Source organism: Martes martes (genome assembly GCF_963455335.1).
Source record: "Martes martes genome assembly, chromosome: 7".
In the NCBI taxonomy this organism is placed as follows: domain Eukaryota; kingdom Metazoa; phylum Chordata; class Mammalia; order Carnivora; family Mustelidae; genus Martes; species Martes martes.
In genome coordinates, this window is record NC_137894.1 from 18,769,181 (window position 1) to 19,345,896 (window position 576,716).

Below are 576,716 nucleotides of genomic sequence, written 5' to 3' on the forward strand. Positions count from 1 at the left end.
AGATACACACACATAGCAGAAAGAAAGATGTACACACACACACAGAGGAAAAGAAGACACACACACACACACACACATGAATATTACACAGCCGTAAAGAGATCATGCCATTTGAGACAACATGGATGGACCTAGAGGGTATTATGCTAAATGAAATAAATCAACTGAGAAAAACAAATACCATATGATTTCACTCATAAGTGAACTCTAACCCCCCAAAATCCAAATAAGCAAACCAACAAAAAGGAGAATCAGGTCTATAAATATGGAGAACAAACTGATGGTTGTTGGGCAGGGGTGGGGGGCACAGACTAGGTAAAATGGGTGAAGGGGAGTGGGAGATACAGGCTTCCAGTTGTGGAATGAATAAGTCACTGGAATAAAAGGCACAGCATTAGGAATGTAGGTCGATGATACTGTAACAGTATTGTTTCAGGACAGATGTAGCTGCACTTGTGGTAATGGAAGCAGAATGTATAAACTTGTGGAATCATTGTGTTGCACACCTGAAACTAATGTAACATTGTATGTCAACTGTACTCAACTTTTTAAAAAAACTGAAAAAAAGATGAAGCTGGTGTTGATGGGTTTGAATATATTCAAGAGAATTTTATCATCAGTTTGGTGATAAATTAGTGATTACTATATAGAAAACAAATGGAAACTTCTTTAAAATTTAAAAGTAGATAAGACAAAAAGCTGAGCAAAATAACAATAACAAAGATGTAACGTTGTGTGAGTCAACTCTCAATAACAGTTGCACATTCACAATGTAAACATAAATACATACACACTTGAAAATGGATGTAACCATAGTGCCAGGAGGGGAAGCACATATATGTTAGTAGACGGGAAAGGGATTATCAGCAGACAATATCTAAAATTGAAAACTCAAGAAACAGAAGTATAGTCAAGTTATATAGAAATATGGATATAAAAGCCAGGAAAAAAAAACCCAACTAAAATAGTTTAAAAACATTTGCTTCAGAAGTCTTTTCCTGCCTCATCCATCAAACTTCTAATTTTTACTTGAAAACAGACAGCTCTTCCCATTGGGAAAATGCCATACTCTTTTCCTGTTAAAAATGCAGAGGATAGCTTGGAAGAATTAATAGTGATATACTTAGTAGTAAATTGGTTCTGGCTTTCTATGATCTGTCTGTCTGCCTGCCTGCCTATCTGTTTAGAGACCCCTCCAAGAAAGCCATACTGTGCTGATCACACCATTCTGAAAGAGGAAAAATGGAAGATAAATGTTTGTAAATATTTTGAGTTGCTTTGCATCAGATGATTGGTGTCAGAATTTCGAGCTTTTATTATTCAATGTATGAAACGAAAATCAGGAAAATAAAAGAAGAAATGGCCTACTAGTCAACCATTGCTTTCTCTCTGTCTCTCTTTTTTAATAACAGAACCTTGATTTTTTTGTTTGTTTGTTTGTTTTTTAAGTCTTCATGCTCCTCTGTGTGGCTTTAACCCTAAAGACTGGCTCCAATCCAGTCATGATAATTCTAGTCCCTGGCATTGGAAGAGGCATGTGACCCAATTCTAACTGGTGAGATAATAGAAAATTCTCCCAGGAAGGACTGTGTGGTGGATTTCTTAGTTCTCAAAATTACACCAAGGTAAGATGACTCTCTCTTCTACTCTGAACATCGCAAGACTGTGATGCATGGAGTCATGGTGGCCCTCCACAGCTAGCTGACCTGGGGAGGCTGGCTGACAGAGGAGGAGAGAATGTAGGGCCTTGGTGGCAAGGTTGAGCCAACTCTGGAACTACCCTTCTTTGAGAATTCTATGCACCAATTAGTCTCCTTACCTTTTAAATTGTCTTATATTGGAATTGAATTACTTCCAGCTAAAAGCATCCTGAATGATACAGATACCCATATCTAAACACACGGTGAATTTTCAGAATAGCCAGGATCAAGAGAAAGTCCTAAAAAGCTTCCAGAAGGGAAAAAGACAGCCCTCCCAGAAACGGGAATCAGACAAGAAGCAGACTGGCAGCAGGGCTGGATGCTAGACCCCTGTGGAACAGAGCCTGCATATCCTGGAAAGAAAATGGCATCATTCTAGAAAGTAGCCATCAAGCGTGAGGACACACTAAAGAAACTTCCAGACTCCTGCGAATTCGAAAAGTTCACTTCCCAAGCATTTCTCCTTAGGAAATAACCAAAAAGAGTACTCCAACAAAATAAGGGAATGAACCCAAAAATGGGAAAACTGAGACTCCAGGAAAACAATAGTTCCAAACCCAGAACAGCAGTCAGGAGAGGCCTCGGGTCTGCAACTGAAGGAGGAGGAGGTCAGAGGCTGGGGAGGGAGGACCCGTGAGAAAAACGAGCTCCGTGGAGTACCATGTGCTCCTGGTACAGGAAGTTATGACAAGGGCATTGCATATAAGAAGGAAGCAGAAAGGCATCCAGGTGTTCCATGAAAAGTAAAAAGATGTAGACTCACAATCTGCATCTGAAGCATAGGACTTGGGTGGGGTCCAAGAAGAAGAAGAAAATGGATTCTAAGCAATACAGAATGCTAGGAAGCTGGGAACTAGCAGGCATGTGTTGAATAAAATGGATGCTTCTTCTCTCCAAAAGAAAAACAAACTGAACGTAAAAGATACAATAGAAATATGAAACAAACCAAAATAGATCATGATTTTGAGTAACTGACAATGTGAAATGCAGTCCGAGGGAGACTTTTTTCAGTGACTGAAGGATACTGACAGCGGCTCCACAAAGAAGGAAACATAATTCTGGCACGTGACTTGGCGCAGCAGCGATACAACTTACACAGTCAAAATCACATTAGCTTGGTTTTTGCTTGTGTGTTGGTTTTCATCTTTGAGAATCAATCTATAAATAAAACTAGAGATACACCTTATCAGTCTTGACAGTGTAAGAGTAGAGATGTGTCGACAGATGTTGGTAAACTGAGTTGAATATCAGTAGAGGTATAATGTCCCCATGTCACAGAATAAGGAATCAAGAAACATGGACTATGGGTACGCTGGAATAAGAAATAATGTAGGACAAGATACTTACGTCTTTTAAATGTCCTATTCTGATGGGAATGCTTACAAAGTTTCACCAGCAAATATGTTGCTGTGGTGTGTTATTTGTATTTTATTTCATTTTTGAATTTTTCTGTTTTTGAGCAATGTTATGTTTACAGAAAAAAATTAACTGGAAAGGAGAATTCCCATAAATCACCCTCCCCCAATAATCCCTCTATTTTTAACACCTTGCATTGGTGTGGGACATTTATTACAATTGTTTGTTATAAGTGTTGAAATACTGATTCTGTGGCTTGTTTTGTTTTGTTTTGTTTTAGGTTGAGAAATTTTCCTTTTATTATTAGTTTATTGAGGGTTTTGCTCAAGCTCTATGTCAGGTTTCTAAATTAGGAAATTTACCAAGATGAATATGTAGCTTCCCTTTAACATGCTAGCAAATTACATTAATGGATTTCCAATATTGACTAATAAGAGTGAGAAAAATGGACTCATCAAGAAATACTGTTTGGATGTTTTGGATTAAAAAAAATAACGTTGATTCCTTTCTCACACATCACACCCAAAAGTAAGTTCCAGATCAATTAAAGACCTAGATGTAAACATTAAAACCCTGTAGGAATCGGAGGAAAATATAGAAGAATATTTTTATAGTCTTGGGATTGGGGAGGACTTTTTAACCAAGAAGCGGAACCCAGGATTCACAGAAGGAAAAGATGGGGAGACTTAATTACATAAAAACATACGCCTTTTTACTACAAAACAAAAGCAAAGCAAAACAAAAACTGGCCCCTAACAAAAAAGGAAAAGGACAGGCTGAGGAATAATATTCATTATATATAGCAAAGAAAAGATTCATCTCCATTACATATAAAGGGGCTGTGTGTATTGTCAAAAGAAGCAGCAACTTATTAGCAAATGAACAAAGGATATAAGCAGACAATTCACAGAAGGACTCCAAATGTTTATAAATATGGGAAAAGATGCTCAATGTCAAAATGTAAGTGAAATACAGGGACCCATTAGAATGGATAAAAATTAAATGGGCAGAGCGGCTAGAGGGAGGTGAGATTGGGTGGGATAGCAAGGGGAGACCTCCTGGGAAGAAGAGGGGAGCCAAAGGGCGTGCCGTGCTGCCCTGCCAGGTCAGCGCCAGGCTGTGGGGGCTGAGCCTTCCCAGGATGGAAGGCTGGTGGGAAGTGCAAGGTGCAAAGCCCAGGGCTAAGCCCACCATGGCAGGTGACAGTGGTCAAGTGGGGGGATGATGAGGGTCGGTTAGAAAACTGGGCGTCTCGTCTCCCTCCCTCTCATCCCTGCCCAGACTGCCCCTTTACCACCCACCTCCAGAAGCAGAGAAACCCTCCACTCCCGCCGTGTGTCCCAGCTCTCTTGAGTCCTGACCCAGTGCCCCACCACACACGCCTCTACCAGAGCAGCAGCAGGTGGAGAAAACAGAGGTGGGAGAGGAGCAACCTCGTTTCTTTCCCCCACATTTTGCCCTGCTAAAGACTTTTTTAAAAAATCAGCCACTATAAATTCATCAGGAAAAAAATTAATGACAAATGGAAAATGATGGACCAATTTAATGTTCTATAATTAATCATAGGAGCACAGCAAATGAAACCACTTCAATTTCACTTTATTTGAGGGCCTATTTACTCAAATTATGGATGGCTGGGCTTCTTCCCAGCCTGAGTTAACTTTCAATCTAGCAGTGAGGAGAGGAGGGTAACTACCGTCCCAGGGACAGATGATGCCTCTTCTCTTCATTCTCCTGTTATCATCTCTACTTTGGGGTGCCCCAGACTCACTTGTTCTCACTCCCAGTGCCTAGCTGGGTCCTTTCACAAATCCTTCCTCATTGGCCTGAACAAATCCTGTTCTGTGGTAAACAAGCTCGTTTCTCCTGTGTCCTTTCCACTCCTAGATCTAAACAAGCCTGAGGTTCCCGGGATCTCCATGCTGGGCTATCCTTTCGGGTGGGACTGCTGCTGTCTCCCCCAAACCCCACATATTTTTATAAGTTTATAGCTCTTTTTATCATTGTCATTTAGTTTAAAATATTTAAAATTTTCTCCTGAGATTTCTTCTTTGGCCCATGTGTTATGTAAGCACGTGTTTTTTGATCTACAAGTGTTTCAGGGTTTTCCAGTTACTTTCCGTTATTTCCAGATTAATTCCACTGTGGTCTAAGATCAGAGGTTGTGTGGTTTCTATTCTTCTTAAATTTGTTAAGGTGTGTATTACGTATGGCCCAGAAGGTTCAGAAAGGATCCACACATCCTGGAGCTGCATCCAAAACGTGCCACCATGGTCATCACTCTTAGAAATCCTGCACTATCCACCCTCTCCCCATCAGCATTACCTAGGACACCCCCAGACCCACGCCAACTCTTCCTCACACAAGGTTCAGTGTCCCTAGTCCTCTAAGATATTTCTTTCTCTTGAATCTAAATGATTTCTGCAACGTCCTTCACATGTTCCCATGATGGTCATGGCTCATGTACAATAACAGAAGCCACCTTGCAGGTTTTTGCAGAAAAGGAGGCATAGAAGGGATCAGGGATACACAAAATCACATGGGCTGGAAGTGTGGCTTTGGGACTGATTCCCCCATTGCAAAACTGGACCTTTGCTCAGGAAACCCACTCACCTTTCAGCTTTCAGCCACAAGCCACACCAGCCATGCAGATGTCCTCTGCCTCTTATTTCCACAGCTACAGAAAAACCAAATGTCTTCTCCACTGTACTTGCCAGCAGAGCAGAATAGAAGCAGCAAAATGTCCAGGTATCCTGCACTTAATTGTCTCACTGTCGCACCCTTGCTGACAGTCCAGGGGCAGGTGAGTCTGGGAAATGCAGGTTTGAACTTCCTGACCTCAAGAAAGCATCTCTAAGGAAGCTGGGATGAGAGAAGGTGGCCGAACCTTATCTGCCCGGCCACCACAGCCCTCACCCCTGCTTGAGACACCCCCTTCCTCCTGGCATTCCTCATCACTCTTTATTCCTTTGAATCTATAAATAATAGTGCTGTGCCTTACTGTCCCCCTCCCAGGAGAGAGAGAAAGAAAGGGAGAGAGGTGGGGGGGGGGAAGGGGAGAGAAAAAGAGAGAGAATGAGAGAAAGAGAGAAGGAGGGAAGGAGGGAAGGAGGGAAAAAAACCTTACTATAACCACCTTGGAGACAGGGACTGATATGCTTTCCCTGAGCAGGGCATGAGGTCTGCTGAGTGACACAGAAGCCACGGGAACCAGAAGACATTAAATGTGCATAGGAGCAGATCAAGCTGGAGGTACTTTTAAGGGAGATACAAGGACGTAAGCAGCGATGAGAACTAAAAGAGACTATATTTAGACCATCTCTTTCCACTTCAGGTCTGGTTTGGGCCATTAGAAAAGCTAGGAAAAACCTCCAGTCTCAAATCTCGCTGGACTTGGGAATTACAGGTCAAGAACTGTCAGACATGGTGCTCTCCTCCTTTCCCTGGTTTTTCATTTCGGTGTCACACATCTGTAAGGTAGGCAATTCCTTTTATAGCAGAGAAAACCAGAGCCAGGGGCAGGAAAGATTGCCCTTATGTGGTCCTGGCAGGTGCACAGTAATAAGGTGGAAAAGTGTCTGCAAGCCTTCTGACACTGTTGGAATGCCAGTGTTGGTGGAGGAAGAACTGGGGTGGAGGCCAATGCTGACGGCATGGGGAACACCTAATGGTTACCATAGATTTAGTATTCAAAAGATGCGTGTATTATTCAGGACTCTCAGTTGCAAGACACTACACCAACTCAAAATCGCTTCTAAATTTTGGGAGGAGGGCAGGTGGGGTACTCAGTGGTTTGTGAAATGGGGACTGCCATAAGAGCATCTGGCTTCAGGCATAGCTGGACCCAGGAGATGGGCAGCCTGTGCCCCGCAGCTCCAGTGAAGGCTATGATTGGCCCAACTTTTGGTTATTCCCGCCCATTCCGCTGGGATGGAATTCTCTGATTGGCTGGGTCTGGGTCACATGTCAACCCTGTAGCCTGAAGATGGGGCAACCCCAACTGAGAGAAGGAAAGAAGGGTTGTCGCCTTAAGAGAACTGGTCAGACCAAACCTATGTACCTTCATCCCTACACCACACCCTAATTTAGTCCCCAAATTGGCCTGACACCCACAAGGAGAGGGAGGGACTCTTTCTGAGACCGAAAATCCTCTCTTGGGGTGGAGGACTCTTCTCCAATACCCATTTCTCTCCTTCACCTGACCGTCAGGCTCAGCAAGTCTGCAGGGGCATATTAAAGTATAAAAGCCACAGAAACAAAATTGAAAATAAAATTTATGACCCTTTTTCAAACCAATATCCTAAAGCTGACCAAGACAGCCAACCAGATATAGTCCCCTAAATTGCAGAAGAAATTTAACGGGCACTTATATTAAACCGCACACATGCAGGGGGGAGTCTTGGTCATTTTCTAGCTCCCCAGGGAATGGATGAAGAATGTCTCAAAGATCTTACTTGAGATAGAGAGGTAAGGTGTACTTGCCAACAATCAGCTCATCTTGTCCTTATTTCTGCTAATCTCATTGATGCTCATCCATTATGGGGTCCTCAGGCCACCTAGGCAGGCCCGTTATTGCTGCAGAAAAGTTCCGAGGAAGCCAGAGGACCTCTGTTCCTCTAGCATAGAGATGCAGGCAGTGGGGCAAATATTGGGGCCAGATGTCTTGCCAAGGGTGGCCCCTCCTATTTTGATGTAACCATTCCCCTTTCACTGGGTGGATAAGGGGCCATGGTCAGGACTGGCCACAAAACCTAGCACTTACCCCACCTTACCCACCTCACTGCCCCTCACGGAGAGCCTCTCCAAGATTGCGGAGGGAAGACCGTGAGCATCATAGACCCTACACCCAGAAGGCTCAGAACATCTCCCGGGGCAGGGGTCAACTTTCCACTATGGTTCGCCTATTGCTTGCCCATCCAATAGCTCTTCTCCATTCTTTCTTGCTGATGAACTCCAGGTGTTTCTGGGTGGCAACTGGCCCAGCAACAAAGAATGAATTATGACTCCCTCCGCTGGTGATGGAGGGGGTAGACATAGGCATGTCACCAGTTTGGCCAACAAAATGTAAGGAGAAGTCTTCTAGGAAATTGTGGGGTCATTTTCCTCACCAGGTAGAGAAGGGGTAAGAGGAAAATGTTCCTTTTTTGCTGTCGCCTCTTCTGTGGCTTTGCACACATGGTCTCAGGCTGTACAGCTTTGAATTGCTGCAGCCATCTTCGCAAATCTCAGAAAGGTCAATTCGCAAGTACTGATCCACCTTGTAGTTGCCTATCCCTGTTTCCTGTCGGATTAGATAATAAATCTATATTGCATGAAATAGTATTATATCCTGTTTCTTGCTGCTCAAAGCAATCAAATCCTATACTCCCAGTTAGTCCGCTGGCTTGAACTAGAACCTGAATGAGACACCAAGCTAGTGCTCATCTTACCTACTTGGAATTGCACTTTTAAACCTTTTCCACTCCCATGTGAAGCATATATAGGATGATTGATACATACTTGTATGGGGGAGCATGTCTCCACTCACACCTGGAATCGTCAGGGAGAATTGCTACTGACAGCCTCTGTAACCTTGTATCTCCAGGCACTACTAGATCATTTGTATCTTTCTTGCTTTTTAAAAATTACACTTTTAATTTTTAGGTCATTGCAGGTTTACCTGCAGTTGTAAGAATACAGAGAGATACAATATACCCTTTACCCAGTTTCTTCCAATGTTATTTGCAAGATAACATCTTGCAAAACTATGGCATACTATCACAGCCAGGAAACTGACATAGATACCATCAAGACACAGAACTTTCCATCATGACAAGGATCCCTCTTGTGGTCCTTTATAGCCACACTCTCTTTTGTCCCACACCACTCCCACCTTAAACCCTGGCAACTGCCAATACATTACATGTTCTCCATTCATGTGATTTTTGTCATTTCAAGAACAGTACATAAATGCACTCCCAGAGTAAGAAACCTGTTGGGTCTGTTTGCTTTTCATTCAGCATAATTCCCAGGAGATTCATCCGCATTGTTTAATGTATCAGTAGTCATTCCTTTTTGTTGCTGAGTAGTATTCCATGGATAATGTACCACAGTTCAACTCTTTGCTCATAGAACATCTGGATGGTTGGTTTCCAGGTTTTGGCTACCATGAATAAAGCTGCTGTGAACATTCACATGAGGGTTATTGACATTAACCTGAGTCTTGCTTTCTCCAGGATGTATGCCCAGGAACACAATTGCTGAGTTGCCTGGTATTTGCATGTTTATGTCTTAAGAAACTGCCAAACTATTTTCCAGAGTGGCTGTTCCATCTACGTTTCCAACAGCAAATGTAAGTGAAGTGTTCCAGGTTCTCTGCATCCTTACTAACATTTGGTGTTGTCACCACTTTTTATTTTAGCCATTCTGATAGGTGTGCGGTAATATCTCATTGTGGTTTTTATTTTGCCTTTCCCTAATGGCTAGTGATAGTGACATCATTTCATGTGCTCCTCTGCACCTGTATATCCCCTTCAGTGAAATGTCTCTTGCCTAGTTTTCTAATTTATTTTCTTACTGTAGAGTTTCAAAAGTTGCTTATTTATTACAGATACTAGTCCTTTGTCCTTTATGTGATTTGCAATGTTTTCTTCCAATCTGTAACAGCTTGTCTTTTCACCTCCTAACGGGTCCTGTCATAGAGAAAAATGTGATAAAGTCAGATTTATCAGTTTTCTCTTTGTGGATTGTGTTTTGGTATTAAGTTTAAGATCGCTTGGACTAGCCCCAAATCCCAAAGTTTGCCTCCTATGACTTTTTTTTAAAATTACATAGTTCTACATTTTACATTTAAATCCATGATTTATTTTGATTTACTTTTTGTATAAAGTGTCAAGTGTAGGCTGGGGTTCATTTTTTTCCCCCTCCAGATACCTGGTTTTTCAAGCACAATTAATTGAAAAGTCTATCTATCCTCCCTGCATTGAATTCTTTTGCAGCTTTGTAAAAATTCAGTTTGGCATATTTGTGTGTGTCTATTTCTGGGTTTTCTTTTATGTCCCATTGATCTATGTGTCTGTCCCTTTACCAATACCACAGAGTCTTGATTACTGCTGCTAAATAATAAATCTTGAAATTGGGTAGACTTATTCTTCCCGATTTATTCTTCTTTCTCAAAATTGTTTCAACTCTTCCATTTCCTTTGCCTTTCCATATAAATTTTAGAATCTGTGTCTGTATCTGTGTATATATATCTACAAAAGAAAAAAAAAACACCTCCTGTGATTTTGGTAGGAATTTACATTTAACCAGCAGGTACATTTGGAGAGAATTGGTACCTTCATGATACTGTATTTTCCAATCCTTGGACACAATATGTCTCGCCATTTGTTTAGACTTTCTCTGAATTCTGTCATCCGTGTTTTGTATTTATTAAAAATTCTTTTAATTTTATTTTTATTACCATGTGTTTTGTAATTTGCAGCATACAAGTCCTATACATGTTTTGTTAGAATTACACATAAGTTTTTCTTTTTTTTTTTTTTTAGCAATTGTAAATGATACTTTATTTTAGGTTTCAGCATCCATATGTTTATTAATAGTGGAGAGAAATACAATTGATTTTTGTGTGTTGATATTCTTGTGTCCTTGAAGAATGTACTTCTTAGTTCTAGCATTTTGAGGGGTAAATTTCTTGGGGTTCTCTACATAAACAATCATATCATCTGCAAATAAGCCCACTTTTAGTTCTTCCTCTCTGATTTGTATAATTTTTATTGAACTAGCTAGAACTTTTCTATGTTGAGTGAGTGGTGAGAATGAGCATCTGTGCTTTATTCTCAAATTTAGAGGGAAAGTATTCAGTGTTTCAATTAAGTATTGAGTACAATGTTTTAAGTTTTTGTAGATGGCCATTGCCCAATAGAGAAATTCTCCTCTATTCCTAGTTTTCCAGGAAATCTTAAATCATGAATGTGTGTTAAGTTTTGTTAAATACTTTTCTGTGTCAAGTGATATGATCATATGATTTTTCTTGCTTAGCCTAAACAGTATTGGGATTGGATTATATTGATTGATTTTTGAATATTGAACCAGGCTTACACCCTTGGGAAAAAATCCCACTTCATCATAATTTATTATCTTTTTTTTTTCCCAAAATAAGTTACTGAATTGGGTTTTCTAACACCATGTTAAAAAATTTTGTATCTATATTAAAGGGGGGTATTTGTCTGTAGTTTTCCTTTTTTGTACTATCTTTGTCTGGATTTGTATTAGGGTAATATTGGCTTCATAAAATGAGTCAGAATGTGTTCCCTCCTCTTCTGTATTTGGAAAGATTGTGCAGAATGGGTTTTAAATATGCCTTAAATGCTTAGTGAAGCCGTCTGTTCCTGGTGATTTCTTTCTTGGGAATTTTTAAACAAACAAAAATCCCTGGAACTAATAACTGATCAGAGCAAGGTTGCAAAATACAAGGTAATATTTTTTTAAAAACCCAATTGCTTTCCTATATACTAGCAATGAACAATAAGAAAGTAGAAGATGCACCATGAGAGACTATGGACTCTAGGAAACAAACTGAGGAGTTTAGAAGGGAGGGGTTGGGATGGATGGGTGTGGTGGTGGGTATTAAGGAGGACATGGATTGCATGGAGCACTGGGTGTTATATGTAAACAACGAATCATGGAACACTACATCAAAACCTAACGATGCACTGTTTGGTGACTAACATAACACAACAAAAAAACAAAACCACTTACACTGGCACCATAAAATGAAATATTTAGGCATATCATAAAGCTTTGATGAATGAAATTAAAGAAAACCAAATAAAGGGAGAAATATTCCATGTTCATGTATTGGAAGACATCATGTTGTTAAAATGTTACTTCTTTCCAACTATTGTTGATGTATAGATTTAACACAATCCTAATAAAAATCTTAGTAAGGTATTTTTTTGGATACAGACAGACTCATTCTGAAGTTTACATGGCAGGTAAAAGACCTATAATAGTCAATACAATCTTGAAGAAAAAGAACAAAGTCAGAGGACTGACACTATCCAATTTCAAGATTCACGGTGAAGATACAGGAATCAAGGCAGTATGGTTTTTGTGAAGGGAGAGACAAATGGAACAAAACAGGTGACTCAGAAACTGATACATACAAATATAGTCAACTGCTCTTTGACAAAGGGCAGCAAAGGCAATTCAATGGAGAAAAGGAAGTCTTTTCAGCAAATGATGCTATAGAAACTGGACAAAAATATAAAAAAAAAAAACTAACCCAGACAAAGAATTTACATCTTTCATAAAAAATGAACTCAAAATGGATAATAGATCTAAGTATAAAACACAAAACCATAAAATTTATAGGCTATAACATAGGAGAAAAAATCTAGGTGACTTTGGATTTTGCAATGACTTTAGAAACACCAAAAGCACAATGGAAGTATTGAGATGATGTATTTCCCAGCTTGGTGGTGGGTATTGTGGAGGGCACGTATTGCATGGAGCACTGGGTGTGGTGCATAAACAATGAATTCTAGTACACTGAAAAGTAATTTAAAAAAATAAAAAAATTTAAAAAAATAAAAACAAAAAAAATAAAATAAACTTATGGGTGCCTGGTTGACTTTGTCAGTTGAGTGTCTGCCTTCAGCTCAGGTCATGATCTCGGAGCCTGGGATTGAATCCCCTATCGGGGCTGTCTGCTCAGCGAGGAGTCGGCTGCTCCCTCTCAGTCTCACTTTGTGTTTTCCCTCTCTCCCTCTCTCTCTCAAATAAATAAATAAAATCTAAAAAATAAAAACAAAGTAAACTTTTGTTCTGTGAATGACACTGTTAAGAGAATGAAAAGACAAGTCATAGACTAAGATAAAATATTTGCAAACACATAATTGATAAGGGAATTGTATCCAAACATGTAAAAAACCCACAACCCTCTTCAAAGTCAGTAATAAGAAAACAAACAACCCAATTAAAATGTTGGCAAACAATCTGAACAGGGACCTCACCTCACCAAAGAAGTTATACTTCTGGCAAATAAGAATATGTTAAGATGCTCATTATATGTCATTAATTTTAAATTTAAACAACAATGAGATACCACTATGTACATATTAGAATGACCAAAATCCAAAAGACTGACAATACCAAATGCTGGTGAGCATGCAAAGCAACACAAACTCTCATTTATTAGTGGTGGAGATACAAAATGGTACAGCCACTTTAAGAGATAGTTTGCCAGTTTCTTTTTTTTTTTTTTAAGATTTTATTTATTTATTTGACAGACAGAGATCACAAGTAGGCAGAGAGGCAGGCAGAGAGAGAGGAAGGGAAGCAGGCTCCCTGCTGAGCAGAGAGCCCGATGCGGGGCTCGATCCCAGGACGCTGGGATCATGACCTGAGCCGAAGGCAGCGGCTTTAACCCACTGAGCCACCCAGGCGCCCCGAGTTTGCCAGTTTCTTATGAAGCTGAATATAATCTTACTATTCAATCCAGCAATAGCGCTTCCTGGTATTTACTCAAATGAATTGGAAATTTATGTCCACATAAAAACCTGTACACAGATGTCCACAGCAGCTTCATTTATAATTGCCAAAACTTGGAAACAACGATATCCTTCAATATGTCAATGGATACACGAATTGTTCTATAGCCATGTAATGGGATACGACTCAGCACTAAAAAGAAATGAGCTACCAAGCCATGTAAAGACATGGAGAAATCTTAAATGCATATTATAAGTGAAAGAAGCTACTCTGAAAAGTCTCATACTGTATAATTCCAACTACATGACATTTTGGAAAGGAGAAAACTAGGGAGTCAGTAAAAAGATCAGTGGATGCCAGGGAAGATAGGGGATAAATAGGCAGAGCCCGGAAGATTTTTAGGGCAAAGAATCTATTCTGTATGATACTGTAATGGTGGAAACATGTCATTATGCATTCATCCAAACCCAGTATACAACACCAAGAGGGAACACTAGTGTAAACTATGGATTTTGGATGATAAGGATATGTCAGTGCAGGTTCATCAATTATAACGAACATACTACTCTGGCGTGGGATGTTGATAGTGGAGGAAATTGTGGGAGCAGGGAATACATGGAAACTTTCTGTTCTTTCTGCTTGATTTTTCTGTGAACCTAAAACTGCTCTAAAACTGAAAATTGGTTTTGTTTAAAAAAAAAAAAAGAAAACAGAACTGTACAACACAAAGAATGAACCCTAATGTAAATTATGAAATTTAGTCAATAATAATGTATCAATATTGGTTCACCAGTTATAACATATGTATCCCATTAATGCAAGATGTCAATAATAGGGAAACTGGAGGCAGACCGTGTATGGAAACTCTTTGTGCTTTCCGCTCAATTTTTCATAAACCTAAAACTGCTCTAAAAATGAAAGTCTATTAATTTTTTAAAATTCAATCTCCCTAATAGCTATAAGTCTATTCAAATTAATTAATATTAGGCAAGTCGTGGTAGTTGGGGTCCATTTCAAGAAATTGATCTTTTTCGTTTAATCTGTCAAAGTTATGTATTTGCAGTATTTTCTCGTTTTCTATTTGATGTCTTACAGATTCTGTAGTAATGTCCACTGTTTCATTCCTGATATTGGTAATGTGTGTCTTCTCTTTTTTCTTTGTCAGTGTTGCTGAAGTTTTGTCAAGTTTGTTTATCTTTTATTGAATTTTGGATCAAATTTATTGTTAGTTTTGTCAATTCTTTGAAAAAATGTATTTTGTTGACCTTTTAAAAAACAGCTTTTTGTTTATTTTTCTGTATTCTTTTTCTATTTTCAATTTGATTGATTTCTGCTATTGTCTCTATTATTTCTTTCCTTTTACATGTTTTGGCTTTATTTTGCTCTTTTTTTTTTTTAATTCTGAAGTGAGAACTTAGATGATAAATTTGAGAATTCCCTCTTTTCTGGGGGTCCTGGGTAGCTCAGTGGGTTAAGCCTCTGCCTTCAGCTCAGGTCATGATCCCAGGGTCCTGGGATTGAGCTCTACATCGGGCTCTCTGCTCAACAGGGAGCCTGCTCCCCCTCTCTCTCTGCCTGCCTCTCTGCCTACTTGTGATCTCTTTCTGTCAAATAAAGAAATAAACTCTTTAAAAAAAAAAGAATTCCCTCTTTTCTAATGTAAGTACTCAGTACAATACATTTACCATTTAGCGCTGACTTAGCTACATCTCACAAATTTTGATGTTGTATGTTCATTTTCATTCAATTCAAAGAATTTTTTAAATTTCCCAGGTAAATTCCTCTGGTAAAAACCTAATGATTATTTGGAAGTATGTTGTTCAGTTTCAATTGTCTAGAGATTTTCTTGTTTTCTTTCTGTTACTGATTTTTTGTTTAATTCCATTACAGATGGAGAAAATATTCTGCATGGTTTCAATTCTTTTTAATTTGTTGAGTTTGGGTTTTAATGGGCCAGCATATGATCTGTGGTGATGTATGTTCTGTGAGCAGTAGCTAGAGTGTGGACCATGCTACTGTTGGGCGGGTGTTCTCTACATTTTAGCTAGATTCTGTTGGTTGATGGTGTTGCTGAGTTCTTCTGTAATCTTTCTGACTTTCTCTCCAGATATCCTATCAATCATTGAGAGAGGGATGTTCAAGTCTCCAAATATAACTGTGAATTTTTCTATTTCTCCTTTCAGTTCTATTAGTTTTTCTTCACTTATTTTTATGGCTCTGTTGTTTGGTGCATGCACATTTAATTTGCTATGTCTTCTTGATGGATTGGCCTTTTCCTCACTGTATAATTTCTCTATCTGTGTTTAGTAATTTTCCTTTCTCTGAAGTCACTATATTTGATATTAATATGGTCTCTCATTTTCTACTTATTAACATTGCATGTAATATCCTTTTCCATCCTTTAACTTTTATCTTACCTCCATAATTATATTTGAAATGAATTTCTTTTTTTTTTTTTTTGGAAAGGAATTTCTGTTAGCATATAGTTGGGTCATGTTTTCTAACACACTTCAAATTTCTGTCTTTTAATCAAATGTTTATGGCATTTCTGTTGGTATGATTGTTGCTATGTTAGGGTTTAAATTAGTCATTTTTACCTTGTTTTCTGTCATTTCTTTTTTAGCTTCTCTGTTTTCTTTGTCTGACTTTCTTGTATGTTACTTGAACATTTTTTTAGAATTCTGTTTTGATTCATCCATAGTGTTTTTGAGTGAATCTTTTTGTATAGCATCTTTAGGGGTTGTAAATTATATATGCATAACTTAATAGTCTACTGATGTGAACGTTTTACCAGTTTGCCTGAGGCATAGAATTCTTACCTTTCCTTACATCCACTTTCCCTTTTCTGTTTATACTATAATTGTCTTAAATCCTTTTCTACATACATTTAGAATTTCATGAAAATATTATAATTTTTATTTCAATTCTCAAACCTAGAAAACGTAAGAGGTGAAGCAAAATATATTATATTTAACCTTATCTTTATTCATTCATCGTTCTTTCTCTATGTTTTGTGAGTCCTTCTTTTTGTATTTCCTTCCTGTTAATAAATCTTCCGTTAGCTGTTCTTTTAGAATAAGCTTGCTGACAACAAATTCCCTTAGTTTTCCTTCATCTCAGAATGGCTTGATTTTCCCCTTTATTCTTGAAGAATATTTCCTCTGAATACAGGATTCTGGCTTAAAAGTTACTTTCTTTCAGCACAGGGAAGATGTGGTGCCACTTTCTTCTGGACTCCATGGTTTCTAAAGAGGAAATTTGCTGTCATTTGAATTGATTTTCTTTCCCGTAGGTGAGGTGTTGCTTTTCTCTTGCTGCTTCCAAGATTTTTACTTTGTCTTGGATTCCAGACATTCGATTATGATGTGTCTTGGCATGGATTTCATTAGATTCATCCTATTTGAAAATAAATATCTTGAATCTGTACATTTGTGTCTTTTGCCAAATTTGGGGTGTTTGCAGCCATTATTTCTCCAAGTTCTGCCATTTTCCTTCTTCTGGGACTCCAGTGACCCAAATGTTAGATCTCATAGCTCCACAGATCCCTGAGACTGCTAAATTTTTTTTTCCCAATCTATTTTGCCTTTGTAGTATAGATTGGGTAACTGTTCTTCTTGCCTTCATGTTCACTGATTCTTTCTTTCTCCCTCCTATTCTGCTGCTGAGACCACCCACTGAGATTTTTCTATTGCTAGTGACATATTTTTCAGTACTCAAAGTCCCATTTTCTTCTTTATATCTCTTATTTTTTTACTGAGACTTTCCATTTTTCATTTGTTTCAAATGCATTTCTAATTTCCCACTGAAACATTTTTTGTTATCATAGCTGCTTTAAAATTTTTATCAGATAATTCTAATATCTTTGTCACCTTAGTGTTATCATGTATTGATTGTCTCTTTCATTCAAGTTGAGATTTTTTTTCCAAGTTCTTGGTATACTGAATGATTCTCAGTTGAAACCAGGACACTTGCGTATTATATTATGAGACTCTGGATATTATTTAAATCTTCTGTTTTAGATGGCTTCTTTGACACCACTCTGGCAGGTGAACAGAAGGTACTGTCTTGTTATTGCCAAGTGGAGATAGAAGTCCAAGTTCCCCACTTGGCTTGCATTGGTCCCAGGGAGGGGAAGGACTCCTTGTTACTGCTGACCAGGGGTGAGAATTCTGGCTCTCTTCTAGGACTTGCTGAGAGAGGCAGAAATGCTTCACTACTGTTTCCCACATGGCTTCTACCAACACCAAAGGTCAGGAGGTGTTGTGCTCATAACTGCTTGGCATGGATTAAAGACTCTCCCTACATAGCCTTCTCTGACACCATTTCATCAGAGAAATTGGGGCACTTTGCTTCACAGTCTGGCAAGGGTAGAAGTCTAGGCTCACCTACTTGGCAAGGGTAGGGGTGTTGCCATTTTTTTCCTGGAGTGTTTGGCTGGACTAGAGCAGTTACTGACTAAAAGTTTTCTGTCTTACTAGGCATTCCATTCCTGGTCCTTTGGCTAGAGATAGCAGGTTTTTGTTGGGACTTTTTTTGTTTGCACTTGTTGGTGTTTCTAAGTTACCTGTTTCTTTAGCTCCATGGCTAGATATATGAGGTGAAAAGAGAACCCAGAGAACTCATCACCATGCTGTTTCTTGGGTCCTGAAGTCCCCAGCTTGTCTGCCTTCTCTCAAACTTTCAGAGCCTCCTTATGTTGCTTCAATATATAATGTCTAGTGTTTTAATTATACTTAGTGAGAGAAATAGCAGAAGAGAAATTGCCCTTCCTGGGCAATTTGCATTTTTAAATGTCGATTTTCCTTCATTTACTCAAGATCAGGAAGTTAAGCTGGTTTATCACAACACAAAGAGGAATACCCTTTAAATGTTTTGCAAATCTCCAAAACCAAATTATATTGCTTTGCTTCTGAGGGGAATTTTCAGAACAGAAACTATCCTAATACTACCATAGTGTTAGGATGTAGTACAATGGTGTAAAACCCATGGAAACATTCAAACAATTTACCAAGGATTTCAGGATGCTAATTCAGTTTTTTGTGGTTTGGCTTTTATATAAATCTGAAACCAAATTTATTTATTTGTTTGCTTGTTTATTACTTTTACTATTGGAGACTGAGACAGAATTAGAATGATGCCAGTCACATTGCACATCTGGACACTCTCCTACTCCCAACTTGCATGGGTCCTTCTGAATTCCTAGGAGGGGGCCTGACAGTGCTCTAAATGGCTGTGCATTTTATAAAATTTACAAGAATAGGGGTGTATGAATTGTAATTGCTTATGATCACTTTGTTTCCACTCTGATTTCCCCTACATTACATGTCTCCTCTTTTGGGGTGATTTTGGAGTGGCTACAGATATTTTTAGGTGGCTGTAGATCTGTTAAGAGTAAGTGAACTGGGGAATACACTTAATATGAGTTCAGTGGGATATATTTATATGATGCATACTTTCTTTTGTGTATAGTTAAATTATTGGAAGTCATCAGACACAGCATGGCTTCCAAAAATCTGGCTATTGCCCACTGTGTTGACTCCTGGAAAGTTACAAGAGAAGACTGACAACTAACTGAGTAACAAATGTCATCAGTTGAAGGAATATTTCAGATTGGCCACTGCACAAGAAAAACTTGAGATGCCTTGTAATCTCATAGCTCACATATGATGGGAATTTGATAAGATTTTCCCCAAACTGGAAATAATACAAAACTTTATCTGAGGATGACATTACTGAATTCAGACATTTCTGTAATGACAAGTTGCAAAGTTGAAAATAACTTTTCTAACCTATCAGTATGGAGGTCAAATTGTAATCATCAATGCTAAAAGAAAACTCCATCTATCTTTCAATAGAAAATGCTATTACAAAATTATCATTGGAAAACATAGGAAAGTGATAACTAAGGGTAAGTTAGGGTAGAAAATTAATTTTTAAAAGTACATTATTTGGGGCGCCTGGGTGGCTCAGTCAGTTAAGCATCTGCCTTCAGCACAGGGCATGATATCAGGATATTGGGATTGATCCCTGTGTCAACCTCCCTGCTCAGTGGAGAAGCCTGTTTTTCCTTCTTCCTCTGCCTCTCCCCCCACTCATACTCTCTCATTCGCTCACTCTATCTCAAATAAGTTAAAGAATTAAAAAAAAAACAAATAAATAAAATTACATTTTTCAAAATGTTGTGATATTTGATGTCTAAAATTTATAATTTCTTGGGGTGCCTGGGTGGCTCAGTGGGTTAAAACCTCTGCCTTCAGCTCAGGTCATGATCCCAGGGTCCTGGGATCGAGCCCTGAATCGGGCTCTCTGCTCAGCATGGAACCTGCTTCCTCCCTCTCTCTGCCTGCCTCTCTGCCTACTTGTGATCTGTCAAATAAATAAATAAAATCTTTAAAAATAAAATAAAATAAAATAAAATTTGTAATTTCTTGTGACTTCTTTTTTCATTAAATAAATACTTTTTACATAATACTTAATTTTGTTTGCATTATTTTTATATTCTTTTTAAAAAAAGCCTCCCAATTATATGAGCTTTGAACCCCATGAATTTTTTTTTTAAGAATTTATTCATTTATTTGACAGAGATCACAAGTAGGCAGAGAGGCAGGCAGAGAGAGAGAGTGGAGGAAGCAGGCTTCCCACCAAGCAGAGAGACCGATGTGGGGCTCGATCCCAGGACCCCAGGATCATGACCTGAGCAGAAGGCAGAGGCTTTAACCCACTGAGCCATCCAGGCACCCCACGAACCCCACGAATCTTGATCTGCCCAGGTGGAGCCATTCTTGTGGTTTGTGAACACCCACAGAACCACTTAGTTTGGTTTAGTCAGGAGGGAATTTATTGATGGGTGTGAGAAGCCTCACAGCACCATCAGGAAGATCGAAGGACTCAGTTCTGGCTGAGTTTCCAAAGCCACAGAACCACAGACCTGGGCTTGTTAACCACAATGCCAACCCATCTCTACCACGCTGGGGCTGGTGCCTCCATTGACACTGACTCTGGAACAGCTACCTCAGCTGCCACTGGCATGCTCTCCATGGATGTCTGCCTGCCTGATGCTTCAAGGTCATACTCTAGGTATGTCTAGGTCATACTCACATGGTATCTCGTGGGCAAATACCAAACCAGGCTGGGAAGAGGAGGTCAGTTTGGAAGTCAGGACTCACAAGGCAGGGGGCTGTGAAACAGATTGGAGGGTGTGGAAGATATTACGAGCATCTCCAATGACGAATGTGCATTACACCTACTGCATGACAAAAACCCATGGGGATTCACGTGTAGATAAGTAAACGAGACAGGGTCTCAACTTCCAGGACTCCCAGGAGCATGAGGGAGAGAGACTCATGCCCAGACACCCCAAAGGAGAAAACAAAAGCTCTAGCCACAGGAGCCCTTTACAATTCTCAGACTGTTTTCTGACAAGGGAGGCTGCTGACTTAGACAAATCCTCTAACTGGTTTATCCAGAAGGAGCAGTGCTAAGGGATGACCTCCTGGGCCCCGTGACGGGCCATCTCCGCTTAGTACGTCTTACTGCTGTTGCCACTGCCTCAGGAATTCTCAGCTGCTGCTAAATGTTACATCCCACCACATATGCAAAAAAAGAAGAGGAGTATTAAAACCTAAAAATACAATGTATAGCAAACAGCTACTTCTTCCCTCACCCACATAGTCCCAGAATATAAATGAAGGTGCTCACTCAGTTTCTAAATGTGTATGTATCTACAGGACCAACAAATGAAAGAATAACTAATATTTTGAAATATAATCCTCTAGCAGATAAAGGTAGAACATTTGTTAAGAACATCCCTTCTGTAATCTAGGATGGGGAAAGAAGGTATCCTGGAGGTAGGCAACTCTAGTGGTCCTTTCCAAGATGAAGACCACAGGGAGAGACTCCCAGGGATAGAGACAGGTAGAAAGGTAGTGCTGACTCTCACTTAGCCAGACTCAGGGTTCAGGAAGTCAGGTAAGAAGCTCAGGGCTGTGCTGGGTGGGAACCAGAGGTGGGGGGTGAGGAGTGGTAAGTTGACACAGGAGTCAACCACAAATCATCAGTGGTTGCCTTCCCAATAAATACAGAAAACTCAAGGACTCACTTACTGACATACAGTCACACTTGGGGATGGTTGTCTCAGATCCATTTAACACTCTGTGAGCAGGAGAAGCTGGCCATCAGTGACCGACTCATTACGAAGTAGGTGGGGGTGCTAGAAACTTCATCCTGGGGGGCAAAGGGGCCTCCAGCTCCCTTCCTTCCCCTTCCTATTGGGAATGTGCAGTCAGTAGTGGTGGGTTGGTAAATACTTACCCACGGGCTCTCGAATATAGATGTTTATTTGTATATGTATGGATGTCAAATATACATATATTTAAGTGTATGTGTAGGTAGATATAAAGACAGATACACACACATGCATTTCTAAATTTTACTGACATAAAGAATGTGTAGCACATACTTTATAAACAATAATAAAACATAAAATATGCTCCATCATAAATTCCAGATACTCCATGGAGTCTCATAGAATTTCTCTGTTGAGTTTTCCCCAGCGCTTGTTTGGGTAGCCAACTTATAGCCCCATCTGATGACTAAGTGTGCCTCCAACATGACAGCGGGTTGCTATTTTCATTTCGGTTACGGAGTAACACAAAAAGGAGACAACGAAGACAAAACGTCAGAGCTTCACTTATCCACTAATGTCGTGAGTACCTTCTTTGCCAAACAGATCATAGTTGTCAAGTCCTGGAAGAACATTTCCTTATTTTTTCGTGCTGGTCATAATATATTGGCGTGTCAGTGGTGGGGGGCTAAGTGATGGCCCCTAACGATATCCAGGCCCTGATCCATGAAACCCATGAATGTCACCTTATATGGCAAAGAAGACTTTGCTGGTGTGATTAAGTTAAGGATCTTGAGATGAGGACATTCTCCAGGATTGTGTCCCTGTACGAGGGACATTTAGACGAGAAGACAAAGCAAGGTGAAGGCAGAGCAGAGGGAGACTTGAAAACACTAAGCTGCTGGCTTTGAAGGTGGAGGAAGGGGCCATGAGCCAAGGGGAGCCACCTTCTAGAAGCTGGGAGAGGCAAGGTAATAGCTTCTTCCCTCAAGCCTCCAGAGAGAGGGTGGGCCTTGACTGAGCTCCTGACCATGATTGTTCCTCATCCCGTGCCCTGAGTGTGAAGGCTGCAGCCCTAAACCTTCCAGTGCGGTCAGAACTACCATTCTCCGTGAATCGGAGAGTGGTCATCACTATGGCTGCTCCTACTTTATACTCAGTCATGGGTGTTGGGCACGTGGGTCCTAGAGCCAGGGGTCTTGTTCTGATTTCACCACCGGCTGGTCACAGGACTTGGGCCAGCTGCCCACAGTGCCAGGCCGGATGGCCCCTCAGCGAGGGTGGGCCTGAGCTTTCTTCCAGGACAAAGAGTTGCTTCGGGTCCACCATGATGACAGGACAATGTGTGGACCCCTGCAGTTTCCGGGAGCTGCAGCAGCATCTACGGGGGGCGTGGTCCTGCTGGGAAACTTTATCCCTGGGAACTGGCCGAGGGCCCCGCTCACAGGACCTGCTGTCAGATAGCTCAGACTTCATCCAGAGAAAACAAAACGCAGGCAAGACATACGATCTTCCTTTTCCACTTTCCCAGGGACCGAAGTCTCTGTAACAGAACCCAGGGGAGACAGACCCTCCTCAGAAATAAAACCCTCTCTCTGGCTGTCTTCTGGGATAATGGGGGGCTTTACAGGGAGCCCCAAGAGCTCTCCACCAAGGGGACGGGCTGGGCTGGGGCGGCGGTCAAGATCTGGACCAGCTGCCTAGAGCCCGTGTAGTAAGGAAACGCAACTCCCTTCGCTCTGGAGCACTTCGTCAGCGTGGGGAATGATGTGGGGAGGGGGTCAGCGTAAGGAATATCAGAGCAGACCAATGTCCCCCACAGTTAGTGGGAGAAAGGGAAATCCTAAACAGTAATTCCAGGACACACCTGTATTGGGGTGATGCCAGGTGCCTCAAGGGCCAGAGGGAGGACCCAGAAAGATCCCTGGCCCAGGGTCCAGGCTGTAGAGCTCCTAGCCAACAGCTGCGGTCCTCCTCTTCGTGCCCTTCCCATCTGCACACTTGCCTTCCTGCTTGGGGCCGCACCCCAGGTCCAGCTTGTGGCACTTTGGCAAAGCTCCGTGATGCATCCTCAGAGAGATTTCACTCTGGCAACTCAAAATGAGTCCCAGAAGGGCTTTCCTAGAAAGGACTCTTTTCTTTTACCTGATGGCTCCCCCACCCCCATTAGCTGCCTCCACCAGGCCCTCCCCTGCCCCTCTCCTATTTGCTCGTCTCTAACGACCTGCCCTCCTGCTCCCTCATCTTTGTTGCCACAACCAAAGACCTTCTTTCAGGTCCCCCTTTCACAGCTTCTAAAGCCTGACCTAGTCCAAGAAAGCTGCCCACTGATGGGCAGGAAGGGCCCAGGCTGCACGATCCTTTTCCAGGGAGCCTGGTCTGCAACCCTCCCTCCGCCTGCTGGATCCGTGGCTCTGTCTGCATAGACAGGTGTATCTGGCTGCCCAGCATCTACACGCTGCTTTTCCTGGGGTCCTGAGGGGGAGGTCAATGAAAGAAGGATCACGTTTGTTCTGGAGAGAGGCAGAGAGACAGAAAGAGAGAGAGAGAGAGAAAGGGAATTACAAATAAATATTTATACCAATACATATATACACTGGATATATTATAGTTATAACGTTATCTATGCATACATGTATGTTTACATGTGTGCGCCTATACACACGTACAGTACATGTACGTGCATGTGCGTATATGTCACAGCAACTCTAAACGCACAATGCTCAACCTGACCCGTCACCTGATCCAGGGCCAGCGGTGCCCTCCCTGGAAGAACATTCTACCCGCAGGACAGGGAGCCCAGGGAGGCAAGTGCACATCCCAGGGAGCAGGCAGGGGCCAAGCCAGAAGTGTGAATCTCCCGGTTTGCACACCCCTCGTGGCCGAGCAGGTGACAAGGTCTCCTCCCTTGTTACCTTCCTCTTCTCTCCCTGAGCCAGGCGGGCTACCCTCCTGTGGCTTTTGTCACCGCAAGACACCAAGGACCTTTGGCTTGTTCATCCAGCCCAGCTGCTCCTGGGCTCCAGACCCAGAGACCAAGCCAGCACTTGACACCCACCTTGGACGTACCCAGCCTCACACCGTTGTCCCCTCACTGCTGGCCTCTCCCAGCACGGCCATGCATCACCGGCTTTTCTCTGTCACCTCTCCCAGTGATTCCTTGGATCTCTGGCTTTCCGGCATTGGCATCAGCATCCTGGATGCTACCCCCCACCCCACCGCCACACTCTCCAATTAGAGTGGTGCTCAGCTCTCCCCCAGGCAGGGTCTCCCTCTCCCCTTCCTTGCTGTGGCCTCGGGCAGCTTTTTCGGCATCCTATTAAGTGGCTGATGTTGGAAGAGCTTTCGGATAACCAGTCGCCAATGCAGGTGACCGTGCAGCACTCCCCCATCGCAGCCCCCTCTCCAAAGCCAGGCTGGGGGTTGCCGGTCGCAGGGGCTGCTGGCAGAAGCACTGAGGCCTTGGCACAGCCCTGTGCCCTCTTCCAGGGATGTGCATCCATCGGACTGTGGGTGCCCCCAGGCTACTACTCCTGCCCGCAGGGCTGTGGGATCTCCCTCTTGGCTTCCCTTACCCTGCATGTCCCAGGCCTGGCGGGGCTTCCCCGTGGATGTCCCCATTCCAGCAGTTTCTGGCTCTTTCCAGCCTTCCTCAGCAGCCAGTAGGTCCCGAGACCACCCAAGCATGTCTGGAGCAGGGATCCAGCTTGAAAGAGTTGTTGGCCCCACCTCCTCTCACCTCGTGTCCAAAAGAGCTGGAAGCCTCAGGGCTGGGCAGCCCAGAGGGGCCTGGGCAGCCTGGTCACTCTCTTGGCACATCCCATCTGAGGAGTGGACATGCCTGCTCGAAGCCACCAGACACCAGGGCTCCCGGGGAAGGGGACCAAGGTACAGATGCCCAGCCCTGGAGCTCTGCCCTGCCCGACAGAAGGGGCACATTTGGCAGCTTCGCCTACCCAGTAGAGACACCTGTTCCTAATTCCGATGAAGGGGCCATATGTGCTAAATGAGGTCTCTGCCTATTTGCATAAAGACTAAGGCATCTGCTAGGGCAGAGACATCAGGCTTGGCCGGCCGGCTCTATCCAGACAGCCAGGTCACCAGAGGAGGGAAACCAAAGGGGCTTTTGCAACAGAGATTCTATGGAGAGGTGTGAGCAGGAGCAGTACGGCTGGGGACCCACTCAGCAGAGCACCTGAGTGCATCGCCATGCACCCCCCAGGGCCACAGAGGGCCACAGCAGGGCAGGGAGAGACACTGCTGCAGAGCAGGGGAGTGGGGGCGGGGGGACGGGGGCAGGGGAGCAGACTTACTCCTGGCAATTGTAGGAATGCCAGAGGACGCCCAGAAATGTCAGTGCCAGAGGGGCCCCAGTATCCGTGGAAGACGTAGGTGTCCCCACGAATGCTCTGCTCCCGGCAACCGGGGCCCTGGTCCCCACATGCCTTGGCCCCATGCACTCTGTCTCGGGGGAGCCATCCACCAGGAATCCAGCACCCAGGGTCAGGGTTTCCCTCTGGAGTTCCAGGGCGCTGACTTCCCTTCCACACTCTCCGAAATTATTTAGAACTGGGGAGTCCGAAGCCATTCCGGCACAAGCAAGGTGACAAGAGCAGGTAGAGCAGAAGCAGGGCTCCGTGAAGGCAGCACCCTCTGCTAATTACCCCTCCCCTGCCCCTGCCCGGAGCAGGACTCTGTCCGTGACTTGGACTCAGCCAGGTGGGCCCAGGCGACTGCATCAACCTTTACCGTCCTTTCGTTTCTCCCTGATAGCGTCCTCCCGACTCCTCAGACCGGCCTGGTCCACACTGATTACAACCAAATTAGTGACCACCCCTCTGTTTCACAGGACTCTACTGGAGCCTAGGGAGAGGGACAGAGGGCAGGAGAATCAGGCCCCCAAGGGTCACCAACTTACCAGCCCCGCCGGGCGACATGGATGTGGACTGTGGGCAGCTTGGAGGGGTGAGTACAACAAGAACCCACCCAGGACCGTCTCCCACAGGTCTCTTCACACCTGTGCACAAAGGACTGTCATCCCAGTGAGTTGTGACGGCAAGAGCACGTTCCATCAGGGGCCCGGGGGCTGCGTAAGGGAGGCAGGAACACAGTAGAGAAGGACCCAGCCAGGAAAACACAGAGCACATTGGAAAAGTGCCAGCGCATGGTGTCTGAGACATATTCCGTTTCAGAAACGAGACTCAGGAAGGCGCACGTGGCTCATCTAGCGGCACAAGGTGTGGTCCCTGCCCAGGCCACCACACCAAGAGCAAGAAGAGCTGAGCGCCCGACATCCTAAGGGTGCTAGGCCAGACACTTCAGCAAGTAGCCTGTGAATGTCGGACTTTAAAGGGGTTTCCTTTCCCAGGTAGACTTGCCAAGAGGTCCCCAAACCCCTCTGAGCCCTTCTAGAAATCTGTTTGATCAGGGAGGCAGGGGAGGGAGGGTTTCTGGTTAGAGAGCTCTGGGGACAGATTGGCAAGAGCTCTGTGATGCTGTCTCTGCTCCCGCTTCGGGGAACGGAGGAGGACCTTGATATTCTTGCCCCAACCTAAGCCCAGAGAAGAGGCTCTGAGGCTCCTGGCACCCAGGTTAAGGAGCAGAGCATAGCGAGGGACTCGGGAAACTTGCAGAGGGAACCTGGAATTGGGGCACCTGGACTGTACCTTGGTTCTTCTGCAAGAGGGAATGTGGCTGGGGGCGCCTGGGTGGCTCAGTGGGTTAAAGCCTCTGCCTTCAGCTCAGGTCATGATCCCAGGGTCCTGGGATCGAGTCCCGCATCGGGCTCTCTGCTCAGCAGGGAGCCTGCTTCCCTTCCTCTCTCTCTGCCTGCCTCTCTGCCTACTTGTGATCTCTGTCTGTCAAATAAATAAATGAAATCTTTAAAAAAAAAAGGGGGGGGGGAATGTGGCTGGCACAAGGGCTACAGTGCAGACAAGCTTCTTGTCCACCTTAGCAGGACAAAGGAGACAACGCAGAACGTGTCTGAGTTCAGGTCATCTTGCCCAGACTTCGCTCAAGAAATGACCTGCAGGGGCGGGGACACCAGCAGGGGGCCATATATGCCAAAGGATGCAGGAAAGTGGTCCCCAAAGGACCCCTAAAAGCCCACTGGGAAAGAAAGAGAGGGCTTTGAGCATCTGCCAGAATGGATAGAATGCCTGTGTCCTCCGCTGAGGGGCTAAGAACAGCCTAATGACTGCAGGAGAAGGAGAAGCCCAAAGAGGTGGAGGAGGAGGAAGAGGGGAAGGTGGAGGTGTGTGATGGAGGGATGCAGGAATGGAGGGATCCAGGAATGAAGGACTCAGGAGTGAGAGGTACAGGAATAAAAGGTTGCAGGAGGGAGGGGTTGAGGGATGGTGGGCATCATGGGGGAAGCAAGGATGAGGGATGACAGCGTAAACCATGCTGGGAGGCAGAATACAGGGCTGCAGAGACGTGAGGCAAAGGGATACAGGATGCAGGTTTGCGAGATAGAGGGAGGAGGGAAGCCACGTTGAGGAAAGCTGGTGCAGGGGTGTAACCGATGGGGACCCAGGGATTAGGGATGTAGAGGTATGGGAGATGGACAGAAAACTGAGTCATGTAGGGCTGAAGGGTGCAGCAATGAGAGAGAGGGGCAAGGGATAGTGGAGTGAGGGAGGTAGCACTGAAAATCCAGGTTTTATCTTAAACCTTTAAATGCGGGTGACAAATTCAAATTTGGGTAAAATACTCCGCCAGCTGAACAAAACATGTCTCAAGCTCAGGGGCACCACACATGCCTTTGGAGGCCAAGGTGAGAGCTGTTTTGGGGACCACCGCATCAGTCGGTGAGCCATTGCACGGGCTTTCGTTTCTGGGTACAGAGGCTGCTGCGGCCCTGGTTGAGCTGTGCCTGCACATTGTAGGCTGTGACTGGGAGGTTAAGTGCGGGGCAAGATCCGGCTGGCAGGCAAGGGCTGCCCCATGCCCCCTGGGGGTGCCCAGAGCTTGGGAGGCAGAGGCCCTGCAGGGAGGAGCTGCAGGTGAGGCTCCTCGAAACCCTGGCTGGGCTGGTGACTGGGCTCACCCTCTGACGTCCCAGGGGCACAAGCTGGAGGGTAGAGAGCGTGGTGCTGGCTCACAAGGCAGTGCGAGCATCCCGTTGGCCCAGGGAGCAGTGATGAAGGATCTGGCCCCATGGGGGACCTAAGCAAGCATGAGTCCTTGGAGGCACAGAGCCCAGGCAGGCAGGTTCGGAAGGGGTCCACCTGAGAGCTGCCCTCCCCGTCCCCACCATCCCCACCCCACGTAGCTGCAGCCATGTCCTTCTGCCAATAGCCTCCGTCCTCACTGGCCCGTCTGCCCTCCGTGGTGCCAAGCTCCATCCTGTCCTGCAGCCTGGCAAAGAGCATTTGTCAATGTGAGTGCATGACAGCATGAGGCACCTTGCTTATTTCTCTGCCCCAAGGTACATTTGAGAGAGGAGGACACCTGTGGAGGGGCATAACTTCGCCTAGCACCCCAGGCAGTAATGAGTACACCTGGAATTCACAGCCTTCTGTCATTAGGCTGAGGTCCTGGGGGACAGCTGGGGGAGTTGGGCCTGGCCACAAGGCAGCAGCCGGATCAGCATCAGTGTCTGGAACCAATTACTTGAGCCACCAGCCAGGGAAGTGCAGTGTAATGTAAGGTAATGTCACATTGATGTCTTGAGAGCCAGGGGCAGGTGCAGTGGCAGGTGTATGCGCTCGGTGCAGGGTGGGGTTCAGAGGAGGAGAGAAGGTTGGGGTGCTTGGAATCACCTCAGAGCCAACTGTCCCCCGATGAAGGAGACCCTCGACTCCCTGGGGTCCCAGGCATGCCCGGGGCCCTGCTTCTGCGACAGCCCCTCTGGGAGGGAATTTTCCACTCTCAAGGCTCACAGCTGGTTCTGACATGAGGAGTCTTGGAAGATCAGACAACATGGGCCCCCCTCGGGAGGTTTTCATTTGGCAGTGAATGAGCAAAGACTAAAGCAGGCCTGCCCCACCTGGCTCAGGCAAAGAAGCGTGGAGAACATCCACCAAGGGGCATCAGCCAGAGAACCAGGTGGAGGGGGTCCCTGCCCGTGTGGGCGCACAGTCAGGTGGGAGACAGCAGCCCTCGGGCCAGCACACCAGCAACACACGACCTCATGGAGGAAGGTCCTGGGGCTCAGGCAGGGGCCCCACTGCGACCACGTACAGTTAGAGCAGAGCTGACCAGGGAGCGGGGCCCAAGCAGAAAAGAGCGTGGGGGCCCCAGAGACTACTGACAGGATGGGAGGACCCGGGAGCAGAGCATGCTGGCTCCATGGGGAAGTCTGAACTTCCTCCAGAGAGTCAGGAGCGGTTTTAGGCCACAGGGCGACCCTCGAGTGTGAGAGACCCCTCAGGGAGAAGGCAAGTCCAGGGTGGTCACGGTGCGGCGGTGGTGGAGGACGCAGAGGAAATGGTTGCTGTCGAGGGAAGGACCCATAGGAGGTGATAGGTAGCCCTGTGGCCCCTGGGTCCTTTGCGCCCTTGGGTCGTGGCTCACCTGGCCTTAAAACCTTCAGCTTGGCCTTGGTCCCCCCAGTGTCACGAACACCTCCTGAGAGAGCCTAATTGTACCCAATGACCAGGGTGTAGACTTGGGTCATACGAGACCCAAAGTACCGTCTAACCAGAGTCTGGGAAGGGAAGGGCTCTCTGGTGTTTGGTTAGAGTGCTCACAGTAGACATGCGCCTTCTGTCACACCCTGAACGTGGCATTTCCTATTCTTGGGTCCTCCTAAGCTTCCTGAAAATCTTCCCTACCCACCCAGTGCCCCCCCGCCCCATGCCGAGACCCAGCCTGGGATAACTCAGCCTTCCCCAACCCCTGAGTCTGGATTCCCCCCAACCTAGCTGACACCCCCCACACACACACTCCACCAGGGCCCACATAATGTCAGTAGAATCCGTCAGCCATTTGGTCCCTGACGCCACCTGTGGGGCAGGACTCCAGCTAACAGAGCAGTCCTGAGGAGGTCACCAAGACGACAGGTCACCGGAGCAGCACAGTGAAGGGAGAGGACATGACTCCTGGGGGGTTTGGGAAGGGGCACGGTCATTGCCTTCTGGGGCAAGAACACAGAAGAAGGGCTGGGCCACGTGCTGGCCTGCAGAGCTGAATGGGCAGAATGCAGGGGGGAAACCACCCCCCTTGATGTGAAGAGGACTTGACAATGCCACCCACAGAGGCAGGAGGGCACAGGGTGAGGACTTGGGGGCTGTGCCAGTAGCAGAGCAAGTGACTTCCCTTCTTCCGGCCTCCGATCTCCACTGGGACCTCTTGACAGAGATTCACAAAGGAGACTCAGGGACAAAATCAGCATTACAGCTAGAGACCAATCATTACACAAATTAATGTATACAGAACAGACAGGTCACGAGAAGTGCCCCTTTCTCACCCACTTTGGCTTGTTCGCTGTGATTATGCTCCAACCTCAAGGCAGACAGCACAAGGTAGGCATCCCATCCGGAAGCCAGATGTTAAGCAGACATGTGCCAAAAGTCATCAGTTAGCATTCGAACATGCTGCCCCAGCCTGGCCAGGTGCCCCTGGTGGTATCAGAGTCCTGGATCGAACATCCCGTGTCTGAACACGTGGGACACAGGAACTACAACTAAGTCATGGTTAAGTCACTCAGGGAGGAGCAGTAGCCTCTCATTCCCACCAGAAATCTGGTCTCCACTCCCTACCCACACTCCCCACCTCCCTTCGCATTCCCTGCCCTTTATATACTCCCTGCTGCTTTATAAACACATGCCATTGTCATTGTCCAAACAATGGGAGGGGTGGGGCCAGGACTTGGAAAATACTTTCCTGTGCACAACAGGTGTATCTGGTCAGTCACTACCAGGTGAGCGAAATAAAATCTGACTTACAACCCAGGCGAGGCGTGGTGTGTAAGTGTGTGAGTGTGTGCGTGTGTGTATTTGACGATGACACAGGATGGTGCGAGGGCCCCTTATCTTGTATCAGAAGATGCATGATTTGTAGAAACACAGACAGATGTGTTAATTGTAGGATGAATGGCTCTGGGCGCTGTAGGTCCGTCAACCTTGGATTATACATCATAAAGGAGATCTTGATAAAAGAGTGAGTGCACAGTGGTGACATCTCATTAATTCAGCCCTGGCAGGAAACAATGAGATCTAATTTTTCCGGATAACTTGGGTTACCCCTGTAATCACTCAAACTTACAAATTAGCATTTTATCAGAAACATTGTTATCCTTAACTGAAGTATTCTGACCACAATTTAATCTTCCTCGGGTACCTCGGGGCTGCCTGTGGAAGATGGGTCATTCTGCAGGCTGTGATCGGGATGGCTTTAGCAGTAAGGGTGACCACTTAGCCCCAGAGGAAAGGGCTCCAGGTCACCGCATCTTTTGGCCTCGAATCTACAGTGTGGCTGAAGCAATTGACAAAGGCCCACAGGGATCAATTACAGAAAAATGGCCGAGGTTAACATCATCATAATCGATTGAAATGCTCGGGCTGGGCTGACGCTTAATGGATTGCGTTGTCATCTGTCCAGACTTTGCTGAGGGGGCAAGAAGGCTCGAGCTGGGATGCCGGGAGGCAGGCACTCGCACCCATCTCATAACCTCAGGGGGTTGGGCGTGACCCCGATCTTCAAGCTCTGGCAGTTTATATACCACAATGCTCGAGACCATCCAGTCTTGTCGTTACTGGCTAGCTTTTACCTCACCACGTTCTATGGGGGATTTTAGTGGCAGCCACTGTCACCCTGAGCTTGGACCCTCTGCCTACCATCTGCAGCCTGCCAGGGAAGGGGTCCCGGCAGCAGGTGGGCCATTCTCTGTGGAAACTCCAGCAGGTGCAATGTTCCCTGCTGCAAGTCTCCTGGAGTTGGCTGGCTGACAGTCCTGCCAGGCCCCCTAAGGGCGTTGAATAAACTGAGGGCGGGGAGCTCCAAAGCTGGGGACCAATCCCTGACTCACAGTGACTGTCACCCGAGAACGCCCGAGAAGTCACTGCTGTGAGAACAGTCACGAGCCACTGCGACTAATAACAGTAAATAACAGTAAAGTAAACCAAGGTTTGCAATCTTCTTGTTTGTGAATTAGAGTGGTTTATAAACATCAGATGCAGTGATCATGCATTATGCTGACGGTTTTATGTAAATTGTCTCATCTGGTGTCCACATAAACTCAGTGAGGTAACAGCTAAGAACACCCCCATTTTACAGATGAAGAAACAGAGCCCTCAAGCAGTCAAAGACCACACAGAGGTATTTGAGAGCTCTGCAGCCTAACCTTCTGCAACTTTGCTGCCCTCCTCCTCAAGACCCACTGCCCGACCATTTCTAGCACATCACTTGTACTCTGGTTCCGGAGAGAGAGGGGTGCAGGGACAGCTGGCTCACTGGCCCTTGCCTGCCTCCCTCCTGAGTGTCTCAGGCCAGCGAAGGTCTTATAAATCTCCAGTTTCATCATCTACTTTCAAAATGTTTTCATGATTGTTATATAAAAAATTAACTGAATTATTTACTTCTTCGAGCAATTTCCTTCCTTATGTAGCCCAGACCTCAGCTGTTCCTGTTCCATTAGATGCTGCATGAGGACCTACAGGGGCAGGTCACTTAGGAACAGCACTTGGCTGCTAGGAACGGACTGTGGTGTAAACAGAGAGCATTTTGTTTCTCCCTCTTGGAAATGAAGGCAGAGGTGGGGTGGAGGATCTGCTGCGCCCTCAGGGACCCTCCATCTTTCTGCTCTGCCTTCCTCAGTGTGTGGTTCTATCATGAAGGTCATCGCATCCCGTCCCAGCCAGAAGAAAGAGGGAAGAAAAGAGCAGGCAGAAAGGACACAGGTTCCTTCTTAAGAAGTTGTGTTTGGCAGAGTTCGGCCCCAAAACCAAAACATCCAGAAACTACACTAGGCGTATCAGTCAGAAGGAGGTTCACACAGGGAGCTGAAAGGTGGAAAGAAGATAAAGAGCAAATACGGACGCCCAGGTAGTGGTGATACTTGCTAGCTACCCTGTGCAGCATTGCAGCTAGGGCTGGGGAACAAAGGAGAGAAGTGGTGTGTCCACAACTAGCAGCTCAGACGAAGGTTGGGCTATACCTCCGAGGGAGCAGAAGGGCCGATGCAGGGAGAGCCCAAGGAAGCAAAGGCTGACTTGTCCTCCACTGTGCAGCCATGGAGCATGCAGAGCTGGAAATTCTGTGCAGTATGTGGAAAATTACAGCAACCCCGTAAAGTCAGAACCACTGAGGGTTGAGATGCCTCAGCAGTGAAGTTTCTCCCTTACTGCAGCCAGCTAAATAAGCTTACCTTTTTGAGCTATTGATGTGACCCTGGTGGTCTTAGGTTAGTGCGCTGCGACAGGTGGAGGGTCCAGCATGACTCATCCAAGACCCTCGGTCCTGCAGACCAGGTCCCTGACGTAGTAATTGCATGTACACCGCTTGGGTCAACCTTCTGTCTGAGGCCACATCCTGCCTGTGACAGCAAGGTGAGTGTTAGTCTGCGCTCCAAATATTTCATTAAGCCCTTCAGTGAGCTGAGTGTTGTTTGCCTGCAAGAGGTTGTCTCCAAGGAGAGGGCAGATGTGGATCGAATAAGTCCCTCCTCAAGCAGCTCCAAGGGCTGTGTCTGCCCTCGCTCTATAGATGTCTTCTTACAGGTGAACAACACTCAAGATATGGACAAGTACGCAGTTCACAGGAGGGTCCTTCGTTCCACAGTTGAGTACAGCTGGCTCTGGGCCAGGTTCTGGAGATTGCATACACATCATTCTACCAACTACCACCATTCTTGAGGGATCATCTCAGTCTGAGTCTGTGCCCTAACCAGGCCAAATACCTGTTTACTTCGTATCTCCGCAATACAAGTCTTACTCAAATAATGCCATTATTTCCCTCAGGGAGACAATTTGAAGTCACAGTGGCCACCTTGGGTAAATTTTGACATAGACAGGATTGCTATTTTGATGGGCATCTGAAAACAAGTAGAAAAAAAAAATCCTGCATATCCAATGCAGGACATTCATTATTTGACATGAGGAGACCTCTAAACTCAATTCAAATTCTAGAACTCTCTACCTAGAAGATTTCCCAAATCCCAGGTGAGAAAGTAAAAACTTCAGTGATGAATTCAGATTCATGCCGGGCACACACACCCCAGGTTTTTCTGACCTCCCCCAGCCAGTCCATGTGTGGCTAGGTCAGGAGATGGAATGCCTTGGATTAGAGAAGCTAGTTGCCATGACCCTAAAATGGACACAAGCTGGCAAATACTTAAAACACAAAGTAGGAACTCTGCTAGCAGAGACCCTTGTCAATATTGCAAACAAAAGAGCAGCTGGAAATTCATCTCTCATCCTACCCATAAAGAAAAAGGAACTCAAAAGTTCTTAAATATTCTGAAGGGGCTCCAAGGGACATGATAGCCAATTCCGTCTCCTCTTCTCTTCCACCCCCCTTCCCTCTTTCATTCCATCTCATGAAAGACTTTGGAAATTAATCATAATAGATTGTACTTCCTAAAAATGTCTACTACAAAATTCAAGTTTCCTACAGTTTTCGAGTCTACCTACTCCCTCAATAGGAGATGGAATTTATGTCCATTCCCCTTGAGCTTGAATGTGCCTTTGTAACTGACTTAATGGATAGATTGGGGTAGAAGTAATGTTGCAATGCTGGGCTAGAAGAGAGAATCCGGCTTCTGTATAGCCAACCACCATGCTATAAGGATGCCCAACCAGACCCATGCAGAGACCACATGGAGGGGTCCACATTGGAGGGGAAGCACCAGGCATGTGAAGAATAAGCCATCCCCATTCCTGGAGTCTCCCAGCTTCAGTCCCCAGTGATCATGGGACAGAACACAACATTCTGCTGTGCCTTTTCCAAATTTCCGATCCATAGTGTCTGTGAAAGTAAGTGATTGTTTTATACCTCTAAGCTCTGAGGTAATTGTTACACAGCCATGGAAATTCAAACATTAAATAATCACAAAAATGTTCTGTCATTATGTGCACACTCCCGAACTAACCACGCAGGCAAACAATCCTAACACACACAAAAAAATAAACTAGGTTGTAAGGTCTCTTAAAATCCACAGGAGATACTGCCCTAATGGGTTACAGACAGCTTATATAAATTCAAAAGAAGACAATTCAAGAACTTCTAAAGGAAAAAGGAAAAAATTCACCCACTGATTTTGTGGTTGACTCCAATTTTTTCAAAGGGAAAAAGTTTAACTATGATATTCATTAATGACCTTGGTTACAAAATAAGAATAAAAGCAGGTAATTCACAGCTTTTAGCTTTTAAATATGGCTGGGAAACTCTTTTAAAGACGTTTTATAAATATAGAAGGATATAATTGAAAAAAAGTTCATGAAGTGTTCTTGATAGATGACTATAGACAAATTAAAATGAATAGTAATTTTAATTTAAAACCTCTAATTTCTGCTTCCATATAGGTTATAGAAAGCTGCAAGGAAAAATGAGAAAATCTGGCTAGTCTATAATTTGGAGTACCCAATTTTTCTTGAGCCTATCAGAGATGTAAGGTTACAAGGGAACCAAATAAGCTAAATTCCAAAAAGGGAGCACACACTCCTCCAAGAGGAAATACAGTGCACAACCTGTTTCCCCTTCAGCCAAGCACAGGAGAAGGATGGCCACCAGGAGGTATGAAGACATTAGCTAGTATTTTAGCAAATCATTAAAAGCCAATTGTGGGCCTGGATGTAAATGAGAAAGGCTGAGGAATTCAGTCTTAGGTGAATCAGAATTCACTTGTTTTCAAGAGAATATTAGGAGCAGAGCAGGGGCCTGGGAAGGGATAGGCATGTGAGGAGCAGGAGGTAAGCTGCTGTTGGAGGATAGGCACTAGGCCCTGCCCCTTCCCTGGATCTGTTCCTCCTATGAAGCAAAAGCCAGACATTGAGGGAGGGGCAGAGGTAAAAATCCATTGCTTTTGAAGAAAGAGTAGAAGCAAATCCTATTTGCCTCTGGGAGAGAGGTAGGAAACCTCTTGCCCCAAGGACATAGGGACAAATCCATTGCTATGGTGGGAGGGAAAGGCAAGAAATCATTTTGGGCCCAGGATCTTACACCAATAAAAGCAAAGATCTGCTACCAGTAAGGGGAAAGGGTCAGGAAAGTTCCATCCAAAAGTAGAATTTAGAGACAAGGCAGAACTGAGTTTCCCTGGGAAAGTTGGGCAGGAATGCTGAGAAAACCCCACACTGAGGTTTACAATCTATCTAAGAGTGCGGCTAGACCAGGATAACAGAGTGGCCCCTCTCACCAAAGGCCCAGAGTTGAGAAACAAGTCTTAGCACAACCCCTGATGGAAAGGCAAGAGTATAGAAAAAGCCTCTCAGTGGCATAGGCATGTAGGAAAGGCTTAAAGGTGAAGGGACTATCAGGAACACTGAGAGAAACCATCTAGTGTCCCAGTCCCCAATATCAGTACAGGTAAAAGCATCCCACATTTAGAGAAATTGAAAGTGTCAGCTACTCTGAAGATAGCACTAGCATCAATAAAACCCAGACCTGGCTCAACTCCTAACTGGGAGCACTGAACCTTGAATACTAAAATCCAGGCAGAAGAGGCATGTTCATATGCAGGTGTAAATGCAATTTCCTTCAGTCTATACTGTTCTACACACAATGTCTGGCACACAATTTTTAAAAAAATCACAATTTTTTTTAAAAAGTGAAAGAAAACAATCTAGAGATAAAGCAATCAGCAGCAATCAATTTGATGACCCCGATGGTTGGAACTTTTAGACAGGGATTTAAAAATAACTATAAGTAATATGTTAATGCTTCAGTGGAAAGGGGAGAAACAAGTATGAACAGATGGGGAATTTCACCAGAGAGAGCCAACTATAATAAGGAGTGAGATAGAAATGCTAGAAATAAAGTATATGATATCATAGATGAAGAATTCTTGTGACCAGTGCATAAGTAAAATGAGTATAGTTTTGGAAAAAATCAACAAACTTGAAGATAGGTCAATATAAATGATGTGAACTGAAATACAAGGAGAAAAAAGTAGTGAAAGCAAATCAGAGCATTCAAGGGCTGTAGGTAGGACATCATCAGATGGTCTAACGCACATGTAGTCAAAATCACAGGGGTGCCTGGGTGGCTCAGTTGGCTAAGCAGCTGACTTTAGCTCAGGTCATGATCTGAGGGTCCTGGGATTGGGCCCCATGTCAGGCTCCCTGCTCATTGGAGAGCTTGCTTCTCCCTCTCCCTCTGCCTGCTGCTCTGCCAAATAAAATATTTAAAATAAAATAAAATCACAGATGGAGAAGAGAGAATTTTAAGAGAAGAAATATTGGAAGATACTAGGCAAGAATTTCCCAAAATTAATAAAAGACATTCAACCACAGATTCAAGAATTCAGAGAATTCCAAGCAAAATAAACAACAACAAGAGAGAGAAAGAGGGAAAAAAAAAAAAAAAGCCACCAACACCACCACCAACTCTCCTCACCCCCAACACTCACACACCTATACACATCATTGTCCAACTGCTCCAAGCTGAAGAGGAAAGGTTGAAGGCAGCCAGAGGAAAGTGGTAAGTTACACACAGAAGAGCAAAGAAAGAGTTACAGAACACTTCTGATCAGAAACCATGCAAACAAAAATACAATGGAATGGCATCTTTAAAAGTGCTGAAAGGGGGGAAAAAAGACTGTCAACTCAGAATTCTATACTCGGTGATAATATCTTTTGAAATTAAGGTAAAACACATTTGCAAACAAACAAAAGCTGAGAGAATTCATTGACTGCAGGCTTCTATCATAAGAACTGTTAAAGGAAATTCTTGAGGCAAAAGGAGTGCTTGATAGTCACCCCAAGCAGGGCAGGATGAGCCCTCCCCAACCCACACCCCATCCTGGAATAGTTGAGATGTTGATATCATGATGCCATACACACCAAAAAGACATGGAAAGATTTATTATTCATGGTATTTCTGAGGAAAGAAGGGCAGGCACAAGCCAGTCCAAATGGCAAGAGCAAAGTGGGGCCAGTGACTTTGGCTTGTACTGTGGCTGAGAATAGGGCTGAGGAAAGGGTTTGGGCACTCCGGCTGGGGTTTGTGTGGTTTGAACCTCCTTTTGGCACCACCAGAAGGAGTGTTCAGGTTTTCTTATCAGCTTCCTTATTGAACTTCACCCCAAATGTGGGCCAAAAGGGAAGAAGGAGGAGTGGGACTTATAAGCTGTAAATGGTCCAGCATCAGAAGTGGAGTCTTACTCTTTATTACATGTAGTATGATAGCAGTGGAAACTTGGATCTACACAGGAATGGAGAGCATTTAAATTCATGGCCTCTGCTTCCAGACAAAATGAGTAATCACACTTCACCTTATTCCTCCCACTTTTTGCAATCAAAACTCTGAACAAAATACATAAAGCAACCATCAGAAACTTTTAAGAGACAGAGATGGGAAGTTGAGCTGACCAGAGACCTTGAAGAAAACCAGGCAGTGATTTCTTTGGGTTTTTTAGTGTGTGTGTGTGTGTGTGTGTGTGTGTGTGTGTGTGTGTGTTTAGCACCCTACATATCCTTGCCTGAGCACTAGAAACACCCACAAACTAGAAATATCAAAAAAACCCCAAAAGCTCCAAAGGAAGCTTGTTTTCTCTGACAAAAGGGAGCCCTACAGGATGGAACCCACTACTCCAGATGGAATTCCTCACAAAAAGCTACCCCAGCCCCACCCAGCCTTCAGTGGCAGGGACTGGAGTCAGGGCTGACAACACAGTGTCAACACTGCCCTACACTAATGAGGAGACAGCCTCCCTCCTCCCATTAAGGGGATAGCAGTGAAGACCATAGGCAGAGACCTGTTGACCATGCCTGCACTTCACTAATGAGGAGATCCACCTCCTCCACCCTGGGGTTTGGGGCAGACTTTGGAGTGAAGCCCTACCAACCTTTATGATCCTACACTAACATGAGCAGAGGTGGCATCCCTCCTCCTCCATTCATAGCACTGCAGAGAGTATGGAGGGATCTCTGTCTATCAAATGTCCTGCATCAAGCAAACGTCAGCAAAAAGTGGTGCTCCTCCACCACGCCCTGGTGTAGCAGTTGCAGGGACTATAACTATCCCCTGTGCACTAAGCAAACACCAAGAGGCGAGCAGCACCCTTCCCCTTCAAGTCAGAAAGTGAGTGAGGTGGGTAGGGAGGTTACAGAGAAAAAAAAAAAAAAGAACTGGAGACAGGGACAATTTATATCTGTGTATTGATGACCTGAGCAGACCCCAAAGCAGTCCATACATGACCAACCAGAATCAAAACATCAAGAGATCGGAGAACTTAATTTAATGTCAAATACTGCTTTCATTTCAGACTGGCCTCTGAGCCACACTGAGCAGACCAGAATAGCACAGCAAACTAAATTGGCATTTGAACCACAGCCCACAAAAGTGTGCCAGAACATGCACTCTGAACCTAAACAGGCTGACTGCCTGCTGAAAAAGATTTAAATAGAAAACAGAATCTTGTAACAACACTCAAAATGTCCTGGTTACCCACAATTACTCATCATACTAAGACCAGGAAAATCTCAACTTGAATGGGAAAAGACAATCAACAGACATGAACACCAAGATGATACAGATGCTATAATTATGGGACAACAATTTTAAAGGAGCCACCACAAAAATGTTCCAAAAAGCAAGTACTAGCACTCTGGGGGGAAAAGGGGGGAAAAATAACAAACCTTAAGCAAAGAAAAAGAAGACTTAAGAAAAAACCCCCAAAATATCGAGAACTGAAAAATAAGCTAAGCAAAATTTTAAACCTCACTGAATGGGCTGAACAGCAGATAGAGATGACATTAGAAGGAATCAATGAAACTGAAGATAGAATAATAGAAATTATCTAATCTGAACAGATAGAGAATTGATTTTTAAAATGAACAGAATCTCAGAAACATGTGGGACATGTTATAATAATTAGAAAAAGACATTCATATCATCAGAAACTCAGTATGAGAATGTGGTGTTGAACAAATATTTAAATAATGACTGAAAACTCCCCAAATTTGACAAAAGAAGTTAAACAAACCCCAAATAGGATAAACTCAAAGAAATCCATGCCTAGATATATAATAATCAAATTTCTCAAAACTGAAGACAAAGAAAAAATCTTGAAAGCAGCCAGAAAAAAAAAAAGTTATCACTTGCAGCAGTAAAATATTCAAATGACAGCATATTTCTCATCAGAAATCAAGAAGACCAGGGGCACCTGGGTGGCTCAGTCAATTCAGCATCTGACTCTTGGTTTCAGCTCAGGTCATGATCTCAGGGTCATGAGACTGAGTCCCACATCCAGCTCCATACTGAGTATGGAGCCTGCTTAAGATTCTCTCTCTCCCTCTGCCCCTCCCCCCCAACTCACACACAGTCTCTCTCTCTCTAATAATAATAATAATAATAATAATAATGATAATAAAAATAATGTTGGCCAGAAGAAAGTGTCAGAAAATTTTCCAAGTGCTGACGGAAAAAACTGACACCCAGAATTCTGTATTCAGCAAAACTATCTTTCCAAGAGAAAGGTGAAATAAAAGTATCCTCATATGAAAAAAATTAAAGAGGGTGCCTGGGTAGCTCAGTTTGTTAAGTGACTGCCTTTGGCTCAGGTCATGATCCTGGAGTCCCGAGATTGAGTCCTGCATCAGTCTCCCTGCTCGGCTGGGAGTCTGCTTCTCACTGTCACCCTCCCCCTTCTCATGCTCTCTCTCAAATAAGCAAACAAAAAAATCTTTAAAAAAATTTAAAGAGGGGCACCTGGGTAGCTCAGTGGGTTAAAGCCTCTGCCTTCAGCTCAGGTCATGATCCCAGCATCCTGGGATCGAGCCCCGCATCGGGCTCCCTGCTCAGCGGGGAGCCTGCTTCCTCCCCTCTCTCTCTGCCTGCCTCTCTGCCTACTTGCAATCTCTGTCTGTCAAACAAATAAATAAAAAAAATTTTTTTAAAGAAAAATTTTCATCAAAAAAATTCCAGAAATTGGGAAATCCTAGAAATAGGAAAGCTTGGAGCAATACATGAGAATAGGGAGTCTGGGATGGCTTAGCTGGCTTCTCTGCTTCAGGATCTCACTGAGCTGCAATCCAAGTGTCAGTGGGTTCCTTTCTGGATCTTGGGGTCTTCTTCCGAGCTAATGTGGTTATTGGAATAATTCAATTCCTTGCAGTTGTGGGACTGAAGCCCTCAGCTCCTATAGCTGCCTATAGTTCCCTGCCATGTGGCCCTCCAAATATGTTCATACACAGCAGCTTGCTTCTTCAAGTACTCCTGTGGTTAACTTACCCCCCACCCCATCTGCCACAAGGTAATGTGAATCAGTGGTCCACTTCTGTCAGGGTCAAGTCAGTGAAGCCCAGCAGGGAGCTGAATGTGCATCCAAGCTCTACCTGCATTCTACACATAAACAGAAGGGGTTAAAAAAATAACAATACCCTACAATACCCCAAATGCCCAAGATACAATAAAAAATCACTTGTCATATAATAATGAAGGCAAACACAACTTCAGTGAGAAAAAGTAATCAAATTTGCCAACACTGAGATGACTCAGCTTTGAAATTATCTGTCAGGAATTTTATTTTTTTTAAACAGATTTTATTTATTTATTTGACAGAGAGATCACAAGTAGGCAGAGAGGCAGGCAGAGAGAGAGAGAGAGGGAGCAGGCTCCCTGCAGAGCAGAGAGCCTGATGCGGGACTTGATCCCAGGACCCTGAGATCATGACCTGAGCCAAAGGCAGAGGCTTAACCCCCTGAGCCACCCAGGCACCCTCTGACAGGAATTTTAAAGCAGCAATAATAAAAATGCTTCAATTATGAGCACTCTAAAAACAAATAAAAAATAGAAAATCTCAGCAAATATATTGAAGATATAAAAAAGAACCAAAGAGAACTATGTAACTAAAACTTCAATATTTTCAAAAACTCACTGGAGAGGCTCAATAGCAGATTGGAGATGAATGAGGAAAGAATTAGTGAATTCAAAAGCAGATCAGTAGGGGCGCCTGGGTGGCTCAGTCATTAAGCATCTGCCTTCAGCTCAGGTCATGATCCCAGGGTCCTGGGATTGAGCCCCACATTGAGCCCTGCATCAGGCTCCCTGCTTGCTGGGAAGCCTGCTTCTCCCTCTCCCACTCCCCCTGCTTGTGTTCCCCTCTCGCTGTGTCTCTCTCTTTCAAATAAATAAATAAAATCTTTCAAAAAAACCCACACATTATAGAAATTTCCATATGAACAACCTGAGAAGATACACTAAAATTTTTTTTAAAAAAGAACAGTGCCAGGCACCTGGGTGGCTCAGTTGGTTAGACATCTGCCTTTGTTCAGGTCATGATCCCAGGGTCCTGGGACCAAGTCCCAAATCAGGCTCCCTACTCAGTGGAGAGTCTGCTTCTCCCTCTGCTCATGCTCTCCCTCTTTTGAGTGCTCTCTCTCTCTCTTTCTTTCTCTCAAATACAAATATAAAAGAACAGAGCCTGAGGAAACTATGAGACAATAAAATAGTAAAATCTAACATTTGTATCATTAGAGTCTCGGAAGAAGTGGAGAAAGAGTACGGGGCTGAAAAAATTTTTGGAAGAAAATGGGTGAGGGGCGCCTGGGTGGCTCAGTGGTTTAAGACTCTGCCTTCAGCTCAGGTCATGATCTCAGGGTCCTGGGATCAAGCCCCGTATCGGACTCTGCTCAGTGGGGAGCCTGCTAAAAAAAAAAAAAAAACGGGTGAAAATAATTTCTAAAAATTCAACAAATCTAAAAGTAAGCAGGAAAAGAATGGATAGAACAAAGAGAAAACAACTAACACGATGACAGATTTAACATCCAACCATATCGTTAGTGATGTTAAATGTAAACGGTTTAAACCCCCCCCCCCCATTAAACAGAAGAGATTGTCAGATTACAGGGAAAAAACAAGACCAAGTATATACTGCCTAAAAGAAAACCCATTTAAATATGAAAACATAGGCAGGTTACAAAAGTAAAAGGATAAGAAAAGATATATCAGCAAACACTAACAAAATAAAAGGGGAGGTGTTTATACTAATATCAGACAAAGTAGATTTCAGAACAAGGCATGTTGCCAGGGCCATTTCATGATAACAAAAAGGTCAATCCGTCAAGAAGACGTCACAGGTTCCTCAAAAAATTAAACAGGATTACCATATGAGGCGCGCCTAGGTGGCTCAGTGGGTTAAGGCCTCTGCCTTTGGCTCAGGACATGATCCCAGGGTCCTGGGATTGAGCCCGGCATCGGGCTCTCTGCTCAGCAGGGAGCCTGCTTCCCCCTCTTTCTCTGCCTGCCTCTCTGCCTACTTGTGATCTCTGTCAAATAAATAAATAAAAATAATCTTAAAAAAAAAATTACCACATGATTCAGCAACCCACTCTGGGATTACCCAGAGTAACTGAAAGCAGGGACTCAAACAGATATTTGTACAACCATGTTCGCAAGAGCATTATGCACAATAGCCAAAAGGTAAGGACAATCCAAATTTCTACCAACTGATAAATGGATAAACAAAATGTGGTATACATAAATAATGGTATCTTATTCAGACTTACAAAGGAATACAAGTTTGACACATGCTATAATATGGGTGAGCCTCAAAGACATTAGGTTAAGTGACACGCGAAAAAACAAACATTGTCTAGTTCTACTTATATGATGTACCGAGAGTCATCAAATTTATAGTGACAGAAAGAAGAATGGTGGTTGCCAGGGGCTGGGGGAGGAGGAATAAGGATTAGTTTAAGGGGTAAAGAGTTTCAATTTGGGGAGATGAAAAACTTCTGGAGATGGATGGTACTAATGGTTGTACAACAATATGAATATATTAATCCCACCATATTATACACATAAGATAGTTAAAATGGTAAATTTTGTGTTACATACATTTTACAATGAAAAAAGAGAAGTCATCACAATCCTAAATGTGAATGCTTAACAATAGAGCAACAATTGATAAAACCAGAATGAGAAATATGGAAATCCACCATTGTAGCTGGAGATGGCAATACTCCTCTGTCAATGGATAGAATAAGTAGACAGAATATTGGCAAGCCTGTAGAAATCCTGAAAAATACTATCAACCAACCTGACCTAATTGACATTATAAAAACAATTCCCTGGAGCAGTAGAATACTCACTCTTTTCAAGTGCATACATGGCACGAGCCAACAGATGCTATTTTGAGCCATAAAGCAAACCAACAAATTTAGAAGAATTAAAACAAAATTTTTAGTCTCTGACCACAGTGCAATTCAACTAGAAATTATAAAACCGTATCTTGAAAATTCCTATGTATTTGGAAATCAAATAATACAATTTAAAGATAATCCTTGGATCAGGGTGCCTGAGTGGCACAGTCTGTTGAGGGTCTGACTCTTGATTTTAGCTCAGGTCATGATCTTGAGGTCGTGAGATCAGCCCTGCAGCCAGTTCTGCCCTGGGCAGGGAACATGCTCGAGGTTCTCTCTCTCTCTGCCCTTCGCCCACTCATGCGCTCACTGAAAAAATAAATTAATTAACTTTTAAAAATAACCCTTAGGTCAAAGAGGAAGCCAAATGAAAACTTATGAAGCACTTTTAATTGGACATAACAGAATTATGTGAGATGTACCCAAAGTTTATGGGGAAATTCACAACGTTAAACACTTGTATTAGGAAATGAGAAATGTCTTGAATCAATGCCCCAAACTTTCACCTTAAGAAACTAGAAAAAATTGAGGCAGTGTTGCTTGTATTCTGGTTTTTTGTTTGTTTGGTTGTTTGTTTGTTTTTAAATTCCTAGAGGTTAACATCACAGCCTGGCTACTAGCTGTAGTACTGGTTACTATATTTTCCCCTTTCTCAGGATCAACTCACGCTTGCTGCCACTTTTCTTTTGCTGTGAAATGAGTTCTTTGATCAGCAGCAATTTTGTGTGAAGGAGTGAAGGCTGCGGGAGGCAAATTCACCTCCGGAGTATGTGTTCATACATACCCTCCAGGCGGCTGCCATTTCTTTTTTAAAAAACAGCTTTCTTGAGATATAATTTGTATACCATAAAGTTCACCTGCTGAAATGTGACTGGCTTTTTTCACTCACACCGTAGTTTTGAGATTTATCTGCGTTATGGCGTGTATAAGCACTTCATTCTTTTTACGACTAATATTCTGCTGTATGGATATACATTTGTGTACGCGTTATTCTTCAGTTGATGGATACTTGGGTTGTTTCCACTTTTGGACTATTAAAAATAATGCTGCTATGAACAAGTTTTTGTAATGGGCCACATTTTCTTTCTTCTTCGGCGTCTCTATCCAGGAGAACTGCTGAGTCATGTGATAACGCTGTTTTAAAAATTTAAGATCTTTCAAACTGTTTTCCAAAGTGGCTGTGATCATTTTACGTTCCCATCAGCAACGTAAGAGGGTTCCAATTTCTCCACCTCTTCACTGATACCTATCATTGTCTTTAAAAAAATTTTATTTATTTGACACGGAGAGAGAGAATGAGAGAGAGAGAGAAAGAGAAAGAGGAGAGAGTGCACACAAGCAGGGGGCACAGCAGGCAGAGGGAGAAACAGCTTTCCCGCTGGGCAGGGAGCCCAGCATGGGCCTTGATCCCAGGACCCTGAGATTATGACCTGTGCGGAAGGCAGACCCTTAATTGAGCGAGCCACTCAGGTGCCCTGATCGACTTTGTGATTATAGCCATCCTAGTGGGTATAAGTGGTGGGTCATTTCTTGTGTTCTTGTGTAATGTGGGCAACTTCACGATACCATGTGAATAAATTCCCCTATTTTTCTCCTCTGAGCCGTTTGCAAGTCCTATTTTGTGTTGTAGTCAATGTTCTGTGGCCTGACAGCCAGAGGGAAGGCAACTGAACTACCTTTGCTAGAATACCTAGTCTCTGGTCTCTTGACCAAGATTTTCTACATGTTTCTCTTCTCATTAGGAAGTGCACTGCATGACCCAAGGAAGTCATCTTGGGCTTTGGAGCCTCTCTCTGGTTCAGTGTGGGACCCCCAGTCCTGGCTGCTCAGAAGCCCCCTCCCATCTGTTCCCAGCAGCCCTTTCCGCTCCCCTCTGCTATAACCGGGGAAGGACAAGGATAGTCCCCTTCCCCGAATCGGTCTGTTTCTCTTGTCAGTCAGTTGCTGGATTTTGAGGACTTACCAGGACGATTTGCAGGAGTAGCTTAGCATACTTGAGCCAAATTTTTCTCCTTCTCTGACCACTTTTTGACATTTGGTTGTCTTTTTCCTTGTTTGCTGATGGGTTATGTTTGTTTTTTGCAGAAAGGAAGTGCCAGTTTTTACTAGCTTGTGTTTGCGTCATCAGGCATTTTTTGAAAGGGAGCTGTTGTAAGCCAGCTGCACTCCACCACTTTTTTTTTTTTTAAGATTTTATTTATTTATTTAACAGACAGAGATCACAAGTAGGCAGAGAGGCAGGCAGAGAGAGAGGAGAAAGCAGGCCCCCCGCAGAGCAGAGAGCCCGATGTGGGGCTCGATCCCAGGACCCTGGGATCATGACCTGAGCCGAAGGCAGAGGCTTTAACCCACTGAGCCACCCAGGCGCCCCTGCACTCCACCACTTTATCCAGACATTCCTAGCAGTACTTTTAGGGATTTGGCTTACTCCCGGAGATCCTCCATTATTTACTCTTTGAACAGTCACTGTGCACCTACTTTGTGCCAGGTGGGGACCACAAAGGGGGCTCTAGCACAGAACCAGAGCCCTGCCCCATGGAGCCTCTTACTTAGTAAATTATGTCCAAGTGTCTCTATCGAAGCTTCCTTATTTTGCATAAAAATGTGTTTGTAGAAGACAATGTCAATACACCAAATCGAGATATTTATACCAAACTCATCCAGGTCACAAAATTAACCTAACACAAAATTAACCGCCTAACATTCTGTGATCCTTCCAGGAGATACAGCATGGACAGAAAGGAAGCTTCAGAGCAGAAGGGAAGGAACCTGCCTTCATTTTTAAGGTCCTGATGCTGTATTTGAGAAGCTGCATCAGATATAGCTCATTTTCCACTCTTTGCTTACGGGAGGAGTTAAAATCATTTGCAAAATCCTTAGCTGATGATATGCCAAAAATAAATGCAATTCTGGCAGAAAGTATTAAAGACTTGTGGCAAAGAGAAGACAGTTTAAGACCTTGAAATATTAAGATGTTTTTTTAAAAAATCCCTTTTTATAAGCCCCATAAACCAGAGCTGTTCCTCAGCAATTTGCAGAAACCAGATTAACATGGTGCTATAGCCAATATTTACTCAAAGCCCAACTGCTGCGCACTGCCTCCCGGCAGCCACCTCAGCTGCACTCCCTGGAAGTGCTCAAGCCCTGCGGTACCTCTGAGGCACCCACGGCATTAACTCAAGCCAGCAGATATATGTGAGCCTCGGTGCGCAAGACACCGTGCTCTGGACAATGGAAGACAGAAGTAAAGAACACGGCACCTGCCCAGGCGGAATTACGAAGGCAAGTGGTAGAGCTCTGCCAAAGCAAGTGAGAGATTCTTAGGATGAAGTAGTGACATAAGGCATGCCGCAGTGATAAATTCTGAATTTCCAGACAACCGTCAATAGAGGGCGATGACTGATACAGTCCTATCTGTTCGGGGATTTAACAGTCCCTAGTCGGAGCTCACAGCACACAAGCCCAGAGTCTGAAGGTCAGACCCAACAATGACCTTTTTGTTGCCAGCAGAGGTCCATGGAATTTTCTAGAGATCACACCCACCCTCTCTGGTGCCCTTGGAAAGTCTAGGTTTTTTTGTGGTTTTTTGTTTGTTTGTTTGTTTGGTTTTTAGGGGCCATGTATGAACTCATCATTCACAAATCTGTTTAAACTGCATTTGGAAATCTCTTCCTTTTCTTGCTAGTTCTGTCACGGAGGTCATCAGCTCCACCAAACCCTGGATAGGAAGCATCCCTGATTTGCTTATAGTTTCTAGGTGCCCAAGACCATCCCCTTCTAAAAGTTTATCAGCATTTGAGAGCAATTTCATTTCTCTGTCTCCTTTCATGGATTCTGAGCCTTTCAAACACTGGAACTTCACGACCGAGCTCAGGCCCCAAAGCCATAAAGATGCTCAACCGGCAAAGCAGCTGCTACCCGCCTCCCCGCAAGCACTGAGCGCAGCCGGTGATTCCCACCGCGTCCCTGGCTCCTCATGGGCTAGCTCAATAGGGCAACGGCGCCGAGCCTCTTCCGTGTAGAGCGAACTACGGAGGAGATTCAGGGGGAAATTCTTACATAGTTAGCAAGGGAGCTGCTTCCTTGGAACAGAAGCCTACTGAAGAAGGCGCAACTCAGCCCAAAGTCTCATGTACCCACGGCGGATGAGAAAGTGTGTCTGCCCTGGAAAAGAAAGGTCCGTGCAAACTAGGCTGCTCCCATCTGAAGCACTGCCCACGCTCTGTGCCCCTGCTCGCGTTCCTAGGAAAGAACCAGTTACCCTCAACATAGTGGAAATGTACCACCTAGTGGCCAGGGCTGGAACTGTCACTCAACTAGCCCGAGAAAACCCCTCCTCAGAAGAGATTCTGAGCTTCGAAAGAAGCCTTCTTAACTGGCAGGTTACCACATCAAAGCGGTTCAGTTCCCCTGTAGTTTATAGGTAAACTGTAATTAATAATCTTGTGAAGAAAAGATGCCCTTTTTCCCCCATGAGATTTACAAAAATATGCTAAAAAATATTTCATAGCTTCTGGATGTGATAGGCTGGTTAAGCCTTCTAGCTATTAACACAGATATTTAAAAGTAATACTCAGATACTCTAATTTGAAAGGAAAAATGCTAAGAATTTTTCAATGTTTCAAAGGAAACCTTAAATAAAATGCATTTGAAATAACTGTCTTTCTTTCCATGAAAGGGTCTACAACAGATTTGTAAAGACTCAAAATATTTCTCACACTGAAACACACTGTTCAACACTTCCACTGTGTGTCAATGAGCCAGTCAACTGTGTTGAATCTGTTGAAGTGGAGTAAGGCTCTGAAAAATAAACATTTTACCTCAGAGCTGTTACAATTACTTGATTCCGTCTTAATACAGAACACAGATCTATACATTTTTCTTAAAGGAACCTGTAGTTTTATTAACTTTCCAGTACTCTTGCAAATACGTTACTAACAAAATTCAAACCAGAGCAACTACACACAAAAGTTTTGCAGTTTTCTTCAAGCGTCATATATAAAGACCAGGCTACAGAGATGGTGCACCCCAAAACGTACAGAGGGAAGTCAGGTAGAGAACTTTATTTAGCTGGAGAATGAAAACACATTCCACTTTCTGCAATCATGACTGAAAATCTTTTCAAGGCTGGAGATCCAAGTGATATACCAACTTAATCTAACACTAAAGTCATAGGAATTAAGCAGATTTTCAATCACTGCAGCTTTGTTCTAGTTTAAGTAAGTTCATATTTTTTACACTTGATCTTAGCCAAAAGGCCGAGAAGCGATGAGTTAAGTTTCAATTTTTCACAGAAAAAAATAAATTTCAGGCAAATAAAAACAAATTCCAGACAAGCATGTTTTTTTTTGTTTTGTTTTATTTTACCTTCATCAAGGCAGGCAAAGTACAGATGCTGTACATTAAAAACATACAAATACATTAGCCACAGCACATCAACTCCTACCGGCAAAGAGACTTCAAAGCACTGCTCCTCTCTGAAGCACATAACCACGGCTAAATGTACAAAGAGCCATCTGCTGGTCCCACGTAGCCAACGCCAATCAGCAAGACATCTATCAGCGTCCATATGCCCAGGCCGCCGAAGCTGAAGAGCTTGCCGAGGCCTTCCCGCCACTGGCCCAGGTAGAAACGGTCGGCTCCAAACCCACCGAGGGTGATGCTGCAAGAGCAAAGGGGTTATGGGAGGCGAGTCCATCAGCCACCCACCGGCCACAGCCAGCTGTGGCTCGATACCAGCACGAAGTCATGCATGGGAAAGGGCCTCAAATGATCACAACCCTTCGTGAGGGCACAAACGTCTACTTCCCAAATTCACAACACCAAATAATCATGGGCAAGAAGACTGTCTAAATGTCAAAGGTAAACATAAAATTTTTCGCTGTACTGAAATCTAATGTTTCTCTTTTAAAGAAAAGTAATCCATCCCTCTCATTGCTTTCGAGTCTTGAAAATGGCACATGCAGGGGAACAAAGCAGGGAGCCAGTTCAACAGGCAGGACACGAACATGGAGTCTGGAGGTGGGGTCGCGAGGAAGCCCACCACCAGGAGCTGCCCCAGATCAAGTCATCTGAACTGTCAGTCATCTCCAAAAATGGAGTGTTAAAAACAAGTGACTCTTAAGGTTCCTTCAAATTCTAAGATCTAACAATATTCCGACAACTTCTCATTGTACTTCTTTCAAGCTTCTTACAGGGAACATTTCCAAACATATAAAAGTAAGAGGTGAAGAGAATAGTAGCCCCAATCCGGCTCCACCACTGATCAGCATGTGGCCAGCCCTGCTGTGTCTCTACGCTCCCCCGCCCCTGTGCCAGAGTACTTTGAAGCAAACCCTGGCCATTATCCCATTCAGTGAATGTTCTGAAAGAAACTGTGTTGAGCTCTGAAAAGAAAACAGTTCTTATTTTTTAAAAGTCAAGTTGTGAAATACCACGGTAACTTAAGATGTGAAGAGCCGAAGGGGAGATGGGTGACAGGTGTACAGGAATGATCTACCTTTTCTGTAAGTCTCAGGTTATTCCAAAATAAAAAGATTATTTAAAAAAAATTAAAGAGTCCGTTGTTCATTTTAATTTGAACCACTGCTGACAAAGACGATGGCTAGTTATCAAATCTCATTTTTGGTTTATCGAATTTTCTACCTTGGACTATTCTTTTACTCTCCAGTTGGGCCTTCCCGCCAGGCAGGCTCTGCCCCTCCCCAGCCCAAACCCTAAAGCAGTGCTGTTCAACAAGGGGCACCTTGGGAGTCTCTGAAGACATTTTCGATTATCACCCCGTGGAGTGCCAGAGGCACCTAGCAAGTCCAGTCCAGGGATGGACTGCCCTACTGGCCCCAAAGCAAAGAATTATTTGGACTGGATGTCAGCAGTGACGAAGGTGAGAAACCCTTCAAGTGTCACACTACAGCCCACAGGGTCTCGGGCTCTAGCACCAAACCTTCAACTGTAGATGCCCTGACTTTTTAATTAGTGAATAACCAGCATCACACCTGCCCTTCCCTCTGGGGGTAGAAATTGGTAGTTTTTCCCCCAAACTGTTGAAAAGTTTAACAAATTCAAGCACATTTTTATGTTAAAATTCTAAGTCCACAGTTATCTCTGGATGGTGAAATTAGAGGTGATTTTTCATGTTTTATTTTATTTCAATCTTTCCAGTTTTTAGGATGGAGTATATGTTAGTTTTTATAATAAAGGATGAAGTTACTAAAAATTAAAACTACAAATCATAAACCCACCTATTTTAAATAGTATATACCATTTTACTGACTCACAGTAGTCAGGATGGGAATTCCTGACCAGTTCTAATCTATAATAATGACTCCAATGGGCATCTCTAGAACGTGTGGACATCTTGGGAGAAAAGCAAACATCCTGCCATTAATGTCCATGAAGGTTCTGGTCTGATCATCTAAATAACTTCTTGCAGCCATGTTTCCTAGGGCCTCCCTCACACAATGAAAGAATCTAAGCTTTCTAAGTTTCTCGAAGGAGAGACTCGGCTAAGCTCAACATCTGGAGGATTCCACTGATCCCCCGAAACCCGAACAGCATCCTTAACTTACTCGTAGCCAAGCTCACCTCAGAGCCAGAGCAGTAGACCACTTATAACCTCCAGTCCAGTTGCAGTACAGCATCTTTGGAAAAGTACGGTTACCTTAAAAAAAGAGAAAACACTCGGTATAAGAATATTCTTACAAAGAGACTACTGGCCTTGTAATTTAAAATCTAAAAGCCAACTCTCTCTACAGTAAGTAAAGTTTGCTACAGTGAATGGTAAAAAGTCAGTCCTTACCATCAATAAGCATACACTTAATGTTTAAGTCAGTTAAGTAAGCATTACAGCTCTAAGTACATGAAGCTATCAGGACTTGGGTGAAGTTTAGGGCAAACAAAACGGTATGGTCTTATTTATCAAACAGATAAATCAAGCAATGGGGAAAGGAGACAGAGCTCAGCCCAGGCACACAGAAACACTTCTTGTGGGACACAGGGCACACATAGATTGGAGACAACTGGCTATCCCTGTGGGGAAAAAAGGAGACCTGAGTCTACTTCACAACATACACCGAAACCAATTACACGCAGATTACAGGCCTCTCTGTGAAAGAGCAAATGTTCAACTTTTAAAAGAAAATATAGGAAATAAAAAGGCTATGGTTTAAAAAAAAAAAAAGTCAAGCTCTATCCAAAAGATACCCCAATAAAGTGGGGGAGGGGGGTTATTTAAAATCTGGGAAAGAATTTTAGGCACACTAAAAGGTTATTATCCAAAATATAAAAGAATTCCCAGAAATCTTTAAGAAAAAGACAATATTTTTGAAATAGTAAGTACTGGAGAGCATGTGCATCAAGAACAGTTATGCACCAATGGTGGCAAGGTAAACTGTTCAAGCATTTTGGAGAATAATACATGCTAGAGAGTATACTGCTAGACATGCTCCTGCACACGTGCAAGCAGGAGGTATGTACAAAAACTCTAAGAGCACCACACCCTGGGAGAGCAAAAAACTGTAAATAACCCAAATACATAGAAGAAAGAAACTATGATAGAATCTTACAACGGATTATTATACAGAAGCAAAAAACAGTAAGTAAATAAGACACATGGATCATCTTAGAGCCACAATGTTGAGAGGAAAAGAGAAAGGACAGACCATAAACAGACTACTATTTTACAGAAGTCTAAAACACGCTCTACTGACTAATGTCTCACATGTTATTATTTACATGTGCTAGAACTACACAAAATGTAAAGATCAGAAAGTTCATCCACAGGTGGTCCCTTCTCGAGAGCAGCCAGGGCAAGCTGGGGCAGGAGAGCACTCAGCTGTGATTGATGTCCGCACGCCGCTCTCGTCGGCTGTTTGGGGAAAACATTACTACGACATGTTATGCTTTACACCTTACACACTCTTTCTTTTGTTAGCAAACACTACATTTTAAAAGATACGAGAATTGCATATTTTCTGGATTTTTTTTTTTAGTTCATTGAGTTTATTTTTTATCTTTCAGTGGACATACCATGTTATATTAGTGTCAGGTGTGACAACACAGGAAGCAATTCAACAACTCTGGTACGCCACGCCGGCCACAAGTGTAGCTACCATCTGTCACCAGTGAGTTTATTAACGAGGCCTGCTGTAACCAGAAAGTGCCAATAAATGTTTCTGATTTAAACAGTTTAAATTTGGGGCGCCTGGGTGGCTCAGTCACTTAAGCGTCTGACTCTTGGTTTCGGCTCAGGTCGTGATGTCACGGTGCTGGGAATGAGCCTCACATTGGGCTCTGCGCTCAGTGCAGAATCTGCTTCAGATTCTTTCTCTTTCCTCACTCACGATACCCCTCTCTCAAATAAATAAAAATCTTAAAAATAAATAAATAGGGGCACCTGCGTGGCTCAGTCAGTTAAGTGTCTGCCTTTAGCTCAGTCACAATCTCATAGTCCTAGGATCGAGGCCCACACTGGAAGCCTGCTTTTCCCTCTGCCCCTCACTCTGCTTGTGCTCAATATCTCTCTCTCAAATAAATAAATAAAATCTTAAAAAAAATAATTTAAATTTCATTCTCAAACTGCTAATTAAAGTTCCATACATAAGCTTAAAGAAAAGTATTTTGCTCATGAATTTCCTTGAACTCCAACTCACCCAGGCAATGAATGTGGTCCCGCACGGTGCAGTTGGCCATGTAACGCTGCCGGGGACAGGACACTGTCATGCAGCTGGTGGAATTGGAACACTCGTAATCGGTTTCTGGAAGCTGCCAGCAAAACCTGCAAGTCATGTTGATGATGAAGTTCTTTTGGGATTTGAAGTCTTGATCCTGTATGCCAAAGGACACAGAACGAATCAATCATAATAGTTCATTAATATGTCAATAATAATACAAGGCACAAAGATCCTAAAAGACTTGTGAATAATACCAGCAGAAGGTGGGAGGAAAATAGGTACCAAACCAGTATGTAGGCAAAACAAACATACAGGGTAGGATCCTATCATCATAAAAACATACGCCCCAAAATATATATGCCTAAGGGGAAAAATCTACATAAATTTACATCAAAATAACAAAGGTTATTCCAGGATGGTAAGCGTATTTTACCACTTTCACTTGGCTAAATTTTTTCATAATTGAGCATGGGTACAAAAAGAAATTAAGGGAAAATGTATTTTATCAAGCTCCAGAGTCACAGGGAGCTGGAAGGACAGATGAGTACATCCATTCAAGGTCACTGAGCTGCCAGTTATGTGCAGAAACCCAGACTGGTGCTCCCAAAAGTACAACACATGGGCTGGTGGCCGAGTCTCAAATCCTCCCTAATATCCTCACCAGGGCCCAGGACCTCCTGGCCGCTACTGCTACTCCACACCTCCACTCAGTATAATCAACAAACAGGTCACCCCAGAAAGTCACTCTCTACTTTGAAAGAGCCACATGTAGAGACTCAACAAATGTTCACTGTTGGCACTAAGCTTTTAAGGCTGTAGATTTTTTTCACTTCAATTTAAAAAATCATTATTTTGTTTTCTCTTGTAAGAGTAGCACATGCTGCGTGTTGCACCTTTGGAAATTACAGGAAAAAGCCTGTAACCTCTTTAAAGAGAACAACTTTTTTTTTTAAAGATTTTATTTATTTGACACAGAGAGAGAGATCACAAGTAGGCAGGGAGGCAGGCAGAGAGAGAGAGGGAAACAGGCTCCTGCGGAGCAGAGTGCCCGATGCAGGGCTCGATCCCAGGACCCTGGGATCATGACCTGAGCCAAAGGCAGAGGCTTTAACCCACTGAGCCACCCAGGCACCCCTAGAGAGAACAACTTTTAATCTTCCATTTTTAATTCCTATAATACAGATTTATGTAAATGCAATTTTGAAAGTATTTTGTATACTTTTCCCCACTTGACATTTATAACGTAAGTTTTCAAAAAATCATTTTTAAATGGTCATCTCTGAAGTATTAATTTACTGATTTTTCTGATTAGTGCAAAACTGCATTTATGAATAACACCCAAACTGGGAGAGGCACCATTTGACTTAGGCAATTATCATTTGAAACATCTGCGTATACCTAGCAATGCACTGATGATGCATGCTTCTTATCAATTGTTTTTTTTTTTTTTTTAAGATTTAATTTATTTATTTAACAGAGAGAGAGAGAGAGATTACAAGTAGGCAGAGCAGCAGGCAGAGAGGGGAGGAAGCAGGCTCCCTGCCGAGCAGAGAGCCCGATGCGGGGCTCGATCCCAGGATCCTGAGATCATGACCTGAGCCAAAGGCAGAGGCTTAACCCGCTGAGCCACCCAGGTGCCCCTTATCAATTGTTTTTTAAAATAACATAATCCATGAACGTGGTAGATTCCCAGACGGAACAGGAGCAAGGGGGAAGCTGGTCCTGTCTAGCCATCAGCAGCCACTGCCCTCCCCAGCAGCAAGCCCTGCTTAGCTTCTGGCCTTCCGGGGAATCTATTCTATGCCTGAGCACCTTTATGTCTGATATATTTCTTTTTTTTTTTTTTAATTTAACTTATCCCCTAATATTCACTTTTCACTGAATTCTGAAGCTATCAGTAGGTATCTCAAGAGCTGCTTAGTTCTTTTTCACAGTTGCTATTTATTTCACTTCATAGTGAATCATAAACAGTTCCTTCTTGGACATTAAGCTTGTTTTAAATCTTCTGTCCAGGTGAACAATGCAGCTAAGAATATCCCCAGGCATATTTATTTGAATCCATGTATAGTACTAAGATAAATTCCTAGATATGGAATTGCTGGGTCGAAAGATACACACATCTGTAAGTTTCACAGGTCTGACAACTGCCTACAAGAGGGTGACCAATCTGCCCACCCACTAATAAGACAGAGTAGTGTCCCTTATGTCCTCATGAACTCAGTGCGTTACCAAGCTTTTTTACTTCTTTGCCAATCTGAGAGGTTTAAAAACACATCATTTATACTTCTTTAATTATGAGAAAAATTAAACATTTTTCCATTTGTTGAAAGCCTATTTGAATTTCCCTTCCTATGAACCTTCTACCGATGCCCTCATACCATTTTTCTACAGCTGTCATCTTTTCCTCATTAGCTTTTAGGAAATCTTATTATATATTACAGATATTAGTGCATTATTTGCCACAAGTGTGAGAAACACTTTTTCCTAGTTTGCCATTGATCTTTTGCCTTTATGCTTTTTTACGTCATTTTTAGCAGTCGAATGTATCAATTCTTTCTTTTATGGCTTCTAAATTTTATTTCATACTTAGAAAAACATTTCCTACTTTGAGATTACAGTGTAACTATCAAGCTTTCTCTGCTACCTTGTGGCTTCATTTTATTACATTAAACCTCTAATCTCTCTGAATTTATTTTGGACAGGAGAAGTATTCCACTTTTTCCCCCATAGCGACCAGAGCATTCCAGCATGGACTGAATCCATCTTCACTCTGGAGAAGTACAGACCCCCTCAAAAGCTTACACATGGTAAAGAGATGTTAGCTTTCCCTCCCTGAAACAGCTGTCATTACTAAGAACCCCGAACCCATGGGAAGGCATTACACCCGCTTCAGATACACTAGCAGTCTGATAGCTTCTCTGAGTAATGCAAAACAACATTTCTGACGAGCACATTTCCAGCAGACATCAACTGGCTGGGCAGTTACCACCGTAACTGGAGCAGGGGCGATCGGACACGGCAGGGGATGCAGGGTTTTTACACTTCTTTCTATAAAAGAATCCAGGTCACTTCCCTTAGCCTGGGGGTCCTTATTCAGCATGTCCAGAGAAGGACTAGAAGAGTTCATTTTTTTTGCCACTTAAGTTCAAAAGAAGAGGGGGCAGGGAGGCACCTGAGTGCATGCACGTGCAGGTGAGTGAAAAGAAGCATCTGCATGCTTGCACCTGATGGTCGTGGATGATTCTTTCCGGAAATGGTAACTTATTTACCAAGAAGAGACCCTACAGATCTTTATAAAACAAATGAAGAAAACACACGTGACTTGCCCTGGCTCACCAGGCAACAGCGGTCCCAGGCACGCTCTAGGCAGCCAATTCACGTATTCTCCTGCTCTCCACTTTCAAGAACAGACCATGCTCTCTTTGGCACATTTCCAAGTCCTACCTCTGAGGACGGGGTACTTGGGCTTTGACAGGACTCAGGGTCACTGGCCAGGAGAGGAGGAAAGAAAAAGTCCCGCCCAGGACACATCTTAGCCAGGGGCTGAGGACGGCAGCAGGCACCATGACCAAGGAGTTCAGAAACTTCCCTTAAGCTCTGCAACTTCTCTCTACCTTTGTTATTTTTCCTATCTTCTGCTATCTCCTACTAAATGAAACAGTTTATGTTGGAAACATCTAAAGAAGGAAGAACCCAAGAATCCCATCTCACTCAGTAACCAGTGCTGGGAGTGAACATCAAAGCCCGCTGAGGCAAACCACAATTCTGGAAAAGTTCCCCCGGACCGTCAGAATTTTCCCATTCTTCACAAAGTACCTACTATCTGTCAGACCCATGAGATAACATTTTTAACTTTTTCATTGGAGTATAGCTGACACACAGTGCTACATTAGTTTCAGGTAGAAAGAACATTTTTAAAAACCTCCAAATTAGTAAGCTTCACTATCAGGTAACTAGGGAGAATACTATACACAAGATTCAGCCACAAAGACTAATTATTCAAGGGCAGTCAAGAACACCATCTGGCACTTAAGCTCAATTTTCCAGTGTGCTTATACAAAATATAAAACAATAATACTTAAGTTCCTGAAAACTAAATTCAGACACTGACAGCACAAAATCTTATTTCCCCTTGCCCCCCTCACAGATACTACACTTCACCAGGAAAATTACAGAAAGAGTGTAAGGGTGTAAGAAACTTTCCAATCAGGCCCTCCACAGAGCAAGTTCTGAAGACTGGAGGGGAAGGTACCCCGTTCAAGTGACAGACTCCATACCACATCCTCTCTTGCCAAGTCAAAAGAGATCTGCAAGAGAGGACGTGGTATGGAATCTGTTTCTTCTTCCACGATCACTTCCCAAAAAAGTAGGGTTTCACAGAAACACTTTAGGAAAAGCTGTTCTGGGCCCATCTGCTCATTTCCCTCATTTAACAAGAGACAGATTAATAAGCCACACTGCCAGTTTCGGCAAGGCCAAGAGTAAAACACTACTTCATTAATCATTTCTACACTTCCTCTCACCCAGCAGGTGAGTGCAATAGAGGGAGTGTGCAATAATTTACCCGGTCCAGTTTAAAAATGCAGGTACCTGGGGCGCCTGGGTGGCTCAGAGGGTTAAGCCTCTGCCTTCGGCTCAGGTCGTGGTCCCAGGGTCCTGGGATTGAGCCCCGCATCAGACTCTCTGCTCAGTGGGGAGCCTGCTTCTCCCTCTCTCTCTGCCTGCTGCTCTGCCTACTTGTGATCTCTGTCAAATAAATAAATAAAATCTTTAAAAAAATAAAAATGCAGGTACCTGAGTCTCCCTGCCCTATGCACAGTTAGCAGGCCTGGGGCTGGTTCCAGGAGTGATTCTAAAGGCAGCCAGAGTGATGCAGCTTGGAAGCAGGCATCCCTAGAGCACTCAATGGAACACCAACTATTAAAGCCTTCCTAGGCCCCTTCCTGTCTGGCAAAATATCAAGAGATAGGATATAGGTGTGATGACTGTAATAGGGTCATTTCTAATAGGCAACAGTGCACGTGAGCCTTTTCTATTTCTGACTTTCTGTAAGGAGTCTGATAATTGTTCCAATTTCTCATGTCGAGAAATTGCCATTTGAACCCTGGTAACCAAACCTCGCCTGGAAATGGAAGCTTCAGTATTCTGATCACGTTACTTTTGCTCCTAAAATATTATCTGTGGAATGCAGAGCGCTCTCTTTCAGGATTTCCCCCACAGTCAAGTCTAAACTGTACTTAGAGCTTGAGGTTTATGGTGAGTTTATTTCAAATTAGTAAGTAGCAGTACTTACAACACAGGTAACAGAAGGTTTGACCGTGCAGTCAAAGGTGACAGGCTTCCCATAGACACAGGAGAAATTTGTCTTGCATTCTACACAGTCTGCAGGAAGTTTGCTACACAAACCATTACTTGGACACTTCATCACATAAGGTGGGATATCAGTACTTTCTGTGAAAAGTAAGAGAGAAGCTTATTCTCATATAACATTGATCAGCACCGCAGGAAAAAACAATTTCCTAGGGTAAGGGACACGATTGCTAGCAATGAAATACTGCGCTGGAATGGAAAATGACAAGGTTGGAGTCAGAGACACCTGCAATTAAAGCAAGGTTCTGCCACCAAGTTGTGTGAGCCGAGGCAAGAGTTCAACAGCTAAGTACAAAGAATTTAATTACTGCCCCCCAAAGAGCATGAAAATCAAAGGTACTTATGTACATACAATGTATACACAAAGTTGGATGTAAGTTTGGGCCTCAAAAAAATCTACTCTATAACAAGATGAAAAATTAAGGCTTAGAGAGGGTAAGGTTTGTTCATGATCACGGAGTGAAAAAACTGGAACCATGACCCAAATCTCTGTTTCTAATCCAGTATTCTTTTCATCTGAATTCACGGATTTGGTAATCACAACACTGACCCTCCAAAGTAAATCACTCAGTACAACAGGGTACCAACCTTTAGAAAATGTTCGCCATCATTATTCTACACTGGTACTTCAAAAAGCCTTAATTTGCTAGTACCACTTACAGTTTTATACCACCCATGTCCAACACACTTCTTCATATTAATAACTTGTTCAGTGGGTTGTCATTTTTTCCCCAGACCACCTTACCAGGAGGACAATATATTTTTATCAATTAAGAGAATGATCATTTCCAGATATTCCTGGGGGAGGAAGAGATGCTTTCAAAAATGTCCAAAAGAATAAAAAATTCTTGTGCTTTCTCTATAATCTGTGCTTTAAAATTCAAGTATGGGGGTGCCTGGGTTGCTCAGTGGGTTAAGCCTCTGCCTTCAGCTCAGGTCATGATCTCAGGGTCCTGGGATCAAGCCCTACATCGGGCTCTCTGCTCAGCAGGGAGCCTGCTTCCCTCCCTCTCTCTGCCTGCCTCTCTGCCTACTTGTGATCTCTCTGTCAAATAAATAAATAAAATCTTTAAAAAAAAAATTTCAAGTATACTCCCATCTTGTAGTCTTAACATCCAAATAACAATCAGTAAAATACCTCTGTCAGTTTCAATTCATTCAAATAATGGAACTTTAATAGGACGAACTATAAAGACAAAGGTTCTTTTTAGCAAAACACACTAAGACTCATTTAAAACTGATCCAACTTAAAGTCATGGATTATGTAGTCAATTCTACAAAATAACATTTTTTCTTTTCTTTTATTCTGATTACGTGGCTGAAGTTGGATACTTAGAAATCATAAAAGCCAAAATGACTTTAGAGGGCCAGGCTAACTTCACCACCTTAATGATGAGGAAAGCAATGCTGAAGGGGTGAATTAATTTGCTCAAGCTCCCAGTAGCTCAAGCACACCTAGAGTCCAAGTCTTAATTCTGTCTGTGATCCTTCCATTTCATACAGCCTTGGGAGGAGCCTCTCATGTCCAGGAATGATGGGGCTTAAAAAGAAAAAGAAATTTTCTAAAGGGAAAGAAGCACTAAGGTCGAAGGTGATCTTGATGAACGAGGCGGAAAAATAATAAAGAGATAGAAATGAGGAATGTGGAACTGGAAAAAAAAAAGATGAGGCTGGAACGTCAAAAGGTATTGCAATATCAAGACAGTCTACAGAAAAACATCTGTGTGTCTGTCTTTAGTTCACGTAACCTGAAATACAATAAAAATTTCAAAAAAACTGGAAAGTTATTTTATCTAAAAAGAGAAGAAAGAAACCACTAGATATAAATATACACATTTACTAGAATAGAAAATGTCTAGTACCTGCTGCCCTGGGAACTACTGTGAAAGTACGTGTTGGGCCCGGATCCTTTATTGACTGAGCCAGCGGCTGCGACTGCTCTAAATTTAAGGATCCTACAATTAGAGAAACATGTTATCCTGGGACAGGAAAACCTTGGTTTGTGTGGTTGAGACGCAAGGTCCACACCAGGCCAATAACTGCTCATGAACACCTCACAGCTTGACTGCCCAGAAAACTAAACAAAGAAACGCCAATGGGGTCGACACCAATTTGGATCGATGGGCAACGAGGGAACAAAGCGTGGTATCGGGTTCCAGGTCCGCTTCCCCCGCCGACACCCGAGCTCTCGGTCCCCCACGCCAGGGCTCATTAGCCGAGTTCGGAGGCTCCGGGGTCCTTGAGGGGAGGCGCGGCCGCGGAGAGGGCGGCCAGGACCCCCAGAAGACGGAGCTGAAGCGACCTGCCGCCCCGCGCCCGGCACTCAGCCTCCGCCCTCCGCCCGCGGGCCTAGCGCGGACGCTTCCCGCAGCTCCCCGGGGCCTCGCTACCGCTCAGCCCGACCCCGCGTGGACCCCGGCCTTTAACTCACCCCCGCCCGACAAGATGTAGAACTGGGAGAGGAACAGCAACACCCGGCACAGGCGGCGCAGCGCCCACAAAGGGACCGCTGCAGCCGCCATCTCGCCGGCGCGCGCACTTCCGGGCCGGGAGGCGGGACTAGGCGGAGGGGCGGGGCGCCGGCGCGGGCCGTGGGGGCGTGAGCAGGCGCGTCCCCGGGGAGCCCAGGGCGCAGGCGCATATCCAGGTTCGCTCGGGGTCTGCGGAGTGGCGTCGGTTGTGGTCTCCGCAGCTGGGGTGCAGGTGAGGGGCCGCGACGCTGAGGTTGTTTGCTTCCCCAGAGTTCCCCACGGACGAGGCGCTGCCTTCTCCTTCCGTGGCTAGCGACTGGGGGAGGTCACCCGGGACCGAAATTCACGCCTGAAGTGGCTGCAGTCAGAGGCGCGCAGATTGGGAGGTTGGCCATCAAGTATACAGAGAGGTTGAAAACTGCTGGGTACTCTGCGAAGGTGGTGATGACGTATTTGACTGCATATCGAGACGGTACTTATTTGCATATGAAGGAATTGTGGCACAAACCCAGTAAGGGAAGTGACACCCCCACCCCCCACCCCGCGCTGCGACAGGCAGCCCCAAAGGACGCCACCCTTTTCTGCGTTGCGGACCTGCTCATGCCCAGCCAGCATCTCTCTGTGGTCAGCTGTGGGTGTCACCACTAGCCAACTCTTTAAAGACGCTTCCAGAAATTTCCTCCGAGCCTGGGAGAGGACAGTAAATTTACCTGGCAAGTATTCAGGTCCAGAGGTACTGGGACGAGAACCCTGGGATATGAAAGGAGGGTCCAAAGCACGGGCCCCTCCTTGGAGAAGGCCAGCCTTGGGGAGGGGAGCTGCACCCCCAGGCCTCTGGCTCCCTGTGTGCTCAGATGGCCGACTGCGCCTATTTTGGTCAGAGCCTACTTTGTCCTGTGATGCTGACTTGCGTTCCTCCTTCCCACCCCCCTGCCACAAGACTCTTTGGGGGGTCTTCTGACTCCCCACTCCTTCCCTAGCAGTTTTGATGAATGAAGAGAATATACTGAATGGTGTCTGGCACACAGTAAGCCCTCAATAAATATTACCTTAAAAATTATATCACACAGTTTGCACCTCTTAGTACCATACAGGTCTGATACATAATACAGTTTTGTTTACTGTTTAGGATGCTAAATAAGATGTTGAGAAGGGAGAGCATGTCTTAGATTCATATTGAATTCCACAGCATCTAGCCAGATAAAACGCCCAATAAATACTTCTTGATTGGTAGCTAAATTCTCTATTGGCCTAAAGCTATTTCAATTTGGTTTTGAGCAGTAAGGCATTCCTCTCAGTTAAAATCAGAAATCCATTTGAATTTTGTGGAACGGAGTGAAGGAAACTCCATTTAAGATGGAGCCAGGAGGCCAGAAGGGGGAGCTCCCGTGCCCTACCATTCCTAATGGACTACAGAATTGCACTACAAGACAGGCACCTTGCATCCCCAGCAGGAAGAGCCTGTACTCTATGACCCCAGCAAGAGGACCAAAGATTTTCTCTTTGCGGGGGGGGGGGGGGGGGGGGGGGGGAGAAGGGGGCGTCCAGCCAATGAAAAGATGAAAAGCCGCTACACTTCAACTCCCAGTTTACTCTGGTGGACTTTTTGTTTATAACAGCCCTTCCCAACTCCCCTGTGCCCCTTCACTCTATGAAAGAGCAGCCTTCCCTCCTTTGTTATCCAGACTTGTCTATGGTTTTGGGATAGCTTACATGTCTCAAAATAAAATTATCTGCTATTCCCAAATGAACCCATTTTTGCTGGTAAAATAAGGACAGTTTTATTTTTAAGGTTAACAGTGTAAATCAGTAGAATGTCATCTCATGAAAAAAGTAATTTACCTTTAGGGGAGCAGCTTACTGTGGTATAAGCTCATAGCTGAAATACTGGAAACACTGTGTGCTGCCTTTTATTTAAGAATTTATTTTTTCTACAGATGAACAATTGTCAATTAGAAGCATTAAAACCCAACTCAACCTACACTGCAAACAACAGTAGATTATACAACACTGAATTTGAGGTTCTGAGTCCTTTGTCAGTAATCCAATATTTAGTACTAGCTGCTGCTTTTGTGGCTGTTGGTTAATTAAAACAAATTAAGTGACGATTCCAGTTTTGGAGAGAAAGTTTCCGTGTGAACTTTAGTAAAAGAACTGTAAAAATACCTGAGATGTATTGTCCTAGAAAATAAGATTTTCCCTTATATTTAAGAAAGCTTTGCAGGTTTTAATTTGAAGACTATTTTTTGAAAACCACAATCTCAGTAATGACCTCTCCTAATCTTCATATCCTAGTATTACCCTCTTTCAATAAATAACATTTCCCACTTAAGGCTCTCAGGGCATTTGGGAAATTAAGAATTTCCCAAGCTTGTCCTCGTATTGTCCTCAGACACATTAATGAACTAAACTTTTATATCAGCTACTCATTCATTGTCTCCTTTCTCACTGTGCCCACCAGTGAGTCAAAAGTTCTTAGAAGGGACGCCTGGGTGGCTCAGTTGGTTAGGCAGCTGCCTTCGGCTTGGGTCATGATCCCAGGCTCCTGGGATCGAGTCCCACATCGGGCTCCTTGCTCAGCGGGGAGCCTGCTTCCCTCTCTGCCTCTGCCTGCAGCTCTGCCTGCTTGTGTTCTCCCTCTCTCTCTCTCTCTGACAAATAAGTAAAGAAAAAAATCTTAAAAAAAAAAAAAGTTCTTAGAAGTAGTACCACTGGTAAAGAAAAATGCATTTTTAAGGGTCAAAACAAGGTTATACAGAAGCAAGTACAGGAAAGAACTTCAAAAGTCTTCCTCAGCATTTAGTGTACGTGATTTCTTGAGATTCTTCAACTTATCAATGGCAGAAGCTACAGAAATCTCTCCATGAATTTTGTTGTCTCTTGTTCGAACATTTACAGCATTATTTGTCTTTTCCTTTTCTCCAACCACTGTGGAAAAGAAAGGGTAATAAACATATTTTAAATAAGTGGTTTATTAAATAGTAAGTCAGCAGTCATATGACACATGTCTTACTGAGTTCTTCTTCAGTATTAATCTCTAATTATCAATCTAACGACCATGAAGTCATCCTCTGATAGTATGTTTCTTGAGAGAAGGAATGACTTCTAACCCCCTCTCCTCTTGTCCACTTGCACGAACACATATTGTGGTCTTAGGGTACAAAATGGAGCAGGGAGGTCTAACAGATCCCCTGACTCTATGTGCCATATGGGTAGGCACCAGACCCAGGCCCAACAGGCAACCAAAATTTTCTGGAATATACATAGAAAGTTTCTCTCTGGTGCCCCTTCCTGTGGGATGATGCAGGCTTGTCTCTTGCCATGTGGAAGGAAGAAATTGGTGACCAGCTAAGGGGAATATAGTGGATAATCAAGAGAAGCATAAAGAACCAGAGCAAAGTAGGAGCTAGAAATGAGGAAAACAGTCCCGATAAAGGTTGAGTAACTTCCTCCAGTTACTCTCCTAATGGTCTGGCTATTTAATTCTGCCATCTGTGTCATGAGATATCTCATTACCCTTCCAGTAAATTCCATCTTTGTCTAAGTCAGTGTGAAAGTTCTGTCACCAGAAGGAGCCTGACTGAACCATCCCAGTATCTACTACACAGTCAAACACTTTTGATGCATATTTATTTTACCTTCTACAGAACCACTCAACTTACTGGAGATAATAATATCATGCCTGGAGGCAGCCAGGATCAGCTTCTCTTGATTTCTGAATCATTTTAAAGTCAAAATTTTAGATGCTGCACCCAAGTACTCATATGTCTTAAGGGCACTTTTTCACTTAAATTCTTTTCTTTCAATCACCTTAAATTTGGCATCTTTCCCACTGATTAATCCCAAAGATTTGTAATAAATCAGAAAAGTGAGGGAGGATATTTGAGGCCTGTCACATGACTGAAACATAAAGAGCGTAATTCTACAGATGAAATCATTTTCATGTTTTTTTCTTTGTTGAGTTGAGATGTTAACTACTGCTAGTGATATCATCCCACAGGACTCATGTGAGGTTTTACAACTCTTCTTCCAGAAAACCACAAAGAGTATTTAAGAACAGCTAACTAGGAACACCGTGGGCTGTTCTTTGTGGACAGGTAATAAATTGTCATAATCACATAGTTGTACCATGTTGATGTAGTTATTCCATTCCCATGGTTATACCATACTCACATAGTTTATACTATGTTCAGAGAGTTAAACCATTTTGTTTTTTTGGAATTAAAGTGGAAAAAACCCCAAGCATTTGAGAAAATATAAACTTGTTACCCAAAATAAAATTATACTGAGCCAGCTGCGCATTTCGTATTTTCTTATTTAGTGTACAGCTATGATCTAAGTCAACGTCGGCCATGAACCCTTCTTCAAAAAATGCACTGGATACCTACAAGAAAATAAAACACTTCCATTATGACGATATTTATGGTAGCCAGCCTCCGAGATGACCCACAGGGTAGTCACATCTTGTGTCATCTCTGCCACAGGGTACCAGGTGCCTCTATGCGACCACAGAGAATGGCAGGGGTGATGGAGCATCACGGCTGAGATGAAGCCGAAAGACTACAGCTTCCACGTCTTTAACATCACTCCCTCTGGGGAAACCAGCTGCCACATTGGGAGATACTCAGGGAACCTCTGGAGAAGCCCCCCAGGGTGCAGAACTGAGGCCTCCAACACTGACGATGCAAGTGAGCCCCCAAAGGAGGTAGCCCGGGCTGGCAGTGCAAACCGAGGCCCTGAAGGGGCCCTGAGCCAGCAGCGCCCAGCCTCGCTGCTCCCAGATTCTAACTCGCAGAAACTGGGTCATAATAAATGTTTGCTGTCTCGGGCTGCTGAGTTTTGGAGTTCTCTGTTACACAGCAACAGACAAGTACTCTTCCTTAAGAGAGCCGTGTGGAAAAGAATAATTTAAAAGGAGAGGTTTTAAAAGCCCAATTTCTCAAAAACATTAAGAAATAAAGTAGTTTTGACCCAGCTACAGAGATGTGACTCAGATGTTACTCTCAATTACTGAAAATGCGGGTTGCTAACGTAATGTATTAGTTATGCAATATTTTAAGGCACAAATAACATTCCAAGTCAATAACCTCCACAGACAACATGCTGAGATGATTATGTAATTTCCTATCTCTGATTTTACCTGCAGTGCGTATTTTTCACAAGTTGGCCCCACAGGGATGACCATTACCTGACGAGGCGACAGCCAGAAAGGCCTGAAAAATATATGATTGTATTTTCAAAATCTAACGATGATTGTTATGTGATTTTAAAAAATAACCAAAGATTTTTTAAAAGTAAGACTTCGCAAGAGAGCAGACTCAGCAGAGTGGTGTGGAAGCAAACCAAACCACATCGAGAGCTAAAAAGCAACAGGGGACACAAAAGGGGAAGCTGGGAATTATGGGAGGAATGGGAGGGAAGAACAAGTCAGCTGCGGGGAGGAAGGGCTAAACATCACTTATCACACCACCGGGCACTTGCACTCCTGGGCACTTACTCCAGAGAAATGAAAACATGTTCATACAGACACCTTCCCACTAATGTTCACAGAGGCTTTATTTATAATGGCCCCAAACTGGAAACACTCCAAACGTCCTTCAATGGACGAATGGTCAAACTGGTGCATCCACACCATGGACCACTATCGGCAATGAAAGGGGACCAACCACTGAGACGTGAAACGAGTTGGATGGAGCTCAAGGGAATGCCACCGAGTGATTAAAGCCAGTCACACACAGTTGCACGCTGTGTGATTCCATTTACGTCACCTTCTTGAAATGGCAAAATTGTGGAGCTGGAGAACAGATGAGTGGCTGTCGGGGGATGCTGCTGGGGGTGGGTTAGGGGGCGTGTGACAATAAAAGGGTAGCATGAGGAGTCCTCGTAAGCAACAGAACTGCCCTATGTCTTAGCTGATGGTGGGTACACAGTTATAGAACTCTGTAGAACTCAACACACACAAGTGCTTGTGCGCTCATCTGACCTCAATAAGGTTGGTGGATTGTATCAAAGTCAATTTCCTGGTCATGATATTGCATAGAGTTTCGTAAGATGCTGCCACTGAGAACAACTGATGGAAGGGTATGCTGGACCTTTCTCGATTTCTTACCACTACATGTGAATTTACAATGATCTCAAAATGAAATTAAACAAAAAAAAAAAAGATGGGAAGTTGGCTATAAGCAGTGTTTAATGCAGAAATATTTCTTCATCAAGACTTCATTTGAAGGTGAAAGGAAATGCAGTGGGAACTACTACAAGGTGGCACCTTATGAATATTTATATATTTATTCTTAAATTACAAAAGCAAAATAATGCAAATGATAAAAGTAGTAATAGGAATACAGTGGCGAAAACACAGGAATATAGCGGATAATGTGAAAAGTAAATATCTCCTTCTGAGATCTGTCCTCACCCCATCCCCAGAGGAGCCACAATTTAACAACTGCTATTTTGAGCCCTTGGGGAGGCGTCCACCACATCTCAAGCAGGTGTCCGAACTCTTGACTGATGGCTTGCACAGCCTGTGCCCCGCGTCTGCGCAATGAAGGACTGAGTGTACAGCACCACCTCCTTCTCCCCTCCATCTCCTGATCCCACTAGTTCTTTTTTAGCCTTTGAGCACATTCGCTGCCACGACTCTAGGGCAAGACCCCACCATCTCTTACCTACATTAAAGTATTTAAAACAAAATCAACCATAAAGAAATGTCAATGTGTTAACTCATACTTAGGTAGCATGTGTGTTCATATCTGTACTTTTGGCTTACCTGTAACTTTAACAGGTTGGACACCCCATGATACCTAAGCACGTTTCTTGAAGGTCACAAATAAAACTTCAGGGATGCACACAGACTCCAGCTACCCAGGACCTCTTAAAGACTCCTTGCTTGGGGAATTTCCCACCTTGCAGTACCTGCTTAGAAATTTGCCTTCCCAGGGACGCCTGGGTGGCTCAGTTGGTTAAGCGGCTGCCTTCAGCTCAGGTCATGATCCCAGCGTCCTGGGATCAAGTCCCACATCGGGCTCCTTGCTCGGCGGGGAGCCTGCTTCTCCCTCTGCCTCTGCCTACCACTCTGTCTGCCTGTGCTCGCTCGCTCTCTCTCTAACAAATAAATAAATTTAAAAAAAAAAAAAAAAAAGAAATTTGCCTTCCCAGCTGCCCTAGACAGGTTCGAGTCCAGGCACGTGATCTGGCATGTACGAAGCCGGTGCTTGGATTTGGGACAGAGTAGTCCCTGGGGGGAGGGACTACATGGAATCAGTTCTGGTGGGGGTGGTGCAGAGACATGGAGCTCTGGGAGGGAGCTGTGGCAGCGATGCGAGCAGGACATCCAGCGCCCAGCCAACGATGGGAGCTACAGGGACTGTGCCCAGCAACAGCAGCACAGAACTCAATCAGAACTGAACCGCACGAGCAGATCTCAGTCGATTTCTTCAAAATGAGATGAGAGATGAAGATACCACGTGGGGTTGCTGGGTTGCAGCATTTCTACCTGCCATTGGATGCCGCTACCACAAGATGGATCACCTGCCACCTGGTGCCTTGACTGCCAGCAAGGGGAGCTGCCTCGGGGGCATGGTAATACTAGCAAATCTCACAATGTCAGCTCGGCGCCTTACTTCTTTTGCTAAAAAAAATTGCTTCCAGGGTCAGAAGGTTATTGTGTTTCTGACAGTCAAGACTCAAGTAAGTATTTACATGGTGCTGTTGACGGAGGCATGGGAAGAAGGACAAGCAAGGACAAGTCACTGGCACTTGCATGATGAGAAGGAACCAGAAAGCTGATGGTTCCCCGGGGTTATGGTTCCATAGACGGGGTCAGGATTGATCGCTACTGATGGCAGATTGAGGCCTCAGAAGAGGCATAGCCAGGTGGAACTTGGGGAGGCCCATGTTGTTGATCTCGAATCCACAAGTGGCCACTTTGTTCATGAACCACGGAGCAGTCACTAGGGGAAGAATGAAGCTGATGGTAACCCTGGAATGGGTCCTGCTTTATTTGAATCTTTAAAAACAACCCACGGTACGGGTTTTGGGTGGGTGACACCACCTTCAAGGGCCATTCTGAGTGATGACCCGCATTCCTCCCCTGAAATCTACTTGTCATCTACTTTCCAATCTAATTACTTCTAGGTCAAAGCAGTCACCAGAGCCCAGGCATGGCTGTAACTCCATGGTCTGGCCATTTTGCCTTCCAAAGGAAGAGGACTGTGAGATGCACTCAAATTCCTGCCCTCGAGGGCATTTCCCTTCCACACTTCTTTCCTAAGTGGTACTGTCGCTGTCCTCATTGGGTTTGTGCCAAAGTATCATTCAGAGCCATTTCTGAACCAGGTTTAGGTGCTTTTCTCCCCATATTGACTGGGGACCCCCAGGAGGTGAACCACACAGGCTGATGGAGGGATGGCCATTCAGCAGGAGGTGGAATGGTACTCCCAGGGTCACCAGACACAACTAGATCTTTAAAGGGCTTGACATAGGTGAAAAGATAACTCTTCAATTCTACCGCATGCCCTGAAAGGTAAATGATACAGTTTTAGGCCACACTGCTTTTGTCTTCTTTGTTTTGGTTTCCTGACCTGGTAGATTCAACAAGAATTGCTGTTTGGATACTTGTTAATTACAACGTAGGAGCCACCAATTTTTTTTTTTTTTGCAGTAATCCTATCTTGTTAGATATGATATTTCAAAATGATACACAGTTTTTCTTTTCTGTATTACTTACCATTTCCCCGCATAGTTTTCTGACAGGATGGCTATCATTCTTTCCACTGACCCCAAAATGGCTCGATGAATGATCACAGGGTTCCTCTTATCATCTCCATCCTTACTAAAAAATGAAAATTAAACATTTATGTATTCTCTTAAGATTCAGTAATATCTTTATCTTCTTGCCTTCTATTTAAAAGTTATTCTTCCGAACTAGGAAAAACAATTGATTCCTCATAAATCATCTTTAAGCATATAATGTGCCATGTATTAGAGATAATAATACGAACCAAACAAAAATGAAGTATATTATGTAGGAAAAAGCAAGGTAATATTAGGGTACTATTTCTACTATAAGTCTACTGATTATCTTTTATTCTAAACTACTGGCTACTGTCAGTTTAGCAATACTGACAGGCAATCTTACAAATCATAATTTTTTCAAAATTAACTTTATTTTGAACAATGGCTTACTTCACCAGTAATATGTTGAACAATTGTCAAAGACACTGAATAAAGAATATTGATTTGTTTCTTCTCATTTTCTCGGGGCACCTGGGTGGTATAGTCAGTTGAAGGACTGACTCTTAGTTTCCGCTCAGTCGATGATCTCAGGGTCCTGGGATGGAGCCCCAGGTTGGGCTCTGCACTCAGCAGGGAGCCTGCTTGAGATTCTCCCTCTCCCTGTCCCTCTCCCCGACCCCAACCCCATGCTCTCTCTGTCTCTAAAACGAATCAATCTTTAAAAAAACAGATTTTGTTCTTATTTTCTCATAAACACTAAAGATGAATCATGGGATGAATTATTTTATGAGTTATAAAGACAGAAAATTAAATTTGAAAAAAAATTTGCACTGCTGTAATTAGTTAAGTTGAATGTCAATTTTCATGTTCAATGATTGTTTACATTTTTTTTAAAGATTTTATTTATTTATTTGACAGACATAGATCACAAGTAGGCAGAGAGACAGGCAGAGAGAGAGGAGGAAGCAGGCTCCCTGCTGAGCAGAGAGCCCCGATGCGGAGCTCAATCTCAGGATCCTGAGATCATGACCTGAGCCAAAGGCAGAGGCTTTAACCCACTGAGCCACCCAGGCGCCCCGATTGCTTATATTTCTTTTACTTCAGTTGCCTACTGTGTCCCTTGTCCATTGTCTAGTGGGAGTGGGGTGATAATTTTTAAACATATATGTGCAAAAGTGTCTATATATAGTATTTAATATATATAAATACTATGCAGTATATATACTGTATATATATATATATACACACAGTAAACAAATAATTTTTAAATATACATGTGCAAAAGTGTCTATATATAGTATTTATATATATAAATATATATATACTGTACACTGTATATATATATATATAGTAAACAAATATATAAAGATACATTAAGGAAATTAACTCCTTTTCTAATGTGGGAAATTGAAAATACTTCTTCCAAGCACATTTATTTACTTGTCCTTTGCCTGTTTTTGTACTATCTTTTCTATCATAAGTTTTTAATTTTGGGCAAGTCAAAGCTGTCTTTGTCTCTTTTTTATTTTTTAGGTATTTATTTATTTATTTATTTGAGAGAGAGAGAGACAGCGAGAGAATATGAGTGGAGGGGAGGGACGAAGGGAGTGGGAGAAGCAGATTTCCCACCAAACAGGGAGCCCTGAGATCATGACCTGAGCTGAAGGCAGATGCTTAATCACTGAGCCATGCAGATGCCCAAAGTTGTCTTTTTCTTTATGAATTTTAACAGTAACGTTATGTAAAGAAAGAAACTTCTCCAACATAACAGTAATATTCACTACATTTTCTTCTCCTACTTTGATGGATTTTTTAAAAAATTCCAGTGTAATTAACATACAGTGTTATATTAGTTTCAGGTGTACAATATAGTGATTCAGTAATTTCATAATTAATCAGTGCTCATCATGACAAATGACTCTTAATCCCCTTCATCCCCTTAATCCCCTATCCACCAACCCTCTGGTAGCCATCTGTTTGTTCTCCAATAATCAAGAGTCTGTTTTTTGGTTTGTCTCTTTTTCTTCCTTTGTTCATTTGTTTTGTTTCCATGTATGAATGATATCATATGGTATTTGTCTTTCTCTGACTGGCTTATTTTGCTTGGCATTATACTCTCTAGCTCTACCCATGTTGTTGCAAATGGCAAGATCTCATTCTTTTTCATGGCTGAGTAAAAATGGATGCATTCCTGGAAACCTATAAACTTCCAAAACTGAATCAGGAAGAAATTGGCAACCTGAATAGACCAACATCTAGTAACAAGATTGAAGCAGTGATCAAAAACCTCCCAAAAAACAAGAGCCAAGGACCTGACGGATTCCCTAGGGGATTCTACCAAACATTCAAAGAAATAATACCTATTCTCCTGAAGCTGTTTCAAAAAATAGAAACAGAAGGAAAGCTTCCAGACTCTTTTTATGAAGACAGTATTACCCTGATCCCCAAACCAGGCAAAGACCCCACCAGAATAGAAGGAGAGATAAAAAGTTTCACAAACAAGAATGGAAGGAGTTTATGACCACTAAACCAGCCCTACAAAAAATAGTAAAGGGGGCTCTTTGAGTAGAAAAGAGAGACCAAAAGTGATAGTATAAAGGTGGGAAACATGAAAGCAGTAAAAATGAGTATTTCTGTAAAAAAATAAGTCAAAGAATTCACAAAAAAAGGATATGCCTAAAACAGGTGCCTAAAACATGGGGAGGAGAGGAGAAAAGAATGGGTTCAAAATTAAACAACCATCAATTTAATATAGACTGTTATATGCAGAGGAGGTTATATGCAAACCTAATAGTAACCATATATCAAAACCAGTAAATAAACATGTAAAGAATAAAGACAAAGTCATCCAAATATATCACCAAACAAAATCAGCAAAACATGAAAGACAGAAAGGATCAGTGAAAATCTCCAGAAACAACCACAAAACAAGTAATAAAATGGCAGTAAATACATATCTATCAATAATTACTTTGAATGTAGATGGACTAAATGCTCCAATCAAAAGACACAGGGTGTCATAATGGATTAAAAAAAAAAATCAAACGCTGCCTACAATAGTTAGACCTAAAAACATCTGCAGATTGAAAGTGAGAGGATAAAGAAACATTTATTATGCAAATAGATGTTAAAAGAAAGCCAGTGTAACAATACTTACACTGGACAAACTAAACTTTAAAACAAGACTGTAACAAGAGGCAAAGAAGGACACTATATAATCATAAAGGGGACAATCCAACAAGAAGATATATCAATTGTAAATAGTTATGCACCCAATATAGGAGCATCCAAATATGTAAAATAATTAATAACAAAGATAAAGGAACTCATTGATAATAACACAATAATATTACGGAACTTTAACACCCCACTTACATCAATGGATGGATCATCTAAACAGAACAAGAAATAATGGCTTTGAATGACACACAGAAGCAAATGAACTTAACAGATATATTCAGAACATTACATCCTAAGACAGCAGAATACATATTATTTTCAAGTGCACATGGAACATTCTCCAGAATAGATCACATATTAGGTCACAAAATAGGTCTCGACAAATTTAAAAAGATCAAAATCATACCATGCACTTTTTCTGACCACAAAGCTGTGAAAATAGAACTCAGCCACAAGAAAAAGTCTGGAAAGACCACAAATACATGCAAGTTGAATAACATGGTACTAAAAAAATGAATGGGCCAACCAGAAAATAAAAGAAGAAATTGGAAAATACATGGAAACAAATGAAAATGAAAACATAAGTGTCCCAAATCTTTGGGATGCAGTGAAGTGGCCATAAGAGGGGAGTTTATAGCAATACAGGACTACATCAAGAAGCAAGAAAAATCTCAAATGAATAACCTAACCTTACACTTAATGGAGCTGGAAAAAAGAACAACAAATGAAACCTAACACCAGCAGAAGGAAATAATAAAGATTAGAGCAGAAATAAATGATATAGAAACTAAAACAATAGAACAGATCAATGAAACTAAGAGGTGATTTTTTTAAAAAATTAATAAAATTAATAAACCTCTGGTCATATTTACCAAAAAGAAAAGAGAAAGGACCCAAATAAATAAAATCACAAGTCAGAGAGGAGAAATATCAACCAACACCACAGAAATACAACAAATTATAAGAGAACATTATGAAAAACTATATGCCAACGAAGTGGACAACCTAGAAGTAATGCATACATTTCTAGAAACATATAAATCACCAAAACTAAAACAGGAAGAAATAGAAAACTTGAACAGACTGAAAACCAACAAAGAAATGGAATCAGTAATGAAAAACTCCAAACAAACAAAAGTCCAGTACTAGATGGCTTCGCAGGTAAATTCCACCAAAGATTTAAAGAGTTAATACCTATTCTTCTCAAACTATTCCCCAAAAAAATAAAAGGAAGGAAAAATTCCAAATTCATTCCATGAAGCCAGCATAACTCTGATAACAAAACCAGATAAAGATATTTGCAAACGACATATCAGATAAAGGGCTCGTATCCAAAACCTATAAAGAGCTTATCAAACTCAATACCCAAAGAACAAATAATCCAGTCAAGAAATGGGCAGAGGACATGAACAGACATTTCTGCAAGGAAGACATCCAGATGGCCAACAGACACATGAAAAAATGCTCCACATCACTCGGCATCAGGGAAATACAAATCAAAACCACAATGAGATACCACCTCACACCAGTCAGAATGGCTAAAATTAACAAGTCAAGAAATGACAGATGCTGGCGAGGATGCGGAGAGAGGGGAACCCTCCTACACTGTTGGTGGGAATGCAAGCTGGTGCAACCACTCTGGAAAACAGTGTGGAGGTTCCTCAAAAAACTGAAAATAGAGCTACCCTACGACCCAGCAATTGCACTCCTGGGTATATATCCTAAAGATACAAACGTGGTGCTCCGAAGGGGCATGTGCACCCGAATGTTTATAGCAGCAATGTCCACAATAGCCAAACTGTGGAAAGCGCCTAGATGTCCATCAACAGATGAATGGATAAAGAAGATGTGGTATATATACACAATGGAATACTATGCAGCCATCAAAAGACATGAAATCTTGCCATTTGCGACGACGTGGATGGAACTAGAGGGTATCATGCTTAGCGAAATAAGTCAATCGGAGAAATATAACTATCATATGATCTCTTTGATATGAGGAAGTGGAGATGCAAGGTGGGGGGGTTTGGGGGGAGGTAGGAGAAGAAAAAATGAAAAGATGGGATTGGGAGGGAGACAAACCATAAAAGACTCAATCTCAAGAAACAGACTGAGGGTTGCGGGGGGGAAGGGGGATGGGAGAGGGTGGTGGGGAAATGGACATTGGGGAGGGTATGTGCTATGATGAGTGCTGTGAAATGTGTAAACCAGACGATTCACAGACCTGTACCCCTGGGGATAAAAATACATTATATGTTTATTAAAATAAAAAAAAAATAATTAAAAAAAAAAAAAAAGATACCACAAAAAAAAAAAAAGAGAACTATAGGTTAATACCTCTGGTAAACATAGATTCAAAAATCCTCAACAAAATATTCACAAACTGAATCCAACAATGTGTTAAAAAAAAAAAAAAACTTCACCACAATCAAGTGAGATTTATTCCTGAGTTGCAATGGTGGTTCAATATTCACAAATCAATCAACATGATACATCACATTAATGAAAGGAGTATGAACCATGTGATTACTTCAATAGATGCAGAAAAAGCATTTTACAAAGTACAATACCCATTCATGATAAAAAAAAAAAACTGTCAATAAAGTAGGTTTAGAGGAAACATCATAAGGGCCATATTTGAAAAACCCATAGCTAATATCATTCTTAATGAGGAAAAACTGAGAGCTTTTCCTCTACAGTCAGGAACAAGACAGGAATGTCCACTCTCACCACTTTTATTCAATATAGTACTGGAAGTCCCAGCCACAGCAATCAGATGACAAAAAGAAATATAAGGCATTCAAATTAGCAAGGAAGAAGTAAAACTTTCACAATTTACAGATGACATGATACTCTATGTAGAAAACCCCAAAGAGTCCACCAAAAAACTGCTAGAACTGAAAACGTGAATTCAGCAAAGTCATGGGATATAAAATCAATGTACAGAAATCTGTTGCATTTCTATACACTAATAATAAAACAGCAGAAAAAGAAATTAAGGAATCAATCCCATTTACAACTGCACCAAAAACAATAAGATACCCAAGAATGACCCTGCCCAAAGAAATGAAAGACCTGTACTCTGAAAACTATAAAACACTGATGGAAGAAGTTGAAGATGACACAAAGAAATGGAAAGACATTCCATGCTCATGGATTGGAAGAACAAATATTGTTAAAATGTCCGTACTACCCACAGCAATCTGCACATGTAATGCAACCCCTATCAAAATACCAACAGCATTCTTCAGAGCTAGAACAAACAATACGAAATTTGTATGGAACCACAAAAGGCCCCAGATAGCCAAAGCAATCTTGAAAAAGAAAAACAAAGGTAGAGGCACCACAATTCTGGACTTCAAGTTATATTACAAAGCTGTAGTAATCAAAACAGTATGGTATATTGGAACAAAAACAGATCAATAGAAAAGAACTGAAAATCCTGAAATGAATCTACAATTACATGGTCAGTTAATCTTCAACAAAGCAGGAAATAACATCCAATGGGGAACAGATAGTCTCTTCAACAACCAGTGTCAGTAAAACTGGACAGCTATATGCAAAAAAACCCAAAACAAAACTGGACTACTTCCTTACACCAAATAAATTCAAAATGGATTAAATACCTAAATGTCAGACCTGAAACCATAAAAATCCTAGAAGAAGACACAGGCAATAACTTCTTTGACAATAACCCTGGCAACTTCTTTCTAGAAATGTCTTCTGAAGCAAGGGAAACAAAACCAAAAATAAACTATTGGGCTAAATCAAAATAAAGAGCTTCTGACAATGAAGGAAACAAAACTAAAATGTAGCCTACTGAATGGGAGAAGATATTTGCAAATGATGTATCTAATAAAGGGTTAGTCTCCAAAATATATAAAGAACTTTCATTCAAATCAACACACCAAAAAACAAGTAATCCAATTTAAAAAATGGGCAGAAGACATGAATCGACATTTTTCCAAAGAAGGCATCCAGATTACCAACAGACACGTGAAAAGATGCTCAGTATCACTCACCTTCAAGGAGATGCAAATCAAAACTACAATGAAATCAAATGCAAATCAAAACTACATCACACCTGTCAGAATGGCTTAATCAACAACACAAGAAACAATAGGTAATGGAGAGGATATGGAGAAAGGGGAACCTTCTTGTACTGTTGGTGGGAATACAAACAAGTACAGCTGCTGTGGAAAACAGTATGGAGGTTCCTCAAAAAGTTAAAAATAGAACTACCCTATGATCCAGCAATTGCACTACTAGGTATTTACCCAAAGAATACAAAAATACTAATTAAAAGGGCTACATGCACCCTAATGTTTACAGCAGCATTATCTATAATAGCCAAACTATGCAAACAGCTAAAGAGTCCATCGATCAATGAATGGATAAAGAGGAAGTAGGAAGGGGTGCCTGGGTGGCTCAGTTTGTTAAATGTCTGCCTTCAGCTCAGGGTCCTGGTCCCGGGGTCCTGGAATCAAGCCTGGTGTCAGGCTTCTTGCTCAGTGGGGAGTCTGCTTCTCCCTCTGCCTCTGCCCCTGCTTGTGCTCCCTCTGTCTCTCTCACAAAGAAGTGGTGTGTGTGTGTGTGTGTGTGTGTGTGTGTGTAGGAACATTATTCTTCCATAAAAAAGGAAACCTTGCCGTTTGCAACAACATGGATGGAAATAGAGAGTATTATGCTAGGCGAAATAAGTCAGAGAGAGATATTCATACATGGAATTTCAGAAACAAAACAAATAAGCAAAGGGGCGGGGGGAGAAAGAGAGACAAATCAAGAAACAGACAAATCAGGAAACAGTAGAGAACAAACTGATGGTTACCAGAAGGGATAGGGTAGGGGGATGGGTGAAGTAGGTGATGGGGATTAAGGAGTGCACTTGTGCTGAGCTGTGTTGTATGAAAGTGTTGAGTCACTAACTTGTACACCTGAAACTGGTATTACACTATACGTGAACTAACTGGAATTTAAAGAAAAACTTGAGAAAATAGTATGTATAAAAATATATGAGTATATCGCACATACAGTACTAGACATTTACTGGTCTATGTATTGATGTTTATTTTTGTATTGCTAATGCTCAAATGACATATGACAAATGATTGTCGTATTAGTACTACATTACTTGTCATATTCAATTACTCACCTAACATATGTAAGATTAAATCTAATAGGTAGTTGGAAGTCCAGCTGAATTGTGGCACATTGATGATATCTGCCAATAGCATCCTTGATTTTTATATCAATCTGTAAATTAAATGATGTTTGCTTAAAGACAGCTTTCATTTTTCCTTTAAATTTTACTCTTTTTGAGGCATACAATCTACTTACTTTAGGGCCATAAAATGCTCCGTCTCCTGGGTTCATCTTCCATGGTTTTCCAAATTCCACCAAGCTGTTCTGTAGTTGCTATTTTTTTTTTAAAGAAGAGAACATTTAAAACTTATACGTCATTGTACTCTCTATTTTTTGCCACATAACCCAAAAAAGTAAGTTATTACAAATCGTAATTATATTCTATTTTAGCTTAACATTTATTTGTTGGGTGTGTATTATATCCAATAAATTACTGAGCAGGGATTACATAATGATGAGTAAGATAGTACTTGCTCTCATACACACTGTAACTGGAAAAATTAAAAGACAATGTACTAAGCTGTTCCAGTAAATTCCAGACAAGTGTTGAGGGAAGCCAATGCAGGCTCCTTCTGCCTACACACTTCCCAGCTCTTTGTAGGCGAGGCCTCCACTCATTAAAAGGCATGAAGACTTTGATCCTTCTCCTTTAACCACTGTGTGTCCTCCCTTCCATTCTGTGTTTAGGTGGGCAAGAAAGCCAAGGGGAAGGGCCTTGCCACTGTTTCTTGCTTTTCTATACCTCTGTACATGTAGCTGGGGAGAGGCATCCTTTATGTTTTACAGCGGGTAGGAGCAGGAGGCCCACTTTGATCTTCAGCCTAAACCACATAAATTCTTTAATGACAGCCTGTAGTGAAAACCCTCAGAACTGATGGTGTTTGGGTATAAGTATTAATGTAAGTGTCTTTGAGTCTTTTGGCTATTTCCTATGGATATAGCTTCCCTGGGAAGCATCTGGGCATCCCTAAGTCCCTGGCCAGAATACTGCCAAACCAGTATCCAAAGTCTTGTCATCACCTCAATCTATCTGTGCCCATGAAGGGGTTGACATTTGGTAGTAGACTGCTGACAGGGAAGTTAAAGCAGTGGTGGTGCCTGGGGGCCAAAGCCAGAGTTATCAAGAAAGCTGACTTGTGGGGTCCTGGCAGGATTCTCCAGGATCTCAGTTAGAGTGTGTCAGGTGCTGGTCTTGGCTGAGGTCACAGGAGGCTCCCTCATGGGCCTGATACTACTAGAGTAGCTTGCATTCTACCCAGGACTGGAGAAGTCCACCATCAAAGATTCACTTCCCAGGCTGGGAGGCTAGCCTCTGCCTTACGCTGCTTCTGCAAGGAGAAGAGATACTGGGATATATCCCCAGAGAAAATGTAGCCGTGCTGCAGAAGGCAACTAAGTGATGGGGAGAATTTAGGAGTCTCCCAGGGAATTAAAAAGCCAAAGAAGGGCCAGTTTTAGGGGGAAAGCATAAAGTAAAGGGCACTGATCCTCACTGGGCCTCTCAGGACACAGTAACCAGATGGCCTGATAGGAACAGCCAAGGCTAAGAAAGCTTTTGGTTTATGCAAGATACGTGAGGACATGTATCTCTGAGGGAGACTGAACCACTGTAATTCACATCTGTGGACACTGCCTTCACTCTAGTAGAGGAGAAATCAAGATCTCCTTTTCTCCTCTTCTGGCTGGCTATCCTTTCCCAGGTAAACCAAGTCTTTGGCTCCCAATAGCACGTTGTGGTACATGCTGGGCTCTAAACATATCAATTTGCTTGAAAGTTTGTGGGTGTGGGCTTGGAATGTTCTTAGAGATCTTAATGACTCACTGCAATGCTGGAAAAGTAAGATGCAGGAGAGATTTGGAGAGGGGTTATTCCAACTCCAAGCAGCAGGTGGATTTACATAGATTCCAGGGGCAGAGGCCAGATCAGGTCTGCTGAAGCAGCAGCCCAAGATCCCCTTCACATTTATATGAGAGGGAACCCTATAGCCGAGTTTAGGTTAAATTAAAAAATTGGAGAGCTGGAACATTAAACTATTTCTTGTGGATTTTAATTTTCACAAGAAAATGTGGCTTTTCTTCAGGTCACAGATTTCTTGATGAAACTTACTAGAAAACAGGACTCACGTCATTCAAATCTAGGGAATTTTTTGCTCCTGACATTCTGGTTATTTGGACAAGCTATCATCTGATGGTTACACTGCACACCTCTCCAGTGAGTTCTGCTGGGTTCCATAACTACACACAATCTGAGATAAGAAATAAGATAACAGTGATTTGATGACCCAGGAACAATATGGCCTTGGAGCTGACTTAACTACTATCTCTTTCAAACCATTTCAGAGACATGTGAAGATTAAAAAAAAAAATTTTTTTTTTAAGAGAGTGTGTGTGTGTGTGTGTGTGTGTGTGTGTGTGTGTGTGTGTTTCATCTCACTGATTCCCAGATCAGAGGTAAATATCATGGGAGAAATTCCCCAGAGTGGAAGGATTCCCATCTCCTGAGGGAACAATCAGTGAGTTAAAAGAGAGCAAAAAGATGGTGAGACAGTCCAGCCCATTCTCCCCGTGCCAGGCCCACAACTGGTCCACCCACTTTTTGGCTCCCTGCATTCCATGTATGGGGTGATAATAATGATGATAATAATAATACTATTAATAATAACAACACACATGAGGAAGTGGAGATGCAACGTGGGGGTTTGGGAGGTGGGAAAAGAAAAAATGAAAGAAGATGGGATTGGGAGGGAGACAAACCATAAGAGACTCAATCTCATAAAACAGGCTGAGGGTTGCTGGGGGGAGGGGGGTCGGGAGAGGGTGGTGGGGTTATGGACATTGGGGAGGGTATGTGCTATGGTGAGTGCTGTGAAATGTATAAACCTGGCGATTCACAGACCTGTACCCCTGGGGATAAAAATACATTATATGTTTATTAAAAACTTTAAAAATTAATAAAAAACAAATAATAATAATAACAATACACAACAGTTCCTTTACACTTACATGAGCTGGCACTATGACAAATTCCTCACATAAATTATTCCACTTAAGCCCGCAATAACCTTATGCAGTAGGTGTTATCACCACCATCATCATCACCTTTTCAGACCTAAATGCTGCTTCTATAATTAACTTATGGAGCTAAGCTTTGAAACCAGGCACAAGATGTTCCAGAGTCAAGCTCTGTGCCCTCTTTTGCTCTTCCTACTTCCATATGGCGAGGCAGGGGAAGACTGTCTAGGCTGACTTTCTTCCTCCATGCAACAGATCTGGAAGAAGGTGCCTTTAGGATAGGCATGGGACAGAGGGGAGGAGAAGGCCCTAATTAGATCTCAAGCTGAAACTGCTTCTACCCAGTCTCTGCCTGCCTCGGTACCTAACAGAAAACTAACTGCCACACTCTCAATACAGTGTTCCTCTGATTCTTAAGTCCTTAAATGATCTGTGTGATCAGCATCCACCAGTATTCCATGAAGAAGTGGACTAACAGGCAGGTCAGGGTTTAGGCACTCCTGTGTGTCTGGCCATAATACCATCCTCATTTCAAATAAAGACTGATGCAGGAAATGTACTGTATTCTTTTCACATTTAGTAAGAAGAAAAGAGAGAGAGAGAGAGAGATAGGGAGAGAGAAAGAGAAGCATGGTGAGCTCCTTAATCTTGGTTTTCCAAAGCTGAGATGTGACAGGTGAGTCTCTGGGTGTGTCTAGAGACAAGACGGCACTAGAGGCTGTGACTGTGGAGGGGATTCAAGCATCGGTGTGTGTGTCTGTATCTATGAGTCACACTAAGACGGCTCAATAGGCAACAGGTTAAAACAAGCTGCACACATACCAAGAGTGCCTGCAAATTAGAGGATTCCTTTAAAACCTAGGAAAGTGTTAGTGACTGACACTGAAAGAGTATAAACAATAACCTGATATAAACCTTAAACTCTTTGAAACAAATGTGTTGTTATTATCACTATTAGGAAGAAAACTGGACAGCCACGTTCTACAATCTGCATATTTACCCCATAACTTCCAATTTAAACATTTCTATTTCAAAGCATGACATCCTCCTCACGCAAGGTAACTGCGGTCACTTGGGTGGTTTCCACGCTCCCAGAAAGGAAGGTGTGCACTTTGTCTCCCCCTACCTTTTCAGCTTCGTCCCATATCTCAACCTCGCCTAGGAAGTTTTCAGGCCTCGTTGACAAATTTAACTGAAAGGAGAAGCCAAATGTTGAATAAACAGATTGCAAAAACTGCAGACAGCCATTTATTTCTTCTTCAATCTGAAATGAGAGCAAACAAAATATTCTAGAGTTAACACCAAATTAAATTAAATTTAAAAATAAGGCATGTTCTTACGGTATAGTCGGTGACACTGTTTTAGTTGTTCCTCTACTCCTTAACCAAATATTCAGGGAATGCCCACCCTATGTCAGGTGTGAGCAGGCTCCCAGTCCAGTGTTGGGGCTGGGGGTGGGGGGACAAAAAAACAGGCAAGGCTGCCTTACCATGAGCAGTGCCACACAATAGGGGGAAGGGCCACTGTCCAGAGGAAGTGATAGCCAAACTGCAGCCAGAGGGTAAGTTAAGAGTTCTCAATGGAAAGCTAGGGCACAGTTTTTGGAGCACAGGAAATACTAAGAGTAAGGACCCAGAGGACAGAGGAGCAGGCTAGGACCAGGAAGCCCCAGGACGCTGCTGGGGGACTGAGCTGTGTATGACAGGGAAGAGGGCACAGAAGGGTGGTAGGTGATCAGGCTAGAGGCAGGCAGGGGTCAGAGAAAATTAAGGATCTTCAAAGCCAGCGTAATGTCTGCACTTTTTAGCCTGAGAGCAATGGGAAACCAATGGAGGTTTCTTCAGCAAGAGACTAGCACAATCCAATCTGTTCCTTTAAAGTATGGGGCAAGGACTGGTAAGACTAAAAGGCAGGCCCGTTGGGAAGCTGGGAGGGTCGTATGGGAGTGAGGTATTGGTGGTTTGAACGGGAGAGAAGTAGCTGGAATGCAAGGCATTTGTGCTGGATGCTGGAAATTTAGGAATGAATAAAATTATTCAGGAATGGATAATACACTTAGGGAGAGCTATCAATAGGGCGACTAACTGGACATGAGGAGTGAAGAGTACCAGACACCTGGACTCTTGGCCAGTGGGGGAGGCAGTGGGGAGGATGTCGGTGCATCCGCTGAGAAAGTGAACAGGGAAGGCAGAGGCAGTGGCGTGCGAGGCAGAAACAGGGGCTAACTTCAGATGTGGCAGATGTGAGGATGCTTGTGATGGTCAGGTAGACAAGTCTACCAGGCCCTGTGAGGTGGAGATCTGGAGCTTAGGCAGAAGAGCTGAGATGCAGGTGAGACTGGAAGATGAGCCTGGAACATAAAGGAGGTCCCAGAGAGGGCAGCGGGATCAGAGCTGGGGCCCGTGGGGGTGGGGAGAAAGGAGGGCATGTTTAAAGGCTAACAGAATAGGGCAAACAAAACCAGAGCCCTCTAGGAAGGGGCAGGGGGCACAGGCAAGGGTCTGCATTCTGTCACTACGGACCAGTTTGACTTTTTCAGAGTTTTCATCTGTGAAATCACGCAGCACATGCTCTAGTTGTAGCTGGCTTTCTTCACTCAGCATAATTATTTTGAGATAAACCCATGTTATGTGTGTCAATAGATCATTCCTCCCTATGGTTGAGTAGTTTTCCATGGGTACATGTACCACAGTTACTTTTTACATCCATCTATTATTGGGCATTAGGGTTGTTTCTATAATTCAGCTATTTCGAATAAAGCTGCAATGAATGTTTGTGTTCAAGTCTTTGCATGGACGTAGGCTTTCTTTTTCTCTTGGGGATAAAAAAGGAGTAAGATGGCTGGATCATATGGTAGGTGTGTGTTTAAGTTTTTAAGAAAATGCCCAAATGTTATTGAATTTATATTCCCACCAATGGGCCTATCATATGGTGGATTACATTGACAGATTTTCTGACACTGAATCAGCCTCACATCCCTGAAGCTAAACCTCAAGTGCTAATGATGTGTAATTATTTTAATATATTGTGGAATTCTATTTGTTAATAGTATATTAAGGACTTCTGCATCTGTATTCATGTGGGATACTGGTCTGTGGTTCTGTCTGGTTTTAGTATGTTAATACTAGCTTCATAAAATGAACTAGGAAGTATTCTTTCCTATTTCAGAACAGAGTGTATAGAATTGGTACTAATTCTTCTTTAAATGTTCAATAGAATTCTCCAGTGAAAAAAACCTGAGCCTGGAGATTCCATTTTGGGGGAATTTTTAAATTACAAATTCTATTTCCTTAATAGTGATAGGGTTTTTCAAATGATTTATTTCCTATCAGGTGATTTGTGGTAGTTTGTGCTTTTCAAGGAATTAGTACATTTCAACTAAGTTATCGAACTAATTTATGTATAGTTATTTATTTTTTTAAGATTTTATTTATTTGACAGAGAGACAGAGAGAGGGAACACAAGCAGGGGAAATGGGAGAGGGAGAAGCAGGCTTCCCACTGAGCAGGGAGCCTGAGGCAGGGCTTGATCTAGGACCCTGGGATCATGACCTGAGCTGAAAGCAGACGCTTAACAACTGAGCCAGCCAGGTGACCTGTACCGTTGTTTATTATAGTAATTTATTATGTTTTTGATGTCTTTAAGGTCTTTAGTGATATCCCCTATTGATTCCTGATATTGGTAATTTGTGTCTTCCCAACTTTTTTCTCTGTTAGTCTTGAAGGAAGTTTGCCAATTTCTAAATCTTTTTAAGGAAAGAGTTTTTTGTCTCATTATTTTTTTCCATTGTTTTTCTGTCTTCAATTTCATTGATTTCTGCTCTGGTCTTTAACCCATCCTTCCTTGTTACTTTGCGTTTATTTTGCCCTTCTTTTTTTCTAGCTCTTGAGATGAGAGCCTAGATATTGATTTGAGACCTTTCTGCTTTTATAATATATGCATTTAGTGCTATCTGTTTACTTTTTAGCACTGCTTTTGCTGTGCTCCATACATTTTAATATATTTCCATTTTAATTGGTTATTTTAACCATCTACATTAAAAAATGTTAGGATTTAAGTTTGTCTTTTGTGTTGTTTTTATTGTTTCCTTCTTGTATGGTCTTATTATTAATTTCCCTTTTCTTTTTCCTGCTTTTCCTTGGCTTAATGTTATATTTTTTAGAATTCCATTTTATCTATTTTTAAGCATATATCTATGTATCTTTTTTTAGTGGTTTTTCTAGATATTACATAACAGCCTACTGATGTCATCATTTTGCCAATTCGAGTATAGAAACCTTACCTCCTTTACTCCATGTATAGTGTAATTTTCTTATAAATTTCCTCTTACATATGCTCAGAACCATATCGGTGTTATAATTTTTGCTTCAACCATCAAGCATTATTCAGAAAACTCAAAAGGAAAATGAAATTATGTGTTACTTTTACGATTTTTCTTTCTTCCTTCTTGATGTTCCAAGACTCCTTCTATAATCACTTCCTTTCTGTTTAGAGAACTTCCAATAGCCATGATTTTAAGGTAGGCTTGATGTCTTGATTTCCCTTTCATTCCTGAAGGATATTTTTTCTGTATATAGAATTCTGGATTGATAGCTCTTTCAGCATTTGAAAAGTGTTGTTCACTTCCTTCTAACATCCGTGGCTTTTGCTGAGAAGTCTGCTCTTGTGCAAAAACAAAACAAAACAAAACAAAAAGTTTTCTTAAAGATAACATCGATTTCTTCTCACTGCTTTCAGAAATTTTCTTTGTCTTTAGTTTTCAGGAGTTTGGTTATGCTTTATCTTGATATGGATTTCTTTGGGCTTATCCGTTTTAGAGTTTTCTCAGCTTCTTGAATCTGTAGGCTTATGTCTTTTGCCAAATTTGGCAAGTTTTCAGCCATATGTCTTCGAGTACTTTTCACTTTTACCCTTATTCCCCTCTTCTTCCAGAACTTTGTTGACATAAATATTAGACATTTTTAGTCCCCCGGACCTCCGAAGTTGTGTTCACTTTTCTTCCAGTCTCTTTTCTCTTTGTTGTTCAAACTGGGTCATTTCTATGGTTGCCTTCAAGTTCATGGATTCTTTTCTTTGTCCCCTTCTTTCTACTCATGAATCTACCCACTGTTTTATTTCAGTTGTTATATTTTTCAGTTCAAAGATTTTCATTTGGCTCTTCTTTATACCTTTCTTTCTTTCTTTTTTTAAAAGACGTATTTATTTGAGAGAGAGAAAGAGAGCAGGGGAAGGGGTAAAGGGAGGCAATCCTCAAGCAGGCTCCACACCCTGCATGGAGCCCAATGTGGGGCTCAGGATCAGATCATGATCCATGATCCTGAGATCATGACCTGAGCCAAAACCAAGAGTTGGCCACTTGACTGACCAACTGAGCCACCACCCAGGCACCCCTCTTTTATTTATTTCCTGAGATTTTCTATTTCTTTCTGAGGCTATGTTTTCATTTGTTTCCAAGTGTATTTGTACTTGCTTGGTAAGACATTCTTATGATGGCTTCTTTAAAATTTTAGTCAGATAATGCTAATATCCTTGTCATCACCACATTAGTGTAGATTGTCCTTTCTCATTAAGTTGAGATTTTCCTAATTCTTGGCATGAATGACTTTTGATTTATAAAATTTAAAATTTGGGTAAAATGTTATAAGGCCTTTAATTTTATTTAAACCTCTGTAGCTGGCTTCCATAGATTCTGCTCTAACAGGGAGGGTGAAGTACTTCCTGGTTACTGCAAAGTAGGAACAGAGGGTGTAGGTTTTCCACTGGGGACCCATGAAAGTAGGAGCTCCTCATTACTGATGGTGACAGTGGGATGTATGGCTCCCCACCAGGTTTCCTCTGATAACACGTTGGCAGGGTGAGGTAGGAGTATCTTGTTACTGCTCCTCACATGGCCATTATTGGCCACATTGAATGCATGGCCTCACTGCTGTGGGCGTGGTAGTAAAAGTCCTATCGCTCCACTAGACTCCTCCAACAGCACTCAAACAGGGACTAGGAGAGGCACCTCGTTACTGCCAGAAGAGGGTGGAAGTCTAGGCCCACATGGTTTCTCCACTGACACTATGAAGTGTGTGGGAGGTCACTGTTAATGCCTGGCAAGGATATGAAGAATCGATATTATTTTTTCTCTCAGTGCTTGGTAGAATTCACCAGGGATTCCATAATGGCTTGGAGATTTCTCTGTGCAAAGGTCATTCACTACCAATTCAATTTCTTTAATAGACAAAGAGTACTCAGATTATCTGTTACTTCTTGAGTGGAGTCTGTAGTTTGTCTTTCAAAGAATTTGTCCATTTTATCTAAGTTGCCAAATTTACTGGCATAAAATTGTTCATAATATTGTCTTACTATTCTTTTACTATTTATAGAATCTGAAGGAATATCATATCTCTCATTTCTAGTATTTTTAATTTGTATCTTCTCTTTTTTTTCTGATCAGTCTGACTAAAAGTTTATATTTTATTATCTTCTCAGAGAACTAGACTTTGGTTTTTACTGGAAGTCTGTATGGTTTTTCTTTTCTTCTATTTCATTGATTTCTGCTGTTATTTTATTTCTTATGCTTACTTCTGATATAATTTTTTTTTTTTTTTTTTTTAGTCTATTAAAGTGGAAGCTGAGGTTACTTATTTGAAACCATTCTTCTTTTCTGATACAGGCATTTAGTGCTACAAATGTCCTTTGAAGTACTACTTTAATGCTGTCCCATAAATTTTGATATATTGTATTTCCTTTCATTTCTTTTGATACATTATATTTGCTAATTTCCCCCTTTGATTTCTTCTTTGATCCATGGATTATTTAGAAGTGTGTTATTTACTTTCCAAATATTTGGGGTTACTGATTTCAACTTTAATTCCACTATAGCCAGAGAATGTTATTTTGTATGAATTGAATCCCTTTAAATTTATTGAGAATTCCTTTAGTCCCAGAATATGGTCTATTTTGGTAAATGTTCTGTGTACATTTTCAAAGAATGTATACTCTGCTGTTATTGGTTGAAGTGTTCTATGAATGTCAGTTACGTCAATTAGGTCAATTAGCTATCAAATCAAATTTGATAGCTGACTCTTTCCATGGCAATTTTTATTTAAACTGACATGAAAACCGGAAAAAATAAAATCTCACTTCTAGGCAATACTGAAAAACAAACAGAAAAAACAAAATTCTACCAAATACCTTAAAATATTCTAATAAATATATTTAAATTAATAAAATGGAAGAAATTTGATAGGAAAAGATAATAAAATCATAAGAAATTACTGATCTATTACCAAATTAGAGGATCAAAAATGTTAGAGCTGAAGGAGACCTCAGAGATGAGAACAGACATCTTACTTTAGAGCGACTCTGAAACTAAGAGATGTATCCAGTGCAACACACTGAATTTATGTCGACCATGCTTCACCCTTTATTACTGTTTACCTGCTCTACTGTGCAGAAGATGTGGGCATCATCCTGCTGGAAGCGCCGAACTCGAGTCAAGCCACTTAAAGTTCCTGACAATTCATTCCTATGAAGAACTCCAAAATCAGCGAATCTGATAGGCATTTCCCTCCATGATCGTGGACGATGAGCAAACATTAGACTAGAAAAAATGCAACAACACACAGCTTTTGCTCAGCACAGAAAAGATTAAGTAATTATCTAAATACTAACAAGTTACAGTTAAGCCTCAAGATTTGTAAAGACCTTATTCTGGTTCTTAGATCACCAGTTTAAAAAAAAAAATTCCTCAGGGGCACCTTGGTGCCTCAGTTGGTTAAGCACCCGACTCTTGATTTCGGCTTGGGTCATAATCTCAGGGTCGTAAGACTGAGCCCCAACGTTGGGGCTTAAGATTCTCTCTCCCTCTCCTGCTGTTCCTCCCTGTGCTCACTTTCTCTCTCTCCAAAAAAAAAAAAAATCTTCTATGAATTATTGAACTTACACCACTGCAGCACTCTGAGAAAGAACCCTGTCTATTATCTCTTTCAGAAATTCTGTGCCCTATTCTTATTCACCCAATGAATTTCCATTTACTGTGTACAATTCATTTCAAAGGCTACTTTTTTTTCTTTTTAAATATTTTATTTATTTATTTGACACAGAGAGAGAGAGAGACAGCAAGAGAGAGAACACAAGTAGGGGAAGTGGGAGAGAGAGAAGCGGGCCTCCCGACAAGCAGGGAAGCCTGATTTGGGGCTTGATCTCAGGACCCTGGGATCATGACCTGAGCCAAGGCAGACGCTTAACGACTGAGCCACCCAGGCGCCCCACAAAGGCTATTTCTTAAGTGGAGCCGTCCTGGATACTTCCCTAAATGGGGCCTGGTGGTCTCTCCTCAGACTCTGAGATCACCCCAAACATGCCACTAATTTGACACTGAACTTACATTTTCATAACTTATTGTCTACCTATCTGTTTCTGTCCCATTCTGCTCATGAGCTCCCTGAGGAAGTGGACTGTGTCTTAATTTCCTTGGCATTTCTAACACCATGCACCATAAGCACTCAAGAATTGTTCCCTATCGAATAAAAGACCGCCCTTCTAGGAAAAAAAAAAAAAAAAGACTAAAAAAACCACTCCTGGCTTTCATCCCATCACCACTAATCCGCTGTGATCCTACTTCCTTATTCCAAGGTACAAAAATTAAAATTTCATTTCCTACTTTCATTTAGACTTATTTATAATTATAGCTGAAATCACAGGTTATAACTTCAAATATTACCTAATAGGAAATTGAGTTAAAAAGTTAACACAGAGAATGCAAGACTCTAGGTTAGGTTCCACCTTCTGTTTAAAAAGAGAGCAAATGAATGTTTATACACCCATTTTCATAAAATTAAAGGTAAATATATATATTTTTTACATGCTGTCATCATAAAGTTGAACTTCTTTTAGTCTTTCCCGAATAGGGCAAATAATTTTGTTCAGTTTGTTTTGAGGTTTTATACTTACCTTCTAAGGCCAATTTACTTGAAACTATGTATGCTGATGATACAAAATTACAACAGTTGGGATATTTTTTGCAGAGACTCATGTCTATTCACATCCTATTGTGAAGTACGCTTGTCTTAAAGGGTTGAATTTGCACACTAGCTTTATGATAACTACATTGTTTCAAAGAATCTGAGACAAGACTGTAAGATGTATCACTGTATTATGTACCGCTAGAAAGGAAAATAACCATGAAGTTATGACATAAAACGAAGATGCCCCAATTACATGATGCATTCTAATTTCAGGGATGTTGAAATGTCAGAGAGTGGGTGGTAAGGTATCTTAGAATCAGTGAAATCCAGTAACCCACTGATTTTGACTTCACCAGTCTTTTCAGTATATAAGAACTAAATGTTCTGCAAGTAGGTATATTTGAAGTGTATTACTCTTACAAAAACAAATATAATAATTTTAATAAAATTGATATATAATTCCATCTCTAAGAGGCACAAAAACTAAATGGTTTCCAGCTAACATTCCACACCTGCCCAAGATCAAACACATCTTGAAGAGTAAATGCATTCCCCAGAGTGAAAGAACTTTGTAAAGATGACTGACTCCTCAGATTAAAGGAATCCGTTAACTCCAAAAAAGCAAACTAGTATTATTAAGAGCTGTGATGAGGTGTGCTGTGTGCTCTTATGCAAAGATCCGCTTCATTTTCATACTCACCAGTGCCCTGGACAGTTCATGGGCTTTAGGGCAAACGTATCCTTTTCAATATCAAAGGTAAACATGTTCTCGCTATAATGCTGCCAGTGACCTGAGGTCTCCCAGAGTTTGCTGTTGTACATGTTGGGAGAGAGCACTTCTGTGAAGTTACGTCGGTGATATTCCTCCTTTAAGATAAACACATTTAATGCTAAAATGTGGCACGACAGATCATAAGTCCATGCAAAGTAACACTAGGAGTGAATATTTCTTAATCTGGGATTACATCTTATATTAATTCGTAGTTAATGTGCCCTCAGTTTTAGGTGTGCTGCTTTCCAGATCATGAAAGAAAGATTAATGTACTCTCAGTCTCATTTTCACATTAAGTATCTTTATTTTATACTATATAATAATATATAGTATATATAATCTGTTAATTCTTTGAAAATTAGTAATTGAAATTATATATAATATTTGTCATATATAATATTATGTATGCTATTACGTATTATTAGGTATATATAAACTTTCTATAACTACAAATTCCAAAATCCTTATACATTCTAGATAAACAGCAGGTATTTTTCTATTACTTAAGAGGCAGAATCACTTTATAACTTGATAAGCATGAATGCTACGTTGCATGCAAATTTAGTTTTGATCTATTTAGTTTTAAACAGAAATGAAGCTGGGAATTTTAATTTATAACACATTAAGTGGCTGGTATCCATAAAATCATAAGCTGTCTTCTCTTCCTCCCTACCTATAAACAGCATCCCCAGTTCAATCACTCGGGACAGGAAAAGAGAGTCTTTCAACCGAAGGTCTTAGTTTATGTAAACTTTTTTTTCTTCAAGGTATCAATCAGATGATCTCTGTTGCTGGTTTCTTAGGTTCTCACCATTTGTCAATCACTTAAGGGATGTCTGGCACAGATCCAGACCAGCATATTTTAATGAAGTAGAAAAATTTTTTCTTACAGTTAAAAAAGTATAAAACATAATATTTTAAAATAACAACACTCGTTTCATATCAGTTAAAAGGATTCCGTTGTTACTCTTCAGCAGAGTAACTTTTCGGTCTGGTTGTGGATAGCTGGGTCTCAAGCCATTCAGTAAGCTGCTTTACCTATCTTTCATTTTTACTAAATTAGAAAGTCTTAACACAATAATAGATCATTACAAAGGACAGCAATTATTCTGTGGCTATGTCAGAGGCCTCTCTATGTTCAGATTAAACAAGGTCCTAAAAATTGAAGAATTTTTTTTGCGTTTGCTTTTTTGTTTTGAGTAGAGACTATTTTAAAGCTAGGCTCAGGGGATAATCAATGGACTTTAAATCCACTCTGGATAATATTGCTAATCATGTTCACAATTCATGTGTTTCGGAATGATTTTAAAGTATGCCCTATGATGAGAAATGTCATTATGCTTACAGCTTACTTTCTGCAGTTTTGCCACTATAAATAAGGTTTCTGTGGACATTCAGATACAAGTCTCTGTATGTGCATGTTTTTGTTTTTCTTAAGTAAATAACTAGGAGTGGAATTGAGAGGTCACATGATAAGCATATATTTAACTGTGTAAGAAACTGCCAAACTGTTTTTACGAAGCAGCAGTACCATTGTGCATTTCCACCAATACGAGTTAGAATCTTTCCACATTCTTGCCAATCTCTGGTATTTTCAGGTTTGTTGTTGTTGTTGTTGTTGTTGTTGTTTTGCCACGGGGTGTGGTGGGGGGAGAGTCTGGTGAACATGGAGCTTACTGCAGCTTTAACTTTCATTTCTTTCTTTCTTTCTTTTTTTTTTTTGAAAGAGAGAGAGGGAGAGACAACAAGCAGGGGTAAGGGGAGAGGGAGAGAGAGAACCTTAAGCAGGTTCCACACCCAGTGCAGAGCCCGATGTGGGGTTCAGTCTCTACAACCCTCAGATCATGACCTGAGCCAAAATCAAGAGTTGGATGCTTAGCTGACTGAGCCACACAGACATTTCCACTCAAAAGATTGTCTAGGGATAAACTGATGAAAGATGTGCAAGACCTCTAAAATAGAAGTTATAAAATACTGCTGAGGGAAAAGAAAGAACTAAATGAACTGACAAAATTTCCATGTCCATAGATTGGAAAACTCAATGTGGTCAAGGTGTCAATTATCTGCAAATTAATCTATAGAATGAATGTAATTCCAATCAAAATCCAAGCAGTTATTTTTTTAGGAAATGCAAAGGATGATATAAAATTCATATGGAAGCACAAAGAATCCAGAATAGCCAAAATGATCCTGAATAAGAATAAAATTTAAAAATTTACTTACAGTAAGTTACGGTAGTCAAAGCAATGTGGTGTTAATGCAAAGACAGACAACAAAGGGACCAAAAGAACAGAGTGAATGTCCAGAAATATATAATGGTTTAGGACAAAGATTCTACTGCAGTAATAAATGGTACTGAAGCCACTGGATAAACCTGTGAATAAAAATCAACCTTGACCCCTCTTCCCCAACACCTAAAAATGAATTCAAGCTAGACCATAGCCTTGACTCTAAAAACAAATACAATCAAGCTTCTAGAATAAAAAAAGAAGACTATTTTCATGACTCTGAAATCGGCAAAGATTCCTTAAAGAGGTCATGAAAAGCCCTAACCAGAAAAGAAAAGAATAATATACCAGACTTTGTTAAACATGAGAACTGTTGGCTAAAAGGCATCATTAAGAAAGTGAATCAGGGGCGCCTGGGTGGTTCAGTGGGTTAAGCCTCTGTCTTCGGCTCAGGTCACAATCTCAGGGTCCTCGGATTGAGCCCCGCATCGGGCTCTCTGCTTGGCGGGGAGCCTGCTTCCCCCTCTCTCTCTGCTTGCCTCTCTACTTGTGATCTGTCCCTCTCTGTCAAATAAATAAACAAAATCTTAAAAAAAAAAAAAAAGAAAGTGAATCAATAAGCCACAGCTTGAAAAAATGCACTCACAATATACTCATTCAGGAAATGATGCATATCAGAATAAATAAAGAGCCCCTAAAAATCAATAATAAAAAGACAACTCAGTTTTTTAAGATGGGGAAAAGACTTAAACAGGAACTTCACAAAAGAGGATATCCAAACGACCAACAAACATATGGAAAGGCTGTCATATCATTATTCATCAGGGAAATGCAGAATAATACCATGGTACCTCCCCGAACAACAAACTGATAATACCAAGTGTTGAAGAGCATGTAGAGTAACTGGAATGCTCATACATTTCTGGAAGGAACAGTATATGGATCAACCACTAAAAACCATTCAATATTTTCTTAAATTGGTCATTACCATCCTATGACCTAGCAATTCCACTCCTAGGTATATGCCCAAGAGAAGTGAGTACCTGTGCCCACCAAAAGACAGGTACAAAAATGTTGGTAACAGCTTCATGTATAATAGCTCCAAAGTGGAAACAACGTAAATGTAAATGTACGCCTACAGGAGAACAAATAAATACCCTGTTCTATAGTCACAGAATGAAATACCTCAAACAATAGAAAGAAAATTATACACAAAATTTGGATGAATCTCGGACATTAAGTGGAACAAAAGAAGCCAGAAACACAATAGCTAATATTGTATGAAGTTTACGACAAGGCACAGCTGATCTACAGTTAAGAGAAATCAGCAAGATCATCTCAGGTGAGAAGAGGGGAGGCAGGTATTGATTGGGAAGATGCAGGAGGACTTTATGAACGGATGGAACTGTCCTAGGGGCACCTGGGTGAAATCAACTCTTGATTTCAGTTCAGGTCATGATCTCAGGATGGTGGGATCAAGCCCTGTGCTGGCTCCACACTGAGCCGGGAGTCTGCTGGTCCTTCTCCATGAGTTCCTCCCCTGCTCTCTCTGTGTCTCTCTCCCTCTCAAATAAATAAATAAATAAATAATTTTTTTTTTTTTTAAAAAGGATGGAACTGTTCTATGTCTTGATTTAGGTGGTGATTGTATAGATGCACACACGTGTGAAAATTTCTTATGCTGTAAGCTTCATATTTATGCATTTCAGCAAATGTAACTTGAACTTCAACCAGCAATTCTGGCATCAGCCTCCACCTGAATGCAGTCATATAAGGAACTCAATGTAGAACCACCTTGATAAGCCTAACACACAGACCATTAGAGATAATAATTTTTAAAAAATGGGGACGCCTGGGTGGCTCAGTTGGTTAAGTGTCTGCCTTCAGTTCAGGTCATGATCCCAGGGTCCTAGGATTAAGTCCCGCATCAGGCTCCCTGCTCCTCGGGAATCCTGCCTCTCCCTCCCCCACTCCCCCTGCTAGTGTTACCTCTCTCACTGTGTCTCTCTCTGTCAAATAAATAAATAAGATCTTTAAAGAAAAGAAAGGAAAGGAAAGGAAAAGGCCAAGGCCATTTTAAGCAACTAAGCTTTGGGACATTCTGTTATGCTCCAATAGACAACCAGAACAGAATTTGCACCAGATGTGGGTGCTGCTATAATAGAAACCTAAAATATGCAGCCTTGACTTTGGAGCCAGATGGTGGGCGGGAGCTGGAAGGCTAGAGACTCTCTGTGAGGACTTGGAAGGACAGTGAGGAAAATACATTGGAGGATGAAGAAAAGGGACTCTTGTTGTGTGGTACCAGAAAACGGGTAACACCAACACCTGAGGTGATAAAAAAACAGAAAAACTACCCAAAGGATTCATGGACTATAGCTAGGATGTGTCTAGGCAGAAAGAAGAAAGGGACAAGTGACTTCTTATGGCTGCCTATCACAAAATGTAAGAGAGACATAAACTAAATAGGGTACTATTACGTTTTTGAGAGGGAATATCAAAATGCAAGGACCTGTTGGATTCAAAAATAAAACTACTGCATCCTTAGACTCTCCCAGCAAAAGACTCACAGGGTAAGAAAGGCTTGTCACCACCAATAAAGCAGGGCCTAGGGTAAAGCACTTGAGGGTATGGCTGTGTGTCACTTGTGAAGACCTCAGAATGATCCACGGGATAGCTGGAGAGTCTTAAGACTGTGCTTGGTAGACTCTGTCACCTAGACAATAAGACTTTTTAAATTTTTTTAATTTTAAGATTTGTTTTGAGAGAGAGAGTGCATATGAGCTGGAGGCAAAGGGAGAGAGAATCCAAAGCAGACTCTGCACTGACCCCAGAGCCCAAGGAGGGGCTCAGTCTCACAACTTCGAGATCATGACCTGAGCCAAAACTGTAAGTCAGACACTTAACTGACTGAGCCACACAAGCACCCCAAACATTAAGGCTTTTAAAAATCTTGAGTGTACTGGGGCGCCTGGGTGGCTCAGTGGGTTAAAGCTTTTGCCTTCGGCTCTGGTCATGATCCCAGGGTCCTGGGATCGAGCCCCACACTGGGCTCTCGGCTCAGTGGGGAGCCTGCATCCCCCACCCCCCCACGCCTGCCTCTCTGCCTACAGGTGACCTCTGTCTGTCAAATAAATAAATAAAATCTTAAAAAAAAAAAGAATCTTAAGTGTACTGTCTCACATCAACCTCACAGGCAGGCTTAGGTAGAGAACGATATGGCTCAAAAAGAGACACCAGTGTGATTTTCACCTAGTGTTGATTATAACTGTATATAAAAGATCTCATGAAGCTTTTAAAAGAATTGTACTGGCTTAGACTAAAAGGGACAGAGACAGCACACAATGAGATGAGGTCTTGGAACCCCTAAACACCTACCAAAAGAAACAGATTGAGAATATTGAGAAAGCTACACAGAGGTCTACATGGGCTATTTCTCATGGTAAAGCAAGGATGATGCAAAGGTCAGAACCAAAACCCATGCAGAGACAAAAGTCCTAACCAACGTGCATTTTCTGACCAGGGAGAAAGAACAAGTACGTTGTCAGGATTTCTGCAGATCAGTGACTACTACTCTCCCCCAACCCTTTTTGAATGGCAGTATGCACTGCATCCTGTTTGTTTGCCATTATTTTGTAATGTGGCGGCGGGGAGGTGGCCCACAGATTATTTTCCCTTTAGTTCGCAGATCTCACAATGAGCGGGCTGCACTTGGTGATCTGTACTTTGCTTCTGAGGAGCCTCATCTGCACCCAGACCTGATTCAGATGACATATTATTAGATGTTCGACCAACGCAGTAATTGGATGAGATCTGGAACAGTTTGCTACCCAGTAGAACACATTCGAAGAGCAGAATTAACTGTCCTCCAGGCTTTCAGAGCTGAGGAGACCAGACTGTCAACTGGAAACCCCACAGGGTCATGTCCTAGAAATATGGATGAAGAAGAGATAGACTGTGTCTTATCAAAACGAAAGCCCAGCCTTTACTCAGCTCAATCTTTAACTGGATCAAGCAATTAGCCTTCAGTCTTGGCAGGAGGTAAATGCTCTTGTGGGGGATGACATTATCTACAGCCTTTCAAGTTCTTTTTATATACAGTATTTAGATATAATTAAAAATTACTAAATATGGGAAAAGGCAAGACCATATAGAAGAGAAAAAACAGGTAAAATCCCTGTAAATGTTTTTGTTTCGTTTTGTTTTGTTTGCATGTAAAGGCCAATTTCTTCAGACAAAGGTATCTGGAAATTCAGAGTCCTCTGCCTCATCTGTGTCTGCCAAAAATTCTTGCTCCAAAATTCAGGAACCCATTCTTTCCCACAAGTGCCATTACCTTAGCATAAGACACAACTGGGGCTGTGAATTCAAATGACTTTACAATTCTGCAGCCCATACAATCAGGCCTCGGGTCTAATCATCAGCCATGTGTGTCTTGCATCTATAAAGATAAGAGATTCCTTTCAGGCCACCATAGAGGTTTTCTGGTTATTCTCCACACACTCAGCCCCTAACCTCGAGAGTTGAAGGTGCCAGGGGCTGTGTTGATTCTCCACAAAGACAGCCCATCTGAAATAGCAGTTGTGATGGCCATCACCACCTGCTCAAGTCCTGGATAATCTTTAGTGATTCTTCAAGGCCCTCTGGCCTACCATGGCTTCACCCTGGCCAATCCCTACTGGAAGGTATGTAGCCCAGGTGATAGAGTCCACAGAACTTAGCCTCCAGAGGCACGGCACAAGAAGAGAGGGAAGAGAAATGAGACTGGTGAGGTGGACAGAGAATAACCAGCTCACGCCACTAACCTTTTCTCAGGAAGTTACTCAAGAAAGTGCTTCCCCAGATGAGAGGGATAAGGAAGGAAGAGGAAGATGTGGGATGAGGAAAGAGGAGAATGAACATAGCAGAGATGTGAGGGGAGTCGTGAGACTGATGAAGAAAACAAGTCCTAAGATGTCAGTTGGCAAGAATCCCTGTAGCAAGTTAATTCTAGAACAAGAGGACCACATTTTTAAAATTACTGAGATATTACCTGGATCATCAGAAAACACTTGTAAGGAGTTTTGCAGTTTTGAGGAAAAGTTTGAGGATGAATTAGTGATAAGAACTAAATAAGTTAGTGATATAAAACTGAGTAAGTGAAAATTTAGGTAATTATTAATTATGGGAAAGACAAAAAACACACAAAAAAGGAAACATAATCCTAACAGTCTACATGGATCACCTTTGAACAGAATCTATAGTTCAAATGATATAAACTGAAGACTTTCTGATCTATAAACTTTATTATAAGAAGGTATTTTGCACAATTGTCTTTACCCTTGGCTCTGGATGGAGGTGCCAAGTCACCTGGGAGTCACACCACGGACAATGGAGAGGGACCATGGACCATATTTTGAGAAGCAACCCTTCATCATTTAGCACTGTGTACCAGTTAGACACTTCCTCCTTTCTTCTCCTTCACAGGGAGTTCCATGCTTTGCCTAATAATGCTTATCTCTGTATTGTTCATGTTCTAGAAACTTCCGTGGATGGGAGGTACACTTACTGAAATCCCAAGAATGCATTTTACCTAGGGAATATAGAATTTATCTCAATTTTTTCTGAGGCTCAACCCAGTATTTCTCTTCTAGGTTCAAAACTCTTATTAATATTACTAAACTAAAGTTAATGAAAATGCTTGGCCATCTTACTATGAAAGAAAATAGTAAAATGTAAAATGGGGCTGAATGAGAAAAACATTTTAAAAGTTAACTTACTCGTATGAAATCCATAAGTGTATTATAAATGAAGGCTCCTCTGGGAAGAAAAAAACAGCTTCCAGGACTCAAATCATGGAAAAAGAACAGTTCTTGTTCCTAGATTAAAACAATAAATGCATCTCAAATCTCACTGCCATTGATCAATATTTACTATACATATGTGACATGCTAGGAATGACTCAGTTACAAGTTCCATCTTCTAACGACTGACTTCTCGAAGCCCCCTCAATACTTACCTCTATGTACTAGCACACATAAAATCACAATTTGTATTTATGGTTAGTTAGCTTTCGTTCACCTTTTATTTACTGCTGATTTTTGACTGGGCACCTGGGAGCGTGGACCTCGTGGGCAGAGAATGTGGCACAAAGTTCAGAAAAGTTCACCTCGGGAGGTGGGCTCTACCTGGTGGGGATCATCATCATGGCTGTCACCACTGAACACCTGCCCCATGCTGCCACCGCCATCCAGCATCTGTCCTCCTATTAGCCCTGCAAGGGCTTCCAAGCAAGAGATGAGCACAGGGAGTCCCAGAAACAAATACCCGGGCCCCCACATAACACAGCTCCTAAATGGCCCAATGGAGACTGAACCCTGTTCCCCAAATACAAAGTATGTTATCAAGGCCATACAACTTTTTAAAAACACTATTTTTGTTTCACGGTAAGAATGAGAGAAGGGTGTAATTTCTAAATTTAACAGAAGACACGGGAAGGCAAGAGGTGAGAAGACATTTAGGGGATCAGCAAGCAAGAACCCAACAGCAAACTCAACTCAGAGTGCTAGCAAAAAACAGAAGACTGGACAAGAGAAGAAGAGACACCGAACAATTTAATCAGGGGCCAACAAAGCAAATCCCCATCGTGCTGGTGATCAGGACACACAGGTACCTTTCCAATCTTCCTGTGATCTCGGTTCTTGGCTTCCTCTTGGAACTTTTCCCAGGTCTTCATCATCTTGTTATCAGGGAAGGAGATCCCGTAGATCCTCTGCAGTGTTTCCATTTTGGGATTTCCCTCCCAATACGTTGAGGAATTCTACACATCCAACAGGATTTAGGGAAGCACACCAAACATTTGGTGATAAATAAACCTGCTTTTAAACATGTGCATAATTTTCCGTGATATCATCCACGTAGCTTTACCTAAAGATGACTTTTGTTACCCCTGGAAAGACTTCGAAATGGAGTCTAAGTAAACCTGCCCAGCCCAAATCCATCAGAAAATGATTGAGTCCGCTGTGGACTGTGGGAATGGGAAGTGTGGGAGAAGGGGAAGACGGGCAAGGCCAGAGTAATTGCACCACCGAACGGAGAAGCAGCGGAGGAAGGGGGACGTGATGATCCAGTCAAGGGTTCCTGTTCACTTACGGTGATTCGAGAAAACAATACCTTAACATCTATAAATCTATATGTCTTAACTATCTTATATCTATATATTTTATCTACATGCAGAACAATGTCTTAACATATCATATGAAAAACAAAGGCAAAGTAAGGTTAGATAATAAAAAAATAAAAGCTACTTGTAAGGTACTAATAATCAAAAATGTAAAAAATTAGGGGGTGCCTGGGTGGCTCAGTGGGTTAAAGCCTCTGCCTTCGGCTCAGGTCATGATCCTGGGGTCCTGGGATCGAGCCCCGCATCAGGCTCTCTGCTCAGCAGGGAGCCTGCTTCCTCCTCTCTCTGCCTGCCTCTCTGCCTACTTGTGATCTTTGTCTGTCGAATGAATAAATAAAATCATTTTTAAAAATGTAAAAAATTATAGTATTTTTAGAAGTGTATGTAAAAATCAAATAATGAAGTATTTTTACAATACTGCAATGTTCGGATTATAAAAGATATGATTGAAATTCCTCATTATCCGGGTCACCTTAAGTTTGCTGTATTAAAAAAAAATCCTTACCTTGAAAATTTTTATGGTTTTAATTTTTCCAGTGTGTCTTACATGGGGGCCTTTGCAGAGGTCAATTAGCGGACCACACCTATAATGAAATATTTCAGACATGCCCAGTTACAGTTACAGCTTTACGGATCATTCATTACAAACTGCGCTTTCATGTTTAAAGTGAAGAATCTCACTTATTTATATATCTTTGGTCAATTTTTAATTTGGGGATAACTTAAAATAAAAGTAATTTTTAATTTAGGATAAAGAGGCAATTTATCTAGCCTTAGATCCCAGTATTCCCTCCTCAGCTCAAATTCAAAAGTTACAGGGCTCCTAGGTGGCTTAGTTGGTTAAGCAACTGCCTTCGGCTCAGGTCATGATCCTAGAGTCCAGCTACGGATCCTGCATCGGGCTCCCAGCTCCACAGGGAGTCTGCTCCTCCCTCTGACCTTCTCCCCTCTCATGCTCTCTCACTGTCTCTCTCAAATAAGTAAATACAATTTTTTAAAAAAATTCAGAAGTTACATGATCTTCTGAAACTAACTATACATGAAGACCCCACTTTTCATTGTCATATCCCAAGGCTCTTAAAAACCTTCCACTTTCGTAAAATCAAAAAGTCATTCCCCTGCTCTACACTAACTTTCAAAACCAAAATTACCTGCAATTTATACAAAATGTACTAACTTGATACCTCACTCTAAAAATAAACTTCACCAAACCCACAGAAGGTACCCCAACAAGAGTGAACCATGATGCAGACTCTGGGCTCTCTGTGACTGTGACGTGTCCATCATATGAAGGTCCATCACTTGTAACTAATGTGTCAGTCTGTGGGGGGTTTTGAGAGTGAGTGAGGCTGTGCATGTGTGAGGGGTACAGGAGAAATTGCTGTGCCTTCTCCATTTTGCTGTGGACCTAAACCTATTCTTAAAAATCAGGTCTGGGGTGCCTGGATGGCTCAGTTGATGAAGCCTCTCCCTTCACTCAAGTCATGATCCGAGGGTCCTGGGATCGAGCCCTGCATCGGGCTCCCTGCTCAGCGGGGAGTCTGCTTCTCCCTCCCTCCCTCCTTCTGCTCCTCTCCCCTGCATGTGTGTGCACTCTCTCTCCGTCTCTCTCAAATAAATAAATAAAACATTTTTTAAAAAATCAGAACCCTCTTACACTGTTGGTGGGAATGCAAGTTGGTGCAGCCACTTTGAAAACAGTGTGGAAATTTCTCAAGAAATTAAAAATAGGGGTGCCTGGGTGGCTCAGTGGGTTAAAGCCTCTGTCTTCAGCTCAGGTCATGATCCCAGGGTCCTGGGATCGAGCCCCATATCGGGCTCTCTGCTCAACAGGGAGCCTGCTTCCTCCTCTCTCTCTGCCTGCTTCTCTGCCTAATTGTGATCTCTGTCAAATAAATAAATAAAATCTTAAAAAAAAAAGAAGAAATTAAAAATAGAGCTTCCCTATGACCCTGAATAGCATTACTGGGTATTTACCCGAAAGATACAGATGTAGTGAAAAGAAGGGCCATCTGTACCCCAGTGTTCATAGCAGCAATGGCCATAGTCGCCAAACTGTGGAAAGAGCCAAGATGCCCTCCAACAGACGAATGGATAAAAATGATGTGGTCCATATATACTATGCAGTATTATGCCTCCATCAGAAAGGATGAATACCCAACTTTTATATCAACATGGACAGGACTAGGGGAGATTATGCTGAGTGAAATAAGTCAAGCAGAGAGAGTCAATTATCATATGGTTTCACTTACTTGTGGAGCATAAGAAATAACATGGAGGACATGGAGAGGAGATGGGAGATGGAGAGGAGAAGGGAGTTGGGGGAAATTGGAGGGGGAGATGAACCATGAGAGACTGTGGACTCTGAAAAACAATCTGAGGGTTTGGGGGGGGGTGGGGATTGGGTGAGCCTGGTGGTGGGTATTAAGGAGGGCACGTATTGCATGGAGCACTGGGTGTGGTGCATAAACAATGAATTTTGGAACACTGAAAAAAATTAAATTAACTTAAATTTAAAAAAAGAAAATTTGAGGGGCACCTGGGTGGCTCAGTGGGGTAAGCCTCTGCCTTCAGCTCAGGTCATGATCCCAGGGTCCTGGGATCGAGCGCCACATCGGGCTCTCTGCTCAGCAGGGAGCCTGCCTCCCCCTGCCCCTCTGCCTGCCTCTCTGCCTACTTGTGATGTCTCTCTCTGTCAAATAAATTAAAAAAGAAAAAAAAAAGAAAAAGAAAATTTGAGGAAATATATAAAAGAAAAAAATCAGGGCTGTTTAAAAAGTAAATAAATAAATTTCAAGAGTGTTCTATTTGTTTTTACGCCCTCTGGCATTATGACAAATTGCTTGTCTTTTGGTATACTAAAACAGAACACTGACTTACAGTGCAACTCTCGGGCTAAAGTTTAAAAGTGGTGTCAGAGATGACACCACTATTAAAACACTTGGTGGCACTCCTGGGTAGCTCAGTTGGTTAATCGTCTGACTCTTGATTTTGGCTCAGGTCATGATCTCAGGGCAGAGCACTCAAGCCCGACATCATGTGCTGGGCATGGAACCTACTTAAGATTCTCTCTCTCCCTCTCCCTCTGTCCCCTCCTCACTGGCGGCTTATGCCCTCTCTCTCTCTCTTTCAAACACAAAACACAACAAACAAAAAAACAAAAGGCACCTAATAGTGTTGCTGGGAATTCACTCATACCTCTAACAAACAAGGACCCCAAACCTTAATAAGCAGACTTTTTTTTCCAAGAATAGAAACATTTAAAACACAAATGACGCAGTATTTATAAATTTGTATAACAGTCAGAGGGGAGGTCCTTAAAATCAATTAATTTAAGGAAAATTTAATAAAGAAAGTGAGTTGTTCCTTAACTATTCTAACCAATTTTAAATATTTTTAAAGTTCACTGCTTAAAAAGTTAAAAATAACACTGAATACATAAAAGAACTGGTTTATTCACCAAAGTGAAATAAGCTTTAAAGATGAAAATATCATTTCTTTGAATGACCAGGCTGTATTGTTCTCTGCCCAAAATGGCAGTGGTAAACCAACACTCAGAGGAATGGAAGGAATGCCTAATTAGCACGAAAGACTTCAATACTCTAATCTTTAAATAACCCTATAGGAAGAAAAGCAATTCATTTTCCAAAAATTAAACTGGCAGAATAAGAAGTGCCAGTGTTGACCTAAGTAAGGCTCAAAAAAATAACCAAAAAGGCTCAAGTATTAGAAGCCAGAATTTTAAAACAGCATATCTTTTCTATTTCTTTGTGTATCTTTAAGCTTTAAAATGCATATTCTAACATTAATTTGAATTACAGGTAAGAATAATAAAACCTTATCAGGTCATTGGAAAATGGAAAAAATAAGGCAAGCAGGCATCTATCCTGTTTCAATGTCAAAGGGCAATGAGTTCATATTATAATGCAAGAAATGCCCTGTGCATAGCTTTGCTTAGAGGGGAGACGACTTGACTTACAGCACAATTAATCGCCAGAACCATAAATACTTGACTGTGGAAGGTAAATGCCCTTAGGAGGATAGCTGTGATTTCAATTACATAGACATCAGATCTTCTAAGATGGGACCGTGAAGGTCACAGAAGCAGCCAGCCAGCCAGAACACACAGACATGGAGGACAGCAATTACCTGTCAGGTAGCTTAAAAAAAAAAATGCATGAATAAAAAAGGGGTTTAGAGGTTAAAGGAACAGAACTAAGTCATGGAGGTACTGACTTCACTTGCCTCTTCTACCATTTGATTTGCCTTTGGTTCCCAAAACACATTGTCTTTCATTATGTTTCATCATGAATATCCAGCTAATGCATGAACATTAATGCTCTTGGACTCCAGGAAATGGGGAGTGTGGTGAGAGGCAGAAAAATCACTGTAGGATAAAGATGGCCTCAACAACTCTTGGTGCCACGTTAATAAGAATATGGGAGGACAAAACAAAATTCCCTTCCTTAAGAGCCCCCACTAAAATGTAAGGCATTGGGCAAACACAGTCTCACCCACGGCGGGGAAGGTGCCATCACCACTAACGTCCAGGAAACAAAAATTTAGGGTTTAGCAACAGCCTGATAAATACAAACGAAGAGGGAGTAATTTCCCTTTGCTGATAACATTTTGGAGTCCCAAATCCAAGTAGTACATCAACCATGAGAATTTACAAATACACCATCCACCCAAAGACCAACTTCTTCTACTTCTCACACCTTCAAGTTTGCCATGAGCAACGCTTAAAATTGACACACACTTTACCTGTAAACTGTCGTAGTGGGCGTGTTCACTTTCTCATTCAGGATGCGGCACTTAAATTTATTGTACTACAAAGAAAAATATATTTACATATTATTATGTAAAATATTTAAGTAGGAAGAAAAACTTTTACTTTCTTCAACAGACACTGAATGGGTGTCTACTGTGTTCTAGCTGCTGAGACCTGGGAAATACCATGAGCTCACAGCTGAGAGCGGTAGTGTCGAAACCAGGAGCCATGAGCCCGAGTGGCTACAGAGCACTCGCAACGGAACCAGTCTGAAATGAGATGAGCTTAAGTGTGAAACACAAGGGATTTCTTACTGTGAAAGACAGGATGTAAAATAACTTATTAAGTACTTTGATGTCGGTCGCAGACTGAACTGATATTTTTTATATAATGGGTTAAAAAATGTTATAAAAATTAATCCCACCATTTTTTTGCTGTTAGAATGTGGCTACCAGAAAATTTAAGACTACATATGTGGCTCAGATTTGTAGATCACATTACATTTTTGTTTTTTTTAATTTTTAATTTAAATTCAATTAGCCAACATATAGCACATCATTATCACATTATATTTTTATTGAACAGCACTGTTCTAGAAGATTCTGACTTTTTTCATCTCATTTCCAAAATGTATATCTTTCAAGTTTTTATTTAAATTTCAGTTAGTAGTTTCAGGTGTACAATATAGTGATTCATCACTTCCATACATCACCCGGTGTTTATCACAAGTGCCCTTCTTAATCCCCATCTCCTATTTCACCTATCCCCCCACCCACCTCCCCTCTGGTAACCATCAATTTGTTCTCTGTAGTTAAGAATGTTTCTTGGGTTGCCTCTCTCTCTCTTTTATTTTCCCTTTGCTCATTTATTTAGTTTCTTAAATTCCACATATGAGTGAAATCACTCATTTGTCTTTCTCTGACTTATTTAGCTCAATCCATGTCTTCCTAGGAAACATTCCATTCTTTTTTATGGGTGAATAATACTCCACTGTAGGTTTATAAACCACATCTTCTTTATCCATTCATCAGCTGACGGATACTTGGGTTGTTTCCATATTTTGGCTATTGTAGATAGTGGTGCTATAAACATTGGGATGTATGTATCCCTCTGAATTAGTATTTTGGTGTTCTTTGGGTAAACACGTAGTAGTACTGGATTGCTGGATCCTAAGGTAGTTCTATTTTTAATTTTCTGAGGAACCCACATACTGCTTCCCAGAGTGGCTGCACCAGTTTGCATTCCCACCAACAGTACAACAGGAATCCCCTTTCCCCATATCCTTGCCAACACTCGCTATTTCTTGTGTTGTTGATTTTAGCTATTCTGATAAGTGTGAGGTGATATCTCATTGGAGTTTGGATTTGTATTTCCCTGGTGATGAGTTATGATGAGCATCTTTTTGTGTGTCTACTGGCCATCTGGATGTCTTCCTTGGAAAAATGTCTATGCATGTCTTCTGCCCATTTTTCATCAGATTACTCTTTTTGGGGGTGTTGTTTGGTAAGTTCTTTATATATTTTGGATACTAACCTTCTATCAGATACGTTATTTGCAAATATCTTCTCCCATTCAATAGGTTGCCTTTTATTTTGTTAATTGTTTCCATTGTCGTATAGAGCTTTTTGTGCTGATGTAGTCCCGATAGTTGTTTTGTTTTTTTTTTAAGATTTTTTTATCTATTTCACACAGAGAGAGAGAGATCACAAGTAGGCAGAGAGGCAGGCAGAGAGAGAGGGGGAAGCAGGCTCCCCACCGAGCAGAGAGCCTGATGTGGGGCTCGATCCCAGGACCCTGGGATCATGACCTGGGCCGAAGGCAGAGGCTTTAACCCACCGAGCCACCCAGGTGCCCCCCAATAGTTTATTTTTGCTTTTATATCCCTTGCCTCAGGAGACATAGCTAGAAAGAAGCTGTTACAGCCTCTGTCAAAAAGGATACTGCCTGTGCTCTCCAGGATTTTTATGGTTTTATGTCTCACATTCAGGTTAGAAGAATCCAATTTTAACCACATGAAATAAATAAAATTCTGAGGACATGGCCACTCTATTGCATAAAACGAAAACAAAGTTTATAGAAAACGATCTTATCATTACATTAACAACTCAGCAAACATGTTTCCTTTCTTTCCTGCTTTCATCACTACTACCTTGGTGCCAGGTAGTTTTTATTAAATGACTATTTAAAGGGTATAATTGTTGGGAGGAAAAAATAGATTTGTATGATTTAACTTTTATGAAACATAAGTATGTTTCATACTTATATGTTCAAATCAAATCATTTTTCTTCACAGACATTTAAGTTTAGTTCTTAAGAGTAGCTGCAAAAAGGCAACCCACAGAATAGGAGAAAATAATGGCAAATCACGTATTTGATACAGGATTAATATCCAGAATATATGAAGAACTCCTATAATTCAACAACAAAAAACAAACAACCCAATTACAAAGTGGGCAAAGGACTGGAATAGACATTTCCCCAAATAAGACACACAACTGGCCAACAGGTCTATGAAAATATGCTTAACATCACTCGTCATTCGGGAAACGCAAATCAACAGCACAATGAGATACCACCTCACATCCATTAGGATGGCTACAACCAACAAAACAGAGAACTACAAGTGTTGGCGAGGATGTGGAGAAATTGGAACGCTTGGGCACTGCTGGTGGGAATGTAAAATGATGCGGCTCCTGTGGCGAACATTCTGGCAGTTGACAGAGAATTTCTACATGATCCAGCAGCTTCTGGGTATAGACCCCAAAGAACTGAAAGCAGGCACTAGAACAGATATTTGCACAGCCATGTTCACAGAGACACTTTTCACAATAGTCAAAAGGTGGAAACAACCCAAGTGTCCCCCAACAGATGAATGAATGAACAAAAAATGTGGTCGATACATACAACGGAGTATTATCCAGCCTTCAAAAGGAAGGAAATTCTGACATAGGCTACAACATGGACGAACCTTGAGGACATAATGCTAGTGAAAGGAGGAGGTCACAAAAGGACAAATATTGTATGATTCCACTTATACGGTTCTTAGGGTAGTCAGATCCGTAGAGGCAGAAAAAGGGGGAGTTCGTGTTTATAGGTGTGGGGTTCCAGGTGGAGAAGCGGAAAAAGCTCTGGAGACAGATGGTGGTCATGGTTGCACAGTATGAATGTACCAAACGCCACAGATCTGTACACTTAAAAATGGTTAACATAATACATTTTTCTAGTTTGCATATTTTACCACACACACCCCCCCCCCCCACACACACACACACGAGAAGCTGCAACTTTACCTAGCCCAAGCCTATATTTTAATTCAAGCCCACAGAACTAATAGTCTTACATATTCAAATCGCGTGCTTTCTCTAATATGACTTCAAAAATAAAGCCAGGGGGCGCCTGGATGGCTCAGTTGCTTAAGCATCTGGCTCTTGATTTCAGTTATGGTCATGATCTCAGGGCTGTGAGACTGAGCCCTCTGTCAGGCTCCAGTCTGGGCTGGGTGCAGAGCCTGCTGAAGATTCTCTCCCTGTCCCCCTGCCCCTCTCCTCCCCTATCCCCCACCCCTGCTCACACGTGTGCACACACACTCTCACTCTCTCTCTCAAAAATAAATAAATAAAAATTAAATTAGATGAAGAATATATTTACATATGTTGGTCAAAATAATATAAAGAGAAAGCAGAAGTAGCATTGCATTTAGCAGTCAGAATATTAACAACACCCAAAATTAATTTCATTTATAAACACACACATGAAAATTATTCAGCTGGTCCTCCACCTACATATATCTGCATTAAAATGTTCCAGGGGCGCCTGGGTGGCTCAGTGGGTTAAGCCTCTGCCTTCGGCTCAGGTCATTGTCTCAGGGTCCTGGGATCCAGCCCCACATTGGGCTCTCTGCTCGGCAGGGAGCCTGCTTCCCCTTCTCTCTGCTTGCCTGTCTGCCTGCTTGTGATCTCTCTCTCTCTCTGTGTCAAATAAATAAATAAAATCTTTTAAAAAAAAATAAAATGAAATGTTTGGGACTCAGTAGGGACATATCACTTTGGGTGACTAGGGACCACTTCACAGTAGGCTGCAAAACTGTCTGAACAAGGTGGCAGGCAACACTCAATTATCTGTTTAAAAAAAAAAAAAAAGCTGTCTATGTCAACTAATCATTTTTAATATTCCTGGCAAAAGGTTTTCTTATTCTAAAGAGTTTCCCGAAATCACCTTAAACATTTCGAGGAGCACTTCCTTGCTGACTTCCAGTCTTTCGAAAGGCTGCTTTTCTTTGATGATGGTCTTACAGATGTCCTCCAAGGCTGACAGCTCCGTGCTGGACACGGCCCTAAAAAGAAGAGCAAGCGAGGGTCAACAGAGTTCTCAGCCACCCTGCGATGTCCTTTCTGTGGATCGCTGTCACTTAGCAACACACTGTCCGCACTGAGCAATTCTGCGTTTTACTGCACCAGGCCTTCAGAGAGTTAGACGTCCACAGGGATGGCAGATCTACTCACTGCTTGAAGAAGAATCCTGAGGGAGGCCCCCGACAGAGGAAATGATTTGCCCGCAGTTCTCTGCAATTTGAAAAGCCCGGTTAGGATCCTCCTGGGTTAGAGGGTAAGCTCCTTTGAGGCCTGTTCTTCGTGCGGTCCAGCCTGTACTTCACGCATCGACACTTTTGTTCAAAAGAGCTGTAGTAAGTGCCCACAAAGCCCCGCCTTCAGGGACTGCAGAATCAGCGCTGGGGACAGATCTGTGGGTGTGAGCTGCAGTGTCCAGTCTGGCACTCGCAGGGAGTGGGCCTCCGGGAGCCAGAGGCTGACCCCCTTCACCTGTTCCCTGGTTTACCCTCACTCCCCTCCACCCACGCCGCTTCCTTGCCTTTCCTCAAACAAGCCAGGCATAGGCCCACACCAGGGAGGTCCCAGAGGCCTAGAAGGTTCTTCCCCCAAATGTCCATAAATACCCCCCCGACACACACACACACAATAGCCTCAGAACTTGCTCCCTTCCTCCATCTGGGTCCCTGCTTCAGCACCTCTTTCCCCTTTCCTGACCACGCGTCATGGCACACACCTCCCCCACCTGGCTTCTTTTTCTTCCAACCGCTCATTGCCACCTGACAGTGGATGGCTGCTGGTTCGTTTCCTGTGTAAGCTAAACAGACTGTGAGCTCCACGGGAACAGACTAATGTGTTCCCTGCTGCGTCACCAGCACCGAGCCCAGAGCACACGATAGGGGGTCCGAAAATCTTGTTGAATGAGTACTGGGTGCTCAGTGCGGTGGTGAAAGTTAAGGACAGAATGTACCAAAGTCATCCAGCAAGAGACATCGTGGGTCTAAATGAGGCAGAAGTACGAAGGAAGAGGGGAGGGTGGGAGAACCATTTAGGAGATGGAATTGGAAGAACTGGATTGAGGGAGGGACAGAAATGGGAAAGCCCTCAGGTCTGAGCTTTGGCATCTAGTCCTTAAGAGCTATGGGGATACAGCTGGTGGGCTGGGGCTGGGCCTGTGGCTACTGATTTCAAGCACAGACCTACCGAAGGTGAGGCCTCTGTGCCCTACTCTGCCCGGTACTTATCTGCGTGAGATGTCTGGCCAAAGTGGGCAGCACCCCTCGTTATTATGGAGCGGAAACTGAACCGACCGCTCTCTGGGGATTACATTTGAGATTCTGTTCTTAAGTTAGTACTAGGCTCTGGCAGGTCTCATGTGAAATAAATGATATATCACTTCCTTCTGGGGAGAAGAAAGAAAGTTGGAGAAGCTGGTCTGGAATCTAAACTCATAAAAAAATAATTTTCCAACATACCCAATCTATATTCAAGTTACAGAACATAGACACATTCGCTAAATTAATATGTAACCATGATACACGCATGCCTTCAGAAGTGACTCTGCAGTGGTGTTACCTGTCTCCAATGAACATGTCATAATAAAATCCATTTTCAATGGGTGGACCGTAACACAGGTGGCCTCCGTAGTAGAGCTCCATGGCCTCCCCGAGGACGTGAGCACTGGAGTGCCAGTACACCTGCGGGGAACACAGAGGCCAGTGGCTATCGCAATGACGGCAAGGAAAACTGTCAGTCCCATTACACAAGGAAGCAAATGGATCCCCTTTAAGGGGACAAATGCCAAGACAAAGAGCAACATCAGTCTGAAAAGAAATGCTTCAATGGGGGCACCTGGGTGGCTCAGTCAGTGAAGCCGCCCAGTGTGGAGTTCAGCCCAGTGTGGAGGGAAGCGAGGAGTGACAGACACCAGCTTCCCTCCCTTTCCGTCCAGGGACAGCCTCTCAGCTGAATGCGGAGGACCAGAGTAGCTTGGATCTACACAGCAGTCTTCACAGGTTGAACGGCTTTTGACAAGACGGCTCTGGAGGGAGACAAGTGTGGCCTGGCAATGCCGGCTGGCTGCCCAAGAGCCCCGGGCAGCCCACACGTGAGTTCTTTTACCACTGTCCCTGGGCTGCTCTGCAGGTCTACAAGGTCAGAAAGTTGGGTTTTGAATCCGGTTTTGAATGCCCAAGGAATGGATGGCTTACGGATAAACTAAAGCTAAAGCTAACCGAAGTCACCAAATATAGGTGCCAAAGAAGACAGACAATGGAGTCCCCGGGCAGCCCTTCCTTTCCCTTACTAAACAGGAAACATTACAACGAGAAAGCTGTTGGACAAGTAAAATGGATGGAAATGGAAGTAGCTGGCTGGCTGGGCAGGCTGCGTGCAATCCCAACCCGCAGCCTTAGGCTGGGGTAGGATCTGCAAACCGCCCCAGAACATCGGTCCCCGAGCACAGCCCCTTTGCTTTGGATGGTGCCGGGAGGGCAGAGTAACTGTCAACGTGAACCCAAGTCTCTTCTTTGGTGCGTTGCCCACACCTAGACATTTGTTGAGCCGAATACTGAGTTAGGTGCTGGGGATACAACAGTGAAAGAAAAGGAGTCACTGCCCTCATGTGGTTTGCAGCACAGTGTGGGAGAGATAAGCATCAACAAACTAGGTCAAGAGCATAATCACAGGGTGAGAAGAGCATTTAAGGGGAGATGGACAGGGCACTGTCATGAAGAGGAACAGTGAAGGCTCTGCCTGCACAGGGAGTCGGGAAGGCCTGCGTGGCTAACATGTAAGGGACAAAGCAGGGTAGCCTGAGAGAGGCTGCAGAGGGAAGAAGGGGCCAGCAGCCACGCAAGCCTGGTGTGGAGCTGGGGTGGGGGAGGTGGGTGGGGAGGAGGGAGGCTGAGTTTTACTCTAAATGCAATGAGATGCAGTGAAGGGCTTTAAGCAGAAAAGAAATCATTCAATTTACATTTTGAAACATCATTTGGTAGCAGTACGGGAAGGGACTTTAGGGGAACAGGACAGCAGGTGGGCAGTTTTCCCGGGTTGTGCTAGAATAATGCCATCGTAGACTCTCGGACGGTGGCAGTGGAGATGGGAGAAGTGGCCAGATTCAAGACATGGCAGGAAAGTAATGGCTTACTAATTAATTCGAGACTGGTGTGGAGGGAGCAGGCAGTAATCACACACAGGCTCCGAGACTCCAGGTTGAGCCATCAGGTGTGGCGTGGAGGTGTACCCCGAGATGGCAGACAGGGAAGAAATCCATTCTGGGGCCGCAATCAAGCGTTCCATCATGGCCATGCTGAAGATCCCCGTACGATCTCTCTGGATGGAGCTATCCCACAGGCAGCAGTGTACACAAGACTGAGACGTGTCTAGCTACAGACAGAACGGACAGCGGACCGTGAACAGACGGGGCAGCTTGGAACGGGAATCTAAAGACAGAGGGTGCCATGACTGCGCACGGAGGAACTCTCCACTCTGCCGGCAGATGAAGGAGAAAAAGCCAGCAAAGGAGACGGAGAAAGAACCAAGGGGGGAATGAAGCCAGGAAAGCAATGGTGGCATGAAGGACCTTAAAAGAAGGGCATGGGTCATTGTCGCTTCTGCTGAGAGGATCCAGAGGATTGGTAGCGAGGGGGGAAGTGGCCATTGAAATGGGCAGCGAAGCCCGACTCAAGCCCTGAGGGACTGGAAGAAACTACTACCACCGGTGTCCCTGGGACTTCCCCCAAAGATTTAAAGCAGAATTATAAACACCTATATATATTCTTTTACTGGACAATATGCTTACAAAAGGAAATGCCATTAGCTATGTTTTAAACTTGCAAGCTGTTGCCATCTTATAAAATGCCCCTTGTTTCTGTTGTGCGTATGTATCAGCTTTACGTGAATATTCTTCCTGTCGTTTTTCTATATGAACTTATCTAGAGGGCAGCAAGAATTTTTTCTGTACATTATATTATACTCTAGTCTTACAAATAGAATCATCTTTTACAATATAAAAGGTCTTGAATTTTTCCATAAGGCAAAAAATGCTTTTAAAATATCATTAATTTCTCATTGTTTTAGATCTGAGTTTTCAAGATTTGCTTTTCTTTTTTTTTTTTTTAAGATTTATTTATTGGACAGAGAGAGATCACAAGTAGGCAGAGAAGGGGGAGGAAGCAGGCTCCCTGCCGAGCAGAGAGCCCGATGCGGTACTGGATCCCAGGACCCTGAGATCATGACCTGAGCCAAAGGCAGAGGCTTTAACCCACTGAGCCACCCAGGCGCCCCTCAAGATTTGCTTTTCTATAGGGTTTCTTTTTCATGGATATGTGCTAAATATTCATAAGTTGCTTTATGTTCAGTATCTTAATATGTCCATGGTAACAGGAAAATAAATTCCCAGAACAACAACAAAAATCTTTGTTACTAAAAGAAGCATCAAGATCTTGGAAAAGTTACTTCGCCATTCTGAGCTTCATCTGTAAAACAGGGATTAAAACCTACCTGTGTGCTAAGGTAACCGGGGACTCAAGGGGCCAGGGTCACTCGGTAATTGTTTGGCAAATAAACATTTGGTGAATGTGTTTACCTATTATCATTTGCATCAACAACCACACATATTTATGGAAACCCTACAATCTGATGTCAGATACCATGTTCTGAGCATGGCAAGCAGAGGGGCCTGCTGGTGTGGCACCCTAGAAAGATTTCCCATGATAATAAATGTTTTCTTTTTCATGAGGTCACTGAATGCAAGGAGGGAAAACCCCAAAGAGGCCCACATCTCCACAGAACATTTAAGTTGGTAGTTCGTCCATCCCCTACCATCCCAGTACATGGCAGACTGAAAAAGTTCAAAGAGTCTCAGGAGGGACACCTGCAAATAAACCAAGAGCCAGTGTGAAAAAGTGTAAGTAAGGATTTCAGGCAGGATCTGGGCCCTTAGTTGAGGATCAAAACTAACTGCCCTGCCAGCTGTCATGGCGGCTCTTGGTTCCAGCTACCATCTGACTTCTCCAGAAACTGACACTATCTGAAACCTTTAGTTGTTTGTTTTCTTGTTTACTACCTCCTCTCACTGAATGTAAACTCTTGAAACTCTTGGAAGTGGGAGTCTCCAGGCTTTGTCCATTGCAACCCTATAGTGCCTGTGTGTGCCTCCAAGGCCTTAGATGCTAGTCAGTCGACTGAGGGAATTTTTAAAATTTTAAAAACTAGGGATGACATCTAAGATGAAGTTGAGAGACAGGTGTTAACAACTCACAAGAAAAACTAAATAATACATATATGCTATGTATTTATTCTAAAAATTGCTCTTTCTGAATCACTTTTAAATGTGATTTTATTAATATTGTATTATTTAGCTATGGGATTATTATACCTCACATGTTTTAAAAGGAAAAGTAGGGGCTCCTGGGTGGCTCAGTGGGTTAAGCCTCTGCCTTCAGCTCAGGTCATGATCTCAGGGTCCTGGGATCAAGTCCCATATTGGGCTCTCTGCTCAGCAGGGAGCCTGCTTCCCCCCTTCTCTCTCTCTGCTTGCCTCTCTGCCTACTTGTGATCTCTCTCTGTCAAATAAATAAATAAAAATCTTAAAAATAAATTAAAAAAATAAAAGGAAAAGTAATAATAATATGCTTCTTATAAGTTCGGGTTAATAATTCAATAAATTTAACCTAAGTTTCAAGATTAATGTAATCTAAGCTAATAGGTTAGGTTTTAGGTGGATAATGAGCTGCGTGAAGAGAAAACTGCAAAGTCAAGGTAACGATGCATATCAGAGACCTACATGAAAATCTGGTATCTAGTTTACAGAATAGTAAATTAATAACTATTTAAAGGATATCTGAGTTTTGGTAATGTTTTCAAACTCTCCTACACATATTGTATTATAAAGAAGACCCATTTTTAAGAATCCATTAAACTTCATTTGGAATATACATTGATTTTAAAATAAAGCATTATAGCATAAGGAAACAATTATTTTAAAAAATGATAAATAGGGGCTTCTTTAAAAGCTGATATATATTTGTACTTACTCAGTCCATAGAAACTCATGAAATACATACTAAACACCAATAAACAAATTTTAAGTCTTAGAAGGTTACAAAACTCATCATTCTTGACTTCAATGTGTCTTCATGCATAATATCATTTATAATACAAACAAAGTTTGTTTTGTTGATTGGATTTTAAATACTCACAGCTTGAGCTTCCTCATTATCAAATGTAAGCAGCTCTAGAACGGAATCTCCTTCCAATGGACGGTCCAAGTCCCACAGTTCACCATTTACTTTGGCTACAACTGTGCTTTCAGCCAGTTCTGGACTAGTAAGAGAAAAGTCACTTGGGAGTTAACCTTATCACATTCTACAATGATTCATTAAAACAAAAGATTAGAATAATTTCCAGGGTTTTTTTTCTTAAGTGAATAGAAAGTACAAATGTAAACTAACAGAATAGATTTTTTTATTTCATAACCTTTATTTTAAATACAAAAGTAGTACACATCCACCGTAAAAAAACAACAGCAACCACAACAATACTTGGAAAAAAGAAAACACAAAGAACAAAATAAAAATCACATCTGAATTCGCCAACCTGAAATAACTACTCCTAACATTTTAGTACATGTCTTTCTAGTTTTTTTCTATATCCACCCATCCTTCTCTCTCTCTCTCACACACACACACACACACACCGCTCCCCCCCACATTTATTGTTTGAAAATTATTGACAAAAACAATACATTAAGAACCTGGAACGCACAGAAAAGCAAAGAAGAAGAAAAAAAAAAAACCACCCTCAATCCCAGCCCCCAGAAATTGCTATTAACATTTTGTTGTATGTCCTATCACAATTTTTGATAAATATATATATATATATATATCAATATAAAAATCTAGTAATAGTACCATTCTGGATATGTTATTTGGTAACGTACTTTTTAAACTCAGTAAAGTCACACATTTTCCCTGACAACAGGCAGACCTGAGAAACACACTGGTAAGACTTCCTTACTGAACCCTCTGTGGCTGGGCATTTTGGTTATTTCTTTGTGGGTTTTTTTTTCTGTTTTGTTTGGGGACAAATAACACTGCAGTGAACATTCTTGAACACACATCTTAGTTCCCTGTCATTTCCTCAGGAAAAATTCCTGAAGTAAGACTGCTGGGTCAGGGAAACGTGCTTTAATGACCTCTGTTGGAATAGTCTGCCAAATTTTCCAACCGGGGGAAGGTTCAAGGATACTTTTTTTTTTTTTTTAAGATTTTATTTATTTATTTCACAGAGATCACAAGTAGGCAGAGAGGCAGGCAGAGAGAGAGGAGGAAGCGGGCTCCCTGCTGAGCAGAGAGCCCGATGTGGGACTCGATCCCAGGACCTTGGGATCATAACCTGTGCCGAAGGCAGAGGCTTTAACCCACTGAGCCACCCAGGCGCCCAAGGATACCTTTTCTCTGTCCCCTCATAATGTCAGGTACTATGAGACCGTGTCCTCTTTCCAATATGATGTTTGAACTTGCATTTCTGTAAGTAACGTGCGCAGCGGTACAGAGCTGTGGTTTAAGAGCACCTGCTCTGGTGTCAAGACCAACCTGGGTTTGAACACTGAACAGTGTACTCTCAGCCTCAGCTTTCTCATCTGTAAAATGGGGATCTAAAGGACCTTCCTCATCCATTTATTCTAAGGATTAAATAAGGCCATACTCACAGTAAAAACTTCTCACTAAATGCTAGCTACTGTTACTAATGTAGTAGAATTTTATTGTCATTTTTAATGGCTGTGTAGACTGCTAAGGGTTCTTCAAATCCATTCCCTCCTTCAGGGAGGTTTTCAGCCTTCCTTGCAGCCAGATGTGGCCACGTGACTAGGTCTGCAAGCAACGGATGCAAGTCAAAGTGGCCTGTAGCACGTGTGTATCTCAGCCTTGAGACCTCGGAGAGCCCCTCTACATCCCCTCCCCGCCCTCTGCACACCATAGCACATGCACACTGTTCCCCAGGACCACGCAGACAGCGCGACACGGAATGTACATACTGATGATTCAACCAAACGGAGGGAATTCAGGTTTCTAGATGACTTATGGAGAGGAGTGCTGCCCTGCCAAGCTGGGCCCCCGCACCTCCAGACTGCTACAGGAGAAAGACTTTGATCCTATTTATGCCACTGAATTTTTTGTGGCCTCTGTCACAGCGGCTTAGCCTGTATCTTAACTAATACAGAAGACTAAAGACACAGAGGTGAACACCAAAACACGTGGCACTGGCTTAGCAAATGGGCAGTGAGATGTGGAAAGCCAATGCCCCTTGCCATGGAATCATTTGATATTCGACATTTGGTAAATATCAAATATTGATAGGTATTTGATTAAATAGTTGAGAACGTATTCAGTAAAGCCTGAAAGCAAACTAAGGTGCTCATGAAGCCTGCAGCACAAAAGGAAACAGTCATAGAAAGGCAGAATGTTGCTTAACACTGGACAGCCACTGCAGCCTTTGCAAAATACCAGCCCACCGAGCTCAGCCCAGTTGAGAAGTATCCGGTTTGCAGGCGGAGATGGAAGGGACGGGACTTTGCCAAGAGAGGCTCTGCCTATGGCCTGTAATCCAAACTGACTAAGAGTCCAGAAATGTGAGGCTGTGCCAGATTGGAGAAACAGTCTTTCATCCCAAATGGCAGGAGGGACATTCTCAAAGGCCACCCGTTGAGACTGACAATAGGGGCGAGGCCCACTGCAGGGATCAGAGTAAGGGTGCCACCCCCCACAGCCTGTGGTTAAACTGAGGGACAGAGGAATGAGCCAAGCCAAAAGCCAGGGGAAAAAAAGGATGAGAAGTCTCTGTGTAGAAGAATTCCCTAAGCAAGATGACTTCACGTGGAGCTGATTTAGAAGCAAACAGCCCAGAAGCCTACTATGCTAGAAAGATCAGGACTACCAAAGGACAAACACCTGTGACTGTGCAATCCTTTAAAGGAGCTCTGAACCCCCAAGTGTGCACCAGCAGGAACCAGGTACAGCCTCGGGGACAAACTGTCCTGTACTTCAGATGTGACTAATGAGGATGATGGACAAAGAGGAACCTCCCAAAGAGCAAAATCAGGGCCTCTGGGGGACTGTGGACCAGAAAGCAAAGGGCGGCCAGACAGGCCTTCCCCATCACTGCCAGCAGGATCTGACGGCTTCTCTACACTACCTGATCCCCTAGTGCTCCTTCCTCTTTCTTCCAGATACACTTCAATCATGGTGGCCTCCTGTGTATTCCATCACTGTATATACATGTGGGGTGGGCAGTCCTGTCTGCCAGCTTATCTGTTGCTAGAACGTAAGGGACCAGCCTCACAGAGTGCTCTGCACATCACTTGGAAATCCCATGCTTTCAGCTGATGGGACCTAGAGCTGTCTCTCCTGGGGAGGGACTGAGTGTGCTGGATGATGAAAAAGGGATTTCACAGATTCCTGGATGCCACAGGGGCACATTGTGGCAGACACTGTCCCCTAAGCCAGGATTCCCCTCTTCCGTGGGGAGAATGCTTTAGCTGGATATGTGGCTGGCAAGCAGGGGCAACATTTCCCTTTCTCTCGTACTGCTAGGGTGGCCAGGTGACTAAAGGTGAGCTAATAGGATGTAAGAGAACATCAAAGTGTGCCGCTGTGGGGTCTGGCCCTCAAAGCATCATTGGTCCTCAGCTGTCTTCCCCCTGCCTGCAAGTGAGTCCGTGAGTCCATGAACTCAGCTTCCGGATGAACCGGAAGAGGATGGAAGATCAACAAGACAGAAGGAATCCAGGTCCATAAACGACTGCATGGACCAGAGATGTCCACCAGCCTGGACTGGTCATCTCTGGACTGTCATATGAGAGCATGTGATGTCTACCTTTTCAAGCAATGGTCTTCGGGTGGGGGTCTCTTGAAACAGCAGTTTAGCCTAACTCAGTGGTTCTCAAAGTTGGACTTGCATCAGAAACTCCTGGAGGGGCTCACAAACACAGAGACTAATTAATTCAAGAGGCGTGGGGCAGGGCCCAAGAATTTGCTCTTCTGAGTTCCCAGGTGATGCTCATGCTATTGGTTTGGGGACCACATTCTATGAACAACTCTTTCATGAACTACTATGAAATGTCCTTTGCCCCCTTTTTTCTACAGGGGTATATTCTTTCCTTCTCTTTTTTTAAAGATCTTATTTATTTATTTGAAAGAGAGGGAGCACACACACAAGCAGGCGGAAGCAGGAGAGGGAGAAGCAGGCTCCCCACTGAGCAGGGAGCCCTACACGGGGCTCAAACCCAGGACCCCGGGATCATGACCTGAGCCAAAGGCAGACACTTAAATGGACTGAGCCACCCAGGTAGCCCTCTACAAGGGTATTTCCTTAGGATAAATGGCTATGTATAGAATTACTAGGTCCAAGAGTTAGAGTCTGCATGTTTTTACGGCTTTAAAAGTTTGAAAGAGACTGGACCTACTTATCTACCCTCCAGCAGTGCCATTTCCCCAAGACTGCATCAATATTAACTGCTATTCATAAACCTTAGACAAATCAAGAACACATAATAATTTTCATTTACACTTCTAAGATAATCTGTTCCTCTGTTGAAGTTTTCATCTCTTTCCTATTAATTTGAAAAACACTTAGAGAGCAATCATTTGTTTTATAGGGTACATTTTTTTCACATCTGTCACTTCCCATTTTAGGTGTCATTTTTACACATAGCCATTTTTCTTCAGTGTTTTCTTTTGTGTGCCATTTGAATTTGTCCTTTTTCCTTAATGATTTCCACATTACCTGTTATGCTCAGACTCCCCCAGAACAGCAATAATTATCTATGCTATCAACTCTCAGCTACCCAAGAAAAGAGGCAGTATAATTTAACAAAGCTAGTAATTTCTCATTTATTTTATATCGAGTCACCTCACTGAACCTTTACTTACTTAGTTTTCCATTTAATACTTTTCTCTAATTTAACTTTTTTTTTTTTCAAGTAGGAGCCCAACACAGAACCCCATTCACAACCCCAAGACCACCACCTGATCTGAGATCAAGAGCCTGGTGCCCAACGAATTGTGTCACCCAGATGCCCCTCTCTAATTCATTTTAGAGCTCCGCCCTTTTTTCTAACTGCCTGAGTTGAATTCTTAGTCCGCTTCCTTTTCCTCTTTCGTATTAGAAAAGCCTTCGACGCTACAAATCTGTTTCTGATCACTACCCCAGCTCTATTCCACAGATTTCTGATATATATTCTCATGAAAGTATTTTCTAAAAATTCTGTGGGTTTTATTTCCTTTTACCTGGGTTATTTTGAAGAGGTTTTCCTCTTTTTTAATTTCAAGTTTTATTTTGTTTTGTCTTGCTATCATTTAATGTTTACTGAGTGCCTAATGGATTTCATTTTACCTACAAAATATGGGAACTGTGTATTTCCACCTATAATTAAGGTTCTGAGGAGCCAAAAACAAGACCACGGGTGTGAAGAGATCTCTGTCTGTAGACCAGAGATTGGTGAGCAGCGAATAAGTTCACCGCACAGTGGCGGTAAACCCTAACTAATGTTTACCCATGTGATCTATCCAGAACCTGTCCAAGGACAGGTTAAAGCCTACAACATCTGAGTGTCTATAATTTTGTATTTCTGATCTGAGGCTACATTATTTAACTCATAAAGGTCCATGACAAATAGTCATTGTGGATTACACTGTTTGTCTCTTTTTGCAATAAGCCTCCATATCCCATTGGATGATTTGATTTCGGTCCTGAATTCTGGTGTCTCATAGTAATATTATGATCGTTGCTTTCTTCTTACCAGGTTTGCCTGATATACCAGCTCATGTTTTGGTTCTGGCTAATTTTACTTTTTAGACACTCCTGCAATCCCTCTCTCATGAAACTTGACTGTGGGGTTTGTAAACTGGTACCCTGTAGAAATGCAGATAATTAAGGGCACAATGAAGAACCCATCCTATAATCAAATAACTTTGTTTCCCAAGTTCAAACAGGTTTCTTTCGTGCAGAATTTCTCAGTCTCTAATATGCCAACATGCAAACTGACTCACCATGAAGAAACATAAACTTTTTGCTTCAAACCCCATTTTTTCCTAGCATACCTATTCATCTCTCCTGGAAAACATGGGAACAGGCTGGGAGAGGCTGTTAGAGTGCAAGATATGATGGGACGGAAAAAATATATATATATAATTTTAATTATTGTTTTCCAAGGAAATCTGAAGATTTCAATTTTGAAAAAACTTGCTTTTTAAACAGTACAAGTTTATTCACATGGCAGTCTTGAGCTATAGCTTCCATAGAATTATATTTAATGCTGGGAATTAATATTGGTTAAAATAACATAACTTCACTAATGTATCTAATTTCTAGGAAAGTCAAAGTACTTATTCCAGGGTTGATAATAGCTCTAACACATACACCCTCAATCTATAATAAGTTGTTTTGTTTCTAGAAGCACTTTAGTTTTCAGAGTATTTTTCATATGCAGGATTTTACTTAACTTTTACAACCTCGTTAGGTAAATGGGAAAAGCATTATTATTTCACAGAGATAAAAGGAAACAGGGATCTGCCCAACGTGGTTCGAAGACTTGGAGTCAAGTCCAGGAAAGATCAGTAAAATCTCATGGAAATATCTTGATGATGAACAAAGTCAATGTAACGAGACCTGTCAAGATTATACATTTTTCTCTACTATATATTTTTCTTAGAACCTTAAAGTACGGGGACACCTGGGTGACTCAGTCACCTGCTTTCGGCTCACGTCATGATCCCAGGGTCCTGGGATTGAGTCCCACATCAGGCTCCTTGCTCAGCAGGGAGCCTGCTTCTGCCCCTACCAACTCTGCCTGTCACTCCCCCTTCTTGCTCTCACTCTCTCTCTCTCTCTCTCCAACAAATAAATAAAATCTTAAAAAAAAGATAAGAACTTTAAAATATGGACATTTTAAAGAAGAAGAAATTTTATCCTGGTATTCAATTACTTATTTAAATGTCCTCTTTCAAAGCAGCGAAAAATTAATGACATTTAATTTATTCATGTAATAAAAAATATTTTCATGGTCCCTGAGGAACACACTGTCACCAAGCTGTGGCACAATACTGAATAATGACTATCTTCTTCAAACTATGGTTTACCTAATTTCAGCAGCCACTTGATAAGGTGTCGTTTTCCAGATTTCCCCTTCCACTGCTTTCCCATCAGCCACTCTCACTGTGATCACGTTGTTTGTATTCCCCTTTTTGTCAGTAATGGCAAATGGGAGCTGATAGTCTTTCCTCAATATTTCAAACAGCTTCAATCTTTCCTTCACAAAATCTGGTTGATTTGTCACCTGAAAGTCATTAGAATACAAGAAGGTTAACATACGCAGCCCACTTTTTTCTACCAGTTGAACTGCAGTAAGGCTCACCCCATTCTCTGCACACCCCAGGTCTTTTTTTAACTCTCCTCCCATTCACTTTCCACCTCCTTATGTCTCAGGGTCCAGCTCAAAGCCTACCTCTTCTAACTACCATATCTCCCTCTACCGTAGGTTCAATACCCATGTATGCACAGTCCACAATTCACCACCTACCCACATGCCACTCTACTTCATTCTCAGTTGTCTTTCCTGTTTGTCTGATCTCAACCAGACTGATCCCCCTGAGGCCAGGTTTTTCTCCTTTGCTCCTGTCCAGTGTTTACGCTCAAGACCTACTCTGGTTTGTTTTCATGATTTATATGGTGGCTAATTTCCTTAACACAAAAGAAAAGCTCTGCTATCTCAGCTTAAATAGACAAAGAAGTACTTCGTCTTGGTTCTTCGTGACTGGCTCATCTCGAAGACATCTGGCAGCTACGGTTTGCAAGGTTTTGAATATACTACCAGTGTTGTAATTTAACTAGTAATTATGTTTTAATCAAAAATCAGGCAATTAACTGTATCAGCATCTTTAAATGACATGGAGTATTTTACGTTATTTCCGTAGCAACAACTCACCTCGCTCTCAGGCCTGCTTTCCTCCTTCATTTTAGCATTCTTTTCTTGGGTTTGACTGGAAGGAGGCTGAGAAATAAAGGTAAGTTATAAATAACTCAGACCAATGTGGAGAAAAAGGAACACACTGGAAACAGGAGAGGACATGCCAGCAGTCAGCCGGTGTCCCACGTTGGACGCTGGGCTTCCCTGACCACCACCTAAAACTCTAGATGGGCAAGTCATTTGCTGGGGTTCCATCCTTCCTGTCTGTGCATTTTCACACTCTTGCTCAGTATATTTAACATATTTTGCTCTCTAAAGTTTTTTTCCCCTAAACTTCAAACACAATGTCGCTGGGAAATGCTTGTGTACCTGCTGCCGCACTTTAAATGTACTGTTTTAGGAAGATGTTGCACTACAGTTACCCTTGGTAAAGAACTCAAGAACATCCCGCAGTCTGAGAAAGCTTTTAGAACTTCAGAAAATGTATTATGTTACCCGACAATAATTTGTCCTTCAATGGACCAAAATATTAAAACACTCTATTAAATAGTAAAGCTAAATATACAGCTCTCAACAAGTGAACAAAAACAAAAACCACCTGTCGTGAATAGCTCAGAACCAGCCATTCATTAGACGGAATGGATGAGTTTATTTATTACATAGCTGTTGGTCTTCCTGCTAAGGAAATAGTGAGTTTTAAACACTCCAGCATTTTTTTCAAAGAAAGGAAAATGCTATTTCTGCTACCGAAGAAAATGCGTGGCAATTTACTGGAAAAGCTGAGAAATGACACCATTAAGTCAGTCCGGCGACTGCTGGAAATACAGGGCTCCAAACGGTGTCCAGGCCCCTCACTGGTTCCCTGGGCTGTAGCAGGTGCACAGCGCATCGCTCCGTGAGGCTCGGGCCCTGCAGCGCGCCGCCGCCGCACCCGTCCTTCCGGCGGGATCACCGGCACCCGTGCACCGTCGCACCGGCCGCGCCACCCGCCCCGGGCTCTAGGCGGCACTCGCCCGCGTTCCCCGCAGCGACCCCGCCGCCCCGTTACCTGCGCGCCCGCCGCTGCGCGCCTGGCCTCCTGCGCCGCCGCCGCCGGTGCCGCGCTCTCCAGCTTAGCCTGCTGGCTCAGCTCCTCGGCGAGGCACAGTCGCAGGCGGTAGAGGCGGTGGCGCAGGTCGCGGTTCTCGGCCCGGAGCTGCGCCACCTCCCGCGTCAGGCACGGCCCCTCCGCCTGGCCGCGGTCGGGCGCGTTCAGCTGCTCGTCCCTTAGGCGCTGGACCTCCGCCCATAGCCAGCGGATGTCCTCCTCCTGCCGCTCCAGGCGTGAGGCCACGGCCTCGGCCGCCATGTCCGCCGGCTCCCCAAGCCACCGACGCCGCTCAGCGGGCAGTCGCCGGGGTGCAAGCAGTGGCCACCGGGAGGAGTGGGAGACAGCGGCTCGGCTACAGAAAACAGCGGTGAGGCGGGGCGTCACGGAGAGGCGGGGCGACGAGGAGAAGAGAGGCAGGGCTCACTGAAGGGCGGGGACTATAGGAGACGCGGGGAGGCGGAGTTACGGAGGGCGGGGCTCTCGGCAGACTGGACCCATAGAAGCCGCGGGGAGGCGGAGCGAGGAGGAGAGGCGGGGCAATAGAGAGGGGCAGAGCCGGGCACACTGCGGGGCAGGGACTATAGGAGCCGCGGGGAGGCGGGGCGATGGGGGAGGCGGGGCGATGGGGGAGGCGGGGCGATGGGGAGGCGGGGCGACGAGAAAAGGAGGGGCGGGGCTCACTGCAGGGCGGGGACTATAGGAGCCGCGGGGAGGCAGCCTGAGGTGGGGCGGGGCACTGCAGGGCTAGGATTATAGGTGCGGCCAGGAGGCGGGGCGAGGGGTGGGGTGAGTGCCGGGCTGGGGCTGAGGCTGGGCTCGCTGCTGCGGTGCGGTGTTTGGGGTGGTCAGGGCGCGGTGGTCACGCGGAGTGGTCAGGACGTGGAGAGCGGCGTGGGGACTGAAAAGGCTGACCGCGCCTTCGGGGCTAGCCATGAATATCACCATGAGTTGGTTGAAACGCAAATTGTCCAAAACCTTGGGAAGATTTCCTAGCGTAACTCTTTTTCTGGCCGTCACCATCCTTCCAACTTGCGACTAGGTTCTGAAAAGTGACTGTTGAGAGTCCACCATCTTTGGCTTTCATGCCGAAGCTGACCAAGTGCAGCGGCCGTCGGGCCAGGGGGCACGGAAGACCCCTAAGGAAGTTTAAAGCTCACGGGCAATTGCTAGCTCATCGCTCCAGGTTAGGGCAAATGCCACCGACATTCCTGTATACCACGTAACTGAAAGCGTGAACCTTCCTGTAAGAGGAACAAAAATTGATTTTTATTAACATTCTTGGGGCTTAGAATGTGGCAAACACTGTTTTCAGCTCTTGATAATTACTAACTCCTCTAGTACTCATAGCAAAAAATACTATTATTATGTCCAGCAAATTGATGGATAAACTGAATCACAGAGAGGCTAAGTGACTGGGTTATTTTAAAGATTTTATTTATTTATTTATCTGACAGGCAAATTTATTTATTTATAATATATAGATTAATATATATTTATTTACATATGTATATTTATAATATTTATTCATTTATTTGTTTTTTTTTAATTGTTTTATTTATTTATTTATCTGACAGAGACAGAGTGAGAGAGGGAGCACAAGCAGGGAGAATGGAAGAGGGAGAAGCAGGCTTCTTAATGAAGGCCTGATCCCAGGACTCTGGGATCATGACCTGAGCTGAGGGCAGACATTTAACAACTGAGCCACCCAAGCACCCAGAGGGGCTGTGATTTAACCAAGGTCACACAAACACTGCATGACGGAGCTGAGATAATCTGATGCCAGTGTCTATGTACTTAACACTATGGTGCCTTTCATCATTGGTAAAATTTAATTGAACACATCATATGATTAAATAGAGGTAATAAAGGCCATCAGAATTCCAAAATGGGAGAACTTAGATGGACTGATGAGGTTAACACAGAGAGCAATTACTCTGGAAAATAAAGGTTGGCAATTATTAGAAAGGTGGAGAGGTGAATGAATGCCACTCTGGGAGCAGATCTGCATTCCAGGGGCTGAGGGGGGCAGCTAATTGGGGTAAGCTAACTGGAATCACAGATAGCTCCCAGCAGGAAGTTCTGTAATGTATGGCACTGAAACCACGCTATCTTTTTCTTCCCTTCCCTGGTAGGCTTCTGGACAGAGTAACACAGACTCACTGTCTGCACCCTCTTCGCAGTCACTTCTCAACCTGCTGCCATCTGGTTCCCGCTCCTCCCATTCCTCCATGACTCATGTATGATCAAATGCTATCCCCCTACTTAGGGCCCCCCCCCTCAAAAGTTTTCTCAACCTCCTTTGTAATTTGTCTCTCTTCAGCCTCTACCTCCAATCACTGAGACGACCAGTGATCTTCTGTCTGTTGCTAAAGATTTGTTTGCATTTTCCAGAGTTTTCTATAAATGGAATCATATACTATGTACTGGGTTTCTTTTTGGCTCCTTTCATTCAGCATAATTGTGAGATCTATCCATGTCTGTGGGTATATCTGTTGTTCATCCCCTCACCCACCCCTGGTAATATTCCATTATATGGCTATACCACAATTTGTTTATCCATTTATGTGTTGTTAGACATTTGGGTTGTTTCCAGGTTTGGGCTAGTATCTACCTGATGGTGAACTCATCAGGTTACTGTGGTTATTTCCCCAGTTTCAGAAAGCAGGGTTTGAATAGACATACTCAGCAACTGGCAGACTGTCCACAGTGGTTCCCCGACCCATGGACTTAAAGCTAATCTGGTAGAAAAGACCAAGTGGAACCACTAGAACTTTCTCAATAGTAAACCAAAAGCTATCCCATAGTCCTGGAGGAATTGCAGAGATTACTGTCACCCTCAATGACTTGAAAGGTGCAGCGTGGTGATTCTCACCACACCTCCATTTGCCTCCCTTATTTGGCCTTTGGGGAAGGCAAATGGATGAAGAATTATAATGGATTGTCATTAATTTAATTAGACGGTGACTCTAGTAGCAGCTCCTCTTCCAGATATGCTTTCATTGGTGGAGTAAATCAGCATAATCTCTGGTACCTTACATGCAGCTATTGATCTGGCTAATGCTTTTACTTTGTACCTATTAGTTAAAGGCCATCAAAAGCAGTTTTCATTCAGTTGGCAAGACAAGCAATACATTCATCATTTCAACCTAGGACTCTCTAGCTTTATGTCATAATATAGTCCTCAAGAACTTTGATTGCTGCTCTATTTCAAAGACATCGCGCCAATGTCCTATCATGAATAACATACTGCTGATTCTACTTGGTGAGCACATTATATGAAATGACAAACACAGTTGACCCCTAAACAATACGAGGGTTAGGGACATCTCCGCCCTGTGCAGTGAAAAATCTGCATATAACTTTTGACTCCCCAAAAACTTAACTATGAATAACAGAAGACTTGAGGTCGACCGGAAGCCTTTCCAATAATATAAAGCCAATTAACACATACAATTAACACATACTCTGTATGTTATATGTATTATGTGCTATATTCTTACTAATCAGTAAGCTAGAAAAAAGAAAATGTTATTAAGAAAATCATAAGGAAGGAAAAATACACTTTTAGTTCTCTACTGTATTTATAAAAAAAAAAAAAAATCCGCAGGTAAGTGGACCCATGCATTTCAAGCCTGTGTTGTTCAAGGGTCAACTATACTATAGTCACCTCGAGAAGGCAGTGAAAGACATAGGGAGGGAAATAAATCCCAAAATTAAAAATTGCAGGGGACTGCTATTCAGCGAAATTCTTGGGGGCCCGATAGGTCAAGGCATCTAGAGATGTCATTTCTAGGGTGAAGGAAAAGTGGCTGAATCTTGACTTGTCTCACTAAGACACACAATGCCTAAGGGGCCTCTTTGGATTTTAGAGAAAATGTATACCTCATTTGAGTATATATATTACTCTGGCCCAATTACTGTGTAGCTCAAAAGACTGTAGTTTTGAGAAGGAGCGAGAGCAGAAGGTTCTAAATAGGTCAGGCTGCTATGCTAGTTACGTTTACCCATGGACCACAATGATTCAACAGATTTGGTGGTGTTGGAAGTGTCCATTATAGGTAAGAGCAGTATTCGTAACCTTTGACAGAACTTATAAAGGAATCACAACATAGTCTTTTAGGACTGGGGAAAAAGCACATGTCGTTCTTTATTTCTGAGAAGCAGCTTCTGGTTTGCTCCTGGACCACAGTGGAGACTGATCTCTTGATCATGGGCCATCAAGTTACCAATCTACCTAAATTGTCCATCATGAGCTGGGTGTTGTCTGACCCACCAAGCCCTAAGTTTAGGCATGTGTATTAGCACTCCATGATCAAATAAAGAGGTACACATAGTATCAGGCTCAAACAGAGTCTAAAGGCACAAGTTAGTTACACAGTCACCCATATGACCACAGCTCCAATGGCCTCATGGGAAATTCTGTAGCACCAGTTCACTGAGGAAGAGAAAATCTGAGCCTGGTTTATAAATGTCGCTGCACTCTTGTGGACTAGAAGCCTCTACAAGTTGAATCCTGAGAAATTTCATTCCTGCCTTACCTTCTGATATCACAAAATATTCTAGACTCATCTGTGCATATGGGATCTGTCATATCTCCAAGGTGCCATGCCTAACTGATATTTAGTTTGCAAAATCTGGGTACTGGCAATGATTCTTATTTCTAGGACTTGTCTGTATTTAGAGCTGCAGATAAAATATGATGCACAGCGAAATTTGAATTTCAGATAAGTAATTGGGGATGTAAGTATGACCCATGCAATATTTGGAACATATGAATACTAAAAAAATCAAACAAAAAATTTCAGTGAGACAAAGGAGACTTTATAATGTAAAAAACGTTATATTCTGCAAGGACAATATAGCAATTAAAAATATATATGAGGCAAACTACACAGCACTCACCAATATAAAATATAAACTTCAGGAAATACAAGGAGAAAGAGATCAAACACACTAATAATGGGAAAACTTTACACATTACTCTATTCAAGACAGGTCAAGTATACACACAGAAATGTAAGAATGTTAAAGACCCCCAAAATATAATAAAAAGGTTAGTGTATATATCAAAAACTACTTAAGCACACACACATTCTTCACAAAGATTAATCATATACCAAGAGCCAAAGAAAACCTCGGTAGCTTCAATAAACTAGAAATATGCAGGCAACATTTTTGGAACCCAGTACAATGGAATTGGAAATTAGAAAGGAAACAACTTTTTAAAAAGCCCTTCCACATGGAAATGAAATTACCTCTATTAAACAACTCTTTAGTAAAAGAAGAAAAACAAAGAAATCACAGAATTTCTTTAAAATAATGATACGAAAATACTCACACATAAGAAGCTGTGGGATACATTTAAAGCAGTGATGAAAGAAAAATTCATAACCCTAATACCTGTGTCAGTAAAAACAAAGGAATGAAGGGGCACATGGGCAGCACAGTGGGTTAAGCCACTGACTGGTTCAGGGTCCTGAGATTGAACCCAAGTCAGTCTCTACACACTTAGCATCAAGTCTGTTGAAGACTCCCTCTCCCTCTTCCTTTGGACCTCCCCCAGCGTGTTCTCTTTCTCTCTTTCTCAAATAAATAAATACATCTTTTTAAAAAATGAAAAGAAATAAATTAAATTCTCAATTCAAAACAAAAAAAAAAACCAGCAAAATAAAGGAAGGCAGGAAGCACAGGAAATAATAAAGAAAAAGGAAGAAATTCATGAGCTAGAGAACAGAAAACCTTTCAATCAGATTAGTAAACCAAGATATCCCAAACCCTGAGAAATAAAATAGACAAGACTGATTTCCACAGTCAAAGAAAAAAAGGAAAAAGGCATAAATATGCAAGATAAGAAAGGATACAGAGAAAATAACTACTGATACATAAGAAATTTAATAAATTATAAGACACTCCCTTCTGTACCTCTAAAAATAAACTTTGAAAACAAAAAGAAATAGATAATTTTTTTAAGCAAATAAAGTTTACCCCAGCAGAAACAGAAACGTTAGACCTACCAGTTTCCATAGAAGTAAAGTTTTATCAAAGAACTACCCCACAAGAAGCATCAGGCCCAGATGATTTTCAGGGGATTTCAATCAGACCATTAAAGATCAGAGAGTCTTGGTGCTAATAAATTGTCAGAGAGCATGGAAATAAAGAAAAATGTTTTATGCGTTTTTTTATGAAACAAACATAACATACTTACAGCTGATAAAGGTGGCATGAAAGAAGAAAATTAATCAACATCACTTATGAATGCTGGTGCAAAAATCTTAAATACAATGTTAATGAAAATGAACAGGTTTCCATGCTATATAAAGAAAATAGGATGACATGATCAAGTAGGGTTTAGGCCAGGAATACAACACTGATAATGGAAAATAGATTAATATAATTCATCATATTAGCCTAAAAAGGAAACCATTTAATTACTTCATAGATGCTGGAAAGGCTTTTGATAGAATGCAGCACCCATTCCTAATAAAAGCTTGTAAAAAATACTTTTTTAAAGATTCTATTTATTTATTTGCCAGAGAGAGAGAGAGAGAGCACAAGCAGAGAGAGCAGCAGACAGAGGGAGAAGAAGGCTCCCTGCAGAGTAGGGAACCCGATATGGGGCTCGATCCCAGGATCCCGAGATCATGACCTGAGCTGAAGGCAGATTCTTAACTGACTAAGCCACCCAGGCATCCCTGAAGTGGGTTTATATTTTTTAACATGATATATACCTCAATCATAAAACCACAGTACTTAAGTTCTAGCTTAAGGGGGAGACCCAGAGGTATTTGCCCCAAAGTCACAAACCAGACACGATTGCCCACTCACTCCACTATCACTTAAATCTTGCTATGGAGGTACAAGTAATGGAATCTAACTGAGAAAAGAAGATTAAGGGAGAGAGGAAATAAATTATCTCTAATCGAGATGACATGGTAGCATACCTTGAAAATTCTAAATAATCAATTACAAAATCAACACAAAAACAAAAAGAATTTATCCAGGTAAAAGGGCATAAAACTGGGTGTTTGGGTGGCTCAGTCAGTTAAGCAACTGACTCTTGATTTCAGCTCACATCACAATCTCAGGATCGTGACATCGAGCCCAGCGTCAGACATGAAACTGCTTAAGATCCTCTCTCCGTCCCTCCCACCCCCACATGCTGTGAGGGGTGGGGAGAGGCCCCTTCTCTCTCTCTCCCTAAAAAAAAAAAAGTATAAAGCTAATGTGCAAAAATCAATAGTATTCACACACATAAATGATATCCAGTCAGAAAGTACAATGAATAGGAGAATCCCATGTATGGTAAGAGCAACAAAGAGAAAATATTAGAAACAGGGCAGCAAGGAACATAGGCGTATCTCAGAGATATTGCTGGTTCCGTTCTAGGAACTCCAATGGAAAGAACATTCCAGTAAAGAGAATCAAGTTTTTTTTAATTTCCCAGCGCACATAATACTTAGGTTTACTATACTGTAGCCTGTTGAGTATGCAATAACATTATGTCTAATAAAAAAGTGTACACATCTTAATTTAAAAATACTTTATTTCTGAAAAATGCTAACCATCGTCCGACCTCTCAATGAGTCATCACCTTTTTGCTGTTGGAGGGTCTTGTCTTGATGTTGATGGCAGTGGGTTGATCAGGGTGGTGGTAGCTAAAGGTTGGGTGGCTGTGGTGATTTCTTAAAATAAGACAACAATCGGGATGCCTGGGTGGCTCAGTTGGTTAAGCAGCTGCCTTTGGCTCAGGTCATGATCCCTGTGTCCTGGGATAGAGCCCCCCATCGGGTTCCTTGCTCAGCGGGGAGCCTGCTTCTCCCTCTGCCTCTGTCTGCTGCTCTGTCTGCTGGTGCTCACTCTCTCTGACAAATTAAAAAAAAAAAAAAGACAACAATCAAGTGTGCTGCTTCAATGAACACTTCCTGTCACTTGAACACTTAGAGTTAATAATAAAAACTATTCATTGGTCTAACTTCAACGTCGTTGTGTCTCATGGCACGGGGAGGCTGGAGGAGAGGAAGAGAGTCGGGGTGACGAGCACGTTGGTGGAGCAGGGAGAACACACAACATTTGTCAGTTAAATTTGCCGTCTTTTCGGCAAATTTTTGGTGCAGTTTATGGTGCCCCCAAATGATCGCAATACTAACATCAAAAATCGCTGATCACAGGTCAGCATAACAAATACAATGATAATGAGAGCTGGAGGGCACCTCGTGGGTCAGTCGGTGAAGTGTCTGCCTTCAGCTCAGGTCATGATCCCACAGTCCTGGAATTGAGTCCCACGTCAGGCACCCTGCTCATCGGGGAGTCTGCTTCTCCCCCTGCCTTCTGTTCCCCCTGCTTGTGCTCTTTCTCTCTGTCAAATAAATAAATAAAATCTTTTTTTTAAGTGAATTGCAATAAACAAGGTATGCCTGTACTCGAGACTTATATGTCTCAAACCCTCAAACACTTCTGAAAGTCATAGGAGACTTGAGCTAATGGGAAAACATCCTCCTACTTGCTTAGGCTTTCTCCAGATCCTTACATGTCAGGCCACCCTCAGTTTATTTATAAACTTAATGTGACCCCAATAAAAATTCCAGTGACTGTTTTCAGGAAACTGGAAAAGCCAATTCTAACATTCACATGAAAAAAATAAACACAAAAGAATATCTAGGAAAACAATGAAGAGAAAGGGCTGTAAGTAGAGGCTAGTCCTACTAGATATTAAAACATACTACAAAGGCTCTAACATGAAGAATACGGAACTAGAGCGTAAATCAACAGATACACCTAAAGAACAGAAAAGAAAGCCAAAAAGTAGACCAAATATCATACCCCCCCCCAAAAAAACAAAACCCCGCCTAGTAGATGATCAAGGTGTTATCTCAAGCAAATGGGCAAATATGATTGTTTTAAAAATGGTCTTGGGGCGAAAGGGGTCAAATGGTACAAACTTGCATTGATAAAAATAAATCAGTCACAGGAATGTAATGTACAACATGGGAACTGTAGTTAATAGCACTGTATTGTATTTGTATTTGTAAATTTGCTACAGTAGATCTTAAAAGTTCCCACAAAAAAAAATGCAACTCTGAATGGGGATGGATGTTAACTAAATTTACTGTAGCCATCATTCTGTAAGACATACAAATACTGAAACTTTATGTTGTATACCTGAAACTAATATAATGTAGGTCAATTATACCTCACTAAAAAAGATAATTTAAAAAATAAATTTTAAAACCTCAACTTGGACCGGAGAGAGGGTTGGTTTAAAAAAGTTGTCGAGGGTATTATTGTATCAACCAGACAAAATTAGAAAAGGAATGATGTATTAGGTAAAATATCTAATGTGATACTATGTTACTGTGAATTCAGAAGTTGATAATTGTTCCAAAGCTATGTAAGAGAACATCTCCATTCTTAGGAAAAAAACAAGCTGATGTTATTCAGAGGTAAAAGGTCACAGTGATGTATGTAATTTAATGTCCAAATAGTTCAGGAAAAAAAATTACAGCAAGCGAGACAGCAAGTGACAAGCAAAGAGTAAAATGTTAACCGCTTCTGAACCCATCCATCAGATGACATCCCTCCCCCGGGCAAAGCCTTCAGGAGGTTCCTGTTGCGAAGAGGAAAATCTAGATTGATTGATCTTTCTTTCTTTCTTTCTTTCCTTTTTTTCTTTAAAGATTTTATTTATTTATTTAGACAGAGATCACAAGTAAGCAGAGAGGCAGGCAGAGAGAGAGGGGGAAGCAGGCTCCCCGCTGAGCAGAGAGCCCGATGCGGGGCTCGATCCCAGGGCCCTGAGACCATGACCCAAACCGAAGGCAGAGGCCTTAACCCACTGAGCCACCCAGGCGCCCCAAAAATCCAGATTTCTTATCAGGACCCACCAGGCCAGCAAGACTGAGCTCCTGATGGCCTCTGCAGTAATACCCCTTGACCCCCATCCTATAGCCCCGTCCGTTGGTTCCGGAGCCCTCCCTGTTTCTTGACACTGAGAGCTTTCCTTTCCCGGTAGTATCTTCTTTTCACAGTAATACCTGCCTTCTTGTCATCCTGGCAGTTTTAGCTTACGTGCCTCATCTGCTTTTTATTTAAGGGAGCCCTACCTTTGTTTTCCCTCAGCTTCTTTTTCAGCTATACTGTAATTATTTTGTCTACTTGACTTTTTTTTTTTTTTTTAATCTCCTTCTGCACCTCCTCTCCAGGGTAGAGATGCTGTCTGTCTTACACACCATGAATCTACACCACGCACCGGCACAAAGTGAGCATCCAAATACGGAAAATCTGGGAGTGAAGATCACCTGTGGCAAACTTTAGAGCCAGTAAAAAGCTCAGTGGGTGCCAGAGGTTGGGGGCGGGGAGCAGCGATGATGGGCGGATCACAGGGGATTATTAGGGCAGTGAAATTATTCTATGTGATGCCAGAATGATGGATGTCATTATACGTTTGTCCAGACCCATGACATTTACAACACTGAAAGTGAACCGCAAACTGTGGACTGTGAGTGATGATAATGTATCAGTGCAGGTTCGTGATTGCAACAAATGTACCAGCTCGTGGAATATGTTGACAGTGGGGAAGCTGTGTGGGGGCCCTGAAGGGGATGAGAACTCCGTATTTTCTGTTCAACTTTGCTGTGAACCTAAATCCGCTTTTAAAAATCTTGTTGTGCCCCTGAAACAAATAATACATTTTATGTTAATAAAAAAAATTTTTTAAATAGTCTGAAAAAGAAAAAGAAATGCCCTGAGAGACCACAACGCACCACAAGATGGCACTCTTCCCCCCAAAGCTTCAACATGCGGCACATTTACCTTAATTGCTGGTAGTGAAGCAATGGCTGAGGTTCTGTCACTGCCTGTCCCCGTTCTTCATGAGGCTCAGAGCGCTTCATGATAGTGTCCCAGCCCAGTCCAAGATGTGCACTTTCAATGGATGTCTTAAAATGGAGAGTTCAGGGGCGCCTGGGTAGCTCAGGTCTTGGGATCGGGTTCCCTGCTCAGCAGGGAGCCTGCTTCTCCCTCTCCCTCTGCCTGCCCCTCCCCCTGCTGTGTGTGAGCTCTCTCTCTCTCTCTGTCAAATAAATAAATAAAATCTTTTAAAAAAATATAGAGTTCATTGTTATTCAGGTATATTGAAGCCAACAGATGAAGAGACAACCACCAATGAAAAGATAATTTGTGGGGGACCTGGGTGTCTCAGTTGGTTAAGCCTTTGGCTCAGGTCATGATCCCGGGGTCCTGGGATGGAGCCCAGAATCCTGCTCAGTGGGGAGTTTGCTTCTCCCTCTCCCTCTGCCCCTTCCCCCTGCTCGTGCTCTCTCTCCCTCTTTCTGTCAAATAAATAAAATCTTAACAAAAAGAAGATAGACAAGATAATTTGTTACCATTCCCAAGTGGAAGGGGCCTGCCACACCAGACAGGGCCATACAGCAAAAGCACCAGGGTAGGTCAGGAGGTGGAAGGAGTGGGAGGAAGTTGTGAGAGAGGCTTTACTGTGAACTCTGCAGGGAAATCACAGGCAATTCAGAGGAATCAGGCTGAGGAGTGCCTAGTTTGCATACTTTCGGGGTTGGGGGACCTCTGGGACATAGGGGTTGTCCCTAGTCATCTGGCCCCTGGCCAGGGGTGATTAGGGCAGGTGGATGGTGGCCTGAAATGTGAGCCTCTGATAAAGGAGGTGCTTGGGGTTGGGGGCTCTGGACCGGTCAGCTTGCGTATGAAAGTCACACGTGCACACTGGTTTCTCAAGGTCACACAGGAGGTCAGAAGCATTTCTCTGTGGTTACCACATCAGATCACTCCAAGGGAGTTTTGATTTCTAAAAAATAAATCTCCCACTCCGATTCTGGAAAAATATCTAATTGCTTCTATAAACCAAACCAAATAGCACAATAACCACTGATCTTTTCGTCAATTTCCTAACTGGAAAAATGTAAGAGAACTTTGGACTTCTTTAAATCATTTTTCTTTACCTGCACCTGATCTTAGGGCAACATTTAGAGAGCAGACACTTATGATACAGGTAGAAGAAGGACCCCAAAGCCATAATTCACCCACACTAGCAGATGGAGAGAGAGTGTGGACAAGCAAAGAATTGGTCACCTGCAGACCCAACCAGGGACATTCCAGGGTTACTCCGGGCCTGGGAGGTTCTGGGCAAGTAGAAACATGAGGGCTTGCTTGGAGCAATTGAATTATATCTGTGCAATCTTCCGTGAGGCGTCACTGGTGGCAAAGGCCTCCCCTGAGCCAGCAATAATCCCCTCTTCTAATCTGGCTTCATTAAGTGGACACCAGGGTCAGAACAGAGGAGAGGGGTCATTCATGGGATTGAATCATTTAACCAGGTGATCACATAGAAGTGTTTGCATTTCTTAGGAGGAAGGGGACCGGGCCACGAAGAAAGAGCACTCTGTAGATAGCTGAATAAAACTGAAACACCGTTAAGCAACCACTGGCTCTTGGCTATTTTCCTCTACTGTCTATAGTTTTATCGCAAGCCCAGGTCTAACCCCAAATTAGGGTGGCAGGAAAAGATGAGCCGCAGGGTTCCTGGAACCGCTTCCAACATCGTGATGAGCCCGTGAGCATGTTACGTTCCTAACATTAAAAACAACCATTTGGGGGAGTTGTAGGGGGAAATGAGCATCTGGGGTGAGAGGAAGAATTTCAACGCAACAGGCAGTAGTCAGACTGTTTCTTCTTCATCTTTTAAAGTTAACGGCTGCAAGGGGCTAATCAGTGCAGTACAATCCTCTTAGGGCCACGCGGGTCAGCATGCGGGTTTAATCCGAGGCCTTCCCTCTCCCCGCAGATCTATCATAATTCCAGACAGCAGGCGAGTCTGCTCCAGATGTCCGTGCAGTGCGGTCGGTGCCTGCGGAGGCCGCCGAGCAACCAGGCCCAGGAGGGAGACAGTTCACCGGCTCTCTACGCGCAGGCATGGGTGAGGGAGGGGCCGGGTCGTGGTTCTACTACTGCGAGTCAACAGCACAGAGAGAAAAGGAGAAGAGGAACAAGCAGCTCTCGGAAATACTCATGAGCTACAGAGAGAGGATACTGAAGGATTTCAACATGAGCCAAGTGCTCCCGCATTTGGTGTATGATGGCGTGTTCTCCCTGACAGAGTACAGCGAAATCCTCTCTTGGGATTGCCCCTGGAGGAGAGTGGAGTCTTTTTTTCTGAAGCTTTGCTCCAAAGGTCCAAAGGCTTTCTGTGCCCTCTGCTCTCATCTGGAAGAATTCTGTCCTTATCTGCTCACCTGCTTTTTCCTTTATTATCAAGGTAAGAACACAGTTTGCTCTGGGAAGTAGTGAGATTAATGATAGTCGAAGCAAAAATCTCTGGCACCCCACCCTCACTATGTAATAGTGAGCTTCAACACAGCATTTGATTGAAAACTCCCATGCTTCTCTCTCAAATCTCATGACACAGAGGTAAACGTTCGTGATGCCAAGTAAAACCTGATGTAACCCCTGGACAACCTGGGGGACGATTTCAGTTGACTAATAGAAAACTATGCACCTTTCTTGTTTTAATGAGGACTTCGAAGTGCAAGGCAGAGAATAGTAATAAGCTAAGAAGGCTGGATTGAACTTTCATTCTATAAGTGAAGGCATGGAAATGATCATGGTTCCTCCAAATGTTGTCATATGACCCGCAATTCCACGCCTAGATATAAATCCAAAAGAAATGAAAATATATACCCACACGAAAACCCATGCAATAGTGTTCATAATTGTGGGGCTCCTGGGGGGGGGCAGTTGGTTCAGTGTCTGACTTCAGCTCAGGTCATGGTCTCTGGGTCCTATCATCAAGCCCCACATCTGCTTCCTGGCTCAGCAGGAAGTCTGCTTCTCCCTCTCCCTCTGCCTTGCCCCCCACTTGTGCTCTTTCTCTCTCTCTCTCTCTTTCTTTCTTTCTCAAGTAAATAAATAAAATCCTTTTTAAAAGTTTATCAATTTAAAAAAAAACAATGTTCACAGTGGCATTATTTTAAGTAGCCCCAAAGTAGAAACAACCCAAATGTCAGTCAACTGATAAATGGATAAACAGAATATGGGCTATCCCTAAATGAAATATTATTCTGCCCTAAAAAGGGATGAAGACCTGACACATGCTACAATACAACATGGATGAACCTTGAAAACCTTTTGTTAAGATAAAGAAGCCAGTCCTAAAAGACCACATTCCTTCCATTGAAATGTCCAGAATGATAAATCCGTAGAGACAGGGAGTAGATGAGTGGTTCCAGTGGCTGGAATTAGGGGGAATGTGACTGCTAGTGGGTACAGGGTACTTTTTTGAAAACACTAAAAACCACCAAATCGTATTACTTTAGAAGATGAATTTTATGGGGGCGCCTGGGTGGCTTAGTGGGTTAAGCCTTCTGCCTTTGGCTCAGGTCATGATCTCAGGGTCCTGGGATCAAGCCCTGCATTGGGCTCTCTGCTCGGCAGGGAGCCTGCTTCCCCCTCTCTCTCTGCCTGCCTCTCTGCCTACTTGTGACCTCTCCCTGCCAAATAAATAGAATCCTTAAAAAAAAAAAAAGAAGATGAATTTTATGATATGTGCACTATATCTCAATAAAGCTGTTATTTTTTTAAAGATTTTTTAAAAATGTATTCATTTGACACAGACAGAGAACACAAAAAAAGGGGGAGCTGCAGGCAGAGAGAGAGAGGGAGAAGCAGCCTCCCCACTGAACAAAGAGCCCCATGCAGGGCTTGATCCCAGGACCCCAGGATCATGACCTGAACTGAAGGCAGACGATTAACCAACAGAGGCACCCAAGCACCCCAACGCTGGTTTTGTTTTTTTTTTAATTAGCACAGTGATCTTCTTATCTATTTCTCTTCTCCTAGCCTTCCAAAGAGAGCCCTGTGATTGCCTCGCTCAATTTCCCTATCTCCCAAAGTTGAAAGAGAAGGGACCCTTCCCTGCTATGAAAGGGTTTGGGTTGGGCCATGAAGAGTAGGGGAGGGGAAGGTGAGCGTGGGTGAGAAAAACAGCACACAGCTGGACACAAGAGGAGTTGGACACAAGCAGGGACAGCAGGTGTTCTGAGGCTGTGGTAGGAGTCATGGGGCAGAGGCCAAAGGAAGGGATTCCTCTCTGGGATGCTGTGGCCATGTGTGGGGGGAAAATTGCAGGGCAAGATTTGAGCTGTTTTAAAGCAGTGTTTGGTTGTTGGTCTGCAATACTTCCTCAAGACTGAACCAACCATCAGGGTCCCAACTGAACATGCATTACGTGTATTTTAAGATTTGTCTTAATGGAGAAATTATCCTTAGTTGTTAACATAGTTGTTGTGAATCATAGTCTTGTTGTGAATCATAGTCTTATGTAACCTCACACCTACCACAGCCCCCATAATCTTCCAGTAAAATGTCCCATCCACTGGAAAAGTTGGTGAAAATGGATATTTATACATAGCTTTTTATTTGTACACTATTTTAGGCTGTCATGTAATACATTCTTTTTGCCTGTAATGTAATATGTTTTTCAGAAAAGTATTCATCTATGCATTTATTAATTCCATACAGTTCATAGAGTACTATGATAAACAAGATTACTGCAGAACTTTATTTTTTATTTGCCAAACTCTTCATTTCTATTAAATATCTAGAATACATTTTTTTTAAAACTTTGATGGATATTTTTTACAATGTAACTTAAAATTCTGGCAAGTCAAACATAGCCTGAATATCTATTGTAGTAATCATTTCACTTTTTAGGTAAAGGACAATTGCAGAGTGAGGTTGGTTTCCTGGGTTTGCCACTTAATCTTGCGTCTACAGAGACAACCTTGGCTGAGAAGGAAGAGGGAAAGGGAAGCAATCAGGTGGCATTTAGCTGCATCTTTAATATTTTAATTCTTTAGTAGATTCTGAAGTGTATGTGTCAAAATGTTATCACATGTTAAATCCAGAGTTAGAAACATGGATATCTCTTCTATCACTTTTTATACTTTTCTGCATATTTGAAACTGTTTAGAAGCAAAAACAATATAGAAATATTCCATTTGAGGGGCGCCTGGGTGGCTCAGTGGGTTAAAGCCTCTGCCTTCAGCTCAGGTCATGATCCCAGGGTCCTGGGATCGAGTCCTGTATCGCGCTTTCTGCTCAGCAGGGAACCTGCTTCCCCCTCTCTCTCTTTGCCTGCCTCTCAGCCCACTTGTGATCTCTGCCTGTCAAATAAATAAATAAAATCTTTAAAAAAAAAAAAGAAATATTCCATTTGAAAAAAAATCACCTGATTGGGATGGTGGTTGCAGAAATATATACCAATGATACAATGTTGTGGAACTATACAACAACCACACAAGCACGTGCACGTGCATGCAGACACAAAATGAATGCATGTAAAAACCAGTACAGTCTGAATCAATCTATAATTTAGTATTGCACCAATATCAATTTCCAAGTTTTGATTAACATACTAGGGTTACGTAACATGCTATCTGTTGGGGGAGACTGAATGAAGGGTACATGGGAACTCTCTGTTCCACTTTTGCAACTTTATATGAGCCTAAAACTACTTAAAAATTAGGTATTATAGGGGTGCCTGGCTGGCTCAGTGGGTAGAGCATGGGACTCTTGATCTTGGGGTTGTGAGTTCCAGTCCCATGCTGGGTGTACAGATTACTTAAAAATAAAATCTTAATAAAAAAATAAAAATTGATATAAAAAGAGCACTAACATTGTCAAAATGTAACTGGCAAGATTATGTTTTAGATTATTTTTTAAAATAAAATTCTAGGGGCACCTGGGTGGCTCAGTGGGTTAAGCCTTTGCCTTTGGCTCAGGTCATGATCTCGGGGTCCTGGGATCGAGTCCTACATCGGGCTCTCTGCTCAGCAGGGAGCCTGCTTCCCCCTCTCTCTGCCTGCCTGTCTGCCTATTTGTGATCTCTCTGTCAAATAAATAAATAAAATCTTTAAATAAATAAATAAATAAAATTCTAGAATATTCCAGATCTTTTGCCCCTTGCACATTAGATCCATAGACAGCCTTTTGAGTTTGAGGTTGACCTTTGTATGTGATTCCCTAGGCAGTAATTCCAGGCTTTTAAGTGAAGCCTTGCTTCCCTCCAGCGTTGGGTGATCTGTCTGTGCTCTGTGGGGGCTCCTCCTTTGTGGGTGTCCCAGAAGGGGCTGCTTTATGATGAGCTATAATGGCATCCGCCTTCAGAAGGAAATCCATTTCCTCTCGCTGTGTAAGGGTGCATTCAGCTGGTGTAAGCACCAAGGAGGGCTTGCAGCACTTACAATACAAAAAGAGCCAACTGCCGTCATTAGAAATACATCTTATTAAATAAATGTATCCCAGGGTGACCAAGCTGGAAAGGCTCCAAATTAGCAGCTACGCTTTGGAGCTCTCTGTGCAAGGCAAAATGATCTAATCAGTAGAAAGGTAGAAGCAAGAGGATTGCATTTCACTCTGTAGTACCAGGTCACGGGGCCCAGGAGCACCATAGTGTTACAAGTTTTATGTCCACATTTTAATACTGTTCATGGACAACCTGGGCTGTTAGGACAGGTCACTTGTGCCATCAGGGATAAAAAGAACATCCCTGATTACAGGGGAGAAGCCATCACTCTGGGGCAGGAGTCTTGTCCCCGTGACAATTCCCATCCCTTAAAGTGGCCACGGCTTTTCTCTTGTTCCCACCCCTGTCCCACTGGGAGGAGGCAAGATCCACAGCTGGATGGACAATTTAAGACTGGAGCATCAAAAGAGACCTCAGGGAGAGCCATGCTAATGCCATCCCTTCCCATAGCCTGTCTCTTGGGATGAGCCTTTCCACCACAATGTGGTTCAATGTGACAACATAGATCATGACATGTCTGCACCTCGCAGGCTCAGGACCCGGCATGGGGCACACATGGATGGGAGAATGGCGGCCGCCTTCCAGAAGCTCAAGGAGGAAAGGGACATAACAGAGGGGGAATATGTGAGGGTGAGGGACAGTGCAGGACAGAGGTGGGCCAAGAGATTGGTGGGATGGACTTGTTGATAAAGGGGCCCCCAAAAGTTTCTAATTGGGTTGACATCAGCCATTTGCTAGGGGATATCACCCTTGTGACTGTTGCGAGGTGGGTTGAAGAGGGTCATGAGTCTCAGGGGTTTAGAATCAGGTGTGTGGAGAAGGTGCTGCCCCAAACTAAGGCAGGTATTGTTGTCCATGGTTGAGTCCTGGAGAGGAAGAAAATGAACTTTACTGGTGAACATTAAAAGTCAATAAACAAGATGGGATCGGGAGGGAGACAAACCATAAGTGACTCTTAATCTCACAAAACAAACTGAGGGTTGCTGGGGGGAGGGGGGTGGGGAGAGGGGGGTAGGTTGTGGACGTTGGGGAGGGTGTGTGCTGTGGTGAGTGCTGTGAAGTGTGTAAACCTGGCGATTCACAGACCTGTACCCCTGGGGATAAAAATACATTATATGTTTATTTAAAAAAATTAAAAAAAATTTAAAAAGTCAATAAACAAACAAACAAACGGAAAAAGAAAAAAAGAAAAGAAATAAAAGTCGGTAGAAACTGCTGTGAATCTGGTTCCCAAACCGAAGAGAAACCAAATTTAAACCCAAACCCAAACCCAAGGTAGGGAAGTCATTGGCCAGTAGTTCAGGAAGATGCTACATTTGAAATGGAATCTGCTTCCTCCTTTTTCTTTCTTCTTTCTTTCCATGAAACCCATTTTTATCTATTACAAAGAAGGGGGCCACTTACTGCAACCCCCATGACCAGAAAAATATCAATACAGTCTTTTGAAAAATGTCCACTATACTCCCAACCAAAACAAGAAATTATTTATTTTGAATGACTAGTAATGCACCATTTTCTCATGAACTAATGGGCATCTGTTTAGAAAAACATGAAATATGAACTGAATAATATCCTTTGGTAGACAATTTGGAATAACCAAATCCCCAGCAACATATAACTTTAGGGAAGAAAAGAAGGGCAGCAAGAAGTAGGTGAGCTTTTCTTGCCAGAACTGTGATACCTCTTTATGTTATAATGCAGAACAAACCCACAGGATCTTCCAAGATGCATCCCCTGCAGACGAAAAAGCAAGGATTGGAACTCAGCTCCAACCAAGCGATGCCCTTGAGAATGCAGATCAAGAACAAGGTCTTCAATTATTTAACAAGTATGTTAACATTAAAAAGTCCTATTTTTTTGCTTTTTGTTTTCTTCCTCCCTTCTCTTTCCATGGTGTTCTCTGGCCACTTACAAATTGTTTTGCTGATGCCTCTATTTTCTGGGACATGCCCAGACCACTGTGTGCCTTCTTGGCTTGCTCTGTCATATATAAGGAACAGTACTTGAAAAACACCATTTTATTTCAGGCAGTTGATGTGATCCTGTTCAACTGTAAGCCTGACTGTTCTTACCTTGTGTTCTTTGTCAGAGCCCAAAACAGGCTGATGTTGTTCATTTCTCAGCGGCCCAGTACTCCAGATGTGGTATACACACATACATTGGAATATTACTCAACCTTCAAAAAGAATGAAATCTTGCCATTTGCAATGACGTGGATGGAGCTAGAGGGTATTAAGCTAAGCAAAGTAAGTCAGAGAAAGACAAATACCATATGATCTCACTCACATGTGGAATTTAAGAAACAAAAGAGATAAACATAGGGTAAGAAAGAAAAAAAGGAAGGCAAACCATAAGAGACTCTTATCTACAGAGAACAAACAGGGTTGCTGGAGGGGAGGTAGGCGGGGATGGGCTAAATGGGTGATGGGGATGAAGGAGGGCATCCATGATGAGCTCCGGGTGTTGTATGTAGGTGATGAATCTCTAAATTCCACTCTTGAAGCCAATATTGTGCTGTATGCTAACTAGAATTTAAATAAAAACTTGAAACAAAAAAATTTATGCACTTCAGTAGTAAAATTCTAAAATCTAGGAATTGTTTAATGGTTCTCTAAAAATCTATGTCCATGCTTCTCTCCCCCCAAACACCTGCATTCTCAACTCATTGTTGGATGCTCTGGAGTTGCTCAAATATGAGTTGCCTTCACCTGATTTCTGGCTCACAAATTATGTATTTTATGGACCAGAATAAAACTTGAACTGTGGTAAGCCTTTATGGCCATTTCTGATTGGAAGGATTTGAATAAACCAAGAACACAAATCAACCATGGAAATGGTTCCTACTCCATTCAGTGTCCTTCCCTCAACCCCAAAGGCGTGAAAATTGTAAACCATCAGTTTTCTTTGATTTTTTTAATGGCTTGCTTATAAATATCTAAGTTATGGCAATTAGTAAGTATTGTAGAGAAGTGCACAAGCCAACATTTACTGTGTTTAATTAGCATATATAATTGATTTTCTATTCATCAGACTTATTAACTCAAATATATACCCAGGGTCCCATTATCACGGTCTATACACATCCTGCTTTCTGTCTTTTCTCTGGCTGTGTGGAGAACCATGTAGTCTTGGGGCAAAACTCCCAGAGGTCCCTTAGACTGACCTGGGTGGTCTTGGGTTCCCTGTAATAATGGCCCCTCCTGCAGGCTCCTTCTGGCTCTCTCTGGCTGGGGTTCATGGGGTTGGTGGTTCTGGAGTGAATCCCTTACATGGAGAGCATGACCTCCTGCCTGCCAGGTTCAGGAGGCCGGAGCCTGGTCCCATTGATCACAGCCCTTCCTAGTGTAGGATTCTGCATTAACAGGTACTTCTGGTATTTGTTAAAGAGGTGATTTTCCGCTTCTAGTTTTTGTTTTTGGTAAGGAGATGAAAGAAAGAAAAAGAAAGAAAAGAAAGAAAGAAAGAAAAGAAAGAAAGAAAGAAAGAAAGAAAGAAAGAAAGAAAGAAAGAAAGACACTTATAGGGAGAAAGAGAGAGAAATTAACCCATGCAACAGTTTGGGCTGGCAAGTCCAAAATTCACAGGACAAACCCCACCAGGGTAGAAATTCAAATAAGAGTTGATGTTGCAGTCTTGAGTCTGGATTCAACAGGGCAGCAAATTGGAAACTCTGCCAGGTTTCCTTCCTTCCTTCCTCTCTTTCTTTCTTTCTTTCTCTTTCTTTCTTTCTTTCTTTCCTTCTTTCTCTTTTCTTTTCTTTTCTTTTCAGATTTTATTTATTTGAGAGAGAGAGAGAGAAAGAGAGCATGAGCAGAGAGTGCAGGAAGGGGCAAAGGGAGAGAGAGAGGCAGGATCCCTGCTGAGGAGGAGCCCGATGTGGGGTTCAATCCCAGGACCCCAGGATCACAACCCAAACTGAAGGCAGACACTTAGTTGACTGAGCCACCCAGATGCCTCACTGGCAGGTCTCTATGTTGCAGTCTTAAGGAGAATTCCTTCTGTTTTGAGAAATCTCAGTCTTTACTCTTAAGAACGCCAAGTGATTGGGTGCAGCCCACCCACATTTTGGAATGGGATCTGCTTTACTCAATGTCTATTGGTTTAGATGTTAATCTCATCCCCAAATACCTTCACGGCAACATCCAGACTGGCATTTGAGTAGACAGGTGGGCACCGTGGCCCAGCCGAGTTCCCACATACAAACAAGCATCGCAGGTGTGGCATAGCCTTGGGCAAGCCGTTAACCTCTATCCCTGCATTTCTTCCGTGGAAAATGAGGATAATGAATAGTTGGTGTGGGGAAGAAGCACACAAAAACATGTCAAGCACCCTGCCCTGACCTATTCTTCCTTTCCTGTGCCCAAGACTGCACTGTGCCTGGCATATAGTTGGCACCCAATGTCTGCTAAGTAGTTGTTGACTGAGCAGTCTGCACACTGAATTTCCTGACTTGGCTCCTCCATGCAATTAAGTCCCAGATCACCAGCATTTTCTCTGTGCAACTAGTCCCTGCACACTGGACCTGCTAACTCAGTTCATCCCACCACTTTAGCTCCCTGTTTCTCTGGGTCTGGCCACACACCAGCCCCAGGGGCACCCATGGTACCCTAGCTGCATTAATAAGGGTGGCAGGTCATCCTGGATTTTGACTTTCTGTCTCCTGTGTGAACACAACATCCAGATTATTATTTCTTGGCCCTTCCTACCTTTCCCCAAGTCCCAGATCTTTCTTTCCTCCCTCCCTTCCCTTGTTCAGCCCCTATCCAGGGATCATGTAAGGCCAGAAAGAATAGTCCTCAGATCATAACTCTGTTAGATACCAAGAGAATAGGAAGTCTGGGCTCCAAAGTCTGGGCTCCAACTACATCAGGGAGTAGTTGGCTTTCTTTGAGTTTCTAAGGGATTTGGTTTTACTGATTCCTGGGGAGAGCCTCCCAAGGTCCACATCTGCCACTAAGCTTTCCTTCAGATTCTACACGTAGGTTAAGACGTACCCTGAAGTGGTCTAAGAGTAAAGAGCCATCTTCCCTTGCCTCCTAACCCCAGTCTCAGGCCTTTCTGAGTTTAAGACTAGGCCAGTGTTATCCCTGCACTTTCATTTCCCAAGCAAAAGTTGCAGCCAACCCCACGCATGTCCCTAGGTTGGCCTTTCTCTGTAAGGCAATGACCTATACTCTCACCAGCTTCCCCAACCCGTTCTATTCTCACAGCTCATGCTTCTCTTCTCTCTGACTCCACTGTCCTTTTCTAGCCTAAAATCCTGAACAGGATACACCTAACTCTGCTGGAGAACATGTGGAGAACCTTCCATGCAGGGGTCATCATTGGACATCCTATCTGTGTCGGTTTATCCTTATGGCACCACTCCCTCTGAGCTCACTGTCTACTGCTAACAATTTCTGCATACTTCCCTGTACACTCCCAACTGTATCGTGCCTTATGTATTGGATCCATTCTAGAACAATAGTTAAATCTGTTAGGTTAACCTACAGGGTGCATGATGTAAGCCCTATTTTGTTCATAAAAACAACTTGTGACACGTAGATTGTTTGGCATCCATGGAACATTGGCCTAAAATTATAATTAATCATCTCATACTCATGTTGAAATGTAGGCCTGTGAAAAATACACCTCATTAGGTTATTTTATCGTACCAGGAAAACAGTCCGGTATTATTAAGCACCAATACAGTCAGCTCTTAAACCTGCCTCTTGAGCAGAACAGTAATGTAGATAATAGCCAACATGATTTATATTTGGGTTCCCTGAGTTAATGAATAGGTTAGAAATGCACCACGGGTTTTACCGGGAGGTGAGAAAAAGTTCTCTCCTGAATGGGTTTTGCCACGCTCCCATAAAAACCCGCTTTGATTCCACCAATTGCGAGAAGACATTTCCACAACACAAATGTTGGCTGAGTGGCTGTCATCGTGAAAGTCCTGCTCCGTGCCCCGTGGGATCCCCGTGATTCCCTCTCATCCTCACGCTTGTCAATGGAGGACAAGGCAAAATGGAATACGACCTCTCCCATATGACGGGGTGAAATGAAGGCCCTCGAAGTGGATCACCCCCACTCTGCCTTGAGAGCTGATTTCAGAAAAATGATGGTGCATGCTTTGTAATTTTTATCTCTCCACTTCAGGAAGGTCTGGAGTGGGGAAACAACTGGGACACAGGAGATATTTGCATTCCCTCATTTTTCTGCTCATTCAGCTGTCAATAAAAGAACATTACTTGCTCACGGAAGCATAAATTGAAGAAAAAGAAAACAGTGGAGGGGGAAAGTCATAATTTATTTCAAGCTTCATCTGGAGATAACCTGAACTTTTCAGAGCAGAGGATAAATCAGCCCCTACCCACACACGATGTTGCAAATTCACCAAGGCGACTGCATCCAGGACCGATGATTAGCCAATGAGAAGCCAGCGGCAGTGGTCCTGAGGACAGGCAGGTGGCAGTGGGAACACGGGGATCCCGCTCCATGAAGACGAGGCTGTAGGACGCAGGGAGAAGTCAAGCCAATGGTGTGTTTCTATTTACACACGTTAAATGCACGGGAAAAGGAACAATGTTGGACAAATGTAAAAAAAAAAAAAAAACTGGTCTTTTTTTTCATACCTGAAATTTTTCACTCATAGAGAATGACCCTCAGGTGTCTGTTTAAAATTCTCAATGGGTCTGGTGCTTCCATGGAGTGTGGAGAACATTCTTGTCACACCCACGACCCTCAGGGTCCACAAGGAGTTTCCACATGTTATCTTAAATCATCTCTGAGGCATCACGCAGTGTGATTACCCCAAAATCACAGGTATAGAAACTAAGGCACAGCCATGGGTTCTGTGTCCTTTCCAGAGCCCTGTTGTCTCCAAGGACTTGGTGTTCCTCATTTATAGACACAAACCTAAGGATGTGGCCAGCCCGGTTCTCAACACCCTTGGATGGAAAGAAGTGTAGGTCTTCTGCCCACCCTTGCCCACCAAGCCTCCACTGTGGAACGGAGAGAGCTGCACCTGTGATAAAGCCCATACTGCTTCAAATGGCCTGGTAGACCCTGGCCCTGGATCCTGGATGATCCCTTCATCCCCTAACTCCACTGCTGTGGGCTCATCAACCTTTTGCTTGTTCTTCTTCCCGGCTTGGGACTTTATACTCCTCTCTTCCCAGGAACAGCTCCCCACTGTCTCCCCACAGCACAGTCCACCCTCAGCCTCTTTCTGAAGGTCACAACCCTCTCATGGAGGCTTTCTTACAGCCCCTTCTAAAACTGTGCCATCCCCACCTCCTGTTCTCTCTATCTCTGTTTTATTTCCTTCATTGTAATTACTAATCCCTGATATATTTAATTTTTTACTTGCACATTGCCCATTTTCTCCCAACAGAATGCAATCTCCTTGAGGACGGTGACTCTGTTCAGTTCATTGCTGTATCCCTAGCCCTGAGAGCAGTGCCTGGAACATAATAGGTGCTCAAAAAATATTTGTTAAATGAACACAGTATCGGAATGGGGCTTAATAAAATGCACCAAAGTACCAATTTCCTCATTTCTGATAGAGATCAGGGTTTGCAAAGTATGGCAGAGGACCCAATCCAACCTACAGACTGTTTCTGTGAATAACGTTTCATTTGGCACAGCTACAGCTTTTCATTTACATTATAGTTTGTGGTTGCCTTTGTGTTGGCCACCAAAGTTGAGCAGTTGTGACAGAGACTGTACGGGCCCCAAAAGGCTAAAGTATTTACTGTCTGGTCCGGCACAGAAAAAAAAAAAAATTGCCAACTTCTGATACAGATGGTACTCCTACCTATTCTTTTGGTTGAAAAAGTAATAATAAATAAAACAATGAATGCTTTAAAAAATTATTACATAGTTAACCCATCAATGTGTATTTATTGAGAAAAATCACACTGCAGAAATGTGTAGGGTAGGAAGTGAAAGCCTCCTTCACCCAGCCCTGGTCCCCATCCTTCCCAGAAGGAAGCCTGCTAGGATCTGGATTCCTTCCAGATCACTTGTATGCATGCACATGCAAACCTATATGCCTCTCAAATGCAAATGAGTTTTGATATTAGGGCCTTGTTAGACGTTTAGAATGAAAGGGAAATGTTCCATCTGTTCCTGTGCTCTGAAACAGTTTGAATAATAAGAACCTTTTCTTGCAAGGTCACAAGAATTCCCCCCCAAACACTGCCTGAATCTGGGGGCTGTTTTAGGACCAGATCTCTGACTACCTCTGACTATCTTTACAGTTACTTTCAATGGAACCATCAAGGATTTAGGTCTTCTGACCCTGTAGTTAATTTTAGTCATTTATACTTTCCTAAAAAAATATTCGCTTCATTCAGATTTTCAAATTTATAAAGTTGATTACAATTTTGAAAGTCTCTCCTCCCTTGATAGCGCTTTTTCTCATTCTTTTTTGTGGATCAAATTTGCTAATGGTTTGCCATTGTATTGATTATTAGTAGTTGTTATTCTGAAAGAACTTGATTTTGGGCTTATCAAAGTTCATTGTTTGCCCTGTTCCATGAATGTTGGCTTCTTTTATCTGTTAAATTTTTTTTTTTCATTTTGAGTCATTTGCTAGCTTTTGGAGTTGATTTCCTTTCCCCTTGTCTTCTCTGTGACTTTACTGCACAGTCTTTATTGTCCAGGTAGAAACTGTGGGCAGTGCCAGCCATGACTTTCTGCTTTACCCAAGAGTATTTCTTTTTTTTTTTTTTTTTAAGCTTTTAGTTCAATTCCAGTTAGTTAACATACAGTGTATGTTTCTGGTACAATTTAATGATTCAACACTTCCATACATTCTTTGTTATTTCTAATCTCCGGTTTTGCTGCATTGTCATGAGAAAATAATCCTGAGTATCTTCCACTTTTTGAAGTTTACTGGGACTTTTTGTTTAAAACTATATTAAATTTTGTAGATATTCCATGTGTGCTTACAAAAAGTGTGTATTCTCTACTGGGTTCAAAATCCTATATGTTACTATGGAATCAAGGTTTTGATTTCAATATTTAAAACTGTTTGTCGGGGTGCTATGTGGTTCAGTTGGTTAAGTGTCTGTTTTTGGCTCAGGTCATGATCTTGGGGTCCTTGGATGGAACCCCGCATCGGGCTTTCTGCTCAACAGGGAGTCTGCTTCTCCCTCTCCCTCTCCCTCTGTCCTCTTGCTTTCTCAAATAAATAAATAAATAAAATCTTAAAAAAAAAATAAAAATAAAACCCCATGACATTTATTTTTGTCTATTTCATCAGTCATCTTAGAAATTTGCTAAGTTCTCTCATTTTGACTCAATTCATTTTTCTTTATATATTTTGATTCCATGTCGTTTGATACCATTGTTGTTCAGGCATAGAGGCTCATTGCCATTGTTTTCATAGTTTTTTTTAAAATTATAAATATAAAATGTGCCCTATTTAATACATTTGGCTTAGAAATCTATCTTTCTGATTTCACTGTTTCTTATCTTCTGTTTTTGGAAGCAAGTGACCACTCTTGTCATTATTACTTTTGAAGATTTCTGCATCGTTTTATTTTCAACACATATTCGGACATGGGATGTGGTAGCATATTTATTTTTAACATAGCTGATGGTCTGTCCATATTAATAATGATAGAAACTTAGCTAAATAGTTCTGAGTCACTCCATTCAGGCACCTTTTGAGTACTTTACCTGTTATTTTATATAATGCTCAAACAGTACAAGGGGTGTCCCTATGCGATGGTTCCTCTGGTTGTCCCCTGTCCAGAGCTGAAGAAACTAAGGAGCCAGGATGTGGCTTATCCAAGTTCAGAGAGCTAATAAAGGATTAGGCAGGATTTGAACCCGGAGACTCCCTGAGTCACTCCACATAAATGCTGTTCATCACACTTGCCTGCAGTTTTATCCTTGGCATCTTGTTTTGCACTGCATTCTGGGAGAATTCATCTGCTGAGGCTTTCAGTTCCCGCTTAGACCTTGAGACAGGCCCATCATGGATGAAGAACATCTGCTCAATGTTTCACTTAAGAACTCATTTCTAATTTTTCCGGAACTGAAGACTTTTTGGATATAGCAACTTGTTGCTTTTTAGTGGGCCATGTGACTAGACAGGCTGACATTTAGGTTCTGAGGGTCACTTGACTTCTTCGTGTGGGTTCTCTTTGTCCCTCAAAGCAGCTGACAATGCGGGGCACTGACCCTTTAGTCCTGCTCCAATATCCACGCCGGACACTACCTGTAGCACAATTTCTTCTTTTATTCGGGAGCAATATTAGAAGATGGAAACTGGAGACAAATTCTAGAACTCTCACCAACCTGATGCCGTCCGCTTTATATCTTAGAGAATATTTCTGTGTGTCTTCTGATCTCTTAAAAACATCCTTCCCAGATTCCCAATGCTACTATGGCCTTTCTCTTCTATGTTTCTTTGGTCATTGCCATAAGACTGTTGGTGGCAGGAGGGGTAAATTAAATTCGTGTGTTTGGTGGGTCATCTTCACCTGGAAATCTTTCCATTCTTATTACTCACTAGTTAGAGCCATTGTTATCAAAGATATCAGAAGGGAATTGCTTTGTTTCCTCGCTACTCCTCTGGACTCTATCAGCATAGGAAGTCAAAACTCACACTCTTGTCATATGGTGGACAGGGCCATGACACTTGTCCACAGTACAAGGGGTGTCCCGTAAACCTCCAACAGAGATCAGCTGCAGGTGGAGTCCCCCACGCATGTGTGTGACCTATGACCTGACTCAGCTATGAACTGACTCAGTGAGATGCTTGTCACTGAAGGGTTATGTGACCATTGACGCTGAAAGGTAAGTCGCGAGTGCCCCAAATCTTCCTTTCAAGTCTTCTCTCTCAATTTTAACTATTTTTATTTTTTACACAAATATATTTACTTGGTTCAAAATTCAAGGGGTTCAAAGTGATGCATGGTAAAAATCCTCTCTTCCCCTCTCCCCTATCCAGTTCCCTTCCCATGAACAGCCACAATGATCAGATTTTTATACTTCATTCCGGAGAATGTAGAAACTCTATACATTTTCCTCTTTAAAAAAAAAAAAAAAAAAAGCCGCACACAATTAGTACAGTATATTGCACACATGTTCTGCAACTTGTCTTTTTCACTCAATCAGATGCGTTGGAAATAAATCCACGTTTGTTCTTGAGCTTCTTCCTTCTTTTTTACAGTTATGGAATACTTTGTTGTGTGGCCGTCCCATTGTTTAAGCAATCCCCTGTTGACCCATGTTGAGGAGGAAGACCTTCCTCTGCCCTTCAAGGTCATTCTAGGTGGACTTAGAATCAAATTGACATGACTTGAATTAAAAGGAGAAATTCAAATTTAATAGCATACATATGGGGAATCCACATAAACATGGAAATTCTAAGGAAAATAAGGCAACGTGAAGCTTCTATGAGCTAAGGAGAGGGGTGGAACCTGAGGAAACAACGACAGGGAGGAAGGCCATAGCAGGAAAGTGAAAGGAGATGTTTTGAAAAACGAAGCTTGCCCTATTCTGCGGTTGAGTTTCTTAGGTAAAAGGGAATCTGTCCGTCTTCTCATCCTGGTACAGACTCTCCTTCCCAACGTACATTTAGACAGTTGAGGACCAGGAAGAGAGATTTACCTCCATCTGTGGGGTTTTGATCACTCTGAACTCAAAAGAGTATTCATGGCAAAGTGGCCCATCCTGGGGCAGCCTGCCCTTGGCCCCCTACATTGACACTTTGCTCATCTCTTGTCTCTACTGTTACAAGCCATGTTGCTAGGCTATGCTGACATCCTTTCACATATCTGCAGAAACGGAGAAAGTCCTAAAAGAGGACTTGCTGGGTCAAAGGGTATTTGCAAAGATGTTGTCAAATTGTGCTCTGTAAGGATTGTTGCAATTTATACACCCACGAGTAATTTATGGCAGTGCTCATTTCCTGTATCCTCAATAATACAGCATGCTATCAAACTCTGGGATCTTTGCCAGTATCTGATAGGTGAAAAATGATGTCCCTTTGTAGTTGCAATGTGAAATGACTTACTGTGAGTGAGACTGAGCACCATTTCATCTTTTAAGATCCATGTATGTTTCCTTCTATCTCTGTTCATATCATTGGCGCATTTCCTCGCTAAGTTACTGGTCTTCCCTTGCAGATTTGCAGGAGCAGTTTGTGTATTAGGGAAATTATTCTTTAGAAGTGAATTGATTTGCAAATACTTTCCCAGTGTATTATTTCTCTTGTGGCTTTGCTTATGGGGGGGTTCGCGTACAGGGCTTTTTTTCCCTTTACCTTTAAATAATGGAATCTACCAATATCTTCTCCATGGCTATGAGGTGTTTATGTCATACCTTGGAAAGGTCTCCCCCGTATTTGGTTCTAAACAATTACCATTATTTCTTCTAATTTTATGCTATCCTGTTTTACATTTCATTATTCGACCCACTAGAATTTATCCTGGAGTCATGTGCGAAATCTGAATTTAACTTAACTTTTTTCCAAAAATTCCCTTTTGATCTTAATTTTAGATTGAGATTGTTTCGTTTTTCCTTCAAAAAAATAATATGCTGTTGGCATATTTATAGGGATGACATCACCTTCATAATTAATATACTTTCCACTACTGGTACTGTTATGACCATGAATCTTCTTTTCCAGGAGTACAGATTTCCATTTGTTTGAGTTTCCTTTGTGTCCCTCAAGGGTGTTTTCAATTTTTCTTCATATGAATGGTGCACCTAAGAAATGTTTATTCCACTGAGGGCGGTTGTAATTTAAAAAGAAGAAAGAAACCCTGACATTTTAGATTAGCACAACAATGTTTACTCTAAAAACAGGTTGGCAAGTGGTTCTCCATACTGAGATTCAGGCTTCCAGGTTCTTTCTATCCCGAAGGGGGCTTTTAAACACATGCTCTCCAAAGTTCCCGGGGTGGGGGGGAGCGGGTCAGAGCATGGAGAGGCACCCAAGCTCTCAATCCCCTGGGCCTGGAAGCGATGTACTTCTTCTATCACAATTCATTGGCTCTATTTATCACAATGCCCCCTCCCTGCAAGGATCTAGAAGCGTACTCAGGAGAGAGAGGAGGACAAGCTATGGATAATGTCGGGAGTCTCTCTCATTCCAGCAAAACCGCTAGTCAAGCATGAAGGTAAACTAAAGGAACATTCTGGTCTTAGGAAATCTCAGAAGAGAACATTCAATTCTAGACCTCTCCTCTCAGAAAGCTACTAGAGGGCATGTTCCACCAGAGTGGAGAATAAACCGGGGAAGATGGTAACATAGGATAAACAAACAAAGACTCTAGCCAGGGCACCTGGGTGGCTCAGTGGGTTGAAACCTCTGCTTTTGGCTCAGGTCATGATCCCAGGGTCCTGGGATCCAGCCCCGCATCAGGCTTTCTGCTCAGCAGGGAGCCTGCTTCCCTCCCTCTCTCTCCGCCTGCCTCTCTGTCTACTTGTGATCTCTGTCGAATAAAAATAAAACCTTTAAAAAAAAAAAAAAAAGAAACAAAGATTCTAACCCAAGACTGAGTCCAAGGGTATTGCCAGGAAGATGGTGAAGATTCCTGGAGAGTAGCTGGGCTTTTTAACTGAAAGTGTGTAGCCTAGAGCTACTGCTTTGCCTCTTTGAGGGAAGACCCATGTGAGAAGGAACAGACAGAGAGGAAGCTAGCCCAGGGGCAGAGCAGACGGGCCAGGTGATGCGGGGAAGAGCCTGGATCCAGCCTTCCCTGAAGTTGAACCTATTCTTAGAAAATTCTGTCACACAGGCCAACAACTTTCCCTTGTGCTTTAGCTAGTAGCTTCTGATCTTCTGTCACTTGTAACAAAACAAAACAAAAAATTCAGACTGAGACCAGGAAACAATAGAAACAGAAGAAACGACCCATGTCCTTTAAGAATTTTAAATCTTGTTGGGGTAATTTTATCTAGCATCACCCACTAGACATTGCCTCTGCTTCTAGACTCTCATCTCTGCAAGGACCAGGTCATATTTTTAGATAATTTCCTTGCATGCAGCGGGCCTTAGGAGCTGGGCAGTTTTCAGAAATTAAAACTACCTTGTCTTGATGTTGCTGTTCTTTTATGAAAGCATTTACTATTTAAACATTAGTAACATTTTTTTTCATTTAAATGAAAATTTTTCATTTTTTTAATACCAAGGAAATAAACAGAGATGTTTCCAAAGGTTTATTTTAGACAGAAACATTGGGAGCAACTTAAGAGTTCAACATTATGGAGCTAATTGAGAAAATTGTTCTATACCTGTACAGTGGAAAACTAAATTATTTTAAATAATTTCATAAAAAATATCTTTCTGGCATTACAAATTATTATTAGGTGAAAGAGATCAGGTGGCAAGCAAGTTTGCTAGTTTTTAAAAGTGGGGAAAATAGTTTAAGTAGTTTTCTGAGTGTTGAGATTTCAAGTGAGTTTTTTTGTTTGTTTTCTGTTTGTTTTGGTGGGGGGCTTGCCAGTGAGGTAGGAGGGGCAGAGGAAGAGAGAAACAGAATCTTAAGCAGGCTCCACACTTAGCGCAGAGCCCAGCACGGGGGCCCGATCTCACAACCCCAAGATCATGACCTGAGCCGAAATCAAGAATCAGACATTTAACCGTTTGAGCCACCCAGGTGCCCCTCAAGTGAAGTTTCTTTCTTTTTGATTTCCTGTTTTCTTAATTTTCTGCAATTGATCTGGATTAATTTATAATGGGAAAAAGGTATTTATAAGATGGCTTGTGAGTTCAAAGGTATTTTGTCAGCATTATGCATGAGACTAAACTGCAGATATATATATATATGTATATATATATATAGATTTTATTCTTTTTAAAAAAGATTTTATTTATTTATTTGCCAGAGAGAGCACGGGAGAGAGAGAGAGAGTACAAGCAGGGAGAGCAGCAGACAGAGGGAGAAGTAGGCTTCCTGCTGAGCAAGGACCCTGATGTGCGGGACTTGATCCCAGGACCCCAGGATCATGACCTGAGCCGAAGGCAGAGGCTTAACCATCTGAGCCACCCAGGCGCCCTGCTAGGAACATCTTTAAATGTACTTTTAAAACAGTTTTTTAATTAATTAATTAATTAAATAAATAATCTCTACACCCAATATGGGGCTCAAACTCATGACTCCAAGAGAGTCACATGCTCTTCCAACTGAGCCAACCAGGCACCCTGAGAACATCTTTAAATTTAATATCACGGTATACGAGCTGCTAATACTTTGATTACTTTATATTAATGCACTTTATCCTCTGAAACACGTTCTGGTAATAAAAGACGCCTATCTCCTTTCACACTTTCAGTAGTTGACGGTCACAGATTGTGTAATTGACTAATGACCTGGAGTTGCTAGTTTCCGGCTAAGATGACTACCATCCGCATTTAACAGAAGGATGGCGCTGTCTCACCACTAGGTGGTGCTATAAAGTAGGCATTCAATCCCACACTGCTTGAACTTGGTGTTGACAGCGATTTTTTTTTCTTCAAGGAATAAATCACTCTGAAGGCATCTTCGTCACTCCCATTAGCTCTATCTACTCCTCTCCTAACTTTAATTTGTTAAATCACCCCGTGGTGAAGGAATGACAGCCTTTGATTCATAACAAAATCCGTTCTGTAAAAGTTCTTTGGGTTAAATAAAATGAGAGCTTCTGAGAAGTGATATTAATTCCCTGCGTTCTTTCACAGTTACCTTCAAGCTCTAAACGATATTGTAAAAGAATGCAAATAATAGTTTTCATAGCCAACTAAGCAGAAAAACCAAAATAGCCTTAACAACAAACAAAACTTCACCACTCTTCACGGCATATGTAGTTGACAAGCTAAAGCTTTTGTTTATTTTCATTGCTAAATCTTGCATGGAAAGAATGTTTCTGGTAGGTACAGTGAGTTTTGTCTTTATCAGTGTGGTTCAAGCACTCAGGCTCTGGTTAATACCCAATTTAATCAAAGCTTTGCTCTTCCTGGCAGCTTCTCTGATGGACGTTACTAGTGGACTCTGTCCCCCAGGAGAACACAATGGTTTCACTCCAGACGGCATTTGCCAACTTTATTCTGTGCTGCTGAAGGTTTCCGTTATTCATTGGGAAAAAAGAATTCTACACCATTTATGCAGGAAGGTCACTCTGGTGCCAATTTGTAATATGTAGATATAGATCCTCTCTCATCTGTGGTTAACTGGTAAGAATGATTCCATTCTCAGGATACCCAGATGGTTCAGCCCGTGGAGCGTGTGACTGTTGATCTCAGGGTTGTAGGTTTGAGCCCCACATTGGGTATAGAGAGTACTTAAAAAGAAAAATTTTTTGAAGAATGATTCCATTCTCCAAGACCTGAGTCAGTTCAGTTCAACTCCCAGTAACCTCATTAGAACCAATATTTCCAAACACACACACATACACACACACACACACACACACACACCCCAAATATTTCCCCTACAACCACCTCAGCACTGGAATGATATGCATGAGGTCATATAGCAAAAATAATATAGATAGAAATCTGTTGAATAAGAGATAACATTGAATTGGCAAATCCCAAAATGAAATAACTAAAAAAGTATGTTTACATTTATACTTATTTTTATATTTCTTTCATGAAGGAACATATCCCAACAACAATCCTTTAGTTCAGTGCCTTGAGAAAAAATTTTTGGCATATTTATAAATATAAAAATATGTCTTACCCCATTTCGGTTGTTATAACAAAATACCACAGCCTGGGTGGCTTATAACAATAAACAGTCACTTCTCACAGTCCTGGAGGCTAAGAAATCCAAGATCATGGTGTCCGCAAATTTGCTGTCTGGTGAGGGCTTCCTGGTTCACAGACAGCCATCTTCTCTCTACCTCTTCACTTGGCGGAAGGAACTCTCTGGTTCTCTTTTATGAGGATAATATCCCATTTATTAGGGTTCCACGGACCCTCATGATCTAATCTCCCCCCAAAGGCCCCACTTCCAAATACCCTCACGTGGGGAGTTAGGATTTCCAAATATGAACTTGAAGGGGACATGACCATTGAGACCATGAGACCATATATATATATATATATATGTTGGGGGGTATGAGAGAGAGAAAGAATACAGCCAATTTTTAGTAAGAAAATAGTCCACTATTTTCTAAATAAGTATCTGAACAACTGTCTACTGAGCACCATGGTTCTAAGTGTTGGGAGGAAAGCAAAGAAGTAAAGGATGGATCCTACCTTAAGAACACGTACCCACACATTCTCACTGAAGAAACCAAAACAGGAATTTAAAAGTTTAATGCAGTACAAAGCCCCATATAACTAGATAGCAGACTGAAAGTCCGCCATGTTGAATAAAAGGTCTTCTCGAGCCAGCGCAGAGGGAGATGACTTCCGGGAAGGGAAGCGACTTAAGCCGTCCATATGCTTCACATAATGTCTTGTGAGGTTCATCCATTCAATAAATAATTCTTAAAGTAAAGCATTCTGGTTTAGAAAGTGGTAGGAGCAGAGGGTCCATGTTGAGGAACGGACTGGACAAGCAGGTTGGACTCAGCCTATGGCAGACAGTTCTTGAAAGCCAGGAAAAGGGACTTTTACTCTATTTTCCTGGCCCCAAGTCAACAGCCTGCTTTGTAATTTCAGAGAGGGGCTGGGAGCTGATTCTCTGCCGCCACATTCCACTCCCCACTGCTTTCATGAGTCAACGTTGTACCACTGAGTGACAGTGACCATTGCCAAACTCTACATGGGGCTGGTCCATTGATATCTCCCCCTGAAGAGTTGGCACTTTCACAGGTCCTATACCACACCCCCAGGAAAGATAGCAAGAGCAAGCTCAGAACTTGGCTCATTCCTTTGTTCACACTGCCTCAAGGTGGTGTAGCTGGAAAGTTCAGGGTTACAAAAAGCTTGAGAGGGGCATGGGGGGGTGGGCATCTATGAACCAGGGCTGAGCACTGGGAACTAGTCAGGGACCTGATTTGTAACTCGGGACCTGGCCTTGTATTTTGGGGGGAGGGAATTGAACCTTCCTGCAGAGCTGCCAAGGTGGTTTTGATTTGTGTGGGTGCAGTACAAGGTCAGGAACGCCAGAAACCAACCACCAAATGCTGCAGTAATAAAAGATCTGCTGACCAAGTCAGGCTCAGAAACACAGCAATCAGGCTGTGGAATTGGTGAGGGATGCAGAAAAATACAGTCTGGCCCCAAGCCACGTTTTTGGACATAGAACATAACAAGGAAGAAGAGTGAGGACAGTGGTTTTGTCCCCAGTGAAAAATTGGGGAAGGGTTAGACTGGAGAAACAGTTGTACAACAGAGAAAAAAATGCTTGGAGATGCCATATCCTGAAAGATCTCTTCCTGCCTAAGAAGCACATTCATTTCCATCAAATTCTAAAAAATCAAAATTTTAAGGGTCTTAGAACAGGAGAGAATATCTCAGTGCCTTATTATAATTGATAGGATCAAAGATAACTCCAAGTATTGGAATATAGGTGTATTAGTTGTCTATTGCTGCATAAAAAGTTACTCCCAAAACTTAGTGACCTAAAAAAACATTTATTTTCTCAGTATGTGTGGGTCAGGGATCTGGGCACAGTTTAATTGAGTTATCCATTCAAGGTTTCTTATAAGGCTTCGATCAAGCTGTCAGGCAGGTCTGTGGTCTCATCTGAAGGCTCAATGGGAGAAGGATCTACTTCCAAGGTCACTCACATGGTTGTTAGCAGGATTCCTTGTGAGATAGTAGAATGAGGGTCTTGATTTCTCACTGGCAGGTGGTCAGAGGCTACCCTCAATTTCTTGCCATATAAACTTCCTCAGCTTGCTTTATCGGAGCAAACACGCAAAAAGAGTCAGAAAGACAGAGCATACAAAAAAAGATGGGAACTGATCTCATATAACCTAATCACAAAACTGGCATCCCATCACCTTTACTATATTTTATTCATTAAAATCAAGTCACTAAGTTCAGCTCAGGTACACAGGGAAGGGAACTACAGGTGTTAATACTGGGAGGTGGGAATCATCGGGAGCCCTGTGAGAAGCTGCCTAACACTAGGGGACTGGAAGAAGAAAAATATCATGGACCACAGTAGGGTAATCAGGATGGAAGTCATTTAGAGACTCAGATGAAGAGCTGAGTTGTATTCCTGGTGAATGTGAGTAATGGTGCCAGACCCAGAACCACAACCCACCACGATTTGAGCCATTGAGAGCTCAAGCAAGAAGGCAAGCTGGAGTCCTAGATTAGGAAGCATCTCATTTTGACCATGTGCAGGACTGGTACACTTAATTTCATTACATGCGTCTGCACAATTAACTAAACTGGTCTGCTCTCTGGACAATCAGGTCTGTCCTTGAGAACTCTAAAAACTCTTCCCGGCGATGTGTATTTTTCATCAGTTCCCTCCTGATTCTTAGAGAACTATCTGATGAAACTGACCTTGGCCATGGTGTTGAACCACACAGGCAAAGGAAACCACTTAGATGTTGGTTTGGTTTTTTTTTTTTTTTTTTTGAAACAGAATAAGGCCTAAAAATTGTTTTGCCTTGATTGCTGTTGTTACTTTTCTAGAAATGGTCTCTTCCTATTTTAGACAAGGATGTAACATCTGCCTGTTCTATCTCGAAGCTCTTGTGGGAGCCAAATAAATAATGTTCATAAATGCATTTTTGAAAAGTTTTTTTAAAAGGACAAATGTCAGATATTCAGACCACATAGTGGTATTATCATGGTTGTTGCTCTACCTTTTTTAAAGTTTTTAAAATTTATTTAAGTAATCTCAACACCCAGCATGGGGCTTGAACTCAAGACCCCAGAATCAAGAGTCACATCTCTTCCAACTGAGCCAGCCAGACCCGTCTCATTGTTATTGCTTTAAAAAACTGTTTATCAGAAAAGATCAAACCCTTCAAGATTCGTTTTGGCTTCTTCTACTCCTTCGGTTCCCAGGATAGCTAATCCCTACATCCCAAGAGGAGGTCTCTTCTTCATGACTTTGAGATCTGTACCTTCATCTCACTCTTCTGGTCCTTGAGTTCAGGCCCTTCTCTTCTCAGGCCAAGGACGCAGACAGCCTTCATGCTTGTCTCCACGTGCCACTTAGTTTTGCCATATCTTCTTTCTGAAACACTTCTTATCATCACATCAGAGGTACAGAGCTCTCACCCCACACTTGGGGCCTCCTGTCACCGTGGCATTGACTGATTCCTCACCCCACCAGCCTGATGGCCCCTCTGCCCAGACCTATGGCCTTCCTGAGGTCTTGCCCTGGTGCTCCTTCTCCCTCTGTGCCTGGAAGCAGAGGACATGGGTCTGTTCTCTGATTTTTGTACCTACCATGACTGCTCACTCCAACTTCCTTCAGCACATTTGTGTTGCATATTTTGCATCCCTCTTCCTGTCTCGAATATTGACTTGAAATCATTATCTGGTCATTTTTATCACAGATTTTTATCATTAACCAAAGATACATTTAATCGTCACAATTGTTCAACGAAACAAATATAATAATCCTCATTTTATGGTTGAAGAAACCAAAGCTCAAGGCTACACAGTTAGAGCCAATACCCCAACCCAGGCTCATGTGCTCCTTCTACCCACAGTGCCCCGTGATATCTCCCCTATTGGATTGTGAGACACCATGCTCCCTGAGTCTTTTGACCCCCCACAATAACTGGGGATTTTGCCCCAGGGTAGAAAACAAAGTGACATGTACAAACCCCTGACAGACATACACATTTCTGCCACTATTTATTCAATGCTGATAAATCCCAATGGATAGAAAAGGTTAACTTGCATTTTGTAGGGGAAAAAAAGAAAAACAGACATGTTCATGAGACTGTTCTCGTTCTGGTAACAATGCATGTCCATATTAAATATAAAGGCTGAAGATGTTCCATTTCCAGTAGGCTAAGTCTGACTCTGTGTCATTAAATATCTACATTAAAAGAAGTATCACACTGTCTTAAGATTTCTTCTTTTACATGAAGCGACTCCAGGGTGTAACACTTAATCTATAAAAAGTACTAACTAAAAGTAACCGTTACCATGGCAGCACACTGCATGCATTAGTAGCCTCCAAAGGCAAAGCACTTTGAAAATGAGCATTTAAAGATACCCCAGACTAACCGACACTCCAGGGAATGGATTTTAAATCACCGTTAATACTTGGGAGTTTCATTCTTGGGTTCAGAAGTAGATCACAGAGCTTGCCCCACACATACACTATTTTTTAATTAAAAGACAGTATTCCATTAGTAACTGACTGCTGATTTTCTATATGTATTTTTTTTTTAGGAACTCAAAAAATAGATTTTAAAATGTGTCTAGATGTGTAAGGTCTGCAAATAGGTGTGACAATATGGCAGAAGAAGGACCAGGGGTTGCAGGGCGCTCCCCCTATGTGAAATCATACCACAAAGTTGAAGCAAAAAGAAATCTGGTCTGGCAGAAGAAACACAGAGAGATAAATGCAGCCTGTGGGTGAGCTCCCAAACTACCACACGCAGCCCTGGGACAGGCACAGGGGAGCAGGAGACTCCAGACCAAAGGGGAAAGACTGACGTGTTAGCAGCAATGATGGGGAAAACCATCTCAATAAATGGACGGCTTTGAGTTGGATCCCTACCTCATACTGTACGAAAAAGGCAAAGTGCTCTTGGATTCAATACCTAAATACGAAAAGTAAAACCATAAAACTTTACAAAAAGGTGACAGAAAGTGTCTTAGAGACTTCAGGGAGGAGATAATTGGAACAAGATCTGTTTTTTTTTTTTTAAGTCTTATATATTTAAGTAATTTCTAAACCCAACATAGGGCTCAAGCTCACAAACTCACAGCAAGAGTTGTGATCAAGAGTCACGCACTCTTCTAATGGAGCCAGCCAGGTGACCCTTTTTTTTCTTTTTAAGATTTTATTTATTTATTTCACAGAAGTCTTTGAGTTTCTTCAAGTTGGGCCAACACTGGCCAGGGATGAAGTTTTACATTTGTGCATGGGCCCCAGCTTTGTGGAAACTTGTTTATTCAAGTTCATTTTAAAGAACAAATAGATTTATCAAGTGCTTAATGAGAATCTAAGACAGTAGACAAAGGGCTCAGTGATGTTTCCAACTCCAAACAAACTAACACTTAAGGTACATGTCACATTCTTTTGATAAGTATACTCCTGAATCCCCTTCACCTATTTGACTCATTCCCCCACTCACTGCCCCTCTGCTCACCATCAGTTTGTTCTCTAGAGTTAAGAGTCTGTTTCTTGGTTTCTTTCTGTTTCTCTCCCCAATTTGCTGTTTTGTTTGGTTTGGTAGATTCCACATATGAGTAAAATCATAGGGTATTTGTTTTTCTCTGATTGACTTATTTTGCTTAGCATATACTTTCTAGCTCCATCCATGTCATTGGAAATGGCAAGATTTCATTAGTTTCTATGACTATTATTTCATTATATAATATATACACACACACATATATACACACCACCTCTTTATCCACTCATCTGTTGATGGACACTTGGGCTACTTCCATAGCTTGGCTATTGTAAATAACACTGCAAGAAACACAGGTGTATATGTATCCCTTTGAATTACTATTTTTGTGTTTTGAGGATAAATACCCAGAAGTACAATTACATTACAGTAGTACAATCACCACCCACAAAAATAAACTTAAAATGGATTAAAGACTTAAGTGGAAGACCTGAAACCATAAAATCCTTAGAGAGAGCACAAGTAGTAATTTCCCTAACATTGGCAATAGCAACGTTTTTCTAGATAGGTCTCCTGAAGCAAGAGAAACAAAAGCAAAAATAAACTACTGGGACTACATCAAAATAAAAAACTTCTACACTGTAGGGGCACCTGGGTGGCTTAGTGGGTTAAAGCCTCTGCCTTCAGCTCAGGTCACGATCCCAGGGTCCTGGGATTGAGCCCCGCATCGGGCTCCCTGCTCAGCACGGAGCCTGCTTCCCTTCCTCTCTCCCTCTGCCTGCCTCTCTGCCTACTTGTGATCTCTGTCTGTCAAATAAGTAAATAAAATCTTTAAAAAAAAAAAAAAAACAACTTCTACACTGTGAAGGAAACAGCAAAACTAAAAGGCAACCTGTGGAATGGGAGAAGACATTTGGAAATGACATATCTGATAAAGGATTAGTCTCCAAATTATATAAAGAACTGATACAACCGAACACCCCCCAAAACAGAGAACTCACATGTTACATTCTTTTTGTTGTTTACATAATTAAGAAGAAATGTTAACGTTGTATAAAGCTTTCAGGCAAAGAGAAAATGGAAGAAAGTATAATTTACTACTTAAACTGAACAGGAAAAATATTTTGGATTATTCCTGTCATCATACCCTCAGAGACAGATGTCTCAGTGGCCCAGAGGAAGGCAACTAGCCACAAAGAGGACAAGGGGTGCCCCGTGGGAAGGCAGGGAAGGGTTCAGTCCTCCAGCCCAGGAAACCGGCATTAAAGCCTTGCGACGGTGCCATACATGTCACTGATGAGGAAATATGGGTAAAACTAATATCGTTTTGCTCAGAGAAACACTTTGAGGGAGAAACTATTTGTCCCCTGTATTAGGTCACAAAAACAGGTAGATAGATTACCACGCCAGAAGTACTAAAATGAAGGATATGAAATTGTCCATTTTCCAGGACAAAAATGACAACTTAACATGGTTCCACCATACAGCTCTCAATCGGAAAAGGCATGCGAAGCTCGCTGAGCGATGAAAGGAGAGGTCGCAGGCTCCAATTTCAGAGATGAACAGGATAGACAAGCTTCAGGTCCAAAAAGGTGTGAACGGAGAGGCAAGAACAGCCGAGAGTCTGCAGAGAAGTTTAGCACCGCAGAGTGAGCTGTAATGTGCAGAAAGCCCTGAGGCATCAGTACCACACACACACACACAAAAAGTAAATAAAAAGAAGTCGGAAAGTCCCACGACTGTCCTGACAATAGATACCACTGATCTTCAAAGTTCCAAGCCAAGCATTGCGGCTTAAACGTGTTTTTGTTGAATTGATGAATCTTTAGAGTAAATCAAGCGGTTATGGCAGCAAGCCCCAAGGTTTGCCACAGCAGGTGCCCCCGGCTGAGCACGCAGGCAGCGCCCCCTGGCGGTCCTGGGTCCTCAGGGGTGCCGGGAAGCCTGCAGAAAGGGGCGCTTTGACCGGAGTGTGGTGAGAAGTGTTGGGGCATCCAATTCTAAACTCTGGTTTGATCGGCTGTGAAATCACTTCTGGTTTATATTTTATGATGAATAATAATGGTTCATGTTTTCTTTCATTAAAAATGCGTCATAAATTTCGGGGGAAGGATAAGACAAATATATTGGGGGATTTCAGAATTAAAGCTGTGCATCTGTGTGGTTAAAAAAAATGTATCATAAAGAAATATCCATTTGGTTCCGAAACATCACAACGTGATTTAATAACTGTTTGTGGTAAAATTGGTTTAAGTGTTCAAACTGACAGGGCCTCTGTATAAAACTTCTCAGTCATTTGACTGAACGTCCTAATCAAATTGGTTGGACGACTTGCTAATTTTTTTGTAAGGATCAAGCTTTTGATTTAGAAATTATCTTGGAGGCACCTGGGTGGCTCAGTCGGTTGAGCAACTGACTCTTGGTTTCCGCTCAGGTCATGATATTGGGGTCCTGGGTTCGAGCCCCATATCAGACTCCACATTCAGAAGAGAGTCTGCTTGAGTTTCTCTTTCCCTCCCCCTCTACCCTTCCCCACCCCAGTCACCCCCGCCGCCCCACTTTTTCAAATGAATCAAAAAATCTTAAAAAAAAAAATGATCTTAGTGTAAGTTAAAGCTTTGAGTCAGACAAAGCTGGGTTCAAATTGGCTTCAGCCAGTCAGGGAAGTGTGGACTTCAGCCACTTCACTTCCACATACCTCAGTTTTCCCATCTGTAGTATGGGTTGCTTCAGAAATGGAGAAAATAGAAACATCCATGTCTGTTCTCTTCTTTTTGGAAGGGATGAAAATCCCTCTCTTACACTGGTATGGAAGAGCAAGTTCCTGATGTGACCCCCAAGTACAGGGGGAAGAATTCAGCCCAGAGTCATCATCCCAGGCCCGCTCCTGGGAATAAAATTAGTTCTAATAGGCTCTTCTAGAAGAGCAAGAAAGTGAGGCCAAGGGGAGACAAGTGCCTCCAAGGGGAGGCACGCGGGATAGTATTCCCCTAGGCCTGGCCCCACCCTGCAGCCCACCAAGGACCCAGCCTCCAACTCTCAGAGGGTTCGGTTCCTGGATCCCCAATTTCCTCCAAGCCCTGGTGTAACAGTAACTAGAGTGATCCTCATCTTCATGGCCTGAGGTCTAAGGCCCCAGAGACTGTGGGAGGTGAGAAAGGGAGAGTCATGCCCCTCTTTCCAGGGCTCTATGGAAATACAAAATGAGAATTATGTTTTAAAGTTATTTCAGAATAGCATGGGTTTTTTGTTTTGTTTTGTTTTGTTTTTATTGTGGTAAAATACCTATAATAATAGAATTCACCATCTTAACCCTTTTCCACTATACAGTTGGGTGGGGCTAAATACACTCATGATGTACAGCCATGACCCCCATCCACATCCAGAACTTCTTCATCTTGCAAAACCAAATCTCTGCACCCATTAAAGGCTAACTCCCCATTCCTCTCTTCTCCCAGCCCCTGGGACCACCATGCTACTTTCTGTGTCTATGCATCTGACTACTCTAGAAAACTCATCTAAATGGAGTCATACAGTATTTGCTTTTTAATGCCTGGCTTATTTCACTGAACACAATATCCTCCCTGAACCATAAGCTTCATCCACATTGTAGCAGGTGTCAGAACTCACAGACCACAAAAACACAGAGCAGTGTCTAATGCACTCAAATTCCCTTTGCCTCGTGGAAGAAAATGTTTTTCTCAAAAATCCTAAATTCGTGTTCAGTTTGTTTATAGTAATGGCTCCTGATAAGTGATATTCCTTAGCAGACCGTACAGAATAATGTCAAAGAATTCGTTGATGCTTAAGTTCAATCATCCACTCATAATGTAGTAACTTTCCCTTCTGGTCTCTTATTTGCTCGGAGATAAAAATAGATAGAGATTTCAACCTCAGAGCAAAGCGCAGCTTATTGTGTTTATTTAGTGTGTTATAATTAAAACTCTTGTGAATTCGGCAGCTTCATTTTACAGAGGCTGAGAAAACCTTTTTTCAGTTTGGTTCAAGTAAATTCACACTTCCCGAATTCCGTTTTGGTTTTAGGATCTAAAAATGAACCTAGGATTAAAAACAAAATGCAGCCACACCATTGTGGCATGCTTAGGCTCGTGCAGGAACAAAAGGGTGTGTGCAACGCCTAGCACGTGCCCACATGTCACATTTATAGAGCCAGCTGAAGCTCTGTGACTACATTTGAGACCAGGGACGTTATTGGTCACACATGGTTCCCCCCCCCCACTTTTGATTGAGGTCAGCTCTCTGACCCCAACATCAACGATACCCTCAACCTTGGGATTGAATTCTTTAGAAGAAATTCTTTATAAGAAAAAGGAAAAAGAAAATTTGCTAACAAAAGGAGGTCCCTGAAGGGTACTCATTTTATTTGCCACCAGAGTTTGGGAGGTGGCAGGAGCCTCAGAGTTAATGGGAAGGGTTGTCGTTGGGGTTCCTCCAGCAGAGCACCCCAATGTCCATGGGAGTCTTCCATCAGCGGGGCACCAGATCCTTCTCTCCTGCCCCACTGTAGCCAGGAGGCTGGAACATTGACTTCTGGGACACCAAATCTTGAGTGTCATGATGCAGGGAATGGGGCGGGAGTCAGAGGTCATATTGTCATGGTGACAGCAGTCTCAGTGACTGCAGCTGTATCCCATCGGGGCTCTTCCTGCCGTCTCCCTGACCTTCCCAAGCTTCTTGGTCCTTCTGCTCCAGAGGGTAGTGTGGGCCCTCTTATGTGTTCGTGAGCACAGATACTGTAAGCCAGAGCACCCTGGAGTTTGGAGGAAAATCAGGGAGAGTAATCTAGATATGGAAACAAAGTTGGGTCAGATTCCAGATCTGCCTGTTATTAATCATGTGGTCTTGAGCAAGCATTTTGCCCCATTGTCTTTTCCTCTCCTCATTTGTGCAGTGGGAGATGCTTACTCCCAAACGAGACCTGAATGTTTCTTTACTGAAACACACTGCACATCGGAGAGAGGACTTCTCTGCTATAAACCAAAAGTCCACCAGCACACCAGACTTGGACCTGAAAAGGCTTCATGTTTAATATTATAACTCCCACATCGCTGCCCCTTGACCCCACCCTAGACTGCTAAAAGTGACATCACCCCTCCATTCTAAGCCTGGATGGACAGCAGTAGATCAAGGTTCAGGACTGGCTTAATCCAGGCACTCCAGTTCCTCCAGTGCCGTGCCTAAAATGTCTGCCTCATCTTCGCTTTGAGGTGTGGAGGAAGTGAGAAAGATTCTCTTCTGTATCTCTCTCAAAAGAAAAAGATTTTTCCTGGACTGCCTAACAAATTTCTCAGCCTGTTTACTAGCCTGAATTGGATCTTATGCCCATTTGCGATCTGATCTAGGGCAAGGAGAGTGGGTCACCCCTGACCAGACATCTCCCAAGTCTGGGGTTGGAATCCGCTTCTGTTAGACAGATGGGGGTTCTGTGGGGTGGAGGTATGGGGAGAACTGCCCCAAAACAGAGCTCTGTCAGGAAGGAGGGAATGGTGACTATATGCCATACATGCATAGAAGAGACTGGATGAAGATGCGGAACAGTATATCAAGTAAGCGATCGTTTTGGTTAAAAAAACAGAGGAAAAAATACATATTTGTGTACACATAAAATATAGTTAGAAGAATAAATAAAAAACTGTTCATGTGACTACCTCATGGGAAGGACTCAGGTGTCCAGAGACAGAAATGGGGAAAAAACGTTTCACTCTACACTCATCTATACCTTTTAAGTTTTGAACCGTATGATATACTGATTCAAAAAAATTAATGAATTAAAAAATTAAAAATGAAAGTGGGCTTTCGGAAGCATGAAAGTGTGATGGGACATTGACACTTCAAATCTGGACTCTTTCAAGGACTTTGCTACAGATTAAGTAGAAGCTGTGCTTACTTATTCATCCAAGAGCCCAGTGGATAACTGTTGGGTCAAATAATCACACACACACACACACACACACACACACACTGAACATTAATTTTCAAAAGCAGTGTCTGAGTTCATACTTAGGAAGGGAGATCTTTTCCTAACTGCTTCAAAATCCGAACTATAGCCTCCTCCTCTGCTGGAGAGAATCGTTTTCTTGATTATGCAGAGGGGTGCAGAGGGGTGACATGCCCCCTGCTACCATTCCCAGCCTCTGAAGCAACCCACAGTGATTTCACACCCACCCCCCAAAGGGATCTTTGACAATATCTGGAGACATCCTCGGTTTCAGAACTTGGGGGTACTACATGTGTTTAGTGGGTTGAGGACAAGGATACTGTAAAACAATTTTAAATGCACAGGACACCCCCCAACAAAGAATTATCCCTCTGAAAATGTCAGGACACCTGGGTGGCTCAGCCAGTTAAGCATCCAATTCTTGATCTCAGCTCAGGTCTTGATTTCAGAGTTGTGAGTTCAAGCTCTGCTCTGTGCTCCACACTTGGCGTGAAGCCTACTTTTAAAAAAATGTCAATGGTGCCATTTTTGAGAAACTCTGCTCTAAGGCAAAAAGCACAAGCAAAGAGCCTAAGAATTAAGCCCTCAGTGTCCACCACTTCTTAAAATACTTGTCTTCGGAATTGCCACTTGTCTTACTCCCAGCTTACTAGAATTCTGACACAAATAAAGAAAGCGATGTGGGAAGCTATGATATCCTAGAACAAGCGATGCCCCAGAATTTAACAAGGTGGGGACATTGATCACCTGGTCAAAGGGAGGTTTGCTCCATTCACTTGAATGGAACATGGTAGCCCATGGACTTACTTAAGCAGCACGCTATGAGGAGCAATTAGGTGTTTTCTTTCGATTAATGTTGCAATGATGGATAACTATGTGCTAAGCATTCTTCCAATGTGTGTAAATATTTCTACTCTTCACAACAACTCTATGAGAGAACTAAGCTATTATCTCCGCCCTACAGATGAGGCCCATGTAGGTAAAGTAACTTGCCACAGTCACACAGCTGGGAAGTTGCTGAGATGTCATCTTATCCCTGGCAGTCTGGTTCCAGAGCCTGAGTGCCTAGCCATACCCTCTCCTGCCTGCATACTTTCAAACCATCATATACCTCTGTGTGTTCCTGCAGGCCCCATAAATTGCCAGGAGATATTGCCAAATGGCCTCCAAAAAGACTATCCTGATATATTTTCCAGCGAATAATACTTGAGAGTCACAGTTTCCCTGCACCCTCACCAACACTGGGTATAATGAATTTTTAAAATCCTGTAGTCAACCATTATTATTTCTATTTTTCATCTCCTAAGAATGAAGTTGTGCATCTTTTTATGTGTTTATATTTGCTCTTTGTGTTTCTTTTTCTATGAGATACTTAGCTATTTTTTCTATTGGGTTGTTTATTCTTTTCTTTTAGGCTTATAACAGTTTTTTTTTTAAGCTAGGAACACCTACCCATTACTTAACATATATCACAAATATTTTGTCAAGTTTATCTTTTATAGTTTTATTGTACTTTTCCTTTTCTGTGCAAAGGAATTTAATTTTTATGTTCTCAGATTTATCAGACTTTTCCTACTTGGCTTCTTGAATCTGAAGTCATCCTTAGGAGGTTCTTCTGTATAAAAGATTATTTTAAAAAATTTACCTCTATTCCCTTCTTGCAGATTCTCATGGTAAAACCTAATTTTTAGAGTTTTTTTTAATGATTAAAATTTGTATACTAGATTTGCCGATGTTTGTGTATCGTAACATGGTAAGAATCACAAAGAGATCATGTGTATTCTTCACATAAGGCAGATTTCAGTTGAGGTCATTCTGCCTTTGGATATTTATCAGGAAATTGACTTGAATCCCCATCGCACACCTGAAGGGAAGCCCAGCACCCTTTCCAAAATTTTTGTGGGCTCCATGGGGGCCGGCCCTGGTTCTCTGCTCTGGCTGAACTCTTGTAATCCCTTGTATCCCCTAACCGGTGCCATGTTCTGCTCTCCGCTTCATCAGCCAGACTAGAAACTCAACTTACCCTTTCCTTTGTGCTTCACACAAAGAAGACCTTTGTATAGGGTCTGAGTGAGAGGTGACGCTTTCCTGCTGCAGCACTAACTGTAAACTGAACGTCAGCCATGTCTGTTCATAAAGTCCTTTGGTCAAGTCACCCGTTGAAATTAATCACTGACAAATTTCTCCAAGAGTCTTAGGCTTCTACCCAGTTTGCTCAACCACACAATCCTATTTGGTTTCCCTCCCATCTTTTATCCCCTTCCCTGAACTTCTGTTTCGTTTTTATGCCGAGTATTATCACTCTTTCCTTATTGGTCATTCCAGAACAAACCACTCCCTCGGGGCTTTGCCTTCCAATCAAAGTATTGTCAAAAACTGTGAGACCATTCCATCATTAAACACACCCTAGTACTATCTATTAAAATAATAAATCATTCTGCTACACTAGGGTTTGAAAGTCTTTACAGTAATACAAATTGAATTTATTTCAAATGGCTCCATAGAATTGATTAAGATGATCATAAAGCCTTCATTATAAATTATCAATGAATGGAGTTTCTAAGTCAAAGGATTCTTTTTTAAAAAAAGGATTTTATTTATTTATTTCAGACAGAGAGAGACAAAGAGAGCATGAGCAGGGTCAGGGGTAGAGGGAGAGGGATAAACAGACCCCCCACTGAGTGCAGAGACCCGGAGCTCAACAGGGGGCTCAAGGCAATGCAGGGCTCAGTCAGGACCCTGAAACATGACCTGAGCTGAAGTCAGACGCCTGATTGACTGAGCCACCCAGGCACCCCAGATTCTTTCATTCATAAATTAAGCCTTGCTTAGCCAAACTGTGTGTTTCTTGTAACACATTTTCTTCAAGTATATGTTGGATTTTTTTTAAGTTTATTTATTTATTTTTAGTAGTCTCTGCCCTCAAAGTGGGGTTCAAACTCATGACTCTGAGATCAAGAGTTCACATGGTCTTGCAACTGAGCTGGTCAAGTGCTCCAATGTTAGACATTTTTAACTAAATCCACAAGTAAGATTCAAAAGAGGGGTGTTGTGAGTGTGCATATGTGTATGAGAGCCATCTAAGTCAGGTTTAGATGTCAATGCTTTAGCATGGGCAAATAAATTAGAAAGATTTCTTTCCTCCTCTGTTCTTTAGAACAGCTTAAATGGCATTGGAATAATCTTTTCCAAGAGTGGCTATATTAACATCAGTAAGCTTCAGAACAACGAAAATTACCAGAAACGAAGAGGAAAAAAACACTTTCCTTATAAAGGAGCAAAGATAAAAATTACATCAAACTTCCCCTCAGAAACCATGTAATGGGAAGAGAAAGGAGAAAAATATTTAAAGAAGAGAAAGAAAAAAATCTAGAATTTTGTGTCAAGTGCCATTATCCTTCAGCAATGAAGTAGAAATAAAGAACTTCTCAGACCAAAAGAATAAATAAATAAATAAAAGACGGGGGATTTTGTTGCCAGGAGACATGCCTTGCAAGAAATGTCTTTAAAAAGATCTTCAGAAATAAGGAAATTAATATGGTCCAGAAACTTGAATCTACCCAAAGAAAGGAAAAGCATTAGAGAAAGAATAAATGAGACTAAAAGAAAATCTTTTCTTTTTCTTATTCTTGTTTGACTTGAGAGATTAAAAAAAAGTGTGTTCAAAATAACAGATTATATAATAATTACATAATAATACAATCAATAATATGTTAGATGATTAGATTAAATATAAAAAGATATTTAATAATATAATAATTGTATAATAATATACATCATAACAGACAATTAGAGCTTATGGATAAGTGAAATGAATGACAACAATGTTGTAAGAAATGGGAAGGAGGAGTTGGAAAGACTGTTATAAGGTACCTGTACTATCCATGAAGTAGTACAGTGCTAATTGAAAGTGGACTTAGATTAATTATAAATGTGTATGGTGAACTCTAGGATAACCTTTGAAAAATGTTTTTAAAGAAGTATAATTGATATGCTAAGGAAGGAGAGAAAATGGAATTATATAAATTTTTTTATTAAGCCAAAGAAGACAGAAAATGTGTGAAATACAAAACACACAGACACGCAAACAACAAAAAACAGGAGAAATAAGAAACAAGGAACAAGGGTAATGAATAGAAAACAGTTATAAGTATGATACATATTAATCCAACTATGCCAATAATCACTTTATATGTGAATGATCTACACAGAGCAATTAAAAGACAGAGAGTAAGTATTATAGTAGGTAAAAAAAGAAAACTCCGCTATATGTTGTCTATAAGAAAACCACCTTAAATATAAAAACACAAATGGATTAAAAGAAAAAGGATGGATCAACAAATGATGCTGAAAAACTGTTAATTCTCATGCAAAACAATGAAGTTGAACCCTTAACTTACACCATACACAAAAATCAACTTAAAAGGATCAAAGACCTAAAACTATAAAACTCTTAGAAGAAAACAAGGAGAAAGTCTTCCTGAAATTGGATTTGATGAAGATTTCTTGGATATGGCACCAAAAGCATAAGCAACAAAGGAAATATAAAAAAAATAGACTACACCAAGATATAAAATTTTATGCATCCAATGATGCTATCGGGAGACTGGAAAGATGACACTCGGAATGGGAGAAAATATTTGCAAATCACTTACCTGATAAGAGAATAATGTCCAGAATTCTATGGAGAGCTCCTAAAACACAACAGGTTAACAATCCAATTTAAAAGTGGGCAAGGGATTTGAATAGACATTTCTCCAAAGAAGATATACAAATGGCCAATAAGCACATGAAAAATGCTCAAATCACTAATCACTAAAGGAATGTAAATCAAAACCACAATAAGATACCATTTCACCCCCATGAGAATGGTTATTATTTAAAAAACAAAAAACAGGGTACCCGAGTGATTCAGTTAGTGAAACATCTGCCTTTGGCTCAGGTCATGATCCCAGGGTCCCGGGATGGAGTCCCACATCTGCCTCTTTGCCTTGTGAGGAGCCTGCTTTTCCCTGTGCCTGTCATTCCTTCTGCTTGTGATCTCTCTCTCTCTCTCTGACAAATAAATAAATAAAATCTTAAAGCAAAATAAAACAAAAAATCAGGAGAAGGAGAAGAGAAATTAGAACCTTTGTGCATTTTTGGTAGGAATGTTCAACGGTGCTGCCACTGTGAAAAACAGTATGGCATTCCTCAAACAATTAAATTTACAATAGCAATTCCTCTTCTAGGTATATACCTAAAAGAATTGAAAGTAAGGACTCAAACAGATCTTTGTATACCAATACTCATAGCATTATTCACAATAGCCAAAAGATAGAAACAACCCAAACATCGATCGACAGACAAATGCATGTTTTAATGTAGTAAATACATACAATGGAATATTATTCAGCTTTAAAAAGAAATGAAATTCTGAGACATGGCACAACATGGAAAACTTCCTAAGGGAAATAAGCCAGATAGAAGAGGACAAATATTGTATGATTCCACTTACATTAAGTGTCTTAGTTAGGTCTGGCTGCTGTAACAAGATACCATAACTAAGTGGCTTATAAAGAATGGAATTGTATTTTTCACAATTTTGGAATCTGGAAAGTCTGAGATCAGGGTGCTAGTATGGCTGGTTTCTGGTAAGAGCCATCTTCCAGGTTGCAGACTTCTGACTTCTCATTGTATCTTCATGCAATAGAGAGCAGAAAAAAGTAAGTAGGCTCTCTCATGACTCTTCTGAGGGCACTAATCTCATTCATGTGGGCTCCACTTATATGACCTCATCTAACCCTGCTCACCTCCCAAGTTTGCTCCCTCCTAATACCATCACACTAGGAGGTAAGATTTATTTAAGATTTTTTTAAATTTATTTATTAGTCAGAGAGAGAGAGAGAGAGAGCGAGCGCGAGCACAGGCAGACAGAGTGGCAGGCAGAGGCAGAGAGCGAAAGCAGGCTCCCTGCGGAGCAAGGAGCCGGATGTGGGACTCGATTCCAGGTCGCTGGGATCGTGACCTGAGCTGAAGGCAGCCGCTTAACCAACTGAGCCACCAAGGCGTCACGGAGGTAAGATTTATCATATAAATCTTGAGGGAACATAAAAATTGAATCCATAACATTGAAATACATAGAATAGGCAAATATGCTCACATACTTGACAACGTAGATGAAATGGGCCAACTCCTTGAAAGACAAAATCTCCAAAACTCGATGAGAAATAGATACCTGAATAGTTCTACATCTATTAAAGAAGTTGAATTCATAATTAATAACCTTCAAAACAGAAAGCATCCAACTCAGACGGTATCATGGGTGAATTCTATTGATCATTTAAGTAAGAAGTGATATCAATACTCTATGTAATCTATTCCAGAAAATCAAAGCAAAGAGAACACTTCCTAACTCATTCTATGAAACCAGCACAACACTAATACCAAAACGAGACAAAGACATTATAAGGATATAAAATTACAGATCAATATCCCGCATGAACATACATGCAACAATACTAAAAAAATTAGCCGGTCGAATTCAACAATGTATAGAAAGAATTATACACCATGACCAACTGGCATTTATTCCAGAATGGAATACTGGTTCTGTACCAATTAATGTAATCAATTAATTAATCAATGTAAATCAATTAATGTAATCTATCACATCAACAGGCTAAAGAAGAAAAAAATGATCATATCAATAGATACAGAAGAAACATCTGACAGAATCCAACATCCATTCAAGTTAAAAATTCTCAGCAAAATAGGAATAAAGGGAACTTCCTCAAACTGATAAAGGATATCTACAAAAATTCTATGCAATACTCAGTGGTGAGAAAATAGAAGCTTTTCCCCTAAGACAGGGAAAAAAAAAACCATGAATGTCCCCTCTTTCCACTCCTATTCAACATCATATTGGAAGCCCTCACTGATGCATTAAGATGAGAAAGAAAAATAGAAAGTATACAGGTTGGAAAGGAAGAAATAAAACTTTGTTTACAGATGACACAATTATTTATGTAGAAAAGTCTCCATTAATTAGCAACAACAACAACAAACTAAATTCCTAGAACAAACTAGTGAGTGTAAGAAGCTTGCAGGACATAAACTTAATATATGACTTTCGAGTCAGTTGCTTTTCTATATACCAGGAATTAAGAATTGGGATTTATTTTAATTGAGATACAATTGACATGTAACATTACATTCATTCCAGGTGTAATGTAATAATTCAATATTTGTATATGTTGCAAAATGATCACCACAATAAATCTAGTTAACATCCATTACCACACAGAGGTACAAATATTTTGCGATGAGAAATTTTAAGATCTATTCCATTAACAATTTTCAAGTATAAAATATAGCATTACTAACTACAATCTCTGTGCTGTACATTCCACCTCCGTGACATATATTTTTTTAAGATTTTATTTATTTATTTGACAGACAGAGATCACAAGTAGGCAGAGAGGAAGGCAGAGAGAGTAGGAAGCAGGCTCCCTGCGGAGCAGAGAGCCCGATGCTGGGCTCGATCCCAGGACCCTGGGATCATGACCTGAGCTGAAGGCAGAGGCTTTAACCCACTGAGCCACTCAGGTGCCCCATCCATGACATATTTTATAAGAGGAAGTTTGTACTGTTTGACCACCTTCACCCATTTCACTCACCCCATACCACTCACGTCTGGAAACCCCCAATCTCTGCATCTTGTAGTTTGCTTTTAGGTTTTTGTTTTTGGTCTGCTTTGCTTTAGATTCCACATACAAGTGAGATCATACAGTACTCATCTTTATCTGCCTAACCTATTTAGCATAAAGCCCTCAAGATCCACCCATGTTGGCAGAGATGGAGAAGTGGGGTGAGAGGGAGCAGTGTGTCCGCAGAAGTCACTGAGGCAGCCTCCGTGGGAGAGCAGAAGGAAACAGAAGATAAAGTGGCTAGTCTAGAAAAAGCCAAAGAAGCAAAAGTAAAAGCAAAATCCCCATCTGGCACAAAAGCCTGGAGGTTCAAATTTCTTAAGGAGACAATTGCAGAACAGGCAAAACTATTTTGATTCTGGGAATTACAACATGGCTAAAGCAAAAATGAATGAGCAACTTCCTACTGCAGTTCTGGACAAGACAGAGGTTACTGGTGACCACAGTTCTACTCCACAGGACCTTCCTCAACAGAAACTATCCCTGTTGCTAGCAAGCTGGCTAGTGACTAAAAGAGCTAAACAAAAAGAAAGAAAGAAAGAAAGAGAGAGAGAGAGAGAGAAAGGAAGGAAGAAAGAAAGAAAGATGGATGGATGGAGAGAGAAAGGAAAGGAGGAAAGAAAGAAAGGAAAAAGGGAAGGAAGGAAGAAAGGGAGGGAGGAAGGAAGGAAGAAAGGAAGAAATAGAAAGAAAGAAAGAGAAATCTATCCATGTTGTTGCAAATGGCAAGCATTCATTCTTTTTCATGGTTACATAATATTCCATTACAGATGTGTATATGATTTCCTTTTGCAGTCACTGACTGTGATCCCAAGGCTTTCTAATCTTTGAGCAGCCCTACTTATTCTACTAAAAGTCAAGTAAACTTTTCTAGGTACAGAAAGCAGAGATCTGAACCAGATAATTTTGAAGTTTCTTTCAAATTCCATTATTCCCTGATTGTCTGCAAATGGTTTTGGAAACGTTTCTTAGCTTCTATGGTTCCCGTGCATTATCTCATTAAATCTCTACAAAGTGTCAGGTGTGTGCTTTAAATACCTTTCTGCCTGATTTCAGATAAACTGCTACTGAAATTATAACCCTTTCATGATATGATTGTTTAGTGTTCAGTTTTTGTATTATTAAACTACAGAATACCTTAAATATGTTTTCTGATAGATCTAGGGCAGCAAATCCCTTCTGGATATTTTCCTCTGAAATTACACTGAAAGAAATAAACAGCTGTCAGGAGTATGAAGCCTAAACCATGAGATTGCTGAGTCAGTGCTCTGGAAGTTACAATATGTCCTAGAATGCAAGTCACATGCCTTGACATTCAAGTCCTCATTTTCTTTTTTGAGGGTCAACATAAATTAGTAGTGGGAGGTTGAAAAGAGGACAGGAGAATTACTGGCAAATCCAAATGCAGGTACAAGTGGCAACCAACATTCTAATTGTGCAGGCAGAGTCAAACATACAGATGATATTCAAAATATGATTACTACCTAATTGGTGATGGAAAGACTGTTCTTTAGGAAATGGTTCTTGTTGTCCATTAAAGGTGCTGAATTATGTATTTCTTTGTTGCTTGGTCTTGTTTTCTTCTGCAAAACCCTATAAAGCAGTTGTAATGAAATACAGTATTCTACAAATATAAAACCAATGTATTCTATCCTTAAGCCATATTTCATTCGAATCTCTCACATCTGGAAGAAGAGTCAAAAGGCCTATTGTCGGGTATGTGCCCTATTTAGTAAGATACTAGGCTTGAAATCCAGGCTTTGTGGGTTTGGTTGATTTTTTTTTTTTTTTTTTTTTGCATGCCATTCAAATGGCCTACACCTGACTTTCAGCTTAAACCATCTCTTAAAGTGAAGAGAGAAGAGAGTCCCACCATCTGTCTCCGCTGAGCCTTGGGGCTTTGTTCAGTCTGGTGGAAAAAAGTTCTCAGAGAGGAGATACAAAAGAAAGCCTACCTCCTTCCCCTTGAAGGAAGGTGGTAGAAGAACAAGAAGGGTCTGGCCAAATGGTCTACCTGGTGCTGGTGCTGAGCCTGCTTCATGAAGTTCCAGCAGGAAGGGATGCAGAATGCATGGGCTCTGCAAGGAGCCGTGCAGTGGGGTCCCTTGAACCAACATGAGGTGGCCCAGGCTACTTAAGAGCACTGAGCAGAGTGGTCAACCAGAGAGTTTTCCAATCCCAGCAGGGCCCTGAGCTGAGGTCCACTGAGCTGGCCCCACATCAGTGGTGGCAGGATGAGGCCAGGCTGCAGAGGGCCCAACGGGGTTGCATGGAGGGCACTATGGGCTCTTAGAGAGGCCTCAACCAGTGAGACAGAGGAAGAGCAGGTCCTCAGGGACCATGGCCCATGGGCATAGCTCCTGACCTTGAAGGTCCCACCACAAGTCTACCAGCTCAGGCCACAGCTCAGAAGCCAGCAGGGAAGAGAGCTATCGGGTAGCCAAGGACCTGTATCACCAGGACCCAGAGGAAGACCATAGCAGAGGAAGCATGCCTGGTCAGAAGGAAATGGGCAGGCTGAGCAGTACCCACAGTGCAGTTCAAAATATTGTGTGCATCTAAGGTTTACATTCTGCGTGCATCTAAGGTTTACACTCGATGGGCCTTTTAGTTGGATTCTGTAGGTTTGTTCGTTTTGTTTCCCTGTGAGAAATGGGAAGTATGTAAAGAAGGCAAGAAGTTATACAAAATAAGAAGTGAATGTTCTCTGCCCTTCCAAACTACGGCCTGTATCATTACAGGTAGCTTATAGGTTTACAGGAAGGATGCATGTGCATATGCACACACACACACACACACACCCCTATTGTAAACCAGGTACAGAACTTAACAGAAGTGAACCTTGAAGCAGAGCAAAGCAGACACAACCTTCTCTGCATGCCTTTCTCCTGCCCCAAAGTTCCTTCCAGGGCTCGCAGCTGCCGGTGAAAGCTTTTCCTGAAAAAGAAGTTCTGTCAAATTTTTGTTAAGGCTCATGCAATGGGGCTCATGGCACCATTTCAGAAGAACTTCCCCTGGCCATTTTAAGAGAACATTCACCAACATGGAGAGCTCCTGGTTCTTTTTTTTTTTTTTTTTTCAAAGATTTTATTTATTTATTTGACAGACAGATCACAAGTAGGCAGAGAGAGAAGGGAGGAAGCAGGCTCCCTGCTGAGCAGAGAGCCCGATGCGGGGCTCGATCCCAGGACGCTGGGATCGTGACCTGAGCCGAAAGCAGTGGCTTTAACCCACTGAGCCACCCAGGTGCCCCCGAGAGCTCCTGGTTCTTGAAGCTAAGTTGGCCTCAGTGAAGCCAACTCTCAATGAGGGCCAGAGCCCAGGGTCCTGAAAATCAGCCAGCTTTCTAGCATTCCAGGGAGTCTGTGTTAAGGAATTATTTTTTTAAGTAGGTTCCACAACAGGGTGGAGCCCAGTGCAGGGCTTGAACTCATAACCTTAAGATCAAGACCTGAGCCTAGATCGAGAGTTAGACGCTTAACCAAATGAGCCACCCAGGTGCCCCATAGGAACTGTTGTTATTACTGTTGTTTAACAACACTTCAAAGAGTGAACATTTTCATGTATACAGATGATTATTCGTGTTATGTGTGTATTATTTTACTTATATAACTACTTTTTTATCAGGTCAACGTTTACTGATCTTACAGTTTTTAGAATGTAGTGATCAGTGACAGAGTATCTCCTTCAGGTCATTGCAATGTGGTCACGGGGTACTTGGGGCCCTGGCATGGAAACTGCTCCCCTGGGGTGCCAGACGCATTTCCCTTCTATCTAGCAATACCCAAGACCAAGCCAGGATGAAGAAAGCTTTTCCCAGATGGAATCGGACTGACCCTGCCAAATCCTGTCAGAAGTTGCCCATCCCTTGAACTTTATATGGAAGCTCAGAAAGTTATACAATTTTTCCCTCATATTGTACTGAATATGTTTATTGCAATATCTATTATTTCATCCTTTTTTAAAAATTAGTCTCTGAAATAACAGTTGTGAAGGCCTCCTTTCTACCATGCTAAGTTGATTTGGGTTTTCCTTCTTTTCTTTCTTGAACATGGCCTTAGGTCACTTCTTTCTGTTTTATTTCTCATATCTGAGATATGAGAGTATCTATGATATTTCTCATATCACAGCTTTTTTTGGTCATAACTAAGTCACCACAAGAATTTCTAATATACTCATGGTAATGTTCAACAGTATCTGTTGGGATCAGAGGTCAGAATCTGTTTTGACCTTAGAAAAGCTTTTTATGGCCAACAAATCTGGGACTCTGGGACTCCCCCTTTTGTAAAAGAATTTGGTGGGGATTTGACAGACCTGAGAGACTTAGAGGCATTTGTGTTTGGAGTTAGGCACACTGGTCGTCGCCCCATGTTTGGAGGAAGGTGAGCCACCAAGAGCAACAGAGTGTCATTACCTCAAGGGGACTCTGGAAGTTCCATTTTCTGATTTTTCATGCAGAATGTCAAGGAATCCAGACTCTGTAGGACTTTCTGAAGTCCTTCCTGTTGGGCTCATTCTCCGTTGTGAGAATGGCCATGACTTTATCAAGCTATGGTACTGCATGTAAGCCACTAGACAGAAAGGACTCGCTTCCCACTGGAAAATCCCAAAGGCAGCCAAAACTCTAAAAAATGAGCTGAAGCACACGGGTAGGGTTTACTGTTCCAGGCTCTGCATTTTAAAATATGTTCAAAAAACTAATTGGCTGAGGTTTCAGGTATGGGTACAGCATTTCTCTCCATTAGTGTTGGTCAGATACCTTAATGGGGGCTCTCTTGACTTGCGATAATTCTTTGTTCAGAACTCTCCTACACATTATCAGACAATGAGAGTTTGGGGCCTCCAGGCACTAAATCACAGTAGCATTTCTATGTTATCAGAGCAACAGATAACTCTCTATACATTTCTGAACGCCCTCTTGGAAGTCATCCTTCTTTCAACTGAAAACCACTAGCTCTAGCCTGAGACATATAAATGAATGATTTCAGAGCACTTCGTTAATGTAAGAATTTCATGTTTGTAATCAATTCTTTAGATCAAATGTTAGATTTTTAAACTTTCAATCCATTAGTGGAAATACTAGATTCAACTGGAATCATGCTAGTCTCCCCCTAGTTGGCCCTAATTTTTTTAGAGCCTTTCTACATGAAGTGTGATTCTCAGACCAACAACATGAGCATCACCTAGAAGCTTGTTAGGAATGTACAATCTATAGAATCAAAGATTGGGTTTTGACAGGACCCTCACTTCATCCATCCATAATTAAAGTTTGAGACATGGTACTTTAGAGAATACCCCAGACAATCTTGTGACAGCTTCTTGTAGTTAGACTGGCCCCCACCCCCACCCAGTGGCACAACTTATTAGCATCCCAGCCTCAATGGTACAAACCCTTCCTATTTGTACTTTCCCATTGTGGTGAACCTAGAAACTTCCCTACCCAAGAACCGTCATGTTCCTCCCCAGCCTGGGTTCCAACCACATCAACTGAGCTGCCTAGTAATTATGAGAAAGCCAGAATATCAGGTGATCTCAATTATTCCTATTACAGTCTGTGATAGTATAATAGAGTCTGTCACCAGGCCTGGGGTTATGCTAGGTCAGCCTACATTTTAAGATAAAAGCTGGAATTATTTGCTCAGGATATACACTGCCCGGTGCTGTCTATCTTTCCCATTTGATGCTCTTGTTATTTTATTTTTAACCCAACTTTATTCCCTAAAGAAAATCCTACTATCAGATTCACCCATTCCTATTTTCTGTCATCTGCTGCAGTGAAAATCCAAAAGGCCCCAAGACCACAAAAGTCCAAAGGAACAAATGAATGGGGGATTGTGCTTCTGTGTGGCCAGCGGGGACTCATATAAAGGGCCACTTGTGCCGGTCTCGTTTACAATCAGCTGACTCTCTGGACACTCTGAGCATCAGTAGCCCTTGAACTTGCCTGCTCCTGTCTGCAACTGGTTCAACAGTGAACTCAGACCAATTAAATTTCCAAAGATACCCTGAGAACAAGTATGCCTGGGTCGAAGCGCACATCACTTCTTTGTTGCTTGTGCCAGCCGAACTCACACTTGCCCAGAAGTTAACAAAAATTTTGCAGGTTTTCAACAAAGGAAAGGATGGGCCATATCAGGAAATTCAATCTGGGATTATCCTTTTTCCTTTCTTCCTAAAATCTGCTAGATTTTAGGATCCTACCCACGTAGGTTTTTAGGCATATTTGGATGTGTTATGGGTTTTATTTTGAAGGGGCATTTTTTAAAATTATGGTAAAATACATAAAACAAACTTACCATTTTAACGATTTTAAATTTATTTTAACTATGCAATTCAGAGGCACTTAGTACACTCACATTGTTTTACAACCATCACCACTGTTTTCAGAATCAACTTTTAGAAAGATTTCTGTAATTCTGACAATCTTCTATCCTCTATTATGTATTTAGGAAAATTATGTTTTCTTACTTTTTTGTTCTCAACCAGGATGCATTTGGTTTTTCCAATTTTAAAGATCTTCTCACATCACTTAGGCACTATGATGAAAGGTGAGGGCAGAGAACTATCTGGAACTGTCTTCAGGCTAATTGTATACACAGAACTATTTTTGATTCTCTAATAGTACCCATTATATCCTTATTATTACTTATGCACATTGGTTTTTTCCCCTTTACATAGCTTTTTTACTAAGCCTAAACAAATCTAAGCAAGTACAATACAAATAGAAGAGGAAAGCCATTAATTATATATGTGTTAGTCTTCATAAATTCAAAGCAACTGTCCCACTTTAATGCTTTAAAAACCATTATACAACAATGAATATTTTTAAAGTCCTTTACTGTGTGGTGAGATAAATACTTTGCTCCTTTCATATATCCCCAAATATAATTCTATTTATAAAACAAACAGACGCACACACTTGAAAGCTTTCTGGCTTCATTAGGGGGCTGGTACTCAAAGGCAAAAAAATATATATATATATTGGCACCAAAAAAATATTGTCGGAAAATTTGGGGTTGTTGTCCTAATGAGATAAGATATGACTAAAGCATATCAGACATGACCCCTTGTTGTGGGTCGACAAGGCTGTGATTAAGTTCTTGTTCTACTTGTTGGTTGTAGTTTTTCATTATTCTTATCTTTTTATAGCCACCTGCCCTGACTAGTAAAAGCTTCATCCTAATTTTGGGTCTGAGACACCATCTTTCATAAGCACCATCCACAGAGAGAAATGATTCTTTAACCAGTCATACATGCTTCCTATTTTCATTTTGGCATACAAAGCATCAAACCAACTTTGATTTTTTTGTATCTGTGATCAAATCTTTGTATCAAATCTTTGATTTGATTTGTATCTGGGCAGGTTTTTCATCAGTTTTAACAGCAAACCTTGCTTTCAGCTTTTCTTAGAAGTTGTGTCTTACTACTCAGCCGCTTTTACCATCTACTGAATCCCGGCTATAGAAGATGCTACATTTAGATAATTATTTTGGTAAACAGCAAGTAAGTTATGAAAAAGTTGTGACAAGACAAATTTCAAGCACTCAATTTCCCTAAGATCAAATTGAATAGTTAAGCCAGGCAAACGTTAAATCCGCTTTCAGTAAACGGCTCATTTACTTGCATTCTCAGATATTTTTAAATTTTCTATAAGCCCTTCTTAAACATATCATACTGGGCAAAATTCATTCCATGAGGTATATGTTATACACATAAACACATGTTTCTAGGAATCACGATTCGGGATAGTCAAGTAAAGGAGTTGGTGGATATTGAGTCAAGAAGATGCTCTTAAGACTATGGACTCTGAAATACAACCTGAGGGTTTTGAAGGGGGGGGGTGGGAGGTTGGGGGAGCCAGGTGGTGGGTATTAGGGAGGGCACGGATTGCATGGAGCACTGGGTGTGGTGCAAAAACAATGAATACTGTTACACTGAAAAGAAATAAAAAATTAAAAAAAAAAAAGAAGATGCTCTTAAAATGTTACTAAACCTAAAATCTTAAAATATCTAAACCTGAAGATTTTACAATTACAGCCGTAATTGTAAAGCAGTAGGTTTCCCATGAGGGGCTCCAGGGGGTCAGATATCTGACCATGGGAGGAGACCAGAAAGGCAGCTTCACCTTCGCAAATGGAAGAATTCTTTAGAATTCAGAGCCGTTCAACAAGGGAACAGGTCACCTTCTGAGGTGGTTGGTCTTTCAAAATGTTAGAACCAGTACATATAGGAATATTGTAAAAGCCGTCTGTGTCGGCTACTTAACGCCTTACTTCCCTGCTGACCTCATTTGGCTTTATGAGCCAGACTTCTAAGGGTGACTTGAACATCAGGTTTATGGTTGGATTAGGAAATACAGTGGCTTCAGAGAGTATTTGGTTTCATGATCATTTTGCTTCTATCTGTGAGGCAGGTTGTTTCCAAAAATGGTCACACTCCTCTGTGCCATCCTGTATGCCCTTCACGTTGCAACATTGCCAAAAAAGAAATGAAGTCTCTTTCCTCTTCCCTTGAGTCTGGACTGACCCTGTGACTTTCTCTGGCCAAGAGAATGCAGCACAAATGATACTGCGATTTCTTGGTCTTAAGACACCTTGCAGTTTCTGTTTCTGCCCTCTTAGAAGCCAGAGGCTCTGTAGATCATTCCAGGCTACCCTATTGGAGAGGTCACCTGGAAAGAGATGGGCCTGGATGATAAGAGGTCAAACAGAGGAGAGCCAGGTTGCCCAAGATGGCAGCCAACACCAACTGGCAGACAGCACGGATATTCCAAACTTATATACACCACCTGACCCCATCAAAGTTGAGATGAACTGTTCCCACCAACCCTTGCCCAAATTCCTGACTCACAGAATTGTGAGCGATAAAATGGGCATGATTTAAGCTACTAAATGCTAGGCTGGTTTATTACACAGTGATAACAGCAGATACCCAAAACAGAATTGGTATCTGGAAGTGGGCTGCTGCTCTAACAGAAACCTAAAACCCCTGTGATTGGTTTTGACACTGGGTGGCAAGACAAAGCTCAGAGAGGAAGCTGTCAGGTCAGCCTGGAATAACAGTGAGAAAGTTGCCCTTGGGGTTCAAAAAAAGAAAGAGAGAGAGAGAGTAAGCTATGTTAGAGTGGTAGAATTTTTTGGCCATACTATCACGTGTGGGATCATGGGAGATAGGAGATGCAGCTAATGAACTCACTGACTTGAGCAAATGAGGGTATCACCTGTCTGGTTGATGTACCACTGCCCCAGCTCCAGAACTGTTTGTTTTCACCACTCTCTCTCACCTCCTAGGCCTCCAGTCAATGGCTCTGAATTTGCTGATGTGGATATGGAGAATCCCAGGCAAAATATTGAAAGTACAATTGTTTTCTATTAGCCACACTGATAAAAGCCAGGAAGAGAGAGATTAACTAAACAAAGAACTGTTTAGTTTTTAGGCAGAATAAAGAAGAAATATAGAAAGAGCAGGACAGACTCTTGGGCCAGCAAAACATCAAAGTAAGAAATAGCCTCAGAGTTAAGGTTAAATCAAGGGTTTGGCTAAAAATCCGTGGTTAAAATCTCTGTAAGACTAATGGCAGCATCTAGTAGACCCTCCCATCTAGACACTTTCTAAGAATATTAGGGGCATATTTTCCCACAACAGCCTTGCCTGTGGCCCAAAGGGAAGCCCATTTTAGAAAAAATTATGGAAATAGTTTTGTTGTCATTATTTGTTTGTTTTTGCTATGGTGTGATACCCAATAACATTCATAGGGAACATAGAACATTTTTAAGACAAATACTTACTAAAGTACCATAAGTTTTAACTAAAAGGTATAGAGATGGATGAATAGCGCTTTCTAGGTCCACATTTTTTATGGGCAGGAAGCAGGTTGAGAGAAAACTTTCTATTGAAAATAAAAGACAAAAGGGTAGAAACAAGACCACAGAGGATAAATTCAAGAGCTTCAAACAATGACCAGGGAACCAACATTTGTTGTCCCTGTAGATATGTGATTGACTGGACTTCAGAACTGCAAAGGACAAGTGACCACTATATGTTTCCTATTCTTTTCCCTAGTTTGTATCCCTCAGATGACAGGAGATCCTAATAACATTGCCTGAGCTTGCCCCCTGCCAAATTGTCTAAGCCCCTTGCTGAGGGTGATTGAATGCACACATTCTTCTCAATGTCTTTTTTTTTTTAAGATTTTATTTATTTATTTATTTGACAGACAGAGATCACAAGCAGGCAGAGAGGCAGGCAGAGAAAGGAAGGGAAGCAGGCTCCCCGCTGAGCAGAGAGCCCGATGCGGGGCTCGATCCCAGGACCCTGAGATCATGACCTGAGCCAAAGGCAGAGGCTTTAACCCACTGAGCCACCCAGGTGCCCCTTTCTCAATGTCTTTGAGGAGCATGAAGCCACCCAATTCCTATTGGCATGTATCATCTTTCACAGCTGAATTGGTTCCGTAGAAGGATCATCTCACTATCCCACACATGTTGTCCCTGTTATACCTTGCATCACACAAAACAGATTTCCTTTCCTCAAAAGCATTGTTCACACAGGCATGTGTATATAAAGCAGATTATAACAAAGATCTGAATTAACAGTGAGAGTTGAGTCATCTCGAATCTTCAATCTCTTTTTTTAAGAAGTTCCTTGAACATATTTTACCAGCTCAGGCTCCAGCTTTCTGCCAAACTACCAAACTACTGAGCCCTCTCTTCCCCTCTCTCTTCTTCTCTGTCCTCCACCTCCAAATCTCTGGCCCTTGGCCTGGAGAACCCAGCTCTGGGACTCCATTTAAATATCCAAAGGTTCTGCAAAACTCGAATTTCTCAAACCCTTCTCTTTCTTCCACTAGTGTATGTTAGGAGAAAAACGCCATAGAGAGATTTCTTTCTTTGCCAATATGAATTGTGTTGCTTTCTTCAGAAAGCAGAGGCAGTTATATATATGGTTAAATTGGGCTCCCTATTTTCCTTTTTCCATTACTTTTAGGTAGCAATAAGTAAAAACAATGATTTAGATAAGAGTTTTCAGAATTATATTTAAGACTAAAGTAGAAATCACTAAGAACAGTAAGATGCTGAGAATATGAAGTTTTATTCCATATGAAATTTAGTACTATTTTAAGCTTTTTAAGATTATGATTATAAAGAAAATAATATAATCTCAAATTGAGATAAATATCTCTTATGAAAGACAAAAATGGGGTGGGATGGCGGAAGAGGCTGCGATTCTCCAAGGTTGCCACCCACAGGCATCAGATAATTGCTTCACTCTCGCCATTGATTTCAGTAGCTCAAAAGCTAAATAAATACCAAAGTGAAACTTTTTTTAAACCAGTGGCTGGCATGCTTATTTTAATTGTACCATTTTAATTACAATATTTAAAGCAGTCACCGCTGTATAATTTAGTCATATTTATGATTTTGACCTATTTGTATATATGTATATAAAATGCATTGTGTCATATAGACAAAGCTGTTGAAATATTGCCAAAATGGCTCTTGGTATTTCAAAAACTAAGCACAAACTATAAAGGGGGAGGCTTCATAGATTGAACTACCTGAAAATATGAAACTTCTGCTTACTGAAATGGGCACTTAGAGCTTTGGAAACATGGCAGAACAAGAGCAAAGATAAAAGATCCCTTTGGTTCCAGAAAATCTCTTGTAAAAGAGGAAGGCTTATCAGGCCCTTAAAGCCATGCAAGCAAAGCAGGTACTCTTGGACAAGAAGGAGCAGATGATGATGTTCCTGGCAGGTACTTCTCATCACAACCCAGTTCCAAGGACAAGTTCCAGTCCTTTTTCTACGTTGGCTACCACTGCCACCTCTGAAGTCGGCAAAGGACTCGTGCCATGGAAGACGGAGTCCAGCTATGTCCCGTCTTCTATCCTGGGGTTTAATGTTGGTGAACGAATATCCAAGCATGAATACAAGACAACAGTCGACCAAGCTCAGGGATGTATTTGAACCTGGGGGTTCCTGGGGCCTTGTTTTGGAAGGAACTTGAAATATAATTACAAAGAAGAGCACAAAAACACGGGCGGGGGGGCGGGGAATGCAGACTTAAAAAAGAAAAGAAAAATCAGGAGAAAAGGAGAAACTAGGAGAAAACCTTCACAACACTTATAAACCTCAAGGGACTAATTCAGAACATATGCGTATCAATAAGAAAAAGCTAGCAGAATAGAAAAAGTATAAGAGACAAATGGGCCATTCACAAAAGAGAAAACAGGAAAGGCTCAATTCTGCCAATCAGAAAAATGCAAGTTAAAAACCACAAGTGCTTACAGAAGCCAGGTAAGTAATGTTAGGGCATAAAGCAAGCCAAGTGTTTCTTTCTTTTTTTCTTTCTTTCTTCTTTTAAGATTTTATTTCTTTATTTGAGAGAAGAGAGCACAAGCAAGGGGAAGGGGCAGAGGGATAGGGAGAAGAAGACTCCCAGCCAAGCAGGGAGCCCGATGTGGGACTCGGTCTCTGGACCCCAGGATCATGACCCAGGGCCAAAGGTAGATGCCTAACTGACTGAGCCCCCCAAGTACCCCATAAGTATTTGAAAATAAGAAGTGATGGTAACTGGCAAACTGGAACATGCAGGTCCTAACTAAGGACAACTTCTACCCAGCTCCAGTGGTTGATATGAGGGAATGATTTCTTTTTGTTCAAAAGGTGCCAGATTTTTACATGAAATTTCAAAATTTTTAAAATACTGTCCAGACAAATCAAAGATGTTTGTGATGCAATACAGCCCTCAGAGCATGAATTTGCAAACTTCAATCTAAATGCATATCAGAAGAAAATATGTTCTCTCTATTAGCAAGACTCTAAACTTATTCCTCAGACAGTGGGCCCCCAATTATCATGTTGCAAGGCTCTTGGTACTTTTCCCTTCCTACAAGGTTGCAGGCACCACAAGATCACTTTGATGACTGTTTGATACCCAACATCAAGCATTCCTTGCTAGTTCTATTAATATTTCTTCATTGGGTAATTTGTCTCATTAACAACAGTTCATCTCAACTATGCTATTTTTTACATTGACCATTTTTACATGTTTTTCTTAACAACATTTTGTTATAATACAACCATAATTCTCAGAGTAGATCAATGACTCAGAGCTATTCATGAGAGCTTAAAAGCAGTGTTCAAAAAGAAAAAAATATATATACCTTAAAAAATGTAAGAATGGATGAAGAAGATGTGGTATAGATGTAAAATGGAATATTGCTCAGCCATTAAAAAAAAAGAATGAAATTCTTCTATTTGCAACAACGTGAGTAGAGCTAGAGAGTATTATGTTAAGTGAAATAAGTCAGTCAGAGAAACACAAATACTATATGATCTCACTTTTATGTGGAATTTAAGAAACAGAACAAATGAGCGTGAGGGGGTGGGGGAAGAGAAAGTCAAACCAAGAAACAGGGTCTTACTTAACTGTAGAGAATAAACTGATGGTTATCAGAGGGGAGGTAGGGTGAGGTTGGATTAAATGGGTGATAGGGATTGAGGAGTGCACTTGTGATGAGCACTGGGTGATGTATGAAAATGCTGAATTGTTAAATTATATACCTGAAGACAATATTACACTGTATGTTAACTAACTGGAATTTAAATAAAAACTTATTTTAAAATGTAAGGTTAAAATCAAATAAAATTTAAAAATTAAAAAAAAAAAATGTAAGGTTAGGGGTGCCTGGTTGGCTCAGTGGGTTAAAGCCTCTGCCTTCAGCTCAGGTCATGATCTCAGGGTCCTGGGATCGAGCCCCACATTGGGCTCCCTGCTGAGCAGGGAGCCTGCTTCCCCCTCTCTCTCTCTGCCTGCCTCTCTGCCTACTTGTGATCTCTGTCAAATATACAAGTAAATAAATCTTTTTAAAAAATTATAAAAATGTAAGGTTAAATTGTGAATAGGACTCCAATATAAATTTAAAACATGAATCAGTGTATGCTTGGACTCTATTATCTGCCAGTGTAGAGAATTCAAAGAGCTGCCATAAACAGATAAATAGAAAGTACAAAAACTGGGATTTTTTGGGGGGAGGGCAGTCTATTCTTCCAATAATCACCATTTATAAAAATTTGACAAATAATGACATGATCCATCAATGTTTTTATCTACTTTTCGAGGCAAGCATAGTGAGCTACTATCTGGTAAGACAATGGAATTTTTACAAAGCCAATAACGCTGTTCAGCACAAACTTGGTGAATTGTGTCTCTAAAGAAAAATCACACTAATGATCATCACTGCAGTCTTTAAAACCAGGTAGAAGCCACTGTATTTCCAAGAGACATAAAAAGAGCTTCAGGGCACCTGGGTGGCTAAGTCACCGACTGAGAGCCTACCTCTTGATTGTGGGTCAGGTCATGATCTCAAGGTCATAGGAATGAGCCCTGCATCAGGCTCTCAGCACGGAGTCTGTTTGTCCCTCTCCCTCTGCTCTTCCCCCTGCTCATTCCCTCTGTCTCAAATAAATAAGTAATTTTTTAAAAACTGTCTCGGGGGCGCCTGCTTGGTTCAGTGGTTTAAGCCTCTGCCTTCGGCTCAGGTCATGATCTCAGGGTCCTGGGATTGAGCCCCGTATCGGGCTCTCTGCTCAGCAGGGAGCCTGCTTCCCCCTCTCTCTGCCTGCCTCTCTGTCTACCTGTGATCTCTCTCTCTCTCAAATAAATAAATAAATAAAATCTAAAAAATAAAAAAATAAAAAAAATAAAAACAGCCTCAAAGTTAAAGGCAAATATTATGTTCAGAGAGAATACAAAACAAATATGGGAAATCTTTTATCAAGTGACTTTGCTGTTAGACATTATGTAATATCAATATTATATTGTATGGGAGAGCAACTATTATTGTGTGTGCTGATTATTGCATATATAAAAGAACCATGGTAACTGAGGTCAAAAGCCTAGGAGAGCCAAACCTACATACCCCTAAACTGCTCAAGCCCTAATTGGATTGAAATAATCAGCCTTTCAACTCTGCCTCATGGAGAAAATGATGAACCATCTCCTGAGAAAAATAAATATCAACTTTCTCAGTCACTATGGTTCATTTATATACAATATCCAGCATGTATTAAAAAATATGAGACATAAAGAAAATGCAGAATGCATGACTGATAAATCAAGAGAAAAAAGATAATAAAGAAAACTCACAAGTATTCTAGCTACTCGAATTAGTACAAAGGGATTTTAACTGCCATGAACATGGTAAAGAATATAAAGGAAAATATGGATTAAATGAATGAAAATGAGTTTTTTCTGTTTTTATTGAGATGTGACTGACATATAACATTGTATAAGTTTAAGGCATACAGCATAATGTTCTGATACATGTATATATATATTTTTAAAAGATTTTATTTATTCATTTGACAGACGGAGATCACAAGTAGGCAGACAAGCAGGCAGAGAAAGAGGAGGAAGCAGGCTCCCTGCTGAGCAGAGAGCCCAATGCAGGGCTCGATCCCAGGACCCTGAGATCATGACCTGAGCTGAAGACAGAGGCTTTAACCCACAGAGCCACCGAGGTGCCCCTTGATATATGTGTATATTATGAAATCATTAGTACAATAAATTAACTTAACATCCATTGCCTTATATAACTACAAACTTTTTGTTGTGATGAGACCTTTTAAGATCTACTTGCTTAGCAACTTTCAAATATACAATACAGTGTTATTAAATATAGTCACCATGCTGTATACTTACATACTCAGAATTTATTTATCTTTTAGCTGGGAGTTTGTACCTTTTGCCCACCTTCACCCATTCTCCCACCCCTTAAGGAAGGAGTAGGAGAAAATGTAGCGGATCTCTCTACAATGTTAAAGAAACTTCTTTCTTTACATAACATATGTTAAAATTCATAAAGAAAAGGACATCTTTGACTTGTCTGAAATTAAAAACTTATGATAGATAAAAAAGACCATATGATTTCACTCATATGTGGAATTTAAGAAACAAAAAGGAATGAACATAGAGGAAGGGAAGGAAAAATAAAATAAGATAAAAACAGAGAGGGAGGCAAACCATAAGAGACTTAAATATAGGGAACAAACTGAGGGCTGCTGGAGGGGAGGTTGATGGGGGGTGGGGTAGTTGGGTGATGGGGATTAAGGAAGGTACTTGATGTAATGAGCAATGTGTTATATGCAACTTATGAATCACTGAATTCTACACCTTAAACAAATACCACACTATAGGTAAACTAATTCGAATTTAAATAAAATCTTGAAAGAAAAAGAGAACTTACGTTAGAAAAGATAGTACCAAAACCAGCAAAGGACAAGGAAGAAACTCCATAGTTTTCCATAGTGACTAAATCAATTTATGATCCTACCAAAAGTTCATAAGTGTTCCCCTTTCTTCATAGCCTCACCAGCATTTATTATCTCTTGTCTTTTTGATAGTAGCCATTCTAATTGCTATAAGGTGATATCTCGTGGTTTTGATTTGTGTCTCCCTAATAATTGGTGATGTTAAGCACATTTTCAGGTACCTGTTGACCATTTGAATGTCTTCTTTGGGAAAATGTCTATTCAGGCCCTCTGCCTATTTTTTTAATTGAATTGCTTGCTTTCTTGCTATTGAATGGTAGGAATTCTTTATATATTTTGGACATTAACCCTTTATCAGATATGTAGTTTGCAAATATTTTCTGCCAATATTATATTATTATAGTTTAAAAGGTAAAAAATTTGTTTCTGATGAACATTTAAGCTTACCTTGCACTCTTACTTTATTTACAAATTTTATTATTTTAATCAAATTAAGAATAATCATTTTCACTTGTCCTTTCTGAGTTAACTCCTACATTTAATATATTTACATATTTAATCACATTCCCTTGGCTATTTCAGAGTACAATTTTAATATAATTGACTCTCTCAAACATTTCAAATACAGCAAGGGAAGATGACAAATGTGAAAAACAAAAGCTCCCTAAGCATTTAAATCACCCTTGACAATCTACTGAATTATCATCCTTATAAATTTTGTAGATAAAATCCTTTTAAGCCTTTCAAAATCATTTAAAAAATTAACAGAGTGTGTACAGGACATCACAATGGTTATATTTAAACACAACTTACATAAGAGTACACTGAGTTTAAGAGATTATAAATAATTCATCCAACTAAGGGGAACAAAACAAACATGTCAGACCAACTCATGTTCCAAGGTCAATACCTCAGGACAATAGCCTGAGCTCCAAGTGAAATACATGAGAGACCCATGGGGCAGAAGACCCCCATACCTCTGGGCTGGATGTCTTTTTATAAGCAACTTTTGTCTATCATAGCATCAGCAGTCTCCAAATTCATGACTTTCAGCTGAGACTTGACCAATTGTATCAATTAGTCAATTAGAATTAATCAATTTCAGGAATGCCTGGGTAGCTCAGTTGGTTAAGTATCTTCCTTTGGCTCAGGTCAGGATCCCAGAGTTCTGGGATCAAGCCCCACATTCAGGTTCCCTATTCAGCTAGGAGCCTGCTTCTCCCTCTCCCTCTGCCTGCCGCTCCCCCTCCTTTCACTCTTTCCCTCTCTCTCTGTCAAGAAGAAAAAAAGGATTAACCAAATTCAATTTCTGACAATCCAGTGATCTTTAAAAAAAGGTCTGCCCTTGAATTAATGAGTCCTTTCCAGATCTTGGTTTTAAACTTAATTTTCCATAACTCTTGTGTAAATTCCTGCTAAGAATAGTCTAATAGAACATTAAGCCACATACTCAGATGTAACCTGTTAAAACTTCTTATCTTTCAAGCAGATTAGTTGACTTCTAGGACACCTCATTTCTATATCATACTGTAAAAATGAGTCACTCTATTTCTTTTCTTTATTCATTAAGATTGTCTAATTTGCACATGTCAAAATCTCATATTAAAAATCTATGCCTGAATCTTCTGAGATTTTATAATTTAATTTCATGTGACTGGAAGAGAATTACAAAATGTCCAAGCCTACTTTCTGCTGCTAGTTTTCTGGAATTATTAGCCTATGGCAGCTGATTTCAGATTACTCATCTCAGTTCCCTGCTGCCCACTTTAGCCTTTCAACCTATCTTTACCTCTGAAATGTCTACATTTGAAAAATTCTCATTTAGACCTCTAGCAGCTAGCACAGTGCCTAGAAAATAATATACATTCAACAATTATTGATTGAATGGAATGAATGATTAAATAGATCAATAATTATCTTTCATTACTTGTACCTTGGTCATCCAAATTATTTAGGAGAATTTTTAAACTGTTATTTATTATGTGTTATTACTTTGGAGGAATTTAACATATATGAGAAAAGTAGGCTAAAAATGAGCACACAATAAATGTTCTTTAACTGCCCCTTTGGTTGTCTTTCTGAAACTTAATATTTTATATCAACCATAGCATCAGTCTGCCCATTAGACTCACACTCTGAGCTTCCAATTGCTAATGATTCACAACAGAATTTCATTAAAATCCCTCTATGGGTATTTTATTGTGCAAGGAGCAAATATCATAACCAGTGAATATTTAATTGCCAAATGATTTGTGTCACTAGCTCATTCCTGACCCATCCCCTCCCACCTCTTGATTAGTCTGATGATGCCAGCCATGGCTCTGGGTCAAAAGCTGAAAACACCAGATGGTGTCATACCTACTTAGGAAGAGAGGAAACAAACTAAGCTCATTTGATGAGGGGAGGGTACTGAGTAGATTGTACTGCATTAAAACCCTGGATATGAAAGCTGGAGTCTGAATAAATTTCAATAATTTCCCCATAGATTTTGAAGAGAAATGTAAAAATCTTAAAGAAACAATTAACACTTGTAAAAAAAATGTGAATAATTGCTGACAAATACTTAGAGCCTTTAATGTCAAAGACTGCAGGTGCTTCAGCAAATATCTTCTCTCCCATGCTTCTTTAGTAACACAACTCAACACAACTCAGATTTTATTCAGAGTGTCAGTGCATCAAACTAAAAAACTTAACTTTCCAGACTCCCTTACAGTTAAGGGGGTAGTCAATGAAATTTAAGTAGAAATCTTTGGTTGGTGTCTTCCAAAACTCTTTAAAGGGACAGAAGTGCCTGTTTTCCCTTTCCAGTCTTCTAAAATGCGCGCAGGCTGGTAGGAGATCTTGTAGCCATTTTGTGACCTCAGAGATGGAAACGACATGCTGAAGAATGCAGAGCCGAAATTTAAAAGTGCCTACGACTCTCATGCTTCATGGAACCACTGTTCTAACGCCAGAGTAGCCGACCGTGACATTTTTTTCACATGAGATGAAAAAAAAGATACTTACTAAGCACCCGCCTATGTACCAGAAACTGGAAAAGGCATTGTGGAGAACTAAAAAATGCATCTGACAAACATCCTGTTTTCCAAGAGATCTTCTGAAGGAGCTAAAACATGTATGGCTACCATAAGCAAACCAGATAGAAAGTAAAAAGGTCAGAGAAGAGCTGGCAGTAAGACATTAGCTTAGGATGGGGCACCTGGATGGCTCAGTTGTTAAGCGTTTGCCGTTGGCTCAGGTCATGATTCCAGGGTCCTGGGATGGAGACCGGCATCCAGCTCCGTGCTCAGCAGGAAGCCCCCTTCTCCCTCTCCGGCTCCCCATGCTTGTGTTCCCTCTCTTGCTGTGTCTCTCTCTCTCAAATAAATAAATAAAATCATTTTCAAAAAGACATTAGCTTAGGAGAGTTTCCTGAAGAAGGTGCGGTGTGCAGGTTTTAAACTGAGCACACTTGGTGGGGTGGGGGGGAGGGACACGCCATCACAGTCTTCAGAAGACAGGGAAATGGTGTGTTTTCTTGAGAGAGAGAGGCTCGTATGATTGATAGTCCCTTCTTTCTAACTGCTTTCTACATAATTCATCCAAATGTAAGAGCCACTAGAGGCTGAAACTGAAGGATGCCATTAGGAGTTTTGCCAACTCTTAAGCATTCTCATAGAAGAAATTCCTCATTTCACGTCAGTGGAAGGAAACCATTAAAACAATATGACAGCTGTTACCTCCACTAAACGGTAGCTGAACAATTTAGCACTGATACTGACAAGAGGCAGAATTAATTGTCCTGCCCCTCATCGAATCATCAATGCAGGAAGTGAGCAAGTGTGCTTACCAGCCCTCCCCAGAATCCCAGGACTCTTCCACTACAATAAATTGCTGTTTTTATTACAACTTTTCTGGTATTGTGTATGAAAATAGTCCCCACAGCCTCTCCCAAACTTATTTCAGATTTCATAATTTTGGCCAGTCTAATAGGATTATAAGGGGGTCTCACTGTGATTTTAAGGTGTATTTCCATGAATACAAATGATGCTAAACACCTTTGATATGTTAATTAGACATTTGGAATGCCTGTCTTTGAAGGAGTAGCCTGCTCAAATACTATGTGCATTTTTATTTTGAATTATCTGTCTTTTTCTCATTGATTGGCAGGCATTTGAAAATATATATATATTCTTGATATAAGCCAGTTATATCTATTGTAAATATCTTCTCCTAGTCTCTGGTCTTATGATGATGCAGATGGTGTCTTTTGATGATGAGAAATTCTTAATTTTAATCTTGTCCTATTTACTAATCTTTTCCTTTATGGCTAAAAGGGTATTTATATAATATTTAAGAAATCCTCACTCCCAGGTCTTGAAGATATCCTTCTCTATTATCTTCTAAAAGTGTCATAGTTTTGGTTTTCCCATATAATTTGCCTATTAATGATTTTTGTGTGTAATGTAAGATACAGGACCATTTTCATTCTTTTTTCCATATGAGATTCCAATTGTTTCACCAGCCGCTAGTGAAAAAAATCTATCTTTTCATCACTTATTTGCAATGCTAACTGTCGTACATCAAGTGTCCACATGTGTCTAGGCTTATTTCTGTGCACTCTCTATGATCCATGCATGGATCTCTCCATCCCAGAGCCAATGCCACACCTTCTTAATTATTACAGTGTTGTATTAAGTCTTGACATCTTATAGGGCAAATATTCCAACCTTGTTTGTTTCAGCTTTCTAGGCCCTTTCCAGTTCCATATAAACTTTAGAATGTTTGCCAAGTTCAACAACTTGAACTATTATTTTTTATTATGAATAATGTATGATGTACTATAAATACATTGAATGTTTACTATAACTAACAATTATATAATTAATCTATGGTTTATTCAATTATATTATAAACCATATTAACCTATAGGTTAAGGAAATAGATTAGGAAAACTGACATATTTACTATATTCAGTCTTCTAATCCATAAATTATTATAATTCTATTTATATCTCCTTTGATATCTCTCAATAAAGTTTTATAATTTTTTCCATAACATTTTTATAAGATTTTCTTCCTAGGCACATCTCATATTTTGTTGCTATTGCAAATGGAATCTTTTTTCTTTCATTTCCCAATATTTTGTTGTTGGTATATAGAAATAATGGATCTTTTTTATATTCAACAAACTTGTTCATCTCTTCTCATTAGTTCTAATAATATCTTACTTTTAATTTGAATTTTCTATTTTATAAGAATATTATTTTCCACTTTTCCACCACTTATTTCTTTCTATTATCTTATTTTATTGACTCAGAACACACTACTATATCAAGTAGAGGTGATGACAGAAGGAACCCTTGTCTTGTGTTGATCTCAAAATATCACCATTTAGAATGATATTTGCTGGAGCATCTGGGTAGCTCAGTAGGTTAAGCATCTGTCTTTGGCTCATGTCATGATCCTGGAGTCCTGGGATCAAGCCTCAGGTTGGGCTCCCTGCTCAGCAGGGGGGGTCTGCTTCTCCCTTTGCCCCTTCCCTCCACTTGCACACTCGCTCTCTCTCTCTCTCTCACACACACAGACACACACACTCACTCTCTGTCTCCCAAATAAATAAATAAAATCTTTTAAAAATATGAATTTTTTAAAATTATATTTACTATATATTTTATACTTATTTTTATTGAATAGACAGGTAACATTGTATAAGTTTAAGGTTTATAGCATATTACTTGGATACATTTATATATTGCAATGCGATTGCTGATATATGTATCACATTACATAATTATGGTACAGTATTACTGTCTATATTCATTATACTGTGATTCTAGTGCGTTCTTTATCTCATTTATTTGAGTTCTTCAGCTCCAGAATTTCTATTAGGTTCTTTGTTAGAATTTTAATCTCTTTGGTAAAGTACTCCTTCTGTTTGTTGATTTTATTCCTGATACCTTTGTATTGTCTTTCTGAGTTTTCTTGTAGCTTATTGAATTTCTTCATAATAGCTATTTTGAATTCTTTATCTGTTAGATAACTGGTAAATAATAGATAACAATATGCCGTGTCTTTGGGTTTGGATGCTGGAAAACTATCAGCCCCTAAAGCTGGGAACCTGCACATACAGAGAAATAAAGCTGGTGGAGAAAAGAAAAAGGGTGTTGGTAGACTGGGGGGAGGTACGTACTTAACACATAGGGCTTTGGGTATGCCCGCAGCCAGGTAAAAGGATCCTCAAATTAGGGTGGTGGTGATGGTCCCAGGATTCCATGGATGGTCATCTTGCTAGAATCCCAGAGCGGACAGCAGGAGACATTTACCTTTAGTTCTCTTTGCCTACTTTTTCCCCTTTTTCTTTTCTTTTTTTTTTTTTAAAGATTTTATTTATTTATCCGACAGAGAGATCACAAGGAGGCAGAGAGACAGGCAGAGAGAGAGGAGGAAGCAGGCTCCCCACTGAGCAGAGAGCCCGATATGGGGCTCGATCCCAGGACCCTGAGATCATGACCCGAGCCAAAGACAGAGGCTCAACCCACTGAGCCACCCAGGCGCCCCCTTTTCCCCTTTTTCACTTCTAGTCACTGTGGTGTCTCCTCAGAGAGAAAAATGGGTCCCCCAAAGCTACAGTGCACATAGCCAGGCCGACCTCCCACTCACCCCTACCTCCTCTGCCAAAAAGGTCATGGTGGCCAGTTGCCAGACTTTTTACACCTTCTCTGCTGCTGCCTCTGCCACCACTCCCCTTGCTTCCCAGCCTCCTTCCCAGTCCAATCCACCCACTTTGGGGTGCACAGATGAACGGACCTTTCAGGTGTCCTGGTATGCTATGCAGAGGCACTTTATTTTCAGTTGCAGATGTCTGATTAGTTGTAAATAAAAAAGGAGAGGAGAAAAAGCAATTCACAATGCCATGATGTTGATATCAGTCTTACGTGTGATTTTTGAAGTTAACTTTCATCATAGAAGGTCGCTTTCATTCTCGCTTCAGTAAGATGTTTAAATGTGGGGCACCTGGGTAGCTCAGTTGGTTAAGCGTCCAACTCTTGATTTCAGCTCAGGTCATGATCTCAGGGTCCTGAGATGAAACCCCACATGGGGCTCCCTTCTCAGGGAGGATTCTGACAATTCTATCTGCCCCTCCTTCCTGCCCGTTTGTGCATACATGCACGTGCTCTCTCTTTCTCTCTTTCTCAAATAGATGACTAAATCTTTTTTTTTTAAAAAATCATGAATGTATGTTAAGTTTTATCAAATGCTTTTTCTTTATCTACTGAGAAGATGGTAATTTTTTTAATATGGTAACACAGTGGACTATATTTGTTGATTTTCTATTGTTAAACCAACCTTGAATTCCTGGGACACGATGTATTGTCCTTTTATATGCTACTAGATTCAGTTTGTGGATATTTTGGTTTGGATTTTGCATCTGTGTTCATGAGTGAAATGTCCCGTAACTTTCTTTTCATGCATTGTCTTTGCCATATTTTTGTATCAAGGTTATTCTAGTCTCAAGAGTTGGGAAGTGTTTCTTCTTTTCTACTTTCTGAAAGAGTTGGTCTAAGATTAAAATTAGTTCTTCCATTGGTAGTACTTGCTGGTGAATCTGGGTGTGGAATTGTCTTAGGAGAAACATTTGGATTACGGATTTAGTTTCTTTAATTATTATAAGTAGAAAGGATAGACATAGCCTTCTCTCCCAAACTGCAAAATTTTTGAAAATTAAAGAGGTTAGGAAAATAATTAATGGATTTTAATCTATAATACGTGTAAACTTGGACTTTCCTGCACAAAATGGGATATATGGGCACCCTAATGATAAGATTGCCTGTTTCTGATTATAAATTTCCTACTTCTTCCTGAGTAAACTTTGGTAAGTTATGTTTTTTAGAAATTTGTATGTTTTGCCTTAATTTTTAAGCTTATTGATGTAAAGATTTCATGTTAATTTTTTTCTTTTCAATTTTTTTTTCTAACTTTGTTGATTGTGTTCATCTTATATTGTCTTTTTAATACCTATAATATCTGTAAGTGTATAATATCTTTTTGTTTCTGGATGTTGATTATTTGTTGTGCCTTCTAATTTTCTTCATCATTCTTGAAAGAGATAGTTTGATTCTGTTAAACTAAATGAGCAACTTTTGGCTTTGTTGAGCCTCTCTATTTTATAATTGTTTTCTATTTCAAAATGTCTCCTTTAATCTTCATTATTTTCTTCTTTCTGGTATACCTCTAATTTTTCCAAATGAATGTTTAGTTAGTTAAGCTTCATATTTTCTAAACATACATATTTTGAGGTTATAAATTTCCCTTTCTGTACTCATGTCATAAATCTTGACATACAATTGTTCCTATTCTGCTTAATATATTTCCTAATATTTTAATGATCTTCTTTTGATGCATAATTTTTTTAGTCCCTAATATATGGGTTGTTTTTTTTTTACCTCATTCTAATTTTTGCAGATTTCTAGTTTGTCTTATGATCTAAGAACATGCTCTGTATAATTTTAAACTTTTAAAATGTATAGAGACAGGCTTTATGGTTTGTTTATATTTAGTAAATGTTCTGTATGCCTAAAAATATGTATTCTGCAGTGATTAGGTGGAGATCACACTATGTCTATTTTATTATCTTATTAAAATCTTTTACGTCTTTGGGGTGCCTGGGTGGTTCCATTCGTTGAGCGTCTGCCCTCGGCTGAGGTCATGATCCCAGGATCCTGGGATAGAGGCCCACATCAGGCTGCCTACTCAGTGGGAAGTCTACTTCTCCCTCTCCCACTCCCACTGCTTATGCTTTCTCTCTTGTTCTCTCTCTGTGTCAAATAAATAAATAAATAATCTTTTTAAAAAATCTTTTACGGCTTCACTGATTTTTTTTTTTGCTTGCTTTTTTCTGTTAGCAACTGAGAGATGTATTATGAAAAAACACTCCATCTATACCTGTATATTTGTCTATTTCTGTTTGAAGTTCTGTCATTGCTTGCCTTATAGATCTTGAGGGTTATATATTGGAAATACACAATTTTTTTCAAAAGATTTTTATTTATTTATTTGTCAGAGAGAGAAAGAGAGCAAGAGAGCAAGCGCAAGCAGGGAGAACAGCAGGCAGAGGCAGAAGCAGCCTCGAAGCAGGACTCAATCCCAGGACTCTGGGATCATTACCTGAGCTGAAGGCAGACGCTTAACCAACTGAGCCACCCAGGCATCCAGAATACATACAGATTTAAAACTGTCATATAGTTCCCTTCATCACCACAGAGTGACCTTCTTTACTCCTTTAATCTTATTTTCTTTAAAGATATATTTTTAAATAGGTAACACTTTCTTTGGCTTAGAATGTTTTGGTACATCTTCTTTTTCTTTCTTTCTTTCTTTTTTTTATTTTAAAGGTTTTATTTATTTATTTGATAGAGAGAGAGAGAGAGAGACAGTGAGAGAAGGAACACAAGCAGGGGTAGTGGGAGAGGGAGAAGCAGGCTTCCTGCCAAGCAGGGATCCTGATGTGGGACTAAATCCCAGGACCCTGAGATCATGACCTGAGCCGAAGTCAGACACTTAGCTGACTGAGCCATCCACATGTCCTGTTTTGGTATGTCTTGTTTAATCATTCAACTTTCGATTTTTCTGTATAAGGATACAGAAAGACATGTTTCTTATAAATAGCATAAGATACCATTTATTATTATCAAGTTTGAAAGTCTTTGTTTTTTAACTGGAGCATTTAGTTCCTTTACATGAAACATAATTAAAACTACATTCTAAGGCCACGGACATTGCACCACTCCTAAAGACGCAATTCACATCGTATGTGTATTTGGGCTTAAATCTGAAAATGTGTTTTGTAGTTTTCATTTGTCATATCTGTTTCATTTTTTTTCTCCTTTCTTAACTTATTTTGGATTTGCCAAATGCTTTAGTCATATCAATGTTTTCCCTTTAAGTAGTTTAAGAGTTATACATTCTGTTCATTTATTTTAATAGTTGTCTTTGAAATTGTAATATGCTTACTTAACATAATAAAGTCTAAAGTTAACAAATCATTTAAATTCCTCCAGCATAGTAAAAGAAACTTGGAACAGTTTAATTCTTTTTATCTACTTCAAAACCTACAAATTATTTTTCCTTATATTTCAACTATTTTTTAATCCTTTAAGATACTATTATCATTTTATTAAGCAGCATTTTCTTAGGTTCATTCACATATTTACTCCTTTCTATACTCTTTTTATACCTTGTCTCTCAGACCTACCATCTGGGAAAACTTCCCTTCTGACTAATGTATATGATTCAGAATTATCTCTATTGAGAACCAACTAGGGACAAACTCTACATTTTCACAGGTCTGAAAATGTCTTTATTTCACCATAATTCTTAAAAGATATTTTCAGTGGTTATAAGATTCTGCTTGACTGTTACTTTCTTCCCGCACATCGAGTATCATCCCACAGTCTTCTGGTTTCCATTACTGCTCTTGAGAGACCAGATTCAGTTTAATTGCTGCTTCCTTGAATGTAAACTTTCTTTTTTGCCTGGCGTGTTAAAGATTTTCTCTTCTTCTACTGTGTTCTGCAGTTTCACTACGGTATATTTTAGTGTGGATTTCTTCTTGTTTATCCTACATGGGGTTTACTGGGCTGTCTGAAACCATGAATTGGTCCTCTCATCAGTTCTAGAAGATACTCATGAATATCTCCTTTAAGGTGGCATCTGCCCCATATATCCCTTTCCTCTGCTTCAGGTGTCTACCATGTTAACCCTCACTCCAGTTTGCATGTCTCTTAATTGCTTTTTCATATTGTCCATCCTTTTTTCTCTTTGTGCTACTTCTAGTTTACTAATAATTCTCTCTTTAGCTACATCTAATTTTCTACTAAACATTTTTATTTCAATTTTCAGTGAATTACTTTTATCTATCTATCTATCTATCTATCTATTTATAAGTTGGCTCCATGACTACTATGGGGCTTGAACTTACAACCCGGAGATCAAGAGTCACCTGCTCTACCAACGGAGCCAGCCAGGCATCCCTCAGTGTATTATTTCTAGATATTTTGTTTGGTTGATTTTTCAAATATGTCCTGTCATTTGTCATTTTTATTACTTGTATCACTATTACTGTTATTGAACCATTTGAGACTTAGTTGCAGAGGTAATAATCCTGCCCTAAATATTTCAGTGTGTATCTGCTGGAATCAAGGACTTTCTCCTCCAGAACTATTGTAAAATGGCCAAATTAAGAAAATTTAACATTGATATGATACTATCATCTAATACGTAGTTCATATTCAAATTAGATAATTATTCCAGTGCTGTCTTTCACTGTATCTTTATTTTTACCCCTTTGTCTCTTAATCTGGAGCAGTTCTGTGGTCTTTCTTTGTTATACGATTTTGACAGTTTTCAATAGTATAGGCTTATTGTTTTGTAGAGTATCCTTCATGAATCAATTCCTGCATCCCCCTCAATTTTTTATTATAGTAAAATAGGCATGATACATGTGTACCATCCTAGCCACTTTTAAGTGGGCAGTTCAGTGGCATTAATAAATTCATAATGTTGTGCTGCCATCACCACCTTCCATCTCCAGAACTCTTTCATCTTGTAAGAGTGAAATTCTCTACCCGTTTAACATTAACTCCTTATTCCCTGTTTCTCCCCAGCCCCTGGGGAGCTGCCTCTATGATTTTGACTATTCTGAGTGCTTTGTATAAACGGAATCACATAGTATTTGTCTTCTTGTGACTGGCTTAGTTCAATTAGCATTACGTCCTCAAGGTTCATCCACGTTATATCATGTGTCAGAATTTCCTTCCTTCCTAAGGCTGAATAATATTCCATTGTATGGATTATATTTTGCTTATCTATTCATCAGTTGATGGACCTAAGTCGCTAGCACATTTTAGCTATTGTATGTAATGGGTGTAGAAATATCTCTTCAAGACCCTGCTTTTGCTGGATCCTATGGGTAATTCTATATTTAATCTTCTGAGGACCACCATACTGTTTTACATTCCAACAACAGTACATAGGGGTTCCAGTTTCTCCACATCCTCGCCAACACCTTATTTTCTTTCTTTCTTTCTTTCTTTCTTTCTTTTTTTGATAGTAGCCATCTCAATGTATGTGTGAATTCCTACATTTTTGGCATGAATACTATAGGACTGGTGTTACTTCCTTTTCATTCCATCATATCAGGAGGCACGTGATGTCAGTTTGTCTCATGATTGGTGAGGTTAATTTTGATGATCTAGTTAAGATGATTGATACATTCTGCCACCATAAAAGCAGATTTTTCATCCTTCATAATGTAGAAGTAATGTGTGGGAAAATACTTCGGGATTATATAAATTATGTTGTTTTTATACTTTTCATCACATATTTCTAAGCTTTTATTTCTTTTAACAGAGTAAATAGAGTTATTTTACAAGTTGTATATGTTAATTCCAATTTCTGAAGACTCTGTGCTTCTCTTTTGTTATTCGTTGTGTCTATGACTCTCACTCATGGTAAGTTGTTTCCTAGTATATAAGTAATTTTTAATGTGAACTATGATTTTCTCTGGAAAAATTACTTGTAATTTTTTAAGGCCTAGTCTGGAGACATATTCTAAAAAGATTTGCATTTGCTCCTGCCAAGCAGCCAGAGCTTACCATTCCAGGACCACATTTCCAGTCTTTTCTTTTCTTTTTTGTTTTTTTAAGGTTTTATTTATTTATTTGAGAGGGAAGTATGAGCAGGAGTGGGAGGGGGAGAAGCAGACTCCACACTGAGCAGGGGAGCCCAATACAGGACTCAGTCCTAGGACCCAGGATCATGACCTGAGCCAAAGGCAGACACTTAATCAACTGAGCTCCCCTAGATGCTGGAGCCACTTTAAGTCAAATTCGTACTTGAAAGTACTTCAGATTACCCAGGTGAATTAGATGGCACATTCATGTGAGGGATACATTTTTTCCTTGCAGTTTTTTGCCCTGTTCATGGATATAGAGTAGATTTAAATATAGTATGCCCTGGGGTACCTCGGTGGCTCATTCAGTTGAGCATCTGCCTTTAGTGTGGGTCATGATCCCAGGGTCCTGGGATCGAGTCCCACATCAGGCTCCTTACTATCAGGGAGCCTGCTTCTCCTCTGGCTGCAACTCTCCCTGCTTGTGCTCTCTTCTCTGACAACCAAATAAATAAACCTTTTAAAAAAATTTTTGGTATACCCTCACAATGAGGATGTAGCCATTTGGGGTCCTACCATGCTTTTATGGGGGAAAATCTATTACACAAACCACCTTGAGTTTACTGAAATTATATGCTAGTGGGAAAGACAAAAAAAAAAAGCAATCATGTATATAAAATGAAAAATAACCCGAAGAGAGAGAGAATTATAGATTGTGAGAAGTTTGTGAGAAGAAGGAAATAGATGGGCTTCCCTTTCAGAATATAGAGGATGGAAGACATTTAGATAGGGGACTCAGGGAAGGCATCTATGAGAAGATGATATTTGATGGGTAAGTAAGAGCCAGTCAAACAGAACTATAGTAAGAGTAAAGGAGAGTGACAGGAGATGAGATCAATATGGGTAGTAGCCAGATCATGCTGGTCCTTCTAGGCCATGGGCAAGAGTGTGGGTTGTATTCTAAGTGTAATGGAAGGACTTTGGAAAGTATTTGAGTAGGGAATATCGTGATTTGATTTTTTTTGTATGTAACTGTTTTTTTTTAAATATAATCTTATGAAATTACTTTTTTGTTGAAAAATATTTTGACACACAATGTAACCTTAGTTTCAGGTATACACCAGTGATTTTACAACTCTATATTAATGCTGTGCTCACCACAACGGTAACTACCATCGGTCATACACAACATTATTACAATATTATTGACCATATTCCCTACGCTGCCCCTTTCATCCCCATGACTTATCCGTTCCATAACTGGAAGCCTGCACCTCTCTCTCGCCTTCACCTATTTTGCCCATCCTCCTACCCACATTCCCTCTGGCAACCACCAGTTTGTTCTCTTTATTTATGGACCTATTTCTGCTTTGTTTTGTTTTTTAGATTACACATCTAAGTGAAATCATATGATATTTGTCTTTCTCTGTCCAGCTTATTTCACTTAGCATTATACCCTTTAGGTCTATCCATATTGTCACATATTGCAAGATCTATTTTTCTTTTATGGCTGAGTAATATTTCAGTGTGTGTGTGTGTGTGTGTGTGTGTGTGTAAAATCACAGTTTCTTCATCCATTCATCTATTGATAGACACTTAGTTTGTCTCCATATCTTGGCTATTATCAATAATGTTGCAATAAACATAGGGTGCATATATCTGATTTTTGGATTGGTGCTTTCCTTTCCTTTGGGAAAATATCCTGGAGTGGAAATTACTGGATCATATGGTATTTCCACTTTAAATTTTTTGAGGAAACACCATACTCTTTTCTATACTGGCCACACCAAATTACATTCCCATCGACAAAGTGTGAGGATTCCTTTTTATCCACATCCTTGCCAACACGTATTTTTTGCTTTTTTGTTATTAGCCATTTGGACAGATGTAAGGTGACAACTCATTGTGGTTTTGATTTGCATTTCCCTGATGATTAGTGATGCTGAGCATCTTTTCATGTGTCTGTTGTGTATATGCCTTCTTTGGAAAACTGTATATTTCTGTCCTCTGCCAGTTTTTTTATCAGATCATGTGGGGGAGTTGTATAAGTTCTTAAATATTTTGAATATTAACCCCTTATTGGATATATCACTTGCAAATATCTCTTCCCATTCAGTAGGCTGCATTATCATTTTGTTGATGCTTTCCTTTGCTGTACAAAAGCTTTTTATTCTGATGTAGTCTCAGTAGTTTACTTTTGCTTTTCTTTCCTTTGCCTGAGGAGACATATCCATAATTATTTTGTTAAGTCTAATGTCACGGAGATTCATGCCTATGCTTTGTTCTAGGAGTTTCATGGTTTCGGGTGTCACATTTAGGTCTTTGATCCATTTTGAACTTGTGTTTGTATATGGTATAAGACAGTAGTCCAGTTTCATTCATCTACATGTAGTTTTCCAGTTTCCCAAGCACTATTTATTTTAGAGACTGTCTTTTCCCCATTGCATATTTTGCCTCCTTTGTGGAAGATTAATTGGCTGTATAAGCATAGATTAATTTCTGGGTTCCCTTTTCTGTTCTATTGATCTGTGTGTCTATTTTTGTGCCTGTATCATATCGTTCTGATTATTATAGCTTTGTATTATATCTTGAAATCTGGAATTGTCATACCTCCACTTTGTTCTTTTTAAAGATTGCTTTGGCCATGGAGTCTTTTGTGGTTCTACACAAATTTTGGTATTATTTGTTTTAGTTCTGTGAAAATGTTGTTGGTATTTTGATGAAGATTGCATTAAATCTGTAGATTGCTTTGGGTAACATGGACATTTTAACAATATTTACTCTTCCAACTCATTAGCATGGGATGGTGTCCTATTTGTGTTATTTTCAATACCTTTCTTCAGTGTTTTATAGTTTTCAGGGTATAGGTCTTTCACCTCCTTGGCTAAGTTTATTCCCAGGTATTTCATTATTTTTGGTGCAATTGTAAATGGAATTGTTTTCTTAATTTCTTTTTTGGCGGCTTTGTTATTAGATATGATTAACTTTTAAAAGTTTATTTGAATGTTTAAAAAATCATTTAAAAACTTTAATCACAGGCACCTGGGTGGCTCAGTCAGTTAAGACCTGCCTTTGGCTCAGATCATGATCCTGGAGTTCCGGGATTGAGCTCCCAGCTCAGCGGGGAGCCTGCTTCTCCCTCTCCTGCTCCCCCTGCTTGTGCTGTCTTTCTGTCAAATGAATAAATAAAATCTTAAAAAAAAAAAAAAAAAGAAACCATTAATCACAGGGGATGTCAGTGGCTCAGTTGGTTAAGTGTCCGACTCTTGGTTTTGGCTCAGGTCATAATCTTGAAGTCGTGGGATCGAGTCCCTCATTGACCTCTGCACACAGCATGGAGTCTGCTTCAAACTCTCTTCCTCTCTCTCCTGCTTATGTTCTGTCTCTCAAATAAATGAATAAATAAACAAAATCGTTAAAGAAAATAAAAAATTAAAACTTTAATCACAATACACGTACAATCATGTTAAAAACTTTATGGGGGGGGGGCGCCTGGGTGGCTCAGTGGGTTAAAGCCTCTGCCTTTGGCTCAGGTCATGATCCCAGGGTCCTAGGATCAAGCCCCGCATGGAGCTTTCTGCTCAGCAGGGAGCCTGCTTCCTCCTCTCTCTCTGCCTACTTGTGATCTCTGTCAAATAAATAAACAAAATCTTTAAAAAAAAAAAAAGCCTTATAAGGCAACAACTCTACCAGTACTCTCTCCCAACCTACTCCAAAAATGTAGCCTTTCAATTTTAAGCTTTTTAAAAAAGTATTTATCTTCCTATTTCTAAACAATATGTAGATGTTACCACTTCTTGATTCAATTATTTATTTACTTTCTGCTATAGAATATGCACATTTTTAGTATTCCCACACCTCCTTTCCCTCTTTTTAGAGGTTCCTTTTCTGGATAAGTGGAAGTGTCCTGGAGAAGAAAATATCTATAGATTATGATCTTTGTGTTGGGGAGGGGGAGAGAAGGATGTAAAATTATAAAGAGTACCCTCAATAAAGCCCACCAGTAAATAAAATCCATCCCACCAGGATTTTCATGCCTCACAGTTAAATATGAGTGGAAAGACAAATGTTATCAAATATATGAGCAAATCCTTCAATACGAGCTAAAGAGACTGAAACAAATAACAGAAAATGGGAAGAATGAATTGTAACTACTGTCACAGAGAGATTATAAGAGATATTTTTAAAATATGCATATGGGACTCCTGGATGGCTCAGTCAGTTAAGTCATGATCCCAGGGTCCTGGGATGGAGTCCTGTGTTGGGCTCCCTGCTCAGTGGGGAGTCTGCTTTTCCCTCTCTCTTTGCTCCTCCTCCCCCCTTCACTTGTGCTTTCTCTCACTTTCAAATAAATAAATAAAATATTTAAAAATAAATAAAAGATATGCATACATGAAATAAAATTACATACACACACAAGCAATCAAAACAAGAAAAAGTTTAAGCCATGTAATAGCAAAATTTTAAATTCAGTAAAACGTTTGAAGGATAAAGTTGAAGAAGTTTCCCCAAAAGTAGAATGAATAGACAAAGCAACAACAACAATAACAACAAACCCTAAGAAATTAAGGTAATACAATTATAGGATTGAACCAGGATATCAGACATTTAAGTAATAGGAAGTTAGCTCCAAAAAGTCAAGAAAGAAAAGAATAGAGAGGAAAATATTAAAAAATTAATATAAGAAAATACCCCAGAACCAGAGAATATACACTTTTCTAATGAAAAGTCCACAGTGCTTGACCAGAGACCCACTCCAAGAAATATCATTATGAAATGTTAGAACAATGAAATGAACAGAAGATTTGAAAGCTTGTAAAGCATCAGAAAATAAGCAAACAATGTATTCAGGACACAGAGTACACTAGATTTCTCAACCACAACGTTGGAAACTAGAAGGTAATAAAGCAAGGACTAAAATTTTGAGTTAAGTTATTCACAGTCTAGAATTCTATATTCAGCCAAATAATAAATCAAAGTGATGGTAAAATCATAACTTTTCAGATATGCAAGGTCTATCTAGGTCTCATGTATTATTCATCCAGAAGTTTCTAGAAGAGATTATCCATCAAAACAAGGAAGTGAACCAAGATATGAGGTCCAGAATACAGGGGACCCAACAAAGGAGAGATACAAAGAAGAGACACAGGACAACAGTTGGGCAGAAGCCTAGAGAGCAAAGCTTTACAGATTGGAGCAGCAGAATGGAGGACTTCAAGAGTGCTGGATCCAGGAAATGGAATCTATAATAATGGAATCTATAAACTCTCTGTCCAGTCTGAGTGTATGGAAAACTGAATTGCAAAGCATTTCATATAACAGTTGCAGAGGTGAGAGCACTTAGCCATGGGTTCTAGGAAAATAAAACAAGTTGAAAAACAAGGCAATGATTAACTCCAGATAAAATAAAAAGTTGTAGAAGAAATGAAATAAAAGAATGGTATAATACCAAGGTCAGCACTAAACTATTTTTCATCATAATAAACAAATACAGAGATTTAACCAAATATGTTGATCTACACGGAGGATAAATAAATCTCCTGCTTGAAGTTGCAAGCATTCTGGAATGAGGTAAAAGAAGAGTTTAATGTCTCACCACTCAATACACAGACTCTCCCATACCCCACCCCCTTTTCAGTCTGTCAGTCTACCCTGTTGTTCTGATTCTACTCTCTAGTTTCTCTCCAGAGAATATACCTCAATTTCTGCAGGATAGGGGAAAGGTAGTTGCCTAACTAATGGGGTAGGAGAGGATATAAGAGAAAACAGTTTCTGTTCCAGCTTTCAGATAAAACCCTAGTCTCAGTGCTTCCCATCTCCCTCAATTTACATACATCTTTTGTGGTATCTGGTCCCTCCAATTTAGTACTTAGCATCTCTGCAGTTCCATAGTGACAATGAGCTCCCTTCTCCATAGCATTGCCCTAAACAGCCACTTAGATTTGTCCTCTCTCTACTGTTAAGACATTTACTTTTCTTCCACTGCTTTCCAACTTTTGAAATAGGTTTTCCAATATCTCCATGCTTCCATGAAGATGGTATTTTTATTTCTCTTTCTTAGGCTTGTTCTTTTGAACGATTTTCAAGAGAAGAAAGGGAAGGGATGTTTTTAATGTTACCGTCTTAAAACTGAAAGTCCATATCGTTGCTAATATTAAGATTTAAGAGACAGGACATGAAAATCTTTGTTGACATGAATTGGAAGGAGTGGAAATACTGGTGTAATATTTCCACATGACAACAGTTGGCAGGTGCTGGGTAGTGGCTGCTCTTTTCTAAAAGGGTAGGCAGGTCACAGACTCCACCAACCCCTGGTGACTAACACCTGGCCTGCTTGACTGTTGTAAATGCCTTACTCTATTGGCTTTTGAGTTTGTGAAGCCAGTTCTCTAAGGTAAGACCACAAGAGAGGGAGGTTGAGGTGGAACAGGGAAGAAGTTATTGGAAGAGATGAGGCCAGGGAACTGAGAGGGCCAAAGTGTTTGATGGTCCATCCACATGGATGCTGAAGTCATTAAAAAGTATGCCAAAATAGAAAAAGAGAGGAAGTCAGTATGTGATAATGAAGAGAGGGGGAGAAGATGGTATAGATTAAGAACATAAAATTCAGAGGGTCCAGTTTTTAGGTTTTTCTTGTTTGTTTTGTTTTGGGTGTGAAAAGGAGCAAGACATGGTTTAAAAGAGGCAGTATTGGCAAGGAGGAAACTTACCCCACCTTCTGGCCTTCCTTGAGGCAAGTTGGGTCCAAGAGAGAAAACACCTTCTGCTGTAGAGGGCTGCAGGAAGAAACACTGACTTGGGGAATAGCCGGACGTCAAGCAAGGATAGCAGCTAAAGAGAATATTCCAACAAGGTGCTAAGGTCACGGGGGAGTGGGGCTTGCTCACAGATAGGGCATTCCAGAAAACAGATAGATAGCTTTGGGAGGGATGGAACTTGGGTCACCTTAACCTGAGATGAATGAAGCAATAAATCTGGACGCTACTGGTTGACTGGAGGGGCTTGGACTTTAGGTGGTTGCTGAGGTAAACAAGGATGTGAGGCATGTGAGCAAGAAGGTGTGGCATTAGTCACAGGCCTCTCTTAGAGAAGTGCTATACAATTCACAGCTGCAATCTATTAGACAGGTGGAAAATAAATCGGAGGGGGGCACCTGGGTACCTCAGTCAGTTAAGCATCTGTCTTTGGCTCAGGTCATGATCACAGGGTCCCGGGATTAGTTGCCAGGGATGAGTTGCCCATCCAGCTCCCTGCTCCGTGGGGAGCCTGCTTCTCCCTCTTCCTCTGCCTCTTCCTTCCCCCTGCTTGTGCTCTCTCTGTCAAATAAATACATAAAATCTTTTCTATTTTATTTTATTTTTTATTTCTTTTCAGTGTAACAGAATTCATTATTTATGCACCACACCCAGTGCTCCATGCAATATGTGCTCTCCATAATATCCACCTCCTGGCTCCCCCGATCTCCCACCCCCTGCCCCTTCAAAATCCTCAGATTGTTTTTCATAGTCCATAGTCTCTCATGGTTCATCTCCCCTTCCGATTTCCCTCAACTCCCTTCTCCTCTCCATCTCCCCATGTCCTCCGTGTTATTTGTTATGCTCCGCAAATAAGTGAAACCATATGATAATTGATGCTCTCTGCTTGACTTATTTCACTCAGCATAATCTCTTCCAGTCTTGTCCATGTTGTTACAAAAGTTGGGTATTCATCCTTTCTGATGGAGGCATAATACTCCATAGTGTATATGGACCACATCTTCCTTATCCATTTGTCCTTTGAAGGGCATCTTGGTTCTTTCCACAGTTTGGCGACCGTGGCCATTGCTGCTATGAACACTGGGGTACAGATGGCCCTTCTTTTCACTACATCTGTATCTTTGGGGTAAATACCCAGTAGTGCAATTGCAGGGTCTTAAGAAAGCTATATTTTTAATTTCTTAAGGAATTTCCACACTGTTTTCCAAAGTGGCTGCACCAACTTGCATTCCCACCAACAGTGTAAGAGGGTTCCCCTTTCTCCACATCCTCTCCAACACACGTTGTTTCCTGTGTTGCTAATTTTGGCCATTCTAACTGGTGTAAGGTGGTATCTCAATGTGGTTTTAATTTGAATTTCCCTGGTGGCTAGTGATGGTGAACATTTTTTCATGTGTCTGATAGCCATTTGTAAATACATTAAAATCTTAAAAGAAAAGAAAAGAAAGTCATAAAGTCTTTCACTTTGTATTCATGCCCTCACTCAACTTCAACAAATATTTATTGAGTGTTGTTATACACCAGGCACTGTTCTGGGTACTAGAGCTTCTGTAAACAGCATTGATAAAACCTCTGTCCTCTGGACTTGGGCTTTTTGGGGTGGAAAGGTTTTTTTGTTTTTGTTTTTGTTTTTTTTTAATCCAAACTCTTTATTTGTTATGGTTATTTTCAGATTTTCTGTGTGCTCTTGAGTTAGTGCCAGTAGTCTGGTCTTTCTAGGAATTTTTCCATTTCACCTATGTTTTTTAACTTGTTGGCATACAATCACTCATAGTATTCCCTTATAAAGCTTTTTATTTCTGCAAGATTGGTAGTAATATCTTCTCTTTCATCCCAAATTTTAGTAATTTAAATCTATCTTTATTTTCCTAGGTCAGTTTAGCTAAAGATTCATCTAAAATTTTATTGAACTCTTCTAAGAACCACCTTTTGTTTATTGATTTTCTATATCATTTTTTCTAGTCTCTTTTCATTTATTTACACTCTAGTCATTATTATTTCCTTCCTTTTGCTTGCTCTGGGTTTAATCTGCTCTTCTTTTCTAATTTGTTAAGGTGGAAGAGTGAGCTATAAATTTGAGCTCTTTTATCTTTTCCAATATTGTGTTCACAGTATGAATTTTTTTCTAAGCACTGCCTTAGCTGCATCTAGGTTTTATGTTATACTTTTTTCATTCATCAAAAGTTTTTTCTAATTTCTTGCATGATTTCATTTCATTGGTTATTTAGGAGTATTTCATTTAGTTTCCATGTATTTGTGAATTTCCCAAATTTTCTTCTGTTGCTGGTTTCTAATTTAATTCCACTGTGGTGGGAGAACATACTTTGTATGATACCAACACTTTTAAATTTGTTGAGGGCTTGTTTTGTGGCTGAATGTACAATCCTATCCTAAAGACTGTTCTATGTGCACTTGAGAAGAATGTATACTTCGCTGTTGTTGGGTGTGATACAGATGTGTTGGGTCTATCTGAACACGGTGGTGTTCAAGTCTTCTAATTCCCTGTGATCTTCTGCCTTGCTCTAGCCATCATAGAAAGTGGATTTGTTGAAATCTTCATTTCTTATTGTTTAATTCCCATTTTTTCCCCTTCAATATTGTTAATTTTTACTGTTTTGGTGCTCAGTTTTTATGTGAATATATGTGTCTAATTGTTATGTTTTCTTGAAAGATGGATTCTTTTGTCAGTAAAAATGTTCTTCTTTGTGTTTAGTAACAATTTATTCTAAAAGTCTATTTTGTTTGATATTAATACAGTCACTCTTTTTTTACTTTTTGCATGGTACAAGTCTTTCTATCCTTTTACTTTTAACACATTTGTGTCTTTATTTTTTTTTAAAGATTTTTATTTAACCATTTGACAGACAGAGATCACAAGTAGGCAGAGAGGCAGGCAGAGAGAGAGAGAGAGGAGGAAGTAGGCTCCCCACCGAGCAGAGAGCCCGAGCAGAGAGCCCGATGCCTGAGCAGAGAGCCTGATGCGGGGCTTGATCCCAGGACCCTGAGATCGTGACCTGAGCCGAAGGCAGAGGCTTTAACCCACTGAGCCACCCAGGTACCCCACATTTGTGTCTTTAAAGTTGTCTCTCGTAGATTGCATACAGTTGGATCATGGTTTTTTGTGTGTTTTTGTTTTAGAAAGAGAAAGAGAGAGAGACAGGGGTATAGGGAGAGGAAGAGAGAGAACCTCAAGCAGGCCCTATGCCCAGTGTGGAGCCAGACCTGAGCCAAAATCAAAAGTCAGATGCCGAACCGATTGAGCTACCCAGGTGCCCCTGGATCACGTTTTTATAACCATTCTGCCATCTCTTGTCTTTTTTTTTTTTTTTAAGATTTTATTTTATTTGACAGAGATAGTGAGAGAGAGCAGGAATGGGGAGAAGAGGGAGAAGCAGGCTCCCCGCTGAGCAGGGAGCCCAACATGGGGCTCAATCCCAGAACCCTGAGATCATGACCCAAGTCCAAGGCAGACGCTTAACCGACTGAGCTACCCAGGTACCCATCATCCCTTGTCTTTTGATTGAAATGTTTAGTAATACACATTTAAAGTAATTATTGATAAGGTATAATTATGGCTGCCATTTTACTACTTTTTTTTTTACATATCTTATGTCTTTTTTTTCTTCCATTTCTCTATTACTGCCTTCTTTTGTGCTATGTTTTTAGAATGTACCATTTTAATTTTCTTCTTGCCTCTATTTCTATAATCTAAAAAGTTATTTTCTTAATGGTTGTCCTGAGGATTACAATTAACTTTTTTTATAAGATTTTATTTTCTTGAGAAAGAGTGAACAAGAGAGAGACAGAGAGAAAGCGTGAGTGGGCGTGGGGGACTGGGGAAGGGAGGGTCAGAGAGAGAGGGAGAAGCAGACTCCCCACTGGGCAGGTAGCCTGATGTGGGGTTCTATCCTGGGACTCTGGGATCATGACCCAAGCCAAAGATAGACGCTTTAACTGATTGAGCCACCCAGGTGCCCTACAATTAACTTCTTAACTTGAAATAATCTAAGTAGAATTAGTACCAACCATGTTCCTTTATAGCTCCATTCTCTCCTATCTCCTTTGTGCTATTATTGCCATAAAATTACATATTTATACATTATAAATGTAAATGTATAAATGTAAAAAAGTTCCAGATGAAAATACTTTAATTAAAAGATTTTAAAAATAAAAAGTTAAAAAATATTTTATACTCTCTTTTATATTCAACTATGCAGTTGTCTTTACCAGTGCTCTTTATTTCTGTGTATGGATTCAAGTTATGGTCTTGTACCCTCTCATTTCAGCCTAAAGGACTCTTTTGGTATTTCTTGTAATGTATGTATGCTGGCGATGATTTGTTAGTTTTTGTTTGTCTGGAAATACCTTAATATCTCCTTCATTTTTGAAGGATAATGTTGCTAGATATATAATTCTTCACTCGGAGTCCTTTTCTTTCAGCTCTTTAAATTTCTTCCCTTCTGACCCTCATGATTTCTGATGAAAAGTCAGATATTAATCTTATAGAAAACCCTTATATGTGATGAATTGTTTTTTTCTTGCTTTCAAGATTCTCACATTGTCTTTGGCTTTCAATAATTTGACTATGATGTATCTAGGTATGGATTTCCTTGAGTATATCATACTTAAAATCCTTGGATGTGCAGATAAATATAATTTCATAAAATCTGAGAATTTTTTCAGTCATTTCTTCAAATACTCTTTGTGTCCCTTTCTCTCTCCTTTCCTTCTGGGACTTTATGCATATGTTGGTATGCTTAATGGTTCTTCATGGTTTTCTGAGGCTCTGTTCATTTTTCTTCATTGTTTTGTGTTTCTGTTCCTCACACTGGATAATCTCAATCGAATTATCTTCAAATTTACTCACCCTTACTTCTGCTATTTTGAATCTGCAGTTGTGTCCTTCTAATGAATACTTTATTTCATTGTTATTTTTCAACTCCAAAATTTCTATTTTTAAAAATTTCTATCTTATATTATCTATTTGGTGAGACAAGAACTTGGGAAGTTCTCAGACTCCCCTTTATTTTTTAAAGATTTTATTTACTTGTCAGAGAGAGAGAGCACACACAAGCAGGGGGAGTAGTAGAAAGAACAGGCAGAAGGAGAAGCAGGCTCCTCGCTGAGCAAGGAGTACCACATGGAACTTGATCTCAGGACCTCGGGATCATGACCTGAGCTGAAGGCAGACGCTTAACTGACTGAGCCACCCAGATGTTCCTCAGACTTCCCTTTAATTCTTTAGACATGATTTCCTTTAGTGAACATATTTAAAATAGGTGATTTAAAGTCTTTGTCCAATTAATCCAATGCCTGGGTTTTCTCAAAGACCATTTCTACTAACTGCTTTCTTCCCTATATTGGCCATATTCTGCTGCTTTCCAAGTCCTATAATTTTCTGTTGGAATCTGGACATTTTGAATAAAAGAATATGGCAATTCTAGAAATTATATCCTTCCTGTCTCACTCCAAGGTTTATTGGTGTTGTTTGTTGTTGTTATTTTTTTGTTCAGTGACTGCTGTAAAGTCTGAATTCTCTGTCATGTTTGGCTACCAAACTTTCTTCTCAGGTGCTTAGTGACAGCCAATTATTGGACAGAAATTTCCCTAAATGTTTTTGAACCAATATGTGTCCCAGCCTTTGCTGAGAGGCTGTGTCAAGACTCACCTTTAACATTCTGATAAGTAGTTTACAGCTCTTCCTTAGCCTTCATTTTCTGCTTGCTACTGAACCTTAGTGCAGCCAATTGTGAGAGATTAGGGCCTTATCAGGCACTTGGTGAATATGTGCACAGGCCTTCATCCTATGGACTCTCATTCCCCATCTGTCCTTTTAAAAGTTTTTTTGTTGGCCTCTTATTAGCCCCACCTAGTTTCACTCCCTCAGGCAGCTGTGATGTTAAACAATTGCTACTGATTGTTTCTGACAAATGCCCTAGGTATTCCTAGGTTCTAAGCCAGGTCAAACAAAGACAAGCCCTATGGATGGAGCTTTTCAAGTCAAATAATGATAGTTTTCGGGGGATAGGGCTTTTGGGGAGCTCTGAACCCATTCTGCCACCTCCAGTGGCTGCTAGCATACTGGTTTTCAAAACCAGTAATTGTAAGGCTGTTGGTTTACAAGGCTATCACAGAGCTGGAGAGGAGATGTGAATTAAGCAAGTCAAATACTATAAAGCTCACTGCTCTAACGAAGATTCAATACTTTTTCTTGTACATACACTCTACACTCTCTGGATTGTTGCAAGTCTTTGGTTAATTTCTGGAGTTCTAAGAAGGTTGATTTTGACAATTTTAGCCAGTGTTCCCTTTTTATGGAGAAGCAGATTTTCTGCCATTCTGGAAGTGCTTCTACCAGATTTATTTTTGTCTTTCATTATCCTGAATTGATCCCCTCAGCTTCCAGTTATCTAAATCCTTGAGTACAGTGCAGTATTTTCATCAAATATCTTACAAGCAATATAAGAAGGTGGTACAAAAATCCATAAAAAATGATGAATACGTAAGTATAGACCCTGATGCTTTTTCAAAGTTCTGCTCCAAGGTCCTCTCCCATGTTTGGATATATATTTGAAATGTCAAAGATCTGCCAATTCTTCATTTTAGGCAAGAGCTTAGTCTTCTGGATACATAAAAGTGAAGTAGATTCCAATGAGCTTTACTACTGAAGTGAATGTGAAATCATGTTGGGAACCCACTAGAAGGAGATTTTTCTTTTGTTCTATTTTTTGCTTGTTTTGTTTTTATTTGTTCTAATCTTCTCATACTCATTAACTTATGTAGTGTTTAAATAGAGGTACAGGGGGAATGTACTGTGGAGGGAGGGCATTATCATTTGATAGTTCTGCCTGGTGGGTGCACAGGTTATCTTGTTATCCATACTCTTCATATATACGTATAATACACACACACACACACACACACACACACACACACACACGCAGAGTCAGTCTTTGCTGTGCAGGTTCAGATGTGCCCGACATTAGCTACTATGGCTTAAATAACACCAGTAGCTCAACAATATGGTTCAAATTTCAGTTATCATAGCATATTAACTGTGAGGAAATGCATAGAGTATAAACTTCCGTGGTAGCTCCTTAGTGGACAAATCACTATGTAAATAACATGTGCATCAGGATTAGTGAGCAATCACAGCAGTTCTTGCAAAGTCTGCCAGTGATTGGTTACTGCACATCTACTTACAGTTTAGGTAATGACAGCAAAGTGTGCAGTTGTGTTGCTTCCTTTTCTCCCAGGGATAAACCCACAGAGCATTGATAAAAATGGGTAACTGAAAGAGAACTGGTCAACAAACATGATAGTGCAGCAAAGGAAAAAGTGAAAAAGATGGAAGTGAAGTCAAATTTGCATGGAATGTAAATGGTGTTATAGAAAAAATAGGCAACTGTGAAAATACTGACACTGTCATCTTTTCAGAGACTCTAGATTTGCAGCCAGAAGAACTAACTGAATATAAACTAGGATGAGGAGAGTGGTTGTGACAAAAAGGATGAGGATGTTCCAGAGAATGTCACATTAAAGGAACTCTGATATATTTCACAACATTGAAAGCTTAGAGGATAAACCATTGAAAGTGATCCAAACATGATGCATTACCAAGGCTCAGAAAAGATGCTCTATATAACAATTCTAGGGTCTCCTGGGTGGCTCAGTGGGTTAAAGCTTCAGTCTTCAGCTCAGGTCATGATCCCAGGCTTCTGGGATCGAGCCCCGCAATGGGCTCTCTGCTTAGCGGGAAGCCTGCTTCCTCCTCTCTCTCTCTCTGCCTGCCTCTCTGCCTACTTGTGATCTCTGTCTGTCAAATAAATAAATAAAATCTTAAAAAAAAAAAATTCTACCAGAAGACCAGCACTATTCAAGTTACTTTTGATAAGTTTCTCTTACAAAGATATAAAAGAGTTTAATTCTCAATGTTTGTAATATTCCAAACTACAGTGTATTAAATTTGTTTTACTTTTTTTTTTTTCATTTCTTTATACATTTACAACCATCAATGAAGAGAGTTCGGAATGTTTTGACAAAATTTTTAAACGTCATGGAACAATCTTACATTTTCCCATTGATTATTAAGATAGTTTTGCATGGTTCACGGTCATTCGTACAGTTCCAGACTACCGTGCAAACGAAGACTGCGCACACATCATGTATATGGTATATATACCATACATATTGTATACGGTATGTGTACATGTATACACATACGTGCATTTTGTAGAGAAGCATTTTATGTAAACATAAAATCTTCAGGGACTTAGGCTAGAACACGTAAATGACGATTACAAACCATCAGCCGGTAATTATAAATTAAAGCATTTTTTTTTTTTTTTCTCTTCTGGAATCTTGTCATGGGATTCTCTCGGGCTGTAGGCGGTTGAAATGAGCTGCTGGCAGCCGCGGAGGAAACTGAGGCACGCGGGCCGCGGGGACGCGGGGCTGGCGGGCGGGGGCGGGGCCTGGGGGCGGTGGCCCGACCGCTCCCGCCTCTCCCGGAGAGCGAGTCCCGCAAGGCCCGCCGCCCGGGACGCCCTGGGCGCACGCGGGGGCCGCGCCAGCAGGGCGGAGGGGGCGCTGCGGACGGCGGCGGGAGCGGCGGGCCACGCACGGCGGCGGCGGGAGCGGCCGGGCACGCACGGCGCCGGCGTCGGCGGGAGCGGGAGCCCCGGCCACGCGCGGCGGCGGCGGCGGCGGCGGCGAGGGCGGCGGTGGCGGCGGCGGCAGCGGCGGGAGCGGCGGGAGCGGGAGCCGGGCGTGCACGGCCGCGGCGGCGGGAGCGGCGGGAGCTGTGGCGGCGGCGGATGGCCCAGAGCTGATCTATGCGGCGCTTGGAGGGGCTGTGTCTGCGGCGCCGGCGGCGGCGGCGGGGCCCTGCCCGCGAGCGGAGCGGGGACAAGATGAAGTACCAGAAATACCTGACGGTGCTGCAGATGGCCATCGGCGTCACCCCCTCCAACCGCGGCAGCCTCCTGCCGCTCAAGAGGAAGCTGTGGTGAGGGCGCGGCGGGCGCGGCGGGCGCGGGGTCGGGGCCGGGGCCGGCGGGCAGCGAGGCCGGCTGTGGCCGGGCCCGACGGGCGCGCAGAGCCGGGGGGCGCAGCAGCCATTTCGGAGCCCCCGGGGCCGAGCGCCGCCGCGTCCCGCGCCCACGCGGGCGTGTTCCGCCGCGACCCTCGGCGGTGCCCGGCGACACGCAGAGCGGCGCGCCGCCGAGAGGGAGGGGCGGGGACCCGGCGGCTTACGGGCACCGGGGCACCGGTCTCCCGCCCGGGACTGTCCTTCCAGCCGCCTCCCCGCCAGTTCTGGCTCGGAATTTCCAGCCAGGCTTCCTTGCGGGCACAGGACAATTTATTAGCGCTGCGTTTTCTGCTGTTTCTCAGAACCCTTCTGCTGTGGGTACATAGTGAAGGGCGAGCCGCTCCCACGGTGAGGGGACCAAGTTGCGAGGGTTTAATGGCATTATCAGGGACTACATTTTATCTGCACGCGTTCCAGTTCCTCTGACCTGGAAACTGTTATTGGGGTAACGGGAAAAGATCGCCCTTAAAAGAAAAATGTCTGGAAGTTTTCCAGATCTGGTTTACACAGTTGATTATCTATCGGGTTGTATGGCGTTTTATTAGCGTTTAAATGTGGCATATGGAATCCCCGTGTGGGCTGCCTGGGTATTCCAAATGCCTTGAGACTTAAGTGTAAGGTTCTGCCACAAAAGAAATAGTCCAGTAAAGGGATAGTGACTATAGGAAAAAAGATGCCAGACTTCTTTGCTGTTCAGTGGCTGTTTTAATTTTAAAATTCGTGGTTGGTGAGGTTCGTAGAGATTTACGCACTTTAATTTTAATTGAATTTAATTTCAAGGTTACAGAGAAAAGGAAGTGAGCCTGCTTTTAGGCATTTGGGAAAAGTAGTTTCTGCTATCTAAGGCAAAATGAGTGATCCGAGGACTCTAAGGATGGAGCAACCAAGAAAAAGAGTTTTCTTTTTTGAAAAAAGAGTGCCAGTAATGGAGAATTTTGGAGGTGAGACCAAAATATATGGATGGGCAGTGAGGTTCAAATTTCAGCTGTGCCACTTACGGTGTGACCTTAAGTTACTGGAGTATCTGTTTCCTGGTCTGTAGGATGAGAATGATATTATCTAACTCATGGGGTCATAACCCAGATCAACTGAGATAATGAATGCAAAGTGCCTGCCACTATGCTGGACTGAATAATGGGTCCTTAGCGAGTATTAGTGTCTTCCTCACTGCCCTCGCCTACCAATTTGTTCAAAAAAAGAGATTTGGGGGTGCCTTGGTGGTGCAGTCGGTTAAGCCTCCCAACTCTTCCTTTCAGCTGGTGTGCTGACCTGGGGGTCCTGGCATCCAGCCCCACCTCTGGTTCTGCACTCAGTATGGAGTCTGCTTGAGTTTCTCTCTCCCCCTCTGCATCTCCCCCACTTTCTCTCACTTGAATAAATACATTTAAGAAAATAAAAATATTCTGTAGAAGGCATTTTAATTGGAAGAGCCACAAGTGACAACATGTCAAAGACTAGACTGGGAATAGTTGGCAGTAATTAAGAAATGTCCATGGAAGAAGATTTTAGCAAGTATAGGAAGACTGTGCTACTATAATGAAGCAAGAAGTAGTAACGTTTGAAGAAGGCTTTTCAGGTTGATGGTGTACAGGAAGGAAAAAGAGATTCAGCGCCAGCAGTCTTTCCCCTCACTCTGCTTTTCTTCTGAGCAACTGCATATTTTACTTATGCACTTATACAAAGCACTGCATATTTTACTTAATTGTCATACACGTTTCTCCTCCTTCCCCTTACCCCCACAACTGGAATGTAAGTTGCATGGGGGCAGGACTTTTTATCCGTTTAACTCATTGCTAAGTCCCCTGTAACCGGTATCTGGTACAAAATAGTTTCTGAAAAGATATGTGTTGACTAAATGAATTCTTAGTAATGCATAACTGGGAAGGAGATTTTCTTGATATTAAATTTAAAAACTAAGATGTGAGAATAATGCTTGAGCTGTTAGGCATGAATATTAGTATCGGTCAGCCACCAAGTCAGGACACGAGGTTTATTCTTTTTCAATGGAGTGCCATTTCTGAATACATTCCTCAATACAGTTTGCGAAGAGAGGACACAAAGAAATAAATCCCAGGTAACTTTTATACTCCAGAAATTCATGTTTCAGTCAGGCAGTAAACTGAGGCCATGATTAAAAACCATCTTACTAAGAGATAGCCTGGAAAAGGCAGGAAGATTTTTGTTTAACTCTTCCACAATATTAAATGAGCATTTCAAAATTTCTGCTCAATGTTAAGGGAATTTGCAAACGTTAATCTAGTTTCTGTAGAGGCAAAGTGAAGAGCATATGCTACAGAAACTCTAGAGGGAATGGTACATTAAACATAGATATATATAGCCCTTTTTTTTTAAGTTGAAGAATATTGTGCTACTTGATTCATCTATTATATCTTCTGGAATTAATTTTCTAGATAACATTCCATTTTGCCAGTGTCAGAGCCAATGGGACATGGAGGATTGAGACAGAAGACACTGTCACATGGCAAGAAGATATGTAGCTATGGGTTCTGACTCCAGAGTGATGGGTGGGACGCAATAGCAGACATCAGCAAGGGTTGTCAGACCTTGGAATGCCCTAGTTTATGCCAATTACAGGATGTGAGGGCATGCTGTCATAATTGGTTGTGGCCTAGATGAATGAGGATTTATATGAAGGTGCTGTCTCTGTTTCTCTCTCTTTAAATTATTGCAGTGTATGGAAAGACTGCATGCCTACAAAGCTTATGCCAATGGAGGTAAAGCGTAGGAGGGAGTGATCCAGTGTTTCGGTCCCACACTTCTGTCTAGTTTGACCATCTGTGCTCCTTAACTTTCTTTTAGGGAGTAGCTTCCTGTCTTTCTGATTGGCTCTGCAGATCCTTTAAGGCGTATTGGTTTAGATGGAAACTAAACCAGACAGACAGCCAGACCTGCATCAGCGGAGCCTGTAATTCTTCTCTTTGTCTCCTTCTTCAAGAAATTTAGGAAGTAGGACTGTTTGCAGTATTTGGTTCTGAATCATTAGTGTTTAGGAACCTGGAACTCAGGCCTGTTAACCTCTCCCTGCAGTAGGTGTCAATCTGTACGGCTTGCTTCCTGTGGGGGTCTTCTGTAATTGCTGGTTATGAAAAGAAGCAGAAGGGCACTGTATTTCCCAGAGCTGCTGTAACATTACTACAGACTCAGTAGCTTAAAACAACAGAAATTTATTCTCTCTGGTTCTGGAGGTCAGAAGTCTGAAGTCAAGGTGTCCGCAGAGCCATGCTCCCTTGAAGTCTCTTGGGGAGGATGCTTCCTTACCTCTTCTAGCTCCTGGTGGCTGCAGGCATTCCTTATGGCTGAATCCCTCCCTTCTCTCTCTGCATTTTCACATGGCCTTCTTTGTGTTTCTGTGTCTTCTCGGCTTCTTCTAAGGATATTTGTCATTGCATTTGGGGTCCACCTGGATAATCCAGGATGATCTCATCTCAAGACCCTTCAGTATATCTGCAAAGACCTTTTTTCTAAATGGGGTCACAGTCATGGGTTCCTGGGGTTAGGGAGAGTGGAGAGGAAGGGCACCATTCAATCCAGTACAAGTACTGAGGCCAACTCTTTGCTCTTCAGTGGGTGTGAAGCCCAAATAGTTGTTTCATCCTAATTTTACGTTGTCAGTCCTGATTTTTGCATTGAGTGCTGTTAGGAATGTGTACACTGATCTTAAGGGGGGAAAGAGTGTCATTTCATTTTCTTCATGCCTCTAAATATGGATCTCCCAGTTATTTGATTCAGTAATTATTGAAGGCCACGTCGCATCAATTCACTCATTCAAGTAGTTTAGTTGTCCAGTAATCAGATTCTGGAAATCAGAGGAGCTGCCATTCATTGTGCTTATTACCTGCTAGGCCAGTGTAAGTGCTTTCCAAGCAACCGTCATGTAACCTGCAACACCTCTATGAGGTAGGTGCTGTATTTTTCCCAGTTTTACAAATGAGGTCATTGACTTGCCCAGAGTCACACATCAGGGTTTATACCAGTTGTTGGGGTTAAAAACACATTTGAGCAGGGACATGACAGTCTAGAAAGGAAGAATAACTGAAAACGGGTACAAATAAACTGAAAAGTGCCTTATGGAATGTTGTTTCTCCAAGGGTGGTGCAGAGCCCCCTCATGGGTCCCAGAGGTTCCCCTGATGGGATAGGTATGCCTCTAATATCCAGGTCCTTTCTTGGTTTCTTTTTTTCTTTTTTTAATTGTTGAGGTATGATTGGCATATGACATCATTACTTTGAGGGGTACAACATAATGATTCAGTATTTATGTATATAGCAAAATGATCAATACAGTCAGTTGAGTTAACATCCATCCCTTTCTTAGTTTCTTTAAAGAGCAAATTACAGGCAATTATACACGTTATTATTTATAAGTTCAACTAAAGGCTGGCTATTTATATAAACCTTTTTATATAAACTCTGGAGATTTCTGAAGTCTGTTACTTATAGATAAAAATTAGCATTTTACTAGCTTTTGCTGAACTATCCTTTATAAGGATTCAGTATCCTTCTAAAGTCAGTGGCCGTGCTGTACTTAGTAGTATCTCAAGGCTTCTGTTCTTATACCCTTGTTTGTAATTCCCCTTGTTAGGGGGAAAGATGCTTTGCTATCACCCATTAGAATTAATCTTGAATTGGTTATGGCTATCAATTCCTGATATTTTAAAATTACTATCTTGTAGAAAGATTGTTAGGTGTTACTTTTTTTTGGTAATTTGTTCTTGTGTAAATGCTTTGTTTTTACCATCTTGATTGTTTTTGCCTAATTCTTTGTTATTATTGAGATCTTTTCCACTAGAAATTAGAGATGGGTGAGGTAGATAAGTTTGGGAGTTGTTTGTTCCAAGTGAACCTTGGTCGAAAATAGTTGTGAGCCAAAACTTCTGAGTTAGAAACAAAATGAGAGGGTGGACCCTGGGTTTCTGCCTTTTAAGCACACCAGCCATGCCCACAAGTCCCACATGGTCCCATTAGGGGAGTTAGAAAGGGAGTGCAGAGAAGGAGAAATTTTCTCCCCAGTCATCCCCTGGGGATGATAAAATGGAATTAAGAATTAGGAAAAGAAAAACTTCATTGTAAGCTAAATACTGATTTCCTCAGAGTTCAAGTGGAAATATCCAAAATGCTTGTATCTCAGTTACTAACTTTATTTTTCCTGCTGTGAAGGGCCATTCTCCTAAATATTTAAGAAATAAATCCCAGAGTCTGAGTTATTCAGTGCAGACCACACAATCAGGTGGAGGGAGTGTGGGACCCTGGGATTAAAAATACTCCTTGGGTGCCTGGGTGGCTCAATCAGTTAAGCAGTTGAGTCTTGAGTTTGGCTCAGGTCATGATCTCAGGGTCGTGAGATCGAGCCCCACATCAGGCTCCACACTGGGCACGGAGCCTGCTTAAGATTTTCTCTCTCCCACTCCCTCTGCCCCTCCCTCTACTTGCTCGTGTGCTCGCTCACTCTCTTTCTTTCTCTCTCTCTCAAAACAAAAACAAAAACAAAAACAAAAAAAACCAGCAATAAAAAAGAAAAGAAAAATACTCCTTATACTCAAGAACTGTCTTTGGTGGGCTTTTTGTATCCCAGTATAGCTTGTCTTACCTGAGTTGTAAATATTCCTCTGTATTCTTATGAGTGTACAGTGGGAAAGTATTTGAACACACATATCCCTGCCCCAAAAGAAATACTAATTCTCAAAAACAGTGGTAAAACAAGAGAGAAGTGACATCTTAAATTCCCCTGTATCTCAGTACCCCTTCTACTTATATATGAGATAACATTGAACATTATCATCTGGAACCATGTTTATTCCTTTTCTTTTTCTCCACCTAAGAAAAGGGGGTCATTACTGAACCATATGCTTTTTAACAGTTGACCTCTTAGCTTCCAAAAGACCTGGTCAGAACTTTAAAGTTACTGAAATTACTCTGTAGGAGCCTGGTTCTGTGCCTACAGAAGGCATCTTCCTCCTGAGAAGTCTGTGTGTAGGGGGGATACAGACCTGATATTCACCTGCTATATATCAATTCAGCTCTACTCTTCAGTAATGTTTTTATTATGATACTGGTGGGGAAGGGGAGGATCCATTCTTCTATTTATATTGAGGATTTTTTTTTTCCTGTTTTAGTCACTGGACTTGGCATTACATTGAGTTAAGTCTGATAAATTTCTTGGTTGTCCGTCATTTATAAATTTGATGGATATAAATTCTTATCACAGACTTTAGGTTTTAGGTTTGGAAAAAGGGTAAATAATAAACATTTCTAAGTTAAATGAGAGAAAAACTTGTGAAAAATGTCTTTGTCAAAAAGCTTATATTTCTTCTAATATGATTATGCCATATAATGCAATCAAAGTAAAGTGTGAGAGAGGAGGCATAACTTAAGAATTGTATATTGTTTTCCTTTCCCATATGCCCACTTTTCTTAAATGAAATTCTTAATTATTTTCATGAAAGCTTTTACTCTGCAGAGAAGAGAGCAAAACTGTGCAATGTAAAACTTTTTTAGTGTATTGAAAATAGTGAAAGTGACATCAGAATTTTACTCTGGGAAGTGACTTGAAAGGTGTAATTATTAGCAATTCAATGAAATAACAAAAATGAGAATTAAAAAAGCCACAACAAAAATACTAAGAGTCTGAGTAAACAATACCGAATGCCATCAGTGGACCAGCATTTTTGCGGTATCTCTGAAGTATATTTACTAGATAAAGATAGTTCTACTCAGAGAAAAGCCTTGCAAGAACCATTTCCAGGAAATGTGCAGGAGAACATTTCTGCACAAAGAGAGGCTGATAACTTGCAGCAGCATTCCAAGGACAGAAGAAGCAGAGGACACTTGGGGAATTATTCAGATTTTATGCACCAGGTTGATTGACGCCTTGGCTTACCAGTTTGTGACAAGCTGTGGACAACAGTCTTGCTTTCTCGCTTACCAAAGCAGTGAATGTGGGCTCTTGGGCCAGAGGGACAGGGCTGTACCTGAGATAGCTACTGAGTCCTCTGACCCAGAAGACAAGTGACTTCGCAGCAGCATGTCCCATCTCTCTGCCAGAGTTGCCAAAGGCAGGCCACAGTAAATGTGACAGTGAAGAAACAGATGTTCTCTAATACAAATATAAGTAGACATTAAAAATCACCAAACAGTTGGAGAAAACCAGTATTAGAAGAATTACCATACTCAACAAACAAAAGAACTAATCCCTGAGAAAAATAGAAAAACCTTGGATTAAGATGGTTATTTTCAGAAAGATGCAAGAGAATATCATATGAATAAAACACCATACTAGACACTAGAAATATAACCTTTGCTCACTAAGGTGAAAGAGAATGGCTGAATTGACAAAGCTGAGAAGCAAGTGAGCAGTGTGGAGGAGGAAGCTAGAGAATCACAAAAGAACAAAGGGACAAAAGTATGAAAGAGAAGTTAGGAGACCTTGAAACTATTTCCAAGCAAGGGTGGAGCTTTTGGTAGGGTTGCACTGGTGCTGGAAAACAAGAGAAACAACAGTGTGTTAAACGTCATTGCTTGTGTACCAGGAGATAAGAATACCACTGAACTCTAGATGTTGATAGGAGTATTTCAGTTTAAATAAGTGTGTGTGTATGTGTGTATTGTGGAAATGTAGAGGTACATATATATGCATATATATGTGTGTTTGTAAATATATGAATGTAACTATATAAATGTACATGTAAATATATAAATACATGTGTATGTATGGTTAGCTAGAGTTAGAGTTGCCCTAATAAGATGTATAACTTTGAACTACTAATTGGAGAGGAGAAAGTCCAAGGGAGGGTAGAGAGAAAGAAAACTCAGTCATACTAAAAAGGTAGGAAAAGAAAAAGAAGAAAGCATTTAAATTTGAAAAACACAAACTATAAAACATGGCAGAGGAAAAAATCTAAACATATCCATAAACACAACACATTTGAATGGATTAAGTTTCTCTCAAATGATAGGGATTCTCAAACTGAGTATGAAAGAAAAGCATCCAGTCACATGCTGGTGAAGAATTAACTAGAGTTAAAGGTACAGCTAAAAGAAGGAGGCTGGGGGGTGGGTGGAGACAGGGACCTGGAAAGGTTGAAAATACAAGCACAGAAAAACATAAACCAAGAAAAGGATAATATGAAAATGTAGTTGGGGAAATTATTAGACGGAATTGCATTTAAAGTAAAGTCTTTAATTGGAACAGAGACTTTAAATGTGATAAATGTTTAAGTCCCTAAAAAGATAAGAGCATTGGGCATTACATGTAAGAATCGTTGAACACTACATCAAAAACCAATGATGTACTATATGTTGGCTAACTGAACATTATAATAAAGAATAAAAGAAAAGATATGCGTTACAAACATTAAGGCATCTAATACAACAGATTTGAAATATGTAAAGAAAAAAACTAACATATAAAGATCCATTGTCAAATCCATGTTCATGGTGGGAAACTCTGTCAATTGCCTCTTTTAAGAGAAATTAGCCCTTTAGCAAGACAAATATAATGAAGGACACAGAGAAGTTAAGTTATAAAAGAAAAAAAAAGGATAAAGTCACCTTTCCATTTAAGGACATGCCCACCTCCACATGAACATTTTTCTGTACTGTTGATGGAAGCATAAATTGGGAAAGCCTTTTTGAAAAGTAGTACTTGCAACATCCGGAAACCTCTGACTCTGCATTTTTCTTCTAGTGTTCTTTCTTAAGTAAATACTGTGTTTGTACCCAGAGATGTCACACATGTTCATTGCTTTACAGTTTGATAACAAACATTTGAAAACTAAATGCCCAATGGTAGGGGAGTGGTTGAATAAATTGTGGTATGCCTGTACAATGGAATACTGTTTAGCCATTAAAAAGAATGAAACACATGAGTTCAAGCCCCACATTGGATATAGAGATTACTGAAAAATAAAATCTTTTAAAAAATAGAATGAAATGGATCTGGGTTATTATGGGAAGAGCTTCAAGATATATTATTATGTGGAAAAAATGAGATGTCGGGCAATGTGAACAGTTTGGTCAGTTTTGTTAAAAAGTTTCAAAAGGAGATTAACACATACATAGATAAGCATGAACATTTGTTTGGGAGGTTATAGGAAGAACCATTAGTGGTGATTATCTTTGGGGAAAGGGATGGGGATTTGTGATGAGGAAGGAGAGGGAGGCTTTACTTTTCATTCTTGCATCTTTTCACACTCTTTAAATCTACCTGACTATAGGGGCATAGTACTTTTATTCTAAACTGCCTATTCTATTTCATGATATTCATTCCCATCTTATTATTATATAAATCAAATTTACTTTGCTATCAGTCTATCCAGTATGTCCTTTTCAAGCAATGAGAGACTTTTTTTTTTTTTTTTTTTTTTTTAAGAGAGAGAGCTCACACAGAGGGGGAGGGGCTGAGAGAGAGTCTTCAGCAGGCTCCATGCTCAGCCCTGAACCCGTTGCAGGGCTCAATCTCATGACCTTGAGATCATGACCTGAGCTGAAATGAAGAGTCAGATGCCTAACTGACTGAGCCACCCAGGTGCCCCATGAGAGACCTATGCCTTTTAGATCACAACATTTTTAATATAAAATATTAAGGTCAGGATATTTGAAAAGTTTACCAACATGGAACATACACAAGCAGGAAATTGATCATAAAATAAGGAATCTGATTTTCACAAGCCACCCTTAACAAATCAGTCTTACTACTTAAGTCTCTGTCATCTCTAAGACGATAATCCACTAAGCAGTTTCCTCCCAGGTTCCTGGGGGCACCTTCTAAGTGTGCCAGCAGCAGTGACACAGAAATGATTGAACACATAACGGTCTTGAGTGTATGTTGATGTGTATGAGCATGTGTCCCAGTGTGCAGATATGTAGATAGCTTTGATTATTTACCATTTCTTCTTATCTGTGTTTTCTTGGTTCTGTAACCATGCTGAATTAAGTGTTGACTGTCATGTTTAAAGCTTTAAAAGTTATGCTCATGCTTTAAAAAGTATGCTGAACGGTATTTATACTTGTACACAATGACAGCTGACTTGCACTGAGTGTGCTGGGCCCTGGGCTGAGCGCTTGAGAAAGAACTACCCAGAGGGGAGCAGATGCCTCTCAGTTACCTAGGAAACTTCAGTCTGGCCTTAATTGCTTCTTTGATGGTCAGAGTTGACTTCTAGTGAATCGTAATGTAGAAATGTTTGAACCCTGTCAAGAGAAATTTCTAAACCAGCAAGCTACTAAGAAATACTTAGAAAGCGTATCTGCTCAGAGGTAGATCCACTGTGGTTCTTTGCTTCTTGGCTGAAAAAGGAGCACAATGTTTCCAGAGCTATCCTCAAGTAAATACTTATCTCGTGCTTGAGAAACATATCTACCTGCAAATCCGTCTTTTAAGTGTTTTCCGCTTCTTGCAGGGTAACGCCATCCTCTGAAAATCCGAATGGTGCTACTTCTAGCGTCAGCCAAGGAAAACCTTCTTTAAGACGAATAAAAGGGAGACTGCACAGAAGCAAAAGCCTTGATAGCATCGATTTCTGTGAACTCACTGTAAGTGGACTGTGTAGTAGTTTTTATTTTCAAAGAATATGAAAATTTTGATGTCATTGTTTTGATTTTTATAACAGCACAATACTCTTATTTTGTCATGAGCATCTTTTTGCAGTAAAAATTGGTTTATCCAACGGGTTACCAACTAGAGTGCTTTGTTAACTGATATCCATATGAAACCTTTAGAATTAATGATTCTGATTCAAAGACCAAGATAAAGAAATGCTTCCTGATCTGCAACAAAAATTAAAATAAGTTCAGTGAAGTATTAATGTAAACTTCTTAGAAATTACATATCTGAATATTAATGTAAGTAGGGATCTCAGTGTTTGATTAACCCCAAATACCCACCTTCCTGGCAGGACCAGAAAATAGTGTTACTTAGCTATTCTTAGGACAGATCCTGATTCAGTTAATGTTGGTGCTTTCTTTCCATTCTAAGTGATAAACATTAGTGGCCATGTCCTTTTTATTTTTTTCTGGACCAAGTGATGGGTTTTCATGTGGGTGTGTGATACATTCATGCATGTTTTTAGAGGAGCAGGAACACTGGCACTTTCAGTCCCCACTCTCCTTTGCTATTAATTATATTGCCTAGTTCATAAGAGATACTATAGTACTATAAAGGATATAGTAGAATTTTCTTTGCAGTAAGATTTTATTCAAATTTATGTATTATAGGGGTCAATGGCAAATTAATGGATATTTAGGATGTTTAGGAGACCAAATGTGTTTACTTCTTTCCTTCGAGCTCTGAAAACTTCTGAATTATAAAAGTACCATTGACTATACCTGTTTTGAACAGTGGAAACAGAGCCTTTCTTCTTTGAGGATATGACTTCTGCACCTTTGATCTATAATTGATGAAAACAGAAGTTCAGTAAATGTGGATACTCTTTTTTAATTTATTCTTATTAAAATAATTATACTCAATTTTGCCTAAAAGTGTGCTTGGCCATTTTATGACGTAAGACAGCAGAAGGTGAAATGTGACCTATCAGAAGACATTTAAGCAATAACTGAGAAAAGACAGTAAATTTTTGCTAAGTAAAACTATCAATTAAAATGACTAAAGGAAACAGCGTGGTTTAAAATAAGGAGGATTGCTTTGCAGTAGTGAAACACTGAATTGAGAAGCAGATTTGAATTACTTTTTGGAATATAAAAATGGAAATTGGAATTTTATCAGGTCCTTTTTATGGTACTAAACATTGTCATTATGGGAGGTAGTCCAATAACAAATAAGTTTGGCATGTCATAGAGTATGTTTGCTTGCTTAATCACGGTCTCTGTGGTTGGGGAAGAGGTTAAAATATCTGTAGAATATGACAGAAAAAAAAGCTTTACTTCATGTGCTATTGCTTTCAGTTTCCCAGAAATAGAAATAGATTATTTCACCTAGGAGGAAAAGTTGGCAAATAGAGCTGTCTTTTTATCATGACAAATACGTCTTAAAACTGTTGATAATTCATTCTCTTCCTTGTGCCGTGTGAGGGTTGATCTGGCTCAAGTGAGTGTGTGGCTCAAGTGAGGGAAAAAAAATAACACTACCCAGGTGCAGTTAACATCTGCAGAACTAGTGTCTTTTTTTTTTTTTTTTTCTAGTGTCTTTTTTTTTTTTATCATCTTTCCTAGTTGACCTTATTTCAAAAGTGAAATGTCTTAGCATCCCTGAAGTGAAGGCATTTGACACTGAGGTTAAGCAGGAGAGATAAAGTTGAGGTTGATGGAAGGTCCATTGTCTTTCAGTAATGAGAGTATATTATTGAAATATAACTGCAGTTCACCCTTGAAGATAGCAGGGGTTAGAGGCGTCCAACCTCCATGCAATTGAAAATCCACATATAACCTGAATCCCCCCCAAACTTAACTACTAATAGCCTACTGATGACCAGAAGCCTTACCAATAATCCATTAACACATGCTCTATATGTTATATGTATTATATACTTTATTCTTAAAATAAGCTAAGCTGGAGAAAAAAATGTTAAGAAAATCGTAAGGGAGAGAAAACACATTTATAGTACCATATTTTTAAAAATCTGCATATAAGTAGACCCATCAGTTCAAACCTATGTTGTTCAAAGGGTCAGCAATACTGCAATTGTCAGACTTCTGTTGCAATTGGAGTTCCTTTTCCTTCTCAGAGAGAGGTTTTTGTAGTCATGGGTGGTAGGACAGCAATCTTTGAAGACTTTTAGATTCTTAGAAATTTTTACAATGAGCATGTTCCATTTTTAGGAAAACAATAAACTGCTTTTCCAAACAATAGAGAAATTTTTAAAAAGAGCCTAACAGCCTGGCTACTCCCACCATCTACCGTAAACTATGGCAATTAATATTGTAATACTCAAAATACATAGGGACATATAACGTCTTTAGCAAGGGGATGAAAAGGATGTTTTCCCCTCCACTTCTTAAATTGTCTTTTTTTTTTTTTTTTTAAGATTTTATTTATTTGACAGAGACCACGGGCAGGCAGAGAGAGAGAGAGGAGGAAGCAGGCTCCCCGCTGAGCAGAGAGCCCGACGATGTTGGGCTCGATCCCAGGACCCCGAGATCATGACCTGAGCCGAAGGCAGAGGCTTTAACCCACTTTAACCCAGGCGCCCCTTAAATTGTCTTTTTAAAAGAAGGAAGTGCTGGGGTGCCTGGGTGGCTCAGTCAGTTAAGTGTCTGCCTTCGGCTCAGGTCATGATCCGAGGGTCCTGGGATCGAGCCCCATGTTGGGCTCCCTGCTCAGTAGGGAGTCTGCTTCTCCTTCTGCTTCTGCCTGCTGTTCCCCCTGCTTGTGCATGCATTCTCTCTCTGTGTCAAATAAATAAATAAAATCTTTAAAAATAAATAAATAAATAAAAGAAGAAAGTGCTACTCTCGAAAAGTAGATGAGAAAAGACTCCCACAGGAGGAGAAAGGGATTCAGACCTGATTCTGTCACACAGCTGACTGTAATGTAATTGTGGAAAACCACATTTTAAAGCCTTAGCCACAGTGTCTACAGGGCACTTACTTGGTAAATGATGATCAATTATATAGGAATAGATACTTCTTATCCCTTTTAGGAAATAGTTTAGCCACCATAGGTATCTCTTGTTCAAAAAAACTGAAAATTCTGTCATACACTATTTTTAAAATCTGTAAAAATTTTTATTAGATGTATGGCTTCCTTTGACTGCCAGAGTAACTGGCAAACCTCAAAGCAGGAAGATTCTAATTTAGTTCATTATCTCCAGTCATATGCGTATATCAAATTTGCACGACCAGCAGAATAACATTTATGTTTTTATTTTCACATTTTACTTTTAACTTTGCCTAAGAAGAAATACAATTTTTATTGCTTTTGGAAAAACATAGCAAACAGAACAAGAGGTCTACTTGCTATGCATTCAAGGTCCCAATTTCTGGCTGAGAAACCTCAGGTTCCAGCTGAGATGGTTGGCTTTGGTCCCGGGCGTCAGATTGATGCCATTTCACTCCTGGGGAGAGGTGATTGTTTCAGCTCTCTCTGTGGGGATTAAATGGGATGGGCATTCTAGTTCATTTTGTAAACCCTACAGCATAAATGACTGACTTCCTAGTTCACTGGAGGAGACTGGAATCCATCCAGTCTCACGAGTCCATGAGACCAGAGATCCCAGAGATCCGTGGCACAATTTTCTTAGGCAAGGCCTGGACTGGACAAGTCTGTAGTGAACACATGTTTTGCCTGGAAAACCTAAGCCTTTCTTCAACATGTTTTCATGGGTACAAGGCTATAAAACCAAGTGACAAGTCCTTTTGTTTCCCTCAAGGTAATGGAGTGATACATTGATAATGGATATGGAGAAGAAAAGTGACCATTTGTCTTTGGACTGACTCAGTTAATGGTGTTTATATGCTTCGCTGTTCCATATCATTCTGTGTCGCTGCCTGTTGGGAGTGATCAGGTGGCATCGACTCTTGTCTCTTCCCCCCTCTCAGATTCTAAGTGTATAGTCAAAACATTTTTAGTGATAATTTAAAAATTCAACAGATTGCTTGAAATTTTACAGCTTCTCTTGATTATACATCCTTCCTAAAACAGGAAAATGGAGCCAGTTGAGTAGGATTCATTCAGTGGGGGAGGCTATCCTGAATATAGACTTACGCAATTTATTTCCTCCTTCGTGGGTGTAAATCTAGATTGCTAATTTTCTCTTTCTGCCAACAGAAAAATACTACAAAAAGTTTTATGCACAATAAAGAGAAACAATGAACCAATTAATAGTTTATGGCTGTGTTCCCTTAGCCTTGGATAAGAGACAGTTTCACTCGTCACCAAGAACCATTAGGCAAAAATGATACATTTCAAAATCTTCAGTGGTTTTTTTTTTTTTTTTTTTTGCCATTAGAGGAAAAATCTGTGATGATAAGATATCATTTGGAGTATTACATTTGTGTACATTTCTGGGCTGATAAGTCACGTTTCACTGCTGCCTGAGTATAATGTAGTTCTATGTTTTATTTTTTTTAATGATCAGAGATTTTTCTCATTTGAAAAGCTACTTTTTTCTCCTGATAAAGAGGAGTCTCCATGTACGCTCATAGAAAATACTGGTAACCTATGGAGATATCAGTGATAGGAGTTTTCTCCTTCTTCCTCTATCCTTCAAGACCTTCTCCGTGAGATCTGTGGGACCCCTGAGAGATTCTAGAGCCCTGTTTTAAAATGAAATATCTATTGGACTTTGAAGACTTACCAAGTTTGCTCTCTTCTTGGCATGATGGGGTGCCCGACTGGTGAATAAGGAGTTGGGCACTCCAAGGTGAGAAAATGGTGGAAGGTGAACATGTGAAGGGACACTGAACACCAAGTTAAACTGCCTCCCATTTTGTTGGAAGGAGGCCAAACACTTCTCCCCTTTCTCACTCCCAGTCGATCACCACTGTCCCCCTCACCATGGGAATGAGACCCTAGAAGAAGTAGTAGTGAGCATTGGGGGCCCTTTGCTCTGGGTGCACAGCTGTTCTTTCCATCCTGAGCTCTAGTGACATGGGCATCTTTTCTGTTCACTTTTACAAATCTCTGTCATTTGTAGGTGTTGGCCCCCAGATTGCCAGCAGATCTCCTTACTGTGCCCTCAACACTTACTGCATGCTTTGTTCCTGATTGTGTCATGGGCTGATTCAGTTCCTCAGAGATAGGGAACATGTCTCTTATATTTCTCTGAACTGTAGCATGACAGATTTTATCCTCATTCAGTATTTGTTGGTTGATTGTTGGTTGACTGATTGTTTCATGGGCTGACTGTGGCACGACAGCTCAGTAGAGAAAAGCTTAGACACCATTAAATGTTAAAATAGTGGGTATTAAGAAGTAAGAGGAGATATAAAATGATGTAACTCATTTGATACAGAGTCAGGTAAAGTGACAAACTCACTCTGTTGACTTTTCTTATGGGAAAGATGTCTGAATACCAAGAAGTAAGGGGGACATTTTTGGAATAGCCAAAGTAGATATCGTGGTGCCATTAGAGATATTGGAGGTGGGAGTGGAGATGGAGGTGGTGGTATTTGGTGATGAATGTGGAGATGGTGGAGGTAGAGGTGCACACACCCATTATCATTAGTTTTTTGTTAAAACTTTTGAGAGCAAACTTTAGAGATGATGTCCCACCAGCCCTAAATTTTGAAGTGGTAAGTTCCCCAAGGCAAGGTCATTCTCCACTTATCCACCATGTAACCAAATCAGGAAATCAACACTGACACGATGATTCAGTCCAATCTATAGTTCCCAACCCAACTTCACTACTGTGCCAGTGGTGTCTCTCTTTCCTTTCTGGTGTAGGATTCCATCCAGGAACATGCATTGGTTTTAGGTGTCATGTTTTGTCCTTGACAGTTTTAAAGAATCCTTGACTGGAGCCATTCAGTGTTTCTCATGACTAGATTCATGTCATGCGTTCTTGGCAGGAATGGAGGACCTGCCCTCACTAGTCCCAGTTCACGGAGCATCTGGCTTCCTCGCTGGCTTGGGTGTCAGGGAATGGACATAGGAGCATGCTGTGGCTCACTCCCAATGCTCCCTGAGGATACACATTGTTCTAGGGTACAGGAACCTACCAGAATTAACCCCCTCATTAATTTTCCACAGTGAGGGGAATCAGAGTTTTTAGGCTTTTGTGCAGAACAAAGGAATCTGGTTACTTATATCATTTAGGACTTCCAGAGGCCATTCTGAATCCAGTTTGCTCATTGACAACCAACCAGTAGTAGATGGTGTGTGCCCTTAATGAATATCCTGATATTTCTAAGGGGCTCTTACAGACAGCCTTGCAAGGACTCTTGTTTTTTTAAGAGATTATAAGCGTAATGTCTATAAGGTATCTATTCCTGTAAGTGTTGTCAGCCTCCACCTTTATCTAACAGGTATTTTGGATTGGTTCTGCAGGTCAGAATTTTGTCTCTATCTTACACCTATGCCAACATCTCCCTTCTTTATTTTCTTTTCACTGGCCACTGCTGCTTGAGAAGTTTATTGACTCTGATGGTAGGCAGGATTTTTGTTCATCAAAACCGAATAGAAAATATAGATAGGCCTTTTAGAAATTTAGATCTTAATGAAAACAATAGAGAAGTATTATTTCAAAAAAAAAGAATACGAGGTCTTTGGTATTTTACCTAATGCTTATTTCATAGTCTGTTTTGAAAGCAGTTCTTTGATTTTGTCTCTCTTTCTAGGGCGGGCTTAGATTCCACCCTTGTTGGTTGGGCTGGAGAGCAGCCAGCCACTGTCCTCTCCCTGTCTCTAGCCACAGCCTTGCTTCTCTTCATGCGGATCAAGGCGCCAGCCCCACAGTCACAATATACCCAGACCTCATTTGAGGTTCATCTGGGACCCCTCTCCTTCATATCTCTCAAACACACACACACCACCACCACCATCCTCCTCTCCGCTGTTCCAGTGGTCTGATCTAGTACAGCGAGCAGAAACGTAAACTACGAACAATAGTGGAGGCAGTCCAGGGTGCCTCCAGGGAATATGGAGAGCTCATCTCGGCCTCTTACAGCAAAGAATCACAAGCAGGTCGCCCTGGACTGAATCTGGGAAGGGCGCATCTGACTTTGTGGGGAGAGTGGGGAGGAGGTCATCAGGTTGAAGGAGCAGAATCAGGAGTGGAGACGGGGCTGAGAACTACTAGGGGTGTGGAAAGACATCACAGTTTGTTCTGAACCCCAGAGCTCTGCAGAGATGCCTGGGGCTGGGCTGGGTGTGTCTTGGGCCCCCATCCTCCTCTCCAGCAGTAGTAACTCTGTTTGATCTGTTCTACTGGAAGGTGGGAGAGACACAACAGCATTTTATCTGGGGGAAAAAAAAGATTCTGCCCCTGTGATGGCTTTGTGAACTAAGAGGGCTAATACCAGAGAACCAGAGAACACTAGTTCAAGGGTGGTGGGAAAGTAGAAGAGTAAGCCAGAGAAGTTCATGGATAGATGTTAGAGAAGCTGAGGAGGGCAGTTCCCAGAAGGGAGTGAGTGATCCACAGATACATGTAGCCTCAAATAGCCCGGGGAGGACAAGGCAACTTGGACCTGCCCATGGGCAGAGCGAGGAACGAGAACTAGAGCTTATCTTTTCCTTTGTTTTTTATCTTGAGAAGAGGAATTAGTGTAATTTTTTCATACAGACACAGAACAAAGAGAGCCATCAGCACTCTGAAATCTACGGAGCTGATGTCATGGACTCTTGACAGTTACTTCACGTTTCTGACAGTTAGGACCTGAGTCCTCCAAATCTGAATGGGGCACAGGACGGTGGAACTCACCTTCTGGGTGCTGTGCCCATGGTGGTGAGCACGCACAAGGTGAGGAGGGGACGTTTGGAGGTGGTTGGTGACGTTAGCCAAGGCTAGCAGGGTGGGCTGGCAGGCCGAAGAAGGTTGAAAATACAGAAATAAAAAGAATATATTCATGTGTGCTGAATGAGTAAATGTATGGAAACAATTCTTCTTTAGCTAAAATGGGTCTGCTTCAGGTTCTCAGAGAAGATCTTATATTTGTTTTTCACTCAATGGACGGAGTCATTAGATTTCCCCATTTGTTATGGAGCAGAATGAATAACCTCTGAGGAACGGAACAGATAATGCAGTGTTTGTGTGTGTCTATGGGCGAACACATTACTTCCAGCGTGGAGAAAACTGGCCGCATTTCTGTTTGAAACAGACATCGTTGTGTTCCTGGATGAGAACACGTTAACTCATCTGGTCATTACGTGACTTCTGAGCATTAGAACAGAAGCAGAAGTCTCAGAACGTGTTGTTTGCTGTCTCTCTAATGTGTTCTATTTTGGGCAAGCCGCACGAGCCGTAGTAGCTAACATTCAGGACGGACTGACTACACCTGGCGGAGAGGTGGAGTGAGGGCCACACACAGCGAGTGCACCTGCTCTTCTCCCTGGCTCAGGGGGCCCTGAGAAAGTAAATCCAGGAGGAAGGGAATCCTTCCATTTCCTCAGTGCTTTCCTGTTTTCATTCCTATAGCCAATGGAGGCATGAAATATTGATTTCTCTTCTGTGATGACTTCATAGCTTGCAGGAAGCTGCCTCCTTCAGAGCCTGCTTTGGGTGCTGCCACGAGACCCAGTCTTTCCCAGATCTCCTCGTGGCCTGTTTGTTCTGGATGTCCCTCACATTCCGCATGTTTGGAAGTCCCACTCTGAGAGTCAGCAAAATGAGCTTGAACAACAGAACTTTTCAGATTATTCGAGCTAGTTTTCCGCTTCGGAGGCACTGAGAGCCTGGCCCTGAGACTGAGAGACAGTACAGGTTTGGGAAGCACCCCGCTTTGGAAACTACATGGGGTGGGAGCCCGAGAGGACGGGAGCATTCCAGGATGGGCCCCAGGCAGCCGGATCTGGGAAGGAAGGGTCCCAGACCACAGAGGGGGTACTAGACACAGAAGGAATACCAAAAGCCCAAAGCACTGAGATACCCCATTTGCCCCAACCAAAGAAAGTCGTATATGACCTTTACATACAACTTTAATATTAACTAAAAGACCATATGCAGTGAAGCATTACCAGCAAAATATGTTGTGACCAGGAAAGATGTCATTTAAACTGGGCCTCAGCATTGTCTCGCAGTGTCGTTGAATGTCCCTGTTGGCAGAAACCACATGTGAGAATCTCTGTAAGGCCCAGGCAGATACAGCCAATGTCGTTATAGCTAATTGTTGTATGTTCTCACTGTCCAAGGCACTGAGCCTGGAAAGGGTAGAGTTTCTGCTTAGGAGGCTTTGTTCTGAATCTTTCAACAGCCAGAGGTGGGCATTTCACAGGATTATTTTAGAGCAGAATCTTCCCACTCCTGCCCCAAGGCCAGTGACCTGGCTGCACAGCCGCACAGCTGGCCACATGGGGGCAGGGCTTTCTAGCAAGTGCACTTGGGCAGCTGGGACAAGGCCGTCCAGCTGGGGTCCTTCTTGGCTAAAAACTTCACTTCGTGCTCCCTAGTGGTCACCCACGGTAACTCTATTGAAATTCGTGGTACACGGACTTCCATGTGGAAATGAAAGTGGAAAACCTGTTACAATTTGAAGTTATTTTGGATGTTTGAATTGCTGGAGGTAGTTGATACTTGGAGAGGTGCCCCCTAGGGCAGAGTGGACTTTTGAGCCACTCTGCTTTTTGAAAGGTGATTGCTAAGTCAAGAGCTTTGATGATTGGATGATATCTGACAATGGAGGCTCTGCTTTATTCTTTGGGATGAAAAACGAAAGTGCTTCTACCCTTCTGTAAGGACTTCTGTGTTACCAGAAAGAAATCAAGCTTTTTTATTGGTGTTTTTTGTTTTTTGTTGTTGTTTTTTTTAAGTAACCTTGTTGAAATTCTTTAAAACTAGGTATATTCCTAGATACCAAACAGGGATTAGTTTGTGATCTTTTTAAAATTTTTGTTTTGGTATTTTTTGTTTTGGTATTCATTTCCATGTTTGTTATAACCTGAGCCACCTTTGTAAGTATTTATTAACTTTGTTTCTCCATTCCTGTTATCCACTAAATTGAAAGATTTATTATAATTAGAGAATGAAAACCGTAAACTAGCCTTTAACATATTTTATTTTTTTCCTTCTGATCCAACTGTACTTTGGGTTACCGCATTTTATGTAGATAACACATAATCAGTAGCATTTTCCTACTATTTCAGCATGAAAATTCATTTTCAACATTTTGGAAATTATATAATTCAATATATTACTGTTGCTACTACTTACATTTTAAAAACCTGTTTCACCTTTGGCTTCCACTCTCTGTTTCGTGTTCACAGCAGAATGTTTAAAATGGACTATTTAATTTTAAGTGGTTTATAAGTGTTGATTTTTTTCTCCGTTAAAAATGTTAGCTAGGTCCAGTAAGATAGGAAAGACAAATGCTCATGCTTTGGGGCAAGGCCATATTTTAATTCATCTAAACTGTTTTAGTATAACGTTAGATTTACCATTTACCATCTGATAAAAAAAATCTGTTAGATTTTTTTTAATGATAAAGAGAAACGTTTTCCATTGTACTTTCTCATATCTAGGTGTATTTTGGACTAGGGCAAAAGAACAGCCTGGTTAGAGCTACGAGGTAATCAAGAGTGTCATTAAGGAAAGAATTCCAGAGTCAGGCTTTGCCCCTCTTGACTTATTCTCCAGATGATGAATGCGCTAAGTATGTCTTGCATGTCATTTTCTATCGTGGACTGGGTCAGTGGTGTTTATATTAGGTTACATACAGATGGTCCCCAACTTATGATGGTTCAACATAGTAATTTTTCACCTTTACAGTCGTGCAAAAGTGATGTGCATTTCAGTAGAAACCATACTTCACATTTTGAATTTTGATCTTTACCTAGGCTGACAATAACACTGTTCTCTCGTGATGCTGGGTAGTGACAGCAAGCCACAGTGCCCAGTCAGCCACATGATCATGAGAGTAAACAACCAATGCCCTTGTGACTGTTCTGTCCCTATACATCCATTCTCTTCTTCCCTTTCTATATAGTACTCAATAAATTACGGGAGAGATTCAGCTCTTTATTATAGAATGGGCTTTGTGTTAGGTTATTTTGACCAACCGTGGGCTACTGTGAGTGTTCTGAGCACATTTAAGATAATGCTAGGCTAAGTAGTGATGTTTGGTAGGTTGGTGTTGTTAAGTGCATTTTTGACTTATGATCTTTTCAATTTACAATGTGTTTATTAGGAATATAACCCTACTGTAAGTCAAGGAAGAGCTGTACTTCTTATTATCTTTGCACATCATGTGCAGATGGGTATCTGATGACTGCTTTTCAAAGTTATTTTTTTAAAAGATTTATTTATTTATTTTGAGGGAAGGGCAGAGGGAGAGAGAGTCTCAGACAGACTCCACACTGAGCGTGGAGCCTGCCATGGGCCTCTATCTCATGACCCTGAGATTGTGATCTGAGCCAAAGCCAAGAGTCAGAGGCTCAACTGACTGAGGCAGTCAGGTGCGCCTGCTTTCCAAAGTTATTAAGTTCTGCTGTGTTGTGCATTCATGAGGAAATACTTTAGTACCAGTTGGTTTTAGCATGCCATTGTTTCTTAGTTTTCATTTCAGAATATACAATATATAAATGTATTGCTATTTTTTTTGTATGTTTTCTCTGATTCGTTTTGGATCTTTTTTTTTCTTTTTTAACATAGAATCAGTTCCTTTGGATGGTATAAAATGAGAAAGTCAAAAACTTATCTGGTAGAAACCAACACATTTGGAAGCCTCAGGATCCTCAAATTTTTGTTCAAGATTTGATTTTCCAGCATATTACTACCTGATATTAACCTTTTTTTTTTTTAAGATTTTATTTATTTGACAGAGACACAGCAAGAGAGGGAACACAAGCAGGGGGAGTGGGAGAGGGAGAAACAGGCCTCCCGCGGAGCAGGGAGCCTGATGCAGGGCTCAATCCCAAGACCCTGAGATCATGACCCGAGCCGAAGGCAGACACTTAACGACTGAGCCACCCAGGTGCCTGATATTAACCTCCTTTTCTTGGTTTTTGACTGATTGAATAGTTTCAGAAATAGTTTACTCTTAAAATGGTGGTCTTCTCTGAGCATAAATCCTGTAGCATTCATGTTATATAGAATCTATAATTATGAATATTATAGAGCCTATAACAGTATTGTTTGCAGACTCACTGAAAGAGGTATATGAATTTCAGAATTTGGTTTTAACACTTAAAACTACTCAAAATAAGTAGTAAATGAAATGAACCACCTGTTACAGCATGAGTGTTTGTTCACAGATTTGATGTGGGGTTGGTTGGAGATGAGTAGAAAATGAGAGGAAAAGATAAACAAGGGAGTGGGGCTTAAAGTGACAGACCAGCTATCCAGCTGGACTTCACCAGAGTAGCCAGTGTTCCTTGTGTGTTTATTGACATCGCTGGAGTGCAGATACTGGGTGTACAAACTGAAACTAAGCCCGGAGCTGGTGATCACAGTTGCATATGTGAGAGAGCAAGCCTCAACTTGGAGAACCAGCGGGTGGCCCTCTAGACCCAGACATGGGAAGGTCAGAGGCTTGGTCTGGATGGCTTAGGAACTTGCTGGAGTTGAAGCAACAGGAATGAGCATCAATGTCTACAATAAGTTGGACCCGTGAAGGCAGGTACTGAAAACATAAAGTAATACAATGAAAATTGAGCAGACCACTATATTCAGTATGTAGTGGAGTGGTAACTGTACAGACATTTGTAATTTTTAATATATGCCATTTTTTAAAAAATGAGAGCATATTAAGTATCTCTGTTTGCCTAGAGAAGCCTTTGAGATACCAGAGGGAGAAGGAGGTGGATGGAGAAGGAGGTGGATGGTGGATGCTGCTGCGGGGGTGGAGAGGGAAGGATGGAATTCGAGGCACCTTAATGGGAAGCTTCCTGCCCCCTAGAGGAGGAATTGTGTATTCGCTTGTAGAGTAAGTTAGAGGTCGGGAGGCAGCTTCATTTTCTAAGTTGACACTGAGATTGCCACTTGAGGAAGAGGTGAAGATTCTATGGAGAGGTGACAACGTAGAATTGCTACTGAGGGCAAAGGAGAGGAAATGACTGGGAACATGAGTAGAGACTGCCAGGCATGGTTTAGGGGCCAGCAGAGGTCAGAGACCATGACTCAGACTTGGGACAGCAGTGAGATCTGGCCTGGCTGGAAAGGAAGGGTGTGGGCGGTGAGACAAGGGAAGAGAGACTTGAGATGGAAGGTGAGAGGGTGATTGAAGTGAGGGTCCATGCAGAGCAGACTGATGATGCAAGGAAGTGAAATCAGAAGGGATGGGGGAAGCTGGGGCCTCCATCCAGAAGACGAGAGCTTTGACCTGAATGTTGGATGTGCACATTTGATTTGTCAAGGGAACGGTGCTGGCATTGGGTGTGGACTGATGGAACAGGGGCCGGTAGTCAGGGTCGTTCCAGGACTGGTGAAGCCAGGAATTTTAAAGTCATTTGGCCATGGCCATGGGTGAAGAAGCAGGCATTTGAGTGTTCATGATTCCCCCCTTGGAAAGCCTGGTTACTGGCATGTTGCTCTGGAAGGGCCTCATGAAGCCATAGCACCTCACGGGAGACACAAGAATTTTAAGAAAATACCTAACGTCATTGCTGAAAGACATGGTATTAGAGAGTCAAGTCATTACTGATAATTGGAACAGAAGAAGGGAGTACAGAGTTTAGAAGGTAAAAATAAAGAATCTAAAATTAAATGAAATTTGAGGAGAAACTTGAGAATAAGGAACCTTTGAAGGTTGAGAAAAGAAATACTTTGTGGAGGCAGTTTGAACTAATTGGAGAATTAAATGCTTGATATTAAGAACACCTAGGAGATCTGCAAGTGTTGCTGGGGGTGTGCCAAAGAGCAAATGGTTCGTGTAAGCAAATAGAAGAAACATCCGTGGAATGTGGAAGAATGTGGGTATAGTAATGTCTCTGTGCCTTCATTTCTGACAATCATTTTCCAGACACTTCTGAGAGTAATAATTCCCAGTTTCCCTCTAATGGCACTGCTTTGATATTACCTCAAAGACATCCACACTTAACTTACTAATTTATTTTAACCTACAGGAAGATAAAAGCTATTTCAGAAAGTGGAATTGTTGAGCATTTTGTAAATCCACAGTCAAATGAAAATCTTTGCCAGCTTTACTTCGTCAAATCATCATTAACTCTTCACACACTGCTAATAACAAAGCTAATTAGCTTTGCTTCCAATAAATGTTTGTATTTGAAGTTGAAAACCATTTCAGAGGTTCCATATATTTCAGTCATAGGCTTTGGTTATGCGTATACTTAGAACATAAACTTTTTTTAAAAAAATTTATTACTCATAAATTTTAGATCTCTTTTTAAGGAATAATTAAAGAGGTCAGTAAGCGTTCTTGTTTTTCCAGTTTGTTGGGTTTGTGGCACAAAGAAGTCTAATTCGGCTTTTATCTAGGCGTCACTCAAGGCGGGGCTGACTTTTGATAGGTGAGGAGAGCGTGGAGCTTGGATGTTGAAGGAGTTGAGAAAATCACAGTGACAGCCCAGCCCTGCTTCTCTGAGACAGAGGAATAACTTCAGTATAACTTAATACCAGTACCATGAATCACCACATTCCTTGTTTAATCACAGATGTTTAGGAAAACATGAGCTGGGTTATTTCACCTGGAATTGTTTTACTCTTAATCCTGTATATTAAACCAGCAACTGCTCGATTGAGCGTGTCATACAGAAACATTCATTACGTGCAGTTTTTACCAATAGTGTGGATAGACACTTGTATATCAAAGGATAATGTTAAAATAACTCAAGATTTTCCTCCTTTTAAGGAAACAAGAGCTTGTCAGTCTATTTGGGTCAGCGGTTAAGTTGTTTTAGAAATTCCTCTTAGCATCAGTTTTTATGACATTTCACTCAAATACTTGTCTTGGTTCTCATGCCATGACTGACTTGAAGCAAAGACGTAACGAGGGATTTGCTTTTTTATTTCTAGTAAGTTCTCAAATACTGCTTCACGGAGATGCTTCTTGATTTAAATAGAATTTTGTCCCATGCCAGGTCTTGGTACTAAGCTACCAGGTTTACCTCCCAAAGGTTCCACTGTCATCATCAGCTTGAAACACCCAATTCTTTTCTCCTGTGTCAGCCCATGAATCATGATTCCCCCTTTCCCAACTTCATTGTCTCCACTGCCTTCAGCTTTTTGTGTCCTTGTTTTCTCTCTTCCAGCATCTTCAGTCTTGCAGTGTATCGGGCTTCATTCCCTAGAGCTAAACTGATTTCTCCCATCTTGAAAAACATTTCCAGTGATTTGTCACCTTCTCTTTCCTGCTACATTTTTGACTCTATGGTCAAAATGCCTTATGGACACACATGCCTTTATCTCCCACTTTCTTTGCATTTCAATAGTCTGATATTTTCACCACAGCCCTCTTGATTGTCTTTTCTTAGCTCTTATTCTCCTTAAATGCTCTCCTTTACAGGCTTCAGCAGTTCAGCAGTATTCTCTCCTCGAAATTCTTCTGCAATATCCCCATTCTCCTCCTACCTCTCTGACCCTGCCTTTTCTTTTTTAGAGAGTTCGTTAACCCAACATCTCAATTTAGTCTTTATTCCAGCATTTAGTTTTCACTCTTATTTTCCTCCTAGTCTCTGCCTCCAAAAATGATTCATTTGTTGCTCCAAGAATGATCTCCCCAGCCAGTATTCTCAGACTCCACCTTTTCAAATGTTAGCTTGCATCTCCAAATTGATGGATGTCCCTGGAATGACCCGTCCTCACTTTAGATCCAACTTGTCAAGCATGTGTACGTATGTACATGCATATAACATGTCAGTAGTGTACATGTACATCTCTGTATGTAATAGTGGAAACAAAGTATAGGAAAAATTCCAAAATATTAAGAAGGATGTTTGCATGCATGTAGGATTATTCATGATTTTCCTTTCTCTAATTTTGTTTCTTTTTAATTTTTTTTAAGATTAAAAAATTATTTATTTGAGAGAGAGAGTGACAGTGAGAGAGGGAACACAAGCAGGGGAGTAGGAGAGGGAGAAGCAGGCTTCCTGCTGAGCAGGGAGCCCAATGCAGGGCTCGATCCTAGGACCCTGGGATCACGACATGAGCCGAAGGCAGACCCTTAATGACTGAGCCACCCAGGTGTCCCTCTTTTTAATTTTAACATTTTAATTATTTAATATTTTAAATGTATATTTTAAAATACTTCTAAAAATTTCTGCAGTTATTTTGTAATCAAGCTGTTAAACTACATTAATTTAAAAATATTTTTCAACAATTCTAATACTATTCAAATCAGAGTTAGAATTCTGTGTTGCAAATAACAAAAAAGAGAAAAAGGATGGTCTCAGAGAAACTAAATATTTATTTTTCAAAACGGAAACAAAAAATGGAGACTTTTCACACATACCTAATTTGTTAGGAGAGAAGATTGAGTATAGATTTGTAGGAGTTCTTTGTATATTGTAGTTATTAGTCCTTTGATGGCAAGATGCTTGCAAATACCTTATCTTTCCTTGTCTGTAGTTTATCTTTCACTTTCTGTTTCATGTTCTTAATTTGAACGTAGTCATGTTTAGTGGTCTTTTCCTTACGATATTTACTCTTTTAATATCTTGTTTAAAAAATGCTTTCTTCAAGTCATAAAGATGTTCCCCCTTATATTTTTAGAAATGCTTTAAGGTTTACTTTTCACATTTAGTTCTTTCATCTTGAAATTTATTTTTTGGATGTGATGAGTAGTAGAGATTGCTTCATTATTTTCAAGGTGGGTAATCTCTTGTCTCAGTACTATAAATTGAATGTTTCAATCTTTCCATATTGATCTATAATACTTTGTCAAAAGTAAAGCCTCCTTACATCTGTGGATGTATTTCTCTTTTCTTTTCCATTGCTCTGTTTACCTATTCTGGTGTTGTAACTAAACTGTCTTAGTTACTAGAACTTAATAACAAATTTTTTAAAACTGGTAGGGCAGGTATCTTCCCTCCCCACCCTGGTTATTTAATTTGCTTTGGCCAAGCTTGTCCCTTTGATCTTCCTTATATATTTTATAATAAATCTGTCAGATTCCAGACAAAACACACTATCAGGAGTTTGACTGAATTACATTGAAGTATAAAATTAGAATGAAAGAGAATTAATATCTTTATAATCTGGACTCTTATACTTGAATAGAGCACATCTCTCTATGCTAAAATAACTTTCAATAAAGTTTTATATTGTATAACCTATTAGGTTGGTTATACAGGATAGTTTTGGACCATTATAAATGGTTTATATTCTCATTTTCTAACTATGCTGATATATAGATAAGTAATTGACTTCTGTGTTTTCATGTGATAAGCAGCAACCTGTCATTTTAATTCTAATAATTTAAGATTTCCTTGATTATTCTGTATACTTTCCTAGTCTCTGCTTGTACAAAACCAAATTTGTCTTATTTTCCAATCCTTATGCCTGTTCTGTTTGTCTTACTTCCATGTTGGGCTTTCCAGTAGTCTGGAATGGGGGTGGTGCTAGTGAGCATCTGTATCTTCTAATGTTCATCATTTGGTATGGTGTTTGTTGTATATTATACGTCACCTTTATCAGGTTAGAAAAATCCTTTTCTCGTCTTAGTTTGCTAAGAGTTTATGTCACGAGTGAGTGTTAAATTTTTAAAAGTGCCTTTTCTATACCTGTTGAGATAATGCAGTTTTTTCTCCATTAGTCTTAATTGACATGTGCATGTCAATGTGGTGAATTACAAAATTATACTAACGGATTATTTCTTCTTTTGTTGTTTAAGTTTCATTGTTAGGCTCATGTCCTCAACTCTGCTTGTACTTCCTCTAATTTTTTGAGTTGCACATTTATTTTTATTTATTTTAGAGAGAGAGAGAGGGTGAGCTCGAGGGGGAGGAGAGAGGGAGAGAGAATCTCAAGCAGAGTCCACACTGAGCATAGAGACTGATGTGGGGAGCGCAATCCCACAACCGTGGGATCATGACCTGAGCTAAAAGCAGTATTTGGAGGCTCAACCAACTGTGCCACCCGAACACCCCCATTTTTTTAATGTAATCTTTACACCCAGCATAGGGCTTGAACTCAGAACCCCAAGATCAAGAGTCACATGGTCTTCCAACCGAGCCAGGCAGGTGCCCTCAGTCTTTCTTCTTTTCAGATAAACTCTTAAAACATGACATTTTTCTCTAAGTAGTGACTTAGCTGAATCTCATGTATTTCATTATTTAGTGCTTTCATTGTCACTAAAACTTTTAAGTGTTTTCGAATATCCTTTATGTTTTTTCCCTCTGACCTAACAGTTATTTAGAACTCTGTTCATAAATTTCCAAGAAGATAGGCACAGATTGGTTACTACTTCCCCACTGATTTCTGATTTTACTGTGGTAAGAGAAGGTAAGACGTCTATATGACAGTGATTCTTTGGTAATTGTTGAAATTTGCTTTATTGCCTAATGGAGTCAAGTTTTTTTTTCTTTTAATGTAATCTGTAGGGTTGAAAATATTGGGTTTTCTAATAAGATCTTATATTTCTTTTAGGCTTGTTAGTTTTTATTCAGCTTTTGTGTATTTGATCAATTAATTTAGTGAAATGAATATGTTAAAATCTGCTACTGGGGCACCTGGGTGGCTCAGTCGGTTGAGCTGCCAACTCTTCATTTCAGGTCATGATCTCTGGGTTCTGGGATCGAGCCCCTTCTCGGACTCTGTCCTCAGCAGAGAACCTGCTTGAGAGTCTCTCTTTTCCCTTTCTCGCTCACACTCTCTGTCTCTCTCTCTAAATAAATCTTAAAAAAAAAAAAAAAAAATTGAGTCTGCTGCCGTAATAACAGTATTATCCGTTTTTCCTTCTAGTGATTTTTACTTTTAAAAGTTTTCTTGTATGTGTCTCATGGTTTACACATGCATGAGTTTCTGTTGGATGTATAATCTCCTTGTAGAATTACTGTGTCTTTAGTTATGCATATATGCAATTTTGTTAGTGCTAAACAGTTTCCTAAACTGGTTTAAACAATTTCTAGTCTTACCAATGATACGTGAGAGTTCCTGTTCCTCTGTTTTTAGCAATACTTGATGTTGTCAGTTTTAAAAAATTTTAGCCATCAAGTTGGGACATAGTAGTAAGCATAGTAAGCAAAGTAGTAGACATAATGGTTTTAGTACGTATTTCTTTGATTACTAATGAGGTTGAACCTCTTTTCATATATGTATTCGTTCTTCTCTATAGTTTCCAATGCTCTTCCAAAACAGTCTTTTCTTTCATCTTGTGGAGATAGTAAGCAAAATTATTTTAAATTTCATGTCTCACTCTCTAATATTTAGAGCAATTATAGGTATTCTGTTGCTTATGATTTCTTTCTTTTAAAATAGAGTCTTGTTTTTTGTAGGTCTAGTTATTTTTAAGTATCGGAGAAATGAAAAAAAAATAAAGTGAGGTCTAAGATAATACAGTCTTCCTCCAGAGTGGTTTTGTGTTTGTTTCTGCTGGGTACTTGTCAACCGTAGTGATCTGGGATCACTTCAGTTCAGTTCCAGGACTGAGATGATTCAGAACTAAGCTTTAGTGCCTACAAAGATCTGCTGATTCTGATTCATCTTTATTTGTAGGGAGCACTGCTTCAGAATTCCAGTTCAAATTAAGGAGGATTCACCAGGCTCCCTGAATTTGGTGGGCCTTGGACTCAAAGTTTCTGAAACTTGAAAACTCAAGTTTCTGAACTCAAGGATTCAAGTTTCTTAAATTTCAGAACTCAAGTTTCTTTCCCTTAATTCCTGGATGGAGTCACAGTGTTGTTCAGTGACACTCTTCAGAATCAGAGGACACCCCAAAGGGAAAGTGGCCCTTGTATCCTTAGCTCACTTTTTGGACTTCCATCTTCCCAGGATTTGGCTTGGCAGTTCTTTGTCGGTTCTATAATGCCATCAAGAAAATGTCCTTTATATTCTTCCAGTTATGTTCATAGGGAGACTTCTGAATTTCCTAGTCTGTCATTTCCAGAATCTAATTTCCTCCCACAGATATATTTTTCTTCTTTATATTCATAATCTCTGTGTGTGTATGTCTCTGTGGATTTTGTGGGATTTTCTTTTTTACACGATCTAAATTTTTTTCCAATGAAATTGAGACATTTCATTTATTTATATTCTGATTTATGAGGTTATTTGGATATATTTCTATATTGTTTTTCTGTGCATTGTGTTGACCCTGCTTTTTCCAGGGTTTTTATTTCTTTGGGTCTTTTATTGTCCATCACACATATGAATTTTTTTTCTTGTCCCAAATAATTATTTACCAGTTGATGGGTCCCAGTGGTTATTTCTGGGCTTTTGATTGTTTGTGGGAATCAGGGAAAAGATTATGTAAGAAAGCTCTTAGCTTTTACTTATAAACACTGAACTTGCTATCTCTACTTTAAAAATACACAAAAATGTTTTCCTTTTTTCTCCTCCTTTTTAATTTTTATTTCTTTGGTTTTCAATAAGATCACATATTCTGAACAGAGAGCTTGTTCGCTGGGGGGAGTGTCAGGGTCATGGTGAACTAAGCCTGCTGCCCCAGCTTGTGGCTGCTCTCCCAGACTCACAGGCCACACGAAGGGCTGCTGAGGGGCTGTAGGTGGCTGTAGCTAAATGGGAGGCCCAGGAAAACACAGTAGAGGAGGGGAAGATGAAAATGTGGCTGAGAACAGAGGATGCCAATTTATTTTTTCTCTTCCTTTCTATGCTGGTACAGATCCTCTTGTCAATGATAGAAACCACTGAACTTTTCCTTTTAAATAAGTGAATCTAATGGTATGTGAAATATACCTCAGTAAAGCTGTATAAATGGAAGATCAGCCTGTCTGAAGAGTTAAAGCAGAACGTGTCAGAAATTGCTAACCTGCTCGTGGATTCCAGAAGCCTTCTGATTCTTTGTGATGGATCAAGTTTGATACAAATGAGAAGAAAAGTGTATGTATGTATGTACATTTATATAGGAATGATTTCATGGACTCCTGGTGAATGCCCTGGTTTACAGGTTGTAACTATTATGTCCACAGCAGCAAATTGACATTTTTTTTGTTTTGAAATTTTTAAAAAATATTTTATTTATTTGAGAGAGAGAGAGAACTTGGAGACAGCATGAGCAGGGGGAGGTGAAGAGGAAGGAGAAGCAGGTTCCCCACTGAGCAGGGAACCTGGTGTGGGCCAGGATCACAATCTGAGCCAAAGGCAGTTGCTTAACCAACTAAGCCACCCAAGTGGCCCTAAATTTTTTTTTTTTTAATAGAAAAGGTAGTAGTACAGAGAAGGGACCAGAAGTGGTATTTGATGAATGCCTTCAGTGAAGTGAATGTTGTGATGCCTCCACATTAAGATGAGAGAATGTGAGCATGGAGGGGTCAGTAACCAGGGGCTTTAGAAGGGAAAGAGAGAGGGAGAGCCTGGTCTAATGGGCCTGAACATCTGCCCTCTTTCCCTCACTATATGAGGGCAGATTTGTTCGGTGTTCCTCTACCCTCAAAAGTTGTTGTTGTTCGGTGCTCCTCTACCCTTAAAAGATTTGGGTGCTGTTGGAGAAGTGCTCAGCTCGGAGGATCCTAAGAAGATCCAGCTTGGTGGATTCCCTTTCACATTTTGTGGTGTTGCTTGCTGTTTCTGCACTGGGGTTGTGTGCTAGGATAGAGGGCAGCCGAGGGGATACTGGAATGCAGCCCTGAAATACTGAGGGGCCCCTGGGTCCGAGAGTGCTTGATTCTCTGTCTGCAGGAGGGCAGCAGTAGTGGTGACTAGGATCTGTGGCTAGACCTACAAACCATGCTTTGACAGCGATTAGAAATTCTATACTGGCCCATGTACGTAGCAGGATCAGCTGTTAGATTTACTGCGCTTGGAGCAGGTTAAACAAGAAGATGCCACAGGGAGCTGCTGACACAGGTGGATAGCAGCCGGCAGTGCTCCCATGGGATTAGCTTTGCTCTTTCCAACCAGTGTGTGCCCAGAGAATTCCTGCTTCTGCATTCCAGCCCCTTAAGAATGATGGAATTTAGGTGCAGCTAGATGTCAGAGCTGTGCTGGTGGGCCGAGATCCTAGCAGCATTCTTCAGATAACTGCAGCCTGCAGCAGACTTGCAAACTGGGCCTGGGCTTATATCTCTTCAGCTCAGAAGAGCAGTTTGAATCTCGTGGTTTCAACTGTGCATTTCTAGGGAAGGGACTGTGATTGCCCACTGCATCCCCAGACCAGTCTCTGTCCCTGTGGCTAGACAGTGAGGTCACATTACACTAACATGGTGGTTTTCAAAGTTCTCAGGGGAATGGTATTTAGAGAAAGCCGTGCATGGCCCTCATATCCCTGTTGTCAACATGTATAATGTACATAACAGGGATCACACTAGATATATACCTTGTGTTCTGCTTTTTTTCACATATAGAGCGTGAACACTTTTTCTTTATATTCTATATTCGTTGAAGACATTTTAGTGGCTTTTCGCTATTCCTTGTCAGGCACTTTATAGTTGATTTTTCAGTTGTTAAATGTTTAGATTGCTTGCATTTTTTCCCAAACTAGAAAATAGTTGCTTTGAATATAAATTTCTTTTTTTTTTTTAAGACTTTATTTATTTATTTGACAGAGATCACAAGTAGGCAGAGAGGCAGGTGGGGGGGGGGCGGAGGGGGAAGCAGGCTCCCCGCTGAGCAGAGAGCCTGATATAGGGCTTGATCTGGGACCCTGGGATCATGACCTGAGCCGAAGGCAGAGGCTTTAACCCACTGAGCCACCCAGGCGCCCCTGAATATAAATTTCTAAATTTATATTTCCTTAAAATAGATTTCAAAAAGATACTATCTGAATCAATGGACAGAAGTTGTTATTTTAGCTATTGGTATGGTATGCATTGTCAGATGGCTTTCTAGAAAGGTGAAGTGACATGAGTGTAGAGATGGTTTATTGCACACAGGTGGTAAAACTTGCATACATAATAGGAAAAACAAGGTGTCCTTAGCTTGAAGGATGAGACTGCTGAGGTGGCAAAGGGACATGCAGATATTGGGAGAGTTTTTGCCTTTTAATGTCTTTTTGGGTTGTAATTTATATGCCCTCTACAATTCACCCATTAAAAATGTAGTATTCAGTGGCTTGTAGTATATTTACAGATTGTGCATCCATCATCACAACTAATTTTAGACTATTTTCATCACCTCCCAAAACCCCACTCCCTTTACCATCAGCCCACCATCTTTCCCCCACCCTCACCCTGTTCTCCCAGTCCAGCCCCTCCCCACAGCCCTATGCAACCTGCTTGCTATTTCTATAGATTTGCCTATTCTGGGCATTTCATATAAACAGAACGATACACTATGTGGCCCTTTGTGACTGCTTTCTTTCACTTAGCGTGATGTTTTCAAGGCTCACCCATGCAGCATGTGTCCGTCCTTTCTTCATTCTCTTTACTGCCAATAAGAGCTTTGGTTACATCAGCAGAAGGACCTCTAAGTCTGTGGTTAGAGAAGTAGAGGGCCCATTTGGGAACAATGATCATGAATTTACAGTGGCACTAAGTTTCTTTGTTATGTGACTTTCTTCAGAATCTTCGTGCTTTTTATGGTGGTAGCCCTTTTTGTGGATGTGCCACAGGTAATTTTACCTTACCCATTGTTAATGGATATTTGAGTTTTTTGTGGTTTTCATTCTTTGGGACACTTCTTCACTGGGCATTCTGATGGATATATCTTTGAACACTTATCTTCTTCTAGAAGTAGGTTGTTTCCTAGGAGTAGATTTGGTGGCAGAAAGGGTATTGTCAGTTTACATTTTGAACAGAGTGCCTCCTGCCTTCCTGAAAGGCAAAGGGCATTTATGCATCAACCAATAGAACAGGGAAACATTCATTTCCCTGTGTCTTTGGTACACTGAAATAGTCTTTTTCATTTGTAGTGATCTGATGAGTTAAAAATAGCTCATCAGCGTCCTTGTTTGCATTTCTTGGCACTTTTCAGGTTGAACAGTTGTTGGGTGTTTTTTTTGGGGGGGGGATGTAGTTATTTTGCCATTTATGTTTTTCTTTTAAAATATGTAAGGTTAGAAGTTTATAAGTAGAAATTTAGAATTTCCATATTAGTCAAATTTTTCAGTATTTCAGTATTTTTTTCCACTGTCTTAAGTTTAATGAAAATGTTAATATCTTCTAAATATCTTCTTTAATACCCTTTATTACTGTTAATTATCATTATTCTGTTAACCTGTTTATTATTCTATTATCCTTTGCTCTATTACTCTTTCCTTTCTAGTACTTTTCCTGTGGCTTTTAATAACCATTTAATTTCTTTTAAAAATGCCACCTTCAGTGTTACTCCTCAAAATATTTATTCTTCTCGAGTTACAAGAAACGTACAACCCTCAATTAGACATTTTCCCACACAGCTAACCCTTGCATTTTCACACCAATTATTTCTTTTACTTTAACTAATTTTAGAAGACTCTCAACAGCTAACTGAAGGTTTTCTTAGAAGCATAAAAAGCATAGCCCTTTACAAATTTAATGTTTATGTGCAGCCTATGGGTTAATCTGTTAATTTGTAAACTAAATGTCGAATTCAGAGACTGCAACTTTTGCTGACCTTTGCATTAATTTCCCCACTTCTAGATGGTTCTTTTGTCTGATATCCCCAATTCCTCTCTTTTTCCTTAATTTCGCTCTTTCCCCTTCTTTGGAAGGAAGAGAAAGTTGCATCTTTTTATTCTCCATAGAAAATCTTCCTTTTTATCTCATGCATTACTTTATCATGAGTAGTCATGAAGAGAGCCTGTCTTTGGAATCAGAGGTAACTCTAGCTCTGAATGATAAATCTGGAGTATTCTGATTGTGAAGACAACAGGTAACAGCTGAATAAAGAGATGACAAAGAATATCATATGGAGGTATCAGTGTAATTTACAATGAAGAAATGGTAGTTTTTCATATCTGTGCTGTAAATAACACAAGCAACTTTCCTGGAGCAGAAACTATAGGAGATGAAAGGAGAAATAGGCTGACACTAATCCACAGAGGTATTTACCATACTGCTCTCTGATTATACAGATTGAGTGCAAAAATTCCGTGGTGATATAGATGACTTAAGTAAATAATCAATGAACAATCAAAGGGGATCTGTAGCTCCATATTGAATTGTGTACCCCAGTCACAGAGACTATACCTTGATGTCATGTGCCCATGGATCATTTATACCGGTCCGCGTTGTATTAGTTGATAGTAAAAAAAATCTGAATAATTTTTTTTCAGAACTGACGAACTTGACTTTTTTTTTATTGTGGTAAGAACACCTCACATATCTATCCACTTTACCATGTTGTGCAGCAGATGTCCAGAACTTCTTCATGTTGCATAGCAACTGTTACCGTTTAAAAATTTTTTCTTTTATTTTTTTCAGTTTTATTGAGATACAATTGATAAAATTGTAAGTTTATTGGAAGGTAGTTGACATACAATATTATATTAGTTTTAGGCATAGTTATTCAACATTTCTATGCATTATGAAGTGACCACCATGATAAATCTAGCTACCATTTGTCACCATACAAAGTTGTCACATATCAACTATAAGCAACTTCAAATAATTTCAGAAAAAGAGGAATTAGTCAACATTTTCTGAATAAAACTAGAAATTAATAAAAACAAAAGGTTGATTACACACAGTATAGATATACTTAATATTATTGAACTGTATACTTAAAACTGGTTAAAATGGTAAATTTTATGTGTAATGTATCAGTTTTTTTTGAAAGGCCTACAAAAAGAAAAAAAACAACGACAGAAACACCAGCTATGTGGTAGAACCAAAAAAGATACATGATCTACCCTTCATAGATGAGTAGTGCAGAACGGAGCAGACTTTGTTACCACAATGAGCTGGTGCAAATCAGACAGTTTCTTCCATTGGCCTGATACATAAGCAAAGCAATCACCTTTAAAGTTCACTTCCCTAATTTTCAGGTGGATAATATCACCTCCCTTTAGAATGAAGATTTACTTAACATTTATGTAAAATGCCTGGTAATTTCATGTTAAAAAAAAAAGTTATGGGGGCACCTGGGTGGCTCAGTGGGTTAAACCTCTGCCTTCGGCTCAGGTCATGATCCCAGGGTTCTGGGATCGAGCCCCACATCGGGCTTTCTGCTCTGCAGGGAGCCTGCTTCCCTTCCTCTCTGCCTGCCTCTCTGCCTACTTGTGATCTCTGTCTGTCAAATAAATAAATAAAATCTTAAAAAAAAAAAAAAGTTATGTTCCTCCTTAAAGTCTTTGTCATTAAAATAGTTCCATGAAGTGAACTTACAATAAGCAGTCAACACAAACTCATTAATGTTCATTAACATTTAAAGAAGATACTAATATGGACATCAGAGGGAAATGCAGAAAGTGGTCACAAGACTCCAGATTTCTCTGCTTTAAATTCAAGAATAGGTGAGGAGTAGCATTTTTACTTGAGTGCCAATTTATTCTAAATAGAAAACAGAAGTAATTATCACTTACAGTGCAGCTATAGGATAGAATTTAGACCTGAAACAAACCTTGGAGGCAACGCCCTACTTAAACAGATGAGGGTATTGAAACCCAGAGAGGTGAATTGCAGCCCCAAAAGTCTTACAGCTGATTAGTGTTAAAGCCAGGATTTGACTTTGTTTTGTATCAGGAGCGTATATCAGAAGTAGGGTAAAATTAATAGCACCAAATAAAGAGGGCTAACAACATACAAAGAAAAGAATAAAGCAAGTACAAATAAAGACTAAAAACAAAACTTCCTTACAATGTGGAAATTTTCAGAGTGGAATGACCCTGTGCTCCAAAATGCAACATCTTAACAGTTATTTTTTTCATTAAAAATGAGACTCTAACTCTGGTACATTTAAAACTCTATTAAACAGTTCTTGGAGCAAAAGGAAAATATGAACAAAAGTACAGAATTCTGAGAAAACAATATTAAAAATTAATATTCTGAGAATTCTGAGAAAACAATATTAAAAACACGCCATAATATTAAGGAGGGCATGTGATGTAATGAGCACTGGTTTTTTTTTTTTTTTTTTTTTTTGAGCACTGGGTATTATATAAGACTGTTGAATCACTGATCTCTACCTCTCAAATAATACATTATATGCTAATTAATTGAATTTAAATTAAAAATTTTAAAAATAAAATAAAAACATGCCATAGGAGAGTGTTGTGTGATGTAGATAAAACAATGCTTAGGAAGATTCATGGCATAAATATCTGTAAAAATAAAAATCAAAACAAAAAATGTTTAAAGTGAACTAATCCTCAAACTCAAAACACTGGGAAAATAAACAACAAAGTAAACTAAATAAAGATAGAAATAAGGCATTCATGATATAAAAACTGAAATTAACTGTTAGTAAACACAAAGAAGAATTAACAAATCAAGAATTTTAATCTTGAGATAAAGATCAAGAGAAGATTAGCACACATAATTTTTAAAACACAGGGGAAGAAAATAATATATACCCAAATAAGATATGACAAGGGGGAAATAACCATAAAAACAGGAAATTTAAAATAAAACAGGATACTACTTTGTACCTGGATTAAACAGGCAACCTTTTATGAAAATATAATTTACTAAAACTGAGCCCAGTAGAGACAGAAAAATCTTAAGGGCCCAACAATACATGAAGGAGGAAAATTGTTAAAGAGTTTGGTTAAGGGGCGCCTGGGTGGCTCAGTGGGTTGAAGCCTCTGCCTTCAGCTCAGATCATGATTCCAGGGTCCTGGGATCAAGCCCCACATGGGGCTCTCTGCTCAACGGGGAGCCTGCTTCCTCTTCTCTCTCTGCCTGCCTCTCTGCCTACTTGTGATCTCTGTCTGTCAAATAAATAAATAAAAATCTTAAAAAGAAAAAAAGAGTTTGGTTAAGCACCATGCCCAGATGACCTGATAGGGGAATTCTTCCACATCTTCAAACCTCAGATAATCCCAATATTTCCTAAATTGTTTCAGAGTACAGAAAAGGAAAATTTCCAAATGTGTTTAAAGAAGTAAATTAACAATAGTAAAATCCAGTAACGGCTTTACAAAAAAGGGAAGCCAGGGAAAGGTATTACTTACCAATATCAATGCAAAAAATTAAAGTAAAATGTTAACAAATATAATCTGATGATGCATGAAGAAGGTACATGATGATGAAGTAAAGTTTATTCCAGGAATGCAAATATGACTTACTAATCCATTTGTATGTTTTTTTGTATTAGGTCAGAGTCATCTTTATAGAGCCAAAAAAGTCATTTAACAACGTTCAACACTCATTCCTTTAAAAATGCTCAATAAAATAGGACTCAGTGCAAAGTAGCTTAACATGGCTAGACATTCTCACATGTGTATATACGTACCCCAAAGCTGAGCATCTTAATGGGGAAAATCTGGAGGCCTTCTCTCTATAGTCAGGAACATGAGAGGCATATGATTTAGAAAGTGTCAAAAAATTTTGTGTGCAGATCTTAATTTAAAACCCTGTAATGTTGGGACACCTGGGTGGCTCAGTTGGTTGAGCAGCTGCCTTCGGCTCAGGTCATGATCCCAGCGTCCTGGGATCGAGTCCCACATTGGGCTCCTTGCCCCGCAGGGAGCCTGCTTCTCCCTCTGCCCCTCTGTCTGCCTGTGCTCTCTCTCTCTCTCTCTCTCTGACAAATAAATAAATAAAATCTTTAAAAAAACAAAAACAAAAAAAAACCCCTGTAATGTTAAATCTTAATTGGAAATAACACTATGAACTAATTTTTTATTTAAAAAGGAAAACCTGTTTCCTGGCTCTGTCCACAGAATAGTCCTAGAAGGAATGATAACTCTGTGCTCTCTAGCACTGCGACTGTAATGTCTAACCAGGGCTCCTTCGAAGAATGGCCAGTTGTAGACTTGGGGCTGTAAATATTCAAGATGAGCTTGGAATATTTTATTGTGTGGGAAAGCAAAGAAGTTACCTAAGACTATTGGGACCGTGTCAAGAAACACAGGAGCTGTGTTTGAAAGGGCTGTCATTGGTCAAAGTTGAGAAGATTAGGGAATTACATGTAAAAATGAGTTAACTAAAACACAAAGAATGGGGACAAATGTATCATTTTATATGAACACTTTAATAGAGAAAGTCAGAAAGCTCATTGGACCCTATTGGATGAATCCAGAATTAGGGTCCTAGTTTGACTTTGAAAGTTAGGGACTGGAAGGAAAGAATGACACACTTATCCTGCTTTTTGTAAATCACTCGTAATACAGGTAGACAAGTAACCATATCTTGTGAGGAGAAGTTGTTCTTTATTTAAAAAAAAAGTCAACTCATAGGAGTGGAAACAATGATAGAACTAGAAAATCGTCATTTTACAGCTCTTGATGAAATAGGAGATGGAGGCAATGATTATCAGTGAATGAAGCCACTAGCTAGATGGGGGGGGGCGTTCTGATGCACAGTTCAGGCTGTCAGCACCTCAGTCCGCTGATGGATCACCAAAGGGGGGCCAGCGGACACTGCGGGCCTCCTGATGCGATGCACTGGGACGCACCCAGCGCCACCTGTGGAAGCTGAGTTTTCTCAAGCTTCTTGAGCTAACTTCTGTTTGCAGGAGATACAGGAGGGGAGGAAATTAAGCAGATGACACTGTGAGGAAACAGCAGACAAATCCAGAGTGGGGCAATTGAACAAATACAGCAAAGGGAAGGGCATTAGATTAATAAAGGTGGGGGTGACTCCTAGATTAAAGACGACGCACAGCTACGGGTAATACATTTGTAGGCTCTGGATCTTGATTAAAACCTGTTTGCATAAAAAGACATTTTTCAGACAGTCGGGGCATTTTTATTGAAGACTAAGTCTTATATGACATACCATTTTTATTTTTATATACCATTTAAATTTTATTATGTTTGATAAAGACATCGTGATTATGTTTTAACAATTCCACATTTATTAGCGAGATCTTTTAAAATACTTGAGTGGGGGCACCTGGCTGGCTCAGTTGGTAGAGTGTGCAAAGCTTGTTCTGGGGTTGTGGGTTCAAGCCCCACATTGGGTATAGAGATTACTTAAAAATAAAATCTTTAGAAATGAAATGAAAAGAAAAAGAAAAACTGGTGTTAGTGAAGTGAATCTTGACACTATTGAGTCTGAAGGATGGGTTCATATACAGGTCTTTACACTTCTGAGTATATTTAAAATATCTCATAATAAAAAAATATTTAAACTGTTGAAAGACATGTGCCATCCCAACAAGGGTAAATTAAGCGATCTTGGGAGGGGGACCGCCTCCTGAGGTAGAAGCACTGAGGAGAACAGTAAACTGGGTGACAAGGAATTTGGAAGAAACACAGGCAGCACTGTTCTAAGTGAGGGTAAGGTCCAAGATGTGAGGGGACCCCCACAAGTACCGAGGGTCAGGGAGCTTGTGGCTGTATCATTCGCATGGATATGGAAATTATCCAGGATGATAGGAGAGCCCCCTCCCAACATTTTATTATGAAAGTTTTCAAAAATACCACAGAGCTGCAAGAACGTTGGAGTGAATACTCTTCTATCCAGTACCTGGGTTCAATACCTTGCTTTACTTGTTTGATCACGTATCTGTCCATCCCCCCCACCCATCCATCCACCTTGCATTTTTGCCTCATTTCAAGTAAACTGCAGACATGAGTGTGCTTCTCTCCCGCAGGAGTTTTGAGGATTAGACGGGAGCATGTCCTTTAAACTGTTAGATACTATAGAAATACATGGTATTTTAAGTCTGGCTAGGAGGAGACGTTGCCTGACTTCAGGTTGCAAATGATGACTCGTTCTTGAGTCAGCTCCGGGAGCTGAGCCAGACCCAGATGGAGACAGGGCCACCCCTGCATTTCTCTGCTCAGCAGGAGCATGGGCCGTAGCTGCTGACTCCACACGCTGGCACAGAGCAGCCGCTCCTCCCATCCTGCCCGTCGCACACCCGCGCCTGCGGATGCAGACACTCTTCTGCTCTCCGGATACCAGCGACCCGCAGGCAGGTAAAGAAAGGCAAGCGCAGCATTTGCAGTGGAAGATTAAGGTGGCATATTCCAGAAGGGGCCTAGCAGTGATGCCAGTAACCCAGCCTTTGAAACATCCTGCTTCCTCCAGGTCGATTTTATTCCCTCTTTTACGTGCATTTGTTTCCTGAACTGTAGTTGTTTCTAATCTGAGGGGGAATAGGTCTAGCCTAGCTCTGGTACTTGTCTCTTGCCATGGGTAGGCTAGAAAATTACAGCTCAAGAAGTTCCAGGACGACCAGACTTATATTTTATTAAATGCTGAGACAGATGTTTTGTTCTCCTGATGAACCAACTTGAGCTTTATGTTCACTTGCATGGAGAAAGTGAAAAGTAACAGGAAAAATATTTGTAAATGTCACGTTGACTGGTCTCTGAAACAGGCCCAAGTGACAGTCTGGGCTCAGTAACTAATGTGATTTCTGACGCTGGGCACATTCGTTACCTGGCAGTGCCTCCGTTTCTGTATCCATGAATGAACTTGATAACATCCTGTCTGCCCCTCTCTTGTTTGTGAAAAAGACACATAAAGAGTAACAGAAGTGTAAGGTGGCAGGTCTGCCTTGACCAGCTGGGGGCCTGGACTCAGCATGTTAGCATTTAACCGCTTGGGTCCTTTCTATCTGTCTGGGGTCTCCTCTCCCTTGCAAGGTCCCCACCGGGCAGGAGAGAGAGAGGATGAGTCTAACACAGGGCCCCAGTGGCATGGGGGCTGGGGCTGCCTAGCCCTGCTGCCCGGCTCCAGGCAGGATCACATCGGGAAGAGATGAGATGGTTGGGAATGAGCAGAACATCTTGTCCTTGGAGAGTGCTTGCCAAGAGGGTAGGCTGAGTGAGGGGCGGTGGGGTGGTCCTGGGGTCCCTGCCTGGCTGGCTTCTGTCCCTGCACTGCACTCAGATGCCCGAGGTCACCTCCATTGTCTCTCACCCAGCAGTGGCTGGGTTACACTCTGTCTCTTCTGCTGTTGATTTTCCTCAGTATTTACCCAAAAGCATGGACTTGTTCTTTGTTGTCCCTCCCCACTTAGAATGAAAATGAGAGCTCCATGAGGACAGGAGCCTTATTTTATCCACCCTGTGTTCCCAGCACCTGGAACAGTACAGTGCCTGGCACATAGCAGACACCCAGTAAAAAGACTGTTGAGAGAGTGAATGAGTCAGAGCCAGTGGAACACAGTGGAAGACAAGGTCAGACAGAAGCCCCGCGCCCGGCTCCTACCGGCTGACTTCTCTGCCCCTTTCTGATGGAGACCCGATTTGTCTCTTGCCTGGTTAGTGGTTTGCTTCGGTATAGGATTCTAGCTTGAAAAGTACTTTTCTCTGAATCTGAAAAACATGTTCTATAGTCTCTGTATGAGTGTTACTATTGAGACCTCTGACACTATTCCAGTTTTTAAGCATTCATGCAAACTGCATTTTTCTCTGAAAGCTTCGAGCATCTTTATTCCTGGTAACATTTCACCATGATATGCATCATATTTTCACTTTGGCCAGGCGCTGAGAAAGTTCTTTGAACGTGGAAACCAGTATTTTCTAATTTCGAGAAAATGTCTTCTGTTGTTTCTTTGATAAACAACTTTCCTCTCTTCTCTCTGGGAATCCTGTTAATTTGATGTTGGGCCATCTATATGGTCCTGCAATATTTGATCTTTTTATATAGCTCTTTTTAAAAAACATTTTACTGCGGCATCTGGGTGGCTCAGCGGGTTAAAGCCTCTGCCTTCGGCTCAGGTCATGATCCCAGGGTCCTGGGATTGAGCCCCACATCGGGCTCTCGGCTCAGCAGGGAGTCTGCTTCTTCCTCTCTCTCTCTGACTGCCTCTCTGACTACTTGTGATCTCTATCAAATAAATAAATAAAATCTTAAAAAAAATTTTTACTTATGCTATTTAAGCATTTTTCAGACACCTTCCTTGTTGCTTGTGGTTTCTGCCTTTAACCTTGGGAAGTTTTCCTGAAATGTTTTCTAACCCTTAGTTATCACTTTATACGTACGTGCAAGTCACTAGTGAGTACCTGGAAGTCCCTTGAGCGAGCTGGTTCTTTCACTGAGAGAAAGGCTCTGTTCAGTGTGTGGGGTGTGGGGGCACACCTGGCAATCCAAGTGTCCCATATACTGGCATTCACTGACTACCCCTGCTTTTTCCCGCCCCCTGCCCCCAGCCCTGCCCTGCCCTGCCTTTGGTGGTTGGTTTCAGTGCCCCTGAGCCTTGAGTCTTTCCTGGGACTCAGAGCACACTGGTTTATGTGTGGCGTACCCTCTGCTGCCATGAGGCCGCAGTCGCAGCTTTTTCTCATTAGTTACTCCCCCTCATTACCCCTTTTCCAAAATATGTTGCTATCTCCCACTCACTGGGATCTTTTTTTTTCCTTGTGGCGCTGTATCTTTTTTTTTTTTGTCAGTGATTCAGGAGGGAGAGAAGATAACATGCATGTACTCTCCAACTTTTTAATTAGAGGTTTGCATAGGTGTATTTTAATAGTTCTAATCATGTAATTACGGATATATCACCTTAATCTTTGTAATCTACTCACATGAAAATGAAAATTCAAAGTGCTTATTGCAGCCAGCTGTTCACTTGGTCTAATTGTCTGCATTGGTACCGCCATCCCCTGGGAGCTATGAGCAAAATGGGGAATCTTCTTCTAAACCTGGGCTCCAGTGAGCAACAGTCCCCTTCAGAGTAGTGTCCATTCATTTACAGCCGAGGTGGCATGGCTCTGTGCCCTGATAGCATGAGACATTTCTTAAAACAGAAAACTACAGCAATGAAACCTTCAGAAAGTTCATTCCTAAATGTCTTATCTTTTTGTCAATTATTTAAAGAGGGTTGAAAAATACTTTCAAAGTTGTCAAAAGAAATTAACATAAATTTGGTTAAATTTAAACCATAAATATATGCCCTGAAAGACTGAGGTGTGAGTGTGGGGGTGGGGGTGTTGGGTTGTGCATATGTGTGCGTGTGGCAGTTGGAAGATAGATTAAGGAGAGAGCTTGAAAGGAAATGTCACATGATGTCACACCTCACTGTGTTGTTGATGGTTTTCAAATGGTTCCTCTCAATTGCTTAATTGACGGTAGAGAATGATATGCTGAAATAACATAGTGAGTTTCTTTTAAACATAACTTGTGATGACGATACATTAACATTTCGGTACATCTGCCCTGTTCAGGGCGATCCATAAGGTCAAACTCCGTCCTTGAGTTGACAGCAAACATTATGGAAGCAGAACCTCAGGAGCTGGCCCGTAGCTGGAAGCCGGACCTTGAGGCCTGGCGAAGATGCATTTGTGTGTTGTTACACAAATGTAACAACATTCACATAGGTTTAAAATTCACGAAGCTCTGATAATTTCCATCTTAGCTGCCTGTCAGACAAAGTAAATGTAAGTTTAGTAGTACCATTTTTTTTCTTTTTTGTTTGAAGGCGAAGTTAGTTGGCGTCCAGTGGGTTAAATGTAAGAGATCCTGTTCCCCATTCAGGAAATGCAGTTCTGTTTTCTCAGGTTGCTCTGTGACACTGAGTCGCCTGTAAATGTGATCTGGGCGTTCCATCATGCTCCTGAGATCTTACAAATGTGCCAGATGTATACCGAGTAGTAATATATTGATACGTTAACACATAATGAAGAAAGAGCTATTGAGGAGCTGGTATTCACTGATAGTCTTTTGACAGCATGGGTTTTAAAGCATCAGGTTTTTTGGTTGGTTGGTTTGTTTTTTTTTAGTTTTATTTGTTCAAGTAATCTCTACACCCTGCGTGGAGCTTGAACTTACTACCCTGAGATCAAGAGTTGAAAGCATCAGTTTTTAAAGGACAGCTTCTCCAACTGAATACATTTTCTTTTTAAAGATTTATTTATTTATTTATTTGACAAGAGACACAGCAAGAGAGGGAACACAAGCAGGGGGAGTAGGAGTGGGAAAGGGAGAAGCAGGCTTCCCGCTGAGCAGGGATCCCAACACAGGGCTCGATCCCAGGGCCCTGGGATCATGACCCGAGCCGAAGGCAGATGCTTAATGACTCAGCCACCCAGGCATCCCAAGAATACATCTTTTTTTTAAAAAAACGTGAACAAGGCAATTATTCAATAAAAGGACAGCTTTTGTGTCTAATTTCAGTAGTTATAACTTCAGTGTTTTTTTTTTTAAAGATTTTATTTATTTATTTGACAGACGGAGATCACAAGGAGACAGAGAAGCAGGCAGAGAGAGAGGGGGAAGCAGGCTCCCTGCTGAGCAGAGAGCCCGATGCGGGGCTCGATCCCAGGACCCTGGGATCATGACCTGAGCTGAAGGCAGAGGCTTTAACCCACTGAGCCACCCAGGCGCCCAACTTCAGTGTTTTTGTTACTGTACAGTTTGTCAAATTGAAATGTGCGAAAACAAAGTTAAGTAACTGCAGATCTTACATTCAAAAATTAATTTTAACTTTATTGGAATGATCTTCAGTACTTAAAATTCTGCAACTAGAATATGAATGATAACAGGCACGATGAAAGTGACAGAGTACCTCATATAGTTATTCCACATATATGTTCTTGTCTAAGTTATATGAGATCCTATTAGCCAGACTTGGCAGTGGTTAACATTTAAGTCTTAATTAGAAAGTCTTTTCATCAAGTGAAGCCAAATGCAAATCACAGTAAATGAGACTGTGCGGTTTATGAATCATCGTTGATAAAGTCCAGTTGCAGAGCCAAGGATTTTCCAGTTGAAAGGGAGTGCAGCTGGTCATGGGTTGTGTGGGGTGAAGGTGGGTGAATATGGCTGTGATGGCCATTCCAGTTACACTCACACAGGGGAGGAATGGGGGAATTGCTACATTTTTTGTGACCTCCTATGGCAGTTGGCCAGTGAGTTCTGAGACAGTAAATCAGAGAATCATAAAAAAAAATGATCCATATATCCCTTAAACACTTTATATTGATTAAATACATATAAATGCACATTCATCTACTAGTGTTTTTTTTTTTAAGATTTTATTTATTTATTTGACACACAGAGATCACAAGTAGGCAGAGAGGCAGGCACAGAGAGAGAGAGGAGGAAGCAGGCTCCCTGACAAGCAGAGAGCCTGATGCTGGGCTCGATCCCAGGTCCCTGGGATTATGACCTGAGCTGAAGGCAGCTGCTTAACCAACGGGGCCACCCAGGTGCCCCTACTAGTGTTTTGATGTAGATTCCAGGCCTTTGCTCTGAATATGGATTTGTTCTTCCATTAACCACACAGCCATATTGCGGCTGGGATTTCTTGAAAGTAGAAAGAGCTGGATAGTCTGGGTGGAAGATTCTTTAAGACTTTTAGTAATTTCCCCTCCTCCTTTTTAGAGTTAGTTTCTTCCATACCAAATTTGACAGCATTTTGGGTATTTTAGTAATTTGCCTTCATCAGATGCTCCCAAGGCATTCGTTGAACAATTGTTTTGGTACCCATTCATCAGTTACACTGAAAAGTACAAATGAAACAATACAGTTGTCAAAGATCGTATTGTACGTAGCGCTCAGTTGATGAGAGCAGAAGTGTGTGTGTGCATGGTCTGTTCGTGTACAAGTGTGCATCTGTGCAAGCGTGCTTGTGCTTGCTTGTGTGTGTTGTGGGATTGGGGAGAAGCCTGAGGGCCCCGGGCAGGTGGCAGGTCCTCACTGGCTGTGAATGCTTCACTGAGAAGACGAAGAGCGGTAGCAGATCTGGCGAAACTGTGTGAGTGGAGTTCAGGTAAGAGTGCCTTGCTGTTCAGGTAGGAGCTTTTAGGAAGCCTCAGATGCTCTTGGTGAAGGCCCTTTTCTCAGTTACTCTCCTCTCCAAGTGGCAGCCATCTCCTCCCCGTAGCGGCCATCCCTCGCCTCCTAGGCAGTCCTCTTCTTCCTCCATGAGGCTGCTCCCATGTGGCAGAGCTTGACTACAAAGGGAGAGCCCCTCCTGTCTCTGTATTCTCTGACACCATCCTAGCCTCTGGCTCTTGATACCTGTTTGATGACACAGTCTCGGCAGCCTTCTGCTGTCTGACTTTCTCCAGACTTCCTGAGGCTAGTTTGCAGCTCTTTGCACTTTAGGTCTCCTGGAGGTGGGTCCGAGAGAGCAAATGGAGCAGTTAGAGAAGCACTCTATAGAGCACCTTCCTCTCTCTTTCTCTCTCTCTCTTTCTTTTTCTTTCAAGATTGACTTATTTATTTGAAGAGAGAGAGAGAGCGAGCACAGAGGGAGAGGGAGAAGCAGGCTTCCTGCTAAGCAGACTCACAGGACCCCGGGATCATGACCTGAACCAAAGGCAAACGCTTAACTGACTGAGACCTCCAGGCGCCCCCTATAGACCTCCAGGCGTCTTTCAAATGAGGCCATGTGAGAATCTGAGGAGGTTGGGCAGGAGGGGGGCTCTTATGAGTAGGGATGGCCAGAACAGTTAAATTGCAGCCGCCGAGGGGCCAGCAGCTTTGGATCCTGGGAAGGCCTCCATCCTCTGGGTTAGGGCATTTTGATTTGCCCAGGGCAGGAGCAGGAGTGATCCCCAGTGTGGCTCAGTGGCCCTGCCCGCTGGCCAGATCTGCACTTGCTTTTGCCCGGTGCTCGGGGAATCTTGAAGAGCAGAAACTTCAAAAGCAGAAGAGCACGAACTTTTCTTGGGGCACAGCCCCTGGATAGTGTGGGGAAAGCTATGTGCTCTTAATAGGAAAAAGTACTCCTAGATCCACAGCCTTTTCCTCCAGTTTCGGGAAGCTGAAAGACAGTAGGGGTAGAAAGAGGCAGCTCCTGATAACATCCACCCTTCCCGAATCCGTCCTTTCCTTTTCTTACCCATCTCTAGCCCACTCTGCTTCTCCTCTCCTCTCCCTTCCTTCTCTTCTGCTTGAAACTTGTGTCTGGACGCTGCTGCCTTGACCCTTCCTGACTTCTTTAGCACTCAGAGCTGAAGTGGTTTTTTGGCTCCAGATCTACATTTTCCTTAGCATGTGCCAAGAAACTGCCTGCTAACCAAGCTGTTTGGTGGCAGAGAGACTTGAGCAGAGGTGATAATGTGGCCCAGCGGTTCTCAGAGTGCTGGCCCTCAACCAGCGGCAGCAGCTCTGGCCCACCCCACACCTGCTGAATCCCAAACTCTGGGGGTGAGGCTCACACCCTGGGGGATGTTGATGGAGGTTAAATTGTGTGAACTGCTCATAGAGTGAGTGAGGCCTCCACTCCCCCAGTTTTAATTAACTTGTTCAGATTTGCGTGAAGTTCTTTGTAAACTCAGCCTCAAGCCCCTTTGCAACCAGACTGTAGCCCCATAAGGGCTCTAGAGAGAAACTCTGGACCCTGTGGATGTGGTGGCAGGAGATGCCTTCTCTAGAAGGAGTCTCAGACTCTGGCTGTGAGAAGTGGTACCGGGACAGCGGGAGGCTACTGCTATCCCCTCCCTCACTACCGTGCGGGAGAGAGAGGTGAGTCCAGGGCCTGATCTTCCTAGGAGCCTGGCAGGACAGTAGTGAGGGGGATGATGGAAAGGTTGTTATTCCCGCTTCTTGTCTTACAGTCTTTGAGAGATTTTTTAAACTTCAGAGCCATTTCAGAGTTAATGGAATCAGAGTTCTAGAAGAGTCATTTCTTTAAGAACAGTCTGGAAGGAAAACTGGAGGACCAGTTTCCTTGAATATAACCAAAGTCAAAGTTTGGCGGTGTTCTAACCCCGTTTCCTCCCATCAGACAGAGGAGTCTTTCTCTCTTGTCTTCCTGTCTCTTTCTGAGACTCACTCATTTGCTTAGTCTGCTCATTCTCAGCCCTATCTCTTTCTCTTCCTACCACTTATTTCTTAGACCAGTGGCTTGTAACCTTTGTGGCAAGCAAGAACCATGTGGGTGACTGTTACTGTTCAGTCTCCTACCCCACTACAGAGATTCTGATTTAATAATCTAGGTGGGACCCAGAAATCAGCCTTTTTGACAACACCCCCACATTTTGTCCCATGGACTGCTTTGCTGGTCCCTGGAATGGAATACGTGCTAGGATAATAGCGATTTATTTTAAAATTGAAACTTCTGTCATGCATTACTTAGGTAACAAAAGAAGATATTTTTAAAAATTTTGTTTTAACCACAGAAATTTTCGTTTTACTTAGAAATTGAATGAGAGAAGTGAGCAATTGCGTTGTTCCCGACCCAAGTTTGAGCGCCTCCGTGTGTCAGTCATGATTTTAACTTTGGAGAGGAAGAAAGAAATATACCAAAAAAACCTGTAAAGTTTCCACTTAACAAATGTTTCACCACTAAAAATATGTAAATTTGTTCCTCGATACGTAGTATCTGTATAAAAACGAGAGATGAAATTATATTTGTTGAAGGGGTAATCCATGCTGGTGAGTCAAATTCCTAATTTGTAAAAACCTCGAGTCATAGAAAGTGTTTTGAACATTCAAGAAAATTATCACTGTCTGGATTGCTGTCTTTAGTTTACTTCTCTCAGATATGCTAAATTCATTGGCTTCTGTGACTGAGGCGAGTGCCATCTCCCTGAGGTTTCCTGATGCCATGAGAATACAGAGAGCCGGCTTCTGTGGAGAGAGAAGGGACTCTGAGAAGGACTTTGAAGATTGTTTTCTCATCTGCTTTTTATTTTTATATGCAAACAGGGCCCTCTGTAGTTCATCTTATCTCTGTCTTTAGCCAGAAATACTTTGGCCCATAAAAATGAGGGAAAAAAATCTCCCGCTCAGAGTGACATAGGTGAAAATGTTAAGTATTCAGTTCTTTGAAGTGAAATCATTTATTTTTCTTCTTAGTGTAATTGATACCCCTTTCTGTTCCTTTCCCCTGTGTGTCCCCTCCACACTTCCCAGTCACCAAGCTAGAACCTTTGTTGTCATCTTTAAATCCTCCTCCTCTCTCACTCCCTACTGAATGCCAAGTCCAGAAGTGGCAATCCTTTTAAAGTGTCATGAATTTGTTGTGTTCTCTGTGCACTTAACTGCTCCTGCCCCGTCACTGTGCCCTTGAACATTACCTTTCTCCTCCTTAATCTTCTTAATCTCTCTGAGGTTATAGACCCCAGGAGTATCCACGGGCTCTCTTCCTGAAATGCGTGTACTCACATGTGTAGTACACCTACACACGCACACAATTTTGAAATCCTCTCAAGAGATCTGCAGACCCTGGTTAAGAAACCTTCACCAGAGTCATTTTCCTGCCTGTAATATCTCCTGCAACAAATAAATTCTTTGGGGTGCCTGGGTGGCTCAGTGGGTTAAAGCCTCTGCCTTCGGCTCAGGTCATGATCTCAGGGTTCTTCGGGGTGCCTGGGTGGCTCAGTGGGTTAAAGCCTCTGTCTTCGGCTCAGGTCATGATCTCAGGGTTCTGGGATCAAGCCCGGCATCGGGCTCTCTGCTCAGCAGGGAGCCTGCTTCCTCCTTTCTCTCTCCCTGTCTCTCTCTGCCTGCCTCTCTTTCTACTTGTGATCTTTCAAATACATAAAGATTAAAAAAAAATCCTAAGAATTTCTTTCATGATTAAAAAAAACAAATAAATTCTTCATATTTTTACCATTTATCATCTCAAAATAGATTTAATTCTGTCACTGCCTGCTTAAGGTTTTATTGACTTGTCTTTGCCTATAGAATAATGTCTAGTCTGTTAAGCAGAATCTTTAAGGACCAGGGTCTTCCATTACCTAATTCTGTTTCATTTGGCTTCCCTGCTTTCACCAACTTCCTACTGCTTTATTTACTATTCTCCAGATATATATACTGTGCGTTTGTAAAACTTTTTGCCTGTTCCTGCTGCTCGTGTAGAATGCTTACATCCTCAACCTCCTCTTCTTCGTCTTCTGAAAGCATCTTTCTTTTTCAACAATTGCAGTTCAGGAGACTGCCTGTTACTCCCTTGGGAATCTCTGCCCACCTTGGCTTCCTGTGCTCCTACAGAACCATCTACTTTGACTAGAACATTGGTTAGGTTGAACTATAAGAAATTGCTCATATTTAGCTGCTTTTAACACTTTATTCTTGAATTTATAGACAGTAGAATTCACTATTCTTGGTGCACAGTTCTGAGAGTTTTAACAAATGCGTTAACTTCTGTAGCCATCACCACAGTCAAGATACAGAACAGTTCCATCACCTGCCCCCAGAATATTCCTTCATGCTACCCCTCTGGAATGTTCTGTCCGGTTAATGTCATTTTTTATATTTAATCCAAAACACAGTAGTTGTCTGCTTATCTTTCTCATGAGATTGTAATCTTTTCAAGAATCCTAGAATCCAAGCCATGGCTGTTTTCCCATAGTTCCTAACATAGAGACTGGTGCATTTTAAGTTCCCAGGCCTGAGCCTTAGCTGAGTCAACACATGAATGCGTGGTTAACACAAATAATTAGGAGGGTTGCTTTAATTACGGCGGTGAACTTCCCTCCTCCTCATTTTCCTGCCTTTCTCTTCTTCAGCTGAATCTACTAATGGGTTCCACCATGCCCTGCTCAGTTCTTGAGTCAGTAATGATAGAAACAGCAGCCTTGACTCCTTCTGTCTCCAGATTCTGGAATCAAGTTAGGAGAGTGAGCAGATTGTAGCCACAACAGAAGGGGATAATAGCACTTGACTCTGGGAGTCCCAGACAGACCAAGTTCAGCCACTTGCCACTGACAAGATCCAAAGGCAGGGAGATGGGTAGTGGTTACATAAGAAAGGAATTTATTTCAGTGAGGCCAACACTGGGGAGAGGGTAGACTAATGGCTCAAAGACTGTCTGCAAAGTGCTAAAAATACCTCGAGGTTCATATAACAAGAATGGGGACAAAGGTCAGTGGATACCTGCAGGTGGGCAATGAAATCAAGTCATCAGACATCTTGGGGGTGAATCATGGGCAGGGTCTTGTTGGCTCGGGGCAGTCCTTATTGCTTGGATTGGGAGGTAGTTTTGGTTCCCACCAGGGGATGCTTTGCCCTCAGGGTCTTTTGCCTGAGTTAGGAGATATGCTGGAAGGAATTTAATCAGTCAGCAAGTCTGAGGTCACAATGAAGGTAGTTGACATCCTCTTTCAAGATCTGGTGTGCTTTATGCCAGCTCTGAGTGCAAGGCATTTGGATGACCTCTCAGTGGCAATGGGCAGCTGCTGGCTCAGTGGCTTGCAAGTACCTTTCAAGAGAGACACCACTGCAGGTCAATGTATGCAGGAAGAATATAACCTAATCTTAATCTTTTTTTTTAAAGATTTTATTGATTTATTTGATAGAGATCAGTAGGCAGAGAGGCAGGCAGAGAGAGATGGAGAAGCAGGCTCCTTGCTTGTGGAGCAGAGAGCCCGATACGGGGCTTGATCCCAGGACCCTGAGATCATGACCTCAGCCAAAGGCAAAGGCTTAACCCACTGAGCCACCCAGGTGCCCCAACTTAATCTTAATCTTAATCTTTATTTGCTTCTCTGCTCTCAAAATTGTTCTGGCACCACTTACTTGCCTCTTGTGCTCTGAAAGCAACAGAGCTACCTGGAGCTGCAGGTGCCAGCTAGTGACCTGTTACCAGGCACCCTGGGATCTCCAGTGCCTCCGTTACTGTCACATGGGTGCTCTCCCTTCCTGTCTTTCAGTGGTCATTGGCGCAATTGATACCAGCTCTGGTAATGTCTTACTCTCTCTCAGTGTGTCCCATTTCATATAACTGATCATCTATCATCCACGTTTGAGTAGGGGCCTCCTGTACCTAGAGCGTGTTCTTTTCAGGAGCAGAGGTAATAACTCTCCTATCTTTAGAGCTCTTGAACTAGGGTTGATGTTAGCCATTAGGCATATCAGTCATGACCAACACTGATTTCGAGGTCTGTTTTTTGGTCACCAGTATTACTAACACAGTTTGTTAGAAATATAGCACAATATAAGTATTTTTAACTTTGATAAAATACTACAGAATCTTCTACATGCAGGTAATAAGCATAATCTCTGTTGCTTGATTTAATTAAAATACTTTTCTTCATATAAACAGCCTTTAAAAATGTAAAAGCAAACATGTGGTATCAGAACATAGTTTAGAAGTGGAAAGGTTAAGGGAGTGGTGAAAGTGTTCAAAAACAGGGCTGTGTTTAGGACTTCCTAGCGATAGGCCAAACACTTTGGCAAAGATTCAGGTATTGTAGCAATGAAGTTGGGTGGGGTGAACATAGTAAAGTCACTCTTTCCACTTTAGTATTTAAAAACATAAGCAGGCTTTGATGTTAAAGAAGAAAGTAAGTGTGCATAGAAAATAAGTACTGTGTTTCTTTTTTCTCGGGTTTCTGTGACATTATAACATTTCTTAGTATAAGAGGCTCTGTCTCCAGTGCCTGCTATTGTTTTGCAAGGAAAGTAGGCGTTAGATATCAATTCAGATTTGGGGAGGTGAGTAACAGTTCAAATTGTTTTTCCAGATAAGGCGTTTTCTCCAGTGGTTTTTAGTAGTACAAATAAACAAATATCACATTGCTTTTTAGAGTGTTTTCCGATTTCGGTGCAGATATCCCAGCCCTTTGTGGAACACGAGTCTGGATCATTCTAGAAACTCTGCTTTGACGGAGATAAATGATAACTTAAAAAAAAAATACTTAAAAGGCTAAGTTAGTTTCCCACTTCTACCTGCTACAGCTTAACCCATAGATGGGTCCCTGGCTACGCATACGGCTGAGGCTGACCCTGGGAAGCTTTAGCCACCCCACCCGTTGGGGACCTGGATTCTAATCTATAGACTGCAGTTTGGCACCGTGGTATAGAGACAACGCATTTGGTGGGGAGGGGTGCTCGGCTCCCCTCAGAACTCTGTGTGAGCAGGGTGCGCAAGCCGGAGGTGTCCCGGGGCATGTCCTGAGAGCAGCAGCGGGTCTTCACACAGCGGGTCTTCACACAGCGGGAGACCCGTCTTGTACCCGGAGCTGTGGAGGACGGAGGCACTGTGGAAGATAACAGTTTCTGACTCCTAAGCATTTCACGCAGAAATGGGTTTAAGAGCATCAGAATGCCCTTCTCTCTGGATTATCATATTGAAATGTCATTTAAAAAATTATCTTTCCTACGGAAGGGTTTACACCCCCATAAAGCAATCAGTTGTTCTTATTCGTGAATTAAGGAATCACCTTCCTGCTACAAGAGAGCTGTAACCAGATCTCGGAGGTTTGGAGGTGAGCAGGATGTCGAGCACGGAGGTGAGCAGGGAGAGCTGGGAGCCGAGGGAGGAGGCCCGGAGAGGGCCAGCTCAGAGGGTTTGGCTCAGGTGGGTGCTGAGGTGCCTCCAGGGGAGAGAAAGGAAAAACTGAAGAACAAAGGACACTAAGGATAAACTTTACTTTTCTCATTTTACCTTTGACCAACTCTAACCATAAGGAAAGTATTAGACATTTGTTTTGAAGAATGTGGAATTAAATGATTGTCCAAGTCGACAGTCTTCCCAGACAGAAATCTTCCTACTCTGGGATAACATATTGGTAGAAAAATCCCAAGAAACCTCCCTTTCGGCATCCTCAGGCAGAAATAAGGCCTGCCGAGCTTGCCTCGGTGCTCGCTCAGTACGCTCCAGCCATCCCCACTGCTCTCACCCTTGGGTCGGGGGTTTGCTCCAGGCTCCTTTGATGATTAAAATGCTTAGGTTTGGGGCGCCTGGGTGGTCAGTGGGTTAAGCCTCTGCCTTCGGCCCAGGTCATGATCTCAGGGTCCTGGGATTGAGTCCTGCATCGGGCTTTCTGCTCAGCAGGGAGCTTGCTTCCCCCCACCCTTCTCTCTGCCTGCCTCTCTGCCTGTTTGTGATCTCTGTCTGTCAAATAAATAAATAAAATCTTAAAAAAAAAAAAAAGATGCTAAGGTTTACTCCTTTTTCCTTTAAAAAATTAATTTAGTGAAGTAGCTCTTCTATACCCATGCCAGCTGGGTATACTGCTGTTCCATTCTGCCACTAACCACCCAGAGTTAGCACAGACCCCAGGAGTTAAGGACCTGCTTCCTGCAGACTGGTCCTCACTTCCAATGCCAGCCTCACTCTGGAGGTCCCAGATCACCTGCACTTCTGACCATCTGGCTGTAAATATTCCCAGGACCCCCTTGGGCTTCATAACCTACTGGAGCAACACACAGAACTCAGGAAAGCACTGTACTTACAGTTTAAGTTTTATTATAAAAGGTGCAAATCAAGAGGACCAGCCAAATGCAGAGACATACAGGGCGAGGTCTGGGAAGGAAGCACAGCTTCTGTACCCTCTCCTGGTTGAGTCAGGGCGTGTGACCGTCGTGGTATGTTCCTGTGTTCACCAACTAAGAAGCTCCACTGAGCTTCAGTGGCCAGGGTTTTTATTAGGGCTTCATTACATATGTAAGATTGATTGAACGTGATTGAACTCAGTCTTCAGCATCCCTCGGGAGATGGGGTGGCTGAAATTTCCAAACTTCTCATCACAAGGTTTCTCTTCCTGGTGGCCATCCCCGTTTGTACAGCTCTGCAGGGTCCCACCCGGAGTTCCCTCATTTGCATAGCAAAGATACTCCTCCCTCTCCAGAAATTCCAAGTGTTTAAGAAGCTCTGTGCCTGAAACCTCAGACAAAGTCTTTTTTACACCACAGTAATGCATTCATAGTTTACTAAGTCAGATAATACTACAGGGTTTAAATGCCTTCAACTTTCAGCTTTTTCTTTGGAATTGACTTCTAAATTGCTATGTGACATGCATATTCTGATTTTTTTCTTGATTCATCTGCCTGAGATCTTTATGATCCTTGGACTTTCTGTTTGGAAGGTGGAGAAGTAGCCCTTTTACCCTGTGCTCAGGTCCTTCCCTGACACCTGCCTTCCTCCCCCAATTCTGAGTTCATATATTGTAACTACATAAATATTATTCACTGCTTTAGCTAAGTAGTATATTAGTAGTATCTTCCTTTCTTGTGCAAATGTTAATTTTTCGTGGACTTAAAAATTGTCTCGTTTTTTAATTTGCTTCATTTTCTCTGCATCTCTTATTACGTCTTCTTAAACTGAAGAGACTACACAGAATGCTTCTTAATGTTCTTTTTCACGTAGTCACAAAGCTTTTGTCGCTTTTCCCTGGGGGCCTTTCCAGAGCCCCACCCTCCAGCTCAGGTCTGGATGTGTCCTCTGCAGGACTTGGCACAGCCGTTGTTCCTTGCTTGTCCTTACACTGTCATCCTGGGCATTTCCTTCACCTCGCCTGTTTCTTGGCTCCAGGGAGGCCTTGTCCATTAACTTTCTGAGAAAGGGTACTTATGAGTTTATGATGTTTTCTGCTACAGGTAATAGACAATTAAAAGTGACTTAAACAGGACATTTCTTACATCAGGCAAGTCTGGAGTTAGGATGGTACAGCATCGCTCGGGGATATTTTCAAACCCAGTGTTACGGGATGTTTGTCCCCTTAGCGCTGGTGGTTCTTGGTCACAGCACTTTGAAGAATGAAGAGTAGACCAGACCAGACGACGAGTGGTGGGCATCAGAGCAAAGTTTATTAGGTGAAACTATAAAGCTCCTGGAAAGGGAGGGAGACCCAGGAGACCTGAATGGGTTGCCCTTGGAGTTTCTAAGTTTAGGGCTCTTTTCTAAGTTGAGCTTTTTTGCAGAATTTTCTTAAGCAATCAGGGCTTTGATCATGTTTCTCTCTCTTAGGTTAATGTCTCTGGGCTGATGGTCTTTTATTTTTATTTTTTGCTGACATCTGGGGACTTATGTCTTAACTGCCCCCTGCCCAAGATACTGACAAATGCCCTGTGGTTAATTGTCTTATTTTAGGACGTTTTGCAGAAGTCATTTCTGCAAGGACTACAAAGCAGAATGTCAATGCGGTCCCGTCAAAGCTGCAGAACAGGACATCAGTGCTGTTTTTTGGATTTTTTTTTTTTTTAAGATTTTATTTATTTATTTGACAGAGAGAGACATAGCGAGAGAGGGAACACAGGCAGGGGGAGTGGTAGAGGGTGAAGCAGGCTTCCTGCTGAACAGAGATCCCGATGCAAGGCTTGATCCCAGGATCCCGAGATCATGACCTGAGTGGAAAGCAGATGTTTAACAATTGAGCCACCCGGGGGCCCATCAGTGCTGTTTTATCATAGCTGTCCTGATTCCATATTTTCTTGTTGGGGACCTTGGCCCTGACCACATTAAGTGTCCAGTTAACTCCTAATGATGTAGTTTTGGAATGTAGCTGAGGTTTGGTGGGGTGAGGTCTGGAGCTGACCACCAAGCAAGAATTCTTGAGACATCTTTGGTGCAAATGGTGCTTTTATTAAGGCACAGGGACAGGATCCCTGGGCAGAAGGAGCTGCTATACTCTGGCTGATAATCTACTTGGGAGCTGGGGGGAGGGGGAAAAGGGAGGTTTTCAAAAGAACTTACATATACTAAAGAGGACCTACCAGATCCTGGAGGCCTTGCCACCGTCCAAGTTCAGGTGATTTTTCCCTCTAGTTAAGGTATTACCACTAAGACAGTTGGGAGCTTTCTGGAGGAATGTCACACATATCCCACCCCAGAGTATGGGGGCGGGGGGTTGCAGGAGGGTGCCCGCTTGTGCTGTGTCCTCAGCTTGGCTTCTGCTCCCTCCTCACTAACATCAGGTCTTTTCAGACTTTCACCTCTTTGAGCCTCGATGTGAGGGTTTGGCCTGGTGCCATGGTGCCATGCTGCAGGGGTCCTATGCAGAAGGAGGTTACCTGGAAGTGAAAAAGGAGCCATTTTCTCTGGTGAGCCCCATTTGGATCCTTTCTGGAAAACTTCTAGCTACCTTCACTTCACATCTCAGACCATAGCGAAGGGAATGGAATGGCCATAACTGGCTTCTAATAAGGATTCACCACCCTCCTGGGGCTGATACCCCACCTCCTTCAAAACAGATGACCACTTAATATGTGAATAAAATTGGGGTTTTTCAGCAAGTAAGAAGGGGGATGGCTGTTGGGTAGGCCATTAGCAGTGGCTGCTGTGGTACCAAAGAGTCGGTTGAATGTCTGAGAACATGTTTATGTCACCTGCCCACTTGATAGTTTCGCTGAGTATAGTATTCTAGGTGGGAAATTAGTTTCTCCTAACTCTGCAGGAATCACTTAATTGTTTTCTAGTTTTCAGCATTGTCACTGAACCCAGTGGCGTTCTGATCTTTGGTCCTTTATATGCTCTAGTTCTTTCCCTCTCTTTGGAAAAATTTAGAAAAAACTCTTTATCCTTAGTATTCTGATATGCAATGACGTCGGTCTTTTTAAAAATTCATTGTGATTGGCACTTAGGACTAGAAAATGTCTTCCAAATTTGGGGAAATTGTTTAGTGGTATTTCCTGTCTCTCTTGTTGGGGCCCCTTGGACTGATCTTTTAATTTTTTTTTAAAGATTTTGTTTATTGGGGCGCCTGGGTGGCTCAGTGGGTTAAAGCCTCTGCTTTCGGCTCAGGTCATGATCCCGGGATCCTGGGATCGAGCCCTGCATCGGGCTCTCTGCTCAGCGGGGAGCCTGTTTCCCTTCCTCTCTCTCTGCCTGCCTCTCTGCCTGCTTGTGATTTCTGTCAAATAAATAAATAAAATCTCTAAAAAAAAATTAAAAAAAAAAGATTTTGTTTATTTATTTGAGAAAGAGATAGAGAGAGCCCACACTCACAGTGGAGGGGGGAGGTGCAGAGGGAGAGGGAGAAGCAGACTCCCCACAGAGCAGGGAGCCCAACTTGAAGCTCCATCCTAGGACTCTGAGATCGTGACCTAAGCTGAGGGCAGACACTTAACTGACTGAGCCACCCAGGCATCCCTATTTCTTTTTCTTTTTAATCTTTAGTTTCCCAACTCTGTCCTTTTATTTTTTTCTTGTTATATGAGATAATTTCTCAATTTTATCTTCCAAATTTCCATTGATTTTTTCCCCCCTCTCCCATATTTTTAGCTTTCAAGAGCACGTTTGTTCTAGGGCTTTTTTAAAAAGAGCAGTAAATGACAAGAGGAATGGATGATGTTATGTGATGGGTAGAAATTCCAGGGAACTTGTTCTGCAAGCAGGGGAATTAAGGTTGGTTCCTGTGAGGTGAATCTCGGCATCCCTGAATGGGTAGGCAGGTTGCTTAGTAAAAGAAAAGGAAGTTGGAGGAACTTTGGGGAGCTTGGGAGGAATGTAACAGAGGCCATGAACAAAAATGTGGTGAATAAGTTAAAACAACAAAATAGGTGGCTTTGAGAGCTTCATTAAAGCAGTTTGCTATTTGTCTCAAATTAACATTCTTAGATTTTTCAGACCCCTGTATTTGTTACTACTTTTAAATGACATTAACTCTTCATTCCTAATTATAAAGGTAATGCACATTTATTGTAGAAATCTTGGAGACTGTAAGACATCACAAAGAGGGGCACCTGGGTGGCTCAGTCAGTTAAGCATCTGACATTTGATTTGGGCTCAGGTGTGATCTCAGGGTTATAGGTTCAAGCCCCGCTTTGGGCTCCTGCACTGGGCATAGTATCTACTTAAAAAAAAAAAAAAAAAAAAAAAAAAAGAGGGGTGCCTGGGTGGCTCAATGGTTTAAAGCCTCTGCCTTCGGCTCAGGTCATGATCCCGGGGTCCTGGGATCGAGTCCCGCATCGGGCTCTCCGCTCAGCGGGGAGCCTGCTTCCTCCTTTCTCTCTCTGCCTGCCTCTCCACCTACTTGTGATATCGCTCTCTGTCAAATAACTAAATAAAATCTTTAAAAAAAAAGAAAGAAAAGAAATCACAAAGAAAAACATAAAAATTGTGTATAATCTGACCTCTCAGAGATACCTGTTATTAATATTTTAGTGTTTTGTGGTATATCTAATAATATATGAATGTGCTGTATGTTTCTATATACTTTTTAAAAACAAAATTAGAATCATACCACAAGTTGTTTTTATACTGTTGCTTTCTCCTGTTAATAGTACAATTCACATCTTGAATATTTTTGACATGAGCTATTTTTTCAAGATAATTTTTTTCTTTGGAATTCTTTTTAAATTAATAGACTTTATTTTTTAGAGCAGTCTTAGGTTCACAGCAGAGTTGACAGAGAGTACAGGGAGTTCCCATGTACCCTGAGTCCTCCCACACCCCATCCCAGATAACCTACCAGGCTATCAACAGCTGTACCTGGGTGTTGTGTTAGTTACAACTGATGAACCTACGCCAACACATCATTATCACCTAGTTTGTAGCTTATATTAGGGTTCCCTCTTGGAGCTGTTCCTTCTGTGGGTTTGGACAAATGTACAATGACATGTATCAACTGTTATAGACCAAACAGAAGAGTTCACCACTCTCAAATGTCCTGTGCTCCAGCTCTTAATCCTTTTTCACATCCCCTCAAGCACCTGGCAACCCACTGCCTTTTCCAGAATGTCCTATAGTTGGAATCCTACAGTATGCAGCCTTTTTCATACTGGTCTTTTTCTCTTAGTAATACACATTAAAGTTTCCTCCATGGCCTTACAGTTCATTTCTTTTTATCACTGGATGATATTCTGTTGTATGGCTGTACCACTCTTTATTTACCCATTCAGCTGTTTTCGAAGGACATGTTGCTTCCAAGTTTTGGCAGTTACGAAAAAGCTGTTAAAACATACGTGTGCAGGTTTTTATGTGGATGTAAGTTTTCAACTCTTTTGGGTAAATTCTGAGGAGTATGATTACTGTATTATATGGTAAGAGTGTAAGGTTTTGCAGGCGAGGTAAACACAACACCAGGCAAGGTAGGCGCAAGGCAAGATTTATTAAAGGCACTCTCCGGCGAAATTTCAGGGCTCAGGAGAAGGGGAGCCAGGAAAGTCGCGCAGGAGGTGGGCACCCTCGGCGACTCCGGAGAGGGGAATGGGGGAAGTCGCACTGGGAGGGAGTTGGCCGGGGTCTTTTATCGGGCCAAGGTAGGGCATGGGCTCACATCCATATCTGGTGACCGGAAGGTCTGGGGTGAGGGCGGTCCGTGATGGGCAGTTCCCAATTTGGAAACTCCTGGGTGGAGAGTTTCAGTCTCCTGACGGTGACACGGAGGTCACAGTGAGGGTGGCGGGAAAGTCCGCCATCTTGGAGAGGGTTGGCGGGAAGATCCGCCATTTTGGAGCCCTGGTTTCCCAGCCGGCTCATCAAAGAGTATGTTTATTTCATAAGAAGCTACCATACCGTAGTTTACTTGACTAATTTCAGATTTTTAAACATTTTGATTCTTTTCAGTTTTAACCCTAGGTTTAAAGTTCTTTTTTTGAAATCTTTACATACATTTCTAGTCATTTCTTTAATACAAATTCCTCAGATTGGAATTGCTGCATCAAAAAGTCTGGTTATCTTAAAATTGTGTTTGATAAACCTTCTAAAATCAGCTTTTCTAAAGGTTGTATACTAACTTATGCTTCTAACAGCAGGATATGCGAGCGACTACTTCCCATACTCTTCGTAACGCCATATATTACAGTATTCGTCTTCCCAGGACTGCTGTAACAAAGAGCCACAGGCTCAGTGGCTTAAAACTACAAATTCATTCTCTCACAACTAATGGAGACTAGAAATCTGAAGTCAGGTGTCAGCAGGGTTGGGTTCCTTCCAAAGACTCCAGGGAAGGATTCTTCCTTGCTTCTTCGTATCCTCTGGTGGCTCCTGGCAATCTGCTGTGTCAAGTCTCATCTCACCTTTGTCATCATAGGGCCTTCTTACCTCTGTGTGTATCTTTGTGTGCTCCATCCTCTTATGAGGATACCAGTCACTGGATTTAGGGCCTCTTAATCTGGTATGACCTCATCTTTATTAATTACATCTGCAAAGACCCTATTTCCAAACAAGTCACATTCTGTGATTGCTGAGGGACACAAGTCTTGGGGAAAAAATTCAGTCCACTAGGATAATCTTTGCATTTTTTTTTTTCTAATCAGAGTATGGGGCTGGGGTGGGAGGCATCCTATTTTTGTTTTAATTTGCATTTCTGGGATCACAAATGATGTTGAAGTCTTTTGATAAGGTCATTTGCATGTATTTATTGTTTTGTAAATTGTCTGTAGCCCTTGCCTGTTTTTCATTTGAATGGTTTATCCCAACTCATCAAATTCTCTGGAATTTATTTTTATTTACAAAAAGAGGTTAGAGATATCTTCCTCTTGCACCTGGCATACTCCCCTCTAATTGTGTACCAAATCTGGTCACTTCTCTCAGCCTCTTCCACTGCCTGCAAGCTCTGAGCCACTCTTGTTTCTCCCAGGAATCATTGTAGGACCCTTGTATAGTTTCCCCGGACTCCACCCAGTCTGATCTCAGCACAGCAGCCAGAACAATCCTTTTCAAATGTAAATCGGATCCTGTCACTCCTCTGCTCAGCACCCTTCAATGGCTTCTGCTCACACGTGGAACAAAAGCCTGAGCCCGAATCCTGGCCTGCAGGTCCCTTGTGATGGAGCCTCCTCCGGGTCCTTTCCCACCCCTCCCTCCACAGCCTCCCTCCCTCCTGTTTATCCAAACACAGCTACTGATCTAGGACTTCAGGCACTGAAGCCTCCGAGGAGTTCAACTTTGCACAAATGTGCTCTGGTTATTTTAGGCCTCACACACGGCAATAAGAGGTCAAAGAGCTGATAATGGAGCTGCCCCCAGGCGCTTCTGTTCCCAAGCTGGGCAGCTCGGTTTGCAGGCTGGGCAGTTTGTCTTCCGGTTACCTACTACGAATACATGTGTTGATTTGGTTCCCATGAAAGAATTTCCCATTGCTGTGATCCACTTAGGTTGCTGCTTGTCACCAAAGTGCTACTCTGACTTCTGGAGGGGAGAGGAAAGAAATACCTTAAAGACTTGTAAAGGGAGATTTTCTGATTTTTTAAATATTTCGAAAACTTAGTAAGATTGAACACGTAATATTGAGCAGTTAATAATTTCTCAATGAGTAAGGCTTTGATCTTTATCTGCTGTTTTTACCAAATGGTAAGGAGATCTTTCTAGATAAAAATACTTATCATGCCATTAGAAGTACATTTGATCCTGGAATAAAACTAAATATTACATTTATGGCATGCATGGTTTGTGCCGTTGTAAAAGACTCATCTCGAGCTTCATGTAGAACAGATGCTACATAGATCAGTTAGAAGGTTTTGCCTCAGGCAGCCTCACCCACGTATGGAGATGGGAGATGCATGAGAACAGGGTGAAGGGGGCCCGGCAGGTGTGTTTGTGAGTAGCCTGGCTTTGTTTACAGTTCCTGGGCTTGCCTGTAAATCAGTTAGGTCAAAACCTGGCCAGTTAGATAGAAAAGATATTTTTCATAAATGAGGCTCACAGTTGTTTTGTTTTTTTCCTTAGAAGTGAATAGCACATAACAAGTGAGATGTTAACTAAATTGTTGGTTTCTACATTCTCTGGTTCTTATCAGTTTTCTTTGGCTTGAACTATTCCCTTTAGGGCAGGCAAATGGTCCTTCAGTGCAGTTTATTAAGTAAAGGAATTCCCATCCTAACGGAACTGGTTCACGGCAAGAAGGGAACATTAATAAAGAATAGTTGCTATGTTCCTGATCATTTCTTAAAGGTGTTTGTAGATAGGACTAGGACTCTATTCCCATAAATCTAAATCAGTGTTATTAAGCCTGACCCTTGATTGTTTTCCATATAATTAACTGAGTTTATTTTATCCTTACTGTTCACTAAACATTTCTTTCTCCATGTGTACTATAGTTAGAATAAAATACAGACTAATGACACTATTAGCTTACATTTTCTCAAGTGGTAGAATGTGTAACTTTCAAATAACCAGCAAGCAGAAAGAATACAATGTTGCATTTCTTTGAGTGGAAAGGTTTTAAACATGTAAGCATTTCCTTATGCACTATTTGTTGGTTTTCCCTTTTCCAATTTTCTTACAAAGTAAATCTTCAGAGATCTCCATGATTGAAATTAAAGAACCAAATGTGACAGTCAACAATTTCATTTAATATCTGGATTTTTTTCCTATTTATCTTCTGATTTTTAGAAATAGAGCTCTGTTCAGAATTGACGTGAACGAGAAGGTTAACACAGAAATTAGTGGCTTATTTTCCCATATTATTTAAAATTTTTGTAGTTTTAAAAATTTCCTCTTACTAAGAAGAGCAAATGAAATACAGAATTATGGGCTGGTACTAAATATGTGTGTAATGTCAAAAGATCTGATTCATGATTAGCCACTAACCAAACATGTCACCAATTTAGTAATGTTATTAAAAGTGATACTTAATCACTGCAGAGGATCAGAGTACACCAGAAGGTTCTGTGGTTCTTGGGATCTATGGCAAGCCCACAGGAATTGCTTAGGGATCAGACAGCTATATGGTTCTGTAGAATTTTGCTTTGGAGGTCTATAATGCAAAGCTACGCTGCTGATTAGCACAGACCAAACCAGGTTTATAATTGTGAAAGTAAGAACGGTCAAACCAAATAACAACTGCGTTGTCAAGGAACATTTGGAAGGAACTCGAATGCATTGCGGTGTCTGGTGACCTGCATCTTGGTGCTCGGTTTTGTGGCACACAGAGCAAACAGTGTCTGTTTCATTAGTAGATGGTCATTATTCCATGTGGGGCAGCCATTCCTTCAACTTCCTGTCTTTCTCTCTAGCCTTTCCCCCAGTCGTCGTAATTCCAGTAGGTTCTCCTCTTGTGAAGGCCACCCACTACTCTGCTGTCACCTACTCCGGGAAGCCATCAGAGTCCATCACACGCTCCCTTCCCGACTTTCAGATCTTAAGGTGCGTTCCTGTGACTGCTATTGAACCTTGAAGTACAGAGGAATATTTCTTTCTCTCCCTGGGTTGTGAACTCCTGCAGGGTGGTTTCCACATGTTACCCCATTTATAGCTCTAGACCGAGCAGAGTCAGAGCCAGGTAAAATGTAGACATCCGATAGGGTGTGTTACTTTGAAAGCAAATAAAATTTGAGGGCTCCTGTACCAGGCACTGGGCTGTGTGCTTTCATATAATCATTACTCATCTGATCCTCAGAGGCAGAAGTTAAGTCCCACGTGCCGGTTAGGCAGTTAGGAAGTAGAATGTGAATCCCATCTGACTCTACTCCCAGACCACCTCATTAAATGACGGGGCCCATGAGATTATCATGTGACTAAAGACTTGCAGGGTATCGGGATTTTGATCAGGATTGTGTTGAATCTGTACATCAATTTATGGAGTGTTACCAACTTAACAATATTAGGTCTTCTAGTCCTTGAACATGGGATGTTTTTCCTTTTATTAGGTCTTCTCTAATTCCTTTCAATGATGTTTTACTGTTTTGAGGGTACAAGTCTTGCAAATGCTTGGCTCAATTTATTCCTAAGTATTTTATCTTATTTTTTTTACGCTATTATAAACGGAATTGTTTCTCTTTTCTTTTTTAAGATTTCATTTATTTATTTGACAGTGAGAACACAAGCAGGGGGAGTGGGAGAGGGAGAAGCAGGCCTCCTTCTGAGTGGGGAGTCCAGATGCCGGACTCCATCCCGGGACCCTGGGGTCATGACTGGAACCGAATGCAGATGCTTGAGGATTGACCCACCCAGGCGCACCATGCAATTGTTTCTTATTGACTACTATTTTTAAGTATATAAAGTGTTACAGATTTTTATACCCGTTAGATACAGATTTTTTTTTTCCTAGTTCATAAAGGACAAGATACAAGGAAATGGAGTTCAGTTGGAAATGAGGGAGTTCTTTCTGAGAATTAAGATCAAGGGAGACTCTGGAGTTTGAGTACTCGATGGTTAAGAAGAGAATGGACTGCCGTCCAGAGGAAATACCTCAGTCTTCCCGTTCTCGTTCCAGTTCACCTAATCAGACTCTTACCTCCACCTCTTCCGTGAAGCCACTCTCCTGAAAGTCACCAGTGACCTTCGTGTTACCAGATTCACAGTCCTGTCAGTTACAATGTTCAGTTCATTATCATCCTCCTTGTCCATCCTAATGATCCTCACCAGTACAGACAAAACTCCCTGCTCCTAGGATATACTCCTAGGACCCCACACTCCTCTAGTTCTCTTTCTATTCTCCTGTGGCTCTTTTTCATCTTCCAACACCTTAATGTTGGGTCTAGGACTTCCTTTTTCTATCCATACTCACTCCTTTGTTGACCTTATCCAACCTCATGACTTACCAAATGCCATCTAAATGCTGTTGACTCTCCATTTCACATGTCTGATGTAGACCTCTGCCTTGTTTGTCAGTATTATACATGTCTACCCTTTACGTGTTCTGGTACCCCAGTGTTTTTTATCTTGGTCTATAGTAACCTCATCCTTTTACTTGCTCAGGTGGGAAATCTTGGGGTCATCCTTGACTCCTTCCTCTCTTACTCTGCTTGTACCCAGCTCATCAGCAAATCTCACCTTGGTCACACCTTTGGAATAGATCCATTATGTGACCGGAGCTCACCATGTCCATTTACCGCCCTAATTTAAACTGTCCTCATCTTTTTCCGGGATTGTCATGCAAACTTCTTAGTAGCATCTTGCTTTCACTTTTGCACCTCTTACCATTGTATTCCCAGCACTCTCTTCAAAGAACCTGGAAGATCAGGTTAAAAGGTAAGCTCATTATGTCACTGCTCTGCTCAGAATTCTTCAAGGGCTCCCATCTCACTCGGAGAAAAGGCCAAAGTCCCTACCGTGGCCTAGAAAGCCCCTCCCCTGTCTTTTCCTCTCATTTCCTTCTCCTACCTCCGTGACTACTGTAGCTGCACTGGCCATCCTGACTCCCCGGTACCAGCTGCTCCATTTGTCTGGACGGCTGCCTGGCTCCTCTCCCACTACTTCCAGTCTTATTTTAATGTCACTTTTGTCTGAAACTGTTAAAATTGCATTTCTCATCCCTTCCAAGTCCTCCCTTCTGTTATTTTTTCCTCATAGTACCTACCACCATGAAATATACATTTTGCCTATTTGTTTTGAGATTTATTTATTTGACAGAGAGAGAGCACAAGTAGGCAGAGAGGCAGGCGGGGGTGGGGGAGGGGAAGCAGGCTCCCCACCGAGCAGAGAGCCTGATGTGGGGCTCGATCCCAGGACCCCGAGACCATGACCCAAGCCAAAGGCAGAGGCTTACCCCACTGAGCCACCCAGGTGGCCCTACATTTTACCTATATGTTGATCATGTTTTTCCTCCTAGGATATAAGCTTCAAAAGAACAGGAGTTGTTGCCTGTCAAACCTCTGTATCCTCAGTACCTATAACACTGCCTGACACAGAGTAGAAAGTCAGGAAATATATTTTGAATAAATGAATCAGCTCGTCCAGCTTCCTGCTAATAGATGGTGATTTGGTGTGTTTTTTTTGTTTTTGTTTTTTGTTTGTTTGTTTATGTGTGTGTATGGAATCCTCTTAGCTGCATGTATGTCTACACTCTTATGAACCTTCTGCTGGCTTTAAAGCTCACGGCAAAACTGCGATGATGTAGGCATGATTATTTCCATTTAACTCAAGAAGAGCTTGGGGTTGCGAGGGCTTCATAGATTGCCCATGGTCACACAGCTGGTCACACAGACCTTGACTTCCTGTCAGGTGGCCCCCAGCACATCAGTGCCTCTTTCCCTGCTATGTCCAACTGTCTGTCCCAGGGGCTGCCCTCACAGCTGTCAGGGTAAGGAGCGCCAGCAAAAGTTCCCAAAGACAATAGTGCGGAAACAAATGAAATAAGAAGCTAGACCAGAGAGTCACTTAGCATTCTGACTGAATGCTAAGTCTTGTCTTCTTTTTTTTTTTTTTTTTTTAAGATTTATTTATTTATTTGAAGAGAGAGAAAGAAGCAGAGGCAGAGGGAAAGGGAGAAGTAGGCTACCCACTGAGGAGGGAGCCCAATGTGGGGCTCAATCCCAGGACCCTATAATTGTGACCCAAGTTGAAGGCAGACGCTCAACTGACTGAGCTACCGAGGTGCTCCCCAATTTGTCCTAAAACTGAGAACAGAGAAGGGAACAGGCATAAGATGTAATATAAAAGGAATCATTTAAGTAGAGACCTAAAATAGGGATTTAGGACTTTTCTGTCCATATGTAATTAAAAACAGAAGAGACAGTCACTTCTTCATGCTGGTAGAGGTCCCGTTTTTACCTAATAGTTGGGTTAGGAGCATCATGGATTTGGAATTACTTTCTTCAGGTCACTTTTTGCCTCACGAAACATTTGCTTCATGTTTTCAGGGCTGCCGATAGAGTATACAAAATAGCACATAGAGGCCTAGTAAGATAATCAGTATTGTCCCAGTAATGCTTTACATTCCCATCCCAGAGACCAACGCTAATACTTACCTTTGTCCTTATTTTTTCTATTCATACTTCATTTCAATCAACTGCTCTAGCCAGAACCTAACCAAAATGAACCAAAGAGTTCAAGTATGTTTTAGTCTATCAATGATCTTTTTTTTTTTTTGACAGACAGAGATCACAAGTAGGCAGAGAGGCAGGCAGAGAGAGAGGGGGAAGCAGGCTCCCTGCCGAGCAGAGAGCCCGACTCGGGGCTGGATCCTGGGACCCTGGGATCATGACCTGAGCCGAAGGCAGAGGCTTTAACCCACTGAGCCACCCAGGCGCCCCTATCAATGATCTTTTATGTACATATTTTCATATGTTTAATAGAAACATCATCTATTCATCATTTTCTTACTTCCAGAGACTTTGGGATGGGAATTGCTCAGTTTGAGATTATATTAGCATTATGTAACAAACATGCTGTATTTCTTTTATCTGATAGATTTTATCTGAAATATTCTGAAATGTAATAATTAGATAAAACTGCTAATTGAAATCAAATAAATTTTTGCTGTAAAAAATATCTGAAGGGGCTCTGTATAGCTGTTTCCTATGTTCAGATTCCTTCGTGTATATACTTCTATAAATTTAGAATCTTTTCTCATTAATCATCCATGAAGTATGTGGACAGAGCACAGCTTTCCTAAGTGAAATCATTTCTATTCATCCATCCCCAGACACAAAGTTAATGAAGCCACCAGTGAAAAACTTGCTTCTCAAGGCATGGTCAGACAGGATTCTTTCCCCCTCTTTACCATTTGCAAAAATCTACCATTATGTAAATGTTGCTTCATAGAATCTTTTTAGAACAAGAGGAAGATGTATTGCAGGGCAGTGCAGAGGATGACTTTATGACTTTTCTTTCACAAGAGAACAAGTATAATAAAACTGTTACTTCAGAAGCTTTTGTTTTTATAGTATAGTTTACAAAATGGGGAGAAAATACTGTTCAGAGAATCCTCTTTTCTCAGTTGTTCGCATTGTAAATTTTAACTGCAATGAAAAGGTGACGGCCAGAAGGATCTGAGTCAAGAGTTTCTGATTTCAAACTCTGGTCACAGAATCTTAGAATTTGAGATCAGGACCATAGAGATCTTGTGTAATCCCTTCCAGGACTTTCCCAAGATGGCGCCAAGCACTGTGCTCAGTGCTCCTCAAACCAGTTGGCATTTCCTCACCATCAGTCAGGAGGGAGACTCACACCCGTTCATTGGAGGACTGAATCACAAGGAGGGCTTCAAGTTGATGAGTAGAAGATGGGGGATTTGAGGTGGAGGCTCTGGACTTCAGATGTACATAGGGCCACAGAGCATCGTGGGAGAAGATGCTGTCCCCAGGATGATGCTGCCCCAAAGCAGGCAGAGTGGGGGTGGAGCTTGGGCCGGAGACTAGCACACTCACAGTGCCCCCAACATGGTACCTCTGTGCAGGCCACACATTGGTCCAAGTCTGGCGTGCAGGCTTCAGTGCCTCTACCCTAGAACAAGTAGACATTTTCCCTGGCAGAATCTGTCCTTATTGAGAGCTTTTGTACTCTTCTGTGGCATTGATTTTCTCGTGATTCTACTTTTTTAACAGCCAATGAGGAGATAGTAAAAGAGGATTCTCGTTCCTCTCTTAGCAGCTGTGTGGAGATGTACTATCACATCAAATTTTCTGTGCGGGAGTCGAAGGGGCCTAATAATTTTCAGCATATTTTGTATTGACCACACCGTATATATTATGCCTTTCACAGCAGAACATTTGCCTAACGGTCTGTCCTGGAATTTTGTTATGGATTGATACAAATGGATAACAAATATCCATTTGTTATGGATATTTACCAGTTCATAATTTCCAGAATCTTACTCTTTGCTCTTTTCTGAAAACTGGGAAAACATTGCTCTGGTTTCCCTGTCCTGACAGATATCCATTTTTTTTTTTCCTTTAGAAACCCACACCAATGATGGCTGCACAGAAACATACACAATTGCTTTTCATTACAATGGGGGTAGTTCACTTGGTCCTTCAAGTTGTTAAGAATGCCCTTCCTTATCTCCAGCTTTTCTTGCTTCAAGATCTTACTGAAAGTATTACAAATTAAGCAAAATGGTGAAGTGGCTCTACTTCTGATTTCTTAGCCTGTTTCCCCTTCACTCTCATTTTGCTTCAGACAGCTTCTAACAGTCACTTCATTTTAAATGATACTGAGAAGAATCTCATTTCCTTGGCAGCAGGATCCTCCCCGCAGACCCAGTTTTGTCAGGCATTTTCACTCGGAGTGGCGGATTCAGGGTGGGTTGGGGTGCTCAGCCACTGTCTGGCCCACTGTGGAACTTTCATTCTGCTGAGTGGGTCATGCAGCCGAGGGTGAGTACTGTATCGGAAGAGAAGCAGTGGGAGAGGAGAAAAGAGGTTAATGAAGCTGGCAGAAAGAGAAGTTTTGCACAGAAAACAGGAGATATTTAATGAAAGAAATTAATTTTTTTCCTCTGTGGTATATGAAAAAGAAGGCATGCATTCTGCTAACCATTTCCTCACAAAATCTTTAGTAGAATGGCTATGACTTGGTAATGCCTTGTGACATTGGCTCTTCCTGGAGGATGGGATGAATTACTAAGTGTGGTCTCACAGTGGAAGAGGGCTGAGGCGGGGCCAGGGCCTGCCCTACCATTCTCAGTTAAGAATCCCATGGGTGCGGCTGTGTGAGAGGCTGGGGAATGAGTAAATGGTGGGTTGTAATGTCCAAGAGGGCCCACTGTCCTTACAAAGAACTATTGTAGTTACTTGTGTTTAAAAATAATACCCAGTTTATGGAAATTAAACTTTTTTTTTTTTTTTAAGATTTTATTTATTTATTTAACAGAGAAAGATACTGAGAGAGGGAACAGAAGCAGGGGGAGTGGGAGAGGGAGAAGCAGGCTTCCCTTGGAGCAGGGAACCCCATGTGGGGCTCGATCCCAGGTCCTGGGTTCATGACCTGAACCAAAGGCAGATACTTAAAAACTGAGCCACCCAGGCACCCCTGAATTTGTACTTTTTAAAAAGCTAGCTTTCCTTTTCCTTTTCAATTTACAAAGCTTATTATTCCATTAATGGATGTAACTATTTTGTATATAGTAAGACTGATTGTTGATTTATTTTAGCTAACTGTATTTTTCCCAGACATTTTAAACTACATTTATAGGTTTAGTCCGTATATTTAATTAACTGATTAATTAATTAAGTTTTAAAGATTTTATTTATTTATGAGAGAGAGAGTGACAGCAGGAACACAAGCACAGGGGAGCTGGAGAGGGAGAAGCAGGCTCCCCGCTGAGCAGGGAGCCTGATATAGGGCTGGATCCCAGAATCCTGGGATCATGACCAGAGCCAAAGACAGACCCATACCAACTGAGCCACCCAGTATATTTTATTTTAAGCACTGAAAATGCCTGAGAGGTGGCTCTGCAGGAGAATAAGGCAGGAGGAGGCAGTGTCTGGGCCTTTGGGACCAGCTCAGCCTGGAGGGGACCCCCATGGCTTGGAACAGTGTGTGGGCTTGGGCACCTCCTAAGCTCCACCCCTCAGCAACAACCCCCTCCCCCCATCCCATCCCTCCACTATAGCCTGCACTTCTGCCTTGTTCAAAACTTCTGGTGTTCTCTCCTCCCCACTCCTCCCTGCCCTCAGCACCAGGCCCAGCTCAGGCTCCCTCCTGAGACAGTGTGGAACAGGGCTCAGGCTCCCCTCTAGACCTCAAGCCTCCAGACCCCAAAGTGGCCTGGAGTGGATCCTGTCCCTCCCTCCAGAAATTCTCATAGTGCCTCCCAGCCATGGATGAGTCACCCTCCTACCAGGAAAAATGAAGTTCATGCAATCTAACCAATATATGCATTTATTTATTTATTTATTTATTATGTCATTATGCCACTATACAGATATATTGGATAAATGATGGAAATACATACCAAAAAATAGAAACTGAAAAAAGAATGAAAGAACAAATAAATATTAAAGAATAAAAATAAAAAATAAATAAAATGTCTGAGAGGCAAACTTAAATCCCTGTGGGAAAAAAAGCTCCCGATAAATTAAACTCATAAGTACAGTCCTCAAGTCTCAAACATGGGCACCCGGATGGCTCAGTTGGTTGAGCATCAACTCTTGATTTCTGCTCAGGTCATGATCTCAGTGTCTTGAGAGGGAGCCCAGCACTGGGCTCAGTGCTCAGCAGAGTGCTTGCTAGAGATTTTCTCTCTCGCTCTCGCTGCTCACATTCTCTCTCTCTGTCTCCAAAAAATAGTAATAAGTTATCTCAAACATAACAGTATTTACAAACTTAATACATTTCTGGTCCATCTTGAAGTTTACAGATGACAAGACCATTCCAACAGGTTTCCTAAAATATTAGAAACATTTTAATGACAGTCTCAAAAATTTTCTTGTTTTTAACTCTAAAACAATACACATACGTACATGCTATGTATTCGATTTACTTTGAGACCTCTCCTTTTATTTACTTCCCAGGGCTGGTTATGCAACTCAGGGAACAGACTGATCATCTCTTGGTCTGGGGAACAGGAGTCCTCAGCCTTGCGCTGAGCACATTTTTGTGCATTTTTCACCCAGAGCACTGGATGAGATCCAGTCTGTCTCTGTTGCCTTCTCGGGTCCTGAGCTGCGTATAATTCTTGCTGGGCCTTCAGCCCCATTCCATAGTCCTTTTAATAACATCCCATAGCATTCGGAATTCCTGTCATGCTTCTGCCACGGTGTCATTCTCATGACAGGAGTGACAACACTTGAAGGTGCCACTGGAGCTCTGGGAACCCTGAGCCCGAGCCCTTCCTCATGGTAGGCAGAGAACATGGTTGTCAGATGTAGACTGGGGGGAGCTGAAACAGGGAGGTACTCTTATGCAGACCGGTTTATGTTACTCACCCACTTTAGGAAACTAAAGAACTTGAGCGTAAATGATTTGTCATTTTAAATGTAAGTACTATTTAATATACGCTTAATTCATAATTTTTTATGACTGTGGTGAAAAAAATTAGGAATTTAGGATACTCTAGAAATTAATTATAATTTTACTCTTGAAATTTCTAGTAATGCTACGTTAATGACTTTTGGCTTTATACCCTGTTTTTTGAACAAATTAAAGGTATTAAGCAGGTGATGTGTGTCTATATGTTTATTAAAATATATAACATATGTAAATATATACACATATATGTACACACATGATGGGTATATATGGTATTCTAGTGAAATATTTTAATATTTTATACATAAGTCTAGATTTTAAAATAGTTATATTCCTCATTAAATATACAATTGGTATCTTGATTTTTTCTTAACGTTACATTATAAAAATGTAAACATTGTTACACATCGTTTCTAAGCATCATTTTAAAAGGCTGCATCCTTTAACTGCTCTTTAATATGTTTTTAGATTGTCTCCACTTTTTTTCACTGTGATGAGCATTTTTCTGCGCAGAGAGTATTTATTATTTCCTTAGGCTAGATTCCCAGAAGTGGAATCACTGAGTCATGGGTAGGAATATATTTAAAATTCCGGTTACATATATTGCCAAACTGCCTTCCCAAAAGTTTGTACTAGTTTACTAGGTTACTAACAAACCTAAGACAGATGTTCTATCTCTGTTTATTGGAAAGTCTTTTTTTGATGATCATTTTTAACTACAAATATTTTTTCCTGTGTGGTGTTTCTTTTCCAGAAGTACTTTAAATATATGATATGTTTTTCTACCTTTCAAGAACTTTTGTTGTTAAACTCTTTATTTCATGGGGTATTTATTTCAGTATATGGAATGGGGTGAGAGGGCCTTTTTTTTCTGCCTGAGTAGCTAGTCAATTGGTGTGATCCTTCCCCAATGTTATTTGATTAGTTTGTGCTATCTTCTTCTTTTTTTTTTTTTAATAGATTTTATTTGTTTATTTGACAGAGAGAGAGAGATTGCAAGTAGGCAGAGAGGCAGGAGGTGGGGTGTGGGGTGGGACAGGCTCCCTGCCGAGCAGAGAGCCCTATGCTCTTCCCAGGACCTGAGCTGAAGGCAGAGGCTTAACCCACGGAGCCACCCAGGCATCCCTGTGCTGTCTTCTTAATATGTGTGGGTTTTATTTCTGGGTTGTCCACCCTAGTTCGTTGTTCTACTTGTCCCTGTTTCTGCCCCGTCGCGCCGTTTAAATAATACAGTATCTGATGGGCCTGATCTCCTTCAGGATTCTTCTGCAAATGTGCTTTGTAATTCTGGCCCGATCGTTCTTTCATGTTAACTTTGGAATACTTATGTTGAATTTACGAATTATTTTGGGAAGAATTGGCCATTTAACAATGTTCAGTCATCCCAGTCAAGCACATGGCATAGCCTGTGTATTTACTCAACTCTTCTTATTCATATCTCTCACAGAATTTTCCAGTTTTCTTTAAATAGGTCACACATATTTCTCATGGTTATTACTACTTACTTTGTAGTTTGTGTTTTCATCTCCTTTTTCATCATATTTTCAGACTGAGGGTACCTGGCATTTTGGTTTTGTGTATCTTGTATTCATTCTCTTTTAAATTAAATCTAGTAGTTTTCCATGTGATTCTACACCATCCAAAAATAACTATTTTACCTTCCTTTTTAATATTTAAGTTTGGTATCTGCCTTATGTCTTTTAGCATTAGCCCGAGTTTCTTGAAAATTTTTAAAAGAACACAAATTTGTAAATGATAAAACAGTAAAATTCTAAATAAGTAAAACTATATGGAAGAATGGTGACAGTGGCGTGATATGTGATATGATTTAAGTCTTACAGCGACTGTTAGCCTTTATTAAACAGTATGTTTTTTTTTTTAAATATTTATTTATTTATTTGACAGACAGAGATCACAAGTAGGCAGAGAGGCAGGCAGAGAGAGAGAGAGGGAAGCAGGCTCTCCGAGGAGCAGAGAGCCCCATGTGGGGCTGGATCCCGGAACTCTGGGATCATGACCCGAGCCGAAGGCAGAAGCTTTAACCCACTGAGCCACCCAGGCACCCTTAAACAGTATGTTTTGACATATCCTGGATTGCCTCGACTGCTGGTGTTCACATTTATTTAGAGCACACAGTATTTTTAAATTGGCACCTCATCCAGCTTGATCTCTTGTCTGAGGGAGCGGGCAGAGCCTGGATTCCAGCTGATGAAGGGTTTTCAAATCCGAAATGGGCCATTGGAACTTGTGGATGTTGTTGTGTCTTGAAAAACTCCCAAATGCTTTTGCAGATCTTCTTTGCATTTTTGGAATCTCTGACCTATATAGCTTACATTTCCCGGTCTGTAGTGCTTTCTAAGTAGTACAAATTGGGCCATATAATGCAATTTTTTACTAGTCCATGCAAAAACCATAAAAATATAGTTGAAAACAGTTTTTTTTAAGAGTTTATTTATTTGAAAGACAGAGATCACAAGTAGGCAGAGAGGCAGGCAGAGAGAGAGAGGAGGAAGCAGGCTCCCTGCTGAGCAGAGAGCCCAATGTGGGGCTTGATCCCAGGACTCTGGGATCATGACCTGAGCTGAAGGCAGACACTCAACGACTGAGCCACCCAGGTGCCCGTGTTTTAATTATTTTAGTTTAAAAATACAGTTGAGCTGTGAGCAACACAGGTTTGGACTGCGTAGGTCCTCTTATACATGAATTTTTTTCAATGAATACAGTACTGTAAAAGTATTTTCCTTATGATATTTTTTTTTTAAGATTTTGTTTATTTATTTGACAGAGATCACAAGTAGGCAGAGAGGCAGGTAGAGAGAGACAGGGAAGCGGGCTCCCCGCTGAGCAGAGAGCCTGATGCAGGGCTTGATCCCAGGACCCTGAGATGACCGGAGCTGAAGGCAAGGGTTTTACCCCGCTGAACCACCCAGGCGCCCCAAACAGTTTTTTATAATGTGAATTTTTGCTCCTTTAAAAACTGCCCTTTATTGAAATAGTGGCTTTCCTACTTTGTATATAGATGTATACTATACTTTTATATATTAGAAGTATAAGATGCTTTGTTCCCCCCCAAATATTCTTAGATGCCAAAATAAAAGTTGACAATTCTAGGTCAATTCTCTGCTTTCCTCCCCGCCCCCACTTCTTTTTTAAATTTACTGGCCCAAGGCTGAAAAGAAAAGCTGATTGTTTATCAGTCTTTTGTTCTTGTTTTAAAGCTTGAAAACACTGGGAGTCTTGGGCTGACAGTCCTCAGCAGCACTGGGGACATTTACTGATAAAGAAGTAGGAAGAGGGAACAAAGCCCCTGGGGCTGAAGCTCCTCCCCACAGTGTTCAGAAGTGCTGCTTTGTTTGGATTTCTGTTTCCCCTCCCTGTACTAGCTCTGGGAGCTCAGGGACAGCCAGAGGCTTATAGGGAACTTTGCAGTGAAAGGAAAGAAACGCTGGCTTGAGTGAGAATCTCTAGTTCCAAGCCCTGTAGCTGCCACTCACTCACTTTATGACCTCAGGGAAGCCTCGATTCCCATCTGTAGCAGGTAACCTATAAGACACTGGGAATGTTGGGGTTCCCTATCAAAACTGGGGGGGGGGCAGGACACAGATCTACAACTGAGCCTGCAAAGGAGCAGCGTCTGAGGAGTGAGGAGTCAGGAAAACAGCCCCAGCAGGGCCAACCTGGCAGCCCTGAAGGTGAGGGGGCTCCCCCTCCACCATGCCTGGAGGGGGGCTCTTGTTTTTCTGTCACCTATCCCTTGCAGTTCCCAGTAAGCACTTCCTATGTACCTGTGAAGGCTGTGGCCCCAGGATGATGAAAGCCTTAGTGTTTATACTTGGTAGTGAATGAGAATGGTAGGAGTTTCTCCCCACCTTAGCCTTCAGTCCTTAGCTGTCAGTTGCTTGCCCGGGTCTCCTGCCTGGCCAGATCCCCCTTCCTATATGAAGTCTCTTTACCGTCAGAGTAGAAGTGAGAGCTCGTTAGATCTCTTTAGCTAATCTGCTCCTGTGGTGTTTATTGTACACGGTCTTGAATTGCACCCCTCTGTGTAAATGTTTGATCTCTGCTCACTTATATACCCCTACTGCCAGAACGGGGGGATGCGTTATGTCATGGCATTCTGTAAAGATTTGTTAAATAAATGAATGAGAAAGACCTGAGATATTACCATAAGATACTTGCAAAAAATGTGAGTGTTCATTCTGCCTTTCTGTAGTTTAGTTTTTAGTAAATGTTACATTACAGTAGTATGATATTTTGATTATTGGATTACATTCTACCTAGCTCTGCTACTCTACTCTTAGACAACCCAGCTTCAGGTTTCTGTGCTCAAAAAGGGAAGAGATGGGATAACAGATGTTCTCAGAATTTAGTGGACAGAAGAATGAAATAAGGTGCTTATTAAAATTGTAGATGTCTTTGGGTGCCCAGTAGGCTCAGTCAGAAGAACATACAACTCTTGGTCTCGGGGTGGTGAGTTTTAGCCCCATATTGGTTGCAGAAATTACTTAAAAATAAAATCTTAAGAAAAAAAAAGTTGCAGATGGCTAGGCTCTGTCCTCTGAGATTTACCAGGCCTAGAATAGGGATGAGAGCCTGCCCATTAAATCCAACCCCCAGATGCTCCAAAGAGCATCTGTTGAGAATCAACGAACAAGGTGATCTGTATGGTTTCTCCAGCTCTTGTTTTATTTTATTTTAATATTTCTTTATTTGAGAGGGAGAAACATCGCACAGGCAGGCAGGGGAAGAGGGCAGAGGGAGAGGAAGAGAAAGAATCCCAAGCACCAGGCATGTACCTGATGCGGGGATCCAGTTCATGACCCAGAGATCACAACCCTAAGATCATGACCTGAGCTGAAATCAAGAGTCCAACGCTCAACCGACTGAGCCACTCAGGTGCCCCCCTCCAGCTCTATTTTAAAAAGAATACTTGAAAAATGATAGACATCTGTTTGTGGAGTTACCTTCTTTCAAAAGATGTTTCTTTCTCCTCTTGTGAGTTCAGTGCAGGCAAGTACAGATAATGAGTGTGTGCCAGATAATTCAGTAGAAGAAGGTGTGCTCTCAAATGCTCTAGAAGGAGAGAATGAACCGTCAACAGGATGTTCTTGTTTTAATAGGGATGGTCTCTAACAGCTTTGGGCCTCAAGACATTTTCCCAGGAATCTTTATCTTTTAGGAATTTCCATATTTAACATGTGTTTACTTTGTTACTAGCATTTTAGTGCTGTCAAGCTCCATGTATAATTCGTCTATTCCTTCATAAACCTGAGCTGTAAATAATCTGTGAGTAGAATCTATCTACACATTCTAAAAGATTTATGAAAATTTACCACTCTTTGAAATGCAATTCTTTTATCACTAGATACTTTTTCCTCTTTAAAAGAAGACAAAGGTGGAGGAGAAGGCAGCCTAACTTCCTAACTGAAGTCAAATGATAAAGGAAACCCTTCCTAAAGATACCTCTTTTCCTTTGTCCTTTGATCAACATTAAGTGGCAGTGATAGAAAAAAATGATCTCAGGGTTAAAAGGGGAAAAATATATATATACCATTTCACTGCTAAAAATTTGTGTGTGGAGTGTGGTAAGGAGTTAGTTGCTGCAAGGAAGGTATGAGATTATTTTATAATCTTATGCCTCAGTCATGATACAAGAGTTAATCTCTAACTAAGCAGCAAATATAGGTTATTTAAGCAAGTGTAAGCAACTCAGAGTACAAAAGAACACAGAACATTCTGCATTCCCTGCATTCCCCGAGCATTTTGCACAGAACTGTCACCAAGCCCTTCCTTAAGAAGCTCCCTCACCAGCTTTCCCAGGCTGCAGGAAATGGACCCAGCATTACCCTAAGTCCCAAGGCAAGCCTAGAGCTTGGAGGAAATCTTTTACTTTATTAGATTCCAAATTAAATTTCTTTGACAAGAGTTGGAGGAAACAGGCAGATTCCCAGTAGGCTTCAAGCTGTATACGGTCCGAGGTCTCCACAGTTTAGCATGAAACGAATTATTTGTTAGACATTCTTTTCCAGCAGGAACAATAGTTCCGAAACTCAAGGGGAGGCATTTTTTTCAACAATTAGATCAGTTCTTTCAAACTACCATTTTATTTTATAAGTTTTTATTTAAATTCCAGTTAGTTACCGTATATGTAGTACTAGTTTCAGGTTTAGTGATCCATCACTTATGTACAGCACCCGGTGTTCATCACAGGTGCACTCTTTAATCCCCATCACCTGTTTCCCCCATTCACCCACCCACCAACCCCTCCTGTAACCATCAGTGTGTTTTCTGTAGTTAAGGGTCTGTTTCTTGGTCGGCCTCTTTCTTTGTTTCCCCCTTTGCTTTTTTGTTTTGTTTGTTCAGTTCCACGTATGAGTGAAATCATGTGGTATTTGTCTTTCTCTGACTTACTTCAGTCAGCATACTACTGTCTAGCTCCATCCGTGGGGTTGCTAATGGCAAGGTTTTATTCCTTTTTATGGCTGACTAATATTCCACTATATATCTATATCTATATCTAATCTATATCTATATCTATATCTATCTCACTTCTTTTCTCTCTGGATATAGGGTTAAGTGTTAGATTTATGGCCAGGATTAGGGTTGGGGTTAGGGACAGAGTGAGGGTATGTTCCTTGTATCCTACAGTTTAGAGAACTCTCCAGAGGGTTCAATTTAGGGTTAGTTCAAACAACCATTTTAGAAGCATTTAACTGCTTTAGGAATTTTGGATTTCTTCCATCTAGAAGTCATAGGAGTGGCAGAATAAAAGGAGGGGCAGAAGGAAAGCAAAGACACAAGTCAGAAGATATTACAGAGTAATGAAGTCCTCACCAAGGCCAAGTGGGTAAGCAGCCAGCTGGTCAAACCTTGGGTCCATTGAACTTGTCTAAGTTACTCTCAAAATCACCTTCCACCAAATTTATCCATCAGGTTTTTGAGGTTATTTATTTATTCATTTAGGTTTTGGGTTTTTTTTTTTTTTTAACCTTTTTTGATAACCTGCAGCGTCCCTCAAGCTGAATTAGGCTAATGCCTCTGAATTCAGGAAAGGAGTAATTATAGAGGAACTTCAGCTGTTACACATGTAGACACAGTTGCTTTTCATCTGGCCCAGCATGTTTAATCCAGCCATCTCAGTCTCGTAGGCATTTGGTACCTGAACCCAGTTACAGATTGAATTTTGGTCCTGTTCCCTCTCCTGTGCATGATATCATGTGCCTCCTGGTCATTTTGTGGCCCATTTTCTGCAGTCTATTGAGTGAACTATTTGCCTAACAATTTAGAACGAATGTTACAAAATCATTTTTAGAAAGGTTATTAATGTTTCTAAAATCTCCATGTGCTCCCGGGGAGTCTTTTGTTGTTGATATTGGGAATGAGGATGTGAGAATCATTTCATATTTTCGATCTCCCATGTAGTATAGCTTTGAGCCTATATTGACATCATTTCTCCTCTTCCCCTGAACCAAAACACAAACAAAACACATAGTAAAAATTCTGCCCATGCTCAGGGCTTGATGGTGGGGGGCTCACTTGGTCTCTGTAGTCTGTGCCCTGGGGCAATTTAAGTTTAGCTTTGGCTGATGAGGGGGTGTCATACTTCATAGTTTAACTTCATGTCCTTGAGTATCTGGGAATTACTACTGAATATCCACACAGTCTCTTGAATGGAGGTGAAAAGTTTCTATCTGAAGTGTGGATCAAATTTAAAACTACTGGTACAACCCCCGATGAACATTATTTGGATAAGATCTTAATTAATAGATGTGATCCTATCTCTTTCAGTTAATATTATTCCAGATTAGCAGAGAAGGAAACCAGCTAGAAAGAGCAAATTACTTGCCCAGTGTTAAACAGTGAGATAGAAGGATCTGAACTCAGGTAATGAAGCTCTAAGCTTCTCCTGCTTACCCACTACACTGGACTGTCTCCAAATGACGCATCAGACCATGGACGTGTTTATTATTATTACAGCTTTGTTGTTAGAGACAAAGCAAAAGACGAAGAACACTGAACGTACATACACAGAGAAATGGTGGAATAAATTGTTGCAATACATTGCACCAAGAAAATTATTGAAGATATGGTAGCAGAGGGAAGCAACGAATATAGTAAAAGGTTGTGTAATTTTGAAATTTACCTTATATTCATGAGAAACAATTGTTTTCTTAAGGCAATACTCAACATATTTCAGAGTAGCTAACAAGATGAAGATAATTTTCACTGCCATTCGGATACATTTATTAATATTACCCCTTGATCCAAACCACATGTGGAATAGTGCACATCTGATGTCATAATGCTGTTGCTAAAGTCCTCGTGGGTCAGAGGAGTGAGATTTTCTTTTCCCTTCTCCTTTTTCTTTTTTTTCCCCATTTGTATTTCTCTGATGATTAATGATGTTGAGCACCTTTGCGTATACTTGTTGGCCATCTGTCTGTGTACTTTGGGAAAATGTTTATTTGGGCCTTTTGCTCATATTTAATTTAATTTAATTTAATTTATTATTTCAGTTATTGAAGTGTAGCTGCAGAAGGTTGGGCTTGATGGGATGACAAGATGGCTGCCTCTGAGAAAGACATTTCCTAGAATACCCAGACTGAGGGTTTTTTGTTTTTGTTTTTTTAAGATTTTACTTAAATTCCAGTCAGTAACATTCCGTATAATATGAGTTTCAGGTGTGCAGTATAGTGATTCAACACTCCCACCTGGGACTCATCACAACAAGGGCCCTTCTAGACCTCCCCATCAGCTACATCACCTATCCTCCCACCCCCAGACTGAGCTTTTAAAGCACTGTAAAAATCAGACCAATTAAATTGTTAATCACATTAGATGTCTAAGGAAATATTCGAGAGAAAAAGAAGGCCACCAGAGAATCTGGCCCTGGCTCTGGGGAGGCTCCTGGGCCTTGTACTCTGGAGGCAGCTGACAGAGAAGCTGGAAAAGGCTCTGTGCGTGGATGCCAGAGAACAACACAGGGGCAAACCTTGAGACTTACCATCAGTGTCTTCCCAGCCTCCAGACAGCGTGTTGCCTTTCTTAGAAATTTCTTCCCCACTGACACTGTATCCGAGATTCTTTTTATCCCATGTCAACTGCTTGTGCATGAATGTGGTGGGGGGTGGGGTGGGGGGAGAGGATTGCTGGCCATTGACTAATGTGTGGGTTGCTTTTTCTCTGCTACTGATCCCAAGCCTGCCCTGCCTCCCACATCAGCCTCCCTGTGGGTCCACACACAACGGGAATATTATCCAAACAAACTTGGAAACAAACACATACAAAAGGGAAATCATTTCTCATTTTAGCTGTTTACATGCATGATTAGAAATTGTATGGAGCTATGGAACTCTAAAATTGTGGGGATGGCTTTCAAAGAATGCCTCTAGGGACTCCCCCCCCCTTTTTTTTGCAGATTTCTATTCTAAGGACAGAGTTTAAGGACAGATAGTGAACTATGGCCTGTTTTTAGAAAATGAGGTTATATCAGAATGATCTGACTTATGAAGTATTTATTTGAGAATATGTCCATTTCTTCCAAGGAATTCTTAATGGTTCTGGGCAAAATCCAGAGGCTGCTGACAGAGATCAAGTTAATTTAGACTGCACTTGACTAGTCACAATTAACCAGCTTGTAAAAAACCATACCTAACTACAGAGAACAGGGGAAGTGGGTAGGGGGTTGGACTAAATCAGTGATGGGGATTAAGGAGCACACTTTTGTGATGAGCATAGGGTGATGTATGGAAGTGTTGAATCACTATATTGTACACCAGAAACTCATATTACATATATGGTAACTAAGTGGAATTTAAATAAAAACTTTTAAAAAATTATACTTTAGGGAAAACAGACCAATTTCAGTGTAAAAAGTCTGAATATTAAGCTTTTAAAGAAATAACCATACACTTTGTGTCCTTGAGTCAAATGTTAAGGCAAATTTTCTAAAATATTTTTGCATCTGTTTCTGCTTTTCATGAAATTATAAAAACTGTGAATCAGATTGGAATTGGTAAGAATTCGGTGTCGTAGAATGCTATCATACAGAGCAGCAAAGTAAACTGATGTTCTAAAGACAATTGTAATAAAAGGAGAAAACTGAATGTACTTCAAATTTAAATTGACTGAAATACTTCCCTTTTGTTACTTAAGCATTCTAGTTACTTAAATTAAGGCTTCACCGTGTTCTCATAAATGTGTGATGCAAGCACCTGGGAGGCGGTATTAACCTGTCTCAGGGAAAGGTTTGGGATGATGTCAGGCTCCAAACCCAAGGATGCCGGTTTCTCAGATTCGTATTCACGGCACTGCTTGAATTCTCCGCAGGAATGAAGGACTGTAGCATCTTGTTTTCAGTCATGTCAGTGTTCTCAGCTATGTGTGTCCTGGCAGAAAATGTTCCTTCTTAACCAGGAGCGTGGACAGACCTACCTTTCATCTTGTAGAGCAACCCTGCCCATAGAACTTTGTGCAGGGTTCAGTATGGTGGTCACTAGTAACACGTGACTGTGAGTCACTTGAAATGTGGCTTGACTGTGTGTGTGAGGAACAGGATTTCTAATTTTACAACATTTTAATTAGTGTATATAGTCACCTGGGGCTCATGGCTGCCATATTGGACAGTGCGGGTATAGAATTTCGGCTGAAGTAAGAGCTGCCTTTTGCCATTGGAGATGCAGCCCCCAGGGAAGATGCTAAAACTTGCTCTTGATGGCGGAACCAAAACCCACAGCCTGTACTGGGGACAGAATTTATGGACTTGTGCACAGCAGTTCCATGAAAATTTAGTCCTCAGATACTTGTACAAATAGATTTGCTTGAAGAATTCCCACAGCAGGTGGAAGAGACGACTCTCCTAAGTTACTAAGGTTAGCTGCAATTTTCAAATGCAACAAGGTACTTGAGTAAAATAAAATCAAACCAATGCAAATGAGGTTGAAATTCCTCTTTAAAAACTTCCCAGGCATTGACTGAAAAGTACAAGCTAGAGGCTTGTTTTCCTCTGGGTCTGCGGATGGTCACAGTGCCTCTTAGGGAGGCACACATCCTGGGGCAGAGTGGAAGGTGGGCATGAAGTCCCCAGTGAGTTGCTAAGCTTAGATTTAATACTCCTTATCAGTATCTGCTAGGTGACTCACAGATACGGGCACAAGAGGAGTGGGTCTATATTTTAAAAAGAAATCCTTATGTATTAGACCTTATCACCCATTCATGGGAGATTTTGCTTACTACATCCCAAGAAACATGTAGATATGCAATAAATGTGACTTTCCACTGAGGAGGAGAAGGCAAATCTAAAAACTTTTTTAAAAAAGATTTTTATTTATTTGAGGGTGAGAGAGTATGAGCAGGGGGTGGGGCAGGGCAGAGGCAGAGGGAGAAGCAGGGTCCTCACTGAACAGGGAACTGACTTGGGGCTCAATCCCGGGACCTGAGATCATGACCCAAGCCAAAGGAAGACGCTTAACTGACCGAGCCACCCAGGTGCCCCGAAATTTAACAACTTTAAAAAATCATTTTAATTGGTATTATTTTTTTTTTGTAATCATGAATTCTGTCTTTACTTGAATGGTCCTACTTTATGTTTATATGTGTGAAAATCCATCAGGCAACACTTTCCACATGATATTTTGGGTGTGTGTATGCACACATGTGTGTGACTAGACGCATTAAGTATAGTAACAGTTGTATATTGATACTGCTGTGCATTAAGTTGTGGTGTTTGAAACCATTACCCATTGGGTAAGGAACTAGACTTTGTATCTCAACAGCTCACAATCAAGGTTTGCAGACAAAATTTTTAACTTTTACCTTTGCTTAAAGCGATGGTTTTGCTAGTTTGTACTCGATTTAGAGAATGTCATTAACGTGGATTTTTGAATAATGCCATTGCATCAGCCCAGAAAGAACACAGACCATGATTCGCTGAGGTTTCTCTTATTTCATAATAGGGCGGATTCCTTTTTTCACCCGGGGCATTGTCCCTCTGACTGCCATCTGTCGCAGGCTTGCCTCACGGTTGATGGTGCCAGTCCCGATCGTGTCCTGTGACTGAGATATGCTGTTTGTGGGGTTTGCCCTCCTCCCCCCACTGCTGTGCGCACCACGTTGCAGTGAGCCAAGTGCCTGATTGAATCCGACAGCGCACAGTGGGGCCTTCACGGGGCTCCCTGCTGTCACCCTGCAGGCCTCTTTCGCCTGTCACCCTCCTTCTCAGAGAGGAAGTACCCGTGTTGCCTCAGAACAGAGCCTCCTCGTTTTTATAAACGTGACCACCCTCTCCAGTACTGTTATTTTGGTGCCATAGCGGTGAGAGGCATAAGTGGAAAACCTGAAAGAGAACATGCAGTATCGTCTTTACCAAAACACTAAACTGTGTGACTGAGAAACTCCCTGTGGGCTGTACATTTTGGGGGAGAGGAGGAGATGGGAGAGAAGAAAACTGCTTCGCTTTCTGTCCCTTTGTCTTGTTTTAATTTAGATTTTTTTATCCTATTAGGTAGGAGCTATGTCTAATGCTATCCTTTGTGCGATATCAAATGTTTTTCTTGTTCTCAGCAAAATATAAAGCTATGATCTGCTGTTCCAGAAAGATTTCTAGGTTTATCTGGAGAGAAATACCCATTTGGTACAACGGGTACCAAACTGTTTGGTACACCCGGCCACAAAGCCGGGTGCCTCATCTAGGCCCGTGGAGTCAGCTTCATGCCCTCACTGGAAGGAAAGGGGAACCTATGCTTGAAATCTACCAGACAAGAATATTAAAACTTGAAGTCGAAAAGGGTATCAAGTATAGAAAGTATTGCTGTGATCAGAAGTGAATAGTTCTCTGTATTTTCTTTAGACCTCTGATTTAATTCACAAAAGAAACTGATTTATGACAAGGAACAGGTAGCTCTTAGATGGAGAAGGGTGACAGGCCACACTGGAGCCTGGGCAACAGGGTGCAGAGGAGTGAATTCCTACATTAAGGCCTTGCTGATTTCCCCAAGGTGTTTCCAGCACCTGGATTAGATTGTGGCTGTGAGGGCCGTCACCTTTGAATTTGGGAACAACTACTATCCAGAAGTATTTTGTTTATTACTGCAGTATAGTTGGATATACAATGTTGTATTAGTTTCAGATGTACAACAACATTGTGATCTGCTGGTTCTGAAGCTGACCCAGTGCTCATCACTGTAAGTGTGGTCATCCTCTGTCACCATACACCATTACTACAGCGTTACTGACTGTAGTCCTCATGCCGTACTTTCATCCCCATGACGTATAACTGGAAGTTTGTGCCCCTTAATCCCCTTCACCTCTATTGCCTGTCTCTTCCCCCACCAACCTCCTCTCTGACAACCAGTTTTGTTTTCCTTATTTATGAGTCTTTTTATTTGTTTTGATTTTTAGATGCCACATATAAATGAAATCATGCAGTGTTTGTATTTCTTTGTCTGACTTTTTTCACATGGCATGACACCCTGTAGATCCATCCATGTTGCAAATGGCAAGATTTCGTTCTTTTTACAGCTGAGTAATACTCCATTGTACATATACACCACATCTTTATCCCTTCATCTGCTCATGGACACTTGGATTGCTTTCAAATCTTGGCTGTTCTAAAGAATGCTGCAGTAAACATAGGGTGTGAACATCTTTTCGAATTAATGTTCTTGTATCCTTTGGGCAAATACCCAATAGTGGAATTACTGGATCGTATGGTATTTCTGATTTTTTTTTCTTTTTTTTTGAGGACTGTTCATACTGTTTTCCACAGCGGCTGCCCCACTTTACATTCCCACCGATAGTGCCTGGTAGTTCCCTTTTCTGTACATCCTCGCCAACACTTGTTTTTTCTTGTTTTTTGACTAGTCACTCAGAATAGTGTGAGGTGATTATCTGTCTCATTGTGGCTTTCATCTACATTCTCCTGATGAGTGATGTTGAGCATCTTTTCAGGTGTCTGTCAGCCAGCTGTATGTCTTCTTTGCAAAAATGTCTATTCAGGTCGTCTGCCCATTTTTAATCTGAGTGATGTTCTTTTTTCCGTGTTGAGTTGTGTAAATTATGTATATATTTCGGATATTAACCCTTGATCAGATATATCATTTGCAAATGTCTTCTTTTATTCAGTAGGTTGCCTTTTTGTTTTGTTAATGGTTTCTTCAGAATTAATTATTTTAAATATGAAGGAGAGGGAATCTCCTAAGTGTTCAGTATATCTGGCAAAATACAGTGAGTTGGGGGGCGCCTGGGTGTCTCAGTGGGTTAAGCCTCTGCCTGCCTTCAGCTCAGGTCATGGTCTCAGGGTCCTGGGATCGAGCCCCACATCGGGCTCTCTGCTCAGCTGGGAGCCTGCTTCCCCCTCTCTGCCTGCCTCTCTACCTACTTGTGATCTCTCTCTCTCTGTCAAATAAATAAATAAAATCTTTTTAAAAAAATATAGTGAGTTCGTTTATTTAATAAGATTTTTTTTTTTTTTTTTTTGGTGCCAAATAGACATCAAAAGAAATGCTCAGAGCTGCCTTGAAGTTCCCCAAGTTCACTCTCCTCTAGGGACAGAGCTTCACCCTTCACCCACAGGCGTCCCCTGGATGTGTACTCACAGAATGACGTGGCCCCCGTGACCTCCATTGCTTCTGCAAGGCCCATACCAGATGCAGCTTTGAACGTCAGAAGTGACTTTGTTGAAATGACTGGTGTACACATCTGCTCGTTAAGGATGAGACATCCATGAGACTCAATCTCCTATCACAGAGTACCAGCTCTCTCCATATCTGACATGTGTTTTTGTTATACTATCCTTGAATTGTGTTTTGTTTGTTTTTTTATTTTCTGTTCTAGCCTGTGCTTTCATCTTTGTTTTATATTTTCAGTTTGAATTTGAGTTCAAGGCACTCCATACTCATCTCTGATTAGAATACAATAAGATTTTTTAAAAAGATTTTATTTATTTTTGAGAGAGAGAGAAAAAGAGAGAGCATGAGCAGGGGAAGGGGCAGAGGGAGAAGTTGACTCCCCTCTGAGCAGGGAGCCCAATTCAGGGCTCGTTCCCAGGACCCTTAGGTCATGATCTGAGCCAAAGGCAGATGCTTAACTGACTGAGCCACCCAGGCAGCCTGGAATACAATGAGATTTAAATCTAAAAAAAAAAAAAAAAATTTAATTTTAGAGAAAATAAAGAATAAAAAGTTGCTGCCACATAATCTAGGATAGTACAAGTAAGTCCACATTTATGCTTACTGTATAAATACCTCTTTAACCCTAGAGCATTCTAGAGTTTGTGAGAGAAAGAATCAGCAGGGCTGAACGAGTTTCAAGTTGAAAGCTAAGTGCTGTTGCTGAGTCCTTCAGCTGACAACCTCTGGGCACCCCCTGTGGTCATCGTTGTTCTCTTCCCTGCCCACAAGGCTTGTTTTCCACCTCATACCCTGTTAACCACCTGCCTTCCTTTCCACAGCTGTGAGCTGCCCTGCATTCAGACCTGCCTCCTTCAAAATACCCCAGAAAATAGGGAAGCATTTCTAAGGCTCTCCATTCAGAGAAGCAGCATAAGAGCTCAATAGTTGTTTATTAGCCTTTCTTGTTTTCATTCCTCATGTGTTGTAGCAGGAAATCCATTCAAATATTTTTTTCACAGTTTGGTTATCTATTGTTTCAATGATCTATTCTTGAATAAGTTCTGTGAGTTAGCAGTTCTCACCAGGGGTCTCTCATGGAATTACAGTCGGGTGGTATGTGAGCTGGACTCCTGTGAGGGCTCACCTGGTCTGTAAGTCCAGGATGCCTATTTCCTGTGTGTTTGCTGCCTTCGTGGGGGGCCACCTGGCACCTGTCTTCCGGCTGCTTTCCCAAGTGACCGGTATACATTTCCTCATAAGCAAGCCTTTCAGGGCAATTGGGCTTCTCCCACGGCGAGCATTCCAAGAGGGTCAGGTGGAAACTGCACGGCTTCTTAGGAACTAAGTGTTAGAAATCACCACAGCTTAGCTTCTAGTGCATTCCTGGGTAAGGGGCGGCAGGGGCTAAATATGGGAGTTTCGCTCTCAGTGAGGATGGTAGAAGTTGGGGGTGTCATCTTTGAAGATTAGCTGCGACAGCCAGAAAACCAACTCTGTATATTTCCATATGTATGTTTTGTACATTTATTAAAATCTTCTTTAAAAAAAAAGGGAGGGAGAAGCAGGATCCCCGCTGAGCAGGGAACCCAATGCGGGACTCAATTTCAGGAGCCTGGGATCATGACCTGAACCAAAGCCAAAGTTTAACTGACTGAGCCACCTAGGTGCCCCTAAAATCTTCTCATTTTACTGTTACTCCCACAGTAGTTGAAGTATGTCTCTGTGACCTCATTTCCTGCTTTGTATCCTTCTTCCGAAAAGTGTGGAAAATAACCCAAAAGTTGGTTAAGTGAGCTTTAAGTTGCAGGCGGGGCTTCAGTGACCTGCTCTTAATGGTGTTCAGCATCTCCTGGAGAGGAGGAGTGTCTTTCCTTTGGTAAGAACACTGCCAAGTATTCAGAGCGTGCCTGTCGGATTTGCCTCCTCCTGGCCACTCAAGCTAGCGTCTGAGGAGGTGGCTGGAGACAGCCCCAGTGGAGGAGGAAGTCCCCTGATGCTCCTGGCCTGGCCATGAGTGAGTTCGCTTGGGACTGGGGCAGGTTATCTCACACGCACAGCCTTGCATTCCTGTCTTTGTCTGAATGGATCAGTCAATAAACTTGTTCAATTCTATTAATTCCCCCCTCCTTTCTTATCCTCCTCTTTGGGTTTGCCCTCAATTTAAAATTTCTAGTCCTCCATCAAGTGTAGGAGATCTGCTTCTGTTTGGCAGCGGGATCTTGGAAGCACAGGATGTTTTACTGAGGCAAAATCGTGAGTCCTCCCCACACAGTCCTGTGAGGGACGGTTCCCCTAACAGGAATTGATAAGGGCACGTTATGTAAAATCTGGAGGGCAAGCCTTTCCCTTTTAGGTCAACATTCAGCCGCAAGCTAGAAGGGCTAATCAACAGAAGCATTTTCTGTGTTCATTCCAGAGCATTTCCCAGGGGCACAATAAATCGAGCCTGCCTGTTTACAGGAACGTGGTTATTTAACAAGCTAGTCTCCAAAGCTTTAAGAGTCTTTGGTTTCACCCAACTGAACCCAACCTGCTAAATTCGTGAGACTCATTACTGTCTGCTCATGTTACTCTAGGTATTGTAAGATAATTTCGCATACTTAATTATGAACGGTCTCTACACACAAGACCCATGTTGCGTTTATTACAGAACTCTTTTAAAAAGTGTCATCTTTCTCTTTCTGTAACCTTTCACCTGTGTTTCAATCCCGTCTCCCTAATCTGCCCTCTGGTATTCCCAGTTAGCAAGTTTGGCTTATTTACACATTCATTCATTGATTCGTTCATTTATTCAGTAAACGTTACTTTGCATACCTGTGTGGGCTCTATAAATGTTATATAAGGAAGACGGTAGGACGTCATCCTCCCTTCAGATTGTGGGAGGTACAGGTCAGTCACACCAGGCAGTGAGCTTGATAATCATCGGTGTCAGTACAGTGAGCATTTGATCTGGCATTGAGGAGTATCACTGGTGAGTGTAATGAGCAGTATGTGTGGGTTGTGGGGTTGAACTTGATGACAGTGTGATGATGACCTGGAAATAGGACTGCTCCTTCTGCAGCCTTGACCTCAGAGCAGAACCTCAGATCACGGGAATGTATTTGTAGGATAAATTCTTTTTGGTTCAGGGATTGCTGAGATTCATGTTTTCTAAGTTTTTGTTTTTAAGATTTTCTTTCTTTACTTGAAAGTGGGCAGAGGGAGAAGCAGACATCCTGCTGAGTAGGGAGCCTGACTAGGGGCTTGATCCCAGGACTCTGGGATCATGACCTGAGCCAAAGGCAGACACTTAACTGACTGAGCCACCCTGGTGCCCTTCATGTTTTCTAAGTTTTGATAAACCTTGCCAAATTCCCCGGAAATGTGGCATCTAATGTATACTCCCCTTAACAGTATGCCAGTGACCTGGGGCCTCCCCAGACTTTTGCAGTATGATGGGTAAAATAAATAGTATTTCATTGTTGAATTGATTTTACCTCTTTTTAAAAAAAATTTTTTTTAATTAAATGCAATTTAAGTAACCTATAGTGTAGTATTAGTTTCAGAGGCAGAATTTAGTGATTCACCAGTGACATATAACACCCAGTGCTCATGACATCACGTGCCCTCCTTAATGCCCATCCCCCAGTTTCCCCATCCCCCCACCCCATCTCCCCTCCAGCAACCCTCAGTGTGTTCCCTAGAGGTAAGAGTCTTTCATGGTTTGTCTCCCTCTCTGATTTTGTCTTACTTTATTTTTCCTTCCCTTCTCTTGTGTTCATCTGTTTTGTTTCTTAAATTGCACACATGAGTAAAATCATGTTATTTTACCTCCTTAAATATGTGTGAAGTTGAGCATTTTTAATGATTTTTGTTTTGTTTTTGAGATTTGTATTTCTCCTCCTGCAAATTTTCTGTGCTTCATTATTCTATAAGTTTATTTTTTGTTTGTACGAGCACTTTCTATTTTCCGTTTGCTTTTTGATTTTTATGTTATGCTCTGCATAGAAAGAGGCCATCCTGTCTAACTTTGTGATTTTCTGTTCACTGAAGCTTTCTCTTATAACTTCATTTTTTTTTTAAAGATTTTTTATTTGTTTATTTGACAGACAGAGATCACAAGTAGGCAGAGAGGCAGGCGGGGGGCGGGGGGGAAGCAGGCTCCCCACTGAGCAGAGAGTCTAATGCGGGGCTATAGCTTCATTTTTATATGTATTTCATTATTATACTTATTTTATACTTATACATATTTATACTTAGAAACTTTGATTCATCTGAAATTAATTTTGGTATAAGGAGTGAAAGAAATCCAGCTTTATTGCTTCCTAGTTGCATGAAACACTGAGGAATCACTCACTTTTCTTGATATGCTCCCTTTATAGTACATACCTTTACAATATGCCTTTATAGTGAATTAAATTCTCTTAGGCATTTTTAATCTTTTACTGTGACCCACTGACCTTTCTTGTTTATTTCTTCTCCAGTTCCAAACAGTTCTGATTCTAAAGCTTCATAATATATTCTATTATCTTCTGGGACTAATTTCTACTCCTTATTCGTTTTGGGGTTTTTTTCAGGTTTTTTTTCCCCCATGATAAAAACCTTCCTTTTCAAAATTTTACAGAGTTTATTTAGTACCTGCAAAATCTGCCTCTTACATAAGCCCTCAAAACCAGTCTTTAAAGGAAGTTTAAGAGAAACTTAAATTTGGGCTATTTTGCATAGAGGATTCATCTTCTCAACAAATATTGGGAACCCGGAGTATGCCAAGGCCAGACATGATTAGCCATTTTATTCTCTTGATTTATTTCTTCCTTTCTTTTATTCCTTTGCATCAGCCTTTATTACACATTGCTACGTGCTGGACGCTGTTCTTGACTGGGGGATTGAGAAAGCCCACGATTCCCGGATTCAGTGAAAGTACAGCCAGCTTGGCCCTGTCCTTGTGACCAAGCCACATGCAGGGTAGAGCTCCTGTAGATTTTATGAGAAATCAGGCTCGAAAGGGAAAGAAGCCTCCTCAGCAGTTTTGTTTTGTTTTCCTACATTTTATCTTAAACCTTAGCAAAACAACCACGGGCCAGAATTGGCATCCGTACCACTGACCAGTTATTTTTAATTTCTGGAAAATTACGAAGAGGGAATTAGGAGCTATTGCTCTAATCCTCTGTTAATTCTTTTTTTTTTTCTCTCTGCTAATTCTTAAACATGTTTTTAAAACCCATTTTTTTATACACTGAGACAATTTTTGAGGGAATATACACACCCATGGAGCCTGTGGAAAAGGATGGGAGAACTGTATCAGAATTCCCATATGGTGGCGAGGGAAAAAAATGTTTCACCCCTGACCTGAGCAGACATAGGATCTGTTGGGGTATGAGAAAGGAAAGCAGGTTACCTTCTTCAGGGGGTGCCTGCTGTAACATTTGAACAGACAGAGTTATGGTTTTGCCCTTGTGATGGCTATCACATAGATCATTCTTTTTTTTTCTCCAGTTGATTTCTTCCTCACAAATTGCCATTTGCTTTTATAGTTAAACAACTCAGTTCTATTATTGGCCATGGACAACCCATCTAACCTTGGCATTGCTCAGCTTTGATGGGTTGGAAATTTCTTATGTCCAGGAGAGTTCTGGTGCCAGCCAGAAATTGCTATTTCCACTTTGGGCATTTGATGTAGTACATACTTAATCACATTTGTTCTTAACGTCATTTAAGTCCAGTTCAGTGGATTTTGTAGGAAAATAGAGGGAGTGGAGAAGCATCAAGAAACAGAGACAACTTTGAGCATCTGCACTAATAAAATAGGAACCAAGGGATGACGTACACAGGCTCAGTTGAATGTTCGTTCCCCAGAAGGCTCAGGGCTAGTGATGGTGGCTTCCTGCAGGTCCTTGTGCACTTGGGGCCCCTGCTGTCTCCCAGGCTGTCTCAGGTTAGGGCAGCCACTGGAGAACACCGTGGAGGACTTATCTCCTACTACAGGTTCCTTGATAGTTCAGTTCCAACCAGAAGGCTTCTTCTCTTTTTCAGAGGGGTTGCGGGTAGAGGGAGAGGGAGAATCCCAAGCAGACTCCATGCCCAGTGTTAGCCCAACACCAGGCTTGATCCCACAACCCTGAGATCATGACCTGAGCTGAAAACAAGAGTTGGACATACGGCTGACTGAGCCAACCAGGCCCCCAAAGGCTTCTTTATTTTTATTAAGCATACCTTACCCCTTCAGTTAATTTGTTGTTGTGAAAGCCAAATGATATTTTTCAATGGATCAAAAACATGGGAATGCTTTCCAAACATTCCAGAGTACTATTTTCTGATGTGACATTTGACTTACATAAAAGCAGCCTGTTTGTTTCCTGCATAAAATATACACTCAGGACAGCTTTTGTGATATAGTAAATAAGATCCCACACAAATTCCACACGACATATTGTGTGGGGAGTTCACATAATAAAATGAAGAATGCTGCCTGTTTGTTTTCTGACCAGTGTGGAGTTTTCATCCTTCCCTGCCTCTCTCAAAGCCATGTTCAAATACAGAAATGATGTATTTAGACATACTGATTAAACACAGATACTTTTTCTTCATAAAACACATTATTGCAGCTATCCTTTATATTTCAGTAAAGGGGAAGGCAGGCTCTAAATATAGTTAATGACTTAAGCTAATGCCAAATTTGTGAGAGAAAATGTGTCGAAATTTAGGTGGGTGTTGCCAGAAAGAACGGGAATGTGGGGGGCAGAACTAGGTGACACGGGGATAAAGTCATGCCAGACATAAACAGGCATTTCAAGAGAAGAGTTAACAGAGAATTAATATGCTGCTATTTTTGAGAAAGAGAAGGTGTCAGGTCACCGAAAGAAAAAGAAAAAATGTCGAAAGCTGCATTTTCAGCAAAGTTGATATCAGCTCTGTGTTTCCGTTCTTCCAACTGCCAATGCTGAAAGGTTGCTTTTGCGATCGCTGTTTGCAGGTTTATTTCTGTCCCCATACCAATCAAGGGTAGGCAGCTTCTCTTATGTCCCTCAGTTTCTCGCATAGTCCCTGGTGATTTGAATTGATCTGAACAGGACTGGACATAGGTTTCTCTTGAACACTCTGCTTCTCTCTATTTCTTTAGCTATTCTGTTTGTCTCTCTGGTTGACTCCCTCACTTCTTTTTCTTTCTTTAAGTTGTTCCTCCATCAGCTTTTGAGGCTCCTGAAGGCCGGCTGTATTTATTGTCTGGTCCTGGTGACAGCGTCCGGCTCGGAGCTGGCGCGAGCCGTTGCGGGACGTGTGTGTGTCTTCACTAGTCCTCCTTGCTGCCGAGGCTTCTCTGCGCGTTCCTGTTCCTCTCTGTGCACCTGAGAGGTTTGCACGCGCTTCACGTAGTTCTGCACCTTCGTTCATTCATTGGCTTAACAAATATTTAGCAGAACAATCCTTACAAATAGAAAATGCACTTCTGAACATGATGATATTCTAGGGGCTTTCCAGATACTGCAACTTCCCTTCCATGTAAAAGTCTCTCTGAGGTTGAAGGAAGGGTCAGCCTATTCTCTTTGGGAAAAATGGTAGGTTTGGAGGTGGCACTGGAACCTGGTAGAGTGAAATGTTCAACAATGGAGGGTGGACTGAGCTGCACAGTTTACCTTGACATTTGTAAAAATCACCTGCTTCATTCCCCATGCACTTAGGCTTTAAATCCATGCTCTTTGTAAATAACTTCTTGGCATTCGCCATTGTCCATAACTGCTGAAAGAGTGATTCTTACCCTGTTGGAGGGACTGGTATTGATTTATGTAGCTAAAACTAAGAAAAACAGCCATCTAATCTTGTCCTTGAATAGTTTCCTGGTCTTGTTACATATTGCTTATACTGTTAAAATTCACTCATAGATTCCAACGCAAGCAAATTATGAAGATCTTGGCTCGTATGAGCGTTCATGGTTTCCCGAACCTTCCAGATGGCAGTTAGAAGGGCCCTCTTACTGTGTTACTCCTGGAGAAGGAGAAAAAGAGATTATTTTGAGCTTTCTAAATTTAGCTTAATGTTTGCTTTTTATTATATAACTTCTGGGTTAATTTTAGAAAAGATATTTACAAACAAAATACAGGTGTTTGTAGAGCAAAAAATTAAAAGGAATTAAAAGAAAAAAAAGCATACAAATGTTTACCACTCAGTACTCCGTAAAGCAAAGAAGAAAGCTGCCAAGTATAAAAGATGTGTAGGAGAGAAAGCACCAGCCCAGCTAACTGATAAGCAATGTGGGGCTAGTGATAAGACAGTTAGGAACTCAAAGACATAATACCAGCACCACAAAGAAAGATCTGGAAACCCTCAAGGTCAGATTTCAGGTTCCTTCCTCCCCTATGTTTATTCCTCCAAAGTGGCTGAAGGCCCTGTGGAATTGAACCTGGCCCAGAGGCCTGCGGGGAGCCAGAGCTGAGGAGAATTTATAGGTAAGTCATGACAGTAGGAAACCTGTGCAGTTCTCAGTAATAACTACCTCATAATAACCATTATGAGCCCGGAACCTCATCAAGCTCTTGTGTCACTAAGCCAAGTGAAATGTACGGTCCTTACCCTCAGGGAACTCATACTCGGAGACAAGGACCGGGGCGAACAAAGCGTAGAGGAAAACACAAGGATTATATTGGAACCAGGGTGCATCTTTTTAATCTGGAGAGAGAGAAATCTGAGAAATTTCAACTTGAGGCAAATAAAAGGAAATACCACACCACTGACTAGCACCAGAGTCTCGAGACAACTGTGGAAGCTGAAGCCTTCACAGTTTAAAAGAACCTTTGCTTCCCAAGGAACTGCAAGATCCACTTGCCAAAGCTTTCTGTCTAAAACCTTCAGTATTTAAAGAAAACGCAGTTAGAGAAGACATTTTCAAAGACTCTACGTATTTTTATTTTTATTATTGCCACGAGAGGCCAGCGACCAGCAGTGCAAGCTTTGGAGGACAGCAGGTTCAGCAAAAGCTTTGTCACCATTCTGGGAAAATAGGGTGTGGGTTAAGCACATGACCGTCCGGAGATTAACTGCTCTCCATGTTCTTTCACCACCAAAGAGCCAACAGCAGCCCTCTTTCTAATGATTCTGGGAGTCTATGTTCCCTTCTCTTTCTCTGTCTCTCTCACCCTCTCCCCACTGCTGCCACCTTCGAGTGGGCCCAGGTTGCAAACTCAATTGCTCGAAGGGGCCAGGCGGTAACATAAATGGGTGCGCCGGCCCAGACAAGCCTAGGGAGGGAGTGTTGGGGTTGTGGCACCCCAGAGAGAGCTTCCCTCCCCACTTCCTGATCAAGTATTCAAGTTCAAGATGTTTTAAAAACATTCCTCTAGCCAAACAACACACATCTGCCACCTGCAGCTGAAGATGACTGCAGGTGGAGGACTGTGCTTTGGCCGTGGTCATGAATTGTTTGTCTCCTTAAGGCTCCCTCTGGGCTCTGCCTCCTATGACCCACCATCCATGCTGCCAGCAGCAAATTTCTAAAACACAGATCTGGTGGTGGCCCTTCTTTGCTAAAAACCTGAGATGACCCCCAGTTGGCCTGTTCTCTTATCACTCTCCCCCCCTTTTTTTGGCCCCCCAATTTAAGATCTCCCCGAAGTAGAGACTGCGTATGCTTTCTACAACATGCCAGCCTAAAGGCTTTTGTAATTGCGCTTTTTTCCTTCTTGGAAAAACCTTCCCTGTGAAACAGCTTACTTACATCACTAGACAGTTCCCTGATCAGTCCCGTCTCTGAGGTCCCACACCACTTTGTATATTTCTGCTCTTATTCCTCAACATCCTGCAGTGGAATGTTTGCCTTCTTCACCTGACTTCGAGATTCTAAGAAGTGGGAACCAATTTTTCTTCTTTTCTGTAACTTCCTTTATTCTGAATGCAGAGCAGCTTTAACGTGATCTCTCTGGGCCTAAAACTGCTGTCTGTCAAACAAAGACGTTGGAGGTGTTAGACTGGAATTCAGTGGTTCTTAACTAGAGATGTACGTCAGAATCACTTGAGTTCAGCAAATGGTGCTGGACAACTTGATATTTACATGCAAAGAAATAAAGTTGGACCCCTACCTCACACCAAAAACAAAAGCTAACTCCAAATGGATTATACACCTAAATATAGAAGGTAAACTCAGAAGACAACACAATTGATATGGCGCCAAAAGCACAAGTGACAAAAGAAAAATAAATTGGACCTCATCGATATTATAAACTTTTGTGTTTCAAAGGATACCATTAATAAAGTGAAAGGACAACTGACAAAGTGGGAGAAAGTTCTGGCAAATCATATCTAAGAAGGTCCTAGTATCCAGAATATGGAAAGAAATCTTACAAGTCAATGATTAAAAGGCAACCCAATTAAAGAATGGCAATAGACAGTTCTCCAAAGAAGATATTCAAATGGCCAATAAACACCTGAAAGGGTGCTCAACATATCAGTCATCAGGGAAGTGCAAATCAAAACCACAGTGAGCTACCACTTCACACCCACTAGGGTGGCTCTAATCAAGATGAACGATAACAAACTTTGACTAGAAAGTGGAGAAATTGGGACCCTCACGTGTCTGGGCAGGGATGTGAAATGGTGCAGCTGTTGTGGAAAAAAGTCTGCAGCCCTAAAAACCAGAGTTACCGTATGACCCAGCAATTCTATTCCTAGGGATAGTTACAGAGAAGAATTGAAAACATGTCCACACAAAACTTGTACATAAATATTTATAGCAGCATTGTTTCATACTAACCTCAGTGTCCATCAGCTGATGAACAGATAAGCAAGTTGTGGTGTATCCATACAATAGAATATTATTCAGCCACGGGAAGGAATGAACTATGGATACATGCTAGAACTTGGATGGACCTTGAAAGTGTTATGCTAAATGTAAGAAGCCAGTGACAGAGGACCACGTGTTGTATCATTCCATTTAGATGAAATGTTCAGAGTAGGCAGACAGAAAGTGTAGATTAATGGTTGCCAGGGACTACGAGGTTGGGGAGGGTGTCAGAATGGGGAATGACTTCTAATTTGTATGAGGTTCTTTCTGGGATCCTTAAAATATTCTGGAATTAGATAATGGTGATAGTTGTGGACAACTTTGTCCATGTGCTAAAACTCACTGAATTAGACACTTTAAAAGGGTGACTTTAGGGGCACCTGAGTGGCTCAGTCTTTAAGCGCCTGCCTTTGGCTCAGGTCATGATCCCAGGGTCCTGGGATTGAGCCCTGCATCAGGCTCCTTCCTCTGCGGAAAGTCTCCTTCCCCCTCTCCCACTCCTTGTGCTTGTGTTCCCTCTCTCACCATCTCTTTCTATCTCTCTGTCAAATAAATAAATCTTTAAAAAAAAATCTTGGTGATTTAAAAAAAGGGTGACTTTAATGGTATTTGAATTCTATCTTAATAAGGCTGAGAGTGTTTTTAAAATGTACATGTAGTACCTACTGTCCTCCAGTCTTGATTCAGATTTAGTAGGACTGGGAGGTATCTAGGATTCCACCTACAGTACTCTTCTATGACGTTAAGAACCAAAAGTTCTGACAGTGCACATGCTTGGGTTATCCTAGAGCAAATGTGAAGTGTTTTCTAGATATTTAAGTATAGATGTGCAAATCTGAGGGTACCCCTGGATGACTTGAGGAGGGAATTGAAAGGAGAGGTGTCCTGTAATTCCATGTGTCCTGTAATTCTGGAACTAGGCAGTAAGGAGGAAAGGGTGGGGGCACATGGGTGGCTCAGTCAGTTTAACGACTGTCTCTTGATTTTGGCTCAGGTCACGATCTCAAGGTTGTGAGATCGAGCCCCACATTGGGCTCCACACTGGCCGTGGAGCTTGCTTGAGAGTCTCTCTTTCACACCGTCCCTTCTGCACCCCCCCCCCAAATAATAAAAAATAAAATAAAATGTAAGAGAGGAAAGGGAGGCACATAAGACAGAAGAATAAACCAGGACTCCCAGGGAGATTGGGGAAAAAGAGCACTCTATCCTGAGGTCAGAGTGTAGGCTGTGGTCAGGTCTGGGGCTGGTTCTGTGGCAAGGACTGTGATGCAGATAACAGGTACCATTGTCACCTTTGCAGTGGTGTCCAACACAGGGTTCTGGGTTGGGCAGAGCAGGGTGAGACAAGAGGGTCTGCCTGCAAGGCACATATGCTTGTAGCTTCATTTGGTTGGTGGCCAAAACATCTTTGGAAAAGTCTTGCAATTGATTCCCCCCCCCCAAGATACTTCCTTTTGAGATATAAAATCATTGGGCATAAATGTAAAAATAAAAATTGACCATAAAATTCATTTAATTCCCAATATAGGGAGAAATGGACAGTACAAAAAAAAAAAAACCAGTTTGCTGGGTTTTTTTTGCTTTTTTTTTTTGCCGTTTTCTTTTTTTTGCTTTCTAAATTAGATGGTCAACACAGACCTGTAAGCAAGGTCATCATAATAGCTCTCTGGTCGTCCTTTTGGATGTCATGTTGGAGCCGACCTTAATGGTAGGGCTTTAGAAAAATGACACCTTTCCTCATTCTTACCTTAAAAACTGAACACTCCACCTCAGAGTCACTCAGGCTGTACTGCATTTTCTTTTCTACCACATTGTAGGCATACTGTGATGTTGCTATAAATAAAACCTAAAACTTGAGGATGAAAATTGAAAAATCACGTTGACTGTGAAATGGAGTTTTATTGACCATCCTGTTTTGTTGTTGCATGAGCTCTGCCAGTGTCTGAGCCTTGACTGTATCTCCGATACTTTAAAGCTGGCTTCCCCCCAACACTTTCAGAATCTTAAACAGTTCTTTTGGAAACTAGGTGGATGGCTACCTGTATATATTTGTTTCCACTTGGAATGTTAAAATTGGAATGTTAATATGGAAACACCAAGTCAAAAAAAAAAACCACAAAAAACAAAACCCAAAACAACAACAACAAAAACCACAAAGGCATGAGCGCTGTTGGCATGGGAATTAAACAATAATAAAGCCATTGTTGTTAACCGAACACTTTCTAATAATACTAATTTTGGAAATAAAGCAACATTTGGGAAGAGCCCCTAAATGAAAAGGCGGCATGTTATGTAGTTTAATGTGTATAGTAAGAGTAGACAAGTCATATCCATCATCTTGTGCCCTTCCCCAACAGAACATCCGTCTGAGTGGTGTAAGTAGGTGTCCTTAAATGATAACATAGTAGATAATAGTCCTGCGCTTTGTGGCTACAGCACTTTGAAACTTCCTAAGGCAGCTTTGCCTAATAACCCTGTCTGCAAAATGATTGCAATGTTTTTTTCCTCTGATATTAGCATACATTTTTTCATGTTAGATTTTTTTTTTTAATTTTATTTGTTTATTTTGAGAGAGAGAGACATAGCAAGGGAGGGAACACAAGCAGGGGGTGGGAGAGGGAGAAGCAGGCTTCCTGCCAAGCAGGGAGCCTGATATGGGGGGTCGACCCCAGGACCCTGGGATGATGACCTGAGCCAAAGGCAGCCGCTTAACTACTGAGCCACCCAGGTGCCCCTATCATGTTAGATTTTTATTTAAGATTTTGTTTATTTAGGGGTGCCTGGGTGGCTTAGTCTTTAAGCATCTGCCTTTGGCTCAGGTCATGATCCCAGGGTCCTGGGATCGAGCCGTGCATAGGGACTCTTTGCTCAGTGGGAAGCCTACTTCTCTCTCTCTCCCACTCCCCCTGCTTGTGTTCCCTCTCCTGCTGTGTCTCTCTCAGTCAAATAAATAAATAAAATCTTTTTAAAAAAATTAAAAAGGAAAGATTTTATTTATTTAGTTGAGTTCGAGAGAGCACGAAAGAGGTAGAGAGTAAAGGGAGAGGTAGAGAGTCTCTCAAGCAGTCTCCACACTGAGTGTGAAGTCTAATGTGGGGCTTGATCTCAAGAACTGAGATCATGACCTAAGCAGAAGCCATGAGTTGGATGCTCAAATGACTGATTATTTTATTTTATTTTTTTAAAGATTTATTTATTTATTTATTTGACAGAGAGAGAGATCACAAGTAGGCAGATAGGCAGACAAAGAGAGAGAGAGAGGGAAGCAGGCTCCCTGCTGAGCAGAGAGCCCGATGCGGGACTCGATCCCAGGACCCTGAGATCATGACCTGAGCCGAAGGCAGCGGCTAACCCACTGAGCCACCCAGGCGCCCCTGATTATTTTATTTTTAAAGATCTTATTTATTTATTTGACACAGAGAGAGAAAGAGAGACTGTGAGAGAGAGGGAATACAAGCAGGCAGAGTGGGAGAAGCGGGCTTCCTGCCAAGCAGGGAGCCTGATGTGGGGGGTCGACCCCAGGATCCTGGGATGATGTCCTGAGCCGAAGGCAGACACTTAATGACTGAGCCACCCAGGCACCCCAACTGACTGATTTTTTAAATGACTCATATATTTTACAATGATACAATAATAAATAAAATACATAGGATTATAACCAAATTGAGCAAAGTGAGTGAGGTCTGATAAGATGATATATTCCTCGATAAAGGACACATATTTTAATGACTGATGGGATGGATTGAACTGAGCTATCTTAAGTGTATCTGGGTATAAAGAATGCCTTTGGGGCAGCATGGCATCATGCTAAGCAGCATTTATTAACCATATGTTATGTACATGCCAGGGTTTGTGCCAGGAGGCTATGTTATTTTTAATCTTCCAAATAGCCTTAAATGGTAGATAGTTCTGGTTCCATTTTTTGATAAGGAAACTGATACTCAGAGTTGAAGCCCATGTCTGCTAGCATCCAGACCCCCGCATGGGTAAAATATGGTATAGCCCTGAAGTTGAAGGATGCTGGGTTCTGGTCTTGTCTTTTCTGTTGTGACCTTGGGTGAGTCATTTAACCTCTGCTTCCTTTTGTCCTTATTTGTACTATCAGGGACTTGGACTCTACAACTTCTGAATTCCTTTCAAGCTTCCAGAGCCTGTAGAAGAGGGAATATTTAAAAGATAACTATCGAAATACTCTATCATTATATATAGCTTAATATATATTAAATTTCAATTTAAAATTTAAATTAATTAAATTTTAAAATCTAAGTTCAGTGGTTGGCTGTTTGTAATTAGTCATTTCCTGATGACTTTGAATGACCAAGATCTTGGTGAACAGTTCTTACTGGTGATGCAGGGGGCAGATGAAGGAGACCCCTGCCACAGCTCTCAGAAATGAACGTATCTGCCGCTTACTCCCTCAAGCTAGAGTGAAATCAGGGCAGCACCCAGGCTGCTTTCCACAGGCTCCGAGTGTAAAATGAAAACCGCTCGTCCCTGAGAATTTTTCTTGCCCTTTGGAGAATTTCCTTCCCTGACGCTCTTCATAGCACTTGACCGGAAGGAACCATAAAGAACATTCGTTAGTAATTCCTGAATCACCTCAGTGACTTGCAGTTACTTTAGTCACTGGGACTCTTTCCTGAAATGAAATCTCTGACTGTCAAATGGGAGAGGCTCGGGGAGGGGAGGGAAGAGAGGAGAGGAAAAGAGCCTTTGAGCTGCTCTGATAGAGAGGATCAGGCCGAGAAAAAGCAGGAAGCTGGACCCCTGCTTACCTCCTCCTCTGCTCATCCCTGATGACCTCCAGAGAACCTCCCGAGGGCTCTGAGGAACACAGTTTCCAAGGGACTTCCTGAAACGACAATGGCTAGGGTTGAGTGTCCAAGTTGGTCACTGTCCGCGTCCCTTGTTTGTGGGACAAGAGGGACTATCTGTTTTGTTTGGAGTTTCTTGGACCGTTTGGGGTAAGAGCCCTCAGATGTTTTAGTCAGATGACACATACCTCCGCTGCCCTGCCTCCTGATTCCGTTTTCTTAAAACTCCTTATTTTATTTCACTCCCCAAAGTAAGCTTGCTCATTAAATGCTCTCTACTCAAAGTTAGTAACGTCAACACTTGGATCCTTCCAATCTTTTGTTTTTGTTTTTAAAATGTTCTTATGTAGTTGTGATTACAATATGTGTTCATACAGTTTCCGTCACTTAGCAAAATAACCTACTTTGCATTGTTATCACACGTGGCATTTTAATGATTAAGTAATATTAATGTAAGTAGTGTTGACTACATAGTCCACAGTCAACCCCTGGTTGTTGGAGATGAGCTTCGGGGTTTCTGCTATTGAGAATCCTATGTCAGCGACCATCTGACTTAGGAAGCCATGTGTCCACGTTGCCTTCAACTGCGTGGCGTGCATTGGAGACTCCAGGTTCGATCATTGGATTAATATTGAAAGCTACCTCTAGCTGTTCTTATATTTAAGATTCAGAAGAGCAGAATTACTGAGTCACAGCAAAAGAAACATTTTAATCTAATAAGATGTATTCCCTTAGACATAGTTCCTTGTCAACGAAGACCAGTTTGCGTACCAGGGTATCTCCTAATCCTCAAAGGCAGGCATGTATCTCGACCTTGGAAAAAGGCTAAAACAGGGAACTTGAGGGACATTAATACTCAGTTCTGCACAATTTATGTCTGTCCTCTCCTCTCTGCATATATCTTTTATTCTTGTTTTTGTCTGCAGAAAGGCTTCCTCTGCTTTTCTTGTCCACGTGCCAGAAAATATGACCAAGGCCAAGGGTGGATCCATGTGATTGAAGAGGCAGCATGGTTGAGTTGGGGGCTTACCTAGTGGTTGTCTGCTCCATTAGCCTTCTAAGATATGTGAATGGAAACTTCTGTTTTTAACCCAGCTGGTTAAAACAACTGTTTTAATCCATTTAGGAAGTCTCTTGTGTTGTCTGAGTTTGCAAGTTTTATATACTTAAGTCCCTCCATCTTTTATAATTTCTTTAATCCATGCCATCCTTAAAAGTGGCCTTTCCCAATTAAAGACTATAGAAACATTTTTCAGTATTTTCTCAGAGTACCTTCATGGCTTTGATTTTTATTTTAAAATCTTTAGTCCAACTGAAGTTTATTTCATGACATGATATAAAGTAAATATAACTTTATAGAAATTCCAGAACTTTCTATCACCTCAAAAGAGCCTCTTACTAATTAGTAGACTCTCCCCATGTTCTCTTCCCACAAGTCTGGCAGCCACCAATCTATTTTCTGTCTCTATGGGTTTGCCTATTCTGAACATTTTACATAAAGAGAGTAATGCAACGTATGGCCTTTTGTGTCTGGCTTCTTTCCCTTAACATGGTGTTTTTAGGGCTTCTTCCTGTTGTAACATGTGTCAGCATTTCACTCCTTTTTTGTGGCTGAACAGTATTTTCCTGTATGAATTTACTACTTTTTGTTCATTTATCCATCTATGCATTTAGCTGATGGATATTTGGGTTGTTTCTGCTCTTTGGCTATCATGAAATAATGCTACTATGAATGTTTGTTTACAAATTTTTGTAGGAATATATGTTTTCAGTTTCTCTTGGGTGTGGAATTGCTGGTAACTCTATATTTAACATTTTGAGGAACTGCCAAGCTGTTTTCCAAAGCAGCTGAACCATTTAACATTCCCACTAGCAATATTCAAGAGTTCCAATTTCTCTACATCCTTCCCACACTTGTTTTTGTTGGTCTTTTTCATTATAGCTATCCCAGTGGGTGGGAAGGGGTATCTCATCATGGTTTTGATTTGCATTTCCCTAATGACTAATAATGTTGAGCATCTTTTCATGGACTTATTGGCCATTTGTACATCTTCTTTAGAGAAATGTTTATTCAAATCCTTTGCCCATTTTAATTTTTATTTTATTTTCCTTTGTGCCCCACCCTCCTTTGCCCATTTTTAAATTGGGCTTTTGTCTTTTTATTTGAATCGTAAGATTTATTTCTCTTATATTATTTATTAATATCTTTTCCAACTTTCTCTTTTTTCTGCCCTTTTCACTCTGAGTGAATTTATTAGATATTGAGGATATTAATCCTTTTTCTTATTTATTGTAAATATTTTCTCCAGCTCATTTGTCTTTTTTTTTTTTAAGTATAAAAAGTTTGACATAGTAAGATTTATCAGTCTTTCTCTTTTTTGGCTTATTCCATTGCATTTACAAGCTCTTCTCTTTACTTACTGCCCCTCCCACCACCCTTGCCTCCGCATCTGGTTGGTTTTCTCTTTTATATCCCCCTGGATTGTTTGTTGTTTAATTTTTAGCACTTAAATCTTCAGTTCATTTGTAGTTTATTTTCATACATGGTGTGATACAAAGACTTGATTGCTTTCCTACCTCCTCTTCACCGAATTGTTAGTCCACTGTTATTATAAATTCATTAATTTTATATTCCCTGTCCTGCTGCTGGCTTACCATATATTAATTCTCTTCTATAATAAGGTTTATTTCTCTGTTATCTATTCTGCTTCATTTAACTTCTTCCTTGTTTTAATGACTATACCTTTATGGGGCACCTGGATGTCTCAGTTTGTTAAGCCTCTGCCTTCAGCTCAGGGCATGATCCCAGGGGCCTGGGATAAAGCCCCGCATCGGGCTTCCTGCTCAGTGGGAAGCCTACTTCTCCCTCTCATACTCCCCTTGCTTGTGTTCCCTCTCTGAAGATCTCTCTCTGTCAGATAAATAAATAACATCTTTAAAAACAAAAAAGAAAAACTATACCTTTATATCATGTTTTAGTATGTAGCAGGTCTGGTCATCTTCATACCCATTAGTTTATAAATCTTTTCTTTCTCACTAGAGTTTTACACTATAGGTATATTGGAGTCATTTAAGTTCCCTCAAAAAATGCATTTTGGCATTGTGTTAAACCTGTCAGCAAACTTGAGTCTAACTTGTGTCTCAACAACTGGATATGTCCCTCTTATTCAAGTCTTCTTGAATAGATTAAAAAAAATCAAATAATAAAATGATAATTATTTTTGTTCTTTTTCTATAGGAACATGTGTGGTTGGTTAAAGTTTATTCCTTGATACTGTGTTTCCTATTTTCATACTATTGTGAATGCAGTGCTTACCAATTATATTAAAACTAGTGTTTCTAGTGTATAGTAAAGATACCAGTTTAATTCCTGTTCATCAATTTTGTGCTCATTCTTTGTAGAATGCTTATTAATTCAAGGAATCACTTATTTGATTTTTTTTGGTGATACTGCTTCTCTTTGAACAGAATTAAAAATTTCTAAACTTCTTTTTTTCCCCTTTCCTCATAATACCTTTCTGTTCAGTTGTTTCTTATTTGTTCTGGATTCAAAACCAGCTTGGAGGTCTCATGGCTACATAAGCTAGATTCTGGCTGGCTAGAATCTTAAATTAATTTTGAGACCTGTTTTATCCGGAGTTTAAAAGGTAGTGATTCTCATGCTTTGCTTTGATTGGCAAGTGTATAAATTGTATTCTCTGATAAAAGGAGTGTGCTAGTTTTCTATGACTGTTGTAATAAATTACCATACCAGTTTCGGAGGATAAAAGGCCAAAATCTGGTGTGCCTGGATGGCTCATTTGGTTAAGTGTGTGACTATTGATCTCCACTCTGGTCTTGAGTTCAAGTCTCATGTTGGACTCCATCTGGGTGTGAAATCTACTTAAAAAGAAGAAGAAGAAGGAGACCAGTATCTATCTGCACTTCCTCCCAGAGGTTTAGGAGAGAATCTGATCATGTCTCTTCCAGTTTTTGGTGGCTGCCCAGCATTCTTGGGTGTTTTTGGCTAGTGTCTCTTCTCTCCAATCTTTGCCTTTGTCTTCACCTGCCCTTTTGTTCTGTGTCTCTGTCAGATCTCCTTGAGCCTCACCCTTCTAAGAACAGTGGTCACTGGATTTAGGGCCCACTGGGATAATCTAGGATGGTCTCCATTTCAGTCTTTACTCTACATCTGTAAAGATACTTTCCAAATAAGTTTATATTCATAGGTTCTGGGGATTAATTTGTGGCCATCTCTTGTTGGGGACCACCATACAGTCTACTACAGAAGCCATCTTGGGTGCCTGGGTGGTTCAGTTGGTTAAGCATCTGCTTTAGAATCAGGTCATGATCCCAGTGTCCTGGGACTGAGTCCCGCATCAGGCTCCCTGCTCAGCTGGGAGCCTGCTTCTCCCTCTCCCTCTTTTTGCCACTCACGCTCTCTCGATCTCTCTCTCAAATAAATAAATAAAATCTTAAAAAAAAATAAGCCATCCTATAATTGCTAGTACATAGATTCTCTCCCTTGTTTTTAGATTTTGTACATTTCTGTACTTTCTATATGGTATATAAAACACAGATTGAGTTTTGTTAAAGGTTTTTTTTTTTTTCTAAGTGATTCTATAATTTCCTTTGAAAATAGCATGCCAAGAGAATGGTCTTGTTATTTTTCCATGTATTATAAAACTGAGTAAAGTGCTGTGACATATTGATTTTCTTAAATGATTCAGGGAATCCAGTGGTGATGTGGTGAAGGTATAGCAACCATCTGCTAGAAATGCTGATGTATTGTTGTTCCCTTGATGTATTGTGTGTCTCTCCTGTGGAAAAAAACAGCCTACCATTTCATTATTACGTAATGCAGAATAGCATTATGTAAGTTATTCTCAACAAAGGATATTCATTTCAGAAAGCCTGGGTTTTGATAGTAGGAAATTGCTTTCATGATCCTGAAAATAAGCACATTTAGTAACCTTATCAAATTATATTTTATTGAGCTTTGAATTTTTTTTAGAATGTGCCTGCATTTATTTTAGTTTTGATATATTGATAAGTAACCACAGGGCATCACTTCCTCTTGCTCAGTTTTGATAACATGGCCATTGTGTTCAATATGAAGCTTGTGAGAAAATAATAGAGCCACATTAAAGTGTGCATTTCTCTTTATCTAAACTTTATATATTTTTTATTAAAAATTTTATTGAGGTAATTATAGTTTTCATATGCAGTTGTAAGAATCAATACAGAGAAATTCCCTGTATACTTTGTCCAGTTTCCCCAGTGGTAACATTTTATGGAAATGCAGTGTGATGTCACTACCAGGACATTGACATTGATATAATCCGCTGATCTTATTCAGATTTCCCATTTTATTTGTGTGTGTGTGTTAATTTTATACAATTTTATCATGTATCTATCATGACAGTTAGGATACCCCATGAATCTCTTACATTGCCTTTTTATAACCATATGGTTTTCTCCCTTCCTCTGACACACCTAGCTAATTTATCCTCTCTTTTTAAAATTTGATCATTTCACATGTTATATAAGCAGTCAAGCATTGAGTACAGAATGAACCTTTTGGGAATGGCTTATTTCACTCAACGTAATTTGCTGGAGAGCCATCCACGTTGTTGCTTACCTCAGTTATTAGTTCCTCTTTATTACTGAATAATATCCCGTGGTATGGGCAAATCAGTTGTGTGTGTGTGTGTGTTTGTTTTTTTTTTAAACTCACCTATTCAAGAAAATCTGGGCTGATTGTAGTTGGAGGCTATTATAATAAAACTGCTATGAACATTCATATACAGGTTTTTGTGTGAATATGAATTTTCATTTCGCTGGGATAAATGCCCAGGAGTGTAATTGCTGGGTATGGTAATTGCATGTTTAGTATTATAAAAAACTGCCAAACTGTTTTTTAGTGTCTCTACCATATCACATTTCCAGCAGCAATGTATGAGTGATCCAGTTTTCCCAATTCTTTTCTAACATTTGGTGTTGTCACCAAACAGGTATATAACTGATGGATATGCAGTGATATCTCATTTTAGGTTGTTTTTTTTTTTTTTTTTTAAAGATTTTATTTATTTGTCAGAGAGCGAGCAAGTGCACAAGCAGGGAGAGGCAGGCAGAGGAAGAAGCAGGCTCCCCACTGAGCAAGGAACCCAGTGTGGGAATCAATCCCAGGACTGTAGGATCCTGACGCGAGCCAAAGGCAGATGCTTAACCGACTGAGCCACCCAGGCAACCCTCTCATTGTGGTTTAATTTGCATTTCCCTGAAGTCTAATGATGTTGAACATCTTTTCATGTGTTTATTAGTCATCACTTTCAATGAATATCACTTTCAATGAAACGTCTGTTTTTGCCAATTTTTAACTTGGATTGTCTGTTTGGTTTTTTGCTGTTCATTTTTAAAAGTACATTATATATTCTAGCCTTTTGTCAGATATGTGGTTTGCAAATATTTTCTTAACAGTCTGTAGCTTTTCTTCTCGTCTTTTTTTTTTTTTTTTTTTTTAGATTTTATTTATTTATTTGACAGAGAGGTCACCAGTAGGCAGAGAGGCTGGCAGAGAGAGAGAGAGAGAGGGAAGCAGCCTCCTGGCTGAGCAGAGACCCTGATGCAGGACTTGATCCCAGGACCCTGAGATCATGACTTGAGCCGAAGGCAGAGGCTTAATCCACTGAGCCACCCAGGCGCCCCTCTTCTCGTCTTTTTTTTATTTTTTATTTTTTATTTTATTTTATTTATTTTATTTATTTATTTATTTGACAGACAGAGATCACAAGTAGGCAGAGAGGCAGACAGAGAGAGAGGAGGAAGCAGGCTCCCTGGTGAGCAGGGAGCCCGATGCGGGGCTCGATCCCAGGACCCTGGGATCATGACCTGAGCTGAAGGCAGAGGCTTTAACCCACTGAGCCACCCAGGCGCTCCTCTTCTCGTCTTTTTAACACAGTCTTTGGCAGAGCAAAATTTTTAATTTTGATGATGTCCAATTTATCAGTATTCCCTTTGACGAATTGTTCTTTTAGTGTCAAGTCTAAGAAATCCTTGCCTACTCTTAGATTCTGAAGATTTTTTTCTTTCTTCCCCCCTAATGATTCTATAGTTTCACATTAAGTGTCTGATCTATTTTGAATTAATTTTTGTATACAGTGTGAGGTTTAGGTCCAGGTTCATTTTTTGCTGGTGGATTTCCAATTGCTCCAGCATTGTATGTTCAAAAGGCTATCCTTCTTTCATTGAATTGCCTTTGCTCCTTTGTCAAGAATGTGTTGGGCATATTTCTGTGGGTTTAATTCTGGATTCCACTGATCTTTGCTAATACCACAGTCTTGATTAGTGTGGCTATTTAATACATCTTAAAATCTCATAGACTGATTCCTCCCACTTTATTCTTTTTTTTTTTTTTTTTCGGAATTTATTTAGCTGTTCAAATTCCTTTGCCTTTCCATATACACCTTAGAATAATTTTGTTTATATACACAAACATCTTGCAAGGATTTTGCTTGGCAGTAATTCTTAGATGTTTGGTAGAATTCTGCAGTGAATCCTGGCCCTGGAAATTTATCTTTTGGAAGCTTTTAAATTAGATGTTCAGTTTTTAAGAACAGTGATAGGACTATTCAGATTAACTGTTTCATCTTCACTGAGTTTGGATAACTTGTAGTTTTTTAGGTATTGGTCCATTTCTTCTGAGTCACCAAATTTCTGAGTATAAAGTTGTTCATTGTATTCCCTTATTATCTTAATGACTGTGGGATTTGTAGTCATACTACTTATTTCATTTCTGATTTTTTTTTTGTTTTCTCTTTTTATTTTTGTCAGTCTTGCTAGAGGTTTATCAGTTTTATTAAACCTCCATCCCACCCTCCACACTGAACCAGCCTTTTGATTTTTTTGCTTTCCTCTTTTATTTTTCTATTTTCAATTTTATTAATTTCTGCTCTTATGTTTTTAACTTCCTTTTGCTTGATTTGGCTGATTTTTGCTCTTTTTTTCCTTCTAGTTTCTTGTAGTAGGAAGTTGGGTTATTGATTTGAGATTTTTCATTCTTAATATGAGTATTTTTAATGCTATTAATTTTCCTCTCAGCTACTGCTATAGCTGCATCCCATGTATTTTGATATATTTTGTGTCTGTGTGTTTTTAAAGATTTATTTATTTATTTGACAGACAGGGATCACAAGTAGGCAGAGAGGCAGGCAGACAGAGAGGAAGGGAAGCAGGCTCCCTGCTGAGCAGAGAGCCCGATGCGGGGCTGGATCCCAGGACCCTGGGATCATGACCTGAGCTGAAGGCAGAGGCCTTAACCCACTGAGCCACCCAGGTACCCCGATATATTGTGTTTTGATTTTCATTTGGTTCTATGTATTCTTAAAGTTTTTTTTTTTTTTTTTTTTTTTTTTTTTGACAGAGATCACAAGTAGGCAGAGAGGCAGGCAGAGAGAAAGAGAGGAGGAAGCAGGCTCCCCGCTGAGCAGAGAGCCCGATGTGGAACTCGATCCCAGGACTCTGGGATCATGACCTGACCCGAAAGCAGAGGCCTTAACCCACTGAGCCACCCAGGCGCCCCTGGTTCTATGTATTCTTAAATTTCCTTTGAGGCATCCTTTTTGACACATTGATTACTTATAAGTATTTAATTTTCACGTAGTTATTATTTTTTAGTTGGATTTCACTATGGCAGTGAACACACTTGCATGATTACAGTTACTTTAAGTTTTTTTGTGGTATGGTTTATCGTGCAACATATGATCTCTTCTGGTGAGTGTTTCATGAGTGCTTGGAAACAATGTATATTTTACTGAGGTTGGGTTGGTGTTCTGCATATGTCGATAAGATCCCATTAGATTGTGTTGCTCAGATCTTCTCTATCTTTGCTGATTTTTTAATCTAACTAGAAGCCCTTAGTTTCTGAAAGGAGGGCAGTAGACCCCAACTGTAAATGAGGACTCATCTGTTTCCCTTTCCAGCTTTGTCACCTTTTGCTTCGTGCATTTTGAGGCTCTGTTGTTTGGTGCATACTAACATTTATATTTAACTTTAAATTATGTTAAATATACCATAAGATGTTGAGAACTCAAGTTCTGGCTATTATTAATTATCTAGTTAGACTGCCTTTATAGTAGACTAGAGACAAATCTAAAAATAGAACTCTCTAGTTCTATAATTAATGCAGCAACTATTATTCTAAAAGATTGCCTTTAACAGTTTTCTTACATGTAGAGAACTGGTGGTGCTTTATTATTTTAACATCTTTTTTATATAATAGTAAATAGAATATGTGATTTATAATTACTTAATAAACTTGTTGACTTACATCATCAGTAAAAAGAGTTCTAAATAATACTGTAATAGTTGTGAAATGGGATCTTACACATAAGTTAAAAAAAATAGAACCAGAATGAAACCTTTAAATTTAATTAAATGGGGTCTCTTAAACTTAAGGTCTTGAGTAGGTTTTGTGGAACACCTTGGTAGATTTGATCCTTAGTTAAATTATAATTTTCTTTGTGAAATTTACATTTGGCACTTACTTGCCTTTCTCTTATTTGCCACATTCCAATTTGTGTTGTATTTAACGACATGTGTGCTTGTTTAACAGTATATATTATTGTTTCTACGGAACCAGATATATAGTGTGATGGTATTAAAATGTATTCACAAAATCTTTGATGATCTTCCCTTCGGGAAGTAGAGCTCAATTCCCTCCTCTTGAATGTGGGCTGGGCGTAGTGACTGGCTTCTAGTGAATAGAAAAAGACAGAAATGATGGTGTGTAATGTCGACTTGGTCATACACAGCACTGTGGCTTTCTCTTTGTTCTCTCCTGGATTAGCCATTCTGAGAAAAGCCCATTACCCTGTCATGAGGGCATTCAGTTAGCCCTATGGAGGTCTGAATGCTGAGGAGCTGAGGTTTGTAGACGACAGCCACATGAATGAGCCACCTTGAAAGCAAATCCTTCAGCCCAGTGAAGCCTATGACTATAATCCGGGCCAACATCTTGATGGCAACCTCATGTGAGTCCCTGAGCCAGAACCACTCAACTGAACTGCTCCTGGATTCCTGACCTTTACAAACTGTGTGAAGTAATAAACAAGTTTCTTAAGTTTTAGTAGGTAGCAAAAGATGACTAAAGCCTGTAGCATTTCTAGCATGTTGTTTTGCACAGAGTACGTGCTCAAAAATATTTATGAATTTCTTCAAAAGGCATTGATTTGACTTAGGCATTTATATGTTTTCAGATACTTTTATTTTTCTTTTTTTTTTTTTTAAGATTTTATTTATTTATTTGACAGACAGAGATCATAAGTAGGCAGAGAGGCAGGCATAGAGAGAGGAGGAAGCAGGCTCCCTGCGGAGCAGAGAGCCTGATGTGGGGCTTGATCCCAGGACTCTGAGATCATGACCTGAGCTGAAGGCAGAGGCTTTAACCCACTGAGCCACCTAGGCACCCCTTCAGATACTTTTCTGTAACTCTAGCCCTTTTCTTCCTTCTTGAACCTCTTTCTGGGTCTGACCTTGTTGACCCCTGGCTCTTTCAGAGCCCCCTGTTCCCATTTACCTCAGCATGCCTAATCTCATGTCTGACACAGGGATGTGTGAGTGTTGTGATTCTGGAGAGGAGGCAGTTTGCGGTGATGGGAAAGCCAGTGTGTGCCCCTGGGCATGTGTCACTGAGAGGGAGTGCAGATAAGGCAAGTCTAGGGCTTGAGAAGCCCATGGTGGTTGTTGAGGGTCCTGCCTGGCCACAGGTGGCCATTGAGCAGGAGAAGTCTGGGAGCTGGCATTCTCTGCTGTTTTATAATAATGAAAATAGATGATGAGTACTTTATTTTGAAGTTTGTCATTTAAATAGAATGCTTTGTCTTTATTTTTGCTTGACTTTTTATATATGTATTCTTGTCACTCGCCTAGCTTGTAATCCCCTCACAAATCTGCTGTGGTCTTGAGAGGTTTCTGTATTTCCTTTGCTGTCTCTGGGGCTTCCATTCTTCTTGAATTCCTGGGAAGACCAATTAGCTGTAGCTGGAAAATCCATCTTTGAGTAGACTCCAGGATATGTTTAGAGTTTAGGGGATGAGGAGGGGGAGGAGATATATCCTGACCTATACTGTCTCTTTGTCCTTGTGTGTTACAGCTTTGTTATCTCTAGTGTCATTTTAGTGAGATTTAGAATAGATAAATACATGTGCACATTCTCTTGTTTAATTATAAGGCCTTATGAAACACGAAAAACCAAAGAAAAAAATGTTTTAAGTTAAAGACTGGTTTTTATATACTTTTTTTTTTGAGGATTGTGGCATATCCATTTTGGAAAGTTCTCAGTTATCTTCCTACCCTAAAAACAGCATATAACACAGTTTGCAGTTAATCAGTCCCTTTCTGAAATGTCTTCTTCACTTGGCTTCTAAGATACTCTCCTCTATCTTACTGGTCACTCATTCTCACTTGCCTTTGCTCCTTCTCCCTGACCTTGCAATATTGGCAGGCCCCAAGCTTGGTTTTGATTCTTTCTCTGCATTTATACCCACTCTTTTGTGAGTTTATGCACCTATGGCTTAAGGCATCTTAAACTGATAGTTATCAATGCGTCTAACCTGGACCTCTTCCCTAGCGTCCATTTTCACATCACCAAGTGCCTACTCAACATTTCTGCATGGGTGGCTAACATGTGCCTCACATACAGCAGGTCCAAGACTAGCTCAAAACCTGCTTTTTCCAGTCTTTGTGATCTTTTTGGGTGGTATCTTTCCAGTTGTTTCGATCAAAAGTCTTAGTATTAACCTTGACTCCTCTTTTTTCTCTATACCCCATACCCAGTCTGTCAGCACATCCTGTCGGCTTTACCTTCAGACTACATGTGGAATTCACAGTCAGCACCTCCAACCATGCCATCCTGTCCAGACCACCACGACCTCATCTTTAGGCTACATTAGGTGCCTCCTCACTGGCCTTCCTGCTTCTACCGTTGTTCTCTCATTTTACTCTCTCTATAGCAGCAGCGTGTTTCTATTATAAAACAGTTGCTCCTTTGTCGCTTCCTGTCCAGATTGCTCCAGTGGCTCTCCGTGTTGCATAGGAAAAAGCCTCTGAGGTCCAATGAGACCTGTCCGCCCTGCCATAGTTCCTTTACTTCCTTGACATGCTTCCCTTTAGCTCCGCTGCAGCCCACTGGCTTCCCTGCTGTTCCTCAGTCACCCCAAGGCCTCTCCCATCTCAGAGACCCTGCAGTTGCTGTCCCTTCTGCCCACAAGCTCTTCCTCACATATACGTGTGGCTCACTCCCTGGGCTCACTTCCTTGTCACCTTACCAGTAAGACCTTCCCGAAGCCACAAAGTGAACTGTCTGGATTTTCTCTGGGTTCCCTCTTCTTCACTTGATTTTTCTCCCTAGGACTTAACTGCCATCTGACATTTTGCGTATTGTTCTTATTTGTTTTATTGGGTTCTGTCTTTCTCTAATATAATGGAGGCTCTGTGAGGAAAGGACATTTGGTCTGCTCTTAACTGCTGAGTCCTCAGCATATAGAACGTGATAGATACTTAGTAATTGAACCTGGGCTAGAAAATAACTTTTGTCAAGGTGCCTGGGTGGGGCTCAGTCGCTTCGCATCTGACTCTTGATTTTGGCTTAGGTTATGATCTTGGGGTTGTGGGATCGAGCCCGGTGATGGCTCTGCGCTCAGCATGGAGTCTGCTTGTCCCTCTGCCTCTGCTGCTAACCCCACTCACGCTCCCCTTCTCCCTGCCAATCTCTAAAATAAATAAATAAATAAATACTTTAAAAAAAAGTAAATAACTTTTGTCATCTTCAGAATGGTTGCCTAAGTTTTCTGACTTTACACAGATATAAAAATAAAAATAAGAACAGTAAATATCAAATCAAAGTTTAAAAAGGAAGCAAAGAATAATTCAGCAAAACAATGAGCAGATAATTTGAGTGTTTCTGTACTATTTTATGCATCAGCCCTTTTAATTCTCATTGCACCAACTTGTAAAAAGCAGAGATTTACATTTTTATGGATAAGAAAACCGAGGCTCAGAGAAGTCAGATTATTTATACGTAGTCAGCATATATCTGGCAAAGCAAAGACCATGATTGCTTGTCTAAAACCACAGGTTAATTTAGCATTTCAGAAATTTTCTTCTCACATGTGGAGAAGAAACACATAACTTAGAACACTTATCATTCTTGTTGCTTGGGTATCCTGTATTAAGGGAGCCACAAAATGGTTGTTACACATTTCTTCATCAGAGATTTGCACTTCTGGTCATACAGTCAGTCTTCCTTTATACTTATATCTGGAAACTCTCAGATATTTTCACCCCTCTCTCAAAATAAGAGGATTTATCTCAGGCTTTTTAATTAAAAGTTTACCAGAAGATCAAAACACCTCTCTCTATCCCACCACTTCTGGACATGTCACCAATTATGGGAATCCTTTTTTTTTTTTTTTAAAGATTTTATTTATTTATTTGACAGAGATCACAAGTAGGCAGAGAAGCAGGCAGAGAGAGAGGAGGAAGCAGGCTCCCTGCGGAGCAGAGAGCCTGATGTGGGGCTCAATCCCAGGACCCTGGGATCATGACCTGAGCTGAAGGCAGAGGCTTTAACCCGCTGAGCAACCAGGTGCCCCCAATTATGGGAATTCTTAATGAGTCTCCAGGCATTGGAAATCCCAGTAATGGGGTTGAACCCACTTTGTTATGGGACATGCTACAAGAAATCAGAAGAAAGAGATCACAGACTCAAATTTGATTCTCAATCAAATCAGCTGTGGTCAAGAAGGATATAGATTCTGTTTTTTGCAATAAGTGTTACTTTCTCCGTGGCTTACAATCATTTAAAATTAGTAAAGAAAAAGAGGGGCCACAGTATTGACCTTTTTAAAATCTTGAGAATTTACTAATCCTGCTATTTCTTGCTGTCAAGTTGAGAGACAAGTCAGGACTTCCCAGCTTATACACGACAAAACTTCACTAAGTCAGACTAATTGAGCACAGAGAAAGTTGGAATTAGTCAAAAGTAAAATTATGGCATGTAAAGAAATGCAGCCTTTTAATATTTTGCTTATACTGTAACTCCCATTAAATAGTACCTAAGTGTTGCAAAGTATAGGTCCTGAAGGGTGGGCCTCCTTTTAATGAGTAGTTAAGAATCATTTTTAATCAGCAGGTTGTTTGTACACAAGTATAAATTATTTTCAGTGGGTTAAATATTTTTGCTGAAAGATTTTCCCTCTGCCCTTCTGCTTGGTAAGCTTTTTGCTGTCAACTAGCCAGACTCAACTTCAGCCTGGGCTAGATTATGCTGGAACCCTGACTCAGTGCCTTACCACCATGGGTTTTTTGTTGTTGTTGTTTTTTGTTTTTTCCTTACCACCATGTTTAAAGCCCAGCCTTCCAGGCAAGTGGGGGAGGGATCAGCGTCCTTCCTCTTGTCAGCCTTATGCAGTCACATTCCCCCTTTGTGGGTTCTTCTTGTTGCTCATGGGAAATGCCAATATCCTGTTTTTAGAGGAGCAGCCCTCAAATTGGTAGTGCCCTTTGAAATATGCTTCAAGGACTTTGAAATACAGAAACTCTTATTCTGAGGTCAATGTTTTTCTATTTCAGATAGTCACACTTCCACCATGTTCTCTCTTAGGGACACCTGCCCCCCAAACTCCCATCCAGGTTCTCCTTTCCTCTGCTTCCCTAGTTCCTTCTCTACATTCTTAGCCCTTGCTCTACTGGTACTCATCTCCTGTTTGATCTCCCTCTCTAGACTGCAGATGCTTTGAAGACAGAGACGTTCCCTTTTTCCTTCCTTCCATTCCTTCCCTCCTTTCTCTCTCTCTCTCTTTCTTTCTTAGAGAGGGAGAGAGAGCGAGAGCATGCATGAGCAGGGGTGGGGAGGGGCAAAGGGAGAGGGAGAGCGAGAATCTTAAACAGGCTCCACACCCAGCCCAGAGCCCGATGCAGGACTCTGTCTCACAACACCTAGATGATGACCTCAGCTGAAACCAAGAGTTGGACACTTAACCAAATGAGTTACCCAGGCACCCCCTTATTCTTTCTTGTATTCCAAACACCTAGCATGATGAGTGGCATCTAAGAAGGAAACCATTTAGGAATGATGGAGAAGAATGTTTTCTTTTCACAGCACAGTGCTATACTCCATGGCATTGGAATATAAAAACTGGACAAGTTTGGAAGTATTCACACTGCAGCCTTCCTACTGTAGAGTTTGGTCCTCCGACTCCTCTCTCTTCCTTTCCTGGACAAGGGAAAAGTGAGGATACTATATACAGTTTTAATTTCTGAGCTAAGAATGAGATGGGAAGTGGCAGGGAAGGAGGAAGAGAAAGAGACCAGCCCATACTTCTGCTCTTTGAAACTTTCCTCCCTGGTCCTCTGGAACCAACACAATCAGGCCAAGGTATGACCAGAGCCAGTAAGAGGGGCCATCTGACTCCAAGAGCTTTCTAGAATGGCACTTTTATATATCTCACTAGGGTGACTAGATGTCTTCCATTACCTGCTGCCCTGGTTATAGCACTGAAACTCCTGTTGCAGGAAACCACTCCCTGGGACCCATGAAGCCCTGCTTTTGGTGATGGGCACCAAAGTACAAAACCCATGAGGTGGCATCCAGACTAGGGGCTGACAGCAGTGGTGCTTTAATGCCGGATGGATACCACATAGATGGTTTGTCTTCTGTAGTTGCTGTCACTGATTTTCTCCTGACAACGATGGCATCTGTGATTTATGGTTCATAGGAATGGATCATCCATTGTTGCATTGATCTAGTGAAGAGATGTAAGTGTGTAATTAAGGGTGTTGTTATCGGGGGCACCTGGGTGGCTCAGTTGTTATGCTTCTGCCTTCGGCTCGGGTCATGATCCCAGGGTCCTGGGGTCGAGCTCCGCATCAGGTTCCCTGTTCAGCAGGAAGCCTGCTTCTCCCACTCCCCTTGCTTGTTTTCTCTGTCTTTCTGTCAAATAAATACATCTTAAAAAAAAAAGAGTGTTGTAATCATTAGCATTAAGAATCTGGCTTTGGCTTGGCCTGTTGATTAACTGTTGTGATTTGTATCAAGATAGTGCTTGTTAAAATGTTAACATTGTGCATATTCTGATCATGTCTTCTAAGAATTCAGATAATTAAAATTATTACAATAGCAAAGTCAGCATGGCCCAAATCTCATTGAAAATGAAGGCTAATTGACTGTGATGTTTTAATGACAGACGGAAGGATGCATACAACTGGATTGGGGCGCTAAATGACCAAAGCAGAGCGTAATACACAATATACAAAACAGACATTGGAGCTAGGCATGGAGAAGGTGTTGTGAAAGCACATAGGGAGGCTGAATCCCACTAATCTGGGCTGAGGTAGGCGAGTACTTCTAATTCAAAGGTTTTTTCATCTCCCAAAAAGATACCAATAATTAATTAAAAATAGGTGCTGCAGGGCACCTGGGTGGCTCAGGGAGTTAAGCGTCAAACTCTTGGTTTTGGTTTAGGTCATGATCTCAGGGTCGTGAGATCCAGCCCTACATTGGGCTCCGTGCTCAGCAAGAGTCCGCTGGAGGTTCTCTCTCTCTCTCCCTCTTCCTCTGCCCCTCCTGCTTGTTTTCTCTCTCTCTCTCTAATAAATAAATAGATCTTTAAAAAAATAGCTGTTGCTAAATAATCTTAGGAATACCACTCCAATGAATATGCATTAGGTTTCATTTCCTTATTGCTCTATGGAACTGACATTTTCTGATTCAGAGGATGCAGTAATGTGCCTGTGGGCAAATGAGGAAACCTGAAAACCATGCCCTTTACGATGTAGAGCTGATTCTGTCTGGTCTTTTCAACCATCCCACTGTCTATAGTACAAGTTCATCAGATCAGTGTTCTACCCAGCTACTAGGTATTTTGATTTAAAATTGAACTTTTGAATTATCTTCTTGATTTCTGTGGAGATTTTAATGAAATCTAAGAAAACAAAAAAGCACGTAGATTGTTGATACCTTGTTCTATTTTGTTACTTATTTGCATAACCTGCAGACTGTTCAAATGTAAATTTTGAAAATTCCATTCAATCTATAAACTTCTCACCAAAGACTGAAATGGTTTTTCCTATTAAATACCTATATACCTCATACACGTACTCTTAAAGGTATGTGTATGATTGTTTACCTGTGAGATTGAGGCTTTTATGATGCAAGTCTGAGGTTGCTTTCCCATTTCCTGAAAATGTGCAGAAGCATTTAATGAGATGTTTGAATTTATAGAACTGGAAGGAGATAGCCTCCTTAGCACATCTGCCTACAAGATGGTTGTCACTGTTGTCAGTTATGAAATGATGCTAAAATGTTGGCTTGGCATAAAATCATATTTTCAAGTGTGGGACAAAAAGAATGTCCTTTTCTAATTTGGAAATACATTGAGGATGAAATGGTGAGAAAAAGTACAGTAAAAGAGATATTTACATTCTCTTTCTTCGAAACTTTTTAGTGATTTTTGGCAAGGCCATAAGAAGCCTTGAGAATGATAACGTGACTATCTGTGTCTTTGATACTCTGTTTACGTTGTGGCAAAAAACTCATATGGTGATAAAATGAGTCCTTTTTGGAAATGACTTTCAACTTGCTAAAATAATTATCGGGAAAGGGGAAAAAAACATCAGAAAAGTTAAATAGGATTTTTCTTAAGGAAACTAAAACTTTGATCTTAGAAGTTAAAATTACCTTTTTAGAAAGAAAAAAGATTTTATTATTTATTTGACAGAGAGAGACACAGTGAGAGAGGGAACATAAGCAGGGGGAGTGGGAGAGGGAGAAGCAGGCTTCCTGCTGAGTAGGGAGCCCGATGAGGGGCTCCATCCCAGAACCCTGGGATCATGACCTGAGCCGAAGGCAGACGCTTAACAACTGAGCCACCCAGGTGCCCCTAAAATTACCTTTTTACTTCAGAACTATATTCCTGGAGAAAGAGAGGTTTCACTTATTCATTTAGATTGTTCAAAAATGATAGACAATCTTAATTGTAAAATGTAAAACTGTAGAACGTCTAGAAAAGAGCATAAGAGAAAATCTTTGGGACTTAGAACTGAACTCATCAAAATCATCCGAAATTGGAACTGATCGAAATAACTATCTTTGCTCCAGGAAAAAAAAACCTACTGGAAGGATGAAAAGACAAGTTATAGATTGGGAAAAAATATTTGCAAAGTACATATCCAACAAAGTCCTTATATCTAGACTATATAAAGAACTCTCAAAACTCAGTAATAATAATAAAAAAAAAGTCCTGTTGGAAAATGGACAAAAGGATGTAGACCTCTCCCTGAAGGAGATAAATGGGTGCATTTCTCATTAGCCAGTAGAGAAATGCAAATTAAGATCAGAATGAGATATAATTACATACCTACCAGAATGGCTACAATGAAATATAGTGATAACACCAAATGCTGGCAATTACTCATATGTTACTTGTACATTGCTGGTTGGAATGTAACATGGTACAGCTGCTCTGAAAACTATCTCAAAGGTTCTTCTCAAAACTGAAAAAAAAAAAGGAAATGGATTTACTATAGGACTCAACTTTTAAATTCTAGGGCATTTATCCCAGAGAAATGAAGAGTTATTTTCATGTAGGGATTTGTACATAAATATTCCAAGAAGCTCAATTCATGATAACCCCAAGTCAGAAACTACCTAATTGTCCAAATGGATAATGGTTAAACAAGCTGTGGTACATCCATACAGAGGGATACTACTTGACAATACAAAGGAAGGAATTATCAATACACATGATAACTTGCATAAACCTTAAGGAAAACATGCTGAGTGAACAAAGTCACATACTGTATGACTCCATTTATGTAATATTCATGAAGTAATATAATTATAGAGATGGGGACCAGATTATTAGTTGCCAGGGGTTAGAGATTGGGGGTAAGGGGTAACATAAGTCTTGTGGTAAAATGACGGTTAATTATATTGGCGGTGGTGGTGGTTGTACAAGATGACAGAATGATCCAGTTTCATAGAATCACACTTGCATACACACACACGGACACGCACAACATGGGTGCTTGCATAACTGATGAAAACTGAGCGCAGTCTTTAGAATGTACCACTGTCCATGTCTTGCTTTCCATATAGTACTAGAGTTGTGTAAGATCTAGCATCAGGGGAGGCTGGGTGAAGGGTGCATGGGATTTCCCTGTACATTTCTCTACATCTTCTTATGACTCTACAATTACCTTAAAATAAAAGGTTTTATAAAACAATAGATATTTTAGACAGTGATAGCATATATGATGAATTTATAGATGCAAACAACCTGATTAAGAAGCCTTTAGATGCATAGTGAATGGATGTTTTGGAGAAGTGGGAATGAATTCCCACAAGTCTAAAAACCTGTTCTCTTTTTTTTCTTTTCTTTTTTTTAAAGATTATTTATTTATTTGACAGAGAGAGAGAGTGCGGCAGGTAGAGGGAGAGGGAGAAGCAGGCTCCCTGTGAAGCAAGGAGCCCGATGTAGGGCTCGATCCCAGGACCCTGGGATCATGACCGGAGCCAAAGGCAGGGGCTTTAACCCACTGATTCACCCATGCCCCTAAAAACCTGTTCTTGCTAGTAAAGAGAATCATAAGCATTCCTCACTCAAATGGTTTTGTTGAGAGGATATTTAGCTTAATGTCATCACATTGGACTGACACCAGGGATCTGTGTCATGTGGGTTGGAGCTGAACAGATCTGCAAGTCAAAGTGAATTTTACATATGACTGTATTCAGTTTTGCCACCACAGAAAGAAATGAGGGATGTCTAAGCTGCTTCAGGCAGTTCAAAAAGTGTTATTGGAAAAGGAAACCATAAAAATATCCTATTGTATCATGGAGCTGAAAGAAGGAGGACATTATTATTTTTTGTATGCAGTGGCGGTGAAATATAAGTAGTAGTTTAGCCCTGTTGTATTTATGTTTTCCTTTTAAGAAGGCTTATATTTATATATCTCAAAAATACATAGTATAAAGCCTACAGAATTTAAATACCCAATAAGTGATTTTTAAAGGGTTAAGCTGCTATATCAGAGGACAAAAAGAAACATTTAAAAATCTTGTTATATTTTTCTCTTACATTGTTTAAATAGTCCTATTAATTACTACTGATTGCCGTACTAACTAGTTTTCGTGTTGTTGTAACATTTATATAACAGAGAGGGAAATAATGCAGGATAATACATAATTTCCATCCATACCTGTTTTTTCCTGTGTTAAAGCAATACCACATGTGTACAATTACTTACTGTGTATTATCTTATTAAGTGTTTTTGTCCATTATTTCTGTCCCGTATTCACTGTAAAAGTTGATCACGCTAGGAAATAAACTCTTTACGACATAGGTGCTAGGAACAAAATTAAGTGCGGCCAGACCCGTGTGTCTCTTGAGGTCGGGGTAGGGATGGTAAAGAATACCAGATTACTCATCTGTTTGCTTGCTCCTCCTGACACCGCAGTGTGCAGTAGTGACCCACGTGGATTGTGTTTTTCCCTCAGTAAGAGAGCGTTCTGCTTTGAGTCCCACAACTTAAATGTGCTCCTGAGTAATCTGAACAGGGCATCATACCTAACAAAGACAGGGGTGAGAGTGAGGGAGGATGAAGTGAAAGGAACAAACAAAACCTGGAAAATTTTGAAAGGAAATGGTTTCTGGCACATGGTAAGAGTTCTAGAAATATTTTCTGAATATGAAAAATGGGTTAATGAACAAATGAGTGAAAAGTATGCTAGTGTTGCTAAATTTTCTAGTCCAAGCAATTGCATAAACTTACTTCTGAAAAAGAAATTAGGAGAATAGAGACTAAATATCTTTTGGGTGTTGGGGCACCTGGGTGGCTCAGTCAGTTTAAGTTCCAGCTCTTGGTCTCAGCTGGGGTCTTGATCTCAGGGTCATGAGTTCAAGCCTGGTGTTGGGCTCAACACCAGGTATGGATCCTACTTAAGAAAGAAAAAAATCTTTTAGGTGTTTATCACATTTTTTAGTTAACTTAAATTGATTATATGTATAGGAGTATCATGTTTTATGCTATTTTAGGCTCCCCAGTTCCTTGCTGTGTTCAGGATATCAGAGAAATGAGTTTGGCTTTGTCAGAATATTTCCAAACAATCCAGAGCCAGGAAGCCACACCCTTTGAAAACATACACTCTCTCACACACAGATTTAAGCTTAGCTGGATTTTTGCATGTTTTCTGATTTGTCCAGCTTTTATAAAACTTTTCAGTCTCATATGATATGTGCTCTCACATGTAAATTTAATCATATTTAAAATTAAACACATTTAAAATTAGAGCTTTTTGTAGAAACAGAATCTATGGTTTTAGCATCTGTATCTTTCCCAAACTTGTAATACCTACAAATAACCACATCCAGCGCTAGCCTCATAGTGTCAGGGATGAAAAGCTTTTGACTGTTTAGATCACTGAAAACTATGGCTAGAAAAGGTCTTAAAATTAATCCAACCCCCCCTCCCCAGCACACCCCAATCTCCCCATGTCACTCCCCTCTGTTGTACAGATCAGGAAACTTGAGTCTCAGAAGACGTTTCCCAGATGATTTCCATCATGTTCTTTCCGATGCTTTCACCATATGTGTCCACACTTTGTTAACAGGAGAGAACATTTATTTTAGTATTAGGTAGAATGATAATGAGTCTAATGGCTTTTCCTCAGCTCTTTGTGTTGCCCTTTCAGAAGGAGAAGGCAGGATTGTCATGAGCAGGAGATCAAAGGGCTGCTCCGAGTGAGGGGTCCTTCTGGGGCCCTGGCTTCTGCTGCCCCAACTTCAGCTCAGCTACAGGTTTTCCTTTGTCCCCTTCAAGTGTAGTTCCACAAATAATGAAGCTGCCACCAATTTTTCTTCTCTTTTAAAGTCCAGTCTTCCCAAACCCCATATTTAATGATCTTTCTGTGTTGTTAGACTTCGTTTTATAATATTGATTCCAAACCCATAGTCCAAAAAAGGCATTTGCAACATTTACTAAGTAATAGTTTGCTCATTCAGAAGAGTATTAAAATATGGCTATTTACTTAAGATTCTTGTGCTTTAAAAAAAATACTTACAAAAATTATATTGCACCTTTAAAAATATAAATGAAGAAGTTGGATAAATTAGTATGTAAATGTGGGTGGCATTTGTGTGAACAGTAATTCTAACGTACTGAAATAGCCATATTCATCACAAATTAAAGAATCAAATTAACTTTAAAATAGTTCTAAATAAAGAGCTAGTATTTTGGAGAAATATTTAACTATCTTGTATTTTTCTTTTAGAAGTTCAGCGTTTTGCTAATGATACTAGGATGAGTGATGTAATCCTTAGGAGGATTATTTTAAAGTTATGTGATTTAGCTAGATTAAGCAGTCATAATTTAAAATCCTTTAATATTTTCTTTTAGTAAAAAGACTAACCTTGGTTAAAACGTCTGTGTACACCTCAGTGAATTCTGCATCATTTTTTCCTGTGGCACTTTAAACACTCTCTAATTAATCCTTCTGCCTGGGCCCGGCATTTGCAGGTGAGCATCTGTGGTGAAGAGGAAACACGATCTGTTCTTAGAGTACGGAGGGTGAAACCTGCCCTGTTGGAGAGTGTCCCAGATGTGTTGATGGGTGCTAGGGTTGCCCCAGCTGTGGTCCGCAGGGGAGGAAGGGTCAGGCCAACTCTCACAGATGTGTGCTCTCCTTCTGTACTGGCTACTTGGGTTGCAGAATTGAGTCAGGGGAGGAGGGCAGGGCCTTCTAGCAGCAATCCCAAAGACCATTTCTGTTTTGTCTGGGATTGGTGACTGGAGGCAGAGCCAGACCTTTTTAGTCCTCAAAATAGAGTTCTGTGTAATCCTTTGGTCATACCCGCCTCTATCAGTGGAGTGACTACTTGGTTTGATAGCCCTCGCTGTAAGTACAAAAGGAGGTGGTCTGCCGAAGCCTCCATTGCTTTTAGAGCCATTTTCAAATGTACCATTTTCCAGTGACATGGAACTCCCATTCGGATCCCTTAATGGAGTACATGCCACGTACTACCACAATCCTACGAAGCTGATCTTTTGCTTATGTTCCTGTAGTACGCCTGTCAATTTAGCCATACCTATCAGTTTGTCCTTGCTGTGTAACAAATCACCCAATACTGGGATCTTAAAAAACATCCGTGATTCCATGGGCTAGAAATTCAGGCTCAGATTCGAGTGGTTCTTTTGCTAGACTTGCCTGGGCTGACTCACACAGATGCAATCATTTGTGGCTTGGCTGGGACTGGATGGTCTAGAATCCCTTGCTCAAATGTCTGGAGGTTGGTGCCCCGTCGACCAGGGCATCTCATTTCTTCTCCATGTGACTTTGCCATCAGGCTAATCTGAGCTTCTTCCCATGATGGTCTCAGAGTTTTCAGGAGCTGGAGAAAGCACACCCCCCATACATACCCAAGTGCTTGTCAAGCTTCTGCGTGTGTCATGTTTGCTTTTTAACTAAAACAGGTCGCACTGCTGCCGAGATTCAAGGGATGGGGAAAAAAATGTTCCACCTCTTGATAAGAACTGTAATGTCCCGTTGCAGTGGGGTATCCAAACAGGGAATGCCTGACAATTACTTTTAATCTACCTACCTTTGCTGACAGGAATATTTGTTTTTATTGTTTTTTGTTGATTTTTGTGATAAATCATCAACATTCAACCATACTCCAAAGTGGAAAGAGTAATACAATAAACTTCCCATATGCCCATCAGCTGGATTCACCAATTTTCAATATCTTGCTCCATTGGCCACCTCTACTTTTTAACTTTTCTCCTTGCTCAAGTGTTTTGAAGCAAATCCTACACATTGGGCTATTTCAGCTCTGTATGTTTTCATATGCATCCCTTAAAAAGGGATACCCTCCTATGTAGCCACAATACTATGACCACATCTTGGTATCACTGAACACTTGGTCCATAATGAAATTTCCCCAAATGTCTCAAAAATGTCTTTTTTTATAATAGAAGGTCTGAAAAGGAATCCACCCACAGAAGGTCCATAGCAGTCCCAAATTGCTTTGCTTTTCTTTCTTGTCTACTGATTTGTTTTGGAAAACTGGGTCCATTTTCCTGTACAGAACCTCCTACATTCTGTAGTCATCTGTTTCTTTCCTTGTGGAGTCCTCTGACTTGCTTCCCTATCGCCTGTGTTTCTGTTTATGAAAGTTAGCTGAATTTCATTCAGGTTCCACTTTGGGGACAGCCGTGCTCTGTAGATAAAAGTACTGTTTGCTTCCAGTTGTGTCACACGGAGGCATAAATGTTTGCTTGTCTTAGCTTTGAATGATGCTAACATCGCTCAGTGAGCTGATCCCTTGATGACCAACTGCCTGGGTCTGTTGTTTCAAATGTTACAAGATGACAGTGTCCTAATTCTATCATTCCAGATTTGTTAGCTGGACTTATTTTATAAGGAACATCTTTTCATCAAAGTTATTTGCTTATCTGAAATAGAGTGCATACAAAATATATTCTTTCCTTTAAATCGACTGCTTATAGAATGAGAAGCTAGTGCCCAAGTTATATCCAGAGTTATTTGATAAATAGTTGTTTGGGGGCTCTCTCCCTTACTTTCTTTCTTTTTTTTTTTTTTTTTTTTTTGTTATTTGAATTCATGGGTTTTAGATATTCAGTGTATTTCAGTTAATTGCCCTATTTTTTTTTTTTTTTAAATTTTGGGGAGGGCCTCAATTGTTTCATCTTTGGCCAGTGAGAACTGCTGGTTGTTGGCTTCTGTATCCCTTTGATCCATTATTCTCTGAGAACTTCCTTGCTTTCTGACACAAGGTATCCCAAGTTTATCTTGTATATTCTTGCTCCAGCTCTGTCATCAGTCATTCCTGGCTGGAGATTACAATTTGGGCACTAGATGTGCTCGTTGATATTGGGTTTTCATCCTTTCTAGTCTTTTTTATTGGCAAGCTCTAGGAAATCTTTATAATACACATATACACATATGTTTTTTAGAGATACCTTAAAAATTAAGTTATACTGATTTTTTAAAAATTTAAATTAGAATTGCAAAATTTTACTTAACTTCTATGATTTTTATACTTTTTTCTCTTTAGTAGAAAATCTTGGTTCATAAGAATGTTAATATACCCTATTATATATTGATATATTAACTAATAATATAACCAGTATAAAACCATACACTATAATATTGTCATTATTAGCAGATACCAACGTATTATTAGTATTATCACTTTGAAATTGTTATATATTTATATGTAACTTTGAAACTATCAAATACATAATGTTAATATTATATGCTAATAATGCTAATATATTAAATATACTAATATATTTGTTAAAACACATAAATAACAACTAATTATTATATATAGGTTAATGAACTAATGAATATATAACAATTTTATATTAGTTAATGTACACATACAAAAATTAACAGTTTCAAAGTAATAATGCTGGTATTTTTACTAACAGACTACTGAATGAAATTTAAGATTTTTTTGCAGTGCTGCTTTCCTTAGAGTATGTTATACAAAGAATCTACAATCAGAGTGTTTTGTGTAAGAGACATTGGAAATAATTCTTTTCTCTGTGGTTACATCACCAACTTAATGTATGTTTTCTTCAGTTCATTTTCAGTTTTCACAGATATTTTTTCTTCTTGATTTCATTTACTTTTTAAAATATGTAAAATATTTTTATGTTTTCAAAGTTGAAACTATATTATAGAGCATATGTAGAAAAATTGTTGATGTCCTCTCGTTCCTCCAAAGGTAACTATATTTATTCTTAGTCTTCCTTCTAGTGTTTCTTTTGCAAGTATATGCATCTATTTTAGTCCCTTTTTTAAAAATATTTTTTCTTTTTAAAGATTTTTTATTTATTTACTTGGCAGACAGAGATCACAAGTAGGCAGAGAGGCAGGTAGAGAGAGAGGAGGAAGCAGGCTCCCCCGCTGAGCAGAGAGCCCGATGCGGGGCTTGATCCCAGAACCCTGGAATCATGACCCGAGCTGAAGGCAGAGGCTTTAACCCACTGAGCCACCCAGGCACGCCATTTTAGTCCCTTTTAAAAATTATTTTATTTTATTTATTTATTTTTTTTAGAGAGCACACCCTCATGTGTGTGGGTTGGAGGTGGGGTAGGGGCAGAGTCGGAGGGAGAGAGAGAGAGAATCCCAAGCAGGCTCCACACCTAGCACAGAGCCAGACCTGGGGCTTGATCTCACAACCTTGAGATCATGACCTGAGCTGAAATAAATAGTTGGAGGCTTAACCAACTGAGCCTTCCAGGCGCCCCTAAAGGCTATTTTAAATATAAAAATATGTTTACCTTTTTTAAAATGGGGTTTCAGTCATTTTTCTATATCTTCTGTTTATTTATTTGTTTTAAAGAGTCTTATTATAAAGGCTATCACACCACATTGTAAAGAGAATCCAGACATACTTTGGGGGACATGGTCATTCAGATTCTTTTAAGGAATCTCTTTTTTAAAATCTGGTGAGTTTGGTATTCCCTGCCATTTAGAGAAGTCAGACTTCAAACTAAAGTGGAGTTGGGAGATTTCTTCTGATCTCCATTTACTGTTTGAGGCTGAAAAAACATCCCATAGCAATTCTTTTACGAACACCGGTCTGAGAAAAAAAATGTCCTGAATGAATAAGAACTGTGAAACTCCAGGTGTACCCTCTGTGTACCCTCTTTTAAACATGAACATGTTTAAAATAATTTCCATAAGATTTGGAAAGGAGGAGGAATCAGCAGAAGTGGAAGAATATCAGAGAAATCAAAGAGTTAAAATTAGCAGCAGAATTTGATGCAGTTTAATTAATAATGTAACAATGTTAATTTTTTAACTTTTAACAAATCTAGCACAGTTATATTGATGTTAACATTAGGGGAAGGCGGATAAACTCTGTATTATCTTTGCAACTTTTCTTTATAGCTAAAATTATTCCAAAATAAATTTTATTTCTCACACACACACACACACACACACACACACAAGCAGCTGCATTCAATAAAAAAGTATACTTAAAGAGCTTCAACAAATCAATAACAGAAATAACCTAACAAAAAAGGGGGGGAGTAAATGACATAAACAGGAAGTAATACACCATTTTTGTCTACCAGATGGGTGAAAATTTAAAAGATTACTATTATCAAGTGTTCATATGGGTGGGGGAAACAGGATAAGTTGATCGGGTATTTTTGGAGGGATGGTAGATGGTAATAGTTTAAAAATTTTATTTCAAATAAACATATACCTCAACCCAGAAAATTCCCTTTTGGATGTCTCTCTTAGAGGGAAACTTCACATGTGCACAAGAAAGCATAAATAAGGATTTTCACTGCAGCAGCATAATATCAAAACCATCTTAATTAGACAAATTACAGTATATCTATGTTATGGAATATTAGGCAACCATTTTTAAACGATGACATAGATTTTCATTGTTTGACATAATCTCCAAGACAAAAATATTAAGAGGAAAAAAATTGCAAAAGTAAATATTGCCTATCACTTGTTTTCTAAAAAACCTGTATATTCCTGTATATATACACAGCCTTCCCCTGTTTCTCTTTGTTTTCATATATATATGTAAATAAATACACAGAAAATGATCTCAAAAGACATACTCTGGTTCAGTTTAAATACTAATATTCCTGGGTAATAGGAGTGGGATTGAGCATGGGGTCCAGTTGGACTCTTAAAAAAATGTCTATTGCTTCTTTCATAGAAGGAACATATGCCTACAGTAGTTGTGAAATCAAGGTGAGAAAGAAAGAATACCAAAGGACTTGGGCATGTCTTGACAACAGAGAGACCTAGAGGTGATAGGGAACTTCTGAAAAGCTTGTCACGAACTCAGAGAATGAGATCTAAAGGGAGAGGTGGTCTCTAATGTGTGGGGTCTGGTAGAAAGTGAAAGTAGGGGACCCTTTGTTCAAAAAGCAAAAAAAAAAAACCCTGCCATTAAAGTTATATATAATTTTACCATTTATCTTTATATTAAGCAGTGCCAGTTTTAAAAGCAAAGATCAGAATATTTAACTTGTATGAGCAATCACTTAAATTACACAGTCTATATTTTATGGCCTGTCCCTGGAGTTTGTCCCTTAAGCTGTCCAGAAGAGACAAGCCCAGCTGGACTCAGAAAGGTAGGGAGGAGAGAAGACCCCATTCCTTGGGGGAACACCCCTGGGCCTGGTATAATCGTAGCCAGTATAGACCCTCACAGGTCCCTGGGGGGCCCACTTGCCTCCTGAGCCTACTCTGGGACCCTCTTCTCACAAGCCACCTGACCTAAATGCCCAAGGTGAGGACAGGGTCTGGGGGAGTCAGGCTACAAGACTGCCGCTCCAGCCCGTAGCAGACAGCAACTACCAAGGATCCTTAAGCCTCTACCCCTGATAGCTTGGTACTCCAATGGAGGCTAGGCAGGAGACTCACCCCCACCAAGATATGGCCTCCTGTCAGCCTGGGACTCTTGCCCAGACCAAGGTGCTAAGGGTACACAAGCCTGACCCCAATCCTCTCCCAGATCTTTGTGAGGGACAGAGGGCAGGGAGGGGGAGCGAACACTGGCAGGGACTTCAGGAACCCTGGGAGTGAGTAGCTGAGAAGCCCTTCAGGGAGGCTAAAACAAACAGGATCGCATGTGAGCTAAGGTCCCCAGTGCATGCCCCTGTGTCCCATCACCTTCACTTACAAAACACATATCCAAGGCAAAAACTGTTAAGATCCCAGACAGTGCTGCAGAGCACTAAATCCCATGTAGGGCCCTTCTCAGCAGCTGCACCAATTGCATACCATGGAAGGTAGCCTGGGTAGGGTCAGGGTTGCCGCCTTGACCCTCAACCTCACCTGCTGTTTTTTACGTGGAAGACGTCAGAGGAAGCTTAAATTCTGTGATGTAGAATCCTTTGGCTGAGAAAGCAAGAAAATGGTGGTGAGTTAGAACAAAGTTGATAGTGCCAGCCAGCCCCGGATATGGGGTTCAGAGCCCAGGGAGGGCAGAGGACAGAAGAAAAGCAGGTGCCCAGGGTAGGTATATCATAGTTTGTCAGGAAGGGAAGGGAGTTTCCATTCCTTAATTTCTTTTTTCCTCTAGGAATTACTGCTTGGCCTTGGGGGGAGGTCTTTGAGGAATCCTTAGGAGAGAATAGAAGATGGGAAACAGGAGCTGGAGAGAAGGGGAGGCAAGCTGCTCACAGAGGAGTTAGAGACTTGGCTTGCCAGTCTGGCTGGAGTCATGGATTCCATTGAATTATGGAGCTAACAATCGGCCTGGTTGTGTGAAATTCAGAACCCGACAAAGAGAAAGCTCCGCCCTGCCCCCGTCAAGGGAAGGATAGCCTCACTCTTGTTTTAGGAAGGACTGTTCTTTATTCTGAACCGAATGAAAAATGACTTTTTAGTGTTTATATGTCCTTTTGAAAATGAAATGATGTTATTGATAGTAACATTCTTTTGATTTTTTTTATTGTGGCAAAATGTACATAATATAAAGTCTACCATTTTAATCATCTTTAAGTGTATGAGTGTTTGTTTTTAAATGTCATTGCTTTGCAAAATAAGTGAAAAAGTTGGTAATCCTATAATGCATCCCTGAAGTGTTTTGTTTTGTTTGAAATTTTACTGGTCTGTGAAGTCTGGAAATTTTATGACCCTTAGAAAGCTGTTCTTTGTCTGATCTTATTCTATGACTTTATTGGCAGAGGAAAACTCTGAAGCAATGTATAGAATTTTTTAAAAAATATTTTATTTATTTATTCGGCGCAGAGAGAGAGAGCACAAGCAGGAAATGTAGCAGGCAGAGGGAGAAGGAGAAGCAGATGGGAACCCCAATCATGGGCTCGAGCCCAGGACCCTGGGATCATGATCTGAGCTGAAAGCAGATGCTTAGCCACCCAGGTGCCCCCAGTGTATAGAATTTTCAAAGACATGGCATAGAAGTAAGGCTAGAATTACTTTTTTTTTTTTTTTAAATTTTATCTGTTTATTTGCCACAGAGAGAGAGACAGTGAGAGAGGGAATACAAGCAGGGGAAGCGGGAGAGGGAGAAGCAGACTTCCCTTGGAGCAGAGAGCCCCCTGTGGGGCTCTATCCCAGGATGCTGAGATCATGACCTGAGCCGAAGGCAGCCGCCTAATGACTGAGCCACCCAGGCACCCCTAGAATTACTTTTGTTGTGGTGGTGGTAGTGGTTACAGTGCTTTGCTACAATTCTGTTTCTAGTATTTAGTATATCCTTTTCTGTGGCATTATCAAGGTTGTCTTGTGTTCTTATATGTCAGTGCCCGAATACTTTCCCTTTGCATTTCATATGTAAACTCACATCTCATACCAAAAATAAATAAATAGGCCTTTCTAAGGATAATTTTTTTTTTTTTTGGTAATGGAAACAAAATATACAAAGTAAAATGCAGGCATGAATATAGTTGTTCCTTTGGTCAAAGGCTGTTGGTTCTAGCTAAGATTTATAGCGGTTTTGTGCAGTTCTTTTTTTTTTTTTCCCATTCTGAGCCGCAGACACCAAAAATCCCACAGGAAGTTCTCTTTCTGAGTGTTGTGGTTTTTTAGTTTCCTGTTCAGTTTGCATTAGATGATCAGAAAAAACATAATCTGTGCAATCAAAAGAGGTTCTTGGTTAAACTTGTTACTGTAAATGAGAATCTCAAACTTGCTTGTATTTCTTCCCATGGATGAGTCTAGAGGAGCTATAACCACATTCACACCTGAGCATTAAAGTTGTGGTATAACTTTTGTTGTTCAGTGGATAAATTCTCCATTGTTAAAGGGGCAACTACCTGAGATTATGCTCTATGCTTTCCACTTCTTATCAGAGCATTTCCCCAAAAATAAACCATTAGGATGAAGATGTGTTTTTAAGACTTGACAGTAGTGTTTTGCTTTCATTTTTACAAGTGACAAAAACTTTCTCTTGCTACACTAGAGAAAAGGAAACACATAAAACATGTTATATAGTTTACTTCAGATAAATTCAAATACCACTGAAAAATTTATTTATTTATTTATTTATTTGACAGACAGATCACAAGTAGGCAGAGAGGCAGGCAGAGAGAGAAGGGGGGAAGCAGGTTCCCCGCCGAGCAGAGAGCCCGATGTGGGGCTCGATCCCAGGACGCCGGGATCACGACCTGAGCCGAAGGCAGCGGCCCCAACCCACTGAGCCACCCAGGCGCCCCCACTGAAAAAATTTTAAAGGGTACTATTATTCACTGAGATATTTTTACAAATGTAACTTTTAAAGCAAGTTATTCTCAAGGTAAAAATTTTTTTTGCTTGATTTCAGTATGTCTTAAACCATGGCAAAAATAAAATAAACTAAAATTGTCATCAGATATACTAGATCTTTGACAAATTGTTGTAATCAAGCATTTAAATGATATACAGAAGACTTGATGAAAAGTGACAAATGAGAACAAAAGAAAAGTTTTGGTGCATTTTTAGGTATGTCTCTAGGTTTAGGTGCTATTAAAAACAGAATGCCTAGTTCTAGGCAGGTTATGCTGATTACATGCCTTAATATATGGTAAAAGTAATAAACACATGAAAGGTTTCCAGTAATAAAGTAATAAAGACATGAAAACTCTCCACATTTTTTAAAAACAGTGCTTGTTCCTGGGGCACCTGGGTGGCTCAGTGGGTTAAACCTCTGCCTTCGGCTCAGGTCATGATCCCAGGGTCCTGGGATCGAGCCCCACATCGGGCTCTCTGCTCAGCAGGAAGCCTGCTTCCTTCTCTCTCTCTCTCTCTCTCTACCTGCCTCTGTGCCTACTTGTGATCTCTGTCAAATAAGTAAATAAAATCTTAAAAACAAGACAAAACAAAACAAAAAAAACCCAGTGCTTGTTCCTAAGGAGATTTTAATTGCAATTCTTTTTTTTTTTTTTAAGATTTTATTTATTTATTTGACACAGAGAGAGAGAGACAGCGAGAGAGAGGAAATACAAGCAGGGGGAGTGGGAGAGGGAGAAGCAGGCTCCCTGAGCAGGGAGCCTGACGTGGGCCTTGATCCCAGGACCCTAGGATCGTGACCTGAGCTGAAGGCAGACGCTTAATGACTGAGCCACCCAGGCATCCCTTAATTATAATTCTTAAAATAATAAATAATACTTTGCCCCCAAACAAAAAAATTATACCGTAAGTTTATTTATTTTTATTTTTTAAAAGATTTTATTTATTTATTTGATAGAAATTACAAGTAGGCAGAGAGGCAGGCAGAGAGAGAGGAGGGAGCAGGCTTCCTGCTGAGCAGAGAGCCCAATGCGGGGCTCGATCCCAGAACGCTGGGATCATGACCTGAACCAAAGGCAGAGGCTTAACTCACTGAGCCACCCAGGCACCCCTACACCATAAGTTTAAAACAAAAGTGACTTCAACCATTTCTATGGAGTGCGGGAGAGGAAAGAATAAGGGTTTGATTTGCGGAATGCTTTTTTCTAGGTCAGATAGCTTCAGTTGCAAAAGATATGAAAAGGTTACTTTGGGATCTTAATAGATATTTATGTATGATATACAGATATTTCTTGGCTAAGAGAAGTTTGATCTTTCCATACAGTTGAGTTCCAAACAGAAAATCATTGTTTGAAACCTGGTGTTTATGCCTTTTCCCCCCTTTCTTGTGTACCTTTTGTGGCACTAGATTAGGTACTAGTTTAAAAATGTTATTTATTGTTACGAAGGATTTCTGACATTTGTGGAGAGCTTTACATTTTACAAAGTGAGTAATAATTAGGTTGGAAATGGTTTCTTAGGGTTTTGGCGTTTAGCAAGGCAGTCAGCATTGTGGGAAGTGTTTGCAGAGACTGATTAAACTTGGACCATGGGCTGCAAGTCTTTAACCTCTTTTTCTGCCCAGATGTGAGCTGGAGACTGGCTTCAGAAATGGAAGGCCCCCTGAGCCCTTCACTCACCACCAAGAACTGGTTGCCAAAAATATACTTTGGAAATCCCTGCCTACAGAGGTGGGAGAGACTTTGGATGTATCTTGAGGCCTACTGTGGGTGGGCCAAGATATCACAGTTCTCTTGGGTCTTTCCCAGTCTGCTTGCCCAGGAGGGCCCACGACCTCCTTACCAGTTTTAGTTTTAGCACCATCGGTTTGTCGAGAATGAGAGCAATCATTTCGATCCTGTTTAGAAGCGCTTTAGAGATGAAAGCCAGGACGTGCTTTACATAAAAAGGCATTCTGCTTTCAGTGGGAAAGCAAGGCCCGGGCATGTGGTGACAGCTGTGACCATCGATATTCACGTTAAGGAAACTATTGTCAGGAAAGGTCCCAGCCTTTCCAGCAGCCCTTCTGCGCGGGGGCTGATCAGTCGTGGCTTGAGGAGCCAAGTGGACAAGTCTCTGCTAGAAATCTAAAAAGCTTTGGTACACAGGGGCTTTCTTCTCGGGGACGATTTCTGCTGGACCTTTGATAAAAACAAACAGGAAGACTCGCATGCCAGCGGAAACTGTCCACCAAGTACTTCGGAAACTGGGCTTTTCCTTCCGTGACTGGGGGTCGGACCTCAGGAGGAAGCGGCTCCGCCCCCGTCGTGGCCCCACCCCCATCGTGGCCCCGCCCCCCGCCCAGCCGGGCATGCTCAGTGGGCCGGGCCGGGCCGGCAGGTTTGCGTGGCCTCTCTCAGTTGCCGGCGCCGGCTCAGCCTGTGGGCGCTGGGTCCTTTCCCCGCGGCTGGGTCCTTTCCCCGCGGCTGGCTCCAGGGAAGTTACGTGCGGAAGCCGGCTTCTGAGGAGCCACCGGGCGGACTGCGGGGACGGCCGAACGCCCCCGGGGCTAGCCAGTGGCGAGCGGGCGGGGCCGCCGTGTTCGGGCTGTGAGAGCTTTGGGAGGCCGACCCAGTGGCCGTACTCAGAGGGAGGCGCCGGCCGGGCGCGCCCCGCGGAGAAGACCCGGGCGGGGCGGGCGGGGGGGCGCTTCCCGGACTTTTGTCCGAGTTGAGTCCCCTCCCCGTGGGCCGGGCCTCTGCGGCCGCCCCCGCCCCCAACACCGTTCGCTCCGGGGAGATGTTTATCTGGTCTGTGGCGTGAGGAGCCGGCGGGCTGGTGGTTCGGAGTTTTGGGTCCGAGGAATCTCGCGCGGCGCTGGAGAGAGACAAGATGTCCGCCAGGGCCGCGGCCGCCAAGGTGAGCGCCTCCGAGGCCGTCAGGGCCGATCCCGAGCGAACGCTGCCGCCCGACCTCGTCGGGCCCGCGCTCCGCGCTCCTCCCCGCGGGCTACTACCCAGGCACCGGGGGTGGCAGCGGGTGGGCCGGGCTGGCTGTGGCCGTGGGCTGCTCGGAGCCCCGCGGACGGGCGGGCGGCGGAGGGCGGGGACCCAGGAGGGGGCGGCAGGCGCGCAGAGCTGCGGTCCCGGGCAGGTGCATCGCAGCCGGCGTCGGTGCCTGGCTCCGGCTCGCGGCGGGCGGGGACGCGCAACAGGTCCGGCGCCGGCAAACTCGGCGGTAGGAGTGGGTTCTGCCGACACTCAGGGCGAGACTGCGGCGGGCGGGAGGTCGGGGTTTGGGGTGCCACCTCCAGCAAGCCGGTAGCTGCCGTCTTTGGAGGAGTGGTTGGTCACCGGCGAAACCGTGTAGTTTCGATCTGATGTCACTCTCCGTGGTATGCGCGCGCCAGTGATAAGACATTGTGGCAGCAGAACACTCAGTGTTTTGTGTGTAGCAAGCAGGTCGGAATTTTTTTTCCACACTGTGTAATTTATTTAAGGTAGCATTGAAAAAGTGAACCCTTTACCACTTTTTAATAGTTTAATTTGAATTAAACTTTCAGAAGTAACACAATACTCCTAGAAATGGACAATGAGATGAAGTCTAAAAAATAAAATTAAGAAAGACTTGTGGGTGTAGCAAAAAGTAACACTTTTTTCCTATCAGTTTTTACATGTGCTCTGAAGTCCTAGGACATTTTTCTCAGTGCTGTGAAACTAACTTGTATGTTACATCAAAAAGCAGAGGTTCGTAAACTCAGTTAAAATCCTCCTTTCCTTTTCTACATTTAGTCTTTTTCATCATACAGTAGTACCTGCTCTTTTTAACAATTACAGGCATACAGAAATGTGAAGAGTAAAAATCCTTTTGGAAAATCAGTTCATTGCTTCAAACAGTATCGAAGTACATAAGAAGGTAGTGGTTTTATGTATTTATTTTTCTGCTGGAAATGTTTATTCATAGCATCTGGAACAGGGTATAATATGGTCCTTAAGTTTCTGAACTCAGGACCTTGTTTTTTGGGAGGCAGAAATTAGCAGTTACATTTAGTACTGAATATATATATATATATTTTTAAGGAGTATGATATTCGTTCTTTAAGAAAATTTTAATTTGTACCTTTTTGACCTTACATTGATGAAGAACAATCTAGAGATAAAATTTGAGCCAATGACTTAGAATAAAAAGCAAAATTTTGCTTAGATTTTAAAGTAAGTTCGCGTTACTTAACCTTTAAGGGAGTTTCCTCTCGGAGAAGGAAGGGCTTTGTTTCTATATTACACATAGTGTCACTTTGTTCCTGAGGTGTGATCTCTGGTACTTGATATCCAAGACAACACACTTCATTTTTTTATTATTATTATTTTATTACTTTTGTAATTAAAACAACACTACATGAGGAAAATGCTACCTGATAAGACAACATACCTTAAAAGGATTATTTAAAGTATGGAGAGAGTTAAGTTTTCAGTGGATTGTTAGAGTAAGATTTAGAAAAAAATACTTTCCTTCCTGAATTATGGGATTGATAATGGCATTTTGAAAAGCATCAGTATTTAAATATTACATTGTAGGAACGTGTATTCATAAATATTTATGAGTAAAACATGAGTTGAAAGCTTATTTTGTTTAAATGCTGTATTACGAGCTTACCACAAAGTCGTCTGTAGAACAAGGCAGGCAGGCCATAAATAATAGGTGAAGTGAAAGAATATTCAGCCTTTTCTTTAAGTCACATTTAATATCTTGAGGTAGTAAGATATTGTAGTAAGCACTTCAGTGCTTACTACAAGCCAGACTGTGTACTTAATACTTTACACCTGATACTTGTGTTCCCCTACCCTAACCCTCAGCTTAGAAAAAAAACAAAAAGAAGACATTAATTTTGCAGCTTGCTCTTTTGTTTTAGCAGAGGAGTTGTAGATCAACTCTCTAAGCCAATATGTGTGGTTCTATACTCTTTGTAGCGGTTGAGCAGTCTGTTATCCTAAGAATATGCTGCAGATTATCATTGCCTTATTGACGTTTAACTTGCTTTCAGGATTTTGCTATTGTAATAGGTAGCTTTATATTTATATCTGTGCCTCAATATAGTGTGTTATGTCCTTAAAAATGGAGTTTGGGGGTCCAAGGGTATGTGCATTTAAAATTCTAATAAATTCCACTGAGTTTTTCTCCAAAAAGAGCATGCCTAGGAATAAATACAACATTTGTTGGTAAATTACGTGTTATTTTAAAGGACATAAAACCTGAATAAATTAGATGAGGGAGATGGGGAGAGTCAGTGTTGTAGAATATACCAGTTTCCCCAAGTCGATACACACACACACACACATATATATATGTGATATAATTCCAAATAGAATTTCAGTGGTGTTGTAGAAAACTTGGCATATAATGAGAAAATTTATCTGGTAAAAAAAAATGAATGATAGCCATGAAATTTTGGATAAAGAAGGCCCTCCTTGAAAACCTAATGTGTTATAAATTCAGAGTAATTTAAAGCAGTCTGTCAGCTCAGGAATAGACAGTGGAACCACAGAATCCAGGAACAGTATTATATTTGAGTTTTTGGTGATTATCATCATCAGCATTTAATGTGTCGGGTATTCTTCTAAGTGCTTGACATGAATTAACTGATTTAATTCTTATAGTAACCCTATGAAGTGAACATTACTATTATCCCTGCTTTGTGGATGAGGACGTTAAAACACATAAAATAATTTGCCTAAATTCACTTAGCGAGAGGGAAAAATTAGGAATATATGATAAAAATTGGGGAAAGGATGGGTTATTTTTACTAAGTGCTGGGACTATTGGTTATCCTTTTTTTAATGGTAGTTTCCTGCTTTAAACCATAGGCAAAAAAAAAAAAAAAATCCAAATGAAATGTTTGAATAAGAGCAAATAAAATAGATCATAAAATACTAGAAGAAAGTGTAGGACACTTTTTTAAAAAATACACCTGAGCAGGAAAGGGCCTCTTTGTATGTGATGTTAACTTAGGAAATAATTAAAGGAAAGGTTTTTGTTTGTGTAGTATACATGAATTGCAAACAGAATTGCTAGTGCGCCTGATAATAAAATTCTAGAGTTGAAACAGGAATTTGGGGGTGGTTCTCTGTCTCACCAAGGAGTTAATTATGTAAGAAAATGGTGTGAATAATTATTAGGAACATTTCCTATTGGTTGAATCACAGAAAGTGGCTGAAGGAAGTTGCAGTGTCTTCTGGATTTTCAAGCTGTTTCACTTTGGAGGAAGCAATAAAATTTAAGATTGTACTATCATAAATGCTTACTAGATTTTGCTGCTTAAATGTTTCCATTATGTTTCAGGAACAGTTTTTTTTTTCTTGTAGTAATCTCAAATTATAGCATGATTAAGTATAAAAATAATTTACATCACTTCTTAGGAATTGATTTATTATATCAAGTGAGGTACAATGTACTTTTCTTTATTTTTAATTTTTTTTTATTTGCTTATGTATTTTAAAAAGCTGGGTGTGCACTTGAACTCAGTACTTGAACTCACAACCCCGAGATTGAAACCTGAGCTGAAATCGAGTTGAAAACTGAAATGACTAAGCCACCCAGGTGCCCTTGGACTTTTCTTAATAGCTAGACATTTGAAAGTTAAGAACTGTAGAAAATTAGTCTTTACAGGTAGGAATTGTGTCCTTTATGGCTGGTACAATGTAGTTTTAGTTTAGGTACTTACTGACCAGTGCATATTTACCGCATATTGCGTTAAAAGTAAAGGAAAAACTCACTGGACTTTATGAGAATTCAGTTGATTGTGTCTGCCAACTTTAATGAGCTTCACTGTAGTAATATTTTTCTGGATGTGCTAATAAGTTTATACATTACTTATTTTTCACTAGGAATATTTTTACAATATTAAAGGCAAGAGGCTTTTATGTTAGCATTTAAAAAATTTTTTAAATAATTTTTTATTTCATGTTAGCATTTTACATATTTATGGTTAAAACTGTAATTTATGTTCTTTGTTGATCATCCTGACTGTATTTACAACTCTTAAGTTTATTTTAGGACCGCTCTATAAGAGAGCTACTTTTCAAATCATACTGTGCCTTTTCTCTCAGATTGTGTAATGACATAAACTCCACTACACTGTTAGGATAGGGACCCCCCCTTTTTTTTCAAGATACCAATGTTTTCATGTTAATATCTTAAACCTTTATTTTATATTTAAGAAGGACTCATCTCAGGGTCATGATATGGAGCCCTACATGAGGCTTTGGCTCACCAGGAGTCTGCTTGAGGTTCTCATTTTACCTCCCCAAATAAACAAATAAATAAAATCTTAAAAAAAAAAAAAAAAGACTCATGTTGCTCATTGATTACTGTCAGTAAGTGATAGAGAAGGTCACCCATCCACAACCAACAAATAATGAGTTTGAGACCAATCTGTGGCATTGACGGGTGTAATGCTAGCACTGTTCCTTGTTTGGTTTGAAGGAAAAAGATTACAGTAGTTTCAGTCATTTTTTTCAATCCTGGAAACAATGTACTGGCTTTGACTTTTACTTGGTCTTTAATCTTTTTTTCTATTTAGAGACCAAATGTAAACTCTGTACAGTTCTAAGAATAAAACAGTATAAATAAGATAGATCACCATGCTGCTAAGGAAAAGGTCTTAAAAAATGATTTTGGTGAAAATTTGGAAATGTGATCCCTTTTCTTGACATAACCCTGACTGGTTAAAGTTCAGCCTACTGAAAGACCATTAGTCTAGCTGTAAATTTGTGTAAATTCGTGAATGGGACAGACTACCCAGTACTGACTGAGCATGGTGGCTGCAGACAGGCTAGTGGAATGAGCAGTTATTTTTTTATTAGTAGAGTTTCTGATTAAATGTTAAATGAGACTAAGAGATAGTTGTTGATGACTGGTATATTTCTGAAATACTTGACTGGAACTTGCTTTGCATCTCTGAATTTTGAAAGGCAGTCTTGAAAAACTTTCTAGTTTAACAGCTTTTAATCTGGTAGGAAGAGGGAGACATTAGAATAGTTTACTGAAGGTTTGTTTGTTCATTTGTTTATTATAGTTTACTTAAATTTAAATTTCATATAAAATTGCTAAGTTTCAGAACAGTGTTTCCAGTATAAGGCAGCAATAAATACCGTCCTTTTGGTATCTCTGACCTAGAGCGCTTCTTTATTTATTTATTGTAGAGAAGAGTAGCTTCAGGTTGCTCCTTTATGGGTTAGCCAGGTGCTTTATTTCCATTCCTTCTGAAACAGATGCATTCTTAATAATAAGAGTGCAGTGAGTATAGGAGTAGGGAATTTCATTTTATATCCTAAAAATGGGGGCACCTAGGTGGCTCAGTGGGTTAAAGCCTCTGCCTTCGGCTCAGGTCATGATCCCAGGGTCCTGAGATCGAGGCCCACATCTGGCTCTCTGCTCAGCAGGGAGCCTGCTTCCCCCATCTCTCTGCCTGCCTCTCTGCCTACTTGTGATCTCTGTCTAATAAATAAATAAAATCTTTTAAAAAAATGAATGAAAATAATAGATTCTTGTGTGATAAACTATATCACAGAAACACTGCTTTAGAATAAGAGAAGACCCGTGTTACCAGAATTCATACCATAAAACATACCACTTGAGACTTAATAACAAAGGCCTGACTGTTATATATGTAAATTTTAAATCCTGAGTCTCAGATGGCCCTTAACTTTGGATAGATCAAAAGATAAGTTTTTTTAGTTTGCGTTGTAGGTTTGTATCAGAACAACCTAGTAACTCTTTTGTGCAAGTGAAATGCTGAGAATTGAATTGACTGATGAATGACCTCAGTCGTTCTAGTTTATTGTGCCCAGAAGAGATATGAAAACAGGAGTTAATGTTACTTTAGATGGATACTAATTAAGAACATAAGGTTAGCTTATGCTGCTTTTAATTAAAAAATTTTTTTTGATTTGCTGAAATATGGTTTTTGTTTTTTTAAATAGTATACATTCCCCAGGATTCAAAGTTCATCATTTTTTCTTGGTTATCTTAGCAATTTTCACACTTTTGGAATTGTCACTAGTAATCTTTGGGGTTGGTACAATTTCTGATGACTGAATTAAACATAATTCAATTACCTCTCACTTCAGTGCATAATTATAAAATAGGATTTCAGTGATAGCTAATTTTTTTGTTGTTAACCCAAGAAACATTCATTGAACACCTTTTGTTTTGGATCCCTGTCTTCTAGAAACTTACAGTTTCCAACTGCTTTATTCTGTAATAATCAGTTATGAAATTGTAATACAGTTTTACATTGTTTACCCATAAAAAATATGATCGCACTTATGGTCATCTTAAAATAACACAACATCCCGTGTGCTCTTTTTGGTTGGGGAAGGTGGTAGAGTCGTATCTAGAGCCTGGGTTTGCTGTAACACATGAGTTTCAGTATTTTTCTTAGTTAATTTTTTAAAAATGTTTTAATTGAGTCTGGATACATCTATGTAATGTTTGGTAAAAGTATCTCAAAAGGAGAAAAAGGTTAAGAATTATAGTCAGAATTTACTTACAACTCCTTGAGAATACTGACATGGAAAATGCACAGTATGCTAGCTGTTACTGTTATATTTAGAGTCTGACAGGCTGTGAAATATGGAACAATTTGAGTTTTTGAAACTTTATTTCACATTCAACAGATATTTATTGGGAAGCTAGCATGTGCCAAATCCTGTTGAAGATGCTTGAGATAGAACATTGAACATATCTCTGTATTTATAGAGCATTTTAATGGTGCGAGCAGAGAGCAACAAAGAAAATACTGTACATGATGATAAGTTCTAGAATTCCTAACATGCCATTTCTGGATCATAGCCTCTTTCTCCCAAAGATTATAACTATCTTGTCTTCTGTGGTACTCATTTTCTAGCTTTTCTTTATAATTTACCACTTAATTATGCATTCCTTGAACACTGTAGTTTTGCCTGTGAGCTTTACACAGACAGAATCTTCCAGTGTGGCTTCTGTTGTATATGGCTTCTTTTGCTCAGCATTGCTTTTGTGGGATGTGGATAACTAGTTCATTAGTTTTCATTGTATTTGTGGATCAAATTCATAGTAATCCATTGTATGAGGACTTAACTACCAAACTGGCTTCAGGGGAAAAAAAAGTTTGAAGTAGATTTTTGTGGTTGGTTTTTTTGTTGTTGTTGTTGTTGTTTGTTTTTTGTTTTTGTTTATGTTTTTAGAAAAATATTGTATTCCTCTGTCTTTGGGGCAAGAATTAGATCAACCTAGATTAGCCTGTCACTGGAGTATAACAACTGTGTGAAATATAGAAAGCTGCTTTTGGTATTCATATGATGTTCACCTCAAAAAGTAAAAAGTTAAAACTAAAGTTTACTTCTGAGGGTATTTTATGACTAAGGTCTTAAAATTCATCATCTTAAAGTATATTTTAGTAGGTACCCATTTACCTAACTCTGATCAGGCCAATAAAAGCCACAATCAGGTTTTCTTTGGACAAAACAAGTAAAACAGGCCTGCTTTTCAAAGTATAATTGTAGGAAATCTTTTCCGTGGTGTCATGTAAAGGAACTTTGGAAGATTTATTTACTGGTTTTTTTAACAGTGATATGTGTTGAAGTATCTGATCAAACAATTTTATACCAACCCTTAATTTTTCTGCTGTGTTGTCTATAAAACCAGAAGACAGCAGCCGTAGATTTACATGTAGATTTTTGCAAGTAGATTTACATGTATTGTCAATGTGAGAAATGCGTGTCAATAATAATAGCCCCCTAATATGGAGCACTGATTCTGTGACAAGTACTAAGTTACGTGTTTTGTGTGCATTATTTCATTTACTCTTAACAACTCTGTTAGGTACTACTATCACTTCTATTTTAAATGTGAGGTTGTTTGATGCTTTATCTTGCTTATATGCTTTGTAATTCATACATGCTCATGCTTATACATAAGTTCGTGTGTTCTAAAGGAGTGTCACAGAGGTGAGTGTGGAATGGTGTTAGGTGGGTTTTAGACCAGGTAGATAGCATGAATCATGAAAGCTGGGAGACGACAAGGCACTGAGGCAGTCAGAGAACGCAAGCTGATCTGAAAGAAGTAGCTATTGCTCAGCTCCAGCTGATTGTTGGCATAGAAGGAGGCAAGGCAGGCCAGATCTTCCAGTTTTTTAAAACAGGTCGTGAATCTGGATTTTTGTGTAAGTTATCTTGACTTAAATATTGTCAGCTGTCATTTTTTATGCCTTTTTACTGTGAGATACAGTACCTATGTGAAATTCTATAAAGCAGATGGGCATTAATAAATTATTATAACATGAACACCCGCGTAAACATCATACAGGTCAAGGAATAAAACATTGCCAGCTTCTCAGAAGCTTCCCGCCTTGCCTGTTCCTAATAGTATTACCCTCGTAAGGTAGCCATTGTCTTGACCATAAATAAGATCCATATGTTGTGATCTGCCTAAGGCACATCACTGTTTTGACTTTATGTTGTTTTTTTTTTTTTTTTAAGATTTTATTTATTTGCCAGAGAGAGAGAGAGAGAGAGAACACACAAGCAGGCAGAGAGGCAGGCAGAGGCAGTGAGAGAAGCAGGCTCCCTGCTGAGCAAGGAACCCGACGCGGGACTCCATCCCAGGACCCCGGAACCACGACCCGAGCCGAAGGCAGCGGCTTAACCAACTGAGCCACCCAGGCGTCCCTGACTTTATGTTTTAAGATTCATATATTGTTGTGTATGAATTCATTCATCCTCATTGCTGTATAGTGTTCTGTTGCATGAATATACCAGTTTATTCCTTCTGCTATTGATGGACATATGGGTTATTTCCTAATTTGGGCTGTGGAGAGTATGCTTCCATAAACACTTCTACATTTCTCTTGGTGAACACACACATATTTCTCTAAGATATGTATTTAGGGTTGGAATTGCTGCTGGAGTATTTAGTGTATTTTCAATTTTAGTAATTGAAATAGTAATTGAATAATGTGTTTTCCAAAGAGGTGGTACCAGTTTACGATCTTCATCATCAGTGAATGAGGGTCTTTTGCTTTGCGTTTTCACCAGTACTTGGTGTTATTTGAAACTTCAATTTTAGCCCTTCTGGTGGGTCTTTAGTACATATAGTCTCATTGTAGTTTTAATTTGTATTTCTTTGACTAGGTGAGATTGAGCAACTTTTCATGTTTATAGTCTGCCTGTTCAAGTATACTTTCTGTGGGACTTTTTCTTATTGATTTGCTTTATATTTTTTGAATAAAAGCCAGTTGATCACATGTATTTTAGATCTATTTTCCAAAAATGGTGGTTCTCTCTTAATGGTCCTTTCATGAATAGCAGTTCTTAATTTGAATGTGGTTTGAGGGTCATGGCACAGGGAAAGGCCAGCAAAAAAAAAAAAAAAGTTTCAAGAGAGAGAGCTGGTAGGTGGCCAGATCCTACGTAGAGAGAGACCAAGTAAAATAAGGACTGGAAAGGTTATCCTTGAATAACCCTAAGTTTAATTGCTTTATATATGAGTTTAGGCTCTGGAATCTGAATCTCGAGTCTACCACTTGATAGCTGTTTTCTCACCCATGAAATGCAGATAATGACAACAGTACCCATCTCAGGGTGGTTGTGCCCTCTGCACAGTGCCCAGCACATAGTAAGCCGTTATGTTAAGCTGTTATCTTTTTTTTTTAAGATTTTTATTTATTTATTTGATAAAGGGGGAGAGATCACAAGTAGGCAGAGAGGCAGGCAGAGAGAGTGGGGGAAGCAGGCTCCCCGCCAAGCAAAGAGCCTGATGCAGGGCTCCATCCCAGGACCCTGAGATCATATCCTGGGCTGAAGGCAGAGGCTTAACCCACTGAGCCACCCAGGCGCCCCAGGCTGTTATCTTTTAAGAAAACATTTTAAGTGCCCCCATCGTAATATCAGAGAAGAGCCATGCAGGAATTAGGGTTTTCTGTGTGTGCATCCATATATGAACATTTAATCTGTGTATTTATGTATATATATATTTATTATTTGATACTAGACAGAGGTGGCCTGCCCAGCCTAGCAAGATGTGCTATGGTTTCAGAGAAGTCCATGGGCTCTGAGATACTTTTGAAAAATTTATTATAATAGCATTAAGTAAAGCATGCAATCTTTATATTCTGATGGATTAGAGAATAGAAATTATAGACCATTCTAAATCCAGTGCACAGTTTGAATATCTACCCAGCATGGTGAATGAGTGATTAGCAAATTTCATTATTTTTAACTCCTGAGCACTTTGTAGTTTTCCACTTGTTTCGTCTGTACTTTCTAGCATTCCCTCTAGCTCTCCTCCCCTCCCCCAACATATATACACGTACATACACATTATAGTCTCTCTGGATTCCTGTAGTAGCTGCCTAAGTATAATATACCCTTTCTTTTTCACTCTTTTCAAAACCCAAGTTTTATTAGTTTCCCACCCCAACACAGTCTCTTCCTAAAACTCATAGACTTCTTACTGCCTTTAGAAGTAAGACCAAAATCCGTACTATGGTCGTTAAGGTCCTTCCGGATTATTTGACTCCTGCCTATTCCTCTGGCCTCATCTTGCATCTGTCTCTCCTTGTTCTGTGTTCTCAAACTATGCTGTCCTCTTTTTGGTTCCTAGTAGATGTTGCACTTCCTGCCAAGTTTCTCTGAGTTCTCTTAAGACATTGTTTTTCTTTCCTTTGTAGTATTTAAGCCTGCGATTATAAAGTTGTGATTTTTTTTTTCCTCCCACCAGATTGTAAACTCCATGAGACTAAATACAGAACTTAACACAGTGTCTAAGATATAATAAACTCTTAAATATTATTTGAATGAGTGAAAGAAGGACTTTTCCGACCCGAGGGCTCTTGCACCTGGAAAGCTTCCCTACCTTCATCCCTCATTCACCAAGCACCCGTTCCAGTTCTGTTCCTCAAGAACCATGTCCTGAGCCCCCAAATTAGGTCGGAACTCTCCTTAAAGCTCCATATACTTTGTCTTTGTAACACTACGGCAACTTGTGCTTACTTTCTGCTGGTTATTTAATCAATATCCGATGTCCTTCCTAGATTTAGAGTGGCCTTTTAAAAACTCTGTTACTCACTTACTGGTAATAGACCAGATTAAAGCCAGCCTAGAAACGAAATGTACTAGCACATCTCCAGATCTAACTGCACTTTTCCTTTCTGAAGGGAGGGAGTTGCTGAAGTAGCCATCCCATGGCAAATTTACTTACTGGCCTGGCATCTTGGTAACAGCATTCTTTGTTTGGGTCTTTCCTAGATCAGTAATTAATTTCTGGTCCCCTCATTAAGGAGCACACTGGTTGGATGAGCACCAAGTGTTGTATGGAAGTATTGCATCACTATATTGTGTACCTGAAACTGATATTACACTGTTACGTTTACTAGTTGGAATTTAAATAAAAACTTAAAAAAACACAAAGAAGACCTGCAGATGGCCAAAGACACATGAAAAGATGCTTAACATCACTAATCATCAAGAAAAAGCAAATCAGAACTACGATGAGATACTACTTCATACCTGTCAGAATGGGTAAAATCAAGAACACAAGAAACAACAGGTGTTGGCAAGGATGTGAAGAAAGAAGAACCCTCTTGTACTGTTGGTCTGAATGCAAACTGGTGCAGCCGCTCTAGAAAACAGTATGGAGGTTCTTCAGGAAGTGGAAAATAGAACTACCCTAAGATCCTGCAATTGCAGTACTAGATATTTACACAAAGTATGCAAAAATACTAATTCATAGGGAGTATGTGCACCTTAATGTTTATAGCAGTATGATCAATAATATCCAAATTATGGAAACAGCCCAGCTGTATGTCATCTGATGAATGGATAAAGATGTGAGACATATATAATGGAATATTACTCAGCAGTCAAAAAGAAGTAAATGTTATCATTTGCAAGGACATGGATGGAGCTAGAGAGTATAATGCTAAGGGAAATAAACCAGTCAAAGAAAGACAAATAAATGATTTCATTCATATGGAATTTAAGAAACAAAACAAGCAGAGGGTGGGGTGGGGAGAGAGCCAGAGAGAAACCAAGAAACAGACTCTTACCTATAGAGAACAAACTGACGGTTTTGGGTGGGGGTGGATGAAATAAGTGATGGGGAATAAGTGCACTTGTGATGAGCACCAGGTGTTGTATGGAAGTGTTGAACCACTATATTGACACGTGAAACTAATATTTTTTAATAGTTATTTTGATTTTTTTTAAAAAGATTTTGTTTATTCATTTATTTGAAAGAGGGGGAGAGAATGAACGCCCATGAGCAGGGCAGTGGTGGGGGGAGGGCAGAGGCAGAGGGAGAAGCAGGCTACAGGTTGAGTGGGGAGCCCAGTGCGGGCCCCGATCCCCGATCCCGGTGTCATGATCTTGTCGAAGGCAGATGCTTCACAGGCTGAGCTACCCAGGCACCCCCACCTGAAACTATTAGTACACAGTATGTTAACTATATTGGAATTTAAAGAAAAACTTAAAAAAAATTTCCTAGTCCCCTCAAGATATCTTCCTTTTTTTAAAAGTGGAAGTATTTCATATCCGTACAAAAGTATGTGTAGAGGGGGTGCCTGGGTGGCTCAGTGGGTTAAAGCCTCTGCCTTCGGCTCAGGTCATGATCCCAGGGTCCTGGGATCGAGCCCCGCATCAGGCTCTCTGCTCAGCAGGGAGCCTGCTTCCTCCTCTCTCTCTCTGCCTGCCTCTCTGCCTACTTGTGATCTCTGTCTGTCAAATAAATAAATAAAATCTTTAAAAAAAAAAAAAAGTATGTGTAGAGTATAAAAAGCCCCACATTACCATCACCAGATACAGTTACCAAATTATGATCAGTTTTATCTATACTTAGAATGCGTTGTACCCTAGCTCCCCCCTTATTTTGAAGGAAATAACAAGCTTGTTTTTTTATTTGTCAATATTTGAGTATGTATCTCTAAAAGATAAGAATTCTTTTAAAAAAAGAACAATATGACCATTATCACACTTTAAAAATAAGTTCTAAATCCAAAATTCTGTGTTTAGTCAATGTAAAGTTTCCAGTTGTCTTAGGTATGAACTTGCTTTTTAAATGTCTTTTTTAAAAAATCAGGATCCAAATAAGGTCCTCCTGTGTGGTTGTTTGGTGCACCTCCTAATTCTCTTGGACTGTAAGATTCCCCTGGGGCTCCTGGCTGCTGTAGTATACAACTCCTGATCTCAGGGTTGTGAGTTCAAGTCCCATGATGGGTGTGGAGATTGCTTAAAAGTAAAATCTTTAAAAAAAAAAAGGACTGTAAGGTTCTCCCATCTCTCTCTGTCTTTCTCCTCCCCATCCCCCTAGTAGTTTTAGTGGTGAGGAGCAGGATTGTTCGTCCTTGTAGAATTTCTTGATGCTTGCTTCCCCACAGTGGTTGCAGTATTTCTCTGCCCTTTATATTTCCCATTCATTGGTGATTGGAGCCAGAGCAGTTCTAATAGAAATACGTGAGCCACACATGTAACTTAAAAAATTTTTTAAAGATTTTATTTATTTATTAGAGAGAGAGCATGAGAGGGGAGAGATCAGAGGGAGAAGCAGACTCCCTGCAGAGCAGGGAGCCCTGTAACTTAAAATTTTTATTAGTCACATCAAGAAGTTAAAATTAGAGAAGTGAAGTTAATTTTAACATTTTATTTCGTACATATACCAAAAGTACTACCATTGCAGCTGTGACAGTACCTTTAGTTTCTGTCTTTCCTTGTCTTTCACAACCTTGACACTTTGAGTGAACACTGGTCATTTTTTTAGAATGTTTCAGTTTGGGTTTGTGTGATGTGTCAAGATTTGATTGAGATTATACATTTTTGAAGAGACTACCACAGACATAATGGCTTGTCTTTCTCAGTGCATCATGTCAGGAGAAAGTATGTCTGGTCTATTTCTTTTATTTTCTCCTCATTTGTTAAAAGAAATTTCTCTGTTAGGAAGAGCTAACCCTTCTTCACTTGTTTATTTGATTGTTTATATCTGTATGCGTTCACAAATAATTTATTCCATGGATTACAATCAATTAGTGTTAATTTTGTTGTTCACATTGTTACAGCTTTCGCCATTGGAAATCCTACTTTGAGGACTTCTTATTTTCTTGGTACAGGTGTTCATGGTTCGTTTTCCCTGCCCTAACCCTAGATTCACTCTCTTATCTAAGGAGACCTGATCCTTTAATTGGAGAATGGAATTTAGAAACCAGGATCTCTCTGCCCATTGGTACTGTGGTGGTGATGTTCCGGGGACCTTCCAGCAGTTAACATCTAGACAGGCACATTAGATTAATGTTCTTCTTCCCCATCCTGTTCAGTTGTGGTATTCATTTGAAATAGGTTTATTGGTTAAGTGTTTGTATTCTGTTTTGGGTCCCACCTCCAAGATCACCACCCTCAGCACCTACCTCTTTCTGGTTGATTTTGATTATTTATTATTTTGGGGTATCTGAAACATTACTGTGGTTCAAAGCTATACAAAAATATATGCTCAGAGGTGTTAATTCTTCCTCATTCCTACCACCCTAACTCATTTTCTTTTTCTTCCCACCTCTTTCCTGCTTACCTTGTAATTTCTTTAGTTTCTCGTTTATCATTTCTTTATTTCTTTTGCAGAGAGAAACAGGTACCTGGGTATAATTTTATATTGCCTTCTTTCTTACATGAAGGGTAGCATACTGTATTCTTATACTTTATTCATTTAAAGGTATGTCCTTGAAATTGTTCTATATCACTTCATAGAGATCACCATTTTTTATAGCTGCATAATACTCCTATTGCAGATGTACCAGAATTTTTTCATCCACTATCCCATATTTGGTCATTTAGGTTGTTGCCAGTATGTATTTGCAATTACAACATTGCCACAACGAATGACTTTGTACATAGGTATATTCCATTGCTGGAGATGTGTCTTAGAAGTAGAATCTCTGGGTCAAAAGATAAGTACATGTTTAGTTTTGTTAGGTATTGCCAAGTTCCCTCCAGAAAGACAGTACTAATTTGTATTCCCATTAGAAAGTTATGAGAGGGACTGTATCCTCACAGTCTTGCGAACAGACTGTTTTGTCATACTTTTAATTTTTGCCAGTTTGGTAGGTGAAAAATAGTATCTTGGGGTTATTTTGGTTTCCATTCCTCTGTGAGTGAGTTTGAACATTTTTGGAACTATTTCAGGGCCATTTTAATATTTTTTTGTGTGAACTATTTTTCTTGTTTCCTTTTTAAAATTTTTCTTTTTTCCCCAGTAGTTTATTTCTTTACGTATTAGACATTTTAGCCCTTTGTGGTGTATTTTGCTAGTATTTTCTCCTAGGTTGTTCATTGTCTTAAGACTGTTGATGGTTTTGTGTGTGTGTGTTGGTCATGCAGATATTTTTTAATTTTTGTGTACCCAGATTTATTTTACTTCCTAAGGACTGAGTTATGGTTAGAAAGCTTTTCGCTATATCACCGTTAAAGAGAAATTCACTTGGGGCACCTGGGTGGTTCATTTGGTTAAGCATCTGCCTTCATCTTGGGTCGTGATCCCCAGGGTCGTGATCCCCAGGGTCCTGGAATCAGTCCCACGTCAGGCTCCCTGCTCGGTGGGGAGTCTGTTTCTCGCTTTTCCTCAGCTGGTGCTGCTCTCTCTCTCTCTGTCAAAACAAAACAAAACAAAACAAAAAACAAAACTTCAAAGAGGAATTCACCTGAGTTTTCTTCTAGTATTTATATAGATCTAATTTTATGTTTTTTCCAAAGGACTGACTAGTTGTTCCAGCACCATTTTATTAAGAAGTACATCCTTTTTACACCAGTAATCTGAGATGTTAACTTTCTCATATCCTGATTTGCCATTTATTTTGGTGGTCTGTTTCTGGATTTTCCATTGTGTTCCACTGATCTGTTTCTCTAATCATGTATCAGTACCACACTTCTCATTATAGAACCCTTATAGTATGTCTTAATTAAGAGACCTTTAACTGATAGGGCTAGTTTCCCTCCACCCCCCCCCCACCCCTGGTTGTTTTTCTTTTGTAGTGGGTTTTTTTTTTTTTTTTTTTTTAAACCTGTTATTACACTCATATGGAGACATAGAGTATGTGTTCTTAATGTCTGGCTTTTTTTGTTCCTTGAACAACATTGTGAGAATCATCCATATTGCTTGTACTTTATTCATTTCGTGGCTCTGTAATATTGCACTGAGTGCAATGGTTTTCTATTTTATTACTGATGGCATTTAGGTTGTTTTTGGCTTTTGGTTATTCAGAATAGTGCCTTTGTGAATATTCTTGTAGTGAATGTACACATTTTTGTTCAGTGATCATAGTGTTTTGCATATTGGCAGATTTCAAAGCAGTTATACCAGTTTACATTCCCACTAGTAGTGAGTTCTGATTAGATTGTTCCCTAACACTTCATATTTTCTTTTTCATATTAGCTCATGTGTAAATGTCTAGTAGCATTTCATTGTGTTTTTAATTTGAATTCCTCTGTTGATTAATGAAATATAGCACTTTTCCTACATGCTTATTGGCCATTTTGATAACTTCTTTTGTGACATTTCTTCCTTGAGCCTTTAGCACATCAGTTCTATTAGGTTGTCTTTATTGATAGCAATTCTCTGTGTGTGCTGGATATGAAGACTATGTTGGATATATAGATATTAGCAGGTTATTTTTTATTTTTTGACAACGATCAAGTTTATTAAGTTTTTATGTATCTGCAATTAGCATTACATTAAAAACCCAGTTTTACATGAAAATTAGTGATGTTCCTCTTTATTGTATATAGGAAAAGTCATAAGTTTTACCTACATGGCTTGCATTAAAGCTGGTGTATTTACTTCCTTGCTATTGATTGAACCTTGATCAATTACTGTTGCCACATTAGTGGTACAATTTTCAGCCTCAGGATGCCTGGTCTTAGAAGCAGGAGGGAGCTTCCTGAACAGTGTGTCTCAGGGAGGCTTACCAGTTGAAACATAGCTTGTCACCTTTTGTGCCTTAGACATTTTGTGATTCATTTAAAATAGTTTAGGAGGGTGCCTAAAAGCATCCAACTCTTGGTTTCATCTCAGGTCACGATCTCATAGGTGGTAATATCCAGTCCAGCTTGGGGCTCTGCGCTCAGTGGGGAATCTACTTGAAGATTTTCTTCCTCTGCCCTCCCCAGCACGTGCGCCCTCCCTGCACCCCTCTCCCCGCAACATGCAGACTCTCTCTCACTCTTTCTCTCTTAAATAAATAAATCTTTAAAAATAAAAAAGAAATAGTTTTAGGGTTTAAGATGAAGTAAGAAGGCTGATTTTAAAGAAATGTGATCTGTTATGTCTGCATATTTGGTCTATTTTCCATTGAGTGTTTTGTTGTTTATCCTGATTTTTTATGTATCTTATTTAAAAATGAAGGTGATTTTTTAAAAACTTCTTTATTTTGAACTTAGAGGTAAGTTTTAAAAATATTAGTTTCCTTATATCCCTCATCACATTCCCTTTAACATTTTATATAACCATGGAACAGTTACCAAGGATAATAAACTAACATTGATAAAATAATGTTAAGCTACAGATCGTATTCAGGTTGATATCAGGGGTTCATGATGTTGATTTGTATTATTTGTGTTTACCTTAATCACTTGTTTAAGGTGGCATTTTTCCACTGTAAAGTTACTATATTTTTATAATTGATAAATATTTTGGAGGAGATAATTTGAGGATGTGCTAATCCTGTTACTTCTCATATTTTTCACCCACTAATTTTAGGATCTATGGTGGATCTCATCTGCCATCCTATCTCATTTGTAGGGTTTGCCTGATGATAATTTTATTTCCCTTTTTCTTTCCATATTTGTTAACTGAAAAGAAAGGAGTGCTGTTCATTTCCCATTTATTTATTTGATTATATTGGTATGGACTCATGAATATCTATTTTATTCAATGGTTTAAAATCTAATACTATCATTATTTAATTTGTTGCTCAAGTTATTCCTGCGTTGGCCATTAGAACTCCTTCAGGTTGGTTGCTGTGTTCTTTGGACAAACATCCCTTTTTTTTTTTCCGAGCAGTCCCTTAATTTCTGGTATCACATGATATTCCTGGCTTATCTTACATATTTTCACCCTGAAGCCAACCACTTCTCCAAGGAATCCTGGTTGGTTTTATTAGAGGATAGTATTTAGAAATTGAGATCTCCATGATGGTTGTGCTCATTGTAGTTGGGGTTTTTTTTGTTTTTTTGATTTTTGTGGCCTGCTTGCTTTCAGGCTTTTTAAGCAGACAGAGCTGGAGAACAGACATGTATATAATAATCTCTGCATAGCTACATAGTTATGTATCTGTATATATGTCTAAAACCCTGGGTTTATGCTAATACCTCAGATTCCAGTCTCATGGAGTTCATTTTAGCCTTCCTCCTTTTCTTGTAACTTTTTTCTCTCAGCAGTAGAAACCCAGCTCTCATTATTTATAGTGTATTTACTGCTTGGTTCACTTCTAGTATATATACAAAATAGTTTCAAACTTATACCCATACTTCCAGGAGAGAAAGAGTTCCTAACTCTGCTACGGAATTTCTGTGTGTTCTTTTTGTCTTTGACCTTCCAGCGTTCAGTCAGGATACTATTTTCCACAGTTAGTTACTTTTTTTTTGTGACAGTTCTCTTTCTACCTGCTGCCTTCATCTGGTTACCTTATTCATTTGTAATAGAGTTAGGTTCTTTGTTACTGTTTGTATTCCATTTTGAGCACTCTCCCCACCCCCATACTTTTATTTTAATGTTTGTATTTTTTATTTGTTTTTTTTTGTTTGTTTGTTTTTCTTTTTTTATGAGAAGGATATATATCTGGTGAAACAATATTGTGGTTCTGAGAGCTGGAGCTACGTAAAAAGATACACTCAGTCATCCCTGCCACCCCAACCTCTTTAACTTTTCTATCTGGAATTTGAAAAGTCTTTTTTTTTTTTTTTTTAAGATTTTATTTATTTATTTGACAGACTGAGATCACAAGTAGGCAGAGAGGCAGGCAGAGAGAAAGGGGGAAGCAGGCTCCCCGCTGAGCAGAGAGCCTGATGCGGGGCTCGATCCCAGGACCCTGAGATCATGACCTGAGCCGAAGGCAGAGGCTTAACCCACTGAGCCACCCAGGCGCCCCTGAAAAGTCTTTTATCCATCTTTAAGCCATTATAAAATGTCAACCTAAAAAAGGAAAAGAGAGAAGAAAGAAAGAAAAGAAAGATTCAACCTAATTATAGTTTTACTTTTGAAAACTGGAAAGCACTCAGAGTTTTCTATAGTGTCTATAACGGTCCCTGGTAAGAATTTCTCAATGTTTAATGTACGTATAAATGGTAATTTAGTTAAGCTGATATCCTTTCAAAGACATTGACCCAAGGGCAGTGGCAAATAGAGTGATTTATTTATAAACTTGTATTTTAATGTTTTCTAATCATATTTATCATCATTTGTCTCCTAAATTGCCAACCAAGGAGTGGACAGAATAAAGTAGTTGAAAATTTAACTGATGTGGACTGTAGTGAGGTGTTAGATACTAAATTTACTTACCTTCTGTTGAGATTGTTATCCTGCAGTTGCTACACTCATATTTTGATCATTATTTGAATTCTTAAGCTTAATGAGTTCTTAACTTGTATTTGAGAAGTTCATTGAATCCCTGAGTGTTTCCGAAGACCTCTCTTCATTTGACTTTAGATTTATCTTTTTTATTAGCTCTTGGACATCTCCATTTTGATGGCAGCCCTTCAGATCAATCCAAGTATGTATTTTCCCTACCTTTTAACGCGTACTCTAGTCTTTTTCTTTGTACTTGATTTGTACAGCAGTGATCACAATTGAAACTAAATACTTGAAAGGTCAAGGAGGGCAGGGGTCATCTGTTTTATTCACTAAAACTTAGGTTGTACTTTTAAGTTCCTGGCTCAACCTGATCTCAGTAGATAATATTGCATTTTATTTTGCATGGAAAAGCGCTCAAAACAAAACAAAAGCACTCCAGAGAGCAGAGGAATTCAGAAATAATTCAGTGTAGTAGTTCTGCTCACACAAGGACCCCAGAGAGAGAGCACCACTTGCTTTTCCTAGTGGAGGACGACAAGCTACGAAGAGTGTTCAGCATGCTGCCTCATTTAAGAGATAGTACTGAGTAAACCAGTCTAGATATATATTTAATATTTAAAGGTCCAACAATTTAAAAAATATATGGAAATTTTATTCCTTTTTTTTTTTTTAAGATTTTATTTATTTAAGAGATAGCAAGAGAGGGAACACAAGCATGAGGGAGCTTGGGAGGGAGAAGCAGGCTCCCCGCTGAACAGGGAGCTGGATATGGGGCTTGATCCCAGGATGCTGGGATAATGACCTGAACCAGAGGCAGACACTTAAGGACTGAGCCACCCAGGTGCCCCTGGAAATTTTGTTCTTTTGTGATGTCTTCCATTTTTATACTTTATTTTGGTGTAATCTTTGAACAATAAGTATTTTGTATTAGGCTCATTAATTTTCTTGTATCCTCACTGGTTCCTTTTCAGGTTCCTTTGGTTCTTCCTTTTTTCCTTTTTCCCCCTAAAATATTTGTAATCCACAGGGTCATCTTAGCCGTTGGGTAATTGGATCTTTTCTCTTGGGTTCAATACTACTTTGTTGATTACTTCTAGATCCTTATCTACTCCAGATCTCAGTCTTGATCTTCAGCCTTGTATATCCAGCCCTCTACTGCCTTTGTCTCTGCTTGGATGGTTCCACAGGCACCTTCAATTGAGGATGTCTAAAACTGAATCTTTTCTTCCTGCTTTTTACCCAGCTGCCCCATTTAGAAACCTCTTGCCATCTTTAACTTACCCTCTTTCCACTTAAACTTTCTGACTGGTCTGCCTCAGATCCATCTTCCGCAGAACAGCCTTCAGAATGGGGTTGGGCTATGTCATGTGACTGCCTGAAATTCCTTCGTATTTTCCCATTGAGTTTCAAGTCCTTAACATTATATTACAAGACCTGTTGTAGTGGCAGTTTTGCAACTTCTCTTTTTACCCTTTCCTCTTCCACAAATTGTACAACTCAGCCATCTCAAAGGCAGCTTTATGTGCAGCATCAACTACCTTGCTGATGTGATGTTTCCATTGAAACATCTCTCTCCAGTTCTTTTAACTGGTCATTCTCCAAGCTTGAACTTGAATATTGCTTTCTCTGGGACTCTGTCTCTGATCTTCAACAGGCAGAATAATTTTCTTCTACACCATTTATGTAATGTTATAAACTTTCTCCTTGAGCCTTTTAGGGAGAAAGAGGTATCTATTTTTGGCGTCCACAATGCTTAGCATATCTGGTAAATGTTTGTGGAATGAATGAGTGAATAAATAAATGGGTTGCTTTTAAAATAACATCTGTAAGATGGTAAAATTTAAGTATGAATCTTGGTCTATATCTAGATAATGTTTAGGAGCTAAGATTTTCCTTCATTTGTAGAACGGTTACCTTATTTTATTCTATTTTGGATTTGGTTTTATTTCAGTTACAGGTTCATCTTGTTTTGTCAGTTCTTGTGTTCTCCTGCCTTTTCCGCATTTGATCTGTAATCAGTCCTAAAGGACAGTAGAACTGCCTAGAATTGGGATCTGAAGTTTTGGCAGGAATCCCTTCAGAGTTGGTGATCTGAGTAGTGTCTTTGCCAGCTGGAGCTTAGAACAAAGAAACCAAACAAACTCTTGGCAGATTCTGAAATGCAGCTTTTTGCTTCTTCAGAAATTGTGATTCTAGTCAGTTGATGCTGACTTAGAAAAGTATGTAGAACTCAGAATCCAGTAGTCATGAATTGCAGTCACTCTTGATGCCTGTAATACCTTACTAATTATTGAATATGCAGCCTGTTTGAAATTGGAATTATAATTGGACTGCAACTAGAATTACATTCTAATAGAATTTTGGAGCCAGAAAGGACCTTTTACTTGAGATAATTTCGTCCAGTTCTATAATTTTACAGGTAAGGACAATGAAGGTCACCTATCTATCTAGTATGAAAGATTTGGACTCTGATCTCGGTATCTCTGGTTTAGTTCATTTTCTGTTTTCAACAGCATCGTTCCAGGTTACTAGGGAATAATAGTGCTGGAATCGTGCTTAAAAGAGTAACACTTTTTCCTGGGGGAATGAGACTATAGATTTACCAGATCCTTGTCCAAGTTATGCAGTTATTCACTGTTTTTCTTTTTAATAAGAAATGAGAAGCAAGTTTAAAATAAGGATGTTGAGTTTTAACAATCATTTATTTGAATAGGTGATAGATGAACTTGATAAAACACTACAGAAGGGGTCATAGTGAAAATGTAAGGTATTCATAGGTATTCTTGCAAAAGGAGATCCTCTCTTCCCCCTTTTCTGAAGTTTCAAAGTTCTCAGTCATTAATGAACATTTTTTCTTTCTGCAGTGCTTATGAAAATAGTGTTTGATTTATTAGTGTAAAAACTGTTTTATTGTTTTATATCAGTCTTAGCCTTCAGTTTCTGAGTGATTTATTGTAAACCCCCCCGCCATTTTATTATGGTCATTTTCTTTTTTTTTTTTTTTAAGATTTTATTTACTTGAGAGAGAGATGATCATTTTTGAACAAAGCAAAGTTGAAAGAATTTTACAGTGGATACTTGAATATTGACAAGTAAGAGTCTACCATTATATTTTACTGTATTTGCATTATCACAAATTTGTTTGTTCATCTGTTCACTTCTCTGTTCACTTCTCTGTTCATTCAGAACTCCTCATAAGGTCTGCATAGTTATTATAAAAACAGCTTTGGATAGAATTTTGCTGCTTCTGCCACTGAAGGAAACCAAAGGCTAGAGAGTAGAGAAGGAGGACTTGCTTCATGATTTAAACTGGGATGACATTTTGTTGTTGTTGTTGTTGTTGTTGTTTTGTGGTTTAAGTGATAGGATTGGCAGGGTATAATGTTATGGATTCAGTTGGATTAATGTGGTGGTCAAGAGCCTAACTAATTCCTTTTTTAATGTTTCATTCTCTGTTGCCTTCCTGTATGACAAAAGTATCCCTTGTGATAAATTAAGCTAATAAGGCTATGTTTGGCTTTAAAAGAGAAGTGAGCTATGACCTATTACATTACCCTTTCTTGGGAAGCCTTTGAGGTACTTGAGATGTGTACTTTTCTAATTCCTTCATTGAAGAGACATATCCGTTTTGATTGGAATGCTGAGAACAATTGTTTTAGTATTTTTTGTTTTTCTATTACCCAAACAATAAATTTCTCTTATTGCACTTCTCTTGAAGCTTGTACATTAAAACCTTAATGTATTAGATCCCTTACCAGCAGTAGAATAAATACTTTGTATAATTAACAATAAAAAAAGATCTTAAATACTATTTGGTTTCCTATAACAGTTAATAATAGATATTTGAAGTTTCAAATGGGATTTGGTGAATGTGGTTTAAAATAAAATATTCTGATAAGGAGTGAAGAGAGGAAAGCAAAAAAGATAAAATACCTGATGAAAAAATGTTACTCATAATCCCTTCCCTTTGAAGATGATCATTTTTAACATTTTGTGTCCTTGCAGCCTTCTTTTTACTACTCATGTTTAAACATAATTAGGGTAACAGTGTATAAGCCGTTTCATAACCTGCTTTTCCCTCCTTAACATTAAATTAATTTCCTCATTTGATTAGTATTCATTTACAAAATGGAAAACTGTGGTCATTAAAATCATATGGAGGATGATAAACTGCTTCATACCAAAGAGGGTGCTTTCAAGGTACTTGCCTGTTGTCAGATCACTTTCCCTTTGCACTGATAAGGAAGAGATTAAAAAAGCAGTGAAGCAATGCCACTGGTTAAAGTGGATCAAGAAAAGATGAGCTTAGAGCTATGCAAGCAGTTCTCATTTTTAATAAGTCGGCTAAGATTGGACAAACTGGCAATTATTGCAGATATTTTTATCATGTATATTTCAGTAGGACTCTCGATGTTTAGCAGAATTACTCATATCATCACTTCACATTGATGGAGGAATTTTTTTTTTAATACATTAAATCCTGGTCAGTTTTTGGGGGGGGGGGGGAAGAACAGCTTTGTTTCTAGTAGAGGTCTCATTAATGGGAGGTTTTGCTGCATGTGATTGGAAGATTGAAACAAAACTCTGGTAAGGTTGGTAGTTCTTATCTATGGGAGTGAACAGAGAGATCCTTTCTCTCCCTCTCTTACTCATCTGGCAGGAAAGTTAATCTAGTTGCTTTGAATTTAGGGAAGCAGGCTTTCTTTATAGGGATTCATTTTCTAAAGTGGCATTAATCTTTGATTAAAGATGCTGTGGGAAAGGAGAAATGGGTCCATGGCACCTTGATGGGCATATTCTCATGATGCTAATGACAGCAGTGTAATAGAAGACAGATCTCACTTGTGAAATCAGCGTTTGTAACAGTGGATAACCTGTGATGTTCAGAGAATGTCCTGCTCAGCATTTTCCTCTTCCACCCTGCCTTTTGTTAATCCTGGAAAGACCATTTTTTTAAAAAAAATCTTTCTTGTTTGTAAATATAGTATATTTTTAGTATCCTAGCTTCATGAAATGAGACTCAATTACTTAAGCCTTTAAGAACAATTAGCCCAGTTTCTAAGAAATTTTTTTAAAATTCTTTAGTGCTAATGCCTTGGATAGTAACTTATTTCCTCTCAAGAAAGAGGTTCTTAACAGGAGGTGAACCTGAACTATATTGTAGTTTGAGTAGCTCCTGAGTTGCACCTGGTGTTGTTATAATTTTATGGTTACTCTTGGGGTATTTTGTAGTTATTTGTTTTGCTTTTTTTGTTTTGCCTGTATGTGCATGCATGTGTGTACATGATACATATACTAGAAAAAACCTTTTTTCCTTAGGTTATAGGCAAAGCTTGAGAAGGTAGTTCTGTAGCAAAACTTGAAACTAGGTGAAACAGTAGTGCTTAACTGTGTGATTTTAAAACTAGCAGTGTGCAAACCTATTTAATGGTCTTATCTCGTTTCCTGTAACATGTATATTTATAATTACTGAGTTCAGAGGTATTTGACTTTTCCTTCCTTTGTGCAGTGTAGGAATGCTTTTTAAAATGTTTTGTGTGTCATCAGATATTTTAAAATAGTGCTATTCCAACTTTTCTTCTTTTCTATCTGATATTAAGTATAAAGTTACAGAATTAGCTTGAATACTGATTTCAGCTGGCATGAAATGAATATAGAGCAGCATCTGTCCAAATTAAGTTAAAAACAAAGGAAGTTCCTGTGTAGTTTCCTGTCTCTTACAACAAAAACAAAAGCAAACAAAAAACCTTCCATCATTATTGAACTTTCAGAATATCCAATATTAATATATGTATTGTGGTATTTCAGTGTGCAGATTGATGGATGTTGTCACTTTATTAAAGACATTTTCTTAAAAAATAAATGATTTGTTTTTCTTTTCCTTTATCAGAACACAGCAATGGAGGAAACAGCTATATGGGAACAACACACAGTGACGCTTCACAGGGTAAGTTTCTGTTGCAGTAAATAATCTGTGTATAACTCAGGATACTGGCAGCTTTGGAAAACAATAGAGGAAAGCCAGATGTCAGGAAGTTAGAAGAAAGGGGGAAAACTTTTCTATATTCCTTTGTTTAAAATTTAGAGTTGCAATAAATTCTTTATTAAGGTTAAAAGTGAACATGATTACTTTTTCATATATCCTTTTGGTGGTTATTTGTGTGTTTGCTTTTTTTATTCCTGAGTATGATATTAAGTGACTTTAAAAAATTTGAGCCATCAGATAAAAGACGTTGTATGTTGTTATGAATTGTAAACTGCTTCAACCTTTCTGAGTATATGCGCATGTATTGTAGGCTTGGGGTTTAAAATCAAACTAGGTTGTGTGAGCAGTAAAATCTTAAAAGATATTCTTGATTTGAAACATGTAGACTCAAGCTGTTGCTTAAGCAATTGCAGATGGACAGAGAGCACATAGTAAGCTAGGTAAGAGTAAGAGCTCTGTCTGAAGTGAGACTGTCCTGAATTTGAATCCTAGTGCTTCCTCTTTTTCTTTAGGAATGGGCAAGTGATCTAACCCACCACAAAAGCCTGGGTTTTCACAGGTTTAAAATGGGCTAATGGCACCTGTGAAGTAACCGCCCCCTTAACTCTCCCCATTTCCGACTTTAAAGAGAGCTAACTCTTCTGATTGCTCTTCCCCTTAAAGAATGAATAGAAGGAAGGAGAAAAAAAAGAATGAATAGAATGAGATTAGAGAAATTTTTTTTGTTTTTTGAGAGAGAAGAGCGCATGCGAGTTCGAGTTCGTGCATGAGTGGGAGGTGGGGAGGGAGAAGGAGAGAGAAAATCTTCAGCATGCTCCTTGCTCAGCACAGAGCCTGACATGGGCCTCCATCCCATGATTCTGAGATCATGATTCTGAGCTGAATCAGGAGTTGGCTGCTTTAATGAACTGAGCTACCCAGGCACCCTGAGATTAGAGAATATTTAAGTACTTCACAGTACTGTTTCTACCAGCTGTGTCCATTACTGGGAAAGTGGCAAGGAAGGTGTAGGTAAATTATGTTCCTGAACTCCGCTCATGATTATCTTGTGAATGTTTGAATCTGTATATAATAGATAATGGGTAAATTAATTATTAAAAAAACAGTGATGATCCCAGGGTCCTGGGATTGAACCCTGAGTGGGGCTCCCTGCTCAGTGGGGAGTCTGTTCCTCCCTCTGCCTCTCCACCCACGGCACCCCCCCCCCCCCCACGCCAGGCTTATGCTATATGCCTTACTCTCTTTCAGATAAATAAAATCTTAAAAAAAAAAGAACAAAAAACCCACAGTGGTTTCAGATAAGAGATAGTTGACTTTTTCTTTATGTATCCCTAAGTGGTTAAAAGAAACTGTTAAGTAATAATGACCCTAACTTTTCATTTTTAAGGCTAAAATATGGCCCAACTCTGAAATGTGCTAATAGATAGGAGACTATTTAAATCAGATTAAACATGTTATAAAATAACTTCATACCTTATAATTGTTTAATTGGTTGTAATATAATTTGGTATTGTGTATTTTACCACATTACATTTATTTTCTTAATACCTTTATTGCTTTTACCGGTATAATTTGCATATAGTAAAATTTATCCTTAGTATACAGTTCTGAGTTTGACAGATCCATGTAGTCATGTAAGCACCAGCCCAACTAAAATATAGAACTGTCCCATCACCTGAAACTTTCTCTTGTACCCATTTGTAGTCAGCCTTGTTCCCTCACTCTAGCATTTGGCAGCCACTGGTGTGTTTTCTATTCTATACATTTACCTTTCACACAGCCATGTAAGTGAACTCATACAGTATGTATGTATACACAATACATAGCCTTTGAGACTGGCTTCTTACACTCTCAGCCTAATGCATTTAAGATTTCTCCATAAAGTTGCTTGTATCAGTAGTTTCTCTGTTGTTATTTTTAGTTCCTTCTTATTGTTTGAGTATCATGGCACCTTATGAATGTAGAATAATTTGGGTTGTTTGCAGTTTTTGGTGATTATAAATATTTCTGCTCTACTGTGTGGTTTTTTGTATAAACATACTTTTCATTTCTCCTGGGTAAATACTTAGGAATGGACTTGGTCTAGGTCTTAGGGTAAGTGAATGTTTAACTTTATAGGAAACTGCCAAACTGTCCATACCATTTTATATCTCCACTAACAGTATATAAGAGTTGCTTTTGTATCTTTATCACAGTCGAAATTATCAAGGTTTTTTTTTTTTTTTACCCCCAATTTTAGCCATTCTAATAGGTGTGTAGTGTGTCATTGTGGTTTTGCTTTGCAGTTCTCTAAAGACTAATGATTTTCAGTATCTGTGTGCCTCTCATCCACAGATCTTCTTTGGTAAAATGTATTTAAATCTTTTGCCTACTTTTAATTGGGTTGTTTTTAGTTGTTGAGTTGTAGGAATTCCTTATATGTTCTGAATATTAACCCCTTTGCAGATATATGACTTGTAAATATTTTTGTCATTTCGTGGATTGCCTTTTTTCTCTTTGGATTGTGTCCCTTGGTGCACAGTAGTTGTTACTGTGTTTTGAGAATTACATATTCTAGATACAAATTCTTTATCAGGTATTGTTTCGCTAATATTTTCCCTAGTCTGCAACTTGACTTTTTTCCTTCTCTTAACAGTGTCTTTTGCAGAACATAAGTTTCAAATTTTGAAAAAGTCCAGTGTGTTCATTTTTCCTTTTATCAGTCATGCTTTTGAGATGTTTTTGCTAAGCCCAGGGTCTCAGTTTTTTTTTTTTTTTTTCTGGGTGTTTTATTTGAGTTAAATTATGTATATGTTAAGAGATGTGGGCAGAGGTTTTTTGTGGGGGGTTTTTTGTTGGTTTGTTTGTTTGTTTTAATATGGATGTCCACAAAATTTTGAGCAACCATTTGTGAAAAGATTATTCTTTCTCCATTAAATGCTTTCTACTTTGGTCAAAAATAGGTTTTCCCCTGGGGCGCCTGGGTGGCTCAGTTGTTAAGTGTCTCCTTTTGGCTCAGCTCATGATACCAGGGTCCTGGGATCGAGCCCCGCATGGAGCTTCCTGCTTGGTGGGGATAGGAAGCCTGCTTCTCCCTCTCCCTCTTCCCCTGCTTGTGTTCCCTCTCCCGCTGTCTCTCTTTCTGTCAAATAAATAAATAAAATTGTAAAAAAAAAAAAAAAAAAAAAAAAGTTCTTCCCCTAGTTTGTTTTGTTGATTATGTGTCTATCCCTTCTGCCAGTTACTTCTGCCTTTGTTACTATAGCTTTATTTTAGGTATAGAAATCAGGTAATGTGAGCCCTCCAAGTTTTTTTTTTAATTGTTTCAACTATTAGTTCTCTTTTGTTTCTACATAAATTTTAGAGTAAGTTTGTCAGAATCTCAAAATCTGAGATTTTGTTGGGATTGCATTAATCTACAGACCGATTCAGGGAGAATTGTCAATAGTATTGAGTCTTTCAAAATTTGAACTTGATGTATCTTTCTATTCTTTTATTTTCTTATTACCGTTTTGTAGTGTTCAGCATGCAGATCTTACACACATTTTGCTGGATTTTTAGTTAAGTACATTTAATGTTTCCTGGTACTATTTTAAGTGATTTTTTAAATTCCAGTTTTTGGTTTTTTTTTAAGATTTTATTTATTTGACATGCAGAGATCACAAGTAGGCAGAGAGGCAGGCAGAGAACAAGGAGGAAGCAGGTTCCCCGCTGAGCAGGGAGCCTGATGTGGGGCTTGATCCCAGGACCCTGGGATCATGACCTGAGCGGAAGGCAGAGGCTTTAACCCACTGAGCCACCCAGGCGCCCCAAAATTTCAGTTTTTGATTGCTTATTCATATGTAGGAATACAGTATTTTAAGATAATCAACTTATATGTAGGTAATCATGATATTTGTGAATAGAGGCAGTTTTATTTGTTGTTTTTGATGTATACACAGTTTATTTCCTTTTCTTGCCTTATTGCACCAGTTATGCTGTTAAATAGGAATGGTGAGCAGACATCCTTTCCTTACTCCTAATTTTATTTTTATTTATTTATTTATTTGTGAGATAGTGCACAAGAAGGCAGAGGGGGAGAGAGAATCCCAAGCAAGCGCCACACCCAGTATGGATCCCCACTCGGGGCTGGATCTCACAACCCTGAGATTATGATTTGAGCTGAAATCAGGAGTTGGACACTTAACCTGTTGAGGCATCTAGCAACCTTCCATTTTCCTAATTTTAGATGAAAGCATTCTATCTTTGACCATTAAGTATGATGTTAGCTATTGGTTTATTGTATATGCCTGTTATCACTTTATCAGGTTAAGGAAGTTCCCTTGTATTTCTGTTTTGCCATTTACTGTGTTGAGGAAGTTACTGTTCATACTTAGTTTGCTCTAAGAGACTTAAAAGAAAAATCATGAATGTATGTTTAATTTTGCCAATCCTTTTTTTTTTCTGGAAATAGTTTTTGAGGTTATTATATGAGTTTTTAAATTTATTTGTTGGTGTAGTTTCTTGATTTTTGAATATTGAACAGCTTTGCATTCCTAAGATAAATTCTATTTTGTTGTGACACATTGTGCATTTTATATATTGCTAGGTTAATTTGCTAATGTTTCTGAAGATACTTGTTTCTGTGTTCCTGAGAAAGTGGGTTAGGACTTTTCTCTTGTATCATTTTCATTTGGTTTTGTTATCAGGGAAAGCTACTAGCTCAAAAGCAGTTGGGAAGTATATCTTCCTGTTGTGTTCTCTGGTAGAGTTCCTGTACAGTTGATGTTATTTCTTACTTAAATGTTTAGTGAAATTCACTAGTGTAACCATCTGGTCCTGGAGGTTTTCTTTTTCTTTTTTTTTTTTTTTTTTTTGGACAGAGAGAGATCACAAGTAGGCAGAGAGGAAGAGAAGCAGGCTCCCTGCTGAGCAGAGAGCCCGATGTGGGGCTCAATCCCAGGACCCTGAGATCATGACCTGAGCCGAAGGCAGAGGCTTTAACCCACTGAGCCACCCAGGCGCCCCTAGGAGGGTTTTTTTTAATGGGAAAGATTTTAACAATAAATTCAGTTTCTTTAATTTTATGTAGGACTATTCACTTTATATATTTCTTTGTGAGTTTTTTTTTTGCTTTTTGTTTTTTGGGGTTTGGTTTTGTTTTGGTAGCTTTGGTAATTTGTATGTTTCAAAATATTTGTCCCTTTCATCTAAGTTGTCATCATCTTATGTACATAAGATGGTTAGTGCCTTTTTCTATTGTTGTAGGATCTGTAATAATGTCCCTTCTGTCATTTCTGATATTGGTAATTTGTGTCTTTTATTTCTTGGTCAGTCTAGCTAGAGGTTTAACAGTCTTTTACTAAGATCAGGTGCCTGGGTCACTCAGTGAGTTAATAAACCTCTGCCTTCGGCTCAGGTCATGATCTCAGGGTGCTCCTGGATCTCAGGATGCAGCCCTGCATCGGGCTCTCTGCTCAGCAGGAAGCCTGCTTCCCCCTCTCTCTCTGCCTGCTGCTTTGCCTACTTGCGATCTCTCTCTCTCTGTGTCAAAAAATTAAATAAAATATTCTTTTTTAAAAAAACAATCTTTTCAAAATATTGATCTTTTCAAAATACTAGCTTTTGTTTTCATTCATACTCTTTATTTTGTTTTGTTTCCTTGATTTCTGTTCTTTTTGATACTTCTTGTGCTTACATTGAGTTTAAATTGATATTCTTTATATAATTTCTTTAGGTGGAAGCTAGATTATCTGAGATTGTAGAGGTAGCTTGTCATTATCACATTATGTTTCTTTTTTCTCATACCTTTTTAGTTTTTAAATAAGCAAAATAAAAGAAGAGAGTTAAATTAGCTAAAGTTTGTTTCCCCTTTCTACTGCTTTGCCTGGTTCTTTTAGGATTTTAAATACAGGGAAATGCTAAGTACATTTACTACAGATCTGTATCTCATTAGCTTAGGTAAAGTAGGAAAAGGTCTTGAATATTGAGAAAACGATCCAATTTCCTAAATGTGCTCGTAGTCTCATACCAACTCATGGTAGGTCTAATAGGCAAGTCTGAGTTTTCTTTTTAGAAGATTAGTATAAGTTCTGTCCTGTAGCTGACCTCTTGTGCTTTAATTTTCTTTTGCCATGAGAAAGTTACCAGCCCAGAAAAATGTCATCAGAAGATACATAGAGATGAATATAGAATTCATAATTCTTTGGTTTTTAAGCATGTTGACTGTTATGCTGGGAACATAGACCTGTGTTGCCTTTGGGCCTCATCAGAGAGACTGTGACAGAATAGAAGTTCTCAATGACCATCCCTCCAGGAATCTTTTTTTTTTCAGGAATTGTTTTTTGGAGGTTTCTAAAAATAGCCCTGTCAGTACAAGTTGAGAGATTTATGCCAAAGCATAATTCAGTTGACTTCATTCTCTGAAGCTGCTGAACAGTACTTTCAAATGTATCAGTCTTTTGGTGTTCCACGTTGATCCAGAATAAAATTTAGGCTAGAGCATTATCAGCAAAATTTGCTGGGACAAGCTGGATGATAAATAAACATTTTACATCTTGCAGACCATAAATTTGTCACAACTACTCAACTCTGTTCGAATTGCAGGAGCAGCCACAGACAATAGGTAAACAAATCCTCATGGCTGTGTTCCAGTAGATCTGTAATTATTTCTTTGGCCTGGAAGCCATGGTTTGTTGACCACCGATCTAGAGCAGTACCTCTCTGGGCTTACTGTAAAGAGAAGTCAACAAGGTCATCCCCCAACTAACAGAGATTCTGATTCATTTGGTTTGGAATGAGGTCCCTAATACATGTTTTTAAAATGTTCCAGTTTGAAATGGAGAGCCATGGCCTCTTGCATCACATTTTTAAGAAACATTGACAGAGGAATGAAAAACTCATTCTCCTTCCTGACGGTGAGCTAGTGAGCTTTTGGCAATAGTAAAAAGTAAAGGAAATAATTTGAAGCTATGTTCTTTTGGCAGTAACCTGGAGTTATAGATATTGAGCATTGCCAAATAAGGTCAAATCATATTCTTTGACGTCTGGTAGTCAGTGATAAGAAAAGTTGGAAGTAACTTCTTTTAAAAGAACAAAATGCCTGTGGATTAAAGCTAACATTTTCTCCTGTTTATTGTCAAGAATAATACATGATATGCAAATAGAAGAATGATTGCCTCATTCTTCTATTTGCATTCTCAGAGGAAACTTTTTTCACCTAAGGATACTAGAAGCCATTGAAATCCTATTTAATCTTTAAGGCTAAGTAATTTTTGGGTGCGCCACTGTCTGCTAAGAACTGTGGCAGTCCTTGGAATTATATCCGAGATTGCCTCATGGATTCTGGTCTCCCTGTTGGTCCTCAGCGACAGATGAATATATTCCTCAGGTTCTTGTTTCCCCCATCTTCTACTGCATTATAATTTTCTTAAGGGTAGGAAATCTTAATTTTATATCCCTTTGGTGCTTGGTACTTGGTTATATCCAATAAAACTTAATTATTTAGAAGGCCCACCTATCCAACAAAGTTGCTCTTAGGAGGTCTGTAATAACAGCATTGTCCAATAACAATACTGCAAAAGCAAACCACATATGTAATCTGAGATTTTTTAGTCTTCACATTAAAAAATGTAAAATACAGGTGAAGTTAATTTTAAAGATTTTTATTTTTTATTTTTTATTTGACAGACAGAGATCACAAGTAGGCAGAGAGGCAGGCAGGATGAGAGGGGGAGGAGCAGGTTTCCCACCGAGCAGAGTGCCCGACTCAGGGCTTGATCCAGGATCCTGGGATCATGACCTGAGCTGAAGGCAGAGGCTTACCCCACTGAGCCACCCAGGCGCCCCAGGTGAAGTTAATTTTATAATCTTATTTAACTTAATATGTTTAGAGTACCATTTTCTATATATACTCAGTATTCAAAAATTGATATTCTTTTTTTTCATACTGAGTCTTACACCCACTAGAAAGGCTGTTTTCACTGACGGACAGTAACGAGTGTCAGTAAAGATGTGGATGTTGGTTGGTGGAAATGTAAAATGGTGTAGCCATGATGGAAAACGGAGTTCCTCAAAAGTTAAGCATAGAATTACCACGTGGCCCAACAGTTCCACTCCTAGGTATATACCCAACAGAAATGAAAAAAAAAATTATTCACACAGTAACTTTTACATGAGTGTTCATGGCAGCATTACACGTAATCGAAAGTAAAAATAACCTAATTGCCTACCACCTGATGAATAATGTATAAGCAAAATGTGGAATATAGCCACAGGAGGGAATATTATTTAGTAGTAAAAAGAAATGAAGTGCTATAATATGGATAAATGTTGAAAACATTAGTCTAAGTGAAGGAAGCCAGTCAAAGGACCATATATTGTATGATACCATTTATATGAAATGGTCAAAACAGGTAAATAGACAAAGTAGACTAGTGGTTGCTTAGGGTTGGGGGTTATTAAGGGATGATGGCTACAAGTAAGGAATTTCTCTTCAGGGTGATGAAAATGTTACCAAATTGTAATAATGGTTATACACTTATTTGAATATACAAAAATGTTGACTTGTACATTTTAAAGGGTGAATTTTATGCTATGTGAATTATATCTCATTTAACCTGTTCCAAGAAGGGGTAGTGGGAAGAAATCCTATGTATCTTAAGTAGCACCAAACTGGTATAAGATAGATAAAAGGTGAACATTTACACTCAAGTAAGCATGAAAGCTAAGGTAGGCTTGTTTTAGCAAGGAGGAGACTATCTTTATCTTGATAGAATACAGTAATAAATATTTTGAACTCTTCATTTTATTTAATGTTCTGTGAAGTAGGTGTTAATAACCACAAGGAGTAAACTGAGTGTCAGGTCTAATGAAATGCTGCAAAAGAACTGTAATTTGAACCCAAGTTGTTGGACTCAACATATAATGCTTTTTCTATTTAGATGTCAAATTAATTTTAAATTTAAACAATGTTTATGGAATGTAATTTCTGAAATTCAGATCTTATGTAAGTGTATCACATAAGCTTCCTTTACATGCAATAAATAAAATAAAAAGTAATAAGTTTGGTAAGGAAGGAGTCAGAGTTTGTCAGGTCAGTTTTGTGTAGAAAGTGACCATTTTGGAGAAGAACAATTGAAAGTGTCCTATAAAAAGCTGGGAAAAAAGGAATAGAATAGGAGTTAGAAATGGAAGCTACAAATTGGGAATAAGAACTGTAAGAGAGGAAGAGTACAAGAATAAATGGGGACACATACACACAATTTCAGTAGCCAGGGGACTGTTTAAGGACACAGAGATAAAAAGGAACCAATCTAACAGGCACGATAATTTAAGCAACATTCTGGAAACTACCAAGATAATGTAGAAAAATTGTAGGGGTCTTGTGACTTGTGATCCAGTTTGGGTTTGCTACTAATTTTGAACAGGCCTTTTAAATCCCTTGGGACCTCATAGAATCAAAGTGTATCAGAGTTAATACAATCTTAATCTCTTTTGTTTAAGTGAGGGAACTCAAGTCCACAGAATTCCTACATAAGTCATAATTTGAAAGTGGTAGAGACACACGTAGGATGCCAGTCCTCTGCCTTCATTTTAAAAATGAAGTTGAATTGGATGATTGCAGAGGTTCTGTTTGGTTTTAAAACTCAGTAATCCCAGGGTCCATTGCAAAAACAGGTAGAATAAGTTCTGTAGGATGTTGAGGGTTGATTGGAAGAATTAAATGGAGAAAGAGGAAAACTATAATAGGTGAAAAAAGTGAGGACTAAGGCAGCTGATTGTAAAAATGTGGCATGGAAAACCAGGAGAAAAAATAGAAGGCAACCAGGGAAGTCTCTAAGTAGAGAATTGGACATCTTTGAAAAGAATAGAGAAAAATGTTTGGAGAAGAGATTATCTAGCTATTTCTGCAACTGAATCACCTTTTAGGAAATACTTTTTCCCTTTTCTTTTCCTTTTTCTTTCTTTTTTTTTTTTTTAAGGAATCAAGAAATGCTTTAACATACAGGAGTGGGCAAACCTTTTCTGTAAAGGGTCAGATAGTAAATTGCTTCAGCTTTGTGGGCCAGAATAGGGTCCCTGTTGCAGCTACTCAAAGCAAAAGCTGTCATAATGGTATGTAAAGGAATGGGCATGGCTAGTGTCCAGTAAAACTGGTCAAATAACTGAACAGACAGATCCCAGGCTAAAAATTCCGTTTCCCTATAGGCAAAGATATAAACATTTAAGTTATTGCTACTTGTGGCTCCTTATGGTCTCAAAAGGATAAAACATGGTGAAAGTAAAATTCTTTGATGCTCTTCCATGTAAAAGCTATGACCTATATATGTGTCTGCACATACAAATAAACGAGATCATATTATGCTGCTTTAAATCACCCCCCACCATAATAAAAAACATTTAAAAAACCCACTATCTTGGACATTTTTTCAGGTAAATATATAAAAGTCAGCTATCTTGTGGTAAAGATATAAGAGAATAAAATGGAATGAATTATATTTCTTTTGAAAATGCCTTAGGAAGAAAAGCGCATTAGTCTTTTATTAAGTCAGTACAGAGTATACCATTGTCCAGAATAATAGTAATTCTGACACTATCAATTTTAATTACTGTAAACAGTACTAAAATTATACAGGCTATTCTTACTCCTCTCCCCATTTTTAAAAAAATGGTTTTTTAGTATATCTAGATCATATAGCTATTACATAATTTGATCCTTTCTCCCCTTAATCCTCATTTAATCTTAGTATTACGAGTAACAATATATTTAATGCTTATCACTAGTCCTCTCTGTGTTCCTCTTGTCATGTTGATTGTCAGATTTAGATTGTTTAGGAAGAATTTGATTGTCATTTAGATTCTTTAGGAAGGGATCATGAAAACAATATTCTCTGTGGTTTTTCATGTTTATTAGCTTATCTGTGTCTTTTTACTTGAAGGTCTGTTCTACTGGATATAAAATCCTTGGCTCACTGTTTTCTTTGAGTACTTTAACTATGTTATCCAAATGTGATGATAATCTAAATTTCTTTCTTTGTAAGTTATGAGATCTTTTGGCCTAGATGCCAATGAACCCTTTAACTTAAATATAGTTATTTTATTTGAGTAGATCTTGGTGTTGGTCTCTGAATTGATACTCTCTGATAACTCATATCTACATTGATGTGTGTCCTTTGAGTGTGTAATTTCAATTAAAAAATTCATAATAGAAAAGTTTTGTTTTTTATAGTTTTTACTATTATTTTCCCTTATTTTGGTATAATTTTTTAGGGACTGCTGCTATACATATGTTGTATCTCTACTGGCTATCTTCCAAAATTTTTTCACATCTTTTAAAAAAATCTTATGCATCATTTCTTTTTTGTTTTTAAAAAGATTTCTCCCTTTACTTTCTTTTTCTTATATAGTATGATTTATTAGTCTTGTGGTCCCAGAGAGAGAGAGGAGGCACAGGGAGAAGCAGGCTCCCCATGGAGCAGGGATCCTGATGTGGGATTCGATCTCAGGACCCTGGGGATCATGACCTGAGCCAAAGGCAGATGCTTAACCAACTGAGCCACCCAGGGGCCCCTGAACTTGGATTTTGAAGGATGAGCTGAAGCTTACAAGACTGATAAGGCCCTAAAGGAAGCCTGGGAAGAGAGAGGACATGCAAAAGCATAGAGTTTCCTAATGCATGTCATGCTTAAGCAGGGATCCATAGTTCAGTGTGTTTAGAGCAAATATTGGGGTGCCAGGAAGTAGGTTGGAGTTGTATTTCACGATGCTTCATACTCAGGAGTTTAGACCCATGGGCAGTGGAATGACAGGATCAGATTTGTTTTTAGAATGATAACCCTTCAAACAGGAGGGAGGGTAAATTTTAAGCTGGTGGAGGTAAGAAATTTATTGAGAAGGCCAAGTGAGACAAGGGTGAAAATAGAGGGAAGGGGAAGTGTGGAATAGTTGTGAAACCTTTGAAGTTTTTGATGTCAGCTTGGTCTGAAGTTCACAAACCATTTAAGGCTGAGGTGGTCAGCACTGGCTGCCATTAGAATCAACTTTTAAAAAATGCTTGCCAGGGGTGCCTGAGTGGCTCAGTCAGTTAAGCATCTGCCTTCAGCTCAGATAGTGATCCCAGGCCCTGCATTGGGCTCCTTGCTCAGCAGGGAGCCTGCTTCTCCCTTTCCCTCTGCCTGCCCCTCCCCCTGCTGTGTGTGAGCGCGCGCGCGCGCGGACGCTCTCTCTCTCTTTCTGTCAAATAAATAAAATCTTAAAAAAAAAAATGCCGGCCATTTTGCTTCTTCCATTTTTTTATTTTTAAATTGGTATGAGGTGGGGGGTTGTACATCAGCTTTTGAAACTGTTCCCAAGTGATTCTCATCCCCAGCCAGATTTAGGGACCACAGACTTCTGGCTAATCATTAAATGAACCATAGCAAACACTGATCCAGGATTTACATGCCTTACAAAGTGCCAGAGCTGCATAGAAGCAGTGGTCCAGGCCAGGTTTTTGACCCTGGCTCACTGCAGCCAAAAACTGCACCTAGATTTGCTCACAAGTACATCTACACTTGATCTTAGCCAAAAGTCTGAGGAGGGACACTCACAAGTAAATCTTAAGGAAAATAACTTCTCGTCTCTGTCTTTCTTATTGAAAGTTCCTGACATTTTCAGCATTTCTTTATAATATTTTTGTGTTATTTTAACATTTTTAAATAAAAGAATTATCAAGCAAGATGTAAATGAACAGCATTAAAGTATATAGAATGAAAGATTAGTCTGAGCCTCTTCCGAGGAGGATAAAAAGCAAAAGAATAATCCCACCCTCTACTACCCACTGCTCTACAGGTATTCCGTGAGCATTTAGATTTCCCCCCACTATTTGCAATTAACAATTTGCAAGGAATAACTGTGTATGTATTTTCATATTGTTGGAGATGTATGTGTATCTTTAGGGTAAATTCCTAGAAATTGGTTTGCTCTGTCAAAAGATTAGTGCTTTTATAGTTTTGTTAGGTATTAACAAATTCCTAAAGAATTACAGTTTATGTATCCATCCGTAGTGTGTAAGAGTACCTTTTTCTCTACAGCCCTCCCAATAAAATGTCTTGTCATACTTTTAAGTTTTATCGTTCACTGTGTGGTTTTAATTTGCATTTCTCTAATTATGAGTTTTAACATCTTATATATCTTCTGCAAATGATCTGTTTCATTGTTTTATTGTTATTTTGGTAGGGTTTTTTTCCCTCTTTTTCTTATTTTTTAGAAGTTCCTAATATCAGTGTTTTCAAAGTATGGTCTGAGGACCCCACCATGTCTCTGAAACCTTTTTAGGCTCAAGGGCAAATTATTTTCCTAACAGTATGAAAATATTATTTGTCTTTTGCACTATATTGATATTTTTGTAGTAAAGGTGCAGAAGTAGTGTTGGGTGAAACTGGCTGCCATACATAGCCCAAATCAAGGCAATGGCATCAAACGTTACTAACAGTCACTGCCATACACTCACAGTTTAAAGAACAGTTCCAGGTTTGTTTCTGAATGATTCGAAGCAGTAAAAATTATTAGTTTTAGTTTTACTGCATCTCAACTTTTGAGTACAGTTTTTAAATTATGCATTGAAATAGGATATATGCATAAGACACTTTATACTGAAGTACTTTTGTGATTGTTTGACTTGGAAACAAGTCGTGCGTATGTCTGTGTGTGTAACACAATGTTTACCTGAAGGAATATATGGTTATCCTTAGTTGAATATTTGACAGACATTTTTCTCAAATGAATGAGTACCTGCTTCAGGGAAAGCGATTCTGATGTATTTGTTGCCAGTAAAGAAAATCGAATTTAAAACAAAAACTAACATTTGGAAAGCTTTCACCTACTACCATGAGCCAGTAGCTTTTCAGTACTTACAGATTTTAATGAGATTGGTGATGATATTAATACACAATCTTTATTTTTATTTTTTTGTGATTTTATTTACTTGAGAATTTGAGAGAGAGTGCGAGAGTATGAGCAGTGCGGGGTAGAGGGGTGGGGAGGGACAGAGGGACAAGCAAACTCCCACTGAGCCCAGAGCAATGGGAGGCTCCATCCCAGGACCCTGAGATCATGACCTGAGCCAAAGTCAGATGTTCCAACCAAGCCACGCAGGCACCACAATACAGAATTTTTTAAAAAATATATAATGAAAAAAAATAATGAAATATGTTATCCTTTGAAAGATTTGCCCAAGTATTTTTCAGATGACCAAGGCATGCTATTATAAAACCAGTAATGGTTTAAAATACCCATTGGAAGTGCAAAACCTGCCGATGGGTATTTGAGTACAAAAAATTCATTGATATGTTTCAGATTGTACATTACACCTGTTAAGAAGCTCACACCAAGTTTTGGTATAAAATCAAACATGAATATCCAGAATAACCTAAAAGGGCTACTAAAATAACTTCCTTTTTTTTTTTTAACTGTGTATGTATGTATGTGAAGCTGGATTTTAATAAAAATCTTTAATAAAAAGCAAGTATCACAAGAGATTGAATTTTCTTGAATTTTTTTTTTATTTCTTTAATAGTAACTGTTGGATTTTGTCCAAGTCCTTTTTAAGGTCTGTGGATATAAACATAGAATTTTTTCCCTTTAGATTTAGTAATAGGATATATGTATGATACCAGTGAATTTCCTTATACATTGATCTTGCATTCTTGTAGTATATCCCTTTTGTCATGGAGTATTTGTAGGAAGTTGCCCTCCGTTTCTTCTTTTTTGGCTTAATACTTTTTGTATAGTTATATAGAAATCATTTTGGGCTTTAATATTTGGAGTGGGGCTCTGTCTTTATGGACAGTCACTATCATTTAGATGTCAGTATTATAGTTGCTTTATAGAAAAGTTTAGAAACTTTCCTTTATTTTCAGTGCTTTGGAACAGTTTATGGGGCTTTGTTTATGGGGCAATGATGTCTTGGTAGAATTTGCCTATGAAATCATCTGTGGCTGGTGCTTTTTTTGTGGGATAATTTTCTCTATTTCATTTCCAGAAATTGCATTGTTTAAATTGCATTTTTAATTTCTGAGTCATTTCAATAATCTGGTTCATCTGGATTTTCTTTTTCTTCCCTCCACCCTTTAAAAAAAAAAGATATTTATTAATTAATTAATTAATTAATTAAGAGCATGTGTGCACACAAGTGGGGGGAAGGAGCAGAGGAAGAAGCAGACTCCCTGCTGAGCAGGGAGCCCGCTGCTGGCTGGATTCCAGTACCCTGGGATCATGACCTGAGTGGAAGGCAGATGCTTAACTGACTGAGCCACCCAGGTGTCCCTGGTTCATCAGGGTTTTCAAATGTATTTGAATTTGTTCTGTAAAGTAGTTTCTTGTATTTCCCAATTCTTTGCCAACAGTTGTTTCTTTCTAATCATATTTTTGAAATTTTAGGCCTGTTTCTGTTTTGAAATTTGGATATTGTCAGTCTTTGAGTTATACTAAGGGAATGGTTTTGTGTAGTGATTTATTCTTGTATTTTAGGAGGATATGAGTTAAGTAATTTTTTAACTTGGAAATATTTTCAGTTTTCTTTGTATTGGTCTGCGCTCAGTCATTGTGATTAAGATTTTCAAGTCATTTAGAAGTATATAGTTTATTATTTTCTTTAATTAAAGATATATTTTATTTATTTATTTAAAGATTTTATTTATTTGACAGAGCGAGAGAGGGAACACAAGCAGGGGGAGTGGGGGAGGGAGAAGCAGGCTTCTCACAAGGCTGGGAGCTTGATGTGGGGCTCTATCCCAGACCCTGGGATTATGCTCTGAGTTGAAGGCAGGTGATTAACAACTGAGCCACCCAGGTGCCCCATTAAAAATGTTTTTAAATGGCTTGATACGGTTCTTCTTTCTGTTCTATGCAATGTGCATATAAGATACTCTTATAATGTATTACTTCTAAGAGATTTTTAGCATAGTTGAAGGAAGTTGAAATAACATATTTGATTTTCACAGCTTATTGATATTTTATTATACAAAGTGGCATCAGATGTTTATACTAATTAAGTATTCATTCTATAAATTATTTGCCAGTTTTGTGATGATAATAGTGCATTGCCAATACCTTCAAGAGCTCTTATGATAAAAATAAATGCAGGATTTTAGTATTCAGAATTTTAAAATGTATTTTAGTACTTAGAAAACATTGTAATCAGCAAATTTTAATAATCTTTTATGTCCAGCATTTAATTTATCAGAGTATGCATTCCCATACCAGGATAGATCATTTTGATATGTATCACACAAGCAAGTGTTTGGATCACAGATGTAATAAGATGGTAATTTTTATATTTAAACTTTTTTAGAGTGTATCATACAGTGAACAATTATTTTTCATAATAGGAGTGTTTTTCCATAATTACTACTTTAGGCTCCTGGATTTGGATTTGGAATTGCAATATCTGGTGGAAGAGACAACCCTCATTTTCAGAGTGGGGAAACTTCCATAGTAATTTCAGATGTGCTGAAAGGGGGACCTGCTGAAGGACAGCTACAGTAAGCACATTTCTTTTGAGTACCTGGTTACAAGCACTGTTCCTACCCTCAGTCACTGGCGAATTCTGCTAGGGATTTCTTTAAATTAACGTACATTTCTGTTTAGAGATAATAGAGATACCATAAATGGAAAGCTAGTATCCCTTACCTTAAATGGGTGGTTACTGTAAAAATAAAGATGATGAAGAGAAAACTTGTTATACAGTTTGTGGTGGAATTTAGCCTTCAGGAACAGCTCACCATTAATCTTGTCCTATTCAGTTAAGATAAGCAAGGTAAAGAGAGGCAGAAGATATGCTACCTCGCAAAAAGTGAGCTATAGTCAGAAAGATTGAAAGAAAACTGGAAGGAGAAAGATTATTTTTAAAAAGAGAATAATTTTTTCCAGCTATGTAACATGTATCATTTAATTGTCCTCTAATTGTACCACCAAAAATTATTTTTTGTTGTGATACCTGTTCACTCTTTTGTAAAAACATTGTATTAATGATTTAAAAAAATTAATGGCCTGAGGTTAGTTACTAAATGTTATAGGAAATCAGAAAGTTATTTGACATTATTGTATCATTGATCTGAAGACAAATAGATTAGCCTATAATTGAAATATTTTTGTGGAAGAACCCATCTTGAAAATGTATTCACAAACCTGTCTGTATGTTTTTTTTCTAACTTGTTATTTTGGTGACATTTTTTTTCCTTAGGGAAAATGACCGAGTTGCAATGGTTAACGGAGTTTCAATGGATAATGTTGAGCATGCCTTTGCTGTTCAACAACTAAGGAAAAGTGGGAAGAATGCAAAAATTGTAAGTATCTTTTACCTTTAATTTAGCAAAAGTATCAACTTTATGGTTGATATGTTTCTGGTTTTTTAAGTTCATCTTAACCCTTTAAGAAAATGGAAACTGGATCAGTAGTTCTAAAGTTAACTTACAAGAGTGTTTCTTCTAATACTGGTGATATGTTTTATCACTGTGTGTATATTTTCTCAAAGTGTAGGTACTAGGATTTACTTACTTATTTATTTATTTGATTGACAAGGAAAGGTGGGGGGTGATTGAATGGTCACCTTTTTATGGCTTAATGTTTCCTTCTTTTTAAAGTACTTACATTAGGTTGAATCTTGGCATGGTAGTTTGTTTGAAATATTTAGCCCTGTTTTCTGTTACAGGATTTGTTTAATGGGCAAGTTTTACATTGTCCCTTGAACACATACATCATCAACCACTTTCCTTGTTATTCTGATACAGTTTGAGGAGAGAGACAGTGGTAAGATTTTCATTGTAGGGTTGTTCAGGGTGCATTTTAATGGTACTGTTTTAGTGTATAGCTGGAACCTGTCTTCTATTTCATTATTTCTCTAAGAAGTCTTTTTTTTTTTTTTTTAAATAAGGGAAAAGAAGTTCAGTTAACTCTTGATAACTGGCTTCAAATCACAGGTAAAACTAAGCCAATGTGGCACAAAATGGATTTAATGTAAAAGTCCTATTTAAAATTATATCCATATTTAGGAGCATATTAGCTATTTTTTTACCTACTTTGCTCCTTCCCCACGTTTTTGCCCCTCTAGCTTCTGAAAGGACTGATAAAGGCACTGCTTTGAGGCTTTAGATCAGGTATAAAGAGCAGGAAGAAGAGCCAGAGTAGGCAGCTAGGTGGTTTGCCCTGCCTTGGCTCCTGAGAACTTTTCTACTTCCTAGCAGACACTCAGAACCACAGTGGACCCAATGGAAGGAAGAGGGTGTGAGGGGAAGGCCTGCATTATGTTTTGGTCTTAGGGATTGGGTGAGATCTAGAAGGTGTATTCCCTGAGACTGTGCACCCCACAGTTGCTAGGCCCTCTTCCCTTGTGTAGGCTGCTTGACATATGGTTTATTTCCACACGAGTGTTAATGCTGGTGAGGTGAGAGTTTTCTCAAATCGCAGTATATCCACTCTTGAGTTACTGCATTCCAAATGACAGGCATCATCTTTTCAGTTATATATTTTAATTATATTTTTACAACTGTAATGTCATTTTAAAATCTTAGTTCATATACATACTGGTTAATGGGTGGTAGAGTTTTTAAACAGTTTTTAGAACATGAGATTATAGTGTTTATGGAAGAAAATTGCTAATTTTTATAATTGCTTATCTTAAAACTGAGTCAGTTTTAGCATTCTTGCCTTAGCTGCTGATCCTTAGCATTGTTATTATTATTTATAGTGTTTTTCAGTTGCACATTCCAAGGTGAGCACCTTAGGTAAATTGGGTTTTTCTCCCTTATACATGAGGTTGTGAGCTTCACCTATAACCCCAACTTTTTAAGCTCTCTATTCTCCTGAAATGTTGAGCTGTTTTTTGTTGTTGTTGTTGCCATGCAAAATATTCAACATATATACTCCACATCAATAATGCATCTAAGAAAGTTATATTCCTATACCTCAGACTTTTCCCAATAGAAATTACTTTGTAAGAAGTAGGTCCAAAACCTGTAATGTATTTGAAATAGGAAAAGGATTTGCAGCTCAAGGATGGATTTTGCTCTGAGTATACTTAGTTAGCTACATGAGTTGGACAGGCAGAACTTAGGAAGGTTGGGCGTCTTTTTTAGCTTTATAGGGGGATTGAGTAGAAAGGTATTTTAATCAGCAGAGAGCTGTTGTTCATTTCTACATTTGAAGCGATTGGCTTGTGTCTTACTTTGTTAAGTTTGTCATTGCCATATGACTTTTGGAATAAAACCTGGGTCTTAGATTGTGGTCTTCCATTGTGGGATGGCTTTCTTAATTCACCCCCGGCCATGACCAGAACCTTAAGATCATATATACATTGTTTTTCCTTGTTTAATTTTTTTTTTTTTTCAGTTCTGAATAACCACTTCCTCTTTACCTGACCCCGGTTTTCTTCCCTGTGCTCTTACATTGGGGTGGTTGGTTGTTATGATTATCTTTCCATAAACTAAGAGCTCCTTGGGTATTAAGCAAATAAATTATTTCTTTTCTGTTGAACTAAAATGTTAGACCTCTACTAGATAATGTAACTTCCATAAATAGGCTAATTTAGATTTAATATGTGAAGATAGAAATAGTTTATGACACAGTGAGCATGTATAATTTTTATTAAAATTCTGACTATCCTAAAAACGCATTATGAAGTAAATGACTGGGCAGAAACATCTCCTAGAGATGACCTCTTTGAGCACTTCAGTATATCTCCATGGGGCTACTTACCTAACCCATTCATGGGTGGGCATTTCAGCATCCAGTTTCTACAGGTATTAAAAAAATACTGTGTTGAAGATCATTGTGTTTCTACCTACCTATTCAGTTCCTGTTTAGGAATAACATCTTAGGAGTGGCTTTTCAGCCAGAAGGCATGAATGACTTGATGTACGTATTGCCAGTGCCCTTCAGAAAGCCAGTAGGCTATTGTAAGTCCAGTTTTATCAACAGTTTTTAAATCTTTGCCAAACAGACTGAACATAGTATTTCAAGTGAAATATTTTACAGTACAAATGAGTTTATCCCATAGTGTATATACTGCCCATTTATGTTTCTTTTTTGCTTATTCTTTTGCATCTTTATGGTGATAATTGTCATACTAGAGAGCTGTATATATTAGGATGGTTAGTCTTATGTCATATATACTACATGTATTGTTTGCCCATATGCTTTTGTGAGTTTAAGTTGTTTATGGTGATTGGGGGAATTGTTTTATGTCATTTTTTTTTTAAGATTTTATTTATTTATTTGACAGAGATTACAAGTAGACAGAGAGGCAGGCAGAGAGAGAAAAGGGGAAGCAGGCTCCCCACTGAGCAGAGAGCCCGATGTGGGGCTCGATCCCAGGACCCCAGGATCATGACCTGAGCTGAAGGCAGAGGCTTTAACCCACTGAGCCACCCAGGCGCCCCTGTTTTATGTCATTTTGTTTCAACACTGAAATGCCTTCATTTTTATGTTGTCGAATCTGTCAGATGTTCACTTGGTTGGTTCCATCTTTGCTGTCAGGCTTATAAACCCCTTTACCTTATCAGAGTTATAAAAGTATATATCCTGTACTTTATTCTGGTACTTATAGGAGTTCATTGTTTTATTTTACATTTGAATCTTTAATTTAACAAAACTGTTCTGAAGTAGGCATTTCCCCCCAAATTTCTCTTTCAAAATTTTCAGTGATAAAATCAAGCATAATTGTCAAACCTGCTAAATATCTCCTTGTAAGTGTACAGCCATTAACTATAGTATACATAGAGAATTATAACAGGATTGGATATTTTTTAGTAAGTTAAGCAATTAACTGGTTGCAAATACTTCATTAGATGTATAGTTAAATGCAGGCAAGAACCTTCTCCAAGAAACCCGAATCTTAACAGGTTAGATGGACATACACAATCATAACCATAATGCACAATGGAGATTGAGAGCAGTTTCAGATGCAGTCAGTTTTACAGAGGTGGCAGGCACTCTCTTGAAGGAGGACATGGAAAGCTCCTAGTCCTTATCTGGTTACTTTTTTTTTGTTTGTGTATTGCTAGGGAGGAATTGAAGATTTAAAAAAGTAACACTGCAGAAGTATTACTTCTAAAATAGTTTGTTGGAGCTTGAAGTAGAGGTGAGGCTAAAATGCAGAGAGTCAGTTAAGAATGCCTTATAGTAAGTGTTACTGGATAAGGGCCTGAGCTATGGGGCACAGAAGGTGGAAAGACAGACAGCCTTCTCTCAGTTCCTAACAGGGAACTTACCTGTCTCTTCTTTTCATGTATTGGCATTTTGCTGCTTCTTCAGCTTCAGTGTTGTTTCCTCAGAAGGGCTTTCTCTGATCATCCTTGGTAGTAGAAAGGAGCAGCAAGCAGTATTAAGTGTAGAGCAGCTCTTTGAAGAAAATTAGCCACAAAGGGAGGAGATAGGATAACTTGGAAATGTGTAGCAAGATAGAGGAATAGAAGATTAATTAGCAGATGAATAGTAGGCAGAGAACAAATTTGAGGGAGACATGAAAGTTATAAGTACCTTCAGGGGTTGTTGATTAAGAAATTGTTGGAGGTGGGTAGGGATAAGAATAAGAGCTCATATGGGAGGATTTCATTCATCCAGGAAGAGGATCAACTTGGTCTTTGAGCCCCAAAGGAAGACTAAATAAATGAGTTACTGAAAAAATGTAGGAGTATAAGGGAAGTAAAGTGGCACTGATCTCTGTGAGTCAGGCTAAGCGATTGGGATCTTGGAGAATGGTTTTGGAATACCCGTATTAGCAAATTCCATAGGGAGGCAAGAGGTAGAGGAAAGGAGTACTGAACAAGCAAAAGAATTCTGTCAGATAAAATGAATTTATGGAGGACCTACTCAGCAAAGTGTGGAAAAACAGCCATCTGAAGGTAAAGGTAATACAGGACTGGAGTTTAGCAGGTGATTGAGAGGTCAAGAGAAGGTCCTTTAAATATCACAGCATGATGTTCCATGAAAACTTGAGAGCGAGGCAGGTGAAACCAGGAAGGAATTAATGGACTGGGAGAATAAGAGAGAAAGGAGTCCAAAAGAAGATGGGAATAGAAGAGTTTCAGTAGATCAAAGCATCAAAAGTAGAAGACAAGGAATGTTAACCCAAGAAGATCTTACAGATATCTGATGAGATCCTGGATATATCAGGGTGAGAAAGTGAGCTGCACACAGTCCAAGGATTAAGAGGCCACTCCATCAGGTAATGCTTGAAGATCTTGAACCTACAGAAAGTGAAGGAAATAAATGAACAGGGAAAATTGAACCGTTTATCAGAGTCATTGAGGAAAGAAAGCCAGAAGAAGGGATTTATACCAAGATGAGAAATTACAAATTGGGGAGATACAGAAACTGAAAGCAGTTTGTATTGGTGAAGTATAATAGAGTTATTAGCTCCAACTTTACTTAGTTGAATGTTAGTGTGGAAGTACAGTAAATTTCTCTGTTAAGAGTTTCAGTAAGACAGTTGTGGGCCTTGATATTGATGGATTCTGCAAATCTAAAGGAGTCAAGTTGGGCTTACAAATTTGCTTGATAGCAACTACAGTATATTTGATGGTGTTAGAGTACAGTGCTCCATCCTTCATTCTAAGCACCACCAGTTATTAGTTCTTTTTTAAGCTGGTGATTGTTACACCTGGAAAATCTTTCTGAATTAAGTAACTAAGGACTTCATTTGGCTCACTATTTCAAATTTGGTTCTTAACCAGATCTGTTTGTCAAGAGAGCAGAAAACACATCCATTATGGAAATAGTAATTTGTTGTGTATTGTATCTCTCTGATTCATAATTAGTTTAATTGATATGGGACCAGAAAACTGTAATTTTCCTTTCTCTTAGAAATGAAAGTATATATGGAAATCAGTAAGCTTTTTTTGTAAACTTTATTTGTAGACCATTCGGAGGAAGAAGAAAGTTCAGATACCAGTTAGTCGTCCTGATCCTGAACCGGTATCTGAGAATGAAGAAGATAGTTACGATGAGGAAGTCCATGACCCAAGAAGCAGCCGTGGTGGTCTGGTCAGTAGAAGGAGTGAGAAGAGTTGGGCAAGGGATAGAAGTGCAAGCAGAGAGAGGAGTTTGTCCCCACGGTCTGATAGGCGATCTGTGGCCTCCAGTCAACCTGCCAAACCCACCAAAGTCACATTGGTGAAATCCCGGAAAAATGAAGGTATTCTCTACCAACTCATTTATCATTTTCACATGAAAATGTTAACATTAATTTTGGTAAGAAGTAAAATTGCCATCCCTTCGTATCCTTGCTTTTGTTGTCTTTTGTTATCTTCATTGTTATGTCCTGTTGCCATAAGTCATGTCCCATTTAGCAGACTTCAGGGATCATCACTTTTCTCTTGAATTATTTTGTTGTAGCAGATAGTCCTTCAAATAAATGGTCCAGTAGTTGGATTTTGGATTTCTTTTGATTAGGATAGCCAAATACAAATTATGCTGACAAATTTCATACCATCACCAAGCTCAAAATCAGTGTTTTACCTAGCCGTTAGGATCAGTGGTGGCATAACCATAGGAAGAAATCTTGGACTTGGTGGAGGTGGGGGGTGTGTGGAGGGGAAGAATACTTTCTAAAAGAAGACATTAAGAGGAAGGAACCCCCTGATAGGGTATCTTTCTGTAATGCCGGACATCTTTAACATTTTTGAAACTAAAGCCAGCTGCCTCCCCTGAATCAGGTTTCATAAGAATGAATCTGATTGTGGTATCCTCCTGCTGTGGACATGTCTCTCAAATGATCATCTGTGGCTGATCATTTTGGTAAAAAGGTGTTGTACCAAGAATATCACGCGGGCTCACTTTGATCTGCTCTGCCAGCATCTGATGGACCTTTTTCTAGTTCTTGTTCCCCACATTACTCTGTAGTGGACTTCTCAAACTGTCTACCGCTGCTGTGTCTACTTCATTTTACCACTCATTTTTCAACCCTCTCTGGCCTGATACCTGTTTCACCTTGCTCCCCAAATCATGCACACTAATTCAGTAGAAATTTTCAGTCTTTATTTTACTTACTTTTCCAGTACCATTTTACATAGCATTAACCACTTCCTGTATTTTATATATATGCTGCTGAAGCAAGCTTGAGTTCCTGTGTTTTGAAATAATGTCTTCTCTTGGCCTCAAGAGAATGATAATACTGTGTCCTTCTGGGTCTCCCACCCCCTTTTTGTATCCTTTGCAACTTCATTCTCCTCATCCTACCCTCAAATCTTAGGTAGATTTCTCTTCCAGAGTCTCTTTTTTCTTCAACATAACCTCTTCAGGTGGTGTCATCTACTCATTGGCGCAGTTACCTGCTGCTGATGGCAAAACTTATTTCTCCGGCTGTACTTTCGTGAGCCAGCTGACCCTTAGGCATACTCAACTTCAGTGTTTCATGTAGCTCAGCTTCCTTAAACTCAGTATATCTTGAAAGAAACTCACATCTTCCTCAAAATTTTGTGTTTCTTATGAGGTCACTGGTTCAATATATTCCCATCTACCTGGTTTCTCATGCCAGTTTTGGATAACATGGTAGTTATCCTTAACATCTCTCTTTTCCTCACTTCCCTGTACCCACTTAATACATGCTAACTTCCTAAATACCACTCTTAAATAACCATCCCACTACTTCCTTTCTCCATCGCCAGCACCCTTATCCAAACTACCATAATCTTTTTTCTTTCAGTTGTATTGAGATGTAATTAACATTGTATGTAAATACATAAAATTTTATACATTTAAGATACATACTTGATGGTTTGATATACATATACATTAAAAAATGATCACAATCAAGTTTATCACAACCATCATTTACATGATAATCGTAGTTATCTCACATTCTGTAATAGTTACTATTTTTTTTTGGTCTGGTGAGCAACCCTCACCTCTAAAGTGAACTTAATAAGTCTCAAAAACTAGCCTCTGGATCCCTTCCAGTCAGTTCTACAGACACTTTCACAGAGATGCATTTATTTTTAACCACTCTGTCTCTACCACTGCCCACCACCTACCCCCACCCCACATAATCACACACACACCCTCATCCTTCTGGTTCAGTAGTATTAGTATTTCTTCTTTAGGGAGGCCTTCTTGGGCTCCATACTGGACACGAAACCCTGTATTGCCTTTATCTGTCCTTCTCTCACACTTATATTTGCCCCTACTGTGTGTGGAAGTTGCCAGGGAGTGCAGGGACTCTCTCTCATTTGCTGCTTTTTTATCCACAATGCCGGGCACATAGTTAATATTTACCTAAGGAAACACTTGGAGTAAATGAATATATGAGGATTATTTTGAAGTCATCTCTTTATTGGTCATTTATAACTTTTTAATCTTTTTTTTTTTTTCAAGATTTTTTTCATTTTTTTGAGAGTGAGAGAGAGCCCATGGGCTCACGGGGGTGGGTAGGAGCAAAGGGAGAGGGAGAAGCAGGCTCCCCACTGAGCAGAAAGCCTGACATAGGGTTACATCCCAGGCCCTGGGATCATGACCTGAGTTGAAGGCAAATGCTTAACTGACTGAGCCACCCAGGTGCCCCTGTAACTTTTTAATCTTAAATAAGGAGAAGTTTGTCATCAACACTGTATTCTTTTGTGATATAACAACTCATTTATTAAGCACATATACTTGCCTGCCTAGATCCCCTCAAAAGTCATTTTATTTTTTTTTACCCTGATTTTCTTGCTTGTGAGCGCTCTTTGTGTATTTGCCTTAAGTTAAGCTGTAACTCTGATGTAACATAGAAGCTTGAGTTAGCCAACCTGCTACCCATCCCATATTAAAAACAAAAACCCCAAGATCTTTTTTTTTTTTTGCCCCCCCCCCCTTCCTTAATGCAGAACGACACAGTCTTTTACTCTCTCCTGAGAAAACCAGGAGCAGTGCTTTTCCTGTTGTTGTTATGTTGTTGTCATTGTTGTAGTTTACAAACAGAATTCTACAGTTTTGCAGGTCCCTGGATAGTTTTCTGGACACTCCTGGTACCTTCCTCAACTCCGACCATTTCCGCACCCACAGATAGAATTAATGTTGCCTTACTTTTGGATACTTGATGTTAAAAGGAAAGGACTGGCATTTATAACTCCTGCCTGTATCTGCTCAGCTAGTTGAAGCCTTTGCACTAATACAGAGTTTATGTCCTAATGCTCTGCATATGTCTTTCCAGTGTTAGAGGTTTGTAGGATTGGAAATACTTTCGCTCTAGGAAACTGGAGAAAACAAAAACAGTATATGCTTGGTAACACAAGTCATCAATAAAATTGCCAACCTTTCCAGAGTTTTTCCAACCTCAGGCAGTTCACTTTTTAGAATTGTATTCATTAAACCTTCCGAGCAGCTAGTGTATTATTACAACATAGAAAGAAATGGTCTGTTCTTCATGGCTTTTTTCTCTGAGTAAAATGGAATAAGGTCTGTCAGACTTTTGCTTGAATCACATAACTTCCTTTGCTTTCATGTTGCTGTGCACACTTTTGATGATTAGAAGAAATGTCATCTTTGCAGGGTAGCTAAGAATAATTTCTAATTATTGATTGTACTTAAAAACTCAATGTGGTGATTACTCTAATGCTTTTAAACTCTATAAAGTCTCGTAGCATTTTACACTAAAGACATTTAAATATATTCTTTCAGAATATGGTCTTCGATTGGCCAGCCATATATTTGTAAAGGAAATTTCACAAGATAGTTTGGCAGCAAGAGATGGCAATATTCAAGAAGGCGATGTTGTATTAAAGGTATAGTTCTGTTCTTACATTTTAAGGAATTGAAATAGAAGACAAATTCTAGTGTAACCATATAGCTTCTGCTAATGTTCAAAGCAATTTTGCCAAAAAAATTAAAAACTAATGTTTGGGGCGCTGGATGGTTTGCCATTTTTAGTGGACAAAAATGGTTTGTCTGTTATTACATGTCAACACTGATGTCTTTTTTTAGTCATGGAGTCATCCTGGGCAAATTAATCTCTACAAATGAGTATCATTCACTGGTAGGAGCTACTTTGTAGGTAGATAACGTCTAGTCTTACATAATAAGTGTTTTGATAACTAAATATTATTAAAATGTTTGTAGTTTGCTTGTAAGTAATAGAAAGTGACAGGCTTGGTGATATTAATTTGGGTTTTCTGACAAAGCAACAGCGTATTAAAATTTTATTATTTCAGGGAAGAGGAGTACTTCGATAATACAGGAAAGTATAAAGGGAAAATTTTGCTTCTTACAGCAAGCCAAGGATAATTTAAATATTCCTGTTCCATAACATTAAGTTAACATTTGTATTTTTTTCATTTATTTTCAACCTGGTTTCTTTTCCGTTGCAGATAAATGGTACTGTGACAGAAAATATGTCACTGACAGATGCAAAAACATTGATAGAAAGGTCTAAAGGCAAGTTAAAAATGGTAGTTCAGAGGGATGAACGGGCTACCCTATTGAACGTCCCTGACCTTTCTGACAGTATCCACTCTGCTAATGCCTCTGAGAGAGATGGTGAGTACAGTCCTGTTTGCAGAGCCCCTTTAAGTGACCTAATGAAGTAGTAGGAAGATTTGATGTGTTTGAGTGAAATACTTTGGTACAAGTCAGACACCTTCCAAATCTAAGAATTACAAATATATTTATTGGAGGTAGAGGGTTTACTTTTAGTTACTTTTTAGTTTTATTGATAAAATCAGCATATATCAGTGTGGAAGTTTAAGGCGCATAGCATAATGGTTTGATTTATGTATATCATGAAACAATACCATAATATGTTTGGTTAACGCCTGTTCTATAGATAAAATTACAAAAAAAATTCGCCTTGTGATGAGAACTCTTAGGATTTAGTCTCCTTAACAGCTTTATATATACCATACAGCACTGTTAGCTATAGTCATTATGTGGTACATTACATCCTTGGTGCTCATTTATTTTGTAACTGAAAGTTTGCATCTTCCTCTAATTCCCTGTACCCCTCTCCCCCAACTCTCCTGGTAACCACAAATCTGAACTCTTTTTCTGTGAGTTTGGTGGTTGTGTGGGTTTGTGGTTTTTTGTGGTTGTTTTGTTGTGTTTTGTCTTTCTCTGACTTACTTCACTTAGCATATGACTTCAAGGTCCATTGATGTTGTCACTATGTATTTTCTGTAGGCGGCTCACCATTTTTATGAGTGGTTGATGAAATTAATGCTTAAAACATCAGTTTTATATGAAATTATATTTAATAGCTTATATCTATTACCCCTGGAGTACCTTACATTTTACTATAATCATTTTATGGGAAAATAAATAGCACCCTTTTACCTAACAGACATTTCAGAAATTCAGTCACTGGCATCAGATCATTCTGGTCGATCACATGACAGACCTCCCCGCCACAGCCGGTCACGATCACCTGACCAACGGTCAGAGCCTTCTGATCATTCCAGACACTCTCCACAGCAGCCCAGCAGTGGCAGGTAAATCACACTCTATCATTAATATAGTTATGTGTGCTTGATACATGTTTCTGGTGTTGCTTACAAATAAAACTAGAAAATAGATTTTCTTTTGATTATCAAGTTTAGGTAGGGTTTTTTTGTGTTTTTGTGGGATTTTAAAAATCAATTTAGGGATTATCTAGAAAACCAGAGGTCACTGAAACTTCTTAAAGAATGAAAGAGTAAATATTTTAGGTATGCAAGCTACACAGCTTCTTGTCAGTACTCTGTCTTTGTAGCACAGAAGTGTAATTAGACAATATGTAAATGAATGGGCAGGGTGGTGTTCCAATAAAACTTTTTATAAAAACAGTTGGCCTTAAGCTGGAATTCGCTGATCCACAGCATTAGAAGATGTTAGCTAACTTATGGAATCTATTGCTTGGGAAAGTTAACTATACCAGTAGTCCTTTCCTAGACAGTTTAATCTGGACCTTGTTTTCCCTTTTAAAAATACGCTGGGTATTGTATGTAAACAATGAATCTTGGAACACTGCTCTGAAAACTAATGATGTATTTTATGGTGACTAACATAACACAATTAAAACAAAATCCTAATAAAAGTAAAAATACACTCTCTGGTATTTATCCCAAAGGGTCTGGTATGCTAGTAGTATATGACTTATCTGAGTTTATATGGTCTTTGGGATTGCATATACATTTGAGAAACTGAAAATTATGGCCCTTGTCTCTAGAAAAGGGCACATGTACACATACATGTAGCATTTTACATAAAATTTGTGGACATTCCCAGGGCTCTGTAGGCTACCCAATTGATTTGTTGTTTTTAATAATAATCCATATGGAGATCTTCAGGAGGCACTTGAAAACTTGAATGGAACAGTTTGGGATTAGAGATAGTTATTTGGGACTTACTTGCATGGAGGTGTTAGCTCAAGCCATAGAAGTCACTGAAGTTTGGAGAGGCCAAGAACTGGACAGTGGGGAGTGCATTCCTTAAGGAAGGTGAGGAGGCAAGAAAGAAGGAAACAGAGAATGGAGGAGTATCTGGCCAGAAGAAAGCCTTTAAAAGATTGTCAAAAGCCATAGTAATATGGTTGTGCACTGTTGGTTTTAGAAATTTGTGAAGCTGATACTTTCTAAATTTCAGTTTTAGGTTTGTAAATTCTATTAACTCTGATCTTTATTTTAAGGTTGTAATGATTTTTTTTTTAAAAAAAGGAATATTAATGGTATTGTCACAAGCCAGTCCTGGTTTATCTTATAGCTGATTATTATTTTTAACTGCTACAAGTTAATCTGTTAGTTCTAAAAATCTTCCTGACCCAGCATAGATGTTACCCGGAAAAGGATTGCTGCCACAACACATACACAGTGATATAACTAACACCCTTGGATGATTCATGGGAGCAGCTATAATTTTAACACATTTCTCTCACCTAGAAATCATGCTGGTATCAAACAATTTGGACATGATTTTCCTTTAAAAAAAAAAAAGATCCAAATTTTGACCATTAGTTTTTATTGTGAGCAAATTTGAAATTTTAGAAAGTTTTTTTTGATGCCTACTTTTTTCATTTTAGAGTTCATTCACACTTGGCATCTGTAACTTAAAAGTTGAGGGATTTTTAGAAAAAGGTTTTTTATATTACAGTTGGGGTGTTTTAATTGGGAACCTCAGGTATTCTTACGGGTAACACCAGTTAAATGAGATCTTTTAAAAATGCGGAATCCTGGGCCCTGTTCTCAGATGGAGGCAAGTAATAGTGTGTTTTTTTTTTTTTTTTTTTAAAGTTCCTGGTATTATTCTCTTCTCTGCACTACCAGATTTAGGAATATGGTTAGAACATGTAGCATATACTAAAGAAAAGAGAATACTTCAACTGCAGAAGACCCAGAGTCTTCAGATTATTTCCAGATATTTGTGCTGAAAATTTAATTCCTGAGAACTCTCTGACCTGCTCATAGGCAAGATATACAGTAGTACCAGTTACTTAAAGGTTTTATTTCTTCCCCTAAAGTTCATGTTAAAGTCCAAATAACTGTGCAGTTATAGAGGATTATCCCGTGTTGAGAAACAATTTAGACATTAAGAGTAAAATCCTGGTATTAAGAAACACCATGGGTCCTGTACAGCATTCCATCATTGTTATGACCTACTTACGTTCTTCTACATGATGTTCTTTCCTGAGAAAGCAAACATTACATGGACAGACCGCTTGAGAAAAATGCATTAGCTTATTAACTCATAACTAGGTGAGCAGTGTATCCTCACTATTGTCTAGAACAAGGTTTGGCAGACTACAACCTGTGGGCCAAATACAGCCCACTGCCTGATTTTGCAAATAAAGTTTTATTGGAACCCATCCTGTAATGGCATAATTGGGAAGTTGCAACAGAGATTAATGCTCAAAGAGCCATATAAGGAAAAAGTTTGCCAAGCCCTGGTCTAGAATGTTAAAATAGTCTTGTTTTTAAACTAAAAAACAATATACGTACAGAGAGAAGTTTGACTCATTTTCTTATACCTTTCTTACACCTTATACCTTGATGCTTGTTGCCAGGTTTGTGTTGTGTTTTATTCAGTAATGTTTCAGAGCCCACTCTGGGCCAAAACTTGGATACTGAGAGAGTCCACAGCTGGTGGCACTGTTGCATGGTGATTACCAAGTAGCTTTCACCAAGAAGATTCTTTTCACTGATCTCGGCGTGATTCCTGCACATGTAGAGAGTATTTGATTTGCAGGCTGTGTTCTAAGCTTCTGCTGGGTTATAGTTTACTCTCCCTACTGTGTAACGTTCAATTTAACAGTTCTGATTTATGACTTTTCCTCCTTCGTAACAGCATATGTTTACCTTTTTGTTCTGTCCTATGAACTGTTATAATAAAGGTGACTGTGGTGCTACTGATTATCATAAGCAGCTGCAGTACTGAAAAAACTCTATTGTAGTAAAAGCTCAAACTAAGGTCATGTTGAATTTGGATTATAAAGATTATGTTTTGTATTACTTACACTCAGGCATTCCATAAACTGACAAAGTTTATTGAAGGCCTAAGTTGTTGTCTGAAGTTTTTAGGGAATGTATTTTAACAAATAGAAAAGGTTTAATTTATATTTAGCCTATCTTTAATAAAAACGGTTGCTTTTAATAAAAGTACTTGAAAGCAGGGTTTTAAGAAGTTTGAAACTTTGTAAAATTTTTAAAGATTCTCTTTATTCATTGTTTGTTTCTCCTGAGAGAAAATGCTTACACTAAGTTCTGAAGTTAGTGGTATCAGTATTGATACTGTTTATGAAATAGTAAATGCATCATGGTAAAATGGAATTTCTAGACTGAATGCACGTGTTGAGCCCAGTTAAGCTGATATATTTGGAATGAAAACTATTTATCTATATCGTCCACCTTTTACTATCAGCCTTTTACTATACAAAGTTGAATTTAAGCTCATGATCTTGTTTTCCAGGAGTGCCAGGTAAATCCGAATACCTATGCATATAGGGCATATAATGTATCTGCTTAAATGCCTTAGAGAAGTCCTGGCTTTTAAACTAAAGATCATTATTTTTACTTACACACTTTATGATTTTTGTTACCTTCCATAATTGTTTTCTTAGATATTAGAAAGCTATAAATATTCTTTAATTCTAATACATATAGTTTCTGTCAGCTATTGCTTGGTTCTCTCTGGAACTTTGCCAATAGGCTAAAAATTATTGAGACATTTATATGGATTAGTTGGATATTTCTTTTTACTCTTTTAAAATGTGGAGAAGTGCCCATCTTCTGGTGAATTTCAGATTTTGTTTTCTGATCTTTGGTTTTAGTTTTTTGTCTTAAGTAAAGGTTTTATTAACCTCCTGTTTAATAGATAGATGGTTTATTCAGAACAAGATTTGCATGTAATAATGTTGGTAATTAACTTGGTGTAGGTGCTGCTACATTTTCTTTTTCAGACTATGCAGTCCCTCATGTTGGTTTGTTGGTTTGTTTTTGGTTTCTCCTTCATCTGTGAAAAAAGGGCCAGGTAGAAAGATATGATTCTTGAAGTGTCTAAATGAAAATAATTAATGGATTAATGACTTCCTCCCCTTGGCTCCTATGCCTTCCAGTCAGACTAAGGCAGTTGGTTGTGAGTTGATGCAGCGCAGTGAACACTTTACAGTGAAGATTCAAAGATTTTTTTTCTTAACCAGTAATTTTGATATTGTCCTAATTCTTACTAAACTATTTATTGATATCACATATATGTTATCAATATATGGTTATAAATTTATGCCCTGAACAGTCTAGGCAAGATCCATGCTGTCCTAGAACTTTAGGGCTTATAGCCAGGTGAAGAAAGCAGTAAGTAACTTTGAAATATGAAAACTAATTTCCTTTAGTAGTAAGTACTGTAAAGAAAATCATGGTATAGTTTGATAGTGAAGATGGAAGGGACAATATTAGATAACATGATCAGAAAAGGCTTCTCTAAAGTGATCTCATCTTGAAATGAGTAAGAAAGAGCTCTCCCGATTGAAGATTATTACAGAATAAGAAAAGCATGTGCCATTTCTCAACTTCTTAGAATAACAGCAAGATGACCTGTGTGGATGGACCACAAGAGCAAAGGAGAGAGTGATTACAGTTCTAAGAAGTTTTTTCTTTTGTTTTGGAAAAAGTTATTTCAGTAGGAAAAATACGAGTTTTTTATTTTTTATTGTTTTATTATTTATTTTTATTAAAGATTTTATTTATTTATTTGACAAACAGATCACAAGTAGGCAGAGAGGCAGGCAGAGAGAGAAGGGAGGAAGCAGGCTCCCTGCTGAGCAGCTAGCCCGATGTGGGGCTCGATCCCAAGGCGCTGGGATCATGACCTGAGCTAAAGGCAGCGGCTTTAACCCACTGAGCCACCCAGGCGCCCCAATACGAGTTTTTTAAAAGGTTGTTTATTACTTGAATTGGGTTTTTGGGGGGGGGGGGTAATTTTCTTTGTCTAACATTTCAAAATGAGTGGAATACTGATGACCTACCCTGAACTTTTGTTACTTAGATTAAGAACCAAATTGTTTTCAGTCTTTGGGAATTTTAGGTTACCAGGTTAAAATTCCAAGCTGAGGCTTTGTCTTTAATATGCTTTCTAAGAAGCCAGGCCGAGGAAAGACCTTCGTTGGTGCATTTCTCTAGTAATTAACTAGAAGCCCAAGTGTAAGAATGTGTGTCAATGAATGCTGGTCAGTTTTAACTCTTAACGGGAGTTTATGGATCTAAAGGTAGAAAAGCAGGCTTAAATATTATACTTCAGAGCCACAGTTTACAAACTAAAAGTATGAATTTTATTTAATTCATCAGCTCTTATACAAGTATAATATAAAACATAAAATAAGATATTTTAAAAATGGGCTGTTTGGTAATATGTGTTAAAAATAGCAAATGTATGAAAACTCTTAGTTCCAGATTTAAATAATGTAGAGCAATCTTCTTTTGTCCTTTTGAGGCTCTTCATTAAAAAATGAGAGTGTTGTAACACTGTTCTCTTGTAAAATCAACCAAATGTAATAATCAGATGATTGTTTTACTGAAGGGGTACCTATGTGAGTCAGTTGGTTGAGCACCTGACTCTTGGTTTTGGTTGGGTCATGGTCTCAGGATCATGGGATCAATCCCCATAATGGGCTCCGTGCTCAGTGGGGAGTCTGCTTGGGATTCTCTCTAAGATAAATCTTAAAAAAAAAAAAAGATCATTTACTCCAAATATTAGACCAAGTACCTGATAATCATTATACCACTGATGAAGGCTTAACGATGTTATCTTTAAATTAAAAAAAGGTCTTCCTTACTCATTATTAAAAATTGTGCATTTCTACAAAAATCAGTTTGAACAACAGATCTGTTTTCCTTCTAAATCATTAATCATCATCACCATCATAAATGAAACATGTAAGATGAGAAGCTCTATACGAAATGATAAGGATCATAAAAGCCTGTATCTGGGTTATCACCTGAAGGTCATTTGCCATAATAAGCAGTATAGATACTCAGATTTTTTCAGAAACATATACACACACAGATATGTATGTCCAGACAGTAGATTATAGTATATAAAGAATAAACTTAAATTGTGGGAAATTAGCTTGTAAATATGCAAAATAGGTATAATTATTTCCTTACTGTCTCAGCATACCACCCTTCATTTCTGTGCCCAAGTATCAGCTTAGTATCTGCATCTCTCCATTTGTCATCCCTAGAATTCTGTATATGCCATGCAGAAAGAGATCATTAATATTTTATTGCTGTTAAGGAGGCACTACAATGTATAAATATCATCTTGATTCCATATGAAGTTTAGAAGATTGAGCAATGGTCACAACATTCTAAATAGTCAGACTTGAGTGTGCCTTTAGTTTTTCTTTTTCATGTCTTCTAGCCCTCCCAGCTGAACTCTTCTGTTACTGGGATATGGTTAAGTTGATTTGGGATATCGTTAAGTTGATTTCTAAACATATCTTTATTGTTAATTATGGCTGAGATAGTCCAGTAGCCTTTAAAGGAATTAGCATCTAGTTTTTGTTTTCATCCTAGGTTCTATAGGTCTTGCCTCCCTTTATGCAACAAGTGAGTTTCTGAAAAGAAAGTATAAGCCTGTTTAAGTCATTTACCATATAATAGGAATTTGGAGTTGGTTTTATAAAAGGATGTTTTACTGGAGTGAATGTTAAGCCTCAAGTTTATTTCTTATATTAGGACCATTTTTAAAATAAGGCATGACTGACCAGTCAGTTGAGAAGATGTTTGAGAGCTAGAAGCCTGAAAGAAAGCTGCATGAAGAATGGGCAGTCTAGCATGTTTTGTCAAGCAGGGTCCGGTCAAGACAGAAAGTGGAATGGGGAGTGAACCCAGCAAGTTTAATATAAAGAGATTAAATATAACCAGATTGGTGTAACAAAGGATTAGCTAGTAAGAAGTAAAGTGAACTCTAAAGAATATGAGAATCAGGTATATTAACACCTACTCCCCCTTGGTGCTGTGTTGGAATGCCAGAGGAGGCTCCCCCCACGCATCCCTGGGGCTCAGAGCCAGTCATGTTGGGAAAGGCACACCCATGCAGGCTTCACTGAATGGCAGAGATTTTGGCTGTGGTGTGTCGCCAGAAGAATTTGCAAGAATTTTTCCTCTAGTGTGCTTGAAAAAGGAGTTTCCTGGGCAAGTGTCTTGTTAGAGACCTTCTCCTGCGAAACCATCCTAGGGGAAGACTGCTGACTGCTTTGTGCTGTGAGAGCCTGCTGAAGGAACACACACCAGAACCCAGAGGGAGAGCCCCGGACCAAGCCGCCTGCCCTCTGCCCTCTACCTATAGGCCCAAACACTTGTGATTTTACTTACACCTGAAGTTTTTCACTTATAACTACTTGTTACTCCTTGCTGATCTGATGAGAGAGTATGTTACTCTGCTACCCAGTTTATACGGTTGACTGGGTAAGGCTTAAAGAAGGCTGTTTACAAGGAGTCCCTTTATGTGAACTGTAAAAACTTCAGAGACTGTGTTCCACCCCATCTCTTAATAACTGTCTCCCACAGAGTTTTTAACCAGCCCAGAGCTTCTCGGTAAATGGATCACTGCCGTAAAATGATGTACAAATGAGAACTCTGGAAAAATAAACCCTGTCTCCTCCCCTCCGGGGGAAAAACAGTAATGCCCTTAAGAGGATCTTGAGGTCCTTGAGAATGTCTGAAATGTCCGTCTCAGCTATTTGGAGCCAGAGTATGTAGATAAACATGCGTCTGATTTAGGACAGACGTGATTTTTTTTTTTTTATAAAGTCAGCTTCCTCTTAATAGTAAAAAGTGTTGTGGTTTTTTTGTTTTTTTTTTGTTTTTTTTTTTTTTTGGTAAAAACTTAGATACTGTTTCAGAGCCAGTTGGGTAGAATCATGTACGGAAGATTTGAGGAAAATGTGTTTTCATTGTCACAGCCTTACCAGTTTCTTTTGATAAGCGCCACTGATTATAGACTAATTTGGTGTGTCTGGATTTGGGTTTGTCTTGCAGTAGACATAATGATCATGTTTGCTCATAATAGAACTTTATAAATGTTTGGAAAATCTGATTATTGTATTCCTGTACTGTAACTGTAGATCTGTATTGCCCAACATCATTGCTGCTAGCTAGCCACATGTGGTTGCTGAGTGTTTGAAATGTGGCCAGTCCAAATTGAAACATATTTTAAATGTGATCTAACACATTGGGTTTTGATGACTGTGCACACACAAAATGATTTGGATTACCTCATTAATAATTTCATTACCTAATGAAATAATATTTTGGATGTAATGGGTTAAATATATTCACTGATTTTACCTCATTTCATTTAACACAGATTTTAGAAAATTTGCAGTTACATAGATGACTTGCCTCATAATCCCGTTAACAGCACTGCTCCCAATCTACATGTATTATTGAATAATGCCTCCATCTTTTGGTAGATAACAGAAATGCACTAAAAAGAGAGGTGATTCTCCAAATATTAACTGTATGGAAAATTTCATAGAATAATATGAGTTCCATCCACCTGAAATGTTATTTCAGTCATAACAGTTGTTATGGGGGGGAGGGGTGATGGGCAATATATATATATATAACCTGTATATGTATGTGTGTATGTGTATATATATATATATATATATATATCCAAAGACAAAAGTACTGGCAGTTTTATGTTTTATGTTTTATGTTGTGCAAGAGCCCTATTGCACAATAAATGACAACTTGCTGGTTATCATTACAGAGGATGTTTGCATTAGAGTATTATAATTGATTCTAAGTTACCAAGATGGTGGTTATCATTAATTTCAGTCATTTTAAATTTAGTAAGTTTAAGTTATAAGAAAGAAGGTCAATTGTAACTATTTGTTTTTACATCTTTTTAAACCAATTTAAAGTTTACTTGTTGCAGAGCAATAAATCTGTAGAACTATTAAAATTATACATTCTTTAATCTCATTGTCTTTCTTTAAAATGTTCATGTTTATATTTTTAATGCAAAGAATATAAGGGGAGTCTTCTGTTTTGTACTACCCTTTATACTCTGAAGTGCCTAGAGCAGTGTGGGGATGAAGCTTAATTGTATTGATTTATTCTTAGACTAATTGTACCTGAGATTTTATTACATAAGCAGTGGCTAAATATTTTGACCTTTTGTGATTTAAAAATAGTTCATTCTTGTTTGATTTAGAAAATACCTTGACTTTTATAGTTCTTCCTAAAAAACTGGTTTTTCTATATGCAGCTCATATTAATATACAGAACTTAAAAAACTAGAGTATACCTCCATAGAAGTTAAGTGACCAGAAAATAGAAACTATGAAAAATGCCTTGTGGTTTTTTTTTTTTAATGTTGTGTTAGTCACTGTATAGTACATCATTAGTTTTTCTTTTCAGGAGGGTAACTGAAGAAACTTTTTCTTGATAAGAGACTGTTAATAATATGCATTAGTAGAACCAAATTCTTTGTTTAAAGTTAGACTTAATTCCATTTAAAAATACTAAACATTTTAAGGTGAACATTGTTTTTAAAATATTTTAAAACATTTCAGTCTTTACTCAGTAAGTCACGTGTACATATTTTTGTTGTAAAAATTCAAATAGTATAGATAAACCTCAAATTCCACTTGGGTTATGTTTTGTCTACTTCTCCCTCTGCAGGAAAACACTGTGTGTTGCCTGTTTGGTTATACCCATCTAGGTCTTTCTCCATGTGGGCATGTGCACACTGGTGTGTCTGTAGAGCTCTGGAGACACCTCTTGATGTCACAGCAGAGACACTCTGCAGTTTGTGCTTCACATCTTGTTTCAGAGTTATTCTCATGTTTCTACACATAGCTTTCTTTCATTGTAACTTATTTTAATATGTTTTTGTCTCCCATTATAAAAGCATCGTATGCTTATTAGAACAAAATAGGTCAACTCCACCTTACCCCATTTCCCACTGCTCTTAAATTAAAAGCCTTTCTCCATGCTTACACATACTTTTACAAATAAAAGTAAGGAACATATGTAGAATTAGCTCTCTGTGATTTTACTTATTTATGTGTGTGTTTGTTTGTGTGTGTGTTTGTTTTGGTGGGCAGCAAAACAAGGTTTATTGAGCCTTAGCAAGGTGAGATAGTACAAAGCTCCTGAGGAGGTAGGGGACCCAAGACAGTTGTCCTATGTATGTTTTAATAATTAAAAAAGTTAAGACTCTGCATATTATTTTCCAGCTAGCTGATTTTACTTATCAGTACAGGGTAAACATCCTTTGAGCTTATTCTTTTAGTGAGGAACTTTCCCTGTTATGGAAATTCTGTTTCTAGGTGTTTGCCTATGCGGTCACTATTGTTGTGTAAGCATCTTTGTCCATGATTTCATATACTGGCTCTTTTTGTTTCCGAAGTCATTAAAGAGTATTATTTTTAAATGTTCATGAATAATGCCGATTACTTCCAAAAGTAGTGTTTGAACCTACACTTATTTCTCAGAATTCCATGTTTACCAATCTGATGGTTGCAAATTGGTAACTGTTTATTTCCAGTTGATGGTTTCCTAATTAGTGGAGCTGCTCATCTTTTTATGAGATTATTGACTGTAGTGTTGCTTCCTCAGTGAACTGCCAGGTTCATTTCTGTTGCTTCTTTCTTTCTTTCTTTCTTTCTTTCCTTCCTTCCTTCCTTCCTTCCTTCCTTCCTTTTTTTTTTCTTTCTTTAGTTTTTTTTTTCTTTTTTTTTTTTTTAAGAACATCTTAAATTTTTAATTCTTTCTTTACGGGTTACCTAGACCACTTTTGATTAAGAAAACTGTAGAAAGTTAGTAACTGCCACAAGCAAACACCAGGCAGTGGCACGTGTCAATTTTCCAGAGTCCTGCTTTGTGGGGTGTCTAAATGTGTGGCTTGGGGGTCTCTGCTCACACTTGCTGGAATCCCATCGGGGCAGAGTTTAGTCCACAGTTCGCTTTTCCCCGTTTTCTTTGTAAACTCTTCAGGATTCTCACAGAATTTTTTACCATCCTCAGAGTATCTTCAGTTAGGTGAGCCCGAAGTGGGTGCTCGGGCTGGGGTCATTCACCAGTGCTATGTGGGACTGGTTTACTTAGTGGGTTTTGATTGCTGGCTTCCAGTTTTTAGCACTAATTACTGGGCAGACAGACTGCCCCTTGTCATCAGTGTTGTGATGATAGATCTTTGTTTTAAATGTGATCTCTTGGGGGGCCTGGGTGGCTCAGTGGGTTAAAGCCTCTGCTTTCGGCTCAGGTCATGATCCCAGGGTCCTGGGATCAAGCCCCGCATCAGGCTCTCTGCTTAGCAGGGAGCCTGCTTCCTCCTCTCTCTCTCTCTCTGCCTGCTTGTGATCTCTGTCTATCAAATAAATAAATAAAATCTTTAAAAAAAATGTGATCTCTTGTGGTTTGATTGTGTACTCTGCTTGGAACACTGATTTTGATTCTGAAGGCCCCCTTATCATATGGAGCGTGGACAGGAACAGTGAGCCCTTGCCAAGTCAATAAATTAGTTTCATCAACCTGGATGTTATGGAAGTTTTTCATTCCACGTTTGCGGATTTCTTCAAGCTCCATCAGCCTCCTTCTGGTTGCCATCTTGGATCTGGTGCTGCTGCTTTCCCAGCCTGTTGGTCATTTTTCTGTTGCGTTGTTCTTTTTCATTTCTTCATCAGTCAGTAGTAGCTCTTTTGGAGAGTGTGTTGCAAATATAAGTCTTTATAATATCTTTTCCTTTGCAATTAGACATTTTTAATAGTGAAATGTTTTCATCTTTATGGCTTCTGGATGTTTATCTTACTTATTTGGGGAGATCTCCCCCAATCTGAGTTTGTATAGATTCTCTCCAGGCATTTTACAGTTTCTGCTGTTATTGTTGCTGGCATACTTTTCCCTTTCATTTTCTTCTGATGATAGGGGACACTGAGGAAAATTCATTGATTTTTTTTTTTAACATAGTTTTAAAAACGTAGTTTAAACGTAGTTTAAAAAATGTAGTTATAATTTTCTTTATGTAGTTTGTTTTGTATTCTTTATACTCACTAAAATTCTCCCCAGTATTTCAAGCCTATTAGCTCATGATCATATCATCTGAGTCTTCAAAATAGTGGTAGATAACCATAGTTAGTATTGGCAGGTATCACTGTGTTGTTACTGATTTTATTGTAAATACATTCAGCATTTCCCTGTTTAATATGGTCTTAGCTCTTGGTTTTCGAAAATAGTCTCATAACTAATTATATTGGCCTGTATTTTTGCTTTATTTGTGATTTTTATTAGGAATGGCTGATGAATTTTTTTTTTTTACATTCCTGTTTCACCAGTATTTTTTTCATACAGTATTTGGATGTAATAATGAATTATGTGATAGATTCCTAATGTTAAGCCAGCCATGTACTTGTGAAATAACCCTGCTGTGATCATTGTAAAATAACCTTTTAATGCATTAATGTATTCCCTTAGCTAGCATTTTATTTAGAATCTTTTCCTCTGTTTATAATTTAAAATGTTTTTTGTGTTTGTTCTGTCATTGTCAAATTGTTAAGGGTACTGTTAGCCTCAGATTGAATTGCTGATAGAATGTTGAAAATTTTTTTAACTACGCAAGATTTTTATGATACTGTTCTCTGCGTTACTATGCATATTTGGAATTTTCCATAACGAAAAGTTTGAAAAAAAATGCGTTCTTGGACATGTATGTGTTTCTCTAGGATAAACCTAGAAGTGGAATTACAGGCTTTTGAGTGTTTGCCTAAGTAATTCTCATTTTGCCCTTAAGTAGTTATACTTGTTTACATTTATTTACCATCCCTGTATGAGTATCTGTTTCTCCATGTCCTTCCCTAGGTTTTATGTTGTCGTGTGAAAGTTCTCATGAATGATAAGATAATTAAAAGTTATTTTAATGTGCATTTTCCTAGTTACTAGTGAGGGTGAACATACTTTCAAGTTTATTGTTATTTTTTTATGTATATTTTTGGTGAATTGTCTCTTCCTAATACTCATTTTTCTCTTGAGTTGTCTCCTCTAAACTGATTTACAGTTCCTTATATGTTCTAAATACCAAATTCTTCATGTGTTATTAGGCCAATATGTAAATTGGTCAATATGGAAACATTAAGGTATTAAACTCATTACTTATGTTAGGTTGAACCATATGAAATTGCTTATGTTCACCTGTTAGAACCTAAAAACCCCATGTCATTTGGCTTAACCAAAAATATATTTTTTAATTACTTGAATTTTTATGCAGTCACTGTTGTTGGTGTGTGAGGGTTTTTGTGCATTGAGTCTTTAACAGTCCTCTGTTTTTGATGATACAAATTTTTAAAACATACTATATTTTGGACTTAAATTCCATCTGAAATCGTATTTTTGTCATTAACATGCATAGAGATCTAATCTTTTAAATTGTGGACATTGGTCCTAACATCATTTATTAAATAAATAGCATGTTCTTTTCTCACAATTCTGAACTGCCACTTCCATATTAAATTTTACTATTGTGGATAGATTCATCTATTTTCTCTTTTGTTGCTTTGATCTGTTTTTCCGTTTCTGTGACAATACCACTCTAGTTTTAATTACTAGGTTTTTATAGTATTTTGATAGCTATTAGAGCAAATCCCTTGTCATAGTTTTTCAAAGGTTGCTTAACTGTTCTTAGACTGTTCTCTTACAAATGATTTTTACAATCATTTATATATCCCTAATTTTTAAAATTTTACTAATTTGCAGTCTCCGGAGCAGAGAAGAAGAGAGAATTTCTAAACCCGGGGCTGTCTCAACTCCTGTGAAGCATGCGGATGATCATACTCCTAAAACAGTAGAAGAAGTTGTAGTTGAGAGAAATGAGAAACAAGCACCCACTCTTCCAGGTAAGCCTAGCAAAACACTACATTCAGAAAATATTTGCAATCAGACTAAATAAAATAATTGTCAGAATTTACAGACGACTTAAATATGCTTCAGTGATTTTGATTATTGTTATTTCTACAGTTACTACTATTGCATCTCCTACTATCTGTGTTTGAATTTTTCTGAATCTGACTTCCAGCATATTCCTTATGGGTATGAGGTTGGCATGGATCAGTAGGCTTTCATGAATTTTTAAAAAATTTTCCTGGATAGAAATTATTCATAGTTAACAGCTATTCCCAGTGAGTAAAGTTGTTCTCTAGCACTGCTTATTTAGGAGAAACATTAGATTGGCTTAAGAAATTTTTTTAAGTTATTTTACCTATTGAAGGTGTTTTCATAAACGCTATAAGTTATAATAAGTTACACACTGTAGAGATGTATATGAAACCAGACATAAGAATCTGCAAGTTTCCAAAATTCATTCCTTGAACGGCCTTGAAAGGCCAGGAGATTTGGGTTCTATTGTCTCTCAGTTCCTTCTCTCAAATCTTTTTACTCTGCTTGTTTAGTAGCAAGAATGTGGATATTTAAAAGCAAATTTTACCACAGTGAAGAAGACTGCTCTGATAATCTTAGAGAAATGATGTAGGGATTCTCTTCTCTTTTTCTTCCTCTTTCTCCTTTCCCTGCCCCCCACACCCGAACCATAGACTTTTTCAAACCCTAACAGCTGAAGCTTTGGAAGGCGCAGGTAGCCATGTAATGTGCTTGCTATAAAGAAATCAGAATTTATAACTGTACTCTGTACTTTAAAATATATAGTATGTATGTATGTTCCTTATTAAGTTTTCTGAGCTTTTTGCTGATGAATTTTTATGTATATATTTTGTGGGCTTTCATTGTTTGCTATTTTCCTGGTTGTGCTTATATTATTATTCCAGTTTTTAATAAAGTGATTCCTGCACAGTTTTTAAATTTTCTTTCTTTTAGAACCAAAGCCCGTGTATGCTCAAGTTGGACAACCAGATGTTGATTTACCTGTCAGTCCGTCTGATGGTGTCCTACCTAATTCAACTCATGAAGATGGGATTCTCCGGTAATGCGATTTTAAGCTTGTGTTGTCTTCTCTGTCCATTATTCAGCATTATTTAAAGTGAGAATTCAATTGTATATCCTTTTTAAAAGAGTATATACCTCTTAATGCTATGATTATGTTTTATTTCAAATTATTTATATGATAGAATTAGAAATTTAAAAAAAAGAAACTTTGGATGTTGACTTTCTCTCCACTGTCACCTACCTAGTTTTTAGGTCGGGAATTACAAAAGTTAAAAATTGTTTTCTGCTTAGAAATCAGAATTTTCACAAGTTTTCTAATGCCCTAGCATTTAAAAAAAACAAACACCAGTGTTTCTCCATTCTAACATTGTTGAAATTTGGGGTTGGTTCCTTGTTTATTGCATTGTGGAATGTTGAGGCAGCATCCCTGACCACTAGCTGCCAGTAGCACCTCCCAGCTGTAACAACCAAAAACGTCTACAGACTTTGCTAAATGTTTCTTGGGGACAAAAATCACCCTTGGTTGAAAACCTCTTCTAGATTAGTTAGCAACTCAAAAGTAAGTTTTTTATATTCTATACCTTTTACTGTTCTTATACTTAATGAGATTGAGATGTAAATTTCAAACAATCTTGATCATCAAATTAGTCTTTTGTTGCTTCTGTGGTGAAAGGGAAATGATGTGACCAAACTTTTAAGTGGGTTAGATGTAGACCCCTGATCTTACTTGTTTTCTTTCCTTGAGGAAATTGGGTTGTTACTGCAAGACCCAGCTAGATAGATAGAACTCCTGAAGTAGATGGGTAGGATAGAAGGTTAAAATTGTATATTGTTATTATCAGATAACTGATAATTCAAAATTTTATAAATTATGAAGGAATAGTTTCCTTCTTTTTCCTTTCTTCAGAATTGCTTGAAAGCTTTTATAACTCTTTAAAGTTTAAGAAAACTGGAATGATTAATTCCAGAGACCCATTTCTCAAGAGAGCCCTAAAGAACAGATACTGAAGAGGATTTGAGGTTGTGGGTAGCTGGTCCAGGAAACATTTGATTATTTATTCAAGTCCAGTGACTGGATTTGGGGCAGAAGTGGTTAATGGGTTTACTTTTTCTTACTACAAGTAGTTGATGTAACACCGGTAAAGCAGAGTCTAAAATGTCAGTCATCTGGGGTACGTGACCCTGAGAGTGGGCCTAAAGCTGTCCTTTAAAAAGACAGATTTTACTAAAGGATGCAGACTACAGTCAACGATTTTTACTTTTTGAGGCATACTAGATCAGTCTCTGTTACAAAAGGACTGCCAGGGATCTGGAGTCTCAAGGACTTTGAGGAAGTGTTTCAAAAAGCACTCTATGATTGGTTTGGAAGAGGAGTCTGTGAGCAGACTCTGGACTTACCTGGAAAAGTAGGACACTGTCATATCTAAGCAATTCACATGGCCCATGATAACACTGGCCAGTACTTTCATGGAAGGAGGAAGGGTGCCACCAGCCCTGACAATGAGTGACTTCATCTAACCTACAGGCTCTGATGTTTACATCTAGTAAATGTTTGTTCCAGGTAAGGAAATGGGACAAGTGTGAATACCTTATAAGATCCAGAAGCTTAAGGTGGTCTTCAGTTGTTTAAAAGAATTAGACCCTCCTCTCTTTCCTCAACTCATTCATTCATTGATTTGTGTTTTTTATTTTCTATTGGCTTCTAATCATTTGTTCATTGTTAATTAGTGAATTAAGAGGAAAGGGACTTTTTCTGCACTTCATGCCAGAATAGGTAATAGAATTGTGTGTCATCTTGACTAGAAAAGTGGGAGAGTTATGGAAACCTAGATGGATAATTTGTAATTATGTATGTTATTTGTAATTAATTACCTTAAAGAGTGGTTTGCATTTATGATCCATTTTTCCCTACCCATTCTTCTAAGATGTCCTTTAGTTTTTATTTCAGGGCTAGCACAAGGCTTTGGCACTGCACTGATTATAAAAGAATGTGCATACATTAATTCCTTTTCCATTCTCTCTCTAGTAAGAAAAGGGCAGAGATTGAATATGTGACTAATCCAGAAAGGCTGAAGGCTGATAAGTTTTTTATTTAAAATCCAAAGGGGCTGCAGAGTAAGTGATCTGTGTCAGAGTGCACCAACTGCCACGTTTAAAAACCAGTATCTCAAGCACGTGCAGATCACGTGCTTGGAGACTCATTTTGATTCCCTGGTATTAGGAAAGTTTGTCAATTTATGCTTCCATTTCTACCTTTGAAAAACTGTACTGCTCAGTTATTCTGTATAGATGATATGGTATGAATTGGGATGAAAAGAGTGGAAGATGTTTTTAACTATCGCAAATGCCCCATATGCATCCAAGACACTAAGAGTTGGGAAAATATTATTTTTATAAAGTAGTTTTATTAATTAGTTATAAAACAGTAATTGCATATTAGATATTTTAAAACTCATTGTTCAGAGAATGAAAGAAGGTGCCAGTAAAGCTGATTTGGATTCTAATACTAAATTGTATTCAGTAAATTAGTGGTATGAGGGGAATTTCAGAGATGATGGTCTTTGTTTCATTCTGAGTGTGGTTTTCATTGTAGCGATTTATTGTAACTTTTCAAGCTTCTCTTAACTGTTTCAAATGAAATATTTGTTTTAACAGGCCCAGCATGAAATTGGTAAAATTCAGAAAAGGAGATAGTGTGGGTCTGCGCCTGGCTGGTGGAAATGATGTTGGAATATTTGTAGCTGGTGTTCTAGAAGATAGCCCTGCAGCCAAAGAAGGCTTAGAAGAGGGTGATCAAATTCTCAGGGTATGTCAGTATATCAGAGATATGGTTTGAAAGTACTTAGATCTTTAGAGAAAGACATCAAATACAGCAAACCTATTATTATAATTCAGTTGTAATCTTAAGTCATAGTCTCTTGAACCAAATATCCATTCGGATGAGGAATCTGTTCTGGTCTTGGTTGTACTGACCTCTTCCCTTCCCGTTTCTGCATTTGGTCTTGTTTATTGGTGTGATATGTGTTACTACAGGGTATGATCCTCTGGTTTCATTTCAATCTCTGATGTTTGTAGAACTTACAAAAAAAAATTAAAGGTCTTAGATCCCTATGATATCCACCAAGTAGTCTTTTTAAGTGCAACTAGACATTCAGGCTGGCAAGACTGACATAGGGCACAACTTGCCATCAGTTGTCACTCTCCCATGGAAGAGGGAGCCGTCTTTGCAGCAGTCCACATAGCCATGTGGGGCTTTCTTTACCCTGGGGATGGCTTACCTGCAAGGAAATGGGGATGTCCATTGGGCAAATGTGTCAGCTGCTGTGGCTCTGAAGCTTCATACCCCACAAGAGAAGACCAGTTACAGGAGTCTCAGAAAGCCCAGCTTAGGTGTGGTCTCTTTTATTTTGCTGTTGTTTTTCTATCTTTGCCATAAGTGATGCTGTCTAGTCATATAGTATCATCTTTTTCTGTCTCCTTAAAATATCCAGATCTCTTGGCAGAGAAACTGTGTCCGGTTTAACCCGATCATATCTGTTCAATGTGAAGTTCTGTTTGCTCCACCTCTCTAGCATAGACTGTCATTGCTACCTCTCTTCCGGTCTTCCTGCATTTGGGCTACCTCCTGCTCCTTGTCCTGGCTTCAGTCTCCAGCTCGGAACCTTGCTGCTTTGCTCGTGTTTTTCTCTTTGCTTCTCTCTGGCTCTTCATCCGTTCTCTACTGTCTTACTTCTCTCCTTTTGCTGTTGAAATTGTTGTCAGTCCCTGCCCTGCTTCCTTTTCAGTCATCACTGTCCTAAAGTTTTATTGTCCGACTTCCATCATAACCACTGCTCAACCTGAAGTCTCATAAGCCATCATTGACCTAATGGCACCGTCGGCTCTTGTTTTCCCTTATTTCCTAGCAGTGTTTTGACTGTCTTAAGTAATCTTTCTTGAAGTGCTTTCTTCCTTGGATTCCGTAACATTGTCATTCTGGTGCTCTTTTAGTCTCAAAAATTCTTTCCACCCTTCCTTTATGGTTCTTCTAAAGCTTGGAGAATGTCAGCAGCTCCCTGCTTCTCTCTTGCTGCAGGTCTCCATCTCGACTTTGAGGGCTCATGTCTGCAGCCCACCATCAGAATCTTCACTTTGAGCTCTCCTGAGTCCCCTCCCCACTGTATGAGCTACCTATGGCCATTTTCCTCCTTCTCTCCTTTCCCTTCAAACTTCCTGTAAAAGTCAAGCTATCATCTTTGACTTACTGGCTTCCATCTGACACTGTACTTTGATTCCTCCTTGTGATAATACATTGTACTCAGATGCAACATGGAGAGTGATGTTCCTTATACTAAAGAAATGAAACAGACCTCTTAACCACCTCATATTCTATTTGAAATAGTCAGGGCATACATACATCATTTTATTTTATTTTGTTTTTTTAAAGCTCTTATTTTCCTTTTTAAGTAAGCTCTACCCCCAACATGAGGCTCAAACTCACAACCCCGGCATAAGAGTCACGTGCTTTACCAACTGAGCCAGCCAGGCACCCTTATGTACATCATTTTAAAATTATTTCTTAATAATTTACTTTGGTTTTATATCATAAAAGTAGTGCATGTTAATTTTTTTTAATGTGGAAAATTTTCAAAAAGTAAAAAGAAGAAAATCTACCTGTGATCCTGCATATAGTCACCAATAACATTTTGATAAGTTTCCTTTGGTCCTTAAGAGCTTCTAATATAAGTACTTAATGACTTTGCAGACATCGAGCCTATATCATACAGATAGATGTTCTTACAGAGTTGGGACAATGCATGTGCTGTTTTATTTTTATTTCCTTCTGATTTCTTTTTCAGAATCTAGTAAAAAGTAAGGCTCTATTTTTAAATTCACAGAATTAAAATCTTTTTTTTTTGATGTATACTGGTATACATTATATTAGTTTTAAGTTACATTTGTGGAGTTTATAATTTCAAAATTTAAAGCCAGAAAGCTTATAATAATAGATACTTGGAATTAGATGTTGTCTTTTTGGTCTAAATTGGTTGGATGTTGCAGTAGATGATCATTAATGCCAGGATGCATTGTGGCTACTCTTTAAATGAATTTACTCCTTTACTCAGTTTACTTGGTTTCTACATATTTTAAATTAGAGTGTATTATTTTTCTCCAAAGGAAAATCAGTTTTTTCCCTCTGAAAGCTGTGATGTTTCCAAATTACATAAAGTCTGAGAATCTTTGTTTTCTGTGTAGATAAGTATTTTCATAATCTTAAAATATGGCCAAGAATAATTTGTGAAATATATTTTAACAGGTAAACAATGTAGATTTCACAAACATCATAAGAGAAGAAGCTGTCCTTTTCCTACTCGACCTCCCTAAAGGAGAAGAAGTGACTATATTGGCTCAGAAGAAGAAAGATGGTGAGATACTGTCAAAAAATGGAGAAAATCTACAGAATTCTGAGAACTTAAATAGGGATTTTAATTTCCATTTTTAAATAAATCATTCAAAGTTGAGTGATAAATGCATTTGTTAATCTCAGAGTTTAAGTCACTTAGAGGTACAGTCTTAACACTATGCTCTTTAGAAAGCGTGATTATAGGACCAACCTTTATGACATTCTAGTTTAAGTAGAGTGCTGTCCAGCTCTTCACAGGCATAGAAAAATCCTAGTTGTTTATTAGCCATCAGAACCATACAAAAGTATACAGTCACCTTCCAGATTTTTTACTGATGTTGTCTAAGCGATACATTTTTGTTAGCATTAATTAAAGAGAATGCCTAATTTTCTTTGATTAGGAAGATACACTTTTCAGTTAGAACAGGGTTTCTCAGCCTCAGCACTATTTTTGTTTTGGGCCAAATAATTCTTTTTTGTAGAAGCTGACCCATGCCTTATAGGATGCCTGGAAACATCCCTGGCCTCTATCCACTAGATGCCAATAGCACACTTACGTGATCAAAAATGTTTCCAGATATTGCCAAATATCACCTGGGGGAACAGAATTACCCTCATTTGAGAACCACTTATTTAGAAAATGGGACTGTCTGTAATACTTGCAGCAAGGTTAAGTTAGATGATATAAATAGAACTGTGTGGTTAAGGACAAGTTGCTTGATCTGTTTCTGCATTACTTTTCCTCATCTGCAAAACGTAGGTGCTAAACCTTCCTATTTCATGAGATAATGGTGCTGTACCTGAGATAGAATGCCTAATGTGGTATGTGGATCCAACATATGTTGAATGCTGTTGGTTTTATTATTATCAGAGCATCTTCACATAATCTATTCTCTTCAGAGTAATTTCTTATCTTACTCGCTATTGATAATGTTTTTGTTTTGATTCCTTTTAGTTTATCGTCGCATCGTAGAATCAGATGTAGGAGATTCTTTCTATATTAGAACCCATTTTGAATATGAAAAGGAATCTCCCTATGGACTTAGTTTTAACAAAGGAGAGGTGTTCCGTGTTGTGGATACCTTGTACAATGGGAAACTAGGCTCTTGGCTTGCTATTCGAATTGGCAAAAATCATAAAGAAGTAGAACGAGGCATCATCCCTAATAAAAACAGGTATGAATGTTTGGATACTTCTCACAAAATAAGTTAATAATGATGGAAGACTTGAATCCCACTGGGAAATTTTGGCAATGTAAAGAATTAGTTTTCATTATATTCACTGTATCTATGACTGACTTAGTTGTACAAACTATTTTATTTTATTTTTGTATTTTATTATTTCTTTCTTTATTTTAAGTAGGGTCCACGCTCAGTGTGGAGACCAATGTGGGTGGGGCTTAAACTCACAACCCTCAGATCAAGACCTGAACTGAGGTCAAGAGTTGGACACTTAACCCACTGAGGCCCCCAGATGCCCCAGAACTTCTTTATCTTAGTTTAGCCATTAAGATTTAAACTATATGTAGAGTTCTGTCAGGATTTTGACATTTTGTGTCATCTATGGGTCTTTTTCCATTTTGTTTTTCAAATATATTTATCCATCTGTCTGTCCTCTGTTCTGTCTTGTCCAGGGCTGAGCAGTTAGCCAGTGTACAGTACACACTTCCAAAAACAGCTGGGGGAGACCGTGCTGACTTCTGGAGATTCCGGGGTCTTCGCAGTTCCAAGAGAAATCTTCGAAAGAGCAGGGAGGATTTGTCAGCTCAGCCAGTTCAAACAAAGTTTCCAGCCTATGAAAGAGTTGTTCTTCGAGAAGGTGATTTATTTTCTATAGAATAACCTTAATACCATTAATGTCAATGGGCATAAGAAAGAAAAAGTATAAACTGTTATTTTTCCTTTGAATTTCTCCCAGCTGGATTTCTGAGGCCTGTAACTATCTTTGGACCAATAGCTGATGTTGCCAGAGAAAAGCTGGCAAGAGAGGAACCAGATATCTATCAGATCGCAAGTAAGTGGCCTTAAGACGGACTTAGATGAGGTTGAGGGTATTGCCTTACTTGGTACTCCTCTAAAGGAGAGGTCTGATCCATTCACCTAACAGAAATAAAACTTTCTGTAAGTGAAAGTTTGCAATTTACCCAGTTTATTTAATTTGGAGGCAAATTCGAATGACTGTGTCCTGGTTGTACTACTTCCCTTTAATAATAAAAAGAATCACCATTTATGAAGCTCTGGGCTTCATATGAAAATTGAACAAGATCTTGTTTAATAAATCTGACAATATCACCATGGGTAAATATTAGAGTATCCATGCTGAAGTTGAGCAACTTGAGTTTTAGGGTGGTTAGGACCATTGCCAACCAACCTCTTCACTCTAAACTTCCCTGATGACACCCAGCTAATGAGTGACAAAACTCAACTTTGAACCTAACCCTTCCTGGCTTTAGTCCAGTGCTTTCAGTCATTGAGCTAACAGAAACAAGTATATAAAAAGGGTAATAAAAATATGGTCCATGCCATCAGTTATTGTAGGCATTTATAGTAAGTTAGTGTTAAATATAAATAATGAAGATATAGTGCTTTAAATGCCTAACACATTTTGCTTGCAGATTCTTTTAGTTTAGCTATTGTGGTACTTTAAATATACAGACTTGGTTATGACCACTTTGGCTTGCTTTAAGTTATAGATAAAACCTTAAGCTGTTTTTTTCCTCTAATTTTAGAAATACTTACTATTTGGAAAGCTTATAAATGAATTTGATGACATATATCATCGTCATCCTAAATTTTATCCTATTGTATTTTCTTTTACCCTACCACCGTTTGCAAGCAAACGGTGTGGGGTGTGAGGCTTTATTCGGTTTTCCTCCTTTAATAGATAAAACCTTGTTTTTTTAAATTATCCATTGTGCAACCAAATTTTGGTTGATTAGTCTTCTGTTATTTATAAATAGTTGGTTTCAATTTTATATTTTACTTTTATAAAGGATGTGGAAATCTGTCCATATTTTATTTGCTTGTTTCAGCTTTGCTTTGTTTCACGAAGGATTTAAATCCTCAGAAATATAGCTTTTCCCATGTTTATGATAATTTTCTTAGAATTCCCAAATACAGTCGGGAATAAGCCGTGAACATGAGCATTTTCTGGTTACATATGATTGCATATGGTTATGTTGCATATGATCGCTGTTGCTGTCTGAAGGGTTGTACCTTTGTCGTCGTTGTTCCTACTGTTATTAGATGAGACCCGCATTAACAGTTTTAATTTAAAGAATAAGAGCATTGCCTTTTTATTATATTGCTTTTCACTGAAAGTTGAATGAGGATATTTAGTTTATGAAACTGAGAAGATTTGCAGACAAATGATAGTAAAATTTGACCAAGTTTAGAAAATGTTTATTTCTCCTTCCCCTTTCAGTTTGTTAGTATTTTCAGAAGAGGTTTTTTTGGGTCATCGTTTGTAGATAACATTTGGCCTAAAGAAGTTGGTGGTAACCCCGCCCATAACCAAACTTAGGGTTTTTAAATATAGGAAAAGTATGTGTGAAAACTTGTGAAGCTCTACCTGAGGGAGTAATTGATTGCTTTAATTGAGTTTTTTCTACACTTCAGCCAGGCTCTTAAAAAAGGTATTCGGGGGCGCCTGGGTGGCTCAGTGGGTTAAAGCCTCTGCCTTCGGCTCAGGTCATGATCCCAGGGTCCTGGGATCGAGCCCCGCATCGGGCTCTCTGCTCAGCAGGGAGCCTGCTTCCCTCTTTCTCTGCCTGCCTCTCTGCCTGCTTGTGATCTCTGTCAAATTAAAAAAAAAAAAAAAAAAAGGTATTAGGATAGCATAGTTATGTATCCTCTCTGAGTCCAGTGAGAGTCTTTTGTTAAAGAATTAGTAGCATTTTCTCCAACCAAAACTACCAGTTGATCTCTCTTTAATTCTCTGTTCACCAGATTTGAAATTCTGCCCTGTTTGCTGGTAGAGCTTTATCTTACGATAGTCTCATTCCCTAGAGTCATTCAGCTTGTCCTTCAGTGTGACCTTTGTCCTTCCAAATCTCTACTTTTGTCTCATCTGAAACACCAGAGCTCCTGTTTGTCTTTAAAGTTTTCCTTGTGACCAGAGTCATAAACATTGCTGTGCCTTTTTAGTGAGAAACTTTCATATTAATTAGACCTCTGAGGTTTCTGGTTAGTAACTGGCTCAGGCTGCACTTGGCATATTATACACCAGTAGGGAGGGACAGGATGCCAGTGTGAAACCACAGGCTGTCTCAGTTACAAATTAACAGACTTCTCTGCGCCCAGGTTCCAAAAAGTCCTCTAACCCAGAACTCCTCAGCCCCTCTGCTACAGCATTGTTGCTTATGGGTTGTGGACCTATCCAGGTATTGATCTCATTGGCCGCCAGCGGCTGGACGGGGCTTCACCCAGAAGAGGCCTCCTAAGTTTATCTCTGTTGGCTGTACAAATAATGTCATTTTCTTTGCATGTCACAATGTGTAAAACCTTTGGAAATAGTGCCATGCCAACCCATCCTAGAGTGTTAGGCAAAAGAAAAAATGTTCTCCATACATACATATTTTTACCTCTTTTTTAATGTCTTTTTCCAGAACATAGTTAGAAAATTTTTGGAAAACATAAAATATAGATGTATGGAAGCAAGCTTATCAATATTATTTTTAACTTTATTTTTTAAAATCTCATTTTCAATTGAAAGAATTGCCATATTTGACAATTTTTCTTTTCTTTTTTTTTTTTTTTTAAAGATTTTATTTATTTATCTGTGAAGGAGAGAATGAGAGAGAGCACAAGAGGGGGAAGGTCAGAGGGAGAAGCAGACTCCCTGCTGAGCAGGGAGCTGGATGTGGGACTTGATCCTGGGCTCCAAGATCATGACTTGTGCTGAAGGCAGTCATGTAACCAGCCAAGCCACCCACCTACCTAACAATTTTTCTTGACCAGTGACAGTTTAAAATAATTTTTATTTAAGTTTTACTTATTAATTCCTTATTGTTTTTAATTTTGATCTTTCAAACATATGGCCCCAAAGTATTACTTGATTGCTAAGGTTTTTTGGCACCCCATTGAATATTGCTCCTGAAACAAGTGCCTCGCTTGCCTTCTCTAATCCCAGAATTGTTGGGAAGTGTTAATTTAACCCAGTGGCAATCGACCAGGGATCTGCCTCACTGAGGATACTGGCCACTCCTCGAGACATTTTTATCTGTCATAATATGGCCGAGAGGCATGTAGCAGGTGGTGGCCAGAAATGCTGCTGAACAGGCTGTAGTGCACAGGACAGCCCCTATAAGTATTACAGAGTCCAGCATGTGGTAGTGCCCAGTAGTTGAGAAACTGTGGTCTAATCAATGGACATTTGATTTTTTGTTTTTGTCTTTTGATGTCATGGATAGAAAGTGAACCACGAGATGCTGGAACTGACCAACGTAGCTCTGGCATTATTCGCCTTCATACAATAAAGCAAATAATAGATCAGGTAAGTTATTGAAAATTGACCTATTTCATTATAATCTGTGAATGTTGTTTGAGTGGATGAAGTTTAGTTAATTTGAAAGTAGTAAAGTAGCTTTTCTAAGATTATTACTGGCCTGCCATAAGAAGATTAATCCCCTACTTAAGGACATTCCAATAACCACTTTGACTGAAACAGTATTACATGCATCAAAAGATATTTATATGCATAGGGAATATAGTTACTTTATAAGATCATGTCAGGAACATTAAATTTGTATACTCTTTTTCACTTTACAGAACACAGATAATACTGTCAACTTGCAAGTATCGGGGCTATCTTAAAGTGAGAGTGAAGTTTTGTTTTGTTTTTTTAAATTGGGCCAGAAATTGTATCGAATTCTGATTACAGTTTTTCCTAACATATACTCTTGAGACATTTTGGAGCCCAATTAAATGTCCATTACCACTGGAATGTATTTTAGGCTGTGACTTTTTTTTTGAAGGTGAAGATTCTTAATTAACTCTGTCTTGTGTCCTTGTTTACTTTTTGTGTGTATGTGTGCCTCCAGGACAAACATGCTTTATTAGATGTAACACCAAATGCAGTTGATCGTCTGAATTATGCCCAGTGGTATCCCATTGTGGTATTCCTTAACCCTGATTCTAAGCAAGGTGTGAAAACCATGAGGATGAGGTTATGTCCAGAATCTCGGAAGAGTGCCAGGAAGTTATATGAACGGTCTCATAAACTTCGTAAAAATAATCACCATCTTTTTACAAGTGAGTAGATTAAAGGCCTTCATGTAGTTTAAAATGTCTAGGTAACAATATGTTGACAAAAATACAGAGTTGTTCAAATGCTAAAAGTGATACATAACCTTTGCCTTGGAAAGCTTCCTGTTACATTAACAGCTGCTGTTTGAGTCAAAGAACATGTACCGTGCCGAAATAGAAATTTCAAAGGTGTGTGTCCTCAAACATCCTTCAAATGACTTCAAGGAATGATGATTGAGCTAGTGCATTTAGGGTTGAATGAATTCTGGCTTTTTACAGTGTTCTAATTGTAAAACAATGTTGTTAATTTATTTTCAGCTACAATTAACTTAAATTCAATGAATGATGGTTGGTATGGTGCACTGAAAGAGGCAATTCAGCAACAACAGAACCAGTTGGTTTGGGTTTCTGAGGGAAAGGTAAGAAACTTCCTGTTCCTTAGCCCTTACAGTAGATGATATGACTAATCAGAGATGCCTTTGAGTTACCATTGTTTTCTGTTGAGATCAATATGTTAGAGTAGTTTGGGGAAAGTTTGCTTTTAACTTTTTATAATTTGTATGTGGGGGTCATGAAAGCTGTTTTTGTTAGTAAAAGGTTCTGAAATTTCCCCACCTGTTGAATTACCACTTCCGTGGTCTCTCTCAGAGAATTCTCAAATGCTAACAAAAGAGCAAGAGTTTTGGCTCTGCCCCTCTCTGACTGAGAAATAACTTAGAACCTGGCTTCAGTTTTCTCCTCTGAAAGCGAGGAGAGTTGAGTGGGCTGGGTCCATGTTCGCCAAAGTGCTGTCCTCTGCACGTGAGATTCAGGACTTGGTCTGGAAGAAAAAGGACTCTTAAGGGCAAGTAATGGGTGGGAAAAACTGTAGCCGTATCCCCCCTGTAAGGGGCCAGTAGCACAGTGAGGGGCAGCACTTGTATCTACCAGTATAGGAAAGGCTTTGAGAAGTTTTAAGTAAAGAACCTATTTTATTACTTTGTTTACCTAAGGATTTTTTTTTTTGCACTTAGTACCTGTTCATATTGTTACAGCATACTAGGAGATAATGAACAGAGCAATACATCCTTTTTAGATATAAATTTTTATTTTTATATATTTAAATGGCCAGCTTTAAAGTAACTACTTTCTGTTATTAGTCTTTCTGGTTTTATAGCAGTCTTTGATGGGAAAGGTCTGTTCATTTTGTTGGGCAAGTTGATACAGCTGAAAGAAACTTTTATTATCTTTTACCTTCAGTACAGTATTAATATGTTTTGGTTGCTAGAAAAGATTGAGAATATCTCTTGTTTTGTTTTGTTTCGTTTTGTTTTAGTATTTTGTTGTTGGCTTGGTTTTGGTTGTGTTTGGCCCCTGCACGGCCCCTACTTTCCTCTGCCTGGCTCTGGCTACAGGTGCTCTAGCAGTGCATGCTGCATGCTTGGGACCGCTGTGCCCTTTGTCCAGAAAGCACGACCTTTGTGAGAAGGGATGTGAAAATGTTTACATCTAGAGGTCGTGTCTGGTCTGCTGTTCCCACCTGTATTAATGTGTCGGAATCGTGGTTTTTCTCATCAGTACCACTTTAGGGATGGACTATCATAGGAGCTCAGACCACTTTGAATAACTGGCATATCAGCTGGGACACTTGACAGACAAATTGAGGTGGAAAAAAAAAAAAAAACCACTGCATCACTTTACAGAAACACACTATTACTAATTTTTGATACAAAGAATTGTAGTCCTCTCCATACTAATCTGTAAAAACACAATTCTGTTAGCATCCTTTCTCAGGTAGAATGGTTAATAGCTTGCCTTGGTGATTCCCGAAATGAAATTAGTTTATAAATGCACAAAGTATGCTATCTGCCTATCTGAGGGTTTTTTTTAATCCACAAATCTTAATTTTCTATGATTTCTTTTCATGATACTATTGTGCGCTTCCTGTCTTTGCTTGGATTTTGAAATACAGGTCTAATTCCCCTAACTTACGTGAGGAAAAACAGATCATTTGTTATTAGAATAGATTGATGCATTTTGGAAATCAGAATAGGTTGTTAAAATTTAAATCAAGCTTGGTAGATCTCCTGCCCCTTCTATTCAAGTATAATTTATCATAATAGATTCTTAAACCAAAACCACTTCATTTCACATTGACTTTCCTGAGCGAACTTCTCTGTTCTAATTGCTGGAAAGAGTTCTTTTTTGCAAGATCTGACAGTCTTAACGTGTTCCCAACTAAACCAAGAAAAGTCATCCTGAGACTTTCTTAACATGTAGGCATATGTCATTTCTTGGTTCATAGCAGTCCGTGGTTCTTGCTCACTTGCGCATTTCATACCACTGCAAAAGCTAGGTGGATTGGTGAGTTAATTCTTCCCCAAGGACTTAAATATTTCCCTGGCTGGCTGCTGGGTAATAGTCTTCCAGAACCCTGGTGAGTTAGAAGTTAGAGTAGATAGCAAAAAGACTTCTCTTCTGCAGCAGCCATTATAGAGTTGAGAAGTCATTGAGATTTCAGTGGGAGAGACTCTGCTGTAACTTAGAGCAGAGCCCTGGAATTCTCGCTCCCTGAGCTCAGCAGGTCCTCTGTTGAAAACCAGAGACCCTGGGACACCTCACATCCCCTAGTCTTTTTTTTCTCTTCCTTTTTTTTTTTTCCTCAAAGATTTCATTTATTTATTCTTATCAGGAGGGCAGCACTCAGAATGAGGCTCTTAAGAGAGCCAAGCATAGGACTGTGTGGAATGTTCCATTCAGGCGGCTCAAGCCTTGTTTGTCCTTCAGTCTATGCTTAAAATGGAAGGAAGATTGTCTGAATTCTGGATTCCAGATCCTTCGACTCTCATGCCCAACTGGGCACAATGTCCAGGCAAGATCTTCAGGGACTATTCTGATTAATCCAGGTACTGGTTTCAAACTGGTATCTAATGGCAGCCTGTTGATGCAGTTCTTTAGATTCCTTTCCCTCAGATGCTTCTCATTTTCTTTCTGGTCTACTCAGAAGATAATGTAGACTAATAAAAACCAACTCAGCTCTTAATTACTTATGAAAGAGAAACATAATTGCATTTCTCCCTCACCATCCATTGGCTACATCTGTGAAAAATAGTAAAGACAGTAATTCTTAATTTAATGAGGCAGCTGGCACTTAGGTGATGATGCTTTTCCATTGTGTTTTACAAAAACTTGAGGGCCAAATACCAACTTTTTAAGAAGTTGTTTTCTTTATATATATACTTATATGTATTTATAAAAATATATGTAAGCTCTTACTCAACTTGAACTGTGGCATTTATTTTCATAGTTACTCTTAAATGCGCTGTTCTGTCAGTGTGTCGTTGTTTATGTGAGCTTGGTTTGGTAACATTCTCCCTCTTCACCTTGCTTTGGGCTGATACACTGATAAGGTTTTGTAAACCTGAGTGGTGTCAGGGTTCCTTCATTGATCTCTGGGGCTGAGCCTCAGAGTCCAGCTTTGTCGTGGCTAAGCAGCCAACATTTCATTCTTCCAAGACCTTCAGATCTCAAGGGATGCTCTGTGTGTCTGCATGTGTGCTTGTACAATCTTCTTGACCTTTCCTCACCAGAAGTTTCAAGAAATAGATGTGATTTCTCCGAAGAAAAATATCCTTTTCAATCTCCCTTGTAAAATAAAGGCCATCTCTTAAAGAACTACTGAATAAAATTTTTAATTTACTTTTATTTGACCCAGGCGGATGGTGCTACAAGTGATGACCTTGATTTGCATGATGATCGTCTGTCCTACCTGTCAGCCCCAGGTAGTGAATACTCAATGTATAGCACGGACAGTAGACACACTTCTGACTATGAAGACACAGATACAGAAGGCGGGGCCTACACTGATCAAGAACTAGATGAAACTCTTAATGATGAGGTTGGGACTCCACCGGAGTCTGCCATTACACGGTCCTCTGAGCCTGTAAGAGAGGACTCCTCTGGGATGCATCATGAAAACCAAACATATCCTCCTTATTCACCACAAGCGCAGCCACAACCAATTCATAGAATAGACTCCCCTGGATTTAAAACAGCCTCTCAACAGGTAAGCAGCAAGCATTCAACGTTTTGTAGTTAGAGGTGCATTATTAAATTTTAGAATGTGGTGATTGAGTTGAAGAATATATTTTGTCCTTTCTTCAGATTAAGAATTAATCTTTAATTTCGATTTGAGAATACCAAGGACTTAATTCTAAGCTTTGTGTGTTCGTCTTACACAGCAGTATACTGAATTTCTTTTTTTTCATTGAGGACATGAGGTCATAGCTTTGTTATTCAGCACACTTAAAATGTATGACTGCCAACCCCTATAAATGGAAGTGGGAAGTTAGCAGTAAACAAAAACACTATATTTAAAATATTTTAAACACTTCACAGAAAGCAGAAGCCTCATCTCCAGTCCCTTACCTTTCGCCTGAAACAAACCCAGCATCATCAACCTCTGCTGTTAACCATAATGTCACTTTAACTAATGTCAGACTGGAGGGGCCCATCCCAGCTCCTTCCACCTCTTACTCACCACAAGCTGATTCTTTAAGAACACCAAGCACTGAGGCAGCTCACATAATGCTAAGAGATCAAGAGCCATCATTGCCGTCGCATGTAGATCCAGCAAAGGTACCTGTGCTGCAGTGTTGCCCTCATTTGTCGCTCTCCATCAGTCTAGCACATGATCATTTTTGCTTTGCCCTTTAAGTGTTCTTTTTGCTTTTTTACTGTGGGCTTACACTCCATAGTGCTTTCGAATCAGTACGAATCATTTCAGTTTTATAGTTTGCATGGCTTTTGGTGGTATATTGATAATTTGAAAATAGGCTTTTTAATGGGGATTTGTGCTTAATGTTTTTATTATTTTCATTTTTTGGCTTTTAGTATTTTCCAGAATTCCTTATAATACTAGTTGTGACTCATCATAAGCATTTTTGTGTTTTGTAAATTCTGGTGTCCATAAGATTTCTTTAAGATTTTTATTTTTGGTGTCCAAATCAAGTGGAATCAGTTCAGTGTATTAATTTTCTGCTAATTTTAATAATTAATTATCTTTAACTCCCTTTTCATTTAGAACATGCTAAAACATAAAAGCCCCCCTACCTGCATTATAAATTTTGAGCTTTCACTTAAACTAGCTTTCTCACTAATCTCTTTCTTGTCTTGGTAATAAATGGTAGAACATACCATTTTCACATACTAAATTCTATTTTTGTCTATTAAAGTAGGTTAGAATTGAAAACAAGCCTTTATTCTTACACATGAATATTTTATACAGGTGTATAGAAAAGATCCCTATCCTGAGGAAATGATGAGACAGAATCATGTTTTGAAACAGCCAGCTGTTGGTCACGCAGGGCAGAGGCCAGACAAAGAGCCTAATCTGAGCTATGAATCCCAACCCCCATATGTAGAGAAACAAGCCAGCAGAGACCTCGAGCAGCCCACATACAGATATGACTCGTCAAGCTACACAGACCAGTTTTCTCGAAACTATGACCATCGTCTCCGCTACGAAGAGCGCATTCCTTCATATGAAGAGCAGTGGTCCTATTATGATGACAAACAGCCCTACCAGCCTCGGCCTTCTTTTGATAATCAGCACCCTCGGGACCCTGACTCCAGACAGCATCCTGAAGAGTCCTCAGAACGAGGCTATTACCCACGTTTTGAAGAGCCAGCCTCTCTGCCCTATGACAGCAGACCACGCTTTGACCAACCACCCAGAACCTCCACCCTACGACATGAAGAGCAGCCAACTCCCGGGTATGACATGCATAACAGATACAGACCAGAAGCACAGTCGTATTCTTCAGCAGGCCCGAAGGTGCCTGAACCCAAACAGTATTTTGACCAATACCCACGAAGTTACGAGCAAGTACCATCACAAGGATTTACCTCTAAAGCAGGCCACTATGAGCCTCTCCATGGTGCTGCAGTTGTCCCTCCTCTAATACCTGCGTCTCAACAGAAGCCAGAAGTTCTGCCTTCAAATACCAAACCACTGCCTCCACCCCCAACTCTGACTGAAGAGGAGGAAGATCCAGCAATGAAACCCCAGTCTGTGCTCACTAGAGTTAAAATGTTTGAAAACAAACGATCTGCATCATTGGAGAGCAAGAAGGATGAAAACCACACTGCTGGTTTTAAGGTAAGCATGTAACCATGCCTTTCCTGCCTTGGATGCATGGGCACCTTCAGTGAAGGAGCGGTTCAGAATGCTTCCTAGCTCTCCCTCCCCTGCTTAAATGAAGCCTCTTTTGTAATTATCTGTTCCTGGGGCATGTTTGTGTTCTGTTTTGCAGCCTCCAGAGGTAGCATCTAAACCCCCAGGTGCTCCCATCATCGGTCCTAAAGCCACTCCTCAGAATCAGTTCAGTGAACACGACAAAACACTGTACAGGTGGGTATGCTCTGTGGTGTTTGTGGCATGGAACTGACCTGGAGTCTGACCCTTCCAGTCAGTGAGGAAGCCTCTTTACTATGTAAGTAGAGGAGAGGAAGGAAAAGGGGAAGGACCTTGTTTGTCCTTAAATGGAAACTACTGGCCTTTTTAACTAAGACAGTGGCCCTAGAAAGAAAAATGAAGGTCTTGATTATGTCTTCTGTAACAGATCTTTGTTACGCCTTTAGTAATCAAGTCTTTCAAAAGGATTTTTTTCTAGCAAGCGATTAAAATAAAAATGTTAAAGCCCTTCATATTTGTATTACATTTTTTAGTTTGTGCTTTTAGACATGCAGTCTCTTTTAGGCTTTTAGGGGTAAAGAAACAGACTCAGTTTGGCTAAAATAACAAAAATTAATCATTTAGTGAGCCTGTGCCATATGCTTGCCATTGTTCTAAACACTTCAGTGCCGTGTGGGTGGACGGTCCTTTCCTCCATTTGAAAGAGAGGCACTGGAGCTGAGAGAGGTTGAGTAGCTTATGGGACTTGGTAGAGCCAGGAGAGAAACCTGGCCAACAGCCCTCTTAGCAGGGGTCTTGTCACACTGCAAGTAAGTGACAGACTGGGTTTGAATACAGTTTTTCTGCCTAAGTCATGTGTTTTATTTGCTTACATTTGTGCTTGTGATAAAGAGGAACTACTATCTAACATACAGATTTTCCTTTTAATGACGTCTAGTGCTTTTCATGATAATGTAAACTACTGGGGGGTCTCCTTTAGCCAGTATCATTAGCAAATGAGCTGTTTCACACAAAATAAACTTGTAATTACTGAAATCTTAGCCCCTTTTTTGGTGTGAAACCTGTTTATCTATTTTTGAGGCAAAGTTTCTAAAATTCACGAAGCAGAGCATACATAACAATGTACAGACAGTCCCTAACTTCCAGTGATGTGACTTAATGATTGTTCAACTTTACATTGGCATGAAAGCAATATGCATTCAGTAGAAATTGTACTTTTCTTTGTACTTTTTGAATTTTGCTTTTTTTCCTCATATATGATACAGTACTCTCTGCTGATGCTGGGCAGGGGCAGCTCCCAGTCAGCCACACGATCAGGGGGTTAGACGACTAGCACACTTAAAACCATTCTGTAGCCATACAACCATTCTGTTTTTCATTTTCAATATAGTATTCAATAAGTTACATGAAATACCACTTTATTATAAAATAGGCTTGGCATTAGATGATTTTGCCCAACTGTAGGCTAAAGTATGTGTTCTGAACACATTCAAGGTAGGCTAGGCTAAGCTATGGTTGGTATTTGGTAAATTAGGTGTATTCAGTACATTTTTGACTGAATAATATTTTCACATTCCTCTGGATTTATCAGGATATAATCCCATCGTAAATTGAAGAAGACCTCTCTTAATTTGCTGAACAACTTAATTTCTTCCCTACTGCTTCCTGTGCCCTCTAGAACTTTGGACTATATAGAGCCATTTCGTTATATGAGAATCATTTATCGATCCTGGATTAAAGTTCTTGAATTCTCTCAGTTACTACTTGTTGCTAAAATTGGTGTAAGTACTTTGGGAAGTTCTCCACTTAGTTGTATGTTCCCTTTTCTTTTTCCAATTAACTGCTTCTAACCTGCCGTGAGGCTCTAACCAGATCATTATCAAGCTTATTAGATTGTGTTAAAGGCTCCAGGAGCCAGAAGAGGGCTGCCTTCTGAGTATTTGAAATGCCCATTTTGACTATTGGACTGCTCAGCTCGATCCTGAATAATCATAGCCGTGAAAGGTCAAGATAAAATATCTACATATTCCATTTTCTCTGTAAAATTAACATCTAAAAAGTTGTCCATTTGTCATTCATTGTTAGGATCCCAGAACCTCAAAAACCTCAGATGAAGCCACCTGAAGATATTGTTCGGTCTAATCATTATGATCCCGAGGAGGATGAAGAATATTATCGAAAACAGCTCTCATACTTTGACCGAAGAAGTTTTGAAAACAAGCCTCCTACACACATTCCTGCTGGCCATCTCTCAGAGCCTGCCAAGCCAGTTCATTCTCAGAATCAACCAAATTTTTCTAGTTATTCTTCAAAGTAAGTTATTTCACCTAAGACTTGCCTTTTAAAAATAAGAGACATAAAGGCTTAGTTGCATAGGGTAGAGTTAATCATGTGAAATTCAGTGCATTTGGAAGTTAAGACCATAATACATGATTTCTATCAGCTCTAGTCATTTAGCACTGTCCATAGTTTCTTGCTCTAGGGTGTGCGCGTGCGCGTGCGCAATCAGTGTTTTTAGGTAAGGGAGTAAACTGAAGACCCTGGGTTTTAGGTGAATCATAAGTCTCCCCTCTGTGCAACACATTTAATGCTGGTTCTTGTCCCTCTTTTCTGTTTTTGCTTTTTAAATAAGAAAATAGCATGGCAGGGGGCAACATTATTTGAAGGAGGGCAGTAGAGTTTTCTGAGTTCTTTTTTTTTTTCCCCCCCAAAGTGAGAAGGAACTTAACGTTTTTTATCGTTGGAGCTTGAGGGGACTTTTAAAGATTTCTGGTCCAGTTTTATGCATGAAGAAACAGAGGTCCAGTGAGGTGACATGGCAGGGTAGAGCCAGGACCTAACACCCAAGTTTCTTGACTCCTAGTCATCTTTTCCTTGTTCTGTTCTCCTTTTTGTTGACTTGTCTGTTGGGGATCTTGTTGATGCTTGCTTTCTTGGGGATTTTGTTGGTACTGTATTCTCACTGAGGGAGGGATATATAAACTCACATAGGCACAGGTGGGTTCATACTTCAGCAAAACAAACCCATAAGAATGAGAAACAGATGTGGATTCATTACAAGGAACTCGTTTACACCATTATAGGACCCTACGGATAAGCGATAAGCGAGTTATGAGTTCACAGAACAGGAAGAGCAGATATAGAGCTGTTTGGGAATCTCTGAGTTCAGGGAAGGCCCAAGTTCTCTTTTAAAGGGTCCATGCAGATCTCCCAGTGAACTCAACTGACTAGAGACATTATATCTATAAAACCCTGTCACAGCAGCCCCTACATTAGTGTTTGAGCAAATGATGGGGGTTGGAGTTTGGCCTACCCAAGTTGACACATCAAAAAGCCATCACAAATCATTCTTGTGTCTAAGCTCCAGAGCACCCAGATATTTATATAGATGCTTGGGATTATGTGGATTTAACTGTTATTTACAACTGAGTGGAAATTTTTTTAGAATAAACTTTAAAACCTCTAATATTAAAAAAACCTAATTTTAATTACCACTTTGTTCTTAGACATCATTTGAAGTGAAGTTTTAAAAACCTTTTTTCCACTGTCATCCATTTTAATTTTTGTCTAGAGAAGAAAGCTGTGAGAACTACAGATGCAGACTTTGAGTGCCGCAGCGGGCGTTGTTAAATGCAGACAGTGTCCAGTGTTGTGAACCTCCCCTAATGCAACAGTGGAGAGGTGACCGGTACATCTGCAGAGTGCGTCCAGACTCAGACAGCGAGCCTTAGTGAGCTCACGTTTATTTAGTTAAACGCATTCATTCTTCTTCTTCCTTTTTTTTTTTTTTTTTTAAGATTTTATTTGAGCAGAGAGCATGAGCATGGGGGAGGGGCAGAGGCAGAGGGAGAAGCCAACTCCTCGCTGAGCAAGGAGCCCAACATGGGGGTGCGAGATACCAAGGACCCTGAGATGATGACCTGAGCCAAAGGCAGACGCTCAACCGACTGAGCTACCCAGGCGCCCCACATTCATTGTTAGAAGCAGGTCCAAGGGTGTAGTGTAAGGAGAGAGATTTTATTTTATTTTTTTAATTTTATTTTTGTACTTGGTAAAGAGAATATAGCCTTCAAAGAATACATTTAGGTCTAAAAAGTACATAAAAAGTCTTTTCAGAGAATCAACTGATGAAGCATTTTTGGTTTTGTGTTAATTGGGTTTTCTACAAAGAAGGCTTAGTGAGATATTTGTGATGTATAATTTTCCGACAGGGTCTAGAACGCTGCCTAGTGTTTGGTGGGTGGGGACTCAGCAGTGCAGGGCACAGTGTACTAGGTGTGCTAGCTTCCCCCTTTTCCATTAATGCAGCTCTGGGAGGAACAAGTCTTAGCTGGTCAGAGATTTCTCAAGGATATAATGCCTTTGACAGAAAGAGATAACATCTGTCTTTGTGAATACGCCCAGGACTCTTGAGTGTTTGCTTTTACTGTTTCCTGTTGTGAGTGTTCTGGGAGCGGCAAAGCGTGACTTAAGATGGACACTAGTATACATTTCCTTCTTTTGTGGTTGTCATAAAGTGAAAACTCTTCGTAGTTGTGCTGCATTTCCCCATGTGGGTATCCGGTGGGTAGAGCATTGGGAAGGGGAATGAGGAATAAGAAAGGATGACTGAGAGAGGAGGCGTTTCTGTGTCTCCCCCTTCTAATGCTGTTGTATGCTTGTGCCCAATTAAGACTTCAACAACAAGGAAATCATTTAAAATATATGACCCTTTTTGTCCTGTATTTCAAAGCCATTTACTGTTTTTTGTCACGAGGATACTGCCTGCAGGCCTTTATTTTCTAAAGTAAAATATAGAAATAGCAAAGGTATCTTCTTCTGGATAATACGTGCTTACGTTTCACTTAAAAACACACCTCAAACATGGTGGGAGTTAGAGAGGGGAGAAGTCTGCTAGCATAGGACAGACCCCCAGAAAGCAGGTAGCTATTGCCTGGCTTATAATTCTAGAGAGTTGGGTTGGAACTGGGATGATTTGGAAATAGTGGCCCAGCTGTTCGTCTTCACAGCTGGTAAGGAGTTTCCAGGATCCCACCACGGGGCTGGAAGAGCAATGTCCCTTTGGGGGTGTGCACTCCCCGCCTAGAGACTCAGTCAGCTTCTTCAGGGCAAGGAGGAATTTTACTGGCACTAGAATCTGTCTTTATCAAGAGAACACTTACTGTGAGACTTCCAGGTCTCAAAATAAATGTTAGCAATTTTCAGCTTTTTAAGAACTAAGTAAGATTGCTATTAGGTGGTTTCTGCGTGCTTGTGAGAGAAGCTGTGAGAGTCAAGCATGGCCGCTTTAGCAGTGGGCTCCACCCCTCCCAGCACTTAGCTCTGGGACTGGTGGCGCATGAGGGCTTGCTAGGAAGGAGCGCAGGTTCAGGTTCGCCCGCCGTGTTTCAAAGGCAGGCCTGTTTCCACTTACCCCGCTGGGGGCCCTGGCAGCCGGTGTGTTGGAGCGCTTCTTCTGTCCACTTCAAGGATCTCTTTTGCCTGGCGCTCTTCTTTCAGTGGAGCGTTTCATTCTTATTCAGAGCCTGCTGTTTATTCCTACTGTCCCTCCTTTATTTAGCTCACTTCTTTACTCACCACCAGCAAGTGAAGCAGAGGGCAGAGGTGGAAGAGAAGTAGAGCTCAAGCACCTTGCTACTCACTAGCTGCGCAGTGAAAACATGTGGAGGGTGGGCAGGCGGGCGGGCAGGGTCGTTACTGTATTGTAATTATGAGTGATTTTCCTAGCGTACATGAGAGTTAGTGTTGTTGTTTTTTTTATAGATCAAATTCTTCTGAAACGGTGGATGTGTATTTTTTTGGTTGCTATTTTAAAATGACATTTGAGTTCCATTTGCTGCAAATGTACTTAGTTAGATTGACCGTTTCCTTTCGTTTTTCTATTGCGCTTGCTTTGCCGTCACCTAGATTTCTTGGCTCTTACGCTAGCTATGACTACTTGAAAAGGAGCGTCAAGTGGTAAGACTGGCATTAATGTGAGGCTGTTACATAAGGTGTCCCTCACTGCGTCACTGGCATTATGTGCACTCTCAGATTTTAAAGTCTTCAAGTGCTTTGCGTAAGAGCCTGAAAGCAACGTAACAGCGTCATTTTAAAGATAATCACAAGACTAGACTTCGTCAATGAAATTTTCTGTGAAAATACGTTCTCCAAATGTCTGTTTTATTTGTGCACATAAAGCCAGTGCAGCTTTGGCTCTTTGCAAAGGTTTAGATGGCAGTGTTGTAATTATGGGTCTATTTTTAAGATTTCTTTTGTTTTTGAATTTTATGTGTTACATATTAACAATTGGCGATCTGAAAAAATAAACACACGTGGCACAATTTGACTTAAATGAGCCTTGTAAAGTCAAGCAATGTCTGCTACTCCAGCAGTTGTTGGAACAAAAAATGGATCTATTAAATTAAGGGCAATTGCCAAGTGAGAGATGTCCAGTGTTTTTAGTGTCACTGGAATACAACCACACCCATTTAATTTGCATATTAAGGCTGCTTTGGGGGCAGAGTTTGAGTAATTGTGCAAGAGCCTATATGGCCCCAAAAGTCAACAACATTTACTGTCTAGCCCTTTATGATAAAAAAAATTTGCCAATCTCTGGTCTGAAAAACCATTTTTTGTGGTGCTCTGAGCATGCCAGCAGCCAAGGCTTTTTGTACCTTAGATACAAAATCAGAAATGAATCTAAGGAAGATTTGAGCCAATAAATGTTTTTCAAAATATTTGGAAGACCTTCTCAAACCTCTCAACCATTACTGGTTTTTGTAAGTGACACAAAATTACAAGTATACCCAAAATTTCATCTGCCTTTTGGTTGCCATCTTCTGGATGTTTTACTAATATTCTTGGAGTATCTGTGCTGTCTTACATTTCTCGTGCTGATAAATGGTTGAATTTGTTTGTATATTTGGGTGGAGTTAACCATTTATATTCCTAAGAATAAATTATGAAATTTCTAGACTTTTGTTTTTTAAACTCAGGGATACTTAGGGGAATGAGAACTTGTTTTGTAAATGTAAATCCATTTTCATATGTTGGCATTGTCTTCGTTTCCTTACAGGGGAAAATCTCCTGAAGCTGACGGCGTGGATAGATCATTTGGTGAGAAGCGCTATGAGCCCGTCCAGGCCACACCTCCTCCTCCCCCATTGCCCTCCCAGTACGCCCAGCCTGCTCAGCCCAGTACCAGCTCCTCTCTCACCCTCCACACGCATGCCAAGGGGACACATGGTGAAGGTAGGAAGTTCAAAAGTTGGCATTACTGCTGTAATAGAGTAACACAAAATTGAATTCTTGAAGGGTTTTTTCATTAAAATGTATATGCTTAAAACCTTTAGCCTGGGAACAATGAAAACTAAGGGTTTTGGTAAGTAAAAGTGTATCTCCAGTTTTTATGACTGTGACCATCGTATCAGACAAGCTAAATAGATTTTAATCTCCTTTACTAGCACAGCTCAATTTCTGGAAATGGTATTTGTTTGCCAGTATGTCTAAATCTAAATGTTTGGTGGCTTGTAAAAATCATGTTCCTTCTTCATACGTGGATATAGGAAAGCTATAAAGTTCCACGTAACATGTGTCCCTCAGCACCTTATAGTTCGGTACTGTGGCAGAATCCCAGCAAGGGGGCCAGCAGCTCCAGTTGACTCATTTTAACAGCTGCGCCCCTGCGTTTTTGCCTGTACTCTCCTTCACAGGTCTCTGTGCAGTAACTATTTCCCCTTACCCGTGCTGTCTCTCTCCCTGGGCCACTGGGGCGGCTCCTCTCCTGCATTCCTGCATTCCTGCTTCATCTTTCCCTTTCCCTCTGCCCTCAGATGTGTGCAGCTCACTACTCCATTGTTCAGAGCGCCTTGCTTTGTTCTTGCTGCCTCCTCAAACTGTCTGTGTCTCTTTGCCTTCCATCAGACTCCCTGAAAGGGGGACTGCTGACTTCACCTCCAAATGCCCCTTGTCTTACTTGGCCCTTTCAAGAAAAGGGTTGTCTCTTTGACCCTAAGAATATACCATGGTTTATCATTCTTCTGTTGCCTTTTTCTACTATAGACATTGCTCTATTATTTATGTAGGAATCAAATTCTAGGCCAAGGCTTCAACCAGATGAGCTGTAGTGGTAGACTGACATTACCCCATATTAGGATTTTCTTTCCACACTCTCACATCTGCTGATGAAGTTTTAATTCTTTCCAATTCTTAACACCTTTTATTTCTTTTTCTTGACTTTTTGTGCTGGCAAGGACCTCAAGTAAAATGTTGAGTAGAAGTGATGAGAACAGACATCTTTGCTTCCCCATCTTAGGGAGAAAAAGATTTAATATTTCTCCCTTAACACATTAGCTATTGGTTTTTTGTGATTTCTCAGAGCTACCCTTTATTATGTTTTGGATATTCCCTTCTATTCCCTTGTGGTTTGCTGAAAGCATCTGGTCACATGCCTTAAGATGATCATAACTTTTTTCTTCTTTGTTCTGTTAATGTAGTAAAATATATTGCTGTGTTCACAAGGAATTTGGGTTTATTACTTTTTAATGATGTCCCTGTCTGGTTTTGCTGTCATTGTGCTAGTTTCATAAAAGAGAGCTGAGGACATGTTCCCCTCTTTCTCTTTTTTCTGAAAGACTGTATAGCATTGATGTTATTTTTTTTCTGAATGAATTGCTAGAATTCAGTTGATACTACTTTATACTGCCGCCAGCCAAACGTGGAAATTCCTCTTCCACATCTTTGCCAATTCTTGGCATTACCAAAGTGAAGTGTTGCCAATCTAATGGGCGTGAAATGGTATTTGGGGTTTATTTTGGGTTTGCATTTTCCTAGTAGTGAGGTTGAGTATCCTGTAACTGAGCGTTCCGACCTTCACTTCTGTTGTTGCCTCTGCAGAGCTTTGCCCATCTTCTCTTTGGTAGAATCTTCTTGTGGGTGTATAGGAGTTCTTCAAAGGTTTTAGATCCTAATTCCATACAATTATACAGGTTGTAAATAGCATCTCTCATTCTTTGGCTTTCCTTTTGACTTTAGTTAGATGAATTTTATAGTGCTGATTTTTTTTTTTTTTTTAACATAGCTGTATTGTCATTCTATTTCTATTTTGTTACGGGTGTTGGAGAGGGGACAACTCAGCCACCCGTTTCTGGAGGCCTGGACTCCTAGTAGCATGACCCTGCCTCCAAGGCAGCAGGACACGCTAAAGCGCCACAACGTGTCCATCCCGCTCCTGGTTGCTCAATGTCACACACAGCCACCAAGGCTCAAGAGCCATCTTCTAACAGTGGGGACCCTGACCTGGGCTTCGACTCTAGCATCAAGACAAGTTAAAATGGAAGAGACACCAGATGGGCTGTTAAACTTCTTTGAGGAAGTTTTAAAAGTGTTTATGTATGTTTATTTTTTCAGGTAATTCGGTGTCACTGGATTTTCAGAATTCTTTAGTGTCCAAACCAGACCCACCTCCATCTCAGAATAAGCCAGCAACTTTCAGACCACCAAACCGAGAAGACACTGTTCAATCTACTTTCTATCCCCAGAAAAGTTTCCCAGATAAAGCTCCAGTTAATGGAGCCGAACAGACTCAGAAAACGGTCGCTCCAGCATATAATCGATTCACACCAAAACCATATACAAGTTCTGCCCGGCCATTTGAGCGCAAGTTCGAAAGTCCTAAATTCAACCACAATCTGCTGCCAAGTGAGACAGCACAGAAACCTGACTTGTCTTCAAAAGCTCCCGCTTCTCCCCAAACTCTTGTGAAACCACACGGTGCAGTTCAGCCTCCTGAGTTTGACAGTGGGGTTGAAACTTTCTCCATCCATGCAGATAAGCCTAAGTATCAAATGAACAATATCAGCACAGTGCCTAAAGCTATTCCTGTGAGGTAAGAGTTTTGTCTTTTTCTTTGTCTTATGATTTGTCTAATGTGAGTGTGGATGTAGTTTCTGTGATTTGGGACTTAAAATGAACACTTTAACTTCAACTTTAAACCGAATGTTATTGTTAAGCCAACGTTATTATTTAACGTTTTTATTTAACATATTTATTTAAACCACAGTGTTATTGCAATGAATGCTATTAGGTGAGAGGTCCTGCAAGAGGTACAAGATAATGTTAATAAAGTAATAAAGCTAACGACCACATATGGGCAGTAGGTGTTGTTGTTATCTGTGTTTTACCAAGAACTGAGGATGAGTGACGTTGTGCTTTGGGCAGAGTCACACAGCTAGGGTGAGGGGGGCCTACATTTGGCAGTCCCTGGTCGTCTGACCTCAGAGCCCTAACTGAACTGACCATAGCTTTCCATAACCTCTAACCTTGGCCTGGTGAGGATATCTCAAAAACATAAGCATTTGTGTTCTTGTCCGCTCTTTTTCACCTCAGCCTCAGCCTCCCAAAACCACTTACATTGTCAGGCCACCCACTGAAATAGAAGCACCAGCAGGCAGAACCTGCGGCAGGAGGGCCACCTTCATCCTGCTTCCAGAGAGGAAGAATGCTCATGGAAATGTGTTGCCTTCTTCTCTTTGTGAACCTTTCCCTTAGTGGGGGATGGGAAGCCTGTTCTTCCTCACACACACCAGCATTGTCCCTGATGTTCTGGTTGTGCGGGAATGAAGCTACAGCTTCCCTTCACACACTTACTGTGTCATTCCATCTTTCTGCTCACCTTCAGGTTGTGAACTTAAAATTTTACTTCAAGAAGTCTTGATAGCCTACATTTTTGAAGCAGTCACTGATAACCACATCCCCTCGGTCTTTGGTATTCTTTATGTACTAAGTGAATATATTGTTTTTTTTTTTTCCCATGGGTGCTTTGAGGTGTACCCACACCAAAGTATTACCTCATGGCACTGACTCCCAGGGAGGTAGAGAACCTAATGAGTACTTACCAGGTCTCAGATGCCATCAGTTGTGAAATAAATGCACCATTGTCTATGTATCACTAAGAAGGAGAAAAAGTGCTGCCAATGAAACCATGACTGCCAATTTTAAAACATGAATTTCATGGTTGTTAAAATGTGTTTCTTAAAACCAGTGAACTATAGCAGTTAGGCACGCAAGATGGTTGGACCTTGTACATTCTGCTTGCAAAAATTAGTAATGAGGGAAATTGATCTGTTATCTTCAAACGTGAAATTGATTTCTCCGGGAGGAATAGGATTTATTATTCCTGTGAGTAAAATGTGTCACTGAAAGCTTACCTTCTTGATTATATGGAGAAATAAAATAAAATGAAACCACCTGTTAGAATCATAGTGGGAACGCCTATGTATTGTTGGGGGTTTACTCATTGATGTTACTGAACTCTCAGCCCTTCAGCTGTGGAAGAAGATGAAGATGAGGATGGTCATACTGTGGTGGCCACAGCCCGAGGCGTGTTTAACAGCAATGGCGGGGTGTTGAGTTCCATAGAAACTGGCGTTAGTATAATTATCCCACAAGGAGCCATTCCTGAGGGAATTGAGCAGGAAATCTATTTCAAGGTCTGCCGAGACAACAGCATCCTCCCACCTTTAGATAAGGAGAAAGGTAAGTGTGTTTATTTTTCTGTGTAGTTTTAATAACTAGAGTTGCCTTCTGTGCTCTTCAAAGCTTGTAGTGCTCAGTTGAGAGCATAGTCTGGACCCCTTTTCTACTTTGCCAACCCCAGCATGTTCTTCCCACAGGGAAGTCCCCTCAAATGAGCACAAATGAGCGTGCCCTGCACTGGCATCGTGAGCACACTAGACTTTCCACATGGTGGGCTTTACTTTCAGTGTGAAAGTGACAGTGTTGACAGTTGACAGGCTTTTGGGCATTCCTCCACTTGGCTGCTGGGTGGTCTTAGCAGACCTCACCAAATCTGTCTTTGAGCCATTCACCCTTTGCATCTCTGGAGATGGGTCTAGGTAACACCCGCTCAGAAAGGCTTTGCTGCATGCCTGTCACCTGATTGTAGAATAGAAGTGTCTTAGGGCAGGTGCTCATCTCCCACCCCTGATCCCGGTAAGACTCAGCAGAGTAAACAACATATCCCTATCAAGTATTACCGTGCGTGTTTCTGAACTTGAAGGAATCTAGGAAAGCTGTTATTTTTCATAATCTTTCTGGATCTGTCAAGACGATGTGATGAACTGTGTGACGACTTCTTTTGGAATCTTGTAGCAGTTGCTTTACTTCCCTAATTAAATACGTCACTTTAGCTCAGTGTCTTACATTTTGTGGAATACTAACATATGTGGGCCCTGCATGAATCGTTTAAACCAGGTCTGCAGCAAGTACGTTTAAAACACCAGATATAAGTAACATTTTTTTTTTTAAGATTTTATTTATTTGACAGAAAGCACATGCAAGCAGGGGGAGTGGCAGGGAGAGGGAGAAGTAGGCTCCTCTCGGATTAGGGAGCCCAGCGTGGGGCTCGTTCCCAGGATGCTGGGATCATGACCCGAGCCAAGGTAGACGCTTAACCAGCTGAGCCACCCAGGTGCTCTATAAGTAGCTTTTGTAAAAAGCGCATTTGAACATATCTTAAAAAAACCTCATGATATAATGTAGTTGCCACCAGCAACCTGTAGCTACGTTTGGGTTTTTTGTTTTTGTTTTTTTTTAAATTATACATCCTTGGTTAAAAATTTCATTGAAAACAAAAGATACAAAATAAAATACTATTTCACTGAAAACTTAAAAAGGAGAGGTGATAGACATAAGCAGTTTTGAAATGCAGTCCTAATGGGCTAGCATTATCTTTGTTGTGACGGTAAGGAAATGACAGATTATTTTAAAAATCATAAAAATGACTATAACACTACTAAGCTGGGGCAAAGTTCCTGTCTATTATGTGCATATTCTCTACTTTGTCATAAAATTGATTCCCAGATTAATTTTTTTGCAAGAAGTTTTCATGTAATAATTTTTTTTCTATCTAGTTTTTCACTTTTTTTCCTTCAAGATTTTATTTAAATTCAAGTTAGTTAACATATAGTGCAGTGTTAGTTTCAGGAGTAGAATTTAGTGACTCATCACTTACATACAGCACCCAGTGTTTATCACAACCCAAGTGTCATCCTTAATGCGGATCACCCATCTAGCCTATCTCCCACCTACCTCCCCTCCATCTCAACCCTCAGTTTGTTTCTGTAGTTAGAATCTCTTACAGTTTGCCTCTCTCTCTGTTTTTATCTTATTTTTTTTTCCTTCCCTTCCCCTGTGTTCATCTGTTTTGTTTCTTAAATTACCTGTGGCTGTTATGCATTGAAGTGTGCTGGAAAGTGTAAAAATACACACTGAAATGCAGAAATTCACTATATGGATTACATGTTGAAATAATGTTTTGGATATATTGGGTTACATAAATATTAAAATTTATTTCGTCTTTTTTATTTTAAGTGGCTACTAGAAAATTCTGGATTACACATTTGTCATTTCTTTTTCTTGGTCACTGTGTCTGTAGAGAATTAACTGCATTTGGCTTTAAAGGACATCATTAGAAGGGGGCGTGAGGAGAACTGTGGTCTAGAAGGAAGATGGCCATCTAACCTCTCACCCTCACCCCCTCCCTGACTGCAGGTGAGACACTGCTGAGCCCCTTAGTGATGTGTGGGCCCCATGGCCTCAAGTTCCTGAAGCCCGTGGAGCTGCGCTTACCACACTGTGCGTCCATGACCCCTGACGGTTGGTCTTTTGCTCTAAAATCATCCGACTCCTCGTCGGGTATGCTGTCTTCACTCTGTCCTTTGGGGGCTTTGGGTACTGTCATTGATTAATCCCTGGGCTGTTGGAGCTACCCATGCTGTTCGTGAGCAAATCTCTACCTCCATTCCTGTGGCCTTGTAGGCATCACCAGTGTTTTAACATTTCTTTGTGGTGCATGCATAAATGAATGTGGAAAGGTACAGAAGTTTCTTCCTTTTTAAACATTGATGATTTGGCCAATGATTGACTCTTTCTTGGTATTCAAGAAAATTATTCGTTATGTTAAAATTATTAAGATGTAGTGGGAGAACTATTACTGCCCTACATATATAGGTGCTTTTATCTTCTTCTTAAAATGATTGGATTCCTTTATACAGTAATTTCTAGTTTTGGTTACCATTCTTTAATTTCTCACCATACAAAGTATATACACCAGAGAGACTTGAAAGACAGAAAGTACCTTCCGCTGTGATCATACTCGGCCATGGTTTCTCAGTGTAAAACTCTAAATATCTTCTATTAAACACACTACTTTTAAATGGCTTTTTGCTCTTAAGATCATAGCTTCAAAGCTTCCATTGCGTTTTCATATTTCTCACTTCCTTGGGTGACTACATCAGTTACCAGTTGAAACATTCTATATTTTTGGTATAGATCACTTTAATTGAACCTCATATAGAAAAGCAAGAATTTAAAATTCTGTTTCTGAATTTTTAGTAAACCAGGTGAGCATTATACAGTTTTAATATGAAATAGAACTTTAGGATACAAAGATTACAGGAACATATTCTATTACTACCCAAGATTAAAAATTGTATTATAAATACGTATTTCCTGATATCTACAAGTAAACCATTTTCTGGAGAAAGCTGATAAATTAACTTTAACACACTAGATAGTAGAGTTATTTCCTCAGGGACTCCACTAGTGGAAAAGCATTTTATTAGCCTAGTTTGAGTTAATATTAATGAAACTGCATTTTCATTAATGCAGTTGTAGCATGAGCTCTGATTGTTTCTAAACAAATTAGGATGAGAAGCTTGAAAGTAACTGTTGCAGTTACTTGTTTTATAGCGATTTTTCCCCCAGATAGTATATGAACCATAAATGATTTCTCTATTTGTTCTGTATCTTATGCCACAGAACATAAGTTATCTTGTTAGATTGAAACAACTTTTTCCTGTGTTAAATTTGAGTACATTCACCTAGAGCAGAAATGTACTTCTATATAATCCTGTATGGTTTTAGGATGCTTTGTTCCTCTAAGTTTCTGTTCAAAAAGTCAAGGGTAGATTTTGATGATGACTGACTTAATCCCAGCAAAAGTTTGTATATTGGAAAGAACCTGGAGCCTAAAGTTAAGATTTTTTATTTACTTCTAAAGAGGTGTCATAGCTCTACTTCATTGCCTAAAGACGCTTGTTATCTGCAGTACAGCATAAGCCCCTATATATTTGTGAAGTGATTTCTCTTCTGTTTAATCATTCTGTTTTAGACTGCTGAGCCCATCATGACTCAGAGACCCTTTCGGTGTAGGCAGGGTCTGTCACCCTTAGCACTGTTGACATTATGGCCAGATGATAATGCTTTGTTGTAAGAATTGTCCTGTGCACTGTTGGATGTTTAGCAGCATCCTTGCCTCTACTCACTAGATGTCAGTTGTGACAAGCAAAAACATCCCCAGACATCGTCCTGTGGGGGTGCAGAAGGAAGGCAAAGTTAGCAGCTTTCAGCATCCCTTATCTTGGATGCCATATAGTCATCCCAGCCTTCTTCATACTTGGTATCCACTCTCTGGGGCTTCTTAGCTCTAGCTGCAGATCTCAAATCACCAAGAGCTTGTTAAATTCAGATTCCCAAGCCCCGGTTCAGATTCAGCAGTTGGTGAGTTTTCAGAACTACGTGAGTGATTTTGTTTTACAGCTAACATCGCGGCTGAGAAACTCTTGGTCCAGACTTAAACTGATTTTAATTTTAAAAAATTTTTTAAATTTTTTTGTAAAGGGGACTATATTCTGCAGAACTCAGGCATTCATATGTTGGTCCGTAGTTGAGTATGAGAAATAATGTTCTCCTACTCAGTTCAAATGGGTGAGCATATCATTTTTGCCTCAGCTTTCAGAAGTGCTATTAATAATCATGTGGACCCAGGCACTGGAACTACCTCAGGCATACATGGTCACCCCAGCTTCTGTTCACTGTTTGAAAAGGCCTGAACATGGAAACACAGTAAAAGAGAAATCTGAAACAGCTCTGAGTCCTTAGATTCCTGTGGGTCCTCATTGAAGTACAGCACCTAGAGTCTTGATACAAGTGCACATGCTGAAGAAATAGGAGAGAACTGTATCTGAGTATGTCTTCGTGTTTGCCCGTGATTGCACAGCATCCTGGCTAGTGGTTTCACCAACTGCAAATGACAGAAACTTCTTTTTCTCTCCTAGGTGATCCCAAAACCTGGCAAAACAAGTGTCTTCCTGGAGATCCAAATTACCTTGTTGGAGCAAACTGTGTTTCTGTCCTGATTGACCACTTTTAATTCTTAAAATATAGGAACTTGATTAAATAATGTGAAACTGGGTTAAACTTACTAAATCTAAATGGAAACACTCTATCAAGTATTATACTTTTCTTAGAATTGATACTGCAGTTTTGTTAGTATTAAGCATTTTATTTGAACAGATGAAGATTAGTGAGCACGCACCTGCGCTGCGGTCCGACAACATGCTGCACTCTGCGTGTTTGTGGAGGGAAAGCCAGCGGCGCTGGCCGCATGGTCAGAGATGGTTTGCTTTGTAATGATTTTTGTACTTTTTTATGGTCACTGCTTACTTCATCTACTGATTTCCGTTAAAATACCAGCCAGTAAATGGGGTGCATTTGAGTTCTATTCTTTCCAAAGTACACTGTTTCAAATTTTATTATGGCCCTGGCCTGGCATACACATTTTATTTTATTATGCATGAGGTAATGTGCACACATTTAAAAAATGTACTGGACCATATAAACCAGTGTAGTGAATTTAACAGAAATGTACAGCAAGGGGAATTTATAGCTTTTGGGGGGTGGGGGGTAGGGAGTCAAGTGAAGACAATTACTTACTGTATATGAAAACACATTTTTTTAGGGAAGGACACCAAAGCATGTGAGACTGGTTCTGTGGCCTCATCGGATCTATAAATTAACCATATCACCACAGACAAACTAACCAGCAGGAATGCCTTACCCTCATGTTTTTAATTCTTAGATCATTCTTTCCGTGTATTACTAAGTTTTTATGGCTTTTGTGCGCATCTAGATACTGTATCATGAAAAAGATTGAGTAAATTGTGGATTTGGTGGTTTCAGAAATGTATAATCACCCAGAAGAAAATAATGGTGTGATTTGGGGATTTTTTTTTTTCCCCTCCGAGGGGCAGTGGTGGTTTTCTGTTCTTTTGGCTATGCATTTAAAAATTTTGACGTTTTAAGGATGCTTGTACATAATGCGTGCATACCACTTTTGTTCCTTGTTTGTAAATTAACTTTTATAAACTTTACCTTTTTTATACATAAACAAAACTGAGTTTCTTAAGGCTACCTTTGTATTTCTCTCCTGTACCTCTCGAGCCTTGAACTTTGACCTCTGCAGCAATAAAGCAGCATTTCTATGACACATACAAGGTCATTTTTTTAAGAAAAAGAATGCACAGAGTTGTTACATTTTTAAGTGCTGCATTTAAAAGATACAGTTACTCAGAATTCTCTAGTTTGATTAAATTCTTGCAAAGTACCCTGACTGTAATTTGTGATACCATGCTGTGCCCGAAAGTGTATTTTTTTACTAATAGACAATTTATTATGGCACATCAGCACGATTTCTGTTTAGATAATACACCACTACATTCTGTTAATCAATCATTAGGTGTGACTGAATTTCTTTTGCAGTTATTAAAAAATCTCAAATTTCTAAATCTGCAGAATAAAACTTTTTAAAATAAAGTGCTGGTTTGGTCTGTTTGCCCACTATTTCTAGCTTCATGCAGCTTTATAATCCTGTTTAAAATCCCACACACTGGCGCTCATCACTTAGTCCCTTCTGCCTTGGACTGGTGGGGTGTCTGCAGTGTGTCCCCGCGGCCAGTGCGCTGTGATGGATGAGCAGCACCGGTCATGGGAACCTTGAGACACAGCAAGAGGAGGAGGCCGGCTGTAGAATTCTCGGCGGCATTCCCGCTGCATCATAAATATCCATATAGTGAGGTGTGAACTCGTATTCCTTGGGACCAGTTTGTACATAGTTTTGTTTCCTATTTCCTGCTTTCGTCCAAAAACATAACATGGGTGTTTTCTTGTGTTGTTACATTTGGGGGTAGAAAATGATTTTTAATGGCTATAAATGTTCTATTGTGATTGCCATATTTATTTTACCGCCACCGTAACAACATTTAGGTTGTTGCTAGAAAGCGAATAGCTATGTAGATCCAATCTCGTTTGCTTCCTCTTTTTTGTCATGGTTAAAATGTCTGTACAGGAAAAGTATCCATTTTAGTGTATAGTTCTCCAGATTTTTTTTTTTTTAAGATTTTATTTATTTATTTGACAGAGATCACAAGTAGGCAGAGAGGCAGGCAGAGAGAGAGGGAGAAGCAGGCTCCCTGGTGAGCAGAGAGCCCGATGTGGGGCTCGATCCCAGGACCCTGGGATCATGACCCGAGCCAAAGGCAGAGGCTTTAACCCACTGAGCCATCCAGGCGCCCCTCCAGATTTTTTTTTTTAAGATTTTTTAAAAATTTATTTAGTTGACAGAGACAGCAAGAGGGAACACAAGCGGGGGAGTGGGAGAGGGAGAACCAGGCTTACCACTGAACAGGGAGCCTGATGTGGGGCTCGATCCCAGGACCCCAAGATCATGACCTGAGCTGGAGACAGATGCCCAGTGACTGAGCCACCCAGGCGCCCCGTTCTCCAGATTTGACAGACATACGTAGTTTTATAACCATTACTATTAATACATAAGCAGTTTCATCTTCCCCCCGAAAGTTCATTGTTCCCCTCCCCACACTTGTCCAGACACTAACAGACAATGATCTCTCTTCTATCCCTGTAGTTGCTCCTTGAGGATGCCGTGAGGGGATCCCGCAGTGCGCAGCCTTGAGTGTGCCCCCTTTCACTCAGTATAAAGCATTTGAGATTCATTTACGAAGCTGCAAGTATTAGTAGTTCTTCCTTACCACAGAGCAGTGTCCCACCTGCTCCGCTGAGTGAGCACGCCTCGGTCTCTCTCTCCAGCCCCAGGTGCACTTGGGAGTTGTTTCCAGGTTTGGAGATAATGAATAAAATACATGGAAATGCTACAAACGTTTGCATTAGGTTCTTGTGTGAACATCAATTCTTTCACTTGACTGAAGGCCCTAGGAGTGGGACCCCTGGCTCGTATTGAAGTATAGGTTGAACTTTCTAAAAAACTGCCAGCGCACCTGCTGGACTGCCATCCCGTCCTGCATCCTGCGGCCGCGTGGGAGCAGCCGGCAGCCCCCAGCCCTCACCAGCACTTGCCGTGCTCGGTAGTCTTGTGTCAGCCATTTTTTTTTTTTTTTTTTTTTAATTTACTTATTTGACGGACAGAGATCACAAGTAGGCAGAGAGGCAGACAGAGGGGGGGAAGCAGGCTCCCCGCCGAGCAGAGAGCCCGATACGGTGCTCAATCCCAGGACCCTAGGATCATGACCTGAGCTGAAGGCAGAGGCTTTAACCCACTGAGCCACCCAGGTGCCCCTTGTGTCAGCCATTCTAATGGGCTGCCTCCCTGATGACTCAGGATGCCGAGCGTCATTTCATTTACCTGCAAGGCATTCGTTGGTGAGGTATCTGTTCAGATCTTCATTTTTGCAAGTTGCATTGTTTCCTCACTGTTTCGAGAGTTCTTCATATAACCTGAATGCAGATTCGTTATCAGATGTGTGATTTGCGAGTACATTTTCTCAGTCTGTTTTCTTAATAGTGTCTTCTGAAGAGCCCAAGTTACTAATTTTGACAAGGTCAGTTCGTTTCTTTTATAGATCATGTTTTTTAGTGTCCTATATGAGAAATCTTGATTAAACCAAAGCACAATGATTTTTCTGTTTCAGAAGTGTTTTAGGTTTTATTTCTATGTCTGTGATCCATTTTGAGTTAATTTTATACATAGTGTGAGATACATGTTGTGTTCCATTTAGTCTGTCCCCTTATTTTTATTTTGTTGGCAGTTGGCACAGTGTTACCTTGGCTGTTCAGGTGCACTAGTGTGTTCTGTTAAGAATGTGTCCTTACTGTGAACACAGACCCCCGCACACAGGACTCAGCAAGACTGCCCGTGTCTGCATGTATCAGCGGAAGGAACATAATCTGTAAGTCTGTTGTGTGTTCCGACCTACCTGGCTTTTACTGCACTACATGAATCCCAGGCAAGGTTGATAGACCTGTGCTTTTCAGTGTTTATGGGAATAAGAGTGTTTTGTTCGCTCAGACCATCTTCCTGTAGCGCTGAGCGTGGACCGCTAAAATGACTCAGAGGGCCAAGTTCTGGGGTCAGAAGGCTGGTTTTGCCCTTTGCCATATGACTCACGTTCTCGTACTAGAACATCTCGTGAGGGTCTGTCCACAGGGGACTTGAGTCAGTTCCTCCTCCTTTTGACTTCGCTCATTTTCACTCAGTGCAGCACACAGCGGGCACCACACAGGTGGGGACCCAGGCAAGGGGATGGGGATGTGGCAGCAAATGCAGGCAAATGGGGGACAAGTGTTTGTCGTTTGCCTTGACTGGTGGTTTGAAAATCATTTGCTGGCTAAGAGGCTGGCTCCAGTTTCTGCAGAAATGACTGGGCACAGAGATGACCCAAGTCAGGTTCTTTAGCCAAGCTCCCCCAGATCGAGAGCTGGGGAAACCCGCTGTAATGTGCAGACTGACAGAACCACGTGGTCATCTCAACAAGTGTGGTCCCAGTAAAAGTAGGCTCAGTTAATGGCATTTTTAATTTCTCTGTGCTTTCCTTTCAAACCACTTGACAGTGAAGGGACTACCCAGGGGTAGCAAATCTGGTGCTTTCAGAATTCACAAAGAAGGTGTAGGTTAAACTTGTTCCAGTCCTGTCGTGTAGGAAACCATGGCTTTACAAATGGCCTACGCTAGAGCGTGTCTTGTCCAGGTCACCGTGAGCCCTCGGGTTGGCCGGAAGTTGGCACAGAAGGTGCTCGCTGGAGGAACGCATGCCGGGCAGGAGCCCTCCGTCTCCGCTCCCCCCTTGCAGGTCAGACTATTCCCAGTGAACTATTGCCAGTTGTCTTAGAAACCACATACCTCTGAAGATTAAAAATCGAGTTCTGTTAGCGCTGTGTTTTCCCTACTGGAAGGATGCCAGGCCCGGAATAGATAAGCTGGTTTTCACTTGGTGCTCCTGACCAGTGCAGGGAATGGACTGCGGAAGATGGCCCTGCGTCGTGCTGCCCTGCTCTGTGCCGTGTTGGGGGGTCATGCACACAGGGATGCGGAGGTCTTAATGCTGGTGTATTTGTGCTAAGCTTGAGGTCACAATTATTTAAGATTTTATTTGAGTGAGAGCGTAAGTGGGGGGGCTGGGGCAGAGGGAGAGGGAGAAGCAGACTCCCCACTGAACAGGGAGCCTGACACAGGACCCCAAGATGATGACCGGAGCTGAAGGCAGACCCTTAGCTGGCTGAGCCACCCAGGTACCCCACAGTTTTTTTTATTTTGAGGAAAAAAATGATCCACACACCGCTTTTTTGTTTTTGTCTTTGTTTTTACTAGAACCTGAGACATAAGGAAAATGTGAAAACAGACATGGAACCAATTTGCTAATGTCTAAATGTTGGGGAGAAAAGCACAGTATTCTCACTTGAAACTGTTCGGTGCTTAGCAACTGGTCTGTGGCCAAAACAAGCTTCAAATCAGAGAGCTCCGTTAGCTAGAACCTTGGCGTTAGGGCTTCTTGGAGGGGACTTTCAGGACATGCCAGTTCCCAGAGCATCGTAAGAATGTGTCCCTTCCATGTTGTATGGGGACAGTTTGAAGGTGGGGGAAGCCAAGCAGAAGGCAAAGCTTGAGGCCTAAGGCAGCCCAGTCTTGGCGCCCACCAGGCAGAAATGGAGTCGTGAGAGGGGAGCCATCCGTAAGTTTTCAGAAATCCTTGAAGCCGAGTGATTTAGAGCAAAATTGACTTTCTTAGCAGACTGTTAGTTATTAGTGTAATGCAATAGTCCCGGGGTTTCATTGGGTTTCTCGAGAGAGAGCCAGAGAGGAGGATGGAGGTACAAATGGAGGCCCCCAGCGTGGAAGCACTGCCCCATGGAACTGGGGCCCATGGCTTCATGCCTCTTCCCCTATGTGACAAGCTTTTCTTCTTCCCTTTGTTTTTGAATATTCAAGTAAACACAGTTGAGGTGTTCTGTCAGGCTTCAGGGACCCGTCCCCCAATTGTAGCAAGTGTTAACACTCCCATCTGTGACAACCTGTAACATGGGGAATCTTCTGAGTACGTGTCCGGGATGCTGGTCCTTTCTCCTCCCAGAGGTCAGCCTGCCTTGCCGGCTTGTGTGCAGATACTGGGGACAGAGGGCAGTCCTGAGAGCAAATGGAAACCAACCAGTTCAGACCAGCCTTCCTCATAAGCCGGCCTCAAGCCCCAGAAACATGCAGCGCCCCTCAAAGAGTTTTGATGACTGTCTCCCACAAGAAGCGAGATCAGAAGGTCAAGGCCTTCTCCCTCAGGGCCAGAAGTTGACAGAGCATTGCTGGGAATGTTCTGCCGGTCTGGGGCAAGCAGGGTTAATGAAGGCATGTGGCCATTATCTTGAAAATTGAGCCACCCACTTCCGTGCAGCGACCACCCCCCAGATGGCACTTAGCTCCTCTTTCAAGTGCACTCCTGTTTCTTACACACAAATTTCTTCTAACTCATCGATTAGAATTTGGAGGAAGCACAAACTGCCTTGTGCCCCAGAGAGAAGTCGCGGATCCCCGGGAACGTGCTAGCTAGCATCAGTAACAGTAGTTACAGAAGGTTCCAGCTCTTTGGCTTCTTTACCTTCAAAGAAATCATCCAGTGGGCGAGGATGCCATTCTCACAGTGCCCTGGCACCCCCTCTTGGTCCTGGCCCTCAGCCGGACACCCTCCTCCCCTCTCTTGCTCTTAGTGACCTTTGTCACCCCTGAATATGCCACACTCTCAGCCAAGCCGGGAGAAAGCCTCCCACATTGTCCTCCCTGCTCTTTTCCCAACAGTCCTCCCCGCCTGGGACTCCCCCCAGTAACTGTTCAGCTGAGCGGGCCACTTGCTGCCACAGTGGCTCTATCCTGACACATACCCTGATTGGCCCAAACTGGAGCTTCCCCACACGTCCCGCCCTGGGGAATGGCCTGGGACACCGCTGAGAACCAGTACAGCACAGAAGGGCATGCGTGACATGTGCCCTGTCAACAAATGGCAACGCACTAGTCACAACCCCTCTGGGTGAAACCTATCTGCCAGTTCCACCCCACGTTTGGGTCTTATCAAGGGCAGGTGGGAATATGAGCGCCCATTTCCCGGTGACCCTTGGCCGCACTGAAGCTCTTAACTTGCGGAAATTGACAGATGAGTATCAGCGGCTCACCCAGCTGACAGCCACTCCTGCCGGCCTGCCGAGGGGAAGGACTCCAGTGCGTGTGGCTCCCTGCCCTGCAAAAACAGCCTGCATCGATTAGGGCTGATGACATTGGGAAGGATCTGCAGCATCGGTGTGCACAGGGGACACGAAATCACATTCTAGCTCTACCGCAGTATTTGGGGGAAAGTCACGCAGGACCAGCCTGCCTTTGTGAAAGTGACCGCGTGTTAAATTTAGGCACCACTGGGTCCACAGACCGCAGGAGGTGCTAATTCCAGTGGTAGTGATGACAGAAGGGGCTGGGCCGTCTGCCACGTTAAGAGAGGACAGTATAACAGATCTGCGCACGCTCAGCCTTTGCACAGTTTAGAGCCTGGTTGGTTTTCGCTTTCAAGGGCAAGAAGCGACTTACAAGTTCCTAGAGCCAGAGAGAGCTGTCGGGTTGCAAACGGGCAGCCGCATTTCCTGTCTGCCTTTGCTCTGATGTGAGCAACTGGGATCTGCGGGAATGTTTCTTTCCTCCTGCTGGATCTGTGTCCCTGGATCTGTGACTAGATCACAGGCTGAAGGCCAGCTTCCTTGTTCGTGGGTGTTACTGGCAACCTATTTCAGCAAACAGTTCTGCTTCCAGAAGGCAATGAAACGTCCCCTCCAATGCATAACTGATTGGGCAAGCATTCTGCCTACCTAGCTGATATTCATGTGTGCAGAACTCTTCTATTTGCAGGGGCGCGGCCCACCTTCCTATTTTCTCCGTCGCGTATGTTCGAGAGCAGAAGGCTGCAGGAAAGATCATGCTGCCGCCCTGGGCAGACGGTCAACCAGCACGTGCACCGGGCCGGAGGGCCTGGTCCCGCCAGCTCGGCGGAGGCCACGGCCGTTTTTCCCTGGCGGCGAGGCTGCTGCTTTCCACGTGATGACTTTAGCCTCCTAGATGAGCTTTTCCGCAAACATTATAATTCTTGTCAACTTACTGCAATTTGAATTTCATGGCAGTTCTACATTTTATGCTAAAATTACTCATTTTCCCCCATTGCGGCAGGATGATGAATACGGTACAGATGGCACCCGCTCCTGTTCTCATGAGCCTTGCAATTAGGAAGAAAACGATAAAAACCCCAGACTTATTACCTACTGAACAATTTCCAAGTTTGAAATGCACTGGAAAGAAAAAGGTGTCACCAACCGCTCTGCGGAGGGAACAGGGCCCCGTGAGGACAGAGTCCCTTCCTGGCCAGGCAGGGCCTCTGCCCTTCCGCATCGGGTGTGGGCCTCTCTTCCTCCACCTCTTCTTTCTCCTTTCTTCTTTCCTCTTCCTCCTCCCCCTCCTCGGCGCCCCCCCCCCCACACCGCTTCCTCCCCTTCCTTCTCTTCTGCCTTCTCTACATCCCAGGCAAACATCCCGGGTACTCAGGGCAAGGGAGTTGGGTTTAACTCACACTGCGGAACCATGGGTGGGGGCCACGGTGAGTGACACGTGGCCCCCGCTCTTTCAGGGAGAGGGGAGCCGCGTCCACAAACGCGGCCAGTCTCCTGCTTGCACAACCACCACCAACCCGGAAGCCACAGCACCCCACGCCAAGGCGCTGCTCTTTCCGGCCTGCCCTCCCCATTCCGCATTCCGCAGGAGCCAGAGCATTTTTCTACATCGCAACCCCAGCTTGCAGCCCTTCAACCTTCCTCCTCGTCCGTGTCCACTGTCTGAGTCTCCCCCCATTGGTGTCCCACTGCCAGGCTTGTCTCTGCTTTCCCCTGGCCGTACCCCGGCTCACCGGCAGGAAGTTAACCATCATTTTGAAAGTGAGGACTTCATCTCTAGTCTCACGTTGTCTTTCAGATTTTCTTTTTTTAATTGAAATACGGTTGACATACAGTATTATATTGGTTTCGGGTGTACATTCAGGACGGTGGTTCCCCTCCTCTCCGAGGACCACTGAGCAGGAGACCTTGAATTTAAAACTTCCAAGTCCTTTGGACCCAGCAATTCTGCTGCTAAAAATTTATCTCACAGGAAAAAACCAAGGCAGGTCTACAAGGACGTTGGCTGTGGTGCTCTTTGTCATGGAGAGAAAGCCAGAAATGATCCACTCTGTGATTATGGAATAAGAGACAAAGGGCTGGAAACCGAGCCTGGCTGTGATATGGTCACAGCAAACCGCGCAGTTGAACGCATGGGGACAAGGAGGGGCTGTGGGAGCTGGCGGGTAGGTGCAGACAGAGGAACAATGAGCCAGAGGCACAGCACTACTCGGCCGGGTTCCCGGGTGAACCCGCCTCCTCCATGCACCCCGGAACCTTTCCAGGAGGCTTTGCCTCTCTTCACCTCCACCTCCCCATCTCTAGGACAGGACTGGTGACCACATGGGCTACGGGCTAGCTGCGTCCTCCCCAAATTTATATCATGCCCTCACCCCCACGGGGCTGGAGGTGGGTTTTGGGGAGGTGATTAGGGACAGAGGAGGTCATGAGGAGTGGGACCCCCCATGATGGGATTGGTGGCCTCACAGGACAGACACAGTAATGCTTGTGTTTAGGCTCTCCCGAGCTCTCCCCGCTCCGATCCCCCACGTGCTGACATCAAGGAAGGGTCACATGAGCACTGGGAAAACGTGGCTGTCAGCAGCCCAAAGGGAGTCCCCACCAGCACCCAGCTCTGCAGCTACCTTGAGGACCCCAGCCTGCAGAGCTGTGGGAGAATACATCTCTCTTGGTTAAGTCCACAGCCTGTGGCACTGTGCTGTGCCCACCGAGCTGAGACGAGCCGGTAGGACCACTACCGCTGGGTTGTTTTTGTTTTTTGTTTTAAGATTTTATTTATTTATTTGAGAGAGAGTGCGAGTGAGCAAGAGAGAGAGCACAAGCCACAATGTAGGGAGAGGGAGAAGCCAACTCCCCGCCAAGCAGGGAGCCGACATGGGACTCGATCCCAGGACCCTGGGATCATGACCTGAGCTGAAGGCAGACCCTTAACCAACTGAGCTCCCCCAGGTGTCCCAAGGATCACTACTGTTTAAATGAGTAAATCCACAGAAAGCACGCAGTCCATCTTCAGCAAATACTATCGTTACCGTAGATTCGTTGTTTTGTTTGACAAGAAAATGTAGTATCTTCATTTCTTTACAACTGATCTGATCTTTTTTTTTTTTTTTTTTTTTTCCTGGTGCAAAAACATAAAACATTCAGTTTACCCTCCTCGAGTCCAGATGGTTAAATGGCCATATCTATCTGGGACGCATCCCTTTGCACACAGGAAACATTCTCGAGGAAGAGATGTCAAACCATTACCAGAACTCATCTCTGCCGCTGGAGGGGAGGCCGCTATTATGGGGCTGTTAATAAGGGCCTGTGCGTTTTACATTTTTCCCTAACAAGGAGGGTTTATTTTTGTAATTGGGAAGGATAAGAATAGAAAGGGCCTCGGGGAGACACCTGGCTGTCTTAGTTGGGCTATTGTGACAAAGTATATAGACTGGGGGGCTTTAAGCCACAGAAATGGATCGCTCGCAGCTCCAGAGGCTGGGAGTCCAAGACCAGGGCGCCGGTAGGAGATCCTGCTTCCTCGCAGAGGGACCCATCTCCTCCCTGTGTCCTCACGTGGCGGAGGGCTGAGAGGGCTCTCTGGGGCCTCTGGTAAAGACCCAAATCCTATCCATGAGGGCTCCACCCTCATGCCCTCATCACCTCCCCCGAGCGCCACCTCCTCGTTCCATCTGGGTGGGGGTGATGAGCTTCTGCATATGAACTTAGGGGGACACATACGTGCAGTCCGTGACCCTGATTTCCACCCAATGACCTCATTTCCCTATTAGCGGTCATGCCTCTTGGGGACCCCGTGTCTGCTGACCTGTCTTGCGGTAACCCCACAAATGGGCCTCAGGCCCCCCAGCAGCTGGCGGCACCCCTAGGTCGTGTGGAGAGATCATTCAAGCCCCCAAGTGCCCAAGAAAGAGATTTTTCCCTGGGCAAAACCTGTCACGTTGACGTTATCCCCAGAAATTCTTGAAGCAAGCCTGCAATTCACCTGCTCTGGTTTTCAGGCTTCAGGGAGTTCAACATGGGGTGTCCCCTTACTGGGAGAGGAGGCTCCCCGCGCCTGGGGCACACCACAGCCTGGCCTTTGGTGAGTGGGACTTCCCGTCTTCACTATGTCACCAAAGAAGACAGGATGTAGGAACTCACCCTTTTTAGGAAAAAGGGTTTTTTTTTTCCTTCCTGTGTAACAGCCAGTTACAAAACAGTAAGTTCAATGTTGAGAGGGAGAAATGTATTTCCTCACAATTAAAAATGATTCTTTTGTTTGCTGAACACCTCTAGCTAGCGTCCCAAGTGACTGGTGAAAGCTGGCTTTTAGCCGTAAAGGAGAAACTCCAGGTTTCTTATTCCCCGTTTTTCCTTCTAAAAAGAGCAAACTTGGAAGTTCTTTTTTTTTTTTTTTTTTTTAATATTTTACTTATTTAACACAGAGAGATCACAAGTAGGCAGAGATGCAGGCAGAGAGAGAGGAAGGGAAGCAGGCTCCCTGCTGAGCTGAGCAGAGAGTCCGATAAGGGGCTCGATCCCAGGACCCTGAGATCATGACCTGAGCCGAAGGCAGAGGCTTAACCCACTGAGCCACCCAGATGCCCAAGCTTGGAAGTTTTGTTCTCACACCACAACCAGGCTTGTAGGTTTCCTTAGCTCTCACCCTTCTTCCTCCCCGTTTCTCCTCCCCTCTCCTGACCCCTTCCCCTCAGTTTTCCCCCTCCCCCTTTCCCCTTTGTCTCCCCCCCTCTCCTTTCTCCTCCTGGTCCCTCCCCCTGTACCCCTTCTCCCACCTGCACTCCTCCCCTCCCCCTTCACCTCCTGTAAGAGCTCCTCCCTCGGAACAGCCCAGGACAGGGCCAGGGCCAGCACTTTCTGGACCGAATTCCCAGGGGCCATCACTTCAGGCCCTCTGCAACGCGTCTGCAGCCTGAATCACCCCTCCCCTTTGTCCCCCTCTTCCCCTGCCACCCTCCCCGCCTCCTGAATTTCACCTGAATTTCGCCTCCATGAAGCCGCCTCCCCATGATCCATCACTCAGCTCCAATACTATAGAACTTGGCTTCTGGGGCAGAATGTCTCAATTTTTAACACCAGAATGAAGGGGCAGGACTTGTCCCCACACAAACGGTTCGGTCACCAGGCCTTTGATATTTTCCGTGTGCGCGATGATCTTCACCTGTCTGAGAAAGACGCGGACCACTTACTATTTGCTGAACTGAAAAACCCTCTTCTAGGGGAAGAGCCTACTGGGCACCCCACTTTGGAGGGCCATCTGGCAAGATCTGTCAAATTACAAAGCTCATGAGGCACCCTCTGTGGCTCCCTCTGGGACCTGGTCACACGCACAGCCTGGGGGGCTGTGACAGCCAGGAGCCCTCCGCCGGCCACATGGGATGGAAAAGTCTCTCCACCACGGCTGCGTCCGCATCGGAGCCAGGCTCAGAGCCGTCCACAGAGCCACCCAACACCTGCTGCCGCGGCAGGACACGCGGGGACAAAGGAGGGGGAAGGAAGGTGGAGCTCCTGGGGACAGAACCCACTGGCCTTAGTGGAACGGAGCAGAGGTGGGGGTGCGCAGGTATCTGTAGGGGGGCTGGTGGGAAAGGGGCCACCAGACAGACCCTCGGAAGGGTGCAGGGAGGGGACGCTGAGGACACACTGAGAAGGGGGAGTAGTCAAGGGCTCCTGGGCCATGTGTGGTGCAAGCCTTGGGGTGATAGGGCTGGAGACCCCGAGACACACTTCCGGCCAGCAGAGAAGGGCCTGGGGGAGAAGGAGGGGATGCTGGAGCGGAGGGAACTGAATGCCCAGGCAGGGTGCAGATGAGAGTTCGAGCAACCTGTAGGCCAAGAGTGTCACCTCGCTGGGTTGAGTGAACCCAGAGCAGGCCGAGGAAGTGCCTCCAACTGCTGAAGGGCCGTGTGGGAGGAGGAAGAGGAGCACAGAGAGGGCGAGAGCCATGGAGGCGGCTTTAGAGCAGGGGACGGAGTGGGGGGGGGGGCTTGGCCTCAGATCTGGCCGGATGGAGGCCATCACGGGGGGCTCTGAGGGGCAGGGAGGGGGCAGGAGGTGCAGGGAAGGGAAGCAGACCCCGTGAAAGGGACCCCCTCCCCCTCCCCCTCCCCCTCCCACACCTCCTGGCCTGCCTCCTGTTTCTCACTTGAAAGATTTCCATGTCTCTGTGCTGAGAGGAAACACCGTCCCCTCTTTGATTCTTCCTTCCCCTCCTCAAAACTCTTAATCCCTCAGCGCAGTTTATCTCATAGGGACTTAGAAAAAAGAAAAATCTGATTAAAACTCTGCTCAAGCCCGGGGTTCCTGGGTGGCTCAGTCAGTTAAGGGACCGACTCTTGATTTTGGCTCAGGTTGTGATCTCAGGGCCGTGAGATCGAGCCTCCCATCGGGCTCCATGCTCAGTGGGAGCCGACTTGAGGTTCTTTCTTCCTCTCCCTCTGCCCCTCCCCCTGCTTGGGTATGCTCGCGCTCTCTCTCTCTCACGTAAATAAGTAAATCTTAAAACAACAACAAAACTCTGCTCAGGCCAGCCAGGAGGACAGGGGAGCTTTGCTGACTCAGGGGTGGGGGCGGGTGGGTGAGGAGGGGGATTGCCTGTGTCCCAGGCTCGCTAGCACTGGTTTCTCCTACAGTCTCTGTGCCTTTTAGCGACCCCCAGGCAGCTTACGGCCCAGAGCACCACCTCTGAGGGCCAGGGAGGGTCTCACTGAGGCAGCGAGGCCAGCAGGAACCCATGACACTCTTTACCCTTTCCTAGGGGACCCTCCTGCCTGGCCCGCAGGGGAGTGGGGCAAGCGGCCATGCATACTGGCTTTTCCAGATTCCATTAGAGCCAACAGTCGCAACCAGAATTCTCTGAACACACACAGCAACTGGACCAGGGTCCCCATGTCCCAGAAAATGGGACACACCTGCAGATCATCCCATCCCAAGCTCAGCCTGTGAAGAGCAGGTGTGCGTTTAATGGTAAGCCTTCAGGAAATGGCACCCGTGGGCCCTGTGTAGTAACTTCCGATCAATCTCAGTGTCCCAAGAGCCAGAAAAACTCCAGTCATTCTGTATAACTGGAATTTCCCGTATTTCATTTGATTTTTAAGAGGGGGAAAAAAAACAATGTAGCAGTGTTTTTCTTAAAATTTTATCTGGAAATCTTTGCACCTTGTGGGGTGATCAAGGACCCCTTTGGAAGGCTTATGACCGACTTTCCTCAGAAAAGCAGGACTTGAACAGAAAAACGTGAGCATGCCACTGTGGGTCTGCGCAGACCCTGTGTGGGGAGGTCGCCTCCCCACCTCAGGAAGCCCCGGGGGGCGGGCTGTGTCCACTGCCAAAGGTGATGCCACTGTGGGGGACACTCAGGGAAGAGGGGACTCCTCTGGGACACCAAGTGTTGCCTTTGAAGGGGACCATGGCCTCATGGTCTCTGAAGCTGGGACGCTCTTGGCATCATCTGTGCAAACAGAGAGCCCATGAGGACCCCACCGGGAGCCAGGGGACTCGTATATGGAGCCAATTTTTATGTTAAAAGGTGTATCTTTCTACCAGGTGAAAAATGAACTGTTGAAACAGCAAATGGAACAAAAGCTGCCTTACTGATAAACGGTGGACAGCTTACAGCTGCGCCTTCTGCGGGCAGGAGGCCCTGGGCTGCTGAGTGTCCTCTGGGCCCGGGGGACAGAGGCCCTTGCCTCGCAGACCCCTTCGCCGGGCCCCTGGCAATTCTGAGCCATCATTTTGTATTCTTTTTCTTAGAAAGTGCTCTCTAGTCCCAGAACCTCTGAGACCCGCAAAGCCTCTGGGGAGAGTAGTGGTTTAGTTCAGCAACTTCCTAAAGCCGTAGTGGTGTGGGCCCCGGGGATATGCGGCCTCGAAGGGCCGGCCCGTGTCCTTTGGTCCCTGGAGACCCGAATCTTCTGGTGCCTTGACTCAGTTTGTCGTCCCCCAACAAACTGGTGGCTGGAAATGGACGCTGCAACCCCCGTTCCCTGCCCCCCACTCCAGGGCCGATGGGCAAGTCTGGCTCTGGGTCCCCAGTGCTGTGACTCAGCACCCTTTCCCTGTCCCCTGTGTCCCCTCCCCCCTGCCTGTCAACCCCAGGGTGGTCTTCTCCCCGCAGCCCCCAGCTCCCAGCCCCCACTGTCGTTCAGTCTGGAAGGTGAATTTGACAGGCTGCATTTAACCCAGATTAAAATTGCTGCAAAATAAGATATTCAGAATCTGCGTGTCACTCAAGTTTGTGGCAAATAAGAGATGCAATCAACTCCTTTATCCTGACAGCAGAGCTGACGTGGCTTTGCAGTGAGTGGCACCTGGAAGCTGTGACTGGTGGCGACAGCAGGCGGTGAGCCCTGGGATGCCCCGGAGTGTCACCCGGGAGCCCAGCCACGGTGTCTGTGGATCACACAGCCCAGAGGCCAGCTCCTTACCTCTGCGGGCTGCCCTTCCAATAGGCAGCGGTTGCTTCCCTGCCTTCAGCCCTGGGGGAGAGGGGCGCAGGGTGCGGGTCACAGTGATCAGCTCCTTGTGACAAGTTAGACGCACATGGGGAAGGGCCCCGATCTCTGCCCTCCGAGGCAGGGAGACTCTAGAAGACCCTGAACGGGCAGGTCCTGCCCCTACACTACCGCCTGCCCCAGCAGGGCAGTGAGCGCTCATCGTCCCCTGGTGGGGGGGCCGGGGGCTGGGCGCTGGGGAGCAGGGCCAGCTTTGCCTCTGGGCCCGCCTGGCAAGGAGGAGCAAGTCCTCAAGAAGCAAGTTTTCCTCCCGAAGTAGCTCTAGCGAAAAGCGCCCTTGAGCCTCAACGCCTGCTTGTTTGAAGGCACCTTGGCTCCGCTTCAGGCCCCAGTGGAAAAGCAGTGGGTGGCCCCTGCAGGGGTGCGGCTGGGGGTTGAGCATGGGTGTGGGTGACAGCAAAACCAGTGTGCACGTCTGTGTGTAAGTGGGAATGGGTGGGGCACCTCGGCGGCTCGGTTGGGTGACTGCCTTCGGCTCAGGTCGTGATCCCGGAGTCCTGGGATCGAGGCCCGCATCGGGCTCCCTGCTCCATGGGGAGTCTGCTTCTCCCTCTTCCTCTCCCCTGCTCCTGCTCTCTCTCTGTCTCAAATAGATAAAATCTTTTTTAAAAAGTGTGATTCAGTGAGTGTGTATACATGTAAACTATGAGCGAACACAGGAATGCGTGTAAGAGAGTTTGTGTGAGCTACGTGCGTGGTGTAGGAGAGGAAGTATGTGTGTGTGAGTGTGTGCAGTGTGTGCCTGCGACAGAAAGGATATGAATTGTATGTGTAAGAGAAAGTGTGCATATGTGTGTGAGAGCGTGTATATGTGTGAGGATGTGTGTGTGTGTTGGGGGGGACGGTTTCATTAACCGGGGGGCGGGGAGCCGGACCCCCAGGCGGGTTCTCCAGGCCGGAGGGAGGCGCGAGCACTCTTGGGCTCCCAGCGGCTGCCACCTTCACAGCCGCCCTGCAGGCCAAGCAGGCTGGCACCTGGCATCCTGCTTCCAGCGGCTCCAACCTGAAATCCCCCAAGTATGCCGGGCAATGGTTTTTTAAAGATTTATTTACTTATTTGAGAGAGAGAGGTGGAGGCAGAGGGAGAGAGAATCTCCAGAGGACCTTGTTCCGAGCGTGGTCCCTGACGTGGGGCTCGATCCCAGGACCCGAGATCACGACCTGAGCCTCAGGCAGATACTTCATGGACTGAGCCCCCCGGGAGCCGCCATTTTTTCATGTTTACAAAAAGTGTCTCCTGTGGGTTCTTGAAATAAATTCCTAGAAACTAAATTACTGGGTCAAAAATGTAACCATTTAAGAGTTCGGGTTCCTGGAAACATATAGAATAAAACGTGAGTGAAACAGGTACGCGACCCACTATGTGAACTTCTGCTGCTCCAGAAACCGCAAAGACATCCTATTTTCCCTGCACGGCAGGTCCAGAGACAGGGTCTCACCGTAAAGCCCAGTAGAACGGGCGCCTGGGTGGGTGGTCAGTCGGTGAAGGGTCCGACTCCTGATTTCAGCTCAGGTCATGATCTCAGGGTCGTGAGATCGAGACCCACGTGGGGCTCCGCACTGAGTGTGCAGAGATCTTCTCTCTCCTTCCCCTTCTGCCCCTCCCTCCCACCGCTCACACGTATGCTCTCTTTCTCTCAAAATAAGTAAGTAAGTAAGTAAAACAGAGTAGAAGAAGCAGGTTTGGAACTGAAAGGAAATCCCCTGATAACTGGGACAACACCAGCATATATGTGTGGGTGGGTTTTTATCTGCCCCAGCTTTTAGTTATTTATTATTTATTATTATTATTATTTATTATTTTTATTGATAATTAAAACTTTTTTCAAGGCTTCTTCTTGTCCCTTATTGATTAAGATAAAAAGTCACATACCCTAAGATTCACTAGTCAGTGCGTTTTCGTCTAATCACGGGAGTTGTGCGACCTTTACCACTATCTGATTCCAGAACGTTTTCTTCCCCCTCAAAAGAAACCTACACCTGTTAGCCGTTGCTCCCCATTCCCCTCCTTGCCCAGCCCCTTGGCAACCACTGATGCATTTTCCAACCCCGGTGCTGCCTCTCCTAGAGATTTGCTGTGAATGGGATCATACGCTCTGTGGTCCTTTGGGTCTGGCCTTTCTCACCTGGCGTGGGCTTCTCCGGGTCCCTCCGTGTGGAAGTGTGAGTCAGTATTTCCCTCCTGTTCGCTGCCTCATAGCCTTCTGTGGGTGCCTATGCCCCACGTTGCTTTTCCACTCATCATTTGCTGGGCATGTAAGTCGTTTCCACTTTTATTACGAAGTAGGACTACTATGAACATTCATGTACAAATTTCTGTGGAGACGTATGTTTTCATCTCTCTTCGGTCTCTACCTAGATGTGAAATTGCTGGCTCAGGTGGTAATTCTATGCTTCATTTTTTGAGTAACTGCTAAACTGTTTTCCAAAGTGGCCGAAAAGTTTTGGTTCTCTTTTTTTGTTTATTTTTACCGTAACTCTGTATGGTTGCTAGGTTTCTTTGGCTCTTTTTCTGGATTATTGATGTTGCATTTTCCTGGCCGGGCAGGAGGGGATGGTAGAATAGAGATGGGCCAGGGGACTGGGGGTGGGGGGTCGACCTGATTTTGCAGAGCAACTGCTCCCTCTTCTGTTGTCAGAGTCAAGGGCGCTTTCTTTCATCAGGGACGCCATCTTCTGCCATATTTAGGGATGGTGCCATCTTGCTGGGGCTGGGCTCTGACTTTTAGCTAATTTCTTCTCTCTCTGCCTCTTAGGTGTGCTGTGGACGTGAGCAATGGGTGGTTTGGTGTTCTCTCCTTGCTTATCTGTACAATTTTTAGGAACATGAGTGGAGAGAGTCTAATTTCAACAGCTGCCATCATCCTTTGGGATAGCCAAATGCATATTTTTGCATAGTGGAAAATGGCATAGGAAAAAAGCAGACAGAGAGATGATAGAGTAGATCAGGACTCTGCACAGACAGGAGGTAGTTTTGAGTTAAATTGTGTCCCTTAAAAAGACGTGTTGGCATCCTCACCCCCAGTTAGTGGAGGGGTAGATGGGACTTTATTTGGAGGTAAGGTCTGTGTAGATGTAATCAAGTTAAGATAAGGTCATTACTGAATTAGGGGAGCTCTAACCCAACATGACTGGTGTCCTTATAAGAAGAGGGGATGACACACAGGTATAGATGGGGAACTCCAGGTGACAGTGCAGGCAGAGCCTGGGGGACCCACCTCTAAGCCAAGGGACATGAAGGATTTTCGGGAACCCCCAGAAGCTAAGGGAAAGTATAGAACAGATTATTCCCTGGAGCCTTGAGAGAGAGCATGGCCTGGCTTGACCCCTTGATTTTGGGCTTCTGGCTCTAGAACCGTGAGGGCATCCGTTTCTTGCACAGAGCCAGAGTTTTAAACCACCCAGCTTGCGGTTCCAGCAGTCCTAGCAAACTAATACAGGCATCGAGGAAGGCCACCGGAAGGGCTCCCATCCCAGGGAAGAGCTTTCCTGGGTGAGCGCAGAGTTAGGTACGAACGTTGGAAGATGGGATTTTTCCTGGCAGGCTCAAGAAGTCCAAAGGAGTGTGTGGTGAGACCTAACTAACCTTAACTGGGTTGGTTATTTCTCAGTAGACGCCTGAGTCAAAGTCATCACGGTGTACACAGTGAGTTTGCATGATGTAATATGTTAGTGATGTCACAATAGAGCTGGGGGAGGGGAGCGGCAAGGTGCAGGGAGGCTGGAGTCAGCACTTGCAGGGAACAGACGGGGGACCCCAGCACCTGGCCACCAGCTTGTATGGGCACCTTGAGGATTTCGGATCTGATTCTTAGGGTAGAATGCTGTTTTCAGCAGGGAACAGTACAATCTGATTCTCATGATGAAAACTGTCTAGCTTTTCTTTTTTCTTTTTTTTTTTTTTAAAGATTTTATTTATTTATTTGACAGACAGAGACCACAAGTAGGCAGAGAGGCAAGGCAGAGAGAGAGGAGGAAGCAGGCTCCCTGCTGAGCAGAGAGCCCGATATGGGACTCGATCCCAGGACCCTGGGATCATGACCCGAGCTGAAGGCAGAGGCTTTAACCCACTGAGCCACTCAGGTGCCCTAGCTTCTCTTTTTAAAAAATTTTCCAATATTTTATTTACTTATTTGAGAGAGAGAGAACGAGTGGTGAGGAGGGACAGAGGGAAAAAGGAAGAGAAGAAGCAGACTCCTCACTGAGCAGGAAGCTGATGCGGGGCTCGATTCCAGAACCCGGAGATGATGACTTGAGCCAAAGGCAGATACTTAACCATCTGATCCACCCGGGTGCTCTGGCTTGGCTTTTCTTCTTTTCTTTTTTTAAAGATTTATGCATTTTATTTTAAAGAGAGAAAGAGCATGAGTGGGAGGGGCAGAGGGAAAGGGAGAGAGAATCTGAGGCAGATTCTCTGCTGGGCGTGGAGCCCCACTTGTGGGGCTTGATCCCATCACAGTGGGATCACCCACCACTTGAGCCAAACCAACAGAGGGAGGCTCAACCGACTGAGCCACCCAGGTGCCCCACCCACCTCTTCTAGCTTTTCTGCGAAGAATAGCATTAATGAGACAAGAGTGGGAACAAGATGACCCGTGGAGGCCATGGAAACTGCCCAGGAAAGATGATGGGGGCGGGCAGGGCAGAGGCGGTGCGGGCATAACTGGAAAGTCTGCGTGTGCGTGGGATGTTGGGTGCACAAAAACCAGAGGAGTCAAACCTGGCTAACAGATTTTCCTCCTGGGCCCCTGACACACCCTGGGAGTCGGAGGAGGCCAGGGAAGAAGGTGAATGCAAATTCCGTTTTAGGCACGTGAAGTTTAAGAGGCTGATTAGACACCCAAGTGTATAAACAACTTCTGTTTTCTCTCGAAAGAGGATTTCAACACGTGCCCAGCATTTCCTAAACGCACACGCCCTGTACTTTTCATAATGCAAACGGGTCATCTCTGGAATATTCAGACATTCAAAACAGGTCCTCTAAAAACGCTTGGACATCATGTTAGTCAAAGGAGAGGAGGACGCTGGGGTCAGGCCTGGCTGCGTGGCGGGCGGCGTGCTGCCTGGGATGACAGATAGAAATGGGCCCAGCGCTCCTGCGGCGTGTGAGTGCACTTCTGCAAAGACCGTATGCCTTTCATGCCACGTTTTCTAGCACAACCCAGCTTCCTCCCAGGAGGAGGGAGTCGGAGGGGTGTAAGTGTTCCCCGGAGGGTCTGCATTATCCCCAGCAAGAAAGCAAGTGATGTTTCGTGCTCCCTCCCTGCAGCCCATGATCTGTGCCACCCCTTTGGAAAGAAACGTTTAATCTAGGGGGAGTACAGCGGTTGAGAGAGAGAGAGAGACCAGGAGAGCCGAGCACTGTTTGTATTTTAGCAGGATTGACAGTCTTCGGCAGCTGCTCTGTAAGAGGTATTTGAGGCATTAAAGCTGCTGTGTGTGTTTTACTATTGAACTAGGCTCAGCGTGTAGAGAATTCCGCATACGGAGTCCCCTGCACCAAAGCGAGGCACTAAGAGAGTGGGAGAGGCAGGAGAGAAAGAGCATGAGTGTCCCTGCAGAGGTCAGGGGCTGGGATCCAGTGTCCTGGGAAGGACGGGTGGTGATTCACCAGTGGGGCAAGGAGAATTCGGAATGGTGCGCTAGTGGTACATTCCCAACCGATGATTGCAACCCTCTCTTTGGAGGAGGAAGGGAGCATGAGAATCAAGGGCTTCAGAAAACCAAAGACTTGAAATCGTCATCACAGAAGGTGATATATAGAGAGAGGGCTGACTTGGGGACACACACAGATTGCCTGGTAGGCGGCACCCCTCCTCGCCCCACACGGAGGATATGCCTAGCTGGGATTTCTCGCTGGCCGTGCCCCACAGCATCCGCATGTAAGCGGGAGAGACAGAGATAAGTGTAAAAGGACAAAGGCTCAAGGGAGTTCCAAATGTTGGCAAGGAGACTACAAGACTGGTTGAGGGACTAGTGAGTGTGGGCTGTTCTAATCATTAAAATGCCCATATTTTAGTGAACTCTAAACACTAAGTCTTATAGCCTAGGGTGGGGCTGGGCCAGTGGGACGCTCACAGCACCCAGCCTGAGCACAGAGAAAGAACGCCAGATACCGTGCATGAGCGATTTTAGAAGGGTCCGACGGTCGTGCCCCAGGCATAACTTGCTCCAGCTGCAAGGGATGCTGGGAAATTGTAGCTGTAGGTACACCGGCAAAGGGGGAGACAGATTCAGCCATCAGCTTTAGTCCCAGCTGCAGGTGACAAGCTTGACCATGGAACCCAAATGCTACAAGGGGAGACAGGGGAGGGAGAAAGCCCCATGGGAGGTAGAAGAAGAAGAATCTCTTCCCACTGCAAAATAGTACTAGAAGGTTCAAAGACCGACCTCATTGTTGCTCAGGACTGCTCGGACACAGCAGCAGTGGGTTCCCCAGTCTGGTGCAGGGAAATCCAAGGAGATGCAGAGGCCATGAAGCAAACTTCAGCAGATGCAAAATAGAGGTAAAGTCATTGGCGCTATGGCCGCAGCTGCATCTATGAGGCACCCCCACCCCCACCCCCATCTATGAGGCAGAACCACCATGTGTTTATTAACACAGTTGTCCTTAGTCCCAGAGCAGACCGTGTCACCAAATTAAAAGCTCACAGCATAGGGGTGCTGGGGTGGCTCAGTCAGTCAAGCGTTCAACTCTTGATCTCAGGGTTGTGAATTCGAGCTCTGCACTGGACTCCATGCTAGGTGTGGAGCCTACTTGAAAATAAAAGTAAAAAAAAAAAAAAAACTCACCGCATTGAGAAAACATGGCACTTGACTTATAGCATAAATGAATTCACATTTAAGAACTCTTCAGATTTTAGTATACTTTTATGACATGCTTTATTATTGACATAAAGTCAAGTGACTTATGGCAAAATGTAAGGCTACACCCTCCATCCAGCACGGTTACTAAAAATGATTCTTAGAAATGACTCCCTCTCATTCCTTCTGTTTCCCTGCGAAGCACACTGAACATGCGCGTGACGGATGGAGACGTGAGGCTCGGAGCAGTAGGGACTCAGACCCAGAGCCCCGTGAGGGTTTCAGGGCTCTGCTGAGCTGGGCGTGGGGTCAGGGCAATGACTGAAGTGACTTGGGAGAGGCTTGATCTTGTGGATGGAGTGGGCAGCAGAGGGCAGGCAGAGAGAAATGTGCCTGCAGGCTGGGGTGGGGTGCCCCCATTGGGAGAAGTGATACTCCCCTCGGTCAGGCCAGGCAGCAGAACCTAAGCCAGTGAAAGTGGACCTGTCACAAATGTCACCAAGCCCGGACAACGCCATGAAGACGATGGCCCATGAATATCACTATGCTGGGACATATATTACCCTATTATAAAAAAAAATTGTTTTTATTTTGGGGAAAATCCTTACAAATCTAAGGATTTTTACAAAGCAGGCACAATAAGACAGCAGCGAAACCAAAACTCAGTTGTCTTTTCGACCCATCTACTGTGTCTTCCAGAAGTATTCCCGTGGTAACCCCAAGTAGGGTGGCTTTGTGAGCATTCAATCAGGTGTCTGTACTTCCTTAGGGAAATAGCGTCCTGATCTCTCAAGTAGATGTGGGCATGAAAAAAACTATGTTTTAGAGGTTAAGGAGTGTGTCACGGCTCACATTTGTATTCAGATGGACAAGAACACTGTTCTGGAATAACTTATTCCATGGGCAATACTTTTTACGCGCGTTTAATAATGGCGCGGAGAGGAACCATTAATAGTGAAAAGGAGACTGTAAGCCATTAATGGTTTTATGACTTCTGTGTATTACAGCCGCGGATACTTGTAAATTTGTGTGTGTGTGTATAGCTCATTAAATGTTCTACTGAATTGTAATATTCCACGTAGTATTATGTGGCCCTTGTTGTGTATATGCAGGTTTTAAAGTACAATCTCAGAGACAAATTAGGTCAGCTGAATTAAAACACAGGGAGGGCATCTGCATTCCATCACATAAAGTTTCCTCTTCTCAAAGGATATAATTCTCTGCATTCTTCCGAATGGAATTTTAATTTCCTTTCTCAATTAAAACACTAAAGAACATTTTTGGCCTTGTTTGCAATTTACTTTAAAAAAAGAATTCTGACAAATCAGCAAAAAAAAAGAAAGAAAGAAAGAAAAGGGAAGAATGTGACAGTTACAACCATACTCTTAATTCATCTAAATATCATTAATGTTTCAGAATAGTTTTAATAACTACATTCTAATGGCAAAGGTTGGAAATAAACATTAAAAACTTTTATACATGGGGCGCCTGGGTGGTTCGGTTGGCTAAGTGTCCAACTCTTGATTTCGGCTCAGGTCGTGACCTCAGGATTGTGAGATTGAACCCCCCACAACAGGCTCGCACTGGGCATGGAGCCTACTTAAGATTCTTTCCCTCTCCCTCTGCACCCCTCCCCTCAAAAAAAAAAAACAAAAAAACAAAAAAACGTTTACATGCAAGCATGTATTTGTACACTTTGTACTGTTTTTCAGCAAAAAACCTAAAGAAATACTGATTTGTTCATTACTTCAAATTTTGATTTAATTTTAAAGTAGGATTACACTCCGTAGTTCAAAACCCAAAAGGTATATATCTAAAAGGCATAAAACGGAATGCTCTTTACAGCATTATTTATAATACCTCGAAGCTGAAACAATCCAAATGTCCAAGAATAGCACATAGATAATGGTAGTGTGATATATTCGTGCAGTGGAGTATCATACGGCAATACAAATGAACAACTACTTACTCAGGCAGCAATGGGCATTTCCGCAAGCATCATGTGGAGGGAAAGAAGCCAGGCATAAAAGTATCTGGATGATTTGGTATGATTTTATTTCTGTGAAGTTCCAAAAGCAAAACTAACCTGTGGTGTTAGAAATATGATAGCGGTTGGGTCCTGGTATCAAGGTCATGTTCTCTCTCTCGCTCTCCTTCAAATAAGTAAATAAAATCTTTTAAAAAGATAGATGAATGAGAGTGGTTATTTTTGGGGAGGAGGGACAGGACAGTATTTGGAAAAAAGCTTCACTTCAGGGGTGCTAGGTTATTTCCTGCCCCGGGTGGTCGTTATCCTGCTATGTCATTAAAGGAAGAAGGGCTACTACTCCACGACTGAAAATGTGAATGCTACATTTATATATTTTACTGAATAGCTCCCCAAAGGAAAAAAATCACAGATGTCGCAGAAAAAGAGAGGCTTATTGTGGTTTTGCCAATTACAGATTGTAGCTTGCACTCTGAATTGGGCATGAGGCATCCGTATGGATGTACATGGTTGTGTGAAGCCCGTCTCAGTCTGTAGCTGACAGAGATTTCAGGTGAGCCTAACGGAGGTCGTTCAAACTCTTGGTTGGTCATCAGCTTTGCTAGTGTGCTGCTCAAAGTCTGCTTACTGGCTTGTGTATCAGAGACACTTATCAGCTTGGGCAGGTTAGAACAGCTTTCAGATATGCTAATTGCCAGGCAAGTGTTGTGATCATTGTAAAATTGTCCTTATTTTAGAATATATTTTAAATTATATATATTTTATAATATATATCATACCAATATATTTTACATTATAAAATTGTCCTTATTTTATAATATATAAATATAAATATATATATTTTTAAAATATTTATTTGACAGACAGAGATCACAAGTAGGCAGAAAGGCAGGCAGAGAGAGAGAAAGGAGGAAGCAGGCTCTCTGCCGAGCAGAGAACCCGCCACAGGACTTGATCCCAGGACCCCGAGATCATGACCTGAGCCGAAGGCAGAGGCCCCAACACACTGAGCCACGTGGGTGCCCCAATATAAATATATTTTTATGTAAAATATAAAATTTATATAAAATATAAGGTTCTCTCATATTAATACAGTTTTCTGAGATTTGACAGCACCCCTACTTGTGTAACCAATGATATTGCCACCCATGCAATGAAGATTCATGAATATCCCCTCACCCCTAAAAATCACCCCCACTTCTAATTCCCAGCTGTTGGCAAACCATGATTTGTTTTATTTCCCTTTAATTTCGCCTATTTCAGCAAGTCATCTGCCTTTTGAATCTGGCTTCTTGCATCCAGCATAAGACATCTGAGATTCATTCCTTTCGTGTGTACATCAGTAGTTCATTCCTTTTGATAGCTGAGTTGTATTCCATTGTATTAATGTACCACAATGTGGTTATCAACTCACCCTAGTTGATGGACAATTAGGATATTTCCAGTGTTTGGTGGTTATGAATAAAGCAGCTTTAATTATTTGTATACAGATTTTTGTATAAAGGTAAGTTTTCATTTCATTTGGGGGATACGTAGGAGTAAGACTGTTGCATCATTTAGTAAGTAAGTGTCTAACTTTACAAGAAACTGACAAACTCTTTTCCTAAGTGACCGCACCATTTTGTTTTCCCACCAGCAATACATGAGAGCAACTGTTGCTCTGATCCTCACTATGGGTATTGTCTGATTCTTTAAATTTAAGCCATTCTAAGAGGTGTGTAGTGGTGTCTCATTGTGGTTTTGTTTGATTTTCTCCAGTAACAAATAATGTTGAACATCTTTCCATTTTTTGTATTGATCCAAGTTTCTGTCTGCTATGAGTTCTTCTACCTTAAAAACTTCCTTAAAAACTATTTCATGTAATGTAGATCTGTTAGTAATGAATTCCTTCAGTTTTTGTCAGAGAAAGTCTATTTCTCTTTAATTTTTGCAAGATATTTTCATTGGTATAGCATTCAGAGGGTTCTGTTCTTTCTGCACTTTAAAAATGTTCCATTGTCTCTTGGCCTGCATAGTTTCTGATGACAATCTACTGTAATTCTTATTTTCCTCTTGTGTATTTTTTTCCTTCTGGCCTCCAAGATTCTTTCTCACTTTTTCACTCTCTCTCTCTCTCACTCTCTCTTTTTGAATTTGACTATTTGAATATGATGTGTTTAGGTGGATGGTTTGGAGTTAGGGCAGTATTTATCTTGATTAGTATTCACCAAACATCTTGAGTCTATGACTCATTTCTTTCATTATTTCTGTAAAAATCTCAGCCATTATCTCTTTAAATATTTTTTCTCTCCCTTTCTCACCCTCTTCTTCTTCTGAGATTCATATCCTACACTATTAGGCTGTTTGATATTGTCTCACAGCTTTTGGATTATCCTCTCTCTCTCTCTCTCTTTTTTTTTTCCCCTTGTTTGTGTTTTGGTTTGGGTAATTTCTGTTGACTTCTCTTCTAGTTGACTTATCCTTTCCTCTGTGGTGTCAAGTCTTAATGAGCCTATTCAGGCGTTCGTCATTAGTTTTGACCAAGTTTGCTTTATTCTGGCATTCCATTTGATTCTTCCTTATAGTTTATATTTCTTTGCTGAAATTCCTCATCTGTTCATGCATATTGTCAACTTTTCCATAAATCTTTAAGATATTAATTGTAGTCACTTAAAATTTCCTATCTGTACTCCCAATATCCAGTCATATCTAAATCTGCTTCTGTTCATTGCTCTATTTCTTGAAAAGAGTTTTCTCTTTCTTGCCTTTTTATATTGCAATTTTATATCTTGCCTTTTTATATCTTGCAATTTCTGGTTGAAAGCCAGACACAGTGTGTTGCTCAGTGAAGGCTGAAGTAAGTGGTATTTTGCACTGAAGTAGGAATGGGAACACCTTCTACTAGGCTTTTAGGGTGGGAAGTTAAGTCAATATAAGCAATAGTTTATCTAGGTTTGGGTTATCTTGTTGCTATGGTTACTTTTCAGTGCACCACAGGCTTCGAAATCATCTGGTTTTATCTTGTCCATAGATTGGGGATGAGTGCAGAGTTTTTCTCATGTTCCTATTATATTCTCAGCTTTACTCTTTTCTTATGATCCCATGCCTCAAAGAGAGAGGGCACATGTAAGAAGCTAAGGACAGCAAGAGGCACGAAGAATTGGGGCCATCATCACACTCTAACATAGGTGCCAATCTCTCAGAAATGTGTTTATTTGAATTGCTTTAGAATCTTCTTTATTTAGGATCATTTGATTTTTGATGAGATGGTAAGTATGCAGCAGCATTTTAGAACTTGTTTATAAATAATTTGACAACTGTACTGATTAGAAACAGAGCTAGAAACAGCATAACTAATATTTACAAAGTGCTCTTTCTTTTGCCAAACTCAAGCTGTGTGAAAAGATCCTATGGTAAGTGTTGTCACATTTTGGATAACCAGTTGGCTGTTCTTGAATTTTATGTAAGCAACTCTCATTTATCTGGTTTTAACAGGAGGTTCAGCCAGCGCACAGATATTGCCTTGGTCTGATAGTGTATAATCTAAAACAATTCTGTTAGGACCACTTCATTAAGAAAGTCCAGACTCATTTTCAAGCCTGTAGTGCACAGATTTATTTGCAATGATTACCATAATAACAGTTTTTTTATGCCTTCATAAACACACGAATCCCACCATCTCTAATTTCTCCAGATAGATTTGCATTTCATTGGAAGTGTCATGTGGGTGTTAAAGGTACCTGAAAGATATGGGAATTTAAAAATCTGTGGACCTTCATATTAATGCATTTCTTGATTTCCACAAATTAAGAACTTACCAGTCAGAACAGCTTTTATATAAAGTCTTACGGTATTAAGGAGAGCATGTGTTATGATGAGCACTGGGTGTTATACGTAACTAATAAATCATTGAACACTACATCAAAAACTAATGATGTACTATATGGTGACTACTGAACATAATTTTAAAAATCCTCTATCCCACATAGTTTTGTGATGTACTTGAAAATAATTTGGGAAGTTCCAGATGAGTTTTTGACTGTATTAATAGTAATAATGTCATTAAGAACAATTACCAATATTCATAAAGTGTTTTATAGCTTAAAATTACTTTCAAAATGCACATTATCTCATTTGAACTTCATAATAACCACTATCAAGTGGACAGACTAAGAAACCATCCTAGAGTAAAGACTGTTTATGTAATCCAAAATAAAATAAAATAAAATAAAATAAAGTCTTATGGTCAAAGTTTATGTTCCACTTTTGGTATATAATAAATGTTAATTGCTTGATATATTTGAATTCTCCAACTGCATAGATATATTTACCTTCCTCTACGTAGTGTTAGCACAATGTTTGTTTCTTGGTCCAAATTTTAGTTTTCAGTTTGATTTGGGTTTGATGAGAATTTCCATGACACATATGCTACTGCTTGAGGAAACAATTTTTAATTAGTCATGGAATTTAGTGTACATTTACAAAAATTTGGGTAGGAATTTGGGTAAGAATTATCAGAGGAAACCTACTCAGTTTTTAGTTCAACCTTTGGAAAAGATTTCAGGTCCAGGATGAGCAAATATTCAGGATAAGTATAACTATAACAATGGTATCAGTGCCTATAATTGAAGATATGTGTTTAATACATGTGATTTAATGGGACAAGTTAGTATCATAAGGTTGGAAATCTTGGACAGAAATATGAAATGTTTGATATCTAATTATATGGGATACACCAGAGGTTGCTGATGGATCAAAAATCCAGCAACTTGTCAGATATCCTGGAGGATTTACACTCTTAGAAAGGGAAAAAGGCCATGACTAGCATAAGATCTCTATGCCTTAAAAAGATTAAAAAACATAAAATAATTTGTAGTATATTAAGTATCAGCAAGGCTAAGTCAATGAAAAGGAATCAGTATCTATAAGAATTAGAGACAAGTAGAAAGCAGAAGAAATAATTTAAAAAGAAGGAAGGGAATAAAGAAAATTAATAGTTTTGGGCAATGGGTCATTTTCTGGTAATCTTGGGTAGAAGCTGTCTACTTCAAATATTCATCAGCTTGGTTCAAAGTACTTGGGTTGCTGCTGTCAGCCATCAGACAGTTCACTTCATCTATATGTATTTTTAAGTCTTATTTTGAGATACCCAATGATATATAGTCCCAGTAGTCCTGTATTATCAAATCAATTTCAATGGCCTTCTTTTGCATAAGAAATAGATTCATGGATTCAAGAATAAACTCCTGGTGTTTTCATGACAGTATCTGTTAAGATGCCTTCATAGGATCCTTTCCAGCATTGCACCACAGAAGATTTCCAATTGGTGTCTTTTCCAGAATATGGAGTATCTAAGTTGAAGGAGTGAAGAGGTTCTAAAGGTGAAAGTTTTAAAAATCCATCTTGCAGCCCTGGAAGATAAGAGTAATTATTGAATTTTCATTTTGATAGCACTTAGCTAGTTCTGTATGATGCAAAGTCAAGTCAGTGAAGGGTGCTAAGACTCGCAGGTGCATGGTCTTCTAGTTATTGTCTCATAAGTTTATAGTCTAGGAGTTCCAGAATGGGCTGACCTGATGGCCATAAGGGGTAAAATTCTTAGCCAGGGATGTCCAAGAGTTTCAGAGAACATATCCAGTTAAAAATTTTTTTTCTTAATTTAGAGCTTAGACTTACTACTTTTTATTTTCATTACTTTTCTTATATTATATTGATTTAGTATATCCTAGTCATACTTTTGCAGTGATATACATTATAAAATTAAATGTTTATATAAAATAATGTTCAGCTCCAACAAATCTATAAAAATGCAATAAATGTTTAAAACATCAAAATCCTCAAGGAGAACACAGCACAACCTCTTTGACTTTGGCTGTAACAACTTTGTACTAGACAAGCCTCTGGAGGCAAGGGAAATATGCAAAACTAAACTACTGGGATTTCAACAAGATAAAAAACTTCTCCACAGTGAGGAAAACAATGAAACTAAAAGACAGGAGATTTTTAAAAATGACATATCTCATAAAGAGTTAGTATCTAAATCTATAAAGAACTTATCAAACCCAACACCCAAAAAACAAATAATCCAGCTAAGATGTGGGCAGAAGACATCAACAGACTTTTTTCCAAAGAAGACATCCAGAACCCCAACAGACACATGAAAAAATGCTCAACCTCATTATCAGGGGTATACAAATCAAAACTGTGATGAGATACCACCTCACACTGGTCAAAATGGCTAAGATTATCAACACAGGAAATATCTGATGTTGGTGAGTATGTGGAGAAAGGGGAACACTCTTACACTGTTGGTGGGAATGCAAGCTGCTGCAGCCACTCTGGAAAACAGTATGGAGTTTCCTCAAAAAGTTGAAAACAGAGCTACCCTGCAACCCAGCCATTGCACTACTACATATTTACCCAAGGATACAAAAATACTGATTGGAAGAGGCACATTCCCCCTCCCCATGTTTATAGCAGCACTATCAACAATAGCCAAATTATGGAAAGAGCCCAAATGTCCAACAACTGATGAATGGATAAAGAAGCTGTGGTATGTATGCATATCTATCTATCTATCTATCTATCTATACATATATATGTGTGTGTGTGTGTGTGTATAGCATGTGTGTATATATATATAGATATATATAGATATATATAGATATATATAGATATATAGCAATATTACTCAGCCATCAAAAAGAATGAAATTTTGCCATTTGCAATAATGTGGATAGGAGTATATTTTCCTAGGCAAAATAAGTCAGAGAAAGACAAATACTATATGATTTTATTCATATGTAGAATTTAGGAAATGAAACAGAGGAACATAGAGAATAGCAAAATAAATAAATAAATAAATAAATAAATAAATAAATAAATAAAAGACAGAAGCAAACCGTAAGAAACTCTGAATAATAGAGAACAAACTGAGGGTTGATGGAGGGGAGGTAAGCAGGGGATAGGCTTGATGGGTGATGGGTATTAAGGAGGGCACTTGTTGTAATGAGCACTGGATATTGTATGTAAGTGATGAATCACTAAATTCTACTCCTGAAACCAAAATTATACTATATGTTAACTAGGATTTAAGTAAAAATTTGAAAAAATATTTTAAAAATGATAGTAATAAAAATCAACATAAATCCAATGATGTTTAAATATCACACTATTCACCACCAAAGAGTTCAATGCCAAATTGATGCTGTTGATATTTTATATTCAGTTTCTCTTTATCTTTTATTCTCAGGCAAATATTTTCTTTTAAGACCAATGCTTTACCTGTTCCTCGTAAAGACATTTAATTCATTGTTATTGCATATTTATTTACATTATCATTTATGACTGATCATAAGTTATTAGCTATTATCTTTCTAAAATTTTAGCTTAGGAGTCATTATTATATTTATTAATGCAAAATACTCTTAATTTTTATTTATTTATTTATTCATTCATTCTTTTTTTAAAGATTTATTTATTTGACAGAGAGAGAGACAGAGAGAAAGGGAACACAAGCAGGGGGAATGGGAGAGGAAGAAGCATGTTTGCTGCTGAGAAGAGAGCCTGATGTGGGGTTCAAACCCAGGACCCTGGGGTCATGACCTGAGCCAAAGGCAGACGCCCATCAACTGAGCCACCCAGGCGCCCCAGAATACTCTCAATTTTTAAAATGTCATTACTTCTAATGCTGATTTTTTTAAAAAAAAGGATTTATGTATTTATTCAAGAGGGAGAGAGTGTATGAGTTGGGGGAGGAGCAGAGGGAGTGGAGAAGCAGACACTTCGCTGAGTATGGCCCTCATGAGGGACTCAATTCCAAGACCCTGAGATCACCACGTAAGCCAAAACTAAGAGTTGGATGCTTAACTGACTGATCTACCCAGGCACTCCACTTAGACTGTTTTTAAGTATTTGTCCTACTGAGTGTTTAGTGGATTAAAAAAAAAAAAAACCCACAAAACTTCCATTTCCTATGTTGATGAGGTCTATGTGGCTCATTATTGTACCAGATAGTAAAACCTCCAGGGTTAATCCTCATCATCTTTGAGAGTTTTTATAGAGGTCAATTGTACCACACTTATATTCATAGATTATTTTGCCCAGCTGCTCAGTCAGAAGTCATGTCACTCAAAGAAACCAGAATCTAAATTCAGGTCTGTCTTTAACTGATACTGATAATTTTTTAACTTGTTTTTAACAAGTGATCTTCCAAGGCATATGGAAAAGGAATAGAAAAATTTAGCAGGGTTCCTAAAGTATTGACAACCAACCGGTGCCCTGTAAATACTTCTATTTTGGCAATGGTGCACAAAGTTAACTCCTAGAGAACTTAGTCTAATCCAATAAAATGACTCAAAAAACTAGACTATATAATTTTGAGAGAAAATACAGAAATTAGGATAATACCTGTTTATATCACTTGCAAAATGTCTGTCTACTAAAATTGCTGCAGACTGTAAGGTACATACTTTTAATTTTTTTTGGTATTTTCTTATCATTATGTTCATTTGTAGCAAATGCCACCCATGTATGTATGACCCTCAAATCAAGAGTCAAACAAAATGTACCCTTTATTCTAATCATTATTTGAACTTAATAATCTGTAAATTATATCATGAGTTGTAATCCCTCTTCCACTACCAGAACATGCTCTGTAACATGATGATTCTAACTCATGACCCTGAAATCAACCAAGTGCAACCATATTTGGTGCACAATGCAGGTGCTTTGTGATTATGGTGATTCTAAAACCATATATGGTGATTCCAAAAGAAGCACAATGTCATGTACACATTAATAGGTTCTCCAAACCTCCCAAGAGAGCTATTTTTCTTTAAATGTTCAAGTCTTTCATCCTATCTGCGTGAACAAATCCTGGTGCAACTATATTCACCATAATTTTCTTTCTTGTTAGCAAGAGTATGAGAAAATCCAAAGAATCTTCCTTTACTGGCACCGTACAGACTGGCCAGAATTGCCTTTTAAGCCAATAATGCATCCTACAGTAACGATAGACCCTCTGTGGTGTTGAATCATAGTCTTCCTGGCAGCTTTCCAAGTCAGCATGGAACCCAAGAGTTTAGTATTTGCTGTGATATTGTACCTTCAGGGTTTTTTTCTTACTAAAAGCTTATTCCTGTTAATTCCAGCTGCACTTACCAAGAGAAAAACGACCTAAATTTTTCTCCATCTCTTCAAATGTATTTTGAGCCTTATGTTCTTTGGCAGCATCACCGCTAAATGTCAAATGATCTCCACCAAGATCATGTCATCAGAGCCAGTGGCTTTGGCCACTTGCAGACTTCTGGGGATGATGGCAGTCAGTAGACTTTCTGGGGCATTAATTGGTCTACTGCCATGCCAGTGCTCTGGGGGCCTCCCCAAAACAGAGCAGACTGCCCATCTTGGACCTAAGAGTCACAAACTCAGGAGAAAGAAGGCTAGGAGTGGTAGCTCTTTTCCATATCCCCTCAGCTTTTAAACCACCACAACTGAAATGAAAAATAGCCAGACTGCCACAAAGAAGTACCTTCCTGCTCCCGCTGCCCCAATTTAAAGTTTTTGAGAGTTCCGCTGGTACCTCTACTTTTCCTGGAGACTGTGGTGAGGAGACTGTGGTGAGTAGGGGCAATAAGATTTTTTTTTTAATTTTTTATTTATTTTCAGCGTAACAGTATTCATTGTTTTTTCACCACACCCAGTGCTCCATGCAATCTGTGCCCTCCCTAATACCCACCACCTGGTTCCCCCACCCTCCCACCCCGCCCCTTCAAAACCCTCAGGTTGTTTTTCAGAGTCCATAGTCTCTCATGGTTCACCTCCCCTTCCAATTTCCCTCAACTCCCTTCTCCTCTCCATCTACCCTTGTCCTCTATATTATTTGTTATGCTCCACCAATAAGTGAAACCATATGATACTTGACTTTCTCTGTTTGACTTATTTCACTCAGCATAATCTCTTCCAGTCCTGTCCATGTTGCTACAAAAGTTGGGTATTCGTCCTTTCTGATGGAGGCATAATACTCCATAGTGTATATGGACCACATCTTCCTTATCCATTCATCCGTTGAAGGGCATCTTGGTTCTTTCCACAGTTTGGCGACCGTGGCCATTGCTGCTATAAACATTGGGGTACAGATGGCCCTTCTTTTCACTACATCTGTATCTTTGGGGTAAATACCCAGTAGTGCAATTGCAGGGTCATAGGGAAGATCTATTTTTAATTTCCTGAGGAATCTCCACACTGTTCTCCAAAGTGGCTGCACCAGTTTGCATTCCCACCAACAGTGTAAGAGGGTTCCCCTTTCTCCACATCCTCTCCAACACACGTTGTTTCCTGTCTTGCTAATTTTGGCCATTCTAACTGGTGTAAGGTGGTATCTCAATGTGGTTTTGATTTGAATCTCCCTGATGGCTAGTGATGATGAACATTTTTTCATGTGTCTGGTAGCCATTTGTATGTCTTCCTTGGAGAAGTGTCTGTTCATATCTTCTGCCCATTTTTTGCCCACTCTCACCACTCTTGTTCAACATAGTATTAGAAGTCCTAGCAACAGCAATCAGACAACAAAGAGAAATAAAAGGTATCCAAATTGGCAAGGAAGAAGTCAAACTCTCTCTCTTCGCAGATGACATGATTCTTTATATGGAAAACCCGAAAGACTCCACCTCCAAACTACTAGAACTCATACAGCAATTCAGTAATGTAGCAGGATACAAAGTCAATGTCCAGAAATCAGTGGCTTTCTTATACACTAACAATGAAAATACAGAAAGGCAAATTAGAGAATCGATTCCATTTACTATAGCACCAAAAACCATAAGATACCTCGGAATAAACCTAACCAAAGAGGTTAAAGATCTGTACTCGAGGAACTACAGAACACTCCTAAAAGAAATTGAAGAAGACACAAAAAGATGGAAGACCATTCCATGCTCTTGGATGGGAAGAATAAACATCGTTAAAATGTCTATACTGCCCAGAGCAATCTATACTTTTAATGCCATTCCAATCAAAATTCCACCAGTATTTTTCAAAGAGCTGGAGCAAATAATACTAAAATTTGTATGGAATCAGAAGAGACCCCGAATTGCTAAGGAAATGTTGAAAAACAAAAATAAAACTGGTGGCATCACGTTACCTGATTTCAAGCTTTACTACAAAGCTGTGATCACCAAGACAGCATGGTACTGGCATAAAAACAGACACATGGACCAGTGGAACAGAGTAGAGAGCCCAGATATGGACCCTCAACTCTATGGTCAAATAATCTTTGACAAAACAGGAAAAAATATCCAGTGGAAAAAAGACAGTCTCTTCAATAAATGGTGCTGGGAAAACTGGACAGCTATATGTAGAAGAATGAAACTTGACCATTCTCTTACACCGTACACAAAGATAAACTCGAAATGGATAAAAGACCTCAACGTGAGACAGGAATCCATCAGAATCCTCGAGGAGAACATAGGGAGTAACCTCTTTGATATCAGCCATAGCAACTTCTTTCAAGATATGTCTCCAAAGGCGAAGGAAACAAAGGCAAAGATGAACTTCTGGGACTTCATCAAGATAAAAAGCTTCTGCACAGCAAAAGAAACAGTCATCAAAACAAAGAGGCAACCCACGGAATGGGAGAAGATATTTGCAAATGACAGTACAGATAAAAGGTTGATATCCAGGATCTATAAAGAACTCCTCAAACTCAACACACACAAAACAGACAATCATATTAAAAAAAGGGGCAATAAGATTTTGATTAAACGAGAGAACCTTACCAAGTTCCTTCATGACTGTCCCAGTACCTTTAACACTAGGGAGTAGAGATAGTATCCCCTGGTGGGAAAAAACATTGTCTAACAATTTGTGTAGATATATCTTTTCTTGCAGTGGCTTTTCTGTTTGAGAAGACTTCACCATCCAGAGAGTTTATAAGCCATCCCAAGCAATACTCATAGTCTTGTGACTTGGGTAACTGGATGTAGCCTATCTTTATGTGTCTGAAACTCCTCTGGGACATGGCGCAGACCCATTTGTATCCCACCTTCATAGTCATTGTTGTTGTTGTTGTTGTTTTCTGGGTTATGATGGTACAGATTAAGCATAAGCCCTCCACATCTCTAGCTACCAAGGAGAAATTTCCCCCATAAACCCTTATTCATGGTGGAAGCAGTGTTATTACATTTTGGTCAAACTTCATCTCATTTTTTGGGTGCAACCAAAGGGCCATCTTAGCTGCATTAGGACCTATTGAAATTGACAGAACAACTTGATTTTAGCAAATGTTTCTTTTTTTCCTGAACCTGAGGCTAATATCCTATGTCTGAAACAGATTTTATCTATAAATATATTAATTTTCTTAAAAATAAGTCCTATCATAATAATAAATCATAAATAAGTCCAATTGTAATCATAAATCATAAATAAGTCCTATCATAATCATAAATCATAAATAAGTCTTATCAACAAGGACAAAAGTGCCACTTATTTTGTTTAATATCTACCAGCACATTCCCTTCCCCTTCTTTATCATTACTCTCACTACGTGCCTTAACTTGTACCTTTCGACACCTGCTCTTGTCAAGGCTACTAGTTCCAACACTTGGGCTGACCCAGCTGTGGGTGGAAGGTTATCCTCTTACAATTTTATGTAGTCTCTGCCAAACCTCAATAGTATCGACGTTGATCATTTAAAAAGAACATTTGCTCCACATTCCCTAGGGAAACATCAACTTGACCTTCCTCTTGGACACCCAATTTTACAGTTGCTGTCATAGAGTCATGAGGCTCTCCTTCATCAAGTGGTGGAAGAGACACTGCAGGATTGAGATTGTATCAGTGACAGATGGTCACACAAGAGACCAACAATAGTGATCAGTCATAGTTAATCTGCCTACTGAGCAACGCTGGATGTTGCTAGCTAATAGACAGGATTGAATAGCATCCACAAGCTGACATTAGCGGTGTGGCAAGGGTGACATCCACAGAAACATCTACCAGTTTTGCAACCACAGTCATGGCACATAATAGGGAGGAAAACACTAGCCATTGAATCTAGAGAAATACCTAAATAGGAAGTGGTATTTCCCATGGCATTGAGCCAAACCCTCCATCACATTGGTACCCTCCTGCCACCCTTTTTTTGTTTCAGCACAAGGAAATGTATTGAAAGGACATAAAGTGATGATCATCTATTTATTTATTCTTGTATTCTGATAGACCTGGGATTGGGGTCACCTACAATTTAGATTTTGAAGTGACAAAGCCTATTGCAGCTTCTCAAGTAAATTCAGGTCACCTGTTTTTGGTAATTTCTTGAAGGATTCCAGTTAGTCTGAAAAAGTTGGGAACCCATTGCCTGTAATACCTCTTAAGCTCTGCGAATCCTATCAATTCCCATCTGGTTGTTGGGTTTGGATGTTGCTGGATCTGTGTAATCCAATTTTGGGGTAGAGTATGCTCTTTGATGGAGAGGTCACCTCCTAACTAATGTACTATCTCTTGGCAAAATTGTAACTTTTCCTTCAGGCTTTACCATATTCAGTCACATGCTTTTCAAGAAGTAGATGGAATCCTTGTTTTCCAGGAGAGGTAAATATGAGGTAAGGTCTTTTATATTGAATGAAATCTTAACCTTTAAGAGTGTTGCCTTTTTAAATTTATTATTTAAAGGCTGGAAGGAAAATAAAGGTACCTGTGTGAATCCCCAAGGCATTATTGACCAAAAATATTGTTAGTCATTCCAAATAAAGGAAAACTAAACAATCTTTATTTACAAAAATGCTAATGAAGGTGAGTGAGGCCAGGACCATGACTATTTACTTATAAGTAGTGGAACTGGAGAGAGAAGAACATTAGCATTATGGACTTCTGGAAATTTAGGAATAACTCCATGAATGGCTCTTAGGTCTTGCACAGACTGATATCCCTTTCTACTAGGTTTGTAAGGAGGCTGTGCTTAGACTTGTACAAGGAATTTGTTGTGGTTGTTCTGTTCTATGGCTGGTTTATTCCTTGAATAATTTCTGATTTCAGAGGATATTAAAATGGCATATACAGTGACCTAGAAGGATCTACCTGTCCCCCTCATAGTCCTTCCATCAATAGAGCTTTTGCTCATAAATTGTCATGTGCCGGTTGGAGTAAGGGATCTAAAGTTTCAAGTGTCATTGCCTAGGCCAGTTGAAGAAAGTCAAGTGCAGAAATAATATGCTGTGAAATTGTGTTTCTGGAGGTTTTTTATTTTCTAAGAACAGTCTTTCTGGTGCACACTTAATCTGACAGCCACATTTATATAAAAGGCTTTTGCCAGGTAGTTGACAGGCATGGAAGCACAAAGGATAATCAGTCTTGTTCTACTGTTGGTCCTAATGTGGTAGTCAAAGGCTCAATATGTGTAGAAAAGGAAGTGGGTTGGAATGCCTACCGTAACACATCAATTTCTCTGAGTGACTGGTTGTTTTATTGCAGTGGGGCTCAGGATAGAAATGGTAGCACTTGTGTCAACTAGGAATTAGCCTTTTTGTCTCTTTTATGTTTACAGATGTGGTAGGCAGGGTCCTAATAATGCTTTCCTGCCCCAGGAGTCCTGTCAGTGGCTATTCAATCAAACATTAATCTAGGTGCTGCCAAGAAGGGATTTTGTAGTTGTAATGAAAGTTCCAGGTCAGGTGACATTAAGATTCAGAAATTCTCTCTGTGCATCTAGTCTATTCATGAGTCCTTAAAAGCAGAGGACTTTTTCCATCTGAGAGGAGGAAGGTAGACTAGGAAGGTAAAAAGGGAAGTCAGAGAAATTCTGAGAATGAGAAGGAACCCAGGTGCCCTTGTGGGTGGGAAGGAGAGGTCACATGTGAAAGAATGTGGCAGCCCCTGGTCCCTGGCCCCTGGCTGACAAGCAGACCAGAAACCAGGACCTCAGTTTCCCACCACTGCATGGAGCTGAATTCTGTCAACTTTCCGAATAAGCTCCGAAGTAAATTCTTTTCCTGAGTCTTCAGCTAAAAACCTAGTCTGGCTATCACCATGGTTTCAGCCTTGTGAGATCCTGAGCAGAGAGCCCAGTTGAGCCAACTGCCTTCTGACCTACAGAACTCTGGAACAGTAAAAGGATGTTGTTTTAAGCTGCTAAGTTTTTAGGCATCAAAAGGAAATTAACACAATAATTTCTTTTTCTGAAAGAGGAAACGGGGAGCATAGCTCTGCAGTTTTATGGCCTTTGGAATTGAGTCCCTGGACCTCTATTGGGTGCAATTAGCATTTTTGCTTTCAAGATGAGCCTGGTGTGGCAGCATAAACCTGATATTTTGCCCCACCTCCACTATGATGTGTCACAGTCAGGAAGAACTGCACATAATTCACACTGAGATAAATTAAAAAAAAAAAAAGCAGGGTCTCCACATCTTATCCTAGTTCCCCCAAATAAATAAAATATCAAGTACTTCCCGAAAAACTATTGGGATGTTTATGAATATGACAATCAGTGAGAAACGTGTGAGCACATTACTGATTTCTCGCTAGGAACAGACAATGGTGTATGTGGCAGCCTTGGCAATATTGCAAGAGAAGTGTGTGTGTGTGTGTGTGTGTGTGTGTGTGTGTGTGTGTGTGTGTGGTTTTTGTTGTTGTCATTCTTTTAAACACTTGTGCTTTATATGAAACCAGTAAGTGCTTCTGAAGTCTGATCCCCTTGTTCTTTGCCCATAAACTTGGCCTTTTCTTTCCCAGACGTTTTTGCCTTTGAGTCTTCCTTTGATGCTGGACACATTCTTTTCTTTCAAAGTCCCTGCAGTTGGCAGTATCTCTGTCTATTTTTTTTCACTGTTTAAGACTTTATTCTGGGTTAACTGAGAACCAGAATTCTTACATGTCTCATCATCTCTGGGGGTCACGTTTGGTATGAGCTCCCTAAATTAGAGGGCCCTGGATTTCTTTCCTTTTCCATATCTTCATCTCTCTGATAAGTGCTCTCTGATAACATCCTGCTCTATTTTGCAGGTCCTCTAAGATCACAGTGCACCCAATTTCTTCTTATCAGTTCAGCAACTTGGGGACTAAATGCTATCATGACTTGTTCAGATAACCCTTTAGCGGTTTCCTTCCCTGTCTATATCCAGCTCTTTGTAAGTAGCTTTACTGAAATATAATTCATATATGAGACAATCTATCCTTAAATTTAAAATGCATGATTAAATGTGTGTTAGTATATTCACACAGTTGTGCTTCTATCAGCACAATCCATTTTAGAATGTTTTCATTGTCTCAAAAAGAAACCGCACCCCTTAGCCATTATCCCTCCTGCAGCCCTCAACAACCACTAACCTACTTTCTATCTATAAAGATTTGCCTATTCTGGACATTTCATATAAACAAAATCGTACATTATGTGGTCCCTTGTGACTGGCTTCATTCACTTGGCATAATATTGTCAAGGTTCATCCATATTGTAATATGTGTGGTACTTCATTTATTCTTCTCGCCAAAAAATTCCATTGTACGAATTTACCACATCTCATTTGTCCACTCAACAGTTGGTAGACATTTAAGTTGTTCCACTTTTTGACTATTATGAATGATGCTTCTATGAATATCACTGTACAAGTATTTGTGTAGATATATGTTTTTATTTCTCTTGGTTATACACCTAGGAGTGGAATTACGAGGTCATACAGTAACTATCTAGGGAACTGCCAGACTGTTCTCCAAAGTGGCTGCACTATTTACATCCTTATCAGTAGTGTGTTAGGTTATGAAACTGGGAATTGTGAATCTTCCAACTCTGATCTTTTTCAAGAATTTTTAAATTATTTTGGGTCTCTTGAATTTCCTTAAGAATTTTAGCATCAGTTTGTAATTTCTGAAAATAAGTCAGCTGAGCTTTTTCTAGGTATTGTATTGATTCTACAGATCACTCTGGGGATTGCCATGTTAACAGTATTAAGTCTTTCAATCCATGAGCATGGGAAGTCTTTCCATTTTTCTAGATATTCTTTGATTTCTTTCAACAATGTTTTATAGTTTCCAGAATACTTTTACTTTAGACAGTCTTATAAATGAAATAACACAAAATTTTTTATTCACCTTCATTTTAGTGTTTCTGGGATTCTCCATTTCTTTTTATAGATCCAAATTTCTTTTTTTTTTTTTTATTTTATTTATTTTCAGCGTAACAGTATTCATTGTTTTTTCACCACACCCAGTGCTCCATGCAATCTGTGCCCTCCCTAATACCCACCACCTGGTTCCCCCACCCTCCCACCCCGCCCCTTCAAAACCCTCAGGTTGTTTTTCAGAGTCCATAGTCTCTCATGGTTCACCTCCCCTTCCAATTTCCCTCAACTCCCTTCTCCTCTCCATCTACCCTTGTCCTCTATATTATTTGTCATGCTCCACCAATAAGTGAAACCATATGATACTTGACTTTCTCAGAATACAAGTTATGCATTTCTTGGTTAAATGTATTCCTAACTATTTTTTATAACTTTTTAAAATATATATATTTTAAAGATTTTTATTTATTTTTTTGACAGACAAAGATCACAAGTAGGCAGAGAGGCAAGCAGAGAGAGAGGAGGAAGCAGGCTCCCCGCTGAGCAGAGAGCCCGATGCAGGGCTCGATCCCAGGACCCTGAGATCATGACCCAAGCCGAAGGCAGAGGCTTTGACCCACTGAGCCACCCAGGTACCCCTATTTTTTTATAACTTTTGATGCTCTTATAGATGGAATTGTTTTCCTAATTTCATTTTTGGATTATTCATTGATAGTATATAGAAATACAATTGATTTTTGCATATTGATCTTGAGTCTTGAAACTTTGCTGAACTCATTTATTATTAATTCTAATAGTAATAATGTTAATTTTTTTCATGAACTCCTTAGTATTTTCTACATACAAGATCATCATCTATAAATAGTTTCATTTCTTCCTTTTAATTTGGATGCTTTTTATTTCATTTTCTTGCTCAATTTTCTTGGCTAGAACCTCAGTACTATGTTGAATAGAAGTGACAAGAAAAGACATCTTATCTTATTTCTGATCTTAGGGTGAAAACATTCAGTCTCTTCCCACTTTGTATGTCCTTTATGGGATTTAGGAAGTTCCCTTCTATTCCTAGTTCTTAAAGCATTCTCTTTTTTTTAAACCATGAAAGGGTGTTGAAACTTTCAGAATGCTTTTTCTACATCTATTACCATTATCATATGTTTTGTCATTTATTCTACTGATTAGGTTTATTATAATGATTGATCACTGAATATTAAGCCAACATTGAATTTCTGTGATAAATCCTGCTTTGTCATGGTGTGTAATTCTTTCTATACATTGCTTGATTCCATTTACTAGTATTTTGTTGAGGATTTTTGCATGTATACTCATAAAAGATATTGGTCTGTGTTTTCTTTTCTTGTGATAGCTTTGGCTACTACTAACCTCATAGAATGAGTTGGAAAGTATATCCTACTCTTCTCATTTTTTGGAAGATGTATGAAAGTTCAGACCCCATTAAATGATAGAGTTCACTAGTGAAACCACCTGGTCCTGGGTTTTTGTGTGTGGGAAGTATTTGTTTTTCTAAATTACTAATTCAATTTGAAGGAAAGAAATTGAATGTGTGTGTGTGTGTGTGTGTGTGTGTGTGTATACATACACACACACACACACACACACACACACATATATTCCCCCCCCCCCCCCGCCTTGAGTCAAGTTTGATAATCTGGGTCTTTCTAGGAATTTTTCCATTTCATCTAAGTTATCTAAATTGTTGGTTGGCACACAAGTTTTTAATAATATTCCCTCATGATTTTTTAAAAATTTATGTACAACAGTAGTAAAGATTTCACTTCTGATTTTAGTAATTCTATTCTTTTTTATTCTGTAGCTGAAGATTGGCCAATTTTGTTGATCTTTTGAAAGAACTAACTTTTGGTTGTATTGATTTTCTCTTTAGTTTTTCTGTTCTCTATTTCATCAAATTTTTCTCTAATTCTTATTCTTTCCTTCCTTCTGCTTGCTTTGGGTGATTTTTCTCTTCTTTTCCAGTGTCTTCAGGTGGAAAATTAGGGTTATTGATTTGAGATTCTTTCTCTTTTCTTTTTCTAACATAGGTGTTTACAATTTTAAATTCCCACCAAAGCACTGATATACTTGTACCTTATAAGCATATGCTTGAGTCTTCTCAAGTTTATGCAGCCTGAATTTTATTTATTTTTTATGGTAGTAAAATACACATAACATTTCTCTTTTTAACCATGTTAAGTGTTACACCCAACTCTTGCATAAATAACTGAAAAGTTAACCTATATCTTACATCTCCAACATTTTCTGAATGTATTGAAATTTGGATTCAATGTCTTTTAACCAAGGTAACTTCATGTATATCCCTGAGCAGTTTCCTATCAATTTCTTTAGCACACTTAAGGCTTTCTAAATACCAAAAGCATTATAACCTTTGGGGTGTCCTTAGGATTATATCTTGCCTTATAGAACTGTGATTTTCCTTCCAAAGTAATAACATCATTAGCCATCAGGGAAATTCAAATCAAAACCACATTGAGATACCACCTTACACCAATTAGAATGGCCAAAATTAACAGGACAGGAAACAACAAGTGTTGGAAAGGATGTGGAGAAAGGGCAACCCTCCTACACTGCTGGTGGGAATGCAAGTTGGTGCAGCCACTTTGGAAAACTGTGGAGATTCTCAAAAAAATTAAAAATAGAGCTATCCTATGACCCTGCAGTTGCACTACTGGTCATTTGCCCTCAAAGATACAGATGTAGTGAAAAGAAGGGCCATATGTATCCCAATGTTCATAGCAGCAATGGCCACAATTGCCAAACTGTGGAAAGACCCGAGATGCCCTTCAACAGACGAATGGATAAAGAAGATATGGTCCATATATGCAATGGAATATTACACCTCCATCAGGAAGGATGAATACCCAAGTTTTGTATTAACATGGAGGGGACTGGAGAAGATTATGCTGAGTGAAATAAGTCAAGCAGAGATAGTCAATTATCATATAGTTTCACCTACTTGTGGAGCATGAGGAATAACATGGAGGACATTAGGAGAAGGAAAGGAAAAGTGATTTGGGGTAAATCAGAGGGGGAGATGAAGCATGAGAGACTGTGGACTCGGAGAAACAAACAGGGTTTTGGAGGGGGGTGGGAGGTTGGATGAACCTGGTGTTGGGTATTAAGGAGGGCACATATTGCATGGAGCACTGGGTGTGGTACATAAACAATGAACCTTGGAACACTGAAAAAATAATTTTACCCCCCCCAAAACCCAAAAAACAAAAACAAAGTAATGACAATTAGCCTAATCAGTCAGTCAAGTTCAGGCCCAGAGTATAGGTATATAATAAGCATGTAAATTATTCAGTAACTTTTTTCCTATCTGTAGTGGGATTTGAAATTCATTTATTATAGCTCTAAATTATACTGTTGTCCAAGGTTTAAATATTACTGCATAAACACTGCTAGCCAGGTGCAATAAAAACTTGACGGGAAACTGATTTATGATATCGTGTGCACTGCAAGTATGATTGCCAGAGAGGAGGAAAAGATTTCTCAGAATTTGAGTCAGATTTGGGAGGTCCCCTCCACCCACCCACAGAACAAGGGATTTGGTGTGGCATAAGCTATCTTCCTCACAAGTGGTATCGGGGGAGTAGGAGACAGAGAAGTGAAGTGGGGAGAAATGATGGAGAAGCAGGCTGACAGAGACTTTATGACGTTGGGGGACTGCTGGGTATGTGGGGGATAGAGAAGTTCCTGATCAACTTTCTCCTTAGTCCTGCTAAAGGACCTTTCAAAAAGTCCAATTTGGATCATTTCAGCATTTATAAATGTTTGCATACCATTAAAAAAATGACTGTTATATATTTGGCATCTTGTCTTATTTCCAGTGTTCCTCATGGATATAAAATCTTACAAAATCAAATACATAATAATCATTATATCACTAAATTGTCCTTGGCAAAAGCCCTCCACTTTACCAAGTAAACAAAAGAATTATTATTACCATGAGTATACATGTAAGAACCCAGAGAACCCCAGGGGAAATGCCATTTGTTTTCAGTTCATAGTTCCATTGTTTAACAAAGAACCACAACAGAAGGGATTCCTTCTCTAGTCAGAAGGCAGGATGTTTACTGAAGTATATAACATGGTGCTTTCTCAACTGAATGGTCAAGGTGAGTTCAGCATTCTGTAACCATCAGTACCTGAGTGGATGTGGAATGAGGCACAGCTCAACCACAAACTTTTTACAGAATTTTTAGAACAATACCTAGAGAGACAAAGCATAGACAACTGTGATAAGTGTAGTAAATGACAGACTTCCTTTTAAAAAAAATTTTATTTATTTTTTAAATTTCTTTTCAGTGTTCCAGAATTCATTGTTTATGCACCACACCCAGTGCTCCATGCAATACTTGCCCTCCACGATACCCACCACCGGCCTCACCCTTTAAAAAAAATTATTATTATTTTTATTATGCTATGTTAGCCACCATACAGAAAAGAATGACAGACTTTCTGAGTCAAAAGTGGTTCACTATTCTGGCCAGCCTTGGTTTTTATGAGTTGATGTATATTTGAATGAGAAGATACAGTCAATAATTAGAATACACAAGATCTAGATCTGTGGAGACTCTGCAGACAGAGTTTGGACTGGATATTCAGTAGCTCAGTTAACTCCTTGTTCTCAGACTCGGTGATGAACATTTCTTCCAGCAGATAGTTTAGAGATTACAAATTAAATTTAAAAAACTCAACCAACACTTTAGCATCACGCACACAAAAATTCATACTATGTCTCATGTGATGAATATTCCTGACCAGGACTCCACTGATGACTAAGAAAGAAAGATGTTACTGTTGTTGAGTGACTCACCACCAAAAGCAGCAGAGTCCTTGACTATGGGCACAGTCCCTGCACTGGGCTGCCTGCCACTGCAGATGAGCGGCCCACAGTGCAATCTTAGTGGAACCTCAAGGACTGTTAAAGGAAAGAAATGAGCTCCCCAGTGACTGAGCAAATAGAATCTTGGATTTATCTACCTGCCAAGCAATAATATACTCATCCATGGGGACAGCCACTGAGGGGCTCTTTGAAGGAAAATTTTAGGGCCTTTTTTCTAAAAATCAGTTCATTGTGATTATACTAATCAAGAATTAAAGCTTATACCACGCAATAGGTGGCTTGAGTCCGTAAGTCCCCACAAAGCTTAAAACACGGTTCCCTCATGTCAATGGTCAGGAAAGAGTCTTCAGGTCCCCTAAGAGTCTGGCACATTAGGATTCTTAGACATTTATCAGCATTGGCTGGTTTGAATCATTTGTTGTTGAAATACAGCTTTCCATTTTGACACATTTGAGGCAGATGTGTTTTAATTAATATATTAATTAATTAATGAATTATGTAAAAAGCATAATTTAACTTAAAGTGTTAAAGTGTCCTAAGTGATGACCCTCTGCTCTGAGGACTATCATGATTTATACTTTTCTGTATGGATGCTTTATTTAAAAAAAATTTTTAAAGATAAAGATCAAATAAAATATTTTAAAAATATTTGTTATTTATTAATTGCACAGAAATACTTTTATTCTCACTAAAAATCATTAAAAACCAAGTTGTTTGTAGCAAGACCAGTGTGACTGAAGAAGTGTCACTATTTTCTAAAATCTTGGTTCAACACTTTATGATGCAGAAGTCTCTCAATTGGAATGACTTTACCTGTCACCACACCAGGGACATTTGGCAATGTCTGGACACATTTATGGTTGTCACCACTGGGAGAAGGGGTGTGCTCTTGGCGTCTTGTGGAGAGAGGTCAGGGATGGGGCTAACCCACGTCAGTCCCCCACAAACAAGAATTATTTGAATTAATTAGATTATCTGGTTCGGTCGCAGGCACTCTTGGCTGCCTGCCTAATAGCCACTCTTCTTGGCTGACAGAGCCAGATTCCCTTTCACCTCCGCATCTTTCATGACGACATGGACTGAGCCAGTCCTGGCCAATGGGCAGCCACGGACAGACACACACAGAGTTGCCCAGCAGGATCCTGCTCATCCTCGCTTGCCTCTGCCACACACCCGTCTCTTCCTTCCTGCTGGCCAATAGTAACCCCAGACCACCTCCAGATGTTTGGCTGAAATCCCACACAAGGGGGAACCTGGGTGGCTCAGTGGGTTAAAGCCTCTGCTTTCGGCTCAGGTCATGATCCCAGAGTCATGGGATCGAGTCCCGCATCAGGCTCTCTGCTCAGCAGGGAGCCTGCTTCCTCCTCCTCCTCTCTCACTCTCTCGGCCTGCCTCTCTGCCTACTTGTGATCTCTGTCTGTCAAATAAATAAAAATAAAAATAAAAAAAATTGTTAAAAAAAAAATCCCACACAAGGAACAACTTCCTGGAGACTTCTTTTCCCCCTTAATGGATGTTGATGGTGGGTTTTGCTTGACTTCTCAGGCTGGCTTATGGTCAGCCCTCCAACTTCCCCTCTCAGACCTTCACTTCTCTGGTTCCTCCAGTAAGTAGCTGGTAAGGTCTCATTCCCATCGTAGAGGCCTCATCCCGGTGGTTCTGTTGCCCTGACAAAGACTAAAGGATGCGTCGGGTTAGTCTTCAGCTTTGCTCTGATTTGGGCAAGTTCTAAAACAGAAAGGTATTATTCATAACCTCACGTATCCATTTAGGCACATGCATGGGAAGGTGACTTTTTGATAAATCTGATTTTCCTTTTTCAGTTTCTGGAGAGAAAGTGAGCTACCTGATCTACTTCTGAGAAGTGGATCTGGGAAGGTTTTTGCTCACTGCTCTCCTGCTCACTCTAAATGCCCAAATGGGGTTATTGCAATGATTTACTGGCATTGCATCAAAACATAATTGTATTTAATTAAGATCTGATCTCAAGGGCAATTTTTTCTTCCATCAAATCCTAAGCATAAGAGGCCAACCACACCTGAAAATTTTTTTGCTTAGATTTTTGCCCAGTTTCCTCTTTTGGAAAAAGGTGTGCAGTCACTGCAGTGGGTAAGGATTTACTCGTCTTCCTGGTTTGTGCTTTTGACAGCCAGCACAAAGTTTCTGAGGAAGTAAGCTTTATGTTTAAAATATCTTTATGAAAAAAGTATATTTATGTTAAACTTTACCTGTTTAAAAATCAGGCTTATAGATCTAATTCTAAAATAATTATTTATGTTAGAAAATTTGGAAAATACAGAAAATTTTTAAGGTAGTACACAAGTAACTCTAGATCCCTCAACCCAGAAATACCATTGACACAATCTTCAACACTTCAATCTCATCTCTTGAGATTGTATATATATATATTCATGTTTTACAGAATTAGGACCAAATTATATATACTGAGAAGGTAGCAAACTTTAAAAATAAAATAACCCCTGATTCAGAGTGGGAAGTAATGTAATATTTGAAGACATGAGAGGAAGCAAACTATGCTGGTATTAGGGTTGCTTATAAAATAATTCTGAGAAGCATTACTTCTCTAAAGTCCTAGATTTGGTGATGGACACAGTAAGGCTTTAGAATGAATACTTTCAAAGTTTCAGTGGCTTGCAGCAGCAAGCATTGACTCTATGCATGGCTCTCTGGGTCACTGGACTTGGCCGATCTGGGCAGGGCTTGACTGAGCTCATGCTCCAAGGGCCTCTTATCTTCTGACCAGCAGTGCCTTGGACATATTCTTCTCAAGCTGAATGGGCAGCACCCATGAGCTGAGCCAAACTGAGCATGCTCATTCAAAGCCTTTGCCTTTGCTCATAATCCAAATAACCAAAGATGACAAAATTGCTTTTTCATCGCTGTTAAGAGCCATGGTTTTGGTGAGAAATGTGGGAGTAGGGTTTGAGCTCGGAACAACTTTTAGCAAAGGGCCTGCCTTAACCCAGGGTGGTTTTTGATCCTTTCTCTCCTTGAAGTAGGGACCAGCTCCACTCTTTCCATGTCTGCATCTCTGGCCTCCTTCATAGAAGGGCCTGACTCACCGTGGGAAGTAGACATTTGTTGTCAAATAGATTTATGTTCTGGAGGCATTTTCCTTCCCAAATAGCCTTACCTCATCAGAATGCAGAAGGGACCTGGCTCAAGAGCTCCCAGTATTGATGACCCCAGCCAATATTTTAGACACATCTTTTCCTTGCATCAGCAATGGCAGCTTCATCCCCACTTTATAGGAAATGAACATGGTTGCAATTAATGTCCATAAATCACACTTGCCTGGAGCAGACTTCTTTTTTTTGATTCCTCAGTACATTGTGGACTCATCAAAAGGGCTCTGCTAAGACTTGGTAAGTCAGTTTCATGGTGGCCGACCACACTCCAAAGGGGGCAGTGCGCTGTGACCATGAACACACAGTGGGAGGGCCTTCCCCCATAGTGCTCTGTCCTGTGGACCCCACCAGGTTGTGCTTCTGGCTTCACTTCCCTGGGTAACCTCCTCTCTTGTTATTCCCCAGTGTCAGGAGGCTATGTGGACGTGGTACAGCCCTGTAGCTCTTCCAAGTTCCTCCATATAATCTGTGTTCCCATTCCATGCATAAGACTCCTGAACACACATGGATGGGGCTGGGTGTCCCAGGCTCACAGACCCCATAGATGTCTCCAAACGTGGGGAGGGTGTTAGTGGGAAGAGGTGGGCAGAGCTGGCTGTGGGTTGCAGGTTTAGGCCCCCGCAGCACCAGGTAGGGGTCCTGGCCTGCCCGTGGAGAAATAGAATGCAGTCCCGGCCTTATCCCAAACATAACAGCCAGCATCGAATGGTGGCACTTCTTACACTTTAACCTTCCAGGCAGAGCTGAGCTCCCGTCTGTCTGGCAAACTGGCCAAGCCTCTTCCATGGTGGCCTGGGGGCCTCCTCCCTCCCCTGCGGTGGGTACTTATCTCTGTTGCACATGAAGGGGCAGAATTCTGGAGACCCCATCCTTGGGGGTCTCAGCAGGCAGAGCACCAGAGGTGCTGGGTGTGGCCAGCCTGGGGTAGCCAGGAGCAGAAAGTACCCTCCATGCAGCTGTGTGTGGGGGGGTGTCCAGGATAGACCCTGACCACTGAGCCCGTAATGGAACGCCCACCCCATTGAATAAAACAGACATGAAAATGGCTGTCTTCCAAAGTTTCTGATTGCATAATTTTGCCTAAGTTTATTGAGGTTGTGCTTTTCCTTCCCACCCTTCTATCTTTGTGTCCTACTTTCCTGGTTTGCTTCGGGTTCTTTTTAAAACACCGAAACTCCCCCCCCCCCCCGCCACCACCCCATCATACCAAACGTATTAAAACGTCCCCACCTCCAAAAGGAAATGCAACTTTTATCTCACTATATATCAGTAGAATGGTAATTGACTATTTGACATTAAAAATACATCTTACAGATATTTAACGAAAATAATGTTGATCCTGTGTTTTCTTTCAAAGGTTGGAATCAATACTCTCCCCTCTGCTTCCCTCCTCAGGCTGCAGGAGGAAAATTGGAAAATTGGTACCTGTGCTTAGTCAGCCTGCTGGGCCCTCCAGTGGGACTTGAAATGCACTGTCATCCAGACTTGGAGAAGAGTTGACATTGGTGATTACAGGCTCTGTCACAGAATCCTGGGTTACTCCAAAGGCAGTTTTCCAGAGAACTGAGTCCCATGGGAGTCTGTCGTTGCAGTGTTCCTCCAACTGAAAGTTTACTTATTCAGCAATCAGAATTCATTCATGTTGTATGCAATTCTCATGACAATGTTTGTCTTGCTTCTGACACTATCCCTGAATCAGGAGTCCGGAGTAAAGCAGGCCAGGTATGTCAAGTCTCATCCCCACGTAGCTGGCCTCCTGATGGCCAGATGGGCCGAGGACAGAACAGCTAGTGTTTCAGTGTCACATCCAAGTCACCTGTGTCCCCTGCAAGACTGGGCTTCCCAGGGGGATCTCCCACCTGAGTGTTATGGGTGCCAGGATGCCAATCTTGAAGGACAGGAAAAAGCAGAAACCAGGCAGGAAAAAGGAGAGGTAGAAGGGACAGATAGAAGGGGCACAGGGCCATCCCAGGATGGCTTGCAACATTTACAGCTCGCTCTTGGGGCCTGCCTATGGGGCGGCCATGGCCGCAGGAGGCTGGGGACAGAGGCTGCAGATGTAAAAGGTGCTAAACCCATCATCAGTCTGCATGGGCAGGGTTAGAGAACTGCAGGCTTTCTGAAAACAAGGCCGGGAAGTCACACTTGAGGGAGCACGTAGCTTTTATACACAGGATGAGCAAAGAAACGGTTGGGCTGGACTCCTCGATGACTATTGGCAAATGGCAAATGCACTGTATTCATATTGGAGATGATGATTATGGAAAAACAGTGCCTGATTAAACCATGGATTTCATGTTTCTCTTTCCTGATTCCTTTCAGCCCCTCTTGTGGCACCATTCCAGGGTCATGCTCCTCGGTGACGGTGGCACACGGGGAGGTCGACTTGTGACAGGTGGTCTGTAATGGCAAACACTTGGGGGTACTCTGCAGCGGTGTCATTTGTCATAGCTAGGGGAGAGTGAGACAGGTCTTGATTCGGGGTGATGGTGCCCGCGGACACACTTGTTCATAGGAGAGCCCAAATTCTCACTTCAATAGGACAAAAAGTTAAGAAACAAACCAAACAAGTCTTTCCTGCAATGACTCTGTCACTTAGCACACAAAGGCATGTATTTCTTTGGCACAGAAATCACAATGTATTTTTGGCTCCAATAGAATTTTCTCTGTTATTCTAATTCTATATCACCTTTTTTTTTTTTTTTTTTTGAGATTCCATGATTACTTAGGCATAGTGAATGGAAACAAGTTGATGGTACTAAAAAGGAGAGTGCAGGGGCGTCTGGGTGGCTCAGACAGTTAAACATCTGCCTTCAGCTCAGGTCATGATCCCAGGGTCCTGGGATTGAGCTCCATGTCTAGCTCCCTGCTCAGCGGGGAGTCTGCTTCTCCCTCTCCCTCTGCCCCTCCCCACTTTTGTTCCCTCTCTCTCACTCACTCTCTCTCAAATAAATAAATAAAATCTTTTTTAAAAGAAGGAAAGTGCAGTAAAATATTTGATTTGTACAAAGTGCTCACATTAAGTTGTTTAAAGAATTTATATATATATATTTATATATGTATATATTTTTAAAGATTTTATTTATTTATTTGAGAGAGAGAAAGCATGAGCAAGGGGGATGGATAGAAGGAGAAGCAGACTCTTCACTGAGTACGGAGCCTGATATAGGATTCGATCCCAGAACCCTGGGATCATGAACCCACTGAAGGCAGTCACTTAACTGCCTGAGCCACCCAGGAGTCCCATTTTTTTTAAAATACATCTTACATTGACCAGTGCCAGCTGTGTACTTTTAACAATTTTAACTGAAGTATAGTTGACGTACACTATTATATTAGTTTCTAGTTGTACAACATAGTGATTCAACATTTACATCCATTAGGGAACACTTGCATGGTATTAAGTATTGTTATCATCTGCCACCATGCAGATATTGATTATTGAATATATTCCCTATGCTGTACTTGATCAAATTTTAATAAGCATCTTATGAGACACTTATATGTTTAAAAAAAAGTGATTTATTCCAATATTCTAAAAAAAAATTCCAGGAATTTCTAGCTACAAAGTACAAGAGGGAAAAAAACCCTCTACTATTAAAAAAAAAAAACAAAAAACCAGCCAGGCCTCTGGTTCTAGACAAGCTTATGGAGATTCATTTCTCTCAGCTCCTTTCTGCTAAGAACAACTAAAAGCCCTAGAGATAAGTCTTTACCCATTCATCTGTGGACAGCCACTTATATTGCTTCCATATCTTGGCAATTTTAAGTAATGCTGCAGTAAACATAGGGATGCATGTATCTTTTCAAATTAGTGTTTTCATTTTCTTTGGGTGAGTACCCAGTAGTGTTATGAATGACTGGATCATATGATACTTTCACGTTTTAATTTTTTGAGGAGCCTCCATACTGTTTTCCACAGTGACTGCACCAATTTGCATTCCCACCAACAGGGCACAAGCGTTCCTTTTTTTTTTTTTTACATCCTCGCCAACACTTGTCATTTCTTGTCTTTTTGATTCTAGTCACCCTGACAGGTGTGAGGTGATAGTATCACTGTGGTTTTGATTTGCATTTCCCTGATGATTAGTGATGTTGAGCATCTTTTCATGTGTCTGTTGGCCATCTGTATGTCTTCTTGGGAAAATGTCTGAATAGATTCTCTGCCCATTTTTTAATCAGATTGGCTTTTGGTGTGGAGTTATATAAATTCTGCATATATTTTGGATATTAACCCATTATCAGATTTATCATTTGCAAATATCTTCTCCTATTCAGTAGGCTTGGTTGATGGTTTCTTTTGCTATGCAAAGGCTTTTTATTTTGACGTAGTCCCAATAATTTAACTTTGCTTTTGTTTCTTTTGCCTGAGGAGACATATCCATAAATATGTTGCTAAGACTGATGTCCAAAAGATTATTGCCTATGTTTTCTTTTAGGAGTTTTATGGTTTTGGGTCCCACATCTAGGTCTTTAATCCAGTTTGACTTTATTTTTGTGTATGGTATAAAAAAATGGTCCAGTTTCATTCTTTTGCATGTAACTGTCCAGTTTTCCCAGCATCATTTATTGAAAAGACTGTCTTTTCTTCATTGTCTAGTCTTGCTTCTTTTGTGGTGGATTAATTGATCATGTAAGAATGGGCTTATTTCTGGGCTCTGTATTTTGTTCCATTGATCTATGTGCCCATTTCGTGCCAGTACTATATTGTTTTGATTATTATAGTTTTATAATATATTTGAAATCTGGGATTGTGATACCTCCAGCTTTGTTCTTACTCAAGAATGGAGTAAGATGATTTGCCTATTGGAGACAATTATTTTTGATATGCTCAAAATTGATATGGTTATGGACAAAATTCATTTTATGAAAAACTCTCAGCAAACTAGGAAAGAAGAAAACTTCCTAAACCTGATTAAGAGCATCTACAACCTACTGAAAACAGACTACTCAAAGGTGAAAGACAAATTTCTTTCCTCTAAGATCTGGAGCAAGATAAAATGTCTGCTCTTACCACTCTTACTCAGTATAGTACTGAAATTCTTATCTCCAAAAGGCAAGGAAAAAACTTAAAAAGATACAGAACCAAAAGAGAGAAATAAAACTGGCCCTCTTTGCACATGACATGGTTCTTTATGTAGACAATCCCAAGAAAACTAGAAAAAAAGTCTTAGAACTAATAAGCGAGTCTAGTAAGATGGTGGGACAAAAGATCAATGCATAAAAATAAATTGTACTTTTATAAGCAACAACATATAGAAACCAAAATGTAGAAATACAATAGTATTTGCAATTATTGAAAAGAAGAGAAAAATATTTAGATATAAATCTAACAGAACATGCCCAGAGTCTGTGTGCCAAAATGAGAAAATACTGATGAATAAAATCAAAGAAGATCTAAACAAATGGAGATGTACTGTGTTCTTGGATAGGAAGATTCAACATAGTGAATGTGTTAATTCTCTCCCAAATTGTTCCATGGTCTTAATGCAACATATATCAAATTTCAAGCAAATCTTTTTGACACAGACAAGCCCATTTTAAAGTTTATATGGAAAGGCATATCTTAAGAAAGAAGAATAAAATGTGAGGAATCACTCTAGCAGATACTAAGTCTTACTATAAGAGCTACTGTAATCAAGACAGTATTGGCAGAGGGAGAGATATAGATCACTGGAGCAGAACGGAGGACCCAGAAATCAACTCACACAAATATGCTCAACTGATTTTTGACAAATGTGTAAAGGCAACTCTATGTAAGAAAGATAACCTTTAGACAAAAGATATTACATCAATTGAACATCTATAAGGGGAAAAAAAAGAATTACAACCTAAATCTCACACTTTATACAATTAACTCAAAATGGAGCAGAGATTTAAACGTAAAACAAAACTATAAAATTTTTGGAAGAAAATGGAGGAGGAAATCCTTGGGATATAGAGCTAAGCAGAGGTCTTAGATTTCACTCCCAAACCACAAATAATAAAGTAATATATTGGACTTCATCAAAATGGAAACTTTTGCTAATCAAAGATCCTTGTAAGATGATGAAAAGACAAGCTGTGGGCAAGGAGAAGATATTTGCAAACCACACACCCAGCAAAGGACTTGTATATAGAATACATAAAGAACACTCAAGATACAACAGTAAAAGCAATAATGACAACAACAAAAACAAAATCGCACAAAAAAACCCAATTAGACCAATGGGCAAAATACACGAACAAAAACCATTTCACTGAAAGGAGATACAGAGAGCACATTAAGTACATGAGAAGATATGCAACATCATTAGCTATCAGGGAAATGCAAATTTAAACCACAATGAGATATCACCATATGCTTATTAGAATGACTAAAATAATAATAAGGATAACACCAAACATGGCAAGGATGTCAAGAAACTGAAACTCTAGTACATTGTTGGTGGAAATGTAAAAATAATATGGTCACTCTTAAAAGTAGTTTGCTGTTTCTTAGAGAACTAAATGTGCATTAGCCATATGACCTTGCAATGAAATGAAAAGTTACGTTCACACAAAATTGTATATATGAATGTTCATAGCAGCTTTATTTATATTAATCAAAAAGTGGAAACAACCCAAGTATCCTTCAAAGGATGCAAGGTTGAACAGACCCTGAAACACCTACAAAATGGAATAATACTCAGTAATAAAAGGAACAAACTTTTGATCTATGCAACAACTTGGTAGATCTTAAGGGCAGGATGTTTAGTGAAAAAAGCCAATCTGAGATGGTTACATATAGTGAGTCAACTTAAAGCATCTTCAAAATGATAAGACTATAAAGTTGGAGAATAGGTTAGGGGTTGTCATGAACTGATCCAAGAGTTGTGTAGATGGATGAGATTATAGAGAGATGTTAAAAAGTTCATCAACAATGAAGATACAGTTCTGTGTCCTGTACCTGGTGTTACATGAATCTATGCACAGAGGAGAACTGCAAAAAACCACACACACACACACACACGCACACACACATGTGCATACACACACACAAATGCAGTTAGAAAAAGGTAAAACTGAGTAAGGTCAGTAGTCTAGTTAGTAGTGTGTGCCAGATGTTAATTTCTTGGTTTTGGGATTGTACTACAACAATGTCACCATCGGAGGGCTCAAGAAACTCTATGTATTATTTTTACAACTTCTTGTGAATCTACAATCATTTCCAAATAAACGGTTAAAAAAGCAGCAAGCATTGATGCTTGTTTTTTCCCCTTTAATATGGATTTTCTTAGATTCTATAGTTAGCTCTCACTCAGTTTTCCAAAATAACATCACTAAGCTACAGCAAGATCTTGTGCTGTTCTGGTTGGAGACAGAAGAGCATTTACACAAATCTAACATTTTGTGGCAACACAACCCTGATCAGGTGGAAACTTGTTGCCTTACACATAGCCCAAGGCCAAGAAAATGTATGGTTACACGACCCACACATTTGATTTATGGCCAGAAACTTGAATTAGAGTGTTTTCTAGATACTAGATTGTCTATATGTGTGTGCACGTGTGTGACATTTACTGGGAAATAAAAGAGAAGAGATAAAGTCTTGTAGTGTTTCTGTTACAGCAAAGCTAGAAATGGTTAAAGTTATATTTGATAATGAGAAATGAGAGAATGGATATTATGTGAATTTTTGAAGAATTTCACTGTGGCACGTGGATTAAGACGCTGAAAACCCGTCAAAAGGTGGATAATAAGTAGAAATGCCAATGGGTAAAGGGAACTAATATCCCATATTTTTCATGGTTTATAACTGGTACAAAAATAAGAATTGTTACTACAGATGAGAAGAAGAAGGAAAGAAATACAGAAATACAGAAGGAAGGAAGGAAAGAAAGAAGAGAAGGAGGGAAAGAAGGAAGGAAGGAAGGACACAGACCCACTCACTAGTACTGAGGATGTGGGGGGAGGCAGGATCAGTCTTCCAGCTACAGTCTCAGGGTTTGAGTTTCCTGGAGATCTTTGCATTGCAGGACCAAACTCTGCATCATGGCAAGACAGATGAAGCCGCAGGAGATGGCCCACGGATCAGAAAAGCCACCTGGAAAAATTGTCCAATGGAAAAAAGACAGCCTCTTCAACAAATGGTGTTGGGAAAATTGGACAGCCACATGCAGAAGAATAAAACTGGACCATTTCCTTGCACCACACACAAAAATAGACTCAAAATGGATGAAAGACCTCAATGTGAGACAGGAATCCATGAAAATCCTTGAGGAGAACACAGGCAGCAACCTCTTCGACCTCAGCCACAGCAACTTCTTCCTAGGAACATCGCCAAAGGCAAGGGAAGCAAGGGCAAAAATGAACTATTGGGACTTCATCAAGATCAAAAGCCTTTTCGCAGCAAAGGAAACAGTCAACAAAACCAAAAGACAACTGACAGAATGGGAGAAGATATTTGCAAATGACATATCAGATAAAGGGCTAGTATCCAAAATCTGTAAAGAACTAATCAAACTCAACAGCCAAAGAACAAATAATCCATTCGAGAAATGGGCAGAAGACATGAACAGGCATTTCTGCAAGGAGGGCATCCAAATGGCCAACAGACACATGAAAAAGTGCTCAATATCACTTGGCATCAGGGAAATATGAATCAAAACCACAGTGAGATACCACCTCACACTGGTCAGAATGGCTAAAATTAACCAGTCAGGAAACGGCAGGTGTTGGCAGGGAATGCAAGCTGGTGCAGCCACTCTGGAAAACAGTATGGAGGTTCCTCCAAAAGTTGAAAACAGAGTTACCTACAACCCAGCAATTGCACTACTAGGTGTTTACCCTAAAGACACAAAGATAGTGATCCAAAGGGGCACATGCACCTGAATGTTTATAGCAGCAATGTCCACAATAGCCAAACTAAAGAAAGGGCCTAGATGTCCAGCAACAAATGAATGGATAAAGAAGATGTGATACCCACACGCACGCACGCGCGCGCGCGCGCGCACACACACACACACACACACACACACACACAGGAATACTATGCAGCTATAAAAAATCTTGCCATTTGCAATGATGTGAATGGAACTAGAGGGTATTATGCTAAGTGAAATAAGTCAATCAGAGAAAGACAATTATCATATGATCTCTCTGATATGAGGAATATGAGAAACAAGACAGAGAATCATAGGGGAAAGGAGGGAAAAATGAAACAAGATGAAACCAGAGAGGGGGACAAACCATAAGAGACTTTTAATCTCAGGAAACAAACTGAGGGTTGCTGGAGGGGAAGCGGGGAGGAGGGATAGGGTGGCTGGGTGATGGACATTGGGGAGGGTATGTGCTAAGTTGAGTGCTGTGAATTTTGTAAGATTGATGAATCACAGACCTGTACCCCTGAAACAAATAATACATTATATGTTAATTTTTTTAAAAAGCCACCTGGAACAGAGATGGGAGGGCCTCCCAGTCAGGAGGAGGAGGACAAGCCTGACAAAGGGATGAGTGAGAGGTAGGAGAAGAGCCAGGAGTGTGGGTATCAGGGAATTCTTGGTGTCTGTCCTGTGATAGTCATAGAAGCTCAAAAAGAACCGACCTCCTTCCTGAACAACCGGCGCTCCACTTTTCGCCATTGCAATGAGACAGGTGACACTTTGCCTTTTGCAGGCACTGTTCAACATTGTGTCCTTGTCCCTCAGGAGGCACTGTGCTTTGTGGGGTAAGTGTGTGGGTCCTGGAGTTGACAAGTCCAGGTTTGTATGTGTCCCACCTGCACCATGACCAGAAGTATCATCTTCAGAAGCTATTTAATCCTTTATGGCTCAGTTTCCCTACCTGTAGATAAAGATACCTATCTATCATGAGCTTGTTGTGAATATGCAATGCCAAACACTCAGCATGTGTCTGACATGTAGTAAGTGCTCAGAAAATGTGATTCGGCTTTAAAATTCAGATGGGTTCCTTTGGTTCCTCACCACTGGGAGTGTGGTCTTTCTCCTGCACCAGCCATAGGAATCTTTCCCAATTATCATCCATTCAGTCTCTGTCTCCTACATGTAACTTTCTTTCCTTAGTTTCTACAGGGGCTTTCTTAACCAATTCTCTGCTTTATCAACAGGATATTGTGGTTCTTTCTTGAGGGCTGGGCTAAGCCAAGCTCTTCTGTGTTTTTCCTGACACCATGTAGACCCCTGAATAGGACTGACTCCCATTAAGTCCATGGGGACTGCCACCTTGCTGTGAGTGCCATGTGGCTGGACTAGAAGGGAGAGTTTCTTCTTCAGGGGACCTTGCCTGCAGCCACCATCCATTAGGGCAGTCTCTGGGCACCTGGGTTTTCTAGATTGTGTTTCAGATAAGAATTGTATTCATGTTCATTAGGAGGTAATGTAAGCTTACTTTACCTGGCTCATGTGTGTAGTTTTTATTGAAAGGCTATGGTCTTGAAAGACAAAGATCTTCTCATTGATTTCTGTATTTCTCTATTATAACACAGGGAAAACAGGTTTAGGTTTCTTTCACAGAGGGTTTCCTGGGTCACTTGTGAAAAAAAAGCAATTAAAACCAAAACCATACCACTATACCTACAGACACATGAACTAATTGTTCTTTCTAGGTTGTGGAGAAGGGGAACCCTCTTGCTATTGGCAGGAATGCAAGCTGGTGTAGTCACTGTGGAAAACAATATGGAGGTTTTTCAAAAAGTTACAGTCTAGTAATTGCTCTACTGGGTATTTACCCAAAGGATATGAAAACATTAATCCAAAAGGATATAAGCACCCCTATGTTTATTGGAGCATTATTTTTAACAGCCAAATTATGGAAGAAACCCAAGTGTCCACTGATTGATAAATGGATAAAGAAGATGCAGTATATAAATACAATGGACTATTATTCATCCATAAAAAGAATGAAATCTTGTCAATTACAACATGGGTAGAGCTAGAGAGTGTATGCTAAGTGAAGTAAGTCAGAGAAAGACAAATACCATAATTATTTCACGCATATGTGGAATTGAAAAAACAAAACTAATGTTTGGGAAAAAACCCAAAAATCAAAATGGAGAATAGAGAGAGAGGAGAGAGAAACCAAGAACCAGACTCTTAACTCCATAGACTCTACAGGCGCTCTATAGAGAACAAACTGATGGTTACAAGAGGGGTGTTGGGTGGAGGATGGGTGAAACAGGTGATGGGGGTTAAGGAGTGCACTTGCTGTGATGAAATCTGGGTGCTGTATTGAATTGTTGAATTATATTGTACCCCTGAAACTAACATAACACTGTATGTTAACTATACAGGAGTTAAAATTAAAAACTTAATAAAATTTAAAAAAAAATAAAAATAAAAATCCAGGAAAGAGGAAGGGAGTCCACAAAAAGTAGAAAAAAGAGTGAGAGGTAGAAGAAATTCAAGCCTGAACTGACAAGAAACAGTTAGAGAACGGAGACCTGGATGTGAGGCTCGGGGAATCAGTGAAAAGAGCTCTGGCAATGAAGACATTGAGATGCCTTCCCTTCATCTCTATCTAATAGGCTGAAGACCCAGATGTGTGTCAGAGAACCCAGGGCCTCAGGCTTACCTGGTCCTCTCCCACCCTCATGCAGTTCCCACCTGATGAGCTGCTGTAGGCTTCTCTGAGGGATGCCGCACCACAGTATTTCCTACTGAGCCTCTACTTCACTGATCTGCAATCCTACATTTAGTGACTACTGGGGCTTGGCAGTTTCAGTATCTTTCCCCCAAAATCTTTTCTTTTCAACTAAAATGCACCTCTGTTGATGAATTGCGCTGATTTGCTGTGAGAGATTCAGTCAGTGTTATTAATGCGACATAAAGAGTTGAATCATAGAAAACAAAGTATTTATTCATAAATGGGAGATGAGGTCCAAAATATTTCAGAAGTTTTCTTTCCCTTTTTGTTACACTTCATGTGGCACAAAAAACATGAAGTGAAAAATGAATATTCAGGAGTAAGGATGTCAGCAAGATGGTGAAGTAGGAAGCCCCAGATCCTCCTTGTTCCCACAAACACACTGATTCAGCAACAATTCATGGGCCAATTTTCTTTGTGAGAAATAAAGTAATTGAAAGTCTCCTGCATCCTTGAAGAACATAACATCAGGTTCACTGAATATGGCAGTGAGATATGGGACACCTTGTCCCCAGAGACCCTGTCCTTGGCACCATGCCAACCATCAGGAAGAGAACTCTTAGCTTACAGGTTCACTCATCAACGAGAAGGGTTTGGTTCGTGTGTCTAGTGTCCCAGCTTTTTAGGGGGCTCCCCAGAGAACTGGATTCTGTCTTATGGGTCTTGGAGCTCTGATGGGTCCAGCACAATCCAGCCACCTAGGGAGAGCAGAGGTGGCAGTGTAGGCTGATAGTCTCCACTAATTCTCCCGCCTGCTTAGCACAGATTGAACTGCTGAAAAATCCCAGCTCCCAGATCCCTCTGCCCCCCCCCCGAAAAGGAAACAGTTGATTTGTATATTCCATACCTTAACTTTTCTGAGGCTGCCCCCAAAACGATACCTGTCTCACCAGTCCACTTATGGGTATTTATCCAAAAGAATTGAAATCAGGATCCTGAACAGATATTAGTTAGAACCCCCATGTTCATTGCAGCATTATTCCCAATAGCCAAAATATGGAAACAACCCAAGTATCCATCAGTGGATGAATGCATAAAGAAAATATTATATATGTATATTTATTATACATATTATATGTATATATATATGAATACACAATGGATATTATTCAGTCCTTAAAAAGGAAATTCTCTGAAATGCAACAACACAGATGAAATTTGAGAACATTATGCTAAGTGAAACAAACCAGTTATGGGAAGGGAGATACCACATGATTCCACTCATATGCAGTACCTAAAATAATCAAATTCATAGAATCAAAAGTTGGAATAGTGGTTACCAGCAGCTGGGGACAGGGGGAAATGAGCAACTACTAATCAATGGGCATAAAGTTTCAGTCAAGCCAGATAAATAAACTTTCAAGATCTGCTGTATAGCATTGTACCTACAGCCAACAATAATATATTGTACACTTAAAAATTCACTAAGAAGAGGAGTACCTGGGTGGCTCAATCAATTGAGTGTCTGACTCTTGATCTCAGACCAGATCTTGATCTCAGGGTTGTGAGTTTGGGCCCTGCATTGAGCTCTGTGCACTGGGCATGGAGCCTACTTAATTAAAGAGAATGTTAAGAGGATACGTCTTATATGAAGTGTTCTTATTACACTAAGATTAGAACATTTAAAAAGAAAGCCATGTTCATAAAAGCACAGTCGTAGTGATCTAAACGGGAATTATCAGATAAATTATGTGGCAACAGAAAAATACAGACAAAATAGGTAATTATCTTATAAAATGGGTGCCATCTGTTCTTCTTAATGAGTTGTACTCAAAACTTGGTATGCTTTTAGATTCTACCATATTGATATGTGCATTAATATAGTATAATTGCATTAGCTAAGTTGAATCACTTGTGAATCTGAAACAATGCCTTTTTCTATTTCACAAACATACACACAGAGAGGAGCAAGGAAATATAAGAATCTGTCTCAGATCTCTCTTCTATATTTTCAAACTATTCCAAGAAAAAGAAGAGGAAGGAAAGCTTCCAAATTCATTCTATGAGGCCAGCATTACCTTGATACCAAAACTAGATAAAGACACTAAAAAGGAAAACTGCAAGCCAACATCTTTGTGAACATAGATGCGAAAATCCTCAACAAAATATTAACAAACTGAATCTAGCAGTATATTAAAAAAAATCATTCACCACAATTAAGTGGGATTTATTCCAGGGATGTAAGGGTGGATCAATGTTTGCAAATCGACCAATATAATACATCACATTAACAAGAGAAAGGATTAAAAACTGTCTGATCATCTTAATAGATGCAGAAAAAGCATTTGAAAAAATACAACTCCATTCATGTTAAAAACTCTCAACAAAGTAGGTTTAGAGGGAACATAACTCAACACAAGAAAAGCCATATATGAAAAACACACAGCTAATATCATACTCAATGGTGAAAAACTGAGAACTTTCCCCCTAAGATTAGGAATAAGGCAAGGATGTCCACTCTCACCACTTCTATTCAACATAGTACTGAAGTCCTAACCACAGCAATTGGACAACAAAAAGAAATAAAAGGCATCCAAACTGGCAAAGAAGAAGTAAAACTTTTCACTATTTGCAGGTGACATGATACGATACTTAGAAAACCCTAAAGACTTTACCAAAAAACCACTAGAACTAATAAGTGAATTCAATAAAGTCATAGGATACAAAATCAATGTACAGAAATCTGTTGCATTTCTATATACCAATAATGAAGTATCAGAAAGATAAATTAAGAAAATAATCTCATTTACAGTTGTACCCAAACATAATAAAACACCTAGCAATAAACTTAACCAAGGAGGTGGAAGACCTATACTATGAAAACCATAGAATTATTGATGAAAGAAATTAAAGATGACACAAGCAAATGGAGAGACTTTCCATGCTCATGGACTGGATGAAACAATTGTGTTAAAATATCCACACTATATTTAATGAGAAAAATGCATAGTTTTGTCTCATTCTCATTATTTGTATTTATATTAATTACACATATGTCTACACATTATAAACAATGTACACACTTTTCTCATTACCTTACTAAATATGTTTTTATTAAAATTTAAACTATATTATCAAATGGATATTAGATTGTGCTTTTGAAAATAAAATAAAATATCCACACTACCCAAAGGAATCTAGAGATTCAGTGTAATCCCTATCAAGAAACCAACAATGTTTTTCATAGAACTAGAACAAATATTTGTAAGATTTGTATGAAATTAAAAAAGACCCTAAATAGCCAAAGCAATCTTGAGAAAGAAAAATAAAGCTGAGGTATCACATAGCACAATCCCAGATTTCAAGATACAAAGTTGTAGTAATCAAATACAGTGTAATACTGGCACAGAAACAGACACATAGATCAATGGAACAGAATAGAAAACCCAGAAATAAACTCATCCTTATATGGTCAATTAACCTACAACACAGGAGGCAAAAATATACAGTGAGGAAAAAACAGTCTTTTTAATAAAAGATGCTGGGAAAATTGGAGAGCTATATGTAAAATAATGAAACTGGACAATTTTCTTACACCACACACAAAAATAAAAACAAAATGGATTAAAGACCTGTGTGAGGCCTGAAATCATAAAACTCTTAGAGTTTTATGGCAGTAATTTCTCTGACATCTATGTAGCAACATTTTTCTAGATATGTCTCCTGAGGCAAGGAAAACAAAAGAAAATTAAACTATTGGAACCACATTAAAATAAGAAAAATTTGCACAGTGAAGGAAACCATCAGAAAAACAAAAAGGCAACCTACTGAATAAGACAAGATATTTGCAAATGATAGATTTGATAAGGGGTTAATATCCAAAATATACAAAGAACTTATACATGTAGCTCCTCTCCCCAATAATCAGATTAAAATGGGCAGAGAACCTGAATAGATGCTTTTGCAAGGAAGACATACATAGTGCTACAAATCCTAGCAACAGCAATTAGACAACGAAAATGAATAAAAGGTATTCAGATTGGCAACGAAGAAGTCAAACTCTCTCTCTTTGCAGATGACATGGTACTTTATATGGAAAACCCAAAAGACTTGACCCCCAAACTACTAGAACTCATACAGCAATTCAGTAATTTGGCAGGATGAAAAATCAATGTACAGAAATCAGTTGCTTTCTTATACACAAACAATGAAAATATAGAAAGGGAAATTAGGGAATCAATTCCATTTACTATAGCAGCAAGAACCATAAGATACCTGGGAATAAATGGCCACGGTCGCCAAACTGTGGAAAGAACCAAGATGCCCTTCAACGGATGAATGGATAAGGAAGATGTGGTCCATATACACTATGGAGTATTATGCCTCCATCAGAAAGGACGAATACCCAACTTTTGTAGCAACATGGACAGGACTGGAAGAGATTATGCTGAGTGAAATAAGTCAAACAGAGAAAGTCAAGTATCATATGGTTTCACTTATTGGTGGAGCATATCAAATAATATAGAGGACAAGGGTAGATGGAGAGGAGAAGGGAGTTGAGGGAAATTGGAAGGGGAGGTGAACCATGAGAGACTATGGACTCTGAAAAACAACCTGAGGGTTTTGAAGGGGCGGGGTGGGAGGGTGGGGGAACCAGGTGGTGGGTATTAGGGAGGGCACAGATTGCATGGAGCACTGGGTGTGGTGAAAAAACAATGAATACTGTTACGCTGAAAATAAATAAAAAATTAAAAAAAAAAAAAAAAAAAAAAAAAAAAAAAAAAAAAAAACCTAACCAAAGAGGTAAAGGATTGGTACTCGAGGAACTACAGAACACTCATGAAAGAAACTGAAGAAGACACAAAAAGATGGAAGACCATTCCATTCTCCTGGATCAGGAGACTAAACCTTGTTAAAATGTCCATACTGCCTAGAGCAATCTGTACTTTCAATGCCATCCTGATCAAAATTCCACCAGCATTTTTCAGAGAGCTGGAACAAACAATCCTAAAATTTGTATGGAACCAAGAGAGGCCCCAAATTGCTAAGGAGATGTTGAAAAAGAAAAACAAAACTGGGGGCATCACGTTGCCTGATTTCAAGTTTTACTACAAAGCAATGATCAACAAGACAGCATGGTACTGGCATAAAAACAGACACATAGACCAGTGGAACAGAGTAGAGAGCCCAGATATGGACCCTCAACTCTATGGTCAAATAATCTTCAACAGGAAAAAATATACAGTGGAAAAAAGACAGTCTCTTCAATAAATGGTGCTGGGAAAATTGGACAGCTATGTGTGGAAGATATACAGATGGCCAACAGAAACATGAAAAGTGTCTATTCATCAGAAAAATGTAAATCACAACCACAATGAGATATCATCTTTCACCTGTCACAATGGGTAAAATTAAAAAACACAAGAAATGACAAGTGTTAGTGAGGATGTGGAGGAAAAGGGAACCCTTCATACACTGTTAGTGGGAATGCAAACTGGTGTGGCTATTGCGGAAAACAGAATGGAGGTTTGTAAAAAATTAAAAATAGAATTGCCATATGATCCAGTAATTCCATCACTATTTACCCAAAGAAAACAAAAACTCCAATTTGAAAAGATATATGCACCCCTATGTTTATTGCAGCATTGTTTACAGTAGCCAAGATATGGAAGCAACCTAAGTATCTAGCCACAGATGGACAGATTATATATATACATATATACATATATATGTGCACATATATATGTGTATATATATGTGTATATATATGTGCACATATATATGTATATATGTATATATATAATGGAATTTTATTCAGCCACAAAAAAAGAATGAGATCTTTCCATTTGCAACAATGTGGGCGGACCTAGAGAATATAATGCTAAGTGAAATAAGTCAGTGAAGGGAAAACAAATACCATATGATTTCACTCATATGTGGAATTCGAGACAAAACAAATGAAGAAACAAACAAAAAGAGACAAAGAAGAAAACAGACTCAACTACAGAGAATAAACTGGTGGTTGCCAGAGAGGAGGTGGGTGGGGAAATGGGTGAAACAGATGAAGGGGATCGAGAGTATACTTACCTTGATGAGCATTGACGAAGGTATAGAATTACTGAATCATTATATTGTATACCTGAAACTAATTAACACTGTATGTTAAATATATTTCAGTAAAATTAATTACTTAAAAAATGACAATAAAAATATTAAAGAGGGTGACTTTGTTGGTTAGGCATCTGCCTTCTGTGCAGGTCATGATCCCAGCGTCCTGGAATTGAGTCCCATGTGGGGCCCCCTGCTCTGCAAGGGAGTCTGCTTCCCCCTCTACCTCTCCTCCCGCTTGTTCTCTCAATCTCTCTCTCTCTCTCTCTTGTAAATAAATAAAATCCTTAAAAAAATGTCAGATGGTACAAACTTGCAGTTAGAAGATGGATAAATTCTTCAGACCGAATGCACAGCATCATGATTAGAGTCAACCATACTGAATTATATACTTCAAAGATACCAAGAAACTAGATTTTAAATGTTCTCACCACAAAAAAAAGGTAACTATGTGGCATGATTAAGACATTAGCTAATGCTATGTGGGTAATCATATTGCAACACAGGAATGTATCAAATCAACACTCTGAACACCTTGAACTTATAAATGTTATATGTCAATTATATCACAATAAAAATGAAAAACAAAAAAAGAATCTATCTCAGGCATGTCCAGAAAAATGAAGTAATGTGTTGTGATGCATTTATACTTTTGAACTTTGGTTCTCCCACTCTGCAAAAATAGAAAAAAAAAAGTTTTTTAAAAGGGGTAAACAAGGGGAGACGAACCATGAGAGACTGTGGACTCTGAGAAACAAACTGAGGGTTTTGGAGGGGAGAGGGGTGGGAGGTTGGGTGAGCCTGGTGGTGGGTATTACGGAGGGCACATACTGCATGGAGCACTGGGTGTGGTGCATAAACAATGAATTCTGGAACACTGAAAAGAAATTCAAAAAAATAAAAATAAAGAAAATTTTAAAAAAAGTTTGAAAAGGGAGTAAACAAAAAGATCAGTTATAATTATGGAAATAATTTACATTGTGATAAAGTCTGGGAGGGTTCCTGAAATCTTAGTGCTTTCTAGAGAAGCAGTGGAAATCCTGGTCTATTTTCATTATGTTAATAATTTCAATTACTTTTTACAAGTTTACCTAGACTATCACGTTAGCATTTGTGGCATTGCTCAGGGCTCACAGCTACTTGGAGTGACAACATGGTTATTTCGTGCTCCTGAAAAGCTCTAACTGAAAGGTTTCTCATTCAAAAGGACAATCAATAATGATAATAATAAAGGCATTTTGATCTCTAGAATCTTTCAAGACCTGGCATCTGTGAGGAGACTAACAAAAAAGACATACTTGGTGATGGAGGACTCTTAATCCATGCATAGCATATGAGGAAAGTGGTTATCTGGGACTGGACAAGTCCTATTCAATAGAGGATACTGATAACTCCCCAAAGAATGTATAAGTTTTGTTCATTGATGATGAGATTTTTTTAAAAAGATTTTATTTATTTATTTGACAGACAGAGATCACAAGTAGGCAGAGAGGCAGGCAGAGAGAGAGAGGGAAGCAGGCTCTCCACTGAGCAGAGAGCTCGATGCGGGACTCAATCCCAGGACCCTGAGATCATGACCCAAGCCGAAGGCAGCGGCTTAACCCACTGAGCCACCCAGGCGCCCTGATGATGAGCTTTTAAGCAGACTCAAGAACATTATACATTCATCCTTTTTCATTTCTGAAGAAAAAATTCAAGATTTTATTTTGGTAAAAATTTCTTGATTTCCTCCCCAAACTATAGAGTAATGGAAATTCATATGTGAGAAAATGTGGGGGGGGGGCTGTGCTTGAAATATCACAGGAAGGAATTTGTGTCTCTATAAAAGGGACCCCTGAAGCATTCTTTAAATAGAAAATTGATTCATGTTTTAGTTGGGCCCAAACGAGCTTTCTTATTGGAAGATTAGTTACATTTATTCTACTAGTACTTATGCTGTAAACTCTTACAGGCAAGCTCTATGTCTTTTTTTTTTTTTTGTAACATTATAATTTTCTTTGTGCCTGGTAGTTCTTTGAGATTTATTTATGATTCCTCAAGTAGCCAATGTTACAAATGAACAGACTGCATTTTTACCCACCATTTCCTTTTGGCAATGTCCACTCCATTCCACTCAATACAAATAACCTTCTTTCTAGCCTCTGTGCTTGATTCTAGGGATACAAGCATGAATACCACAGTCTTTGCTCTCAAGAAGTTAATTGAATGTCAGAAAATGAACTATTAATTGTAGAGTTGCAGTAAAAAAACAAACAAACAATAAAACAAAAAACTGGATGTTCTACTTTTGGCTAAAGGGCATTTTCAATGTCCTGTACATAATAGCACCATAAACAATGACCATTGTTTCTACATATGGACACTCTGGTCCTAAAGTATTTAGTATCTGCACATTTATTAAATACAAATAACTATGTACCAAGAGTTGTGCTGGTTTCTTTATGATACCATATTCCTTATGACAGAAACTCTTTGATGAATGTTAGAATAATTCCAGGTACATAGTAGGCTCTCAGGTAATGTTTGTTAAATGAATAAATAAAGGCATATAGATAAAGAGAAAAATAAATGATAATAAAGAATGCAACCAGATTAACATTTTGTGAAGCAAATTTTTTAAATTTTATTTTACTTTATTTCATTTTTTTTATTATGTTATGTTAGTCACCATAAGTACATCATTTGTTTTGACGTAGTGTTCCATGATTCATTGTTTGTGTATAACACCCAGTGCTCCATGTGATATGTGCCCTCCTTAATACCCATCACAGGGCTAACCTACCCTCTCACCCACCCCCTTCCCTCGAAATCCCACAGTTTGTTTCCTGGAGTCCATAGCCTTTCATGGTTCATCTCCCCCTCTGATTTCCTCCTTTCATTTTTCCCTTCCTTCTCCTAATGTCCTCCATACTATTCCTTATGTTCCACAAATAAGTGAAACCATATAACAATTGACTTTCACTGCTTGACTTACTTCACTTAGCTTAATCTCCAGTTCCAACCATGTTGATGCAAAAGTTGGGTATTCATCCTTTCTGATGATTGAGTAATATGCCATTGTATATATGAACCACATCTTCCTTATCCATTTGTCTGTTGACAGGCATCTTGGCTCTTTCCACAGTTTGGCTATTGTGGACATTCCTGCTATGAACATTGGGGTGCATGTGGCCCTTCTTTTCACTACATCCGTATCTTCGGGGAAAATACCCAGTAGTGCAATTGCTGGTTCATAAGGTAGTTCTATTTTTAACTTTTTGAGGAACATCCACACTGTTTTCCAAAGTGGCTGTATCAACTTGCATTTCCACCAATAATATAAGAAGATTCCCTCTTCTCCACAACCTCTCCAACATTTGTTGTTTCCTGTCTTGTTAATTTTTGCCATTCTAACTGGTATAAGGTGGTATCTCAATGTGGTTTCAATTTGAATTTCCCTGATGGCTAATGATGATGAACATTTTTTCATGTGTCTGTTAGCCATTTGTATGCCTACTTTGGAGAAGTGGCTGTTCATGTCTTCTGCCCATTTTTGACTAGATTATTTGTTTTTTGGGTGTTGAGTTTGAGAAGTTCTTTATAGATCTTGGATATCAGACCTTTACCTGTAGTGTCATTTTCAAATATCCTCTCCCATTCCATGGGTTGCCTCTTTGTTTTGTTGACTTTCTTCCTTCCTACCTTCCTTCCTTCCTTCCTTCCTTTTTTTTTTTTTTTAATTTGACATTGTGACAGTCTCACAGAGCAGGGGTATTCAGAAAAGAATGTTGTGTCTACAGAGATATTGGTCTATAAAAGTCTCTTCATCTAGTATGAGAGCCTTCACCTTTTCACATGGCAGTCTAACTTCTGCCACATACTAGTAAAAGAGTCTGACCTAGGGGTGGTACTCTCTGTTAGTTTGTCCAAAGATATTTCTTTAAAAGGAATTTTTTGTGACTAACTAAAGGAAAGCTCTACTTCACAAAGGATTTATTCCAAACCGAGGGATAAACACTAAAAATGACTTCTCTGCTCTGAAGGTTGTAGAGCTACTGGATAGTTCTTTTGTTCAAGGTACATTGTCTAGCAACAAAATATGTTTAATCTTCCAATAGATGCTACAGCCTATGGGGTCCAAGGAAACCTGTGTGATGGCAGCTGCTCTGTGGGCTCTGGTGGGAGCTGCCTTCCTACCCTGTGCTCAGGTCACAGGGTGATTGAAGGAAGCTAACTCTCTGGAAACCTGCTCTTCAGGCTTCGGGACCATTAACAAAGACAGCATTGAACACTGCTTCCATGTGTCACACCAGTAGATAGATCAGAAGGACAATCTGCACCACCAACTTTATTGAGATATAACTGACAAATAAAATTGTATATATTTAAAGTGTATACCATGATGATTTGGTATAGTTATGCTTTCTGAATTGATTACCAAAATCAAGTTAACTCACACATCCCTCACCTTACACAGTTACCTTGTTTTTTGTATGGTATTGAGAATGCTTACAATCTACTCTCTTAGCAAATTTCAAGCATGCAATACAGTATTATTAACTACAATCAACATTAGAGCCCTAGAATGTATTCATCTTATAACTGAATTCCTGTACTTCTTGAGCAGAATCTCTCCCACCCCATAACCCTGGTACCAACATTCTACTCTGTTTCTATGTGTTCAACATTCTTTGTTAGATTTCACATATGAGTGAGATTATATAGTATTTGTCTTATTTTACTTAGTGAAATATCCTCAAGGTGCATTTGTGTTGTTACAAATGGCAAGATTTCCATCTTTCTCATGGCTGAATAATATTTCATTGTGTGTGTCTGTGTTCACACATATCGTGTGTGTGTGTGTGTGTATCATCATCTTTATCTATTCACTGATCAAGAGATGCTTAGCTTGGCTATGGTGAATGCCATGAAATGTATGGGAGTGCAGATATCTCTGAAATACTGATTTCATTATACAAACACACCCCTATATACATACACACATAACTAGAAGTGGGATTGCTGGATCACATGATAATTCTACTTTTAATTTTTGGGGGTGGTTTCTTTTTTTTTAAATTATGTTATGTTAGTCACCATACTGTACATCATTTTTTTGAAGAAATGCTATAATGTTTTCCATAGTGGATGTGCCAATTTATTTTCCCACCAATAGTGTACTAGGGTTCTTTTGTCTACATCCTTGCCAATACTTGTTATCACTTGTCTTTTTGATAAAAGTCATCATAAGAGGTGTGGGGTGATACTTGGGTTTTTATTTGGATTTCCCTGATGATTAGTAATGTTGAGCATTCTTTTGCTTGTGGATACCCAGTCTTTCCAACACCGTTTATTGAAGACACTACCTTTTTCCCATTGTGTATTCTTGTTGCCCTTATCAAAGTTTCGTTGTCTGTAAATGCAGGGGTTTGTTTCCCTACTCTGTTTCATTGGTCTGTGTGTCTATCTTTATGCTAGTACCATGCTGTTTTGATTACTATAGCTGTGTATTAATATAGTATTTGCATAGTTTGAAATCAAGAAGAGATCACACTCCAGCTTTGTTCTTTTTTCTCAAATTGTTTTTGTTTTCATGGTTCCATATGAATGCTAGGATTTATTTTTTCTATTTCTGTAAGAAATAACAATGCAATATTGATAGGGATTGCACTTAATCTGTAGGTCACTGGGTAGCATGGACATTTTAATGATATTAATTCCTCCAATTCACGCACACACTTTTCTATTTGTATCTTTCTCAATATCTTTCATCAAGATCTTGTAGTTTTCTGCAAACTGGAATGTTGAAACAAGAAATGTAAACTCAAAATTAAATCCATGCTATCTTCTTGCTAGCTGATCATAGATCCATCTGAACAGTTTCCCCTGGTAATGAGCTTCCAGAAAACTGCTTAGAATTTTGTTAGAGCTGATAAGCTCACAAAATATTCCTATCCCAGAGCCTCATGTAATAAAAATTGAGAGTATAAAGTATTATGAGTGTGAACTGCATGTGAAGTGGATGACAAAAAATGTCAGAAGTCAAGGACCATGGTCAATGACATGAAGTAAAAGACCATATCAACTGACTCTTAAGGAGAAGAAAAATCACAGATGTGTGGAAAATCTGGCATCTGTTTAAAAATTCCACAGAGCAGCCATGTTTGCAGAATAAGAATGCAATTTTCTCTTTTACACATATTTTGGGAAGTTAATTGTCCAAATAAAATTAGAGAACAGAGCTTATTAATACAAGCTTGAAAGGGTGGAGGTACATGATGTTGACAGAAATTGCACCCTTGTTTTAAAAGAAATGAAATAAGCTAAGGAAAGCTTTGGAGTTGTTCAAAGATGTTTCCCGAATAATGAGATTTCCATGCCAGAGAAGGACAAGGAAGAAGAGATTCAACTGTTCACCTGTTCGACAAACAGTTTTGTACAGTGTGAGATTTTGGAAAAGTTTGAAAGCAGTAAAGAATGTCGAGGCACTGGGTCCAGGATACTGTACACAGAAGGAAAAACAGGAAATAGACAAGTGGAGAGGAGCCAGCATGCTGGAATGTTGGTGGCATGCTCAGGAACAGCAGAGAAACTGGCTGGGAAGGGCAGAATGAGGGTCGGAAGATAAGCTCGAGATGTGGATAGAGGTCACGCTTGGAGTCATCTTCACTCCCAAGCCCAAGGCTGTGGACTCCAGGCACTTGACCCTAGGGAATTATGGGGAAATCTATATCAAGGAGCAGAAAAAAATCAAAGTGATATTCTTTCTTACAAGATTTTTTGCTTTATGAGTTCTAAGGTACCTCCATCTGCCTGATAAAGAGGGTTCCCCCACTGGGTTTCTTCTCCTCCCCCAGGTCTCCAAGAAGGGTTGGGTCATTTCCATGCCAACTCTTTGAGCTTTCCTGATGCAAAGTTCAGAGACAGGAGAGGCTTGGAAGAGTCTCAGAGTCCAGATCTGGGGGCTGGGGGAGTTTGGAAGCAAAAGAGCACTGGAGAAGCTCCAGGAAGTGACAAGAGTGGGGGATAGACAAATAGGAATTTTGAGAAATGTTTCCGTGGACACTGTATCCCCTTCTATGGTACTGAGGAAACACAAATAAAGAAGCCGAGTGTTTTTGAAAATTACAAGTGTCTGCTGAACTGCATTTCTTTTACATGCCGTTAGTGTGAGAGCAGCCCACATGAATCAGGTTTCAAAGGGGTGACAGATTAACTTGGTAGCAGAACTTATGGAAGATGATTGAAAGAGTAGAGGAAGTATAGAGATGATCAAGGAATGGTGCAATAGAATGGAGCTTGGGAACTGATTCCCTGCAGAGGAGTCTGAATGAGGAGCCCAAGATTTCAGTGTGGATTGGTCCCATAGGGGATGAGAAATAAGGCTCAACTTGGATGGTTTCTCCTGTCAATCTGCAGAGATTGCCTAGAGCACCATGGTGAGAAAAATTGTGGGAGCAAGTGGGGAAAGAGTGGGAGTGGCAAATGGAGATGTGTGCATGAGCTTAGGAGCTTGCCCTGCATTTTTTGCCCCTGGACTTGGGGAAGGAGGGCATCATTGGCAGCATTAAGGACATCAACAGGGAAGCTGGTATTCTGGGAAGGAGAATGAGCTTGGATGAAGCTCATGCAAAGTCTGCTGTTTTTACCATTTTGTATTTCTAGCCTCAGTCAATGCATTGTAAAGTTACCACATTCATTCATATCCCAGTGCCAGTAGGGACCTAAGCATCACAGGGTCCTCTTGAAGCAGACTCGTCCACTTACAGAAAACTCTGGGTGCCTTCAAAGGGGAAGTTGTATTCTCACAAGTCTAAACATATGCTGACCATACAATTCAGCAATTGTGCTCCTTGGTATTTATCTAGAGGAATTGGAAATTTATGTCTGCACAAAATCTGCATATGGATGTTCATAGAAGGTTTATCCATAATTACCAAAACTTAGAAGCAACCAGGATGTCTCCCAGTAGGTATATGAATTAATAAACTGATAATGGAATATTATTCAGTGTTAAAGAGAAATGAGGCATTGGTCATGAAAAGACATGGAGGAATCTTGAATGTCTGTTACTAACTAAAGGAAGCCAATCTAAGAGTTTTACATACTACATGAAACTAACTATATGTTATTCTGGAAAAAGCAAATCTATGAAGACAGTATAAAAATTAGTAGTTTCCAGGAAGTAGAAGGGGAGAGGGAAGGATATATAGGCAGAATACAAAGGAGGTTTTTAAAAAATATATATTTTATTTATTTATTTGACAGACAGAGATCACAAGTAGGCAGAGAGGCAGGCAGAGAGGGAAGGGAGGAAGCAGGCTCCCTACTGAGCAGAGAGCCTGATGCAGGGCTCATCCCAGGAACCTGGGATCATGACCTGAGCCAAAGGCAGAGGCTTTAATCCACTGAGCCACCCAGGCACCCCATAAGAGTTTTAAGACAACGAAATTATTCTGTATAATACAGTAATGGGGAATATATGTCATTATACATGTGTTCCAACCCATCGAATGTGTGACACCAAGAGTGAACTCTAAGGTAAACTATGTACTTTGGGTGATAATGATGTGTCAATATAGGTCCACTTATTTTAACAAAAGTACTACTGTGGTGGAGGGTGTTAATATTGGAGAAGGCTGTGCATGTGTGTGGGCAGGAGTAAATGGAAACTCTCTGTACCCTCCTCTTAATTTTGCTGTGAATCTAAACTGCTCTAAAAAGTAAAATCTTCTTAAGAAATTTAAAAAGGAATTGTAGAGCGACTCCTAGAAATAATATGACCAAATAGACAGGGAAAGATAGCTTTTCTCCTTGTCCATCTGCACCGGGGTTTACTCTGCAGTTTTCTAAGTGCAGACAAAGGCTGGATGGTGTGTTTTATGCAGTGCTGCCTGACTGTGAGTATGAAGGATGGCCTTCATTTAACTATCAGCATTGTGCTGAAACAAGGGAAGGCATCTACCCTTTCAACAGTGAGCTCTGTCAGGGCAGAACAGACCTCTGCTATATCCCCAGGCTCCACCACGGTCTAGTGCATATGCGGTCAATACATAATTGCTAACAGCCAATATGTAATTGCTAACTGGAAGAATGAATCAATATCTTTTCTGTTTCCCTCTTTGTTCTACTCAAGGAATCCCAGAACTGTACTTAGTAGTCTGTTTTAAGTACACTTTTCACATTAAGACTCTACCTGAGCTATAGACTAGAACAATTTTTTTTTTTTACTATTGTGGTGAATATATTTCAACGAATGTACTCAATCAACAAATATTTTGAGCACCTATTGTATTTGCTTCTTTGATTTAACAATTTTTCCTCTAGAAATTTATCCTACAGATATGCCTGTACTTGAGCATCAAATGTGGGCAAAGGGTATATTCATTGTGATAGCCAAATTCAGAAACACTGTACATGTCCATCAGTAGGGGGTTGGATAAATAAACACGGTCACCTGTTATAGAGAATGAAGCAAGCAGATCCTATGCAAGGGACATCATTTTTCAATTTCTTCCAATCCCTACAAAGACATAGAGAAACTATGTAGCAAAATCCAGAACACACACACAATATTTACAACAAAACTAGGTGTCGAATGATCCCGACTAACTCCAACATATGTAAGTCACCAATACACTCAAGACCTGCATGGTACCAAGTATGAATGGTTGAAAGAAGTTAGGAAGAAAGGGGGGGTTGTGCCTGAGGTACCTGAGAACAGAAGAACCCCAAAAGAGACTAAGTATTAATGGGAAAGCACTGTGAGCCAATCTATGAAGAACAGGTGACATCAGGACAGGGGATTCTCCAGCACAGGGTAGTGTTAAGGGCTCATGGTAAGAAGGGGAGAGCATCTTGGAGTAGTCAGACCCTCAGGAATGCTTAAGACTGCCTAAGACAGAGCCTCATGCTTGGGAAGAAGTGCTGGAAGAGGAACCAAAATTGAAAGGATGACAAAAAAGAAGGAAAAAGAAGTTTCACTCTGAACTGGGGGAAAAGAATAGCCAGGAAGTCCTGGAAAACAGATGGCTATATTTTTGACACAGAAATGGGTGTCCTATGAAGTTTGAAGAGCTTTTCTAAGCCTTTCCTCTTTCTAAAAGTTCAGGAAAACAGATTTCACATGGAAAAAACAGGGAACAAAATAGTATCAATGTCAGTTGTATACAAAGTTATCAGAAAAAAAAATAATCAACTGCAACCAACAATAAAGTTGCACTAGCAAGACTTGGTCACAAAACATCAAACTTCAGTTTTCATCTATTTCAAAAAAAATTAAGCAAATGATAGACATAAAAGAATAACATCAATCAGGATTAGAAAGCTCAGAAATGAAGCAACAGAACTTGGGAAAAAATAGAACCAACAGAAAAATTCACCCAGGAAGGCAGCGCAACTTACAAGGAATATGAGAGCAAATAAACACTACAGATACTGTCTCAGAGGAAATACAAAGTGAAAAAGAGAAAAAAAAACAAAAATGAAATAAAGAGATAAAAAGGATTTAACAGAAAGTACTGAACACCAAAGTGTACTGAACATAGGTTAAGAGATGTTCTTCAAGAAGAAAACCAAAGCAAGAGGCTTAATCCAAGAAAACTTCTTTGAGATAAAAGATCTGCAACTCTGTATTTAATTAGTACTATGCTACTTGACAACATTGGCCCAGAATGATCAACATCAAGACATAGCCTTGTAAAATGACTACAGTTTAAAGAAAAAGAAAAAAAAAATCTTTTGGACATCTAGAAAAAGAATGTGACTTATAAGGAAAAGAAAAATAGACTATGACCAGATTATTATTATTTTTATTATTTTGGCAGTAACACTTTATGCCAAAAGAGAATAGATTAACATATTAAGATGGTCAAGAAAAGAAAGTATGAGCTGAGGGTTTTATACCCAGAAAAACTGACCTGCAACTATAAAGGTCATAGCAGACTTTTATCAACATGAAAGAGTTCATAGAATATTGTTCCCATTGGCCCTTCCTGAGGAATCTTCTTAAGAACAAGTCTCAGAAACCAAAAGGGCCAGAGAAGCATCATCATGAGGACTGGAGGTGAGCATTAAATATACAGAACACAGGGGTGCTTGGGTGGCTCAGTCAGTTAAGCAGCCAACTCTTGATTTTGACTCAGATCATGATCTCAGGGTCCTAGGATTGAGCCCTACATTGGGCTCTGCATTCAACAGGGAGTCTACTTGAGGATTGTCTCTCCATCCCCCCACCTCACCTCCCAAGCACATGCTCTCTCTCCCTAAAATGAATAAATAAATATTTAAAAATTATATGAACCTGTAGAACTAAGAGTAAATGAAGGCTGAGAGGAAAGGATAGAAAGCAATAGCCATATGCTCTGACAATGAGGTTGTAATCCAACCATTATAAAATGAAATGAGAATAAGGAAAGCATATGAGCAAAATTCTTTAATATTTTTAGTTAATCATATTATTGGTATTGTCACTCTATTATTCTGAGCATGTTATGTGTGTGTTGTGAGATAAAAAAAATGACTTTGGGACTTCTAATTCTACCATCACTTGTGTCATTGAGAATTAGGATTTTCTAGATGAAAGGAAAGACATAGAAGTAAAAGAGAGAAAGATTTGTGAATGCCCCAGATTTAAATGGGAAACACTGATATTGTGATGGTTAATATTAACCATCAATTTGACTGGGCCATGGGGTGCCCAGATAGCTGATTAAACATTATTCTTGGTATGTCTGTGAGGGTGTTTCTGGGTGATATTAAGATCTGAATGGGTAGACTGAGTAAAGCAGATTGTTTTCTCAAATGTGTGCGGCCCTCATCCCATCAGTTGAAGGCCTGACTAGAACAAAAAGGAGTAGTGAGGGAGAATTTGCTCTCTGCCTGTCTTTGAGCTGGGACAGTCCCTGCTTCCAGACTCCAGGTGGAACTAAACACCATCAGCTCTCCTACTTCTTGGGCTTTTGGACTATAGTTCCATATAGCATCAGCTCTCCTGGGTCTCTGGCTTGTTGACTGCAAAGCTTGGAAATTCTCAGTCTCCATAATGATGTGAACCATTCCTTATTATTTATCTATCTCTATTTATTTATCTACATACCCACAAACATTTTATCTACATCTCTATCTCTATCTGCTTATCTCTTTCTCTCTCTCCCTTTCTCTATTTCTATCTCTCTCTCTCTCATCAGATTTTTTTTCTTTGGAGAACCCTGACTAAAACAAATATAAACTCAGGAGGTTTTTCATTTATTTATTTTGAGTGTGTGTTTGTTTTCTAGCTTGGTCCACCAAAAAGGCCTAGGAACAATGATCTACTCAATGGCACTGAGATACTACTTCTTCATGAAAGAAACAAAGACCTCAAAATGATTGATTTGAGGCCTGGAGCAGGAAATGTACAAGATGAGCCTGGAATATCTTGTCACACCAGATGGCAAAGCTCCTGTTCCAAAGAAAAACAGTATTTTCATGGTTCCTGAGTCCTTTTGTTCTGACTCTAGTTGAGCCAACCTGAAGGGGCACATATTGACCCAAGATTGAACAATTTGAATTTCACTAAAGATAATAATTGAAATGTGTTGAAATCCATCAAATATGTTAAATCCATGAATTAATAACAACATCAAAACAAAAAGGTATTCATCACTTTCAGAAGATACGTGGGTACCAAATCTTTATCTTGAAAACTGGGAAATCAAAGGAAAGAATCAGTATTTTCATGTCCTTCTTATATGAGCCACATCAGTGGGTAGGTAGCCAGATAGTAGATGATAGAAAGTGAGTCTTTATTTTATTTTATTTTATTTTTTTAAAGATTTTATTTTATTTATTTACTTGACAGACAGAGATCACAAGTAGGCAGAGAGAGAGAAGCAGGCTTCCTGCTGAGCAGAGAGCCCAATGCGGGGCTTGATCCCAGGACCCTGGGATCATGACCTGAGCCGAAGGCAGAGGCTTTAACCCACTGAGCCACCCAGGTGCCCCTAGTCTTTATTTTTAAAAAAAGCCAGATTAGGGGAAATTATACTTATCAAGCAGCCCACATTCTTCAGCAGATAAATTGTAAAGAAAGGAAAGGAATGGAGGAGAAAAATGTAGATTAAAAGAGCCTTGAAAGACATATCAAAACTTTTTTAATAGATAAGACTGAAGTATAGGGTTTATGGAAACACATTTGGGTGCTAAAAGTATAAAAAGAAAAATAAAAGGGAGGCATTACTATGAAAATCAGATTAATGTTACTTAAGGTGGGAGGAAGGAGACAGTGACTGGTGTGGGTCTATGGAGGGGCTTCTGGGGTAGCTGGCAAAGTTTTATTTCTTGCCCTAGTGTTTGCCACATAAGAATTCATCAAGCCAACATGTTTGATTTATGTAGTTTTCTGTATTCATATTTGACTTAGAATAACATGGTTATAAAAATGAATACAATCTAACATAAAAGCTATAAGAGAATTACCCAATTAAAATGGATATTTTGTGAACAAAGTTAATATTCAGTAATATATGTGCTCTGTTTAGCATTTGAAGTTTTTTTACATATTAAACTTTTTTTTTAAATAAATGAGTGAGATCCAGATATAACTGAAATGGATCCAGATTTCAGGATATCTGGATCAATTTCGCAAATATATGGTTAAATGAAATAAGTTAAAATAGAATAGTGTGTATAATATGATCCATACGTTTATATGTCTGGGCAACATTTGTATGTGCATAGACTATCCTGGGAGGACACTCAGGAACGGGGTTTCAGATTCGCTTCCACTATACACCTCTTGAACTTTGGCTAGGTCCATGCTTATCATTCAAAATAGCAATCAGAGGAAGAGAAGAACCATAAGAGACTGCGGTCTCTGGGAAACAAACTGAAGGTTTCAGAGGGGAGGGGAGCGAGGGGACGGGTTAACCCATTGATGGGTATTAAGGAGGGCACATATCACATGGAGCACTGGGTGTTATACATAAACAATGAATCATGGAACACTACATCAAAAACTAATGACGGGGCCCCTGGGTGGCTCAGTGGGTTGAGCCTCTGCCTTTGGCTCGGGTCGTGGTCTTGGGGTCCTGGGATCGAGCCCCATATCGGGTTCTCTGCTCTGTGGGGAGCCTGCTTCCCCCACTCTCTCTGCCTGCCTCTCTGCCTACTTGTGATCTCTGTCTGTCAAATAAATAAATAAAATCTTAAAAAAAAAAAACCAAACTAATGACATACTGTATGGTGACTAACACAACACCACCACCACCATCACCAACAAAAACAAACAAAAAAGCAATTAACTATCTTTTTAAAAAAGTATTATTCCCAAAGGATCGGAACATCCTTTTCCTCTGATTTTCTGTCATCCACATTTCGGTCTCTGATTGTTCACTGAGGAGGGGTACACATGCTGACTGCTGAGTGGGTCAGGGAGTGACACTGCTTCAGTGACAGTCTGGCTTTATATAAAACCTGCAGGGCTTTTCTTCAATTTAAACATTATTTCTTATCTGTACCTTTGTTAGGGGACAGGGTTTGAGGTTGGCCTACATTTGAATACCCTAAAAATATTGCAGTATGTATGACCCTGGGTAGGGCCCACAGAGTACCAGGCTCTCTTACCTGTGTCTTAGGCTTGGGGCTAGTTAGGTCCTCCGCCCTCTCCTATAACCATGGCATCATTTCTCCTCCCTGGTCAGCTTCTTTTAGAATGGACTGGATTTCACAGGGAATGAAAGCTGTTTTCTTCCCCCCTCCTGGAGAAAGAGCTCTCTGTTGAGATGGTTTGTCAAGAGAAATAAAAGTGCTCAGTTGAAATTCCACATTGAAATTCAAAATAAAATATTTGAAATGTTCGGAGTCAGTTACTCCTTTTGAGTGTTTTTGTTGTTGTTATTGCTAGATACTATAATTCCTTGGGTGAGGTGTATAATGACCTCAGGGATTTATAACATAATTACTCGGAAAGTAAATTGAGAATTACTTGATATAATACATTATGAATAAGAAGGTATCTACATAGAAATTAAACTGTCTTATAGTTTATTTCTCTCAAAAATTATTGTGGCATGTATCTCATGGGAATTTTTTTTTCCTGGTTCTCAGAGAATATGCATTTTTAAGTTTTAAAAGATGCTATCAAATTACCATAACCAAATATTGTACCAGTTTATATTCTCACTAACAGTGTAGACTCTGTCCATTTTCTGAAACTCTAATATTGGATGTTATCAGTCCTAAAAAATTCTTTTGCCCCTCTGACAAGCGAAAGGCAGATCCCACTGTCATTGTCACATTTGTTTGATTACTAACATGACTGATTATCTTTTCATTCATTATTAGCCAGTGTTTCTTCTTTTTGTGAAATTCCCATTTATACTTTTTATCCAGTTTCAACTGAGTTTTCTCATTGAGTTACTTGTGTATTAGGGATAGTGAACTTTTTCCCCCTATAATAAATATTACACATATCTTCTCTCCCTCTGGTATTCATCTTGATTTTGGGTGACAACTCTTGCTACATAGAAATATTTAATTTTTAGGTTGTCATATGTATCCTTGGAAAAGAGTTTCACATTTAAGAAGGGATTTTGCTGTCTTTTTGCTTAGTGTTTGGTAGAGTTTTTTTGTGGTGGTGGTGGTGGTTTGTTTTGAATCTGGCCCTGGCAAGGCACCCACTACCCAGGCCCTAAACAAGAGCCAACCTTGCTCGTATGTTGCCTTTAGAGTTTCTTCTCTCTGTTCTATTACCTAGTTTAATAGATCTCACACTTGAACAAGAGTCAAAATCTCCCAGAGGACTTATGAAAACTCCAATTGCTAAGGCCTAGAGATCTCAGCTCAGCAGGTCTGGGGTGGACCTGTGAATTTGTATTTTTAATAAGTTCCCAACTGATGCTGATGCTGCTGTTCTGGAGCCACACTTGGAGAACCCACTGCTCTAGAACATGGGGTTGACTTCTTGATATCTCTGGAATCTTTTTCCTTGTCTCTATGGTCATTGGTTTCACCAAGGAGCCAACTCCCATCGTCTGTCTTCTGGGCTCTTGCCATAGCTTCTTCTCCCATATCCATTATGACTCTCTTTCTATCCACTTGCCATACTGCAGCCAGAGGGATTTCAAAATTCGATCATGGTATTCTCTTCTTTACAACTCTTTCCCCGTCGTCTTTGGACAATCTTGTACTACTCTCCACATCTTTCTGTGCTTTTGGCTCTTTGGCACAGTGGACCTTGGTAGCTAGGCAATGCCATGCTCTTTCTTGCTCGAGGGCCTTTGCACATGCTGTTCTTTCTACTTAGAATCCTCTTCTCTTGCCCTTCACAGTAGTGTTTGGTCATTTTGATGAAATGTAAATTTGTATTACAATTGCAGTTAGGAAGCTCTATGGATCAGATTACTTAGCTCTTAATGAACCCATATGACCGCTAACAACCGCATGTCAAAATGATTTTGCATTTTTGACTCATTAAGGAGCTCCTAGGAACACTGCCAGAAGCAGTACATCCTTTTCTTTAAGAAAAAAAAATGGCCTCCAAAAAAAAAAAAGGCATTTTATAACAATGGTGATTAAAGTGAAGAGAATATGAAGAATCTAAAAATATAGAGTTAGAATATGAGAGTTTTAGATAAATTAGCCATTTGCAAAATGCATGAATTTAGCACATGCTTTATGTGAAGGAGAAAAACATCGTCATTATTTTTACTTTATTTTGGCCATCAGGTAAAACAATATTACTTAGTGGTGATATAGTATAACATTTGATTTATTAGAAAAATATTTTATTTGCTTTGTAAAAATCGAAAAGATTTTATTCCCACATTTAGAGACTCACTTAGGGTCTGAAAGAATACCTTAAAAATTCTAGTTATAGTTTTAACATTTTGGGGGTCAATTTTAAGCATTAGTATCATTTTTGGCACAAGATGGGAGATTTATAAAAGTCTCAAGCTATGTGCCTTGTGAAACTGTCAAGGCTCTAGACCGAACAGAACGCTTTTCCTTCTGTACTTGGGGAAATGGAGTGGCATGTGATATGGTTAAAGGTGTGGGGAGTGAGAGACTAGGTGAGTGATATAGAATCAATGGAGAATGGAAATGGGCCAAATTATACGTTTTCCAAGGCTCAGGTTTGCACAAATGAGCACGCAAAAAAGAAAGGAACTCCACCAGGGTGGATGGTGCTGACAATTTGGATGCACCTTTTAAAGTTCTAACTGCAGAATAAACTGAGACAAAGGGCTCTGTGTTTTCCATTTGAATGTGACTAGTACACAGTAATTGGTAGAATTTTGATTAAATCTTTAGGTAACAGATAGAAAATATGGTTATAATACATTTATTTGGGTGAAGAGTCTAAAAACTACTCACAGTGGCAGATCCAAACCAAGAATTGAGGTCCCCTAACTTCTAACACTAAGATATATTTACATGGTCTTTCTCTAGTGATGAAAATTAAAGAAAGAAAATTAAATTCAATAAACATTTGAGTGTTTTTATATGTAAGGTGCTATGGCAGGTGATTAGGGTGAGGGTGGGGAATCTGTGCAGATTACTCCCTGAGTCATGAGTCCTACCTCATGGGGCTCATGCTGGACTTGAGACAAAGTAAAAATACAGGCAGGGGGGCACCTGGGTGGCTCAGTGGCTTAAAGCCTCTGCCTTCAGCTTGGGTCATGATCCCAGGGTCCTGGGATCGAGCCCCACATCAGGCTCTCTGCTCAGCGGGGAGCCTGCTTCCCCCTCTCTCTCTGCCTGCCTCTCTGCCTACTTGTGATCTCTCTCTCTCTCTGTCAAGTAAATAAATAAAATCTTTAAAAAAATAAAAATAAAAATACAGGCAGTTCTCACTTTTCATGGTTCTGATATGCACGAGTCTCAGTTACCAAGGTTCAGTTAAATAACACCAGCCCCCCAACAATGTGGGAATAGCATAGCCACTGTCAATTACTTAAGTATGAACTCTGCTACTAGCTCTTCAGTCCACAAATAACTGTGGATATAACAAATATCCACAATATCCACAAAAATATCCACAAATATCCACAAAAATCCACAAATGACTGTGGATCTAATAAATAACATGCCTCATGATCAGTGACCACTCATGCACTTCTCTCAAAGTCTGTAGCGATTGGTCACTGTGCATCTCTTAACCAGTTCATGCACTGATAGCAAAGTGTGCAGTTGCGTTGTCTCCTTTTCCCTCAGTGAAAAGCATTTTATAAGAACGCATAACCAAAAGGAAGAATTGGTCAACAGAGATGAAAGCACGCCAGAGAAATAAAAATGTGATAAAGATGGAAGTGAAATTTTAATTGGACATAAGTGACCTCATAGAAGAAAGAGCCGATCATGGGAATGTTGCCACTGCCACCTTTGGAAAGACTCTAGATGTGCAGGCAGATGAACTTACTGAAGGCAAAATTACAGACATAAATGAGGAAAGTGGTCATGATAAAAAAAAAATGAAGGTGTCCTAGAGGAAGTAACACCAGCAAAAAAACCCACTTCACGTTAAGAGCATTCCCAGATATATTTTACACCATTTGAAAGAATAAGGGGAAAACATTGGGAGTGACGCAAACTTAGAAAGGAGATACTTCACCAAGGCATAGAAAAGTGGCTTTCTCCACATCATCAGTTCTAGATGAGAAAGAAAATACTGTTTAAACTACTCTTGATAAGTTTTTTAAAAAAGAAACAATACACTTTAATTATCAATGTTTCTAGTGTTTTACGTTATAGCATGCTAATTAAATACTTAGTTTTACTATTTCTTTCTTTTCCTATATATTTGCAACTGACAGTAAGAGAATTTTAAATGTTTTGACAGGTATTATTAAATGTCACTGGAAAATTATATTTTTTCCTATTGATCATTAAGATTGCATTGCGTGGTTTCAGGTTACATGGTCATTTTTATTGTCCCACACTACCATGCAAAGTGAGGACTGCCTTACATGAATAATTAAATTTTAGTTATTTAGTAAGACATCATGATACAATGGGTGTCAAAATAACACATGATCCATGGACAACTAATTTTTACAGATGTTGATCTCCCCAAGAAGCCAAGGGAGAGTAAGATCTCTCCAGGCTGGGATGAGGAGGAGGAGGAGGAGGAGGAGGGGGAGGACCACAATGATGATGGAAGTCCTGAGATGGGCTTTGGAATTTCCAATTTGGACAAATCCAGAGAAAGAAAGGTGGCATTCCAGATAAGTGGAAAATTGTGTACGGAATAACATAACAGCCATGCAATATTATTGTCATAAGAATAATGTCAGTAAGGAGAAAGGCTTGGCTGTGGAATTTATTCTTTAAGCAGCTTTCCTGACAAATCACTGACATCACAGTGTGTGTCTAAAAAGACTGAAGGCACAAAGAACTGAAAATAAGCACCATATTCTAGTGGATAAAGTTGTTTCTCAGGGGGTGTGGCTTAACAAGTCTGAAACCACTCTACATATATAGTAGAATTCAACAAGTAAATGAAGTAAATGGTAGAAGTTAGCTTTCTCACTGTAGGGGTGGGAGGTTACAGATAAGCAAGATAAGGAAGCTAGAAGCATCTACATGGTAATGGATTAGAATTGGAGACCTCAGTATGCACTCATGTTTATCCTAATATACTGTTGCATATAGAAATATCTATAGATAAGAAATGTACACAGGTTAGATTATAGACATGTTTTTCCTTTCCCTATCATCTGAGAAGACCTCTCAACAAAAGCTCTCAGTGAAAATGAGCACACCCACTGTCTAGATCTTGGTTTCTAATATAATTCTTCAGTAGGAGGAACCAGGGATTCCTGGAGAATGGCTGAATCTAGGACTCAGGTTGGAAATATACCAATGAGCCTGGAGCATCTTGTAGTGTGAGAAAGTAAGGAAGTGCTAAAAAAAAAAAATTCACCACAATAATGGAGGTATGTAAAAGAGACATGAGCTAACTGAAAGAGTTCCCAATGGCTAAAGCTGGAATTATTTGAGCAACAAAACAAATTCATATATAGCCAAAACATAAATACCCACAAGTCCATATTTATATAAATAAATGACTGAATACATAAGTAAGTGAATAGTGGAGAAGATATAAATCTCCTAAGCAGAAGAGTTCCAAGTAATTTATAGAGATAACTTTGTCTTTAAGGAAAGGGAGCATAACATTTCACTCCCTATGTGTGGGCTGCACATAGTGATTTTCTCCCCAAGAGCAGAGTGGAAAGTGCAGGGAGTAAGTTTACAGTAGAGAAACCTGACAAATACTCGCTGAGCCCTGATGATCAAGGTCACTTTAACAGTGATAAGTCATATTGGTAAGAGGTACCCTTGATATGATGTGTTGAGAATGTGCTTTACGTCTGTGGTCTTCCTCCCTGCAAACTATATTACCCCAGTCAAGCCATAAGAGTAATATAAAAAAAAAATTCCAGTTGAGGAAAATTCTGCAAAGTATCTGACCAACAATCCTCAGAGCTGTCAAAGACATAAAAAAAAGAATGTCTGAGAAACTGTCACAACCAAGAGGAGTCTAAAGAGACATGACAATGGATTGTTAATGTTGTGTCTTGGAGGGGATCTTAGAACAGAAAAGGACACTAGGAAGAAAAACTGAGGAAATCTGAATAAAATATTGATATTAGTTAATGATAATGTATTAATATTTTTATTATGACAAATCTATCACACCAATATAAGATGTTAACAGTAGGAAAACTGCATATGGAGTGTGTGAGAACTCTGTACTACCTTCATAATTGTTCTGTAATTCCATAGTAGTTCTAAAATATAAAACGATTATTTTAACAAAGGTAAATCAGAGTATGTCCTTCCTCTTCTTAAAGCCCTTCCAGTCATTTGCTCATTCAAAAAGTTCAGGCTCAGAGACTCCTAGTTTCTAGCCACTGTGTGAGGTGTTGAGGATTTAATCATGAGTAGAGAAATCATTGACTCTCATAATTTAATAGGGAAGATTAGATCCATTGCACCTCTGAGGAAAAGGTTCAAGGTGGTAGGAGACCCTATAACAGGGGCCTGATGAGGTCTAGGACTCAGGAGAGACTACTCAGGGGTGAATGAGTGGGAGGCCATGTCACAGAGGAAACCTGCCGCATGCTGGGGCATCTGAGAAGGCCAGAATGGCTGGAGGCTGGAGAGGGAGACGAGGGGTAGTGAGAGGTGAGGCCTCCAGGGTTGGCAGGGCCCATCAGGGAGCCTACAAGCCTTGTTCAGAATTCTGGCTTGTTTCAAGAATAATGGGAACACAGTTAACCCCCACTGAACTTTCTCAATGATATGAGGTAAGGTATACCATCTGCTTTGCTCTTGACTCTGCCTTCAACATTTAACACAATGCCAGGAATGGCAACTTGATTTCTTTTTAAAAAAAATCTATTCTGGGGATATAATTGTAGGTTCACAAGAAGTTGCAAAAAAAAAAAAAAATTACAAGAAAGTACTGTGTACCCTTCATTCATTTTTCCCCAGCATAACACCTTCTTTAACTACAGCACTATATCAAAAGCAAGAAATTGACACTGATTCAATCTACAGAGCTTGTTCAGATAGCTGCAGTTTTATACGCACTCGTTCGTGTGTGTGTGTGTGCACAGTTGTGTGCAATTTTATCACATGTGTAGACTCACATGAGAACTGCAATCAAGATACTGTCCCATCACCATCAGGCTCCCTCACCCTTCCTCTCTATAGCCACATCCACCACCCCCTTCCTTCCTGGCAACTGTTATTCTGTTCTCTCTATATATTTTATTTATGAATTTTTTTTAGGAGGAAGGTTGACACACTCAGAGTGACATGACCAAATGTGAAAAGTGTTCCCTGCTTCTGATGTGTGGAGTGGATTAGAGGGGGCAAGGACAGATATTGGTCCAGGGGATACATGATGGTCAAAGGGTGGTCATAGTTGAGTGATCAAGTCAGATGCAGTGAAGCAGTACCTGGAGGTGAGGTTTTGCAGGAGCTAATGGGACAGGGCTGCTGGATGGGTTGTCAAGAGCAGGTTGAAGTTACTTAGGATGATGGCAGGAATGAATGGCAGGCAACAGCCACACAAAGTAGAACACAAGGGTAGATTTGTGGTGAGCACTAGCTTGTTAACCAGCATAGGGGGTGAGAAGGTGACATAAGTCAGACAGTGTGTTATAACTAAGTGGTGGGAGCCTCCACGTTATAATCATTTGCAAATAGACACAAGGAATAAAATGAAGCAAAGTTCTGGAGCAGCCCTGATAAGTGACAGATTTGGATGAGAGAGAACAGAAAGACCTCCCTCCCACAACCCAAACCTTTAGGACTTTTCATGACTCTGATTTGCCTGGTTTTGCCACAGGTGAGAGCTGGACTTGAAAGAGGAGCTTTGGCCAGAAAAGACCCTCACCATGCATGGGTACCAGAGGCAGATAGCAGAGGAAGAGAGAGCAAAGGTGATGTATTGGTTTTATAGGGTTGCTGCAACAAAGTACCACAAACTGGTGGCTGAAAACCCCCAGTACAGGAGGCAAGAAGTCCAAAACCAAGGTGTCAGCAGGGCCATACTTCTTTTGAAACTTGTAGGGAAGAATCCCTCCTTGCATCTTCTAGCTTCTGGTGTTTGTTAACAATCCTTGGCATTCTTGGCTTGTAGATGCATCTGTATTTCTTCTCTTCTTGTGAGAACACAGGTCATATTGGATTAGGGTCCATTCTAATGACCTCATCTTAACTTGACTACATCTTCAAAGGCCTTATTTCAAAATAAGGTCACATTCACAAATGTCGGGTATTAGGACTTCAGCATATTTTTTGGGAGATGTAAGTCAACCCATAACAGCTAAGATGGGCATCAGTGCCCTCCAGGTAATGTGGTCCAATCATTAATCAAATAAGTCACTCCTTTACAGGGAGGAACAAACCAGGGGCAGAGAAAACTGAACTGTGCATGCCACACTACCCCTTCTGGGGGCATGAGATGAGGAATAAGTTCCCCTTAACAAGAACGTTCTAAAATGGGGTGCATCCTTTAAAAGAAGATGGAAAAACTAACTAGGCACTGATTTCAAAAAAATTAATTCTTTTAGAAGGATTGACTGGCCACAGCATCTTCTAGCAAGACAGATTTTTTTTTGCATATCTTTTGGTATATTCCATAATTTCTTAAAGATTTGAGAAAAAGAGGAATGTTTGTAGGAAGAAAGAAATGAGAAATTTTATTTAATAATGACTGAAGGGAGATTGGCAAAAGAGCTGACAGTAATGTTTGAAGATTGAATTAATGTATAAGATTAATGTAGAAAATATTAATAGCTAATAATTTACACAGCAGTTTGTTGAGCTTCTGAGGAGAAGCACATTACAGGTCCCCTGGGGCATTATTTGCATATTATCAAGAATTTATGTTAGAGCATTTATAAAACACCGTCATTCTTACCATGTGTTTATGAATATTTGGATCCATTAAAAACCTTTTGGTTGCATCTTTAAACATCCCATCCTATCAATCATGCAAAATTTTTCTTCCTTCCTTCTTTCCTCCTTTTAAATTTATTTTTCCTGAAAGCTGTGAAATGCTCTGAATTTTGTATCCATTTGGGAGATATTTACATGTGCTGTTCAAGAAATCTTCCTTAACAAATATAGGGAGGACCCTCTGACCTCCTAAGGACTCTTGGTCTCTCCTTTCTCCATGAATTATAATTAAACTGGACATTTTTTTCTCAATGCAGAAGCTTTCCCCTTTGTGTAGGTCCACCTAAAAGGGGCATTAAGGATTTTAGGTCACTGGGATACTATTCATTAAGGTCTATGCAGGAAATGATTCCAACTGCCCTGAAACACTAATTTACCAAAGAGTAGCCTAGTTTTACTAAATTACAACTGTAATTTACTAAATTTTACTGAGGAAGTAATTTCCTAAATGGTACCCTAGTGGCTTGGACAAGCAATTACAGTTTCTAGTCCTATCTAACTTACTTTGAGGACACAGACTATTGGAAAAACTAATAAGCTTCACAATTCTATGGATGTGCTGTACGCAACAAAGCTGAGATGAGGCAAAATTGTGAGGCCACCTTGAAAGGAATCAGAAGAGAGAAGCTGGGGGGCCCTGGCACAAAATGTTGGTCATATTGGTGGCCAGGGCTAAAGCCAGCTCACACAGCACAGTCATACTCAGCGGAAAATACCAAAGGGACAAGCACCAGTCCAGGGTGCCTGGCCTTGATGGACCATCCTTGTGCAGGACACAATCATAACTGGTTGCCCAGCTGCTAGTTCCACTTCTTATCCATAAGGCCAAAATGGAGCTCAGAGGCACCACAGAGAGAGACTTGGTGGAATGGATGCTGGCATAGATTCTAGAAGAACTACATTCTGGCCATAGTTCTGCCTGTCATTAGTTGAAAGCCTGGATGAGAGGGGTTGGAAGATGGTGACAGAGTAGGAAGACCCCAGGCTCACCTCTTGCCATGAGTATAACTAGATGACTATCAAATCATCCATAATATCCCAGAAACTGGCCTCAAGACTGGCAGAACAAATTTTATAAATAAAGGGAGAGAAGATGCCACATAGAAGAAGGTAGGAAGTATGGAGACATGGTTTGGGAGAGAAATGGATCATGCCTGCTGCAGTGCAGAGGGAGCCACAGTTAAGAAGGACAAGAGACAGAATAGCACATAGGAGGGCTCGCAGGGAAAATGAATCCCCACAGTAATTGGCCTGGAAAGTGAAAGGGTATACATTGTGTGACTTCTGGCAATCAGCAGGACTTAATGTCTGGAATTTTAAAGGTCAACAGGTTTGGCTGGGATAGAGACCAGAAGGCATTGTGCTGTTCTTAGAGAAAGGACAGGGAAACAACCTGTGGACATACTGAGTGAAAACAGCAGTCTGAAGAGCACCTGGGGAAAGTAGTGGGGAGTAATTATCTCATCTCAGAGTGTGTCCTGGAGAGACAGCATTCATAGACAGACCACTCCAAGAACAAAAGGAACTGGCCAGTGACATTTCCTTCCCCTACCTCCCAGTATATGCATAGACCCTCATGCAGTCATCAATGCAGCGCTCACTTGCTATCTAACCTGCTTGCACCAAGCCCCCCTCCCTACATTTTGGTGGAACTGCCCTTCCCAGTCAGTCTTGCCTTAGTCCCAGCATGGCAGATCCCCTTCCTCAGGAAACTGGCCAAACCCCTGCTCACACCTCATCTCCCCACTCAGAAGTTTTGCAGAACCTCAGTTCTGGTGGCAGTGGTGACAGATTTTATTTCACAAGCAGACCAGAGCACACTTAGTTAAAATGCACCATCTTCAGTCCAGGGACCAAACCCTGTCCACAACGGGCAAAGAGAGCTTCTGCAGATGACGGGCCTGAAGGATAAAGTGGCCAGAACAAAATAACAGAGCACATGCAGCACACATTGGAGACACTCACAGAAGTGTCAGGCCTTGGGGAATAGGGAACACTACATGGCAGGGCACTACAGGACCTTTTCTTCATAAGGCCATTACCCTCAAGAATAGGATATGCACCTGAATTCCCTAACACATAGAAACAGAGACTTAGACAAAATGAGAAGACAGTGAAATTTATCCCAAATGAAATAACGGGACGAGGCCATGGCCAAAGACCCAAGCAAAAACAGACATAAATAACACGGCTGATGGAATATTTAAAGAAGTAATCATAAGGATACTCACTGAACTAGAGAAAAAAGTGGAAGACATGAGCGGAGACCCTTGACACAGAACTAAGGAATAACATAGCAGAGATAAAGAGCTCAATAAATGAAATAAAAAATACGCTGGATGGCATGAACAACAGGCTGGAAGAAGCAGAGGAGTGAATGAATGACCTAGAAGACAGAGTAATGGAGAGCAATGAAGCTGAATAAAAGAGAAGCATTATACAACATGAGAACAAACAGCGAATTCAGTGACTCCATCAAATGTGATAATATTTGTATTATAGGAGTCCCAGGAGAAGAAGAGAGAGAAAAAGGGGAGAAATTTTATTTGAAGAAATGATAGGAGTGCCTGGGTGGCTCAGTGGATTAAAGCCTCTGCCATTGGCTCAGGTCATGATCCCAGGATCCTGGGATGGAGCCCCACATTGGGCTCTCTGCTTAGCAAGGAGCTTGCTTCCTCCTCTTTCTCTCTGCCTGCCTCTCTGCCTACTTGTGATCTCTGTCTGTCAAATAAATAAACAAAATCTTTGAAAAAAAAAAAGAAATGATAGCTGAAAATTTCCCTAATCTAGGAAAGGAAAATGATATCCAGATCTAGGAGGCACAGAGAGCCCTCAATAAAATCAACAAAAGTAGATCCACACCAAGACATATTGCAATCGAATTGGCAAAATGCAGTGATAAACAACAACACAACAAAAACAGAATTAAAAGCACAAGGACAGAAGAAGACAATAACATATAAGGGAACCCCAAGGCACGTTGGGTATTTTTCAGCAGATACTTTGTAAGCCAGAAAAAAATGGCATGATTTATTCAAAGTGCTGAATAGGAAAAATCTGCAGCCAAGGACACCATATCTGGCAAGGCTATCATTCAGAATAGAAGGAGAGATTAAGAGTTTCCCAGACAAACAAAACTAAAGGAATTCATGACCAGCCCTGCAAGAAATATTAAAGGGGACCCTTTGAGTGGGAAGGAGAAACCTAAAGTGGCAGTATTAAGGTAAGCAGCAAAAATGAATATTTCTGTGAAAAGTCAGTCCAAGAATTCACAAAATAAAAGGTTGTAAAATATGACAACATGTACCTAAAACATGGGGAAAAAGGAGTAAAGAATGGTTCAAACGTAAACAGCCATCAACTTAATACAGACTGCTATATGCAGGTTGTGTTATACACAAACCTAACAGTAACCATATATCAAAACCCACTAATAAATATGCAAAGAATAAAGAGAAAGAAATCCAAATACATCACTAAAGAAAATCAGTACACCACGAAAGAGAAAAAGATAAGAAAGAACAGAGAAAATATTCAGAAACAACAGCAAAATAAATAATAAAATGACATTAAAATGACATATTATTGTAAAAATAATAAAAAGACAATAAATACATATCAGTAATTACATTTTAAAATGATTTTATTATTTATTTGAGAGAGAGGCAGAATCATGACAGAGAGCATGAATGGGGAGAACAGGGAGAAGCAGGCTCCCCACTGAGCAAGGAAGCCCAATGTGGGGCTCAATTCCAGGATTCTGGGGTCATGACCTGAGTCGAAGGCAAATGCTAACAAACTGAATCACCTAGGTACTCCAATAATTACTTTTTTAAAAAGAAAGATTTGTTCACTTATTTGAAAAATAGAGAGCAAGAGAGAGAGTGCATGTGGGTGGGAGGGCAGGGCAGAGGGAGAGGAAGTGAAAGACTCTCAAGCAGACTCCCCACTGAGCACAGAACTCGATGTGGGGCTTGATCCCAGGACCCTGATATCATGACATGAGGCAAAATCAAGAGTTGGACACTTAACTGACCGAGTCACCCAGGCACTCCCATATCTATCAATAATTAATTTGAATGCAAATGGACTGAATGCTCCAATCAAAAGACATTGGGTGAGATAAAAGATAAAAAAATAAGATTTATCTATTTGCTGTCTACAATGGTTTTTGTTGTTGTTGTTGTTGTTTTTTAAAGATTTTATTTATTTGACAGATAGAGATCACAAGCAGGCAGAGAGGCAGGCAGAGAGAGGAGAAAGCAGGCTCCCCTCGGAGCAGAGAGCCCAATGCAGGGCTCAATCTCAGGACCCTGGGATCATGACCTGAGCTGAAGGTAGAGGCTTAACCCACTGAGCCACCCAGGTGCCCCTACAATGGTTTTGAATGACACACTGGACCAGACGACTTTAACAATTATATTCAGAACGTTCATTCCATCCTAAAACAGCAGAACACATATTCTTTCCAACAGATCACAGAACAGATTACATGTTAGGCCCCACAACAATCCTCAATGAATTCAAGATTGAAGTCGTACCATCTTTTCTGATCACAATGCTATGAAACTAGAAGTCAACCACAGGAAAAAATCTTGAAAGACCACAAATGCATGGAGATTAAATAACATGTTACTAAACAGTGAACGAGCCAAATTGGAAATAAAAGAAGACATTTAAAAAGTACATGGAAACAAATAAAAAGAAAACACAATGGTCCAAAACCTATGGGATGCAGCAAAAGATGTACTAAGAGGGAAGTTTATAGCCATACTTGCCCCACCTTACCTTACACCTAAAGGAGTTAGAAAAAGAACAACGAACAAAGTCTAAAATCAGGAGAAGGAAGGAAATAATAAAGATTAGACCAGAAATAAATGCTATAGAATCTAAAAACAACAATAACAACAACAATAAAAACAAAAACACAATAGAACAGATAAATAAAAAACCAGGAGCTGGTTCATTGAAAAAAATCAATAACATTGATAAACCTCTAGGCATACTTATCAAGAAAAAAAGAGAAAGGCCTCAGATAAATAAAATTACAAATAAAAGAGGAGAAATAACCAACAATAACACAGAAATACAATTATCAGAGAATATTATGAAAAACTATATGCCAATAAATTGGACAACTAAGAAGAAATGGAAAAGTTCCTAGAAACACATAAACTATAAAACTGAAAGAGGAATAGAAAATTTGAATACACCAATAACCAACAAAGAAACTGAATCAGTAATCAAAAATCTCCCATCAAACGAAAGTCTAGGACCGGATGGCTTCACAGGTGAGTTCTATCAACATTTGAAAAGACTTAATACCTATCCTTCTCAAACTATTCCAAAACATAGAAGAAAAATGAAAACTTTCAAATCCACTCTATAATGCCAGCATTACCCCATACCAAAGCCAGAAAAAGACATCACTAAAAAAAGAGAACTACAGGCCAATTTCTCTGATGAACATAGATCCAAAATCCTCAACAAAATACTAGGAAACCGAATCCAACAATACATGAAAATAATCATTCACCATGATTAAATGGGATTTATTCCTGGGTTGTCAGGGTGGTTCAATATTCCCACATCAGTTATTGTGACACATCACATCAATAAGAGAAAGCATAAGAACCATATGATAATTTCAATAAATGCAGAAAAAACATTTGAGAAAGTACAACATCCATTCATGATAAAAACCCTCAACAAAACAGGTTTAGAGGGGACATATATCAACATAATAAAGGGCATATATGAAATACCCACAGGTAATATCATCCTCAATGGGGAAAAACAGCTTTTCCCCTAAGGTCAGGAACAAGATAAGGATAGCCACTCTTACCACTTTGATTCAACAAAGTACTGGAAGTCTTAACCACAGCAGACAACAAAAAGAAATAAAGGGCATCTGGGTGGCTTAGTTAAGTGTTTGCCTTCAGCCCAGGTCATGATTTGGGGTCTTGGGATTGAGCCCACATTGGGCTCCCTACTCAGTAGGGAGTCTGTTTCTCCCTCTTCCTTTGCCCCTCCCGCCCACTTGTGCATTCATTCTCTTTCTCTCTGAAATAAATAAAATCTTACAAAAATACTTTTAAAGAAATTACAAAACTCAACACCCAAGAAACAAATAATCCAATTGAAAATAAGGATCTGGAGGAGATTATTCTGAGTGAAATAAGTCAAGCAGAGAAAGTCAATTATATGGTTTCACTTACTTCATAAGGAATAACATGGAGGACATTAGGAGAAGGAAAGGAAAAGTGAATTGGGTAAATATGAGGGGGAGATGAGGCATGAGAGACTGTGGACTCTGAGAAACAAACTGAGAGTTTTGGAAGGGAGAGAGTTGGAGGGATGGGTGAGCCTGGTGGTGGGTATTATGGAGGGCACGTATTGCATGGAGCACTGGGTGTGGTGCGTAAACAATAAATCTTGAAACACTGAAAAAATAAAATAAAATTTGGGGCACCTGGGTGGCTCAGTAGGTTAAAGCCTCTGCCTTCAGCTTGGGTCATGATCCCAGGGTCCTGGGATCGAGCCCCATATGGGGGTCTCCGCTCAGCAGGGAGCCTGCTTCCTCCTTTCTCTCTGCCTGCCTCTCTGCCTGCTTGTGATCTCTCTCTGTCAAATAAATAAATAAAATCTTAGGAAAAAAAGAAAAAGAAAATAAAATTAAAAAAAAAAGAAGACACAAACAAACATTTCTCCAAAGAAGACATACAGATAGCCAACAGACATATGAAAAGCTGTTTACCATAACTCGCCACCAGGGAAATGCAAATCAAAACTACAATGAGATAATACTTCACTCCTGTCAGAATGGCTAAAATCAACAACACAGGAAACAACAGTTGTTGGTGAGGATGTGGAGAAAAAGCAATACCTGTGCTCTGCTGGTGGGAATGCAAACTAGTACAGCTACTGTGGAAAACAGTATGGAGTTTTCAAAAAGTTAAAAAATAGAGCTACCCTACAATTCAACCATCATACTGCTGGCTATTTACCCAAAGAATACAGAAACACTAATTGAAAGTGATATATGCACCCCTCTATTTATAGCAGCATTATTCACAGTAGCCAAGATATGGAAGCTGCCCAAGTGTCCATCAATTGATGAATGGATAGAGAAGATGTGGTGTGTATGAATGTGTGTGTGTGTATACACACACACACACACACACACACACACACACACACACACAAAATGGAATATTACTTAGCCATAAAAAAGAATGAAAGCTTGCCATTTGCAACCACATGGATGGTGAGTATAATGTTAAGCGAAATCAGTCAGAGAAAGACAGATACCATGATGTCACCCATACATGGAATTTAAGAAACAAAACAAATAAGCAAAGGGAAACAAAAAAGAGAGAGGGAGGGAGGCAAACCAACAAACAGACTCTTGACTATAGAGAACAAACTGATGGTTACCAGAGGGTAACCATGGGTGCATGCACAGGAGAAATAGGTGATGGAGATAAGGAGTACACTGGTTTTGATGAGAACAGGGTGATACATGGAATTACTGAATCACTTTATTGTACACCTGAAACCAATATAAGACTAACTGTTAATTTACTGGAATTAAAATAGAAACTTTAAAAAAGATGCTGAATGAGTCTCTTACCTTTTCTAGGTCTTTATTCTTACCTGAAAAATGAGAATTGGAACAGATATATTTCTGTTGTTTTATTGTTTTTCAGAACCTGTAAAATGAACTCTTACATAGAGCACCAAGAAATAGATTTGATAATGACGAACTGCTCAGAAGGAAGTAGCAGTGATGGTCAGAGTCTTGTAGGTTTCTTCTGGGCCCTAAGGCAGCCATTGAAGTTGGGCCATGGAACCCTGGGTCTCCTTAGAAGGGACACAACTTGGCACTCAGGGGAAGATGGCTCTGAGACTCCCCGAGGCCTTCATATTCCAAGATTCTATGTCCCCAAGCCTTGGCTTCCTAAAAGCTCTGCTATAAAGGCATTCACAGGGCACTGAGATCTTTTTTTTTTTTTTTTTTAAGAGATGTAACTGCTGCTGCTGCTGCTGCTTCTCTCCTCCTCCTCCTCCTCCTCCTCCTCCTCTTCCTCCTCCTTCTTCTTCTTTTTAAAAGATTTTATCTATTTATTTGACAGACAGACACAAGTAGGCAGAGAGGCAGGCAGGGGATGGGTGGGAAGCAGGCTCCCCACTCAGTAGAGAGCCTGATGCGGGGCTCGATCCCAGGACCCTGAGATCATGACCTGAGCCAAAGGCAGAGGGTTAACCCACTGAGCCACCCAGCCACCCCGCACTGAGATCTTTTGATCATTATTTTGTATCTGATGGGGCAGAGTCATAAGGTGACCCATTATAGGATCATAGGTGATGACAGAGAGAAAGAAATTCATTGTAAGTGAGCCGTGTAGGAGTGATGAAGACACCATTGAGTTGTAGAGTCCACAAGCTTCTTTTCTATTCATCACCTTACTGAAACTTCATGATACCCTGTGGATCACTGCCACTTTCCAGATGAAGCAACAGGTGCAGGAATATCAAGTGGCCTGCCCCGGATCACATAGCTGCAGAGTCGCTGGTTGAGCCAGGTGTTTTGATTCCAAGCCTGCTGTTTTTTTCCACTCTCTGTATCACAGCTGCCTGTTTTGAGTAATCTGCTGCAGATTAAGTTTGGGAGGAATAAAGAGTTGACATCCAAATAGCTATAAATCCACAGTGGGGCAGACAGTCTATGCTAGCATCTAAAAGGTGCAGTGGTGTTCGGAGAAAGCTGAATGAGGTGTTCATTGCCACAGTTTCCTTTCATTATATAAAGGGTTTTCTTGTCAAGCACCATCTGGAAGATGATATGCAGCCACTTATCCAAGATGAATGAAGATGCACAGAGGCATATTCCAGAAGAACAGGACATACATCTTTGTTTCGTGATGTCAGATGCAAAATTGAGTTGTTTAAAAACTTACTCTCAAATACAGGCACGAAAGTCATGGAATAGGAAAGTCATGATGAACTTGGACAAGCCAAGAATGTGAGGTTTTCACCTGAAATTGTAAATAAACATGCTTCTGGGAGGAAGATTTTAAATACCTTTTTATCGCACAGTAAAACAGCTTTAGAAATCCACACAAATCGAGTGGAGGGCTAGATAAATTATTTTAAAGTGAGTGCCCTTGTAACCATCTTCCCAGGTCAAGAAATTAAACTTCCAGCTATCTCAGAATTCCCTCCGTGTGCCCTATCCCAATGGCAGCCCCTTCCTTCTCCTCCCAGCAAGTATCTATCCCTAGACACTACAGTTTATTCTGGCCCATTTAAGAAAATTTAATGTGTCTCTCAAATCTCTTTAAATCTATAGGTTCCTCCTCCATCTTTTTCCTTTCTTTATAATTTATCTGTTGAAGAACCCAGGCTGTCTAGCAGTCCAGGTTTTGCTGAGGATGCCAACCCCTACCATGTTGAACCATGTTACTCTGCCTTCTGGGTTTCCTGCAAATTGGCAGCTGGATCCAGAGACTGGATTGGAGTCAGGCTCAAGTCTTTCTCAGGACATAATTGATGTGTTCTTTCATCAGGAGGCACATCATGTCTGGTTTTCACTCTTTTTTGATGTCAGCAGCTTTTTGTGCTCCCTGAGCTCTATTCATTGTGAGTTGCAAAATGGTGATATTTTAATCCAATATTTCTTTTTCAACTATTGATTGGGATATTTTTATAAAATGACACACCGCCTCATCTATTTGTCTAGTTGCCCAACAGGACATTTCATATAGGAAAGGAGGAACAAATGCCTAATTATATTCTTGTTATTTGCCAGGTTTTAAGATAATGAGTTGTTTCCCTTTCATCTCTAACAACCAATGAGTTGTTTTTAAAGATACCATTATGAACTTGTAGATTTTAAACATATTTGACAGTTTTGAATGCATTTCAGTGAATATCCTTATTGACATTCAAATTTACCCGTCTTTACCAAGTAGGAACATCTAAAATCAACTCCTGAATCCTTTTGGCATTGCTCTACTAGTATTTCCTAGTGTTTTTGCTATATGATCCCAAGCCTGGCATCAGCCATTTTTTTTCTTATTGAGAAATGGTATTTTAAGACAATAATCAGGGTCCTAGGGATGTTTAGTGCTATTGGGCTGGTCATTATTTCTGGGATTTTTAGTGGACAGAGTTAAGTAACTCTCTCTCTCTCTCTCTCTCTCTCTCACACACACACACACACACACACACACACACACAGCTACACAGATAAACAAGATCTCATGAATTCATACTGCCATTTCCCACTCAGATTCAGGACTATAGGAGTTTTATGTAACTTGACCTATATTATATCTCTAACTTCTTTCCTCTAGGAAAGGACACAAGGGATGGTAGAACTAGAATAACCCATAATTCCTTATTTGCTTAATCCAGAATTATGCAGCCAAGAGTCTCATAATAATAACATGAATACTACCATAACCAATTATTTATGGAGAGTAGTTAAAATTTTTGCATTTGCTCTCCCCATTCAACCCCATTTTTTTTTTCCAATAGCTGTATTATATCTACATTGTCATGTTTTCATTTGGGCTGAGTGCCCAATACCATAGACTGAGTGCCTTATAAACAGCAGAAATTTATTTTTCACCATTTTGGAGGTAGAAAGTCCAAGATCAAGGCACCAGCTGATCAGAGCCTGGTGAGGGCTTGCTACCTAGTTCATAGATGGCTATCTGCCTGCCATGTCCTCATATAGCATAAGGCGCAAGGGAGCTCTCTGGGGTTTCTTAGAAGGGCACTAATTCCACTCATGAGGGCAGAGTCTTCTCAAAGACCTCATCTCCAAATATCATCACCCTGGGGATTAGGTTTCAGCAATATGACTTTGGGAAGGATACAAACATTCAGTCTATAAAAGAGCACAAAACCAGTACTCTTTTTAACACTCATTTGGTCTTTTAAAATATAACAGCTTAATTGAAACATAATTCATATAACCACAAATGGTACCCTTTTAAAGTATGCAATGCAGTAGTTTTTAAGGTATCTACAGAGGTGTTCAACCATCACTAAAGAATTTTAGTACCTTTTCATCACCTGAAAAAGATACCTGTACCCATTAGCAGAAACTCCCATGTCTCCTTTCCATAGCACTTGGCAACCACTAAGCTATTGTCTGTTTCAATGGATTTGCTTCTTCTGGACATTTTGTATCAGTGGAATGATACAATATGCGATTTTTTTTATTGGCTTGTTTCACATAGCATAGCATAATGTTTTCAAAGTTCAACTCTACTGTAGCATTTATCTGTATGACATTTCTTTTTATGGCTAGAAATGATGTCATTGGATATACATTTTGTTTGTGCAGTCATCAGATGGGGCTTTTTAGGTTGTCATTTTTTGGTGATGGTACCTAACAACACTGCTATCAATGTTTATGTGCAAGATTTGTGTTAAAAAAAAGTTTTCAGTTTCTCTTGGGTATATACTTATGAGTGGAATTGCTGAGTCATAGGGTAATTTTAAGCTGAACATGTTGAGAAACTGGCAAGTGGCTTTTCCAGAGTGACTGCACCATTTGTATTCCCACCTGCAGGGACAATGCTTCCATTTTCTCCATAACCTTGCCAAGAGCTGTTATTGTCTGCCAGTTTCATAGTAGCCTTTTTAGTGGCCACGAAGTGGTATCTCACTGTGACTTTGATTTGCTTTTTCCTAACTACTGATGATGTTGAACATCTTTTCATGCACTTAGTGGCCACCTTTATATGTTCTCTGGGGAAACGTCAGTTCAGACCCTTTGCTCATTTTTCCATTGGGTTGTTTTGTTATTGTTGAGTTGTAAGAGTTTTAAAACTTATATGTATTCTGGGCGTTAGACTCTTATCAGATGTATGATTTGTAAATCTTTTTCTTCTTTCTATGAGTTGTCTTTTCATTTTCTTGATCTGTCCTTTGAACAATTTTTCATTTTGATGACGTCCAGTGTATCTATGCTTTCTTTGGTGCCTGTGCTTTAGATGTCATTGCTAAGAAACCATTGCCTCATTCAAGGTCATGTAGATGCATAGCTATGATTTTTTCAAAGCATTTCATAGTTTTAGTTGTTATATTTAGGCCCTTGATGAATTTTTTTCACAGTTAGATAATTTTTTTTAATTTTTATTTTTTAGCATGCAGCGTTTTATTAGTTTCAGGTGTACAATATAGTGATTCAACAATTCCATATATTACCCAGATCTTCGTGTTAAGTGTACTCTTAGTCCCCATCACCTATTTCAATACCCTTCCACCCACCTCCCCTCTGCTAACCATCTGTTCTCTATAGTGAAGAGTCTGTTTCTTGGTTTGTCTCTTTTTCTCCCTTTGTTCATTTGTTTTGTTTTTAATTTTACACATGAGTGAAATCATGGGGCATTTGTTTTTCTCTGACTTATTTCACCTAGCATTATACTCTCAAGCTCCATCCATGCTGTTGCAAATGGCAATATTTTATTCTTTTTATGGCTGAATAATATTCCATTGTATATATATACCACATATTTATCCATTTATCCATTGATGGATACTTGAGCAGCTTCCATAATTTGGTTATTGTAAATAATACTTCAGTAGACACAGGGGTGCATGTATGCTTTTGAATTAGTGTTTTTGTATTCTTTGGGTAAATACCCATTACAGTGATTACCGGATCATATGGTAGTTCTATTTTTAATTTTTTGAGGAACCTCCATACTATTTTCCACAAGTGTTAGTGAGGACAGGCTAAAAAAGGAACCTTCATGCACTGTTAGTGGAAATGCAAACTCGTGCCCTTTGATGCATTTTCGAGTTAAGTTTGGTACGAGATAAGGGTCCTCATTTAGTCTTAGTTCTAAAAGGAACTATATATTTTATGCTCATTACCTGTACTTATGATAATGTTTCTCTAGTTATTTTGGCTCTTTGAGGTTTATGAATTAATAAGATTCTTCAGGAAGGGCTCACAGATATGATATTACCTGAGTTTTTGCACACTGATGATAGTTTGTTCAATTTTATTAGATATAAAATCCTTGTGTGATATTTCCTTTTCTGATTATTTCAAAATTGGTTCTTTTTTTTTTTTTTTTTGCACAGTGAATTATTGCCAAATATTTTATTTCCCTTATGAGCCACCTGTTCTTTTGGCTCTAATACCCACAGGATATCTTCTTTTTCTTTAGAGTACAGTAATTTTAATACAGTTTATCTTGGTCATGCCCATTCTGGTGTGACACTCTGCAGTATTATGAAGGATATGTTCCTTCAACATGCAATTTCAGCCTTTAAAATTTTTCAAGATTATTTTATTGAATTATAGATTTTAATATTTGTTTTGTTCCCTTGCTTTAGTTTCCTTTTTTCAGGCACTCCTTTCAGTCATAGGTTGGACCTTCTTTAATACTCCTCAATAGGGGCGCCTGGGTGGCTCAGTGAGTTAAGGTCTCTGCCTTCGGCTTGGGTCATGATCCCAGAGTCCTGGGTTCGAGCCCCGCATCGGGCTCTCTGCTCAGCTGGGAGCCTGCTTCCCTTCCCCTCTCTCTGCCTGCCTCTCTGAACTACTTCTGATCTCTGTCAGATAAATAAATAAAATCTTTAAAAAAAATACTCCTCAATAAATGCTACTGTTCATAAATCTTTTTAAACTCTTTTATGTATAATTTTAAAAATTCCTTTTCACTTATCCCTCTTAGCTTATTATCAATTGTGTTTATTCACTTTTATACTTCTAGTTTAGTCTCAATTACTGAAGCCCCTTCTTCCTTCTCTGTTTTACATTTAAGCCCATAATCTATTTTTAGTTAATTTTTGCAAAAAGTTGAAGTCCACTTTTTTTTCCCTTATAGATGTCCAATTGCTCCAATACCATGTATTGAAAAGGCTATCCTTCCTTCTGCACTGAATTGTCTGTACGTCTTTCTCAAAAATCAGCTGCACATATTTTTGTGGTCTATTCTGAGCTCTTTATTTAGTTCCACTGACCTGTGTGTATATCCCTGTGCCAAAACCACAATATCTTTTTTTTCCTTCCAAGATTTTATTTAAATTCAAGTTAGTTAACATATAGTGTAGTATTAGTTTCAGGAGTAGAATTTACTGCTTCATCACTTACATATAATACCCAATGCTCATTACATCAAGTGTCCTCCTTAATGCCTGCCACCCATTTAGACCATCCCCCTACCCTTCTCCACTCCAGCAACCTTCAGTTTGTTTCTATAGGTAAGAGTCTCTTATGGTTTGCCTCCCTTTCTGTTTTCATCTTATTTTATTTTTCCTTCCCTTCCCCTATGTTCATCTGTTTCTTAAATTCCACATATGACTGAAATCTTACAGTTTTTGTGCAAAAAAAGTTTTGTTTTGGTTCCATCCACATCATTTCAAATGTCAAGATTTCATTCTTTTTGATAGCTGAGTAATATTCCATTGTATATATATATATATACCACATCTTCTTGATCCCTTTATCAGTTGATTGACATTTGGGCTCTTTCCATAATTTGGCTATTGTTGATAGTGCTGCTATTAACATCAGGGTGCATGTGCCCCCTTGAATCAGTATTTTTGTATCCTTTAGATAAATATGTAGTAGTGCAGTGGCTGGATCATATGGTAGCTCTACTTCTAACATTTGTAGGATACTCCATACTATTTTCCAGAGTGGCTGTACCAGTTTTCATTCTCACCAACAGTGTAAGGGGGTTCCTCTTTGTCCACATCCTCACCAACATCTGTTGTTTCCTGAGTTGTTAATTTTAGCCATTCTGACTGGTGTGAGTTGGTATCTCATCATAGTTTTGATTCCCTAGATAATGAATGATATTGAGCATTTTTTGATGTCTCTTAGCCATTTGTATGTCTTCTTTGCAGAAATGTCTGCTCATGTCTTCTGCCCTTTCTTAACTGGATTATTTATTTTCTGGGTGTTGAGTTTAATAAGTTCTTTACAGATTTCGGATATTAGCCCTTTATCTGATATGTCATTTGCAAACATCTTTTCCCATTCCATGGGTTGCCTTTTAGTTTTGTTGACTGTTTCCTTTGCTGTACAGAAGATTTTTATCTTGATGAAGTCCCAATAGTTCATTTTTGCTTTTGTTTTCCTTGCTACCAGAGATGTATCTATCAAGAAGTTGCTATGACCGAGGTCAAAGAGGTTGCTGCCTCCGTTCTCCTCTAGGATTTTGATGGGTTCCTGTCTCTCATTTAGGCCTCTCATCCATTTTGAATTTATCTTTGTGTATAGTGTAAGAAAGTGGTCCAGTTTCATTTTTCTGCATGTGGCTGTCCAATTTTCCCCATACCATTTGTTGAAGAGTTTTTTTCCATTGGATATTCTTCCCTCCTTTGTTGTGGGTCCATTTCTGGGTTATTCTACTCTGTTCCATTGATCTATGTGTCTGTTTTTGTACCAGTACCATACTGTATTGATGATTACAGCTTTGTAATATAGTTCAAGTCTGAAATTCTGAGAAGTCCAGCTTTGGTTTTCTTTTCCAACCTTACTTTGGGTTATTTGGGGTCGTTTCTGGTTCCATGCAAATTTTAGGATTGTTCTAGTTCTGTGAAAAGTGCTGGTGGTATTTTGATAGGGATTACACTGAATGTGTAAATTTGCTTTGGCTAGTAGAGACATTTTAACAATATTTGTTCTTCCAATCCACGAGCATAGGATTTTTTCCTTTTCTTTGTGTTTTGTTCAATTTCTTTCATATGTGTCCTATATTTTCAGAGTACAGATCTTTGACCTCTTTGGTTAGGTTTATTCCTAGGTATCTTATGGTTTTTGGGGCAATTGTAAATGGGACCAATGCCTTGATTTCTCTTTCTGCTGCTTCATTATAGGTGTATAGAAATACAACAGATTTCTTTCTGTTGATTTTTTTATACTCCAACTTTGCTGAATTCCTGTATCAGTTCTAGAAATTTTTTGGTGCAGTCCTAGGGTTTTCTACACAGAGTATCATGTTGTCTGCAAAGAGTGAATGTTTGACTTCTTCCTTGTCAATTTGGATGACTTCTTTCTTTTTTTAATTTGATTTTTTTAAATTAACGTATAATGTATTATTTGTTTCAGGGGTATGAATCTGTGATTCATCAGTCTTATGCAATTCACAGCATTCACCGTATAATATACCATCCCCAATGTTCATCCCCCAACCACCCCACCCCTCCCACCGCCTTCCCCTCCAGCAACCCGCAGTTTATTTCCTGAGATTAAGAGTCTCTTATGGTTTGTCTCTATCTCTGGTTTCATCTTGTTTCATTTTTCCCCTCCCTTCCCCTATGATCCTCTGTCTTGTTTCTCAAACTCCTTGCATCAGTGAGATCATATGATAATTGTCTTTCTCTGATTGACTATTTCACTTGCATAATATCCTCTAGTTCCTTCCACATTGTTGCAAATGGCAAGATTTCATTTTTTTGATGCCTACATAATATTCCATTGTAGATATGTACTGCATCTTCTTTATACATTCATCTGTTGATGGATATCTAGACTCTTTCCATAGTTTGGCTATTGTGGACATATTGTGCTGTTATATAAACATTTGGGTGCACATGCCCCTTTGGATCACTAACTTTGTATATTTAGGGTAAATACCCAGTAGTGCAATCGATGGGTCATAGGGTAGTTCCATTTTCAACTTTTTGAGGAACCTCCATACTGTTTTACAGAGTGGCTGCACCAGCTTGCATTCCCACCAAGAGTGTAGGAGTGTCCCCTTTCTTCGAATCCTTGCCAACACCTGTCATTTCCTGACTGGTTAATTTTAGCCATTCTGATAGGTATGAAGTGGTGTCTCACTGTGGTTTTGATTTGTATTTCCCAGATGCCAAGTGGTATTGAGCACTTTTTCATGTTCCTATTGGCCATTTGGATGCCCTCTTTGCAGAAATGTCTGTTCATGACTTCTGCCCATTTCTTGATTGGGTTATCTGTTCTTTGGGTGTTAAGTTTGATAAGTTCTTTATGGGTTTTGGATACCAGCCCTTTATCTGATATGTCATTTGCAAATATCTTCTCCCATTCTGTCAGTTGTCTTTTGATTTTGTTGACTGTTTCCTTTGCTGTGCAAAAGCTTTTGATCTTGATGAAGTCCCAGTAGTTCATTTTTGCCTTTCCTTCCCTTGCCTTTGGTGATGTTTCTAGGAAGAAGGTGCTGTGGCTAAGGTCAAAGAGGTTGCTGCTTGTGTTTTCCTCAAGGATTTTGTATGGTTTCCTGTCTCACATTGAGGTCTTTCATCCATTTTGAGTCTATTTTTGTGTGTGGTGCAAGGAAATGGTCCAGTTTTATTCTGCATGTGGCTGTCCAATTTTCCGAACACCATTTGTTGAAGAGACTGTCCTTTTTCCATTGGACATTCTTCCCTGCTTTGTCAAAGATTAGTTGACCATAGGTCCATTTCTGGGTTCTCTATTCTCTTCCATTGATCTGTGTATCTGTTTTTGTGCCAGTATCACACTGTCTTGATGATTACAACTTTGTAATAGAACTTGAAGTCTGGAATTGTGATGCTGCCAGCTTTGGTTTTCTTTTTCAACTTTTTTCTGGCTATTTGGGGTCTTTTCTTGTTCCATATAAATTTTAGGATTATTTGTCCCATGTCTTTGAAAAATGTTGATGGTATTTTGATGGGGATTATATTAAATGTGTAGATTGCTCTAGGCAGCATAGACATTTTCACAGTATTTATTCTTCCAATCCATGAGCAGGGACTATTTTTCTATTTCTTTGAGTCTTCTTCAATTTCTTTCATGAGTACTGTATAGTTTTCTGAGTACAGATTCTTTGCCTCTTTGGTTGAATTTATTCCTAGGTATCTTATTATTTTGTGTGCAATTGTGTCTTCTTTAACCTCTATGTATTTGCAAAGCTACAATATCTCGATTACTATTGATCTATACTAAGTTTCAGTATTGAGTAGAGTGATTCCTCCCACTTCATTCTTCTTTTTCAAGGTTGGTCAGCTGTTCCAGGGCCTGTGCCTTTTCATATAATTCTAAAAATAAGTTTGTTTATGTCTAAAAAAAAGCCTCGCTGGAATTTTGATTGGAATTTCATTAAACCAATAGAGAAATTTGGGAAGAATCCTCATCTTTACTATGCTGAGTCTTCCAATCTGTGAACACAGTATGCTTCTCCATTTGTTTAGGTGTCTTTTGAGTTCATAATTGTGATAGTTAATTTTATGTGTCACCTTGGCTGGGCTATGGTGCCCAGATCTTTGGTCAAAAGTTATTTTGGATATTCCTTTGAAAATGTTTTTTGAATAATATTAACATTTTTTAAATGCTTTACCTTTTGTTACTGTGGTTTATTTGTTCCATGACTTGAAACCTGTATCTCCCACTCTCCTTCACTCATTTTGCACATCTGCTCATCCTCCACCTCTCTGGCAACCATAAGTTTGTTCTCTGTATTTGTGGGTCTGTTTCTGCTCTTTGTTTGCTTCCTCTTATTTGTTTTGTTCTTTAGATTCCACAAATAAGTGAAATCATATTGTATTTGTCTTTCTCTATCTGACACTTAACACCTTCTAGGTCCATCCATGTTGTTGCAAATGGCAAGATTTCATTCTCTCTTTATGGTGGAGTCATATTTCACAATGAAGTAGCAGAATGAGAAATTAAGGAAGTAATTCCATTTACAACTGCACCAAAAAGAATAAAAATTATTAAAATTATTAAATTGAATTTAACCAAGGAGGTAAAAGGCCTATATTCTGAAAACTATAAAACAATAAAACTATTAAAAAATAAAACTATAAAACATTGATAAAAGGAACTAAAGATGACACAAGTGGAAAGATACTCCATGCTCATGGAATGGAAGAGTTAATATTGTTAAAATGTCTATATTACCCAAAGCAATCTACAGAGTCAATGCAATCCTTATCAAAATACCAATGGCATTCTTCACAGAATGGGAATAAATAATCCTAAAATTTGTATGGAACCACAAAAGACCCTGAAGAGCCAAAGCAATCTTGAGAAAGAAGAGCAAAGCTGGAGTTATCACAATTCCTGATTTCAAGATGTACTACAAAGCTGTAGTAGTCAAAACAGAGTGGTGCCAGCACAAAAATAGGACACATAGAACACTGGAGCAGAACAGAGAGCCCAGAAATGAATGATATTAACATTTAAATCAGTGGAGGCAGATTACCCTTCATAATGTGGGTGGGATTCATCCAATCGGTTGAAGGTCTTGCTAGAACAAAGGATGAACAAAGAAGGTATTCTGCCAGCTGATAGCCTTTAGACTCAAATTACAACCCTTCCCCGGGTCTCCATCCTAGTAGCCTACCCTGCAGATTTTGGATTTACCAATCCTGCACAATGTGTGAGCCAATTTTTTAAACAAATATCTCTCTCTTTCTCTTTGTATACATCCTATTCTGTTTCTCTGGAGAATTTTTTTATATAATCATCATTTTGTAATTTTCAATATACAGATTTTTAATCTTTTTTTAAAAAGGATTTTATTTATTTATTTGACACAGAGAGAGAGCATGCACAATTAGAGGGAAATGCAGAGGAGAAGTTGAACCAAACAGGAGTGCCTTCATACAGCAGTGTTGTCACTAATAGAAAAATGATGAGAAAAATGCTAAGTAGCATTTGCTCTAGGCTGGTGCTGTTCTAAGTACTCCAGAGAAATTTAATCATTTAATCCTTACAAAGGAGCTTATAAGGCAGGGACTATTACTACCTTCATTAGGAAGTGGCCAAGTTAGGGTCTGAACCTAGGCAGTCTGACACCTTCATTTGTGCCCTAACTACTCTGCTGGCCTGCCTTTGAGATGTGAGAAAAGACCTTTATCTGTGAGACCTTTATATGTGAGAAAAGACTTTATCTCTCCATAAAGTTTGCATAGATGATGAAGTAGGTCATTCTCAGCAGGAATGGCTCACTAATGTCCAGAAGCTGAAAAAGGAAAGGCCAGTGCCCTGTAGGAGCAGAAGTCTAGGGAAACATGTTGGAGAGGGCAGAGAGAGAACTTGGGTTTGCTGGATCATCGGGGCTGCGACTTAGACTTACTTGCATACAGCATACAGCTTAGTTGCATGAAAAAGCCAAGCAAATCCCTGAAGAATTACATCTCAGCAACGCATCATTGCTGTGAAAAGTGGGCCCAGTCATGTAATTGACACCAAAGATTAGCGACTCCTAATGTTTATTTTCCTAAAGACTTCCCATTTATCTATGAACAGAGTGTTTCATATTTGCTTCCTATTTAAAAAAAAAAGGCTATTCAAGTAGTTCTGGTTGAAGGTGACTCTCCTATTTCAAAAGCAAATGATAAATTTTACTTCATTATTTCCTGTTCAGTTGATGGATGAGAATTCTTAAGTTTCATGTGGCTTGACTCATAATTTTGACACATTTTCCCTGAAGACAAAACATTACTTTCATGTATAATTTTGTTTGAGTCAATATGTATGAATATGAGTAACTGCTTATTCTAATGAAATCATTACAATATATGTTCTAATAACCTGATTTAATAGTGGTAGTTGAGTTAATTTAAGTGGAACTTACTTCTTAGCCTCTTTGTACTCCTTGACTAATCCAGCACCATTTATTTCTCCGGGGCCTCTCATAAAATTCTAGTCAGTAGCTCAGGAGTATTAAAACTTCAATTTTAACAGAGTGTAGGATATAGAATTCAACTGAATAAATCGTAATAGAGTACCACTATCTGCTAAGGACTATGCCAGGTGCATTAGGGGATTGCAAGCATGAATGAAACTCTTCTTCTGTCTGTAAGGAACTCATTACTAACGGAATAATGTCACCCAGCATTCATAAAGTGCTTTAATGTTTGCAAAATACTTTTATATATTCACGATCTAATTTAAATCTCATCACAGAGCCTATGAAGTATCATAAGTGTTTCAAGTCCTGTCAAAATTAGATCTCTTTCCTCCCTGCACTAAATTGTCCTTTAATTAGTTTATTAAGTGTAGAACACTTTGAGTATTGACATCTTAATGTTGTCTTCTTATCCACGAACACGGTGCCTTTCCATTTGTTTAGGATTTCTTTGATTTCTTTCAGCAATATTCTGAGCTGAAATGTTTGTAGAATTTTCAGTGTACCAGTCTTTCACCTCTGGTTAAATTTATTCTTAGATAGCAGTGAGATAGACATTTCATAACCCAATGAACAGAGACGAGCCAAAGTTTCCATACATGCGTTATTGTTTGTTAAGGTCTGGAGCTGCCCACACTGGCTTCCAACCCTGCCGTTATAATTATCTAAACAAATCTGCTTCAGAGCTGGTGATGACCAGAGGACATGGGGAATAAGTTAAGGTTACTGATTTCCAATTCTATCCGTAGAATTGGAATTATTGGTCATGTGACAATTCT

At 40.4% G+C, this 576,716-nt stretch overlaps 3 protein-coding genes and 3 pseudogenes across 13 annotated transcripts; 2 read left to right on the forward strand and 4 right to left on the reverse strand.

Annotated features, from left to right (window-relative positions):
• Positions 1 to 50,256: 50,256 nt before the first annotated feature.
• On the reverse strand, positions 50,257 to 62,483 carry TM2D3 (TM2 domain containing 3). Of its 2 annotated transcripts, XM_080808145.1 has the most exons (6): positions 62,373 to 62,472; positions 61,804 to 61,896; positions 59,865 to 60,022; positions 54,551 to 54,725; positions 52,485 to 52,560; positions 50,257 to 50,562 (listed from the first exon to the last, which is right to left on the reverse strand). In XM_080808145.1, the coding sequence occupies exons 1-6, from the start codon at positions 62,461 to 62,463 to the stop codon at positions 50,397 to 50,399; spliced, it is 759 nt and encodes a 252-aa protein (XP_080664271.1). In that variant the 5' UTR covers positions 62,464 to 62,472; the 3' UTR covers positions 50,257 to 50,396. The 2 variants fall into 2 exon arrangements, with proteins under 2 accessions (XP_080664271.1, XP_080664272.1); XM_080808146.1 differs by lacking the exon at positions 61,804 to 61,896 and having other exon boundaries at positions 62,373 to 62,483.
• A 1,689-nt stretch (positions 62,484 to 64,172) lies between these two features.
• Positions 64,173 to 126,134, reverse strand: TARS3 (threonyl-tRNA synthetase 3). Of its 2 annotated transcripts, XM_080807414.1 has the most exons (19): positions 125,715 to 126,134; positions 124,685 to 124,750; positions 123,840 to 124,036; positions 116,901 to 117,024; positions 112,273 to 112,394; positions 110,585 to 110,702; positions 106,363 to 106,427; positions 102,104 to 102,182; positions 101,089 to 101,235; positions 100,196 to 100,294; positions 92,137 to 92,303; positions 89,908 to 90,070; positions 83,609 to 83,746; positions 79,666 to 79,743; positions 79,481 to 79,581; positions 71,141 to 71,245; positions 67,553 to 67,625; positions 66,682 to 66,796; positions 64,173 to 65,340 (listed from the first exon to the last, which is right to left on the reverse strand). In XM_080807414.1, exons 1-19 carry the CDS (start codon positions 126,012 to 126,014, stop codon positions 65,192 to 65,194), a joined length of 2,406 nt encoding a protein of 801 aa, XP_080663540.1. In that variant the 5' UTR covers positions 126,015 to 126,134; the 3' UTR covers positions 64,173 to 65,191. The 2 variants fall into 2 exon arrangements, 1 of the variants encoding a protein (XP_080663540.1); XR_013967055.1 differs by lacking the exon at positions 67,553 to 67,625 and having other exon boundaries at positions 64,318 to 65,340; positions 125,715 to 126,124.
• A 17,518-nt stretch (positions 126,135 to 143,652) lies between these two features.
• On the forward strand, positions 143,653 to 179,414 carry LOC308346584 (cAMP-regulated phosphoprotein 19-like; annotated as a pseudogene). Its single transcript has 3 exons — positions 143,653 to 143,715; positions 144,787 to 144,894; positions 179,049 to 179,414. The product of its transcript is annotated as a cAMP-regulated phosphoprotein 19-like (transcript).
• A 44,003-nt stretch (positions 179,415 to 223,417) lies between these two features.
• Positions 223,418 to 466,172, forward strand: TJP1 (tight junction protein 1; the record flags this gene model as incomplete). 6 transcript variants are annotated; one of them, XM_080808821.1, is made up of 29 exons in its annotated part: positions 223,418 to 223,590; positions 234,092 to 234,224; positions 387,327 to 387,383; positions 403,779 to 403,903; positions 404,605 to 404,707; positions 410,277 to 410,553; positions 414,012 to 414,115; positions 414,698 to 414,866; positions 415,666 to 415,813; positions 429,551 to 429,690; positions 430,664 to 430,769; positions 433,388 to 433,538; positions 436,029 to 436,137; positions 437,071 to 437,290; positions 437,749 to 437,933; positions 438,033 to 438,128; positions 441,526 to 441,608; positions 442,156 to 442,366; positions 442,679 to 442,779; positions 446,055 to 446,405; positions 446,738 to 446,977; positions 447,627 to 448,499; positions 448,654 to 448,751; positions 450,621 to 450,848; positions 455,593 to 455,768; positions 457,926 to 458,403; positions 459,835 to 460,052; positions 462,069 to 462,212; positions 464,636 to 466,172. In XM_080808821.1, the coding sequence occupies 29 exons, from the start codon at positions 223,418 to 223,420 to the stop codon at positions 464,728 to 464,730; spliced, it is 5,592 nt and encodes a 1,863-aa protein (XP_080664947.1). In that variant the 3' UTR covers positions 464,731 to 466,172. The 6 variants fall into 6 exon arrangements, with proteins under 6 accessions (XP_080664947.1, XP_080664948.1, XP_080664949.1 ...); XM_080808822.1 differs by having other exon boundaries at positions 462,069 to 462,152; XM_080808824.1 differs by lacking the exons at positions 223,418 to 223,590; positions 234,092 to 234,224 and adding exons at positions 381,604 to 381,635; positions 384,444 to 384,528.
• Positions 426,754 to 427,411, reverse strand: LOC308346028 (ubiquitin-conjugating enzyme E2 L3-like; annotated as a pseudogene). Its single transcript has 2 exons — positions 427,235 to 427,411; positions 426,754 to 427,014 (listed from the first exon to the last, which is right to left on the reverse strand). The product of its transcript is annotated as a ubiquitin-conjugating enzyme E2 L3-like (transcript).
• A 31,701-nt stretch (positions 466,173 to 497,873) lies between the features above and the next one.
• Positions 497,874 to 498,402, reverse strand: LOC308346585 (3-oxoacyl-[acyl-carrier-protein] reductase-like; annotated as a pseudogene). Its single transcript has one exon. The product of its transcript is annotated as a 3-oxoacyl-[acyl-carrier-protein] reductase-like (transcript).
• Positions 498,403 to 576,716: the final 78,314 nt, after the last annotated feature.

Excerpts from the sequence above, each read along its gene's own strand:
- TM2D3 (XM_080808145.1), bottom strand. The coding sequence starts at position 62,463 with ATGGCGGCTGCAGCGGTCCCTTTGTGGGCGCTGCGCCGCCTGTGCCGG. Across the intron at positions 60,023-61,803 it reads AGTAGTTCCCAGGGCAGCAG|AAAGTACTGATATCCCACCT; the intron begins GTACTAGACATT and ends TACTTTTCACAG. Across the intron at positions 50,563-52,484 it reads TCTACTGCTCTGGCTCTGAG|CATCACCCTCGGTGGGTTTG; the intron begins GTGAGCTTGGCT and ends TTGCTCTTGCAG.
- TARS3 (XM_080807414.1), bottom strand. The coding sequence starts at position 126,014 with ATGGCGGCCGAGGCCGTGGCCTCACGCCTGGAGCGGCAGGAGGAGGAC. Across the intron at positions 106,428-110,584 it reads TGCTCCTCGAAATGTTTAAG|TACAATAAATTTAAGTGCCG; the intron begins GTGATTTCGGGA and ends TTTTCTTTGTAG. Across the intron at positions 66,797-67,552 it reads GTGAAAAATACGCACTGCAG|GTATCCAGTGCATTTTTTGA; the intron begins GTAAAATCAGAG and ends ATTTTCTTGTAG.